Raw genomic sequence first — 576,716 nt, forward strand, 5'->3', positions numbered from 1 at the left:
CATCTCCCTGAGGATTCAATATGGAATTAGAGAAAAAAAGAAAATTACTTGAGTGACTTGAGATTTTTTATTTAAATTAGATAGAATAGAATAAAAAAATGCTTCCTTTTCAAAGCATTTCAATTTTGTGTAAAAGGTCAGGAACAGTGGCGGCCCGTCCATTAGGGTCGCCCGGGCGCCGTCCCCTTTCTCCAGGTCACCCCCTATATGCAATGGATTGATTCATGCATAGCAGTTTGTTCTGAGACCCATTCTTTAATTAGCAGAAGAGAAGACTCCCGATTGGCCCGCCGAGGAGGAAGGAGGAAACGGAAGCTGCTGCTTCCTTCGCCCGTGATGATCCGTGGAGAGCAGGAGAACAGGAGGCCGCCGCCGAGCAGGGGAAGCTGCCGGTGATGGGGTAAGTGCTACTGACCGACCAAGGGTGGGGGCTAGCATACTGTTTGCCCCCCCAATGTTCAGCTTACTGTGTAGTTTGTCAGCTTTCTCTGTGCACTTCCCTTTTACAATGAGAGGGCTGACTTATCCATAAGCCCCTTTTGTTGACCCATCTAAGAATGCTTGCCATAGTTCAAAGGCCATGAAATGGATTATGATTTGAAAAAATCTACTCAAAAATGTGTCAGGACCACAATTTTGCAAACTGCATTATTCACCTCGAACCCATGGTGGCACAAACCTGGACTTCCTCTCTATTCAATGTTGCTGTTGTATTAAATATATCGAGTTGTTGATTATTCTCTGGAAGGAACTGTGAATCTGTCTTAGCCTCAGTCTAAACCATCCCTTTCCCTCACAGACCTACTGTTTTTATTGCTCGCCTTCTTGTTTGAATTATGGCCAGCACCTTTTAACCCACTTCCTGTGAGTCCAGGCTTTCAATGAGACACCCCCTGGAGCTGCACCATCATGCAGCCTAAGCCCACAGTACCCCTGCTTCTTTTGCCAGGCATGCAACAGTCTCAAGAGATGACAAGAGATCAAGGTGGGTGTGACATGGAGGATCAGGGTCACCGCATGTGGCATAGAGGCTTGGGTAAAAGGGTGGGACATGGTTGACCGGGGGCACCTAGGTGTGACATGATGGAACATCAGAGTAACCAGGTATAACATGGAGGATTTTTTAACCCCTTCCCACCCAACCCTTTATATCTTAAAGCAGAACTAAATCCTCCTATCCTTTACAGCAGTAGTAGTCAGGGATGAGCACCAGTGTTTTCAGACATGAGTACAAAATGGCCTGAGCTATCACACCAAGAAGTTGTCACTGTGGATAGAAAATTATAAGCAGTGGAGGCATGATCTGCCATGAAGCCACCTATGTTCAAGGGGCAGGTATATACAGTATATGTGGCTGCAGGGCAATTTCTCCGTTGCTTATAATTGGTGGTCTGCAGTGACAGCTTCTTGGCAGAATTGCTCAGGCGGATTAAGATTCCTGTCTGAACATGCCTGAGCTCACACCTAGTGGTGGTTAATTTGAAAAAACAGATGGCATCCAGTGCAGCCCCCAACACTTCAGAAGGGCCGTACAATAGCAGTGCATTTCACACCTCAGTGCCCCTAAATTTTGGTCCTGCTGCATTTTCTGGAGCAGGTTGCAATCCACACTGCAGAAGTTGCAGTACAATAGTTCCCAACATTAGTGTCGGTAAGTGCAAGAATAACCCCCAGCATATCGGGACCAGTGGAAAGGGCTTCAGGACCAGTGGGTCAGGGGGGGCCTTCATTATTTATTATACCAGGGTCCTGAAGGTTATAGAAAGTGTTATATCTGGGACAGTTGTAATTAGTGACATCTATAGGCTAGAGGTATGAACAGAACACCACAAATGCTAATACTAATTAGGATTCACTATGGGGGCCGATTTATGAAAATAAAAATAAATTGCTTTTTAAATGTCTCAACATTCATGCAAGCATACCAAATAATTCCTGTAATGTTTTTAATATGTGAATGGAATATAAAACCGCTAACATTCAATCCTTAGAGATAAATAGCTTACGGCCGTGTGTACGGAAATTCCGTCCGTATGTACGCGGCATTACTATTATATCTCTTATTTGTTTGTTGGGGCTATTTGGCGCTAATTATTGTAGAGACATTTTGTTATCCTGCGCCTCTCAAACCTATGAACTTTTTTTTATTTTGTTTTTATTAATAATATGAGGACTGTGTGCAATCTATTTTGTGCAAACGGCCAAATGAATGGGAGTTAGGCTGAACGAACCTCCACTTACAGAGTGAAGTGAAACATTTAGCAGTGATTATAATAATACCACTGCTAAATGTGACAGCTTCTTCCTGGTTGTTAGGAAGATGACACCCGCCAGTGCCCTAAACACCAGTGACTTATCCCTGACTGTCAGGTGAATGTATACAAACAGCCTGAGGTCCTCCTCAAAATTCATACCAGACCCTTTAGGTCCAGCATGGATTTTAAGAGACCTCATAAAAAAAAGGCAAGGGGACCCATACCAAACTCCATACCAGACCCTTTGAGTCTGATATGGATTTTGAGAGGAACCTCACACACAAAAAAAAGCCCCCCCCCCCCAAATAAAATCCATACCAGTCTCTTATCTGAGCATGTAGTCTTACAGTTTTGCCAAAGAGTGCCCATGGCTGCCCACTAACCCTTCTTCAAGAAAGTTCCGGATAATTCAAATACCCATGGTATTTCCTTCCATAGCCTTTCCTAACCTTACAGTACACCCAAGCTGCATACTTATGTGTTCTATTCCAACTACAAAATTCACTTCACCAAATCTAGTCCCCAGCCTAACCTTTCCTTCTGTTTCAATGGCCCTCCTTCCACATTTTTATTCCTGTTCCTTGAGCCACTAACTCTATTCAGTAACTTGGCATGCAACTCACCAATGTCAATAAACTTGTATTTCTGAACTCTTAGCCATTTCTGGTTTCCAGGTTCAGGTTTCTTTAGATGGACACAAGGCAACTTCTTATTTGATAGATGCAGCACTCTAAAGCTGACTGCCTCCTCTTCTATACTTGCTCCAAACATGGCACGTTGCAATATTTGTAGCTCTCCTAAAAACCTGAGCAGATTTCACAAGATCACATTGAATTATTGAATGGTGCAGACAAACCTCACACAAACTTCTCTAAAGCTGGGCATCGAGGGAATTTGAACTCTTCAACGGCTATAGCCACTGGCAAGAATCGCATGCTAGAAATTTCCACATGCTGGTCGAAACAAACAAGGAAAAACGCATATGTGGAGTCCGTGTGCCGCGCACCCCGAAAATGCAAAAACAAAAATGGAAAGGTCCCCCAGTGGGGTTTTTTAGCGGCATGATGTTCTCAATAAATAAGAGTGGTTGGATGATATTGAAGTTAAAATCTTTACTTGGTTTCAACATTAAATTACAATAAAATGTACAAGATGGTTGGAGCATTTGTAAAATAATGTAGATAATATACATATAGTACACTCTGATTATACATGAAAATAAAAATAACAGTGGCAAAAATTAACAACAATACAATACACGTTACATCATGATTCAATTGTTTCCATATGAGTACCCCGACGCGTTTCGACCTAAACTTTCACGGTCTTCTTCAGGGGAATTGTACTCACTCAAGGGTTAATGAATTAATATGTAATCAGAGATGGTTGCTGAGAAGTAAAAATGATCCGAAGACCCCCATAGCAAGAGAAACCCCCATTCCGCTTGACGGGAACCCACCAAACCGGGCTTACAAGGAGTCACAAGTGTGGACCATAGGGGGGAGGAGACAACCGGAAACACATAGGCTCCATCCTAAAGTATGTATGGAGGGAGCTGTCCCAGGATCACATTGGGGCGGCGTAGGGTAATTGGCCCGGCGTATCCCCACGTAATTCCAAGGAGGCGGCTTGTATTTAAATTAAGCGCGCCCCCGTTTCGAACGAACTGCGCATGCGCCGTGCTTAAAATAGCCCAGTGCGCATGCTCCAGTTCTCGGCGGAAAATGTCAATGACGCCGACGTGTGCGTCATTGACGTAAAGTCGTATTCAACAACGACTTAGTAAAACGACGTACCCGACGGGAAAACACAACGCGGACCCGACGCCATACTTAACATGGCCTACGTGGGACTGGCGTAAGGTTACCCCTCATATAGCAGGGGTAACCTTACGCCTACGCAAACGACGTAAGCGACGGTTACGCGACACGATTTCGTTCGTGAATCAGTGTATCAGGCTAATTTGCATAAACAAATGAGACCTGAACGTAAACGCTATCTAGAGGCCGGCGGAGAATTACATTTAAGATCCGACAGTGTAAGTGTCTTACACTAGTCGGATCCTAGCCTAAATCTGGCGTATATTGTTTTGTGAATACAAAACAATGATACGCCGGCGGGAATTTCGATTCACGCCGGTGTATCAGTAGATTCACCGGCGTAACTTGTTTAAGAATATGGCCCAAAGTGTTTTACCTTTCAGCAACCAATAAAATGTCATCAACTTCGAGGTGGCAGACTAATGTGGGATAATTTCTAATCGAATACCATAGCTTACTATAATTTACAAGTTATTATTTGGTATAATAAATAATTTGCATTGTCTAGTTTAAATGATGTTGTGTTGAAATCTACTGCAGCTCATACTGAAATAGACATTCCTTTCCATTGACTCAGTCTTACAGTTTACAGAACTGGGTGTGACTTATTGACTTGCTCAGGTAATAACACAAAAAAGGCAAGAGGTGAGCCCTTTCTTAACGTTTTTTTTTTTTTATGTATGGGCAAAGTCTGAAGCGGAACCAGGAAAAGCTGAATTAGTAGACGGTATGGCTAGCATATTTACACAGCATGTATGTTGTTCAGGAGAACAGAATGGTGATAAGGAACTTACACAGATCCAGTGACAATGACACTTTCAGATCTTCAGTAAGGTAAGAGAAATGTGTGATGGGGGGGTAGAAGATATGTGAGATGCTTGAATCTCAGTCCTGGCTCAGCTTTGTCACTTGAAATGCAATTCAAGTTGTCTGTACCGCTCTATAGCCCCAGGCAATGTTTATATGGGCTCTCTACTATTAGCCTTGCAGTTATTCTTTATGTGACTTCCTTAGAAACTTTTTGTTTTCCATTGCAGCTCACCATTAACTTTATTGTAGTATAAATGGTAAACACCACTTACAAGGCTGTCTCTCACTGTGAGATGAGCACAGCAAGATCAGCCTGTGTTCTTGACTTTTTCAAGTGCATCCCTAATAAAAGATGTTATCACTGATACCATGTATTGTATACTGACAAAGTTATGACTGCTAAACCTGTGTGTTTTTAAATAAAGAGTATATGGTGTAACTGGGAACCAAAACAATATTTACAACACAGAGCTGATGATATTACAAAATACAGCTAATTTAAATACTTCTAAAGCAATTTTTGTTTTCCATTTTATATAAAGTGGATACTGTACATGTGAAACCCCTGTTATTATTATTATTATTATAATTGATAATATTATATAAAAATATTAATAATAATTATTATTAATAATATTATTATTGCTGTCTGATTTGCTTCCTACTCCAATACACAATAGGAAGTGAGAAGAAATCTCTCAAAGACAGGGAAATCCAATTGTAGACAGTTGTCAGTGTCACCAGAACATAAGCCCCTATTAGAAGATTTCACCGCTATTCCTGTTCTGGTGACAGCTGCAGAATTTGTGATTTCTTAGGGACATGGCTCAACAGGATAAATTGTGACAGTTGTGCTCCTAAATTAGTTTGCAATGAATCTATAAATGATTGTTCACAGATGCAACAAATAGCTCTGCATGGTATGGCATAAGAATCACTGACATTAGGAGGGAGGAATGTGCCCTGGATGTCGCATTGTGAAGGGTGACACTGCTGACAGCGGTATCTCTACTCCTGCAGCTGGCACAGAGAAGCAGGGACCGGCACACCTGGAGGGATCCTGGGGATGCTAGTGCTAGACCCCCCATCTCCCCTGATTTAACACCACTGTTCCCTTTTCCCTTTTGTCCTCCACTGAGCACCAGTTCCCCCTTGTCCCCCAACTGAGCCCACTGAGCACCAGGACCCCCCAATGAGTACCATAGCCCCTTCTCTCCCCACTAATCACCAGTGACCCCCTTGTCCCCCCACGGAGCACCAGTGCCCCCTTGCCCCCCCAAGGAGCACCAGTGCCCCCTTTTTTCTACCTACCGAGCACCAGTACACCCCATACCCCCCACTGAGCACTAGAGCCCCCCTTGCTCCCCCACTGAGCAGCAGTTCCCCCTTATTCTCCACTGTGCACTAGTATCCCTCATGTCACCCCACTGATTACCAGCCCCCCATCTCCCCCACTGAGCAATAGAGCCCCCCTTGCTCCCCCACTGAGCACCAATGCCCCCTTATTCCCCACTGAGCACCAGTGTGCCTCATCTACCCCCACTGATCACCAGCCCCCCCCTCACTGAGCACCAGTTCCCCCCATTTCCCCCACTGAGCACTAGAGCCCCCGTGTTCCCCCACTGAGCACTAGTGCCCCTCTTGTCTCCTCACTGTGCTCCAGTGCTCTCTCTTTCCCTACACTGAGCACCAGTGCCCCCCTTGTCCCCATGAGCACCAGTGCCCCTGTTGTACCAATCACTCATTGTGTTCATTCATAACTGAAGCATAGTAAACTGTGTGTTTATGAATGAACAGGAAGCCACTCAGCTCAGAGCAATTCATTTTCAATCTGTCCAATGCAGCTGAGGCTGCAGAGAAAGGGACTGTGCAATCTCTGTCCTCAAAAATGAGACATCAGGGGTCTGTCTAGACCTCTGATATCTCACTAAAGCCCCCTAACAGGGCTTCTAAAAAATAAAAATAAAATAAAAAAAGCCTACAGACACTGTCCACTGCCCTACTGACACCAATCTCTGCCCTATTGACACAGTCCTCTTGGGGATGGGGGGGGAGCACCAAACTAAGTATTTGCCCGGGTGAAACAATGTCTAGCTTTGCCACTGGGCATAAGTGACAGTTTCTGCTGCCTGCTATTGTATAATTTAAAGCGGAGTTCCACCCATTTAAAAGTCAGCAGCCACAAAAAGTTTAGCTGCTGCCTTTTATAATCGGACACTCACCTGTCCCACGCCCCAGCAATGCGGGTGAAAAAAGCCCTGCCCCTCTCCCCCTTATCTCTGCGGTGCCGGCATCGTAACTGTGGACGCCTGGCTGTGGCTTCACAGCCCGGCATGCACTGCGCATGCGCGAGCTACACTGCATGCTGTGAATGGCCAGGCATTCTTCTGGGACCTGTGACATATCCCAGAAGATTGGGAGGGAGGGGGAGAGGTAAACTTCCTTCCAGTGCTGCGGAACCTGGGAAGAAGTGGGAGCTGGGTGCCTCTAAAAAGAGTGGGTGGAACTCTGCTTTAATAGTTAATAACTGTGGCATCCCTGGACAACCTAAAGCAACTCTTGGTGAATGGTGATCAAATATAGGTGGGTAGCAATGTTATTTGATGGCTAGCATGCTTGTTTTGCAGCTCTCGGCTCTGTATGCAATTCTTCCCAAGCATAATATTTGCATGGAGTTTATCTCTTTACCTAGTACCCCTTCCCTTCATAATCCAAAGACATTCTACTTATAAGTTGACCCTTGTGAGTATGGTAGGGTGTTGTGTTGTGAGGACCAGGGAGTCATGTGAATGCCTCTCTGTACTCTATAAAGGGCTGTAAAATATGGAAGTTCTAAATACCATCTCTACATTACAACACAGCCTACACTGAGTAGAAGGCCCATAAAGGGTCCCTTAAGGCCTAATCTTTCATTTTACACCCATAATTGGAAGTACAAGAGAAGAAACATAGGGCCAGATCCACAAAAACCTGACGTAACTTAAAAAATCCAATTTAAGTTACACTGGCTTAAAGTTTCTGTGCCTGATCCACAAAGCACTTATCTAGAAATTTCAGGCTGTGTAACTAAAATTCCGCCGGCGCAAGGCGTTCCTATTCAAATGGGGCGAGTCCCATTTAAATGAGGCGCGCTCCCGCGCCGGCCGTACTGCGCATGCGCGTCGGCCGTACTGCGCATGCGCGAAGTTACGTTACGCCGAGTTTTGAGGATCGCGACGGCTTAAAGTTGCGTCGGGGAAAAAAAAAATGACAGCGGTATGCATTCCTGAGGGAGAACTCCATGCCAATTTTCAAAGAAAAAATCGGCATGGGTTCCCCCCCCAGGAGCATACCAGGTCCTTAGGTCTGGCATGGGTTGTAAGGAGACCCCCCCACGCCGAAAAATTGACGTAGGGGGTCCCCCTACAATCCATACCAGACCCGTATCCAAAGCACGCTACCCGGCCGGCCAGGAAGGGAGTGGGGACGAGCGAGCGCCCCCCCCCCTCCTGAGCCGTGCCAGGCCGCGTGCCCTCAACATGGGGGGGTTGGGTGCTCTGGGGCAGGGGGGCGCACTGCGGGCCCCCCCACCCCAGAGCACCCTGTCCCCATGTTGATGAGGACAGGACCTCTTCCCGACAACCCTTGCCATTGGTTGTCGGGGTCTGCGGGCGGAGGCTTATCGGAATCTGGGAGTCCCCTTTAATAAGGGGGCCCCCAGATACCGGCCCCCCACCCTAAGTGAATGGATATGGGGTACATCGTACCCCTATCCATTCACCTGGAGGCAAAAAGTAAAAGTTAATAAACACACAACACAAGGCTTTTTAAAATATTTTATTATTCTGCTCCGGATGCCCCCCCTGTCTTCGTTATTAGCTCAATTACCAGGGGGGGCTTCTTCTTCCGCTCTCCGGGGGTCTTCTTCCACTCTCCGGGGGTCTTCCGCTCTCCGGGGGGGCTTCTCCGGACTCCGGGGGGGCTTCTCCGGACTCCGGGGGGCTTCTTCCATCTTCTCCCCTCTTCCGCTCTTGACTCGGCGAACCCCGGTTCTTCTGCAGCTCTCCGGTGCCTTCTTCTTCAGCGCTGGCTGCCTGCTATGTTTGTGTGTTAGCTCGATTTCAAACAGGCAGCCGGCGCGGTCTTCTGTGGCGTCAGGGTCTTCTGGTCTTCTCCCCTCTTCCGATGTTGCCTCGTCGCCTGTTGTCGCTGTAATGATGGAAGCGCGCCTTGCATCACATTTATATAGGCATCACCGTCCCATCATGCTCCGGTAGGTACCCACGTGGTGGGTGCACGTGGGTATGCACCCACCACGTGGGTACCTACCGGAGCATGATGGGACGGTGATGCCTATATAAATGTGATGCAAGGCGCGCTTCCATCATTACAGCGACAACAGGCGACGAGGCAACATCGGAAGAGGGGAGAAGACCAGAAGACCCTGACGCCACAGAAGACCGCGCCGGCTGCCTGTTTGAAATCGAGCTAACACACAAACATAGCAGGCAGCCAGCGCTGAAGAAGAAGGCACCGGAGAGCTGCAGAAGAACCGGGGTTCGCCGAGTCAAGAGCGGAAGAGGGGAGAAGATGGAAGAAGCCCCCCGGAGTCCGGAGAAGCCCCCCCGGAGTCCGGAGAAGCCCCCCCGGAGAGCGGAAGACCCCCGGAGAGTGGAAGAAGACCCCCGGAGAGCGGAAGAAGAAGCCCCCCCTGGTAAAAGAGCTAATAACGAAGACAGGGGGGGCGTCCAGAGCAGAATAATAAAATATTTTAAAAAGCCTTGTGTTGTGTGTTTATTAACTTTTACTTTTTGCCTCCAGGTGAATGGATAGGGGTACGATGTACCCCATATCCATTCACTTAGGGTGGGGGGCCGGTATCTGGGGGCCCCCTTATTAAAGGGGACTCCCAGATTCCGATAAGCCTCCGCCCGCAGACCCCGACAACCAATGGCAAGGGTTGTCGGGAAGAGGTCCTGTCCTCATCAACATGGGGACAGGGTGCTCTGGGGTGGGGGGGCCCGCAGTGCGCCCCCCTGCCCCAGAGCACCCAACCCCCCCATGTTGAGGGCACGCGGCCTGGCACGGCTCAGGAGGGGGGGGGGCGCTCGCTCGTCCCCACTCCTTTCCTGGCCGGCCGGGTAGCGTGCTTTGGATACGGGTCTGGTATGGATTGTAGGGGGACCCCCTACGTCAATTTTTCGGCGTAGGGGGGGTCCCCTTACAACCCATACCAGACCTAAGGGCCTGGTATGCTCCTGGGGGGGAACCCATGCCGGTTTTGTTTTTTACAAATTGACGTGGAGTTCTCCCTCGGGAAAGCATACCAAATGCCGTCGCTGCAATGGGCCTTTACAAGGTGTGACTAACTTTACACTTTGTAAAACGAGCCCTAATTTTACACTTGCAAAATAACACTTACGGCGCAAAAAAGAAGCTAGAAAGCTTTGTGGATCGCCTTAAGTGCTAATTTGCATACTAGCAACGGCATTTCGACTCGAAATGCCCCCAGCGGCGGATGCGGTACTGCATCCTAAAATTAGGCAGTGTAAATCAATTACACATGCCGGATCTTCTGTGTAACTTTGGAAAAAGCCTTTTGAGGATCGTTTCCAAAGTTACACACAGACTGAACAGCACTTAAGTCGGAGTATCTCTTTTGAGGATCTGGCCCATAGTCACAGACCCATCTACCCACCCCTAAACTGCCTCCACCCAACTTATCTGAACAACAAGGTTTTTCTCCCTGCAGATTTCTTTTCAATATAGCACAGCGGTGCATGGCTCCACTCTCACAGCCACATCATCCATTCACAGATCCTGTCACAGAGATATGTTAATGGTAGACTGCAAGTCCTGTCACTAGCACAGCAGAGGACCATCACCACAGTTGTAGTCCATTGATTTCCTCCTCAAGCTCCATAATGGTATAGGCAAAGATTAGGCCTTTAAAGAACCCTTTATGGGCCGTCTACACAGGCGTATAGAGGTAGAGGAAGAGTCTGTAGGAGCCTGTGCATTGCACCCATGATCCACCTTTCACGATTACAAAGCTCTGCAGGCTCCAATGCAAAACAATTATGAAATGTACATTTTTTTTTTTTAACAATGACAAATACATTTCAGTGCACATTATGTCCCAGATAATACTGTATATTTAACCACATCCCTACCGCGTCATTGTAAAATGACGGCGGCAGGAACCCCTCCTCGATCCGGGTGGACGTCATATGACGTCCTGCGTTCCCGGCAATCGAGGGCACGCGGCGACGCTCGTGACCCGGCGCGGGTGCCCGGCGGCCGCGATTGCCGCCGGGTGCCCGCGATTGTCGGTAATCACGGCAGGAGTGTGGATCTGTGTGTGTAAACACACAGATCCACCTCCTGTCAGCGGTGAGACCAATGTGTGTTCCCAGTACAGAGGAACACACATCGGTCTCCTCCCCTTGAGAGTCCCCTCCCTTCTACAGTTATAACACATCTTAGGGAACATATTAACCCCTTCAACGCCCCCTAGTGGTTAACCCCTTCCCTACCAGTCACATTTACACAGTAATCAATGCATATTTATAGCATTAATCGCTGTATAAATGTGAATGGTCCCAAAAACGTGTCAAAAGTGTCCGATGTGTTCGCCGCAATGTCACGGTGACAGTAAAAAAATCGCAAATCGCTACCAATACTAGTAAAAAAATTAATAAAATAAAAATGCCATAAATCTATCACCTATTTTGTAGACGCTATAACTTTTGCGCAAACCAATCAATATATGATTATTGCGATTTTTTTTTACCAAAAATATGTAGAAGAATACGTATCGGCCTAAACTGAGGAAAAATTTTTTTTTTTTTTTTTAATTGTGATATTTATTAAATAAAAAAGTAAAAAATATTGTTTTTTTTTTTAAATTGTCGCTCTTCTTTTGTTTATAGCTCAAAAAATAAAAACCGCAGAGATGATCAAATACCACCAAAAGAAAGCTCTATTTGTAGGAACAAAATGATAAAAAAATTGTTTGGGTACAGTGTAGCACGACCGCGCAATTGTCATTCAAAGTGCGACAGTGCTGAAAGCTGAAAATTGGTTTGGGCAGGAAGGTGCGTAAGTGCCCGGTATGGAAGTGGTTAACAAAAGGTGTGCAATGTCGTACAATTCATTTTCTTGACAACCAGCCACAGCATTGGTAGAAAAGCCTGTATTCTTCCAGTGTGCTCTACAGAAGGAGCCTTAAGCGTCGTACACATGACCAGTTTTCTTGTCGGGAAAACTGCCATGACAGCTTTTGGCCGTGTGTATGCTCCATGGCAGTTTTTTTTTTTTTTTCCTGCTGCGATTCCCAGCAGTTTTCCTATGGGAAACACTGCGGTAGAGCATACACAAGGCGGGGTTTCCCAACCAAAACTCTTGGCTGTGTGTAGGGGGAAAAAGCTGCCGAGCCTGTTCTTGGCTTTCCCCTCGGGTTTCCCAGCGGGAAAAAAGTCTGCCGGGAAACCCGTACGTGTGTACGGAGCATGACTCTCTGTGTGAAAATAGTGATCTCTTTACAGCAGGGCCATCTTTTCCATTGGGCACGCTGGGCAGTTGCCCGGGGGCCCCGCATGCCTGGGGGGCCCCACCGGCTGCACTGAAAACTGTAATTTTAGGTACTTTTTTTTGCAGTGGCAGTAAAAAATGTGGTTCTGCCAGTAAATTTTATGATTTTTGTCAGTAAATTCTCATGCGTGATTGTGTAGACAGGGCCCCAGTGCACTGTATTGCCCGGGGGCCTATAATGCTCTTAAGATGACACTGCTTTACAGCCCCTTCTGAGTGAGAGCCAATCAGATTGGAGCATGAGGTTTTCTGATTGCAGAGCTATAGGTCTGGCTTGGTAAGGGGTATGCAAAGTGTCCCTGGACAAATGTTGGCAACTATGAAAGTGCAAGGGTTTAACTCTCCTGGCAGGGGACAGGATTTCTACTCAGGCTGTGGCTGCTTTAAAAAGAAAACAATAAGACATTGAACTCCTTTTGTTTCGATATGCCATTGCCTATAATATATTTAGTTGATTTAAACTGAAGGTTCAATTGGGCATTACATATAAATATTTCTGAATTAGCCAGAAAGAGGAAACTCTGTGTCAGGCTCCCTGCTTAATTGCTTTTGAGATAAGATATCAGCCATATGGGTAGCTGCATTGTTTTATTAGGTTGACAAACTTATAGGAATTGATTTACTAAAGTCAAATAGACTGTGCATTTTGCAAGTGCAGTTGCACCCGCTTTCCTTGTAATGTAATGTAGTAAAGCTTCGCTTTGTAGAGAATACCCAATAAGGTGCAAGGAAAATTAAGATTTTTTTTTTTATTGCATATGATTGGATGGCAATCAGCAGGGTTTTACCACATTCATTAACCACTTCAGCCCCAGATAATTTGGCTGGCCAGGCCACTTTTTGCGATTCGGCACTGCGTCGCTTTAACTGACAATTGCGCGGTCGTGTGACGTGGCTCCCAAACAAAATTGACGTCCTTTTTTTCCCACAAATAGAGCTGTCTTTTGGTGGTATTTGATCACCTCTGTGGTTTTTAGTTTTTGCATTATAAACAAAAATAGAGTGACAATTTTGAAAAAAATGCAATATTTTTTACATTTTGCTATAATAAATATCCCCCAAAAATATATAAAAAAAAAATTTCCCTCAGTTTAGGCCGATACGTATTCTTCTACATATTTTTGGGGAAAAAAATCGCAATAAGCGTTTATTGATCGGTATGCGCAAAAGTTATAGCATCTACAAAATAGGGGATAGTTTTATGGCATTTTTATTAATATATATATTTTTTCTACTAGTAATGGCGCCGATCAGCAATTTTTATTGTGACTGCGACATTATGGCGGACACATCGGACACTTTTGAGACCATTTTGGGACCATTGTCATTTTTACAGCGATCAGTGCTATAAAAATGCACTGATACTGTAAACTGGCAGGGAAGGGGTTAACCTGTAGGGGGCGCCGAAGGGGATAAGTGTGACCTAGGGAGTGATTCTAATTGTTAGGGGCGTGGCTATGAGTGACACATCACTGATTGCTGTTCCCGATGACAGGGAACAGATGATCAGTGACATGTCACTAGGAAGAACAGGGAGATGTTGTGTTTACACTGACATCTCCCTGTTCTTCAGCTCCGTGACACGATCACGGGACACCGGCGGACATTGAGTCCGCGGGGCACGGTCACGGAGCTCGCGGCAGGGTCGTGAGTGCCCTGCCGGTGGCGTGCACGCGAACATAGGCGGCAATTTAAAGGGGACTTATATATAGGTCCATTTGCCTGTCGGCAAGTGGTTAAGCTAGCTTTGAACAAAACAAGTGCACAGTCTATTTGCCTTTAGTAAATAAATCCCAATGAGTTATCTGATCATGTACCAAACTGTGCTTCAAACCAGCTGTCCTATTACTATGTTTTTTTATCTTTTTTTACTATCTTTTTTGCTAAAGGACATTTGTAAGTGAGTCAATGCTGGACAGTATGCCAGCTGTGAAAATAAAAATTTTGCCCGTCACAAATTTAACAATCGCTATATATTGTATATTTGTAGTGCCTAAAACTACAAATGTAATTTATAATTAGTTATTAAATACTTTAAAGTTATTAAAACTTTCAATATCATATCAAATAATAAATAGTTGTACAGTATCTTATGACTTATTTGTAAAAGGGCTAAGAAAAAATAATTGACTTGTATATCCTGTATAAAATAATGGTCAGGCACAGCATTATTGCTCAGGCAGAGCATGAGGCGGCAATCACAGCAAATAGTCGAATTCCACTTGTAGGGCAAGCTGACTTTAGAGTAATCTTTTTTATACTTCTGTTCAGCTGATAGCACTGGCATCAATTCATGTTTCCAAGCAAATTACAAGTGTAGGTCACCACAGGCAATGCAATCTTAACTATTTCTACATTATTTAAAGTGTATCTAAAAAGTATTTTTTTTTTTTTTTTAGCCACTTCAATACCAGACACATTCACCCCCTTCCTGCCTTGGGCAATTTTCAGCTTTCAGCACTGTCACACCTTGAATAGCAATCACTCAGTCATGAAACATGGTACCCAAATAAAATTGGTATATTTTTTTTTTGAGACAGATAGAGGTTTCTGTTGGTGGTATTTAACTACTTCAGCCCCAGAAAGATTTACCCCCTTAACGACCAGGACATTTTTTGTGATACGGCACTTCGTCACTTTAACTATAATTACGTGGTCGTGCAACGCTGTAACCAAACAAACTTGGTGTCCTTTTTTTCCCACAAATAGAGATTTCTTTTGGTGGTACAGTATCTAATCACCTCTGTGTTTTTTATTTTTTGCACTATAGACAAAAAAAGAGCGACAATTTTGAAAAAAAAAAAAAACAATATTTTTTACTTTTTGCTATAATAAATATAAAAAATTAATAAAAAAAATGTCTTCTTCAGTTTAGGCCTATATGTATTCTTCTACATATTTTTGATAAAAATATCCCATTTAGCGTATATTGATTGGTCCACGCAAAAGTTATCGTATCTACAAAATAGGGAATAGATTTATGGCATTATTATTATTATTATTATTATTATTATTATTATTATTTCTTTTTACTAGTAATGGCGGTGATCTGTGATTTTTAGCAGGACTGTGACATTCCGGTGGAAAGATCGGACACTTTTGACACTTTTTTCAGTGACATTTATACAGCAAGCAGTGCTATTAAAATGCACTGTATACTGTATAAATGACTTTGGCAAGGAAGGGGTTAACACTAGGGGGCGATCAAAGGGTTAAACGTTCCCAAGGGAGGAGTTTCTAACTGTAGGGGGAGTGTACTGACAGGGAGTAGAGAGGGATTGCTGTTCCTAATCACTAGAAACAGACAATCTCACTCTACTCCCCTGACAGAACAGGGATCTCTTTGTTTACTTTTGCAGATCCCCGTTCTGCCTCTCTGTGGAACAATCGCTGATTGACTTCCCCTCCAATGAATGGGAACGCGCGTGCCCACAGATCACCGTGTATGCGCCCGAAGTACAATGACGGCGATTCGAGCAGGAGAGCCAACCTGCCACAGTAGAACTGCAGCCACTGGTTGTGAAAAATACTTAATTATTAATGTTTTTTCTTTGCTTTTATTTTTATTTATTTTTATAGAAATATTTCACGTTTTCACCAAAAAGAGAAAACACACACACATTTTCCTTAGTTTCCATTGTAACATTTTTACAAATGTATAATTTAGAAATCTTTATTTATAAATTCACGCCAAAATTTATTTTGCTACAATTCTTTGGTTAAAATAACCCAAATCATATATAATTCTTATTTAGCCTGTGAGTCTGAACATTATAGAGTCTCCAAACTGTGGTACTGTACAGTATGTTTGAAAATTGATCCATCCTGATGTTCCGACTTCCCATTTCATTTTTTGAGGCCTTAAAATGCCAGAACAGTATAAATACTTCCCAAATGACCCATGTTTGAAAATTAGACAGTCCAAGGTATTTAGTAAGAGGCATGGTGAGCTTTTTTGAAGTTGTAATTTTTTGGAAAATAAGAAATTAAATCAAATTCATTTTTTTTTCTCAAAATGTTATTTACAGACTGTCACCAGAGCAGTATAGTGTCATCAGATGAACTGGTGTGGTGGTGATCAGGGATACCAATCACAGAGATCACCACAACAGTGCACAATGAATGGCTATGAATCAAAGTCATTCATTGAGTACAACTGACTTGTGATCGCTGTGATTGATGACAGCGATCACATGGTACTGGGGCCAGCCCGGTACAATGACCTGTCATCCGCTGTGTCCGGTGGCCGCTAGAGCGAGCAAGAAGCGAGCGACTTCTGTTCTTAGCTGCACAAGGAACATAGGCAGCTGGGGTTGATACTGCAGAACAGGCATGTCATCGGGAGACAGAGAAATAGCAATACACTGGTCTTTCCAGTAAAAAGCTGTGCATGCAAGCATCTTTGCACAAGTCTGATCACTGGATTACAGGCAGGCTGGACTCCAAAATAGAATTCAAAGAAGAAAACTGAACATGCTGGAATGAATGTGTTTCCATGCCCTGATGTGGTCAGGTTGAAATAGGAAAGCTGGGGGACTAGCAGAATCACCAGGTTTTTCACACAAAGGAAGCAATGCAAAGTCAACAGGATACCTTTTTCTTATAAGTACTTGGTACAACTGACACATGTCAGGGATACCTAATGTTGTGGTATTCACCCTATTTTCTGGTGATCATTGTCACAAGGACTGAAGGTGAGAGAAAATCTAACTTACCAATAAAGACATGGCAGAGAATGCATGCAATGGGGACACTTGTTTTGGTGACAACTGTCTAAGACAAGTTTTCTCCAACTATGGAGAGGTCGCCTCTCTATTGTTGGGATGGAAAATATCCCTAAAATGTGACACAGAATGCCCCAAAAAAATATGTGTTTTAACCCAACCATACTTTATCCCCAAAAAACTGGCCCTAGATAGAACTTTGTTCATTTACACTACTGGAGAGTCCATCAAAGTGATCAAAACTCCATGGGACGACACTGATGTGGTGCTATTTTGTGCATTTTTTTGATTGTTCCCTTGTATGTAAGACAACCTGTGTTGTAGAAACTTGAAGTGATATTAAAGCCTTGTTTTAAAAAAACAAAAAACAAACATGTTATACTTACCTGCTCTGAGCAATGGTTTTGCACAGAGCAGCTCGGATCCTCCTCTGCTCGAGTCCCACATTGGTGCTCCTCCCTGCTGCCAAATCCCCCCACAGCAAGCAGCTTGCTGTGGGGGCACTCAAGCAGGCAAGCTTCCAAGCAGCAGCTCTGTGTGTTCATTCACACATGAAGCCACAGCTCAGTCCTGCCCACTTCGTCTTCTGAATGGCTCACTGGCTGTGATTGACAGCAGCGGGAGCCAATGGTTCCAAAAAAAATTGCCAAAAGCCAATCAGGAGTGTGAGTCCCCAGAGATCCGGGTAGAGGAAAAAACGTGGTGACGTCAGAACGCCGCCTCCCTATGTTTCGTCACGACAGGACTTGGTCCCGTGACCAAGTCCTGTCGTGACGAAACATAGGGATGCGGTGTTCTGACGTCACCACGTTTTTTCCTCTACCCGGATACGGGCTGTGTATGCTTAAGCTGGCCGGCTTTTTTTATGCTCTGCAAACTTGAACGAACTGTAAGTGTAATTTCACTTATTTTAAACGAATAAATTAAGGTTTTACACTATGTGAGCCCCTTTTATTCCTACATACCCTCGGATGGCATATCGGGAGTCCTTCTAAGGATACGAATTACGAGGTTTCCATCATCTGGGTTTCATATCGGACACCATCTATCCATATCTCTTACCAGGCTGTTTTTGATCTCTTATAATTTGGAGATCAACTCCATTCGGTAAGAGGCTTGATTTGACTGTGGTGGAGGTTCTTTCCTTTCAAGCACTTTCTTGTGTGGATTTGCTATATACACTTGGGAGACTGTTCATACAGAATTTGCCCTTGGCGGACTTATCAATACGATTCTTATTATTATGAACATTCATGTGTTTTTATATACTCAATATTTTTTCACTAGCGCGATCTTCTTTCTTTTTGCATATTGTTTGTGTGGTATAACACTGTTTTGATTGCTGCTTTTCTCACATTTAAATATGCGCAATATTTTTTTCCTTACTATGAAGGTAATAAAACCCTGTGCCTTTACAACCACTTTAACTGTTTTTGCAATTACTTTTTTGTTCCTGTACTTTTGTCTTTTTGCATATTACCAAACTTTTAATAAGGTAAGATTGAGTTAAAATTACTGAAACACCTCTAGGTACAGTATTAGTAGTGATTAGCGAGTCTCTGTGGAAGGAGGGCATGTCCCTGATGGAGTCCCGCTAGTTATAAGAAGCTAATTGGTGATTCAACCCTCTGAAGTCACTCATAACTGAGATATCAGGTAGACAGACCTGAAGTTTTGGGCAGAAAGATGTGTTAACTTTAAGGTTTTCTTTAGAGCAGTGGATTAAAACCCCATGCTTGTTTATGGAGATTTTGTTTTAAAAAGTTAATGTTATTTAGTCTGTAAAAGACAGTATTTGTTTCTGCACCTTGCACACCATTATTATCCAAACATGTATTCTTATATATTTTTTTTTTTGTTTGTTTACTCCTTATCTTTGTTTCATAATGATGTTGATGCCAAAAAGGTTATTGGTTCTAAAAAGTTGAAATCAAATACCACAGATCACAGTTAGAACTGTAAAAGCTTTTATGTACAGGTCAGATGGCGCTGGACCCTGAAATAAATAAAGCTCTAATTATCTAGTGGTTCATTAGTGTTTCTACAGTGCGGTCTGAAAATTTACGGTGAACAGTTACCTGATCAAGGTTGGTCACCAAAAAATAGACTTCAAACCTTTGAGGGGATAAACACTTCATGTGAGCTGAGATGCTTGTTCTTTTAACCCATTACTGTCAGCAACTTTTTTTTAAACGTTATGGAATGAAAAAGTACTTAAAGAGTAATTCCACTTGGTGGGAAAAAACTAACATATAGAAACAAAATAATAATATAGCAAATACAACTGTGACTCAAGTTTTATTGTAATTGAATGTTTTTAAGAATTACCTTTTCTATATCAATTGGCATCACTGTAATTATCTGTCTATGCAAAATGGCCACCTGGAGGTGTGGTGAATGCCCCAGAAATAAAAGTCTGCACTAAGATAGAAGTCAGATTTTGGGCATCTACATAAAAAAGTGTAGCACTCAAAAGACAAGTGTAAACAAATTATACAGTTTTATTACAATATTTAAATAAGATCATAAATAAAAGAAAAAGTGTCCATCCAAACAAATGGAAAAAACAAGCAGTGGTAAAAAAAAAAATAAACAGCGTGAAAAAAGTACATATAGTTCAAATATGAACTATTAAGAAATTTCCAGCAAATTAGTACTGAATCTTCCAAAATAAGTTAATTTCAAACGAAGAGAGTGAAAATGAGACACCTCCACCGCAAACACATGCTCTAGTAAATAGAGAAATCACGACTAAAGTGAAGCAGAGATGTGTGTAAACACCGCTCTAGGTCAGTCTCCCATCTCCACCTCTACTAACACAAAGATCAGGTGCTGGCCCTGTCCATCATTGGTTCCAATGAGCAAAAAAATAAATCTGGTTGGCCGCACGTCCAGTAAAATCATCATTTTTTTAAGCAAGATCATAAAAACAAGTCCAAAAACACAAATAGAGGGGAACAGCATCACCAGGTAATGTGTTTCACGAGTGCTTAGTCATAGCTTACTGATAAGCTATGACTAAACACTAAGGAAGCATGAAATGCATTAGTTGGTGATGTTGTTCCTCTCTATTTGTGTTTGTCCTTGTGGGGCCCAAGGCAGCTGGGCAGCTTCTTGAGCCCACACTGCTCACCTGGCTGCCAGTTCAGTTCTGACGTCAGTGCCAGGGGGGGTGACAATGAAGGGCGAGTAGTTAAAGGAGACACCTGCCGCAGACACCACGGATCAGAAAGACAGTGAGTGCGGTCCCCCCCATGAGCCTGGATAGGAGGGAGCGGCTGCATATATATAATCAATCTCTCCATTCCTTCCTGCTGCCTCTCAAAGCCTGTGGGAGGGAGAGGAGGAGAAGCAGGCATTCAGAGGCCGCTGGAGGAAATGGAGAGATTGATTCTTCTATATATGCTCCTCCAGCTCTATATCTAGCTTCTTTCTGCCGCCCCTGCTGTTCTCCGCCTCCCCTTTGTGCTCTTTGCCAACCCCCCATTCTCCTGCCCTCTCTTGCTCTCCGCCTCCCCCTCAGTGCTCTCCTACATCCCCCTGTGTCCCCCAGTGCTGTCCAACATCCCCTGTGCTCTCTGCTCCCCCCATACTCTCAGACATCCCCCTGTGCTCTCAGGTACCCCCTGTGCTCTCCCCCCCCAGTGCTCTCCAAAATCCCCCAGTGGTTTCTAATATCCTCCTGTGCTCTCCAGCCCCCTCTGTGCTTGTTGCCTCTCCCATGGCTCTCCAACATTACCCTGTGCTCTCCCCTGTGCTTTCTAGCCCCCTGTGCTCGTCGCCTCTCCCCTGTGCTCTCACCTCACTCTGTGCTCTTTGGCTTCCCCCATGCTCTTAGACCTCCCCCGTGCTCTCCAACATCCCACTGTGCTCTCCATCTCTCCCCTGTGCAATTTAACGCCCCCTGTGCATTCCAACATCCCTCTGTACTCTCCGACATCCCCTTCTGCTCTCTGACATCCCCTTGTGCTCTCATCCCCCTGTGCTGTCAGACATCCTCCTGTGCTCTCAGACATACTCCTGTGCTCTTAGACATCCTGCTACTCTCCGACATCCCTCCTGTGCTTGTCGCCTCTCCCCTGTGCTCTCCACCTTCCCCCTGTGCTCCCACCTCTTCTCCCATGCTCTCTGCCTCCCCTCAGTGCTCTCTGACATCTCCCTGTGTTCTCTGACCCCCCCAGTGCTCTTCAGCCCCCACCCCCTGTTCTCTCCATCTACCCCCGTACTCTCTCTGGCCACCCCAGATCTCTCCACCTTCCCAATGCTCTCTGGCCCCCCTGTGCTCTCCGCTCCGTGCTCTCCACCCCTTGTCCACTTCTCCCCGTGTTTTCCACCCCCCAGTGCTCCCCGCCCCCCGCTCTCTGACCCCCCATTGCTCTCTGCACCCCATGATCTGACCCCCCCAGTGCTCTTTGATCCCCCCCAGTGCTCTCAAGCCCCCTCCTGGGCTCTCCAGCCCCCATGCTCTCTGGCCCCCTTGTATTTTCCACCCAACCCTGTGTTCTCTGGTTCCCCCGTGTTTTCCACCTCTTCCCTGTGCTCCCAACCTACCCATTTGTGTTTTTTCACTTTCCCCTGTGCTCTCTGCTTCCCCCTGTGCTCTCTGCTTCCCTCCCATGCTCTACGGCCCCCCTTTGCCCTCTGCCCCACCCCGTCTTCTCCAACTTCCTCCCTGTGCTCTCTGCCCCCCATGTTCTTTCTCAGCTCCCTTGCCCCCCCCTCTCCCAGGGGATATGTCAAGATGGTGAGTGGGGAAGGGGTTAGTTATCATGTCATGGGCTGCTCAGTCTCAAATGCCTGGGCCTATTTTTTTTTTTTGAGGATATTAAATTACTTTAACCACTTCCTTACCGCGTCATTGTGAAATGACGGCGGCAGGAACCCCTCCTCGATCCAGGAGGACGTCATATGACGTCCTGGGCTTTCCGGGTGGATATCTGAATGATGCCTGCAGCGAGAGGCATCATTCAGATATCCTTCTCTCCTGCCGGCGATTCTGCACAACGTAAGAACGATCATAGCGGCGATTCCGCCGCTAGATCGTTCTTACAGGCGGCGGGAGGGGACATACCCCCCTCCCGCCGCCATCCGGTGCTTCTTCGGGCTCTCCCGTGCCATCGGGGGCCCGGAGAACGAATCGTCCGGCGCTGGCAGGAAGCATAGAGATGACTGGTGACCAGATGGTCACCAGTCATCTCTATGACCGTCGGAGGACCCGGGCGCGATGTGATGACGTCACGCCCGGATCCCCGTAAGTAAACAAAGCCGCAATTGCGGCTGCTAAGCAACCACAAGCATGAGATCGGTGAATTTTTTTTCACCGATTTCATGCTTTCCAGCCTGGAGGAGAGATGTGGGGTCTTATTGACCCCGCATCTCTCCATAAAGTGTACCTGTCACACACATCCCTATTACAAGGGATGTTTACATTCCTTGTAATAGGAATAAAAGTGATAATAAAAAAAATAAAATAAAAAAAAAAAGTGTAAAAAAAAGAAATAAATATGTAAAAAAAAAAAAAAGAAATAAAACATTTTTTTTTAACGCCCCTGTCCCCAGTAGCTCGCGCGCAGAAGCGAACGCACACGCAAGTCCCGCCGACATGTAAACACCGTTAAAACCACATATGTGAGGTATCGCCACGTGCGTTAGAGTGCGAGCAACAATTCTAGCACTAGATCTCCTCTGTAAATCTAAACTGGTAACCAGTAAAAAAATTCAAAGCGTTGCCTATGGAGATTTTTAAGTACCGAAGTTTGGCGCCATTCCATGAGTGTGCGCAATTTTAAAGCGTGACATGTTAGGTATCTATTTACTCGGTGTAACATCATCTTTCATATTTTACAAAAAAATTGGGCTAACTTTACTGTTTTGTTATTTTTTTTAATTCATGAAACAATTTTTTTCCAAAAAAAAGGCGTTTGAAAAATGATTGCGCAAATGGCGTGCAAGATAAAACGTTTCAATGACCGTCGTTTTATTCCCTAGGGTGTCTGCTAAAAAAACATATATAATGTTTGGGGGTTCTGTGTAATTTTCTAGCAAAAAAATATGATTTGTACATGTAGGAGAGAAGTGCCAGAATAGGCCTGGTATGGATGGGTGTATAACTGCCCTGTATGGAAGTGGTTAAAGTGAAACTAAACCCTCCTACCTTTTTCAGCCAAGGAAGCTGTCATCTTAGCCTATGTTTTATTTGCAACTGTCATCTTGCTTGATAATTCACATGTGATCAGTTATGACACCAGTCATTTTATGGTTTTACAGTTTGGTTGAAAGCACAACCATTGTGACAGTTAGCATTCACCATTGTGACAGTTAGCATTCCTGGCATGCTAGGAATATACGTGTTTTTTGAAACAGTTAAATTGATGGGTTTTGTTCCACTTTAAAGTGGAACTTTACCTATAACAACTTAATAAAAATAATGTTACATTATACATTCCACATTAATAATCAGAAAATTAAGACCTGCTAGATCGCTTTGGGCTGGCTACTTTTGCATGACTAGCTATTTAATACATTACAAATAAGTGCCTATACTGTTTAAAATCTAGTAATACACTGTCTCATTCTGCTCTGCACATGCTCAGTTGCTCTCCATTTTTAGGTATTTTTAGGCACTGCAGAGTTTGTAGAGGCCGATCTGCTGACAGCCTTAAAGTGGAATCAAACCCTCCTAGCCTTTACAGACAAGGTAGCTTGCTTCTGTTTTGTTCTGCAACTGCCATGGTTCTGCACATGTGATCAGTTATGACACCATTCATTTGATTGTTTGACAGTTTGGCTGATGAGACCGGTCCTCAGGTTCTGCTTTATGATTTACTGCTGTTCAAGGGCTCTGGGCTTCAGCAAAATGGCAGCCTCCAGCAAGAAGAAACAGAAGCAATGCTGGAGGCAATTTACAGCATATAATTATTAATGTGGAATGTATGTTCCTTGCTAAAGAATATTATTTGTTATCAAGTTGTTATGGGTGAAGTTCCACTTTAAGTCACTTTAAGAAAATAAAGAGCACACACATATTAAAGAATTTGGTATTACATTGGAATATTCTATTATCGTAAAACCTCTGCAGTGGTTTCCACCTCCTGCTGGTTCTTGCCTTTGCAAATAGACTATGAAGCATATTTACAGATTTTACATGCTGTACCAGCTCCTGTAAATTGATATATCTAAAGAGCTAAGGTCTTCCTAATGTTTACAAGGATCTGCAAGAGTTTATATTCGCATTGTAAATTCTCTCTAATGTTTTATTTTCAAGCATGCATAACATAGGCTTTATTCTTTGAACATGTTTCCAGCTGCGTAAGAATGATTAACTTGCTTGTTTATCTCTTTATTCTTTTATTTACTGTATATGTTTATAAGTGCACATTTGTGTTTTTATGTTCCAGGTACTGAAGACTCGCAGAAACCACATCTGCCTTTGTCTACTGACAATGCATTATGTTTTAGAAGTTCATAATGACAACCAACAATAAATACGATGTTGACCAGATGCTAACTGATATCCATTTAGAAATTTATCATCCGCTTTTTCAGACAGCAGGCTACAGAACAATATCAGACTGTACGCAGTTAAATCATGAAAGACTTCAAACAATGGGAATATGGCTTACTGGACATCAGAAAAGGATTCTTAAAAAGACACACGAATTACTGGAGCAGTATTGGACTCCCGAGGATGAAAATGTTGATACAGTGAAGACAAGTGAGGACAGATTTTTAGAACATGGCGTCAACGTGCTGCTACCTGAACAGAGCCTGCCTAATGAATCCAACAAAAACTCTGCAAATTATTTAACAGATTATTTGACAGTTGGTGAAGGTGTTTCTACCGATTCCAAGCATAAGGACCAGGACATGTGTCCTGAACAATCCAAAATATCTGAATATGACACAACACTAGATTTCAGGGAAAAAACTGACTCGGAGGGCTCTGGCTTTTTTGAGTTCCAGGGATCCATGGTTGAAAATGATTTATATGGAACAAGGGATGTGGATGAAGTTCATAAAACAAAAACAAAGAAAGTTCCAACTCGATCATTCATATTAAGAAACAGACCTGTTCCAGATTTACCCGTTTCTGCCAGTAGTACATCCTACAGCAGGTGAGTGAAGAAGATTTTCAATCAAAACTGATATTTATTGGCTTAGGGCTTGTTTTTCATGGCTGGGTTGCTGCATAGTCAACACAGGCATTGTTTAGAGTTGTCAGGGCTGCCAGAAGCCATCCATACATCATGTTAGTGTAGCCACATCACCGTAGGGGCTGATGAATATTGTGGTTCACCCGTCACCCTGCCCAACCCGACATCCATCTCTCAGGCACTCAGACACATAGAACAGTCCATAAGCTTTGTTGTTTTTATGTTTTATTTATTGAGGGGATTGAACTTGGATGGAAAAGGGCAAATTATGGGATGCCCAGAAATATTTAGTATAACTTGCTTGGGACTACTATATACACTCCTGCTTAAGACCTCTTTCCCTTACTTCTCCAGCACTTCACTTGCTGCAGACTGTTACTCCTCCAGCACTTCACTTGCTGCAGACGGTTTCTCCTCCAGCACCTCACTTGCTGCAATTGTCTGGACTAGCTTGCACCACATGGTTGGGCCTGACACTAACTCAGCCAGGCCTCAGTGAATTCCCTTTTGCTGGCAGAGCCCCTGTGATGTAGAAATAGTTCTGGTTCTAACTGCCCTCAACACAGCTACTCATCCAAGTACAGTAAACCCTCTTCAGGCCCTGCCAGCCCTCCAACTGCAGTTGCCTCTTTCCACTGACCTTCCCACAGTCCACTCTTCTGGTTCTGCTCCCATCCTAAACTGCAAACTCCCTGTTCTCTCAGGCATGCCTCCTCAGTCCTCCTGATTGTGCTTCACTCACCAGTCCTCTTGGCTGCGACCAGTTGTCCTCTCTGGAGTCTCTTAGCAGTGCACTCTCCCGTTGTCCTCTCTTTGCTCTCTCATGTGCCTCTACTCCAGGCCCAATGCCACCCCCCAGACTGGGGAGCTCCCTTTGGGCCCTGACAGCATCCACACACTCTCATTCCAGCTCTTCCACCCGACAACTACTCCCCAGCTGGGCTGACGCTGGGAATTTAAGGAGGCTTGCCCCCTGCCAATCCAAGTTGGGGATTGGTCAAGGCTCCTCAGATTACCCCAGGCAGCTCCACCTTTTCTCTCCTACTCTCTGTCTAGCACCTTCTAAAAAGAAGAGGGAGAAGACAGTGATGCTACCTGTGAGTCACCCAGCCCTGCCCTGGGCCACTCCGAGCCCAGAATGAAAACAAACAGGCCTAGCCACCAGCTAGGCCTGCCTAAATTTACCTGCTCTATAGAACAATCTAACCTCTAGCACCTTACTAAATAGAGGGTTCTACATTACTAATAATAAAAGGTTTTCAAACTGCTGCCCTACCTGCCAGGATCAAGAGTTGGGGCTTCATTGTTATTGTGCTGTGTTTATAAACTAGCATTTATGTACCGTATTTATCGGGGTATTGCGCGCTCCAGCGTATATCGCGCACCCCTAAAGTGGACCCGCATTCCTCTAAAAAAAACATTTTAGTACCTACAGTTTTGGTGTCTTGCGCGGCGTCCATCGGCGGCCTCATCGGGACCGGCGTCCGTCTGCGGCTTCAGGTGTCCTCTTCGTCGGGTCCGGCGTCCTTCTGCGGTGTCCTCCCCGATCGATCCCCGCTATACACTCGTGTATAGTCGGGCAGGCTCGGATACTCTCGCGCTCACGTCCTGGACGTCCTGTACGTCCAGGACGTTAGCGCGAGAGGAACCGAGCCTGCCCGACTATACACGAGTGTACTGCGCTCGGTATATGCCGGCGCAGTGTTCAAACTCGGCGCGGGAAAGCGGGTATCGGCGTATATCGCGCACACACGTTTTTGCCCTGATTTTCAGGGCAAAAAAGTGTGCAGTATACGCCGATAAATACGGTACTTACACTTTGACTATAGCGATCCTCTCATGACAGCATGAGAGGGGGGGCATATATTCCAGGGTAATGGCATGTAGTAAAGCCCATGAACATGTTCAACCTCACTGCCCCTGAGCAAGTGTGCACCTGGTAGTGGAAGAATGCATGCTGCTTCAACTATGGATACTCACACAGTTGTACAACATATTTCTTATTTTATCTTTTGATATAGTATGTATAAGTAGATCAGGGACAGGACTCAGGAGGACAATAAATTAGAAGGCACACACACATGAAGTTAACCCTCATGCTGCGTACACACAATCATTTTTCGGCATGAAAAAAACGATTTTTTTTTAAATGTCATTTAAAATGATCGTGGTTCGGGTTCTGAAAAAGGAAAAAAAAACATTTCCCGAACATGCTGCATTTTTTAACAACGTTTTAAACGATGTCGTTTTTCGGGTTGTAAAAAATGATCGTGTGTGGGCTAAAATGACGTTAAAAACCCGCGCATTCTCAGAAGCAAGTTATGAGACGGGAGCGCTCGTTCTGGTAAAACTACTATTCGTAATGGAGCAAGCACATTCATCACGCTGTAACAGACAGAAAAGCGCAAATTGTCTTTTACTAACACGGAATCAGCAAAAGCAGCCCCAAGGGTGGCGTCATCCGCATGGAACTTCCCCTTTATAGTGCCGTCGTACGTGTTGTACGTCACCGCGCTTTGCTAGAGCATTTTTTAAAAACGATGGTGTGTGGGCAACGTCGTTTTAATGATGAAGTTGGAAAAACTTCGTTTTTTCTACATGCCGAAAAAATTCGTTTTTTTTTTCATGCTGAAAAATGATCGTGTGTACGCAGCATCACAGTCACACTGACAGCATTGTGCAGCAGGACAGATGATGATGAAACCTCACTGATATGCCTCGTCCCCTCTAGAGTCACAGTGACAGACTCTTTCCATGCCAGGTGGTCCCATATGCCCACTCCAGTCCAAACAGCACTGACACTCCCGGCTTGCCTTGCTCCCATCCAGCAGACCTGCACACAAGGCTCGAGCTGCTCCACTCATTTCCCTTGCACCATGACATTACACAACGCACTCAGGCACTGCCTCCACCAAACGCGCCCCCTGGCTGGCACTGTGCAGATCACACTGTAGCAGACACTCGGATGGTTTCAGCTGGCTCCGGACTGGAACTGTGCAAGCACAGTTTGAGCAACTTTTTCCTGTCACTGGCACTTACCGGCAGGAGAAAAGTGCAAATTGTTTACAAAATACTGGCAATTGGCAACACTGGGAGGGACAAAACTGTAGATTTTTTTTAATTTAAAGGCAAGCAGAGCGCTAAGCATCAAGTCACTAGTATTACCTGTTATTTCTTGGCAGCGAAGGGAGAGGTTATTGGTGGGTGTAGTTCTGTATTGGGGATTGAATTTGGGGGTCAAAACATTTTTGGTTGCGAGATATGTACTCCTCAACTCTGCATTCTTTACATAGCACACACCTCAACCCTGCACCATGCACTCCTGAGCCCTGCAATCTGTACACAGTGCACTCCTAAACACTGCACTATGTACACAGTGCACTCCTAAACACTGCACTATGTACATAGTGCACTCCTGAACCATGTACTCCGTATCTCTGTATGTAGCACACTCCTAAACTCTGCACTCTGCTCTGTAAAAAGTGCAAAGTTTAGGAGTGTGCTATATACAGAGTGCAGGGTTCAGGGATGTGCTATGTCCAGCGTTCAGGAGTTTGCTATGTAAAAAGTGCAAAGTTTAGGAGAGTGCTACATACAAACTCCTGAACTCTGCACTCTGGACATAGCACATCCCTGAACCCTGCACTCTGTATATAGCGCACTCCTCAACCCCACACTCCTGGACTCTGTACTCTATATGTAGCACACGCCTAAACTTTGCACTCGGTCGCGGGGCACTCCTAAGCTTTGCACTTTGTGTATTTACCAATAACCCACTGGCCATATCCACCATCTGATGTGGCATGCTCCCCCTCTGTTGATGTGGGGAAAGGGGAGATTCATGTTTGCGTTCCAGCACCTATTCTTTTAGAAAAAAAGCTCTGAGCATTACAATAGTGACTTTACCAAATTTCACTCCAAATCTGGTGGGACTAGCAGCTAATGGAATCTCACATTGCAGAAATACAACTGTTAGGCAATGGGCACAGGAATGTTTAGGCACTGTAATTTTCGGAGTAATTCAAGACAAAAGGTCAATTTTTCAGCGTACTGCTTATGTGCAATTAACATTTCTAGAGATTTCTCAAAGGATAGCAAATCTTTCCAGTTTTGAGTTTAGGTTCACTTTAACATTTGTTATAATATAATGTATTTCATTACAGAGTCTGAATCTTGTATTTGTTTTCTTTGTTTTAGACATTCTGGGGAAATTATGACACATACCAATCCCAAAGGAGACTTTACTATCAACTTAGAAAACAGTAAGTCAATCTTACGTGGCAACTTGCATAAATACATCTACAGTATATTCTAAACTAATATAGAGATGGAGTGAATATTAGCTTAGATTTACAGCAAGGCAGCTGTCATCAGGTCTGGAGATTGCCTATGCTGTATGCACACAGTAATACAATGGATTGGGTTGGCATACTATACCGTTGAAGTGCACTACTTCTTCATTTAGGGAACTGTCAAATCTCATCACGAGAATGATTTACTAAATAATATAAGTTATGCACCTGCTCAGCATACATGCATTTACTGTGCACTGGGATTTTTTATATTTTTTTGTTCCAAAGCAGAATAATTTATATGACATCAAATGTACAGTCTTTGTAAAAAAAATGCAATAAGTTCTGGATTTATCAAAATGACATCATTTATGCAGCAAAGTTATAATTTCAAATATTTTTCTCCTATCAGCATTGTTATAAATTAAATAATAATGTTGACATTTTGTAAAGACTATTTATTATGCTCAGGGACATAAAAAACATACATTTCATTACATATTACATGTGCTGAGTAATATTCCATTCTAAATATTTATTTCTCTTTACCACCAGAGGATAGAGATTTTGGCCTCCTATTTCTCTAAATCCTAGCTTCCCTGCTATAGGCTGTTTACATTGGCCCAGATTCATAAAAGAGATACGACGGCGCATCTCCAGATACACCGTTGTATCTCTGCTTAGCGCCGTCGTATCTATGCGACTGATTCATAGAATCAGTTACGCATAGATATTCAGTAGATCCGACAGGCGTAAGTCTCTTACGCCGTCGGATCTTACCTGCAATTTTTTTTTGCCCCCTAGGTGGCGCTTCCGTCGATTTCCCCGTCGAGTATGCAAATTATCTAGATATGCGAATTGCCAAACGTACGCGCGGCCGACGCAGTAAACGTTTACGTTAGGCTTTTCCCGGCGTAAAGTTGTCCCTGGGTCTATGAAGCGCAGTCAATGTTAAGTATGGCCGTCGTTCCCGTGTCGAAAATTTATAAAATTACGCCGTTTGCGTAAGTCGTCCGTGAATTTACGTCCACGTCAAAACCAATGACGTCCTTGCGACATCATTTAGAGCAATGCACGCTGGGAAATTTTAGGGACGGCGCATGCGCAGTTCGTTTGGCGCAGGGACGCGCATCATTTAAATGATACACGCCTCCTACCCGCCGAATTTGAATTCCGACGGGTGATTTACGTTACGCCGCCGCAACTTTACACGCAAGTGCTTTGTGAATAAAGCACTTGCCTGAAAAACTTGCGGCGGCGTAACGTAAATGAGATACGCCGATCTCTTTGAATCTGGGCCATTGAGTGTACTATGGGCTTTAGCCAGATGAGCTGAAATTTATTTTTCAGGATTCTGTAGGTGTATCTTAAACCTGGGCTTTAATTATGCCTGCCTGTTGAAGAGGTCAGGTATGGCTGAGGAGGAGATAATAAATATTTGGAAGGATCTGGTCAAAAGCACACGATCGGAAATTCCGACAGCAAAAGTCTGATGTGAGCTTTTGAACGAAAATTCCGACTGTGTGTATGCTCCAACACACTTTTGCTGTCAGAATTTCCACCAACAAAAGATTGAGAGCTGGTTCTCAAATTTTTCGAAAAATCCGATCATCTGTAACAATTCTGCAAAATTCTGATGAATGCTCAGAAACAATTCAACGCGTGCTCATAAGCATTGAACTTCATTTTCTAAGCTCGTCGTAGTGTTGTACACCACCGTGTTCTTGACGGATGAAAGTTCAGAGAACTTTTGTTTGACCGTGTGTATGCAAGCCAAGCTTGAGCAGAATTCCGTCGGAAAAAACATCCAAGGAAAATCCGATCGTGTGTACAATAGGGTGACCAGACATCCCCAGTTTCAGGGGACAGTCCCTGGATTGAGGACACTGTCCCCAGACCAAGTCTGTCCCCGGTTTTGTCCCCGGATTGGATTTGAACAGGGGCTGGGGCAATTTCAAAAGACAGTCAGTGAAAAAAAAAATCTGAATTACACTCCCCCCTGCTCCGCCGATAGCTTAGGGGGGTGTATTTTCTATTATCTGTGTCCCTTTCTGATGATCATGTGCTGGTCGAAGCGGAGGGAATTTTTCTTCCTTTTCGGGTGCATGCCCATTCAGCTCCGCTCGCATGTTCTTCTGCCTTGGCTCAAGTCCCGGCCAGCCGCCTACCTGCTTATCTCCTTGGCTTTCCTTTGTGATCTTCCTCCGCTCCCCACCCAGTAGTAGCCAGGGGCTGGAGAGTAAGACTTGACAGGCTGTGCAGCAGTGGCGACGGGGATTGAGTCGCTTATTGCCGCCATTACTAGTAAAAAAAATGCCCCTGGTTTTCATTTTAAAAATCTGGTCACCTTAGTGTACAAGGCATTAGGCTTTTGTTAGGAGGAGAACTTTGTATATGGGAAAGTGAAACTTGTGCTAGGCCCCAGCGTATGCTATGGGCCGGAATCCTTAGGAAGAGATACCCCTTGAAGCTTTGCTGGAAAAGGGAGCACTTACTGAATAGTGTTAAAGGGAGATGGGCAGAAGTTGCCATCTGAACTTTGTGAGAAGGACCTACAGTATCTCCTACAGCTCCAGATATTGTACAACTTTCTGATTGAGGGTAAGGCCCCATATGGAGCTATAGAAAGCCTGTGATTGCTCGCACAGAATCATAGGTTCATTTGGCTGCCCCTCCCCCATTAACGGTACTATTTTCTGGTTGCTGCTGAAGGACATGTCACTGCAGTGTTTTTCAGGAAGCTATCCTCAGAGTATTCTCCTTCTTGTATTTTGTCTGTGTTCTGCAATAAAGAGTAAAAAGACCTCTGGACTAGAGTGAGTTTGTGGATAAGCTATTGCAACTTGCAACAGGGTGGGCATCCTGTGGACAGGTAGGGGGACGCAGCTAATTCCAGCAGCTTCTTTGGGGGCCATCAATACATCTTGCTACCCCCTGTAGCAAAAGAGCTGTTAAATGCAGAGCTCAGTAGCGCAAGCTAAAATTTACACATAAATATTTGAGTCAGAAAGTTATAATTTTTTGTTGCCCTTCATATGCATGACTTTTCCAAAGTTTTATTTGGAGAACAGGTGTCCTAACGGAGATTATTTTATCTCTCCTTAGATAACCCATATTTTTCTGGGAATAAGTTGTCATTTATTAAAATATTTATTTGTAAAAATTGTAAAAAACAAACAAAAAGAAAACTTATACAAGCTCTTGAGCGTGCTCCAACCTAAATGACAGCTCAATATGAAAGCAGAAGCTGTTCCCTAACTGTTATAACTGCATGTTATAGCAACCATTTATTGTAATTGTGTAACATTTTGTCATGTTACTGCCTGCCACTGAGTGTATATTTAGCTGCAACAAAGATCTATAGTATAAAAAAGCAAAAACGAAAATGAACAAAAACAATGCATTTAAATTGTAAATAAATTCACCAGGAGGTGTACCAACAATATAGGCGCAGCGCTCAGTCTCCGCTCTAATTCATCCCAAAGCATAGGTGTGCGCAGGGGGTTTCTTCTGGCTACTCGGCCATAAAGCCCAACTCTATAGAGCGTACGGCTTATTTTCATCCTATGTACAGATGTGAAACTCTGCAGCTCCTCTGGGGTTACCTTAGGTCTTAGTGCTGCCTCTCTGATTAATGCCCTCCTTGCCCGGTCCATGAGTTTTGGTGTGCGGCCGTCTCTTGGCAGGTTTGCTGTTGTGCCATGTTCTTTCCATTTGGTTATGATAGATTTGATGGTGCTCCTAGGGATCATCAAAGATTTGGATATTTTGTTATAACCTAACCCTGACTTGTACTTCTCAACAACATTGTCCCTTACTTGTTTGGAGAGTTCCTTGGTCTTCATGGCAGTGTTTGGTTAGTGGTGCCTCTTGCTTAGGTGTTGCAGCCTCTGGGGCCTTTCAAAAAGGTGTGTATATGTAATAACAGATCATGCGACACTTAGATTAAGGTGACCAGATTTTTTAAATGAAATCCGGGGACATTATTTTTTAATTTACTAGTAATGGCGGCAATCAGCGGCTTTCTGCCCCTCGCCGCCCGCCTCTCAGCCCGTCAAGTCTCACTCTCCGGGCCCCAGCTACCGTGTTTCCCCGAAAATAAGACACCGTCTTATATTTATTTTTCCTCCAGAAATCACACTATGGCTTATTTTCGGGGGACGTCTTATTTTTTTTACCGGCAAGTATGGTACAACAGTATGGAGCCGACCTTACCGTATTTATGGGGCTGCCGACACCTCTCCGGTCACTTAGAGATACCGTGGAGCAGATAAGAAGGGCTGCACGACTTCTTTACAGCTCCTGAGCTCCGCACCAGTACAGTATGCCTATCACGTCTTGTTTTCCCGCCCGCGCCGCTACGCATACGACACGCCAATCACTACGTCTTATTTTCGGGGGGATGTCTTATATTTCGATCTTGCGTCGAAATCCCGCTACGGCTTATTTTCGGAGTACGTCTTATTTTCGGGGAAACACGGTACTACTGGATGGGGTGCGGATAAAGATCACTCCACCAGGGAAGGCAAGGAGATAAGCAGGCAGGCGCGCTGGCCGGGACTTGAGCCATGGCAGAAGAACATGTGAGCGGAGCTGAATGGGCATGCGCCCAAAACTGAAGAAATATTCCCTCCGCTCCGACCAGCACATGGTCATCAGAAAGGGGCACAGATAATGGAAAAAAATACACCCCCCCCCCAAGCTAGTAGGAGCAGTGGAGTGGAAGGTGTGTAATTCTGTTTTTTTTTTTTTTATTCTGCACTGAATGTCTTTGAAATTGCCCCAGCCCCTGTTCAAATCCAATCCAGGGACAAAACTGGGGACAGACTTGGTCTGGGGACAGTTGGCCAGATTCAGCAATAACTGCGGCGGCATAACGTATCGTCTTTACGTTACACCGCCGCAAGTTTTCAGCGTAAGTGCCTGATTCACAAAGCACTTACCTGTAAACTTGCGGCGGTGTAGTGTAAAGCCGTCCGTCGCAAGCCCGCCTAATTCAAATTAGGCGCGCTCCCGCGCCGAACGTTCTGCGCATGCTCCGTTATTAAATTTCCCGATGTGCTTTGCGCGAAATTACGGCGCCCCAACGTGTTTGTGAATGGCGACGTGCGTAACGTACTTACGGCGAAAATAAAAAAATTTAATTCAACGCGGGAACGACGGCCATACTTTAACATGGCTGGTGTAAAGTTAAGGCATGAAAAAGCATGACTAACTTTGCGACGGGAAAAAAACGACTTGCGACGAAGTAACGCACGCGAGTACCTTCGTGGATCGCCGTAAAACCTAATTTGCATACCCGACGCTGGAAAACGACGCGAACTCCACCCAGCGGCGGCCGAAGTATTGCAGCCTAAGATCCGAAGGCGTACAAAGCCGTAAGCCTGTCGGATCTTAGCCAAAAGCCGTTGTATCTTGTTTGTGAATCACAAACTAAGATACGACGCGGCAAATTTGAAAATATGCCGGAGTATCAGTATTTGTTCTGTGCATCTGGCCCAATGTCCCCAATTTGGGGACTGTCCCCTGAAACCGGGGATGTCTGGTCACCCTAACCTAGATTGCACACATGTGGACATAATTTCACTAATTATATGACTTCTGAAGGTAATTGGTTGCACCAGAGCTTTTTATGGGCTTCGTAACAAAGGGGCGAATACATATGCACATGGCAATTATCAGTTTTTTTATTTCTAAAAAAATAGTTTTATGTGTGTATATTTTTTCTAATTTTACTTCACCAACTTAGACTATTGTGTTCTGATCCATCACATACAATTCATATTAAAAAAAAAAAAAACATTGAACTAAAGGCTGTAATGTAACAAAATAGGTAAAAAACCAAGGGAGTGAATACTTTTGCAAGGCACTGTATACTGCTGCTTGCATGCAGCTCAGCTTTAAATTGTGCAGTAAAGAGGAACTGCAGTCTGCTCACATAATTTGTAATAAAAACATCTTTGCCATTTATAAGCTTCCCTCCAACCATTTTGTGTATTATTTATATATACTGTGATTCTGTACTTGCCAAATATGCTGCAAAAATCTCCCTCCGCTGAGTCTGGCTGCAACCATTTTAACTGTGGGCAGCTGAAGCTTGTGCTGCCTGGTACCAAGTATGAAATACTGCCCCCCAAAATAAATTACGCCCACCAAAATGCTACCACATCCATTATTTTATATCATATAACCAAAGTGGACCTATCATGGCTCTATACATGTATATAGGAGTATAAAGAGCACCTGTTATGGTTGTTTACATGTATAGGAGTATAGAAAGGACCTGTTATGGCTTTATTCATGTAATTAGCCCCACAGTGGAGCAGAGAGCGGAACGGGAGGAGCGGTGGGCGCCTGGTACAATGGTACTATCGGGGCCCATGGTAGGGCCGGCCCTGCTGCTGCCGGTTCACTGCTTGGATTTACACAGACACACAGAGGCACACCTCCAGCTTTGCAGCCCTGCAGATCTCATTGGCCCTCTTATGACTCACCCCCCCCACTTTCCTGGCAAACTCTCACAAGAATGAGAGAGAGAGCTGTGCATGATGTCATAAGCCTAGCTAATGACCAGACAAGAAACAGGAAGTGGGCTGTATAAGGTATTTACCGGCAGAAAAAAGAAAAAAATGTTTTACTATCAAAATTTCAAACAACAAGGGCAGAATATTTAATAGATGGAAAGTTGAAACAATGACTAAAGGTCCGCTTTAAGCATTGCAATTATTATTTTTTCATCTTACACATAGTATACGGCTCCCTAGCATAGTGGCTTATGCTGCTGACTTTATACACTACTTTATTTTGGGAATTACTCTCACTGGGATCAGGCCCACATGGAGTTAGTATGCTGTCTCTGTATTTCTGTAGTGTTGGCTTGGGAATTTGGGATTATAAAATATACTGCCACTTTAACTGGCTTAGAAATATAACTGGCACTAATGTTTGCATGACATGGGGGATTATAATGTTAGCTTTATCGGTGCAGGGACGGATATCATGCTTCAAGGTACAACAGTGAACATATTATGATGTATGCTATTATAAGTCCAAAAGGTAATGAACATATGATTTGGCATATCAGTTTTAAAAAAAATGTATCATGGATGTGATCTTTATTCAGCAACGAGGATGTGTATGATGGATTTAGACTATAAAAAGAGCTTACTGCACTACTCTAATAAGACCACAAGAGGTCCCAATAGACAAGATAAAATGTAACTCACAAGAAAAAGGAAAGAAGCAGCAAATAACTGTCCATTAATAATAGATAATCAGTTATCAAAAATGGGACAACATTGCATATAATTCCTAAAAATCTCAAAGCATTAGACTGGGTAAATTAATATTTAAACATGAAGCTTGTGTGTAATATAACCCTCATCAGTAATGAGGAAGTGTGTGATGGATTATACTGTAAAAAGCAATGCTGCAGTACACCATAAGAAGTCTGCAAAATCAGTGAGGATAAAAAAAATGCACAAAAACACTCACAATTCAAGTAACCAGAACTGCACATACAAATTAGATAAAATACATAATCAAACATGGGACAATGATATCCCTGCCAGAAAAAAGAAGGTTTAAAATGGCACATCTGTTTAATTTTTATATCAATAGACCAGAGACCTGGCTGAGCAAACTTTAAAAAAAATGTTTTAACCACTTCAGGCCCAGGCCAATTCTGACACTTCGCTCCTACATGTAAAAATCATAGGGGCAGATCCACAAAGATCTGCCCCGGCGCATCGTATCTGAGATACGCTACGCAGCCGTACCTTACCTGGCTTTGGTTCGAATCCATAAAGATTTTGCGCCGTAAGTTACGGCAGCGTATGGGAATCTCAAGCGGCGTAACGGCGCGGAATTCAAATTGGGTGGGTAGGGGGCGTGTTTCATTTAAATGAAGCGCGTCCCCGCGCCGAACGAGCTGCGCATTCGCCGTCCCTAAATTTCCCTGCGTGCATTGCGCGAAATGACGTTGCAAGGACGTCATTGGTTTTGACCTGGACGTAAATTACGCCCATCCCGATTCACGAACGACTTACGCAAAAAAAAATTATACGCGGGAACGACGGCCATACTTTAACATTGAGTACGCCACGAAATAGCAGCTTTAACTATACGCCGAAAAAAGCCGACTAGAGACGACGTAAAGGAATGCGCCGGCCGCTCGTAAGTTCGTGGATCGTCGGAAATAGCTAATTTGTATACTCAACGCGGAAAACGAAGGGAACGCCACCCAGCGGATGCCAAAGTATTGCATCTTAGATCCGGAGGCGTACGAAGACGTACGCCTGTCGGATCTTACCCAGATGCCGTTGTATCTTGTTTTGAGGATTCAAAACAACGATACGACGCATGAAATTTGAAATTACGCCGGCGTATCAGTAGATACGCCGGCGTACTCTCTCTTTGAATATGCCCCTCATTCTTTTTGCTAAAAAATTACATAGAACCCCCAAACATTGTATATGTTTTTTTTTAGCAAAGACCCTAGAGAATACAATGGCGGTCGTTGCAACTTTTTATCTCGCACGGTATTTGTGCAGCAATTTTTCAAACGTGTTATTTGGGGGAAAAAACTGTTTCATGCTTTAAAAAAAACAGTAAAGTTAGCCCAATTTTTTTTGCATAATGTGAAATATGAAATTACGCAGAGTAAATAGATACCTAACATGTCACGTTTTAGAGTACTTCCCGAGGGGGGTCTCCGACCACTCCCCACTGGTGGCCCACCTGACTACCCGCCCGATCTCCTCACTGCCCAGGGCCCCGTGGAAACTAAACGCCTTCTGGCTGAAGCTGTTTACCTCCCATGATCAGATTACACGCAGAATGGAACAGTATTTTGAGGAGAACTGGGGAAGGGAGGATCGAGCCATGAGTTGGGATGCCCTTAAGGCCTGTCTGAGGGGAACATTTATTGAGGAAATTGCAGTCATTAAACACAACTCGTCCGATCTTTTAGATCGGGTCGAGGACCAGGTGAGGCAGCTGGAGCTAGCATATGTCTTAGACCCATCGGAGCCCGCGAGGGAGGCGTGGACGTCGGGCCAGGATTCCCTGGACCGGCTGAGATCCTCCGCCACGGAGCGAAAGCGCTTCTTTACCCAGCAGGCATACTATGAAGAGGGGGAGAAGACTGGCCGTTTGCTGGCCAGAATTGCCAGGTCTCAACAGGCGTCTCCTGCCATAGGAGCGATACGCGACACGCAGGGACGGCTGGTGAACGAACCTGAGTTGATTTTGGAGGAGCTAGCTCATTTCTACTCGGAATTGTACAAGGTGCGAGATGATTTTACAGACGCAGAGTTGCAGGGTTATATTGATGCGGTTACACTCCCAGTATTGAGCGGCGCGGCGCAGGCTGAGCTGGAGAGGCCGCTCACCCTGGAGGAGCTCCGGGAGGCGGCTTCTTCTTTTCCTAATTGTAAGGCCCCGGGCGACGATGGTATACCCATTGAAGTGTACACTCAGTATGGGGAGACATTGCTTCCCAAGTTGCTCGAGGTGTTCAATCATTCGTTTGATACGGGTGACCTACCTACATCCATGACAAGGGCGAACATTGTTCTGCTGCTGAAGGCTGGTAAGGATCCTCTGGATCCAGGGTCATACCGGCCTATTTCCCTTTTACAAAGCGACGTCAAAATTCTTGCGAAGATACTGGCTATACGGGTGAATAAAATTATCCTATCCATTATACACTCCGACCAAGCGGGCTTTATGCCGCGTAAATCCACCGCGACGAATCTCCGTCGGTTATATTTAAATATGCAGACCCCCTCGGACTCCGTTGGCCACAGGGCACTGTTGTCGTTAGATGCTAATAAAGCCTTCGACAGTGTCGGCTGGCGGTACCTGTGGGCGGTGCTGTCCAAATTCGGATTCGGTCCCAGATTCTTGAGGTGGGTACGTCTTTTGTATGCTGCGCCCAAGGCGGCCGTACGAATGGCTGATAGGATGTCCCATGCTTTTGCTCTGGGCAGGGGGACCAGGCAGGGTTGTCCCCTGTCCCCCCTGCTCTTTGCTCTGGCTATTGAGCCTCTGGCGGCCCTGGTGAGGGATTGTGGGTCGGTCCGCGGGTTCAGATATGGTGACATGCACGAAAAGATCATGTTGTATGCGGACGACATGCTCCTCTTTTTGGAGGATGCAGAGGAATCCCTTCAACAAGTAATGGCCATAATCACTGACTTTGGTCGCTTTTCAGGCCTCACCATCAACTGGACAAAGTCAGCCCTGATGTTCCTGGATGGGGAGCCGACGCACGGGAGTAATCTGCCGTGCCCGGTCCCCATAGTGTCGTCCTTTAAATATCTGGGGGTCTGGGTGTCCCCCTTGATAACCGATTACTGTAAGCTCAATGTGTACCCCTTATTGTCCAGATTCAGGGATAAAATTCAGATATGGAATAGACTGAAGATGTCACTGGCGGGTAAAACCAACCTTATCAAAATGATACTAATGCCGCAACTGCTGTACTTCCTTCATAACGCGCCGATTGTTATCACCCTAAAAATATTTCGTGTAGTCAACTCTCTCTTTCGACAGCTGCTGTGGCACACTAAACCCCCTAGGATAAAGCTAGAACAGCTCCAGCGCCCAAAGGAGGGGGGAGGCCTGGCTCTGCCCAATCCATGGTTGTATTATCTGGCAGCACAGCTGCAACACCTAATAGGGGTCATGGATCCTCTGCCCACGACCTCCTCGGCTAGGCTTATGCTGCGGGGATCTGGGGCAGCCTCGATCCCTGAGGGGTTGGAGGCCCGCAGGTTCCATAGATCCAACAAACGTATGCCCACCTACGCTCTTGTCCAGAAGGTGTGGAAAAAGGTCAGGCAGCTTCAAGATGTGTTGGGGTTTACTGAGTTTAGTCCCATTTGGGAGAATGACGCATATGTGGAACTGGCCAAACTTGACCAGGGCCACAGATGGAGATCCGTGGGGATTACGCACCTTAGGCATATTTTTCGGAGGGGGGCTCTGATGTCCTTTAGTGAGCTGAGGTCCAGATTTAACTTGCCACCCACCATGCAGTTTTATTATATGCAATTGCAGCACGCAGTGCAGGCCCAGGGGGTAGCTGTAGAGTGGGTTCAGTCCCCCACACCCGTTTTCCGAATGTTAAGTTCCGCGCAGGACACCAGGGGCATGATATCGCAATGCTACGGCATGCTTTTGGCGTCATTCCTTGAGGGGTACCCGATGAAGGTGGCGGAACAGTGGGAGACAGACTTGGGACCCCTGGAGGGTGAGGCATGGGAGGAGGCGCTGCAGGCCGTTAATACCTGTTCACTAAATGTATCACAGAAAGTCTCCCAGCTCTACATACTGTTAAGGGTGCACTTCACCCCGGTCAAACTTTTTAGAATGGGCAGATCTCCGGATCCGCTATGTGGTCGCTGTAGGGCGGCTCAGGGGGATCTGATTCACCTGCTCTGGCGATGCCCCAAGTTACACAGATACTGGACTGAGGTTCTGGCTACGCTGAATTCGGTGTTCCAGACCAACGTCCCTATGGAGCCGCTCCATTGCCTACTAGGTGTCCTGGAGGGGGTGATTGAGGAGGAAGGCACCAGGGTGGCATTCGCTAGAGCTCTATTTCAGGCAAGAAAGCTCATTCTCATACATTGGAAATCAAGGGAGGCGCCTTTGCTAATGACCTGGGTCCAGCATATGGGTAAGACACTGCTAATGGAGAAATTTATCTACCAGCATAGAGGTAACGCAGGGAAGTTCCTTAAACTTTGGGATCCCTGGCTTGCGATACCTGGCCTAAGCCCTTTGGAATTGGTTCAAACTAGGCTACTTGGTGGGGTTTAGTGGCATAGGACATGTGAGCACTGTTGTGTAGTAAAGTCTATGATGTATGACCAGCAATTCTGTTGTAATAGACTAAAATGTATTGATGCAAGATGTCATTCTGTTTATCGTATTCCTGTAACAGTATGTTTTATGAGCAATAAAAACCTTTTGATTCAAAAAAAAACATGTCACGTTTCAAAATTGCACACGCTCGTGGAATGGCGCCAAACTTCGGTACTTAAAAATCCCCATAGGAGGTCTAGGGCTTGAATTATTGCTCTTGCTCTAACATTCGTGGCAACACCTCACATGTGTGCTTTGAAAACCGTTTTCATATGTGGGCAGGACTTACGTATGAGTTTGTTTCTGCGTGCAAGCACACAGGGACAGGGGCACTTTAAAAAAAAAAAAAAAAAAATTATTGTTAATTTTACTTTTTTTTTTATTTTGACACTTTAAAAAAAAAAAACTTTTATTCCTATAGCAAGGACTGTAAACAACCCTTGTAATAGGAATATGTCATGACAGGACCTCTTTACAGTGAGATATCAGGTCATAATAAGACCCCACATCTCACCACTAGGCAGGGAAGACTAAAAATAATAATCGATTACTGCTTCACAGCTGAAGCGGCGCAGTTTTTTTTTTAATGTAGAGGCCGCGCGTGACGTCATAACATCGCGCCCAGCCTCCGACGGTCATAGAGACTCCGGCGACCATCTGGTCTGCCGGAAATCTCTATGATCAACATCCGAGGCCGGCGGTTCCACCGGCTCACTGATTGCACAGGACAGTCGGAGGGCCCCTTCTGCTGCCCGTAAAAACGATCAAGCTGCGGAACAGCCGATATGATCGTCTTATGGTGCAGGGAATCACTGGCTGAAACTGGCAATATCATTCAGATATACCACCACAAAGCCCAGGACGTCCGGGCGCCAAGTGGTTAAACCAGGGCGCATTTAGTATGCTAATTCAGCTTCAAGTCTGAGCTCTAAATCCTCCCCTAACCCCCTCAAGATTTCCTATTAGAATGTGTTTGTCTTGTTGAACTAGAAAGGGAATTTTGTGTAAAATATGCTTTTCATAGTCATGAATACATATTTTTGTGTTTATTTTGGCGCTCCTTGCCAATCAAAGCACTATATCAGCGCTAGAGTTGCCGATCTTGACAAGCCGTAATAAAATAGAGCAGATGGAAGAGGGGAATTAGCTTCTGGGGATTCTCTGGCTGTAGAAGAAATGTAACTGCTGAAGATTTCTATGAGACAAAGAGAGAGAGGCTGGAAGATGGAAACTAAGACTGCAATAGAAGTGTGTTTTTCTCTGTATCCAGCTATGACTGAAGGGGATTTGTATCCCTCCAAGCAAAGCAGGATGCTCAAAAAAGGACATTTGTTATTTTATGAGATTTATTGTTATGTGATGGTTTGTATGACTCTCTGAACTTCCCAAGCTGCCATCTTGCTTGTAAAGTGACTGGAGGGATAGTGAAATCTTTCTCTCCTGACACAATAACAGACAGCTCTCTTGGTTCAATTCATCTTCAACATTAGTGGCTTATAAAACTGTACATAAATTCCTTAACCCCTACAGTTCTTCTGTGTATTCTGACACGGTCTACAGATTCTTTTAGAATAGTGAAGAGACTGCAATTAGACTTCAAGCTTTGTGGCAACCATTGCGGGCAGACAAGGGATTTTGTTTTTGAAATGCATTAACCACTTAAGCCCCGAACCATTTGGCTGGCAAAAGACCAGGCTACTTTTTGCGATTCGGCACTGCGTCGATTTAACTGCCAATTGCGCGGCCGGGCTATGTGGGCTCCCAAACAAAATTGACGCAATTTTTTCCCACAAATAGAGCTTTCTTTTGGTGGCATTTGATTACCTCTGTGGTTTTTATTTGTTGCGCTATAAACAAAAATAGAGCGTCAATTATTTTTAAAAAAAATGCGATATCTTTTACTTTTTGCTATAATAAATATCCCCAAAAATATATAAAAAAAACATATTTTTTCCTTAGTTTAGGCCGATATGTATTCTTCTACAAATTTTTGGTAAAAAAAACAAAAAAACGCAATAAGCGTTTATTGATTGGTTTGCGCAAAAGTTATACAAAATAGGGGATAGTTTTATGGCATTTTTATTAATATTTTTTTATTACTAGTAATGGCGGTAATGTCATTTTTACAGCAGCCAGTGCTATAAAAATGCACTGATAACTGTAAAAATTACACTGGCAGTAAAGGGGCTCCCAAAACAAAATTTACGTCCTTTTTCTCCCACAAATAGAGCTTTCTTTAGGTGGTATTTGATAATCTCTGTGGTTTTTATTTTTTGCGCTATAAACAAAAAAAAAACTGACATTTTTGAAAAGAAAACAATATTTTTTTACTTTTTTCTGTAATAAATATCCCAATTTTTTTTTTAAAAAATAAAAATTCTCAGTTGAGGCCGATATGTATTTTACATATTGTTGCTAAAAAAAGCGTATAGTGATTGGTTTGCGCAAAAGTTATAGTGCCTACAAAATATGGGATAGATTTATGATTTTTTTTTTTTTACTAGTATTGGCGGTTATCTGCAATTTTTGTCAGGACTGCGATATTGTGGCGGACAGTTCGGACACTTTTGACACTATTTTGGGACCATTCACATTTATACAACGAACAGTGCTATACATATGCATTGATTATTGTATAAATGTGACTGGCAGGGAAGGGGTTAACACTAGGGGACGATCAAGGGGTTAAATGTGTTCCCTATGGGTGATTTTAACTGTGGGGGGAGGGGACTGACTGGGGGAGGTGGCTGATCGGTGTCCCTATGTACAAGGGACTCACCATTGCGGCCGCTAGGCACATGCATCGGTACCTGGGAAGCCCGAGGTCATATAATGTCCACCGAGGATGGCAGAGCCTCCTTGTGGACGTCATATGACAATACGCCAGTATTGAAGTGGTTAAATAGTGTGAAAGAAAATAACCAAATAACTTAAATTCTAGAAGCTAGTCTAGGTTTTTTTCCACCACTGGCTTGAGTAGAGACCCAAAACACAGGAGCCTCAAGGCTTGCACTATAGATGTCAAAAGGCTGTGGATTGGGCACCTTTAAAGTGCTAAGATCCTTATGTAAAACATATGTACATTCAAGACATATACATATCAATACTTCATATGCAGAAGACACACTTTAACATAGTTATTTTTTATTTCTAGTTTTCCTGCCTATGGAGTCCCAAACATTTCTTGAGGTAGTCACAAAATGAAAACAAAAAAGTATGTAGCGCCCCCTTACTTTCAGTACGGGCACTACGCTAAAGTTAGTGGGGAATGGGAGAGTTATGTTGCTCCCACTCACAATTTGCTAAATTGGGACTTCTGTCACTCCAGAAACGTCCACTGGGTCAGTCTGTGCTCCAGGGATGCAATACCATCCCTGGCCAGCAGTTGGCACCAGAGGTGTTCTGGCAGAGCAACTTTCCCCAGCAGCCAATTAGAGAAGTTTCTCCCTCGCAAGGCATGCTGGGGAGGGGTATATCTGTGACAGGTGTCATGTGCTGAACAAGTTTTGCGGGGTCCCGGTTCCAGGTGCGGCATCCACCTTCAGGGTGCGCGCATCCATGGACCCCGCCAGCGCGGCCCACCAGGCCAGAATTGCAGGCTACACAAACCCTCACCCGGAGGTAAAAGGGGACCCCAATGACTTACTGGGTTCCCGGTTCTATTGAGAGGATTCCAGGCTGGGTGCCATTCGATTGGGGGGTCGGCTCGAGGAGAACCCGGAGGCAGGTTGTCCGGCAGGGCTTGAACGAACCAATCGGGGATCTGGTGACCGGAATGCTGACAGGTATGCTTTACTGTCATCTGGTGACCTATGCAGAAATCTACTGGGAGGATTCGCTCCATCTAACCACTTAGCTCACTTAAAGTATTTGGCCTGTGGCAGAGGCCCTAGAGCCAGGTCTGTGAGAGAGACATGTTCCTCCCAGAAAATTCTAAGTGACACTTCGGCTGCCAGGCTTGTGAGAGGGGTCTGTCCGGGGGCACTTTAGCCACTCCAGCTAAGAGTGGCAACTTGTTATAATTTGGTACTCTATTGAGCGAGAACTACTCCAGGCCTGATACTGCAAGGTTCTCCTTCTGTTTTCTTTATCAACCTGCTCTTTCCACTTATTGTTGATGTTGGCCATGTTGGCCTGGAAAATAAAGCATTGGAAAACCCTTTATTCATTGTCTGGACATTCGCTCACTGTTTTGGGTCACTGCTATCACCCCTAGCCACATTGCCGGGTAACTTAATACGCCGATCCCAAAACAATCAGCGGCTCCTTCGGGGGTAGCGATACACGTAGTTAGCAATTTCCCCTAGCAGCACTAGGGTCATTGTTTTGAACCCCAACCACGGCACTACCTGCTTGATGTTTGCATGTTCTCCCTGTGCCTGCATGGGTTGCCTTACACACTCCAAAGACATGCTGGTGGGTTAATGGGCCTACTTAGTATGTGTAGGCTATAGACCTTAAATGGTAAGCTCTTTGAGGGCAGTGACTGATGTGAATGTACAATATGTATTTAAAGCACTGCTTGAATTTTATATAACTATTTTGAATACATAAATAAATCTGATCACCATAGTCTCATCACACCTCTATGGAACATGTCACACTAATCAGAACTCACTGTACTTAGTGTGTAATTAGTAGTGCTGTATTTTTTTTTCAGTAAAAACATATTCTGCTCACTGCACTCAATGAAGCTGCAAGCTGCTAGTAAGGTCTGCTCAGCGTGTTCAGCTGCTGCCATTCTGGTCTATAGCTTTCTCTGTATCCAGGGAACTTGAGAAGTTTCTGGATGACACTCGTGTATTATCGGCAATGCTCGGCTACCTGCGCTGACGTCCTGTACGTCCAGGACGTGAGCGTGGAAGTTGCCGAGACTGCCCGACTATACCCGAGTGTACTGCGCTCGGTATAGGTCGGCGCAGTGTTCAAAACTCGGCGTGGGAAAGCGGGTATTGGCGTATACCGCGCACCCACGATTTTGCCCTGATTTTCAGGGCAAAAAAGTGCGCGGTATACGCCGATAAATACGGTATATAGATCAGACCAAAATGAGGGACAAATGAGAAGGAAAGAGGGACATTGCTATAAATCAGGGACAGTCCCTCGAAATCAGGGACAGTTGGGAGCTATTCTACTACTACAAAGCTGAAGTCTACTGTTTGTTGCAAGCCCCTAACTTCATTATAGCTTGTTCAGGAAAGAAGTCCTGAAGTGTAGATATCCACATTCTCCGAAAATAAAAGGAGACCGATGGTTTGTACAGAAACACAGATCTCCTCCACTTGTGAGTTAGGAGTTAGAATCTCTCCCTAGGTAACACATTTAAACCCTTGATCACCCAACTAGTGTTAACCCCTTCCCTGCCAGTGACATTTATACAATAATCAATGCATTTTTATAGCACTGTTCGCTGCATAAATGTGAATGGTCCCAAAATAGTGTCAACATTTTCCGATTTGTCCGCTGCAATGTCACAATCACAATTTAACGCTGCCATTACTAGTAAAAAAAAAAATATAATAACAATGCCATAAATCTATGCCCTATTTTGTAGATGCTACAACTTTTGCTCAAACCAATCAATATCAATATATTGCAATTTTTTGGACCAAAAATATGTAGAAGAATACATATTGGCCTAAACTGACTAAAACATAAAAAAATATATATTTATTATAGCAAAAAGTAAAAAATATTGTGTTTTTTTTCAAACTTGTCACCCTTCTTTTGTTTATAGCGTAAGAAATAAAAACTGCAGAGGTTATCAAATACCACCAAAAGAAAGCTCTATTTGTGGGGAAAATTAATTTGGGTACAGTGTTGCATGACTGTGCAATTGTCATTCAAAGTGTTACAGCGCTGAACACTGAAAGTTGGCCTGGGCAGGAAGGGAGTGAAAATGCCCTGTATTGAAGTGGTTAATTCTACATTGTATTTCAATTATTTCTAGCCTGCTCTTTTTAATTCTAATGATCTTGAAGTTTGTAAAGTTACTTTGTGAAGCTCTCCACACATTTACTTCCTTCTGTGACGCATATTTTATTATGCTTTATTGATAGACAGTGCTGTGTCACAGAAGTCAGAGAGCCTGCTTTCTGACCTACAGAGGTACTGAGAGTAGGAGTTCCAGGAGGCAGGGGGCAAGGGCAGGGCTTTTTTTTCTTAAACAATAGGCGCTGGACCTCAACCATGACCCCCCAAAACCCCTCCACCCACAAACACCCTCCAAATCACATCAAATAGTGGGTGTGGTCAGTCAAATTTCAAGAACAGTAGGAGAGACTTAAAGGGACATAAATACCAGGATTGCATTACATACAGAGTGCAGAGTTCGGGGGGGGTTACAAACAGATTGCAGAGCTGTCACATGTAAACACAGGAACCAGACTTTTGTGTTTACAAGTGATTGTGATGACCAGGCAACCCCCCCCCCCCCACCCAAGGGTCTGAGCCAGAGGTGGTGGAACTGAGTTCCACAGAGGTCCCCCTGAAAAAAAAACCCTGGGTACAGGAAGCACAGCCTGAAGGCATCAAGGTATCATGGGATATATAGTCTTTAGAAATTGGAAGTACACAACAGAGGAGAAGCTGCAAAGCATGCAGGGAATTCAGGAAGTTGTGGAAAGGGGTGGCCAGCAGACAGGCAGGACTCGCAACACAAAAGGAAATTATATTGAATTGTCAGTAATAACTATTCTTTATATTGTTATTACAATGTCAATGTTATAAAATGAAAGTGTATGCTGTGATCATAGATTTCCTTTAGGCTGGGTTCACACTAGTGTGTATTGGATGCGGGTTCCCGACATCCAATTCGCAATAGCAGTAGATTGTGCCTGGCTCTCTATGGAGCCTGTTCACATATCTCCGGTGCAAATTTGCATCGGGTCCTGTGCTTCTTTTGGTTCATTTCAGGTCCGAATTCAGCCAAAAAACAGACCTGAAGCGGTGAACAGGGACGCACAAGACCTAGGGTGACCACGTGTCCCGGATTGACCGGGACAGTCCCGCATTTTGCAGTTCTGTCCCGGGCACGTTCATTCCAGGACAATACAGTGTCCCGGAATGAAACTGACACAGTCACCCGATGAGAGAGCGGGGCTGGGAAGCCGGCGTCCCTAACAACTGATGAGTCTTCAGCTGTCAATGGGCTTTCTCGCGGACCTGCTAAATAAAAAATAAAGCAGCCAGTAAAAAAAAAAAAGGTCCTTTGGGGGCTTCCAGATTCCGATAACCCCCCTGCCTGCATGCCACCACAACCACTAGCCAGGGTAAGATGGGGACGTGATGCTTTTGGGTGGGGGTAGAGCCTGTGGGTGCTGGTCTGGACTGGGGGGGGGGGGGCATCACTGTTTTTTTTTTTTGCTTTTTTTTGCTTTTTTTTCAATTGCCGGGTGCCAGAAATTGCAACCGTGGGTCAATTTAAATGTGATTTGACTTTTTTTTTTTAAATTTCATTTTTTGCTGCAGCATGTTCTATACATGGTACACTTGCCCCACTTTACAGGCAGACTAAGGGGTCCCCCCAGGCACTATATTTAGAGGATTTGTTCATTTTCATTTTTGCACCTTAAGAATCACTGGTCCTGAAAAACTATAAAATTGCCAATTTTTTGTGAAGGAGGGGGGTGTCCCTGAATGGCAGTTTGGAAATGTGGTCACCCTAACCAGACCCCTGCTTTGAGCCGCATGTGGCTTAGACGTGAACCCAGATTTAAAGAAAGACAACTGTGTAGGAAAGATTGACACATGGATTTGGGTGCAAAAGAGGGACAGTCTCAGCAATAATAACTTTATTTCAAATGCATAGTGTGTGCTTATAATTCCATTCAGGTCTTGTGCTTGATGTTTGTGGTTAAAAAGATTAAAGTTTGCGCTGTCTTTTTGTAAACACTGATGTGTGTGAATTGTATTCAGAATGTGCTTATTCATTTATTTAATTAATGCAGAGCAATCTGGAGATGAAAGCAGTAATCCAATCTCACCATATGAAGAGACGTTCTTTTTCAGCAATTCAGAGAGCACAAAGGTACGTTATATCTTATATGTCAGTGCAAATGAGGTGCTAGAATATGTGAGAATAGCATTAAAAACAAAGTCGTCTCTGGCCTGAAATTAAAATTGAATGTCACATTGCAAGTAACAAGTTTGTAACAAGTTTTATTAACGTATAAAATGATAGTTCATTTTAATTTTGCTGTTCAATGTGCCCACAGTAAAACTATGGTCACATTTTAGTCTTTTTTTTGGGTGTTCGCTACTTATTGAGGGTTTTTAATAACGTTTCCCTGCAGAATATTTGTAAAGATCCTTGCTGTAAGTAGTTATATATAGTTGATATATAAGACTTTTTAGTAGCTTATTGCAAATCAAAATTACCTTTTCTGTTCATTTGCCTACCAGCACATACTGAGAAGAAAAATAAAACTTGGCCTCCTTGTATGATGCTAGGTTATATCCTGCCCATGTGATTAACTCACTGCTTTTGTTAGCACTTTTATCTTGTTACAAAATTGGGACACTAGTACAGTGTTTTGCAACCTTTTTTCATTGAAGACACGCTTTAGAATTGCGATTGAGTGAGTGAAAAACTTATATAGCGCTACACATGCGAACTGAATCGCCAATCCCAGGGCACACCTGGCAGAATGTGCGCACATCTGAGCGCGTACAAGCTTTTTTGCACACTCCCGTGGGTCACATTTTTTAATGGGCTGCTCCATGCCTGTGAAACACGCAAAAAAAAAAAAAATGCAGTACCATGTATTTTAGAAGGTGCCAACATATGTGCATTTTCCAGATGCATGGGGGTGCCATTAAAATTTCAATTTTATGGCACATGCGCCTGGAAAAGGCAGTGCATTTTTGTACGATGCAAGAAGACGTGCAATTTTGCACATGTTGCTGCACTGCACCTTGTGTGAACAAGCCCTAAAATGTAGTTTGTAAGACAGAATAAGTGGTCTGTAGGTTTTAAATCCCCCCTTCAAATCCCCACTCCTAGCACAAAACCCTCTCATCCCACCACACCCATCCCATTACTACAGGATTACAGACAACGGCAAAGAGGAGAGAGCCGAGAGGAGGTGTGCAATGTGCTCTCCCCTGACCCCCCCCCCCCCCCCCCCAGCTCCTCTCTCCTGTCTGTAAACAGGAGTTAACACGCAGCAATCTCAGATCAGGACTGTACAGGGTTTTATTACCTCCCCCTACTCACACTTTCTGGCAGGACAGGGGCAGTCTGGGGAGGGAATATGGGTGGTATTAAGCCCTAGACACGGATCTGAAAGCTCCTGTTTTACCTTCTCTATACAGACAGAAGGGAGAGAGCACAGCATGCACCTCCTCCCAGCTCTTTCTACTCTCTGCTGCTATCTGTACTCTTATCGGCAACCAAGGAAAGCTTTCAGATCAGGGTGTACAGAGTTTGGGCAGTTTATGTCCTTTTACTGCAGAACCCCAGTTGAGAAAACTGCTCTAGTAGTTAGCCTCTCCAGCTCAGCAAAAAAGATGTGGCTTCAGAAAGTAGGAATTAAAGTGATTCTAAAGCCTGGACATTTTATTACCTTAATTCATTCCGTGCATTAAGGTATAAAATGTCAGAGTGTTTGTATCGCCCGCTCACCCCACTTTATACTTACCTATTACTCTCTTGATACCCATCTGCAGTTGCCCTCTCTTCTCTCTCTGCTCCCAGAGGCATCAGTGGGAGCCATTGGCTCTTGCTGCTGTCAGACAAATTCTGTGAGCAGAGAGCAGGGGGTGGGGCTTTGCTGTGCTGCGTGTGTTAAGGGATCAAGCCCACAGGTGTTCCACCAAATTAAGTTGCACATGGAGAAGAGCTCCAGCAGAGGACCCAAAAAGAAAAGGTTCAGGACCTATCTGTGCAAAAGCCATGCACAGAGCAGGTAAGTATAACATGTTAGTTATTTTAATAAAACAAAAATACCTCTACAAACGCTTTAAGTCCAAGTTTCGATACAAATGGTAGCAGGTGGGACTTGGCAATTTCTATTTTTTAGATGTACTTGTATTGCGTTGACAATTATCATCAGTCCCTGCCTTCAATGAGATTTCAATCTAAGGTCTCTGACTCCTGTCAGTTTAGACAGGAATCAGTTAATTCATGGTTTATCAACCTTTTTTTCAGTGAAGTCACCTTTTAAAATTATGCAGTCTTGATGCACATCATTCTAAAATGTAAAAAACTAAACTAATAGTTTTACATATTGTAGCAGCATCCACACATGTAGTACACCCAACATTAGAGGCAATTTATTCTTACAAAGCAAATACACCTTGCCACTGGTACTCAATAGCATTACAGGATTTGTCTTCTCCCTTAGTTTCCCTCCCCCACTCAGTTAACATGACTCCAGTGCTGATGGAGAAGAGCAAACAAAGATGTCCTCCAGCACCCAACGTCCTCCTTATCAACCTATGATGTCATCAGTTGTTAGGATGTTGGCAGCTTGCCTGCATGCTGCCCAAGGTTGTATTGCTGCAAAATAAAAACCTGTGATTTTGTGCAACAAAAAAAGGCATGCTTCATTTATCCGCCAGCTTGATAACAAATTTTGGGCAATTTGGGGCAATTTTTAGGCATTTTGCTAAGGCACCCCTGAAGAACCCAGAAGACACCCCGGTTGAAAAAGGCTGGATTCATCTTCCAGATTGTCTTTGAAGTACAGTATGACAGAAAACGTACGTGAGCAGAGGTGGAACATATAAATCCCATTCAGATAGACCCCAGTGTTGCAAGGCAGAAGTGTTAACCACTTAAATCACTGTAATGTGCTACAGTCCTGACAATTGACCTAGACAGAACAGTTTTATGATTGGCAAGATGGAGTTTTACTTTAAAGTGATTTTGTCTCCTGCAAAAGAAAAATCAGCATAAGGAAGACTGCAAAAGAAGACTTGTATATGTATATCTCTGACAGGCACAACGGGCCAGATCCACAAAAACCTGACGTAACTTAAAAAATCCAATTTAAGTTACACTGCCTTAAAGTTTCTACCTAAGTGCCTGATCCACAAAGCACTTATCTAGAAATTTCAGGCTGTGTAACTAAAATTCCGCCGGCGCAAGGCGTTCCTATTCAAATGGGGCGAGTCCCATTTAAATGAGGCGCGCTCCCGCGCCGGCCGTACTGCGCATGCGTGCCGGCCGTACTGCGCATGCGCGAAGTTACGTTACGCCGAGTTTTGAGGATCGCGACGGCTTAAAGTTGCGTCGGGGATAAAAAAAATGACAGCGGCATGCATTCCTGAGGGAGAACTCCATGCCCATTTTCAAAGAAAAAAACGGCATGGGTTCCCCCCCCAGGAGCATACCAGGCCCTTAGGTCTGGCATGGGTTGTAAGGAGACCCCCCCACGCCGAAAAATTGACGTAGGGGGTCCCCCTACAATCCATACCAGACCCGTATCCAAAGCACGCTACCCGGCCGGCCAGGAAGGGAGTGGGGACGAGCGAGCGCCCCCCCCCCCCTCCTGAGCCGTGCCAGGCCGCGTGCCCTCAACATGGGGGGGTTGGGTGCTCTGGGGCAGGGGGGCGCACTGCGGGCCCCCCCACCCCAGAGCACCCTGTCCCCATGTTGATGAGGACAGGACCTCTTCCCGACAACCCTTGCCATTGGTTGTCGGGGTATGCGGGCGGGGGCTTATCGGAATCTGGGAGTCCCCTTTAATAAGGGGGCCCCCAGATACCGGCCCCCCACCCTAAGTGAATGGATATGGGGTACATCGTACCCCTATCCATTCACCTGGAGGCAAAAAGTAAAAGTTAATAAACACACAACACAAGGCTTTTTAAAATATTTTATTATTCTGCTCCGGACGCCCCCCCTGTCTTCGTTATTAGCTCAATTACCAGGGGGGGCTTCTTCTTCCGCTCTCCGGGGGTCTTCTCCGCTCTCCGGGGGTCTTCCGCTCTCCGGGGGGGCTTCTCCGGACTCCGGGGGGGCTTCTCCGGACTCCGGGGGGCTTCTTCCATCTTCTCCCCTCTTCCGCTCTTGACTCGGCGAACCCCGGTTCTTCTGCAGCTCTCCGGTGCCTTCTTCTTCAGCGCTGGCTGCCTGCTATGTTTGTGTGTTAGCTCGATTTCAAACAGGCAGCCGGCGCGGTCTTCTGTGGCGTCAGGGTCTTCTGGTCTTCTGTTCTTCCGATGTTGCCTCGTCGCCTGTTGTCGCTGTAATGATGGAAGCGCGCCTTGCATCCCATTTATATAGGCATCACCGTCCCATCATGCTCCGGTAGGTACCCACGTGGTGGGTGCACGTGGGTAGGCACCCACCACGTGGGTACCTACCGGAGCATGATGGGACGGTGATGCCTATATAAATGTGATGCAAGGCGCGCTTCCATCATTACAGCGACAACAGGCGACGAGGCAACATCGGAAGAACAGAAGACCAGAAGACCCTGACGCCACAGAAGACCGCGCCGGCTGCCTGTTTGAAATCGAGCTAACACACAAACATAGCAGGCAGCCAGCGCTGAAGAAGAAGGCACCGGAGAGCTGCAGAAGAACCGGGGTTCGCCGAGTCAAGAGCGGAAGAGGGGAGAAGATGGAAGAAGCCCCCCGGAGTCCGGAGAAGCCCCCCCGGAGTCCGGAGAAGCCCCCCCGGAGAGCGGAAGACCCCCGGAGAGCGGAAGAAGAAGCCCCCCCTGGTAATTGAGCTAATAACGAAGACAGGGGGGGCGTCCGGAGCAGAATAATAAAATATTTTAAAAAGCCTTGTGTTGTGTGTTTATTAACTTTTACTTTTTGCCTCCAGGTGAATGGATAGGGGTACGATGTACCCCATATCCATTCACTTAGGGTGGGGGGCCGGTATCTGGGGGCCCCCTTATTAAAGGGGACTCCCAGATTCCGATAAGCCCCCGTCCGCATACCCCGACAACCAATGGCAAGGGTTGTCGGGAAGAGGTCCTGTCCTCATCAACATGGGGACAGGGTGCTCTGGGGTGGGGGGGCCCGCAGTGCGCCCCCCTGCCCCAGAGCACCCAACCCCCCCATGTTGAGGGCACGCGGCCTGGCACGGCTCAGGAGGGGGGGGGGCGCTCGCTCGTCCCCACTCCCTTCCTGGCTGGCCGGGTAGCGTGCTTTGGATACGGGTCTGGTATGGATTGTAGGGGACCCCCTACGTCAATTTTTCGGCGTAGGGGGGGTCCCCTTACAACCCATACCAGACCTAAGGGCCTGGTATGCTCCTGGGGGGGAACCCATGCCGGTTTTGTTTTTTACAAATTGACGTGGAGTTCTCCCTCGGGAAAGCATACCAAATGCCGTCGCTGCAATGGGCCTTTACAAGGTGTGACTAACTTTACACTTTGTAAAACGAGCCCTAATTTTACACTTGCAAAATAACACTTACGGCGCAAAAAGGAAGCTAGAAAGCTTTGTGGATCGCCTTAAGTGCTAATTTGCATACTAGCAACGGCATTTCGACTCGAAATGCCCCCAGCGGCGGATGCGGTACTGCATCCTAAAATTAGGCAGTGTAATTCAATTACACATGCCGGATCTTCTGTGTAACTTTGGAAAAAGCCTTTTGAGGATCGTTTCCAAAGTTACACACAGACTGAACAGCAGTTAAGTCGGAGTATCTCTTTTGAGGATAACCCCCAACGTTCTCACTTCGCTCTCTTCAACAGCTATGGCCTCCAGGAGAATATGTAAATCAAACACTTTGTCAGGAACCACAAAACATACGGAGACAGAAAATGCAGTTAAAAAATCACACCTTTTAATAAAGTGGTAAAAATAGTACAAATAGTAAACGTAGTCAAAACATAGGCATAGTTCAGTAGTCAAATTGGGTAGTCAGAACAAGCCAGGAAATCAGGAAGCCAGAGATCAGCGCAGTCAGAGGCAGCAGACAGGATCAGGAACCAGAAGGGACATCAGCCAGGCAAGTCTTCAACAGGTACACAGCAGAGACTCTCTAGATATGGTGACCAGAGCGAGGGCGCTGAATGAATGGGCCAGGCAGTTTAAATAGCCAGAAGGGGCTAGCTGTGGACTGGACTGAAGAGCATTAAATTAACCTTTACATGAGCCACTGTGGATCGATGTGGATCTGAGCAACCAGAGCACTGACAAAGGAGAGCTCAGCCTAGCCCTGACACACTAATCAAGCCACTTACACTTTTGGGTTTCTCACAATGTGTTCCCTGCTGAATGTGGTGGTTCTTTCTGCTACGCCCTACATCAGAGGACACAGTGCTTTGTGGGGTACCAAAATTCTTCTGTGGACTGTAGCTCTTAAAGTGACACTACTTAGATAAAAAAAGTTATATCCAAGTACTGTATTTATTTATAACTCAAAAAGTGCCCTCCATTGATCTCTGCCTCCTCCAAATCTCCAACTTCCTTTTTATTATTGCTGTGATCCAAATTCTTGCTAGAGGGTGGCTAAGTTTGTTCTCCATGGCTCCACTGTATGTAGGAATGTAGCCACACTATCTTGTTCACTCCAGAGATAAATTAGGCAATATAGACTATTAGGTAGATTCAGTAAGAGTTAGGCCGACTTATCAGTAGATAAGCCGGCCTAACTCAGAATCTACGCCAACGTATGTTTAAGCGTATGCTCAAACAGAGATACGCTTAAACATATCTAAGATAGGAGGGCTTGCGCCGTCCTATCTTAGATTGCAATTTTTCGGAAGGCCGCTAGGTGGCGCTTCCATTGCGGTCGTCGTAAATTATGTAAATTAGTTTGTACGCCGATTCACGAACGTACGCCGGGCCGCCGCAGTCGATTTACGCCGTTTCCGTAAGGCCTTAGGAGGCCTAAAGTTATTCCACCTATTAGTTGGAATAACAATGTTAAAGTATGGCCGCCATTCCCACCGCGAGGTTCGAATTTTTTACGTCGTTTGCGTAAGTCGTCCGCGAATCAGGAGTTACGTCGTTTACGTCCACGTCGAAATCAATAGGCCCGTACGGCGTACTTAGCCGCAATGCACACTGGGAAATGTAGGCGCCCGGCGCATGCGCAGTAGCCAAAAAACGTCAAAAACGTGAGGTCAAGCCTCATTACCATTAAACACGCCCCCCCCCTAACCCATTTGAATTAGGCGCCCTTACGCCCGCCGCGTTTACACTACGCCGCCCTAAGTAAGGAGGCAAGTGCTTTGAGAATCATGTACTTGCCTCTCTTACTTGAGGCGTAGTGTAAACACGCTAGGCTACGCCGCCGCAAATTAGCGCGCCCCTACCTGAATCTACCTATATGATTTTTAGTGTGCATTAAACAGGGCACATGACTACAACTAGCCCTGCTCATTAGATACAAACATAAGTGAGCAGCAAATGGAAAGGTTCAAGAGTTCATGAAGCACAATACATGGAGACTGAAAAACACAACAAGAACCAATAGCATGAAAAGTAGATTACAGGGTTACAAAGTATGGGACATGTATTGATTATTTTTGAAGAATAAGGACATTTTAGTGTCACTTCCATCGGAAGTGAGAGTCTTTTTTTTTTCTGCAGGATCCTTTTTTTATTTTTTGTTTTCAAGTGACACTGCAGCATTAGGCCCTGTTACATTTTACACAGAGGTATTTTTATTTTGCCTTTATCTGACATTTTTGCTAATGATTTCTGGATATGTTTTATATCTGTATACGGTATTTTGTTGTGTGTTTGCAGTATAGCTTATTTATTTTTCCTCTCATTCTCATTCCACTCTTGGTTGATAGTGTGTTCTCTGTGTAGCAATCCTTTGCAGCATTGATTTATCTCTTTTTCTCATATTTATGCTTGAACTTATGGAATTACATCCCATTTATCAATTTTACCCTCTGATCATGTTCTATGCAGTTTATTTCTATATCCACGCTTCTTGTAATTTGATTTATGTTTGTTTATGAGATTATATATAGTTCAATATCTATGTCATTATATTGTGTGTGGGTATGTGTATATATATATATATATATATATATATATATATATATACATATATACATATACATATACATATATACACACACACACACACACACACACACTATATTACCAAAAGTATTGGGACGACTACCTTTACACGCACATGAACTTTAAAGGAATTGTAAAGGTACAATTTTTTTCCCTAAATAGCTTCCTTTACCTTAGTGCAGTCCTCCTTCACTTACCTCATCCTTCGATTTTGCTTTTAAATGTCCTTATTTCTTCTGAGAAATCCTCACTTCCTGTTCTTCTGTCTGTAACTACACACAGTAATGCGAGGCTTTCTCCCTGGTGTGGACTTTCGTGCTCGCCCCCTCCCTTGGACTACAGGAGAGTCAGGACGCCCACTAACACACAGCTCCTTTCTCGATCTGCAACGTAGAGAGCGTCCTGACTCTCCTGTAGTCCAATGGAGGGGGCGAGCATGAGACGCCACACTGTGTGGAGTTACAGACAGAAGAACAGGAAGTGAGGATTCCTCAGAAGAAATAAGGACAATAAAAGCAAAATCGAAGGATGAGGTAAGTGAAGGAGGACTGCACTAAGGTAAAGGAAGCTATTTAGGGAAAACAAAAATTGCATCTCTACAACCCCCTTAATGGCATCCCAGTCTTAGGGCCAGATCCACAAAGAACTTATGCCGGCGTATCTATTGATACGCCGTGTAAGTTCTACGATGCCCCGTCGTATCTTTGTTTTGTATCCACAAAACAAGATACGACTGAATGTGGGCTCGATCCGACTGACGTACGTCTTAGTACGCCGTCGGATCTTAGGTGCATATTTATGCTGGGCGCTAGGTGGCGCTTCTGTTGATTTCCACATAGAGTATGCAAATTAGCTAGATACGCCGATCCTCAAACGTACGTCCGCCTGGCGCATTTTTTTTTACGTCGTTTACGTAAGGCTTTTTTCGGCGTAACGTTACCCCTGGGTCTATGAGGCGTACACAATGTTAAGTATGGACGTCGGGACAGCGTCGAATTTTCCGTTGTTTGCGTAAAAAAACATTCGCGAATAGGGATTTGCGTAAATTACGTTCACGTTGAAAGCATTGACTATTTGCGACGTGATTTCGAGCATGCGCACTGGGATACCCCCACGGACGGCGCATGCGCCGTTAAAAAAAAAACGTCATTTACGTGGGGTCAAGATGAATTAACATAAAACACGCCCACATCTTAGTCATTTGAATTGCGCACCCTTACGCCGACACATTTACACTACGCCGCCGTAACTTACGGCGCAAATTCTTTCTGGATACGGAAACTACGCTCTAAGTTACGTCGGCGTAGTGTATCTGAGATACGCAACGCCTGCCTAAAGATAGGCAGATCTTTGTGGATCTGGCCCATAGTCCGTAGGGTTCAATATAGAGTTGGCTCATTCTTTGCAGCTTTAACACACATTATCTGGATATTTTTGTGCATACTCTTTCGCTGTACTGCTGTGATTGGGCTACATACTTATTTTAATGATCTTCTCATAGCTTTAGTAGCTGTCATTGATATCCTGTATACTAGTAGACAAAACAGCTTAAGCTCGATTTTACAAACTTGCCGCAAAGTTTGGTAAAAAGGAGAACCTTAATGGCGGTTAAAGCCAATGGAAGACAAATCTTAAATTTCAATTCTCAAGGAGGTTAATATGCAAGAGATTGTCAAACAAACAGCATAGGGAGCTGGGCACTGCCAGACGAGACATATACCAATGCAAAAAATAAATACACGAAAATCACCATTTGGCTGGGAGCAGCTTTTAAAACATGGCTTAAAGGGGGACAAATTCAAATGCACACATCCTCCAGACAAGGTATTGTTAAGATGTATTAATAAAAAAATGCCTCTAAATAACGTTTTTGTTTTCTGGTTTGCTCCTGCTTGTGATCCCAGGTGATGTCAGGCCCCGTACACACGACCGAGTTTCTCGGCAGAATTCAGCCAGAAACTCGATCGGAGCTGAATTCCGCCGAGAAACCCGGCCGTGTGTACACTTTCGGCCGAGGAACATGTTCTCTATTTCCTCGTTGTTCAATGAGGAAAGTTGGCTCGCCGAGATCCTCGGCGGCTTCACACAGAACTCGACGAGCAAAACGATGAGTTTTGCCCGTCGAGTTCCTCGGACGTGTGTACGGGGCCTCACTGACCACATTTTGTCATGTCTATACAACCTCAATAATGATCAATATCCCTGCCGACCTACCAACACATACCTGATGACCGGTGCACAACAATCTTGCTCTCCTTGCTACTCTCGCTGGCAATCAGCTTGAACATTAACAAACTGGCTCATGATGCTAGCTGATGTCATTCACCAAATATAGTCAAAACCATATTTGCCCAATGACACCACGCAGGATGCCATCTGGTTTGTGTATAAACAAATTAGCAGGCAGTGAGATGGTGCTTTCTAGGATGTTGGAGGCAGCCTGCATTCCACCAATCGATGATGCTGTGTGTCCCACACAACTGTAAGTCACTCATTAAGCAGTGTAAATAATACTGCCACTAAACGAATGACTTCAGTATTAGCAGTCAGGGGTGCATGAAGGTGAACAAACCTCAATCGCACCATTTTGTTTGCCCGTTTGTGAACTGCAAACAGCAAAAGTTTGTTGCAAATCCTGGATTGCAGAGAACTTGAACCCCTTCACTATTGATATACTGAATGTCACATTATGTACATGCTGTGATAGTTTGATTGACAATGACATGCAAAAAGGTTCTCAAATTAATTTAATATCTTTTTGAGATAGATAGAGCTTTCTTTTGGTGGTAATATTTACCTTCTACCCAGCCACCTTCTGGGTGCCCTCTCCCAGGGTTTGGCAGGGAGTTCAGATAAATATTCATAAATCAGTGGCTCACCCTTCTATTCTATTTTTGGAATCGTCTTCCAGAAGCAGAGGGGGTAATCAACCACCAGGCTTAGGGAGACCTGACCAGGCGTAGAAAATAGATTGATGCTTCACTAAGTACAGTAGAGCCAAAAATGAAATTTAGCTTGCCAAGGCAGCGTACTACAAGTGCATTGATTTCACAAATAAGACAAATATGAATGGTGAGGTCTGTTTCATTTTGAACAAAATTTGTTTTATTTATTAAAGTTCCTAAAGCCTCCTGCAGTCCCCATACAGCATCACTCAGATGGGTGGGCATCACAAGCAGCCAATCAGGCACTGCTGCAATGCAGAATACTGACAGCAAACATGATGATAGGAGGAGGGAACAAAACGATGACCCCATTTGACAATTTGTCCAATTGTAGTCTGAGATGCGTATTAAGCTGGCCATAGAGGGATCAAAATTTGGCTAATTCAGCAGGAACCCGATTAGTTTAGATCTGTCTATGGGGAGGTTGGTTATACTGAAGTTGATCCATCGATCAACTTTAGTACAATCGGGCTGTTGTTTTATTTTTTTGCCTGATCACTGCTAGCAGCTATAGCCACCAGCAGTTTTCATTGTATTCTGCAGGTAGGGAAGGCTTCCCGTGCTCCCTGCCGGCATAACACAATAGCACAGTGGGAAGGATTCCCCCAACAACACTGTGTTGATCGGGGAGTCAAGCAATTTATTTTCTTCAACTCAAGGAAAGAAAATTGCATAATGTATGCCTTGCCTTGCCAACAGACTATTCTTCAACTGAAGTCCAGTCTGCAAGGGATTTCTTGGGATATCAGGACATATATCTTTAGCTATATTTGGCTGCCAAGGCTTACACATCCTTTGGTAGGTAAGCCATCTCACATTTATGTACTATATGTAGTATATCTGAGTCAATTGAGCTGTCTTTCTGGGCTTCCATTTTTAAAAGTGTAGCAAGGTCCCAGGGCTCCTTTAGTCTAATGCGAACCTGTAGAGTTAGGGATAGCTAACATCCTTCTTTGTAGAGTGGGTTCCAAGGCATGGGGGGTATCGTGCAAGATAGATTCATGGGCGCCAGACACTTCTTGAATGCAAAGAGATTTCAGGGCCAGGACCCCCATTAGTAGTTACAATGTTAATTTGGCAGACTCCAAAACTTCTAAAGACCGACAGCCATGCAGGGAAAGGCATCCAGCAAAATCTGCATGTGTCGGAGCGCTATCTCCTATGTCAACAGTCTTATAACATTTGCTAAAACAAGTTGTAACTCTTCCAATCGTCCTGCTTAGTATCTTCCTCAAGCGTCACTCACCAGATACTCTTCAAGCGTCACCCCACTGGCTAGGTCCCTGGCTTGGCACCTGCTGAGTTTTCTCGATTCTTCACCATCCCCAGTTGGTGAGAACACTGCTCCGGTACTTGCTTCAGGTACTCACTGTGGTCCCTGGTAATAAGGTTGGTCCCTTAGTGGCAACAGCTTCCCCTCTACCTCCGAACAACGTCAGGTTCTCCGGCCAGCATAACCGGCACTTCTGGTTGGACTGCAAGCTGCAGTCCCAACACTACGCTGCTCTCTTGCTTCTAGATAGGCCCTCAAACAGCCTAGCAGCCAGATGTACCCGGGATAGGCCCCAACTCCGGCCTAGCAGCCTGGGCAGCCAACAACACGTCCACCCAGACAGCCGTCCAGATGGCACAGAACCCCAATCACCTGACTCCACCCAAATATATAGGTTCTCCCAGCAGGCTAAGGGGTCCAAGAAAACCCCTCCCCATTGGCTAAGACACCCCATATACTCCTAATCTGTCCTTGCATCGCCCTTGTCTTAGCTAATTCCACCAGGTACCTGGCCACCCAGCAACAGAAGAGAGAGGTGCAGCAATACTAGACTTAGGGTGAAATCGATTGATTCCTAACAATTGGCCAAGGCAACTATGCCTGGCCTAGGGTGCCACAAAAGCATTTTATGATTTTATATATATATATATATATATTTAAACAGATAGGAGGGGAGCTGCATTGCAGGCTGGACATCTATCTATCTATCTATCTATCTATCTATCTATCTATCTATCTATCTATCTATCTATCTATCTATCTATCTATCTATCTATCTATCTGTCTATTCATAAAATATGTATAATGCGGTTATATTTTTATTTCCTGCTTTTGCATTTTAATTAAATAATTCATACAACAAAACACATCACAGCAAGACAAAAATCAATGAAATCATAATACATTCATTCATTCAACATCGGAAGTGACAAAAAGCATACGCATTGAATACTTAACAGGGTTTCTGGTATTTGCTTAATTTTGTATGATGCTTGTAGTAGGTCCAAGATGCTTCATGCATTTTAATAAATGAAACATATTGACTGCGTTTCCTTTTCATGTTTCAAGGGAACGGGAGAAGATAGAGATTAAACGATGGGTCAGAACCTTTCATGCTGACATGTTTAGAATTGACTAAGACAGTAGTTAGAGAGATGTGAGGGAACTGTAACTGGTACAGTATTTCAAATAACTGCATGACATTTGGGATATGACAGGTAGGGGAATAGTCAAACAGCAGTTCTAAAGCCTGAGGAAATGTTACCTACATTATTTTAAAGTAATGGAGTTTATGTACTACAACACTCACCTTTTTCCCACTAGTAAGATGGCTGGACTCCCCTTTGGAAATATGAATCAGGGTATAACAGTGTCCCCTCAATATTATTAATGCTATACATATATACACTATATTACCAAAAGTATTGGGACACCTGTCTTTACACGCATATTAACTTCAATAGCATCCAAGTCTTATGCCGCGTACACCCGACTGTTTTTCGGGTTGTAATAAATTAACTTTTTTTTTATGTCATTAAAAATGACCGTGTGTGGGCTTCAGAGCATTTTTCACTATGTAAAAAATGGGCATTAAAAATTTTGAACATGCTCTAATTTTTCACAACGTTTTTAATGTTGTAGTTTTTAACGTTGTAAAAAATGGTCGTGTGTGGGCTTTAATGACGTGAAAAAACGCGCATGCTCAGAAGCAAGTTATGAGACGGGAGCGCTTGTTCTGGTAAAACTAGCGTTCGTAATGGAGTAAGCACATTCATCACGCTGTAACAGACTGAAAAGTGCAAATCGTCTTTTAGCCTAGGTTCACACTGCTGCGAATTCAAAATCGCGGTAAAATGCGCGATTTTACCGCGATTTTGCGGCTGCGATTTTGCAGCGATTTCGGACGCAATTTAATGTAAATCGCGGCCCGAAATCGCAAAAAGTAGTACAGGAACTACTTTTTGAAATCTCAGATGCGGCGTCGCACTGATTAGGACAGTGCCATTGCCGACAATTGCCGCCGATTTGAGATGCGATTTGACATGTCAAATCGCATCTCAAATCGTTCCAAATCGTACCCAGTGTGAACCAGGGCTTACTAACACAAAATCAGCAAAAGCAGCCATCCGAATGGAACTTCCCCTTTATAGTGCCATCGTACGTGTTGTACGTCACCGTGCTTTGCTAGAGCATTTTTTTTCACGATCGTGTGTAGGCAAGGCCGTTTTAACGAAAACATTGTTTTTTCTAGACCATTAAAAGTGTCATTTTTTTACAACCCGAAAAACGGTTGTGCATTAGTCTTAACCTTCCCAGAAGAGTTTAAGTGTTATAGCTTCAAAAGGGTGGGCCAATTCAATAGTGAACCCTATGGACTAAGACTGGGATGCCATTAAAGTTCATATGTGTGTAAACACAGGCATCCAATACTTTTGATATTATAGAGTATATAAGTCTTACCACAGTATAAAAACCTATATTAATTATACAGTACAGAACACAGGCTGAATATTCATAGACCCTGGGATAAATGGCTGATACCTTCAAATGATTGGACAGTGTCGAGCTTGTGAGGACACCCTCCATGGACATCCCCTCTATAACCCAACCTCAACTGTAAATAATGAAATATGAATTTATGAATGAGGGTTAGCGTTGGAACCATGGTGTTCCGTTTTGCAGGTGGAATCGCTACGATTCTGCTTGCAAAATGGAAACGCTGCAATTTGCGGGATACCCTTGTGATCCCTGCTATTTTGACTGACACCAAATCACGGCACAATTTTGCTGCGATTGTCGCCCGACGAATCACTGTAAAAATTGTGGTAAAAACGCACAAACAAAATTGCAGGACGCCCAACACCCAAAAGAAGTACAAGAACTTATTTTGGGCGTAGGGCGTCCCGCAATTCTGTGTATGCATTTTTTTAATGCAATTTTACTTTGATTCGTCAGGTGACAATTGCTGCAAAATAGCGGGGATCCCAGGAGCATCTCACGATTTGCAGGGTTTTCGAATCGTGCCAATTCCGCCCGCAATGTGGAACGCCATGGTGTGAATGGAGCCTAAAGGGGTCACTCACTGAACTTTACTTCCACTTTTTCTAGCTGTTACATCACTATATCAGAGCACTGTCAGAGGGCATACTTATATTCAAGGGAAAGTGGTTGGGCACAGCCCACCAAAACGTCAGGTATAATGTTTTTCTGCTGCTGACACTCATATGAAAAATCCCCAACCACATTCCCTTGACTGCACTTTCCTTCTTTTGCTTCCTCCCATGTCTATTAAATCTACTGTATACCTCTATTTATGGTGTGGGACCACCGACTGCTTCTGCATACCTCCCAACATTGAGATGGGAACGAGGGACACCTATTAGGAAATGTATGTAGGCATAGAGCACATCCCCTGCCACCCCCCCCCCCCTATATAGAGAATTATAAAAATAAAAAAAAGTGATTTTTTTTTTCATTACTAATCCTTTATACTGTCTTTTGAAATTTACAAATGCAACAATGTAGCATTTGGATGAAAGGTTTAGCACTGGGAAACACTTTTTGAAAGATAAGTAGTGCATTTTATATACAACTATATAGATCAGACCAAAATGAGGGACAAATGAGGAGGAAAGAGAGACAGAGGGACTTTATTTCAAATCAGGGACAGTTGGGAGGTACTGTATGCGTCTGCTATTCAGCAACACAAAGAATGTGAGAGGGAGGGTCAATAGTTTAATAGAACAAGGTTACCTAGTGCCATGTACTTTTATATTTATAGGTTACTTTCCCTTTTCTATAAGTTATTATGTTTATTTTGTATTAATACTATAATTACATTTACTTTATTTATTTATTTTGCTATAAATCTTTCTTTTTTTTTTTTTATTAAAATTGAAATTATGACTCCATATGAATTTGTGAACGGAGTCAAGGAAAAGTTGCAGTTTAGCCTCTTCATAAGATAGTTTGCTACTGTATACATTTTTTAAGGAATCACAAAAGCACTGAGTAGTACGTGCCATTTAAGTTGGAGATTCTTGCAATTCTACCACATAGGGCAAAGGTTTTAGGGCTTTTACAATTGTAGCTAAGAGATGACCCTTGTTTTCCGCCTCCTCAAAATAAGTTTGTTGAAGAAAAAAAAACATTTATGCTCCCTTTTTTTACAGGAGATTTCTGCATACTTTTGTATACTTTTTTTTGCTGGGTTCCTGCATTCGGATTTGCTATATATTTAAGTTCAGCCTGCAGAACAGCCTCGCCTACAGAGCGCTCCCAGTTCCTAGATTTCTTTTTAATTTTTAAAATTGGAGTTTAATATCACTTTAATACCACTAGACCTCCAAAAGATTTACCCCCTTAACGACCAGGCCAGTTTTTGCTATACAGCAATGTGTTACTTTAACTGACAATTTGCTGTACCCAAATTAAATTTATGTCCTTTTTCCCCAGAAATAGAGTATTCTTTTAGTGGTATTTGATCACAATATTTTTGACTTTCTGCTATAAAACATATCCAATAAAAAAATGTAAAAAAATCTAAATTTTCCCTGCAATGCATTGCAGGGAAAGAAAATCCATCACATCCATGCTGTCAGAACAGAGCTCTGCCTTGTTAATATAGGCATTTCTCTGTTCTGTGTCTCTCCTCGCCGATCAGTGGGTGTCGGTGGACATCCATTGGCTGGCAACCACCGGTTGGCTTGTGATGTGTCTAATCACAGCACAGCTGTGGCACCAGTGGCGCGCACCCCCTATCTTTAAGGTGCCAGATCACATACTAGATACAAGATCCAGCGCAGGAGAGCCACTGGCTGACCAGTTAATAAAAACAAGCAACACGCTGACAGAAAATGTGGAGAGTAATGGCCTTATCATTGTGCTGTTGCTCTATCATTTTCCAGTTACTGGTTTTAGTTAGGTTTACATGTTATGACTGGCTAGCAAATCCTTGGATAGATAAACCCGCTCCTGTATTTCAAATATACATTTATCAGTTGGCATGAAGCACATACACTGATCAACCATAACATTTTGACCACTGACAGGTAAGTAGATAACATTGCAAAAACAAAGAGTGGAGTCGGGACTTTAGATGAGATATAAAGGTATAATAAATTAGATAAATGAAATAACTTGGATGTCAAAGTTCCCTATAGATTGGCACGATACAGTATAAATAAACCAGTAATCAAGTTACATTTATGATACAAAAATGTAATCACAAAAGAGCAATTCATAATCATCATTAATTTAATAACACATGATTAGTTAGGAAAACATAATTGATGACATACAAACATAGTAATGAATACATCAATGAGTAATAAATACATGAACTATATGATCAACATGTGCAAAAATAAAGAAATAATAATATGGGCTTGTGTAGAGCATCCGAGGATGTGCACAATACACGTTTCGTGGTCGCCTGCCACTCATCAGGAGTTTGGATGCATAAAGAATGATCTAAAATAACATACATTTCCCCTTTTGTTTTTGCATAATATATTTAGGGATGGAGGTATTCTGGTATGCTTTTAGGCTGGGATGGGTCTCACTCTCTTTTCCTAAGTAGATAACATTGATTCTCTTGTTACAATGGCATCTGAAAGCAGGTGGGATCTACTGGGCATCAAGTAAACATGCCTCTGAAGTTGATGTTTTGAAAGCAGAAAAAATGGGCAAGGATACACGTCTCTATTTTCACCACATGAGGTATATAGTCAATCCGCACTCACCAGATGTTGATAACCTTGCCGTTTGATGATAAAACGCATCAAGATGATTCTCACAATTGTCGCTTCCGGCCCAGAGAGTGGAACACATGCCAGGGCACAGCATCCATTACTCTAAGCAACTAGAGGGCTGATTTTTATTGTACAGTGCCGCTATTTTTATTGTTTTTTTATTGGTCTCTACCTGTAATCTCCTTGTAAGAATAAACATAAGAGGATTTTATACTATGAGAGGCCACCATTTATTTCCTGTCTGCATAACAACACACTCTTTAGGATTGCTTTAGGATTTAGAATTACAACAGGAGGGAATCTGGACCGGTAAGAGTCAGCAGAGGATATCCAGTGTTAGGTCCCCCCAATAAGAGACCTGCAAGTCTAGTTGACTGTCCTTGCTGTAAAGTAAAGTAGTCACCAACAACTGGTAAATGCGGAGTGACTATGTACCTCACGTGGTGAATATACAGAACACAGGCTGGGAAGAAAGCACAAATCACCCAATATTCTACAAAAGACTTTAATGTTTGGACTGTCACTTTATAAGGGCTCTTTCACACATGCGGGACTGTATGTCCGCTTTTTCATCCATCCATTTACGGATGAAAAAGGGACATACATTGATCCCTATGAGATTGCGGGTGTCAGCGGATTAACATCTCATCCGGATCTGAAATCCTCCGATTCTGCAGACGGAGGAAAACCCTATCTTTTCATCCGTCTGCAGATCGGATCGGGTGAACACAGACAGACGGTCTGTTTTCATCTGATCCCCCCATAGTGGAGAGTGGAGATTTGGCAGGGCGGTCCCTGCACAGTGTGCGGGGACCACCCTGTCTTCCGCCGGCTCAGCAGGGATCAGCAGAGAGATCCCCACTGAGCAAGCAGAGGTTCACAGGGCGGATCATCACGGATCCATTCCGTGTGAAAGAGCCCTTAGTCATTAGAATTATGTTGGTACACTGATTGTTTTCTTTTTAGTAAAGATACTACTCACAGTACATATCACCATATTTAAAAGTATTATTTAGTAGTTTAAGCAAGCGCTGCCTGAATATTTATTGATGTTTGTCTATTTGGATAGATAGACAGCGGCTGCTCATTCTAATGCCGCGTACACACCATCACTTTTTGTGATGAAAAAAAACAACATTTTTAAAAACGTAATTTTAAATGACTGCGTGTGGGGAAAACGTTGTTTTATGTCTTCTGAAAAACAAAAAAAAAAAAATTTGAGCATGCTTCAATTTTTTGTGTTTTTTCAATTTTTAAAACGACATTTTTAAACCCGCGCATGCTCAGAAGCAAGTTATGAAGCAAGCTTCAATGGAAAAGAGTGTTGAACGTAACCGCGCTTTGCTAGAGCATTTTGAAAAAACGATGGTGTGTAGGCAGCGTCATTTTTGAAAATGAAGTTTCAAAAACTTTGTTTTTTTACTTCACAAAAAATGTTTTTTTTTTTCATCACATAAAGTGATGGTGTGTACGCGGCATAATAATTTAGTTGTATACCTAGGCGTGAACGTTTTTTTTTTTTTCATTTTTCATACTGGTAGTTAAACCTTTTCAAGGGAGTTAGTTAAACTGCTTGTAAACCCCCAATGTTTTTCACCTTAATGCATTCTACTCATTATTATAAATAATAATAGCTGTATATATAACTTTAAAGTTCAGATCTTAAAAAGATCCAATGTGCATAAAAAACAGAAATAGGCATGTGAACATATTGCTATGCATCACACAATTTATGCGTTTAGAAATATGAATATATTAACATATATATTTAAATTATTTTCACTTTTTAGGAAGCTACCGGGGATGCATCTTCAGTTATTTGCAATGATGGACCTGGAAGTAGTGAAAGGTAAGACTAAGACAAACAAAGTTAGTTGATCACTGTTCAGAAAACATTGGAGGTGTGCTATACTGTGATTGCACACCCAGTCTGAACTGTTTATGTCAGAAATGTTTTGGCTGATCAGAGACTGCAGACAATCAACTGAAGCCACAGATCAGCATATTCTGACAGTGATGTGTGCCGTTGTCTTATATTTTTGTTGTGTTTTTTTTTTTTTTTAAAGTCATTTGAACTAGGTTGACAATTAGTTTCAGCTGGAAGAGTAGACAGTAGACAAGAAGTCAAATGGCAAAATGAAAAATAGGAGTCATATAGTGTGTCAAATCGATTTTCTGATCTCCTTTAGCTGGAAACAGGGCTGGACTGGGACAAAAATTTGGCCCTGGACTTCATCCAGACTGGCCCACTTTGACAGGTCTCTCCCATGGCGTCCGGACAACTCCCGCCCCCCCGGCCACCCAAGCCCCCTCTCCTCCTTCACTAGTCACTAGCCTTTTACTTTATTAGAGTAGAACGGCTGGTACTCTTATAGGCAGCACCAGTGGGGAAGCTAGACATTATTTCACCCGGGGCAAAGAATCAGTTCGGTGCCCCCCCCCTTATGGGACAAGATTAGGCAGAAGTGAGAAACTCCCAGGCCATAGCTGTTGAGTTAGCTGTCTGTCCCCTCCCCCATGCTCCTCTGTCGTCCCCCCTGCTCCTCTGGTCCTCCCCCTGCTTCTCTGTTCCCCCCAGGTGAGCACTGAGGGAAGGGAGAGACAGAGGAGCGGAGGGGGGCGGCGGTCCGCTGTCACTGAAGTCGGCCCACTGAGCCATCGGCCCACCGGGAAACTCCCTGTAGTCCCAATGGCCAGTCCATCCCTGGCTGGAAAGAACCATAAAGCCACTTGTATAACATCAAAATGTGGAATATGGCTGCAGTGGATGAGTGCCATCATCCCTAATTAATGGAAATTGAGAAATCCATCAAGGGGTGGGACTATAGCGACACTGGTAGATTAAAGCAAAAGACGTAGTAAGAATTGTAAAAATATCACATTTTATTACAAACTGTACATATACAAAACATCAAGTAAAAATAATGTATGACAACCATACATGAATATTGGAATGTACAGTATCTAATCTTTTCAATATTCATGTATGGTTGTCATTTACCATTTTCATTTAATGTTTTGTAAAGTTTGTAATAAAATGTTATATTTTTACAATTCTTACTACCTCTTTTACTATAATCTACCAGTGCCGCTATAGTCCCACCCCTTGAGGGATTTCTCCATTTATTTGAATAATATCACGTCCACTTTCAGCTGTCAGGGAAGAAGCTAATGAAGCACAGTCTGAGCTCCATTAGCTTCAAAAGAGGGCAATCATGAGACATCAGGGGGTCTAGTAGAATCAGGCTGTACTTTTTATTCTCTGTTAAAATTAAGTTATACTCAAATCCTGATAATTAAAAAAAAATCAATGAACTAGATCAGAGGTCTGCAAGTTTTCTAAACAAAGGGTCAGTTTAATGTCCTTCTGTCTGGGACCAGACTGTGGCCAGTGGGAGTAGAAAATGCCTCAGCATCAGTGGGACTAAAAAAATAACATAGCGCCTGTGGTCAGGAGAAGGAACAATAGTGCCCCATTGCTGGTGTCAGTGGGAGGCATAGTGTCCAATTGTTGGTGTCAGTGGGAGGCATGGTGCCCTATCATTGGTGTCAGTGGAAGAAATAGTGCCCCATCATTGGTGTCATTTGGAGGAATAATGCTCAATCATTGGTGTCAGTGGGAAGGATAGTACCTCACTGTTGGTATAATAGGAGGGAAGTGTGCCCCATTATTGGTGTCAGTGGGAAAGATAGTACCTCACTTTGGTATCAGAGGGGGGTAATAGTGTCCCATAATATATGTCAGTGGTAAAATAATGTTCCATCGTTTATATCCGTGGGAGAAATTATTATCCACGTTTTGGTGTTAATGTAAAGTCTAGTAATCCATCACTGGTGTCAGTGGATGAACTAGTGCCCCATTGTTGGTGTCATTGGGAGAAATTATGACTGTCGGTGTCACTGAAAGAAATGGTGCCTCATCTTGGTGTCAGTAGAAGCAATAGTGCCTTGCATCAGTGGGAAGAATAGTGTAGATAGGGTCAGATAAAGATAAGCAAAGTTCTGCAATTTGGAGACCACCGAAACTAGGGCCATTGTACAATGGGGGACCGAAGGGAAACCTGCCCCATGTGCAGGGTTGAGGGTTAGTAAGTCACAGCACCAATGCTGTCAGCTTCAATCTCTTTCCACCAGCCCACAAACCACCTGCATGGCTTTAGTATTCTTAGCCCTGCCCGAGTGAAGACCTGACAATTTCTGCATCTTCTCTCGGCTCCTGTCAATGCCCACTGGTCTACCCACCTCTTATCAGACCTTTAGGAAGGAGAAGTGTGTCCCCACTCGTCGGCCCACCCACCTCCTACCAGACCTCTAGAAAGGGGAAGTTTGTCCCCGCCCACCGGTCTGCCCACTTCCTGTCAGACGGACCTGTAGAACAAGGAAGAGTTACAGGAGGTGGGGACAGAAGCCAAGATAAGATGCAGAAAATGTTGGGACTACACCCGGGCAGAGATGAGAATATTAAAGCCATGCAGGTGGTGGGCAGCTGGCAGGTGGGGACAAAAGCAGACAGAGGTTGTCCGGACTAAACTCTAGAACACTAAGCATTACAGATACAATGCAAATATGTTCTGCTCTTTTCAGCTGTGCAATGTGGATGTGATTGCTAAACAGTGTTTCTTTTAAATAGTTGTAAAAGTTACTTTATGCTATTCGATTAATTAGAATTATGTTGGAGGCACAGTGCTGTATGCATTTTCCTTTAGCTGATTTCTGGGTTCATACCAATGTGTTTGCTTTGGCTAGCATTTGCATGAGTATGACAGCCCATTTATTTTAATTGGCTGCTGTTCCCAGGGCTGCTGTTAGAAATCACGGGGCCCCGTACAGCCTACCTGACAGGGCCCCCCCAAATATATCAAAACAATATTTCCACAAACGAAATACACTAAAATCATTATTAGAAGACACAAACATAACAGAGAACCTGTGTAAATTGGCCCTTTTTAAAATAGTTTTTAAAAATCTTTAAACTTTTTTTTTTATTTTTTTTTAAAGAATGTTAGAATATATTAAAATGTATTTTATTTTATAATTGTTATTTTATACTTGACAGGTAAGCCAGCAGTGTCGTGGGGGGGGGGCAGCACAGTGACAGGGGGCACAGAGGGGGGATCAAAAGAAGGCAGAACAGGGAGGGGGATCTGTGCAGGGGAAGTAATTCTGTAATTGCCCCTCCATCCGATCACAATGATTCCCTTTGCTGTCAGGGCCCCCCTGTTTGCCTGGGCCCCCTACAGGAGGGCTGGTGGTCCCCCCTATCAGCGGCCCTGGCTGTACCTGCAGGAAAAAGGTCCCTGCACCTTTTTGAAAATGCAGCCTCAGAGAAATCACATGGTGCCTTTGCACCATGTGATTTCCCACACCTGAATATGTGCTGCATTTTCAGATGCACGAGGGTTCTGTTAAAGCGGGGGTTTACCCGAAAAAAATATTTAACATTAGATTGAGGCTAATTGTGGGAAGCACAATCAGGTGTTTTTTTTTTTAAATCAATGCAGTACATACCGTTTTAGAGATAGATGTTCTCCGCGGCTTTCCGGGTATGGTCTGCGGGACTGGGCGTTCCTATTTGATTGACAGCCTTCCGACCGTCGCATACAGCGCGTCACGAGTTGCCGAAAGTAGCCGAACGTCGGTGCGCAGGTCCGCACCGACGTTTGGCTTCTTTCGGCAACTCGTGACGCTCTGTATGCGACGGTCGGAAGGCTGTCAATCAAATAGGAACGCCCAGTCCCGCAGACCATACCCGGAAGCCGCGGAGAACATCTATCTCTAAAACGGTATGTACTGCATTGATTTAAAAAAAAACACCTGATTGTGCTTCCCACAATTAGCCTCAATCTAATGTTTTTCGGGTGAACCCCCGCTTTAAGAATGAATGGCAGCCTTGCGCATCTGTAAAAGAGTAGGGCATTTTGCCTGTGGGTGTGAGAATAAGTGTGATTTATATGCTGTCCAACACACATGGTATAAAACAGGTGGTAAGAAGGCAACATATTGCCTATATATACCTACTGTAGGCAGGAGAAAGAGGATGCCAGTTGACGACACACCCCAGTCTCAGCTTGCTGCTGCTGCTGCTGGAGAGTAAGGGCAGACCGACTTCTTCCTGTTTCCCCTTGTCATGTGACATATCGCATTACAAAAAGGGGAAGGCGGAGAAGTTTCCTTCATTCCCGTAGAGGCCAAGATATTAACTGTAAAAACATGGGGGGCGCAGTTTGCAATCTTTGCCCTGGGCACTGGTTCACCTTGTCCCGCCACTGCACCGAACTATATAATAAATATTTTTCTATCAATTTTTGTTATCTATAGTCTACTACAAAACGCTCAGTGTACGACTCCATCGAATGCTATGTCTTCAGTAGTGAACAGTGGCTCAGAGGAATCAATATATTCTACCTTGGAAGACTGTGCACGTGAGATGAGCTTAAAGCCTGCTGATGACCTCAGAAGTCAATCCGATAGTCATTCCCTAAGTGATACTATCAGTAGCCATTCATCAGAATCTGGATGTCAAGAAGAATTCTCAATTACTCCGTATGCAAGCTTCTATGGACCATGTGCAATAAGTAAAGCTGGATGGTTAGATAAACTTTCACCTCACAGGTGAGATAGAAGGTTCATATTCATTCATTCATGTATTGGTGTTTTTGAATTAACTTTATGTTTTTTAGAGCAGTTCAGTGACATATATTCATTCTTATACTATTTTGGGTACAATCTGTGGGATAATTAGACACATCAGTGTGGTACCAAATATTTTTACTTTTACGTGCTTCTTTAATTGGCAATGAAAGTCCTTCATTTTAGTATAGCCCCATGTTTTGTACGTTTTTGGCCAAATTGTATACTGCCTAAAGTGCAAATAATAAATACATAAACAGTATAGCAGATTCATACATATGGGGAGGAGAAGGACATATTACAGTTTATTTAGCATGGTCTTGCTTTGAGAATAATGAATTGTGTCCTATTGAATTTAATGTGAAATATATATATATATATATATATATATATATATATATATATATATATATATATATATATATATATATATACATACACACACACACATACTATATTACCAAAAGTATTGGGACGCCTGCCTTTACATGCCCATGAACTTTAACATCCCAGTCTTAAGCCTCGTACACACGCTCGGTTTATTCGGCAAGAACCAGCAAGAAAACTGCTGGCAGAGCTTTCTTGCCGAGTAAACCGAGCGTCTGTACGAGGCTTTCAGGATTCTCGACAAGAAAACTGCCCAGAATTTAGACAAGAACATGTTCTCTATTTTCTCGTTGTGAGATTCTCTGCAGTTTTCCTGACGAGAAACCCAAGAGTGTGTATACTTACCTGTCCCTGTGGAAACCTGCGCTCAAAATGACTTTGACGCATTCATGGTAGCTTCCACGGCATAGGTAGGGTGAAGCAAGATGGCGGCAACGGCATTGAATGTGACGAGCGCATACTCGTCGTACGCGATGACGTCACTGTGTTCTTTCCTTTCAAGAGAACCGCGGTTCTCTTGAAAGGAGAGTCTGTTCACTCGGGCGGCAAGAGATTCTTGCCAAGAATCTGGTCAGGGAAAACAACGTTTTTTTCCTGACGAGATTCTTGCCCGTGTGTACAGGGCTTTAAGCCTCGTACACACGATCTGTCTTTCCAACTGGAATTGTGCTATGGCAGGATATTGTCGTATAATCCGACCGTTTGTATGCTCCATCGGACAATTGTCAGAATTTCCAACAACAAATGTGGGATAGCATGCTTTTAAATTTTCCGACAACAAATGTGCGATGTTGGATTATCTGACCGTGTGTCCGTCGTAAAAAAATCCAAACTGAACCAATGCTAACCATAAGACAACATTAGCAGAAGTTGCCCAAAGGGTGGCGCTAAAGAGCTGAAAAAGCATGTTGTTTCGTGTTTGTTGGTCGACAATTATTTGCTGTTTGTATGCAATACAAGTTCACGGCCAACGCCCTTCGGACAAAAGCCCTACGCTTTCTCCGTGGAAAATCTGATTGTGTGTACCAGGCTTTAGTCTGTAGGGCTCAATATTGAGTTGGCCCACACTTTGCAGCTATAACAGCTTCAACTCTTCTGGGAAGGGTGTCCACAAGGTTTAGGAGTGTGTCTATGGGAATGTTTGACCATTCTTCCAGAAGCGCTATTGTGAGATCAGGCACTGATGTGGACGAGAAGGCTAGTTGTTTCATCCAGGGAAAATCCGATTGTCTCTCGGGCAATCAGGAAGGATTTTTTCCCCCTGCTGTATCAAGTTGGATCATGCTTTGCTGGGGTTTTTCGCCTTCCTCTGGATCAACTGTGGGTATGGTATATGGGATTGTATGATATTCTTTTTTATTTATTTATTGTTATGGTTGAACTAGATGGACTTGTGTCTCTTTTTCAATCTGACTTACTATGTAACTATGCAACTTGGACATTTTCACTTTTGTTGCCAGCGGTTTAGACATTAATGACTGTGTGTTGAGTTGTTTTGAGGGGACAGCAAATTTACACAAGCTGTACACTCAGTACATTGAGCAAAGTGTAATTTCTTCAGTGTTATACTTACTAGTGTGTATACTGTATATATATATATATATATATATATATATATATATATATATATATATATATATTTTTTAATAGTTCTGGTAACCCTGGTGAAGCCTCAGGATTCCTTCTCTTTGTAGGGATTTCCTCTAATTTCCTCTTTTGTCTATAGGACAGGAAGTGAAGGGGAATCTCCCCTATGGGACGCAGGTTGAAAAAAACTAACAGAAGTTACACTTTAACAAATGGAGGGGGGAGGGGGAGAACACTAGCTGTCAGAATGTAGTGCACTTTGCACTTTGTGTTTTTATGAAGCTAGTACTACACTGGAAATTTTCTTTACTTCTCATTTGCACTAATAAAATCACCAATGATTAATCACTTGGAGTAAAAATGTATTGTGAAAAGGATGGAACAAATAGCTCCCTGTAAGGAAAAGCCAGGTATAGGAAGATCAACATTTGGTCAGTTCAACAGGAACTAGCCATATTTAGATCTGTGTATGGACAGAATGGTTGTACTGAAGTTGATCTATCGATCAGCTTCAGTACAACCAGCCTCTCTGTTTTTTTTTTTCAATTAATGCTGGTGGTTATACCCACAAGCAGTGATCATTGTATCCTGACAGATTGGAAACCTCCCGTTGTCAGAATACACAAGCTCTGATGACTTGATGGGGGAATTCATGGTTCAAGGAAATAAAATTGCATAATGTATGGTCTGCCTAAGCTACACTAATAGCACGAAGTAGAATGTGGCAGTGTTGAGACACACACTTGGAGTATTAAATAGTCATGCCAAATTAATCTCAACTACACGCTGCTTGTGTAGTTTACACTTTAGGGGGCCATTTGTTACCATCTGTTTAGCTACTACTAGTTATATTGTTACTGATTTTATTAGCATGATTAAACTAATAAAATTATCCTGCGTATCTCTAGCCTGAAGGCAAAAGCTGCCACACTGGGCTTGTAATAGATTTGCTTTAATTGAATATATTATTAGAGGAAAGCTAAGACTGACCTTTAAACACTTGGGCCCGGAAGAATTTACCCCCTTCCTGACCAGAGCACTTTTTGCGATACCGCACTGCAGCGCTTTAATTGACAATTGCGCGGTCATGGCACACAAACAAAATTGACGTTCTACTTTCCCCAGAAATAGAGCTTTCTTTTGGTGGTATTTGATAACCTCTGTGGTTTTGATTTTTTGCACAATAAACAAGCAATATTTTTAACTTTTTTGTTATAGTAAATATCCCCCAAAAATATATAAGAAAAAAATTCTTTCTCAGTTTAAACCGATATGTATTCTTCTACACATTTTTGTAAAAAAAAAAAAAAAAATCGCAATAAGCGTATATTGATTGGTTTATAGCGTCTACAAAATAGGGGATATGCTTATAGCTTTTTTTTTTATTAGTAGTGGCAGCAATCGTGAATGTGACATTATGGCGGACACATCGGACACTTTTGACACTATTTTGGAACCATCGTTATTTATACAGCGATCAGTGCCAAAAATGACACTGGCAGGGAAGGGGTTAAACACTAGGGGGCGATCAAGGGGTTAAGTGTGTTCTAGGAAGTGATTATGACTTTGTGGGGGGTGGGCTCCCGATGACAGAGAGCAGTAGATCCCTGTCATGTCACTAGGCAGAACAGGGAAATGCAGCTCTGTGTCACACGCGCCCACTAAGCTGCGATTTAAAGAGGACGTAGCTGTACACCTATTTGCGCAGCTGTGCCACTGTGCCGACGTATATCGTTGTGCAATGGTTGGCAAACAGTTAATCAAGATCATCAAGGAACCCTTATGTCTGCAGAGACCCTCAGCACTAGTGTCAGTTTCCTCACTCAAAACTCCCAGCATTTGGTGTCATTTTCTGCAATAATTGCCCCCAGCATAGATGGGAGGATATCAGGTTAGACACTTCCTAATGGCTCAGTCTCTAGGAAGAGTAATGGATAATGGCCACCAGGCCCTCTTACCAGACTTTGTGAAACCGCAACAGTGATCCCTCTGGCTGGACGTTCACTCACTCTGGGTTGTCTGGGGTGACTCTAGTCAGTAGTGTAGCATGCCTGTACCCTGGCAGCGGCTCGGTCTTTCTCCCTCTCTGGTGGTGCGGGTACAGCGGGGCTCCCTCTCTGGTGGTGCAGGTAAAGTGGGGCTCCCTCTCTGGTTGTGCGGGTAAAGTGGGGCTCCCTCTCTGGTGGTGCGGTTACAGCGGGGCTCTCTCTCTGGTGGTGCGGGTACAGGGTGACTTCCTCTCTGGTTGTGTGGGTACAGCGTGGCTCCCTGGTTAGTGCGGGTACAGCGTGGCTCTCTGTGGGTACAGCGTGGCTCTCTGGTTGGTGCGGGTACAGCGTGACTCTCTGGTTGGTGCGGGTACAGCATGGCTCTCTGGTGGTGTGGGTACAGTGTGGCTCTCTGGTTGGATGGGTACAGCGTGGCTCTCTCTGGCTTCCCCCAGCATGAGCACAGTATTCTCTTTTTTCCTTTTGTAACCCCCCCCCAGCAGAGTGCTTGTATGCTGGGGGCTTTAGCATGGTGTCTGTGGACACGCTGGGGCCACCACTCTTAAGGGACTACATTTCCCATGATGCCCCCAGTCCCCAGAGTCTTCTGATTGGCCCTCTGCTGTGGCCAATCATGGTGAGGAAAACAGGAAGCAAGGCAGCGGCACGGTGAATCCAATTAGAGCCGCTCTCTTTCTTCTAGCTCCAGCTGACAGAGAGGGAAAGGGGAGCGACCGGGGGAGATATAAATTACAGACAGCACCCGGGGCTCTCCTCTCCCTGTCACAGTGCCACTGCCGAGTTCTCTGGTAAATGGAGCTGTGACAGGGGGAGGAGAGCCGTGGGCTGTCTGTACTGTATATCTCCCCCGATCGCCCCCCTTCACCTCTCTGTCAGCTGAAGCTAGGAGAGAGAGAGAGAGCGGCTCTAATTGAATTTGTCGCGCCGCCGCCTTGCTTCCTGCCCGCTGTTTTCCTCCCCGAGAATCATGGCACTGATTTCTAGGGGGGGCAAACACCCTCCCTTGCCCTATGGAGCGGACGCCCATGGGCCTGAGGGTTTTCAAACTTTACAGACTTTAATATGGCTCTATGGTTCTAGATCAATCGGATTGTAATAATTGACTGTTGCTGAGCAGATTGCCTATTTTTTTCTTCTTCTTTAGTTTAATGGATTGGAAGTGGCAGGAAGACTAAAAATGTTACTTCATGACTAAACATCATAAAATACTATTCTTGTTCTTTTTATTGCAGCACATGCATGTTTCAGAAGAGATGGGTAAAGTTTGATGGACATCATATTTCCTACTATCACAATGATCGGGTAAAGTATTAATGTGTTCTATAGGATCTGTAGTTTTATAGGATCTATAGATTATATATACACACACATATATATATATATATATATATATATATATATATATATATATATATATATATATATATACATACAGGCACACCCCACTTTTAACTACACAATGGGGTTTATTTACTAAAGCTGGAAAGCGCAAAATTAGGCTCACTTCGGCACAGAAACAAATGAGCTCCCAAGTTTTTTTACCAGGCTTAATTGAACGAGCTAGGTTTAGAAGCTCATTGGTTTCTATGCAGATGTGAGCCTGATTTTGCGCTTTCCAGCGATAGTAAATAATCCCCATTGTGAACTTAAAAGTGGGGTATGCCTGTATATAGCGTTGGGGTGTTTAAACAATGCTCGATTTTGTACAAAGGGGCTCAAAGTGTGCCAAGAAAATATCCCCACACCATTACACTACCACCACCAGCCTGAACTGTTGATACAATGCAGGATGGATACATGCTTTAATGTTGTTTACACCAAATTCTGACCCTACCATCTGAATGTCATAGCTAAAATGGACACTCATCAGATCTGGCAGTGTTTTTCTAGTCTTCTCTTGTCCAATTTTGGTTCATAGCTTGGTTTTAATGAGTTACTGTTGCTTTTCTATCATCTCGAACCAGTCTGCCTATTCTCCTCTGACCTCTAACATCAGCAAGGCATTTTCCTTTAGACAACTGCTGCTCAAGGGATATTCTCACTTTTTTGGACCATTCCAAAAAAGATGTTAATGCGTGATAATCTCAGTAGATCATCAGTTTTTGAAATACTCAAACCAGCCCATCTGGCACCAACAACCATGCCATGTTCAAAGTCACTTAAATCCTCTTTCGTCTAGATCATGGGTGCTCAAGCTGTGGCTCTCCAGCTGTTGCAAAACTACAATTCCCATAATGCCTCAGCCTTTGGGAGACATGCTTGTACCTGTCAGCGGCTTGCAATGCCTCATGGGAATTGTAGTTCCGCAACAGCTGGAGAGCCACAGGTTGAGCACCCATGGTCTAGATGCCTAAATGCATTGAGTTGCTGCCATGTGATTGGCAGATTAGCAAGCAATTGAACAGGTATACCTAATAAAGTGGCGGGTGAGTGTATATATATATATATATATATATATATATATATATATATATATATATATATATATATATATATATATATATATATATATATATATATATATATATATATATTAGTGAAAGGAAAACCACTCTGTCAATGAATGTAAGTAGCTGTCTGCACAACAGATATACTGTATATAAAACAAGTGGAAAAGAGAAAGTGTGGCACTCAAAACATTACTCTCGGCATGCTCAAAAGATATAAGTGTACATATAACCTCTGTGTTATACTTAATAAATTGATTAAACTGCACACATAATATGAAAACTATGCAAATGATTAATCAAAGTGATAATATAACACAATCATTGCCTGAACAAAATGGTGTTATTCAAAATTTGGACATGATCCAAAATAATATGTGTAGGTTGAAAATGCACCAAATGAATATAGTGAATAAATAACCAATATTATATAAATAAAATAAATACAAAGTGAAGCACCAAAGATGGAAATAAACCAAAAAAGTGCTAGTGAACAAATGAAATATAAAGTCCAAATTTGATCCACTGTGATAAAAGTGACTCTTTATATAGTTGTCTGTAGGCAATCCACCACCATGAAGATCAAAGGCTTACCAGACAAGATGGACCCACCAGGGCATATGCCTGAAGGATCGAATGAGCTTGTTGGTGTAACACACCCAGGGAGAGGTACAGCAAGAACAGCTTCCAATGGGGCCAGGCAGTGAGACCAGGCGACGATATTCCACTATATTGACATCAATGGGTATCCGCCATAGGTTTAAGCAACGTTACTTCATACACAAATCCTCCCAGTGTAACATATGTTAAGTAGAGAAATTGGGCCACATAGTATAATTACGTTTAAAAAGTGGTCATTTATTAAATAAAATCTAAAATGGCCACTCACATTTGAGAAGACAAGTAAAAGCAAATAGGATAACGCAGTGGCATCAGTAGAGCCCTTCCCGACGCGTTTCTCCTAATAAGGCATCATCTATATATAAAAGAACACATCAACAGTAAATGGGACACACATAGATCAATACTAACTCAGACAAAAAAAGTTAATGGAATAAAGCAAAACAACAACCCCCCACCAAAAAATATAGATTTAGGTCACAATGTATTCTGCTACAGGTCTTTGGTATAAAAAAAATCCAAATAAAACAAGCATGTCATATATAATAATTGTTTTTTGTGCAAGTTATAGCATCTACAGTACAAACATGCACACTCAAAGCCCAGAAGCAGGCACCGACGTACAGGTAGGTCGTTGTGCCTGTAGGATCTGTCCCGTTGCAGTATATGTACTGCGGCGCAGGGATGGACTGGCCATTGGGACTACAGGGAGTTTCCCGGTGGGCCGATGGCTCAGTGGGCCGGCTTCAGTGACAGCGGACCGCCGCCCCCCTCTGCTCCTCTGTCTCTCCCTCCCCGCAGCACTCCCCCTGCTTCTTTGTCCCCCCAGGTGAGCGCTGCGGGGAGGGAGAGGAGGTGAGGACAGAGGAGCATGGGGGAGGGGACAGACAGCTGACTCAACAGCTATGGCCTGGGAGTTTCTCACTTCTGCCTAATCTTGTCCCATAAGGGGGGGCACCAAACTGATTCTTTGCCCTGGGTGAAATAATGTCTAGCTTCCCCACTGGTACTGCCTATAAGAGTACCAGTACCAGCCGTTCCACTCTAATAAAGTAGAACGGCTAGTGGCTAGTGAAGGGGGAGAGAGGGCTTGGGTGGCCGGGTGGTGCGGGTATTGTCCGGCCACCATGGGAGAGACCTGTCAAAGTGGGCCAGTCTGGATGAAGTCCAGGGCCAAATTTTTGTCCCAGTCCAGCCCTGCTGCGGCGGGTCAGGAAGTGGTTAAAGTTCTCTCCCTTTTTTGGATCAGTGGGAAAATAACATCGTTGTTGATGAGATACCAGTTGAATAGTTTAAATTGGTGGTACTCAACAGTTGTAACCTAGTATTCTAGTTTACTATTTTCATCACAACCCTATTATATATTCCTTTTGACAATCTAGCAGGCACATCAATTTTTATGGAACACCGTTCGGTTTCCTAACCCTCAGGATGTACATCTTGATTCCATCATATGCACTGAACCAGTATAAGTTATTTCTACATTTCACACAGACATTTGTAACCTTTATATAACCATACTGAGGACTGATTGACGTATTTGTACTGCAATTCTCAATCCTCCAGACTTCTAGAAGTTTATAGCTCATACATTATAGCTGCCTGTTTTAGATGAGCGAGGATCTTTGCTCCACATAACATATTTCACTTAGGAGTCTAAAAGTAACAGCTTTCTACTTAAAAGCATCTTAGAAAAATTAAAAATTGAGCCGCAATCTGATTACTCCCATTAATTGTGCTGATGGTTTGGTCATTTAGTTTAATGGAGGACACAATCAGGTATTGGAAGGCATCTTGATTACAAATTAGATAAAGTGAGCAGCAAACGTAGAGTGAAGGATAGATTGGATACATAGAGGACAGTAATGGAAAGTGGTGTTTGGCAGATAAAGACACAAAAAAAGGAAAGGAAAAATATACAGGAAGGCAGATTGGATACAATAAATCAATGGGGTGGAGACAACATTACTGCATTACTGGGACATCATTGAAAGGTGAAATTGAGTAAAGGGTCATATTAAAGGACTTTGTAAAATCAACCGTTCAGTTGTATATGTCAAGCTAGTGCATGGATCGTATGTGAAATATCATAGTGAGGCCAGTGCTGAATAAACTGAGCAGTAAATGCATCTATTGAAACAGGCGCTTTAAGTCAGACCAGCATTGGCTGAGGCCTTTATAGTTACATCTGTGGGTATCAACCAGAAGTCAAAATATTTTTGGGAAATAATCAGTTTTCTGAATTATAGTTTGCAGTCCATTGCTGTCATTTCAACCATAATATGGAGGGTGATAGAATTGTTTTTAAGCTCTCTCTAGTGCATATCTATGTAGGCTTGCATTATACTGGCATATGTGTTCATGCAAAGTTTGGCTAAAAGTCAGATCATCACCTTCCATGTCCATGAACAGCATTAATATGCCTTAAAATTCATCAGCAAAACACAAAAGGTGCTTAACATGGCAGTCAGTTCAGTCTTCTCAGATCTGATCCTATGTCCAAACATGCCCATTACTGCTTCTTGTAATTATAAAGCCTCGTACACACGATCCAATTTTATGGCCATAATTGTCTGACGACCGTGCGTATGCTCCATCAGACAATTGTTGAATGAATTAACGACAACAAATGTTGGCTGTTTATGCACACCAACCATTTGACAATAAACCTGTTATGCCGAATTATCCGATCGTGTGTACACAAATCCGTCCAACTAAAATCCAAAGAACAAACACGCATGCTTGGAATCAATGCTAAACCTCAGACAACAATAGCAGACGTTGCCCAAAGGGTGGCGGTAAAGAGCTGAAAAACCACCTGGTTTGGTGAATGTTGGCTGAAAATGTTGGGCCGTGTGTATGCAGAACACGTTCACCACCAACGCCCTTCGCACCTAAATCCACAGAAAAGTCTGCTGGAAGTCCGATCGTGTGTACAAGGCTTTACTGGTGTTTGTAAATAGAAAACAATTCAGGAGGAATTGAAGGAAGAATGGACTTTGTAGGCACCTTTATGTAAAATTACAAAATGTTATGTTTCACAACGAAATAACATTTAAATACATAAAAATAGAAAAGGAAAAAGTGTTAATAAAAACAATACAATACAATATTGGGAACACCCAGTGACCTTCTAACAGGAGCTACTCAATAATGATATAAGTAATTGGCTATAGAGATGTCTATATAGTAACTGCCTATATTGAGTATAAGAATCTCCTCGATAGGAGGTCCACTGGATCCACAATGAAAGACTTGTGCTCTACATGTTTCGCGATATTCGATCGCTTCATCAGGAGCCACTAAATTGTATAAAGAGAGAAACAATTTCAATCAAATTGTCAGATATAATAGCGTTTGTTTGGTTTTAAACAAAGTCAAACCATAAACATTATAGCGTGAAACGCTCACCAAAGTTTTTTGATGCTGCTTCAAACGAGTTTATAGAGCTGCCCACCCCGTATGGTGCAGTGTTAGTTGACTGATATGGTACACCCCTAAAGGAAGTGGGGTGAAGACCCAGATGATGGATAAATTGGACCCACAAAAGTTGCAGCGAGGCAAAATGTGGGAATGCGCCAGGTAAATAAAAATACATTTATAAAAAATTGTAACTATGAAGTTATTGAATATTGCCTATTGCTAGAGCAATAAAGTAACTTTATATGTTAAGACATTAGACAGGAGACCTATGCAGGTACATAAATGAGTATCAAAATAAAGCTAATGTGTTGGTAGAAAGGTCCTAGACAAGACGTGAGGTAATCAATATAACGAGGGGTACTTTCTGGATTTAGATAAATAGTGAAACGAATATAAACAATTGTAGTAATGAAAGATGTATATGTACAATACAAGTACACATTGAATACTGAAATAGGCACCAATCATATCACTGAATACCTTTTATATAGGCCAGAGACATAGGCCTCGTACACACGACCGAGTTTCTCGGCAAAAACCAGCAATAAACTTGCTGGGAGATATTTTTTTGCCAAGGAAACCGGTCGTGTGTACATTTTCGTTGAAGAAACTGTCGAGAAACTCGACGAGCCAAAAAGAGAGCATGTTCTCTATTTCCTTGACGGGAATGGAGAAAATTGGCTTGTCGAGTTCCTCGGTCGTGTGTATGAAGCCATAGGCTTTGCTGGGCCCATATGGGGGTGTTAAAAAGGGATTGCCTATGAAGGTAATTGAAAACTGTAGGTAATGAGCCAGGAGGCGGGGTCTAGCTGCACAGTCATGCTGCACTAGAGCTCCGCTCTGTGGGGAAAGAAAACCGCAAATAATTGATTTTAATAGAGCTGCAAACGAACAGAAAACGACGGGTCGAGTTCCCAGGAGGTGAGGAGAACCATTTTATTGAAATATGGTGCTGGGGGGTGCCATAAATAAGGGTAAATCCAACCCTAATAGCACGGCCCAGCAGATGAAGGGCTCTGTAAAAAAGGCGGCATTCTCCTCAGCCACCTCAGCTACCTCAGAGTCTAATACTGAGGGGAAAGGCAAGCAATGCTTGTTAAAGGGAATGAAATCCGCAGCTTCTCTGAGGAACATGGACACGGACAGTGAGGAGGAGGACTTGTCTAATACCCCACAAATAGCTACATTAAGTAAGACAGCGCACCTCAGAGCAAATCACCACTAGTCTAACTAAGGAAATAAGAGACTTGGGCTGCCGCACAGAGACTTTAGAGGCAAAAATGGACGAAATTGAAATTTATACTCAAGATTGCCAATCAGAACTAGATGCGCTTAAAGAGGAGAACTTGGTACTTCATAGCAAACTAGAAGATTTTGAGAACCGCGCCAGGAGATCGAATTTGAGATTCAGGGGAATTCCTGAGACGGTCCTGGACCTTTCAGGTACCATTCTAGCACTGTGTCAGGAGCTAGTGCCGGGACTGCCTGTAGAACGCCTGGAATTTGATAGAATACATAGGGCATTAGCCCCCAAAAAATCTGAGGGACCCCCCAGGGATATCATTGCAAAATTCCACTACTACAGAACAAAAGAGCAGGTTCTGGAAGCAGCCAGAGAGAAGAGCAGTTTAACATTCCAGGGAAACAATTTCCAGATATTCGCCGATCTATCGCAACTGACAATTACCAAACGGCGTGCAATGAAACCCCTTTTAGTGGAATTACAACAGCGAAACATAAAGTACCAATGGGGATTTCCCTTCTCCCTCAGATTTACATTCCAGGGCTCAAAGATAGTGTGCAGATCACCTGATCAATTACACCAAGCTTTAATTGATCTGAAGCTCATTGATCACAGTATCACACACAACTCCTCCCGCAGAAGATCAGCATCAACATCTTCCCGCAATGGCATCATTCAACCTGAAAAGAACAATGGAACTCATCACACAAACAAGCGAGGAAGATTTGTGTCTCAACCCCAAGACCAAGAGGATACCATGGACTGACCACCTTCCAGAGGACCTCATGAATTTCTTCTTCCCCTGGTCACAAGAACACTTCACAAGAAAAGATGTACAGATTGCATGGATTGAGAACTTGATGTTTTTTATTTTTATTTTTTTTACTCTTATTTTTTATTTCTACTTTTAAATTTTTCTCTTTTGACCCAATTTTATTCTCATTTTCACCGCTTATTGCGATTCTTATTTTTCATTTTTTACCTTGCACTCCTACCTTTATCACATTCTTACTTCTTTCCATTTTTTTTCCACTTTCCCCCCCACTTTTTATTTCCTCACCTCCTCCTCACCTTAGGGTGGGGAGGAGGGGGGGGGGAAACAACAAGGCCTGCCCCTTCATTCGCAGGGTCCCTCAGACTTATGACATCCCACACCATTTAATTACACCCCAGGGACCTAAGAGACACCTCTAAAACCCATTCTCTTATCCTCCTCTAGTTATAATATCCAAAGTTGCTTCACCACATTACACCACCTCGTGCACTAGTAGCCCAGTCAGCGTCCAGGCGCAAGGCGAGTTTTGGTGTGTAGAATCTGCATTGTTTTAATGGTCAATAGGTAGATACCCAATCTGACATATATCTGATCAATAGAAGCCTAATCTTACCCAAACTATTGGACCTACTTGAGGATTTTTTTCCTAAAATTCCAATGGAACACATGATCCAATTAAAACATCTTTGGTATAGGCTAATGAATTCTACAATCTCTTTATTTAATTAATTAAGGATAGTTAACCCCCTCTCATATCTCTCGCCTAAACAACAGAAGGCGAGTAGTTAGTGTTATCCTGTTCGAAATGTTATTAACAGCTTAGTTGAGAAAAAACACCTCAGACGGTGTTTACTTGAACATATTTACAGCGGTTTTCCACCGCACGGAACCAACCTGTGCTCCACCATGATCTCCTCAGTTCCCCGCAAGATTAAGCGGGGGATTGATGGGATCCCCTTTTCCCCTGGCGGGGGTAGTCCATCCCCGCCACGGGTAAACCTAACAAACTTTATTGGTTTATTGTTGACTGTTTATTTACAAATTTATTCTGTGTTTACCTTCCTTTTCAAGGTTGAATACCCCATAGACCCCTTTTCCTTTTCTTTCCCCAAGTCTGCAGGGATTGGGCTGGCCAGATGTCCTCCGGTTTATCACGGTAAGATGGACAGAGAAGTAAAGCTACCATGGCACCATTGAATATATTGTCGTTAAATGTACAGGGATTGAATGTGCCACAGAAAAGAACCAAGGCCTTCAGAACATTTCAGGCCAAAAAAGCCCATATTGTTTGCCTACAGGAAACTCACTTTACTACGAACACGACTCCTAGATTTTTTAACCCCTCCTATCCACAAGTCTATTCAGCCTCTGCTTCAGTCAAAAAAAGGGGAACCCTTATCGCTTTTCATCGCACCACACCATTCACTCTAAAAACGGAAATCAAAGATCCAGAGGGCAGATACATACTATTAACAGGCCAAGTGTTAGATACGGAGATCACAATAGTATCTTATTATGCTCCTAATCTAAACCCGTTACCCTTCTTATCGCATCTTTTCCAAATAATTAATTCACATAAAATAGGGACTCTCCTCATCTGCGGAGACTCCAACAAAGTCCTTCTTCCATTCTTAGATAAAACCCCCTATGTCACACCTAAACACCAAGCTAAATGGACCCTTCCCAACTTATAGCCAAATACAATTTAGTAGACACGTGGAGAGAACACAATCCCACAAAACGTAACTACACATACTTTTCAAACCCACACCAATCCTTCAGCCGAATTGATCATATTTTTGTGACAATCGGTATGGTCCCTGAAATACTATATTCAAATATAATACCCATCCCTTGGTCAGATCACAATGCGGTGTACACCACAATGGCATCAACCATTCCGAAAAACCATGATCCCACTTGGTATCTTCCTGAAATTATACTCAAACACCCTGCCCATTGCCAATTGATTGAACAAGCTCTAAAAGACTATCTAGAACTCAATGCAAGCCCTGAAATATCCCCACTTACATTATGGGAAGCACATAAGCCAGTCCTCAGAGGAGCATTCCAGCGGCAAATAGGGATCTTAAAAAAGGAGCGAGCACTGATGGCAAGAAAATTGGAAACAGAATTCAACTTAGCATTTCTGGCCCTACAAAACTGCCAAACTCAAACTAATAGAACTCGGCTGGACAAAGCACGTCTGGAATACGACTTGTTCTTAACCGATTCGGCAAATAGAACACTTAATAGATCTAGACATGCTTTCTACAAGCAAGCTAATAAACCAGGGACATATTTAGCTAGAGCGCTAAACACACTCAATAAGACTTTTAAACCCATAAAGTTAAAAATTGCCAACAGGGTTCTCTCCAGCAACCCACTTAAAATAGTTCAAAAGTTTAGCTCACATCTAAAACAACTCTACTCAGAAACTACTGTATTTGACGAATCTAAAGCTGACTCCTTTTTTGCACAAATTAATCTTCCACAAATAAGTCAATCACAGAAAGAACAGTTGGAAGAACCAATTACGCAAGAGGATGTAGCTTTAGCCATTCGGGAACTCAAAATTAACAAAAGACCGGGACCTGACGGGTTCTCGGCAAACTACCTCAAAACTTTTACTGAGTTACTTTCACCCAGACTGGCAGAGGCATTTAACAACTTACTAGAGCAAAAAACCTTCAGACCTGAAACGTTGCTAGCAACGGTTTGTATGATTCCCAAACCACATTCGGATGACACACTTTGTAGCAATTATCGTCCCATATCTATGCTTAACATAGATATAAAACTATTAGGTAAAATACTAGCTACCCGCCTTAACAATTTTATCGGTACTCTAATCAATCGAGATCAAGTAGGTTTCATGCCATCCAGACAAGCGGGCGATAATATACGCAGGGCATGCCTCTTGGCCAACATAGCAAAGAAAAGGGGTATACCGGCGTGTTTTCTCTCTCTGGACATCAAACAAGCTTTTGATTCTGTTTCCTGGGCGTATTTAAAATATACATATACATATACATTTATACAGAAATGGGGCTTTGGCCCTAATTTCACTAATTGGATTATGGAACTTTATAATAACCCTAAAGCTTATGTTAAATACGCAGGATATAAGTCTGACACATTTGATATCAGAAGAGGAACACGTCAGGGCTGCCCGTTATCCCCGTTATTATTTGCCCTCCTTATCGAACCGCTTGCTCAGAAAATCAGATCAGACCCCACTATCCTAGGTATAGAATTAGGAGGTCATAAACATAAATTATGCCTATTTGCGGATGACATTCTTTTATTTCTTTCTTCCCCGCAAGTAACTGGCCCTAATCTCATCCCAATACTTGATAGATTTGCGACGTTCTCAGGTCTAGCCATTAATCCCAAGAAATGTGTAGCACTAAACATATCCCTCTCAAGACTAGAATTAAGTGCAGCCACAGTAGGTCTTCCATTTACATGGTCGGATAAGAGCATCCCGTACTTAGGAACACACGTAACGGCTGATACATCTGATTTATTCTCTTATAATTATCCCCCTCTTCAGATAACAAACTTACTCAAATCCTGGTCCCAGCTCCCATTATCCTGGTTAGGTAGGATCAACGCAGTTAAGATGACAATATTACCAAAATTGTTGTATCTTTTTAGAGTGCTCCCGAGTCCAATACCGGCTTACTTTCTGAGGATAATACAAAACAGAATAACGACCTTTATATGGGGCACATCTAGGCCCAGAATAAAGGCGAAAATCTTGCATCTCCCCAAAACTCAAGGAGGGTTAGGATATCCGAATTTTACAAACTACTATAGGGCAGCGCAAATTTCAACCTTGGCCAAATATCATGCAAAAAAGGAAACACCTCTCTGGGTAGCGATTGAGGCAACCGAGTGTGATCCCATCCCTCCAGCTAACTTACTATGGATTCTTCCCAAGCTACGCGGGAAAATCTGCAATCCAATTATTAAACATTCTCTCTCACTATGGGATAGCTATAAATCCAAGTATTCACTGGTGTCCCCTCTCAACCCACTGCTTTCATTTTATAAAAACCCAACATTTTATCCGGCATGGATCTTCCCTAACACATTCAAGGAATGGGTAAGGAAAGACTGTATATATGTCTATAAATTTTTGGATTCATCGGGTGTCATGCCCTTCCCGACAGTATGTAAAAAATACGGTATACCTCAATCAGAATTGTTTCGATACCTCCAAATAAAAAATTTCGTGGAAACACATCTGACCTCTTCGGCTCTGAAAAACCAGATGTCACCTTTTGAAAGTATATGTAAAGATAATCCACATGTAAGAGGTACAATTTCGGTTCTGTACTTGCAGTCACTATCCCACAATAACACAACAAAGCTTCCTTATGTTCAGAAATGGGAGAGTGACCTGGGTATAGAACTTAATACCTCGGATTGGAATCAAATATGGCGAAACACTAAATCGGCTTCCTCGAATATAATAGCATTGGAAGCGGGCTATAAGGTATTAATGAGATGGTACCTGGTGCCAAGCAGAATAGCTAAATATGCACCAAACTGCACCGGACATTGCTATAGGGGTTGCATCACCGAAGGTACATATTTTCATACTTGGTGGACGTGTCCAATAGTACAGAAATTCTGGGATAAGATTTTCAAGATGGTAAATGCGGTGACTAAATTGAGAATACTTCCAGACCCTAAATTGGCACTACTGAATTTAAAGCCCATCAATCTAACACACACGCACTTCAAGCTACTAACACAACTCTTTACGGCAGCCAAACAAACCATAGCAAAAGCTTGGAAAACTCCAATTTTATCAACAACGGAAACAAAAAATAGAATGAATATTGCTATGACGCACGCCAAAATGGAAGCGTTAGAAACGGACACGATCGCCAACTTTGAAAAAATATGGAACCCTTGGATACAATATGCTATACCAGAAAATTTTAATAAAGGTGTAATGATGCCATGGTAGCTTTCCTATACAAAAATAACCGTTGTACATTTCATGCTTTGACGACGGATCCTAGCCCATCCCTGCAGACTTCCTTACCTGACCCCCCCCCCCATTTTCCTTCCTTTTCTTCCCTTCTTCCTTTTCCTGATCTGATACTGCATAAGGTAGTACCCTCGTGTATCTACCGTTAACTTTGAAAAGGTAGCACATTTTAGAAATTTAAAGTTGATAGGTAGTAAGGTTACATTAAATAAGGACGTATTATCTTTGATATATTATCCACTAGCCACTAGGACAAGTTGTAAGGATTACATATTTGGCTATGTTAACTACTTAAACTCTTCCTGCGATAGTACACAGAACATGGCTAAAATATTCCCGTTTATTGTTGTTTAAGAAAGATGATACTGTTAGTCAATCTTATGTTATAATAACCACCTGATTACTGTAACGAATGTATGCTTCATGTACAATTTATTCTTGCATTTAATAAAGATATTCTTGACAAGGAAAACTGTAGGTAAATATGAATATGTCCTAGTATGATGTAAAAATGGAACAAGTAATGCCCTGTACACATGATCGGTCCATCCGATGAAACCGGTCTGATGGATTTTTCCATCAGTTATCTGGTGAAGCTGACTGATGATCAGTCGTGCCTAAACACCATCAGTTAAAAAAAATGATCGTGTCAGAACGCGGTGACGTAAAACACAACGATGTGCTGAAAAAAATGAAGTTCAATGCTTCCAAGCATGCATCGACTTGATTCTGAGCATGCGTGGATTTTTAACCGATGGACGTGCCTACAGACGATCGTTTTTTTTCTATAGGTTTTTTATCCATCGGATAATTTTAGTTCCTAATTTTTTAACCGATGGATAAATAACCGATGGGGCCCACACGCGATCGGTTTAGTCTGATGAAAACGGTCCATCAGACCATTTTCATCAGACAAACCGATCATGTGTATGCGGCATAAGATAGTAAGAATATTTTGCTTGGGCGAGTGTGCCAAATCTGGGGTTAAAGATACATTTTGAATAATATATGTACTTTTTGTAGTTAAGTGGTAGATACCCAACAGCTAGCCTGAGAATTGAGGAGGTCTCTGAGAGAACCTAAATCAGACATAAAGGGATAATAATGAATAATAGTATGGCTGTTGGGTATTGTTGCCAATATTAAAATATCCCCAAAATGAAAAGAAAAGAAAAAGAAAAGGAAAAGGGGCTCTTACTCGCAGCTTGTTGAAAAGGGGATGAATCTATAAGGCAAAAGTACAATCCCCAGAACCAGAATCAGGAGATATCCGCTGTAACCACCTCTTATATGTTGATTATCATCCAAGGGCAACAGTACTCAATCTTTTTCTTTACTGGTGTTTGTGCTGCAGTATTGGTGGGCATATACTGTATGTGGTTCTTGCAAGTAATTAGGGAGTTAACAAGCACACGACAATTAGTCTTGGCAAATGGTAACGAATGCAAAATAGATCTCAAGTCAATCTTCCATCACGTTGGGAAGTTTTGAAGATCCTTTTGAGAGAATACATATATTGCATACCTCCCAACTGTTTGAGATGGGAATGAGAGACACCTATTAGGCTAGGTTCACATCACGATTTTTACATCCGATAATCGGACCGTAAAATCGGATGGAATCGTATATGACAAAATCGTATGTAATCGGATCAGTCATCCGATAACATACGATTTAGATTGACCACAATATAAAAAAAATCGGACACGATTTTAATACCAAAATCGGACACGATTTTAATACGATTTCAAATCGGGACCAAAAATCGGATCAAATCGGATGCACTTGGGGACCTACATTAATGAATGGAAGTGAATGGATACGTTTTGCCATACAGATTTGTACAATTTTAAACCTAAAATCGTGAGAACAAGTAGGATGATAAAATTGTGGTGTGAATGCACCCTTAGCAAAAGTATGCAGGCATAGGACACACCCCTTGCCATACCCCTTAAAGTAGAATTGTACAAAAAAACAAGATTGGTTAAACCCACAAGTGCTTTTTTTACCACTACTATTCCTTTATATTGGCTTTTGTAATTTACAAATGCAGCAATTTAGAAATCAGATGAAAGGTTTAGCCTGGAAAAAACTTTTTGATAGATAGATTGTGCATTTTATATACATCTATATAGATCAGACCAAAATGAGGGACACATGAGGAGGAATGAGGGACATAGGGACATTGCTCCAAATCAGGGACAGTTGGGAGGTATGACATTGGATGTTTTATCACAGCAGAAGATCCACCAGCTGAAATTATGGATAATGAGATATAGTAGCTGTCACTGGTTACATGCTTGTTTAGGACCCAATCACAAGGTCATGCAATTAGTAGCATGCATGATAACACGTGTAGGAATGGGGTTCAAAGTTTCCCTTTTAAAACACACTAAACTGCAGATGTAAACTCTCTACATAGAAAACACTGAGATTGTTTTGATTCAAATGCATCATGCATTGGCTTTCCTCCTTAGACCCAGTCAGGTGGATTTACTAAAACTAGAAAGAGCAAACTCGGGTTCAGCTCTGCATAGAAATCAATTAGCTTCCTTTTTTTTTTTTCTTATTTGTCAAAGCTTAATTAATCAAGCTGAAGCTAGAAGTTGATTGGCCGCCATCACAGCTGCACCAGATTTTTCACTTTTTTCACAGTTTTAGTAAATCAACCCCAGTCTGTCCAGACAGTATGGTTACACTGGCAGCCTAACTCTTTAATAAGAAACAGAAGTTGAATCCAATGCAATTTTACTTTAACTAATTGCAGTACAGTTGTTTTTCTAGTCTTTTCAACTGTAAGAAGACAATTGGGATTGACTTACTGAAAACAGTGGGCAAAATCGGGGTAAAGCTGTGCATGATAGCCAATCAGCTTTGACAAAAAACCTGGAAGCTGATTGGTTTCTATGCAGAGCTGCACCAGATTTTGCTCTCTCTAATTTAAGTAAATCAACCTCAATGCTTTTCCTAAGCCCTGTCTCTGGAATGTACTAATACTGACTCATGGTGCATGGAAAAAACAGAGGAGGGTCTAACTAGAAATGAACTAACTAGCGCTAAACAGTAGTGGAAGACAGAGAGAAACCAAATTACATAGTAGTGGCCCTAAACTGCCACTAAATGTCAGCATACTGAACAATAATACCTGCATCGTTAAATACAGTAGAGGAAAAAAATATAAAAATATACACTGAGCAAAATTATAAACGCAACACTTTTGTGTTTGCCCCTATTTATCATGAGCTGAACTTAAAGATCCACGGCTTCTTCTATGTACACAAAAGGCCTATTTCTCTCAAATATTGTTCACAAATCTGTCTAAATCTGACAGATTTAACCACTAGCCGCAGATATACGGTGGCAGGTCGGCTCGGCTGTGCGAAATCACGTAGGTATACGTCATTTCGCATTTCAGCCATTAGGGGCGCGTGCGGGCCGCCAGAGGTGCGCGCCCCCTGTTTGCCCCATCGTTACAGAGCGAGAACCAGGAGCTGTGTGTGTAAACACACAGCTCCGGTCCTGTCAGGGGGAGAAATGACTGATCGCATGTTCATACAACGTATGAACAGCGATCTGTCATTTCCCCTAGCCAGTCCCACCCCCCCTTTAGTTAGAACACACCTAGGGAACATAATTAAACCCTTCCCATCCCCTACTCGCCCCTGATGCCGACGCGTGTGCCCGGCGGGCGCGATCACCACCGGGCACCTACGATTGCTTGTTACAGAGCGATAGCCGGGAGCTGTGTGTGCAAACACAAGCTCTCGGTCCTGTCAGGGGGAGAAATGACTGTTCGTCTGTTCATACAATGTATAAACAGCGATCTGTCATTTCCCCTAGTCAGTCTCACCCCCCCTTCAGTTAGAACACACCTAGGGAACATAATTAACCCTTTACTCGCCCCCAGTGTTAACCCCTTCCCTGCCAGTGACATTTTTACAGTAATCAATGCATTTTTATAGCACTGATCGCTATAAAAATGCCAATGGTTTCCAAAAATGTGTCAAAAGTGTCCGAAGTGTCCGCCATAAGGTCGCAGTACAGATAAAAATCGCTGATCGCCGCCATTACTAGTAAAAAAATATATATTAATAAAAATGTCATAAAACTATCCCCTATTTTGTAGACGCTATAACTTTTGCGCAAACCAACCAATAAACGCTTATTGCGATTTTTTAATGAAAAATATGTAGAAGAATATGTATCGGCCTAAACTGAGGAAAAATATAGTTTCTTTATGTATTTTTAGGAGATATTTATTACAGCAAAAAGTACAAAATATTCATATTTTTTCAAAATTGTCGCTGTATTTTTGTTTAATAGCGCAAAAATTAAAAACCGCAGAGGTGATCAAATACCACCAAAAGAAAGCTCTATTTGTGGGAAAAAAAGGACGCCAATTTTGTTTGGGAGCCACGTCGCACGACTGCACAATTGTCAGTTAAAGCGACGCAGTGCCGAATCGCAAAAAGTGGCCCGGTCATTGACCAGCAAAATGGTCCGGGGCTGAAGTGGTTAATGAGCACTTCTTCTTTTGCCATGATAATCCATCCACCTCAAAGGTGTGGCATATCAAGATGCTGATTAGATAGCATGATTATTGCATCAGTGTGCCTTAGGCCAGTGTTTCCCAACTCCAGTCCTCAAGGCACACCAACAGGTCATGTTTTCAGGCTTTCCATTATTTTGCACAGGTGATTTGATCAGTTTCACTGCCTTAGTAATTACCACAGCCGTTTCATCTGAGGGAAATCCTGAAAACATGACCTGTTGGTGTGCCTTGAAGACTGGAGTTGGGAAACACTGCCTTAGGCTGACCACAATAAAAAGGCCACTCTAAAATGTGCAGTTTTACTGTATTGGGGGGTCCGTGGGGGGCTGAAAACCAGTCAGTATCTGGTGTGACCACCATTTGCCACATGCAGTGAGCATATCTCTTTGATTAGAGTTGTTCATGGTTGTTGATTGTGGCGAGTGGAATGTTGGTCCATTTCTCTTCAATGGCTGTGCAAAGTTGCTGGATATTGGCAGGAACTGGAACACGCTGACGTATACGCCGATCCAGAGCATCCCAGACATGCTCAATGAGTGACATGTCCAGTGAGTATCCTGGCTATGCAAGAACTGATATGATAAAACTGCACATTTTTTTTATTGTGGCCAGCCTAAGGCACACCTGTGCAATAATCATGTTGTCTAATCAGCATCTTGATATGCCACACCTGTGAAGTGGATGGATTGTCTCGGCAAAGGAGAAGTGCTCACTAACACAGATTTAGACAATATTTTAGAGTTCAGCTCATGATAATTAGGGGCTAACACAAAAGTGTTGCGTTTAGAATTTTGCTCAGTATATGTGTGTGTGTATATATATATATATATATATATATATATATATATATATATATATATATATATATATATATATACAGGCATACCCCACTTTTAAGTACACAATGGGGTTTATTTATTAAAGCTGGAAAGTGCAAAATCAGGCTCACTTCTTCACAGAAAACCAATGAGCTTCCGGGTTTTATTAACAAAGCATAATTGAACAAGCTGGGGTTAGAAGCTCATTGGTTTCTATGCAGAAGTGAGCCTGATTTTGCAGTTTTCAGCTTTAATAAATCAACCCATTTGTGTACTTAAAAAATGGGTATATATATATTTTTATTTGAAATATATTTTCATGCAGTAAGATTAATGTGTTAAATTGCTGAATGGTTTAATAGGCTGTTAATGTGCAGGTTTTGGGGTTATCCTGATCTTGGTTTCATTACCTAGTAGCTCACTGTCCTGGAACATGCAGCCATTAAAGTTCTATGAACTTGTCCTGGGACTGGTATTGAAGTCAGGTTCAAGATGATGGCTCTAGGCCCTTTTATAAACATGTCAGCTAATACAGTGTCTATTTCTCTCCTGACAGGTTAACTTTATATCCCTATTTTAGGATTCATGGTGCAACATTTCATACCTTTCAAATGACCGCATTGTTTTTTAAACCACTCCCTTGCCAGTTCATTCTGCCGTAAATACCATATTTTCGGGCGTATAAGACTACCTTTTACACTTAAAAAAAATGCCCAAAGATTGGGGGTCGTCTTATACGCCGGGTATAGAAAAGCTGCCCGATAGATATCAGCCCCCTGAATGCCCGCTGGATGTCCGGTAATACTGTATGTGGCTTCAGCCACATACAGTATTCACCGCTGAGCCAATATCGGCGAGCAATGTATACTATTAATGAATACAGAGCCTGCTCGGATTGGAGTAACAACCTCTGCCAATCCGAGCAGGCTACATACAGTAGCCTGCTCGGATTGGCTTTGAGAGAGAGAGAGAGAGAGAGAGAGAGAGAGAGAGAGAGAGAGAGAGAGAGAGAGAGAGAGAGAGAGAGAGAGAGAGAGAGAGAGAGAGAGGCACTGGCAGATGATGCTACAGCCTCTGCCAATCCAAGCAGGTTTTGTATTCATTAAAAGAGTACATCGCTCACCATAATTCACAGGGTAAATCAATTCACTGATCTCCCACTATTATACATCCTGCTGTTTGCCTTTGAGGTCCCAGGCACCCAAGAGGAACAGCCTTTTTAGGCCGGCAAATACAGGTAAATGTGAATGGTCACACATTTTTTTTTATTGTTCTAGGATGTGTTTTCAAAAGGGAAAATTTTACTGTCTGCAGTAATAAAAATTCAGAAATTGGGTGACAACAAATTTGAAATGATGACATCACAAAGAACGTTTGTTTTCCGGGCAGAAAAGGAAGGTATGAGGAATTGTTTTTACATTATGCATGGTTACTTTGCATCCTATAATTTGACACCAAGTACGTCTTTTGATATTCTTGTCATTATTTGATCAAAGCACCTACAGCTTTTTCTCTGTATATGCACAAAAATAACCCAGACTAACTGTATCGGGCCAAGGCTGGGCCTGCATGATTGGAGTTATACTAAGGTCGTTTCAAACTGAGATAAGCAACATATATGATATGGAAACAGATGTATTCCCCCTCCTCAGAAAGATACCAGCCCATCAGCCTATATCACATAGTATAAAGGCTTTTATTCCCACAGTTCCAAAACAGTTTTTGGGATATTGGCGCTGCTTGATTTCAGCACGTACCTGCAATTTTTTTTTGGGCAAGACTCCCAGCGAAGAATGAGGTGGGTAAGCAGTGAAAAAGAGTTAAGTGGAAGAACTGGTAGGGAAAGGATAAGTGTTCTTAGGGGTTAGGTTAGTTGTTCAATTGTTAAATTATTAAAGTACAACTAAAGGCAAATAGACTGTGCACTCTGCAAGTGCTGTTGCTACAGAGCTTGGTAAATCAGGGAAAGCAATGCTGACTGCCATCATTTAATCATGTGCAAGCAAACATTATGTGTTTTGATTTTCCTTGCATGTGATTGGTTATTCTTTTCAAAGTGAATTTTCACCTCATTTACGAAGCTCTAGAGAAATTAAATCTGTAGTCTATTTGCCTTTAGTAATTCAACCCCAATGTAATGCATAAGCTTCATAAAGTAAACAAAAAACGTATTTTACATCCCCTGACAAATCCCAATCCTTCATTTGTGTCTCACATGCTCTCCTTCCTAGGCACTGCAGTTCATAGTGGGAGGGTTTCACTAAAATAGGCTGTGCTGGCAATCCAAGAAGCAGCAGATGGGAGTAGGTGTGGCCAGGAGAAGCTACAGGTTTGTTAATTAGCAATGATAATCCGGATTGCCACCCCTGCAAACCACTTTAGTGTAATCAGGTGCAGCTTACATGAGAATGGCAACTGGATCAGTGCTGCATTGTTGCTACCACATAACAGGAAGATGCATGAGGTATATACTGTATATTGTATATACAATACTGTGCAAAGGTTTTAGGCAAGTGTGAAAAAAATGCTGTGAATTAAGAATGCTTTCAGAAATAGACATGTTAATAGTTTATTTTTATCAATTAAAAAAAAATGGTAAGTAAATGAACGGAAGAGAAATCCAAATCAAATCAATATTTGGTGTGATCACCCTTTGCCTTTAAAACAGCATTAATCCTTCTAGGTACACTTACACACAGTTTTTGAAGGAACCTGGCAGGTAGGTTATTCCAAACATCTTGGAGAACTAATCACAGATGTTCTGTGGATGTAGACTGCCTCAAATTGTTCTGTCTCTTCATGCTGCAGTTTTTCTGAATCCTGGTTCCTATGTTTTCATGTATAGGATGTGGAAACAAGGCTTAGTGACTCTACTATGCATGAAAACATAGGAACTGTGATGCAGGAAAAATGGCAGCAGGTGCTCTGGACTAATGAGCCAAAATGTGAAATATTTGGCTGTAGCAGGGGACAGTTTGTTCACTGAAGGGATGGAGAGCAGAACGATGATGAATTTCTGCAGGGAACAGTGAAGCATGGCGGAGGTTCCTTGCAGTTTCTGCAAATGGAGTTGGAGGTTTTTCAGGATCAATGGTGTCCTCAATGCTGGCAAATACAGGCAGATACTTATCCATCAGGGAGATGTGTGATTGGCCCCAAACATGCAGCCAATTACATTAAGTGTAAAGAACAAGGAGTCCCGGAAGTGATGGTTTGGCCCCCACAGAGCCCTGAACTCAACATTATTGAGTCTGTCTGGGATTACATGAAGAGACAGAAGCATTTAAAGCGGGGGTTCACCCTAAAACATCTATATACCGTTACATCCAGCATACTGCTGACATCGACAGTATGCTGGATTTTTTTTCTTTTTTCGCTGTACTTACCGTCTTATTGTTGTTTTCACCCGGCTTCCGGGTTCTCGCTCCCCGGGGAGTAGGCGTTCCTAAGACGAGGCATAGATGATTGACGTGCAGGTAAAGCGTGTCACGCCTTCCGAAAATATCCGAGCTGGGACTCTGCACTTTACGGCGCCTGCGCAGTCAGCTCTACACGGCAGGCGCAGGCGCCGTATATCGCCGTAAAGAGCAGAGTCCCAGCTCGGATATTTTCGGAAGACGTGACGGGTTTTTACCTGCACGTCAATCATCTATGCCTCGTCTTAGGAACGCCTACTCCCCGCGGGAGTCAGAACTCGGAGCCGGATGAAAACAACTATAAGACGGTAAGTACAGCAAAAAAAAAAAACAGCATACTGCAGATGTCAGCAGTATGCTGGATGTAATGGCATATAGTTGTTTTTCAGGGTGAACCTCCGCTTTAAGGCAGCTTACATCCATGGATGATATGTGGCTAGTTCTCAAAGATGTGATGTTTTTTTTTTCTGCAGAGTTCCTTCAAAAACTGTGTGCAAGTGTACCTAGAAGAACTGGTGCAGTTTTCCCATAACGGACTGGAGCTCACCTGAAGAATCTGTATATTGTCAATTTGTACGCCAAGCTACAGTACATGTAAATAAATAAAATGCAATTTTGACATTTCAATAACATTTTTAAAAAAGTGCATTGCGATGTGCTTAAATGCACATTGCACCGCCCCCTCCTGGACCTGCTGCTCACCTAGCCTGTGCTTTACTGTGTAGGTCAGTGTAAATGGGCCCTTATTGTGAAGAGTTCCCTGAGTGTGCAGGAGGTTTGGGGACGTGTCTATGGCCGCAATGACTACAATTACAGGTGCTGTGCTGCTGCATACAGAGTCTTTACAAGAGTGATAGGCAATGCATATGAATAGGGAGAAGAGCTGCTATTACTTTCTAACATCTTGCAGAATAACATCATTAAGGCACAAGATTTACAGTATATTTGAGCATCTAGAGATAAAATATATCACGTGTAGCTTGGGTAAATTTCACCTTTTAACCACCTTGAATCCATTAGTTACGGTACATTATAAAGTAACTTAAACCTGTTATTTTGCCAATAACAGGGAAGAAATAAATATATGCCCTTCTTAAAAACAGCTATCAACATGCAAATTGAAGTAATCAATAGCAAGCAGTCAGCAATCCTCTTTCCTGATGAATAGTGAGGCTCAGTATGATATTGCTGTTTGCACTTATTAAACAAGCTCCTGTGTTGGCTGACTTTGCGCACTAATACTTATCAGGGGTGACTCATTTTGCTGTGTGATGGGTGCAGCTTTGTGTTTCTCACATATTTTGCAATATAATGTACGCAGCGACAGTCAGCTTGTGCCTGTATATATTATCACATTCTCTTTTCCAGCATGAAAATGCGTAAATTGATTTATGAATAAATAGAGTCTTGGTGGGGAATCAGAAGATAACGCCATGTTCTTTGAAAATAGCATTACTCATGCACAACACACTATGGATTCATGAAAGACAAAACCTAATTTCCAGCTATTGTGTTTTCTATGTCTCCAAGAATGAAAAATGATATGCAGGTACATAGCTTATGGGTACATTACACATCATTGCATAACTGATCATACAGCATATATTAGAAAGCAAAATGCCCAGTTCAAAGTGGACCTTTACAGGCTATATGCATCTGCTTTGCTTCCACTAGGGGAATCCACTAATTTTCTTTAAAGGTGACCTCAAAGTTTTTTGGATTTTTAATTATGTGATCTTAAAAAAAGATCAACGGAATTCTGGAAACTATGGGCCAGGTTCACAGAAGAAATACGCCGGAGTATCTACTGATACTCCGGCTTATTTTCAAATTTGCCGCGTCGTATCTTAACCACTTCCTTACTGGGCACATATACCCCTTCCTGACCAGGTGAAATTTCAGCTTGTGGCACTGCGTCACTTTAACTGACAATTGCGCGGTCATGCGACGTGGCTCCCAAACAAAATTGACGTCCTTTTTTCCCCACAAATAGAGCTTTCTTTTGGTGGTATTTGATCGCCTCTGCGGTTTTTATTTTTTGCGCTATAAACAAAAATAGAGCGACAATTTTGAAAAAAAAATAAATAATTCTCAGGCCTCGTACACACGACCAGTTTCCTCGGCAGAATTCAGCTTCCGACCGAGTTTCTGGCTGAATTCTGCCGAGGAAACTGGTCGTGTGTACACTTTCGGCCGAGGAAGCCGACGAGGAGCTCGACGAGGAAATAGAGAACATGTTCTCTATTTCCTCGTTGTTCTATGGGAGCTCTCGTCCCGCCGAGCTCCTCGGCGGCTTCAGTGCTGAACTGGCCGAGGAACTCGTTGTGTTTGGCACGTCGAGTTCCTCGGCCGTGTGTACGAGGCTTCAGTCTAGACGATACGTATTCTTCTACATATTTTTGGTAAACAAAAAAAAATTGCAAGAAGCGTCTGGTTTGCGCAAAAGTTATTGCGCTTACAAAATAGGGGACAGAATTATTATAATTTTTTATTATTTTTTTTTTTACTACTAATGGCGGCGATCAGCATTTTTTTTGTGACTGCGACATTATGGCGGAGACATCGGACACTAATTACTGTATAAATGTGACTGGCATTGAAGGGGTTAAATGTGTACCCTGAATTGTGTTCTAACTGTGTGTAGAGGGGGGTGACTGGGGGAGGTGACCGATCTATGTCCCTATGTACAAGGGACACAGATCGGTCTCCTCTCTCCCCTGACAGGACATGGATCCCTGCACGCGCAGGCCGTATAAACACGGCCAGTCAGAGAAGTAGAACCACCCTGCGGCCGTATAAAGTCGTACGGCCGTCGGGTAGTGGTTAATTTGTGATTCACAAACAAGATACAACGGCATTTGGCTAAGATTCGACAGGCTTACAGCTTCGTACGCCTTCGGATCTTAGGCTGCAATACTTTGGCCGCCGATGGGTGGAGTTTGCGTCGTTTTCCAGCGTCGGGTATGCAATTTAGCTTCTACGGCGATCCATGAAGGTACTCGCGTGTGTTACGTCTTCACAAGTCGTTTTTTCCCATCGCAAAGTTAACCTCCCTGGCGGTATGATTCTGTCTGGAATTACGTACCAAAAGCGGTACAATTATTTTGCAAGGAAATTTGGCGTTTTATACTGTAGGCCTGTAATTCTTAGGAATAACTCATTTAAATCTGACCAAACAAGAGTGTAGTAGGCATCCTGGGTATGATTTTTTTTTTTAAAACAAAATTATAAATTATAATATAATAATTATAAATAATTATAACAAATAATAATATAATTATAATAAAAATTATTTAATAATGTAATCAACTCAAAATCACTGAAATTTGCTCAGTTGCAGAATTGTCGCTGTCATTACTTTTATTTTTTTTATGACGAATTTCCCCACAAATCGCTATCGCTCAATTCTGCAAGTGATTATAAATTATTATCGCTGTTTTCTAGCTGCTCTAAAACCATTTTTGACATAAAGGGACACTTTTGGTTGCTATGGACAATCTACAGTTTTCAGGCAGAAAGAACAGTTTTTATTATATAAAAGTACATGTAGGGCACTGGGCAGACCACTAGGGACAAGAGGGGGGGGGGGTGTATTTATTTCATACAGTACTGTAATCTATAAGATTACAGTATACTGTATGTAATGTGTTTGTTAACTTTTTTGAATTTGGCGCCGTTCTCCGCCCCCGTGCGTCGTAACGTCGCAGGGAACGGAGATCGGCGGCACACGGGGACACTGTGAATCGAGCGAGGACCCGCTCGCTCACACAGCGGGGATGCATCGCAGGATCCAGGGACAAGGTGAGTAACTTGTCTGTGGATGCTGCGAGCAGGTAAGCCGCGCCGCTGCACACTCTGCACAGCTACCCCGAGCGTGACTCGGGGATACCGATCCTAGCATCGAAAATCCACCCCGAGTCACGCTCGGGGATACCGCCAGGGAGGTTAAGCCTGCTTTTTCATGGCTTAACTTTAGACCAGCCATGTTAAAGTATGGCCGTCGTTCCCGCGTCGAATTTCAATTTTTTTTCCTATGACGTCCGGGAATACGCTACGCACATCGCCGTTCAAACAATACGTCGGGGCGCCATAATTTCGCACAAAGCACGTCGGGAAATTTCGTCGGAGCATGCACAGAACTTTCGGCGCGGGAGCGCGCCTAATTTAAATGGTACACGCCCCATTTGAATTAGGCGGGCTTGCGCCGGACGGCTTTACGTTACACCGCCGTAAGTTTACACGCAAGTGCTTGGTGAATCAGGCACTTGCGCTGAAAACTTGCGGCGGTGTAACGTAAAGACGATACATTACGCCGCCGCGATTCTTTATGAATCTGGCCCTATGCCCACAGAAAGTAAGCAGAGGGCAAAGGACTAGTTATGAATATTTCCAGAGGTCTCCCTGCAGAATTCCTGACTTACCATGCTTTGTTATGCACTTTGTAGAAGTAGTCACCGTGGTAGAAGCAGGGTCTTGATACCTTATGTCAGACCTGAGTATACTGTATAAGTGATCTTGTGCTAAAGAAATACAACCCACGTGCAAACTGCAATAAAGTGCAATAGTGGTGATATCTGACACCTTCACATATGTGCCAGAAAATCAATACAGCAATAAAAAATCAACAAAAGATGAAAGACATTAATCAATTTAGTGCAAACGTGCAAAAATGTAATGTGCAATGAGATATAGATGTGCAAATAGTGCAAAGTAGTTCAATATTGCAATCTTAGTAGATGGATGAATGTACAGTTCTGAAAAGTCCCATACAATGGGCAAAATTTGGGAATCCAATCCTCAAATACTTGAGGAAACTTTATCACAATATTTTTCCCATCCGTAGTATGTTCTCAATTGGAGTATTGAACCATAGTGGGGATCCTACACCGGTCTCCCAGAACTCTCACCTCTGAGATATATAATAGGGCACATCAGCTTTCCCAGCTCTCCTCTGCTATTTGTTACTGGCCTTCCTGATTTGTAGCGTCCTCTACCTCTCACAGCAATCCCTCAGATGGTAGCTTTCCTAAATGGAAAGGAGGAGGGGGGGGGGCTCCAGCCAGTAACCCAGATAAAAAGCAAGGGATAGAAAGACTTCCAATGGTGTAGTAAACTCGATAAAACTTTATTATAACACAAGTTAACATTGGACTCTAAATTGCAGCGTGGTAAACGCTGTCTCACTTGTCCTTCTGCTCCACCCGGTCTGCGGTGACCTCGCTTCCTTCCTACGCCGTTACGTCACGTGCCTCGTGACTTCCTCAGGGAATTTTAACTTGTGTTATAATAAAGTTTTATCTAGTGTACGGGGCATAACACAGTCCCCTGATGGGCCTACTTATTTGTCCCAGGTTCTCTTCCCGTTTGGGTCCCCAGACAGCCAGGCACACAACACTTGGACCGATTCTCTCACAATAACCAGGCAGTGGTTGCCCTTTTATAGCCTTATTGTGGGTTGAAATTGGTTGGGGTGTAGGCAAGCCTTGAGACTCTTCCAATTAGGTGCACAAACAAACGAACTGGAGGAGACTCTCTGTTCGGTCTACTCTCTTCAGGGATATCCCTTTTTTTGTCAGAAACTAGAGACACAAGCAATTTTGGGACTCCCAGCAAGGCAGATTCTTCTTTAGCAACACTGACACAGTCACACAGGGGATCATACAACAGAGAGTTACTAGGATCCTGCCTCTACTCACTGTGCCCTCAGATACTTGGATACGTCTTGTCCACTCTGTCAGACACTTCTCCCGTGAATCTCCAGGTCAGATCCTTTGTGCACCCCCTTTAATCGTCTCAAACTACTTCCACAAAAATAGGTCCACTCAGCTCCCACTAAGCTGGGATCTTAAAGAACTCTCTGCAGTAGGCCCCCTAGCTCTCACTGAGCTGGGACCTCAAACTCTCTACAATAGGCCCATAAGCTCCCTCTGAGCTGAGACCACTGTGAATTCTCTTGCACATGATTGGATGATGGATGATGGAAGTCAGCAGAGTTTCTGCTTATTTACTAAGCTCTGGAGCAACTTTTTTTTTTGCAGCGTGCACAGTCTTTTTCCCTTTAGTAAATAAACCCAAAGTGTCATTTATCAGACCTAAACCTAGGACACAGATAAGCTTCCATGGGGAGGGGGCCTTCTAGCCTGACACTGATCTGACAGAGAGAGAAAGCAAGTGTCTAACATCATAACCTATTTTATCACCTAATAATGGAAATTAGAGCAACTATTTCTGACAATATCTCTATAAAAGTCTCCAAAAGTATACACTTTTTAATAAGAACATAGCAATTGAACATTATTTTTTACCCTATTAATTGTCACATTCCTTGTGTCTGTTTTTTTACTGTTATTGTCTTGGAAAGTGAGTTCTTTTTTAACCCCTTCCTCCAAAATAACACAAATATGCAGCTTTTAGATTCAAACGGTTGTACCTGGGTGATGCAGGCATTACCCGATACCGTTTCTTAGAGCATACGGTCGGCTTTCTTGTAAAAACAACCAATTTGGCAAATCAGTCCCCCCCTCCCACCACCTTCCGAGGCTCTCCCGGGCCCTTCCCGTCCCACCGGGAGGCCCGAATGACCAGCCGGCATGATCGGCTTTGATCAAGTCTCGGGTTAAGTTACCTGGAAGGGATGTCATAGCATCAATTCTGATTTACTGAAGCCGTAAATGCACCAGATTAAAAAAAAAAAACATAGCAGTATTCAAAACAGCCAAATGTTTAAAATGCTTTTAACCTCCTTAGCGGTAATCAGGGTGAATTTTTTATACCAAAAGCGGTAACCCTGAGCCAGACTTGGGATTGCATTGCAGGATACAGGGGGAAGTTACTTACCTTGTCCCTGGATCCTGCAATGTGTCCCCGCTGTGTGTGCGAGCTCCTCTGCTGTGTCTCCTCGCTTGATTCACATTGCAGCCGAGCTCCGTTTCCTGCGACGTTACGATGCACGGGGACGGAGTTCGGCGCCAAATTCAAAAAGTGAAAAACACAATACACATACAGTAAATAAATACACACCCCCTTTGTCCCTAGTGGTCTGCCCAGTGTCCTACATGCACTTTTATATAATTAAAACCGTTCTTTCTGCCTGGAAACTGGAGATTGTCCATAGCAACCAAAAAGTGTCTCTTTACATCAAAAGTGCTTTTAGACCAGATAGAAAACAGCGATAATAAAAGTGATAAAAAAATAAAAATAATTAAAGGGACATTGTAAAAAATAATAAAAAAAAAAATAATAAATACGATTTTTTTTTTAAAGCGCCCCATCCCTCCGTGCTCGGGCACAGAAGCAAACGCATACATAAGTGTGCGCAATTTTAAAGCATGACATGTTAGGTATCTATTTAGGTATCTATTTACTCAGTGTAACATCATCTTTCACATTATACAAAAGAATTGGGCTAACTTTACTGTTTTGCTTTTTTTTTTATTCATGAAACTGTATTTCTTAAAAAAAAAAATGCATTTGAAAGACCGCTAAGCAAATACAGTGTGACATAAAATATAGCAACAATCGCATTTTATTCTCTAGGGTCTCTGCTAAAAAAATATATATATATAATGTTTTGGGGTTCCAAGTAATTTTCTAGCAAAAAATACTGATTTTAACTTGTAAGCAACACATGTCAGAAAAATGCTTAGTCTTGAAGGGGATAAAGTCGTTGTAAAGGTTTTTTTTTTATTTTCTAAATAGGTTCCTTTAAGCTAGTGCATTGTTGCTTCACTTACCTTTTCCTTCAATTTCCTTTCTAAAGCCTCGTACAAACGACCGAGGAACTCGTCGGAAAAGACACATCGTTTTCCTCGACGAGTTCCTTGTCAGGCTTGTCGAGAAACTTGACAAGCTTTCTTTGCATACACACTGTCAAGACCAAATCTCCTTATTCTCAAACGCGGTGACGTACAACACATACAACGGCAGGGGAAGTTAGATTCCACTGGCAAAACCTTTGGGGCTGCTTTTGCTAATCTCATGTTACTGCGTGTTAAGTAAAAGTTTGGTAAGAGACGATTTGCACTTTTCAGTCTGTTACGGCGTGACAAACGTGCTATCTCCATTACAAATGCTACTTTTATCGAAGGTGCGCTCCCGTCCCATACTTTATTCTGAGCATGCAAGGGTTTCTTAGCATACACACGATCATGTTTCTCGTTGAAAATCAGCCCGACGAGGAACACGACAAGGAAATTGAGACTCCCGTCGAGGAAAAAGAGAACTTGTTCTCTTTTTTCCTCGTCGAGTTCTTCGACAGTTTTCTCGATGAAAAGCATACACACAACCGTTTTCCTCTGCAAAATAGCTCTGCCACCAAGTTTCTTGATGGATTTTGTCGAGGAAACCGGTTGTGTGTACGAGGCCTTTATGTTTTTTTTTTCCTTTGTCTGAATTTCTCACTTCCTGTTCCTCCTCAGTAAGCTGTTCTGGCTGACTAACCCCCATCCAAAACGGCTCGAATGATGGGGGCAAGCTTACTGAGGAGAAACAGGAAGTGAGAAATTCAGACAAGGAAAAACAACATTTAGAAGGAAAATCGAAGGAAAAGGTAAGAGAAACAACAATGCACTAGCATAAAGGAACCTATTTAGAAAATAAAAAAAGAAAATGTACAACCCCTTAAAACCACTTTGACACGGACTGGTTAATAAAGTACTAATGATAACCCTTGGAGTATATTAAAAAAAAAACTGTCATAAGAGAAATGTGTAAGCTAACATTGCTGGCTTTGTGTACTGAAAATGCTTGTTACCTGGCTGTCATTCGGATTATTTTACTTATGTACTTGCTCAGTCAGTCACTCCTGGAACTGATAAAAAGAAAAAATAAATCTTACTTTTCTCTGACTTTCATTTGCTATGTGCTTAGTCTAGGTTTGGTTTGATTCTGTTTAAACGTGACTGATAATTTGTGTTCTTTCTCAGCACTCAGACATGATTGGCTAACCGTACTAGAACAGGCAATGAAAACACAAACCAACAAGAGTCCTAAGGCCAGTGATGGTGACAAAAGTGGATACCTTGAACTGAAAGGATATAAAATCAAAATATTTACTGTGATAGATGGAAGTAAATTATGCCTGAGCAAAAGCAAACAGGTAGGTACAAGTTCATTGCTTTTTGTTGTTATGGTGTTTAGAATGATAAACAGACTAAAATGGTTAGTAAAAATGAGAGAGATAAAAAAAAAAACAACAAGGGACAATGGCAGTTGAAGCTTTGACGGATCTATAATTTCCGTTTGTTTATTGTGTTTTGAGATTTTAGAATAAACTGTACATAAAATACAACATGGAATTTTAGGATGCATTCAACCAATGGCATAAGAGTCGGTTCACACTAGGGCGACACGACTTCCAGCGCGACTTTCAGAGGCGACTCCGACATGACTTGAGCATGAACCACAGGGCGAACTGGGGCGATTTACAACACGACTTGAAGTCGTCTCCAGGACAGGAGACTTTCCAGTGGCCAATCAAACAACAATCAGCTCTAGGGGAGGGAGGGGGAGGGAGAGGTTTGCCTGAGAAATGTATGTTATCTTCCTGGAAAGTCGCTTCAGTTAAGACAGTGATCATACTTCTGAGGCGACTTCCATAGAAATCAATGGGTACAAATCGCCTACAAGTCGGATTGAAGTAGTACAGGAACTTCTTTTGAAGTCCGAGCGATTCGAGTTGTGTGTATTAACACTGCTCCCATTCACCTGTATTGTTTTTCTCGACAGCGCGACTTGGGACGACTTGAGGCGACTTCAAGTCGGATCCCAAGTCGCCCCAGTGTGAACCGGCTCTAAATGTTCCCTACATAATTGCTTTTTTAACTCTTAATAGATGTAGTGCCCACTTCCGGTTAGGTTGCTAGATAATTTCGTTTTTGGCTCCATTGTAGTAAATGGAGTAGACATGTGCATGATGAAAAAATGTGTTTAGTTTTCGTTTAGATTTGTTAATCTAATTATTTAGTTTTTTTAAATTTGGTTGATTCGTTAAATTTGTATTCTGAATTTGTTTTATGTCTTTTTCAAATTTTCTTTGAATTTATAGTTTTTTTTTTCCCGATTCTAAACGTTTGAATCGATCGAATTAAAAATTAGAGATTTTTTTTTTTAGCAATTAGAATGTGGCAAAGTGAACAAACAAAAGAAACATCTTCATCAAATGATTGTAATGACTCTTTAAATCACCTTTTGGTTTACCAAAAACAGCATTATTTTGAAATGGTACTCTAATAGCACACACAGTCTTTGATTTTAGAAATATGTTTACAGGTCGAATTTGACTGGTGTTCGATGTAAAATTATATTTGGATTTCAATTTGAATTTTGGAAATTCAAACAAATTTTGTTTTGTTATTCGGAGCATTTGGTAAATTTTGTTTATGCTGTAATTCCAGTATTCGGATATATCCGAATCTCTGAATAATGAAAAATTTGTCTGAATATTTATTTGGAACAAAACAAACGGCACGTGTGTAGAATGGAGTAGTGATTGATTGTGCAAGTCTGTTCAGGGTTTCCGACGACGCTGAGAGTTTGATTACTCCCACCTGCCTCAGAAAAAAGCTTCCAGAGCATAGGACTCAAATGATTAGTTGAATGTTTATTATGCTCCAGCCAATCCCTGGTGGCTGGGGAGGTGATACATATGCAGGAGACCTGACCACGTGACTGCTAACCCCCTGGGCTGGTCCATATCTCTCTGACTGATGTGGCTGAGAAGGGGAGGAAGAGGGAAGGTGTATCTGTTGATCAGGAATGATTGTTGCCTGAGCTCAGCATGCACAGTAAGAAAGATTCTGAAGCCTCGTACACAGGACCGAGGAACTCGACGGGCGAAACACATCGTTTTCCTCGTCGAGTTCCTTGTTAGGCTGTCGAGGAACTCGACAAGCCAATTTTCTCCATTCCCGTCAAGGAAAAAGAAGACATGCTCTCTTTTTGGCTCGTCGAGTTTCTCGGCAGTTTCCTCGACGAAAGTGTACACACGACCGGTTTCCTCGGCAAAAAAATATCTCCCAGCAAGTTTCTTGCTGGTTTTTGCCGAGAAACTCGGTTGTGTGTACGAGGCCTGACGAGCATAGAAAATAATGCAAAACTGCAGCTTCTGTGGAGATCAATTTATATTTCTATTCAATCTACAGTATTTCACTAATGGCTATATAGCTTTGTCTGAAGAGGGTCGGAAAAATAGCGGTATGAGGTGCACAGCAGGATCATTTCTTTGTGTAGCTTGGATGTTGGCCCTTTAAACTGCACAGCAGAACATCTTTCCTGGCTGTAGATCTGTACTGATAGTGCCTAGAGAAGAGAGAAGTACTGTTATTGACCGGTAGACTTTAACCACTGGCTCCAGGAATGAGAAAAGCTGTCCCTAGCATAGGTGCAGCGGTGACCATTTTGGTTTAAACCTGAGGAAACCAGAACTCTGATTGGCTGCAACCTCTATATGGGTATATACAACTATATATGGGTGGAACATGTAACATGTTCCAAAGGAAAACTCAGCTTTTAAAAAGTGTTAATTGGAGTTTATCTTCAATTTGTTAGTCAAGCCCATCTAAATCTGCTAGTCTAACATTACCCTCTCCCCTGGCTGATGATCCTGCTGTCCAAGGATGGCTCCATTGCTTTTCCTCTGGAGTGGAACCCACCCTAAGACCCCTTCTACACAGGTTGCGCTCTGTTGGAGTCCACCTGCTCAGCCCACCTATGCAGAGTGGACACAGCCCACTCTACTCTATGGGCAGTTGGATGTAAACAGATCCCTGCCCTTTTACGCCCAACTGCCATCTGATCCGCCAGACAGATGGGGAATAGATCCCCATCCATCTGTTTTTAGTGGATAGTAGGGTTGCACCGATACCACTTTTTTAAGACAACTACCAATACTTTTTTCAAGTACTCGCCAATACCGATTACGATACCTTTTTGTCATGTGACAGTGGCACTAATATGCAGCACTGATGTGCACTGATAGGTGGCACTGATGGACACTGATAGGCGGTACATATGGGCACTGATAGGCGACACTTATGGGCAGTGATAGGTGGCACTGATGGGCAGCACTGATAGGAACTGATGGGTGGCATTGATGGGCAGGCACTTATGGGCACTAATATGCAGCACTTATGGGCACTGATAGGCGGCACTTATGGGCAATGATAGGTGGCACTGATGGGCAGCACTGATGGGAACCGATGGGCAGCACTGATGGGCACTTATATGTGGCACTTATGGGCACTGATAGGTGGCACTGATGGGCAACACTGATAGGCAGCACTTATGGGCAATGATAGGTGGCATTGATGGGTGGCACTGATGGAAACTGATGAGCAGCACTGATGGGCACTGAACGGCATCGCTGATTGGCAATTGGCAATCTATAATAATGAATGAGACAATATTTAAGGACTCAAGGATAAAGGAAAGGCTTTTGCTAGCAAAACAAATGCCGAGATGCCCATCTTGGTACACCCTGCACTCGGCCGCAGTAAGCCTGCAGTCAAAAGGCAGCAGAGGACATCTTGTTACACCCAGCCCATATAGTTAGTGAACTATATGGGCTGGGTGTAACAAGATGTCCGCTGCCACCTTGTGACTGCAGGCTTACTGTGGCTGAGCGCTGGGTGTACCAAGATGGGCGTCGCAGTACCGGTGCAACCCTAGCAGATAGAATCAAATGAGATGTCAGCGGATGTCAACTGACACATGTCCGCTGACACATGCCATTCCATAAGGAAAATTTAGAACCTTCTCTATTTTTTCTTGTAGTTTTTCACGTTCGTGAAAAACGGTCGTGTGTACGCTTTAACATGGGGAAAAAAACGAGCATTCTCAGAGGCAGGTTATGAGATGGGGAAATTAGCATAAGCAGCCCAAAGGGTGGCGCCATTTGAATTGGAACTTCCCCTTTATAGTGCCGTCGTACGTGTTGTACGTCACCGCGCTTTGTTCAAGCATTTTTTACACAAACGTGTGTAATGTATGCAAGACAGGCTTGAGAGGAATCACATCGAGAAAAACAACGTTTTTTTCCATGACATGAATAACGGTTGTGTGTACGCGGCATAAGGATTGGCAAGCTACACTATAGTACATTTTTGGCATTTTATTTATTACCGCTTTAAAACTTTGTGAAATAAAGAGTGCATGTGGCCAAAACATGTTTTCTTAGGTTTGGATGGGGTTAAGGACCTCTAGCAGATTTAATAGCCATTTAGAGAGACATGCCCTCACTTTCTACTGACAAAGTTTTACCAGGCAGACAGACTCAACACACACAGAAATAAAAATGTTTTTCTTTAGTGGAGGAGAATACGATTAGATCCACTTTTCAGATTTTAATTTCTGTCTGTATCTCTGTCGCCATTTTTTTTATTTTTACATGCTGTTGGATAAATCAGGGGTTCTAATCCCTCCCCACTCAGTCCCCAAAAAAATAAATTACATGCACTTTAACCACTTCAGCCCTGGACCATTTTGGTGGTCAAAGACCAGGCCACTTTTTGCGATTCGGCACTGGGTCGCTTTAATTGACAATTGCGCAGCCATGCGACGTGGCTCCCAAACAACATTGACATCCTTTTTTTCCCACAAATAGAGCTCTCTTTTGGTGGTATTAGATCACCTCTGCGATTATTATTTTTTGCGCTATAAACAAAAAAAGAGTGACAATTTAAAAAAAAAATCTATATTTTTTACTTTTTGCTATAATAAATATCCCCAAAAATGTATAAAAAAACTTATTTTTTCCACAGTTTGGGCCGATACATATTCTTGGTATTTTTGGTTAAAAAAATCGCAATAAGCGTTTATTGATTGGTTTGCTCAAAAGTTATAGAGTCTACTAGTACTTTTTTACTAGTTATGGCGGCGATCAGCAATTTTTATTGTGACTGCGACATTATGGCGGACACATCGGACACTTTTGACACCATTTTGTGACCATTGTCATTTGTACAGCAAACAGTGCTATAAAAATGCACTGATTACTGTAAAAATGACACTGGCAGTGAAGGGGTTAACCACTAGGTGCCGCTGTAGGGGTTAAGTGTTCCCTAGTGAGTGATTTTTACTGTTAGGGGGCGTGGCTACACGTGACACATCACTGATGGCCGTTCCCGATCACGGGGAACGGTCATCAGTGACCAGGCAGAGGAGGGGAATGCCTTGTTTACAAAGGCATTCCCCTGTTCTGCCCTTGCCGACCGCAATCGCGGGCCACCTGGGATCATCGAGTTCCCGGGACCCGCGGCTGCTCTCTCTCGGCACGTGACGGGCGTGCGCCTGCTCGGCGGCAAATTTAAAGGGACGTACCTGTACGCCAATCTGCCTGCCCGTGCCATGTTGTCGACGTACATAGTCGTGCGATGGTCGGCAAGTGGTTAAGCACTTTAGCCATGGAAGCATTTGCCGCCTTAATGACCAGGTCGTGCGAATGCTGTACCCAAACAAAATTGACGTCCTTTTTTTTCCCCACAAATAGAGCTTTCTTTTGGTGGTATTTGATCACCTATGTGGTTTTTTTTTTTGCGCTATAAATAAACAAAGACCGCCAATTTAAACAAAAAATCCTTTTTTTCATTTTTTGCTATTTGGCCTTGTACACACGACCGAGGAACTCGACGGGCGAAACACATTGTTTTGCTTGTCGAGTTCCTTGTTAGGCCGTCGAGGAACTCGACAAGCCAATTTTCTCCATTCCCGTTGAGGAAAAAGAGAACATGCTCTCTTTTTGTCTCGTCGAGTTCCTCTACAGTTTCCTTGTCGAAAAATGTACACACGACCGGTTTCCTCGGCAAAAAAAAAAAAACAGCAAGTTTCTTGTTGGTTTTTGCCGAGAAACTCGGTCGTGTGTACGAGGCCTAATAAATACCCCCACAAAAAATATATATAAAAAAACTAATTTATTCATCAGTTTAGGCTGATATATATTCTTCTACATATTTTTGGTAAAAAAAATTGCAATAGGTGTATATTTATCGAGTCTACAAACTGTGGGATAGATTTATGGACTTTTATTGTTTTTACTGGTAATGGCATCAATCTGCGATTTTTATCAGAACTGCAACATTTCGGTGGACAAATCTAACCCCAAATGACACTTTTTGGGGATCAGCGACAATATTACATTGATCGGTGCTATAAAAATGCACTGATCAATGTAAAAAAATTACACTAGCAGGAAAAGGGTTAACACTAGGGGGCGATCAAGGGGTTAAAGCGGAGGTTCACCCAAAAATCCACTTTTTGAGATTAGCTCCAGCATACTGCTAACATCTGCAGTATGCTGTTTTTTTTTTGGGACTTATCGTTATATGAGCCCTTGTTATCCGGCTCTGAGCGGGGAATCCTGCGGGGAATGGGCGTTTCTAAGCGAAGAGGAGTTGATTGACGGCTGCTAAGGCGCGTCACGCCTTCCGAAAATACCCGAAGTGACAGTCGGGCGTTTACGGCGCCTGCCGTGTAGAGCTGACTGCGCAGGCGCCGTAAACACCCGAGTGTGACTTTGGGTATTTTCGGAAGGCGTGACGCGCTTTAGCAGCCCGTCAATCAACTCCTCTTCGCTTAGGAACGCCTATACCCGGAAGTAATCCCCCGCTCGGAGCCGGATAACAAGGGCTCGTATAACGATAAGTACAAAAAAAAAAGCATACTGCAGATGTTAGCAGTATGCTGGAGGGATGTAGCTAATGTCAGAAAGTTTATTTTTGGGTGAACCCCCACTTTAACTCTGTTCCCTAGGTGTGTTCTAACTGTGGGAGGGATGGGCTGCCTGGGACATGACAGAGATCACTGTTTCCGATCACTTGGAATGGTAGATCTATCATGTCCCCTGTCAGAATTGGGTTCTACCTGTTTGCAAAGGCAGATCCCCATTCTGCCTCTGAATTAGGCGATCATGTGCCGCCGGCAGACATCGAGTCTCCCCCGACCCGCGGGCAGGCTCCCGCAGCTTGCAGCAGGGGGCACCTGCGTGAGCCACTGTGACGGTGATTCGCGCAGCGGAGCGCACCTCCTGCAATATAAAGCCTCGTAAACACGATTGAATTTCCATCGGACAAATCCGTGGAATTTTGTGCGAAGGGCGTTGGCCATGAACTTGTTCTGCATACAGACGGCAGAACTTTTTCAGCCAACATACACGCAGGAAACTACATGGTCTTTCTGCTCTTTAGTACCACCCTTTGGACAACTTCTGCTAATGTTGTCTTATGGTTATCTTTGGTTCGGAGCATGCGTGTATGTAATTTGAGAGCGTGCTATTCCACATTTCTTGTCAGAAATTCTGTCAACAATTGTCCGATGGATCGTACAAACGGTCGGATTATCTGACAAAAACCCTGCCATCACACAATTGTGGTCGGAAAATCTGATCGTGTGTAAGAGGCTTTAGGCGGTTAGGCATATTTGTTCACTTATAAAATGTAGTGCAGAAAATAAGAACTGATGAAATGTTTTCACTTTAACCACTTGCTGATCGCTGCACGAACATTTACGTCGGCAGAATGGCACAGGCAGGCAAATGGATGTACATGTACGTCCCTTTGAATTTGCCGCCTTGCGGGCACGTCTCCCGAGATTGTATCACGATGTCCGACGGTGTCCCGCAATTGTGTCACGGAGCTGCAGAACAGGGGGATGCTTGTGTAAACAAGGAATTTCCCTGTTCTGCCTTGTGACATGATGCTGATCTACTACTTCCTGTGATCGGGAGCAGTGATAAATGTCATGTCACTGGTAGCCCAGCCCCCCCACAGTTAGAATCACTCCCTAGAACACACTTAACCCCTTCCTTGCACCCTAGTGGTTAACTCCTTCCCTGCCAGTGTAATTTACACAGTAATCAAAAATTAAAAAGGGGATCTGATAAATAAAACTAAAAATAGGTGTGCCACATCCCAAAGACTATTGGAAAGAGAAAAAAAACACCAGAGTGGGACTTTAAAGGCACTACCGCAAGAATAATGATAGTAATGAAATAAATAAATAGTATTTATTGAAAGCCCATAGATAAATAGTACAACAGCATGGATGCATGAGAGTTGCAATGCAGATATGGATGCTTAAAACCAACGCGTTTTGGAAAACTGGGTTTTACTTCCTTCATCAAAGTAATAATGGAATTTCACATCTATAAGAAATGCAAGATAATAAATGGACAATTTGTACACTACATCTATTCACAAAGTCAATATAAAGTCTGTATAAATGACAATGGTCCCAAAATAGCGTCAAAAGTGTCCGATGTGTCCGCCGCAATATCGCAGTCACAATAAAAATCGGTGATCGCCGCCATTACTAGTAAAAAAAAATAACAATACAAATGCCATATGTAATGGTCAGGGGTTAACGCCGTTATGATATTCCATTCCACCAACCCAAGACAGCGTCCGATACTCCACAATCCAGCAGACAGGACCCATTGGATTTCCCCCAGAAGAACGAGACACACACAGCTCTGTTCTCTGGTTCCAAACAGAATGACACTTTAATGGTAAACTTAGGCTCTTTTTATACAGTTGAAAGCACGCTGCAGTAATCAAAGGGACAATTACACACTCCACCCACAACATCACACAATGGGTGCTAACGAGTCCCCCTCAATCCACATCTTAGACAGACTTTCTGGCACCGAATCTACATGAGTTAATTACTATAGCTGACAAGGCAGACGTCATGACTCCGGCTCTTTTCACCTTCTATTCAATACACATTCCTTTAGTAAACATAAGTCAGATGTCTGACCTTTAGAGGGTGCTAAGTCACATCACATATTATCATCAATAGACTTTCACACAATACAGTGTCAATTAGCATAGCACAATGAAATATCTTAGGAGCAAGACTTAATTAACACCTTAACAGCCTATGTTCCCACATTGAATGAATCACTGTCCTATTTTCCCGGTTGGGTTCAGAATTAACCACCTGTAATATTTCAAGATATCCTGCAATACATTGTGAATTATCCTTACTGTCCCATCTCATGTAATCCATGATATAATTTCTCAGTCATCCTATGACCCTAGTGGACATAGGATGACCCTAGACGCAAGAGTCATTGGTGAAGAGCCTCTGGGTCCCACAGGCCATACCGTTACACCATAAAACTATCCCCTATTTTGTAGACACAATAACTTTTGCGCAAACCAATCAATAAATGCTTATTGCGATTTTTTTTACCATAAATATGTAGAAGAATACATATCAGCCCAAACTGAGGAAAAAAACTATTAATTGTTAATTTTTTGTTAATTTTTTGGATCAATCAAAATTCTTTTGATCGGTACTCACCTCTCCGCCGGCTTCCGGGTCTTCAGGGAGTTCCGTCGGAGATCTGGTGACATCACGGACACCGGCAGGGCTTGCTGTGTCCATCTGAAGGGCTCCTTTGCTGTGCCTTCATATCTGCATGCCGGCGGGACCTTACTATCTGCCACACGCAAGGGCTGTTACTCTTCCCTCTATCAACCTGGGATTCTACAGCCATCCACTGGGAGTTGTGATAGTTCCCTTCACGGGACATATACATGCCGACGGACTGATGTTAACCCCTCCTGATCTGGATTCAGCAGTGGTATCGTTGTACACATTTTTATACCAGTATCATACTTAGCTACATGTTTTTATGAATGCTTTTGCTACCGTTTGGTATTACTCGCACCATTTTTACAGTTTATGTAGCTACATCGATTTTATCTCCAGTGCAATAATTATTTTGTTACCTACTTGAAGACTATAAAAGTTTTAATGCTATTTCCATTGAGCGCTGCCTTTGTCTGTTTTTTGTATCCTGCTATCCATTTTTCCAGTGGTTGGTAGCTGCACTGGGAATCAGCCTGCAAGGAGATCAGCTAAAAGTAGTTGGATCTGTACTGTATGTGTGTTTTAAATTAATCAAAATTAGTCGATTTATCTATTAAAAAAAAAACCATTAATCGAACACGAATATTTTAATCAGTAACAGCCCTATTTTTTGGGGGATATGTATTATAGCAAAAAGTAAAAAATATATATTTTTTCAAAATTGACGCTCTTTTTTCGTTTATAAAGCAAAAAATAAAAACCGCAGAGGTGATCAAATACAACCAAAAGAAAGCTCTATTTGTGGGAAAAAAAGGACATCAATTTTGTTTGGAAACCAATTGTCCACGCAATTGTCAGTTAAAGCGATGCAGTGCCGAATCGCAAAAAATGGCCCGGTCATTTTTTCAGCCAAACCCTCCTTGGCAGAAGTGGTTAAAATGACATTTGAAGTGCAGGACCCACACTTTTGCACTTATTACTTCTCTTCTGAACTTGTATATAATTATATGCACATGCTGTAGCTGAGAAGGCTTTTTTTTTTTTTTTTTTGGAAAACCAATTAATCAGAAATGCTGGTCATTTATAGAGCTCTGTCTGCAGACCTGTAAAAGTTTCAGCATAGCTGTAGCCGATAACAAACGGACATTGCTTGACAGATTACACATAAAAGTGCTTGGGGAAATGGCCATCTGTCACAAAATCAATTCATATATAATATAATATCTCTATGTACTCTTTTTTTTTATTTACTGTTAAAGATTTTCTAAATTAGGAGAGCTAAAATTAATGTGACACTGCACCAAAGTCGATATATCAAGCAAGTCACCTAAAACGTCCAGAATCAGAAGTGATGTAGGGGCAAATACACCATCATGGCTGTTACTGTAGGACAGACCTAAAGGTTTTAGTTCAGCACTTAAAGGGGTTGTAAAGGTACAATTTTTTTTTTCCTAAATACAGTAGGTGTTTGTGATATTGTGCTTTTAGCACGACAGCGTCGCGCTGATACTCGGCGACAGGGTGCCGAGATCTCGCCGACATCTCACACTCACTGGAATAGTGACAGCACATCCCAGCAAGCGCGTCATAGAAGCGACGGGAGATCCGACTTGGATTCCCGCCAATTCTACACGTGTGCGGCGTTTGTTATGAATCCTGAGGGGGGAAGTCCCCGCCGGATTTTAAATAAAAATCCGGCATGGGTCCCCCCCACGTGGGTAGGTATCACATGGGTAGGTACAGAGCATGATGGGACTGTGAGGCCTATATAGGTCCGATGCAAGGCGCGCATCCGTCATTTCAGCGAGGAGGACCGGCGTGTCAACATCGGGAGAAGGAGAGAAGTGAAGAACATGACGTCACAGCACGGAAGAAGAACTCATCACAGCACGGAAGGAGAAGACGTACAGCACGGAAGAAGACACCGGACAGCGAGACGAAGAACCGGGGTGCACCGAGTCAACAACGGAGAGCGGCGAAGACAGAAGGAGAACCCCGGAGAGTTGAGAAGACCCGTCGGGATAGCGGAAGAAGAAGAGCCCCGCCAAAGACGCCGGAGGAAACCCGCCAGGGGGGTGGGGGCTTTTTTAAAAGCCACCCCCCCCCGGCGGTGGAAGAGAACCAGACGGCGGCCCCCACCCACCCGAAGACGTCAAAGAAGAAGCCCCCCCTGGTAAAAGAGCTAATAAAGAAGACAGGGGGCGGCCTCCGGAGCAGAAAAATAAAATATTTTAATACACTGTGTGGTTTATTTGTGTTTTTACCACTTTTCTTGCAGGTGAATGGGTAGGGGTACGATGTACCCCATACTCATTCACTTAGGGTGGGGGGGGCCGGTATCTGGGGGCCCCCTTATTAAAGGGGGCTCCCAGATTCCGATAAGCCTCCCGCCCGCATACCCCGACAACCAACGGCCAGGGTTGTCGGGAAGGGGCCCTGTCCTCATCAACATGGGGACAGGGTGCTCTGAGGTGGGGGGGCCGCAGTGCGCCCCCCTGCCCCAGAGCACCCAACCCCCCCATGTTGAGGGCATGCAGCCTGGTACGGCTCAGGAGGGGGGGGGCGCTCGCTCGTCCCCACTCCCTTCCTGGCTGGCCGGGTAGCGTGCTTTGGATACGGGTCTGGTATGGATTGTAGGGGGACCCCCTACGCCGTTTTTTTCGGCGTAGGGGGGCTCTCCTTACAACCCATAACAGACCTAAGGGCCCGGTATGCTCCTGAGGGGGGGACCCATGCCGGATTTTTATTTAAAATCCGGCGGGGACTTCCCCCCTCAGGATTCATAACAAACGCCGCACACGTGTAGAATTGGCGGGAATCCAAGTCGGATCTCCCGTCGCTTCTATGACGGCTCTGTCTCCATCGCGGCAAGCCAGCTCGGCGCTGGCTCCCGCGATGGGGCTCGTAGGTGCTCAATCTCGCCGAGAAAGAGAGCGAGATTGACACAAAATCGGGTTCACCTACTGTAGCTTCCTTTACCTTAGTGCAGTCCTCCTTTACTTACCTCATCCTTCCATTTTGCTTTTAAATGTCCTTATTTCTTCTGAGAAATCCTCACTTCCTGTACTGTCTGTAACTCCACACAGTAATGTGAGGCTTTCTCCCTGGTGTGGAGTGTTGTGCTCGCCCCCTCCCTTGGACTACGGGAGAGTCAGGACGCCCACTAACACACAGCTCCTTTATCTATCTGCAACGTAGAGAGCGTCCTGACTCTCCTGTAGTCCAATGGAGGGGGCGAGCACGACACGCCACACCAGGGAGAAAGCCTTGCATTACTGTGGTCTGTTACAGACAGAAGAACAGGAAGTGAGGATTTCTCAGAAGAAATAAGGACATTTAAAAGCAAAATGGAAGGATGAGGTAAGTGAAGGTGGACTGCACTAAGGTAAAGGAAGCTATTTAGGGGGAAACAAAATGTACCTTTACAACCCCTTTAAGCTGGCCCTACACCATACAATTTTCTTATTTAATTTTCTTTAGATTTTCCTTCAACTATGTAGTAGAAGGGCCTGCCTGATTGAATATAAAGTGTTCAGATTTGACCTCCTATTACATGGTTTTGGTAAATCTAAAGGAAAATTGTATAATGTATGGACAGCCTTAAAGCGGGAGTTCACTCATAACATTTTTTTTACCCTTAGATTGATGCTCATTTTGTCTAGGGGAATCGGCTAGTTGTTTTAAAATCGAAGCTGTACTTACCGTTGTAGAGAGCGATCTTCTCCGCCGCTTCCGGGTATGGTCTTCGGGACTGGGCGTTCCTATTTTGATTGACAGTCTTCCGACGGTCGCATCCATCGCGTCACGAGTAGCCGAAAGAAGCCGAACGTCGGTGCGTCTCTATACTGCGCCTGCACACCGACGTTCGGCTACTTTCGGAAAATCGTGACGCGATGGATGCGACCGTCGGAAACCTGTCGGAAGACTGTCAATCAAAATAGGAACGCCCAGTCCCGCAGCCCATACCCGGAAGCGGCGGAGAAGATCGCTCTCTACAACGGTAAGTACAGCTTCGATTTTAAAACAACTAGCTGATTCCCCTAGCCAAAATGAGCAGGAATCTAAGGTTAAAATTTTTTATTTTCGGGTGAACCTCCACTTTAAAGAGGATTTACAGTTTTTATACCGAAAATGGGTGCAAACAAAGGTTGGACAGGAGCGGAATGATTTGCATGTGAATGTTATGTTATGGTATGATCAATGTGTTGCACAGGAGTGACATAATCCCGAAAAATTAAATCTAAAAATATCGGTAATATATTCAAAAAATATGTTAAAGAATTCCAGGTATGGATATTTTTACATATTTCCATTGGCACAGCTTGGATCAATAAAAATATGTTTATACCAAACCAATGGGATGCCCCTGGACACTGGAAATCACTGTAAGGCCTCGTACACACGACCAAGGAACTTGTCGTTAATGAAACTTTGTTTTCCTCGACAAGTTCCTTGTTAAGCTTGTTGAGAATCTTGACAAGCTTTCTTTGCGTACACACTGTCAAGACAAAATCTCGTCGTTCTCAAACATGGTGACGTACAACACGTACGACGGCACTATAAAGGGGAAGTTTGATTCCACTGGCGCCACCCTTGGGGCTGCTTTTGCTAATCTCGTGTTACTGCGTGTTAAGTAAATAAAAGTTTGGTAAGAGACGATTGGCGCTTTTCAGTCTGTTACAGCGTGACGAAGTGCTATCTCTATTACACACCCTACTTTTACCGAAGGTGCGCTCCCATCTCATACTTTATTCTGAGCATGCATGGGTTTCTAAGCATACACACAAACGTGTTTCTCGTCGTAAACCAGCCCGACGAGAAACACGACAAGGAAATTGAGACTCCCGACAAGAAAAAAGAGAACTTGTTTTTTTTCGTCGAGATCCACCACAGTTTTCTCGACGAAAAACATACACACAACTGTTTTCCTCGGCAAAAAAGCTCTGCCACCAAATTTCTTGATGAATTCTGTCGAGGAAAACGGTCGTGTGTACGAGGCCTGAGAACGAGGAGATTTTGTCTTGACAGTGTGTACGCAATGAAAGCTTGTCAAGATTCTCGACAAGCCTAACAAGCAACTCGTCGAGGAAAACGGTCGTGTGTACGAGGCCTGAGAACGAGGAGATTTTGTCTTGACAGTGTGTACGCAATGAAAGCTTGTCAAGATTCTCGACAAGCCTAACAAGCAACTCGTCGAGGAAAACGGTCGTGTGTACGAGGCCTGAGAACGAGGAGATTTTGTCTTGACAGTGTGTACGCAATGAAAGCTTGTCAAGATTCTCGACAAGCCTAACAAGCAACTCGTCGAGGAAAACGGTCGTGTGTACGAGGCCTGAGAACGACGAGATTTTGTCTTGACAGTGTGTACGCAAAAAAGCTTGTCAAGATTCTCGACAAGCCTACAAGGAACTCGTCGAGGAAAACGATGTTTCATTTACGCCGAGTTCCTCGGTCGTGTGTACGAGGCCTCAGAGGCACCGCTTCTCTGGTGATCTACACACCTGCTCGGTAACTTTTTTCCCCTACACACGACCGGGTTTCCCGACAGGAAAACTGCCATGAGAGCTTTGGTTGGAACACCCGGTCGTGTGTATGCTCCATTGCAGTCATTCCCATAGGAAAACTGTCGGGTTAAAAAACGACGGGAATCCCGGCGGGAAAAAAGAGAGCTGGTTCTCTTTTTTTCCTGGCAATTTTCCTGTCGGGAAAACTGCGATGGAGCATACACACGGCCGGTTTTCCCAGCCAAAAGCTCTCATGGCAGTTTTCCCGACGGGAAAACTGGTCGTGTGTACGAGGCTTTAGATTTCATGGCTTTCTTTTATTTTCAGTAAGTCTGTTTTTCAAAAGAACAAGCTGATCTGTAGAAGTTAAAAATAAAAAATAAAAATGCCCTGCCAGGAATCAGGACATAATGAAAAAGTTTGTTCAGAACAGCAACAAAAAGCTGCTGAGCCTGCAAGTCCCTTCCATACAGACAGAGGAGATTGGTGTACTGAACACCGCAAGTTCCACAGCCGCCTGGATGTAGTACAGGAGCGAGTAGAAAAAACGGTGGAGTATCTGTACTCTGAAGTGAACTCTGTTCTGGATGCAATTTCTGGATCTTCCTCGGCCCTCTCAGTCGCGCCTAGTGGTCCTCTCTTGGATATATTTGAGGAAGGTTACATCTGTGGAGAGAGACGGTTTAACATAGAGGACTGGTGATACAGGAGAGAGAGTGGCAGCCTATCCAGGACCCTTATAGATCCATGTCTTACATGCTTGAATTTATTCTTGTTCTGGTAAGCAGCTGATACATAAGTGGTGGTGGACTTATCATCTGATTCACAAGATTTTTAACTGGATATCCTGCTTCACCCATTCGGAGAACTTCCTGTCACTTTCTGCAATCCTCTGTGACACATCCTATATGGACTTTCTTGCACTAATCCTTTTTTCAATTTTTTGCACTGGGATTTTTGTGTATCTGAAACATAATTGATGTTTTATGTTGATTGAATTTGCAGCGCAGCTTTTCCCTTTTTATATTGTATTTGTGTGTGTATCTTACACTTAAGCTGCAGCAGCCTTTTTTTATTTTCTTTTTATTTATTTATTATTATTTTTTACTTATTTTCTATAGTGTCACTACTATCCCATTTATTAGACCTGCGCAGTATCTTTACATTTCTTACATGATCTGTAGAAGTAGCAGTTAGAGGTTCGAAACATACTATTAAAAAAAGTGAAGTATGGACTATATAAAAAAAAAACATTTACAGTATACTCACTTAGGTAGATGCAGCATTGATCCGAAGCTGCATCTTTCCACCTCTGGTTTTGCAGTGAGAACTGAGCGATCAAACACTGCTGATCTCTCAGTTTTCCCTTTCGCTCTGAGAGCTGGTAACTGTCAGTCAGCGGTTCTTTGCTCTCTTCTCCAGTGCTCTCTTGAGTATTGGGCTGTGAAGGGGGCAGGATGGGCCGGTTCAGACTCTCAGTGGACCACTGAGCGGCTGAGCCAGGTACCTATCCAGGTATCTGAGTGGATTGCGACCATACAGTCGGGTTCTTTCCCGAGTGATGTCAGCCGTCATTAGACTTTAGCCGGCTGAATTTAGGTCATGGTAGTGCAGAACGTACTACACGTCAGTGACCTGGAACAGCCAAATAGCTTTGGGTATACTTCTCCTTTAACACTGACAGGGGTGATACAATGATCAGCTTTATTTTACTTATGTAAAACCTTTTTCCCAATTAGAAATACAAACTGGTTCTGTAACTGATTGTAAAGTGTTAGCTGGAGATTGGCTTCAATTTGTTTGTGTATGTAAATTTGCCAGTACTTCCAACACTCCCCTCCTCCCAAACTGATAATGCTGCTGTCCAAAAGGTGTCTCTGTTGCTCCTTCATCCAGAATGGAGGCACTTTAATTCAGGAAGTGTGTTACTGGCCAGATCATCCGGTAAAAACCTAAAAAAAGAAAACAAATGCAGCCACTACATATAATGATTGGTAAGCTGCAATATAGTACATTCCTGTTTTGGGGTTTAAAGGGGTGGTTCCCCTAAAAATAAACTTTTGACATTACATTTGCTACAATAATTACAATTAGAATCGGCTGGTTTTATTTAAAAAATACCTCCGTACGTAGCGTTTGCTATATTCGTTCCCACCGCCACTTCCAGGTACGATGCTGGCGGTGGGCGTTCCTAATTGATGGACAGGCATCCGACCGACGCATCCATCGCGTCACGAGATGCCGAAAGAAGCCGAACGTCGGTGCGGCTCTATACGGCGCATGCGCACCGACGTTCGGCTTCTTTCGGCATCTCGTGACGCGATGGATGCATCGGTCGGATGCCTGTCCGACCGACGCATAGACGCATAGATTTCCCTAAGATCCGACCGGCGTAAGTGTTTTACACCGTCGTATCTTAGGCTGCATATTTACGCTGGCTGCTAGGTGGCGCTTCCATAGTTTTATGCAAGGAATATGCAAATGAGCTAGATACGCCGATTTAGAAACATACGTCCGGCGGGCGCATTTTTTACGTCGTTTACGTTAGGCTTTTTTCGGCGTATAGTTACCCCTGCTATATGAGGGGTATCCTATGTTAAGTATGGCCGTCGTTTCCGCGTCGAGTTTTGAAAATTTTACGTTGTTTGCGTAAGCCGTTCGCGAATAGGGCTGGATGTAAGTTACGTTCACGTCGAAAGCAATGACGATTTGCGGCGGAATTTCGAGCATGTGCACTGGGATTTTTTCACGAACGACGACAAATATGCGGGGTCACAGTTAATATACATAAAACACGCCCACATCATCCACATTTGAATTAGGCGGGCTTACGCCGACACAGATACGTTACCCCGCCGTAACTAAGGGCGCAAGTTGTTTCTGAATACAGAACTTGCGCCCTAAATTACGGCGGCGTAACGTATCTGAGATACGTTACGCCGGGCGAGCAGATAGACCATTCTCTCTAAATCTACCCCTCTACATTCAACATTGATGAACATATACAGTCATTTCCAACACAAACCAGTTTTCGTAGAAGAACAGCAAGTTACAACAAATATGGTTTCGCTTATTTATCTATGAACTTATATACATGGGTATTGTGTTCCTGCATTTCATACACATTTGAAAGACACGCCATAAGCAGGTCATCAGATTTCTGTATAAATCAATGAGGCGCTGTGGGTGACCGCTCTGCGCCTGGGTGTGACCTGCCTCGTGTTGCATTACTCGGAACGCAGTTGTCCTATTGCAATGCGTTTGCATCTAAGCTTGTAAAGAATCACAGCTTGTTGTTATTTGAATGTCTATAATTGCCTCTGAACGCATGCTTGTGAGCGCAGACTTGCGACAACGGAAAGTGCAAAACCCATCGTTTGTCAGCGTCTCCCATGCTTCACAAACCTTAACACACACTGGGAAGGGTGCTCACCCTTTGGTATCTAATTTGTTGTTATTGGAAACCGCTCTTATTTTCCTTTTCATAAATCAGCATACTTTTCATAACTCACTCAGCTTTAACACTGATTGATACAGGGCCATCTGTTGAGGAGCCATAAGTTTCATCATAAACCACCAGCATGCCAGCTTTGCCTTCTTTGTTGGCAGAGATTCTGGGACATTTCGTATTTCAATAGCTGGAAGTCTGCTCTTCTTAGATTCCAGATTCTGATTGTTGTGCCAGTTTTACAGATAAAAGTTGAAGTTTTCCGCAACGGCCACTAGAGGGCAGTGTTGTCTTTAATATCAACACAAAAGCCTTTCTTGCAATAACACTGAAAATTCACAAAGGGATGAGCTAATACTCTTCTTATATTGGCACTCACATCCATACTAGAACTACTCCCATTGTGATTTATAGAACTTTATTATGACTGCAGTGCTAAAACTTACCTAAGTGTTAAAATAAGAACACATCAAACTGAATTCTATTAACTCCAGTGCAGAAAAAAGTGACTCCATGTAGCGTGTTTTGTTAAGATTTACTCAAACAGCTCATGGGAAATTTAATTCACTGTGTGATTTTTTGTGCATATGTGTTGTTCGGTGAAGTTTTCACACTTATTTTCATTAATATATGAGTGACATGCAGGTTTTTAGATTATATTATGTGCATAAAGTCAATTAATATTATAATTTGTTATGAGAACATACATTATTTAATAGAAATATAATACAGTGTAGCTATTAATATTATTAATCACAAAAATCATCATAATAACAATAAAAATAATAATCGTAATAATAATAATAATAATAATAATAATGTTTTAATATTACTGTTGTTGTTGTTATCTCTCTACAACAACCAATCAAATGCAAACTTCCATATGCAGACTGGAATTTATAAGCACAGCCTTAAAAATTATGTACCAGATTTTTTTTTTTTGTTTGTTTGCTTCATACACTTCTAAATATGAAGCTCAAACATATTGGTAGTAGCAATACAATAGCTCAGGGGTAGGCAACCTTTGAGAGGTGGAGATCTACCTGAACAGCATGAAAGAGATCAAAGATCTTCGGGCTTCAGCGCCCCCCCCCCCCTTTTTTTTAAAGACATTAACTAGCAATGCATAACTAAATAGTAAGAAACACTTAGAAAAATATAATAAAACATAGAATAAAATAAAAATGTCACTATAAAAATATAAAGTTAGCATACCTTAAAAGTGGACTGTGTCAGTAGGGCAGTGGATAGTGTGTGGATGGTGTCAGCAGAGCAGTGGACGATGTCAGTAATGCAGTGGACGGTGTCAGCAGAGCAGTTGATGGTGTCAGTAGGGCAAAAGACAGTGGGCCAGATTCTGAAAGGACTTACGACGGCGCAGCGCCATGTACGCCGTCGTAAGTCCTAATCCGACCCGTCGTATCTATGCGCCTGATTCTTAGAATCAGTTACGCATAGATATCCATTAGATCCGACAGGCGCAAGTCTCTTACGCCGTCGGATCTTAACTGCATTTTTTTTGACCGCTAGGTGGCGCTTCCGTCGCATTCCGCGTCGAGTATGCAAATTAGCTAGATACGTGAATTCCCAAACGTACACGCGGCTGACGCAGTAAAGTTACGACGTTTACGTTAGGCTTTTCCCGGCATATTCTTGCCCCTGCTATATGAGGCATAAGTGCGGCGTAGCAATGTTGAGTATGGGCGTCGTTCCAACGTCGAAATTTGAAAAAGTTACATCGTTTGCGTAAGTCGTCCGTGAATGGGGCTGGACGTCATTTACGTTCACGTCGAAACCAATGACGTCCTTGCGGCGTACTTTGGAGCAATGCACACTGGGAAATTCCACGGACGGCGCATGCGCCGTTCTGCAAAAACGTCAATCACGTCGGGTCACAGTAGTTTTACATAAAACACGCCCCCTCATCCAAATTTGAATTAGGCGGGCTTACGCTGGCCGATTTACGCTACGCCGCCGCAACTTACGGAGCAAGTGCTTTGAGAATACAGCACTTGCCCGTGTAAGTTGCGGAGGCGTAACGTAAATCAGATACGTTACACGCCCGCACAATTTTACGCGGCTGTACAAGAATCTGGCCCAGTGTTTTTTTTTACTTGAAAAATTATTTTTTGCAATATTATTTTTCCCCCACCCCCATAGCAGTGCCCCCCCCAGCAGTATCCTCTCTCGCCCCCCTCCCCAGCAGTGTCCTCAGCTAATTTTTTTGGGTGTTGACAGCCTGCCCTTGGACATCCCTGGACAGTGTGGAACAGCAGTAGGAAGAGCTCAGGGCACCGAATGGGGTTATAAGTGGTGCTGCTCAACAGCTTTTGGCACTAGCAATTTGACTTGCACCTAAGCATACCTGATATATAATTAATATTTGGGCCTCAATTATCTAAGTATCTAAAATACCAGTTGGCTTGACCCCTAGCAACCAATGAGATTAAAACCTTTTCTTGAAAGTAAAATGCAGGATTAAAGGAAACATCTGTGTGATAGTTATTAGGCTATGGTGGGGTCAACAACCCGTCGACCGCAATCTACCTTTCGACCGCCATCAGATGACAAGTAGATTGTAAAAAAAGGCCCCTGCTTTGCCGTCCCCAGCTTGCATGCTGCTCCTTCCCCTGCACTCTCTGCTGCTCCCCCATGGCAGCACCGCTCAGAACACGGGTAGGAGGTGGCCAAGTTAACTTTTTAAGATAAGGGGCAGATGATTGGTTGCTAGCAACCAATCACAAGCTTGTCAATATGAAGGGGGCATGCCCACGATACTGCAGGAGTCGGTCCTGCAGTTGACGAGCTTCGCTTCTGCCCGCATCTTCTCAGCACATCCACCCTTTGGTTAACATCTCACAGGCTCCTGCAACACCCTGTGACACTCCAGTGCCTCAGGATGCTCATCCAGTGGTATCTCCCGGTAAGCAGAGGGGAGGGACGCACACGTTCCTCTAGAGCACAACACAAAGCCAACAGGGCTGCTCCTCCCCTTGTATACCAGTTTCTCTACAGTAGGGGTAGGCAACCTTTGAGAGGTGGAGATCTACCTGAACAGCATTAAAGAGATCAAAGATCACCAGGCTTCAGCACCCTTTTTTTACCCCTGTTCTGAGCGGTGCTGCTTCCCGTCCTCTTCTCTGCCATGGGGGAGCAGCAGAGAGTGCAGGGGAAGGAGCAGCATGCAAGCAGGGGTCGGAAAAGCAGGGACATTTTCACAATCTACCTGTCACCTGCTGGCGGTGAACGGGTAGATTGCGGTCGACGGGCTGCTGACCCTCGCAATAGCCTAATAACCATAACACAGATGTTTCCTTTAATTCTGCATTTTACTTTCAAGAAAAGGTTTTAATCTCATTGGTTGCTAGGGGTCAAGCCAACTGGTATTTTAGATACTTAGATAATTGAGGCCCAAATATTAATTATATATCAGGTATGCTTAGGTGCAAGTCAAATTGCTAGTGCCTAAAGCTATTGAACAGCACCACTTATAGTCCTATTGGTGAAAAGAGATACTACAACCTTTCCCCCAAATTATACAGAGCCAAGAAAAAACTGTAGGCCAGGAGTTGACGTGAAGGACTTGATGTTGTTGTTTTTTTTGTTTTTTTTCTATGAAATATAATTAGTTTCTGCATTATGTATTAAAAAGACTGGCTGCACCCCCAACTGCCAGCCAATGCTATAGTGAATCAGAAACTCTGAACTTTAGCATCATGCAACAGGAAGCTCTTTTCTAATACATGGAAATGCTCCTTTACATGGGTAGCAGCCACCACCTATCACTAAATTGGAGAAAGTAGCAACGCGTTCTTTAATTCAGCATCAGAAAAAATGAATACTGGAGGGTATAGTCACAGCATCTAATAAAGGACACAACAAGTGACCTTGCTTTGAATACATTTCAGGGTTCATTCATCTATACATTTGTTGGAGGTATTTTTTCCCCTTTTCCCCAGTGAATAGTTTATACCTATATCTTTCTGAATTCATATGACTTGTGTTTGCACGAGTTCTCTAAACACAGACTCTGCAATCTGTAATCATAAAGAACATATTACCCCAACATTTCATATTCTTGGTATTGCCTGTTGTACAATGTATGTGTGTTAAAAAGTATCCTGTCATTTGTTTTCTTTGTGTTAAGGTACCTGGTGATCCCGCCAGCCACCCTGTAGATGCCACTATTTTATACTGACCACGCCAGGCATGAGAGCAAATCCATCCCAGTGTGGTCAGTTTTCTGGCTATGCTCTCTCTCTCTCTCTTATGTTTTATTACCTTTTCATGTGATAAGACTGAAGAAATTACACTTTGATATAATGTAAAGTAGTGAGTGTACAGCTTGTATAACAGTGTACATTTGTGCACCTTCCTGCCCAAGCCATTTTTCAGCTTTTAACGCTGTTACACTTTAAATGACAATTGCGTGGTCATGCTACACTGTACCCAAACACATTTTTTATCATTCTCTTTACACAAATAAAGCTTTATTTTGGTGGTATTTAATTACTGCTGGGTTTTTTATTTGTTACAAAAAAAAGAACAAAAATTGCCAGGAGTACATTTTAAGTAATTTTTCGCCTTCACTGATGTGCGCTGATGAGGCGGCACTGATAGGCTTAACTGGTGGGCATGGCATTGATGAGGTGGCACTTATGGGAACTGATTAGGTGGAACTGATAAGGCACTGATGGTCCGTGCCCTGATTACATTCCTAAATGTCCCCCTGTGAGGAGATGCCGCTGATCGGCTCTCCTCGCCACACTCTGTCAGTGTGAGGCGAAGAAAGCTGATTACCAGCATCTCCATGTTTACATGTGACCGGCTGTTATTGGACACAGCCGATCACATGGTTAAAGAGCCGCGGACAGGGCTCTTTACAGAGATCGTGGTCGCGCCGTGTCCTAGCAACGCGGCACTGCCGCAATCGCCACGATGCACGCCCCCGCAGGCATGCAAGAGCGGGCGTTCTGGGACGCCGTTGTATGACGGCGTCCCAGAATGAGAGCCGCACTGCCCCTCCATCAAGCCGTCAACCAGTTAAACACTTTTGAAAACACTCCTAAATACTGCAAAAATGCTGGCAAAAATTCTAAATATTAGCATTTTTTATCCAGATTTTTAGCAGTTTTTGAGCGTTTACTGTGCATGGAGCCTAAAGAGCTGGGGGTGGAGACTGCAGGAGGCAGAGACACAGGAGTGCACTGCTCTTCTCAGTAAAGAGATGTGCGGGGGGGGGGGGGGGCTGTCAGCACAAGTCTAACCACTGGTGTATGAGCAGGCTGTGCGCCCAAGTAGAATGCAAAGAAGAAAACTGACCAGCTGAGATAATTTGTACTTTCAGGCCTAGCATGATTTTTCATACAGGAATATTCGTTTTGGGTAATATATTCTTCAAGTGTTCTGCCACATTGGCAGCATATTTCAATTTATAGGCTGCCTAAATACAAGGCACTTTAATGTGAAACATATTGCATATTAATGCACGTAATGCGGAAGAACATAAAGGTGTGAATGGGCCCTTTTTCCAGGTGTGCTGAATCGATTGATAGAGAAACTAAGGTTAGCAGTTCCAGAGCCTTTGGGCTAGATTCAGAAAGAATCTCCGATACGTTACGCCGCTGTAACTTTGGGCGCAAGTTCTGTATTCAGAAAGAACTTGCGCCCTTAGTTACGGTGGCGTAACGTATGTGTGGCGGCGTAAGCCCGCCTAATTCAAATGGGGATGTTGGGGGCGTGTTTTATTAAAATTTTACTTGACCCCGCGTTTTTGACGTTTTTTTTGAACGGCGCATGCGCCGTCCGTAAAATATCCCAGTGTGCATTGCTCCAAATTACGTCGCAAGGACGTATTGGATTTGACGTGAACGTAAATGACGTACAGCCGTATACGCAAACGACGTAAACATTTAAAAACTCCGCGCGGGAACGACGGCCATACTTAACATTAGCTACACCACATATAGCAGGGGTGACTATACGCCGAAAAAAGCCGAATGTAAACGACGTAAAAAAATGCGCCGGCGGGACGTACGTTTCTGAATTGGCGTATCTAGCTCATTTGCATATTCCTTGCGTAACTATACAGAAGCGCCACCTAGCGGCCAGCGTGAATATGCAGCCTAAGATACGACGGTGTAAGACACTTACACCAGTCGGATCTTAGGGATATCTATGCGTAACTGATTCTATGAATCGCTGTCGTATCTTTTTTCTGAATCCGGCCCTTTACCTTTAAAAAAAAGGGGGTATGGTACTGTAGCTCCTATACTTCTATCCTGAGAGGTCAAGCATCTGTATTTTTAATATACATTATTGCATGTAATGTTGAAAGCCTGCTTTTTTTTTTTTTCAATGTTCCTGATAAATTATTAAATTGTCTTCCATGCAGGAATATATTGTGCATTAGAGAAGCGTACAATATCAAACGTATTCAGTTTGAAGAGTGCTAATTTCTAACCTAAGTACAACCCATCAGAATTCCCTATGGTGAAGTAAGCACAGTGCATGGTAGAATCTGAGGAGTTACTCTGCTCCCTGGGGAATTTATGCTGAATACTTAGATCTTTTACAGTACCTGCTTATACAAGAACTTGATCCATTACATTAAATTGAGCTTTTCTATAATTAAACCACTGAAAGCAAAGAGCCAAGCGCAGAAGAGTTGAAACTAGCCAATCACAATTAATCGTTCACTTATCAGATTTTTTTGATAAAGTAGAGAAGAAATTAGAAATCCTGTGAGATATCTAATGTTGCCCTTGCTGGTAAAAGGCAACCTCATCATCTGTGAAACACACTCGGATCACTTTTCAGAGATGCAGCATTGGCTACTGCACTTGTGAATGAGCCCTTAGTTGCATTTGACAGTGGCACCCTGAAGCCCTGTACACACGATCGAATATCTGATGGAATCTAATCCGATGGATTTTTTCCTCGGATATCCGATGAAGCTGACCTTCATCAGTCTTGCCTACACACCATCAGTCAAAAATCTGATCGTGCCAAAACGCAGTGACCAGTGTTGTTCATCTTCTTTTTAAAAAGTAACTAGTTACAATTACAAGTTACTTGACCGAAAAAGTAAGTGAATAATGCATATTTTAAAATGTTTACTAAATTATTACTAATAACATTTTAAAATATGCATTATTTGTAAAGGAATTTTGTAGTGCAGTTATACAGTATAGTGTACAGTACAGTATGTCAGGCCCAGCAAATGCAATACTGTGTACAATTATTATCATCATCATCACACTCCACCTGCCCAGCAATACTGTACAATATAGATTCAGTGTGCACTGCAGAAGTGTCACTCACACTGCACACTGAATCTATATTGTACAGTATTGCTGCCGCCTGGGCAGGTGGAGTGTGATGATGATATTAATAATTGTACACAGTACGAAATGTTCTAAAATACAGTATTACTGCCTGGGCAGGTGGAGTGTGATGATGATGATGATGATGATATTAATGTACACAGTATTGCATTTGCTGGGCCTGCCATATACTGTACTGTACACTATAATAGTGTACAGTCAGTACAGTATATGGCAGGCCCAGCAAATGCAATACTGTGTACATTAATATCATCATCATCATCATCATCATCATCACACTCCACCTGCCCAGGCAGCAATACTGTACAATATAGATTCAGTGTGCACTGCAGAAGTGTCACTCACACTGCACACTGAATCTATATTGTACAGTATTGCTGGGCAGGTGAAGTGTGATGATACTGGGCCTGCCTGGGCATGTGGAGCGGTCCCGTCAGCGGTCCGGTGGAGTGTCCCATCAGCTGTCCCCCCCCGGCCCCCCCACTCCCAATCCGATGCCGCTCGAGTCGCCTCGCCTGAGCCTCCTCACCTGCGCAGGGCCACGGCCCACGGTCGGTCGGTCGGTCGGTGTACTGCTGGGCTGGCACGGTGAGTGACAGTGGTGGAGTGGAGCATCCGCGGCGGCCGGGGGACTGGGAGATGTCGCCATGTCGGCGGCTGAGGTGACGGTGGGGAGGTGAGCCAGACTCACTCCCTCCCGACCCATCACACTACACTGCTGCGGGCGGGAGACTTCAGGCGCGTGCATGCGCCAGCGTCACAACGTCGACACATGACCCAGAGCTGGCCTGTGACCCAATCACAGGCCAGCTCCATCCCGCCCTGCCCCTGACAGAGTGAGAGTCTGCCCGGACTGCCCCCCCGCGCGCTCCTAGTAACTCGGTAACGCCGCCAATGTAATGGCAACGGCGTTGCCGATGGGGTAATAGTAATCAGGTGGATTACTAGTTACCCCTTGAAGGGCAATCGTTACGTAACAGCGTTTATTTAAACGCCGTTACTTACAACACTGGCGGTGACGTACAATAATACGACGAGCCGAAAAAATTGAAGTTTAATGCTTCCGAGCATGCGTTGACTCGATTCTGAGCATGCGTGGATTTTTCTCCGATGGAGTTCCACACAGACAATCAGATTTTTCTATCCGATGGAAAAAAAACGATGGGGCCCACACACGATCGGTTTGTCCGATGAAAACAGTCCATCGGTCTGTTTTCATCAGACAAACCGATCGTGTGTACACAGCTTTAGGGCTCTTTCACATGTTGAGTCACAGTTTTACTGCCCCCAATCCCTACCCCCTTTAGCTGCTGAGGCAGCAGCAAAAAGTGTACACATGCCGCAGCAGGAATTAAGCCCCCAGTTGCTTTGGTGGGTGCTACTGCCTGTCAGTCATGACCCACTCAAGTTAATGTGCCCACTCTGCAAGCGCCCCACAACTGCATGCTTCTGCAGAGTCCAAAGGGTTAAAGCAGGTGGTGGGAAAGTAACAAAACACTGCCTACTTTAACCCCTTGCTTGCTGTACTGCACAAGGTTGCAGGGCACTTGCAGAGTGGCCTCATTCACTTGAATGGGTCATGCTTGGCATGAACCACATCCACCAACCATAACTCTTGCCATCGGGCCTTCAGGAAAAAACTTAAGACCCACCTCTTCTGAAGGATCTGGACGACATTGGACACTAAGCGCCTTGAGGCGATTTTGTTCGCATTTGTATCGCTATACAAGTTACCCACTCACTCACTCATTCTTGCTGCGGCTGCGACATGTGTACACCCCTGGCCACTGCAGCTAAAAAGGGGTGCTGTTGGGGCGAGGGTGATAAAAACATGCCCTAACTCTGGGGTTTTACCACTCCCCAAACAGCAAATGTAAATGAACCCTTACTGTTCTGAGTCCCCTATAAACGGGCTGCTCCCCTATAAGGCTGGTTTACCTGCACCATGGCTGCAGTGTATCTGCAACTTTCCTAGGTTAGCTGCGCTTTGCCATAGACTTTCATTATATCCTGTAGGTGTGATGCACTTTCTGAAAGCGCACCAAAACTCCTGCATTGAAAAAGTGCACCAAATCTGCAGGATATAATAGAAATCTATGGCTAAGTGCAGAAACCTACAGGAAAGCAGAAGGTACACTGCACTGCACCCGTGGTGTGGGTGTGCCACAGTACATCAGTGTGAACGCAGCTCTATACTATTATGCCCAGTGTATTGCTTCACACTGATCTAAAGATGTCTTCTTTACTGGTGGTGGCACCACTCTAGAGACCGCTTGCTGGTATACGAGGTGGAGTGCAGTTAGTATCACTCCGCATAGGACAGGAGCCGGAACTACAGAGGAGGCATGGGCATATGTGGCTCTTGCTCTCTACTACAGCTCAAACTTTACAAGTAGTCCCTATGCATTGCACTTTGTTTGATGCTCTGGGATGGCGGGTCAGCAAGCCCAGAGCACGATCTTCCAGTCACCTGTCCACAAACTATTGGCAGATCGCAATCTACTGGTTGCTGACCCCCCATCCTAAAGTCCGTCTGAATTAATTTCTTGTAGAAATACAATTCACTACCTTGTGGCTAACTTAATATTTTGGCTAGAATATGTAGTGCTTGGTGCATTAACCGCTTGCCGACCAGCTGCCATCATTACACTGCGGCAGGTTGGCTCATTTCCGCGAATCATCGTAGGTGTTCGTCCGTCTCTATAACAGCTATAGCAGGTGTGCGTGTGCTGCCAAGTGGCGGGGGAGCTGATGCGCGTGATCAGTGGCCGCGATCGCTCCACAGAGAGACAGAATGTAAACAAACAGATCCCAGTTCTGACAGGGGAGTAGAGAGAGCTTGTTTGTTCCTAGTGGTTAGGAACAGTGATCTCTCTCCTCTTCCAGTCAGTCCCCTCCCCCCACAGTTAGAAACACCTCACTAGGGCACAATGAACCCCTTGATCACCCACTAGTGTTAACTCCTCCCCTGCCAGTGTCATTTATACAGTAATCAGTGCATTTTTATAGCACTGGTCGCTGTATAAATGTCACTGGTCCCAAAAAAGAGTCAAAAGTGTCGTATCTGTCTGCCACAATGTTGCAGTCCCGCTAAAAATTGCTAATCACCGCCATTGCTAGTAAAAAAAAAAACGAATAAAAATGCCTTAAATATATCCCTTACTTTGTAGACGCTATAACTTTTGCACAAACCAATCAATATACGCTCAATGAGATTTTTTTTTACCAATTTACCAAAAATATGTAGAAGAATACATATTGGCCTAAACTGATGAAGACATTTTTTTGGTATAATTTTTTGGGGGGATATTTACTAGCAAAAAGTAAAAAATATATAATTTATTTCACAACTATCTGTTCTTTTTTTGTTTATAGCGCAAAAAATAAAAACCGCAGAGGTGATCAAATACCATCAAAAGAAATCTCTATTTGTGGAAAAAAAAGGACATCAATTTTGTTTGGGTACTGCCTCGCATAACCGCGCAATTGTCAGTTAAAGTGACGCAGTGCCGTATGACAAAAAGTGGCCTCGTCATTAAGGGCTGAAGTGGTTAAGCAGACCTTTTGAAATTGTATATACTCAAGTATAAGCCTACCCACATATAAGGCGTGGCACCCAATTTTACCACAAACAAATGGGAAAACCTATTGACTCGAGTATAAGCCTAAGGTGTCCATCTGCATGCCTCACTGTGCCTCACTTTGCCTCACTGTGCCCATGCCTCACGGTGCCCATGCCTCATGGTGCCCATGCCTCACTGGGCCCATGCCTCACTGTGTCCATGCCTCACTGTGTCCATGCCTCACTGTGCCTCATTGTGTCCATGCCTCACTGTGCCCATGCCTCGACTTACGTTTAACATGGGAGTATATAGAAGGGGTGCCCGGCTTTGAAAAATTGGTGCTCCCGGCCCTAGGTCCCCCAAACAGCAAACTTTGCACACTTGTAGAGGAGACATGTGTGCCAAGTTTCGGGTCCAGGGGGCTTACGGCCGGCTGGTACCGGGTCCCCAAATTTACTGGGGAAATGACCGTCTAACATGGGAGTCTATAGAGGTTCCCGAATTAGAAAAATTGGTGCTCCCCAGCCTTGTGGGAGCAAAGCATAAGGTAAGTATCACATTATTCCTCTATCCCTAGATTTAATTGGCACTTAAAGTTCAGGAGTTAAAAAACAAAACATTTAGGCTTCATTTCCACTGGCGTTTTTACAGCCACTGTTGTTAGCCTTTTTTACAGCTTAAAAACGCCTGTCCATGTTTATTTTGTAAAAGTAAAAAAAAAAAACAACAGCTTAAAAAATGCCGTGGTAGCGTTTTTGAGCGTTTTCGCGCGTTTTTGAGCGTTTTTTAACGTCTGGCGTTTTTACAGCTCTACTCTGGAGCTTCAGAACGCCCTGGCCCTGCGTTTTTTTTACAGCTCAAAAACGCCTATGCCATTTGCAGCTCAAAAACGCCTATGTGGGCATGATGCCATAGAATAACATGGACAGGCGTTTTTAAGCTGTAAAAAACGCTCAGAAAATTGGCTGTAAAAACGCCAGTGGAAATGAAGCCTTATACTCACCTAGGCGGAATGATGCTGTATCCGTCCCCCGCTGACTCTGTAGTGAGAACTGAGCAATTAAACACAGCTGATCGCTCAGTTCTCTGCTCGCCCCTCTAGGGCTCACTGGAGTGCTGGACTGTGTAAGGGGCAGGAGGGGCCGGTCCAGGCTTCTGGGCAGATACCAACCATATGGTCTGGATCTTTTTAGAGCCTGGATCGGCTCTGTGACAGCCCTCTGTTGGCTGAAAAATGGATCACAGGAGTGTAGAACAAACTGCACTCATGTGATTTATAGAAGTATGGCCATACTTCTAGTTTAACATTTGCAGTGTGAAGAGACCCCACTGCTGCTGCCCAAAATGGGCATTTAAAGCAACTTTAAAGCGGCATTATACTCTGCTTGGACATTTTTACCTACAGGTAAGCCTATAATAAGGCATACCTGTAGGTAAAATGAATATCTCCTAAACCTACACGGTTTAGGAGATATTCACCCTGTATGCAGCCAGTGACGCCAGCAACGCATGAGCAGTGTTAGTCCGGCGTACCGCGACGCACCTAACCGGAACAGAGTGACGTCATCGCGGTTCTGGTAACTCACGTCGCCAGAGCCAGCGACCCCGGAAGAAATGGCGAGGCAACATGTCAGCCCTCTCAGCTCTTCTTTCTAAGGTAAGTATTTCCTTACTAGCACATTATGTCATTGTCTTGCTGTTTTTATTTTTTTTTCTTCAGCGGTTTACTACCGCTTTAAATCTGAACTCCAGACAAACACCTAAATACACAGGTGAAATACATACAACATAAGGGAGCTGTTTTGCCTCTCAAAGGATTTATATTTCTATCCATCCAGTTCTGACATTTACACAGTCCTGAGACATCTTATTTGCATCATGTTATATGTTGCACCACAAATACAGCGTTGGCCTTTAAATTTAAGAAGTGATTTTATTGCTTTTCCTGGCTCACAGTCCATTTATTACTTTGAGGCTTCAATAAGGTAGTGTGAAGTATAATAGTAACATGCAGGAATCCATACTGTAGCAGTCAGTCACAGTGCAGACTCCCACAGCAGCCAAACACTGAGCTGAATACAGTTGGTTGACACCCGTTTCTACACATTGCACATATTACATAGTTAGTCAGGTTGAAAAAAGACATAAGTCCATCTACTGTAGTTCAACCAAAAAAAATAAATAAATACAATCCTATATACACAATTCGTCCCCCACAATTGATTCAGACATAGGCAAAAAAAAAAAAAAAACAGCAAAGCATTATAATCTACTCTTTGTGCTGCACCATTGAATAAGCCCACTTGAACTGTGGTGGTCTTATCTCACAAACTTTGTTGCTTATTTCTCTATTTGTTGCACATGAACTTTAGGGTTGCGCAACGTGGTAGAAAGCTTAGATGGTATTATCAACAGGGTTCCATTGTAAATGAAATGTTCGTGTCTGATCTAAAGGAACGTACATGATAAAAATGGGCTGCAGTGTGGTGACTTCACTCTGTCGGGGTGGGCAGGAATGAAGCCATCTTGGCATGACAGCCAAGTGTGGCACAAAGAGATCTATTTTAGGATTGCATTACACTTCTTCAATAGCCGTTGTAAGAATGGGTGTGCCTGAAAGCATTCAGGTCACCTAGTTCAGCAGCGTGGAGCATTGCCAGGTGCTGGGAAGGGAAGAACTGCCAGCTTTTAATGTCCAAATGCTCTCAACTGATTTATATATACTGTATATAAAAAAAAAAAAACTCTAAAGAAAATTACACTTTAGCTAAGAAAAACATTTTGTAATTTGCTGTTAATAAAAAAGACCTTTACATTTCAATTTTCAGCTTCTATGATCTTCTTAAATGTACAGTGAATTATGATGTTTTCTTGGATCTATGACAACACGGGGACAATCTGTCTATTGTCAACAGAGCACCCTCAGGAATCTTATTGTTGGGTTGCCTGTTTTTTAAAAGCCTGAGTTCACAATCAGGTATTTTGTAAGATTCTTGCTTCTGCTGATGCTGCTTTTCTTATGTAACCACTTCAACCTCGGAAGAATTTACCCCCTTCCTTACCAGAGCACGTTTTGCGATTCGGCACTTTGTCGCTTTAACTGGCAATTGTCCGGTCGTGCGACGTAGCTCCCAAACAAAATTGACGTCCTTTTTTCCCCTCACAAATAGAACTTTCTTTTGGTGGTATTTGATCACCTCTGCGGTTTTTATTTTTTGCGCTATAAACAAAGAACGACCAAAAATAAATAAATAAATAAACTATGGGGCAGATTCACATAGAAATAGATGGGCGCAGCGTATGTGAGATACGCTACGCCGCTGTAACTTACTTTTGGCCGGTTCGAATCCCCAAAGAATTTGCACCGTAAGTTACGGCGGCTTAGTCTATCTCTGGCGGCGGAATTCAAATCGGCGATTAGGGGGCGTGTTTCATTTAAATGAAGCGCGTCCCCGCACCGAATGAACTGCGCATGCTCCGTTTCTAAATTTCCCGCCGTGCATTGCGCTAAATGACGTCGCAATGACGTAATTTTTTTAACTTGGACGTGAATTACCTCCATCCGGATTCACGGACGACTTACGCAAAAAAAAAAAATTCAAAATAAACGCGGGAACGATGGCCATACTTAACATGGCAGGTCTAACTATACGCGACGAAATACCAGCTTTAACTATACGCCGGAAAAAGCCGACTAGAGACGCCGTAAAAAAATGCGCCGGCCGCTCGTACGTTCATGGATCGTCGGAAATAGCTAATTGGCATACCCAACGCGGAAAACGACGTGAACGCCACCCAGCGGACGCCGAAGTATTGCATCTTAGATCCGAAGGCGTACGAGGACGTACACCTGTCGGATCTAACCCAGATGCCATCGTATCTTGGTTTGAGGATTCAAACCAAAGATACGACGCGGGTAATTTGAAAGTACGCCGGCGTATCAGTAGATACGCCGGCATACTCGCTCTGTGGATCTGCCCCTATATCTTTTTCTTTCTGCTCTAAAACACATCCAATAAAAAAATCTAATTGTATTCATCAATTTAGGTCAATATGTATTTTGCTACATATTTTTGGTAAAAATAAACCTAATAAACGTATATTGATTAGTTTGTGCAAAAGTTATAGCGTCTACAAACTATGGGATATGAAAGTGGGGTGTATTTCCGCGCCAACTGTGATAAGCAAAATTATTGTGTATAACAAAATTACTTATATTACCAAGCAGCTCCTCTGAAAACAAAATATATATGAATATATACTGTGCAATTGAATAGAAATGTGCAAGAAGGCGCTAGTGAGATAAATCACCTATTGTGAATGCTTCCTAGCAATTGAGACAACCTCACTAGGAGGATCCCAAATGGCAGGATGATACTAATAAATTAAACACTCAAATATATAAGAAACCAACATTCACCAAATCTCTAAACAAGAGATGTCCGGTGGGTGCACAATTACAATAAATATAAATCCACGAGATAATGATATGCAACAAGCTAATATACAAAATAATAAATATAAAAAGTGAAAACAATTGCTGTGCAAAACAAGGGTGCGTGTCTCTTAATTGACACAATAGATAAACACAGTTCATAAGAGATCGCCTTCACAGGATACTTCAATTAGTTTCATGCAATCAATCCTGGTGATACTGCAGCCACCACCATCTAATAGAAACTTTACCCGATGTGCTATTTACAGGGGATGCGCTTACCAGATTTTGTGGACCACTTTATTGAAAAAGTAGGTCTGCCAGGCTGAACAGGTTACAGTGCCTGTACACTATTCACCACATACTGCAATTGCCACGATATTTGTACCCATGGTATCCTTGTGTGGGTGCCTGCCCGGCACTAGGACTGCATGCGTAGCGTTAGGGACTGGGTCTGAATCGCACAGGTCACCGTGTGGTCAGATGTCCAAGTTGTAGCTGCAGAGACTGTGAGCGGGATCAGCTGGGGATCAGCTGCGGATCAGCTGGGGAACGGAAATGTCAGACTAAGCCGCCGACATATGTTTCGTGGAATCCACGTCATCCCCTGATGACGTGGATATCATTATCTCACGGATTTATATTTATTGTAATTGTGCACCCACCAGACATCTCTTGGTAGAGATTTGGTGAATGTTGGTTTCTTATATATTTGAGTGTTTAATTTATTAGTATCATCCTGCCATTTGGGATCCTCCTAGTGAGGTTGTCTCAATTGCTAAAAAGCATTCACAATAGGTGATTTATCTCACTAGCGCCCTCTTCCACATTTCTAAACTATGGGATATATTTATTATTTATTTTGAATTTTTTAGTAATGGCAGTGATCAGTGGGCCTGCGATATTGCGGAGGATAAATCGGACACCTAACACACATTTGACACTTTTTTGGGTACCAGTGACATTATTACAGTGATCAGTGCTAAAAATATGCACTGTCACTGTACTAATGACACTGGCAGGGAAGGGGTTAACATCAGTGACGATCAAAGGGTTAACTGTGTGCCTAGCTAATGTTTCAGCATAGTAGGAGAGGTGCTTTTACTAGTGGAAGGCATGGATTTGTGTTTCTGCTTTACAGAAACACAGAATCCATGCCTTTAGTACTGACAGAACATCAATCTACCTTGTTTACATGGACAGACTGCCATTTTGTTAGTATACCGAACAATTAATGGGTGGTGGAAGACATCGGGTCATCTGCTCCTGCTGTGTAAAATCACATTAGGAGCGAGCCGCCGGAGGGGCGCACTCGTGGCCAAAATCCTGAAGTGCAGAACCTTGTATATATACGTGATTCTGCGCAGCGCAGCCGCCCTGTAGCAGTAAATGTACTGCGGGGCGGTCGGCAAGTGGGTAAATTGATCTGAAAATGTATATTTATTAATATTATTTATTACTGTTTTTTGCTGCCAAAAAAAAGTGTCACCTGTTTCACATGACAGTGGTGGGCCTAGCAACTGTCTGCTTGGCCCATCGTCACATACTACTGCATACAGTATCTGGATGCACTTGGAATCTTTTGGTAGTGGCCACAGAAGAAGGAGCAGTGAGAAAGGTGACACAGTTTTTCTTATCTAGGTAAAAAATAATTATTACATAATAAACATTGATCAATAATCACCTTCGTTTCAATAATTTGTATTGGATGGAAAGGGTTTGAACTCAAGTTTTAATACATTTTTGTTCTCAGGAGATAAAAATGTATTTTTTTGCTTGTCCAGGTGACAGGTCTCAGACAAAAGAGGAATTTATAGAATGCACATAACTGCTTTCATTTGTCATACTTGTAATAAATGAATAAATAAAAGCCGTCCACAGATTTTACCTTTACCCCTTTCTGAATATGGACTTTAAGTGTTAAGGGATTACCTGAGGGGTTGAGTTAAGTTTTATGGAAGTGTAGTCTTTGTAACCAATTATTCTGGGATTGTCTCCTTTCGCCACTGAGGTTTCACTTGCTCACCTCTAATTCACTATTGTGTCCTGTAGGGATGTAAGGGCTGTCAGGAGCAGCCACAGAGCAGCAGGGGACCTGAAAGTGTTGGTTGTAAAAAGTCCATTGCTCTGCAAAAGAGGAAATGCAGGGTAGTGGAACAGGTGCACATAAAACCTCTTCTTTTGCCTTCTTTCTTTTTAAAAAAAAAAATTTTGTAACTGTAGCGCTCACCCCCGAAGGAGCCGCTGGTTTGTTTTTGGGATCGGCATATTGAGTCACCTTGATATGGCCCAGGGGTGCAGTGGCAAAAAGCAAACAGTGAGCGAAGGTCCAGACAGTGAATAAAGGGTTTTTTCAATGCTTTATTTTCCAGGCCAACATCAACATAAATTGGGAATGACAAGGTTGATGAAGAGAGAGAGAGAGGAGAGAACTTTGCGGTATCAGGCCTGGATATTAAATGGAGCAGTCAGTACTGCTCTGCATAGTACCAATTTGTAACTCATCACCACTCCATCTGAGTGGGTAAAGTGCCCCCGGACAGACCCCTTTGTATAAGTCTGGCAGCCAAGGTGTCACTTAGGATTTTTGGGAGGATGCAGGCCTGTCTCACAGGCCAATTACAATAACTGAGCTAGGTAGATAAATGAAGCAAATCCTCCCAGTAGATTTCTGCATTGGTCACCAGATGACAGCAAACATACCTGTCAGTACTCTGGTCACCGGATCCACAATTGGTTTGTTCAGGCACTGCTGGACGACCTGCTTCCGGGTCCTCCTCAAACCGACTCCCCAATCGTATGGCACCCGGCCTGGGATCCTTTCAGTAGAACCGGGGCACCCAGCAAGTCACTGGGGTCCCCTTGTACCTCCGGATGAGGGTTTTCGTAGACTGCAACTTTGGCCAGGTGGGCCCCGCCGGCGGGGTCCATGGATGCGTGCACCCTGAAGGTGGATGCCGAACCTGGAACGGGGACCCCACAAAGATTTTAGAACACATGACACTTGTCACAGATATACCCTTCCCCAGCATCCTTGCGATGAGAAACTTCTCTAATTGGCTGCTGGGGAAAACTTGCTCTGCCAGAACCCCTGTGGTGTCAACTGCTGGCCAGGGACGATATTGCATCCCTGGACCACAGACTGACCCAGTGGACATTTCTGGAATGACAGGAGTCCCAAATTTAAACAAATAGTGAATGGGAGCAAGGTAACTCTCCCATTCCCCACTAACTTTAGCGTAGTGCCCATACTGAAAGTAAGGGGGCGCTACATAACATAGTGACAGATTCACAAACACAAGACATTATTTTAAGGTTTACGTTAATGTAAGCCAGGGCAAAGAAATTCAGTACATCTCTGTAATACATGCACATTCCATGAAAGACCCTTCAAGTACAGAAAATACCCATTGATCTGGGTATGTACCCAGCTCTTAAAACTGGGGAAGGATTCACGCTGATAGGATTTAATGCTTGTTTCAGTGTAGGGTGCAGTAGTGTATTTGTTTTGTTGATGCCCTAGGCCTGACTAATTTAAATATGACCCACCCCTTCCTGTCAAGGCCACACCCCTTGCTGTTTAAGACCCACCCTGACATTTTTGTGTGGGGACACTAGTTCTGAGGGCTGGGGGGGGGGGCAATGGATTCTCTTAATTTGCATAGATTTCCTCTCTTTTCCTGTTTGGCTATGGGGCAGGAAGTGAAGGGAAATCTCTGCAATGGGACAGGGATGCTAAAAAATAAACCAACAGGGGCTATAACCCTCCCTTACTCTATCCAAAATGGAAAAAAAAGTGTTGCCTATAGTTCTACTTTAAGCACAAATTTCTGATAATTTTATGGAAAGGACCAAGAAGATATAACCATGCCAATGGTACAGAAGAAAACGTTAAGCACAGTGAGGAAGATTTGTGGTCCAGGATCATGGGACAGTCAAAATTAGAAGCAGAACCCCCCACAGTTGCGGAATGCCAGCCGCCCGCATACCAGATGCAGTGTGGTCACTTTATGGGGGTGCTAGACTAATTTGCCTCTCAGCCCAGTCTTCCCCATAAGACTGGCACTACTCTAACAGTGTAGCACAAGCCGGCGGGGACTCTTTCCCTGCTGCCCCCCTACAAAGTGCTGCCCTAGGCCTGGGCCTTGTTGGCCTAGGCTAGGATACAGCATTGATAGGGTGCCTCACTTCCTGCGCATATAGACAATGGCTATTAGCTGCCAGAGGAGCCTCTGACAGGGCTTTAAAAACATCCTGAACTCTTACAGCTGCAATGAAAGTAGGGATCGACCGATATCGTTTTTTCGGTGCCGTTACGATACTGATATTTCGGCCACCTCTTCTGCCGATAGCCGATATTTTTTGCCAAAACTTCGTGAATTTTTAAAAAAAAATTACACTGTCATTCTACCATTTGTTTGTTTTTCTATCACTGTCCCCAGACCCCTCCTCTGCACTTCAAAGTATTTAAACCATCAAGCTCTGCATTTTTGAATACTTTATTTTTAAAAACTGGCGTCTTTAAGATGCCAGTAATCCAGGAAGTGATATCACGACATTGCTTTCGGATTACTAGATCCAAAACCCGAACAAAGCATCGGCTTTGTTCAGGTCTTCGGCCAGCCAGCCCGGGCGAGCGGCGGAATGGGGGTGGGAGGGGGTTAACGTCCCCGCCCACTGCTTGTAATAACAGCTGAGCAGCTGCCAAGCTTTAGGTGATGCCTATTAGTCTCTTGTTTGGTCAGATTTAAGTGAGTTATTCCTAAGAATTACAGACCTACAGTATAGAACGCCAAGTTTCCTTGCAAATAATGGTACCACTTTCAGCACCTTTTTTCTGAAAGAATCATACCGCCAGGGAGGTTAAGGAAACTTTCCAACTTAGGAACAGGTAGAGAAGCTCGGACCAAAAACTAACAGCATTACAATGCCTGTGTCAAGACTGTATTTAAAAAAAGGATAGAGGCTCTGATAACCCCACCTATCCATATGAAGAGAGCAAATACTGTACAGTTAGAATCCAGAATAATGTGAAATGTAATTTATTTATTTTTACTTATTTTTACCCAAAAACAAAATTCTTAGTTTTGGACAGAATAGGTCTTGAAAATATAAAAATTCTTCAGACCAATCCTTGTCACTGACACCATAGATCAGGGACTGAGCTATAGGGAAAACTTTCATACAGCCATGTGAGGTCTCTGGCTTTCTTGACAGCTAAGCACACGGACTATACCCATCAGTGATGCTTTTAGTTGTCAAGCTAGTCAGAAATATCAAAACATTTTAAATAGTAGTGGAAAAGCATCCGTGATATGACAAACAGCTCGAAAAATATTTATATATCAGCAAACCAAGCCAGCGTGTCATATCTCCCGGGCAAAACAGAAATTTAATACCATGAGTGAAGAATGGTAAAATACACTGAGAGCAGTGCATTTCTGATGTAGAAGAATCAGATCAGCTTGTTTTCTATGCGCTTATAAAGAAAATGCTGAGGAGTGAGAATTTTAAATGGTATAATCCCTTCTTTTTTTATGAAAGTGCAACTTTACTCAACAAATAAAAATTGGTGAACTGGAAAAAAATGTAATACAGAAGAGACATGCTATGTCTCTTCTGTATTAAAGTGCTCTTACCTGCCTGTTCTTAATGAACACTGAACTGGGAGCTTGTGTACAATTATGGCACCTGCCGATATGAATGAATTCCCACACATGTGTGGGAGTGATACAATCTTGACCCAGACAGAAATCGAAACCTGAAAGAAGAACAGCTGAGGATGTCAGTGGCCGGCGAGGGAGCTCATGGACTCTGCATCACTGGGGTGGAGGTGAATATAGTTACACATACACTTTATTATAATGTCTACATGAGTATTTTAATTACATTTGCTTATCTGTTTAAAATTGGATTTAAAATGATTTCACAAGTGAGTATGTTGCCTAAAGCAATCAATCATACACTTGTCTTAAAGTGTATCTCTTTAGAAAAAAAAAAAATGTTCTACATACATGCAGTATATTCACATTTCCCCATGTTTCGTCTCTTTAAAAAGTTAAAAGTACATACATTTTTTAGATTTACTGGTAATATTGTGAGTTCCCGAACAATGTCCTGTTGTAGGCTGACAAGCCTGCCCTTCTAAACTGTTAGCAAGCAGTATTGTTAGCCTTGAGTTCTCTCCTGCTGGACTGCAGAACTCCTTCTCCTTTCCTCACCTCCAAAACATATGGGAGCTTTGTTATGTAGTACAGTAGAGCAGAACTTAGGTAGGATTGAAAACATTGCTTGGGGATTAAATGCAGTGGATGCATTGCTGTCAGCTCACTAGGTAAGAAGAAACTCACTGTATTTTTATCAAACAGACACTTTTCTATACTTGCAATATTTAAGGAGTCAAGCAGACAGGGATGTTGGCATGAATGTCAGGTCACCTGTAGCCAGGTGACAAGTGCACCCCGTTGGAGTCAGGGGTGCACCACAAGGTAGTGAACCCTATAGCAGACTGCTGCGGATGGACCACAGAGTGGATATGGAGGTGAGGTTCACTGGGGCACAAACAGGGACCCTACAGGAAACTTGAGCCCAAGATTCCCCAGGGCGCAGAATCTAAGATCCAGTTGGTATTTACCAGAGCCTCTAGTGGTGAGGATGGCCTTTGCTGCAACTGGATCCAGGTCGCGGCCCCCAGAGTCCCCTAGGTCACGCTCCGTAGGGAGAGAGGGGAAGCAGCCACTCAGCACACAAGGGATAGTGAAGGGTAAGCCGATTTCGGGGCAACAAGCAGACGAGAATAACCAAGGGACAGGTCAAGGGTCAGGGTCACAGGCAAACAGGAGTAGTCGGAGACAAGCCAAAGTCAGTACACAGAGATAATGTAGCACATGGTAAGCAGGAACACAATACTAACAAACAACGTTGATCAGCAAAGCAGACCAGCAGTGTAGTGGTTAATATAGAGTTCCTGGGATGGCCTGGGTGGAGCCATACAGGGAGGAGAGATGATAAAGGCAGCCAGATAAGAGAGTCTGGCCTCTAATGAACACATGGAGAGACAGGCAAGCTGCCAGACATTATTGCATATCTATGACAATGAATTGTTACACTCCCTTTAACCAATAAAGGGTCCCTGACTTTCTTATAATTGCAAGCCTACCCATAATAAAGTTAATTTAAGCACCACAAGTCAAAAATTCTATTTAATTCACGTTTATTATTCAAAAACAAGCTCACCCATCCATCCATGCCTCCATGCATATTTTTTTTAAGATGAAAAACACTCCCTAGCATTTGATTCATGTAGCATTTACTTCCTGCAATCCATATGTCTTTAGTTCAGGCACACAGACAGGATGGTGTGCTTATCTGATAAAACCCATCCCCTACTGGAGACTCCTGGGATGTATGAAACCATTTGCCTAGGCTAGAAACTAGGAAATAATTGAAGAAAAAAAAAGCCTTAAACAAGTAAATATACTTTCCTATGTATTTACTAAAGCATCCCATTGGACATTGGGCATCCCAGTTGAAAGGCTCCCCTCACCTCCTGTTCTGGTTGAGAGTTGTGAAAAATTGGACTTCTTACCAATTTATTTACCAGTGACAATGGTCACCAGGACAAACAGTGATGGTGAATCACAACAAAAGCAATAAATACTAAAACTAGAAGAAAAAAACAACAACTTGTGTATAGATAAATTTTAAGGAATGTGTGAAGAAAATGATGAAGCTCTAACCTCAGAGCTGGAAGTAAGCATACAGGTTCTTTAGCTCCTGGAAAACTCTGGGGAGGGTCCCAGCTGAGCTTAAAGTGGATGTGACTTCTTACCTCTTTTCCCATGCAAGCCAGCAAGTTGAGAGGGGCCGAAAATGACTTCTCAACAGGCGGGGCCTCTAATAATTTGGGGGGCCCTCCGCAGCTTTGCGGGGCCCTAAGCGGCTTGCATAGTGAGCCTATAGGGCGGATCGGCCCTGCCTATACCCAGTGAAGCAAACAGCTTTGTGGCTCTGTGCAGCAGAGGCAGGAAACAACATGCAAAAATGAAACTAGAAACTACAGGTACATTATATGATTGATTTTTATCTATTTGTAATCGTTTTTAAAAGGAATCAGTAAACAGTCATTTCAGAACTTTTTTTTTTTTTTATTTACAACTCCTTTTTATAACCACCCACTAGCACAACCCTGTCTAGCTTCCAAGCCACTTGTAAAGCATCATCTCTCTCCACAATACCTGGCTCTTTGACCTCTGTATGAATGAATCTGGACTTTTTCCCAGTATGTCTAAAAATCTTTTACCGAAACATTGGAAATGTATCCTTTTGAGAACAACTCACACTAACCAGCCACAATCTAAATAAATATCACTGTGAATCTATCTACACATGTCCTGAATAATGCCTAGTTTCCACTGAGCAGATCGGTTCGGTACGGTTCAGTACGGTACGCTATTTTGGGTGTTTCCATTATGAAAGCGTGCCATAAAAAAGGATCTTAACCTTGCAATAACAGAAGAAAATTGGAAAACTATAGCTGTACTGTATATATCACAGTCCATAGATGATCTTTGAACATGAACATACAAAAAAGTTATAGAACTCTAACCTTACTACACACCCAATATATACTGGACAGGAGAGAGAGAGTTTTTACACATATGGTGACCAAACCTTCTCATGTGAATGAAGGATTGTAACAATGGAACTGCTGCAGACACCGGTAAAGGGTCAGACCATACCCATAGGTGATATAGTAAAAAAAAGGGGGGGGGATGCTGCACTGTTCCCAATACAAATTACAGTGCCACTAGGCTAAAGTAAAAAAATGAAAAATAATTAAGGAATAGCATAAATAAAGGTGAATACAGACTGGGATAATCATAAACTGCAAAGTAAAACATCCAGACATAAAAAGTGCTATGTGCATAACTTCTAAGTGTACACACCTAGTGCAATCATATAGATAAAGTGCAACAAACACTAATGTTGTACCTTCATTAAAGCGGTGGTTCACCCTAAATAACAAGTTTCTACCATAAAATCCAGCATACTAGCGTGAGCTACAGTATGCCTTTATTTATTTTTTTGGCGCCGTACTCACAGTTTAATCCCATAGTTAAGTTTCAGACTCTCCGCGGGGAATGGGCGTTCCTATGCAGAGGGGAACATGATTGACGGCCGGTTATGGCGCGTCACGCTTCCCGAAAATAGCCGGAGTAGGACTCGGCTCTTCACGGCGCTATACAGCGCCTGCGCACAGACTAGGAGCTGACTGCGCAGGCGCCGTGAAGAGCCAAGTCCTATTTCGGCTATTTTCGGGAAGTGTGACGCGCCATAGCCGGCCGTCAATCATGTTCCCCTCTGCATAGGAACGCCTACTCCTCGCGGGGAGTCTGAAACTTAACTACGGGATTAAACTGTGAGTACGGCGCAAAAAATAAAATAAAGGCATACTGTAGCTCGCGCTAGTATGCTGGATGACATGGTAGAAAATTGTTTTTTTTTATGGTGAACCCCCGCTTTAAATGTAACCATATTGCTACACTTAGAGGTGCCGCTCTTTTCGTTTATACTCTGTAGCTCCTGCTGGATTTTTCTTCTAATCCCCTTGTAAAGGCTTCCATTTGTGGATGGACATTTTATGGTTACACAACCTGATCACATTGTTATAATCTTTTTATATGGACTGCAAACTGAAGGACTTATGAATAAATGGTTGTGGAACAAATCATTTGAGTTTCCATTATTTCTTATGGGAAACTTTGCTTTGATATACAAGTGCTTTGGATTACAAGCATGTTTCTGAAACGAATTATGCTGGCAATCCAAGGTTTTACTGTACTAGGAAAAGTAGAATAACATTTTCTTTATATTTTCTTGTAGTCCAGCCAAACATGGCTGGGGTAAAAGGCTTCACAATAACCAGCAGCATCCAGAAGATGGCGTAATATGGAAATCATTATAAAATCTGCTTATTTGTAAAAGTAAACACAACAACATCATGCTGTAATACAAAATAAATCTCTTTACAGCATTTATTTCCCAATTAGCGGAGGAGATGTTCATTACATATAGCAAGCATGCTAATCCGATAAAATATTTGTGGCAAGAGCACATTGATTATGTGCTCGTCAGATAACCAAAACATTGTTGGTAGCGACGTTAGATTAGACACTGAAATGCATTGCAGAAACAAAGTAATGAAGCGGGCGTAAAAACATCTGCTGCATCTGTAGAAAGTGGTGCAATCATTCTTTATTTAATTAGTTCGACAGAACAGTTCTAATTTTAAAAACCATTATAGTAATTTAATTAATTTGTCATAGCACAGAGTGGAAAACACTTTCTATACATAAATAGATGCCGGAATTAATAAAGTGTGTACCATAGACAAACCACTATTTATAAAATATTTATTTTTTATTGCTGAATAATTTATTCTCTAATATTGATTTTTTTCCTGAACAATATAAAGACAGGCTTTGCATCCTTTTGCATATCTCTTAATCACAAGCAATTTATTTGAAGGTTATTTTCTTGGTGCGTTATAAAAAAAGACTAAGCAACCTGTGGCCTACTAGTTGTTGAAGAACTACAGGTGTTAAAATATTGTGCTGGCCAGGGTCGATGTAAAAACCTCCAGGAGAAGAGTGTTTTTACAAATCTCACTATGGCCAGCTAACCAGTGACATGGTGATAATATTAGCACCTGTTAGTGGTGGGCATAGAAATCAGAAAGCTCTTGTATTAAGATCACTCTCATGACCCGTACACATGATCGGGATTCCCTGAGGTAAAAAGTCCAGGGGGAAAACCGAGAACCTGCTCGGTCACTTTCCCCGTGTACTCACCAGAGGTTCTCGTCACGAAAACTGTGGTGAGAGCTTTGGCCCGGGTAACCCGACCGTGTTTATGCTCCACCGCAGTGTTTTCCATAGGGAAACTGCCGGGAAAAAGACCGCCAGGAAACGCGACAGGAAAAAAGAAAACATGTTCTAATTTTTTCTGCCGCGATTCCCGGCAGTTTTCTTGTCGGGAAAACTGCCATGGAGCATACACATGGCCAGTTTTCCCGGCCAAAAGTGAACATAACAGTTGCCCCATATGCCAGCCTTATAACTCAAAGACTAACCCTTATTAGGGAGCTGAAATCAATAAAAAAAGTAAGGTACTATCCACTTCGACTAAAAAATGTGTTTAGTGAAATCCGTGTGGTATGCTCTATTGTACCAAACCTCTATATACTTGAATTACTTTTTTTTTAGGGTACATGGACATTCCGTAACAACATGACATATAGTGTTATGTAATATCAATATCAACAAAATATACAAATGTTAAATAAAAAAGTGAAAAAATTAGCAAATGTGCAAAAAAATTAAAAAAATATACAAAACTTTCAAAGTTCTTCAATAAAGTCCAGTGTTCCTTCAAACACTTATTCACATCCACCGTGCTTGTGTATAAATGATCTTGAAAAACAAACAACCAGTGCTCCACTTGTGATAATGCTCGGAATCAATTCAACGGCCAGCGTAAATATTTCACCCAAGATACGATGGCGTAGGAGACTTACGCCGCTCGTATCTTGGCCAAATCTATGCGTAACTGATTCTAAGAATCAGGCGCATAGATACGACGGCTCACATTCGGACTTACGACGGTGTACGTGGAGATACGCCATCGTAAGTCCGCTGTGAATCTGGCCCATACTATTTACTCACCAGTGCCCTATAGTGCCGCGTACACACAATCGGGCATTCCGACATTGTTTGCTCAAACTTGTCTTGCATACGCACGGTCACACAAATGTTGTCGGAAATTCCGGACGTCAAGAACGCGGTCATGTACAACACCACGACGAGCCGAGAAAAATGAAGTTCAATGATTCTGAGCATGCGTCAAATTGATTCCGAGCAAGCATAGGAATTGGCTACAGGCGATCGGAATTTCCGACAAGAACTTTTGTTGTTGGAAAAATTAGGAACCATCCGGAAATTCCGACAGCAAATGTCCGATGGAGTATACACACGGTCGGATTTTCCGACAACAAGCTCAAATCGAACATTTGTTGTCAGAAATTCTGACCGTGTGTACGCAGCAGTATTAAAGCAGTGCGACCAGATGTAGTAGTCAATCCTTTTCCTGCATCAACCACACACTCCAATATGTATATTCTCCTATCAAATGTTTAGCATGAATCACCATAAGAGAAATGACAGAATGATCGCACAATACTGTTTATTAAAACAATTTCTTAAAACCATGCCCAATCAATTGCACTTACATTAGAGAGTGCACCAGCTCGATTATTTCGTGTGAATGTGCTCAAAATTAGCTGAATAATTCAACCACACCACCGTTACCTTCCAGACCGTTACCTTTCCTTGGGTTTAGATAAACATTATTGTTTTTCCTATGTCATCTTTTAATTTTTTTTATTGAAAAATTATATCTTGTTGTCTACACCCAAAGCCTAGTACGCATGGGCCAAATGTTGGGAGGCATCGGGCGGTTCAATAGAGACCGGCTGACATTCAGCCCGTGTGTACTGCAGCCGGTCGGACAGAAGTCAGCCTTTCGACTGGCTTCTGTCAATGGGGCATGATCGAAAAAGGACTGCAGATTGGCCCCTGATCATCGCTCTCAGCCAATGCCTGAGAGCACTGACCGGAGTGTTCTGCCGGGGGGAAACAGGATAGATCGCTATACTAACTGGGTTGAACGAAAAAAATTCAATAAATACTAGTGTGTACTAGGCTTATAGGATAGCTAATATGATCTTTTGCTCTCTGGTGCCTTTACCCAGTATAATATGCAGCAAAGACAGAATTAACCCCCCTGGCAGTATTCCCGAGTCTGGCTCGGGGTGGAATTTCAGAACCAAAAGCGGTTACCCCGAGCCAGACTCGGGATCGCCTCGCAGCATCCACAGGCAGGGAATTACTTACCTTGTCCCTGGATCCTGCGATGTCTCTCCGCTATGTGATCGAGCTGTGTCTCGCTCGATTCGCACAGTGCCCGTGTGCCGCGGAGCTCCATTCCCTGCGACGTTACGACACACGGGGCGGAAATCGTCGCCAAATTAAAAAAAGTAAATAAACACATTACATACAGTATACTGTAATCTTATAGATTACAGTACTGTATGAAATAAATACACCCCCCCCCCCTCTTGTCCCTAGTGGTCTGCCCAGTGTCCTGCATGTACTTTTATATAATAAAAACTGTTCTTTCTGCCTGGAAACTGGAGATTGTCCATAGCAACCAAAAAGTGTCCCTTTATGTCAAAAGTGGTTTTAGACCAGCTAGAAAACAGCGATAATAAATTATAATCACTTGCAGAATTGAGCGATAGCGATTTGTGGGGAAATTTGTCATCAAACACTAAATCTAATGACAGTGACAATTCTGTGACTGAGCAAATTTCAGTGTTTTTGAGTTGATTACATTATTGAATAATTTGTATTATAATTATATTATTATTTGTTATAATTATTTATAGTTATTTATTATATTATAATTTCTGATTTTGTTTTTCAAACTTTATCATACCTGAGATGTCTACTAGACTCTTGTTTGGTCAGATTTAAGTGAGTTATTCCTAAGAATTGCAGGCCTACAATGTAAAATGCCAAATTTCCATGCAAAATAATGGTACCGCTTTCAGCACCTAAAATCTGAAATAATCATACCACCAGGGAGGTTAAAGTGGTTCTAAAGGCTTAAGGATTTTTGCCTTAATGTATTCTCTGCATTAAGGGTAAAAACCCTTCTGTGCTGCAGGAGCCCCACCTCCCCCCCTTATACTTAACCTAAGCCCGATCACCATAGAGCACTGTGCTGGAGAGCAGTGGCTCTCCCCACTTTTGCCCTCCTCACGGAACAGATTGATTGCTGCTATCAATTAAATTCTGTAATGAGGGAGCAGGGCTGAGCCGAGCTGCGCTATTTGTGTCTATAGACACAGGCAGCGCAGCTCAGGATTTAGCCTGCACAACTTCCCCTGATAGGAAGTAGCTTCCTATGGGGGCTCTCGCCGAACAGGAGGAGCCAGGAGCATCAGCAGGGGAGGTAAGTATGACATGTTTATTATAAAAAAAAAATAAGTGATCAGCTCTTTCTTCTGCCATGACTTTAAGAGACACAGCACAGAGAACAAGAGAGCCTGAGCTGCATGCTTCACTTTCTCTGCCTGTCCCCTGCTCAGCCCAGAGTAAGAGGGAGGGGGAGGTTTGTTAACTCTGCAGGCTCTGCTTCTGTAATGTAATCAATGCATGGAAAGAGAGAGGGATGTAGGTTCTCTGTTACAGCTCACATGCCGTACACCAGGTTAGACCTGGCACGGATCTGCAGCAGTTTTCTAAGTGGAATTTTGCTGTATCCCCCCTTTTAAGTCAGACCCTGTGCCAGTTTCTATTTCTCTCTAAAATGGAATGAAGCAGACAGATCTGTGAAGATTAGTTAATTCCCTGGAGTATGTCTTCCACCATTTGAGCAACTGGTAGTATAGGTTGCCCATACAAACTTAAAATAGTCATAATTATGGCTGCAACTTTTTTATTAAATCCCATAGCAAATACATTTTCCACCCCCTGCCACCAACTTTATATCCCTTTTTTTAATTGACACAATTTTACTTTTTGTTTTAGCATATGTATACTATTACTTAAATTCTTCATAATGTAACAAATATGCATTTGCTATTGTTTGGATAAATTACTATCAGTATAGGCAATGCCAATGCTCTTCTGTATTTTTTTTTGTGAACCCTATAGTATTTGCTCTGGCATGGCTGTATGTTTCCTTTTGAGTTTTGCTGTATACAAAAAGGTAGGGATCAGAAGCTCCTTAACCTCCCTGGCGGTATGATTCTGTCTGGAATTACGTACCAAAAGCGGTACAATTATTTGCAAGGAAATTTGGCGTTTTATACTGTAGGCCTGTAATTCTTAGGAATAACTCACTTAAATCTGACCAAACAAGAATCTAATAGGCATCCCGGGTATGACATTTTTTTAAAAACAAAATGATAAATTATAATATAATAAATAATTATAAATAATTATAACAAATAATAATATAATTTGAATAAAAATTATTCAATAATGTAATCAACTCAAAATCACAGAAATTTGCTCAGTTGCAGAATTGTCGCCGTCATTATTTTTTTTTTTTTATGTTGAATTTCCCCACAAGTCGCTATCGCACAATTCTGCAAGTGATTATAATTTATTATCGCTGTTTTCTAGCTGATCTAAAACCATTTTTGACATAAAGGGACACTTTTGGTTGCTATGGACAATCTACAATTTGCAGGCAGAAAAAAAAGGTTTTTATTATATAACTGAACATGCATGACACAGGACAGACCACTAGGGACAAGGGGGGTGCATTTTTTTTACATACAGTACTGTAATCTATAAGATTACAGTATACTGTATGTAAGGTGTTTGTTTACTTTTTGAATTTGGCGCCGATCTCCGCTCCCGTGCGTCGTAACGTCGCAGGGAATGGAGATCGGCGGCACAGGAGGACGCTGTGTGAATCGAGCGAGGTCCCGCTCGCTCACACAGCGCGGTGGCATCGCTGGATCCAGGAGAAGGTATAGCATAGCTTACCCCGAGCGTGACTCGGGGATACCGATCGCAGCAGAAAAAATCAACCCCGAGTCACGCTCGGGGATACCGCCAGGGGGGTTAAAAGATGGCTGGTCACTGGTTGCCTGTGCCTGGGTTGTGTGTATATAGGATAATTATGAACTGCCCAGATGATTGCAGAAAATGTAGGTACTGAGAATTATATACTATATACTAATAATAAATATATACTATTTATCTCCAGTATATTCAGCTTCCTCCAGCACAAACTTGATTCTTGATCTTACTCTCCAGCACTCCTCTTGAATATTGATCTCTCTCAGAACCAGCTAGCACTGATGTGTAGGCCTGACATTGGCTCAGCCAGGCCCAAAATCAATGCCCTTTACAGGCAGGGACTGCTGGCCCCTATGGTGTAGCAAAAAATAGGTAGTGCTAGTGCTAGCTGTCCACCTGGCTACTGAACCCAGTACCACATCTTCAGGCCCTGCCAGCCCTCCTGGCTGCAGCTACCTCTCTCCACTGTATGTGACACCACAGTCCACTCCAATGGCTCTGCACCCATGCCAGACCGTACTCTCCCATTCCTCTCAGGCATGCCTCCCTAGTCCTCCTGACTGGGTGTCACTTACCAGTCCTCCTGTTAGTACTCTCCTGCTGTTCTCTCCTTGTTCCTGTGCCTCTTGTCCAGGACACTTCCTTGGGTTATGAGAAGGTCCTGTCCGCACCTGAGTCCAGGCCCAAGGTCACCCCCCCAGACTGGGTAGCTGGGGGGGTGAGAGAAAGCCTATTGAGGGGGGAGGGGGCAAGCAGGAGTGTCAGGACGCTCACTAACACACCGCTCCTTTCTCTATCTGCAAAGTAGAGAGTGTCCTCACACTCCTGCTCGCCCCCTCCCCCCTCAAGAGGCTTTCTTCACACCAGGAAGAAAGCCTTGCATTACGGTGTGTAGTTACAGACAGAAGAACATGAAGTGAGGATTTCTCAGAAGAAATAAGGACATTTAAAAGCAAAATCGAAGGATGAGGTAAGTGAAGGAGGACTGCACTAAGGTTAAGGAAGCTATTTAGGGAATTTTTTTTTTACCTTTGCAAACCCTTTAATGAATCTCGATCAGACTGAATATCAGTTTTTGTGATGTTTTTGGGCTTTAATTCAATATCTAAAAAATGATATATCAAGTAACTAAAAGGTATAAGTTATATTATAATTACTTTAATGTAAACATTACAATAACATCTTAAAAAAAATTCTTACATGGTCGTGGAATTTATTGCATTATTCAGACAAGACTAGGATTTGGTGCTCGGCTGCCCGAGGGCCCCTTTTTGAATATATGGTCATGAGAGTTTTGCAGAGTATGCTGACTTCTAGTATCCCAGCAACTGAAGACCTGTTATTATTCATGTATGATTATACAGTCTTTTACTTCCATAGTACATTGTAAAAAAAGGAACCTTAGATTGTTCCTACATATTGTAAGGAGTTAGGCGCTTAACCTGTTTTGACAAAACAACATTGCTAGGTTTCATAGGTGACTTTCCCCCCTGATGCCATGTTGATATTTAGTTTTTTGTTCTAAAATAATTCTAATTAATTCTAAATGCCATAAATTGCCGACAGTGAGAAAAATGGTAAAATACGACAGTGAAAATTGAGCTGCCACTCGTGGTGAGGAATTGAATAAGCATCCCTGGAATGTATTAGGGGAATCAGATTACAATGGAAGAAATAGATTCAGCAGCGGCCCTCAGAGGTATAAAAAAATAATAAGAAGAGGAAATCAGAACAAAAATATATTGATAAATGGAGCTAAGGAAGAGACGTTTGGGAAATCATGCGAATGGAGGAATTGGGTTCAAAATATATCTGGTTATTACATGTGATAAATGTTCCCACTTGTGCTACCCCTGGCACTGGATGTGAGATGAAATATATGCACAGCGTTAATGATCATCATATCTAGTGGGTATACACTAAAGAGCTGCAACCTTTCATTTGTAGATTTATTTAAAAAGCTTTTGCCCTTGAGTAGATGTGTTTTGGATTTAGAACGCTTTATAATGTTAGGCTGAGTAGTTATAACGCAGCATTGGTATGTCACTCTAGCATTATGTGTCCAATATCAGTCACTGCATGCTGAGGTTCATTCCATTCATCAACATTCAATTTAAGGAAGACAAATAATGATGGACTTGGAGAGGGAGATTCTTCAGTGCTACATTTAGCCAGAAGACAAATGAAAATAAAATGTGTCCCCAGTTTTACTTTTATTTTTTTCAAACTCATTTAAAATTGATTAGATCTACATCTCAACATAAATGTATTGCCTTGTGTGCAGTATCTGTTCAAGGGGGATACTACTTTTTTGTTTGACATTTATTCTACATAATCAAAAGCACTCTGGTGAGCTTCATAACTGTGACTGGGGCCTGCGGAGTGTGCGTGTGAAAGTGAACGAGTACGCATACAAACATGCTTGGCCTATTGCTGTACAGGCTGCTGAAATTACATTACAGTCAACCATGGAATCTGTTCCTTTGATCTAAACTAGGGGCCAAGTATAATTGCTAAATGGCTCTAATCTTTATGTCTGCTGAAGCTGCAAAAGGAATCTCTGTAATTACTAGTTTCCTTACTTTCAAGATGGCACTGAACTTGAGCCTACAACAGTATATGCCATTGAAACATCAAAAAGAGGGAGCATGGTAACCAACACATAATAATGTGGCAAGAGCCAGGGATAGGCTTGCCACCTATTCATCAAGTCAATTCCGAACACTTTAGCAGCACACAGAAATATTTTTTATAGTACAAACTATACATATATTTTACAATAAAATAACATTTCTGATAATATGAAGTTAATCACAAGAGTGATTACATCAGAGTCTGCAGAGTTCCCTTTTATATTAGAGTAATCAGGGTTGCCCTTTCACATAAGGCCTCGTACACACCAGCGGATCTGTCCGCTGCGTCCGCTGCCGGATTTCTGTCTGATGGTTGTACACACCATCAGACAGAAATGCGCGCGGACACGATACGCGGTGACGTGGACGCGACGATGACGCGGCGACGTGCGGGGCCCTGGAAGGTCAATGCTTCCACACATGCGTCGAATCACTTTGACGCATGCGAGGGCTTTCGGCCGATCGGACATGTCCGGTGAGTCTGTACAGACGACCGAACATGTCCGACGGACAGGCTTCCAGCGGACATGTTTCTTAGCATGCTAAGAAACATTTGTCCGCTGGAAACTGTCCGATCCGCCGGACAATTGTCGGACCAGTTTCAGCGGACATGTTCGGTCGTGTGTATGGGGCCTAAGAGTTCGCAAAATTCCCCTTTTACATCAGAGTCCGCAGCGTTCCCCTTTTACATCAGAGTCCGCAGCGTTCCCCTTTTACATCAGAGTCCGCAGCGTTCCCCTCTTACATCAGAGTCTGTAGAGTTCCCCTCTTACATTAGAGTCCACAGAGTTCCCCTTTTTGCATCTGAACTCACAGAGCTCCCCTTTTACATTGCAGTCCACAGACTTCCCCTTTTACATCTGAATCCCCAGAGTTCTCTTACACTGTAAGGCCCCGTACACACGACCGAACATGTCCGATGAAACTGGTCCGCGGACCAGTTTCATCTGACATGTTCGGTCGTGTGTACGGCCTAGCGGACAGGTTTCCAGCGGACAAAAGTTTCTTAGCATGCTTAGAAACTTGTCTGCTGGAAACCTGTCCGTCGGACATGTCCGCTGGTTAGTACGTCTAACCAGCGGACCGAAATTCCGCGCATGCGTCGAATTGATTCGACGCATGCGTGGAAGCATTGCACTTCTGTGTTTGAGAACGTCGGTGTCTTCTACGTCACCGCGTTCTCTGTCCGTGGGGATTTTGGTCTGATGGTGTGTACACACATCAGACCAAAAGCTCCCAGGAGACTGTTTACATCGGACATGTCTCCTCGTTTGTACAGGGCCTAAGGAGGGACTCTGTTGACTCTAATGTAAGGGAGAACTCTGGGGACTCTAACATAATGGATTCTCTAGGAACCCTGATTTAAGGGGGAACACTGAGAACTCGGATGTATGGAGAGGACTCTGATGTAAGGGGGAATACTGTGGCCTCTGGTGTAAAGTGGAACTCTGATATAAGGGGTGCTCTGAGAACCCTGATTTACCTTAGTGTACTCACTCAGAGGCAGGAGAGAAAAGGGGGAGACTTCAGTCACAGACAGGGATAGATGGTGAGCTCACTTACCCCTTGGCAATCAGTACTTCTCATCCAGATGTATCTGAGGCATCTGGACTTCAAATTTCTGCCCCCCCCCCAAGTTCCTTTTCTGAGGCACCACAGATGTGGTGGAGTGGTGGCAGACACAGAGGGGTTGGGGTGGGAGGAAGAGGAGTAGATTGAACCCTCTCTCGTCTGTGTGTGTGTGTGTGGGGGGGGGGGGCTGTTAGGCCGCGTACACACGATCGGTTAAACCGATGAGAACGGTCTGATGGACCGTTTTCATCGGTCCAAACCAATCGTCTGTGGACGCCATTGGTTATTTATCCATCGGTTAAAAAAAGCCAACTTGTTTTAAATTTAACCGATGGATTCCTAACCGATAGAAAAAAAAAATATCGTTTGTAGGCACGTCCATCGGTTAAATTTTTTTTTTCAGCACGTCCTTGTGTTTTACGTCACTGCGTTCTGACACGATCGTTTTTTTAACCGATGGTGTGTAGGCACGACTGACCATTAGTCAGCTTCATCAGTTAACGGTCTGATGGACCGTTTTCATCAGATGGACCGATCGCGTGTACAGGGCTTTAGTGCTGGCTATGGGCAGTGTGAAAGAGAGTGTAACATACACTCTTGACTTACACAACTGCAGCCAGCAACCCTGCTAGGAAGCCATAGTCCGGTCTGAATAATGTGTCCGGGTTTCAGGCCGTCTGAAACCCGGATGCATGATTCCAAACCCGAACTGTCCGGGTGAATACCGGACAGGTGGCAACCCTAGGCAGGGACCACAAGAGAGCGCAGGGGAACAAACTATTTCATTTGGAGATTGCCTTAAAGGGGTTGTAAAGGTAATTTTTTTCCATAAAAAGCTTCCTTTACCTTAGTGCAGTCCTCCTTCACTTAGCTCCTCCTTCGATTTTGCTTTTAAATGTCCTTACAACCCAATTAAACTGAAAAGGAAATGTAATGGACATCCTGACATAAAAGTTCTGTCTAGTGTTACACTGATACCGACACCGGTGTTGATACTAAGCATTTGCACGAGTACTTGTAAATACTTCAATACTAAATACTAAATAAATTGCATATACTTCAATACTAAAACCGATACCTTCAAGAATCTGGGGCAATTTTGTTTAGTGGTTCATGTGCGGTTCAGATGCAATTTTTTTAAGTGTATGATACTGTAAATCGCATCTGAACTAGATTGAAAAATGTGAGGAAGGGGATGTGTCCCCCGAAACATGTAAGTTTTTCCACCGAGTGTACATAAAGTCACCTACCTCACCAGGTGGAGCGTTGTACATGACAAGCCGGATTTTATTCCTACTTTTGTGAGTATAACACTGTTAAGTGGCTTTAATAAATGGTATTTTTTGTAATGCACTAGGCATTTGCGCCCTCTTGTGTACAGTAAAACCTTGGTTTGAGAATAACTTGGTTTGAGAGCATTTTGCAAGACAAGCAAAATGTTTTAATAAAGTTTTACTTGATATACAAGCAATGTCTTGGTATACAAGTAGCGTCATGTCACAAAAAAGAGAAGAGAGGAGCCTCTAAGTGTAGAAATATGGTTACATTTAATGAAGATACAAAATTTAGAAACTCACATGGTTGATGATTAAAAGAGGCACATCTAAGTATGCAGGGATCTGGGTTAAAGATGTCCACATAGACCATCCTCCTCACCGCCATTGACGTCATCCCTTCTATGCTGCGCACCACGAGTGATTCAAGCCTCGCTTTCAGATCGCTCTACTGCAGGGTAGTCTTCCCGGGCACGATTGCAGACAGCTTTACCCCGGATTCCTGCATACTTAGATGTGCCTCTTTTAATCATTAACCATGTGAGTTGGTAAATGTTGTACCTTCGTTAGATGTAACCATATTGCTAAATTTAGAGGCTCCTCTCTTCTCTTTTATACTCTGTAGCTCCTTCTGGATTTTTCTTCTAATCCCCTTGTGGAGGCTTCCATTTGTGGATAGACATTTTATGGTTACACAACCTATCACATTGCTATAATCTTTTTATATGGACTGCAGGATTTATAAATAAATGGTTGTAATAGAATAGGCATGTGCAAAAGGGAAAATTTAGTTTCGTTTCGTTTCGTTTTAATTCGTTATTTAATTAATTTCGTTAAGTTAGGTTCGTTACATGTGTTAAATTCGTTTTCGGAACTCGTTCGTTTTCGACCGAATTTCGAAAAATCCGGTCGAATTCGAAAATTCTCTCTTCGAATATAATTTCGAAATTCGATCGGAATTCGAAAAAAAAAAAAAAAAATTTGAATTCCAAATCGAAAACCCGCGGACGAAATTCGATCGGAATTCCAAAAAAAAAAAAAAAATAAATGTTTTCGAATTCCAAATCGAAAACCTGCGGACGAAATTCGATCGGAATTACAAAAAAAAAAAAAAAAAAAAATTTTTTTTTCGAATTCCAAATCGAAAACCCGCGGACGAAATTCGATCGGAATTTCAAAAAAAAAAAAAAAAAAAATTCGAATTCCGATCGAATTTCGTCCGCGGGTTTTCGATTCGGAATCGAAAACGTTCGTTCGGATTTGGTAAATTCATTAATATTGCAATTCGGGAATTCGTATGCATCCGAATGTCCGAATAATGAAAAATTCGTCCGAATTTCGATTCGGAACGAAACGAAATGCACATGCCTATAATAGAATGATTTGAGTTTCCATTATTTCTTATGAGAAAATTTGCTTTGATCTACAAGTGCTTTGGATTACAAGCATGCTTCCGGAAAAAAATTATGCTCGCAATCCAAGGTTTTACTGTATATATTTTTGGATTGAAGAATGTACCTGACTCTTTTTTTAAATCACACAGCAGGTCGGCCCCAGTGTGATTTCAAAAAGAGTCGTATATGATTTTCTTGGTCCATGGGCCAGATCCACAAAGAGCCGGCGTAACGTAAATTTTTCCATTTAAGTTACACTGCCTTAAAATTTAAAAAAAGTGCCCGATCCACAAAGCACTTACCTAGAAATTTTCGGCTGTGTAACTTAAATTCCGCCGGCGCAAGGCGTTCCTCTTCAAATGGGGGCGATTCCCATTTAAATTAGGCGCGCTCCCGCACCGGCCGTACTGTGCATGCTCGTGACGTCATTTTCCCGACGTGCATAGCGCGAAATTACGTTACGCCGAGCTTTGTGGATCGCGTCGGGTCAATAAATTTGCTTTGGGAAAAAAAAAAGATACAGCGAAAAAAAAAAATTCAAGACAAAAAAAAAATCGCGTCGCTGGACAGAAGGGTCTGTTTTTACATGGTGTAAACAGTTTACACTTTGTAAAAGCAGCCCTAATTTTGCGTTTGCAAACTAAAACTTACGGAGAAAAAACGAAGCGTAAAAGCTTCGTGGATCTCCGTAAGTGCTAATTTGCATACCCGAGGCGGCATTTCGACACGAAATGCCCCCAACGGCGGATGCGGTACTGCATCCTAAGATCCAGGAGTGTAAGTCCCTTACACATGCCGGATCTTCTGCCTAACTATGGAAAACGGATTCTGTGGATCAGTTCCATAGTTAGAAACAGGGATACGACGGCGTAACAGCAGTTACGCCGGCGTATCCCTTTTGAGGATCTGGCCCCATATTCCCATCGCACACGTTCCTGGAATAAGCTCTTTAGGCTACTAAGTGATGTAGCAATCACTAGATGGATATTGGAACCTATAAGATATGTAGATATTCATCCAAACGTTTTTTTATTCAAGAAAGATCACATAACAAAGCAGTGTAGTGCAACATTTGCGGAGCCACACAGGACCCCTTCATCAACATTGTACTACACTGCTTTGTGTTGTGATCTTTCTTGAATAAAACGTTTGGTTGAAATTGATGATCCTTGGTGGGCTTGCGAATATCTACATAGGGTTTGATTCTCAGCCTGGTTCAGGTGCGATTTCCAATGTCATACACTTTAACAATTCAAACCTGAACTGCTGAACGAGGTCTCACCAGACGGGCCTTGAAATTGCGCTGCAAACCAGCCACACACGTATGTGAACCCAGCATAGGTATTGGTAAGTATCGGTACTGGTGCACTGTCTTAAAAAGATGGTATTGCTGCCATGGGCATCCGCTGAAATTTTTTCAGAGGGGGGCGATTCGGCAGCGACAATACACAGTCGCATTTTACCCTTTCCTGGACCGCTAGCGGGGGTTAAAAGCACCCCCCCCCCCACGTTAAAATGTAAAAACACCCCACTGTGCCCCCTGCATCCTTCAATATCTCTTTGTCACTACTGGGTTCCCCCTCTCCACAACTGCACCTCTGGACCCCTTTACATTACACTGCACCCCACAACTCTGGACCCCTTTACATTACACATCTCCCCACAGCTCTGAACCCCTTTACATTACACAGCACCCTGCATCACTGGCCCCCTTTACATTACACAGCACCCTACATCACTGCCCCCCTTTATATTACACAGCACCCTTCACCACTGAACCCCTTTACATTACACAGCACCCTGCATTACTGGACCCCTTTACATTACACAGCACCCTGCATCACTGGCCCCCTTTACATTACACAGCACCCTGCACCACTGGACCCCTTTACATTACACAGCACCCCTTTCCCTTGACTGAAACACTACACTATATTCACAGTATATTTATTTCAGGTCTAAAATAGGAACCTTTTGGAATGAGGGACAAATGGATTTGATTCCAGAAGAGGCACAGGCACTCTAAATAAAGGACAACTAGAGGGGAGGGGAGCGCTGCAGTCACCGCTTAAATTGGCCCCCGGGCCCGTTCGACCTTGCTCCTGGCTCTCCCTGGCGATTCCAGGGGGGGCAAATGACCCCCCCTTGCCCTATGGAGCGGACGCCCATGATTGCTGCATCCCTAGTTCTGTTCACCATAAAGTGATGCTTTAGTTATTACTGGAATATAGAATGCATTACCCAGTAGATTCTTATATCTCCTGAGAACTCCAGAGGCAAGATATCCCTAGTTCCTGGATGTGCCAGTACCCACCTTGGGGTGCTAGGCACTTCCACTCATATATAGGTATTCCACATTCTTGTTTTCATTTATATAATATACAAATAATAAAAAAAAAATGCAGGCACAAAAAAAAATACAGTAAGTAACGCAAGGGAGATACGATGGAAAAGTATAACAAAATAAAGAAATCGATTTTTATACTTGAATAATGTCCCTTGGTAAACCATAGTAGATCAGTGATCAGCACACTATGCTTTCCATCAAGTTTCAGGACATTAGATGAGACTGTACAGTATAAGTCCATGATGAGTAAAGCTTATGCTTCCACTCTTTCTGTTCAGCTTGCTTGGAAACAAAAGGGAAAAAATAAATTCTGGGAAAACATATTAGCTGACATATTACCTGATCAAAATGATCATAAACCCAACCTCCAATATATAGGGTGAGCTTTTAGAGCCTTAGGCCTCGTACACACGATACTTTAACCAGAGGACAGCGGTCTGATGGACCGTTTTCATCGGTCAAAAGCTATCGTGTGGTGCCCCATAGGTTATTTAAACATTGGTTAAAAAAAAGCCTACTTGCTTTAAATTAAACCGATGGATTCCTAACCGATAGGTCAAAACCGATCGTTAGTAGGCACGACCATTGGCTAAAAATGCAGGCATGCTCAGAATCAAGTCGACGCTTGGAAGCATTAAACTTCATTTTTTTCAGCACGTCGTTGTGTTTTATATCACCGCGTTCTGACGCGATCGGTTTTTTAACCGATGGTGTGTAGGCGCGACGGACCATCAGTCAGCTTCATCGGTTAACCGATGACAACGGTCGTTCTCATCGGATGGACTGATCTTGTGTACGAGGCTTAAGAGTGATTTCCAACCTGCTGTAATCGTGTTCTTTTAACCTTTTAATTATTTTTCTTTATACGTTACCATAACATTCTGCCTACATGAATAAAAATATCTCCAAGTACCAGGTTATTGAAAGCATTTGTCACTTGCCTTTAAGCACACTTTAGCTCAAGGAAACCTCTTGAGACTGCCTGACTATTATTATATACATTTATAGTATTAGTTCTAAAGGGCATTACATAGCAAGCGCACAATATTCTTTACTGTAGCATAATATGACCTCATGCTGTTCCTTGGAGGATAATGGTCCTTATTCTTGCTGCTGAACTTTTATATGCTTTTCATTAATTATTGTGCTACTGTCACTATAAGCATATTCGAAGTGAAGAGCAAAAGGAATCCATACTGAGCTGGCTTAACAAATATTGACGCTGTAAGATTTTTTTTTAGATTTTATTAATATAATTTTCATTTATATATATATATATATATATATATATATATATATATATATATATATATATATATATATATATATATATATATATATATATATATAAATTTACAGAATATATCTATTTTTATATTTGATTAAATGAATGTGTACTGAAGTTAGGAACAGCTGGTAAACACTATTTGCACTTAAAGGACCACTATAGCAAAAAATAAATAAAAAATTGCTCTAGTAACTGTATGGGATTAAAGGAAAAAAAAATCAGATCTCCTGGCAGGATCAATAGGTATTAAGAGGGGAAAGCAAAAACTGCTGTGCTATTACTACAGAAAGACTGCACTGTACTGTATATGGAATTTTTATTTTAATCATAGTTTTGGCTGTAACCACTTCAGCTCTGGAAGATTTACCCCCCCCTCCCCCAAATACATGACCGGGCCATTTTTGTAATGCATCACTGAGTTACTTTAACTGACAATTGTGTGGTCGTGTGACACTGTACCCAAATTAAATGAATGTTCTTTTTTTCTCTCAAATAGAGATTTCTTTTGGTGATATCTGATCACCTCTGCGGTTTTTATTTTTTACGCTATAAACAAACAATTTGGAAAAAGAAAACAATCTTTTTTACTTTCTGCTATAAAACATATCCAATAATTAAAAAAAAAAAATCTAATTTCTTCATTCATTTGAGCTAATATGTATTCTGCTACATGTTTTTGGTAAAAAAAAAACAATAAGCATATATTGATTGGCTTGCACAAAAGTTATAACGTCTACAAACTATAGGATAGATTTATGGAATTGTTATTTACTTATTGTTTACCAGTAATGGCGGCGATCAGCGTCTTATAGCGGGACTGCGATATTGTGGCAGACAAATCGGACACTAACTGACATTTTTGACCCGTTTTGGGAACCAGTGACACCAATACAGTCATCAGTGCTAAACAATATGCACTGTCACTGTACTATTGACACTGGCTGGGAAGGGGTTAACATCAGGGGCGATCAAAGGGTTAACAGTGTTCCTAGCCAGTGTTTGTGTACTGTGGGAGGTACTTTTACTAGGGGAAGGCATGGATCCATGTCCCTGCTTTGCACGAACATAGTATCCATGCCTGACCTACTGACAGAACGGCAGTCTCCCTTGTTTACATAGGAAGACCACGGTTCTGCCTATGTACTGAACGATTGGTGCGTGCTGGTGGTTATCGAGTCCACGGTACCTGCTGATTGGCTCCCACTGTGCATTATCACAGAGGAAGCGATCCACGAGCGACACGCTTTCACACCAGAAAGTGCAGGATCACCTATATAAAGGTGATCCTGTGCATAACCGCTGCCCTGTAGCTGTAAAACTGGTCTATCTCTCTCCTTCTGCTGCCTTTCAAGCCTCCCTCACCTGGGACTTAACCTCTTCTGGACCAAAGTCCTGGTAGTCAGGGTTTGAAGGCTCTTCCCTCCCATGTCTCCTCGAGCCTTTGAAATCCCTGGTCCCTAATATACATTTTGCAATCCAGAGAGTCATGGAAGTCAGTCCTCTCCAGCTAAACTTAACCCAGGACACCTCACCCTGCATGGGAGCGACCTGTCAAAGTGGGCCTGTCTGGATGAAGTCCAGGGCCACATTTTTGTCCCAGTCTAGCCCTGCCTACTACCGGTTTAGCGCAATATCCTGTTTGAAGAGGGCAATTTCTCATAACCCCCCATAAGGGGGCTACACATTTTTTGTAAGGATACTGTACGTGAAACCTATTCTTATGAACATGTTGATGCCTAGGGAATATGTTCACCAAGGGTACACTAAATTTGTTAAAAATATATATCTTTATGCTTTGCTCAATCCAATTTCCTGTGTGGTCACCTGATTTCTTCATTTGCACTTACCCACATCTGCCCTCTGCAACATTCATCAGTAACCATCAGTAAATCCAGGCCGAAAAATACTCCTTTATGCTTCCAGTTTTTATATGTAGTCTCCTTTCAAAGTATGTGTATTTCTTCCCTAACACATTTAATTGCACAAAGAAACCAACCAGCAGCAGGAATTCATAACTTTTTTTTCCCCACCTTAATAACGAAGGCAAATGTAACTAATTTTCTCTTGCAGAAATATGAACAAATAAATAAATAAAACAGGGTAAGCAATTTATTAGCAACTCTTTATCGCTAGTTTTACAATGCAGCTAAACTTTGCAGAAGCGGTAGCAATTAATTCATATATTGCGTACCGTACTGTTCTTTCATGTTAAATTGGTGTAATCACAGTTTAGATAAAAATCGCTAGCTCCTTGTTAACGCTGGTATTATCCCTCTGCTGGGACAATAACACTGGGCTCAGGCATTCAATCTTTTCAGACTGTCATTCTGCTGCTTTCTGCCTAATGCTGGAGCATAACACTGTGGAAAGAATCTCAAACCAGTTTTTTTTAGGTCAGTCTGTTTAATCTTTCTGAGGAGGAAATAATAGGATGATATAATCTAATCAGAAAAGCCTTTCTTAAACCATTGAAGTCTTTTTAAACTGGCCTCTAGATACATGCTGGGCTCCTCCATGTGAGGCTTCCTTGTACCTCATATTTCAAGGGACAGTGGTTTGTACTAGAATGATCTCTGTTCTCCATTCTATTTTAGGCTTAAGATGGGGAACAAAAAACTGGTTAGGGCCAAGGTTCAGAAAATATTTCTATGCAATCATGTAACCAAACCTGCCATGTAAGTAATGCTGTAGACAGATGCACGATTTCTAAATGAAAATAATATTTGCTTACGGTGGTGTTTTATCCATCAGTGTGGGCAATCTTTTCTGTTGTACAGAAGATGTCACAGGCAGGGGTGTACCTAGATCATTTGGCACCCGGGGCGGATCCTATATATAGCATTTGGCACCCTTCCCAACTTTAAAATGTAAAAACACTCCACTGTGCCCCTTGCTACCAAATACTTTTTTTTTGTCACTACTTTTTTGTCCACAACTGGACCCCTTTACATTACACAGCCCCCCTGCAGCTCTGGACCCTTTTACATTACAAAGCCCGCCCCTCACTCCGCAGCTCTGGACCCCTTTATATTACACAACCCCCTGCAGCTCTGGACCCCTTTACATTACACAATCCCCTGCAGCTCTGGACCCCTTTACATTACATAACCCCCTGCACCTCTGGACCCCTTTACATTACACAACCCCCGCACCTCTGGACCCCTTTACATTACACAACCCCCTGCACCTCTGGACCCCTTTACATTACAAAGCCCGCCCCTCACTCCGCAGCTCTGGACCCCTTTACATTACACAACCCCCTGCATCTCTGGACCCCTTTACATTACACAACGCCCTGCATCTCTGTACCCCTGCACATTACACAATCCCTCCCCCCCAGCTTTGGACCCCCTGCATGTTACACAGGCACCCCCTAGCTTTGGACCCCCTGCACATTACAGAGCCCCTCTCCCAGCTCTGGATTCCTGCATGTTTCACAGCTCTGCCCTTTCCTACCTTTCTCACGCACAGGGGAGACACACCAGCACTGAACAGAGGGGGCGGGAACTGCTGAAGTTCATTTTTCATATTAACAATGCTAATAATTGGTTGCTAGGACCACCTAGCAACCAATAACCTGCTAGTTGACTCCAGCATTTCCCGTCTTCTATTCAGTGCTGCGGTGCTGCCCCACTGTCTCTATCTCCTTCCCCTGCTGTACAGGAGAGAGAGACAGTGTTTTCTATCTCCTGCGTCAGTCCTGCGGCGTGTCACCTGGGCTGTGGTAAAGTCCGCACCCCTGCATTCTGTCACAGCCATCGCCGCTGCACTGCCTGAGTCCGTTTTGCTGTACTGCTTCAGTTATGGGGAGACCGGGGGCGCCAGCCTGAAACCCCCCAGTGTGGCACCCGGGGCGGATCGCCCCCCCATCCCCCGATAGATACGCCACTGGTCACACGGTGTAGCATGGAAGATGATGGAAAAAAGGGCAAACTATTTTAATCTGTGGTAAGTGCTGATATTTGGAGTAACACCGCTTTCCTTATTTTTAAGTCTTTGTCATATGCAGAGAATCATGCTTGGCAGTAATTCAAGCGATAATTTGTGCATTGTCTCTCTGTGGATCTTCAAATCTATAAGAATAAAAAAAATGCAGTTGCTCAGTTCACCTGATCTGTGTAGTAGTTCACTCATGTAAGTTGTTACAAAGTGGAACAAAATAAAATCCATTCTGCAAGCAGATACAAATGTAGTTCCGCCAGTGACAGATACTCTATACTTGCAGTCAGCATACTAAGAAATAAGATTGAGATCTAACTTCTGAAAAGCGGCTTCTTTGCAAAAGAGCAATTACAGTATATTAGCCAATTTTCTGTGCAACATCCATTTTATGAGGATCATGAGGTTTGTACAACAGTATATACAGCAGGTACCAGATGGACTGACTGGTGGTTGATAGGGTTTTAACTACTTTAACTTTAAATGGATTGTTTATTAGATAGCTGCTGATATAAAAGGAACTTCATTTAAAAACCTAGAATATGAAGATGAAATTACACACAGTATAAGGGAGTATGTGTTTCTATACATCCAGACACTTAAACAACTCTATTACACACATGGTAGAAGACATGATTTTTTCTGCAGTGAAGTAACACCTACAAGTCTTGTTACCAAACATTCTTCACCCCCATACCTAAAAAACCCTCACTGGACCCAACCAGCCTGAACAACTCAAGGTCCATCCCCTTGCTCCCATTCATGGGCGTTCACATACGCAGCCCTCAAAATTTCCACTGGCTTGCTCGTATTTGGCAAGCGGAAATTAGCGGAGGGTGAGTGGGGAGCAGGGGTAGACTAGGCTGACAGTTTCCTGGCTGATCAATTCTGGCAGAAGCAGTGTGCCCATCAGAGCAGCCCGGAGGGGGGGCTCCCTGCCCCTGGGCCATTCTGATGTACTGTACAAAAGGCCAAACCACTTCTGACAGAAGCGATCAGCCAAGAAACTGTTGGAAAAATCAGGGATCTCCTGTTGAGATAAGGCTTTTATATGTAACACCCTGGAGTTTAGGTAGGTTTGCTCCTCACAAATTTACTTGCCAGGAATAGTTATTCTAGTTTATTGTTAGAGATCTATTCATTTCTCCCTAAGTTTGACCTTGTTGCACTTTTCTCTTCTACCACTAGGTGGCCGGGTACTTGGTGGTACTAGATATGAGAAGGGCAATGGAAGGTCAGGTTACGGGTATATGGGGTATCTAAGCCAATGGGTAGGGGTTTTCTTGAGTCCCTTGGCCTGCTGGGAGAGCCTATAGATATATACTCAGGTGGAGTCAGGTGATCTATGTTCTGTGCCACCTGGACGGCTATCTGGGTAGACATGTGTTGTACTGCCCAGGCTGCTAGGCTGGAGATTGGGCCTATCCTGGGCACATCTGGCTGCTAGGCTGTCTGAGGGCCTATCCAGAAGCAAGAGAGCAGCGCAGGGTTGGGACTGCAGCTTGCAGTCCAACCAAAAGTTCCGGTCAGAGAATCTGTCATGGTCGGAGGTAGAGAGGAAGCTGTCGCCAGTAAGGGACTATCCGCCTAATTACCAGGGACCACAGTGAGTAACTGAAGCAAATACCAGAGCAGCATTCTCACCAATTGGGGACGGTGAAGAATCTGGAAACTTCAGTGGGTATCAAGCCAGGGACCCAGTCAGTGGAGAGGACTCTTGCAGAGCAGCCTTGTGTGTCAAGCCAGGGACCAGGCAGGACAGCAGGGGTGAAGCTTGAGAGGTATCTTGAGTGTCAAGCTAGGGACCAAGCAGAGAAGCGAGGATGACACGTGAGGAAGATACCACCGTGAAGATAGGCGGTGCTCAAGGGATTCAGTGACAATGAATCAGTGGATCTAGTGAGAGACTGGGAGCTCGGTGGGCTGAAGAACTACAAGGAGTGATTGTAGTGGAATAGAAAGGAACTGTAAAGCTTTGGGTTAGGAACTGTTAAAGACTGTTGCCATAGGAAACAGCATTTCTGCACATGCAGATGTGGCGTCTTGCTAGATGCATTTCCCTGCATGGCTGTTCTCCTATCAAAGCCTTGGAGTCTGCCAATTGAACTTGCAACTACCTAAGGGTATCCTGGCCCTAACCCTCTCTCCTCAAGAAGTTTCTGGCGCCCAGTGACTTTAATCATTTTGCACCTACCATGCCTCACAACCCACTTTGCACAGAAGAATGTCAGCTATCTCTGGCCCTGGAGGTTCTCATTAGACTGAAGGAGGCCTAGGACCTTATTACATATATGAATAGCCAGCCACTATCAAAGTCCTGCCTTCTGGACCGGCATTGGACCAGTGTCTAGGAGGCGGGACCTAATTTGACAGCGCTGCTTTTCATATATAAGCCACGTCTCAGAGGGAGAGCCCCACTTTGTGTCATCCAGCCAGCAGCTCCTCCTGATTCCTCCCTGATGCATTGCTGGGCACTGATGAGGCTGCATGTATGGGCAATGATAGGCTGCATTGATGGATACTGATATGCTGCACTGATGGCCAATGATATGCTGACGTATGGGCAATGATATGCTGCACTGATGTGCAATGATATGCTGCACTGATGGGCAATGATATGCTGCACTAATGGGCTGCATTGATGGACAATGATATGCTGCACTTATGGGCAATGATACGCTGCACTGATAGGCACTGATATGCTGCACTGATGGGAAATGGTAGGCTGCACTGATGTGCACTAATAGGCTACACTGATAGGCAATGATAGGCTGCACTGATGATGCGCCACTGACGGCCACTGATGAGTCGGAACTGATAAGCTGCACTGATGGACAATGATAAGGCTGCCCTGATGGGCACTGATAATCTGTAACTATCAGTCCCTCCTCTCATGCCAGTGTACTAGGTTTAATTCTGCACTCTGGCCCATATTTTCATCCCCAAATCCTATCACAATCCAAATCTTGTAGACTTCACCTCTGTAAAATCTCTAAAATACAACCTAACCAATGAAGCCACCAAGCTACTCATCCACTAAGGCCTCGTACACACGACAGAACATGTCTGCTGAAACTGGTCCACGGAACAGTTTCCGCGGACATGTTCGGTCGTGTGTAGGGCCGTTTTTATCGGACATGTCCCCTCGTCTGTACGAGGCCTTACATGTTATATATCATATCATCTTGACTGTTGTGAAGTGGATAAATGTAAAAATAGTTATCTTCATTCATCTAGTGATATCACAGATCACCAAATGGACTGTTTGTTTTTTGCACGATTGTTCTCTTTTGCATTGATTGGAATTTATAAGGACTATGTGCAATAAGGAGTACATTGCACTTTATTGCTAGTTTAAACTTTTAAGGCATAAAACGATTTATTTTGCATATTATCAGGAAACATACAGCATATTGCACCTTTTTATATACTGGTATATATCATTTTTGTATATGCACATTGGATATAATTTTGTATATGCACATTTTGATTTTTGGTATAGCGCTGCACTTATATTGTATCAAGTGTGGGAAGTGCCGGAAGCTTTTTGGTACTATATAGCAGCTCACAAAGTTTTATTTAAATTGCCAGTTACAACAGGCCCTTTGAGAGCAACCATACTGCTGGTGCCGTCCACAATGAAGTTGAGTTTGGTACCCCTGTTCTAGAGGGTGTCGCTGAGCTTTCCTCTCACCCAATCGCCAAGTGGAAGGATTTAAGGGTGGGAAGTAGGAATGTTGAAATGTTACTTATACTTCATCAGCCACTACTTTTCTGTCACTTTTCTAATGATATCAATATTGATATAATTTTATTGTTTCCTTGTCAAAGTATTTTATTGAATGAATATGATAATCCAAGTTAATTTTATTGTTTTATCATTTATACAATAAGTTTACATTTTGATTATGCAGGTAGACCGTTTCAGTTAGAAATTTATATTTTGTGTTCTGCAGGCTGAACTATTTTACAAAAGGTCATTAAACCTGGCCTAATGCCGCGTACACACCATCACTTTATGTGATGAAAAAAAACGACACTTTCTGTGAAGTAAAAAATGACGTTTTTGAAACTTCAATTTTCAAAGACGAAGTTGCATACACACCATCGTTTTCTCACAATGATCTTGCAAAGTCAGGTTACGTTCCACCACGTTTTACCATTGAAGCTAGCTTCTGGGCATGCGTGGATGAAAAAACGTCTTAGAAAACGACGTTTTTTGGTACACACGGTCAATTTCTGTGAAGTAAAAAGTGCACTTTTGAAAAACGACACATAAAATTGAAGCATGCTTCAATTTTTTTCTGTCGTTTTTTAGAAGACATAAAACGACGTTTTTGCCCACACACGGTCAATTAAATTGACGTTTTTGAAAATGACGTTTTTTTCCATCGCAGAAAGTGATGGTGTGTACGCGGCATAATAGGTTATTAACTTGGACTAGCAGATGTTAATGATGTAATGAATTAAGCCTGGTTTCCACACAACCTTTCCAACAGGATCTAATTTTACAATCCAGGCCTGTGTAGACATACCGTGATGGGATAAATTATGGTTCTCATTAGTAGATCCCTTGTTATCAGTATTCTTCTAATTAATGCTTTTGCACCATTGTTAAAGTGGTTGTAAAGGCTTTTTTTTTTTTTTTTTTTCTTCCTTTAAAGCATTCTCTGTCTTAAGATAAAAGATGTTCAGCTCCTCCACCCCCAAATACTTACCTGATCCCAATCTCGATCCAGTGCTGTGTCTGAGAGCAGCAGTGCTGCTCTCTCTTGCCTCACAGGGCTCAGAGGCAGCAATGGGAGCCGTTGGCTCCTGCTGCTGTCAATCAAATGCTATGTGGAGGGAGCAGGGGGCAGAGATGTTCTATATGTAAGTATCTAAAATAAATAAACTAAAGAAAATAATAAAAGGTGTGTTTAGAAAATAATGGAAGTGGAAGTTAGACTTTTTTTTTTATATTTGTTCATTTATGTACTGTATAATGCACAGTATCCTTTCTAAAGACTGAATATTTAATTGTATTGTTTATTTTTTATTTTTTTTCAGGAATACAATGCAGGGATTGTCATCACTGATATCAGTATGACAATGGCCACTTTAAAAAACACTGAGCGGAAAATCTTTGAGATCACAACTCCTTTTAGAAATTTTTGGTAAGTATAACTTGGCAAATAAATTCAGATATGGTGTAGTAATGTGATTCTGCTATATTACTGGGTTGTCAAAATGTAAAGAAAACCTGTCATATGCTAAAACTAGGGATGAGCTTCGTGTTCGAGTCAGAACTCATGTTCGACTCGAACATCGTATGTTCGATCGTTTCGACGAATTGCGAACTTATGCGCCATTCGCGCCAAATTTGAGTGGCACGTCACGGCCCATAATTCACTGCTGCAATGCAGTGCATTGCTGGCTACTAATTGGCCAAGCATGCACTATGACCCGCATGCTTGGCCAATCACAGCGCCGTCTGTACAGAGAGCCGTAATTATGCCTCAGGGGATTTAGTACACGCCCCACACTATATAAGGCCGCCTGCGTGGTGGCCTTGTGTAGTGTGTTGTGGCGGTGGTTAAAGATAGACAGAGAGAGAGACAGTGTCATTTCAATTGAATTAGATAGAGCAGGCAGGTAGGTGAGTCAGTTACAGTGTGTAGAGGATATATATGCATCCCAGGTGTTGAAGATATATTTATACACTGTATTGAGTTTAGCTAGATCCGTTCCTGTATGCTCTTCCTATTATACTGACAGGCAGGCAGGTGATTGTGCTAGCTGCAGTATTTTCACTTAGTGTCATTTGCACAGTGTGCACCTACAGCTTACCTGAATACAATTGCTGGTGTTCTCATACAAATCCAGGCAGGGACATACAGTATTCCGTTTTATTGTCCTTTGCTGGTGTTCTCATACTAATACCACAGGCAGGGATCTGCAAGTATTTTCACTTGGTGTACTGTGTCCTCTGCACCGTGTGCACCTAAAGCTACATGAATACAATTCCTGGTGTTCTCATACTAAGACCACAGGCAGGGATCTGCAAGAATTTTCACTTGGTGTACTGTGTACTCTGCACAGTGTGCACCTAAAGCTACGCGAATACAATTGCTGTTGTTCTCATATTAATACCACCGGCAGGGATCTGAAGGTATTTTCACTTGGTGTACTGTGTTCTCTGCACAGTGTGCACCTAAAGCTACGTGAATACAATTGCTGGTGTTCTCATACTAATACCACAGGCAGGGATCTGCAAGTATTTTCACTTGGTGTACTGTGTCATCTGCACCGTGTGCACCTAAAGCTACGTGAATCCAATTGCTGATGTTCTCATATTAATACCACAGGCAGGGATCTGCAAGTATTTTCACTTGGTGTACTGTGTCCTCTACACAGTGTGCACCTAAAGCTATGTGAATACAATTGCTGGTGTTCTCATATTAATACCACAGGCAGGCATCTGCAAGTATTTTCACTTGGTGTACTGTGTTCTCTGCACAGTGTGCACCTAAAGCTACATCATTACAATTGCTGGTGTTCTCATACTAATACCACAGGCAGGGATCTGCAAGTATTTTCACTTGGTGTACTGTGTTCTCTGTACAGTGTGCACCTAAAGCTAAGTGAATACAATTGCTGGTGTTCTCATACTAAAACCACAGGCAGGGATCTGCAAGTATTTTCACTTTCACCAGTGCCTAAGGCCCAATTTTTCTGTCCCTGTTTAACAGGGACGTGTAATTACAATTTTTTATACAGTATCTTGCAGCAGGGCTCATTCCTGCGCTCCAACTAGAGTATCAGTGAGGGGTTGCTGTGTTGTGGAACCAGTACCTAAGGCCCAATTTTTCTGCCCCTGTTCAACAGGGACATGTAATTACAATTCTTGATCTAATATTTTACAGCAGGGCCCATTCCTGCGCCCACCAAGAGTAACTATGAGGACTTACAGTGTTGTGGCACCAGCACCAAAGGCCCAATTTTACTACCACTGTTCAACAATGGCACGTATTTACCAGGGCCGTTTGAAGGAATTTGGGGGCCCCAAGCAAAATGGGGGCCCCCAAGCACCCCCCCGCACGCAAAGCCTACGTTAGCGCTACAATAATTTTTTACACCCATGTTCTTACTCCTCACCCCCTCCCTAGTCCCTATGTTTTTCTATTCTCACCTCCCCTTCTTCCCTGTAGGCAGCCGCTGTAGCGTGGCCGAGCTCCTCTTCCTCCTGTCAGTCCGGTGTTCTATCATTATGGGTCCCCAGTCCCCTATCAGATAGTACCCGGGCCGGGTACCGCGTGGTACAGGATATTTCGTTTCCTGTGTTCCCGGCCCGGACTGAAGGGAAGTGAGCACTCAGTGTGCACTTCCTGTTAGTCCGGCTGGGAACAGGAAATTTAATCTCCTGTACCACGCGCGGTACCCGGCCGGACTGACAGGACTCCCGGAGGAAGGAAGAGGAGCTCGGCCACACTACAGCCTGGGAAGGGGAAGTTGGGGGCCCCAAGTTAGCTCGGGGGCCCCAAGCAAGCTCAGGGCCCCAAGCAATTGTTTGTTTTGCCTGTCCTGTAGCGACAGGCCTGGTAATTACAATTCTTGATATAATAGTTCACAGCAGGGCGTCCCAGCGCCCACCAAGACTAACTGTGAGGGCTTACAGTGTTGTGGCAACACCAACACCTAAGGGCCAAATTTCTACAGAGTACATACGCCAGACCCCTACTTTCAAACATCCAACTTACAAACGACTCATACTTGCAAACGAAAGGAGACAACAGGAAGTGAGAGGAAATCTACCCCTAGGAAATGGAAATTCTCTTCTGTAAGAGGTGTCTCCTGTCCACTGATGCTTTAGCCAATCCTTGTTTTACTAAAAAACTATTTAAAAAAAAAAAAACATTTGTAATTGGGACAGAAAGTGAGGTGGAATCTTCTGAACAGATGCACAGACAGCAAAACAAATGTTACAGGGGTGATAACCCTTCTCTATGTTTTCCAAAAAGCTTAAAAATAGATTTTTGGGCTGCAGTTACACTTTAAAAATGTACCAGTTCAAAATTACCAACAGATTCTACTTAAAGTGGAGTTCCACCCATTTTTTTTATGTTTGTCTGTGCTGCATGCTCTAATCTCATAGTGTTCAGAATGGACAATTTTTATTTAATTTGTTGCTTGTAAATACCTTTATTTTGTAGTCCTTCATTACTTCCTCCTCATTATTTGCCTAGGCTATTTGCAAGGGTTTCTGGGATAGGCATCATGTTTCCCAGTAGTCCTTGCAAACCTGACTGAAACCTATTACATTGCTTGTGCACTGAGCATGTGCGAGATATGCAAAGCTTAAAGCCTAAGGGCTTTCACACAGGAGCGTTGCGCTGGCAGGACGGTAAAAAAAGTCCTGCCAGCTGCATCTTTGAGGCGCTGTAGGAGTGGTGAATATACCGCTCCTACAGCGCCCCTGCCCATTGAAATCAATGGGGCAGCGCCTCCAAAAAGCACGCAAAGCGTCATTTTTGTGGGTGGGTTTAACCCTTTTTGACCGCTAGCGGAGGTTAAAACCGCAACGCTAGCGCCCGAAAATCACAGCAGAAAAAACAACGGTAAAGCGCCGCTAAAAATAGCGGCACTTTAGCGCCGACGCACCCAGCACTTCAGTGTGAAAGTAGCCTTAGGCCCCATACACACGAGAGGATTTATCCGCAGATACGGTCCAGCGGACCGTTTCCACGGATAAATCCTCTCAAAGAAATCCGCTGATTTCGATGGGATGGAGTGTACACACCATCCCATTGAAATCCGCGCGGAAATCCTCTGCCGATGACGTGTCGCGCCGTCGCCGCGATTATGACGCGGCGACGGGCGCGACGCTGTCATATAAGGAATTCCACGCATGCGTCAAATCATTACGACGCGTGCGGGGAATCCCTTTGGACGGATGGATCCGGTAAGTCTGTACAGACGAGCGGATCCATCCGTTGGAATGGATTCCAGCAGATGGATATGTTGTGCAGCACAACAAATATTCGATCTGCTGGAATCCATCCCAGAGGAGATTTCTCCGCGGAAACAGATCCGCTGGCGTGTACACACCATAGGATCTATCCGCAGAAACCCATTTGCTGGGATTTATCTGCGGATAGATTCTATCGTGTGTACGGGGCCGTAGGAGCGGTGTATTCAACACTCCTAAAGTGCTGCAAAGAAGCTTTCACAACCTTTTTTTGACGCCCTGTCAGCGCAGCGCCTCAGCGTATAAGCACTCTTTTACATTGGGATTGCAGATGAGGCTTCTTTCGGGTGCTTTACAGGCACTTTTTTTAACGCTAAGACCCCTTTCACACTGGGGCTTTTTCAGGCGCTTTAGTGTGAAAGCACTCGGGCTTTCACATTGGGATTGCAGATGCAGCTTCTTTCAGGTGCTTTTTTTTAACACTAAAGCGCCTAAAAAACACCACAGTGTGAAAGGGGTCTAAGTGCAACAATTTAGAAATTGGATGAAAGGTTTAGCACTGGGAAACACCTTTTGAAAGATAAATAAGAAGGCCAGTATGGTGGCCTGAGTTTATGGGAGAAGCCTGGTGGGTATTTAAGCAGCCCACTTACCCATGCTCTTTGTCGGTTCAGTGCGTGATACTACACATCACTGGGACGACTCTTCCCAGCTCACCTTATGTTTGTGAGTCTGCGCATTCAATCACATTCAATACCCTCCCACCCTTTCCTTTTTCAGGGCACTTCGCAGCATATCCTTCTTCAATTACCTACCCATTACTTATCTTGGGTATGCCCCTTTTTCTTGGTATACCGACCAGACCACCAAGGCACACTTCAGGTCTATTTATGTTGTGTAGCGCCCTGCTCCTGATGACCAGGCGCTATGTTTAAATTTAGTGTATGTCTGAGCTGGTAGTTAGCTCAGACTTTGGGATGATTAAGGCTTAAACAGCCTCTGTTCCAGCTATTGCTGTGTTTGAAGGACTTGCCACTTTTGCCTGTAGGTGGCGTTACCACCCAGGCCATTGTTGAAATACAAGCAGGCCAGAGTGTATTGGGTGCTTTTCCCCAGGAATAGCCTAGTGGGAGTGGTCTCTCTGCTGGGAAAAGGTACTTAAGGGGGCAGACGCCATTTTTGGGGGCTTTTTACCACGTGGCCCTCCTGGCTTGAAGTATGTAGTGGTTGATTTTCAGCCGCAGGGCCACATTGGCCCAGAGGCTGCATCCCTAACACGTAGGCCCAGTTGTCCTGACTGGGGCCTACACTTTGGAGGTGGTCCTGCGCTGTCTGTCCTAAGGGAGGAAGCCACTCAATGGAGGAAACCAGGGGAGGACCTGTCCTGGAGAGGACCAAGTAGAAGACTGGTATCTCTGGGAAGGCCTGGTGACTTTATTGGAGGATGCACCGAAGCCTATATTACCTTACAGCATGCCGGGTCGGCTTAAAGGCTCTAAACTGTAAGGCTGAATATATGTTCTGCCACAGGATTTAGTATTCAGTTCATCTTTATCAAAATAAATCCTGTGGCAGAGGATCAGCTCATCTTTATCGCACTAAAGTCTGTGGCAGAGACTATTATTCTTTCTTTTTGTCCATGCATCATCCCGGCTGCTAGGCCGGTGAAAGGGGCCTAACTGGGTGAGCAATACCCACTCGGAGGAAAGTGGTGAGTGTGACTTTTGAAGCTTAAAAGCTCCCCAGTGATCTGCATCAAGTGCCTGAACCTTCCCCTGACCCTCCATCCCTCTACCTGTGCACATTTGTGTGAAATAAAGCTTAACGAAAATTATCTACAACTTGTGTGGACATTGAGGTTTCTATAGACTCTCATCCCCTAGACAACGAATGGTGAGGTAGCGTGCAGGCCCAAATCTAAACCAGCAGCTCCTTCGGGGGTAGTGCTACAGTTGTAAGTCTTGTCGTGTGTTTATGTGATCCACATCTCTCTCGGTCAGAGGGTCACGACCATAAATAGTGAATTTTATATACAATTATATAGATTAGATCAAAATGAGGGACAAATGAGGAGGAAAGATGGACAGAGGAACATTGTTTCAAATCAAGGACAGTCCCTGGAAATCTGGGACAGTTGGGATCTATGTATAGCTGCTGTCACTTTCAGTTAAAATGCAGACGTTCATCTGCTACATGTTCACCACCAGCAGCAAAAGATATATTGCTCTTTTTTCATCCCCATATTCTTTTCTATAATCACCAGTCATCCATCACAAACAAATACTCATATCCAATAATCTTGTAGTTTGCCATCTAAAAGGCTCACTTTGCCTAAAGCCCTGTACACACGATCGGATATCTGATGGAATCTTATCCGATGAATTTTCTCATCAGATATTCGATGAAGCTGACTTTCATCAGTCTTGCCTACACACCATCAGTCAAAAATCCAACGCGGTGACGTAAAACACTACGATGTGCTGAGAAAAATGAAGTTCAATGCTTCCGAGCATGCGTCGACTTAATTCTGAGCATGCGTGGATTTTTGACCGATGGACTTCCACACAGACGATCGTTTTTTTCTATCGTTTTTTTATCCATAGGAAAATTTTTAAAAGTTCTATTTTTTTTCACAGATGGAAAACAAATCGATAGGGGCCCACACACGATCGGTTTGTCCTATGAGTTTTCATCAGACAAACCGATCGTGTGTACAGGGCTTAAGTGTTTCTGGTGCACACACTGGAATACCAGTTAGTTGACTTAAACTCAGTTTATCTAACTATGAAGGGACAGATCCACAAAAGTATTACACAGGTGTTTTGTATCTTCAAAACAAGATACGACGGCATCTCGGCCAGATCCGACAGGCGTACGTCTTAGTACGCCGTCGGATCTAAGCTGCAATTCTTCGGTGGCTGCTAGGTGGCGTTTCCGTCGAATTCCGCATAGAGTATGCAAATTAGCTAGTTACGCCGATTCACGAACGTACGTCCGGTCGGCGCATTTTTCTACGTCGTTTGCGTTCGGCTTTTTCCGGCGTATAGTTAAAGCTACTGTTATGAGGCGTACTCAATGTTAAGTATGGCCGTCCTTCCCGCGTAGAAATTTGAAATTTTTACGTCGTTTGCGTAAGTCGTTCGCAAATAGGGATTTGCGTAGAATGACGTCACCGTCGGAAGCATTGGCTTGTTCCGGGTTAATTTTGAGCATGCGCACTGGGATACCCCCACGGACGGCGCATGCACAGTTAAAAAAAAACGTTGTTTACGTCGGGTCACAACGTATTTACATAAAACACCCCCCCATCACAGCCATTTGAATTCCGCGCCATTACGCCGCCAAAGATACACTACGCCGTCGTAATTTACGGCGTGGATTCTTTGTGGATTAAAAAAAAAAGTAAGTTACGGCGGCGTAGTGTATCTTAGATACGCTACGCCCTGCGCATAAATGCGCCGCTGTACCAGGATCTGCCCCGAACTGTGCAGAGGTCCAGTGTAGGATACTATGTTGTCACAATTACTCTAACAAGCATCTTCCTGTACTGTGTGCTCTTTTACTAGTAACACAGCTTATGTCACTGACTTCTCACCCTAGAAGTTTTTCTTACTCACTTGTTAGGAAGCACTAATCATGAACTGCGATCATATGTTGGTCCTTAGTGTATTTTATGACTAAAGCCTCGTACACACGATCGAATATCTGATGGATTCTAATTCGATGGATTTTTTCGTCGGATATTCGATGAAGCTGACTTTCATCAGTCTTGCCTACACACCATCAGTCAAAAATTTGACCGTGCCAAAACACGGTGACGTATAACACTACGACGTGCTGAGAAAAATGGAGTTCAATGCTTCCGAGCATGCGTCTACTTGATTCTGAGCATGCGTGGATTTTTCTCCGATGGACTTCCACACAGAGAATCGTTTTTTCTATAGTTTTTTTATCCATAGGAGAAATTTAAAACTGGTTCTATTTTTTTACGCCGATAGAAAAAAGACTGATGGGGCCCACACACGATCTGTTTGTCCGATGAAAACAGTCCATCGGTCTGTTTTCAACGGACAAACCGATCGTGTGTACAGGGCTTTAGTGTTCTTCTACCCTAAAGTGTGCTTTCTTAATTTTTAAAGACACAATTATCATCATCATCAAGTTATTCTTGTTAATGTTTTCTTTTTTCTTTTTTTTAACTGTATTGTGATCCCTGATTATAAATAATCAGCCTCATGTTTATGGGGTTAGTGATGCTGTAAATTAAATTGAATGCTTGCTAACTTTCAATCATTTTGTTTGCATAGAAGAGATTTTTTTTTTTATATTTTTCTAATATCCAGGGGCAAGTTATATAACTTTTACTCCTGTGTCGTGTGCTGTGACTTGTAGTGCATTTTTCCTCTTTTTAAATAAAGACAACCATCAAGGTTTTTTGGAGTGCGGCTGTCCATATTTCCTCTTTCTACTTATAACTTTTTCTGAACTTGAAGATTTGAGATGCTTTAGTGTGGATTTATTTAACAAAATAGTGTAAAGTATATTGACTAATGTGCAGCGCTTAGGATGGGTTTAGTTCTGGCGGAACACACTTGTTACACGTCTCACTGCCTGTTGAACCACGTGACGACCAGTGACGTACTGGTACGTCACTGGTTTGGGAAGGTAATATGTTTACATATGCATGCGTGACCAAAACATGCATTCACCTTTGTGCAGGAATACAGTATGGGGGCGGGTGCTTTAAATTTTTTATTTTATTTTTACATCGTACCCTTACATTTTTTTAGCACTTTTATTGCTATCACAAGGAATGCACAACATCCCTTGTGAAAACATGGGCCATGACAGGTAATTTTCCTCGAGAGATCTGGGGTCTATGAAACCCCAGATCTCTTCTCTGGGCTCCTAAGCAGCAAGATTGGTTTGATCTACTGAGGGTGTGAACACTTATGGTGATGTGTAGTGTTGCTTTTGAGCCAAACATATTTGGAATTATGGCCAAAAAGTTCAACCTTATTTTCATCAGACCTTAACACATTTTCCCACATGCTTTTGGGAGACTTCGGATGTGTTTTCGCAATATTTAGCCAGGCTTGGATGCTTTTCTTTGTGAGAAAAAGTTTCTTTCTGTCTTGTCACTCTAGCCCAGACATATGAAGAATACAGGAGATTGTTCTCACATGTACCACACAGCCAGTACTTGCCAGATATGCCTGCAGCTCTTTTAATGTTGCTGTAGGCCTCGTGGCAGCCTCCCTGACCAGTTTTCTTCTTTTCTTTTCATCACTTTTGGAGGGACGTCTAGTTCTTGGTAAATTCACTGTTGTGCCATATTTTCTCCACTTGATGATGACTTTCTTCACTGTGTTTCATGGTATATCTAATGCCTTGGAAATTATTTTGTACCTTTCTCCTGACTGATCCCTTTAACAATGAGATCTCTCTGATGCCTTGGAAGCTCTTTGCAGACCATGGCTTTTTCTGTAGGATGTGACTAAGAAAATGTCAGGAAAGACCTACTAGAACAGCTAAACTTTATTTGGGGTAAATCAGAGGATCTTTAAATGATGGCCGGTGTGTAATGACTCCTATTTAACCACTTAAGGACTGCCTCCTGCACATATACGTCGGCACAGCTGGGCACATGTACGTACAGGTACGTCCTGTACTAGTACCCAGCCGTGGGTCGCGGGCGCGCGCCCGCGGCGCGCTCCCGGGACCGAAGCTCCGGGACCCACAGACTCGATTGCCACTGGAGTCCCGCGAACGGTCCCTGGAGCTGAAGAACGGGGAGAGCCGTGTGTAAACACGGCTTCCCCGTTCTTCACTGTGGCGGCTGCATCGATCGTGTCATCCCTTTTATAGGGGGACACAATCAATGACGTCACACCTATAGCCACACCCCCCTACAGTTGTAAACACACTTCAGGGAACACATAACCCCATCAGCGCCCCCTTGTGGTTAACTCCCAAACTGCAACTGTCATTTTCACAATAAACAATGCATTTTAAATACATTTTTTGCTGTGAAAATGACAATGGTCCTAAAAATGTGTCAAAATTGTCCGAAGTGTCCGCCATAATGTCGCAGTCATTAAAAAAATCGCTGATCGCCGCCATTAGTAGTAAAAAAAAAAAATGCAATAAAACTATCCCCTATTTTGCACAAACCGATAAACGCTTATTGCGATTTTTTTTTACCAAAAATAGGTAGAAGAATACATATCGGCCTAAACTGAGTAAAAAATATATATTTTTATATATTTTTGGGGGATATTTATTATAGCAAAAAGTTAAAAATATTGAATTTTTTTCAAAATTGTCGCTCTATTTTTGTTTATAGCGCAAAAAATCAAAACTGCAGAGGTGATAAAATACCACCAAAAGAAAGCTCTATTTGTGGAAAAAAAAGGCCGCCAATTTTGTTTGGGAGCCACGTCGCACGACCGCGCAATTGTCAGTTAAAGCGACGCAGTGCCGAATCGCAAAAAGGGGCAAGGTCCTTTAGCTGCATTTTGGTCCGGGTCTTAAGTGGTTAACATGAGTTTGAATGTGACTGCTTAATTCTTAACACAGCTACATCCCCACTTCTGCAACCACATTATTTTCATTTTTTATATTTGCTTCCCAACCCTAAAAGATTTCAGTTTGTTTTTCAATTGAGTTGTACAGTTTATAGGTCACATTAACGGTAGAAAAAGTTATGAAATGATTTATTTATTTGTCTCATTTTTTTACATCACAAAAACCTGACATTTTAACAGGGGTGTGTAGACTTTTTATATCCCACTGTATTTGTAAATGTTATCATAACTTTTCTAAATAATAGTATCTTATATTCCTGGATGAGTTGCCTTTAAATACATAAGAAGTAAGGAAAGCAATATACAGTAAATGTGTGTCTAATATGAAATTTAGGAAAAAAAAAAGATTAATCACTTAAAAAGTTAAATTTCTTTAGCTTTACAGCAGACTCGGAAAGAGAAAAGCAAGACTGGATTGAAACATTAGAACAATCAATAGCAGAGACAGTAGCTGATTATGAAGTAGCTGAAAAGATTTGGTTCAATGAATCGAACAGGAGTTGTGCAGACTGTCGTGCTCCAAACCCTGACTGGGCATCTATCAACTTAGGGGTTGTTATTTGCCGGAGCTGTGCAGGTAAATGAATATTACGATGCAGCTTTGTGTTGCTTAATGCAATTTTTATATGTTCTACCATTTCCCTGCTCATACTGTTTGATTAAGTATATATTGCTTCTGTAAGACAGTCAAGCAGAAAATCCCTCATTGAGAAGAAGTGACAAAATACAGAAACATGAGGGGATTTTTTTATTTTATTTAAGGACTGGTAAAAGAGAGAAGCTATCACGACTCCTACACACTCACATTCTAAGTTTTTCAAGTTTCAATGATGGGATGAATGTACAAGGGATCTGTCAGCACAGAAATATCCGAACTGTCAGTGTTAACTTGGTTAGGGTGGTGAAGGTGAAGGCTTTCAAGCTGACATCCATGCCTTTGTTCTATTTAATAGTCTGTGATCCAGTAAAAATATTGGACACTTGGGCCCAGATTCTCTGAGTCTGAGCCGTCGTATCTTGGCGCCTGATTCAAAGAATCAGAGGCCCAGATTCTCGTAGGAGATACGACGGCGTATCTCCAGATACGCCGTCGTATCTCTGAGTCTGAACCGTCGTATCTTGGCGCCTGATTCAAAGAATCAGATACGCCAGAATTTGTATAAGATACGACCAGCGTAAGTCTCCTACGCCGTTGTATCATAACTGCATATCTACGCTGGCCGCTAGGGGCGTTTACGCTGATTTACGCCTAGAAATATGTAAATCAGCTAGATACGCCAATTCACGAATGTACGCCCGGCCGTCGCATTACAGATACGCTGTTTACGTTAGGCTTTTCCCGGCGTAAAGTTACCCCTGCTATATGAGGCGTAGATGAGGCGTACCAATGTTAAGTATGGACGTCAGAACAGCGTCAAATTTTTCAAGTTTTACGTTGTTTGCGTAAGTCGTTCGCGAATAGGGCTGGGCGTCATTTACGTTCATGTCGAAAGCATTGGCTTCTTGCAGGTTAATTTGGAGCATGCGCACTGGGATACTTTCACGGACGGCGCATGCGCCGTTCGTAAAAAGTGTCATTTACGTGGGGTCACATTAAATTTACATAACACACGCCCACATCTTCCACATTTGAATTAGGCGGGCTTACGCCAGCCTATTTACGCTACGCCGCCACAACTTTGGTTTGAGAATACTGCACTTGCCTGTCAAAGTTGCGGAGGCGTAACGTAAATAGGATACATTACGCCCGCACAAAGATGCACGCTTCTACGTGAATCCGGGCCTTGATATGTAAATGTTTATTCTTGGTCAGGGACTTACCAAGGAGTGCGGCAAGAATTGAAGGTTCTTAGGATGGTACCTTAAAAAAAATAAAAAAAACAGGACAAGACATCAATGGCAACTCCAATAATTCTGTGTTAATGGATTCTCTTTAAAGCATAAGTTCATTATTATTAAATTTCTGCCTACAACACACAGTATTTGCTGCACACTACTGCCTGTAGCGTTGTCTGCGTGTCTTATTGCTCTTATTCCTTATAAACCGCTTGCCAACCACAATACGTATATATACATTGTAGTTTGCAAGTAGTTTACCAGGGTTATGGCTGAAGCTATCAGCCATAACCCTGGTATTATCTTTTTCAGCCATGAAAGCAATCCGAGCAGCTCATTAGACACTGGATCGCTTTCCGAAGACATCCTCCTTCCCGCTATTCGATTGTGTTTCTCTAGCTTACCGTTTCCACCGTCACTCCCGGGAAATTATCCCACAGTGCAGTTGGCTGGTCATAGAGGCAGTGAGAAACTAGGCTGTCTCTGATTGCATCTATGTTCTTGAAGGACCGAAGCGACATCATGACGTTACTTCAGATTTAAGTTGGACGGTAACACTTTTCGTTTTAATCTTTTGCTTTTAAAGGTAAAGAAGAGATTTTTGGTCTTTCTGACCCCAGATTCCTCCATAAAGATGACCAGTCATCCTATTTTCTATTACAATGTTTACATTCATTGTAATAGAAATAAAAGTCATAAAAAAATATTAAATAAATAAAGGGACAGTGTAAAAAATAATAATAATAAATAAATTATAAAACAAACGTGCCCCCCCATCCCTCAGTGCTCGCGTGCAGAAGCGAATACAAGTTACGCACGCATGTAAATGGTGTTCACACTACACATGTGAGGTATCACCATGAAAATTACATAGCAATCATTCTAGTGCTAGACCTCCTCTGTTACTCTAAACAGGTAACCTGTAAAGGCGTTTAAAGCATCCCCTATGGAGATTTATAAGTATCGTAGATTGTCGCCATTCCACAAGTGGGACGAAATTTTAAAGCGTGACATGTTAGGTAAATAATTTACTCATCTTTTATATTATACAAAAAATTGGGGTATATATTGTTTTTTTTCTTTTTTTTATTCATTTAAGTGTATTTTTTTCCAAAAAATGCGTTTGAAAAAAATGCTGCACAAATTTCGTGGGACATAATAAATTGCAATGATAGCCATTTTATTCCCTAGGGTCTCTGCTTAAAAAATCTATATACAGTAATGTTTTGGGGTTATAAGTGATTTTTTGTAATGATTTAAACTTGTAAACAAAAAGTGCCAGAAAAGACTTGGTCTTCAAGTGGTTAAGTTGTTAAAATAAGTAAACTAAATACTAATAAGGACCCTATAGGTAAAAGACACAGGGGGGGTTAATTACGAAAGGCAAATCCACTTTGCACTACAAGTGCACTTGAAAATGAAGTCGCTGTAAATCTGAGGGGGACATGCAAGGAGAATAAAAAAACATACATTTTAGCTTGCACGTGATTGGATGTTAAAATCAGCAGAGCTTCCCCTCATTTCAGATCTACCCCTCAGATCTACAGAAACTGCACTTCCAAGTGCACTTTCAGTGAACTTGCAGTGTACTTGTAGTGCAAAGTGGTTTTGCCTTTCGTAAATAACCCCCCCTGTCTGCATTCACCTTAACATGACTGCAAATGCCTATATTATGCACAAAAGGAAGCAGCCGGGATTCAAAAACAAAATAGCAAATTTCATAATTCATGAAATAACAGCCAGAATATAGACATATTTGCTTTCCTCAGTTAATTGGTAATTTGCTATTTTAAGTCAAGACACCCCTTTGTCAGATCATATGTGGAACCACTGGCACTTCTTATCCCTCCTAGGTAAAGTAGACATCTGAAACCTGGCATATTTATTTACTTGCTGACCCATAGTAAAAATGCATCATTAATTTGACATTTAATAATGGTCTTAGGGCTGCTTCACACCACAAAAACGCACTTCAGATTTGTTCCCAGATGCGTTTTTTGCGTGTTTTTTATGCATTTTGGAAGCAGAGGCAGAGGTTTACAGAGGCAGAGAGCGAATGCAACATATGCTTTTTTTTTTTTTTCACTGTATTGGGGTTCTGTGCATTTTTAATGTGTTCCAGTGCATTTTAGGACCAGTTCACACCACATGCAGTCCAGTGCTTTTTATTTGTCTGCATCAAAAATGCATGGATAGTAGGTCATATGGTTTTCAATGGCATAGTTCACAACAGTGCGGTCAGTTTCAGGGCGTTCAAGTTCCATTAAAAAAATTAGAACGTGCTGCATTTTTTCTGCACTGAACTGTACTGGAACACGGTAAACGCACATGTCCTTATTTAACCACTTCCCGCCCAAGGATGTCATATGACGTCCTGGACTTTCAGTGGGGATATCTAAATGATGCCTGCAGCTACAGGCATCATTCAGATATCACTGTTTTCTGCCGGCAATTCTGTGCACCATAAGAACAATCATAGCGGCAGTTCCACCGCTTGATCGTTCTTATAGGTGACGGGAGGGGACGTTCCCCCCCGCCTGCCACCATCCAGTGCTTCTCCGGGCCATCAGGGACCTAGAGAAACGATCCGCCGGCGTTGGATGGAAAGCATAGAGAAGACTAGATGGTCCCCAGTCATCTCTATGGCCGTCGGAGGCCCGGACGCAATGTTATGACGTCACGCCTGGGTACCCGGAAGTAAACAAAGCCGCAATCGCAGTTGTCGGGATGAGATCAGTGAATTTTTTTTCACAATCTCATGCTTTCCAGCCTGAAGGAGAGATGTGGGGTCTTATTGACCCCGCATCTCTCCATAAAGAGTATCTGTCACTATATATTCCTATTACAAGGGATGTTTACATTCCTTGTAATAGGAATAAAAGTGATAAAAAAAAAAAAAAGTAAAAAAAAGTGCAAAAAAATAAAAAAGTAAAATAAAAAAAATATATATATATTTAAAATGCCCCATACATACTAGTGCCATTTTACCTACCAGCATGTCTTTGGAGTGTAGGAGGAAACCAGAGAAACACACTGGCACAGGCAGAAATTCTGGGCACGTAGTACCCTGGTTGGGATTCAAACCAACAATCCTACTGCTGCTTGGTGGAAGTGCTAACCGCTTAGCCACTGTGCTGTCTGATCATTTGAAATATGGGAGAATATGATGCACAGGAATGAGGCCAATGTTTCTATAAAATATACAGTAACAGCAATAGGTTTTGTTTTTAATACTGTACAATCTTTTACAGTCTTATTTAGATGCAATCAACAACAACCAAACAGAAAACTAAATTCTGCTATTTTTTTTTATGTGTCCCAGGAGGCGTTAGCCATAATGTGCTAGTATGCACACCATATTAGAACATTGTGACAGACTTACCCATCAAACAATCTCTTTCAGTGCTGCACTGTCAGTGCGCCTGCTGGTCATAGGTGTTGTCATCTTCTCTCAGTCTTCGTCTGTTAGGCCATGATGACGTCACTCCAGCACAGTTCACGGGAGGCAAATCATTACAGCACAGTGTTGTAAATGTGCACTGAGCTGCGCATGCCTACCTATAAGGTCTCTCCTGTCATACAAACCCTACCTACCAGACATTTTTAATTTTTTAGGTTCAGTTCCGCTTTAATCACTTGTAACTGCAGGTGGGTCTTGTGGGATTAAATGATGAATTTCCAAACCTGCTCCAGAGTACTCTATATTACTATGGTGTATCTAATTGGGATTTCCCATGAGGTCCAGCATCCATCTTGGAACAGCTGCCCCCACTCCCAGTAAGGCTGCATTCACATCTAGACGGACGAAATCGCGGCGTTTTGTCGCCGCAAATCGCGGTAAAAATAGCGGCGTTTTGTACCGCGATTTGCGGCGACAAAACGCCGGTATTGTCCGCCTAGATGTGCCCCAAGATGACCCCCTCTATGGAGATGATTCCCATCTCCTAGCCGAACGCTCGAAGACGCCTGAAAAAAAGGTCCGGGACCTTTTTTCACGCGGCAGGCGACAGGCGTCCGGCGTTCGGCGTGGAGATGTGAACCATCTCCATAGAGGGACATCTGATTTCAGCCCTCTGGCGGCAGCGGCGTAGCGCTACAGGCGTAAAAACGCCTAGGTGTGAATGGGGTCTAACAGATTACTGCAATAATGGTCCATTGCTTGGTGATAGCAGTGAGTAACAAATCACAATTACAGGCACATAGGGAAATCTCACCTGATCCCCCCTAATGAAAAGAAAAATGCAAAATGAAAAATGTAAATATGATCATAGCATTAAAATAAATACATAACTAAAAACACGAGTCGCAGTGTGCACCCACGGTGACATTTATGCAGATTGTGTGAGCGTGTGTTCTGTAATTCAGCATTTATACAATTGAAGACCTGTGAGAATCTGCATTGTTGCACAAATCCTTCTTGATCGTATCTTATTGTTACATTAATGATTTGCATTTATTGATTGTTTTCTATGAGCTGTGGGTCTTACCACTTCTCTACTTTATATTAAAAAAAACAACACTTACCTGTGTGCTTGAATGCCTTTATAATTGTACTTTGTTGCATATATTACCTAAAGTGCATATACTGTAAATCCTAACAATGAACTTCTATTATTTGCTGCCTTGTAAAGTATAATGTTGAAAGCATTATTGTAATATCAATTCAATAAATGCATTAAAATACCAATGGTTCCTACTTCTTACCATAAAACAAGTGGGCTTGTTATTTTCTGCGGTGAGCTGATGCTTTAGTTATTTCTGCGAATTACAGAAAACATTCCCTGTAATTTATGTAGATGAGGAAAGGTGGAGCTGTTCTGTAGTCCTAACACACTTTCTGTCACCGCTCCCCCATAAATACAGTACACAGATACATAGACAAATAGATACAGTACCTTGAAAAAGTATTCATACCCCTTGACATTTTCCACATTTTGTCATGTTACAACCAAAACATAAATGTATTTTATTGGGATTTTATGTGATAGACCAACACAAAGTGGCAAAACATTGTAACGTGGAAGGAAAATAATAAATGGTTTTAATTTTTTTTACAAATAAATACCTGAAAAGTGTGCAGTGCATTTGTATTCATGTGTAGAACCACCTTTCTCTGCAATTACAGCTGAAAGTCTTTTTGGGGATGTCTCTACCAGCTTTGCACATTTAGAGAGTGAGATTGTTGCCCATTCTTCTTTGCAAAATAGCTCAAGCTCTGTCAGATTGGATGGAGAGCATCTGTAAACAGCAATTTTCAAGTCTTGCCTCAGATTCTAAATTGAGTTTAAGTCTGGACTATGACTGAAGCCTCGTACACACGATCAAGGAACTCGACGGGCGAAACACATCGTTTTCCTCATCGAGTTCCTTGTTAGGCTGTCGAGGAACTCGACAAGGCAAGTTTCTCCATTCCCGTCGAGGAAATAGAGAACTTGCTCTCTTTTTGGCTCGTCGAGTTTCTCAACAGTTTCCCCGACGAAAATGTACACACGATCGGTTTTCTCAGGGAAAAATATCTCCCAGCAAGTTTCTTGCTGGTTTTTGCCGAGAAACTCGGTCGTGTGTACGAGGCCTGAGCCATTCTAACACATGAATATGCTTTGATCATCTAAACCAGGGGTCTCCAAACTTTTCAAACAAAGGGCCACTTTATTGCCCTTCAGACTTTTGGAGGGCAGGATTGTGGCCAGCAAGGGAAGAAAATGTCAAGGCCCGGCATCAGTGAGAACAAATATGGCCTCACGGTTGGTCGTCAATAGGAGGAGGAGTATTCCCCTTATTAGTAGGAGGAATAGTATCCCATCCTTGGTATTGGTGGACAATATAGTGCCCCATTGTTGGTGTCAGTGGGAGGAATTGTGCCCCAAGGGCCAGATAAAGGCTAGCCCTCGGGCCGCAGTTTGGAGACCCCTGATCTAAACGATATTGTTGTAGCTCTGGCTGTATGTTTAAGGCCATTGTCCTGCTGGAAGGTGAACCGCAGCCCCAGTCTCAGGTCTTTTGTAGACTCTAATGCCTTGTACACACGATCGGAATTTCCGATGAAAAAAGTCAGACGGAATTTTTGCATCGGATATTCCGACCGTGTGTGGGCCCCATCGGACTTTTTTCCATCAAAGTTTAGAAATAGAACATGTTTTATTTTTTTCCGATGGAAGAAAAAAACGATAGGAAAGTGCAACTCCGACGGAGAAAAAATCCACGCGTGCTCAGAATCAAGTCGACGCATGCTCGGAAGCATTGAACTTTATTTTTCTTGGCTCGTCGTAGTGTTTTACGTCACCACGTTTTGGACGGTCGGAATTTGGTCTGATAGTGTATGCAAGACAGCTTAAACGAAATTCAGACGAAAAATTCAGATTTTAGGCCATCGTTAATTCCGATCGTGTGTACAGGGCATAACAGGTTTCTAAGATTGCCCTGTATTTGGCTCCATCCATCTTCCCATCAAACCAGACCAGCTTCCCTGTTCATGTTGAAGAAAAGCATACCCACAACATGATGCTGCCACCACCATACTTCACAGTGGGGATGGTATATTCAGGGTGATGCACAGTGTTAGTTTTCTACCACACATAGGGCCAGATTCACAGAAGAGATACGACGGTGTATCTCCTCATACGCCGTCATATCTCTGTGTTCCGGCCGTCCTAACTATGCGACTGATTCATAGAATCAGTTACGCATAGATAGCCATAAGATCCGACAGGTGTAATTGACTTACACTGTCGGATCTTAAGGATGCAATTCTATGCCGGCCGCTAGGTGGCGAGGCCATTGCGGTCGGCGTAGAATATGCAAATGACTAGTTACGGCGATCCACGAAGATCTGCGCGTTCGTCGCAATCCCGTACGTCATCGCTAGTCGTTTTTACCCGTCGCAAAGTTACACCTGCTTTAACATGGCTTATCTTTAGATCAGCCATGTTAAAGTATGGCCATCGTTCCCGCGTCGAATTTCGAATTTTTTTTTCTTTGCGTAAGACGTCCGGGAATACGAAACGCCGTAACGCACGTCGCATTTAAAAAAAAACGTCGGGGCGCCGTAATTTCGTGCAATGCGCGTCGGGAAATTTGAACACGGAGCATGCGCAGAACGTTCGGCTCGGGAACGCGCCTAATTTAAATGGTGCCCGCCCCATTTGAATTAGGCGGGCTTGCGCCGAGTGGAATTACGTTACACCGCCGCAAGTTTACAGGAAAGAGCTTTGTGAATCAGGCACTTACGCTGTAAACCTGCGGCGGTGTAACGTAAATGGGATATGTTACGCTGCCACAGCGTAACGTATTTCTCTCTGAATCTGGCCCATAGCGTTTTGCTTTTAGGCCAAAAATTTCAATTTTGGTCTTATCTGACCAAAGCATCATATTTGCTGTGTCCACCACATGGCTTCTTGCAAACTGCAAATGAGACTTATGGCTTTCTTTTAACAATGGTTTTCTTCTTGCCACTCTTCCATAAAGGCCAGATTTGTGGAGTGCACAACTAATAGTTGTCCTGTGGAAAGATTCTCCCACCTGAGCTGTGGATCTCTGCAGCCCCTCCAGAGTTACTATGGGCCTCTTAGCTGCTTCTCTGGTTAATGCTCTCCTTGCCTAGCCTCACTGGCCCAGATTCAAGAAGCTATTGCGCCCGCGCAACCATAGGTTGCGCGGCGCAATAGCTGTTTTGCTCCCGCGTAGCGAATGCCCCTGATTCAGGAACATCGCTACGCGGACTGCAGCCTAGGATATGACAGGCATAAGCCTCCTTATGCCTTCATATCTCAGGCTGCATTCTTGCGTTGTCCGCTAGGGGGCGCGGCCATTGTGATCGGCGTATAGTATGCAAATTGCATACTACCACCGAATTCACAAAAGTTGCGCGGGCCCTGCGCACGCAAGGTACGGAGTTTCCGTACGGCGACTTTAGCGCAAGGTTGCTCCTGCTATAGCAGGGGCAGCCAATGCTAAAGTATAGCCGCCCTTCCCGCTCGTGAAATTCTAATTTCACGTCGTTTACGTAAGTGATTCGTGAATGGCGCTGGACGCCATTCACGTTCACTTAGAAGCAAATGACGTCCTTGCGACGTCATTTGCCGCAATGCACGTCGGGAAAGTTTCCCGACGGAGCACGCGCTGTTCGCTCGGCGCGGGAGCGCGCCTAATTTAAATGATTCCCGCCCCCGGCGGGATCATTTACATTAGGCGCCCTTACGCCGGGCTATTTAGCATAGCGCCTGCGCAATTTACGGAGCTACTGCTCCGTGAATCGCGGGCATATCAAAATATTTGCGTGGGCGCAGAGCAAAAATCGTTGCCCTTTGCCCACGCAAATATTGCACGGATCTACCTGAATCTGGCCCACTGTAATTTATCAACCATTGATATTATGTACTGTAAATCCCCCAACTGGTTTAAGTCCTTTTCTCCCCCTAAACACCCCCCCTCTTGCACAAATCCACTTGGACCCCACCCCAGCACAGATCCTATTCACCCCCCCTCTTCATGTACCAATGCCACCATAAAAAATATATATATATATATCCCCTCCCTCTTCCATTCACAGGCACTCTCACTCTCTCTGTAACTCTACTCTATATGTGTGATCCTTCTGCTCTATAAATGCATGCTCTGCATCCTGAACATTCTCATTTACCTTCATCCTCACCAAATCATTCTGCTTACCTTCTATCTACCGCCATTTTGCTCTCTGTTCGCTATCATTCTTTTCTATCAATGCCTACTATGGTTGTTCTCCTCCACACCCCTCCATACCTTCTCTCCTTTACTCTTCTGTCATCGATCAAAGTCCACTGCCATTTCCTTCATACACAGCTCTCAGACTGTGTATACATTGCGGTTCAATGCTAGGGCGGGAGATTTCCATCCTTCCAGGCTCCTCATCGTTTATTTTCATAGGCCACATCAGAGTCAAGGAGGAGCCTAGGGGAAGCTTTCCTGGCTCTGACTAGCAGTAAAGGATGATGCGGGTGCCTGATTGAATCAGGGAAGCAGTCCTGGCCCACCAGGCAAATGCCCGGTGTGCCCTATAATCAATCTGAGCCTGGCTGTTACAATGTGTTGTAGTGTGCACCTTCTTTTCTTTCTTTTAAGTAGAATAATGCTACCTGCAGTAATGCTCCCCCCTCCCAGCTACCCATGCTGCCTGGGTAAAAAAGTATACATGTATACTACCTATTTTCAGTCTGCTCTCACATTATCTGCAGCTCAATCTCCACTGTGTCAGTGAGTGGTGGCTGCAGGGGAGAGGAAGGAGTGGCAACAATGGCTGGTACATGGAAGACTTTAGGGTGGATTTACTAAAGGTAAAAAGACTGTGCACCTTGCAATCGCAATTGCTCCAGAGCTTAGTAAGTGAGGGGAGGCTCTACTGACTTCCAGCTTTTTTTTTTCCTTGCTTGTGATTGGATATTCTTTGTAAAATGAAGCTCAGGAGCAAATACACTTACAATCTACACAGTCCATTGGGCTTCAGAAAATCCACCCATATGAGTGACATCACAATTCCCAGAATTCCCTGTTGCCAAGCTCTCCCTCTTCTGCCCTACAGGTGCTGCTTACTAACACAGGGAATCACATGACTGGACCGAAGCAGGGTAAGTATTAGTGTTGCTCACGAATATTCGCATTGCGAATATTCGACTCGAATATAGCATATTCGAGAAATCGCGCTATATTTCGAATTTCGCGGTGAATATTCGCAATTCCGAATATTCGCATTTTTTCAATTTGATTTTTAAAACAGATCACATCCTATCGACGTCTAAAAGCATTGCTGGTATGATTAGAGACCCTGGGCCGAGTAGCTAAGCTGAGGCGATCCTTTTATGTTGCCAAATTGAAAAAAAAAAAATTGCGATTTTTCGCTATTGCGAATGCGAAAATGATTGCGAATTTTCGATAACTGTGGTAGGAGAACTCTGATTGTCTCTGATGCAAAAGGGGGGGCTTTGTGTATGTTTCTGTTATGAATATTTGTATGTTTGATATTATTTTTTTTTGTAAGAAGGAAAAAATTGCGCATACCTTAAAAAAAGGGGAGAATACAGCAGCAACTCAAAAATGTTATACAACATAAATTAATACAAGACAGAAAATGGAGTCGCTCTACAAGAATAAAAAATATGTCTAGTGACAAGACATGTGGGCAAATTATAAAATAAGCAAGCGCAAATAACTTGTGAAATACACAGTGAAACAAATATATAAAGAAATATAGTCCCAATAATAGAAAAATAATCTTTCATAAAAATGTCTTTGATATGTGAAGTGAAAAAAAGTCCAAAGCATGCAGCATGAACGTGTTCAATCTTCAAGGTGTTTGATTGACAAACGGCTGTGACAGATGGATAGAGTAAAGAATCACCACCAATGCAAAACACTTTTTATTTTCTATTGTAAAATATCAAGAATATTCTGAGCCAATCAGAGTGCTCCTTCTGCATTTGCCGAATATTCGCAATTATTTTGTATTGTAAAATATCAAGAATATTCTGAGCCAATCAGAGTGCTCCTTCTGCATTTGCCGAATATTCGCAATTATTTTGTATTGTAAAATATCAAGAATATTCTGAGCCAATCAGAGTGCTCCTTCTGCATTTGCCGAATATTCGCAATTATTTTGTATTGTAAAATATCAAGAATATTCTGAGCCAATCAGAGTGCTCCTTCCGCATTTGCCGAATATTCGCAATTATTTTGTATTGTAAAATATCACGAATATTCTGAGCCAATCAGAGCGCTCCTACAGCATTTGTCGAAATTGCGCAGTAAATATCGCATTCGCATGTTGCGATATTTCGATAAAATATCACGAATATTCTGAGCCAATCAGAGCGCTCCTCCAGCATTTCTCGAAATTGCGCAATAAATATCGCATTCGCATGTTGCGATATTTCGAAAAAATATCACGAATATTCTGAGCCAATCAGAGTGCTCCTACCGCAGTTATCAAAAAATCGCAATTATTTTCGCATTCGCAATAGCGAAAAATCGCAATCATTTAATTTCGATAAAATATCACAAATATTCGAATTTAGCAAATATATCTCGAATATTCGAATATATATTCGAGATATATCGCGAAATCGAATATGGCATATTCTGCTCAACACTAGTAAGTATACACATCTTTTTCAAACAGGTTAGGCAGCATAGGTTGCTGGAGGGGGAGGGGACATTTTCAAACATAGTGTTAGGTTGGAATTTAACTTAATTTAAATTTTACAAAATTGCCCATTGCAATGCAGTCTAGTGGGTTGCAGCAAACAGCCGAAAATGCAAAAATGCTAATTCTCAATGCAACCTGTGGCATATAGTGATGGACGAACATCCGACGGGACGGTTCGCGAATGCTAACTGCAAACTTTCGCAAATCTACGCGAACCGCAAGCCTATTGACTTTAATGGCAGGCGAATATTAAAAACCTGCAGGTCATATTTGTAGCCACAAAATACTTACTAGATGTGCACAAATAGTCCCACAACATGGACACTGACCTACCAGAAGTATTAAGTCAAAAATCGAATACATAAGTAAGTGTCGGCCATTACAAGCCCCAAAAATTAGCTGACAGGCGTTCACCTGACAGCAAACAACTTTGTGTTCTGTGGCAGGAGGTACATTAAGCTATTCACCGGATACAGAAGTAAGTGTCGGCCAGTACAGGACCCAATAATTAGCCCACAGGTGTTCACCGGAGAGCAAACAACTTTGTATTCTGTGGCTGGTGGTACGTTAGGCATTCACTGGATACAGAAGTAAGTGTCGGCCATTACAGGCCCCAAAAATTATCCCACGCCCACAGGCGTTCACCGGACAGCAAACAACCTTGTATTATGTGGCTGGTGGTACATTAGGCATTCACCGGATACAGAAAAAAGTGTCGGCCAGTACAGGCCCAAAAAAATAGCCCACAGGCGTTCACCTGAATTTGAATAAAACATGGTCTACTGGTCACATGTGTTGAATTCCTCCGAGATCCATGCTTCATTCATTTTTATAAATGTGAGGTAGTCAACACTGTTGTGAGCTAGGCGAGTGCGCTTATCGATCACGAACCCCCCTGCTGCGCTGAACGTCCTTTCGGACAGGACACTGGATGAGGGGCAAGCCAACAGTTCCATTGCAAATTGTGCAAGCTCTGGCCAGAGGTCAAGCCTGCCCACCCAGTAGTCCAGGAGTTCATCACTTCTCAGTGCGTCCACATCGGCCGTTAACCCGATGTAGTCGGACACCTGTCGGTCTAGGCGTTCCCTGATGCTGGATCCGGAGGACAGCTGTCGATGGGTCGGCTGAAAGAATGATCTCATATCATTAGTGACCAAGACATTTTCAAACCGCCCTCTTTTTGCAGGTGCTGTTGGATTGGTACCCGAAACTGTTTCTCTGTGAGTGGAAATTCCTCTGCCAGCGGACGCAAAAGCAGAATGCAGCATTTCTCAAAGCAAGGCCTGGAAGTGGTGCATTCTGATAGCCCTCTGTGATGGTGGTAACATTTCCGCCATGTTTTGTTTGTACCGGGTGTCTAAGTACGTTGCCACCCAGTACTGGTCCTTGTCCTTTATGCTTTTTATACGGGGGTCCCTCTTAAAACACTGAAGCACGAAGGCCCCCATTTGCACTAAACTGGAAGCGCTGTACTGGCCTGTCTCCTGCTCATCATCCAGGATAATGTCATCCTCGTTTTCCTCCCCCCATCCACGGACAACACCAGGGATCCCAGAAAGGTTTAAAGAATGCTCTTCTTTCTCCTCCTCCTCCGCCCCAGCACCATCCTCCTCTGACTCCTCTTCAGACTTCCGTTGTTGACTTGTTTCAGGTGGAGTAGCCCCCCCCCCCCCGGGAATTCATCCAGCATTGCGACTTCCTCATATTCCTTCTCCTCGACGGCTTGATCAATGACACGACACAATGCACGCTCCAGAAAGAAGGCGTAAGGTACGATGTCAGTGATGGCGCCCTGGCTGCGACTGACCAGTTTGGTGATCTCATCAAATGGCTGCAGAAGTCTGCATGAGTCGCGCATGAGCAGCCACTGTTGCGGTGTAAAAAAAACAAGCTCCCCAGAACCTGTCCTGCCGCAGAGTTCGTACAGGTAGTTGTTAACGGCACGTTTCTACTGGAGCAGCCTATCAAGCATATACAATGTTGAGTTCCATCGCGTCGGGCAGTCACAAATAAGACGTTTGACAGGCAGGTTGTGTCGCCACTGAATGTCAGCAAGGCGAGCCATGGCTGTGTAAGATCTTCTGAAATGGGCCGAAATTTCCTGGCCTGCCGCAAGACATCCTGGAGCCCAGGGTATTTGGCAACGAATCGATGCACAACCAAGTTCAGGGTGTGTGCCATGCATGGCAAGTGTGTAATTTTGCCCTGTTTCAGCATGCTCAGCAGATTGGCACCGTTGTCGCACACCGCTTTACCAACTGTCAAATTGAGCGGTGTTAGCCACTTATCTGCCTGTGAACACAAAGCTGAAAGGAGTGCAGGACCAGTGTGGCTCTTGTCTTCCAGGCACAACAGACGCAGCACAGCATGGCAACGTCTCAGCTGGCATGTCGAATAGGTTCTGGGGATCTTGGGCGGCGCAGCGGAAGAGATGGTAGAAGTCAGCCGAGGAGGAGAGGGAGGATGGAGTAGGAGGAGGAGGAGAAGAAGAGGCAGGCCTGCATGTAATCCGTGGCGGTAAAACCAAATCTACATTGGTGCCACGGGTTACATGCTTGATGGCCGTCAGAAGGTTCACCCAGTGGGCATTGAAAGTTATATACCTTCCATGCCCGTGTTTGCTAGACCACTTGTCTGTGGTCAGATGTATCTTGGCACCAACACTGTGTGCCAGAGATACATTCACTTGCTGCTAAATATGGCCATATAGCTCTGGGCTGCCCTTCTATGAAAAAAATGTCCTTCCTGGGACCTTCCATTGTGGTGTTCTAATGGCCACAAATTTGGCCATGGCAACACCATTGTCTGCAGTGGACACGTTAAAAAAAGCCCACACTGCGGAGCCATGGGCCGGCGACCTAGGAGCGCCAGATGTGACCGTACATGGTTGATGGCTTGTTCCTGATACATTAGGGGTCTGGTTTGTCCCTCCTTGTGCAATGTAAGTTTGCCTGCTTCTCCTCCCTATCCGCTGGTCCATCTCTCCCTCTGAACTCCCCTCCTCTTTCTCTCTTGTGGGCACCCACGTGACGTCTGTAGACACGTCATCATCGACGTCACCATCCCCATCACTAACAGTAAAGATCTCGGAGTAGGCAGCAACAGCAGGCACCAACCTCCTTGGGCTGATCTGAGTACTGTCGTCAGACTGCTGAATGCCAACCTCTCCCTACACTGACAAAAAGTATATGAATGTATTACCCACTATCATGTACTGCAGAGCAAGTAGCACACCTATATACTGCAGAGCAAGAAGCACACCTATACCAGTGCTTGAAAGGACTTTTGTGGACCCGTTAGGTAGCGATTTGTGTCGCTAAAGTCTGTCCCTGCTGGAAACGCCAACCTCTCCCTACACTGACAAAAAGTATATGAATGTATTAGACACCTATATACTGCAGAGCAAGTAGCACACCTATACCAGTCCTTAAAAGGACTTTTGTGGACTTTTTAGATAGCTATTTGATAGAATACAGTCTGTTCCTGCTCCAAACATCAATGGATCCGTTCCAGTATGTGCCCCTCCCCCCCCCGCTACATCGATCGACCTTCCCTGTGCACAATACATTTACCCCTGCTGCCCAGGCCCCCCTGTGCCCCCCCCCCACACCGCTGCAGCACTACTGGCTTCCCTCCTTCTTCCTGTCAGCAGCTGCAAGTACATAATAGGATCCTTCAAGATTGAGAGTGGGGGAAGAGTTAGGTAAATATGTCATATTTACCAGCCCCTTCCTTTCCTAAATGAACACAATGAGTGATTGGTACGGATCACTCACTGTGTTCATTCATGACCAAATAATTGGCTATATGGGGCCTGTGTCAGATTGTCTGTATGGGGCCCCATTGTTTTCAACAGCAGCCCTGTGAATGAGCCCCAACTGTTGAAGTTGGAGTTTAGATTGATTAAAACCCCTCTAAAAAAACATAAAAAAAACAAAAAAAATGGCCCTAAACTGGCCCTTCTCCAAAATAATAATAATAAAAAAATGATGTTGCAAGAGCGTAGCAAAACAAACGTTAGCTACTTTTTACTAAATAGGCTTTATATTTTTATAGCTGATAATGTTTAAAAATAAAAAATATAGGCTGGCATATGACAAAACCTGCTGCTTCCCCTTTTCCTAACACTGTGCAATATTTGATAAATGAGCCAGCCACTTTTGATGTTTGTGTTAGTAGTGATATTAAAGATGCTGAGTCACAAATCACAATGAGTACAGTATGCACAGCACCGTTTACATTTAGTTGGAGATTTTCAGACTTAACATAAAACAGCAATTTTACAGCTGTACTAACTGTCACTGTGCAGACGCTGTAAGTAGAGAACAGATGTGAGCTCCTCTAATAGGCCGGGTGAAAGAAAAGTGAATTACATAGCAGACTTTCCTCAGACAATGTAAAATGTTAGCTTGTCATATGCCACTGAATATTTAATACACAGAACAAAATACTCTGATGTTCTCTAATCAATGTATTTATGCAACAGGTGCGAGCACTGAATCCTTTATGTTTAATTTTTGTATTTACCGTACTAAATTGGGTTGTAGGGAGTTTTTCTTTTTTCCCTCAATAGATTTTTATTGAGTTGATAGGCATTTAAAATACATATATGTAACATTTTAACACAACGCATTGCGCTGCACGTAACATCAGCGTTGTGGTGTGAACAGGACTAGAGATGAGCCGAACATCCCCGCGTTCGGTTCGCACCAGAACCTTCGAACGGACCGAACGTTCGCGCGAACATTTAGAACCCGATTGACGTCAATTGGACGTCTATTGGACTCGAACGTTCAAATTCAAAAGTGCTCATGTTAAAGCCCCATATGCAAGTTATTGTCGGAAAATGTCTTTGAGAACCCGGGTCTTGCCCCAGGGAACATGTATCAATGGAAAAAAAAGTTTTAAAAACAGTAGTTTTTTCAGGAGCAGTGGTCCAAATCCACAGACATGCAGCCTAACTTAACTTTTCAGAGTTAAGTTACACTGCCGCAATTTTCCGAAGTTAAGTACCGATCCTCAAAGCACTTACCCGGAAAATTGCGGCAGCGCAACTTAACTCTGTCCATCGTAAGGCGTTCCTAGTTTAAATGGGCGATTCCCATTTAAATTAGGCGCGCTCCCGCGCCGGATGTACTGCGCATGCGTGTGACATCATTTTTCCCAACGTGTAGCGCGCGAACGTAATTTACGCCGGGCTTTGTGGATTGCGACGGGACAATAAAGTTGCGACGGGTGAAAAAAAATGTACGCGCCGGGAAAAAAAATTCAAATTTAAAAAAAAATCGCGGCGATCGAAAAAAAGGTCTGGTTTTACATGGTGTACTAACTTTACACATTGTAAAAGCATCCCTAATTTTACGCGTGCAAATTGTAACTTACGCAGAAAACACAAAGCTTAAAAGCTTTGTGGATCTGCTTAAGTACTCATTTGCATACGCTAGGCGGCATTTCGACTCGAAATGCCCCCAGCGGCGGATGCGGTACTGCATCTTAAGATGTGACAGTGTAAGTGTCTTACAGATGTCAGATCTTCTGCCTAACTTTGGAAAAATCCTTTTGAGGATCGTTTCCAAAGTTAGGCACAGAGATACGCAGGCTGAACAGCAGTTCCGCCTGCGTATCTCTTTTGTGGATTTGGCCCAGTGATTTTAATGATGCAGCATCATTAAAAACACTGCTCCAGAAAAAAACAACCATTTAAAAAAAAAAAATTCCATGTTCCCTGGGGCAAGACCCGGGTTCTCAAAGATGGTTTCACAGGCTTACTATAGACACCCAGCAGGTACAATATTTAAAGGAATTTTTCTTTTTTTCTTTTTTTTTGTTTATTTAAGCATCATGATGCTTAAATGAAAAGAAAAAATGAAAAATTCCTTTAAATATTGTACCTGCTGGGTGTCTATAGTATGCCTGTGCAGCTTTATGGTGCACACTGCAGAGGACACAGGCAATACACCACGTGAGAATACTGCAGCTAGCACAATCAACTACCTGACAGTAAATTAGGAAGAACTGATCTAGCTAAGCTATACAAGTGTATAAATATATATACAACACCTGGGATGTATATATATATATCCACTACACACTGTGGGCCGGATTCAGAAAGAAGTATCAATCCTGATACGCCGTCGTATCTCTGAGTCCGGCCGTCGTATCTATGCGCCTGATTCATAGAATCAGGTTAGGCATAGATATGCCTAAGATCCGACAAGTGACTTACACCGTCGGATCTTAGGCTGCAATTCCAGGCCGGCCGCTAGGTGGCGCTTCCGTATCTTTTACGCGTTGAATATGCAAATGAGCATTTACGCCGATTCATAAACGAACGACTGCCCGGCGCTTTTTTTTAACGTCGTTTGCGTTTGGCTTTTTCCGGCGGAAAGTTACCCCTGCTATAGGAGGGGTAAGTGCGGCGTATCCTATGTTAAGTATGGCAGTCGTTCCTGCGCCGAGTTTTGCATTTTTTACGTCGTTTGCGTAAGTCGTTTGCGAATACGGCCGGACGTAATTTACGTTAACGTCTAAACCAATGACGTCCTTGCGACGTCATTTGGAGCAATGCATGCTGGGAAAATTTGCAGACGGCACATGCGCTGTTCGATCGGCGCGGGGACACGCCTGATTTAAATTGTACATGCCCCGGGGGATTTACTATAGGCCGCCGCAACTTTAGAGGCAAGTGCTTTCTGAATAAAGCACTTGCCTCAAAAAATTGCGGCGGCGTAACGTAAATCAGATAGGTTACGCGGATCTAAAGATCCACTAACCTATCTGAATCTAGCCCTGTAACATTAACTGACTAACCTGCCTTCCTGCCTGCCTGCTCTATCTACCTAAAAAAAATGACACTCTCTGACTGATCTCTAACCAGCGCCGGAACACACTACACAAGGCCGACCTGCAGGCGGCCTTTTATAGTGTGGGGCGTGTACTAAACCCCCTGAGCCATAATTGGCCAAAGCCATCCTGGCTTTAGCCAATTACGGCTCTCTGTACTGACGGCGCTGTGATTGGCCAAGCATGCGGGTCATAGTGCATGCTTGGGCAATCATCAGCGCGCAATGCCGCAGTGAATTATGGGCCGTTTTGTTCGTATTTCGGCGAACGATCGAACATACGATGTTCGAGTCGAACATACGTTCGACTCGAACACGAAGCTCATCCCTAAACAGGACACATAGAAAGCAATTTTTTTCTATATGTCTATGCCCTGACCTGCATGTTTGCAGCCAATTGCAGGTCACTGTGGTACGTGTGAGTAGAGACTAAAGTGTATGCCTCGGCAACATTAAAAGAATAAATAATATGAAGTACAGTATAGCTCTGAAAAACATGCACATTTCCCAATATGTTCTCCCTTTTACTGCTTACCGCCTGCCCATAGTACATAAATGGCCAGACAGGCAGAGTACCAATCAGGTGGAAGTACCTGTAAATTTTAAACATCTTGTTTGTGAATAATCTGTGCCTGCTGTATCTGCTGGGCATAGTAAAATACTGAACGGTGTACCGTGCTGCTGTGGGCGGCTCTGGTACCATGTGATCACTGTAACTAAGTATATGTATAGTATATGTCACCTCCTGACATCATTGTTTACTACTGTGTGATCTCGATCACTGATATCACATAGTATATGGCCATTCATAACAACCCTGTACCATGTGATAGCTGTGCCCAATCACAGTATCCATGAAAGGCTGCAGGAGAGAGAAAAGACACCTTCATCCACCTTCCTGCACATGTAAAATTGATCCTGGGGCTATTTAGAAGCAGTTAGAGGCCATTAGGCTGTTTGCATAGGCAATGCCTACACAAATCATTTAGAATGTTTATTGTAGTGTAGTGTGTTAACTTTATTTAGCAATGTCTTTCATTTTAGTTATTTCCCTTCACTTCCTGTACTAAAACACAACAGAAATTGAAATGGTTTCACTGTAAAGTGTAGAGAGATTGCCTTTAGACAGATGTTGCTGGAACAGGTGTACCCATTGGAAGATCCCCTCACCTCAAAATGCATTGTAACATTTTGGATCATGTCACTATGGACAATGGGGGTTATTTACGAAAGGCAAATCCACTTTGCACTGCATAGTGCACTTGAAATTGCACAGAAAGTGAACTTGGAAGTGCAGTCACTGTAAATCTGAGGGGTAGATCTGAAATGAGGGGAAGCTCTGCTGATTTTATAATCCAATCATGTGCAAGCCAAAATGCTGTTTTTTATTTCCCTTGCATGTCCCCCTTTGCACTTGTAGTGCAAAGTGGATTTGCCTTTAGTAAATAACCCCATTGTCTGTAAGACACATAGCGAGGGAAGATTCCTCAGCAGGAACGCAGACAATGTAAAATTCAGACAGTGGCTCTAACTATTCCATGATCTATGAAAAAACTAAAAAAAATAAAAAGTTTTGGCTTTAGATTTAACAATGTACGGCTTTTGGCTGCTGCTGATATAAGCAATGGAAAAAGTACAGTTCTGCGTTCTATTTAATAAATATGTTTCTTTAGTGCCTAATTAAGTCTGCTCCCTTCCTCGCCAATAGCTCTATTATTTGGAAATGATAGCTCTCCGCTTTACATTAGAAATTACTGATGAACGTATAATGCTAGAGGTTTCAGATCAGGTTCTTGGGTGTTCAGTAAAAAACAGCAGAATGACTGAAATGCAGAATGAGGTTGGAGTATGTGACTGCTGAATAGGACCTGTATGGGGTCTGATTGAGATGTGTATATCTCTAGAATTATAATATTATTCAGCTTCCATAAACAAAAGGGTAATGATAGTTTAACCCCTTCACGATGGAAGGTAAAACAAATGCTAATGCCTGAACACAATATGTAAATGTGAATTGTATCCAGGTGAATTATACATGAGTTTTTATCAGGACAAATTGAGCTTTTATTTGGTGGTTAATGGGAATGGATACCTCCTGATTTTTTGTTTCCCAAATGAAAACTGTCCCAAAATAGTAAAACAATTTTTTTTTTACTTAGCTGTATATTTCTTGCTATTACCATACCCTACCACCAAAGAACAACCCAAAATAAATCCCCCTGCTTCTGACAATTGCAGCAATACTGTATATGTGTATGTTAGTTATGTTAGTTATTGATTGTACCCATTAACTGACTAGCCTGCCTGCCTGCTCTATCTACCTACAAAAAATGACACTCTCTCTCTCTCTCTCTCTCTGTCTTCTCTCTCTTAACCACCGCAACACACTACACAAGGCTGACCTGCAGGCGGACTTTAATAGTGTGGGGCGTGTACTAAACCCCCTGAGCCAAAATTTGGCCAAAGCCACCCTGGTTTTGGCCAATTATGGCTCTCAGTTTTTTGCAAGCTGTTATTGGCCAAGCATGCGGGTCATAGTGCATGCTTGGCCAATTTATCTGCCAGCAATGCACTGCGATGCCGCAGTGAATTATGGGCCGTGACATGCCACTCGAATTTGGCGCGAACGTACATACGAACATACGAAGCTCATCCCTAATCATGGGAAATGTAGTTCCAAAACATCTGAGGTGCCAAGGTTCACCATCACTGCCCTAGGGCATCAGAACTGACAGAGACAATACTCAGCCACACCCATATCTTATTCCTGACTGTAAGTAACACATTCATAATAAAATACTGCTACTACGACTGCTGCTACTACAACAACTACTACTACGACTAATAACATTAATAATAATAATAATAATAATAATAATAATAATAATAATAATAATAATAATAAAAAAAAAAAGTATAATAAAAGGTTTCAGGCTACCACCTTTTCTGCCAGTGCAATCTGGCTACACTCCACATTGTTGCTGTCCCTGTATAGTTTGAGTATGTTGTTGGTAGTATAGCATACTGTGTACTTTCATGTCACCTAGTCTGAGTCAAAACATACATCCAAACTACTATAGGAATAGGGTAACAATTTGCCCTGCTTTTGTAGTCATTGGTTTCAAGACTACTGACCTAGAGAGGGCAAAGTATCTTATTCATCCTCTCTAGGCCAAGAATTAAGGTGCCTTGTGAAGCACCCTAATGGTAACCAATAATGCCCTTGCTGCTGGCATTCTTTCAAAAAACATAACTTCCTCTTTTCTTTAGGCTGTTTCACACACCCAACATAACAAGACAATATCTAGCAAGAGTATGTCTTTCCACATGAGTAGTATCAGTGGCGTAACTATAACCTTCAGGGCCCCAGTGCAAGAAACCACGAATGGCCCCCCTGACCCCCAACCAGGTTCCTTCTCTTCGAGCCCAGTAACAAAGTGACACATCTGGTCCAAGTGTGACCTTTGCGACCGTCAGTGCTCAATCTCCTTGATTAAGCACCGACCTATGGTGTGAAACGCTTTAGCTATTGCCCCTCAACCTCTGCATAGCATGGACTGACTGTTTTGGATTTTATATTTCACAATAAAGGTCCAGGATTTTCTTGCTCTTTGACCCATTGCAGAGCCTGCACCTGCCTGCCCTAACAGGGCATGTGTTTCACTGAACTTCTGCCTAGAGCAGCATTTTTCTCCCCTTTCCTTCTTCTCAGCCGTATGCCGTGTACACACGATCGGAAATTCCGTTAAAAAAAAACATGGATTTTTTTTCCAATGGAATTTTGCCTCAAACTTGAGTTGCATACACACGGTCACACAAAATTCTGACCTTTAAGAATGCGGTGAGGTACAACACTTCAACGAGCCGAGAAAAATGAAGTTCAATGATTCCAAGCATGCGTCGAATTGATTCCGAGCATGCATGTTTTTTTGCGCATCAGAATTGCATACAGACATTCGGAATTTCCGACAAGAACTTTCCCCGTCGGAAAATTTGAGAACCAGCTCTCAAATTTTTGCTGTTGGAAATTCCAAAAGAAAAAGTCCGATGGGGCCTACACACGGTCAGAATTTCTGACCAAAAGCTCACATCAAACTTTTCTTGTCAGAAATGCCGATCGTGTGTATGCTGCATAGGGCTGGCCATACATTATATAATTTTCTTTTACAACTTTCCTTTAGATTTCTCAAACTACATAATATGAGGTAACACCTAAACACTTTCAATTTGTATGCAGTCAGGCAGGCCCTATCACTACGTAGTTGAAGGTAAATAGAAAGAAAATTGTATAAAATATAGCCAGCCTTAGCTGTACAGAATGAATGGACAGGAATAGCTCTGTATACACAGTTTACTATGTTTCAGTTGTGAATGGATAGAGTCAGTGATCGATACGGATCACTCACTCTCCATTCAAACAAAGGAAGAACCACTTCTTCCTTGCTCTCATCCTAACACATCCCCCACATTCAGCCAGCTGAAGAAGGAAGGGGGGAACCCAGCAAAGCTGTGGGGGATGAAGGGAGGGGCAAGTAGAGCACTGGGGACTGGAGAGCGCATGCAGGGGCAGCAGAACAAATCTGGATAGGAGGAGAGGTGGGGTTGGCTGCACATAAAATAATGTATCTCTCCATTTTCCCCATGTAGCCACTGAATGCCTGTTTATCCCCCTCTCTTGCTTTATCCCAGTGTACAGGGGGCTGCATGGGCCCCGTGCAGTATAGGGCCAGGTTGCAATTGTGACCCCTGCGACCCTCGTAGGTACGCCCCTGAGTAGTATTAGGACACTGTTTTAGCAGTATACAAGTATTTACTCACTGGTAGTTGTGGCAAAGGCTTCCAGTAGCAAGCTAGCAGGAATATTCCAGCTGTCACAGTCTCACTTACTAATAAGGTGTTCCCTGCACCCCCAACACCTAACCCTCAATTCCCCAAATGCCTAATGCCTAGCATGGCCCCTAAAACAAGCCTTGAACTCACACTCACCCAACCCTAAACATTTACCATTTAATGTGAGCTTTTAAGTGAGCCTTTGACACCAACTCTCTTAACCCTAAAGTGGGCTCTAACACTTAACCCCCCCCCCCCCCAACAATTTAAAGCCTAGCCTTATCTTAACCTGAACTAACCGTAAAAATATGATATGACACTAATTAACCATTATTCTGTATACTGATATCATTCTACATTGGAATCATCTTGATGTCAACAGCATACATCTCAATGATTTGAGATCCCGGTTTCATAAGAAACGAATGACCCATTTTGGATGCATTCATTTGCTACACCTTCATAAATGTTACAACATAATGCAATATTTCAATTTCATTTTTTTTCTGGGGGGGGGGGGGAACATGTTTACCAAACATTAGAGGTTTCAAGGTTTCAAAAACCAACATCAGTTTTGGGTCGGTAGATTAGACACAAAAGAAAGAAAGTCCGATTTGCTAAAGGAATTGATCATCTCCACACAATAAATTGGGTATATATTAATTTCAGTTATCCAGTCATGTGCAAAATAAATTGGGTGGACAGGAATTTGCTTTTCACATGATTGGATAATCAACAATTCATTGTGTGAAGATTTGCAACTTCTTTAGTAAATCAGCCTGAAAATCTTGTTTCTTCAAAACCAAAAAGATGAACCACTCTTCTTTAAATTGGATATGTCTGTTCTTTGCAGAGAAGCAGTGCATAGTTATAGCATATCGGTACAACTATCACTGAGAAGCAAAACCAAGTTATTGAGATATAATGTGTAGTAATTTTAAGGTAATGGAATTCGAGCACAAAAAGATATAAAGTAATGCGGGAGATACACAGAAAATTGGAGCTTGCAGGGGAATGAGATGCCAGTCATGAAGTAGTTAATATTTTAGTGATGCTTACACAACTGTTTTCCTGATTAAATGTCTATTTTCAGTCCGACTAGACGGTACGTGCTCAATTCACTACGCTATAAGGATAACAGTTTGCCATTACAACCATTATTTTCAGCAACGAGAACCAATGAGAACTGAAAATAACAATCATGAGGCTCAAATAACAATCATTATAGCAAATAACACATGTATTATAGCTTAGTGAATTGGTCCATATGACTGTTTAACTATCAGAGTATCTTTGAAGCTCCTTGCTGTTATGTTCCTATATACTTCTCTATGCTTTCAGCCATAAATACAGATAGATTATCACACATGCTAGACTGTCCAATAGCCAGGCAGATAACACTGCTGCTAAAGCTAAAATAGAAAACCGTGGTATTAAGACCTGGGCCGTGTTTGCCCACCTGGGGATGTAAAGGTGTCCTGTGCAATCCCATACATGTCAGTTGGGAAGCAGCGACTGCACAAACACACCTGCTGCTCACAATTTGACATCCATGTGGGTAGAGGCGTATCTAGTGAAAATAGCGCCTATAGCAAGCACTTAAACTGCGCCCATGTCGAAACATTTGAAATCCATCTTTCAGATAACCTTAACAAAAAAAAACAGCTATCAAAACTAGTGATATTTATCATCCCTTGTGATACCTTGGGTAGTGACATATCCTCTTTATAGAGAAATCTGGGGTTTATTAGACCCATGATCCCTCCTCTGCCCTCCAAGGCCAGGTAAATGCAGAACCAATACTGGAAGTGATGAAATCTTTATCACTTAAGGCCTTAGTTTTCACAGAGGAGAGGGAGAAACTGATGTTCCTCCTTCTTCTTTGTGCGCTGCCAATCCGACCAGATAGAATGGGAGAGCCTGGGAGAACAGGGGAGGGCTGTGGCTAAACGCAGCAGGGATAGCGCTGCCATTGTCCATTAGCAAAGATGCTGAAAAGGACATCCTGGCTATGCTCAGGAGGAGGAAAAAGAGACCCTCAGACCCTGGTAAGTGCCTTGCTGCCCAGCCACTCAACAGTGCCCCCTTCAAATGGCGCCCATGGCACTCGCCATGGCTGCCATACCCTAGATACGCCACTGCATGTGAGTGTGGTGTCCCTAAATGCACTCTATCTGCATTGGGCATACGCACCTGCACTCAACCGGCCCCCATATGGCTGTGAAATTGGGAGCAGCAGCACCATCCCAATTGACATGAAAAGGACGGCCAGCAAGGGGATGCACGGAACACCCGTGCATCTCCATGCAGGCAAATATTTTCCTTGCACTGCCGTACACTTAAAGCAGTTGTATAGCCCCCACATTTTTTTTAAGTCACCTGTAAGGCAAAAGGCATAATGAGCTAGTATGCACTGCTCATTATGCACACAGAGGTGTGTGTTAACCACAAGACTAACCAAACACAGTTACAACCCAGCTGTGCCTGAAGCCGCTTGCCCTGGGATTTCCTTCTAAAAACAAATAAGGATAGTGCAATAGGTAAGAAAAATTAAAATTCAACATCTCCACCATAAACAAATGCATAAATGAATGAATGAATAAAAGGAATGAATCACTTTGTCTATAAATTATTCTCTTTATAATGACAGGTCAACACAGAGCATTAGGAAGCAAAGTTTCAAAGGTGCACAGTTTAAAACTGAATACATCAATCTGGACCAATGAACTTGTTGAGGTTTGTAAATATGTTATTCTATTTTACTTTTATGTTTTGCTTAAATTAAAATTTTCAGAATTTACTGTACTGTATATATTATGGGCCTTTTTTATCATAGAGGAAAAAAAATGTAACAATATTGGAGGTTACAGAAAAGCACTTTTGATAGATTCAGATGACATATCGGGATACACTGTGCTGGGGTACATAGAGTGAATATTCATATTATACTGCTAATGACAGATAAAGAAATACAAGGTAATTGTTTGAGCAGGTCACTTAATTAAAGCCTGGAAAATTACATTCTATAAAAACAACGTTGTATGCACTAAACATACTAAATTGTGGCATGCGATGAAATGAGCAAACCATGTTAAGCAAATCCACATAAGGTCAGCCTTATTTGATTGTTCAAGGATCGACAGAAAATAATTTAAAACATGCACTTATTTCTGGCAATTTATTTAATGGCAAGAGATTCATTACTTAGTCTACGTAACTTCATCACCTTTGGCCCTAAATGGACTGCATACAGATCTATGGCGAACAGGTGTCAAAAGCTTCACTTATCTGGAGCATGCATCAGAACCTTTGTGTTACTAGTATATTGGATTTGCTATAGAATAAATAGAGAATGTACTCTAGAGAAAGGAACCTTGAAAGTCTGTCTCGCAGTTAAGTTGCTACTGTGATGACTGGTCTGCAAATGCCTAAAACAATTGGGTAGAGATTTACTTAAAATATTCATATTTTAAGATTTTCTCCCTTAATGACCAGGCCATTTTTTGCTATACGGCACAGTGTCGCTTTAACTGACAATTGCGCGGTAGTGCGACGCTGTAACAAAACTGATGTCCATTTTTCCTACAAATAGAGCCTTCTTTTGGTGGTATTGGATCACCTCTGCGGTCTTTATTTTTTGCGCAATAAATAAAAAAAGAGTGTAAATTTTGAAAAAAAAATAATATTTTGAACTTTTTGCTATAATAAATATGCCCCCCCCCCCCCCAAAAAAAAAATGAATTTCTTCATCAGTTTAGGCCAATATGTATTCTTCTAAATATTTTTGGTAAAAAAAAATCGTAATAAGCGTATATATTGCTTGGTTTGCGCAAAAGGTACAGAATCTACAATAGGGGATAGATTTATGGCATTTTTATTATTTATTTATTTTTTACTGTTAATGGCGGCGATCAGTGATTTTTAGCAGGACTGTGACATTGTGGCGGACAGATCATACACCTAACTGACATTTTTGACACTTTTTTGGGAACCAGTGATCAGTGCTAAAAATGTGCACTGTTATTGTACTAATGACAGGGAAGAGGTTAACATCAGGGGCGATCAAGGGGTCAAATGTGTTCCCTTAGTGTGTTTACTAACTGTATGAGGGATGGGCTGCCTGGGGAAACACCCAGATCCATCTTCTTGCAGAAAAACAGGATCTGCATGATCTCCCCTGTCAGAATGGAGAATGGAGATTTGCCTTGTTAACACAGGCGAATCCCCATTCTGTCACTTCGGGGAATGATCGCGGGTGGCCGGCGGACATCGAGTCCACCCCACCCGCTGATTGACTCACCCACAAAATCTTCATGTACGAGCCGACGTACAATGACGGTTGTTGGTGGAAAGCAGCCACATGGTTGTAAACCCTTACCCACCTAAGTCACTAGCCTCAAGTGCTACACAAAGATGAAACAAATCCTCCTAGATAGGTTTTACCTGTTTATCTGCCATCCTCTCTTCTCTACAGCCAACGAGAGCACACATTTTACACAGTATTTATGAGGTTTAGGAGGCTGGGGGTGGCGATCTGATGTTATACACTGCGTATTCTGAGAATTGAGGGGAGGGAATGGACACACCTCCCTCCACATTCTCATGGGGAAACAGCTAAAGCTGTCAATCAATGGCTGTGGGCTTGAGGAGGTGCAGGGCCATCTCCCAGGATTCTGTGGTATTGACATAACTTGTCAGAAGTGACTTATACAGATAGTAGAGGGAAAATAGAGCAGAGAAATACCACACTACGGCTTTGAATTGAAGCTAGTACATACCATAGAGAGCTATGCTTTATTTATTTTTCATTATGAAGGTTTACAGCCATTGAATGGTAGAACTATGTCTAAATACTCTGTACATTCAAATATCTGTCTTCCTACCGTTAAATCACCCCTCACACCTATGGAAAGCACTCCCTAGGAACACATTTAAACCTTTGATCGCCACTGATGTTAACCCCTTTCCTGAGAGTGTCATTAGTACAGTGACAGTGCACATTTTTTTAGCACTGATCACTGTATTGGTGTCTCTGGTCCCAAAAAAAGGCACTTAGTGTCTGATTTGTCCACCGCAATGTCACAGTCCCGCTATAAGTCGCTGACCGCCAACATTGCTAGTAAAAAAGAAATACAAAATACCATAAAAATATCCCATAGTTTTTAGACGCTTATTGGAATTTTTGTTTACTAAGAACATGTAGCAGAATACATATTGGCCTAGAATGATAAAGACATTTGATTTGTTTACATATTTTTATAGCGGAAAGCTAAAAATTATTATTTTTTTCAAAATTGTCTGTCTTTTTTTGTTTATAACGCAAAAAATAAAAACTTCATAGGTAAACAAATACCACCAAAATAAAGCTCTATTTGTGGGAAAAACTGACATCAATTTTATTTGGGAACAGCGCCACACAATGGCACAATTATCAGTTAAAGTAACGCAGTGCCGTATCGCAAAAAAAATGGCCTGGGCATGAAGGGGGTAAACCTTCCATAGGGCTAGTGGTTAAAATGTATTTACCACTTGATAAAAATATGTGGCAAAGGCTAGCCACAGTTCTACTTTAAATTCTCCCTCTACCATTTTACGTTCATTCTCCAGTGTCTGTTGGTCTTCCCACTTTCCTGATTAGTTTCCCGGGCCCTTTTGAAATGCTGGTCCACTGTTCTTGGTGCCTGGTACTGTGAACTGTCACATTGGGAATCAGGGGCACACATTTTTGTGTAAAAGAAATTGCATATAATAAATAAATATATATAGCATATACAATTGTTACACAAGTCATATTGTAATTGAATATTATAAAAAAAATCACCTTTCCTTTTCATTTTGCAGTACTGTAATTTTCTGTAAAATGAAATGCAATATGACTACATGGAGCTTTTCTGTACACATATGGTGTACTGAACGCCTCTCATAAATATAATTACCTGCATGTGTGATTGGCTTACTGATTTAATGTAATTTTTGGTGAGATACTCTCTCAAATGGAAATTAGGTCTAAAGGGATGCAGACCCTTTAATTGTCCTCATTTGAGCCTTGCAAGTGCAGCAGCTGACTGATAATTATGAAATTACACCCATGCACATTCATATTGCACTTGGACACAGACAAACAATCAGTTATTTCTTAAGAGCCCTGCAGGTGCAGGAGCTGATTGATAATTATAAAACCACTTCCATAAAGATTATAGGGATTCACGCACATGGACACAGACAAACAGCTATTTCTTCAGAATAACAAAAGGTAGGAATTTGCAACAAAGTTTGTTAAAATCCTTGCAATGTACACAGATCACCCAGAGGGGAATGTTTTTTGTTTTTTTTTCTTAACAAAAGTGGAGTTACTTTTTAACACTGTGCAAGAAATAACTCTGGGGAAAGTTGATTTTTTGTTAAGAATGTTGCATGGTCCACGGCAGGACTCGAGTGTTGAACAGAAGTGGGGGAGATGAGTAAAAGCACTAGAGGTTGGCAAAGCAAGGGCTTGGGGTTGTTTAAATGAAGTAAACCGCCAAGTAATTATGTGATCAGTGCTCGGAGGTAATTCTACACACTGTGTTCCAGGAACAGGGAAAAACAAAATAATAGAAACAAAAAGAGTGCTCAAAACCTCTAACCATAAAAATAATAGCAGCATCAATGAATAAAATCACCAATAAATTGAAAAGATGAAACCATATACAATATAACTCAAACAATACTGTAATAGAAACAAAAGTCCACTCCCAAAGGAATGTTCAGGACTCCACTGAGGGGGGCCTTATAAAAATAAAACACCACACTTCCACGTGCTTAAGTCCCAAACCACCTCAAGCATAGGAATATGAATTCCCTTACCAGATAACTATGATCTCCAGATTATAAGAGATTCATAGTGCAGGATACACCAAATGTGAATCATGTCAAGGTATAATAGCAACTTCCACGCCCACCGGGTCCCCCTGCTGGATGTCCGGAAAGTGCAATTCTCCACAGTAAGATTCAGGAGAAAATACAAAGGGCCAGAGAGTAATATTGCTAAAAACACCAATGTATTTACATGTAAATATACTAAAAAGCATCTCAGAATAATAAAAGCTCAAATACACCATACTGTGGTACACTGGCAGGTATGATGACATCATAGGCTGCTAGACCCCACCCTATGCATTTCATCTATACAAGAGACATCCTAAGGGGGCATAAAGAGGAGCCACTGGCGTCTGGGTATCACTTTACAACTGAAGAATTCCATCAGAAATTGATGGGGGCTGGAAAATGGCCGAAACCGGAAGTGCCCTGGTGTCCATCTTGCCACATCACTTCTGTCTGGAAATGGTTTGAATGGTAGGTGCAAGGCAAAGGGACAGATTGACTTTTATGTCAGCCGCTCCAAATTGTCCCTCATTTCCCTGATTTGGAGCAATGTCCCTCTGTCCCTCATTTGTCCCTCATTTTGGTCTGATCTATATAGATGTACAGTACAGACCAAAAGTTTGGACACACCTTCTCATTCAAAGAGTTTTCTTTATTTTCATGACTGAAGGCATCAAAACTATGAATGAACACATGTGGAATTATACATAACAAAAAAGTGTGAAACAACTGAAAATATATTTCATATTCTAGGTTCTTCAAAGTAGCCACCTTTTGCTTTGATTACTGCTTTGCACACTCTTGGCATTCTCTTGATGAGCTTCAAGAGGTAGTCACCTGGCGCAGCACCCCATCACTCTCCTTCTTGGTCAAATAGCCCTTACACAGCCTGGAGGTGTGTTTGGGGTCATTGTCCTGATGGATGGAATAGTATGCCGCTGCAAGATGCTGTGGTAGCCATGCTGGTTCAGAATGCCTTCAATTTTGAATAAATCCCCAACAGTGTCACCAGCAAAGCACCCCCACACCATCACACCTCCTCCTCCATGCTTCACGGTGGGAACCAGGCATGTAGAGTCCATCCGTTCACCTTTTCTGCGTCGCACAAAGACACGGGGGTTGGAACCAAAGATCTCAAGTTTGGACTCATCAGACCAAAGCACAGATTTCCACTGGTCTAATGTCCATTCCTTGTGTTCTTTAGCCCAAACAAGTCTCTTCTGCTTGTTGCCTTTCTTTAGCAGTGGTTTCCTTGCAGATATTCTACCATGAAGGCCTGATTCACACAGTCTCCTCTTAACAGTTCTAGAGATGTGTCTGCTGCAAAAGGTGGCTACTTTGAAGAACCTAGAATATGAAATATATTTTCAGTTGTTTCACACTTTTTTGTTATGTATAATTCCACATGTGTTAATTTATAGTTTTGATGCCTTCAGTGTGAATCTACAATTTTCATAGTCATGAAAATAAAGAAAACTCTTTGAATGAGAAGGTGTGTCCAAACTTTTGGTCTGTACTGTATATAAAATGCACTTTTTATCTATCAAAAAGTGTTTCCCAGTGCTAAACCTTTCATCCAAATTCTAACTTGCTGCATTTGTCAATTCCAAAAGTCAAAATAAAGCAATAGTAGTGGTGAAAAAAGCACTTGTGGGTTTACCCAATCTTGTTTTTTTTGTACAATTCTCCTTTAAGGGGGTGTAGCAAGGGGTGTGTCCTATGCCTGCATGCTTTTGCTGATAGGTGTCCCTTATTCCCATGTCAAAAAGTTGGGAGGTATGCGCTACTGCAACTCACACTTACCTTTCCTTCTCTCCCCTGCAGCTCTGATTACTTGCTAGATTGAGAGGAAGCAGCCTTTTAAAAGCTCCAAGTCAGGAGCTAGATTCAGATACCTTTATGCGGGCGTAGCGTATCTCCTATACGCTACGCCGCCATAACTTCGACAGGCGAGTATGGTATTCATAAAGATTTTGTGGCCGAAGTTATGGCCGCGTAGCGTATTAGGGCCGGCGTAAGCCCGCCTAATTCAAATGTTGAAGCTGTGGGCGTGTTTTATGTAAATTAAGTGTGACCCCACGTAAATGAATGCCCGGTGCGTGAACGTATCCCAGTGCGCATGCTCCAAATCACGTCGCAAATAGTCAATGCTTTCGACGTGAACGTAACCTACGCCCAGCCCCATTCACGGACGACTTACGCAAACGACGTAAAACGTGAAAAATTTGACGCGGTTTCGACATCCATACTTAACATTATCTTTATGCCTGAAAACGCCTTACGTAAACGGCGTATCTTTACTGCGACGGGCAAGCGTACGTTCATGAATTGGCGTATCTTGCTGATTTACATATTCTAGGCGTAAATCAGCGTACACGCCCCTAGCGGCCAGCGTAAATAGGCAGTTAAGATACGACAGCGTAGGAGACTTACGCCGGCCATATCTTAGCAACATTTAAGCGTATATCAGTTTGAGCATACGCTTAAAATTGCGACGGCGCGGATTCAGACTTACGACGGCGTATCTACTGATACGCCCGTCGTAAGTCTATATGAATCTGGCCCATAGTATGCTATGAGGAAGGCTGTATAGGCTGAAGCACATTGCCATTTTACATGTAGCCAATAAAAGTATTTCTTTATTAAGTGTACACCGAGTGGCCAGCTTTAAACATATACATATATCTATATATATCTATATATATATATCTATATATATATATATATATATATATATATATATATATATATATAAAACTAAACCTAGCTAGGTGTTCTTAATTGGCACTCATATGTAGCTATGGTCAATGACACTCAGCTCTGGTGTGAAAAACACTCTCAGTAAGGTCAGATGTGAAACCAAGTTTTTAATAAAAATCCGCTCTACTTATTAGAACATATCTGGCATGTGATGATGTGATGGGCAGTACAATGTTGCTCAATCGGCTAAAGATAGTTCACGCAGCTTTTCATCATTGCAGAAAAGCAGAGGTGGGAAACCCTGCAACCAATACAGTATAACAAATGATTTCATTATCTTCATGTTTGTTTGTGTTTTCTTTTGGTAGCTTTTCATTGTTCTGGGAAATGAAAAAGTTAATAGCTTCTGGGAAGCAAATCTTTTGCCCGAAGACCAGCTTCCTGTGACCTCCAGTATTAGTCAGAGAAGATTGTTTATCACGCAAAAATATAAAGAGGGAAGATGTAAGAAGATACTTTCTCCTGGTTTATCTCTTCAACAGTTAAATGAGGTGCGTAAGTGTCAAAATAAAATTGAACATATTGCAGTAACTTTGTTTGTAGCTCATTTACAGCCATTTTCAAAATTGCACAGATTTATGACAAGCAGCTGTTTATGCTTTGCTGTTCCTCCAGTGGGGGTAGGAGTTATTTGTCCACAAGCACACACTAATAGGTTTATTCAGGAAGTAAGTGCAAAGAGCAATAAAGATGTGCAAAGTGTAATATATCATAATGTGTAGCCAGATTGCACTTAACACATCATCGTAACTCCTTGCAGTGGCTTCCTAGATAAGCATATATGACAGATATATGTGTTGTTGGAACATGAACTGACCTAGTCCTTAAAATTGTATCTAAGGCCAAACTTTTTCCAGCGATAACAAGTTTGTCTCTTGTAGTTTTTTTTCTGAAACAAGAAATAGGATATACAGTTGTATTCAAAATTATTCAACCCCCACTGAAATTGATTGTTTTGCCCAGTTTGACATTGATTTTGATCATTCAGTAATCCTGCTTACAATTAAATCAAAGAGGCACGTGTAGGTCAGACAAATATAACATAACATTTATAATGAAATAACCACAAATGTCTTTTCTGTGCTCACATCATTATCAGTTTTATTCAACCCCCAAGTGACATTCAATCTTAGTACTTAGTACAACATCCTTTTACAGTTATAACAGCTTTTAAACTTGAAGCATAGCTTGACACAAGTTTCTTGCAGCGATCTACGGGTATCTTCACCCATTCGTCATGGGCAAAAGCCTCCAGTTCAGTCACATTCTTAGGCTTGTGCACTGCAACTGCTTTCTTTTAGTCCCACCAGAGGTTCTCAATCGGATTTAAGTCTGGTGACTGCGATGGCCACTCCAAAATGTTCCAGCCTTTAATCTGCAACCATGCTAGTGGACTTGAAGGTATGTTTGGGATCATTGTCCTGTTGAAAGGTCCAACGTCTCCCAAGCCTCAGGTTTGTGACGGACTGCATCACATTGTTATCCAATATCTCCTGGTACTGAAGAGAATTCATGGTACCTTGCACACACTGAAGCTTCCCTGTACCTGCAAAAGCAAAACAGCCCCAAAGCATGATTGATCCCCCGCCATGCTTCACAGTAGGCAAGGTGTTCTTTTCATCATAGGCCTTGTTCTTCCTCCTCTAAACATAGCGTTGATCCATGGGCCCAAACAGTTGTAATTTTGTTTCATCAGTCCACAGAACACAATCCCAAAACTTCTGTGGTTTGTCCACATGATTTTTGCATACTGCAGTCGACTCTTCTTATTCTTTGGAGACAGCAAGGGGGTGCGCCTGGGAGTTCTGGCATGGAGGCCTTCATTACGCAGTGTGCGCCGTATTGTCTGAGCAGAAACTTCAGTACCCACATCTGACAAATCTTTTGTCAGTTCCTCAGCAGTCACAAGGGGACTTTTCTCCACTCTACGCTTCAGGTAGCGCACAGCAGTCAAAGTCAGCATCTTCTTTCTGCCACGACCAGGTAGCGTTTCAACAGTGCCCTTTGCCTTGAATTTGCGAATGATGCTTCCTATGGTGTCTCTTGGTATGTTTAACATCTTTGCAATCTTCTTATAGCCATTGCCCTTCTTGTGAAGAGTAATCACCTCTTCTCTTGTCTTCCCGGACCATTCTCTTGACTTCACCATGTTTGTAACCACACCAATAAATGTCTAGGAGCTGAGTATCAGTCATTTTAAAGCTGCCTAATTGGTGCTTATTAGGCTTTATTGCTGCTCCCTGACATCCACAGGTGTTTTCAATACCTGATTGAAAACACTTCAATGAACCTCTGTTCTTCAGAGTGGTAGTCTTTAAGGGGTTGAATAATTGTGTAAATGAAGAATTCACAAAATAAACATTTACTACTGTATTACAAAACCAATTGATGTCATTTTAGTTGCACATGGTTCTTTAAGAAGTCCTTGTAGACTATAGAATTCCCTAAAACCCTTTACAGCATTGGGGGGTTGAATAATTTTGAACTCAACTGTAAATAGTAATAATAATAATAATAATAATAATAATAATAATAATAATAATAATAAAAATAACAGCGCTTTTACCATACCCTGCTCAATCCAAAAGTTAAATAAAAGTTTTGGTCTTGGATATGCTATACTTTACCCACTTGCCGACCGCCATATAGAAAAATGACGTTGGCAAAGTAGTTGTGTTATCCTGACCAGACGTCATATGACGTCCGCAGGATAACAAGCCGCTGCGTGACCCCAGTCTACATAAAGAGTCTCTGACAGAGACTCTTTACCACGTAGTCAGCCGTGTCCAATCACGGCTGATCACGATGTAAACAAAAAGAGCAGTTGATCGGCTTTTCCTCACTCGTGTTTGACAGACACGAGTAGAGGAGAGCCGATTGGCTGTTCTCCTGGAAGGGGGGGTCTGTGCTGATTGTTTATCAACGCAGCCCCCCCCTGTGGATGCCCACCCAGGACCACCAGGGATTCTTACAAAAGGTATGCCACCCTGGAGCACCAGGCAGTACCATCAGTGATGCCTATGAGTGCCATCTATCAGTGCCGCATATTAGTGCCTAGCAGTTCTACCTATCAGTGCCGCCTTTCAGTGCCCAGCAATGCTGCCTATCAGTGCTACCCATAAGTACCCATGAATGCAGCCTTTCAGTGCCCATCAGTGTCACCTGTCAGTGCCCACCAGTGCCACCCACGAGTGCCCATCAGTGCCGCCTTTCAATGCGCCGCCTTTCAATGCCCATCAGTGCTGCCTATCAGTGCCCATCGTCAGTGCCCACCTCATCGGTGCCACCTCATCGGTGCCTCCTTATCAGTGCTCATCAGTGAAGGAGAAAACATACTTATTTACAAAATGTTATAACAGAAACAAAAAAAATATTTGTGGGAACAAAATTATAAAAATTCTGTTTGGGTACAGTCTAGCATGACCGCGCAATTGTCATTTAAACAGCGACAGCGCTGAAAGCTGAAAATTGGCTTGGGTAGGAAGGGGGTTAAGTGCCTGGTATGGAAGTAGTTAACCATTTAGAGAATATTAACCCCTTGGAGCTGGCGCCTCATGGTCTATTAAGGGGTTTAGAACGGTGGGACGAGGCGTATGGTCATGTGGTATCGTAAAGCTCCTAATTGCTAGCAGCGAGCAGGAGTTTTCTGTTAGCTACTGGTAACTGTGTTGGGAGCGTGCAAATCGTGTGCTCTCGGTACAGCTTTATTTGCATTTGCTGCACGCAAATATATGGCCGGTTAGCACCAAGGCCCACCCGATGAAAGGCCGCATATTTGCGTGCATTTGCCACCAAGAGGTTAAGACATACTCGTACATCTTCAGGTGGAAGTGGTTATACCAGGATCATGGCTGAAGCTACAGTCATAATCCTCATGTTATTTTTTAAAGCAATGGGCTTTCTTGTAAAAGTAATCTGGGTAGCTCTGGGTGAGGTATTGCTGCGCATGTCAGATTGAGAGCAATAATTCTAGCGCCAGAGATCATCTTTAACACTAAACTGGTAACATGTAAAGGCTATTAAAGCATCACCTATAGATAAATTAACGTACAGCAGTTTGCTGCCATTCCATTGGTGTGTGCAATTTTAAAGCGTGACATGTTAGATATATGAGGTGTGTCTATTAAATAACAAGACTGATTAAATAACTCACCTTTATTTATATGGATTACAAATTGAATGCTTATTCCTTTCAATATATTCCCCATTTGCACTAGTACATGGCGGCAATCCACAATGTTTTCCCCTGGTCGTAGGCATCGAGAAAATCAATTTCTGTCAGCTGTTTCAACACATCTGCCTTTTTCTTCTTTACAGCATCAACTGGCACAAAATGTGTTCCTTTAAGCACTGATTTAACTTTTGGGAGTTCACTCTCACGTCCCACGCTGAATCTTTTGTGCCACTTAAACACATATGCACAGGACAGGCTATCAGTCCCATAAGCTATAGTAAGCATTTAAAAACATTCTGTTGGTGTTTTGTTAGCATTTTTTCGGCACACTACAGAAAATACAACCAAATTAAATGGCGACTTATAATCAACTGAAAGTCATAGGTGTCCTTTTATGAAAGTGCGGTAAAATACTGCTATTCAGTTCTCAGGCATTCTCAGGGGAGATCGCTCTCCTCTGAGTGCCTGTTTATGAAGCTTTGTAGATCGGTTCTCATGTTGAGATGAGAAGCAATCTACAAACGCCTGAAAACTCCTGAGAACTGCTTCTCTCACTATAATCTTGCATGATGTAGCGGGATTACAGTATGAGGAAGTGAAAAATACAAAAGTTGAACACGAATCAGCACACATTATACACCACATCTTAATAAAATAATAAAGTTACATTCCCACCAAACAATATACATTAACCTAATTATTAAAAAACATTGTTTTTATCAATAATTAAAGCTCATACATGTGCCTATTTAACTGTGAATGGTATATAGTAAATGAATGAAATCCCACATACTACTAAGCTATACTCCATGCATATAAATTAAAAATACATTTATAATCATTAAAAAAAAATTAAATAAAGTATACAAATATAAACCCGTATAACTGTAATAGAACAGCCCATGTGTAAAACCATATTTTAGGGTTTACAATTTTTTTTTACTAATAAATGAAAAATTATATAAAAATGACTTTAATAATAGCATTTTAATGCAGGTAGAATAATATATATATATATATATATATATATATATATATATATATATATATATATATATATATACACACACACACACATAGAAATAAACACACACACACACACACATATATATGCTACATGATGATATATATATGTACACACTATAAATTCCTAACCTGCTCATTTTGGGGAGTGTTATAAGTGGGGAAGATGCGTTCTGACTGTAGGGGCTCGTGTGAGAAGGATGGAAGTCAAAACACTTCCTTCTTCCTCCACAATACTCAGCCAGCTTCGTGCTTCTCTCTCTGATTCTCCACCTCTGAGTTGGTGAATCAGAAAGTGAGAATTCTGTCACAGATCGCCAGTGAGGTGCTGAGATCGCACCTTCATAAACTGTCCGTTTCTGTGACAGTCAGTTACAGTCAAATGTACACGCGACCGGTTTCCTTGGCAAAAAAATATCTCCCAGCAAGTTTGTTGCTATTTTTGCCGAGAAACTCGGTCGTGTGTACGAGGCCTAACAGTAAGGACTCGTACACACGACCGAGGAACTCGTTGGAAAAGACACATTGTTTTCCTCGACGAGTTCCTTGTTAGGCCCCGTACACACGACCAGTTTCCTCGGCAGAATTCAGCTTCCGACCGAGTTTCTGGCTGAATTCTGCCGAGGAAACTGGTCGTGTGTACACTTTCGGCCGAGGAAGCCGACGAGGAGCTCGACGAGGAAATAGAGAACATGTTCTCTATTTCCTCGTTGTTCTATGGGAGCTCTCCTCCCGCCGAGTTCCTCGGCGGCTTCAGGGCTGAACTGGCCGAGGAACTCGATGTGTTTGGCACGTCGAGTTCCTCGGCCGTGTGTACGAGGCCTTAGGCTTGTCGAGGAACTCGACAAGCTTGCTTTGCGTACACACGATCAAGACAAAATCTCCTTATTCTCAAACGCGGTGACATACAACACATACAACGGCAGGGGAAGTTTGATTCCACTGGCACAACCCTTGGGGGCTGCTTTTGCTAATCTCATGTTACTGCGTGTTAGGTTAAAGTTTGGTAAGAGACGATTTGCACTTTTCAGTCTGTTACAGCATGAAAATGTGTTATCTCCATTACAAACGCTACTTTTACCGAAGGTGCGCTCCCGTCTCATACTGTATTTTTCTTAAAGGATTCTATCGAGGAAAACGGTTGTGTGTACGAGGCCTATGTGTTAAATACAGAGGTTTAGTTGCATGCATTTGCAAATACATGTGTAAGCTGCAGGCACCATCAAGGTTCTCTGTGTACTGCAGTCCTAACTATAAGGCCCCGTACACACGTCCGAGAAACTCGACGGGCAAAAATCATCGTTTTTCTCGTCGAGTTCTGTGTGAAGCCGCCGAGGATCTCGGCGAGCCAACTTTCCTCATTGAACAACGAGGAAATAGAGAACATGTTCTCTATTTGGCTCGACGAGGAACTTGTCGGCTTCCTCGGCCGAAAGTGTACACACGGCCGGGTTTGTCGGCAGAATTCAGCTCCGATCGAGTTTCTGGCTGAATTCTGCCGAGAAACTCGGTCGTGTGTACGGGGCCTCAGATTTAAAGTCTCCTCAGTGGAAGCACATGTATGCTGATGGTTAGCTAAAGGGCAGGTGACTGGAGGTAGCCCAGCCCTCCTAAAGGTTCAGGAGCACACTAAACCTCGCTGGCGGTATGATTATGTCAGATTTTTGAATCTCAAAGCGGTACAATTTTTTGCATGAAAATTTGGCGTTTTATAATGTAGGCCTGTAATTCTTAGTAATAACACACTTAAATCTGTCCAACCAAGAGTCTAGTAGACATTCCAGGTATGATAATGTTTGAAACACAAAATCATAAATTATAATATAATAAATAACTATAAATAATTATAACAAACAATAATATAATAATAATAATACAGTTTATTCAATAATGTAATCAAATCAAAAACACAGAAATTTGCTCAGTCACAGAATCGCCGCTGTCGCTACTTTCAGTGTTTGATGATGAATGTCCCCATGAATTACTATCACTCAATTCTACAAGTGATTCTAATTCACTATCGCTGTTTTCTAGCTGATCAAAAAACGCTTCTGACGTAAAGGAGCGCTTTTTGGATGCCATTGACATTCACAAGTTTCCAGGCAGAAAGAACAGTATATATAATATAAAACTGCAAGCAGGGCACTGGACGAAGCACTAGGGACAAAGAGGAAGTGAAATGATTTTATACAGTAATGTAATCTTACAGATTACAGTGTGTTATGTGTTATGTATTTTTCACTTTTTGAATTTGCTGCCGGGCTCTGCCCCTGTGCGTTGCGTCTCTCGCAGGGAATGGAGCCCGGAACAATGATGAATCAGGCAGATGATCTGGTGGAGGACACAGCGGGGGGACATTGCAGAACCCTGGGGACAATGTAAGATAGCTGTACATGGATCCTGCTATGCAATCCTGAGTGTGGCTCGGGGTTACCGCTTCTGGTAGTGAAAATTTACCCTGAGCCAACCCTGGGAATACCGCAAGGGAGGTTAATAGACACTCATATATTTATTTGGCACATCTTCTATATTTTACTAAGAAATTGAGTATTATATTGTGTTTGTGTGCATTAAAATTAATTATTGTATATTTTTATGAATGACAGCACAAATATCATGTGACATAAAAAATTGCAACAAGGACCATTTTAATTTCCAGGGTCTTTGCTTTTTCAGTAAATATAATGTATAAGGTTTAGGGGGGGTCCTCTTCTTCTGGCCACTGTATGAGGCTTAAGAGCGGAGGAGATCCCTGGGCAAGAATGGCAGCTGGGGCAGGGGTGGTGGAGTAAAACTAAAAAATTTTGATAAACAAAATTACTTAAATCATTTAAAGGGAAGTTCCACATTTTTATTTATTTTTTGTTCATTAAAAGTCAGAAGCTACAAAAAGTTTAGCTGCTGACTATTAATAAATAGACACTTGCTTTCGGCTTCACGGCCAGGCGCGCACTGCGCTCTGCTAGTGACCAGGCAATTGTCCCAGAAGATTGCCGAGAGGGAGGGGCCTTCTAGGGGAGAGATGCGGATTCGCCTAGGCGGCCAGGAGCAGGAAGGAGGAAGTGGGACAGGAAGTTACTCCCTCACCCCCCAAAAAAATGACATACCAAATGTGGCATGTCAGGGGGCGAAGAGTACTGAATGGAACTCCGCTTTAAATCATTTTTAATTGTGGACACACACACATGCACACACTTCCACAATTAAAAATGGTTTAACATATTTTGTTTATCTTAAATGCAATGATGCAATGAGGATAACTTTCTTTCCCATTGCCAACCAATCATTGCTGTACCATAGCACACATTGGGCCTGATTTACTATGCTATGTGCGCTGCGCTGGTTCATGCGTTAATTAGTACTCCGGGTGGAGGCTTAATTGGGCGCATGAACCAGCGTAGCAGCCGGCGCATTGAAACTAATATGTAAAGCCGCGCCGAACTCCCTATAGAAGTCTATGGGAGAAATCAAAAGTGTTCATTTTAAAGGCTAATCTGCAAGTTTTGTCCTAAAAAGTGTTTGGGCACCTCAGTCCTGCCCCAGGGGACATGTATCAATGCTTTTTTTATTTTTTAAAACAGCCGTTTTTTCGGGAGCAGTGAAATTAATAATTCTTAAAGTGAAACAATAAAAGTGAAATATTCCTTTAAATTTCGTACCTAGGGGGGGTGTAATGTCAGCATGTGAAATAGCGCATTTTTCCCGCACTTAGAACTCCCCCTGCACAAAGTGACATTCAGAAGGAAAAAAGTCATTTAAAAATTCACACGCGGCTATAATGAATTGTCGGCTCTGACAATTCTAAAGGGATTCATTCATAAAACAAACAAAAAAATGTGTAGGGGTTCCCCCAAATTAAATTACCAGGCCCTTCAGGTCTGGAATGGATATTAAGGGGAACCCCGCCGTAAAAACCAAAAAAAAAAAAGACGTGCGGTTCCCGGCAAATATCCATTCCAGGCCCTTCAGGTCTGGTGTGGATTTTAAGGGGAACTCCACCCCAAATTGAAAAAAAAAAATGGCGTGGAGTCCCCCTAAAAATCCACACCAGACCCTTATCCGAGCACGTTGACCTGGCCGGCCGCAGAAAAGAGGGGGGGACAGAGTGCGGCCCCCCCTCTCTCCTGAACCGCACCAGGCCACATGCCCTCAACATGGGGAGGATGTCCCCATGTTGATGGGGACAAGGGTCTCATCCCCACAACCCTTGCCCGGTGGTTGTGGGGGTATGCGGGCGGGAGGTTTATCAGAATCTGGAAGACCCCTTTAACAAAGGGGACCCCCAGATCCTGACCCCCCCCCTGTGTGAAATGGTAATGGGGTACATTGTACCTCTACCATTTCACCCCAAAAAAAATGTCAAAGTGTTAAAAATTACAGTAGCCGGTTTTTGACAAATCTTTTAATAAAATCTTCTTTTCTTCTTTCCTTCGGGTTTCTTCCGCTGCTTCTTTCTTCTCGTCCACATCTTGCCCGACATCTTCTTCTATCTTCTCCGTCCGTCCTTCAGCCTTCTGGTCACGCATCTTGCCCGTTGTCTTGTCCTGTCTTCTTCTCCGTCCTTCCGCCAGCCTCCTCGCATCTTGTGTCTTCTCCGGTCTTCTTCTCGGTCCGCCAGCCTTCTCGTCCCCGGACCCAGCATTTGAATTTGAATTGGGCCGCCGTGTTCCCGCTCCTGGGACCCGCCCCCCTCTGACGCCACAAGTAAACTCCTTAGAAGGTCATGTGCGTCAGAGGGGGGCGGGGTCACATGAGTGTGACACGGCGGGAACTTCTTCTCCGGGCGGCGTGATTGAAATTGAATTCCCCCGCTGTGTGACGCTCTGTGACCCCGCCCCCCTCTGACGCACATGACCTTCTAAGGAGTTTACTTGTGGCGTCAGAGGGGGGCGGGTCCCAGGAGCGGGAACACGGCGGCCCAATTCAAATTCAAACGCTGGGTCCGGGGACGAGAAGGCTGGCGGACCGAGAAGAAGACTGGAGAAGACACAAGATGCGAGGAGGCTGGCGGAAGGACGGAGAAGAAGACAGGACAAGACAACGGGCAAGATGCGTGACCAGAAGGCTGAAGGACGGACGGAGAAGATAGAAGAAGATGTCGGGCAAGATGTGGACGAGAAGACCCGAGAAAGAAGCAGCGGAAGAAACCCGAAGGAAAGAAGAAAAGAAGATTTTATTAAAAGATTTGTCAAAAACCGGCTACTGTCATTTTTAACACTTTGACATTTTTTTGGGGGTGAAATGGTAGAGGTACAATGTACCCCATTACCATTTCACATAGGGGGGGGCAGGATCTGGGGGTCCCCTTTGTTAAAGGGGTCTTCCAGATTCTGATAAGCCCCCCGCCCGCATACCCCCACAACCACCGGGCAAGGGTTGTGGGGATGAGACCCTTGTCCCCATCAACATGGGGAGATCCTCCCCATGTTGAGGGCATGTGGCCTGGTGCGGTTCAGGAGAGGGGGGGGCCGCACTCTGTCCCCCCCTCTTTTCTGCGGCCGGCCAGGTCAACGTGCTCGGATAAGGGTCTGGTGTGGATTTTTAGGGGGACTCCACGCCATTTTTTTTTTCAATTTGGGGTGGAGTTCCCCTTAAAATCCACACCAGACCTGAAGGGTCTGGTATGGATATTTGGGGGGACCCCACGCCATTTTTTGGGTTTTTTTTACGGCGGGGTTCCCCTTAATATCCATTCCAGACCTGAAGGGCCTGGTAATTTAATTTGGAGGGACCCCCTTTTTTTTTTTTTTTTTAATGAGCAATGACTCTATTCTTTATAGCCATGAGTACTTTAACCACTTGCCCACCGGGTTAATTCTGGCACTTCTCTCCTTCATGTGAAAATCAAAATTTTTTTGCTAGAAAATTAATCAGAACCCCCAAACATTATATATTTTTTTTTAGCAGACATCCTAGGGAATAAAATGGCAGTCATTGCAATACTTTTTGTCACACCGTATTTGCGCAGCGGTCTTACAAGCGCACTTTTTTTGGATAAAAATCACTTTTTTGAATTAAAAAATAAGACAACAATACATTTTGCCCAATTTTTTTATATATTGTGAAAGATAATGTTACGCCAAGTAAAATGATACCCAACATGTCACGCTTAAAAATTGCGCCCGCTCTTGGCATGGCGTCAAACTTTTACCCTTTAAAAATCGCGATAGGCAACGTTTAAAAAATTCTACAGGTTGCATTTTTTGAGTTGCAGAGTGGGTCTAGGGCTAGAATTATTGCTCTCACTCTAACGATCGCGGCGATACCTCACTTGTGTGGTTTGAATACCGTTTTCATATGCGGGCGCTACTCGCATATGCGTTTGCTTCTGTGCGCGAGCTCGTCGGAACGGGGCGCTTTAAAACATTTTTTTTGGGTTTTCTTATTTATTTTTATTTAGTTTTATAATTTTTTACACTGAAATAAAAAAAAAAAAAAAAATGATCAGTTTTCTTCCTATTACAAGGAATGTAAACATCCCTTGTAATAGGACTAGTGTGTGACAGGTCCTCTTTATGGAGAGAGGCGGGGTCAATAAGGCTGGAAAGCATGGTATTGAAAAAAAAAATAAAAGATCTCATGCTTTCAGCTGCAATCATGTTCGTTCACCACAGTGGTGTAGTGTATAGCACTTTGACCTAGAAGCAAAAGAGTCGTTGGTTCGAATCCCGCCCGTGACAGCATCTGCATGGAGTTTGCATGTTCTCCCTGTGCCTGCGTGGGTTTCCTCCCACAATATAAAAACACGCTGTAAATCGGTTCCCGTCTAAATAAGCCCTAATATGCAGTAGTATATTTAGGTTTGGTTCTGCCCTAGGCCTGACTACATATCTGCACCTCCTAATAGAAAAATGACCCACCCCTTCCTGTCAAGGTCACACCCTGTTTTTGTATAACCCCGCCCAGTAATTTTCAGGGGACCCACACACTAGTTCTGGGGGGGCACTGGATTCCCTTAACCACTTCCATACCAGGCACTTACGCACCTTCCCGCCCAAGCCAATTTTCAGCTTTCAACACTGTCGCACTTTGAATGGCAATTGCGCGGTCATACAACACTGTACCCAAACAAAATTGGCGTCCTTTTTTCCCCACAAATAGAGCTTTCTTTTGTTGTTATTTGATCACCTCTGCGGTTTTTTTTTTTTGCGCAACAACTAAAAAAAGACTGCAAATTTTGAAACAAAAAAACATTTTTATTTTTTTTTGGTTAATTTTTTTGTAAATAAGTTTTTCTCTTTCAATTACGGGCACTGATATGGCGGCACTGATGGGCACCGATGAGATGGCACTGATGGACATCGATGAGGTAGTACTGACGGGCACAGATGAGGTGGCATTGATTGGCGGCGCTGCTATGCGGCACTGATGGGCACTCATAGGCGGCACTGATGGGCACTCATGGGCGGCACAGATGGGCGGCACTTATGGGTGGCACTGATGGATACTTATGGGTGGCACAGGTGGGCACTGATAGGTGGGCACTGTGCATGGATGGGCACTGTGGGGTGGCACTGATGGACACTGTGGGGTGGCACTGATTTTCCCAGTCAGTGCCCATTTGTGGGCACTGATTGGCATCTTTTTTCTTATTTTTTATTGCTTTTTGTTTTTTTGTTCTATATTTTTTTTGTTTTTGCACACCCTGGTGGTCCAGGGTGGGCATCCCTGGTGGTCCAGTGTGGTGATCCGAGGGGGGGCTGCGCTGATAAACAATCAGCACGAACGCCCCCTGTCAGGAGAGCCGCCGATCGGCTCTCCTATACTCGCGTCTGTCAGACGCGAGTGAGGAAGAGCCATCGATGGCTCTTCCTGTTTACATCGTGATCAGCCGTGATTGGACACGGCTGATCACGTGGTAAAGAGTCTCCGTCTCCGTGAGAGACTCTTTACCGAGATCGGAGATGCAGGGTGTCAGACTGACACCCCGCATCACCGATCGCCGCGCTGCGTGCCCCCACAGGCGCGTGCGGCATGAAATCCTGCAGGACGTCCTGTCAGGATTGTGTAACCACTTCCCGGACGTAAATCGGCCATAGGCTGGGCGGGAAGTGGTTAATTTGCATAGTTTTTCTCTCACTTCCTGTTTGGCTATGGGGCAGGAAGTGAAGGCAAATCTCCCCAATTGGACACAGATAATACAAAATAAACTGACAGGGCCTATAACCCTCCCTCACTCTATCCAAAATTAAAGAAAATAAAACTTGTTGATTATAGTTCTTGTCAGGGGCGGACTGACCATTGAGTCACTCGGGCACTGGCCGAGGGCCCCATGCCACTAGGGGGCCCCATCCGGGTTGCCAGGCTCAGTAAAACCAGGGACAGTATGTAAAAATCTGTGTTTTTTTTAGATCTGTCTCTGATATGTCCGAAAATGACATGCTTTTAATGTGAATATCCCAAGATTTTAGCTGCCCGCCTCTGCACTACCTCCTGGCGTGGTGGTCATCTGTAAGCCAGAGGGGCCCCATAATCTTCTATTGCCCAGGGGCCCCATGAGTTGTCAGTCCGCCCCTGGTTCTAGTTTAAGCACAAATTTCATAGAGTTTTATTGAGAGCCCTAAGAAAATATAACCATGCCAATAGGCCAGGATAGAGCGTTGCTAATATGTAGGAATGTGTGTGTTAGAGCACCCCACCCAATGTTAACTAAAAAATTATTAATTTGCAAATAAGTATTATCTGCTCATTTTTTTGGGGATGTCTGCACCCCTGATAGTGACAACATTTGTGAGGTGTCTTCACCCTTTCTAATTCATTCACTTCCTGTCACATAGCCAAACAGGAAGTGAGGGTAAAACCTTACTAATATCTTTTCTTGGGGACACAGAGATCAATCTAAATAGTTTCCCATTATGTAAATTGCACTCTAGCATTTTGCTGTGTACACCCCAAATTATTAGGGATCTTGGACTTTGGGGTCCATTGACTAAAGGCAAATCCACTTTGCACTACAAGTGCAAAGCAAGGAAGAAAGAAAACAAAACAACTTTGCTTCTACAGGATTGGATGTTAAAACCATCAGTGCTTCCTCTCTGATTTTCAGCAACTATGCTTGTACTGCAGAGTGGCTTTGCCTTTACTAAACCCCAAACTAAATAATCATTTGGGGCAGGGATCCTCAAACTACGGCCCTCCAGCTGTTTTAGAACTACACATCCCATGAGGCCTTGTAATGCACTGACATTCACAGACATGACTAGGCATGATGGGACTTGTAGTTCCTGAACAACTGGAGGGCCGTAGTTTGAAGACCCATGATTTGGGGTGTACACAGCAGTGCTGGAGTGCAATTTGCTTAATGGGGACACTAGTTAGATTGACCTGTGTCCCCAAGAAATGACACTGGTAGGGTTTTAACCTCACTTCCTGTTCAGCTGTGTGACAGGAAGTGAAGCCAATTTTAAGAAAAGGGACACAAAGCTCAACACAAAAATAAAAAAACACAAAGCAGGGGTTCTAACACTCACTTGGCTTCCCTCAAACACCCACAATTTGAATAGGATTGCCTTGCGCTAGATTTAAGCACAGTGCTGTAAATCAGCACGTCAAGCCTGTCCACCAATAGCAAACCCCCCCCACAGGCCATGTTTGCAGGTTTTCCTTCATCTTGCACATGTGCTTTAAAATACAGTCTGGACAGCAATTCTTGATAAGAGAAATCCCCAAAACATGTCCTGTTGGGGGTACTTGAGGGCTGAGGACCACTGCAGAATAAATAAAATACTTACCAGTTTTTGTCTTTAAAGTCATGGAGAATAAACATGGCAAACATTTCATGATTACACACCAGGAAAGAAGCTTAGACAAAAATCACACATAATTTGTTAGGCCCAAACCTAGTTCAGCTGCAGCTGTCAACATATGTAGCATGAAAAAGTAACAAAAGACAAACTTAACAATTTTAAAGTAATTTTTATTGGTCAACAAAACAAGGAAAGCAAAAAAAGACAAACAAACAAAAATACATTTCAAAATTCTAAATAACCATAGCTTCACACATTTTTCATAAAATAAGGCCACATAGACAAATACATCAAAGTGAACATCATTTAAAAATAAACCAAAACCATTGGCAAAATAAAACAAAACCCATGCAACAAACCACATTTGTGTTTAGCAACAGCATTTCTGCCAGCCTGCCCCTTCTGAGGGCAGCTGAGGACTGATCGATCCAAGCTTTTTATAACAGTGCTAGTAATGAAGCAATTGAAATCACATGAACAAATTGCAGTCTCTAGTTTGGGTGAGCTTGTAATTGGGCACACCTGCAATTAACCCAAACCACGCTCTATGAGCATCCAATGAGTGTTTTTCACCTTTTAAAAAGAAAGGATATTTTTTTTCTAAGTGTTTGAGCATGCTCAGTTCATCACACATGTAGGAACCAAGCTGCAATGGAATGAGAGCTTTTTTTTTTTTGTTTCCCCTGATCTGATGCTTTCCAGCCTGAAGGGGAGGTGTTAAAGACAGAAGTAAACACGCACATTTAATAATCTATTTGTGTGAAAAAAAAGGTTGCCAATTTTGTTTGGGAGCCACGTCGCACGACTGCGCAATTGTCAGTTAAAGCGACGCCGCGCCGAATCACAAAAACTTGCCCGGTCATTGACCAGAAATATGGTCCGGGCTCAAGTGGTTAAAAATTAACAAAACACAAAAGTGAGCCCAATTTTTGGGGATAATGTGAAAGATGATGTTACACTGAGTAAATAGATACCTTACATGTCACGCTTTACTATTGGAAACACTCCTGCAATGGGGCCAAAATGAATTCCGTGAATATCCCCATAGGCGACCTTTTTCTTTTTTTTCCAGGTTACCAGTTTATAGTTACAAAGAAGGTCTAGTGGTAAAAGTATTGCTCTCGCTCTAACGCACGCGTCAATACCTCACATGTCTGGTTTGAACGATGTTTATATATGTGGGCGGGACTTGCGTAAGTCCCGCCCACATATGTAAAAATTATTTTTACTTTTTGCTATAATAAATATCCCCAAAAATATATATTCAAAAAACTAAAAAACCCCTCAGTTTAGGCCGATACGTATTCTACATCTTTTTGGTTCCAAAAAATCGCAAATAGCGTTTAGTGTTTGGTTTTTGCAAAAGTTATAGCGTCTACAAATTTTTTTTTTGTTGTTGTTTTAACTAGTTATTGGGGCGATCAGCGATTTTTATCGGTACTGCGACATTATGGCGGACACATCGAACACTTTTTTGGAACCATTGGCATTTTTCTAGCGATCAGTGCTGTAAAAAATGCATTGCTTACTCAAAAAATGCCACTGGCAGGGAAGGGGTTAACACTAGGTGCGAGGGAGGGGTTAAATATGTTCCCTGGGTGTGTTCTAACTGTAGGGGGGGGACTGACATGTGTAAATGACAGATCGCTGTTCATGAAGGGGAACTCCAGACCCCCCCAAAAAAAAATAAGGTGGGTTCCCTCCAGGTGCATACCAGGCTCTTAGGCTTGGTCTGGAACATAAGGGGTTAAACCCGCGCAAAAAAAAATAGCGTGGGGTCCCCCCCAAGATCCAAACCAAGCCCTTATCCCAGGCACGCAGTCTGGTCAGACAGGAATGGGGGTGGGGACGAGCGAGCGCCCCCCTCCCTCCTGAGCCATACCAGACCACATGCCCTCAACATGGGGGAGTGTGTGCTGTGGGGGAGGGGGGCACTGCCCCCCCACCCCAAAGCACTCTTGCCCCCATGTCGATAGGGACAAGAGCCTCTTCCCGACAACCCTGGCCGTTGGTTGTCGGGGTATGCGGGCGGAGAGCTTATCAGAATCTGAGAGACCCCTTTAATAAAGGGGTCCCCAGATTCCGGCCCCCCACCCTATGTGAATGAGTATGGGGTACATCGTACCTCTACCCATTCACATGGGGGAAATGTAAAGTAAAAAAAACACACCACACAGAATAAAATATTTTATTAATCTGCTCCGGAGCCCCCCCTTTCTTCTTTAGCTCTCTTAGAAGGGGGGGTTTCTTCTCTCCCGATCTTCCGCCAGGACCCTGGGCTTCGGTGATTTCTGCCGGGGGAGGGCGCCATCCCTCGGGCCTCTCCGGAGCCTTCCGCCGGATGCCCCCACCCCATTTAAGCTCTTTTTCATTAGGGAGGGGCATCCGGACTTCGGGGTCTTCTGCCGGGGGATGGCGCCTATCCCCCGGTCTTTCCGGTGCCTTCCGCCAGGGTTCCGGTCTTCCTGGTCTTCTGCCGGGGGTGCGCCAACTCCCCGGTCTTTTCTCTTCTGTCTTCTCTGCTCCCTCTTCTGCCTGGCTCCCCCGCGGAGCCAGGGCTTTCTTCCGTCTTCTTTCTTCTCTCTTCCTTCTTCTGCCTGTCTCCTCCGGGAGCACAGGGCTTGTCTCCGCTGTCTTCTTCCTTCTCTTCCATTGGATGTTGACACGACGAGGTTCCGCGCTGACATGCCGTGTCAGCGGCGGGCATGGACTTATATAGGGTAATGCCACCATGTGACCTCAACCCATGTGACATCACATTCCCATCATGCCCAGGGAATCCGACGGAAGGCTCCGGAGAGGACCGAGGGATGGCGCCCTCCCCCGGCAGAAATCACCGAAGCCCAGGGTCCCGGCGGAAGATCGGGAGAGAAGAAACCCCCCCTTCTAAGAGAGCTAAAGAAGAAAGGGGGGGCTCCGGAGCAGATTAATAAAATATTTTATTCTGTGTGGTGTGTTTTTTTTTACTTTACATTTCCCCCATGTGAATGGGTAGAGGTACGATGTACCCCATACTCATTCACATAGGGTGGGGGGCCGGCATCTGGGGGCCCCCTTATTAAAGGGAGCTCGCAGATTCCGATTAGCCCCGCCCGCATACCCCGACAACCAATGGCAAGGGTTGTCGGGAAGAGGCTCTTGTCCCTATCGACATGGGGGCAAGAGTGCTGTGGGGTGGGGGGGCAGTGCCCCCCTCCCCCACAGCACACACTCCCCCATGTTGAGGGCATGCGGTCTGGTACGGCTCAGGAGGGGGGGGCGCTCGCTCGTCCCCTCCCCCATTCCTGTCCGGGCCAGACTGCATGCTTGGGATGAGGGCTTGGTTTGGATCTGGGGGGGACCCCCGCGCCGAATCGGCGCGGGTTTAACCCCTCACGTTCCGGACCAAGCCTAAGAGCCTAATGTAGCCCTGAAGGGGGACCCGCGCCGATTTCAAGTTTGAAATTTGGCGCCAAGTTCCCCTTCAGGGCTGAAAACAGCTCGGAGATTCCCGTGCGCCGCGTCACGCAGCGCAATCACGGGTACGCCGCTTGGTATTTACCAAGATTTTCACGGCGTACTGACAAGGCGCACGGGAATCCCTGACTTTTCTCTCTGCGCATGCCCAGTATGCAAATGAACCTCCCGAGGTTCAGGCGCACTGTGCAAGCGTACGGGGATCTGTTTTCAAAAAACACTTTCCCTTTCAATTCGGCCCGCCAAACACTTTAAAACACATGTCACTTCACTTCCCCTGCATCCCCCCACCTCCCCCCTAATAAACTCCCGCCCAAACCCCCGCAATTTACAGTTTAATGTGCCGTGCGCCAGGTCTGTACTGGTGCACAATGCACCCTCTCCTGGGCGCACGGAGCACATTAGTAACTAGGGAAATACACTGCACTAGCAGCGTATTTCTTTAGTAAATGGCCAAACGGCTGCTACTCCTGCTTTTACTCCATGAGTCATGGAGTAAAGGCTTGGTAAATCAGCCCCATTGTCTTTAACCCACAGAAATCTGTCTTTCCCATGGTTCTGTTTGCCCCATGGTAAAATTTCTCAGTCCCTCCTGTTGGCACCCCTGCAGTGCTTCCATTTTTGGTTAATTATCTTCAAATGTTTGGACACATGTAAAAAGATGTAGAGACTCTAATGCAGGGGTGCCCAACCTTTTGAAGAACGAGGGCCACTTAAGCGACTTAATAACCGGTCGGGGGCCACAGCGGGTGGATGACGGCCCACTCTACCTTTTTTTTGGGCGGATTGGAGGTAGGCATTTGTAAACTGAGACAAGTCCATTTACATCTGCCACTCCTTAGAGGTGATTGGTCCGATTGAGTCAGACTGACTGTGTGAAAGGGGCCTAAGGCTGTTTCACACTGATGCATGGTTGTTTACCTGCACTACGAGTGCAGCACAGTTCACCTGTGGCTTTCCTGCAGGTTAGCTGCACTTTGCCAAAGACTTCTATTATATCCTGTAGGTGTAGTGCACTTTCAGAAAGCACACCAAGCTCACAGGTAATAGAAGTCTATGGCTCAGTGCAGGTAATCAGTTTAAAAGCAGGCCAGTAACAACTGCAGAACTGACATGCCCATATATACTATATATTTTAGTAATAAACTTACCTTTAATAACAGTATTCTATTCTATTGTATTCCATACCAGAGCAGGAGGTCGCGGGCCACATCAGAGGGCTTTGCAGGCCACATCAGAGGGCTGCGTGGGCCACATATGGCCCCCGGGCCACTGGTTGGGCAACCCTGCTCTAATGTATCTTATACCATTGGGACACAATAGGTGACTATAATGAAAACATACCTCATACCTAGTAGTCAGCCTAGAAAAAGAACTGGCAAGTCAATTAACACTATTTTGAGAACAGAGTCAGGTAAGAATTTGCAATAAAGTTTGCCAAAATCCTGGCAACATGTATAGTTTATTTAATAGGCGTTGTTCATTTGTCTCAACACAACTACAATTTGACTTTAGGGCTTTGGACTGAGTGCAAGCTATACTAATAAATATTTAATCTTAGCTATCCACCTGTGCCCTTTAATTTGGGTACAGAGGATCTATTATTTTCCTTATCTTTTTTTTTCTCTGTTTCAAAACTTAGGCTTTATGTACCGCAGTGACCAAAGTTGATGTACTGGAAACGATGATCTTAGTTTTTAGTGGAGCTGATGTCATGTGCACCACTGGAGATGCAGACTTCAGCACTCCATACCTTCTAGCAAAGATGGCTGGACAGCGTTTGCAAATGGAATTTTTACATCATAACAGATTCTCAGGTAGACACATCCTTCAACAAATCTTACCTAAAAGCTGTGTATATTACTGTTCCTGGTCTATTTTGTTAATCCTAAAGAGTTTTTAGTGGTATCGAAATAGGCATAGAATAACATCAATGCTGACAAAGACACACACCTATGTTATATACATTCAGTCAAAGAAATAGATAAGACAAGGTTTCTGCAATATAGCATACAAGAAAGGAATAAAAGCAAACAAAGGAAGGAGCTCCAGCCTAATGCATTACTGTATAACTTATTTAATAAATATTAAAATACAATTCCCTAGCTAGCTAGGAGGAAGAGGGTGTGTCCCTAGAAACACATTAGCTGCACCCTACCCAATAGCACCTGTGACATTTCTCCTTTTGGGAGTATATAGTATGTATTTTATTATTTATTAAAGAAGTTATACAGTAATGCACTAAGACGGTGTGCCTTCTTCCTTTTTTTGCTTTCAGTTCTGGTATTTCCCCTAATTGAAGAGGGGAGCAAGGCACCAATGTATACATTCATGGTCCAGTTGGCTATATCCTACAGTGGTCCATTTGGGTTCAAGCCATGTCGATGTGGGCTCCATGAAGATTGGACTGCCTGGAAGATTGTTTCACCTGTAGCGTGGACTTTTTTTTGTACATTTATACAGAGAAGAGATGTATTACATAACCAATTGGCAAGCTATCAATTTGCTGAGGACAAATTAAATGAAAGACCTAATCATAGACTTTTCACAGGATGTAAAATAATATAGCAAAGCCCATATATAAGTGTGTAATTGGTTGAAAGAGTGTAATCCTGACGACGTGGCAATCACAAAAACGGCTGCATTTGATGGGCACTGGTGAGGCTGCATTGATGGGCACTGGTAGGCTGCATTTATGGGCGTTTGTGAGGCTGCATTTGATGGGTGTTGGTGGGCTGCATTTGATGGGTGCTGGTGGGCACTGGGCTGTATTTGATGGGTGCTTTGTTAAAAAGGTGGGGTATACATGGGCAGGGCATTGGAGTCAGGGGTGATGCCAGGGGGGGTGGCAAAATTAGGTTTTGCCTAGGGTGTCAAAAATCCTTGCACCAGCCCTGGTTCTTCTTCGCCCCCTCAGTGTCCTCCTCTGCCCTCTCCCTCATCGCCCACAGCCAGCTTCCCTTCTCTCCTGCCGGCTAAGGGGGACCTGTCAGGATGGAGAGCGGAGGAAGAGACTGGGTGAATATGTAATTTACTGTCCCCTTCCTTTTATGAATTGTACACAGTGAGCAAGATCTCTCCTGTGTCCTGTGATAACTGAGCAGAGTAAACTGGGTGAGCCTCTGTCTCCTCTCTATTCATCTTCAGTGCTGAGAAAGGGACTGGAGATTCTGTGTCCTCAGTCCTTTCTCTGTCTCAAAGAGGAGACCTGTTTAGACCCCTAATATCTCACCAAAGCCCCCAAACAATATTTAAAAAAAATGATTGTAAAAAAATTCTAAAAAATGAACGTCCACTGCCTCAACCCCCTTCCCCCCAAAATAATTGTGATTTTTTTTTAAAAACAAATTAAATTGTAAAAAAAAAAAACAATACGTAAAAATAAAAACTACTTACACCATCCACTGCCACATACCCCCCACCCCTTTCTAATGAAAAAGTGATTTAAAAAAATAAAATAAAATTTGTATGCGAGCGCTGAGCGCCACCTCCCTGAAATGAGTTTCTACTTCCCTGAAATTAGTTTTTGCAGGTTGGGATGTCTGCAACAATGCACAATGTTGTTGCAGTATTAGATCATGTTATTAGTATAATTCTGCCTTAAAATCCAACTTCGAGAATTAGAAAAAAAAACTATGCAGTTGGCACCTCCGCACTGCAAGGGTTACGTTATAGTTCTGTCCAGGGGTGCCAGAATAAGGGGACATGCTTATCTTACTCCATACTACAGCAGGGGTCCTTCCAGAGGTGCAACTGGTCCCCTGCAACCTCCTTCCGGCTGCAGTCACCGACCCACCCCCACACACACACTGCAGGATTAATAACCCTGTGTTGTACATGATGGTGCTTAGGGACCACTCACAGACCTGGGAGAGGAGAGCAGCATCTTAGCCAGCCAGAGTGGTGGATAAGATATGTAATCCTGCCTGTTCCTGTACCCCCTACACATAAAACGCATCCTACCCTTGCATTGCAGGGAGTTTCCCCTGCAGGGGTATTTTTGTTATTTTTTTTATTCCTGGAGTTGAACTTTAAAAGAAGATAGTAAAATACAGCACAATAAGAAAACTGAACGTAACAATGTACTCCTTAAGACTGTCCTTTTTATTTTCTAGATTACCAATCTATAGATCATGGAAATGGAAATAATGAGAATCTATTCTATTGTGGATTTTTATACAAAGCTTCTTCAAGTTCTTCTAAGTTGTCCACCAGCAGGAAAATGAAAGAAGGTGATTTGTTTTCTTCAAATGTCCATATAAACTTTGTACACCTATATATTAAAACACATACACATGTTAAAATATTGTCTCACAAAGAAAATAAAAACAGAGAAAAAAATAGTTTACCTGAGATTTGTTAAAAGATCTGCATTTTGGCTTGAGCAAGATACAACAGATCACTGCTGCCCTTTATTAGCCAAGCAAAGTATACATTCTCTGTTGCATTAGTAATTGTAACCCCTAGGCTTTCCCTTGTATAATTTACTATCCACAGTATAGTTGACCTACTAAAGAATTTCCAGTGGAGTTTTATATCTGTTCTGCTGATCTTCTAGGAATACCACATACACAACAGAGGCTGTAGCTGATCTCAGACCTCAGAGAACAGTTGGAAATCTTGATAAACCTGTGCTGCAAACCAGCAGTTCCTAATATACAGCTTAATATGCTGGAATTATCTCACCTTGGCTTTGCTACTTTAAAGTCTAGTTTATTTTTAATGCTATTTTATGAGCATATACTACGTATTGTGATATTGATTAATGTGTAGCTCTACAATAAAAAAAATCCCATGTTTTGTATTTTTTGATAATAGATATGACAAAGTGGTGGTGCACCATCGAGAACAGTTTACTGAGCTATTATGAAGATGAAGAAAATACTGCACCAGAGGGTTGCATTGATTTAAGTGAAGCAGTGTGTATGGTTGTTTATCCATCAGATTTCATCCTGGATTCAGGGTAGGTGAGAGCAAATAGGACATAAATGTTATTGTCATTTCTTATAAGGCCAAAAAAGCTGTCAAATAAAAAATATAAAATAAGAGAATTTGCCCAACTACTAGTGGTCAGCTGTCAAGCCATACAGAAGGTGTAACTCCAGTTTGTTGCTGATTCCTACCTTCCACTACCTACCTAACTCTGAAAAAATATCTGTTTGTTTCATCATGCCATCTCCAAAATGATTCCTGAATAGTGAGGTCAACACTGATACCCACAAGCTGCAGTGTCTGCAACCTTTAGAAATATGCAATCCGTAAGTAGTATCTTACTAGATTTGAAACTCCTATTGCAGATGATGCCTAAATTCTGATCTATATCCTAATGCAGATTTCTGGGACAAATCAGTAAGCCAATCAAACAAGCATGAAATTACTTTTTGGGCAGAATTCTGTATACCAGGTTACCATATTGAAAGGCAGAGATTACTGAGTTTTAGAAAAAAAAAATTGTTGCGGTTTGAAATAAAAAGGTAATTTTTAATAATGTTAATAATGTTAAGTTACAAAATGGCTTACGTGGGGATTATATATGTTATTAAGTTACTGTACTTCATGTTTATTTTGTGCTAGTGCATAGAAGCAGAATGATGAATACTAGGAGATCACATTGCCACATGTACATGGACCTAACTCTGTTTCATTTCAAATGGAACTTTGCAATACAAATATTAACTTATAATAAACCTTCAGCCTAGGTTCACGTTGGAGCGATTTTTCATGCAATTTAAGAGATCAAATCACATGACAAGTCGCAGCCTTTTGGAGGCAATGGCACTCTTCCAATTGGTGCGACACCGATTTTGAGGCACTGCACCAATTTGCAAAAGTAGTTCCTGCACTACTTTTGCAAACTTCAGGTGCGACTTCAATAGACATCTGTGCATGAAGCCACACACATTGAAATTGTGCTGACCTTGCTACTTTGAAATTGCGCTATATCAAGTGAAGTAGCACGATTTCAAAGTAGCATCAATGTGAACCAGGGCTCAGTCATGTATTTTTTTAACTACTTAACCCCCAGGCCAATTTTGACATTTCTCTCCTACATGTAAAAAACAGTATATCTTTTTTTTTTTAGGCAGGGGACAATGAGAATAAAATGATGGGTGTTCCAATTTATTATGTCACACAGTATTTAACAGCGTTTTTTCAGCACAATTAAAAAACAAAAAATACACCTTAATTAATTTAAATGCACAAAAAAGATGTTACGCCAAGTATATAGATACCCAACATGTCACTTTTTAGAATTGCATATGCCCGTGGAACGACAAATGACAGCACTTAAAAATCTCCATAGGCGATGCTCTAAAAACCTTTACAGGTTAACAGTTTAGAATTACACAGGGGGTCTGGTGCTAGAATTATTGCTTTCACTAAAAAGTAGCAGGCTAGTAAGCCGGCTGCCACATTCTTAACAACGCATGATTCATCAGCTGTCAGCGGGGTTTCCCGCTGACAGCTAAATGTAAACTAAACAATTCCCCGCAATACATATATATATATATATTTTTTTTAAAAGGCACATCGGTTCCCCTCAATCCATTCCAGGCCCTTCGGGTCTGGTATGGATTTTAAGGGGAACCCTAAACCAAAAAAAAAAGGTGTAAGGTCCTCCCCAAAATCCATACCCTTATCCAAGCATGCAGCCTGGCAGGCCATGAAAAGGTGGGGCAAACGAGCACCCCCCTCTCCTGCACCATACCAGGCGGAGGGTGACTTGGAATCTGGAAGCCACCTTTTAATAAAGAACCCCCCATGTTAAGGGCACGTGGCCCACATAAGGGTCTGGTATGAATTCTCAGTGGACCTCACGCCATTTTTTTTTTTCTCATAAAGATTTTATTGAAAAAGACCAGAAAAGTTTTAACAGGCATCTTCAACATCATCAACATAAATAGATCAGGACATACAGACCAAGTAGCTCCATTTGCATGTAGGACACAGGTACATATAGTGCAATCCTAGAAAATCCAATCGGGACTTGCAGTAAATAGAATGAACAACAGCAACATATGTAGCATAGGAGCTAGGTACCCCACTCAACAATAAGGCTCATGTGAGTCTAGACTAGCTCCAATGATTTTCGTCCCGGCATGGTAGACCAATGGATCCACCACACCCAGTCTAAATCTTCTCTACACTATTGTATCTCTCTCTGAAAAGTCACAAACCCCTACAAGGGTGGGAGGGAGGTTCCCCTTTTTTTTTACATTTTGGTGTGGGATTCCTAAGGGTGTGATCTGGATTTTGGTAAACCCCACGCTATTTTTTCTTCTAAATTTTTATTGCCGGCAAACTTTCACACTGTATCTAAAGTTTTGGTTGTAGATACACTTTAAGTCAACATATTTGTGTTTTTAAAAAAGTGATGTTCCCATTACCTTCATTTTTGAGTTTTGTCAAGCACTTCATACTGCCACATCCCCCCTGTTACTAGTAATAATTTATTTTGATAATGCCACAGTGCAGTGAACTTTAAATTCACTTTCTGCCGAGCACAACCCAATATGTTTTTCTGTGCACAGAGGGTATAATTGTAAATCTTCTCGTCACACTGTTCACATTTTCTAATGATAGTCATTACATTACTTTGGACGGGTATGTTCAAAAGTTTGCAAATTCTGGGTTGTCAGTCTAATTCTCTTAAGTGCTGTTACTCAAAGTATGTAGTAAAAAGACAGACTTTAGGAAAAAAACATAGATCCAAACATGAGTCAATCTCCATTTTCAGAATATTTATCAAACTGTCTTTGAAATAAGCTATGTCTTGTGTTTACGCTTGCCTTACAAATTACTAATTAAATTGCAGGAATAATAAATTATCGCTACCATACAATATTATCCACTTCTTAAAAGAAAACTACTGATAAAAGGAAACAATTAGCCATAGTTCATCTGTATTTACCTGCATGTGAATAATGCAAAAAAATAATGTTCTAGAAAATTTGGACTATGAAGTTTGTCATAGATAATACCCTGCTCCTTTGGAGCAACTAGACACCTATAAATACTCACTTTGCAAACTGAATATTATTAAATAAGATTAATGTATTTACCTTAAATACCCAATGAGGAAAAGGAAAAAAATGGATTTTCAAATTCACTTTTGCTAGGTTAATAGCCTAGCTGTTCACAATATATTAACCAGTTCCCGACCGACTCAAGTCTTTTTACAGGGGTAGAATGGCACCCCTGTGCGAAACCCTGTACGGGTATGGGGTTGCCTTTAAGAGCCAGAAAGAAAAAAAGGGAGGGCGCACTGACCTAGTGCATTACCACTTACATTTTTATAAAAAACTGAATAAAAGCAATAATCCTACTCACAAGGAAAGCTTAGGTAAGTGCTTTTCAGACAGCTAGACTGGACCTCATGGCATCTGCCAGTGGAACCTCAGACATCTGGGCGGCTGACGCATTTCTGGGGCGTACCCCCTTCCTCAAAGCCTAAGTGGTCCGAAGAAGGGGGTACACCCCAGAAATGCGTCAGCCGTCCAGATGTCTGAGGTTCCACTGGCAGGTGCCATGAGGTCCAGTCTAGCTGTCTGAAAAGCACTTACCTAAGCTTTCCTTGTGAGTAGGATTATTGCTTTTATTCTGTTTTTAATAAAAATGTAAGTGGTAATGCACTAGGTCGATGCGCCCTCCCTTATTTTCTTTCTTTCTCTAGCTACATGGACACCCTTTGTTCTGAGGAGGCCTGCAGAACTTTAGACTGCTGTGAGACTACACTACATTACCTGGGTTTGGCGAAACACCAGAGCGCAGGAGAATTTTGTTCCCTTTAAGAGCCGCCAAAGGGCACGTGTGCGCCGCCAAAGGTACGCACGATCCTGTGCACGAGAGCCAGCATCAAATCCTTGTTCTGTCAGGGCAGAGGAGACATGTTGTTTGTTCCTAAGTAGTCACAACGATATGTCTCCTCCCCTAGTCAGTCCTATCCCCCCACAGTTAGAACACACTGAGGGAAAACACATTTAACCCCTTAATCGCCCCTAGTGTTAACCCCTTCCCTGCCAGTGACATTTACACAATAATCAGTGCATATTTATAGCACTGATCTCTGTATAAATGTCAATGGTCCCAAAAAAAATTCAAAAGTGTCCGATCTGTCCGTCGCAATACCGCTAAAAATGACAGATCACCGAAATTACTAGTAAAAAAATTATAATAATAAAAATGACAAATTTTGTTTGGGTACAACGTCGCATGACTGCGCAATTGTCAGTTAAAGCGACGCAGTGCCAAATTGTAGAAAATGCTCTGGTCAGGATAAGGGAAAATCTTCCAGGGCTGAAGTGGTTAAATGTAAAATTTCATCACTGTATGATATCATTTTTTTATACTACATTGTCAATTTTTATAATTTATTCAGAAAATGTATTACATGTCTTTACACCCTAAAATATTGCGATTTTCTGAGAGGGATAACTGCACATTGTAAAAGGAAGCATAAAATAAAACTATTTGATAAATATAAAATAATGTTATATAAGAAAGGAGGTTTAGGGCCGGTTTACACCAGATTGCGGTGGGGAAAAGGTGCACTCTGTGCATGTTACCTGCATCACGTTTAAAATGCACTAACTTTGCGATTGCTGGTGGCAATACAATGTTAACAGAACCCCAAATACAAATGTGTTTGCGTTCGCCAGATTGCTTGGTGCCACTTTGCCACATGATTTGGTGCATTTTTCAAAAGTAGTGCATGCACTACTTTTGTTCATTCAGGTGTTATCTGATGTGAACTGGCCTTCATAAGAAAATACAATGATTGCGATAAATAACTATTAAAGTGATATTAAAGGGTCACTAAATCCTTGTTTAAAAAAAAAATCACAAACATATCATACTTACCTCCTCGGTGCAGTGGGTTTTGCACAGTGGTCCCCGATCCTCCACTTTTTGGGGTACCTCTGCAGCGCTAGTAGCTCCTCCTCTTCTCGAGTGCCCCGTTGGAGAATCATTCTCCTTCCGGACACCCATGTGGGCATGCTCCAGAGTCCTGCTTCTGCGTCTATTGACACAGAGCAGGACTCGCCCCACCCCCCCAACACCCACATCATTGGATTTGATTGACAGAAGCGGGAGCCAATGGCTGTGCTGCTATCAATCTATCCAATCAGGACACGGACATCAGCTAGAGATGGTGTGCTCGTCTCCGGTGTGAAAAAGACCGGGTTCAGGTAAGTTTAAGGGGGATACTGGGGGGCTGCAGCATGACAGAAGGTTTTTCACCTTAATGCATAGAATGCATTAAGGTGAAAACCATGAGGGTTTACGACCCCTTTAAAAGTCAAATTTTTTTCTTTAAAAATAACAAACATGTTATACTTACCTGATCTATGCAGTGGTTTTGCACAGAGAAGACCAGAGAAGACCAGATCCTCCTCTCCTCAGGTCCCTACTCGACACTCCTGGCCCCTACCTCCTGCTGAGTGCCCCCACAGCAAACAGCTTGCTATGGGGCACCTGAGCAGAGCTGCTGCTTTGTGTGTCCATTCAGACACAGAGCCACCGCAAGGCCCCACCCCCTCTCTCATCATTGGCTCACTGACTTTGATTGACAACAGCAGGAGCCAATAACAAACAGTTAATTAACTCATACAGCTATTTCTATCTTGTTTATTTTCTTATTCAATGTCTCACTTATCCGGTGCAGGGATAACAAAGAAGACGGAAGTCAGACAAGGTAACCCAATAAAGTAGCTAACCATGCATCACACCAGGTAGTGAAGGATAATTGAATTGTGGCCATAAATCAGTCTCACCTATGCTGGTAAAAGCAATAGAATAAGGGCAGCTAGGGAGCAGGCATCAAGGCAGGTAATTGATGTTAAAGAGCAAACAGCTGAAGATAATCAGCTGAAGACTGCAGCAGAGAATTCCCCAGCACTTAAACAGTGGAGGTATAGGGGAACCAACAGTCAGGTTACCACACTGAAAAATTCAAAAGACATCCAGTGAGGCAAACACAGAACTCAGTCAGCAGTACATCAGAATAAAGGGTGAAAGAACCATTTCTTACCTGCCATGCAGCGTCCCAGCATTCAGCCCTAGGAGATTCACAGAGGAGCTCACAATGTGTGCTACCTCTGTGAAACTATTTATAGACCTTCCCCAACCCCGCCGTCCAATCGCTAATAGAAAATCCAGACCCCAGGCGGGGGGCGTGGACATGTAGGCTAATGAAGGAACCTTGGTCAGTTGCACTTGACATCCATGAGACCCCCGGTGGCGGAAAAGGTTAATGCAGCCACATAGCCCTAAACAGTACAATTGGATATCAAGCATAGAAAAACAAAACAACATTTATAGAGAACCATGATAATTATTCATGGTGATAAGTTTACATAATGCAAAGTATACCCGATACCAAGAATGATGGTTAGGGCAAAGCCAGCGATTAAAGCGGAGTATTAGGAGAATACTATAATAATATAGAGAATTCATTGATTGGTATTGTTGTTTTTTAGATGATTTGATATTCGTATGAAAGGGGCCAGCCAATACATTGGACTCATTTTTGGCCTATCTCAATACCAATCATTTGAATTTGGAGTTCAACCACATTTGAGATCCGGTTAGTATTGATTATCTGGATTTGACTTTGGTGCGATGTGTGGAATAGTGGAATAGTGGAAGTGGAATAGTCGCTACCAGAACCTACAGGAAACAGTGTGCAGGTAACTCACTTCTGCTGGCATCGAGCTGTCATCCAGAACATACTGTACATTGCGGGCATTGCCAACAGGTGAGTTTATTAGAGCAAGAAGAAATTGTTCCTCTGATAAGGATTTTGCTAAAGAATGTAACACTGGTTCTGGTAGGTTGAGAGAATGAGGTTATAGTGAACATCTAATAGAGGCAGAAAGTTGGCAGAAAGTAGAGAGCGTGATCTGATTGGGAATCCCTCTTCTGTCAGTAAGAAGGCACGCTCCAGTGGGAGGGGAGGAGTTCACTTTGTGACCACCTATTCACAACAATACAACCAGATTGTCTCTATCATAAAACACTGCCTCCCTGTCTTGGATGCGGACAAAACTTTGCATGGTATATTAAGACAGGGATGTAGTTTTTCTTGTAGGAAAGCTCCTACTTTGGGTATTATGCTATCCCCTTCCCTATTTCGTTCCACTTCCCCTTCCATTTCATGGTTGGGGACAGTGGGCTCCTATCCCTGTGGTTACAAAACATGTAAACAATGTAAAAGACACAGAAAAAGCAAGTCTGTTATTTCTTTCTCAACAGATAGAACATATCCAGTTAAAAGTTTTATAAATTGTAATTCAAAGATGATTGTCTACCTAATTGATTGCAGTACCTGTAGAGTACAGTATGTGGGATGCACAATCCGCAATCTACGTATTAGAATATCAGAACACTATAATGACACTCTAAATAGCAATGCAAAAAATATTTCAAATGTGTCTAAGCATTTTAGAACAGTTCATGGTGGTAATATGGAGTATTTTTCTTTTTGCCGTCTGGAACAGGTGAGAAGATTTGTTAGAGGGGGGGGGGGGATACACACCACACCCTACTTCAGCGGAGCTGTGGTGGATACACAGATTGAATACTCAATTTCCTAATGGAATGAACAGTAGAATGCGTGTAAACTTGTTTTTAAAATAAAATAAAAAAATATATTTGTTTCCACAAGGGGTTAAAAATCGTTTGACCTACAGTTTTCAGTCTGTTTCCATCTTTCCTCCCCTCTTCTCTCTGGTTCTACCAACCTCACATAATTTTAATTGTTAATCGATTTTAAATTGGATTGTACCGCCCCCTTTTTTGGAGGAATGGATATTTTCCCTATATACACTTAATTTTATTGTAAATCGGTATGCTATGACTAAGGATATCGAGCATTCTTTTTGCAAGTACAAAAAGTACCCTAAATTCAATGTCCTTGTCACTTCCTGTGAGGAGAAAAGAAAGCAAAAACAGTCTTATCTATCTTTTGTAAACTATAAATCCTAGCAGTCCAATGTAAATAAAGAGGGGCAGACAAATAGGTAGTCGAGCTTGGGTGGCAACTATGGCTTTTTCCATAGATACAGTGGGGGAGTGAGCATATCCACCTAGGGATAAAAAGAGGATTACTGAATTACTAGGTGAAAATAAAGACAAATAAATCTGCCGCAATTCATATGGAGAGAGCCATATAATACAAGATAGCTGAAACAAGCAATGGGTATAGCTTCCCATAGGAATAATGGGACCACAAAGTCTAGTATTTTTTCAAAAGAAAAGCTGTGTTGCACACTGTAAAGAGCCATGCAAAGTATAAGTTACCAAATTGGAGACAAAGATCTGAGTGCTCCAAAACTCTGTGCATTATACACTGGTATGCTTTCACAGCCAAACTAAGTTTATGTGAGAGCAGATGTAGCAGAATTCAAAGCGATTCGTGTAGAGCAACTTTCTTCTTCTTTTACAACATTAGGCCGGTCATAGACGGTTCATTTTTTGTCCGGTTCAGCAGGAATTGGCAGAGACTCAAACCATTAATAGGCAGGCTGAATGTACCAAGTTGATGGATCGATCAACTTGGGTACATCCAGAAAAATACCAAGAAACAGAATTCAGAGTTTTGAGGTGAATAAAATCAAATCAAATTGATATTACAAATTTCATAATTTTATTTAAACAAACATGGTTACAAAATGTATAAAGTTTAAAACCAGAACATGACAAGTCATGCGGTCACAATACAAACGTTGGTTGCCTCTACATGTTTTGCCATAATCATGACTTCTTCTGGAGCTTTTATAGGACCTTTATACAATGTCACCCAAACGTGATCAAGGTTCCAAAGGACCTTCAGGGCCCACCCAGTGGTCCAATGAGGTATCAGTGTTCCATGGGGGGGGGGGGGGGCAGTAGCCCTAAATCCACACCCTTCTGTGATAAGAAGTCAAGGAATTCAAAGGATGATAATTATATAACTCCTAAAATGTATACTTCATATACTTGTAGTGCCATCTAGGCACTTCCTTCATTGAAGATAACCGTATTCCTTACCATAGTATCAATATGATACCATTAAACCAGGGAAGATCAATATTAATTAATCTATCCCAAGGCAGTATCTCTTTTCACCTTGGATTTGAAATTTTGCAGGCACCATACAGGGCGATTGGCCACAGGTATATCCAGCCTGCCAGATTCGCTTGCGATTATCGCAAGTGGCTGCTATAGCCACTAGCAAGAATCACTGTCTTCTGCAGGAGGTATTCCCCTGTCACTGCCTGTGTTGATGGAGGAATCGTACACATTTCTTTGATGAATCCGTGTTTGCAGGAAAGAAAACTGTACCATCTATGGCTGGCCTAAGCAGTAGCAATAATTAATGCTTAAATACATTAAATAATTAATAAATACATCCATAAAAAAAAACATATCAAATAAATAAATAAAGCTAAATAGCTCATTTACAGATTTACTCAAGTGAATGAAGAGTGAAAAAGTGAGTCATGCCCTACCTCCCTGCCTTTCTCTTCTGGGGTTTAATTTACAGAATGGGATCTTATAAAATGTACTGGTATTGCTATGCTGTTTACTTAGGAAACCCATAACACCCTAAAGATTGTATTACATATTTAAATAATAAATATATATATATATATATATATATATATATATATATATATATATATATATATATATATATATATATATATATATATATATATACAGGGAGTGCAGAATTATTAGGCAAGTTGTATTTTTGAGGATTAATTTTATTATTGAACAACAACCATGTTCTCAATGAACCCAAAAAACTCATTAATATCAAAGCTGAATATTTTTGGAAGTAGTTTTTAGTTTGTTTTTAGTTTTAGCTATTTTAGGGGGATATCTGTGTATGCAGGTGACTATTACTGTGCATAATTATTAGGCAACTTAACAAAAAAATATATATATACCAATTTCAATTATTTATTTTTACCAGTGAAACCAATATAACATCTCAACATTCACAAATATACATTTATGACATTCAAAAACAAAACAAAAACAAATCAGTGACCAATATAGCCACCTTTCTTTTCAAGGACACTCAAAAGCCTGCCATCCATGGATTCTGTCAGTGTTTTGATCTGTTCACCATCAACATTGCGTGCAGCAGCAACCACAGCCTCCCAGACACTGTTCAGAGAGGTGTACTGTTTTCCCTCCTTGTAAATCTCACATTTGATGATGGACCACAGGTTCTCAATGGGATTCAGATCAGGTGAACAAGGAGGCCATGTCATTAGTTTTTCTTCTTTTATACCCTTTCTTGCCAGCCACGCTGTGGAGTACTTGGACGCGTGTGATGGAGCATTGTCCTGCATGAAAATCATGTTTTTCTTGAAGGATGCAGACTTCTTCCTGTACCACTGCTTGAAGAAGGTGTCTTCCAGAAACTGGCAGTAGGACTGGGAGTTGAGCTTGACTCCATCCTCAACCCGAAAAGGCCCCACAAGCTCATCTTTGATGATACCAGCCCAAACCAGTACTCCACCTCCACCTTGCTGGCGTCTGAGTCGGACTGGAGCTCTCTGCCCTTTACCAATCCAGCCACGGGCCCATCCATCTGGCCCATCAAGACTCACTCTCATTTCATCAGTCCATAAAACCTTAGAAAAATCATTCTTGAGATATTTCTTGGCCCAGTCTTGACGTTTCAGCTTGTGTGTCTTGTTCAGTGGTGGTCGTCTTTCAGCCTCTCTTACCTTGGCCATGTCTCTGAGTATTACACACCTTGTGCTTTTGGGCACTCCAGTGATGTTGCAGCTCTGAAATATGGCCAAACTGGTGGCAAGTGGCATCTTGGCAGCTGCACGCTTGACTTTTCTCAGTTCATGGGCAGTTATTTAGCGCCTTGGTTTTTCCACACGCTTCTTGCGACCCTGTTGACTATTTTGAATGAAACGCTTGATTGTTCAATGATCACACTTCAGAAGCTTTGCAATTTTAAGAGTGCTGCATCCCTCTGCAAGATATCTCACTATTTTTGACTTTTCTGAGCCTGTCAAGTCCTTCTTTTGACCCATTTTGCCAAAGGAAAGGAAGTTGACTAATAATTATGCACACCTGATATAGGGTGTTGATGTCATTAGACCACACCCCTTCTCATTACAGAGATGTACATCACCTAATATGCTTAATTGGTAGTAGGCTTTCGAGCCTATACAGCTTGGAGTAAGACAACATGCATAAAGAGGATGATGTGGTCAAAATACTAATTTGCCTAATAATTCTGCACTCCCTGTATATATATATATATATATATATTACATCAAAAATGAAAAACAATTGATGAAAACCATTATATTTTCACTTTGAAGGGGTTCTGAGAAGAACATTTTGATATGAAGTGATTCACTAACTGCAGTAACATTTTTGTGTCTGCATTATTGCTACAATGCAGTACTGAACTAAATTTGAATGCGGCCATGCTGTATAATTGCCTCTATCTTCAAGACACAGAGCAGTATTAAATTAAAATCTGTGTTGTTTTATCTGCTATAGAACACTGTATAACCCTTCATCTTTAATATATTTACTTTAAAGTCCCTCTATAATAATAGATTTTTTTAACATAATTTCTCCCCCTTCACCTGTGTGGTTAAGTTATGCCCATTAAGATATTGATTTCAGTTGGCAGATTATTGTTTATAGCGCGAAAGCTAATTGATCGAAGGTGGATATCTCCAAATGTATTCTCATTTGAGAAATGGCACCTTCAGGTAAACGATAACCTTTGAAGGAACAACAAATCTATCGCAATAGGGGCTTACATAATAATTTAAATAAACTCTGGAAACCATGGATATTGGTTCCATGGTTAGCCCCTCCTTCACTGGCTTTTGATGTTTCTTTGTAGGGTGGTTAACTGTAGCTTGGGATCGTATGTACGGTAACAGAAGGAAGAATCATAGAAGGAGGATCATACCAGTGGGCAGAAAATAAATTAATGAAATAAGCCATCAGCAGAGGAAGCTTTTCCCTTTTTTCTTAAAGATATACATCTTAATATTTTAGGCAAGGATTAGGATTAGTTGGTTGATTTATGTACTTTTTTTTTTTGTACATTTGCGTATATGTTGTTATTATTTGTGATTAAATGCTTGATATGTTGATATAGATGATATATGTAAGAAAAAGAGAGACATTTTCAAAACCTGCTTTGGACTGACCATATGTGAGATTTCAGAAATTTGGAATTTAGGTATTGGTTGTATAAGACAAGTACTATATTTTTCCAAGAACGTATTCAGGTCTGTAATGACGAACATTTATTATAATAAAGAAATAGGAAATAGGAAAAAAAAGATATGCCAAGTTTATCTATCTATCTATCTATCTATCTATCTATCTATCTATCTATCTATCTATCTATCTATCTATCTATCTATCTATCTATCTATCTATATAAATATATATCAGGGATATGCAATTAGCAGACCTCCAGCTGTTACAGAACTACATGAGGCATAGCAAGACTCTGACAGCCACAAGCATGACACCCAGAGGCAGAGGCATGATGGGACCTGTAGTTTTGCAACAGATGGAGGTCCCCTAATTGCATATCCCTGATATATATATATATATATATATATATATATATATATATATATATATACATATATTTTTTTTCTTACCATGTTTTGAAGTGTGGAATTGCTCTTCTTTGCTCTGTGGTCTCATCACAGGACCCAAACATCTGGGTTGATCCCACATTACACAACATAAATAATCATTCAGCCCTATAGTCTTAAGGCTAAAGTGACTGCTAAGGGTGACGATACTGCAATGATTTCAAGGCAATTAATTTAGAGTTGCCAGGCTGTTAAAGGATCACCAGTTATTTGTCAAGGAAAAAAAGCTTATTATTTTTATTTATTTTTACATAAAAATAATGCGAAATGCCATTTAATATATGCTAGTTTATACTCATTTTAAATGTTGATTACTGTTCTACTTAACATTTAATATTAAATGTCATTTGGCTGATGCAGATGGTCTTCCATGCCTTTGGGTCCCAAGCAGCTATTTAACAGGATTCTAAAGCGCCTTTAGATTTCATAACTTGATTTTCAATATATGGTTTAATCCAAATCTATCCAAGTTTGCATTTTTTAAGGAGTCAATACAGATATTCATGAAACATTAATGCAGACAGACTCACCAGGGAGAGCACCGCAAATATACTAAAATTATCACTGAAGGAATGTGTGATATGTAAAAATGGCAGTTAATGCATGCAAACAAACTGCTTAGCTTATAAAGTCATTAACATAGTTCCTTAACACCATCTCCAAGTCATTACCACATCATCCTGGTTTAGCACTGACAAACTGCTTCATTTGTATGGAGTGAAGCCATGTTTTGAAACCTTTGTAACAGATAAAGTGACTGTTGGTACATGGAGTGACACTAACAAATTCCTTAATAGCATTAATGTGTTATGCTGTTGCGACTAATGCTTCCTTTTATACCATAAACAAGTTTAAGCTTTATTAATTTGCTTTTTTCATCTTCTTTTTTTTATTCAGCTACATATCCAATTACCTAACTTTATTGTATTCTTTAATAGGAGTTTTATATTGTATCGATAAATTGTGACATTAATAATGGCAATAAAAATCTTATTACATCGCCATAAAATGCAATATTAATAAAACTGTAATTTTAAGAAATTGCAGTAAACAGATGCACAGGGGTATACTACATCAGAAACATCTTTTAACATGTAAAACAATCTTATTTTAAACCAAGGAAAAAGTTATTGGTAAGTGGATTATATTGTATCAGGGATCACAGTATAGCTGTGCAGTACAATTGCAGCACAATCCTATTGTCTCTCACTTTTTTATTTTGAGTTCAGGATTTAGAAATATATTGGAAGCATTGTATCACACAAGATTACATGATGATGGAATGTAACAGTTACATCCTGCTTAATCTTCAGCTTGTCATGCAACTTTCTTTTGTATCTTTCCTATCTGGTTCTGTAGATTTGAGTATTGTAATGAGTGTCTAGAAAATGAATAAGTAATAAAAAAAATGTTTTTGCTGTTGCCAATCTTGAATATTGAGTCAGCAGTTGTGTCTTTTTTACATAGCTAAGGGGATTTATCAGATAACATACTGACAGAATACAATTTGAATCTAGCAGAAATCAGCCTGCCTCTCATTTGTAACAGATTTGCTAATTTTTATATGTGTATGAAACCCTATTGTCTGCAATCCTGAGGCCTTTTCATGCTGTTGTGAGAGGGAGCATTGATTGATGAAAGCGTGTCAACAGGGAACATGTGTTATGCATAACTTATTTATATGATATTTTCAATTTTATTGTTTTATTGGTTATAATTTTTTAATGTCAGGTGGATGTGGTAGGTTGGGGAGTTTAAGAAGTTGAACTTCAAGTTGAACTCCAGACAAACAGCTAAATGCAAATGTGAAATACATATCTGGGAACAGGGGCAGCTGTCAAATGATTTGTTTTTATGTCTATCCAGTTCCCAGATTTACACATCTCAGCCCTACAGAACAGCCCTGCCTAACAAGGGAGGTGAACTTTCTCCACTTTCACCAACAGCTTTTCTTGCCACTATCAATTCAGCAAATTTCCCCATTGCTTTACTCTCTCTCAAACCCCTCCTTCCTTCTATCAGCATGTTCCTTACACTGCAGCACACAAATTTGTTCCTTGTGCTGCTTCTACAACCCCCTCTCTGAGATCTGCCATACATACTGTACAGTAGAGTGCAAGAGACAATTTATAATCAGTTTACCGTGCTGGTACTGGTGCTGGTGTGTTTTAGGGCGTCAGATGCTTGGCTAGTTGGTAAAGCTGGCAAAAGCTTTCAAGATATTTTCATTAAAAGCCCAACTGAAGTTATAGCAATACATAGTCACTCATAGATAGAGAGCCTCCATTTTCAAACTTTTACAATTTCTTGTTGCAGCAGATGTACATGGTGTCTAAATATGTCTATGCTGTCCACTGGGCATCAGAGTTAGACCTAATACACTCAGTAACAGAACAATTCTGATACCCCTATTCGTCTGCATCAACAATCTGAGTGAGGACAGTTTTCCACTACAAACACACCCATACATGCGATTTTACCCTGGGTGTGAACAGCATGAATTGAGATGTGATCTTACACTAAATCTGTTTTGTAATATTTCCCATCCTGATTTTATATGTCTGTCTTATTGTATGATACATTTGCTAAATCCCCTATCACCTTTTTAGATTGTTAAAGGGGTCCTCCAGTTAAAGAGCTGAAAACTCAGCATCAAAGTAATGTTTCACATGTATGAAAAAAAATAAGCATTTTAGCAACCCAATCACCCTGCTGTGCGATATGGCTGCATAGATTAAGGAAAATAAAAATACTTTAAGAACACAAGGGAAACTCTTTACAGTACATCAATACAGAAGAAATTTGTGGGCATGAGCTTGGCCAATATATGAGTATTATAGGGAAAGGGATGGCTAATAGTGTCTAGATGCAGTAGCCACTGTGGTCTTATCACTGTGTACCTGCCTAATGTACCCTAATCACACCAATATACGCAAGACATATATATATTTTTTTCCTGTGAGACCTTGGCACTTTGGGTGCTTTCGTCAAAATATAGAAATATTGCTTCCTTCAGTTTGGACCCAGGAACCATGTAATATAGCTTAGCATCCAAGACTAATCGACAATAGCCTAATTGCAAACTGAAACTTACTTTATTGTAAAAATCACACAGAATATATAGCACACCAAATTAGGGGAACCTAATCACATTATCGTGTGCAAAGGAAAATGTATACAGGATGGAATATAATTAACATAGCTAAGAAACAGACAACATAAGCAGTATGGTAATCCACCTTTTAGCAACTAATAGCTGACAGGGATCTAATTAACAAGAGTTAATGAACAACTAGCCACTTAAACCAGCCTACAACCCTAGATACAAAGTACATTACACATTATAAGCATAAACACATAACATCCCACAACAAGGTGGTCACAATATTAATCTCATCTCCAAGAGATGAGCAGACAGACAGAAATAATAGGTGACTTAATTAACAATAGGAGTGCACATCTAAGAAGCACACAATGGGAGAGGTGAACTGAAAGACACATAACATCCTAATAAACTGACTATAGCACCTACAGGCATCATCTTGATACTGATCTTTTCAGTCAGGGATTTTCTGCACCGTAAGAACAATCTGTTTATTCGCTTGATTGTTCTTACAAGCGACAGGAGGTGGTGCTTCTACCGGCTCATCCATGAAATCAGCAAACCGGAGAAGGAGTCAGCCACCGGTGGAAGCTTACCATAGAGAATACCGGTGAGAAGATGGTCCCCAGCAGTCTCTATGGCTCTCAGAGGCCCGGGCGCGACTTTATGACATCATGTCCAGCCTGGCAGTTGTAAATACTGCTGTGTACTTGGCTGAAAAGCCGAGACCGTTTTAATTTTTTTTCCTATTACAAGGGATGTTTAAATTCCTTGTAATAGGAATAAAAGTGATCAACAGAAGCGAACGCATACGCAAGTCCCTGTCCCAAGACCTACTCTGTAACGCTGAACAGGTAACCTGTAAAAAAAATGTAAAGCTTCGCCTATGGAGATTTTAAAGTACCGTAGTTTGGCATCATTCCAAGAGTGTGCGCAATTTTAAAGCGTGACATGTTCGATATCTATTTACTCAGTGTAACACCATCTTTCACATCATACAAAAAAAAAATGGCTAACTTTATTGTTTTTTTTTTTAATTCATAAAACCGTTAAAAAAAAAAAAAAGCTTTTCAAAAATTGCTTTGCAAATACCTATGGTCTCTGCTTAAAAAAACATATATAATGTTTGGGAGTTCTGAGTAATTTTCTAGCAAAAAAAAAGAAGATTTGAGTGGAGTGCCAGAATTGGCCCGGAAGGCAAGTGTTTAAAAGTCAAGGCCCATAGTCAGTAGGCAAGATGCCACCCTGCAGTACCCTCCAAAAGCCCATGTCCTGGTTGGGTCTGTCACAGTCCCTAGGGTCTAAAGACACATTGTTAATCTTTTTAAGGTGTCACCCGTAAGATCTGCTCTCCCTCTAATTGAAGGGTTTTTCCCAGATACCTAAAAGTGCACCAGTGTATGGGGGTGGCATGTGCTGCAGTTTATTGAGAATCTGAGCAATTGGGGATCACTTTTTGAAGCTTAGAATATAGTCAGTGTTCTGCGTTTGCTTTCCTCCAGGTAATTATGGCACTAGAGGTCATGTTCCTCCTCTTGAGTATTGAGATGAGAAGGGCAGGGTCCTCTATTTGAAGTAAACTATCTTCAGACAAAGTGTTCTTAGTTATACCACCATGAAATTCAATAAATACTTATAAGACATTTTGTAGTAAATACACTAACATTGTTATATTGATTTCAGTTGTGTTGACTCTTTTATTATGTAAGAACAATAAAGATTACCTGTTTAAGGTAATGTGGGTAATTACAAGGGAAAGGGGATGGCAATGGTTGCAGATAGACCGTTACAGAGGTTACAGAGAGCTAAGTAGAAGCAGATAGGAAAAGAGTTTGGGGAAGAATTTAACCAGATAGAGTATGGTGAGCTTATTTGATGGGAAAGTGTTTTTTGGCTCCTGAGAAGCCTAGAGAGAGGTGGTTTTGCTGTCTGCAACTGAGGAGGCATTAGGGCAGTGGTTATCAACTCGGAGGTTAAATTATGATTTGCCAGGGGTCATCAAATCCTGGGCTGTTCCTGAAGCCTGCAGAACTCACAGCCTTTTCATGGCTGCCCAGCTGGGCAGTCCCTGGAGTCTTTGGCTGCTCATTCAGTTCACGGCATGGCTGTGGAGCAGGCAGAGACTAGAGGTCAGCTGACTGGTGATAAATGTGAAGTGTGAGGAGGAGACCCTATCTTCTGATTTTGGCATTGGTGTCACTCCTTTCAGACACCACCGAGCGGAGACACATTGAGTAACACTACCTGTGATCAGAGTTGCCATTACAAGTCCCCGCTACAGTTCTCAGATAAGCAGGTGATCTTGATCAAGAGCACCCAAGTTGGCTGATCAGAACTCCCCGCCAGCACTGCCACTCATCCCAACCCCCCCAAGGAGTAAGAGAAGGCATAAAAATAGAGAATACATGGAAGGGAAAGGAAAAGAGGGAGTGAAAGAATAAGAGAACAGGAAAAATGGCTAGAGAGAGGGATGGCGGAAAAAAGAAACAATAAATTAAGATAGAGAGATGAAAGGGAAAGAAAGAAGAACATAGAGTGGTACATCCTAAAATGTACCAGAAGGGGTTTTAATACTGTACAATTGGAAGGGACTCAGGGAGCCCTAAATGTCAGTGGGTTAGGGGTGCAAATTACTTGTCTTGCCTTGGGTGCTGACAACCCACGCTACAAAAATTCTACTGTTAGGGGTCCCCAGAACTTGGGAAATGTTATCACGGCACTAGAAAGGTTGAGAGCCACTGCACTAGGAAATGTTGATCAGCTTGGGGCCTAGTGAGTATCTTGGCCATTTTCAGCATGGAAAGCATTCAGAAATGGCATACTGAGGTAAGAGTGCTGCTGTTGTGGAGTACTAGTGGAAAGCATCCTGTGTTTTGATAAAGATCCTGTTCTGCCTTATGCCACATACACCTGACCGAGTTTCCTGTCGGATGAAAAAACTATGGTTTTCCTGACAGAATTCTGGCCAAGCTTGTCTTGCGTACACATGGTCAGACCAAATTCCGCCCGTCCAAAGTGCGGTAACGTACAACACGTACGAGGGCACTATAAAGGGGAAGGTCACTTCCAAGGGCGCTACCCTTTGGGCTGCTTTTACTGATCCTCGTGTTAGTAAAAGTTTGGTATGAGACGAATCGTGCTTTTCAGCCTTGTGGTTTTTAGTCCGTTACAGCGTGATGAATGTGCTATCTCCATTAGGAACGCTAGTTTTACCGGAACGAGCGCTCCCGTCTCATACTTTATTCTGAGCATGCGCATTTGTTCCCTGTCGGAAAAGCATACAGACAAACGGTTTCCCGCTAGGATTTTTTCTGATGGGGAAAAAAGAGATCCTGCTCTCTTTTTTTCCAGCAGTTTTCCTGTCGGAAAAAAACACGATGGAGCATACACACGGTCGGAATTCCTGGCCAAAAGCTCTCATTGCAGGTTTTCCGATGAGAAAACCGGTCGTATATAGGAGGCATTAGACATGTGACATGTAATATTACAGTTTTTTCTTTATAACTTAAAAAAAAAAAAATGTAATTACTATTATTGCTGTATTTGGAATTATCCTCTACCACGTAGTCAAAAGGGTCCTTATCAGGGGTGTGCCTTACAGACATATACTTTTTAAATAAGTGCATACATAAAATAGGACACAATGTTAGCAAGGGCCCTGAGCATTTTTGCAGGCAGCCTTCATTAGTCTCAACAAAATGAATAAAACAGAATGAATGTGTTTGGTTGTTCTTCCATGGAGGTGTTTTCCAGCAAAACCGTATTTACCACCACCACCTACTAAAAAGGTTAGAAATCAAACACAAATGTAAGTAACAATTATCATGCAATGCTTTCTATACATGGTGTGTTCAGCTAGAGAGGAGCTATGATTTAGTGCGCTACATACAGTATGGAGAAAATGGAGACTGCATGCTCAAAATTATTATTAGGCTCATGAATCACTTATTAGAAATAGGATACATTTTCACATTATTGTTTTTTGCATCATATTATTCATAACACAGCAGTAAAATATTTAGAAACTAAAATAGTCTATTATTCATTCTTACCAGCATGGAAGATGGGGTTGTTAATACTTAAAACAACATGTTAAGCAACAGAATGAAAAAAATCAGCAAGTTGTTTTTTTCTCTTTTTTTCATATCATACATTACCCTACTATCCAGTGTACCCTATTAGTGTTTATGGTTGCATCATAATTCTTTCCTTAAAGTTACTGATAGACAATGTACAGTACAAATCTGGTATTGTTTGATCTATCATGTTCATATCTACTTATATTGTGTGCGTTTGTGCCTCAGGAAAAAGAGCACATGGCTTGGTAGCATAACGTTATATATCCTTTTCTTTCTGTACAGTAGTCTACATAAGATACCCCAATTGTTCACTACACCTAACTAATGTACATAGGGTACACAGGGTGCAACTGCATTGAAGGATCTCAGGCCCCGTACACACGAGGGGATCTCCGCTGGAAACGGTCTGCTGGACCGTTTCCAGCGGAGATTCCTCCTCTGGATTTGGATCCGATGGCTTGTACTCACCATCGGATCAAAATCTGCACGGAATTCATCCGCGGTGACGTGTACTTTATATCCGCTTGAAATCGATCGGCCCGAGAAATCTCCGCGGATAAATATCCGCTAGGCCGTACAGACGACCGGATTTATCCGCTGGAACTGATCCGAGGATCAATCCCAGCGGATAGATCCGGTCGTGTGTACGAGGCCTAAGGGTGCCCATGGGTGGGTCATCTTCTTTTTTTTTTTTGATAAGCCATTGGGCTGATCATAAAAAAAATATATAGGATTCCCCCATCCACACAAGTGAGGTGGATGGAGGAATCCTCCCTTGTGTGCTACTGTATTCTGACAGCCGGGTTATTAGATTGGTTTCCTAACATTGACCCACCTCTCAGTCAATCAGGTTACCGGTCACCTGATTGGCTGAAGCAACAGGCGATGTGATTGGACGCCTATCAGGCATCCAATCATAGCAGAGGACGGGAGAAGACATCGAAGACTCGGAGCATGGAGGACAGCGCCGTAACCCGAGACAGGTAAGTGCTGGGTGGTGGTGGTGGGGGGGGGCACACTGACAGCATTGGATGGGGCACAGCAGCGGCAATTTATGGGCACACTAGCAGCAATTGATGGGGCACAGGAGCGGCAATTGAGGGGGCACAGTAGTGGCAGTTGATGGGCAAGTAGCGGCATTTGATGAGCATACTGGCAGCAATTGATGGGGCACAGTAGCGCCAATTGATGGGCACACTGGCAGCAAATGATGGGGCACACTGGCAGCAAATGATGGGGCACACTGGCAGCAATTAATGGGGCACAGTGGCAGCAATTGATGTGGCACAGTAGCGCCAATTGATGGGCACACTGGCAGCAATTGATGGGGCACAATAGTGGCAATTGATGGGCACAGTGGCATCAATTGATGGGCTTACTGTCAGCAATTGATGGGTACAGTAGCTGCGTTTGATGCCACAGTGGCAGCAATTTATGGGTACAGTGGTTGCACATTCCTTGATAGAATACAAGTTCATTATTCATACCATCTTCAAACAGATCCTATTTAACATCTGTAAACTTTTCAGAAATTTTTGTAAAATAAATGAATAAATTAAAATACATGGATATGGAATGTGTTTTAAAGCGGAGGTTCACCCAAAAAACAAGTATATAACATTACATTCAGTATACCTCAAACATGTACAGTATGCCGTTTTTTTTTTTGGGGTGTACATACGGTATTGGGTATTTTCCTCCTGGCTTCCGGGTACTCGCTCCCGTGTAGGCGTTCCTGTGTAGTGCCGCAATGTCATCTGGGACTTCGCCCATATGATTGACGTGCCTGAGAATAACTCCCCCCGGCAGATAAGGCGCGTCACGACTTTCCGAAAGTAACCAAACCGCGAGTCGGCTCTATACGGGCGCCTGCGCACCAACTAGGAGCCGTGTAGAGCTGACTGCGCAGGCGCCATATACTCGTGGTTCGGATACTTTCGGAAAGTCATGACGCGCCTTATGCGCCAGGGGGAGTTATTCTCAGGCACGTCAGTCATATGGGCGAAGTCCCAGATGACATTGCGGCACTGCACAGGAACGCCCAGTCCCGCGGGAGCGAGTACCCGGAAGCCCGGAGGAAAATACTTATAATACCGTATGTACACCCCCCCCAAAAAAAACGGCATACTGGACATATTTGAGGTATACTGAATGTAATGTTATATACTTGTTTTTTGGGTGAACCTCCACTTTAAGTCAGTTATTTTTACACCTGGCACAGCCAATTTTTCATAAATTTACAATTTCTTTGAAAAATTTGCTGCATCTACCCTAAACCAGAGCTTGAAAGGGCAGCAATCAGAATACTTTTCTGTAAATGAACACAATAAAATACTTAGTTTTTAACTAAAATGGATTGCTTTTAGCCTGATCAATGGTACACAGCAAGGATTGGGTATTTAGCTATTGTAATTTGTCTGAGTGGCCTCTTAAAAGCATTACTGCTTTATTTTTATTTTTTGACCTTAAACATAATTATTAGTACAGAATATGTCAACCTGCTGCTCATTTACTTCAAAGTACTTTTAATATGTACTGTAAGTCTAAAGTTTATTTCCCTTTTTTGTAATTTTTTTAATGACAACAAATGCTAAAATGTTACTGTAAATTTTTTTAAGATGCTCAATGATATTTTGCCTTTGGGATACTATATTTTTGTTGTTTGTACTGTATGGTATGTATCTTACTAAATCTGTTTTATAAATTATCCCGTGATACTGTTGGAGTTCAAAGGAGGCTCACAAAATTGATAACATAAATCCCTGTTGCATTTTATTTTGCTGTTGAATAACACATAAAAGACTAACTAACAGAACACATAGGGATTTCTTTACTGAAGGCAAACCGCGTTTATATTAAATACCAGATCATGTACAAAGAAAATATTCTCAACTCTATTAGTAAATCATTATTCTTTCTAGGAAATTTAAACATTGAAGACTAAGTTCACCTTTAAAAAACAATTGATGCACATATTTTTCCAGGTAAAAAAAAGTGATTTTTTTTCTGGAGCCTGCAGAGCATTGCGTCCATAGTCAGCACAGATCGGGCTCCTGTAGAATCTCAGTATAGTTTTCTGCCTATACCTCATGTATGAGCAGACAGTTTCTGGAGAGCAGAAAAATCAGTAAACTACGAGAGCACTCACCAGCACCCTTTCATTAAGAACAACAAGCCATCTGCTACGATGGCAGACTATAGTTGTAGTTCATTCATTCACAGATCATTGTGAATGAATGACGCGGCCATGGGAGCGGAGCTCCTCATCGCCATGCTTTTTTTAAATTGTAACAGTGGGTGTGGGGAGAAGATTCACCACCCACTGTCACAGCAGGGGATCAGAGGGGCCCAAGCAGTGGTTTGGTAACTATTTTAAGGCTGCTTTTCATAACTGACTCGTTTTAGCACCGCCTTACCTCTGTTTAGTGGCTTTTCGGCTACTAGCTGGGTGCTTTTAAACACAAAAAAAGTGCTAAAAGCCCCTGTGTCGCTGCACTTACAAATTGCTTTTCAGGTGCTTTGGAAGCACTGCCTATTTATTTTAATGGGCAGGGTATTTTGGGAGCGTTAAATACAGCACTCCTAAATCGCCCCAAAGATGCTTCTTGCTGGACTTTTCCTAAGGTCCTGCAAGCGCACCACCCCTGTGTGTCACACTGAAATGAATGGGAGGCGGTTTTCAGGCACTTTACAGGCACTATTTCTAGTGCTAAAATGCCTGAAAACCGCCTCAGTGTGAAAGGGGTCTTAATACGGGAGTAACATGATACATTTTACCATTGGTGAACTTATCATAGTCATAACATATCAAGTCATAGGCAGTAATAATAATCTGACAGAGGTCCTAATCCTTTCTCGCACTACTGAAAAAAAGTGTTTTATCGCAACTCGTGTCCCCACTGGAGACATTTCCAATCATTTTCTTTTCTGATAGAACATGAAAATAAATCTCCCTAATAGGAACTAAGACTAAAATGAAAACCTGACCAAGGTTCTATTCTTTCCTAAACGTGTCCAAAATTAAATATAATGCGCCAGATCCAGAGAGAATTGGATCCGCGCAGCGTATCAGAGATACGCTACGCCGCCGTACCTTACCTGGCGGAATTTCGAATCCTCAACAATTTCGTGCCGTAAGTTACGGCGGCGTAGTGTATTTCTGGCGGCGGAATTCAAATCGGCGATCAGGGGGAGGGTTTCATTTAAATGAAGCATGTCCACCGCACCGAATGAACTGCGCATGCATCGTCCAGAAATTTCCCGCTGTGCTTTGCGCGAAATGACGTCGCAACGACGTCATTTTTTGAACTTAGACGTGAGTTACGTCCATCCCTATTCACGGACGACTTACGCAAAAAAAAAAATTCAAATTTCGACGTGGGAACGACAGCCATACTTAACATGGCAAGACTACAGACGACGTTTGAAAATGCAACGGCCGCGCGTACGTTCGTGGATCGTCGTAAATCGCTAATTTGCATACCCAACGCGGAAAACGACGCAAACTCCACCCAGCGGGCGCCGAAGTATTGCATCTAAGATCTGAAGGCGTAAGAAGACGTACACCTGTCAGATCTTACCCAAAAGCCGTCGTATCTTGGTTTGAGGATTCAAACTAAAGATACGACACGGGAAATTTGAAAGTACGCCGGCGTATCAGTAGATACGCCGGCGTACTTGCTCTGTCCAAAAGTTTTGGCTGAAGCTTGATGTTAAAACATTTTAGCATATGTGCATATTTAGGGTAAGATAAAACAAGATCCTCTTCCTTATAACGATTGGATGCTGGACATGTAAATGACAGTAAATAAGGCCAGGATTAATTTCACTTACCCAGTTTCACACTGCAGTAATCAGATAAATAATATATTAAAAGGAGATATACTGTGTCTTTGTGTCTTTATGGACGTAAACAATTTATTGTATACTGTATATCAACAATTTAATCAATTTATATTGGTGTCTTTTATTGTAACGCATTTGTTTTATTTTTTTATACCTCTGCAGTATTTTAAATGTGATCAGTCCCAGACATTGTACACTAGTCCGATCGCTATAAAAATGGTGCTCCCAAAGGCGTGCACACAAGCTCTCATCACCCCGTATGGCGTAATTTGTAAAAAATAAAAAAATAATACAATCGTAAAAAAAAAAAATTGGAAAACAAATAAATAAATAACACCATCCACTGCTCTACTGACACCTATCTCTGCCTTACTGACACATCAGTATGTATACACTTGCACACACATGCATATGTGTTTGAGCTTTGGGGTGCACACCCTAATGCAATAGGATTTGCACACCTATGGGTGCTTCCCAATGCATGTGCCCAATGTTTCCAGATACTGCAACAACATTTTTTAAACCAGAAACTAATTTATACTCAGCAACTATTTTTGTTGCTTTCGAGGCCCATTGATTTTTTTCACTATTTATGTACACTGGTTGTTTTTACAGATACAGCTTTACACTATAGTTTCCAAAAGGGAAAAAAAGGAAAACCTATCATTCTAAAAATATGTTCAGCTCATTTCTAAACATACCTACAAATACATAGATATTTTAAAAAATAACCAAGGGTTATAAAATATCTTTACCATCTTTACTTTGATCATTGAGCCCTGTTATAAATGAAAAACCAAATTTGAACTTAACAATTTAAAAAGAACATCTATATTCATATTATATCTCCTCTGGGCAAATATTTGAAACATTCAGAATGGTTTTTAAATTCAGTTATATCTTGGCACTGAGGATATTCTCAAGTGTGCTTGAAGCTCCCAGATCCATGTCTGCTCTTTTTCACTACCCTGCTTATCATCATTGGCTGCCTGCATGCCTACATTTACCTCTATGCTGTTTGTCAGTGCTGGTTGGCCCAAGATGCATAAAGATGTACAGTTTGGTAGCCCTGAATTCATCATAAAGATGAATAGAGGTCCACAAAAAAATGAATGGCAGTTAATGCTAGGACTTAACCCTTGGGTGGTTCAGTGGATACTCAGTTGGCTAAAGGGTAGATACCAGAGTGCGGTTGTAAATGAGGTTCACTCAGAATAGAGAATAGTCACTAGTTGTGTACCACAGGTCTCTATTCTAGGTCGTGTTCTATTTAAAGGGGTTGTAAAGGTTTGTTTTTTATTTTCTAAATAGGTTCCTTTAAGCTAGTGCACTGTTGGTTCACTAACCTTTTCCTTCGATTTCCCTTCTAAATGTTTATTTTTTCCTTGTCTGAATTTCTCACTTCCTGTTCCTCCTCAGTAAGCTTGACCCCATCATCCGAGCCGTTCTTGATGGGGGTTAGTCAGCTCGCCCCCTCCCTTGGGACTACATCCCTGCGGGGAGACACTGTGTAGTCCCAAGGGAGGGAGGGGTGAGCCCGCTGACTAACCCCCTGCCAGAAGGGCTCGGATGATGGGGGAAAGCTTATTGAGGAGGAACAGGAAGTGAGAAATTCAGACAAAGAAAAAAAAACATTAAGAAGGGAAATCGAAGGAAAAGGTAAGTGCAAGGGAGAGCAACAATGCACTAGCTTAACCACTTAAGACCCAGACCAAAATGCAGGTAAAGGACCAGGCCCCTTTTTGGGATTCCGCACTGCGTCACTTTAACTGACAATTGCGTGGTCGTGCGACGTGGCTCCCAAACAAAATTGGCGTCCTTTTCTTCCCACAAATAGAGCTTTCCTTTGGTTGTATTTGATCACCTCTGCGGTTTTTATTTTTTGCGCTATAAACAAAAATAGAGCGACAATTTTGAAAAAAATGCAATATTTTTTACTTTTTGCTATAATAAATATCCCCCAAAAATATATACATTTTTTTCCTCAGTGTAGGCTGATACGTATTCTTCTACCTATTTTTGGTAAAAAAAATCGCAACAAGCGTTTATCAATTGGTTTGCGCCAAATTTATAGCGTTTACAAAATAGAGGATAGTTGTATTGCATTTGAAAAAAAAATTTTTTTTTTACTACTAATGGCGGCGATCAGCGATTTTTTTCATGTTTGCAACATTATGGCAGACACATCGGACAATTTTGACACATTTTTGGGACCATTGTCATTTTCACAGCAAAAAATGCTATAAAAATGCATTGTTTACTGTGAAAATGATAATTGTAGTTTGGGAGTTAACCACTAGGGGGCGTTGAAGGGGTTAAGTATGACCTTATATTTGTTTCTAACTGTAGGGGGGCGGGGCTGGAACAGACGATCAGTGACAGCGCCACAGTGAAGAACGGGGAAGCTGTGTTTTCTTCAGCTCCGGGGACTGATCGCGGGACTCCGGCGGCAATCGGGTCCATGGCGGCCGCGGTCACGGAGCTTCGGACCAGATCGCGGGCGCGCGTCCGCGACCCATGGCTGGGCACTTAAAGAGGACGTACAGGTACGTGCTTGTGCCCAGCCATGCCATTCTGCCGAACGTATATGTGCAGGAGGCGGTCCTTAAGTGGTTAAAGGAACCTATTTAGAAAGAAAAAACAAACCCTTTAATCTATATATAAGTGATATACTGTAACTAAAGGTTTGTTGTTTTGCTGAAGATACAAACGTGTGTAAGAGAGTTGATATCCCTGGAGCTGTCTGTAACATGGAACACGATTTGGCATTTCTGGGAGATCAATACTGTGGAAACTACAGTTCAATGTTTCTAACTGTAAATAACTGGAGGAGAGTTAAAAACTAATTTTAGAAAGTTTTATTTTACTGAAAGGGTAGTTGATGCCTGGAATAAACTTTCAGCAGAGGTAGTAAGGCAGTCAACAGTACATGGCTTCAAAAATGCTTGGGACAAACATAGATCTATATTCCATGGACTACTCTGTCTTTTTTCTACTGTCACTTTTCTATGTTTCTAAAGTCAGAGCAGAAGTGGATATAAGGATTTCAGATATTCATACCTGTGTTAGGACATCCGAAGACCAGCCCCACATTTATTTCTTTTTGCCTGACGAAGGGGTCCTGCTTGACTCAGAAATGTCTCACTCTCCTTGTGTTGTGATCATGCAATAAACAATCTGTTTGGACGCTAATTTGTGTCGACCCATGGTGTGCTGGCAAACATCTACTTTGTGAATGGAACCAGTATCCAGCTGGTTGTTGCTGCAGCACCCACATTTTTAGAGCTTATCCAGGAATGTGTGCGATGGGAATATATGAAGTACCACTACGCACAGCACTGCTCCGTGCACATGCTGGTGTGTTGCAGGGCCAATTTGAGTGGAGTCTAAATGCACCTGAATTGTACTACCATGCATTGCCATGTGGTTTGTCCCCAAAAAAGCATCAGGTGTGATTCCCAGTGCACTGGAATGCATTGAGAGCCCATTCATAATGAATGGGCTTCCTTGATATAATGCAAGTTAGCATATGACAGTGAAAGCACCAATTCTCCTCTTCGTTTATCAAAAATCCAAGAAAAGTAGTAATAGCTTTAAGAGGAGATGTATTTTTTTCTATCCATTTTTTTAAGTGTATCTAAACTTAAAATATATATATATATATATATATATATATATATATATATATATATATATATATATATATATATATATATATATATATATAGCAGATTATCTTCACTTAAATCATTAATCTGTATTTTACATAATTCATAAGGTTTAAAACAGACACTAGACCATCCAGTTCAACTCGTGTTAGTTTGTCTTTGTGTATGTAATTGTTCCCTTCCTTTGTTTTTACCTGGTGATCCTGCTGGGCGTACGTAAATTTGTGAATCGGCGTATCTAGGTCATTTGCATATTCTACGCCAAAAACGACGGAAGCGCCACCTAGCGGCCAGCATAAATATGCACCCTAAGATACGACGGTGTAAGAGACTTACGCCAGTCGCATCTTAGGCTAATGTCGGTGTATCTTGCTTTCTGAATACAGAAAGAAGATACGCCGGCGTAGCTTTGAATTTACGCGGCGTATCTATAGATACGCCGATGTAAATCAATGCTGAATCTAGCCCAAAATCATTTTTTTTCTTATTTACTATATTTCCCCTCCCCCCACCAAAGTGGAGTTACCCTTTAAGTATGTCTATACAGTATCTCACAAAAGTGAGTACACCCCTCACATTTTTATAAATGTTTTAATATATTTTTTCATGTGACAACACTGAAGAAATGACACTTTGCTACAATGTACAGTAAAGTAGTGAGTGTGCAGCTTGTATAACAGTGTAAATTTGCTGTTCCCTCAAAATAACTCAACACACAGCCATTAATGTCATAACAACTGGCAACAAAGTGAGTACATCCCTAAGTGAAAATGTCCAAATTAGGCCCAAAGTGTCAATATTTTGTGTGCACTGCCTTAACCCTCTTGGGCATGGAGTTCACCAGAGCTTCACAGGTTGCCACTATAGTCCTCTTCCACTACTTCAGGACGACATCAAGGAGCTGGTGGATGTTAGAGACCTTGTGCTCCTCCACCTTCCATTTGAGGATGTTCCACAGATGTTCAATAGGGTTTAGGCCTGGAGACATCCTTTGACCTTAGCTTCTTTTCAAGGCAGTGGTCATCTTGTAGGTGTGTTTTGGGTCGTTATCATGTTAAAATACTGCCCTGCAGCCCATTCTCCAAAGGGAGGGGATCATGCTCTGCTTCATTATGTCATAGTACTTGTTGGCATTCATTGTGCCCTCAATGAACTGTAGCTCCCAAGTGTTGTCAGCACTTGTGCAGCCCCAGACCATGATACTCCTACCACCATACTTGACTGTAGGCAAGACACACTTGTCTTTGTACTCCTTACCTGGTTGCCACCACGCGCTTGACACCATCTGAACCAAATACGTTTATTTTGGTCTCATAAGATCACATGACATGGTTCCAGTAATCCATATCCTTAGTCTGCTTGTCTTAAGCAAACTGTTTTCAGGCTTTCTTGTGAATCATCTTTAGAAGAGGCTTCCTTCCGGGATGACACCCATGCAGACCAATTTGTTGCAGTGTGCAGCCTATGGTCTGAACACTAACAGCCTGACCCCCCACCTCTTCAACCTCTGCAGCAAAGCTGGCAATACTCATATCTCCATCAGCTCTTCCCCCACAGCTATTACCTTTTGTATCAATTGACCCTCCCTTTTTAGATTGTAAGCTCAATTGAGCAGGGCCCTCTGATTCCTCTTGTACCAATTTATAATGTAACTGTAATGTTTGCCTTTATTTTGTTAAGAGCTGCACAAACTGTTGGCGTTATATAAAACCTGTATAATAATAATACATTAATTTCCCAAAGATAACCTCTGGATATGACGCTGAGCATGTGCGCTCAACCTCTTTGGTCGACCATGGTGAAGCCTGTTCTGAGTGGAATCTGTCCTGTTAAACTGCTGTATGGTCTGGACACCGTGCTGCAGCTCGGTTTCAGGGTCTTGGCAATTTTCTTATAGCCTAGGCCATTTTCATGTAGAAAAACAATTCTTTTTTTTCAGATCCTCAGTGAGTTTTTTGCCATGAAGTGCCATGTTGAACTTCCAGTGACCAGTATGAGCGAGTGAGAGTGATAACACCACATTTAACACACCTGCTCCCCATTCACACCTTGTAACACTAACAAATCACATGACACCACTTTTGTTGCCAGTGGTTTAGACATTATTGGTTGTGTGCTGAGTTATTTTGAGGGGACAGCACACTGACACTGTTATACAAGCTGTACACTCACTACTGTAGATTGTAGCAAAGTGTAATTTCTTCAGTGTTTTCACATGAAAATATATAATAAAATATTTACATAAAATGTGATGGGTGTACTCACTTTTGTGAGATGCTGTATATTCAGTTCAAAAAGTTGGTAGACTTTTGACTGTAAGTAAAGGGAAACACATTGCTGCTGTTGTTATCACTATTGTAACAAGCTTACCTTTCCAATTAAAACTCAGGTCTTTGTATAACTACCATAAAGATCGAACTAGAATGTGTATTAGTATTTGAGAAATCAAGTTTCCCTTTAGCCCTAAATGTATTTGCCAGGCTTGGTACACATTTTACAACCATCACCACTTTCCCTTTAATTAGCTTCAGAAAATGAGCTGTGAATCTTTGAAATATTTGTAGGAAATACATTTCTGAATAAATAGGCACTGATAAAAAAGAGAGAAAAAAAATGAAGCCCTCTGGGGTTATCCGAGATTTTAATATAATTATTGTTTTGGATCCTTTTCAATATCTATAAGAAAAGAAATATGTGAGAAATCATATGCAGAATGTAAGTACTAGACATTTTACTAAATACAGTAATTTTTTAAGGTTTCTGTATATCAAACATTATTACCTATTTTTTTTCTCCGCTAACAAAAGTGGGTAAAAGTATTCTGATGATGTATGGATGGTGCATGAAATAGCAAACACTATTGAAGGAATTAAGCCTCTGGCTATGTTAGATTATTCAATCTAAATAAAACAGTTTTTTTTTTCTCTTCTGCTCTAGGGCCATCTTTACCTTTGAGATATACTTATTGTCGGAACGTATGTTTCTTTTTGGAGCTGAAAGTGTAGAGTCTCAACGAGAATGGGCCAAAGCACTATCTAAGGTAATACCGATAATTATCTGATAAAGCTAAGCCTCAGGCATTAGCATAAAATAAATTGGTGTTAACTGTATGCTCTCACAGGAGCCAGCTTTAATTTAATTTTTTTTTTAAATATGCAAATACTTTTTAATGTTACTGTGCTAAAGGGAAATTATCAAGAAAACGTTTGAAATTGTAAATACAACAAAATATGGTCTATACGGGGGGAAAAAAACTATTGGCTTTTATTTTACCAAAATAATCTATAAACTATCATACAATGGTTCTAAAAGAAAGACTGCTTTAGATGAATCTGCTTTACCTTATTTGTTAATGGTGTAACCAGTAAAGATGACAATACAAGTGCCTGTCCTTTCTTGTTCTGTTTCCAGAGTAATATACATCTAAAAACGGAATTACACTTAGTAGATGCCCAATACTAATACAGTCCCTCATTGAGCTTTGGTTTTAGCCATACAACACCTGGCAAAGCAAATAAGCAACATAAAAGCAAATGCAAATATCTTTAATCTGAATTTCTAACATAAATTTGTATTATCATTATTAGCAAGAACTTATCATGATATGGATTTATGTTTCTCATATGCAATATTTGAGTAATCATTTCACTATATGGTGTATCTAATGCCCAAAACAAGAATTGTATGTATTGCAGCTTCCTAGTACTTAAATGAACTACCTGCATTTGTATACATTTTTCAGGATTTTCCCCTTATTTTCACCAAGAAATCCTGTGAATAGCACACTTCCTGTCCCTGGTTGGTTACTGTCACTCCTCCACTCTAGAGAGAGGGGGCCATGGTTGCCATCAAGGCTGGACTTTATGCATAACAACATTCATCTCCATTTTATAGGGGATGGTGGGATATCATTTACAGAAAAAAAGATAACTTTGTTTTTTCAGCTTACATGTTGTGAGAAATAAGTGCCCCCTTATTATTATACACCCCCACACTACATTTACAGTTGCAAGAAAATGTATGTGAACCCTTTTGGAATCATATGGATTTCTGCACAAATTGGTCATAAAATGTAATCTGATCTTCATCTAAGTCACAACAATAGACAATCTCAGTCTGCTTAAACTAATAGCACACACATTATTAAATGTTACCATGTTTTTATTGAACACACCATGTAAACATTCACAGTGCAGGTGGAAAAAGTATGTGAACCCCTAGACTAATGACATCTCTAAGAGCTAATTGGAGTGAGGTGTCAGCCAACTGGAGTCCAATCAATGAGATGAGATTGGAGGTGTTGATTACAGCTGCCCTGTCCTATAAAAAACATACACCAGTTCTGGGTTTGCTTTTCACAAGAAGCATTGCCTGATGTGAATGATGCCTCGCACAAAAGAGCTCTCAGAAAACCTACGATTAAGAATTGTTGACTTGCAGAAAGCTGGAAAGGGTTATAAAAGTATCTCCAAAAGCCTTGCTGTTCATCTGTCCACGGTAAGACAAATTGTCTATGAATAGAGAAAGTTCAGCACTGCTGCTACTCTCCCTAGAAGTAGCCATCCTGTAAAGATGACTGCAGGAGCACAGCACAGACTGCTCAATGAGGTTAAGAAGAATCCTAGAGTGTCAGCTAAAGACTTACAAAAGTCTCTGGCATATGCTAACATCCCTGTTAGCAAATCTACGATATGTAAAACACTAAACAAGAATGGATTTCATGGGAGGCTACCACATAGGAAGCCACTGTTGTCCAAAAAAAAACATTGCTACACGTTTACAGTTTGCACTAGAGCACCTGGAAGTTCCACAGCAGTACTGGCTAAATATTCTGTGGACAGATGAAACCAAAGTTGAGTTGTTTGGAAGAAACACACAACACTATGTGTGGAGAAAAAGAGGCACAGCACACCACATCAAAACCTCATCCCAACTGTGAAGTATGGTGGTGGGGGCATCATGGTTTGGGGCTGCTTTGCTGCGTCAGGGCCTGGATGGATTTCTATTATCAAAGGAAAAACGAATTACCAAGTTTATCAAGACATTTTGCAGGAGAACTTAAGGACATCTGTCCACCAGCTGAAGCTTAACAGAAGATGGGTGTTGCAACAGGACAACGACCCAAAGCATAGAAGTAAATCAACAACAGAATGGCTTAAACAGAAGAAAATATGCCTTCTGGAGTGGCTTAGTCAGAGTCCTGACCTTAACCCGATTGAGATGCTGTGGCATGACCTCAAGAAAGCGATTCACACCAGACATCCTAAGAATATTGCTGAACTGAAACAGTTCTGTAAAAAGGGATGGTCAAGAATTACTCCTGACCGTTGTGCACGTCTGATCTGCAACTACAGGAAACGTTTGGTTGAAGTTATTGCTGCCAAAGGAGGTTCAACCAGTTATTAAATGCAAGGGTTCACATACTTTTTCCACCTGCACTGTGAATGTTTACATGGTGTGTTCAATAAAAACATGGTAACATTTAATTATTTGTGTGTTATTAGTTTAATCAGACTGTGATTGTCTGTTGTTGTGACTTAGATGAAGATCAGATCACATTTTATGACCAATTTGTGCAGAAATCCATATCATTCCAAAAGGGTTCACATACTTTTTCTTGCAACTGTATGGCACAATTAACAGATATTGTCTGTAGTTGCGAAAATACAACAGGAAATCTGCAATATATTACATTTTATTCTTGAGTTTACTTATCCTTTAACCGCTTGCCGACCGCCCACCGTAGTTTTACGGCGGCAGGTCATCTCGGGTGCGCGAAATCACGTAATATTACGTGATATTGCATTTCAGCCACTAGGGGCGCGCTCCCCCTGCTCGCCCCTGGTGCCGACGCACATGCCCGGCGGGCGCGATCACCACCGGGCACTCGCGATCGCTCGTTACAGAGCGAGAACCGGGAGCTGTGTGTGTAAACACACTGCTCCCGGTTCTTTCAGGGGGAGAAATGACTGATCGTATGTTCATACAATGTATGAACAGCGATCTGTCATTTTCCCTAGTCAGTCCCACCCCCCTTCGGTTAGAACACGCCTAGGGAACATAATTAACCCCTTTCTCGACCCCTAGTGTTAACCCCTTCCCTGCCAGTGACATTTTTACAGTAATCAATGCATTTTAATAGCACTGATCGCTAAAAAAATGCCACTGGTCCCAAAAATGTGTCCGACGTGTCCGCCATATGCAGAAAAAGAGTCGCCCTAAAGTTGGAATACCGATAAAAATCGCAGATCGTCGCCATTACTGGTAAAAAAAAAATTAATATAAATGCCATAAAACGATCCCCTATTTTGTAGACGCTATAACTTTTGTGAAAACCAATCAATAAACGCTTTTTTACAAAAAATATGTAGAAGAAAACGTATCGGCCTAAACTGAGGAAAAAATATATATTTTTTATGTATTTTTGGGGATATTTATTACAGTAAAAAATATTCATTTTTTTTTTTTAAATTGTCGCTCTATTTTTGTTTATAGCGCAAAAAATAAAAAAACGCAGAGGTGATCAAATACCACCAAAAGAAAGCTCTATTTGTGGGAACAAAAAGAACGCCAATTTTGTTTTGGGAGCCACGTCGCACGACCGCGCAATTGTCAGTTAAAGCGATGCAGTGCCAAATCGCAAAAAGTGGCCCGGTCATTGACCAGCAATATGGTCCAGGGCTGAAGAGGTTAAGCCATTGAAAAACTAAGATGCTATTAATAATTCTGTGTAAAGAAGATTTTCTGACCACAAAATGTTTGATCACAAAACTAGTAATTTTGCACCAAAATAATAAAATTCTTTATTATTTTGCTTATCCCTACTCAAGATCCTATCCTAACACAGGTTCAGACCAAATCTTCTCAGAACTTTGGACCTTTTGCTCATTTTGTGGGAGTCGTAAGTCATGTATAGTAGCAGTATTTCTACCTATATTTTATATGACAGCTTCCTTCCTGCACTTCACCCAGACTCATTATTTACTGCTTGGAAATCCCCAGTCATAAAAACAAAAGGGAAGAGATAGCATGTCATAACGAACTAAATATGGGCAATGAGAATGACCAGATATAGCCATATTTGGTCAATCATGTCACCCAAGAGGTCATATCACTTTGTTTACTTATAGTTGTGGGGCCCCAGAAGATGTAATTTGTTGCTAGTCAGAGGCGAGAATGGATATGTCCATAGGGTAGCAAGATTTTAATCTTTTGGTGGGTGTTGTTCATTTTGAATGAAGTGAATCAGCATTTCTGGACAATGTAAATGACAGTGGGGTTGATTTACTAAAACTGGAAGAGACAGAATCTGGTGCAGCTCTGCATAGTAACCATGGGAAAAGGGAAAAAGAAACTGCGCTAAGAAATGTAACAAACCTATGAAACCATAAGTACATGAACTGGAAGCAGTGTTTCTCCTGTATAACACCAATACAGTGAAAAAAAATGAAAACATATATATATAACCGTGCCCCTGGACGACGTAATTTTGTTACGAAACGCGTAGGGAGGAGCGACGCGGTGACATCACCTCGCATATTGCTCGTACAACCCAGAGGGACAGGTTTATCTGATTGTGTAACGGTCGGCACATCAGATTTAAGTCTTATCCATTGATGCAACATTGTAAGTGAGATATTCTGTTTTACTTTTTATAATAAATCAAAGTGTCCTTTTTACTTTTAAATATACCCTTTACTCATTCAAATAGTTGGGAGCTCCCAGTGTCTGACAAGCCTCTCACCAGAAGATCCCCCACACCAACCAAGTCAGAAACATGGGGACCTTTGTGGCAAAGTACCCCCTGTGTTCAAGGCATGTGACCTGGTATGGTTCAGGAAGGGTGGGGTTCCCCTTGACATCCATTCCAGACCTTCATCGAAGATAAGGGACTGGTGTGTTTTCTTAGGCAGCACAACATGCCATTTTTTTTAACATCTATACCAGAACCATCTAGTAAAAGGGTCTGGTATAAATGAAGTGAATCCCTGGTCACTTTGTTTACAAACAGAAGTAAGCAGCTGGGAGCTGTCATTTTCCAGCAATTTAAGCAACATTTGTTTCTTTGTAAATGTTTGTATCTGTATACATTGTATACAGTAAATACAGAATTTCACATACATATTATTTAAAAGAACTTCACATTTTAACCACTTAAGGACCAGCCGCTGCATTTATACTGCGGCAGGTTGGCTCCCCTGGGCGAGCCATCGTAGCTATACATCGGCCACTTTAAGAGCACTAGAGGGCGCGTGCACGCTGACGACACAACAACGGAGTCAATGCGCATGTCCGGGGGTCACAATGTCTGCCGCGCACCTGCGATCGCTTATGAGAGAGACAGAACGGAGGTCTGTCAATGTAAACAGACAGATCTCCTTTCTGTCAGGGGTGAGGAGACTGATCTGTTGTTCCTACTGCTTAGGAACAGCAATCAGTCTCCTTCCCCAGGCAGCCCCACCCCCCACAGTTAGAAACACTCCCTAGGACACACATTTAACCCCTTGATCACCCCTAGTGTTAACCCCTTTCCTGCCAGTGACATTTATACAACAATCAGTGGCTATTTTTAGCACTGATTCCTGTATAAATGGTCCCAAAAACGTGTCAAAAGTGTCCGATCTGTCTGCTGCAATGTCGTAGTCCCAATAAAAATCGCTGATCACTTCCATTACTAGTAAAAAAATAATTAATGCCATAAATCTATCCCCTATTTTGTAGACGCTATAACTGTTGCGCAAACCAATCAATATACGCTTATTGCAATTTTTTTTTTACCAAAATGTAGGATACATATCGGCCTAAACTAAGAAATAATGTTTTTTTTTTAATTGGGGGATATTTATTAAAGCAAATATTTTTTTATTTTTTTCAAAATTGTTGCAAAACATAAAAACTGCCGAGGTGATCAAATACCACCAAAAGAAAGCTCTATTTGTGGGGAAATTTTTTTTTTGGGTACAGTGTTGCACGAACCGCACAATTGTATTTGTAAAACCTTTTTTTTGCTTTGTTATATGTTTTCCAAGCCCCCATGCAGTTTGTTTGATGATCCCTTGCCTTTTAGCCTAGAAAATGGTCATTACTTGTTTTAACAATCGGCCTCCATTGACTTCAGTGGGGTTCAGATTCAGCACCTAAACTTTAGTCATGCTCTGTGAACATACATTGAAGCTGTTATGTTTGGCTCATCCCCACAATTAACAGATCATGCTCTGTTGATATTGAGACAAAAAGCTGATACGATAGACAGTAGTTACATCACATGTGTTTATGCAAGGTTGGAAAATACCAGTTGCCAATATATGGGTTGTTCGTGTTACTTTTAAGGTAACCTTGAATAGTTCCTTGAATTGTAGAGATTCAATACCACCAATAAGTAAGCAAGTGATGACAGTTCTGCCAAAAGCAATTGTTTATTATTTAGCACCCTGTAGGGTAGAGTGCTAGTTAGTGTACATAGATTTGTGTAGTGTTTTGAATCTGGGTCAGGGTGAGTGATCCAGGGAGGCTGGATGACCAATCAGACTTTTGGTACCACCCCTATTTGCTGGTAACTTTCAGAAGAATGGGGGGAGGTTAGGAGAAGCTGCCTGGAGTATTGATGAGGGCACCAACCAATCCCAGGCCAAGTAGGAGTCAGCGAGCACGTCCAAGAGATCTCCAGGAGACATGACCTGAGAGGATTGGTGAGTGTCAGTCTGGGATGGCTGAAAAGTCAGTCTGGGAGGACTATGGAAGATAAGCCAGGAGGACTAGTGAATGGGGCAGGCTGGCAGTGCCTGAAGAGGACACTAGGACATTTTCGACACTTTGAAGGGGCCAGTGTTCCCTGCCTGTAAAGGGCTTTTGCTGGATCTGGCTGAGTGACTTGTCAGATCCCCCTAACAGTGTTCCAGCTGGGTCTGTATCTGCAAGCAAGTGATGTGCTGAAGGAAGAGGAGTATACATAGAGAGTGCATATAGTTAAATTGCCCCTGAACAGACTTTGTTCCAGTCAAGTGGACATCCCATAATACCCCTATCCCCATTCAAGTTCTAAACCCCTAAATACAAAAAAAACAAAGTAAAGCTGCATGGACTGTTTCCTGTCTCAGTGAGCCTATGGAAAATTGGGAACCCTGGCTGTGCAGGGTGGGGATCCCTATTCACTAGCAGCTCCTGCGGGGATGCGCTATATTTATAAGAGCATTAATAAATTCAGACAGATCAGTGAATCTAGTGTATTGCAAATATTTTAATACTCCTAAATGTTTTCATTCTGATTCTACAGAGAATCATACAATTCGTATAACCTACTTTAGTTGTCTGGCTTTTTGAATTGTGTGATTCTCTTCAATATTTAGGACAGTCAAAAAGTGATGAAGCAGCGAATCAGTTGTAACAAATAGCAAATGTTCTATAAGATGAGGCCAGATGTAGAGGGTGTGGTTTTGTGTGTGTGCAGGAAGGTTTTTAAGGTTGTTTAATTTAGTAGTTTATTTCATTTAGTTATCTTTGTATTTGTTTTATATTTTATTTTTGTTCTTTATATTTGTCTTACCTTTGTTCTTTGTATTTATTTTGTTTCTTCTTTATGCAACTTGAATGGTATTTGTGTAATCTCATGCCTCGTACACACGACCGTTTTTCCTTGCAGGAAAACTGCCATGAGAGCTTTTGGCCAGGAATCCTGGCCGTGTGTATGCTCCATTGCAGTTTTCCCAACAGGATAACCACCGGGAATCCCCGTGTGTAGGGGGAAAAAGCTACCGAGCAGGTTCTCGGTTTTCCCCTCGGTTTTCCTGGCAGACTTTTTACTGCCTGGAAAACCGATCGTGTGTACAAGGCATCACATTGTTTTATTTTACTTTTTCTCCTTCTTCTTAAATAGTAATGTAAATGCAATAATGACACTAATAAAGGGCTGTTGAAAGGTAATTGATTTTTTTTCCTAACCTTCATTAACAAGTTAAAGTGGCCCAGTCACCACAGGTTAACTTTTCCTCAATAGCCCACCTTTAAAAGAAGCATGGCTATAATGACCTTTTAAGATCATTATAGCCATTAACATCTATTATAAAGCCACTGCTTGTCTGTTCCCAAGCTGCTCCAAGTATTCTACACTTCCAAATGTTTTGAATACAGGTGAGTTAACCCAATATTGACAGGGTCACTTTAAAGACTATTGCACCCTTAAAAACATAAACATCACTTTAATTCCACCTTTCTTTTTGCTGCCAAAATTAGTTGATTTTGATAAAACCTCTTGATTTTCAAAAAACTTTTAGGAAAAGGAAAACTCTCAGGTTTACTCATCCTTGGTTGGATATGAGGACAGCTTTGAAAAATGCTGATGTATACCATTGGGCTTTGCTAAGCTTAGCTGGATAGCTGTTCAGAATATCAGAATGATCCTTTTCCTTTTTATTGGCATTTTTTTTTTTTGCAGAACTTTGTGCCTACTGTGGATGGGTCCTTAGTAGAATTGGAGTTTGATGTTATCGGATTTTTATATTACAAGAATTCATATACTCTCATGGAATGGAAAGAAGGATGGTTTGCCTTGGAAAAAGCCTCTCTGCATTATACTCACAATCAAGAAAATGTTCAAAGAGATAAAATACAATTGATGAAGCTACAGGAACTTAGTAAGCTAATACAATTTAGAATTTGGTTATATAGTGTATCCAGCAATAATATATATATATATATATATATATATATATATATATATATATATATATATATATATATATATATATATATATATATATATATATATATATATATATATATATGCTGTGTGTGTGTATATACAGTGTATATATATATATATATATATATATATATATATATATATATATATATATATATATATATATATATATATATATATATATATATATATATATATATATATATATATATAGCGGGTAAAATAAGTATTGAACGCGTTACCATTTGTCTAGGTAAATATATTTCTAAAGGTGCTATTGACATGAAATTGTCACCACATGTCAGCAACAACCCATGCAATCAATACATACAAAGAAACCACAACAAATAAATTCAGAAATTAAGTTATGTGGAATAAAATGGAATGACACAGGGAAAAAGTATTGAACACGCTAACTGAAATCTATTTAATATTTCGTACAAAATCCTTTGTTGGTAATGACAGCTTCAAGATGCCTCCTGTATGGAGAAACTAGTCACATGTATTACTCAGGTGTGATTTTGGCCCATTCTTCCACACAGTCTTTAAATATTGAAGGTTCCATGGGCCTATTCTATGAGATCTTTAGTTCTTTCCATAGATTTTCTATTGGATTCAAGTCAGGTGATTGGCTGGGCCATTTTAGCAACTTTATTTTCTTTCTTTGAAACCAATTGAGAGTTTCCTTGGCTTTGTGTGTGGGATCATTGTCTTACTGAAATGTCCTTGTTTCATCTTCATCATCCTGGTAGATGGCAGCAGATTGTTATGAAAAAGGTTTTGGCACATTTTTCCATTCATCCTTCCTTCAATGATATGAAGTTTGCCAGTACCGTATGCTGAACAACAGCCCCACACCATGCTCCCACCTCCAAACTTCACTGTTGGTATGGTGTTTTTGGGGTTATGCACAGTGCCATTTGACCTCCAAACATGGTTTGTATTATGGCATCCAAAGAGTTTAATATTGGTCTCATCTGACCAGATTATATAGACTATTTCACGGTCTTGTCTAAATGTTGTGCAGCAAACTTTAAACAAGCTTTAAAGTGCTTTTTCCTCAGCAATGGAGTTTTGCGTGGTGTGCATTGCGACGTTCGGTTGAGTGCATCACTTATTGTTTTCTTTGAAACAATTGTCCCTGCTAATTCCAGGTCTTTCTAAAGCTCTCTACTAGTGGTCTTTGGCTCCTGGACAACTCTTCTGATAATTATTTTCACTCCACTGTCAGAAATCTTTTAAGGAGCACCTGGTTGTGGCAGTTTTTGGTGAAATTGTGTTCTTTCCACTTCCAGATTATGGCCCCAACAATGCTCACTGGAATATTCAGAAGTTTAGAAATCCTTCTGTAACCAACGCTATCAGTATGTGTTGCAACCATAAGGTTGCAAAGGTCTTGAGCGAGCTCTTTGCTTTTACTCATCATGAGATGTTTCTTGTGTAATGATACACCTTTTTATAGGCCATCAGTTGAGGCTTAACCAGCTGAACCAGCTAATATTAAGTTTACACAGAAGGATTTGAAGCAGCCTACATCCACAGAAAATCCTTGGTTAGTTCTCCAAGATGTTTGGAACAACCTACCTGCCAAGTTCCTTCACAAACTGTTTGTAAATGTATCTATGATAATTGAAGAATTGATGCTGTTTTGAAGGCAAAGGATGGTCACACCAAATATTGATTTGATTGATAATTCTCTTCTGTTTATTTACATTTTGTTCATCGATAGAAATACATTATTAACACTTCTATTTCTGAAAGCATTTGTTTCAGCATTTTTTTTATATAATAAGGACAGTTTATAAACTCTGAGCAGTTTTATAGCAGTTTGTAGTCTCTTTGAGGACGTTTTCTCTCCCCTCTTGTGGTAATTAATACCAGTAACTGGTACAAAAAGTGAATGGAAAATTTCCCACAAGACCACAGGCAGGAAAATTATTTCACAGGTTCTGATTCTTTTCCATTCTGCTAAAAAAATGTTTTTTTGTGTGTTCAGTGTCAGGTCACCCGTAGCCAGGTGACAAGTGCACCCCATAGGGGTCAGGGATGCACCACAGGGTGGTGAATCCTATGGCGACTACTGCTAGCAGAGACGAAGCGTGAACCTAAGATCACCCAGGGCGCGGAGTCTAAGACCCAGTTTTGTATTCACCAGAGCCTTTGATGGTAAGGATGGTCTTGGCCACAACTGGGTCCAGGTCGCATCCCGAGATTCCTCAAGTCACACTCCGCAGGGAGAAAGGGGAAGCAGTCAGCAGGACAAACAGTGGTGATGGGCAAGCCGAGGTCAGGGCAACAGGCAGACAAGGATAACCGTGGGACATGCAAATAGTCAGGGGCACAGGCAGACAGGGAAGTCGGGAACAAGCCAAAACGGTACACGGAAGATGAACGAAGCACTCTGCAAACAGGAACTAGCAACTATACTGCAGACAGGAACTAAGCATAGGAACACTGTTGAACAGCACTGCAGACCTGTAGAGCAACGGTTAATATAGGCTTCCTGGGATGGACTAGGGTGGAGCCGTACAGGAAGAGGAAGTGATAAAAAGGGGAACCAGAACAGGGTCAGCCTCTAATGGACACATGGAGATCAGGTAAGCAGACAGACTTGTTGCATATTCATGACAGTCAGTTTTCCTTACTTCCTGTGTCACCAGAACTGGAATTTAAAGGACATTTTCCAAACAGGGACACAGCTATATAAAACATGTCCAGAGGTCCTCACCAAAAAAAGACTACTCTATCCAAAAAAAGTTTTGGTTGACTTTAAAAGTAAATTCCGGGAAACACCTCGAGCAACCATTCAGCTACTAATACTATCCAACAAACCCTGCAAAGGTTTTAAAGTTACAAAGAATTTCAAAGGGCCACTGTAACCTTTTTTTATCTTCATTTGTTCACCATTGACATTAAAACAGCTTGAAATTGAATTTGTGGCCAGGTTATGGACATTCAAATTTTTTACGTACTGTAGTAATAAAAAGCAATGCAACTCCAGAGTTCACAACAGAAGTGCTGAGGTCTTTCAAGTGATTCCTCCAGCAGCTTCTCTGACCCTACTTTTGCAAGTTTAACTTAAGGTTCTGCAATGAATCCAAAGATGATAGACACAAACACAGATCAAAAATATGCATAAAAAGTTGCAAAACAAAAACATTTAGAGAAAACATACATTAGCGACACATGTACTGATTCAGAGCTAACAAAAGACATATCATTTGATAAGGGCCAAAAACTAAACAATACCACTCATCTAGTCTAAATGTATAAATACTGCAGTGCTTACCTTCTTGCGCAATGCGACTACTATGTCTAAATATTATATTCCATGAAAATACAAAACCCAAAATCAACACGCTAGTGCCCCTCATCTTTCTTATCAATCATGAATTTTCTCAGGTACAGGGAAGAGAAGCCACAAATGATTAAGGAAAACTAGCACTGAGGTGTCTTTGAGGCAGGAAGTAAAAAAACATCTTCCCAATAGGACATAGTTAAAAAAAAAAAAGAAAAAAGAAGGGCTTTACATATACTTTAATACTTTTGTTAACATTTAGATGGCTGTACAAGCTTTGATACTTACATTTTTTTTATGTGCTTGGCCAGACAATATTGGCTATAGAAACCCTGCCTGCTATAATGATTTGCTCCCGGTCAGCAGAGCTATCTATATTCAAAGTTTACTAAAACATCATTTTGGGGAGTGCAGTTGCTGCACCCCTCTCCCCCCAAACCTATACTCTACCCACAGCATTTAAACAACATTGGGGAAATATAAGTGTAGCACTGCAAGTGGCTGAAGTGCTATCTTGCTGACCCATCTGCAAGTGTCAATGTTATTGTAGAATTTAACCACTTGAGATCCGCGCTATAGCCAAATGACGGTTACAGCGTGGATCTGCTTTGCCTGGAGGCCGTCGATAGATGTCCTCCCCTGTGCACGCTTGATGCCCCATGCCGGTTGTCTGTAGCGTGCACTGTGATCACCGAGTCACTGAGACTCGGGTGATCACAGATCCGAGTAAGGGGCCGATCCCGGCCCCTTACCACATGATCAGCTATCAGCCAATGACAGCTGATCACATGTTGTAAACAAATGCTCAGTAATCTTTTTTTTTTCTCCTCAGAAAAAAAGCAGATCACCGGCTTATGTGCAAGGGACATCGGTCCCAAAGAGGAAGAGGCACATCTGCCTCATCTTTGCCCACCATTACCGCCTGCCAGTGCCACCTGCTAGTGCCCACAGTGCCACCTATTAATGCCCACCAGTGGTGCCAATAAGTGCCTCATCAGTGCCATCTAGCAGTGCTGCCTATCAGTGTAATCTACCAGTGCTGTTCAGTGCCCATGATTGCCACACATCAGAGCCCATCACTGCAACCCATCAGTGCCACCTATTAGTGCCACTTCTCAGTGCCCAACAGTGCCACCTATCAATTCCCTTCAGTGTCACCTCTCAGTGCCCACCAGTTCCACCTATCAGGATCTGTTTAGCAACAATACAATTTCCCTTTAAGGCCGGGTACACACGGGCAAACATGTACGATGAAACCGGTCCGTCGGACCGTTTTCACCGTACATGTCTGCCCGGGGACTTCTGTACGATGGCTGTACTAACCATCATACAGAAGTCTGCGCGTAAACAATACGCGGGGCGTGTCCGCGCCGTCGATGACGCAGCGACGTGGGCGGGCCTGCCTTTTAAATGCTTCCACGCATGCGTCAAAGTCATTCGACGCATGCGAGGGAAGGCGGGCGCTCGGACATGTACGGTAGGTCTGTACAGACGACCGAACATGTCCGAGCGGGCAGGATTCCAGCGGACGGTTTTAAAACAAGTCCAGGAATATTTGTCCGCTGGGAAAAGGCCCGGCGGGCAAATGTTTGCTGGAATTCTGCCCGCTCGCGCCTACACACGACCGAACATGTCTGCTGAAACTGGCCCGCAGACCAGTTTCAGCAGACATGTTTGGTCGTCTGTACGGGGCCTAAGAGTTAAAAAACCTGCAAAGCCCCTCCCTCACATTATAAAGTATTGCTGCATGCTTAAAAAATGTGCTTTGCACTTTGTTTGCTTTGGTATTCTGGTTCAAGCAAAGACACATTCCTGCAAATAAAAAACTGCATTGGAAAAAACGTGTGACCTCTTCAAGGTCATTCTACAGCTCTCTCTCTATGTATGAACATTCTTTGCAGCATTATACCAGAAATACATTGCAGGCTACACACTGTGCTCTGCGTTTCAGTAAATAAATACTGTAAATACATAATTTATTAGATAAATAAATAAATACAATGCTAGAGTGAAGTTTTTGTAGCTATGTTATGTAGTTTGTGAAGATGAGTTAATGCTGAATTTCATAAAATGGGCCTTATGGGCATCAACCTATGCCAGCCAGTCACAAGCCGATATCAGAAGGTAGTAATGCGGTACATAAATAATCATCTGTATGCAATGAACCTGGGAAGCTTTTCCATTGTACATGGCTTAACAGGGCTTGTGTGCCCTATGTGTTACCAAGGACCTTCTGGCATGGTAGCAGCCTTGAAATAAGGAGGTTATTGCCCACAGCTAATTGGTGAAATTACAAGTGGTGCATCCATCACTGGTCATAACAATGAATAAAGTTAATTTATGAATTATTATTATTATTATTATTATTATTATACAGGATTTATATAGTGCCAACAGTTTGTGCAACGCTTTACAACATCGGGGAAGACGGTACAATTACAATACAATACAATACAGGAGGAATCAGATGGCCCTGCTCGTTAGAGCTTACAGTCTAGAAGGGAGGGTCAAGTGGAACAAAGGGTAGTATCTGTGGGGGATGATCAGATGAATGGAGAACTGTATACAATTTTACAATTTATCACCAATATTCTTTTTTTTTTTTATGGATAAACCTGTCCTAATACAGAGAAGTACATGTCTGCACATAGAAATGTGAGGATTTACAGATATTCATAACCTAGAAATGTATTCTTCATGTGATTTTTACTATGTTAACTGTTATTAGCAAAACATTTTTTGCAGTATAGCTACCAATATAGTTAACTATACTAAAGCTGTTACAAAAGTATTTCAATGTGTATTATATTCTAGCAAAAACGTCATCTGTTGAAAATGGAGAGAAGAGGAATGTTTTGTTGCTGGTTGAAAATGGAAGGTAGGAATTCTTAAGTTTATGTTCTGGTATTCAGATATTTTCTATTCATTCCACCCCTCCCCTTTTTCCTAATTTTCCGACAAGGCAATCTACCTGTGATAGCAAAGGTGATTTTGAGTATTAATTTTTGAAGAACACTCACCATTATGTATCTGCCCCACTAAAATAATACAGTCATTATAAATGTATGAAGCAATTTTTCAAATGTGAGCAGAGCAGTCTTTTAATCTGTGATTATTTCACAATTCCTGTTTTATATCTTTGTTAATCCAGTGCTCATATATTCAACCCAAGGATGGTCTAACCATGTTCAACGTAGTCTATATTTTATTATTTTTTTCTTTCAGCAATGAGGTATTTTCCCTTTTTAATGACCACAATATTTTAAAACTTTCCAGTTATTTTCTAAATGCAGTCTTCTAAATGACCAGGAATATTATTATTATTATTATTATTATTATACAGGATTTATATAGCATCAACAGTTTGCTCAGCGATATACTACATGGGGGTAGACGGTACAGTTACAATGCAATTCAATACAGGAGGAATCAGGGCCATCTAGTTTGCTTTTAACAGCCAAATATGTCCAGTGTTTCTAATTTCCTGTTAACTTACATCGTATTTCCCGTATTCTCAAAGAATTTGCGCCGTAAGTTACGGCAGCGTAGTGTAACTGTGTCGGCGTAAGGGCGCGTAATTCAAATGGATGAGATGTGGGCGTGTTTTATGGTAATACATCTTGACCCAACGTAAATGAATTTTTTTCTGAACGGCGCATGCGCCGTCCGTGGGGGTATCCCAGTGCGCATGCTCGAAATTAACCCGCAAGCCAATGCTTACGACGTGAACGTCATTCTACGCAAAGCCCTATTCGCGAACGACTTACGCAAACGACGTAAAATTTAAAAAATTTGACACAGGAACAATGTCCATACTTAACATAGGATACGCCTCATATAGCAGGGGTAACTATACGCCGAAAAAAGCCTTACGGAAACGACGTAAAAAAATGCACCGGCCGGACGTACGTTCATGGATTGCTGTATCTAGCTAATTTGCATACTCAACGCGGAAATCTACAGAAATGCCACCTAGCGGCCAGCGTAAATATGCACCTTAGATCCAACGGCGTACTAAGACGTACGTCAGTCGGATCTAGCTCAGCTTCAGGCGTATCTTGTTTTGTGGATACAAAACAAAGATACGCCGGAGCAAACTAGAAGTTACGCGGCATATCAATAGATACACCAGCGTAAACGCTTCTTGGACCTGGCCCTATTTGTATATGTACAGGTGTAGTATAGAGTTTTAATAAAGTATGCAGACTTTACCTATTTATTTTAGCAAGAAGGACTATGCAAATGGTTTGTTGTGAATCATAATTGAATGAGGATTGTGAACTTTGAACTTAGCATAGTGAAGTAAATCATTTGAAAAAAAAAAAAAAGAAATATTAATAAATGAGAAGAAACTAACAAAAAAAGCCAAAGCAAAACAAATGAAAAAAAGCTTAATAAATAATGTGTTTAGGCAATGCCAGTTTGTGTTGCAGAAGCAACTGAGTGGAACTTTACTGATATCCTAGGCAGACAATACATCTGAGTAATATCTCAACAGCTGAATAACTTTCTTTTCAAACTAATCAAAGGTTCTGTTAAATGAGGTAAATGTGAAATTGCTGCTTTATATACAAGGCTCTGCAATAATTTTATTTAGACCATGCAATAACAATAACTCAAGACTAGAGGCAGGAAGACAGCTCTAACCACTAACTTTCCAAGTGATTAATTTACTACAAAATGGGTGGCAGGACTTGTATTTATGGCATGTCAGGGGCTCTTTGACTGTGATTTCTCAGCAATGCCTATTCATTTACAGGCAATGGCTCTTTTATTACAAGGTTACTGTGGATCTATGAGCAAATAATTTAGGGCCAAATCCACAAAGCAGATGCGCCGACTTAACACGAGATTTCTAATTTTACACCGCGCGTATCTTTGTGCCCGATCCTCAAAACGAGATACGCCTTAAAATCCGTTTTTTCCGTCCTACCTAAAATAATTACACCGGCGCATCCTCGGACGCAAATTACGCTAGTCACGCCGCTGTTTTTGATAGGCAAAGATGCAAATGAGGGAGATAGGGCGATCCACATAATTAAGTGTGTGCGCCGTAGATTATGCCCTGTGTGCACCTGTTAGTTTCCCTGCGCAAAGTTACACTTTATAAAAGCAGCCCTAATTTTACACCTGCCGTGTAAAGGTCTGCTGAAGCAACAGCATTGAGGAAGAGCTGAGAACACATATTTGCTGGACTTCAATCTGTCTGCCAACATGCCTGGGCCATCCATGATCCTAACGGCACTCGCTACTTTAGAGGCGCAAAGAAGGAGGAGGGCAATGAGGAGGAGGAGGAGGGCACAGGAGAGGGTATACCGCCCACGCCGAGATCTCTTTGGCATGCCTGCTTCTGAGGTCTATGGCAACTTCTGTTTTAACCGGGAAGCCATCCTTGAATTAACCCGAATCCTGCAGGATGATCTCACCACCCCAACACAACGATCCCATGCCCTGCCACCTCTCATCAAAGTAATGGCAACACTGCAGTTTCTTGCCACTGGGTCTTTCCAACGAACATGTGGAGGTCTGGCTGGGATGGCACAATCCTCCATGAGCAGGTGTGTCCATCAAGTAGTCCCTGCAATACTGAGACGCATGGGCAATCAATTTCAAAAACCCACCCAGGAGGACCAGCGATTGAAACCCATGACGGACTTGTGACGGTATCGGTATGATATCCCCGTCTACGTTCCCTTCTTCCCATAACGAAAATCACCCCAATATTCCACGAGGAGGGATATCCCTGGAATCGCCCAGAAAGCCACACATGAGACAAGCTTACTGCTAGAACAAGACACTTTATTGACACAAAAACTCAGCTTATATGTGGTTACAGCCTGTTAGGAACGCCCCCTCACACAGTGGGGTTTCCCATACAGATTATAGGAGACAAGTCGGAGCCGACCATGCAGACACGTTTCTTTAGATAAAGACATCAGGGGAGTTAAATACTAGTTGTAACAGCCTGACCACAATGAAGCAATCAGAATAATTAACATGAGACACTTATCTAATCATTGTAAACAGTAAGGCCGGTCTCCTTCCCACACACAATAAATCAATTACCATTTGAACTAGGGAGCTGGCTGAGGAAGGGTCATTAACATGTCAATAGCTTGTAACACATGAATCCATCTAACCCACAATTTAACCAAGCAGGGAGATTTACACTGACATATCCTTCACAATGGCCCCCCTTTTTCTCCCTGCTCCGGCAAACCCGGTTGGACCTTCCCTGGTCCAGTAGGGTTGACGGGTTCAGAGCTTTTAGTCCGAGGTTAACTCAGTTTGGCGTGACTGACCTCCATTGGTAACTGCTTCCGACTCAGGTATGCCACCGGGTCGTCAGATCACACGCCGGTCAGTCCCCAAGTCTTTGTGCGATCTGCAAAGTCACCAGAAGTCAGTGTGAAGACAGCAAATGGGTCTGTGCGCCGCCATCTAGGTGTCCCGCTATAGGAGGGGGCAGGTTATGGCTCTGAAGTGACAATCACAGGAGATTCATAAAAAGAAAAAGTTATATTTGTTGAAATGCTGTAGCACTGGTGCTCAGAGTCCGGGGGGGGGGGGAAGGGGACTCAGAGCCCCATAAGGTCAGCCACCCCCTGCTCCCTCCGCAGCCGCCGGTTCTCCTCTTGGAGCTTCTCCAGCTCCATCTCCAGTTCATGGAGCCTGGGGGGGTCAGCCTGCTGTGACCTCAGGTGGTTGTTCTCCTCCTCCATGCGGCTTATGCATTCCTCCAGCTCTATGTACTCACGGATCAGCTCCTGCTTGCTCATGTCCTGCAGGCTCTCCACGTGGTCCTTCATCATCAGGAACTGGGTGGTGGTGTAAGGGGCCACCGGTGGGCCCTTGGCGAACATCTCGGCCCGCATCTGGGACGCCCGCTGCGATTCCATCTCCTCCAGTCGCTTCTTCTCCTCCCAGGTCCGCTGGTTAAATGACTTCCAGGACCTCTTCTTCTTGGAGGGTAGCTGGCGGTGCCTCTTTCTGCCCAGCTCCCTCCAAGGCCCCTCCGGCTCATGGCTGTCGCCCATGACCAGCTGACAATGGTGTTCCCTGTTGTCCGTAATAACAGATTGTACCATGAGGGCTTCGTAAGGGGTGCCCAATGGTTCTTCCTGACCCAGCTCCTGGGGATCCCAAGCTGAGTCTACACAATGGGCTGCTGCTGGTGGACGGTACCCAGGTTGAGACCAATTTGACCTGGTGTTGTCATTCATGGGGCAATTCTGCTTGAAGTGACCCAACTGTTTGCACCGGAAGCAGCGTTGTTCGTTGTCCTCCTGGCGTGGGTAGCGAGGGCTATATGTCATCGGTCTGTTAGGCGGTTGGTATCCAGCGGCTGGTGGGTGTGAGGGCGCCGTTGGTTGTGGGGGTTGTACCCGTGGTGTGACCTGGTTTGTCTTGCGAGTATCCGCATATTCATCCGCCAACTTCGCGGCCTCTGGTAGAGTCATGGGCCTGCGATCTCTCACCCAATCCTTGACGTCCGTCTGGATGTGATTGTAAAATTGCTCCAGGAGCATTAGTTGCAAAATGTCCTCTGCGGTGGTGGCCTGGCTGCTGTTAACCCAGTTAGAGGCCGACAGGGACAGCTGGCATGCCCATTCTGCGTAAGAGTCTTCCGTGGTTTTGCGTGAGTCCCTGAACTTCTGTCGGTGGGACTCTGGGGTTACTGCATAACGAGCCAGGAGCGCTTCTTTAACCCTGGCGTAGCTATGGATATCCTGATCTGGCACGGTCCGGAAAGCATCAGAAGCTTTGCCTGACAGTTTGCCTGACAATATTGAAACCCACTCTCCTCTAGCTATTCGGTGCAGGTTACATTGTCGCTCAAAATCCGTCAGGTAGTTATCAATCTCACAGTCCTTTTCATCAAAAGCTTTAAAAGCGCTAAACGGAATCTTCCTTGCGTCTGCTGTGCTGTACTCACTGTTCGTAGAAGGTGCGGCTGCTTGTTGGACTGCTGCCAGTTTTAACTGTAGCTCTGCGTCCCTTATTTGTTTATCCTTCTGTAGTTCTGCGTCCCTTATTTGTTTATCCTCCTGTAGCTCTGCGTCTCTTATTTCTTTAGCCTTCTGTAGCTCTGCGTTTACTAACATGTCCATCACTTTCAGCACCACATCCGGCGTTGGGTTCGGGCCGAACCAAGCTAGCTTCTCTCTCATTAGCTTGTTGGCTGGCGATTCCTCCTCCTGAATCACTGGTGTCTCCATCTCTTGTACTGCTGGCGTTGCTGCAATCCCGTCCTCCTGGTCTAGCTCCATTGATTCTGCTATGATGACCCGCTTGGTTTTGTTGCTAGCAATCCTTCCACGAACTTCCAGTAGTTCTTCCAGTGTCTGCTTGGAATCCGGGTGTAAAGGGGAATAGAAGGGAAGATCCCGCTGCTACCAACCAATTGTGACGGTATCGGTATGATATCCCCGTCCACGTTCCCTTCTTCCCATAACGAAAATCACCCCAATATTCCACGAGGAGGGATATCCCTGGAATCGCCCAGAAAGCCACACATGAGACAAGCTTACTGCTAGAACAAGACACTTTATTGACACAAAAACTCAGCTTATATGTGGTTACAGCCTGTTAGGAACGCCCCCTCACACAGTGGGGTTTCCCATACAGATTATAGGAGACAAGTCGGAGCCGACCATGCAGACACGTTTCTTTAGATAAAGACATCAGGGGAGTTAAATACTAGTTGTAACAGCCTGACCACAATGAAGCAATCAGAATAATTAACATGAGACACTTATCTAATCATTGTAAACAGTAAGGCCGGTCTCCTTCCCACACACAATAAATCAATTACCATTTGAACTAGGGAGCTGGCTGAGGAAGGGTCATTAACATGTCAATAGCTTGTAACACATGAATCCATCTAACCCACAATTTAACCAAGCAGGGAGATTTACACTGACATATCCTTCACAGGACTTTTACCACATTGCCCGATTCCCACGGACCATCGGGGGCCATTGATTGTAACCATGTGGCACTACAGCCCCCCCATGAGACAGAGCACCTGTTCCGGAATCGGAAGCACTGGCATTCCATAAATGTCCAGGTAATCGTAGATGCCCATGGCCTCATCTGACACGTCTGTGCGAAATTCCCTGGATCGTGCCATGACAGCTACATATTCCGGCAGACCAACATCTCCAGGGATTTGGAGCTGAACCTGTATGGAGACAGCTGGCTGATTGGTGAGTGACATGGGTGTCAGGTATGTCCCCCCCCATAATGCAGACATCACGAGGGGCACATGCATGACTAATATCCTCCTGTCTTTTCCCTTCCAGGTGACTCTGGATATGCCCTGGGACCACATATGATGACCCCATTCAGGAACCCCCAAACCCCAGGAGAGCAACGCTACAACGAGGCTCACATACGCACCCGGGCAGTTGTGGAACGCACATTTGGGCTGCTGAAGTCCCGCTTCAGATGCCTGGATAAGTCTGGGGGTACACTGTTGTATTCCCCAGACTTTGTGTGCCAGATCATCGGTGCATGTTGTATTCTGCACAACTTTGCCATGGGAAGGGGACTGGAGATTGACATACGTGCTGACCTGACCCCTGACCCAGGCAATCCCCCCCCTAACCAACTCTACCCGGTCTGCTGAGGGCACAGAAGCCAGGAGACGCCTCGCAGTAGGCATCTTTTCACAGTAAACGCACATGAATAATGTCACAATGAGAATGTTTCTTTTCACAGTAAACGCACATGAATAATGTCACAATGAGAATTTTTTTTTCACAGTAAACGCACATTAATTATGTCACAATGAGAATGCATGAATGCACACCACTGTGGTCCCTAGCACAGACATATCACATGCACATTGAATTGGATTAGATCCAAGTACCCCCCCCTTTGGTACTTGGGAGCAGTAACGCCACGCCACGGCTCCAATTATGTCACTGTGCATTCATACACCATTCAGGAACCTGGGATCACTTCTCCCTGGTCCTGGGGATCCCTTCTCCACCAAAACTGAGGGTGACACCCTTATTTTATCAGGAATGCCCCCCCCCCCCACATTCACACATCATTCACACACATAAACCAAATCATAAGTACAGTATAATAAACAAAATCATAAAAAAAAAAAAAAAAAAAAAATCAAAAGTACCCCTGCAAATTAATTCCGGCGGCGAGTGCTCCGTCTGGGCTGCCCAAGGGCACGGGCACGGCCACGGGCATGGCCAACTGGAGGATCTTCACGGGGGGGGTGTTAGCAGGGGAGGGAGGATCTTCACGGGGGGGGGGTGTTAGCAGGGGAGGGAGTATCTTCACGGGGGGGTGTTAGCAGGGGAAGAAGGAGCCTCCCCTGGTGTCTGTCCTCCTGCTGTCCTGCCCTCCAAGGCCACTGCTATCCTGTTCAGACAGACAGTGATGGCAGCCGTATTGGCCTGGCCAGCCCGGGTATTGTCCTGCACAGCCCGGGTATTGTCCTGCACAGCCTGGGTCAGGGCAGTCACCTCCTGGGCCACGCCTGTTGTGGCGGTCTGCAGGGATCACAAACATGTGATGACCCCCAATGAGTTTGTGGCCACATCACCGAGTGACTCCCTCATTGCACCCAGGCTGTGCTCCATCTTGGTCAGAGTTTTTTTTTATCTTACCCAGACTGTGGGTCTGCCGGGCATTGTCCTTCTGCAGACTGGCCGGCAGATGCTCAAACACCCCCCTGGTCTCCTGGGTCGCCATCCTGCCTGCCCCTGAGGCTTGTGGCTCTGGAGGAGGGGAGAGAGTGACCCTTGTGGTTTGCAGCCTGTTGGGGGAGGAGTGGGAGGGGCTACCCCTGATGGTGGCCTGACTGCTGCCAGCCTCTGGGGTAGGCTCTGGGGTAGCCTTAAGGGTATCCTAAAATGTCATTATATCAGAGGCCAAAATGATTTCCCTGCCAAGCTGCAGATCTTCTTCTTCCACCCCCTCATCCTCCTCCCCCTCATCCTCCTCATGAGGGGAGGTTTGGCCACTCCCCTCCCCTGGGGACTCCTCAGCAGCCTCTTGTCCTTGGGGTGATGCAGCAGCCTGGCCTGATGGGCCAACAACCTCCTGGTCATCTGTGGAGGACACCAAACAATCACAGGTTTGAGGATCCACACACTTGGCACATCTTCCCTTCCCCCACCCACACATGCTAATCACCAGATAGAAAAACAAAAAACTTACCTGGCCTCACAGGAACATCAGACTGATAACCAGGCAGGCCCACCACCTGCTCTGGCTGGAAACACCGGGCCACTGCCCATTCCTCCTCAGTCAGCCGGATGGGGCATGGTCCCCCTCCGCCAGTGCCCCTCCTATGGGCAGTGAGTTTTGCCACCTTATTGCGGACCACGCTCCTCAGATCATTGATCTTTTTCTGGATGCCAGCGGGGGTCCTCGTCTCCCCCCCCGCCGCATTTATGTGATCCGTAATTTTTTGATACATCTTCTTCCTTTGGGCCAGGGAGGTGTTCCGGCTATCAGGCCCATGTAAATATCGCCCATATTGGATGATATACCTGGCAAGGATTTGCTTCTCTACATGAGTAAAATTAAGCTTCCTGCGCTTGGGGGCCATCACAGACACCACTCAGCAACAAGAAAACTCACAGGACAAACAAACAAAAATACACACACAACAAACAAACAAAAATACACACACAACAAACAAACAAAAAGCAAAACACACAAGCAGACAGCTACTACAAAGTCAAAAACAAACACCCAAAAAACAAACACAAAATCCAAGCAAAAAAAAAACTTAGCAGAAACAATCAAACAAAAAATACACTTATCAGAAACAAACAACAACTACAATCTAATACTCCTCCAAAAATTCTCTATCACACACAACTCAACAACAAACACTGACAAACGTTCAGAGCAGAAGCAACTTGCTCTAGGAAGGGAACACAGGGAAATACTTTTGCAAGGGAAGTGAGCAGCAGATTTGTGCGCGCATGCGCAGTACGGCCGGCCCTTCATTTGCATGGGGTCACGGCTCATTACAATGAAGCACGCCCACTTCCTTCCCACTTGCAATAACCCCGCCTTACGCCTCAGAATTTAAGTTACGTAAGCGCAATTTTGTGCGCAAATGCGCTGTGGATACGGCACTTACGACACCAACTTAGGGCGCCGTAACTTAAATGACATACGTTTTGAGTAACTTATTTTTCGCCGCTGGCTGTGGATTTGGCCCTTAGTTCTTTCTTCCTTTTTGTATTCTTTTAACTATTTTATTCTCACAAAGTGTGTTTATTAAATTCATAAACATTTTTTAGTTTATGTTTGGCCTCTAATGGCAACTGAAATATGTATTACAAAATCTTTTAGTTGATTTCTAAATCAGCATGGAGCTCTGAAATGCTGGTTGAATGTGTAGGCATGCGGGACTGGAGTTTCATTTGTTTAATAGAGCTCTTACCAGGAAGGTACATGATCTGCTTTTACTGCTGGCCGAGCCCACAGGAAATATGACTGATGCTTTTGTGAATGTGATATGAAAATTAGCATATCTTGGAAATTAACTCTGCAAGATATGCAGGCAAAGAGCAAAAGACTAGTCACCAGTGTTGCATGTGGTCTTCCTGCCACTGATATTTCCCCCATTAATGAATTACCATGCATTGTTCTGTACTGTGTGGAGTTGATCATTTTGATAGAGGCATGGCTTTACTTCCTCATGTCGTTACACTACCAGCAAGAAGATTAGTGAACACCACTGTAGTGACATTCAACAAACCTCACTGCTGATACAACCCTCACTGCTGATACTAGTAGTTAGAGGCAACATGTCACATTGCAGATATACACCCATGAGACCGTGCCTAAAAATCCTATGCCCCCTCACATGCCAGCGGAATCTGGTACCCAGAATAGAAGAAATGAGCAGGTTTCCCCTGACATTTAATTGTGCGTACATAATGCACTCTCTCCACCCCCACCTCCATCATAGCAGAGGCCGAGATCAATCTGGGAATCTGTCAGTTAGTGATGGAAGTATGGGCAGTAAACATTATATTTGATGAGGATTAGATTGCTGGATGCCCTTATTGATGTGGATTACAGTACAGGGACATTAATAAAATAGCTTTTGTGTTATATTTCACTTAAAAAAAAAAACTTTTCAAAGCGTGTGTATGTTTATTTGTAACTTTTTTTTTTGTGGAAATGAGTAAGGGGTAATAATGTACTCTTGTATTCCCCTGAGAGGAAGCAGATATCTGTATACCCCCTTATTATAAAGGGAGCTTCCCGAATTTACTAGAAGTATCCCTGTTTTACCCCCACCTCATTATTGAGGCATCAGGAGTGGATAAGAGGTCCTTGTCTTTCACAGCAAAATGGACAGGACAGCAGTTACAGTGTTGTGAAAAAGTATTTGGTCCCATCCTGATTTATTTATTTTATTTTTTTTTCATATTTGTGACACCTAAATGATTCAGATCATCAAACAAATTTGAATATAGCCCAAATATAACCGGAGTAAATACAAAATGATAATTTAAAATTATGTTTTCATTTATTATGGGAAAAAAGCTGTCCAAACCTGCCTGACCCTATGTGAAAAAATAATTGCTAAATCATGAATAAACTGTGATTAAGCACATTTTCTGGGAAGCTGAGTTAAATTTCACTTGCCACAACCAGGCCTGGTTATTGCCAGACCTGATGAATCAAGAAATCACTTAAATAAAAGCTGTCTGACAAAGTGAAGCACCATAAAAGACCTCGAAAAGAAACACATCATACCGTAATCTAAAGAGATTCAAGAACAGATGAGAAACAAAGTAATTGACATGTATCACTCTGGTAAGGGTTACAAAGCAATTTATAAGGCTTTGGGACTCCAGCAAACCATGGTTAGAGCCATTATCTACAAATGGAGAAAACTTGAAACAGTGGTGAACCTTCCTGTAAGTGGCCAGCCTACTAAGATAACTCAAAGAGCACAACGACGACTTATCCAGGAGGTCATAAAAAAATCCCAGAACAATACCTAAAGAACTGCAGGCCTCACTTGCCTTAGTTAAGGTTGGTGTTCATGATTCAACAATAGGAAAGAGACTGGGCAAAAATGGCATCCATGAGAGAGTTCCAAGGTAAACCCCACTGCTGACCAAAAAGAACACAAAGGCTTGTCTCACATTTGCCAAAAAACATCTTGATTATCCCCAATACTTTTGGGAAAGTATTCTGTGGACTGATGAGACAAAAGTTTAACTTTTTGGAAGGTGTGCATCCCGTTACAGCTGGCATAAAACTAACAGAGCATTTCATAAAAAGAACATCATACCAACATTCAAACATGGAGGTAGTAGTGTGATGGTCTGGGGCTTCTTTGCGGCTTCAGGACCTGGATGACATGTCATAATTGATAGAATCATAAATTCTGCACTCTCCCTAGATAATCCCAAAGGAGAATGTCTGGCCATCAGTTTTTGACCTCAAGCTCAAGCGCATGTGGGTTATGCAGCAGGACAATGATCTGAAAAACATCAACAAGTCCACCTCCTTAAATCAGATTGCTGTAGCATGACCATAAAGCTCATGCTCAAAAACCCTCCCAAATGGCTGAACTAAAACATTTATGCAAAAAAGAGTGGGCCCAAATTCCTCCATGGCAATGTGAAAGACTCATTTGCTACTTATCGCAAATGTTTGATTACAGTTGTTGCCGCCAAGGGTGGCACAAGTAGTTATTATGTTTAGGGGGCAATTACTTTTTCACATAGGGCCAGGCAGGTTTTGGATAAAATTGTCACTTAAACACTGCATTTTGTATTTACTTGGGTTATCTTTGTGTAATATAAAAATTTGTTTGATGATCTGAATCATTTAAGTTTGACAAATATGCAAAAAAACTAAAAATCAGGAAGGAAGCAAGTACCTTTTCACAGCACTGTAAAAAGTCTGCTGATTTTAAATCAACCCCAAAATAAAATTAAAGACTTAAGTCCACAATAATAAAAAGCAGCAAATTAATTAATTGCCCAAAAAGATACAGTTTTCTAACTGACCCTAAACTTTCCTTATACAGTCAATCAGCTTCCTTCATCCTTTCCGTACAACAGCTTCCAATTCACTGGTACTATGGATGCTCTACGCTTCCCCTTTTATTGTGAGAGGGCACATAACAAAGCACACATTTTTTAATTATACTAAGACAGCTGACAAAAAGACTCTTGAAGTGTATTATCATTACAATGAGTTTGGTCTAGTAAACTGTTGCATTAGTTTGGACCGCAAACTGCTTTTCTAGGGTCCCCCGGTGGTGCTCCTGGCTCCTTCTCTTTGGCAAGTGCCCCTCACGGAGAGCTGATTTCTGTGGGTGCACCTGCGGGTGCGCTCCCGAGTCCTGCTGCTGTGTCATTTGACACAGACAGCAGGCCCCTGGCTCCTGTGACACTGGATTTGATTGACAGCAGCGGGAGCAAATGGGGGGCTCTGGGGGGGCAGCTGCAGCATAGTAGGTTTTTCACCTTAATGCAGTGAATGCATTAAGGTGAAAAACACCTTTACAACTCCTTTAATACCAGGCAATTTGTTATACAGAGGGCTTTAGGTATGCAAGGATAATGGTAAACCATTTTTTTCTTTAGAATAGTATCTTTGGGGTAGGACCTCAAACACAAATAGAAATCCAAAATGTGCTGGTGTGACTAGGGGTAATAAATGCAGCTGCTGGCAATCAATAGTAAGACAAACAAAAATAAACATATATATCATGTAGGTTTCCACGCTAACATAGTGAGAATAAATTGCCAAAAATAAAAGTCCATATCAAAATGAAATCTGGCAAAGGTAAATAATGAAATGGTCCAAATCCAATATGTATCTTGAGGAAAATACCACTGAAATTGTGCGGAGGTCGTGCTACTCCATACATGTAGTCATCATGTGAGCCATCACCATTGTAAGAAATGCACTCTTACTAGACTAAAATGACCCCACTACGGAGTCAGAGTCGGCTGTTGTAAACACTTCCACCAGGAACATTCAGTTCACATCCATTGGTTCCAATATGTCAGGCTGGCTTTCACCCCAAGATTAGTAGAGACAATGGTGACCATATACTGTATATAATCGGATATCCACATGTAATCAAAGCAAGGAAAGCCACATAGTGTAAATCGGCTAAAAACGTTAATGTAAACACTTGATAAACATTCTACTCACATGATACAAAGTGGGCATGTGCAAAAAAAGTCACAATTTTAAGCTGTACAGCAAAGGTTCCAACTCCAAAGAAGTGTTGTGTACGTAGGCTCGACCCAACACATTTCATCCCATAGGACATCATCTAGGGCAGTGGTCATCAACCTTGTCCTGCAGGGCCCACTAACAGGCCAGGTTTGCAAGATAACTGAAATACATCACAGCTGATATAATTTGCTCCTCAGTGATTGCAGTATTCTAGACTGCATCTCCCCAAGGTAATACATAAAACCTGGCCTGTTAGTGGGCCCTGCAGGACAGGGTTGATGACTACTGATCTAGGGCATCCATGCCACATGATCTACAACGCTTATTTATAATTTATTCAACAGGTGACCCCACCCCTGATTATGAAATAAAGCACTGCTGGGTGCAACTATGGTTAAAAAAGCTGACATTTGGGGTAGCACCAGCTTTAACAGAAAATCAACTATTCTTGTTTAAAATGTTTCAGTATAGGAGAGGTTGGGTTTTTCGAGTATCTCCTGCTGATATACTTTTGGTTACTGCTGCTAATTTCCATACCATCTACTAATATTTGATGTGTGGGTGGAGGTAACTCCAATGTTGTTGCTGCACCCTGTGCTCCTACAGTTATTTTGTGTGAAGTAACTGTACGAAGAGGCACAAGGCACAGAGGAGGCGCAAGGATGGTGGACTTTGACAATGGCTACCTTAAACTAAACACTGCACAGACTTTCAGAAATGAGCAGATAGCCTCATCTATCTAATTTTTACAATCCCAAAAGAATAACGTAACATATTCTGAAGAATAATATTACAGTATATCCCCTAGTTTATTAGAACTAAAATTAAAAATTGCTTTAGATAAAATATGAAACTGCTTTTAGAATTCAATTATCTTTGAGGCTGAAACCCATGTTTTAATTGTAGGCAGCAGTGAAGGATCTCTTACATTCAGGCTCTTGGACTGGGTAGAAAGGATTTTTCCTTATGGGACCGTGTGGGGGTGGAAGAATATTATTTTTTAAAGCAATAAACTGAACCTGTTTTTGAAAACTCCCTTAGAGTAGTTACCATTAGAGCCTACTTTATGTTTGCTTACATATTATATAAAATAAAATTCTACTTTTATCTGAAATTGTGCCTTCTGAATGCATTTTCTTAACTTAATTTTCTAATGTGTAGGACATTATACATCCATGCACATACAGTACTGGATTTCATGGTCTGGTGTTGTGCAATTGAAAAAGCAGCAGGTACAGATGGTAATGCGCTACAGGATCAGCAGCTCTGCAAAAACAACATTCCTATTATTGTGAACAGCTGCATGGCATTTGTTACGCAGTATGGTAGGTAATACAGAGTTTATGTTCAGCAGATTGTTTTTGAATGACATTAGTTATTTGTGAGCTTGTTGAAATATGTGTATTTAAATATATAAGTATCAAGCCATAGGGAAAAATGTTTAATATTGCTTCTGCATTCATGTATTAATTAATGCATTTACACTTTGCTGGGAGGTGTGAAAGCTTAATATATAAACAATACGTTTGAAGTGGCACAAAGTGCAAACTAACCCATAGCCACCAATTAAAATTTGTCCTAATAAAGACACAATGATGCAAAATATATTACTTTTGGTGTTTATCCTTATAGCATCTTGCAGTAATTTCTATCATTAGCTTGCTGTTCCTCCTCATTTTAACAAATTTAATTGATTTAAGCTATTTCCATATTCAATTGAAAGGGGCTGTATAGTGCAATTCTTAGTAGCCTCTGGAGAGAAGCACTGCATGCTAGAACATTTTAAGACCAGTTTTTCTCTTACGGTCTACCTGTATCTCTTCCTGCCCAGAGTTGAGCTTTAAACCCTAGGACCATGTCACAAACCAAGAACACACAGTTGAGACAAGTGTATGGCAGTTGCAACAAAGCAAACACAAGAGAACCATTGGATTTGATATTACAGTAACCTGCAAAAATCTAATGATTATAGCTGAAATTTCAGTTCTGTAGATATAAAAGATATAAAAGATATAAAAGTCAAAACATTAAAGGAGACCACAAGAGTGTAGTTTGTTCTGCAATCCTGTGACTCGCTTAGGCTGACGTCACAGAGCCGGTCCAGGCTCGGGCAAGATCACGACAATGAAGTCTGGATCTGCCCACATGCCTGGACTGGGCACCTGGCTCAGCCTCTCCTGCCACTTCCACACCGCAGCGCTCCAGCGCAGGGGGCAGAGCAGACAGCGATGACTGTCAATCACCAGCTCTCTGCTCAGGGAGCTGTGGGAACTGAACGATTGGCTGTGTTCAATCGCTCGGTTCTCAGTGTTATGGGCACCGGGGGACAGATGCAGCATCTGATCAATATGGCATCTACCTAGGTAAGTATAATTCTTAAAAAAATAAGATCACCACTGTAGTCCTTAACTGTAGCAGAGAATGTAATGTCATGCTACTGGCTGTACTGTCTGTCAGGGCAACATACAGTAAATCTCAAGATTGACCGGACAGAAATACATAATCTTTGGCAAGTAAAACAGCTCACAGTTTTGCATTTCATATGTGTATTTAGCTGTTTGCCAGACATACAGATTTAAGTTTTTACAAAAACAAAAAAAAATACTGAAGAAGCTTTTCTGATACTAGTTGAACATAAAGCCTCGTACACGCGATCGGATTTTCCGACAACAAATGTGATATGGCAGGGTTTTGTCGGAAAATCCGAACCATTTGTATGCTCCATTGGACAATTGTTGTCGGAATTTCCGACAACAAATGTTTTAAAGGATGCTTTCAAATTTTTCGACAACAAATGTGTCTTGTCAGATTATCCGATCGTGTGTACACAAGTCCATTGGAAAAACAAAAACAAAGTACAAACATGCATTCTCCAAACCAATGCTTACCATAAGACAACAAACACTCCAAAGGGTGTGTTAAAGAGCTGAAAAAACACGTAGTTTTGTGTATGTTGGCTGAAAAGGTTCTGTCCTCTGTATGTATACCAAGTTACTGATATAGTGAATGCAGGGTCCTTGGTTTAGTAACACTTTAATAGATAATAAAAACAAGGACCTTGATAACAGAACTGCAGTCTTTAAAAACAAGCCAATAATGGCAGCTTCTTCATTTTTGTTACCAAAGGTAAACTTTCATGACTTCCAGACACTATTGGGTATGCTTGCGTTTCTAAAAAGCTCTATATAGATGCATGTTTTTTTTGCAGTCTGTGTTGGGTAAGAATTAATAATTTATGAACCTAAATTGTTTCTTTTTGTCAAACATACTGCAGTATTATTTGTGCGTGGTATAGTTTACAAGACAGACTTTTCATATTTTAAAGTATACATTATTTTAGCATACATTATGATAATTCATTTAGACATGTTTATTTTGATGTCTCCTTATATTAAGGTTTGGGAAGCAAATCTCTGTATCTAAAGAGCGGGAACCCGCTGAAAGTAAGGGAGTTGTTAGAAGATTTTAAAAAGGACGCACGGAGCATTAAGCTAAAAGTCGGAAAACATCAACTGGAAGATGTGACGGACGTGCTGAAATATTTTTTATATGAAATAGACGATGCACTCCTGACAAAAGAACTTTATCCATATTGGATCTCTGCCCTAGGTAATGACACTGTGTTCCAGAAATAGCTGTTTCATTATTCATTTGAACGAATGCATCTACTAAGTAAAAGATGTTTATTTAAGTGAAAGATTTTTGCTTAAACTCCCCTGAGACTGCAGGCACAATGCTATTAGAGCAAACTTCCTATGCTATAAAATTAGAATGAGGCATCCTGCTGTCAGTGCATATAGTACCTTGAACCTACCATTTTACTGAGAGCTCATAATGTAAGCAACATATGTCATCAGATAAAAACTGTTACATTAGGCGCCTCCATTTCCTCCTGTTATGTTTTTAAAGATCATTACCGTTATATTGCCATCCATGTGCATGTAGCTGAACCAGTATACTTTTCTTGTTTTTTGCATTTTTAAATAGAACACAAATTCAGAAGCTGCTAAAATGTTCCAGGCTGAACCTGCCCACAGGCATTTTAGACCAGCCTTAGGGCTGGCTATGGGCCATTGTTGGGATGGGATATGCTGTGGTCTGGTTGAATATGCATAATATAACATAACCCCTTTATGACTATCCAGAAAAGCACTACAACACACTCTAATCTGCTGTGTTTCTGCTGCAGTTTCTGGCTCTCCACTAGCAATTATTTCACTTTGTCTAATATGTGTATGCAAACCTGCAATCGTGTGTACATCTGCAAAATTATAAAAATATTTAAGTTTGGGCTTAGAGTGATACTATTTATTGGTAAATCATATAGATGGTAATGCAAGATTTTAAGGCACTCTGGCCTCTTCTTGAGGAAATATGATCTGGTAATAAGAAACATACGTTTTATACATGAAATAGTAAAGAGATGCGGACTTTATCAACTGGACTCTTAAAGTGGTTGTAAAAACAGATGAAAAAAAAACCCTGCAAGACAAAGGCATAATGAACTAGTATGCTTTGCATACTAGCTCATTATGAAACACTTACCTTTGAACAATGCTGTTGCAGCAGTCAGGGCACATTGCTGTGACCAATGACATGACATCCTGGAGTTATTTCTGGGTTCGTGGGCTCCAGCGATGTGATTGGCAGATGCTGCTATGATGTCACCGGTAATTGAACATCAGCTGAAGTAACGGCACGAGCAGCACAGCGACACAGTATTCACGGATACAGTGAATATCTCCTAAACTGTGCAAGTTTTGCAGAAAATCACGGTACCTACAGGTAAGTCTTATTATAGGCTTACCTGTAGGTAAAATGGTTACTTTGAGATTGGTTCCAGGTACTAATTGTCCTCTCACCACTCACATTCAAGTAGGAAGTGGGCATGGTGTGAGCCTTTGAACGTCTTATTGCCTTTGAGAAGAATATGCTCACATGCTTAGGCAATGTGATACAAGCAGTTTTCATTTGTCTTTTAGGCAGGCATATGTGTGTATTGGGGATGGTGTTTGGTCTGTGGTTAGAGGGAGGGATGGGTAACTCTGGTTAGGCTTATGGTCGAGCCTGGTCCTCTTGTTCTTCCCCTTCATGAGGATGTTTCCAACCAGCCCTGCCCTTTAGGAGGTTGTGCTTGCTGGCTCTAAAGGTGGATGGGTTTCCTATGCACTATTAAGTGTATGTGTGGTAATGACAGGCACATGGCGCAATGACATAATCTGCCCAATTGCCTTTTGTAAATAACCCCCATAGTCTTGTCATGGATACCATTTCTGTAGAATTTGAAATGGTGACAGGGCTCTAGTCTCGTCTTAGTGTTCATTGTTCCTATATGTTTTTTTTCCCCCAGATTTAAAAATAATACAATTCATAATTTTACACATATGTTGTCCCATGCTGTACCTGTAAAATCCACTCTTGGTGGTAAAGCTGGTGCAGGTGTAAAGTTTGCATTTTGAACACATGATTAGTTATACCAAATTAGAGGATTTGTATTGGAACTACAAGCCTAGTATTGATACCCTACCTATAATTGCATCTTTTCTATCTACATGGGAAATGTTACAGCTATCCTAAATCCTGTTAAGTCAGTGCTTGTTAGAACTCTGTCCATCTCTAAGACATTGATCATTTTCAGCCTCATTTCAGCTCTTCCTGTCCTGCTACAGCCATGGATTTCCTTGTGATTTTCCTTACAGTTCAGTCCTGTTTTTCCAACATGCACAGCACATACTTCTGACACTGGGATTGGCCTGGATGGTTACTCCTTATAGGCCTATAGGCAGTACCTGGATACCATAGGGATGGGTTTGTCTGGGTGAGAATGATGAAACACTGGTTAGCCTAGGGGCATGGACAGGGTATTCAATCTCCCGAACGGCCCAAAGGCAGTAGAACTGCACGATTCTGGGAAAAATGAGAATCACGATTCTTTTGCTTAGAATGAAGATCACGATTCTGTTACAATTCTCAAAAAAATGCATGGTTCAATCTGAGCAGGCTACATAAATGTAGCCTGCTCGGATTGGCAGAGGTCGTTACTCCAATCCGAGCAGGCTTAGCATGCTCTGTCATCACACAGTGCATCGGGATTGGCTAAGCGGCGCATATACAGAATACATGCAGCCGTACAGAGCACCCGGCAGCTGATATCGATCGAGCAGCTGCTATACCCGGCGTATAAGACGACCCCTGGATTTTGGCTGTGAAATTCTGGTGTAAAAAGTCGTCTTATACGCCGGAAAATACGGTATATATATATATATATATATATATATATATATATATATATATATATATATATATATATATAATGTTTAAATAAAAAAAAATCACAAAAATAAAAATGCATGCTAACAAAAGCACCATGCATTTTGGTGCAGCGGCATTAAAAAATAAAATTCAAAAAAGGCCCATGCACTTTGGTGCTATTGAGGGGTGGCAGGCAGTTCATTTTCAAATTAATAGGCTGTTATGCAGCAAGGCACATACTCTGATGCATCGCATAGATGTGAAGTTGAACCTTTAAAACACAGTCAGGAGGCCGAGGGGCATCAAAAACCACAGCAGTGATAGCTGATAATAGCATGGCTGTTTTGTACAACGTCACTATAGTACTACCCTATCTCACTGCGCACTCACTGCTGTGCTCCTCGTTTTCCAAGACAAGCCTGTCTGTGTCTCTGCACCGCCCATGCCCAGTGGCGCGCCGCTTCACGCATTGAACTGACGTCAGTTCCAGTTTCTGACGTCAGTTCCAATATCCGCCATTTGCGTTCCACGCTGGTTACATATAAAGATCGCGGGTAATCCCATGTGGAGATGGTGGGGGGGATGAATCGAGATCGCAATATTCTCGCGATTAATCGTGCAGCCCTAAAAGGCAGGGATCTTCTTTAATACCACAGGCAGGGGATAATTCTCTAAGGCCTCGTACAGACGAGCGGATCTGTCCGATGAAAACAGTCCGCGGACCGTTTTCATTGGACATGTCCGCTGGGATCATTTGGTCTGATGGCTGTACACACCATCAGACCAAATTTCCCGCGGACAGACAACGCGGTGATGGCGCGGTTACGACGCGATGACGTGGGGGCGACGATGACGCGGCCGAAAGTTCAATGCTTCCACGCATTGCATCGAATCACTTCGACGTCATGCGCGGGTTCTCGGGCCAGCGGACATGTCCGATGAGTCATACTGACCATCGGACATGTCCGGCGGACATGGTTCCAGCAGACATGTTTCTTAGCATGCTAAGAAACAGTTTTCCGCTGGAAACCTGTCCGGTCGGCCGGAAAATTGTCCGGTCGGCCCTACACACGACCGAACATGTCCGCGGAAACTGGTCACTCATGCTTTTTTTCTCAATGATCTTCATCCATATTGTAGACATTAGACATGTGAACACTGAAATATTTAGTTTCCTAATTTCGTTTTCGTCCGAAAAATACATTTATTTAGTTACTCCCGAAATTAGTTTTTATTTATTTTGTTTGTCGTTAAAATAAATGCATTCGTCCGAAAATCCAAATTAAGGTCGAATCTGTCATTGAAGGCTTATGGTGTCTGTCGAATGTTATAAGAAGAAGAAGAAGAAGAAGAAGAAGAAGAAGAAGAAGAAGAAGAAGAAGAAGAAAAAATAAATAAAAAATTTGACAGAATCTTAAAAAAAAAAAAGAATATTCAACGCTTCATGTCTCTCTATGTCGAATCTTCATGTCTCTCTATGTCGAATCTTCATGTCTCTCTATGTCGAATCTTTTCTCTTTATGTAGAATAATATTGGACTAATAGAGTTAAGGTTAGGCACAATTAAGGTCGAATCTGTCATTGAAGGCTTATGGTGTCTGTCGAATGTTCTAAGAAGAAAAAAAAAAAGAAGATTCGACAAAATCTTAAAAAAAAATAAAAAATTGACTCTTCATGTCTCTCTATGTCGAATCTTCATGTCTCTCTATGTCGAATCTTTTCTCTCTATGTTGAATCTTTTCTCTCTATGTCGACTCTTCTTCATGTCTCTATAATGTCGAATCTTTTCTCTCTATGTCGAATCTTTTCTCTTTATGTAGAATAATATTGGACTAATAGAGTTAAGGTTAGTCACATTCGACCGCAACGAAAACAAAAATAAAGCATTTGTTTATGTTGGATCTTTTGGTTTTCGTTTTCTGTGTTTTCGTTATTGTTTGTTAAAACGATAACGAAAATACCTGAAATTCGTACGAAAATGCCTAGCAGACATTACATTAAAGCCGCAAGCAGTTTTAAATGACTTTTTTTCTTATAGTAACACCCAGCAGGTATGATATTTAAAGGAATTTTTCAATTTGTTTGTTTACTTTAAGCATCATTAAAATCACTGCTCCAGAAAAAACAATAGTTTTAAAAACGTTTTCCATTGATACCAGTTCCCTGGGGCAAGGCCCGGGTTCTCAAACCCGTTTTACAACTTAACTAACTTGCAAATAACTTGCATATTAGCCTTAAAAATTAGCATTTGAACATTCGAGTCTCATAGACTTCAATGGGGTTCTAAAAGTTTGCACGAACGTTCGGTCCGTTCGAAGGTTCTGGTGCGAACATTATATATAATGTGTGTGTAAATAAAATAAAAATAAATCACAAAAATACATGCTAACAAAAGCACCATGCATTTTTTTGAGAATCGTGACAGAATCGTGATCTTCATTCTAAGCAAAAGAATCGTGATTCTCATTTTTCCCAGAATCGTGCAGCTCTACTGCCTTTAGGAATTAATATGAGAAACACCAGCAAATCTATTAACGTAGCTTTAGGTTCACACTGTACAGAGGACACAGACAGTACACCACATGAAAATACTGCAGCTAGCACAATCACCTGCCTGCCTGTCAGTAAATTAGGAAGAGCGGATCTAGCTAAACTCAAACTGGCCGAACCGCGGACCAGTTTCAGCATACATGTTTGGTCGTGTGTACGGGGCCTCACTGACTAGCCTGCCATCCTGCCTGCTCTATCTAACTCCAAAAAATTACACTGTTAACTTGGAAAGCCAGGACTGAACTGTAAGAATATAAGAACATAACAAAATGTTGGGCTATTGCAGGGCACTAAGAGATGGAATGAGGCTGGAAATAAACAATGCCTGAACAAAGCTGGACAGAGTTGTAACAAGCAGTGCCTACATAGATTATTGATTATGCCTCAACTGATTATGCCTCAAGACAGCTATACCAAGCTGTAACACTCCACCATACAGTATATTTAAGCCAAGTGAACATTTCTCAAAGTGAACAGCTTCTTCTTCTTTAGTAAAGCAACCCCACTAGGTAGTCAAGCTACAGAAGGAAGCTGACAATTTAAGAGACACAATTCCAAATTTAATACATGACAGGGTACTCTTAAAACCAACTGGGTTGCAATGTTCAAGGACTGATGGCCGACCAGAACAACTGACAATTGTCATATGGGGCAAATGTTCTAAAAATCTTACCTACATGTTCCATGAATATCAGCTCTGATCGGCACTGGAGGGATAAATGTAAAGATACTTTTTTTCATCCTAAAGGGTGTTTGTTAGTATTGAAATTGGCAAAAAAACAACAGCATCAATGTTGACAAAGGCATGCAGCTATATTGTACATATATAATCAAAAGACTTCATAATACAATGATGATGGTCCTTTTTAAATGTTAAGACCCTAATGTTATTAACTTCTGACAAACATACAGTACTCACATTTGCTTTAAAGTGTATGTCCATACATTACCCAAATATACCCTCAAACCTATATGTCCCAGGGTTATTTTTTTTCTTTTAACTTTAATTTAATATTTATTTTAACAATAAACAGCTTTTCTTGTTCCATGTGACATTATTACCAGGCATGTAAAATACTTTCCAGGGCTAGTGCTAAGAGCTCTACTCCTGTTGACAAGGGCTTGTCCTCAGATTTACATCTTTCCAAACACTCAGTGTGTGGGCAGGCATTTGGAAGTCAAAGCAGCAGCATTGTTTGCTGGGAAAGAAATGACTGTATGTGTGGGACAGAGGGGGGAGTGAGATAGACAAAGCTTTGTAGTCCAGCAGGAAGGGGTGGTTGGATTCCAGTTTAGCGAAGGCACTGTTTTGTCTGTCCAAACAGAAAGTTATTAGCTTACTGGATTTCTGGCAGATCAACACAAGTTTGTCTGTACCTGTTTTTAAAGGAAAAAACATAGGGAAATGTGCATGCATTGCAGACATGCAATTAATGTGTTTTTTTTTTCACTTGCCTTGACATATATTTTAAGGGGCAGAAATGAAGACCTGTTAAAATGGAAATGTACCAGCTAACCCATATGGTACTTTGGATTGTCACTCTTGAACAAGTCTGATGAGGTTCTCTGAGCTGCTGACTTGATGTGGATGACAAATTCAGACACGTGCAAACTGATAATAGAGCTAGTTATAATTCTGCTTCAATAATTATAATATTCAGCCTGTGTAACTGACTAATGTCAAATCCAGTCACACTCCAGGAATCAGTGTCCTAAAGTGATCTTTTCATGACAGTGAAAGTGTCCAGACTTTCAGCTAAATAGTAAATTGTACCTTGTTAATGTTATATACAGTATGTATGCTTCCTTTTTAAATGAATAAGTATGTGTTAAGACATATTGTTCATATACAGTACAGCAATTTTAGTGCTTAGCCAATGACCCAAACCCTTTTTACAATCTAAGCAGCATTTGTGCTTTTACACCTCTTTGTTATTTGAGATTACAGCTTAAACCTTATGTATCATGTTGTCACATATTAAACATTTATGTAGAGCTGAACATAGCCCTTGACATGCACTTGTTAGGGTCACATTTTAACTATCAACACTTATTTGATGTTAGGTAAAACGTGCACAAAGGTTTACTGTGTTAGCGAGGAGCAACATATTTGCTATTGTGTTATATAAGCATAAGTATGAGAAATATCAGTAATATTAGCATTCATCTCTATCCAGCCTGACTTCTAATGTCACAGGTCTATTAAAGACCAACTCAAGTCACCTCTGTAAAGTTTTTGTGTCCTCAGCAGGGAGAATTATCCCTACTTCATATTCCAGTGAAAGGGGTCATAGGGATAAAAAGAGATGGAAAATTACTATTATCAGAAGAAAGACCAAGTGTATTCTATTTTCAGTGCAGGTTCATACTTTACATTTTTTTGTGCTTCTTTAAATGTACATTAAACAGAACTAAACTGTATCTGAGCACCAAAAAATGAAAACTATATTTTCAGTTTTAATATTCACAGCAAACTCACCCATCTATTCATCTGTCTCCATGCTTTATAACCCTATCGATTGACGCCGAAAAGGCATTCGATAGGGTGAACTGGGCTTATATGATGGAAGTATTAAAAGAATTAGGTATGGGGGAACGGATTAGGGGGTGGATAGCAGCATTATATGCAGGACCTAAAGCCAAAGTTAAAGTTAACGTAACACTGTCTGAGGGGTTTGATATAGGCAATGGTACAAGGCAGGGCTGTGCCATATCCCCAATCTTGTTTGCTCTCATTTTGGAACCATTTCTATGTAGGGTGAGAGGGAACAGGAGAATAGTGGGAGTGGAAATTGTACAGAGAGAGCACAAAGTGGCAGCATATGCCGATGATATATTGTTTTTTCTCTCAAAACCAGAAGAATCAGTACATGAGCTGATGCAGGAAGTAATAAGATATGGAAAGGTATCCAATTTCAAAATAAACCTAGAGAAATCAGTAATATTGCCAAGCCATGTACCATTGCCTATAATTAAATCGTTACAGGATAGATACTCATTTTTGTGGAATATAGAATCACTGTGCTATTTGGGAGTGCACATAGCGGCCGATGAAAAGATACTATATGAACGTAACTATGTAACATTAATTACAGAAATAATGAAAGATCTGAATAGATGGAAGGGAAACACACTAACATGGTTCGGGAGAATTAATACCCTAAAAATGAATGTGGTACCCAGACTGTTATATATTATGTATACAGTTCCCATACAACTCCCCCAGATATTTTTTTTAAAAATACGGAAAGCATTCATATCATTTATATGGAAGGGAAACGCTAGGATAGCATATGAAATTCTATGTAAAAGCAAGGAAGAAGGAGGAGTTGGGCTCCCAGATATTGCATCCTATTATAAAGCGATGGCTTTGGTGCATATACGGCACTGGTGCCATGATGAAGGTAACAGAGCTTGGGTACTAATGGAGACTAATATGGCGGGAAGGAACTTGGCGGGGGCACCATGGATGCCAACAAAGGCCAGGGGATTATCAGAATGGACATCCCCATTAACTCAGAACACACTGGTAGTATGGGATAGTATGAATCAACTTGGCAAATATGCCCCAAAAACATCCCCATTGGCACCACTGGGAGGGTTATCCATGGTTCCCTCCAGGAGAGGAAAAAGGAGCATTAGGCCCATGGGAATCGGAAGGTAACACAATGTGCCTGAGGTATGCACCACTGGGGGTCCTGATGCCTCAGGTAGATTTAGTATCAACACAAGGAGATATGGTAATGGCAGGATAGAGATATAGCCAGATGCAACAATTTTTTTAGAAGATTAGACCCTCAAGTGAGAACTTTGAATTCCCTAACCATATTTGAAAAAACATGTAGAAAGATATCAAAACCGGACCACTTACTGTCGCAAATGTATAAAATAATATGTAGTGAACAGAATAATACAACTCTTTACTTTATTAAAGAATGGGAAAAAGAACTAGGATGCAGATTCCCCCCATCACAATAAAAAAAAAATCACAATTACACTCGCCACATCCACAAGCTCAGCCATTCAGGAAATGGCATATAAGTTCTTGGTCAGATGGTACCGCACCCCGGTGCGATTAGCTCAAATATATCCAACAAGAGATGATCGATGTTGGAGGGGAACATGCCTCCACATTTGGTGGGCATGTCCAAGGATAAGAATCTTTTGGGAGGAAGTGGCGTCATGGATCAGGAAAATGTCTGAGGAAACAATGGAGTTTACTCTGTTACAATTCCTGTTCCATGGAACCACAAGAGCTAAAAAAACGTATAAAAACAGCATTGTACCGCATTTATTAAATGCGGCCAAAAGATTAATACCAAGGTATTGGAAACAAGCAACATGCCCCACCCTTCAAGAATGGAAACGGGAAGTAGTTATAATAATGGGAGCAGAAAAATGGATACACAACATCAGGCACAAACAGGAGAAATTTAAAAGAAAATCATAACCAAGAAATAGATGGATAAAATCAAAATCCTTATGAAGCTCGGAAAAAAGGAGATTGGAACTATAAAAAAAGAAAGATTGGGAACAATCCACAGCTTTTATTTTGAATGTGTATGTTTTTATGTATGTCTTATTAATATGTCTAAGCAAAGAATGTGACACTAGAAGAATATGGGAAGGTTTCTAACGATCCTCCTCACCTATTCTTGGGGGGGGGACGGACATGTGGGTGTTTTTCTTTCTTTTTTTTTTCTCTCTCTCTCTTTCTCCTCTTCCCCTTTCTGGGTGGGGGGGGGGGGGTTAGGATCCAAAAACAGATATAATTTTGAAGGGAATACTACAATTATAAAAAAGAATACACATATATAACATCTTAAACACAACTTTTTTTTTTGGGTGTTTACCTCTCAATAAGGGAGGTAAACCTGAATCACAAATAAATAAATATAAGAAGGCACAGAGGAAACATAATAAATATCACAAGTATATAACACTAGGACTACATATATATTAATACATTCTTTATAGTGACAAACGCTTTCTTACTTTCTCCCTTAAACCCCTCCCCCACCTTTTTTTTTTTTGGGGGGGGGGAGGATTGGAAACCACCATATATTAAAGGAAGGTAGTATCGAGCTGCCTTTTAAGTGTCAAGGCATGTTAAATGTTATATGTAAAGAAAATTTTTAATAAAGAAGAGATTAAACAAAAAAAAAACAATTGAATATAATATACCTTTGTTTCTATTTACTAAGGCTTTTAGCATAAGGATTTACCATGGTAAATGCTTATTCAGAGAGTTTATTTCCCTTTTAACCTTTATTTTTGCCTTACCATGTTGGCTCCATGCTAAAACTCCCAGTGATCATTGGGCAGTGGAGCCCCAAACTACTTGTCAGGCAAAAGTAACACCCCAACTGCTAAGTCATAATGGTGCTGATGTACATCTGAACTTTGGGGCAAGGCAGTGGAAGTGTCTGGTTGCTGTGGTTTACTATTGCAATGATGTGTGATGTGGTCTTGTTGTGCAGAGTACTGAGCAGCACAGGAGTATCATTCCCTGCATTCAGGTAGAAAATGTTTAGGTTTTTCTTTTGAAAAAAATAAAATGTTTAGGTAGCAGTAGATATATTTATCTACTAATGTGTGGATCATATGATTTATATATAACTATCTAAATTGATAGATATATAGATAGATAGATAGATAGATAGATAGATAGATAGATAGATAGATAGATAGATAGATCGATCAAGCCCAGTTTCCTCATGACAGTATACCTCAGATCAGCCCCCCCCCCCCCCTCCTGATACCTAAAGTACCACCTAACTAGCTAATAAAAAAGAGTAAATGTCCCTTCCTCAGCATTCTTTTTTTTTTGTCTTTGCTCCAGGACCACTGTATGTTGTTCATTTGCCCCAGCCTCTCCCATGTGTCTAGGTAAATTTGGCTTGTTGGGTGTACTCGAGGGTGCTGGGGTCCTTGTGGGGTCCTTGTGATCTGTATGTAGGGTATACATTGCCCCTAGGGAGGGAGAGCTCATTGTAAGTACTTCTTATTCTTTATTGAAGAGGGAACAGTTAATATGGCCACCAGGTGTACTTCAGGTAATGCATGAAAAGCTTCAATGACCCCCGGATTCCGTGAGAGACCAAATACGACACAGAAACAGATTTGAATGTGTTCATAAAATCTCTAACTTTTACTGAATACCACAGTGGCTTATATGCAAAAGAAAGAAGCAAGGAGCCGTGTTTTAATGCATTTATTTCTAAAAGTTATACAAACTCAGTATCTTCTTATCATGATTAAAACTGCTAAATGTATTTGAACAAGAACTAGTTGGTGATTTTGCTTACACAACAGGCTGCTCCATGAATCAGCTTTAACTGCAATGACTTGCAGGGTGGGTTTCTATGCAAACTGTTAGTTAAGCTAATTATGTCAAAACACATATTGAAAAGTTCATTTATACTTAAAATGGAGTCGGTTATTAATACATTCTATTACATTTATAAATAAGGGTCTAAGCTACAACAGTTCAAGAGCACAAATGTCAGCGTTATCTGCCCTGAGGGAAGTGGGCTGTAACATGTTGGTGTAACAATTTCTCTGTGGGACCATTAACCACTTAAGACCCGGACCATTATGCAGGTTAAGGACCTTGCCCTGTTTTGCGATTCGGCACTGCATCGCTTTAACTGACAATTGCGCGGTCGTGAGACGTGGCTCCCAAACAAAATTGGCGTCCTTTTTTCCCCACAAATGGAGCTTTCTTTTGGTGGTATTTGATCACCTCTGCGGTTTTTATTTTTTGTTCTATAAACAAAAATAGAGCGACAACTTGCAATATTTTTTACTTTTTGCTATAATAAATATCCCCCAAATATATATATATATAAAAAAAATGTTTTCCTCAGTTTAGGCCGATACATATTCTTCTACCTATTTTTGGTAACAAAAATCGCAATAAGCGTTTATCGATTGGTTTGCGCAAAATTTATAGTGTTTACAAAATAGGGGATAGTTTTATTGCATTTTACTACTAATGGTGGCGATAAGTGATTTTTTTTCATGACTGCGACATTATGGCGGACACATCGGACAAATTTGACACATTTTTGGGACCATTGTCATTTTCACAGCAAAAACTGCTATACAAATGCATTGTTTACTGTGAAAATGACAATTGCAGTTAGGAGTTAACCACTAGGGGGCGCTGTAGGGGTTAAGTGTGACCTCATATGTGTTTCTAACTGTAGGGGGGCGGGTCTGGACGTGTGACGTCATTGATCGTCTTTCCCTATACCAGGGAACAGACGATCAATGACACTGCCACAACGAAGAACAGAGAAGGTGTGTTTACACACACCTCTCCCTGTTCTTCAGCTCCAGTGACCGATCGCGGTGATCGGGTCCGCAGGTCCCACGGGCGCGGTCACGGAGCTTCAGATCGAGTCGCGACCCCACGGCTGGGCTTAAAGAGACACGTGCACTTTTTTTTACTTTTCTAGTTAAGTGACCTTTTTGCCATTAAGGGCTGACCCAAGGTATGCTGTCATAAGGAGACACCAGGAATGGAAAATTACGGTAAGTAGCTGATAAAACTTTTTCATAATATTAATTAATTACCTCCCACTTAAATTGGCCTTAGTTTGTGCACAAGTATTACTCTAGCAAGGACATTAGATTGTAAGCTCCTTCAGGGTCAGAGACTTATGAAACCTTTAATGTTGTAACATATGCATACATGATATCATTAGGGTGGTCTTTTTTTCATCAGTTAACTTTTCACCCACACATTTTAAGGCTTATTACTGCATTCAGCTAGAACCGGTTTTAATAAAATCAGCTATTAATGACTACACTGGTACTTAAATCTCGATTCACAGGAGATTTGTGGCCCTACCAGCCTTCACGCTCATTAGTTTCCCTTTTTCCTTCTTTTAATTAACCATTCATCCGTTTTTAGCAGCAAGATTAATAAGTAATGAGGAAAAGTTTAAAGTAAATGGTAGTTTTTTTTTTCAAAAGGAAAAGTTATCAGAAATCCAAGTTTGATGCTTGTCAGAAAAAATATACAATATACAGTATTAGCTTGCAGCAATCTGATTTATGGAAATTGCTCTGCAGATATGCGTGAGGCTTTAGTTAACAACACATAATTTGTAACAATTATTATAAATTTCAACTCACAGTTATAATGTCACATAGCTGTGGCTTGGTGTGTTTAGGAAGGTCATCTCAAAAGAGCAAGTACAGTTCTTGGTAAATGTAGCATTTCCTAACCTTGCTGTTGACAACAGAAGTATATACCGGTATATATATATATATATACAGTATATATATATATATATATATATATATATATATATATATATATATATATATATATATATATGTGTGTGTGTGTATATAGTGTGCATACTGCATTAACAGTTATACTGTAGACTACCAGTTTTAACCCCCCCCCCCCCCTTATTTTCCAGTTTTCATTGAAATTTATGTGGTTTAACGTCTTAATGTACTCTGAAAATAATGCATAGAACAAACAAACAATTGGACATAAAAATTATAAATCATGGAATCGTTTTCTTTAAAAAAATGTAATCTACATTTTGTAACTCAACAAAGTTCCCACAGATGTGTTGCACATACTTTGCTTTCACCTTTCTGTCCAGTTCATCCCAAACCAGCTTGAAGGGGTTTAGGTCTGGAGATTTTTTTTTCTTCTAAGCTACTGTAGTTCTGACACAGCCTGGGAGTACATTTTGGGTTATTATCTTGCTGTAAGATGAACCACTGACCAAATAGGTGTATTCTAGAGGTTAATGCATGCTGCTGTAAAATGCTTTGTTGGTAGTTTTGGTTCAGGGCGCCACTCATTCTGTGTAAGTCACTGACTCTGGATCCAGCAAAAGAGCCCCACACCATCACGCTTCCTCCTCCATATTTAACAGTTGGTGTCACACACCGAGGAACCATCCTTTCACCTACTCGACCGTAAACAAAAATCCTGCTTGATAAACTGAAGATCTTAAATTTTGATTAATCAGTCCATAAGATCTTTTTGCAGTCTTCTGTTGTCAACTGGTGATGCTTTATGGCCAAGGCAAGCCTATTTTTCTTATTTTTCCATCCCAGCAATGGCTTTCTTACAACCGCCTGATCTGTCAAACCTGCAGCTCAAAGCCTTCTCTTCACAGTTGAAACTGAGACTTGCTTACTTTGATCAGTGTTAAGTAGACATGTGAGATTTGTTTTGTTTAAAATTATTATTCAGATGTATTTTTCATTATTTGGAGATTTTATATATATATATATATATATATATATATATATATATATATATATATATATATATATATAAAAATATATATATATACTCAAATTACAGTATAAACAAAGTTTGCCGAATGCTCCAAATAACGAAAACAAATTTGTCAGAATAACCAAGGCATCTCCCTGTTCTGGCTTGTGACAGGACACTGATCTACTGCTCCCTGTCATCGGGAGCAGTAATCAGTGTCATGTGACTGGTTGTTCAGCCTCCACACAGTTAGAATCACTCCCTAGGACACACGTAACCCTTTCCTTGCCCCCTGGTGGTTAACCCCTTCCCTGCCAGTGTCATTTACACAGTAATCAGTGCATTTTTATATCACTGTTCGCTGTATAAATGACAATGATCCCAAAATAGCATCAAAAGTGTCCGATGTATCCGCCATAATGTCGCAGTCATGATAAAAATTGCAGATTGCTGCCATTACTAGTAAAAAAAAATGAATAATAAAAATGCCATCAAACTACCCCCTATTTTGTAGATGTTTTCGCGCAAACCAATCAATAAACGCTTTTTACCAAACATATGTAGAAGAATACATATCGGCCCAAACTGAGGACATTTTTTATATATATTTTTTGGAGATATTTATTATAACAAAAAGTAAAGAATTTAGCTTTTTTTTTAATTTACGTATTTTTTTGTTTATAGCGCAAGAAATAAAAACCACAAAGGTGATCAAATACCACCAAAAGAAAGCTCTATTTATAAGAAAAAAAGGACATCGATTTTGTTTGGGAGCCACATCGCACGTCCGCGCAACTGTCAGTTAAAGCGACGTAGTGCCGAGTCGCAAAACGTGGCCCAGTCATTTGGCAGCCAAATCCTCTGGGACTGAAGTGGTTAATAATTATACAACTTCCTACAGTACACTACTATCCAACTTTTGCTTAAGAGGGCATAGCAACAGAGGGAGGTTGATTTACCAAAGGCAACTATAGCAGTTGCTTTAGATCTAAGAGGAAGCTCTGAACTGAGGGGAAGCTCTGCTGATATCTATCATAAACTCACGTGCAAGAAAAAATGCATTTTTTTTTCTCTTGCATGTGATTGAGTATTCTTTGCAAAGTGAAGCTTTACCTCATTTACTAAGCTCTGGAGCAACTGAACTTGCAGTGCACAGTATATTTGCCTAATTAAATCAACCCCAGACAGAGAGCTTGTAAGTAATCAACAAAAGTTAGGATACCTGTAGGTGTATGTTGTTAGCATAAACATTCAAGGATTAATTTACTCACATTTTGGGTGTATCTCACCAAAAATGATATTTTTGTTGCAGGGGATGACAAAAATCTGACTGTATTATAGTGCAGACTTCTGGGAATATCAGTAAACCAATCACTCCAGCAGAAAATTGCATATCTGGAGGGAGTTATGTACATTGTCTGTGTACAGAACACCTCCAGGTTGCCATATTGCATTACATTTTACAGAAAATTACTGTGCTGCAGATTGAAAAGGAAAGGTACATTTTATTAATATACAATTATTGCAATATGATTTGTGTCACAATTGAATATTCTATTATTATTTTTTTATTTGCTATCTTTCACACAAAAGTGGAGGTACCCCTTAACTTCCTTTATCGGACCAACCTGTCCGATAAAAAGTGGCATTTAGAGGCTTGAGCAAACCATTTAACACTGATGGAGGTTTACAGTGGACAACTTTTATTACTTACATAACATTCATATTAATATTTACATAAAGTTCATCTAAATCTAGTCCATCCAGCACAGCTCTCTCCGCAGGTTGAAAATACTGCTGTCCATGTTGCTCCTCCAAAGGTACAGTGGAAGAGTGAGTGTAGTCACCCTAAGACATGAATTGTATTACTGGTTGGATCATCAGGTAAAAATAAGGAAAAAAGCCTAAAAAATCTAAATCAATGAAACCACAATATCTAAGGATGTGTAAACTGCAATACAAATAGTTTTTTGGGTTTAGGTATGCTTTAACATTTTCAAAAATTAGTTCTGCTGACTCATTATAAAATGTAATTAGTATATTTCTGGGTGAGCTTAAACTGTGTCAGATTGTCCTTAATGCATTGTATGTGGGTTGTGAAGTTTGCATGCTTTTAATTTTTTTTTTCTTTCTTATTTTTTTTTTTGTGACAGATATTCAGGATGAACTGGAACGGGTGCTAAAATATAAAAACTTAATTGATACACTTCTAGTACTGAATAAAACCACCTTGGCTGCCATAATTGAACACCTTTACAGGTCAGTCTGCTTGTCTGTGCTATATAATTATATAAACTGAAACTAAGTGAAAATGACTCACTTGTTTGCCTTTAATGGTTGCTATAACAATCAGTTTATTTTTGCATGATTAAAATGTCACGGTCCAAATGTTCTGACAATGTCACCATGTCAGCAAGTTAAACAAAAGAGAGGAAAAAATAATAAAAATAAAAATAATAAAAAACTATGAGCTGAGGAGACTGAAATTAATTATCAAACTTGCCAAGATGTTTGTGACAGATTAGCATAAAGCACAACACTAGGGCTAAATGTAGATGGAAGTGCTAAGATTTGCACTCTTGAAATAACACTTCTAAAACAGTGCTAAGCCCCTTCATCCCTGCAGTAATCTATTCCATGCAATAATTGTTGTCATACTGGTAGGGTAATATAATGCTTTGTAATAAACATCTCTTGATTTATAAAATTGGAAGGATAAATATTTAATTATGAGTGACTTTGTCCTTTTGGCAGTAATAATTCAAATGCTCTGAGCGGAGTTTGTTACAGATGTACTTGTTAGAGACAATTTGAGTAATAGTGTTCATGGTGTAATCATATTTGCCATAAGCTACAGCAAAGAGAGACATGGTGGCATGACAAGAACTCCAAATTTCAAATCAGCTGCAATCCTTGCTGCACAACACTCAATGGGGCCAACATTTTGGCACAAAGAGCACACAAGGAATTTGCATTGCTCATTATATTCCTTTGGATAACAAGCATACAAGAACAAGATTAAAACCTATGTGGCTACATTCTAGTGTAAGATACTTAAGTTGTTTTTTTTTTTAAAGCGCACAGTATAGGGGACATTCTAGATATACAAGGAATGCAACAGGAAATGCAAGGGAGCAATCAGGGTGGCTAATAGTGTTGAGCGGAATACGCCATATTCGATTTCGCGATATATCACGAATATTTAGACGAATATTCGTGAAATATTCGCTAAAATCGAATATTCGTGATATTTTGCGAAATTTTGAAACATTCAATTTCACCTGCCCTTTGGAAAAAGTGTGTTTTTTACGTAATGGACCCTGCAACTAACAACAAGGTATTAATAAAATAAATACATTATTATATAGATTTGAGGGTTTACTTTGACCAATTTGTATATTGATTAGTTTAATAAATATTGATTACCATAGATTTGGAAAATACAGATCTCTCCTCTAGACTGACCTGTATTGAGTTAGGTAAAGATCAACCGCACACTGGGGCCCCTGATTCTGTTGAGTTAAAAAAAAGCCAAGTAAACCGTTTACGTTGACATCTCTTAAATGTCTTTATGTTAAACAGTTATTATTCTCATTAAAGAGGTGAAATGCAAATGATGACACGGGACAAAAGATGGAAAATTCTTTGAAGATGTGGTACACTGGAAAAACGCACAGAAACACTCCACTCTCTCCTATGACAACTGTGGTAGGAGAACTCTGATTGGCTCTGATGCAAAAGAAGGGCGGAGAAAGTATTCGCGAATATTCGTAATACGAATATTCGCGATTGCGAATATTCGGCAACATAAAAGGATCGCCTCAGCTTAGCTACTCGGCCCAGGGTCTCTAATCATACCAGCAATGCTTTTAGACGTCGATGGAGATCACTAGGATGTGATCTGTTTTAAAAATTAATTTGAAAAAATACGAATATTCGGAATAGCGAATTTTGGCCGCGAAATTCGAGTTATTCGCGAATATTCGAATATGCCATATTCGGAACGAATATTCGCAATGCGAATATTCGTGAGCAACACTAGTGGCTAAAATAGATTATGAGAAACATATTGCTACAGCAAGTATAACAAATCACCCACATATTTTCAAATGTATCAATAGCAAAAAGGTTAGAAAAGAACATATAGGCCCCATAACGGATAAACACGGAAAGCTGGTCAAAGGGAAAAGGCAGCTTTTACAGATAAAAAAAAAAACAGGTTTGGAATTCTTAACAATAATATTAATGATTATTCATAAAATGTACTTCTGTGGCTGACTCAAAAGCAGGTATAAAATAGATTAGAGAAACTCAAAGTGATATTACATGTTTTACTTACCTTCTCTGTGCAATGCTTTTGCACAGAGCAGCCCCAATCCTCCTTTTCTGAGGTCCCTGGCCAGCGCACAAGGCCACTCCTCTTCTGTAAGTGCCCCATGGAAAGCAATACTCGTGCGGGCTCGCACATCGCTGGATCAGATCGTGCTCAGTTAAGAATAAGGGGGAGGAGTGCTGGGGGGCTACTGCAGCAAAATATTTTTCTTACCATAATGCATTAATGCATTTAGGTAAAAAAATAGAGTCTTTAGATATTAATGTGAGTGAATCACCAGGTCCAGATATCTTACATCCAGGAGTCATTAGGGAATTCTAATGAATTTCTAATATTCGAAGACACTATACTGACTGGAATGATACCAACGAATTGACGTAGAGCAAATGCCATACCAATTTACAAAGAATAATTTATATATATATATATATATATATATATATATATATACTAGGTAACCATAGGCTAGTCAACATCAATACATCAACAAGGTATTTGAGGGAATAATATGGGACTCTATATAGATATTTTTCCCTGATAAAATAACATAAGCAACAACCAGCATGAATTTATAATAGACCGCTGGATGTAGTTTATCTAGATGTTGCTAAGGCATTTGATACTATACCTCATAAATGTTTAAAATATATAAAATAATATCTGTTGGAGATGATAAAATTGTATATACATGGATAGGAAACTGGTTATGTGAAACGATCCAGACAGCAGTGATAAATCACTCATTCTCTGAACGGTCTAAAGTTGCGAGTAGTGTGCCCCAGGGTTTTGTCTTTGGGGGTCATTCCTGTTCAATTTGCTTATTACAATGGTTGTTAAGTCACTTATATAAATCACTTGCATGCCCTCTGTTTTTTGAAAAATATATAATTCTAAATACCTTCTTGCACAACTCAGGTGTGCAGTCACATGTCCTCCCTCTGCTCTGCCGCCCCGATCTAAGGAAAGCAGCAGAAGGGGCTGAGATCACCCTCTGGAGTCAGCCAGCCAGTAGAGGGCGGTCATGTGACTGCACAGCGGCACTGTGCAAGAAGGTATTTAGGATTATAATTTAAACAAACTGACGTACTGTGCTTGATGTCTTCAATAAACAGAGGGGATGCCTGTGATTTATACAGGAAGAGACTGACCACACAGCAGGATGACAGAGGCACATAAACTGACCATGGTATCATGGATCAGCAGCTATGATTACCGTGGTCAGCACACAGATGGGGGACACAGGAACAGGCAGGATTTACACTGCACAAGCACTGTGCTATAGATCATGTTTTTACCACTTCAATACCCGCCTATAGTCATTTGACGTCCACAGATGGGATCTCCCATCATGGGTGGACGTCATATGACGTCCTGGGCTTTGTGGGGGGATATCTGAATGATGCCTGCAGCTAGAGGCATCATTCAGATATCATTCGTTAGTGCCGGCGATTCTGTGCAACAATTAGAACGATCATAGCAGCGGTTCCGCAGCTTGATCATTCTTATAGGCGGCGGGAGGGGACATCCCCCCTCCCGCCACCATCCGGTGCTTCTCCGGGCTCTCCCGTGCCATCAGGGGCCTGGAGAAAGAATCGTCCGGCGCAGGCAGAAAGCATAGAGATGGCTGGTGACCGTCGGAGGAGTACAAGTAAGTAAACAAAGCCGTGATTGCGGCTAGTGAGCAACACTAATCATGAGATCGGTGAATTTTGATTCACCGATCTCATGCTTTCCAGCCTAGAGGAGAGATGCGGGGTCTTATTGACCCCGCATCTATCCATAAAGAGGACCTGTCACACACATTTCCTATTACAAGGGATGTTTACATTCCTTGTAATAGGAATAAAAGTGAAAAAAAAAATTAAGAAAAAGTGTAATTTTTTTAAAAAAAAATAAGTAAAAAAATAAATAAAAGAATAATAAAAAAAAAATTAAAACGCCCCTGTCCCCGGTAGCTCGCGCACACGTTAGTCCCGCCAAAATATGTAAACGCTGTTTAAACCACATATGTGAGGTATCGCCGTGTGCGTTAGAGTGCCAGAATAGGCCCGGAATTGAGGTTGGTATAAAAGCCCGGTATTGAAGTGGTTAAGGTAACAGGAGCATTTTTTTGGGGGGTAACAACCACTTTAATGATATAGTGTTTGGAATCAAGCGTTCAATTTCAGTGTTTGTTGTAATATCAAATTATGCAGAGAAATAACTTCAGTGGTGACTTTGGTAACTGTATTAACTGTTTATTCTGAAGAAGACATGCAGCCACAATTTGAGGTTAGAAGAAAGAAGGTTTATGGAGCTCCCACACAAGGAAGTAGTACCAGCTTAGAGTGTTGACAAATTCAAAAACGTTTAGATGTTTTCCTCAGGAAGCAGAGCATACGGGACTATGGGAATTGGTAGAGCATATAAATTACACACTTACAGTATAGACACACATATAGGTTGAACTGGATGGATCTGTGTCTTTTTTTACCCTTATGAATTATGTAACTATACAACTGTAGGGATAAACTTCTCTAAGGACAAAATCTTAAGAATTATACCGTAGATATTACCTTAGATACAAATTAGTTGTACAGAATAGTGCTTACAAATATAGGGCCAGATTCACAAAAGGAATACGACGGCGTATCTCCTGATACGCCGTCGTATCTCTGTTTCTATCTATGCTACTGATTCATAGAATCAGTTACGCATAGATATCCATAAGATCCGACAGGTGTAATTGTTTTACACTGTCGGATCTTAGGATGCAGTACCGCGGCCGCCGCTGGGGGGAGTTCACGTCGAAAACCAGCGTCGGGTATGCAAATTAGGAGTTACGGCGATCCACGATGGATTTTCGCATTCGCTACGTCGCCGCTAGTCTAGTTTCCCGTTGCAAAGTTAGTCATCGTTTTGGGTGCCCAAACTTTAGTCAGCAATCGTATTGCTGTCTAAAGTATGGCCGTCGTTCCCGCGTCAAAATTTAAAATTTAACGTCGTTTGCGTAACACGTCCGGGAATACGGAAGTACACTATGCGCGTCGCCGTTCGAGTGCGCCTAATTTAAATGGCACACGCCCATTTGAATTGGCCCACCTTGCGCCGGAGGCTGCCAGCATAGTTTTCATCGCAAGTACTTTGTGAATCATTGCGATGAAAACTTGTGGCGGTGTAACGTATCTACGATTCGTTACGCCGCCGCTCACCTACGTGAATCTGGCCCATAGTGTATAGCTTGCATGCGGATGAATGCCCAAACATTTACTCCAAATATACATAACAGCTTCCCATCCTCAGTTTGTAAGGATATTGCTGAGTGGAGACACTACCAAGTAAACAGAAAAAATTGCGTGGAGTTCCCCCAATAATTAATACCAAGGCCTCCACGTCTGGTATGAGTATTAGGAGGACCTAGTGCAAAAAATAAACATAAATAAATAAAACTGTATTTCCCTTCCACCCCTAAATCTATAAAATCGATGACATTGATTATAGCGGATGCCCACCTAAGAAACCAAAAAACTGTATGAGGTTCCCCTTCAAAAATCCATACCAGACTCTTAACTGAGCATGCAGCCTGGCAGACTAGGAAAGGGGGATACTTTTGTTCCCCCTCTCCCCCTTCTGAAACATACCAGGTCACAAAAACATGCCAGGTCCTTGTTGCCATTTTGATTGGGTCAAGCCCTCTTTCCTACAACCCTGGCCTAGTGGTTGTGGGGTCTGCAAGTGGGAGGCTTATCAGAATCTGAAACCCCTTTTAATAAAAAGGGGCCCCCAGATATTGCACCCTAAAGTGAATGAGTAAGGGGTACATAGTATACCTACTCATAAAAAAACAAACAAACATGTAAAGTGTAAATAAAAATAGACAACGTTTTTGACAAATCCTGTAATCAAAAAAAAATGTTCCACGATATATACATCCACATTCAATCACATTTTCCAGTGATGCAGATCCACATCAAGCACAATGCCCCTCACCCGCCGAGCCACTATAAGAAAAAAAAAGAGAGAACCCGTTGACTGCGGACGCATTCCTGACTGACATGAATAACAGCTGATTAAAATAAAGAGGCAGGGTATCCCAGGTGATATCATCGACCATATATGGTCATGTCCATATAGTGATTGGTGGGATTTTCTTTCTTTAGTAAACGACTGTCTATGTCTTTATTTAAACCTTATAGTGTATATGTATATTTCCTTTTTGTGAATTATCAGGTATGCTTTCTGGGAAGCCTTTCATTAGTAAAGGGGATTTCGAGATTCTGATAAGCCCCCTTACTGCAAACCCCACAGCCAGGGTTGTGGGGAAGAGATTCTTCTCATCAACACTGGGACAAGTTGCTTTGGGACAAAGTGCTTTTCCAGGGTGGTACTTCTGACAAGGTCCTCTCCCCCCCAAACCCCCTTGAAGTTATGTAGCCCAGTATAGTTGAGATGGGTAAGTGAGCATTTTTCTATTTAGCAGGCAAGGGCCTGCTTAATTGCATAAAAATTGAAACTCTAATGCCGGGTACACACGAGAGGATTTATCCGCGGAAACGGTCCTCCGTACCGTTTCCGCGGATAAATCCTCTGGCGGATTTTGATCTCCTGGTTGTACTAACCAGGAGATCAAAATCCCCACGGAATTCCGTCCGCAGTGACGCGTCGCGCCGTCACCGCGATGATGACGCGGCGACGTACGCGACGCTGTGATATAAGGACTTCCACGCATGTGTCGAATCATTACGACGCATGCGGGGGATGGATTCGGACGGATTGATCCGGTGAGTCTGTACAGATCAGCGGATCAATCCGTTGGAATGGATTCCAGCGGATAGATTTCTTAGCATGTTAAGAAATTTTTTTCCGCTGGAAATCCATCCCGGGGACAAAAATCCGCGGAAACAGATCCGCTGGATTGTACACACCAGGGGATCTATCCGCTGAAACCGGTCAGCGGATCAATTTCAGCGGATCGATCCTCTCGTGTGTACGGGGCCTTAAGGTTTGACCTTATATTAGATGGTTTTGGTAAACCTGAAGAGAAAACCTGCAGGAAAACTGATAGTGTGTATGGGGCTTTATAGATTTTTGGACATCTTTTTTTTTTTGCGTTTCCCCACAAAATGTATGAGGTGGGGGGGTGGTATTTTTTTGTAAGGGCCTCCATTGGCAATAATATGAGACCCTCATCTAAAATAAGGGTCTTCCATAAATAAATGGAATCTCCAGCTGGAGCTGTCAATTTACTGGCAATTTAGGCACACTAACTTTATAAATGTCAGTTTCGCTCCAGTAAGTTAAATAAATTGCACAGTCGAGCCGCTTTACAGGTGGGGTCAAGGCAGCTTATAAAAAGGTAGGGACATTAATGTCTGAGACTCTAAGAGAGAAACTTGTTGCATATTAAAGGAGAAGTCCGGCCTGAGCTTTTTAGGCTGGGCTTCTCCTCTGGATCACAGGAGTTCAATTCGTTTTGCACTCCTGGTCTGAAGTCCGCTCTCTGTTGACGTCACTGCCATCAGTCGGGGCAGCGCGTCATCACGACTTCCAAGTCGGGATCCGCCAGCTGCCCTGATTGATGGCAGTCTCAGAGAGCCCCTGAAATGCTGAGACAGCCTCTCCCCGCCCCTCCACTGCTCGGCGCTCTAATGAGCGCTGAGAAGTAGAGCAGAAGCCATGCTGACTGAGAGTCAGTATGGCTCTGCTCGGGGAGGAGTGAGAACCGAGCCATCGGCTGTGTTCGGTGGCTCGGTTCTCATTGCAGAGACACCGGGGGACAGCGGCAGCATCAGCCTGATGCTCCATCCACCGAGGTAAGTATGAATAGCAAAAAAAATAAAAACCCATACTTCTCTTTTAAAGAAAAATCAAGAATGATGTTATAAAGATAAAGATATTGCTACAGTATATGTAACTGTCTGCTTGTGAGAAAACAATGTTGTAAAATGGCTTGTGCAGTTTAAAACTGTTTTGTGTTAAAATTTCTGAACCTACTCTCCGGTGTCTAATGGAAACTATTATGTGTTTGACACAACAATCTACACAACCTAAGGACAGTGGATCATGGCTTACAATCCGTGTTCCTTGTCCATGCCTCTCCGAAACCTCCTGATGAATCCTCTCGCCAGGTGTGAGAAATTTATGTAGTGAGACAGATGCGCAATTCAACAGATGCTGATATATACACGCCTTTGGGGATTTCCCTCTCCAAAACACTGATTGAGTTCAAAATTGCTGTCTTTGCTTTAAGTAGAGCCCAGGCACATCTAAAATTCGTATTTTTACTTTGGAGTTACACTTGATTTTAAGTGCCCTCAGAGATGTTGGTTTTGTTGAATGTTCGTCTTCACCTTTATTAAGTACAGTATAAACTTTCCTAGTAGAGATATCCATTATTCTAATGAAAGTGTTACATCTAAGACCCCTGTGTCTAAGCTCAACGTTTGATCATGTGGTCTGAAGTTATTTTACAGAAATACCTGCAGCTTTGCAGCCATAAGTAGATACATGAATGTGTCTATTCCCAGAGGAGAATTCAAATGACAGCAATTAGAAAGAAAAATGACTTAAGCAGGTTATTATAGCCAAACTGGGATTTCTACAAACTGAGCCAGTGTCATTTCCATTCTTTTTACGAACCACGTGTTATAGACAAAGGCTGGTGGCTGGTGAGTCATCAACTTTGAACATCTTCTCCTCTGAGTCATGAATGCTCCAGGAATATGTTTGCATGATAAACCATTCCAACATTCATCTGAAGAAAAAGAATAAGCCTATAGTTTATAGCTTGCATCATGATTATCCAAAATATCATTAATTTTTGTAGAAGTGTTTATAAGATTTCTGAATACTTCAGTGCGCCTGGAAATGCAATTTTGTTTTAGCATAAGGCTAGGTTTAACATTTTTTTATACAATTCATTTCTTATGATTTGTTTTCATGTTATAACTAATCCAGCCATATTGATATTTGCACAACTGTAAAACAGTCTAATCATGTTAAGCGTATAAAAAAACAGAAAAGGAAGATCTGGAGAAACCAGCAGATTCAACAGGATATTTTTTAGGTTGGAAAAATTCAACTGATTCATTGCTGTTCTCTGTAAATTAGAAATAAATGGGAAACAATCTGGAGCTGCTTATAAAGAACTTTTCTTGCATACTGTATAAAGGATGCACAGATCAGGTGAAAAGAAAATATTGTGTTTTTTCAAAATTGTCTGCCTTTTTTTGTTTATAGTGCAAAAAATTTAAACCGCAGAGATGATCAAATACCACCAAAAGAAAGCTCTATTTGTGGGGAAAAAAGGACATAAAGGGCCAGATTCACAGAAGAAGTACACCGGCGTACTTTCAAATTTGCTGCGTCGTATCTTTAGTTTGAATCCTCGAACCAAGATACGACGGCTTCGATCCGACAGGCGTACGGCTTCGTACGCCTTCGGATCATAGGTGTAATACTTCGGCGCCCGCTGGGTGGAGTTTGCGTTGTTTTCCGTGTCGGGTATGCTAATTAGCTTTTTCCGGCAATTCACGAAGGTACGCGCGGCCGTCGCATTCTTTTACGTCGACGCTAGTCGGCTTTTTTCCGGCGTATAGTTAAAGCTGCTGTTTGGTGGCGTATAGATAGACTTGCCATGTTAAAGTATGGCCGTCGTTCCCGCGTCAAATTTACATTTTTTTTTTTGCGTAAGTCGTCCGTGAACAGTAAAGGACTTAACGCACGTCGAAGTTCAAAAAATGACGTCGGTGCGACGTCATTTCGCGCAAAGCACGGCGGGAAATTTCAAAATGGAGCATGCACATTTCAATGGGCGTGGGGACGCGCTTCATTTAAATGAATCACGTCCCCTACCGCCCAATTTGAAATACGCGCCGAGAAATACACTACGCCGCCGTAACTTACGCCGCGAAATCTTCCTGTTTACGAAATTCCGCCAGGTAAGATACAGTGGCGTAGCGTATCTTTGATACGCTGCGCCAGGGCAAATGTCTCTGAATCTGGCCCAAAGTATGTTTGGGTACAGCGTTGCACAAGCGTGCAGTTGTCAGTTAAAGGGTTTGTAAAGGAATTTTTTTTTTATCTTAATTGCTTCCTTTACCTTAATGCAGTGCTGTTTTCATGTCCTCATTGTTCGTTTTTGCTCTCAAGTTGCTGTAATTCTTCTCTGATCTCCACACTTCCTGGTTGTCTGTTTCCTGATAACCACAGTACTGGGAGCTTTCTCTCTGTGGTCACTAATCAAGGAGGTGTGATTACTGTGTGTCTAAAAACCCCACAGCACCAATCAGTTTCATTTTCCAAACCATCACTGCCCCAATGCCCTGTATTGGCTCTGTGGCTCTGTACAGCAGAGAAGCAGGAAACACGCAAAAACTAAACTAGAAACTACAGGTACATTATGTGATTGATTTTTATCTATTTTTAATCGTTTTTAAAAGGAATCAGTTAACTATTATGTCTCTATACCCTGTAAACTGTCATTTCAGCAAACATTTTTTTTTTATTTACAACTCCTTTAAAGCGACGCAGTGCCGTATCGCAAAAAATGGCCTGATCAGAAAGGGGGAAAATTTTTCAGTGGCTGAAGTGGTTAATACGCGCTTTGAGGTCCTTGCTCTTAGACATGACCTTTGTCCAACACATTTGTTTTATATTACCATTAATAAATGCTGTACAATATCTGCAACAGGGTAAGATCATTGGCTTCTGAAATAGCAAATCTTTATGTTTTTTACTTTTTTCTATAATAAATATCCCAAATTTAGAAAAAAATTAAAATAAATTCTATCTCAGTTTAGGCCGATACGTATTCTTCTACATATTTTTAGTAAAAAAATCGCAATAAGCGTATATTGATTGGTTTGCACAAAAGTTATTGCGTCTACAAAATAGGAGATAGATTTATGGCATTTTATTATTAATACTTTTTTTTACTAGACATGACGGGGATCTGCGATTTTTATTGGGACTGCGACATTGCGGCAGACAGATTGGACACTTTGACACTTTTTTGGGACCATTGACATTAATACAGCGATCAAATATAAAAATGGCCAATGATTACTGTATAAATGTCATTGGCAGGGAAGAGGTTAACACTAGGGGTTAAATGTGTTCCTTCAGTGTGTTCTAACTATAGGGGGGATGGGACTGCCAGGGGGAGGAGACCGATCGTTCTTCCTATATACTAGGAACACATGATCTGTCTCCTCTCCCCTGCCAGAACAGGAATGTGTGTGTTCGCACACACATTCTGTTCTGGCTCTGTCAGGAGTGATTGCGGTACCTGGTGGACATCGCAGCTGCCGGGCACGCGGATCTGCTCCTGAGTAATGTGGTGCACTCCCCCTATACTCCTTAAAGCGGCCGCCATACAGCCAATGTAATTCACGCAGGGGAACCATTCTGCTGCCTGCGGGCGGTCAGCAAGAGGCTAAACCTAAATAAGCTTAAACCTGCTTCCCCATCGATTCTAAGCCCCATACTAATTACCCTGTAAAGGAAAGATGCTTATACTTACCTAATCTAAAGGCGCTTCTATCTGGTCACATAATCTTCCCAGCGGCTGGTTTCAAGAGAGAGGAGACAATTCAGCGACAATGGCTGCAAAGCCTGGATGGTGACATCACCCATAGATTACTTAGATTACTATGGAGCATCTATTGTCCACTTTCCCTCCTCTTCCCTGAATCTGGAGCTGGGAGATGATCACAAGACTGGACCGGACCAGACTTTGTACTGATGCTTTTAAGTGTTTCCCTACAACATTGATTAAAGATCATCTACAGTTTTAAAAAAAAATGTGTATCCTAAAACCCTAAGTGAAATGATTATGATAAACTAATCAGCTCATTTAAACAAATAAAACAGCTATATGAGTTATATACAAAAAAGTTGCTCGCTTTAACACTCCTTAGTGATTCACCCACCCCAGTCAACCGTCAGCTCAGCTCACAGGCCATAGAAACATACCGTATTTATCGGCATATAACACGCACAGGCGTATAACACGCACCCTAACTTTCAGAGGGAAGTTTGAGGGAAACAAAATTCCACAGCCCCCTGCGTATAACACGCAGGCACAGTTTACCCTCTTTTTTCAGGGTAAAAAAGTGAGTGTTATACGCCAATAAATACAGTATATACAACCTCTACCAACAACCAGAATGTGTGCACATAAACAACAGGGGAACTACACAAAACTCGCAATTGACCCACGGCTTCGAACAGCTACATCCCTGTGTATCCATGTGCACAACTCCCAGTGAATTCTTACATAAAAAGTATATTATTAAAATAATAGTTTATAATGTACAAAAATAGCAAAGTAACTAAACCCTCATACATATTCCCAAATAAATAGAACCTAAAAAAGGTATGTATCTACCGTAAAAAACTTCAGATTCAAAGTTAGTGGGCCGGATTCAGATACCTGAGCGTATCCGTCCGGCCGGCGTAACGTTTCGGAGATACGTTACGCCGCTGTAACTTTGGGCGCTTAGTTCTGTATTCAGAAAGAACTTGCACCCATATTTACGGCGGCGTAACGTATGTGTTACGGCGTAAGGCCGCGTAATTCAAATGGGGATGTTAAGGGCGTGTAGTATTTAAATTTGTCTTGACCCCGCGTTTTTTACGTTTTTATTGAACGGCGCATGCGCCGTCCGTAAAATATCCCAGTGTGCATTACTCTAAATGACGTTGAAAGGACGTCATTGGTTTTGACATGAACGTAAATTATGTCCAGCCGTATTCGCGAACGACTTACGCAAACGACGTAAAATTTTCAAAATTTGACGCGGGAACGACGGCCATACTTAACATAGGATACGCCGCACATACCCCTCATATAGCAGGGCTAACTTTACGACGGAAAAAGCCGAACGCAAATGACGTAAAAAGTGCTGGGCGGTCGTTCGTTTCTGAATCGACGTAAATCCTAATTTGCATATTCCTCTTGTAAAACATACGGAAGCGCCACCTAGCGGCCAGCCTGAAATTGCAGCCTAAGATCCGACGGTGTAAGACACTTACACCTGGCGGATCTTAGGTATATCTATGCATAACTGATTCTATGAATCAGTCGCATAGATACGACCGAGCGCACTCAGAAATACGACGGCGTATCAGGAGATACGCCGTTGTATCTCTTTCTGAATCTGGCCCAGTCTATTTTAATAAAGCAGTTGAGGTCTAAATCAACATTTAAACCTCTGGGGGCTAAAACCGTTGTCCTATAGATCCAGAATGACTCATGCTGACTTAAAAATCTAACACAATCACCCCCCCTCCAATTTCATGGACTTTTTTTCGCCCCCCCCCCCCCCCCCAGAATTTGAGACCCCTTGGGTGCCTATTATGGACCAGAAGGATTTGCCCCATTAATGACCAGGCCAATTTTTTGCGATACAGCACTGCATTGCTTTAACTGACAATTGCGCAGTCGTACTACGCTGTACCCTAACAAAATATATGTCCTTTTTTCCCCACAAATAGAGCTTTCTTCTGGTGGTATTTGATCACCTCTGCAGGGTTTTTTTTTTGCGCTATAAACAAAAGAAGACCACATTTTTGAAAAAAAATATATTTTTTACTTTTTGATATAATAAATATAAAAAAATGTAAAAAATAAAATTTCTTCATCAGTTTAGGCCAATATGTATTCTTCTACATATTTTTGATTAAAATAATCAAAATAAGTTTAGATTGCTTGGTTTGAGCAAAAGTTATAGTGTGTACAAAATAGGGATTTTTTTAGCGGGACTGCCACATTGCGGCAGACAGATTGGACACTTTTGACACTTTTTTGGGACCAGTGACATTTATACAGTGATCAGTGCTAAAAATAGCCACTGATTACTGTATAGATGTCTGTCACTGACAGGGAATGGGTTAACACTAGGGAGTGGTCAAGGGGATAAGTGTTCCCTAAGGAGGTGCTTCTAACTGTTGGGGCAGTGTAGTGACTGGAGGAGGAGACAGATCGCTGTTCCTAATCACTAGGAACAGCAGATCTGTCTATCCTCCCCTGACAGAACAACGGGTGGACATTGTGGCACCACTAGGGGCTCCAGAGTCTCTAGTGGCGTTAAAGCGGTCAATGTACTGTGGCTGGTCTTTCAGTGGTTAAAGTGCATGTAAACCCAATTAATGAAATTTGAGCTGGGCACATATATCTGCAGTGTTTTCTTCACAGTCCCTTTAAAGCCCTATGTTCCGTAGCTGCCTCCTGCTCTGTTCTTCTCTTATCAGCCTGATCATTTCTGACAACTTCTCAGTCACTGGAGATACATGTAGCCTAAGTTTTGGGTTGGGGAGGATGCTATAAGTAAATTAGCAGAGTGCTGAACTTTTTAACAAACAGTTATGAAAGTATCTACCTACGAGGATAGGGGGTGTGTGCCCTTTCTCCAATCAGCTGTCTTGGCTGTATGCCCAGGCATCACTGCAGTTCTGAACAGGAATAGAAAATATCCTAACATGATCTGAACATTCTAAATAATATACAAAGCTGAAGACAGCAGATATACATGTAAAACTTATGTAGGGAGATTTGTTTCATCTCTGTGTATCATCTGAGGCTGTTCAGTTCACTGGGCAATGGTTTGCATCCACTTTAATATTATGTGCTCTCACACCTACTATACTATTTGTATAATTCTTGAGGTATAATCCTTGAGGACAACATATTGTTTGAAGCAAGGACACTCCAGCATAGGACATAGGTTTGTTTTATAGGAGACATGGGCTGGGAACACTGTTGACTTCTGCTTCTGAAAATTAGACAAATTAGGAATTTTGACATCAGTTGATGCATGTGTCCTCTATGTCACTGATTCAGAAAATAGTCATGTCAGAGGCATGGGGGGTTATTTATGAAAGGCAAAATGCCCTTGAAATTGCACTGAAAGTGCACTTGGAAGTGCAGTTGCTGTAAATCTGAGGGGTAGATCTGAAATGAGGGGAAGCTCTGCTGATTTTATTATCCAATCATGTGCAAGCTAAACATGCTGTTTTTTTATTTTCCTTACATCTGCCCCTCGGATCTACAGCGACTGCACTTCCAAGTGCACTTTCAGTGCAAATTTTAAGTGCACTTTGCACTTGTAGTGCAAAGTGGATTTGCCTTTCATAAATAACCCCCTTGTTTCCATTAAACTAATAGCACATATACGTCGGCAGAATGGCACGGCTGGGCACAAGCACGTACCTGTACGTCCTCTTTAAGTGCCCAGCCGTGGGTTGCGGGCGCGCACGGGCAACCCGGTCCGAAGCTCCGCGGCCGCGGGACCCACGGACCCGATAGCCGCTGGAGTCCCGCGATCGGTCCCCGGAGCTGAAGAACAAGGAGAGCTGTGTGTAAACACAGCTTCCCCGTTCTTCACTGTGACGCTGTCATTGATCGTGTGTTCCCTGATATAGGGAAACACGTCCAATGATGTCACACGTCCAGCCCCGCCCCCCTACAATTAGAAACACATATGAGGTCACACTTAACCCCTTCAGCGCCCCTAGTGGTTAACTCCCAAACTGCAATTGTCATTTTCACAGTAAACAATGCATTTGTATAGCACTTTTTGCTGTGAAAATGACAATTGTCCCAAAAATGTGTCAAAATTGTCCGATGCCATTAGTAGTAAAAAAAAAAATATTAATAAAAATGCAATAAAACTATCCCCTATTTTGTAAACACTATACATTTTGCGCAAACCAATCGATAAACGCTTATTGCGTTTTTTTTTTTACCAAAAATAGGTAGAAGAATATGTATCGGCCTAAACAGAGGAAAAAAATATTTTTATATATTTTTGGGGGATATTTATTATAGCAAAAAGGAAAAAATATTGATTTTTTTTTCAAAATTGTCGCTCTATTTTTGTTTATAGAACAATAAATAAAAACCGCAGCGGTGATCAAATACCACCAAAAGAAAGCTCTATTTGTGGGAAAAAAAGGACGCCAATTTCAGTTAAAGCGACGCAGTGCCGAATCACAAAAACTGGCCAGGTCCTATATCCTGCATTTTGGTCCGGGTCTTAAGTGGTTAAGAAGAAAAGTATCATGATATCTTTTTGTCACTTGATCTTTATACATAATGAACATCAACAAGCTCTCCTCATTGCTCCACTGTCTGCACATCTGTATATAATTGTAAACTATCTTTTTTTGTTTTTTGTTAATTGTGAGGCTAATATGTTCTACGTTGTACAGAAGTACTGCACTAAAATTAAATCCATACTGGGAATTTTAGTATCTGCTGAAGAATTGCCTCTGCATTGTTTTGTCAAGTGGCTAGGTAAAAGTGTGATGCCTGCGGAATAGAAATGCTGTGAATCCCAACCCTTCATGCTTAGACTGGAAATAAATGCAACAGTGTAGTCAACTCTACATTACCTCCTTCAAAATGATCTCTCCGCTGCTTCCAGGGCAGCCTAATGGTACTCTAGATAGCGATGTTCTGCTAAATGTTGAGGTAAAGTAGATCAGCAGAATCAGATAGTCAACATCTGCTCTGGGGATTTCTTTTCCTGACTCGTTCCTGCCGTTTTCTCAGCAATGGCTTTTAGGAGAGAATTAGTGACCAGTGGTAATAAAAACCTAACTGAAAAAATAATCAAAAGCATTAAGCGAAACAATATGCATATGAGGCAGAGTCACAGTTTATTTCCTCAGGGCCAATGTGACACTTTAAATATTGTATTAATAAACAAATAGCATCATGTTTTTCTCTACCCTCTTCATGTGATCATAACAATGTGGCACACAGGGAATCTATGGATAAAGAGATTCTGTCATTAGACTATTTATTTTAATAACAATCTTTACATAAGATTATATGTGAATTTAACCTATTTGAGACATGTTATTTACCTTTAAAGGGGTTGTAAAGGTACAATTTGTTTTTCCTAAATAGCTTCCTTTACCTTAGTGCAGTCCTCCTTCGCTTACCTCATCCTTCCATTTTGCTTCTAATGCGGCGTACACACAGTATTTTTTTGTGATGAAAAAAAAAGACATTTTTAAAAACGTCATTTAAAATGACCGTGTGGGGAGAACGTCGGTTTATGTCTTCTTAAAAACGTCGTTTTTTGTGTCATAAAAAATGATCGTGTGTGGGCTAAAACGACGTTTAAAACAACGTTTTTAAACCCGCGCAAGCTCAGAAGCAAGTTATGACGCAAGCTTGAATGGAACAGAGAGCCGCCGTACGTGCTGAACATAACCGCGCTTTGCTAGAGCATTTTGAAAAAACGATGGTGTGTAGGCAACGTCGTTTTTTAAAATGAAGTTTGAAAAACGTCATTTTTTTACAAGACAAAAAACGACCATGTGTACGCAGCATTAATGTCCCTATTTCTTCTAAAAAATCCTCACTTACTGTTCTCTGTCTGTAACTCCACACAGTAATGCAAGGCTTTCTCCCTGGTGTGGAGTGTCGTGCTCGCCCCCTCCCTTGGACTAAGGGAGAGTCAGGACGCTCTCTATGTTACAGATAGAAAAAGGAACTGTGTGTTAGTGGCCGTCCTGACTCTCCTGTAGTCCAAGGGAGGGGGCGAGTACGACACTCCACACCAGGGAGAAAGCCTCGCATTACTGTGTGGCGTTATAGACAGAAGAACAGGAAGTGAGGATTTCTCAGAAGAAATAAGGACATTTAAAAGCAAAATGGAAGGATGAGGTAAGTGAAGGAGGACTGCACTAAAGTAAAGGAAGCTATTTACAAAAAAATATTGTACCTTTACAATCCCTTTAAGTGCTTCCCTTGTGTAGGCACCCAAAAGCCCTGAGACTGCTGCTTGAAGCTACTATGTTGGATGTGACTTCAGCAGCCCCCGCAGACTTGTTTGTATTCCCCTTTGCTCCTCCCTGCTGGTGCATAAAAGGTTGTATGGTGAAGTGATAGGAGAGGTGAAGGAGCTGGATCAGCACAGAGAGCAATTAGCCACTTTAAAAAAAAGAGAGTACCATAAAATGCAAGGGGGTGGGGAATTGACTCTTTCTAAAGTCAAATGTGCTCATCATATGATGTCCTTGACTTCCAGGCCGATAGGGGGCGTGCGCGCCCGCCTTGTCACTCGGGTGCCAATGTGTGTGCCTGGAGGCCATGATGTACGCCTGGCACCCGCGATTGCTCATCACAGAGGAAACACACAGATCCACGTCCTGTCAGGGAAGAGGAGACTGATCGTGTGTTCCTTGTATAAAAGGAAAATTGTGTCAAAATTGTTGCTCTTTTTTTGTTTATAGCGCAAAAAAAAAACGCAGAGGTGATCAAATATCACCAAAAGAAAGCTCCATTTGTGGGAAAAAAAATTATCAAAATGTCATATGGGCACAGTGTAGCGTGTAGTGTACACGCTGGTTTGCATACAATTTTTGGCCAGCTTTTAGGCATTTTGCAAATGCACCCCTGAATATAGCTCAATGCTCCCCAGGGTGCCTGGGCACCCTGGTTGAAAATTGCTGTCGATACTGGATTGACAAACGCATACACTTTATATTTGTCATTTTACTCCATATTAGCCACATTTTTTTTTTTTTTACTGCTGCAAGAGTATAAAATACTAAATCTTTCAATACAAAATTGTTTTTTTAGCTAATCTTTTTAAAAAAAATGTAACTGTACTGTATGTCAGGTGAAACCCAATTGTACTTTCAGCGATTTAAGTCGTACACCCACTTTGGAGTGCTTACTCTTGTTTAGAGCATACACATGGCAGCTATTCATCCCTTCCTCCACGTGATCAACTAACTCTTTTTTCTGGGCCTATACATATGCTATCCCCTGTGTAATTGAATCCAGTTAAACTTTAGTGGGGCATGGATATTCTATTAGAACTTAAAATAAGTCTCAATTCAGTTTTACTGAAACAGTTTAAACAGTTTAAACCTTAAGTGAAACTACAGATTTGTTTTCTATAATATGATAAAAAAGTAATTACTAAATATTCACATAGTCACATGGCGTCACCAGATATTCTCTTGCCCTACGCTCATACCTATGCATTTTTTGGTGCATTTAGCGTTTTGTAGAAACGCACTACAGTCCATTTAACATGGTTTCCTACGGATGTAATTCACATCTGTGCATTTAGCGGCTCTGCGTTTTTCCCGCAGCAGATTGCGTTTTGCATGTAATAGACTTCAAGTGTTGCAGTTTTTATACTCTTAACATTTTTGGCCTTTTTAAACACACTTAGCTAGATTCACATATATTGCCTTAACTTTAAGGCGGCGTACAGTACATGTTGCCGAGAATGTGTTTCTAGCACGACAGCATCGCGCTGATTCTCGGCGACATGGTGCCGACATCTCGCACTCGCTGGAATAGACAAAGCACATTCCAGCGAGCGTGTCATAGAAGCGACGGGAGATCCGTCTTGGATTCCCGCCAATTCTAGGTGCGGCATTTGGTATGCATTCCTGAGAGGGAGAATCCACACCAATTTTTAAATATAAAAACGACATGGGTTCGCCCCCCAGGAGCATACCAGGCCCTTAGGTCTGGTATGGGTTGTAAGGAGGCCCCCCCTACGCCGAAAAACCGACGTAGGGGGGTCCCCCTACAATCCATGCCAGACCCGTATCCAAAGCACGCTACCCGGCCGGCAAGGAAGGGAGTGGGGACGAGCGAGCACCCCCCCCTGAGCCGTACCAGGCTGCATGCCCTCAACATGGGGGGGTCGGGTGCTCTGGGGCAGGGGGGCGCACAGCGGGGCCCCCCCACCCCAGAGCACCCTGTCCCCATGTTGATAAGGACAGGGCCTCTTCCCGACAACCCTGGCCGATGGTTGTCGGGGTCAGAGGGCGGGGGGTCTTCTTCTATCTTCGCCGCTGTTGACTCGGCGCACCCCGGTTCTTCTCCCGCTGTCCGGGGCCTTCTCCTTCAGCGCTGGCCGCCCCGCTATCTTTGTGTGTTAGCTCAATTACTAGCAGGCGGCCAGCACGCTCTTCTGTGATGTCATCTTCTTCACTTCTCTTCTTCTCCCTTCTTCCGATGTTGACCCGACGCCTCCTCTCGCTGCAATGACGGGTGCGCGGCTTGCATCCGATTTATATAGGCCTCACAGTCCCATCATGCTCCGGTACCTACCCACGTGGGTAGGTACCACGTGGGTAGGTACAACGTGGGTAGGTACCGGAGCATGATGGGGTCCTATTGATATTGACGTGGACGTAAACGACGTAAATCCCTATTCATGGACGACTTACGCAAACGATGTAAAAATTTCGAATTTTGACGCGGGAACGGCGGCCATACTTAACATTACTATTCCATCTATTTTATGGAATAACTTTAGGCCTGTAATGCGTTACGTAAACGGCGTAAATGTACTGTGGTGGCCAGGGGTACGTTCGTGAATAGGCGTATCTACTGATTTACATATTCTACGACGACCGCAATGGAAGCGCCACCTAGCGGCCAGCCTCAATATTGCAACCTAAGATACGACGGCGTAAGCCGTCGTATCTTAGATATGTTTAAGCGTATCTCTGTTTGAGAATACACTTAAACATAGGTCGGCGCAGATTCTGAGTTAGGTCTACTGATAAGCCGACCTAACTCTACCTGAATCTAGCTAACTGTGTATAGCTGGTTGCTAAGTAGCAGGCCGGGAAGCCAGCCATTTTGTCCTTAAAAACCAATACATCATCCGTTGTCAGCGAGATTTCCCTTGAAAAAAATGACGTGGGGCCTAGAATCCATACCAGGACCCTTGTGTCTGGTATGGATTGGAGGGGATGCCCACGCCAATATATAAGAATAAATGACGTGCCCCCCCCCCCCAAATCCATACCAGACCCTTATCAAAGCATGCAACCCAGCAGGTAAGGAACCTCCCAAACCATGCCGCATTTCCTTAACATAGGGGGTTCTTTATCCACCACCCAAAAGCAACTTGTCCCCACAACCCTGGACGGTGGCTGTGGGAGTCTGCAGGTGGGGGCTTATCAGAATGTGGAATCACTCTTCAACAAGGGGGCCCACAGATCCCGTTCCCCCAATTGAATGAGTAGGTGGTACATTGTACCCCTACACATTCACCAAAAAAAGTGTCAAAATGAAAAAAAAAAAAAACACAATGATTTGACAAATTTATTATTAAAAATAAAAAACAATGTCCCTTCAATAGGGCTGTGCGTAATTTATGTTCAAGTCGAAAGCATTGACTATTTGCGGGTTAATTTGGAGCATGCACACTGGGATAAGTTCACGGACGGCGCATGCGCCGTTTGTAAAAAGCGTCATTTACGTGGGGTCACAATGATTTTACATAAAACACGCCCACATCTTACACATTTGAATTAGGCGGGCTTACGCCGGCCAATTTACACTACGCCGCCGCAAAATAATGCTTTGTGAATAATGCACTTGCCTGTCAAAGTTGCGGAGGCGTGGCGTAAATAGTTACGCGCTCCCTACCTGAATCTGGCCCAGAGTGTTTAAAGATAAATAAATAAAAGCACAGAATGCATTAAAACTATACGCAAAAACGCATCACAAATGCGGGTTTAAAAATGCACTGCAAAATGTGCCTGAAAACTGCATCAACCGCATATATGTGAACACAGACTTAATGAAGGCTGCATATTTATTGTAATAAGGAGTATATGAGTTTCTATAGACTGGGTTTAAATCTACTTTGTGTAGACAAAGGGAGTTGCAAAGCAAGCCTCCTTTGTTGTTCGGTCTACTTTACTCATCCATAGTGCTTTAAGAATTCTTTGATCTTTTTAAAAGACAAAACAAAAAAATATATAAATATATGTGTATATTTGGCCTCCAAATATCTGTAGTTTTGTAGTTTCTATGAAGCCGTGTACACACGATCGGTTTGTCCAATGAAAACATAGACCGATGGACTGTTTTCATCGGACAAGCCGATCGTGTGTGGGCCCCATCGTTTTTTTCCCATCGTTGTTAAAAAATAGAACATGTTTTACATTTTTCCTATGGATAAAAAACCGATAGAAAAATCCGATCGTCTGTGTGGAACTCCATCGGAGAAAAATACACGCCTGCTAAGAATCAAGTCGACGCATGCTCGGAAGCATTGAACTTAATTTTTTTGCTTGTCGTAGTGTTTTACGTCACCGCGTTTTGGAACGGTCGGATTTTTGACTGATAGTGTGTAGGCAAGACTGATGATAGTCAGCTTCATCGGATATCTGACGAAAAAATCCATCGGATTAGATTCCATCAGATATCCAATCGTGTGTACACGGCTTTAGGCTGAATGGCCAAAAAAAACAAAGAAATCAGGAGAGTATAAATTTGGTGACACGACCCATAAAAAAGCAGACACTGACCGCAGTTTCCATCAAATTCCTTTCTGCATCCAGAAGCTTGTGTTAGGAGTTTTTATTGGGTAAACACAGGGGGAAATTTTGTTATGCTTCTTTAAAAAAACAAAAAAACAAACAAAACAAATCAGCATGCAATAAGCATCAATTACATGTTTTTGCTTTTTTTTTTTTATTAATAATTAACATTTGTTTGTAGAATACAGAAATGCTCTGATGTCAATCAACTGGATACACATGTTTTGGCTCAGACGTTTTCCTCGTGCCTTTTTCAAACCAAAGGACATAACGACAAAGAGGTTTGCGTTGTAGAGGAGCTCATTAAATTCTATGCAGAGATTTTTGATGTGAGTAAGCCATGTCAGATTACACTCTTCTTTATAATAAAAATAATAAAACAATGTAGTCCATATATAATTTTTCGTTCTTTTTTTATAGGTTAGTGAGGTACAGCTGAAACAGATGGACATTGAAAACCGTTTTATTACCAGGTGGAATGATGCTCAGGTACCCAATAATACAACAAAAGTTCCCTCATGAATTAACTAATAAATGGTCTCCCAGATCTTCTCTCGTTTGTTTTAATATCCTGGTGTTTAGTATTACATTTTCTCTAAAATACCAGTATGTCACTTGTTAGGAGTTTTTCTTTAAAGTGACAATTTAAAGTTGTGCCCTCCAAGATGAGCCTTTCTATTCTTTAAGCTTCATATTCAATTATGATCCCAGAAGAGCTCCCTCCACACACTGACAGGATGTGAGCCCATCCCCCCTCCCCCCCTTCTCGCAGGTTCACACCCGAGACTCCCTGCAAGCCTGTGTTTGGTTGACTCCCGCCTGGAGTGATGGGGGACGTTCATCATGGGGATATTGGGATCCTTTGTCTGCACCACGGCCATCATCTCTGGTTACATGTCACCTTCTATATGCTTCGAGCGAATACAAATCCCCCTGAAGAAGACCAAATTGTGGTCGAAACGCGTCGGGGTATTCTTATGGAAGCTACTTCACTATATATTATTCCATTGTATCATTTAACATTTAATTGTTGTTGAGATAGGTCTCCAACTGTCTGTAACCTGAATGTATTTTATATTACAACTATCTGCATCTTCATTACTCGTGATACAGAAACCTAGTAAAGATTTTTTTTTATATATTTCCATGTCTTTGAATTTAATATACCTTACACAATATGTCACTTAAAAGCCCCCAGGGGGAATTTCTCCATTTTTGTCTCTACAACATTTTGGGGTGTGCGGCCCTTGGACTCTCAATATATGCGTTTTTCCTTGTCTCATATTCAATTATATAAAGTTAAACAAAAAAATTTATATTTTCCCTTATTCATGTAAATATCAGTTATTGCAAACAGTTATTGTATATTTACCACTTGTAAGCAGACTTTTTGCTGGCTGCAAGAGATACTGTGCTGCTGCAAATGGCAGCATGCTGCAAAAGTCCAGAATAACTGTTCAGCACTATTCAGAACACAAACAATACTGACTGAGGCCTCTTCAGTTTGTTTATATGGCTTTGTTTAGATGTTCGATAATGAAGCAATAAATAAAACATGTGCAGAGCTAGTGCTAGGCTTTGTTATCAGAAATCCCTACATGCTCTGCATTGAAATTGTTTTGAAATTGTGTATGTTTAAAAATGTTTAAAAAAATGTCTTAGGGTCCCCCTTCTTAGTCCATATCAGGCCCTTTGCCCAATTTTTTTTTAAATGGAGTGGGCCCTCCAAAATACATACCAGACCCATATTCGAGCATGCAGCTTGGCAGGTCAGGAAAGGGGGGGGACGAGTGAGTGCCCCCCCTGAACCATACCAGGCCACATGCCCTCAACATGGGGGGGTGGGTGCATATTGATGGGGACAAGGGCCCTTGCTGATAACCCTGGGCTGTGGTTGTCGGGGTCTGTGGATGGAGGGATTATCAGAATCAGATCCCGACCCCCCCATGTGAATAACCATTCGCCAAAGAAATACCCATTCACCAAAAAAGTGTCAAAAAGTAAGAAACACAGGAAACTTTTTTTTTTTAAGACTTTTATTAAAAGAGAAAAAAAATTGTCCATCGATCTCCATCACGACACCAGCAGGACCCATAAAATTGAAAACGCTCCCGCCTCCATTGGAGGCTACCCACCGTATGCTCTCTCTTCGCTTTGACAGCTCTTATATATGCAAAAGGCAGGCCATCCACTTATATTACCCGGTGGCACCATCCCCTTCTGACATCACATGGCATCACATGATGTCAGAATGGACAGTGCCACAGGGTGACGTAACCATATGGCCCCGCCCCTTGCCTATATAAGAACTGTCAAAGCCGAAGAGAGAGAATACGGCGGGTAGCTTCTTATGAGGCAAAGCATTTTTTTGCCATCATCATGGGGATAGGGTACTTTGAGGTGGGGATCCATGTTGAGGGCATGTGGCCTGGTATGGTTAAAGAGGGGGGGGCGCTCCCTTGTCCCCACCCCCCTTTTCCTGACCTGCCAGGCTGATCCGCCATCTTGTCATCTCAGCTTTCTCAGTCTATCAAGGCCTGTGTAGCTGTCCTGACTTTGACTTTCCCAGCCCTATGGGCAAGAAGTTTCCCCAACATAAAGCATTGTCTCTTGAAAAGGTCAGCCCTCCTGGCTGAGCACACCACTATCTTCACAAAGAGACTCTCTCTTCAAATGGCAACAACTGCCTTGAGCTATTCTCAGATCTGACTTATAACCCTGTACACCTGTGCATTTGAACAGGCTACAGGTTTCTAGCAAAATACCGGCACAGGGTTGAAGGTTCTGTCCCACCCAAGACTCTTTGGAACTTTCAAACTACAGGTTCCGATCCGGGATTACAAAACTTGGAGAAGACTCAAAAAACAGATTTCTCTGCTCACAATAAACACGCTGGAGCTTCACAGTAAGCCTTAATGCAAATTATGTGTCATCAATAGCTTCATAACCTAAATTCACATAGTGGCAGGGCCTCACACTGTCTCTATTCATATACAGTGCAGGGCTCAAGTCCTGCGGGAACGCGTGGGAATGGCGTCCCTGCACTTTTTTCACAGCAGGAACACAGTTCCCTTTGCAGGACTAGAGAAGCCGAGAGCAGCGGAGCTGCCCGAGCCAAACCTTCACTAAGCAGCGATGCCCAGCTCGAGTCACTGTCAGGGGCAGGTGAACCTTAGGCCCCATACACACGGTCGGACAAAACCGATGAGAATGGTCCGACGGACCGTTTTCATCGGTTCACCTCTGAAGTGGCCGTACGGCATGCGCAGGTTTTGAACCGATGCTTTTCTGTACTAACCATCGGTTTGGTCCGATGGGGCAGCGGTCCATCGGTTCGGTTTTGAAGCATGTTTTAAAACTTTGGACCGAAGGAAAACAGACCGATAGCCTATACACATGGTCGGTTTGGTCCGATGAAAATGAACTTCGGTTCATTCTCATCAGACCAAACCGACCGTGTGTACGGGGCATTAGTAATCCTTTATGTTACTGGCCACTTCCTGTATATGGATTCATCGGGTAGTGTGCGGGTATTCTGTCACTTCCTCAATGCCATAATGTCTCCTGGGAGCTTTTGTCATTGTTCCTAGGAGACATTGCGAAGGTCTGCCGCGAGTTATCGCGGTATTTTGAAAAAACATGCAGTTTAGTAATTATGCATATGAGCGTATCATTTTTGGTGGGGGAATAGATCTTGGGTGGGAGTTCCCACACATTTTTCCCCAGGACTTGACCCCTGATACAGTGTATATAATATTGTGAATAATGTAATGATATTTATTTCAGGTTCTAATTCCCCAGTCTGGTGACTTGCTGCTTGATGTGTATTTGGAAAGAAAAGATCCCAACACATGTGTTATTATTAGGGTAAGGTCTAAATGAAACTTACTATAATGATATTCTCTGTTGACTAAAGTTTACTCCAGGCAGATATAAAAACTCAAGTATTTGCAGCTGTGTAGTTAATAATACATCATTAAATGTATTTTAAAATGCAACCAGGATAAGGAAGAAGCTGTATAAGGAGTAAATCAGTTCATGTGCAGAAAAGAAGCATGTTGATAGGAAGAGACAGCAGAGTGACAAAGAGAGAAGTTCATCAATGTGCTGCTTCTCTATCCACTTCCCGCCCAAGGTACGTAATAGGACGTCCTTGACTTTGTGAGGGGATATCTGAATGATTGGTGCAGCTATCATTCAGATATCGTCTTTTTCAGTCTCTCCTCTACTTGCGTCTGTCAGCCGCGAGTGAGGGAAAGCCGATACATGGCACGTGCACGCGCTGGCTGATATCCTGAAAGACATCATATGACTTCCATTCAGGATAACGGAACCACCGCTTGGCCATCATTTTGCTATAGGCCAGGCGGGAAGTGGATAATCCAGACTAACTATGTACAGTAACTATGCATTGTGACTGTCACTGTAGACTGTATACAGTGCAGTTGTATTTAAACAAGGGAAAGAAAAGGGAGGGGAAGGGAAAGTATAGCGCAAGTCTCCACTAATATATGGGTGGTAAATATCACCACCTATAAGAGATCGTGTCCCCAATTGGGTAGTGTTGCTGTAACCATAAACGCAGTGCAGTTGGATTCCTTTAATTATACTCTGCGCTATAGTTTTCAAACATATTAAACAGTTTTATGCTTGTGCCTTACACTTGTATTACAAGTTATATGGCTCAAGTAGGACTTATTTAATTTAAATTACATTTTTACGCCCCCTCCTTTATTTAATAACAAGTTTGCCAAGCTTTACTTACACTCTTCATTCTCCAGCGATGTCCCCGGTTTCCTTTATGGCTTAGCACTGGCAGTCCTTTATGGGCAGAACCCCACTCGTGTCATTCAGCCCTTTTTCTGTGAGGATGAATACATGTGGTGTAATGTGGAAAATTTGGTTTATTTATTTATTTTTATAAATAGTATATATATATATGTATATATGTATATAGTAAATTAGTTCTGCTTCTTGTAATGGCAGGAGATGTTGGTCATAGCTTAAAATTATAAAAAATCAGTGAGTGATTGTTTATTGATTGTGACATGTTTTATTAAAATATTAATATACAGGCATATAATAATGATATATTGTAAAAGTCTTTTTAACTAGAGAATAAATATTATTTGGTTCTCATTTTTAGGTGTCATCTACTATGAGGGCTGCAGAGGTTACCAGCTGTGTAGTTGGTATAAAAAATATCACTTTGACTAATGAAATGTTTTGGACCACATTTGAAGTCATCGAGCATGGGGAACTTGGTGTGTGTCCTTTTTGTATTTTCAAACATTCTTTTTTATATATATAATATAAATATAATATTTTTTTATATATATATATATATCAAAATGTATAGGGCCTTGGGCATTAATTTGTTAGAAATAAGAGCTTTTTAGACAATGCACTTTCTTTTAATTTTTCCTTTTGATACTATGGCCAGGGGCATAATAAACTCAATAGGGGCCCTCGGCAAATTATTGTGCTCTCAACCATTTTGCATGGATATTAAATGGAGAATAGAATGAACCCCTTATTGTCTAGAATTTTGCAGAGGGAGAAGAGTATTTTTGTATCAGCATTGGTGTAAATATTACTTTGTTTTTTTGGGTTGTATAACATTAAAATGATACTAAACACACACTGTTTGATTTACATCAACCTTTTCATTTCTGTATATGAATGATCGCACTGTAGTTATTTTAATAATAATTAAAACAAAAAGTACCCTTTTGCTAATCAATATACTTTTTTTTTTCACAATAACGTTTATTAATGAAAATGTTGCATAAAAGAGGTACATTGTACATAGTATTGAACAGGGGGTCCAGAAATAACATTTTACAATAATAATCACTATTTGCAATAATTAAGGAATCATGGACATTTCATGGAGCATAACATTGTTCAAACACATGAAGTTCGAAGATTTGCAGTAGGTGGTAGGTCGGGGGGAAGGGTGGGGAGGGTGGAGGGGGGTAGGAGGGAGATGAAGGCGTTGGAGAAGGGATTGTTATAGTGAGGGGGAGGAGGTAAAACAAAAGGGAGAGATTCAGTATTTCAATTCAGATGCATTTTGTAAGTTTAGTAGCTAAGTTGGTTTGTTATGAGGGCAATACAGTATCTTCATATATTCAAAAACAGGTGAAAGTTAGGATATACATCAGGAATAACATTCTATAGATTCAGGTTTTCAATAGTTGATAGTCATTGGTATACAGGAATAACACCCAAGGTTGCCAGGTTTTGTGATAGTTGTTTGTGTTTTCTATCTTCATGGCGACTAGCTCGTCCATTTTGTGCATATAATGTACTCTATCTAGCCAGTCTTTTATTGATGGGCACTTAGTGGACTTCCAGTGTAGGGGTATCAATGTCTTTGCTGCCGTTAGCGGGTGTCTTGTTAGGGACTTTTTGTAGGAACTGATCGAGAGGTGATTGGCATGAATGAGGCATGCAGCAGCGTCAAGGTGAATACTTGTATCGGTGATTAATTTGATTGATCTAATGACTTGGGACCAAAAATTAGCTATTGGAGGGCATGACCACCAGATATGTAAAAATGTGCCAACTTCGCTTTTACAACGCCAACATGTGTCTGAGGTTGAAGGGGACCATTTTTTGATTTTTGAGGGAGTGACGTGCCACTGGGTAAGAACTTTGTAAGAAATGTCTTGATATCTTGTGCTTAATGAGCACTTGTGTGCAAAAAGATTGGCTCTTCCCCATTGTTCGTCAATATACAGCTGTCACATGACCCAGCTCTTTCCCAGTCTGTCTGCAGGGAGACATAACCAGGAGGTGCTTCTAGTTCTCCGCTGCTGGTCACATGTTAAAAGAACAGTTTTTGAAATACAGAGTAAAAATAAATAGTTCCAGTGATAGTAAAGGAAACATTTTATATATATATAAAAAAAAATGTCATACTTACCTGCTCTGGCAGTGGTTTTGCACAGAGCAGTCCCGATCCTCCGCTTCTTGGGTGGCCTGCCGTCGCTTTGGGCCCCTCCCCCTTACCAAGTGCCTCCATTACAAGCCGCTTGCTGTGGGGGCACTCATGCATGCTCGCTCCTGGCTCTCTGCATCCTCAGCTCCCTCCCTGCTCCCACCTCACTGACTGGGATTGACAGTAGCAGGAGCCAATGGCTGCTGCATCTCAGCCAATGAGTAGGAAGAGCCTTGGGTCTCGTGCACAGGAACAGTTATGAATTGGGAATTGGGTTAAATGATGCTGGTTATCAGACTGAGGAATTCTAGTAGCTGAAGAGAAGGACTGCAGGAGAAATCTGCATCTCAGCCCAGGAGAGCCTTGGGTCTCATGCACATTGTTGGATCGAGATAAGGCTTTGGTAAGTATTAAGGGGGCCTGAGGGGGAGCTGCAGACTGAAGGTTTTTTACTTTCATGCATAGAATGCATGATGGTAAAAAACACTACTGCCTTAAAACCACTTTAATATACACAAACTGTTTTAAATCATCATACAAATCTATATTTGAAATCAAATCTTTATTATTTTTGGCCATAACATGGGGTGGGCAGATTTCTGCCAGGCGTATGCTGTGTTACACCCCTCCAGCCTGTATCTTATAATAACAGGGAGTAGAAGCCTCCATCAATCAAGGTGTAATATCCCAACCCCATTGTGTCTAGCTTGTTAGTAGGCATAGAGGAGGTGGTGGTAAGGAGTGGGCTGTCATTTACCACTGTGCATATGCTCATATGTATGACTATATAGTCACAAGAGCTGCTTAGATGTGATAGGCAGAGAAATTCACTGAAATCTGAGCATGTGCAATAGCTGCAAACACTGCTCTGCAAAATCCCCAACTGCCGAGAAGACATGAACAGAGGATGGAGATAAAGAACAGCGGGATCAACCAGTTTTTTGTAGAAAATTATTCCCATAGGGAATGAGTGAGTATGAACAGCATCTAATACAGCATTTATTAATATATATTTTTTATGATTTGGGTTTAGGGACACTTTAACTATACTCAGCTTCTTTATGTCCCAATGTGCTACAGGTGGAGGCCTGTTAAAGATAAACTTGCAAAAAAAATTGGCTCTTTTGCCCCTCTTTATTCTGGCCATCAGTATGGGAGCATCCAATAGAGAAACCACAGTTCTGTTCATAAACAAAGTGGTTGGGGGGTTCCTTTTATTTATACTGTTATCCTGAATGAGGCACCAGTATAGATGTTCAAGGACAAGTTTATCTGGATGAGGGGTGTGATCCCAGGCTTCTGTAGACACATCCTGCAACTTTTAGCCCATACCTCCATATGGGCTGTCAGTTTGAAAGCTGCAGGGCTTGTGATTGAACTACAAGGGTGCTCATTAGCACCTAGCTATTCGTTCAGAAGTACAAGCCATCTGCCAAGGTGTCAGTAGTTTTCGAATTGTGACGATGGGGAGAAGATCCCCCATCCCTGCTGTCACACTGAGGGTGAGACCAGGAGGAGAATCAGCAGATGGCAGGAGCTGGAAAATATGATCCACTGTGGCATTACTGCCCAAATATTGCCATCTCCATATTTGATCAATGACATCAGCAGGTATACCCATTTGTTTATATTCAGATGTGGGACCCAAAAGCTGTAAATTACAGCAAGCAGTCATCAGGCATGTCAGCATGCTTTAATTTTAGTGGGTTGGCAGGAGATCTACATAGTGGGTTGGCAAGAGATTTAGTGGGTTGGCAGGAGATCCATCATGATTGACATAGATCTACATCACTGGATGACATGATTGCCAATGGATTTACAATTTGGGACTTATTTTGGGACTTGTCAAGGTGTGTGGTGTATTTATTTCATGAATAAGTAACCAATGGTACTTTTGATAATGATGACCCCTGATACAACCTCAGGGCGAACCCCATTTCTGCCATTTGACCCAAATCGTAATATTATAACATGTAGACCAGAGAATAAAAAATCTACATCCTCACCTTTCAGTGTTCAGCCAGCAAGAGACCAAACCCTTTATTTCCTATAGCTTTATGAACAACATGACAACACAAATATATGCATTCACATTGGTCAGTTTCATACAGTTCAGCCCCTTATTACACGCCCCCTGTGACGTCTGATCTTTGCACACTGCTCACATTCTCCTTGTAAGTCCATATAAGGTATGGGGCTTCTCACAGCACATGCAGCCTCGTGTAATGTCCATTTTGGAATGTCCATATACAGGGGTCCTTGGTCAGCTCTGCAAGGGTTTAGCCATATATGGTTCCTGAGTGAATACAAGAAGAATAAACAGAAGGAGGAGGGGTGGTTTCCTCGTGCAAGTCCATATTTGGCATAAACAGTTCTCTTGTCACGAGACACAAAGTTCTTTCAGTAAAACAAGGACAAGGGGGGGAGGGGGGTTGGAATGAGAGGAACAAGGGGAAATGGCAATTTCTTCTTTGTCTCTTCTCCAATGCTGAGTTGTAACTTTTAAAACATCATATCTGATATAACTTCTCAAGGAAAATAAACACTATTGTGATATATTTTCACACATACATATATAACATTTGAGTAGCTCAGGAGGAAAGTAATCATAACACAAAATAGCATAGAATAAAATATTCATTTTATTTCACTTCCATCACACTTTGTGCTCATTACTCATTCACATGGGGGGGGGGCTATCTGGGGGGCCCCTAAAGTAAGATACAATCCCCATGTTGAGGGCATGTTGTGGTTCAGGGGAGGGGGTGCATGCTTCGATCAGTCTGGTATTGATTTTGGGGAGGACAGGGAGTATGCCACATAATTATTTTTATTATTATTTAAAAAAAAGCTCTTGTGGAGTACATCTCAGAGATAGCCAGGTCACATGATATTGGCATTACATATGTGGGCGTGTATACAGGTTGCAGTGGAATCTCCATCTTCCTGATCTCTCAGCACTGGAGGAACTGTGCAGGTCATCACTGACCGTGGTATATAGATTAGCCAAAAAGGTATATAGTGGCAATATTTAATGTAAAAAGAAGATTTATAAGCTCTGGGCACTGTGGATGGCAGATTAACTATTTTCATATTACTGGGTTTAGAAACAGGGCTACTAAAGGTTCAGCTTTAAAAAAAAAAAAAATACTTGTCATACTTACCTGCTCTATGCAGTGATTTGGCACAGCGCCGGTAATGGCACACTCACTGAAGCAACGACACATACATGCCATTGCTTCAGTTTGCTCCAGTGCGCATGTGCCGATGACATCGTCACATGCAGGGGACATGAGATATCTCCTAAACCATGCAGACTTAGGAGATATCCTGGGTATCTACAGGTAAGCCTTATTATAGGCTTACCTGTAGCATAAAGTGGTCTGTAAGGGTTTACAACCACTTTAATAGTAACTTTTAACCCGTAATCAAAAAACAAAGGAAATGTAAAATGGTTTCATGTTTATAGCTTAATATTGAGTCTTCTTATTTCTTTTAAAGTGGTTTTAAAGTGGTTCTAAAGCCTAAGCATTTTTAACCCTAAAGCATTCCTGGCATTAAGGTAAGAGATGTTTAGATAAAAGTATCGCCTTATCATAGTATCGCCCTATCATAACCAGCACAGATTTAATATAAATAATAATAAAAAAAAAAAAAATACACAACATACTGTAGTTACCTGTTAATAATGTAAACAAATATATTTTATTTTACAGAGCGTCCCATGCATTTTAAGGAAAAGATATTGGAAACCGTTTTAGAATGGAGCATGCTTCCTGACCCTGGAAGCGCATACCTAATTGTAAAACCTTTTATCATCCGTGAACATCTTCTTAATTTTGGTAGGTTACATATATATTTATTTAATTATAACCCTATTAGAAGTCATACAATTGTGGCAAACAAGAGCTATGGTGATATCCCATGTTTAGTGACCCATAACAGCTATTCTGGTGCAAGCTTATTGTTGCCAGATAAGTTCATTTTGATCTCTGAGGCCCCGTGCACACGACCGAACATGTCCGCTGAAACTGGTCCGCTGACCAGTTTCAACGGACATGTTCGGTCGTCTGTACGTCCGACCGGACAATTTTTCGGCGGATCGGACAGGTTTCCAGCGGACAAATGTTTCTTAGCATGCTAAGAAACATGTCCGCTGGAAGCCTGTCCGTCGGACATGTTCGGTCGTCTGTACAGACTCACCAGACATGTCCATCCCTCGCATGCGTCAAAGTGATTCGACGCATGCGTGGAAGCATTGACCTTCGAGGGTCGCGCACGTTGCCGCGTCATCGTCGCGGCCACGTCATGACACGTCACCGCGTTTGTTTTCCGTGGGGATTTTGGTCTGATGGTGTGTACAGCCATCAGACCAAAATCCGGCAGCGGACATGTCCGATGAAAACGGTCCGCGGGCCGTTTTCATCGGACAGATCCGCTGGTGTGTACGAGGCCTGATTGTTATTGGTTGCGTGGATTTGCACATGTGTGTATTCTATTATGTCTATTATATCTTCTGCAGGTATACAGAAAGTCAGAGGTCACCAACCAGTGGTCTGTTGACCACTAGTGGTCCAAGAGGAAATGTTGGTGGTCCCCAGGGGTTCTGTCGCAAATCGACATTGTGGCAGATGTGTAGCACCCAATGTTGTTTCCAGTGTAGTTCTGAATATGCTCTAACAGTTAATACTGTGAGCGTGCATTGATACCCGATTCCTCCTCTGTAGTTCCAGCTCCTGTGAAATCAGAGGGAGGTGCTGGGAAAAGTGCAGAGAGTGGGAGGGAAAGAAGGAGGGGACTTCCAGCGGCAGCGCTGATCACAGACTGTGGGAGGGAGCATAGAGCTTGAGCACATGGCTGGATGATGAGGTGAGATCCAATGATGAGTCTGTGTAAGGCAGCAGGGTGTTGCAGAGTTTGGGGGGGAGGAAGGTGTAAAAGCGCCAGAGCATTGTGTGTATAAGGCAGGATTGTCGAAGGGGTAGGGGGGCAGAGAGCCAGAGAATTCTGTGTATGTAGGCATGTAAACTTCATGTTAATGGTCCACAGGATTCAAAATTGTGGGTTTAGTGGTCCGTGAGGTCCAAAGGTCAATAAATAGTATATTAGAATTTTCCTGGATTTTGTTATAACGGGAGTTGGATTACAGAATAAGCAGTTTTAAGCAGAAGTTTAACTTTGCAACCTCACCCACTTTATTCCTCATACTATGATCTACAGAACTGTTAGAAATGGACAACCCATCACTGTCTTCTCTCCTCTTGCTCTGCCTTTGTCTCGTAGGGTATTTGCATGAAGTAGGGGTGAGCAGTGCACAGATGACAATGAGAGTGGGTCTGTACCATTCAGTGAGAACATTGTGAAGGATTGTTCGTCCTGTACCTCAAATCAGTTTTGCATCTTATGTATAGGACAATGGAGAAAATCACATATGTAAAGCTTGACTTTGGTTAAATAGCTAAACGCACAAATAAAATACGTATTTAAAAGCTTTACCCAGCTCTGCCACACAGCACAGCCATAGCCCCCAACTGTCCCTGATTTCGAGGGACTGTCCCTGATTTGGAGCAATGTCCCTCTATCCCTCTTTCCTCCTCATCTGTCCCTCATTTTGGTTTGATCTCTATAGTTTTATATAAAATGCACTTTTTATCTTTCAAAAAGTGTTTCCCAGTGCTAAACCTTTCATCCAAATTCTAAATTGCTGCATTTTTAAATTTTTAAAGCCAATATAAAGGAATAGTAGTTGTAAAAAAGCACTTTTTGGAGTGGATTTAAAAAAACTTTTTGGGGGATTATTTCCACTTTTAGAGGGTGTGTCCTATGCCTACATATGTTTGCTAGTAGGTGTCCCTCATTCCCATCTCAAAATGTAGGGAGGTATGGCACAGCCCTGTTTGCAAGAGGAAGAGATCTGATATTTCTCTGTTTTAGTGTCACTTTCACTTACAGGTCTCCTCTCCACCGCCACCCTATTGCTGGGCAGTGAAAAGGGGAGCAGCACACTGATTGTGTCATCTCTGTCACCCTCCTCTTCAGTTAGCATTCCCTTTGCATCACATCTGATTGGCTCCTTGTGTGAATTTCCCCTCCCACTCACTGAGCTCTCCGTGCTATAATGTACAGGGACTACTGATACAAACCTGAATTCAGGTGCATGCATTTATTTGTGTTTATTATATCAATTATATCAACAGGTATAAAGCAGACCTGTACCAGGCTGTCATTGCTGTTGTTTCCTTCTGAAAATACCATACTAATTTCCCGATTGTCATGTGGTTCTAATGGCTGCAATATACTCTGAATCAGTGTACTAGAACAAGTATACATATCTGCAAGGATGAGTTCTGTCTTCGCTTTGTGTGCTGCATACTTGATTCAGGCTTCTGGATTAGAATATATTAAAATCAAATATACAGTGCCTTGAAAAAAAACTAATACCACTTGAAATTTTTCACATTTTGTCAAGTTACAATCAAAAACGTAAATGTATTTTATTGGGATTTTATGTGATAAACCAACACAAAGTGGCACATAATTGTGAAGTGGAAGGAACGTGATAAATGGTTTGCATTTTTATTCAGCCCCCCTGAATCAATACTTTGTAGAACCACTTTTACTTCAATTACAGCTGCAAGTCTTTTTGGGTATGTCTCTACCAGCTTTGCACATATAGAGAGTGACATTTTTGCAGATTCTTCTTTGCAAAATAGCTCAAGATCTGTCAGATTGGATGGAGAGCGTCTGTGAACAGCAATTTTCAAGTCTTGCCTCAATTGGATTTAGGTCTGGACTTTGACTGGACCATTCTAACACATGAATCTGCTTTGATCTAAACCAATAACCTATTTGATTTACGTTACGCCGCCGCAAGTTTTTGAGGCAAGTGCTTTATTCAGAAAGCACTTGCCTGTAAAGTTGCGGCGGCGTATCATAAATCCCCCGGCGGAATTCAAATTCCGCAGCTAGGGGGCGTGTAAACTTTAAATCAGGCGCGTCCCCGTGCCGAACGAACTGCGCATGCGCCATCCGTCAATTTTACCAACGTGCATTGCTCCAAATGACGTCGTGAGGACGTCATTGGTTCCGTCGTGAGCGTAACTTACGTCCAGCCCTTTTCTGAATCGACTTACGCAAACGACGTAAAATTTCAAAATTTGACGCAGGAACGACGGCCATATTTAACATAGGATACCCCTTCACATAGCAGGGGTAACTTTACGACAGAAAAAGCCGAACGCAAACGACGTAAAAAAAAAAATGCACCGGGCGGTCGTTCGTTTCTGAATCGGCGAAAATCCTCATTTGCATATTCGTCACGTAAAAAAAAAAACGAAACGCCACCTAGCGGCCGGCCTGGAATTGCAGCCTAAGATCCGACGGTGTAAGACACTTACACCTGGCGGATCTTTGGAATATCTATGAGTAACTGATTCTCTGAATCAGTCGCATAGATACGACCGGCAGAACTCAGAGATACGACGGCGTATAAGGAGATACACCGTCGTATCTCTTTCTGAATCTGGCCCATAGTGTTTTGCTTTTAGGCCAAATAGTTACATTTTGGTCTCATCTGACCAAAGCACCTTCTTCCACATGTTTGCTGTGTCCCCCACATGGCTTCTCGCAAACTGCAAAAGGCCAGATTTGTGGAGTGCACGTGTAAGTCGTGTACCGGGGTGAGCTCTCCAAGATACAGCGAAGTCACGAACGAAGAAAGCAACTTTGACACCAACTTTTGTGAAACAGTTCTTTTCTTTTACTGTAACAAGGTATTAAACCAAAACCCCAAAATGAACACAGCAATAAGGTTACATACACCCAGCCGTAGCTGAGAACCCCTGTGCTGCCGTAATTTGCCTATTGGAGGATACAACTAGGACTGTCCCTCCATACCTTTTATTACCCTTATCAGAACGCGAACGATTGTGTATATGCTTAGTTTCGGGGTCATCTGCGGTACAGCACAGCAGCTTACAAACTTATCACTTCTATGCAATATTTACTCCCTCCCTTTACATAACCGGTATGATAACATGTGTGTACGTTTTTCTTCCTCAATGAAGACACTAAACAGGTTTGTAGTTTGGAAGATTGCTCTCTGTATGCAATGTCTCTTTAAGTAGCAGGATCCTTGTACTAATGGTAGCAACACTTTTGGCCTGATACACTGTATTGACCCTGACTGACTAACTACAGGCCTAATCTTTAGGTGCCAAACATCACTAGGTGGCCTTTCGTAAAAGGCTAAAAACTTGTTTTTTTGAGGGAAAATCAGGCTGAGTCATGTTAGTTCTCCCTGTTGTTCCTTGGTGATCTGTTTTTTAGTTTGTTTTTTTTTGCTCTCCTTTTTTCTTTTCCTTCTATTTCTTTCCCTCCCTGACTTGATTTATCTATTTACAGTTATGTTTTCTGCGCTTAGACACTGCCCTGACGGGTCAGTATTTGGCGCATTATAAATCCATTAAATCAATCAATCAATCAATCAATCAGGTGGTGTGTGCACCATATTACTGACCCGGGTCTTGAACTGTAGCCGATGATGTCTTCCAACCGATTAACGAAAGTCCTTTCAGCAATCATGAGATACTGCAGGTGAGGTAGTTCTCTGTGTCTCAACTTCTATTAGCCTTCCTGAAAAACGATCCCTTTTTCCTCCGGACAGGCTCTGTACTGAACGGTAATTACTCAGCTGCCGTTCCTGAAGCTCTAGGACGCAAGGTTCCCCCTGGATGCGAACAGATTCAATTTTCACACAGTTCCAAAAAACATGTCTGCTCCAACTGCTTCCTGATTCCAGCTTCTCCAGCTCAGCTCCACCTCCTCTAAAATAAGCAAGAGCTTGCAGTCTGTAGAAACAGTGGCCTCTTGTGGTCAAAACTCAGAATGGCAATTATACACAAAGAGTGAACAATAAAACTTAGAATGGCAATTATACACAAAGAGTGAACAATGGGAACTGCTTCACAATCTCACACACGACTAATAGTCGCCTGTGGACAGATTCTCCCACCTGAGCTGTGGATCTCTGCAGCTCCTCCAGAATTACCATGGGCCTCTTGGCTGCTTCTCTGATTAATTCTCTCCTTGCCCAGCCTGTCAGATTAGGTGGACGGCCATGTCTTTGTAGGTTTGCAGTTGTATCATACTCTTCTCATTTTTGGATGATGGATTGAACAGTGCTTCGTGAGATGTTCAAAGCTTGAGATTTATTTTTTATAACCTAACACTGCTTTAAACTTCTCCACAACTTTATCCCTGACCTGTCTGGTGTGTTCTGTGGCCTTCATGATGCTGTTTGTTCACTAAGGTTCTCTAGCAAGCCTCTGAGGGATTCACAGAACAGCTGTATTTATACTGAGATGAAATTACACACGGGTGGACTCTTTTTACTTATTAGGTGACTTCTGAAGGCCATTGGTTCCACTAGATTTTAGTCAGGGTTATCAGAGTAAAGGTGGCTTAATACAAATGCATGTCACACTTTTCAGATTTTTATTTGTGAAGAAAATTGAAAACCATTTATTATTTTCCTTTCACTTCACAATTATGTGCCACTTTGTGTTGGTCTATCACATAAAATCCCAGTAAAATACATTTATGTTTTTGGTTGTAACATGACAAAATGTGGAAAATTTCAAGGCGTATGAATACTCTTTCAAGGCACTGTAATCAGACAACTAACATCTGAAGAAAAAAAGTCATAAGAGATAGCCTATAAATTTCTATCTTGGGTTTTAACCGTACTGTGGGGCATTTTTAATGATTAGGAGGTATAATCAGGTTAGAAGAATTCTGGAATGAACGTTGTATGACTACATGGTTGACACATTACATGTGGCATATAAAATGTAAAGGAAGGGACATATTCAAGTCAAGAACTGTGAAAAAAGGAGAAGAAAAGTCATTAAATATAACAGAGAAAAAGAAGAGTATTGGAAATAAAGAAAATATATGTCATTTAGGAAAATGTTATAAAGAATAACATTGCACTTTAAATAAATCCAGTTTGGCTTACACTTAGAGCCCATTCACACAGGGGCAACACGACTTCTAGCACGACTTTGGGAGGCAACTTGGACACGACTTGAGTATGAATCATCAGGCAACTTACAAGGCAACTTCAAGTTGCCTCCAGGACAGGAGGCTTTCCAGTGTCCAATCAAACAACAATCAACTCTGTGGGAGGGAGGGGGGAGGGAGGGGTTTGCCTGAGAAATGTATGTTTTCTTCCTGTATTGTTGCTTCAGTTAAGACAGTGATCTGACTTCTTAAGCGACTTTCATTGAAATCAATGGGTACATGTTGCCTACAAGTTGCCTAGAAGTCGGATTTAAGTAGTACAGGAACCTTTTCTGAAGTCGGAGCGACTTCAGTAGTGTACATTAAGACGGCTCACATTCACTTCCATTCATTTTCTTGACCGCGCGACTTGGGGCATCTTGGGGCAACTTGGGGCGACTTGAAGTCAGATCCCAGGTTGCCCCAGTGTGAACCGGCTCTAAGGGGTCTATTTATAAAAAATTTATTGGGCGAATGTCACATGCATTAGTGCAGGCTGGATAAATTTCCCCATATGTTTCTGTAATAAATTAATTGCTATGATTTTCAGCTCCATCTAGTCACTAAAATACAATACAAAATAGTTTTCCAGACAACCTAAATAAGAAAAGATACCACATTTTTGGCCACTACACTAATACTGGGAAAATAAGTCCATCCTGCTTGAATGTGTGTGAAATTTGTCCAACAAATTTTTATAAATAGAACTTTAAAGTGTACATCTAACAATACATATTTCTTATTTACCTTATTAAATATACCATTGAAAGTTATTTGGTCTGTATGAGAACTGCAAAAATATGTATATTGTATATTCATCCAGCCAGAAATCTTGAAAGCTTGTAACTTCCTGTGCTCTATAGCTCTGAACTGTTAGGCCCCGTACACACGACCGAGTTTCTCGGCAGAATTCAGCCAGAAACTCATTCGGAGCTGAATTCTGCCGAGAAACCCGGGCGGGTGTACACTTTTGGCCGAGGAAGCCGACGAGGATCTCGGCGAGGAAATAGAGAACATGTCTCTATTTCCTCATTGTTCAATGGGAAATTTCGGCTCGCCGAGATCCTCGGCGGCTTCACAAGGAATTCGACGAGCAAAACGATGTGTTTTGCCCGTCGAGTTCCTCGGACGTGTGTACGGGACCTCATAAGTTAGCTAGGAGAGAAGGGTTTGTGGGACTTTAAATGTGGGAACACCATGTCAAGAGAGAATAATAACATAACAATGAAGTTACAGTACATGATTTATTACAATCTTGAATACATATCAGATTTTTTGTATCAAATAGATAGGTAGTCACAAGACTTACTCTAAATATGCTGCTCATAGCATGCAATACAAATACAAATTAGACATGGCAGATATACAGTACATGGTAAAATAAATCAATTGAAGAACATAGGTAGTAGAGACAAGTAACTGTTGGCATCTAGTGGCTATGTGCTTCCTGGAATTTCAGCCATTCACCAGGAGTGTTATAAATATACTAGAAAGAAAAATAGACAAGGGTTTGTGATAATGCCTTTGGAATAGGGAAGGACAAGGACTATGTCCCAACAAGGTGGAGACAACTGGGAGACTTACTGTACAGCCTCAAGGTCAAGTTCGGTATCTGCCAAGGTAGACGGTGGTACGGGCATGGTGTCTCCCCCGGGGTTGAGATGGGGGAACTCTCCAAGGATGGGGAACAGCGCCCAGAGCATAACACGATGGTAACAGCTTGATCCAAAATGCTATGTGTGCACAATAAGTGCATAGTGTTCCTAAAATAAGTGTGTCAAAAAATAGATTAATCAAAAAGTGTAAAAAAGTGTAGAAAAATATCCCCCCATAAGGGGACTGCATAGGGGAATGTGTATGGAACAGAACCAAACAAAGGGAGGAAAAAACATACCAAGAGATTGTGGCTGAGCTCCCAGCGAAAAGGGTGACCTGTGTGTAGGATCGGTGTGTGGTTCCTTGTGATTGAGTCAAGCAAATTAACCATCGGCTGCTCCAAGGCTACTATATACCCCCATTCCCAGGCGGGGCCAGTCAACGTCATGCCTGATAAAGACATTTATATTAATTTTACTTCAAGGCTTTTGCATTTTGGAGGGCAAGAAGCAAATGTTTAGAAGTAATAACGTAATAGATGACTTGCAGTGACTTAAAAATAACAATGTGCGGCTTTGAACACGATATTTTTACCATTTGTTATTTGATAAGTTTCTTTGTTACTGGGTAACGCATTAATAATTTCACAGACCATCTGTGTACTGTATGACTGACAGACTGAAAAAAATGCAAAGGCTGAGTATATTATTTCAGATTTAAAAGGACTGCCATGTATGACTGTAAACCAACCTGAATATTGTCTTGTTAAACTGTAATTGAAAAAGAGGATTTGAGAGCGGCTAAAGTGGTAAAGCATTTATTGAAAGTGTATCTTAAAGTCTTTATTAAATGCCGTTCTTGGTATGCTTTTTCTCTTATGGGATAGATTTCTCTGTATTCATTTCACTTGTGCCTACAGCTCATTCTTACGCATAGATCAATAACATCCAAGAGGCTTTGACAATTACGTAAGAACCATGATATATTAAGGCCTGACAGAGACCTAGCAGGCCCAAAGGACAAGTAAAGTCCACAGTTCTACTCGTAGTACAGATATTATGTTAAGGCCCCCTTTTGAAAATTCTATTTATTAGGGTTTATATTTAATGTACAAAAAGTAGTAAATAGACATGACAAATTTGCCATAACCATTCACATATCATTAAAATGTTCCTTTTGAAAGCATGAATACTGACTAATGTATGTTTTCCTACAAATGCAAGCTATAGATAATTCACAGTACAGACACAACAGAACGTTATGTGAACTTGCAAACTGAGAGTAAAGGAGAATTATGACCAATGCTATTTTGGCCCTACTTCTCCTATGGCTCACAGGAGTGCACTTCGTTCTTCACTCCTGTGACCCATTTTCAGACAACAGTGGGCTTTGGTCCAGGCTCTGGAAAGATCCTGACATTACAGTCAGGATCCACCTGGGTGCCTGGACCTCCACCTGACTCAGTCTTTCAGCGAGCCTCTCGAAGACTGAGCCAGCCACTCGCCCCTTCCAAAGTCCAGCGCTCAAGTGAGCCCTGGAGGGGCAGAGAAAAGAGCAGATGACTGACAGTCACTGGCTCTCTACTCACCGAAGACAGATAACTGAGCGATTAGTGGTCTTTGATCATTTAGTTCTTGGTGTAGAGCCGGCAGGTGACAGCTGCATCTGGGATCAGTGCTACAGTGATCTAGGTGAGTATGAATGTTTATTTTTTTTGATTCTCGAGTTTCTCTTTTAACTTTAAAAGTAGTGTTACGGCCATAAAGAAGACACCATAAAGTGCACCTGCAAGTGCTTTCTCACATCCTCATGTTTCCTTCAGAGTTCTTTTTAAGCTTCTCCAGGCCCCAGGATTTACTGCTGGTCAGTTATGCCTTGTACACACCCCAGAGTACCCTGTCCCCATGTTGATAAGGACAGGGCCTCTTCCCGACAACCCTGGCCGTTGGTTGTCGGGGTCTGCGGGCGTGGGTCTTATCGGAATCTGGGAGCCCCCTCAAATAACGGGGCCCCCAGATACCGGCCCCCCACCCTAAGTGAATGGATATGGGGTACATCGTACCCCTACCCATTCACCTGGAGGCAAAGTGTTAAAGTTAATAAACACACGACACAGGGTTTTTAAAATAATTTATTAGTCTGCTCCGGGGGCCCCCTGTCTTCTTTAGCTCTTTTAGCAGGGGGGGCTTCTTCTTCCGCTCTCCGGGGGGTCTTCTGCTCTCCGGGGGGTCTTCTCCGCTCTCGGGGGTCTTCTCCGCTCTCCGGGGTTGTCTTCTCCTCTCTCGGGGGTCTTCTTCCATCTTCACCGCTCTCCGCTGTTGATTTGGCGCACCCCGGTTCTTCTCCCGATGTCCGGTGCCTTCTCCTTCAGGGCTGGCTGCCGCTATCTTTGTGTGTTAGCTCAATTACTAGCAGGCGGCCAGCCCGCTCTTCTGTGACGTCGTCTTCTTCTCTTCTCTTCTTCTCCCTTCTTCCGATGTTGACCCGACGCCTCTTCTCGCTGCAATGACAGGTGCGCGGTTTGCATCCGATGTATATAGGCCTCACAGTCCCATCATGCTCCGGTACCTACCCACGTGGGTAGGTACCACATGGGTAGGTACCCGAGCATGATGGGACTGTGACATCATAAGAGAGGCCTATATTAATCGGATGCAAACCGCACACCCGTCATTGCAGCGAGAAGAGGCGTCGGGTCAACATCGGAAGAAGGGAAGAGAAGAAAAAGACGGGCATTTGCAAATACATGTGTAAGCTGCAGACCCTGTCAAGGCTGTCTGTGTACTGCAGTCCTAACTATAAAATTTAAAGTCTCCTCAATGGAAGCACATGAATGCTGATGGATAGATGAAGGGCAGATGACTGACATGATCTACAGCCTAGGCAGGCTAAGATTATTTGATGACGATTGTGAGTGTTTTAAGTCATTAGAGACTGCAGAAAGTTTGCTGATTTCCATGAGGGGGACAAATTATGAGATAAGAGTAAACAACAACCAGGAAGTACACTATGGGCCAAATCCACAAAGCAGATGCGCCGACTTAGATTTCTAATTTTACTCCACGCGTATCTTTGCGCCCGATCCTCAAAACGAGTTACGCCTTAAAATACAGATTTTCCGTCCTACCTAAAATGATTACACCGGCGCATCCTCGGACGCAAATTACGCTAGTCACGCCGCTGTTTTTGATAGGCAAAGATGCAAATGAGGGAGATAGGGCGATCCACATAATTAAGTGTGTGCGCCGTAGATTACGCCCTGTGCGCACCTGTTAGTTTCCCTGCGCAAATTTACATGTTATAAAAGCAGCCCTAATTTTACACCTGCCGTGTAAAGGTCTGCTGAAGCAACAGCATTGAGGAAGAGCTGAGCACACATATTTTCTGAACTTCAATCTGTCTGCCAACATGCCCGGGCCATCCATGATCCTAACGGCACTCGCTACTTTAGAGGCGCAAAGAAGGAGGAGGGCACAGAGGAGGAGGAGGAGGGCACAGGAGAGGGTATACCGCCCACGCCGAGATCTCTTTGGCATGCCTGCTTCTGAGGTCTATGGCAACTTCCGTTTTAACCGGGAAGCCATCCTTGAATTAACCCGAATCCTGCAGGATGATCTCACCACCCCAACCCAACGATCCCATGCCCTGCCACCTCTCATCAAAGTAATGGCAACACTCCATTTCCTTGCCACTGGGTCTTTCCAACGCACATGTGGAGGTCTGGCTGGGATGGCACAATCCTCCATGAGCAGGTGTGTCCATCAAGTAGTCCCTGCAATACTGAGACGCATGGCCAATCAATTTCAAAAACCCACCTAGGAGGACCAGCGATTGCAAACCATGACGGACTTGTACTACATTGCCCGATTCCGACGGACCATTGATTGTACCCATGTGGCACTACAGCCCCCCATGAGACAGAGCACCTGTTCCGGAATCGGAAGCACTGGCATTCCATAAATGTCCAGGTAATCGTAGATGCCCATGGCCTCATCTGGCACGTCTGTGCAAAATTCCCTGGATCCTGCCATGACAGCTATATATTCCGGCAGACCAAAATCTCCAAAGATTTGGTACTGAACATGTATGGAGACAGCTGGCTGATTGGTGAGTGACATGGGTGTCAGGTATGTCCCCCCCCCATGATGCAGACATCACGAGGGGCACATGCATGACTAACATCCTCCTGTCTTTTCCCTTCCAGGTGACTCTGGATATGCCCTGGGACCACATATGATGACCCCATTCAGGAACCCCCAAACCCCAGGAGAGCAACGCTACAACGAGGCTCGCATACGCACCCGGGCAGTTGTGGAATGCACATTTGGGCTGCTGAAGTCCTGCTTCAGATGTCTGGATAAGTCTGGGGGTACATTGTTAAATTCCCCAGACTTTGTGTGCCAGATCATCGGTAGTGTTGAGCAGAATATGCCATATTCGATTTCGCGATATATCTCGAATATATATTCGAATATTCGAGATATATTCGCTAAATTCGAATATTCGTGATATTTTATCGAAATTAAATGATTGCGATTTTTCGCTATTGCGAATGCGAAAATAATTGCGATTTTTTGATAACTGCGGTAGGAGCACTCTGATTGGCTCAGAATATTCGTGATATTTTATCGAAATATCGCAACATGCGAATGCGATATTTATTGCGCAATTTCGAGAAATGCTGGAGGAGCGCTCTGATTGGCTCAGAATATTCGTGATATTTTATCGAAATATCGCAACATGCGAATGCGATATTTACTGCGCAATTTCGACAAATGCTGTAGGAGCACTCTGATTGGCTCAGAATATTCGTGATATTTTACAATACAAAATAATTGCGAATATTCGGCAAATGCGGAAGGAGCACTCTGATTGGCTCAGAATATTCTTGATATTTTACAATACAAAATAATTGCGAATATTCGGCAAATGCAGAAGGAGCACTCTGATTGGCTCAGAATATTCTTGATATTTTACAATACAAAATAATTGCGAATATTCGGCAAATGCAGAAGGAGCACTCTGATTGGCTCAGAATATTCTTGATATTTTACAATACAAAATAATTGCGAATATTCGGCAAATGCGGAAGGAGCACTCTGATTGGCTCAGAATATTCTTGATATTTTACAATAGAAAATAAAAAGTGTTTTGCATTGGTGGTGATTCTTTACTCTATCCATCTGTCACAGCCGTTTGTCAATCAAACACCTTGAAGATTGAACACGTTCATGCTGCATGCTTTGGACTTTTTTTCACTTCACATATCAAAGACATTTTTATGAAAGATTATTTTTCTATTATTGGGACTATATTTCTTTATATATTTGTTTCACTGTGTATTTCACAAGTTATTTGCGCTTGCTTATTTTATAATTTGCCCACATGTCTTGTCACTAGACATATTTTTTATTCTTGTAGAGCGACTCCATTTTCTGTCTTGTATTAATTTATGTTGTATAACATTTTTGAGTTGCTGCTGTATTCTCCCCTTTTTTTAAGGTATGCGCAATTTTTTACTTCTTACAAAAAAAAATAATATCAAACATACAAATATTCATAACAGAAACATACACAAAGCCCCCCCCTTTTGCATCAGAGACAATCAGAGTTCTCCTACCACAGTTATCGAAAATTCGCAATAATTTTCGCATTCGCAATAGCGAAAAATCGCAATTTTTTTTTTTTCAATTTGGCAACATAAAAGGATCGCCTCAGCTTAGCTACTCGGCCCAGGGTCTCTAATCATACCAGCAATGCTTTTAGACGTCGATAGGATGTGATCTGTTTTAAAAATCAAATTGAAAAAATGCGAATATTCGGAATTGCGAATATTCACCGCGAAATTCGAAATATAGCGCGATTTCTCGAATATGCTATATTCGAGTCGAATATTCGCAATGCGAATATTCGTGAGCAACACTAATCATCGGTGCATGTTGTATTCTGCACAACTTTGCCATGAGAAGGGGACTGGAGATTGACATACGTGCTGACCTGACCCCCGACCCAGGCAATCCCCCCCAACCCACTCTACCCGGTCTGCTGAGGGCACAGCAGCCAGGAGACGCCTCGCAGAAGGCATTTTTCACAGTAAACGCACATGAATAATGTCACAATGAGAATGTTTCTTTTCACAGTAAACGCACATGAATAATGGCACAATGAGAATGCATGAATGCACACCACTGTGGTCCCTAGCACAGACACATAACATGCACATCGAATTGGATTAGATCCAAGTACCCCCCCCCCTTTGGTACTTGGGAGCAGTAACACCACGCCACGGCTCCAATTATGTTACTGTGCATTCATACACCATTCAGGAACCTGGGATCACTTCTCCCTGGTCCTGGGGATCCCTTCTCCACCAAAACTGAGGGTGACACCCTTATTTTATCAGGAATGCCACCCCCCCACATTCACACACCATTCACACACATAAACCAAATCATAAGTACAGTATAATAAACAAAATCATAAAAAAATAAATAATAAAAAAAAAATATCAAAAGTACCCCTGCTAATTAATTCCAGCGGCGAGTGCTCCGTCTGGGCTGCCCAAGGGCACGGGCACGGGCACGGCCAACTGGAGGATCTTCACGGGGGGGGTGTTAGCAGGGGAGGGAGTATCTTCATGGGGGGGTGAGTGAGCAGGGGAAGAAGGAGCCTCCCCTGGTGTCTGTCTTCCTGCTGGCCTGCCCTCCAAGGCCACTGCTATCCTGTTCAGACAGCCAGTGATGGCAGCCGTATTGGCCTGGCCAGCCCGGTTATTGTCCTGCACAATATGGAAGGGGATTTCTCTGTGTAAACAGAAAAAAACACTGCGTGTAAAATCAATTAAATAACAGTGAAAAATTGAATATAAAATATAAAAATATCTGTGAAAAGCTGCCAGTATTAATTACTAAAATACCATAGTAAACAAAGAAACAAAAAACAAGATAATACAGCGCTAGTAACTTGTGAGAAATAAATATGAAATATATAACCAAAAAATATGAATGAACATAATAGGTGAATTGACGGTATGATAATCAATATAACAAATCCATCCAAATGAATAAATAAAGTGAAAAAAAGGTAGTCCATAAAAAATCAGTGCAATTGAGTCCAATTAAGGTGAGCATCAATAATTAATCATGAAAAGATCCTCCACCAGAAATGAAGTGAAAAGTCACCCAATGTGTGGGAAATGAAATCTCCTTACCAGAGAAAAAGACCGGGCTTTCAACGGTCTAATACAGCATAAGGATGTTTAAAGTCTTCCTTGAAAAGACTATTCCGGACACTGCTATAAATCACCAGCATGAAAAGCTCCAAGGGACAAGATCCTATTCAAATCCGCTCCAGTTTAGCAATTGGTGTTCATAAAAATAAAGAATGGTGGGAAACCACATAGTGCATTACTGTGTAAACATTTAGTTTTTAATAGAAACAGATGTGCACTTACAGCAAAGACTTGTAAAACTCGCGTATGGGATATGGTGTGGAGAGGATGGCGTTTCCTCGATCCTCCGTTTGCTTCGTACCTCCGTCCGTCACGTGTCTCTCCCTCTAACGTGATGACGTCACTGTGGCTAAGCTCCTCCTACGCGTTTCGTCGCAATACGGACGTCTACGGGGATAGGCTGCCTGAGAGAACGTCATCACAGAGCTCAATATATATAGCCTCATCCGCCATGATGGAAGAGGGAAAAAACAATGAGAGCTATGGGAAAGAGAAGACGGAGCGTGCACGTATTAATGTGCGATGCACAAACGAAGCTATTTGTGGAAGAGAATAATAATAATAAGATGAATGCCATCTTGTGGACAAAAGGGAGTAAGACACATGGACAGATTAAGTGCAGCAAAGGATAATCCAGGCAACACCATCGCGATTTCACATAACTTAAAGTCTCTTAATGAAAATACAACATATGAAGCCTGTACAACCCATATCACATATAAACATACATAAATACATATATATCCTAAGTCATGTATATTATTACAAAGTCTTTAAAAAAGAAGAAAGTTATCAATATATTTGAATTATATGTTTACATTAAAAAACGTTAAAAAATGATAAAAAATACATTAAAAAATACATTAAAAATCATTGATAAAAAAGGGGGTCAAATGGAAAGGTGAAATAAGAAATGTGGACAGGATAAAAACAAATTATGCATTATTTAAAAAACAATTAATGTCCCAGTCCACATTTAACCCATGAGGCCTATAAGATCGCATGTTAAAAATCCAGCGAGTCTCAAGCTGGGAGATTGTACGCACTTTATTTGTACCCCTCCAGTGTGGACATAATTTTTCCATGGGTAAAAACAATGTACCATCAATGCTTTGGGTATGATGCTTCGCATAGTGTTTGGATAAATTATGTTTAGAAAATCCTCTACCAATATTACCTACATGTTCATTTAGTCTGATGTTAACAGCTCGTTTGGTTCGACCGATGTATTGTTTTTTACAGGGACACTGTATTAAGTAAACCACATGATCACTCGTACAGGTGATAAATGTCTCAATATCATATACCTTAAGGGTCTGAGTGGATTGAAAAGATGTAAGTTTGCGTCCCTGGAATGCATTAATTTTGCAAATATTGCACTTTCGACATGGATAAAAACCCTTCATTTCCTGAAAAAAGTGCACCACCTTAGGGGGGTCAATGATATTTGGGGCAACTTTTAAACGTAATGACGGTGCTCCTCTGAAAATTACTATGGGTTTCTCTGGGATAATCGATCCCAGTATCTGGTCATTCTTCAAAACACCCCAATGTTTTCTTAAGATCTTTTTTACAGAGAAGTGTTGGTCAGAGAACCCAGTAATTAAAGCAAAGCTGAAAAAATCTTTATTGTTAGTAACAGTCTTTTTTGAGGTTAAAAGCTGATCTCTATTTAAAGTACTGATAGCCAAAATAGTTTCATCAATACTGTCTTCTTTATAGCCTTTATCTATGAATTTCTTCTTTAGAATTTGGGCCTGTTGTTGAAAATCATATAAAGAGGTGCAATTGCGTCTAATTCTCTGAAATTGTCCCTTTGGGACAGCCTTAAGCCACTGTGAGTGATGGCAGCTCGTAGTGGGGATATATGCATTGCGATCAGTTTCTTTAAAATGGGTCATGGTGGTTATTGTCTCATCTTTAACCGTGATAATAAGATCCAAGAAATTAATCGTAGATTCACTAATATCATATTTCAAAAAAATTCCTCGGTCATTAATATTTAGACCAGATAAAAAACTATCGAGGGATAGGGTATCACCCTCCCAGATCACCAAGATGTCATCAATATAACGTTTCCATAATTTGAGTTGACTTGGAGGGTTAACATCAATGACTTCTCTTTCCCAGAAAGACATGAACAAGTTCGCCACACTAGGGGCAAACTTGGCGCCCATCGCTACTCCGCATTTCTGTAAATAATAATCACCACCAAACCAGAAATAATTATGGCTGGTTGCAAACACTAAAAGGTTAGCAATGAAATCTCTTTGAATAACCGAAAGTGAGATGTCTTGCTGTAAATAAAAACGGACCGCCTCTAGGCCATGATGGTGTGAGATGACCGTGTACAATGAATTTACATCAGCAGTAGCTAATACAAATCCATTCTTCCATTCACAATCCTTCAGTAAATTAATAACCTGGGTGGTATCACGTAAATAAGATGGAGTGGAGATAACCAATGGCTGCAAGAACTCATCTATATATTTGCCAATACGCACCGTTATAGAATCTAGCCCACTTATGATCGGACGACCAGGTGGGTTGGTGGTACTTTTATGCACCTTAGGCAGGTGGTCTTGGATAAAAGCGATTATATAGCAGAAATGCACAGGCTTGTGTCTGACACCACCACTTACAGCCTTTTAGCCAATAACCCAACAGTAAAATACAAGAAAGAACTTCAGGCCTTAATAAATGAAGGTTTCTCATTGGGTGTTCTAAATAAAAAAGAAAGAGCTCACTTAATTCCATCAGCACCGAGAGTGCCAGTGATATATTATCTGCCTAAGGTGCATAAAAGTACCACCAACCCACCTGGTCGTCCGATCATAAGTGGGCTAGATTCTATAACGGCGCGTATTGGCAAATATATAGATGAGTTCTTGCAGCCATTGGTTATCTCCACTCCATCTTATTTACGTGATACCACCCAGGTTATTAATTTACTGAAGGATTGTGAATGGAAGAATGGATTTGTATTAGCTACTGCTGATGTAAATTCATTGTACACGGTCATCTCACACCATCATGGCCTAGAGGCGGTCCGTTTTTATTTACAGCAAGACATCTCACTTTCGGTTATTCAAAGAGATTTCATTGCTAACCTTTTAGTGTTTGCAACCAGCCATAATTATTTCTGGTTTGGTGGTGATTATTATTTACAGAAATGCGGAGTAGCGATGGGCGCCAAGTTTGCCCCTAGTGTGGCGAACTTGTTCATGTCTTTCTGGGAAAGAGAAGTCATTGATGTTAACCCTCCAAGTCAACTCAAATTATGGAAACGTTATATTGATGACATCTTGGTGATCTGGGAGGGTGATACCCTATCCCTCGATAGTTTTTTATCTGGTCTAAATATTAATGACCAAGGAATTTTTTTGAAATATGATATTAGTGAATCTACGATTAATTTCTTGGATCTTATTATCACGGTTAAAGATGAGACAATAACCACCATGACCCATTTTAAAGAAACTGATCGCAATGCATATATCCCCACTACGAGCTGCCATCACTCACAATGGCTTAAGGCTGTCCCAAAGGGACAATTTCAGAGAATTAGACGCAATTGCACCTCTTTATATGATTTTCAACAACAGGCCCAAATTCTAAAGAAGAAATTCATAGATAAAGGCTATAAAGAAGACAGTATTGATGAAACTATTTTGGCTATCAGTACTTTAAATAGAGATCAGCTTTTAACCTCAAAAAAGACTGTTACTAACAATAAAGATTTTTTCAGCTTTGCTTTAATTACTGGGTTCTCTGACCAACACTTCTCTGTAAAAAAGATCTTAAGAAAACATTGGGGTGTTTTGAAGAATGACCAGATACTGGGATCGATTATCCCAGAGAAACCCATAGTAATTTTCAGAGGAGCACCGTCATTACGTTTAAAAGTTGCCCCAAATATCATTGACCCCCCTAAGGTGGTGCACTTTTTTCAGGAAATGAAGGGTTTTTATCCATGTCGAAAGTGCAATATTTGCAAAATTAATGCATTCCAGGGACGCAAACTTACATCTTTTCAATCCACTCAGACCCTTAAGGTATATGATATTGAGACATTTATCACCTGTACGAGTGATCATGTGGTTTACTTAATACAGTGTCCCTGTAAAAAACAATACATCGGTCGAACCAAACGAGCTGTTAACATCAGACTAAATGAACATGTAGGTAATATTGGTAGAGGATTTTCTAAACATAATTTATCCAAACACTATGCGAAGCATCATACCCAAAGCATTGATGGTACATTGTTTTTACCCATGGAAAAATTATGTCCACACTGGAGGGGTACAAATAAAGTGCGTACAATCTCCCAGCTTGAGACTCGCTGGATTTTTAACATGCGATCTTATAGGCCTCATGGGTTAAATGTGGACTGGGACATTAATTGTTTTTTAAATAATGCATAATTTGTTTTTATCCTGTCCACATTTCTTATTTCACCTTTCCATTTGACCCCCTTTTTTATCAATGATTTTTAATGTATTTTTTAATGTATTTTTTATCATTTTTTAACGTTTTTTAATGTAAACATATAATTCAAATATATTGATAACTTTTCTCTTTTTTAAAGACTTTGTAATAATATACATGACTTAGGATATATATGTATTTATGTATGTTTATATGTGATATGGGTTGTACAGGCTTCATATGTTGTATTTTCATTAAGAGACTTTAAGTTATGTGAAATCGCGATGGTGTTGCCTGGATTATCCTTTGCTGCACTTAATCCGTCCATGTGTCTTACTCCCTTTTGTCCACAAGATGGCATTCATCTTATTATTATTATTCTCTTCCACAAATAGCTTCGTTTGTGTGTTGCACATTAATACGTGCACGCTCCGTCTTCTCTTTCCCATAGCTCTCATTGTTTTTTCCCTCTTCCATCATGGCGGATGAGGCTATATATATTGAGCTCTGTGATGACGTTCTCTCAGGCAGCCTAACCCCGTAGACGTCCGTATTGCGACGAAACACGTAGGAGGAGCTTAGCCACAGTGACGTCATCACGTTAGAGGGAGAGACACGTGACGGACGGAGGTACGAAGCAAACGGAGGATCGAGGAAACGCCATCCTCTCCACACCATATCCCATACGCGAGTTTTACAAGTCTTTGCTGTAAGTGCACATCTGTTTCTATTAAAAACTAAATGTTTACACAGTAATGCACTATGTGGTTTCCCACCATTCTTTATTTTTATGAACACCAATTGCTAAACTGGAGCGGATTTGAATAGGATCTTGTCCCTTGGAGCTTTTCATGCTGGTGATTTATAGCAGTGTCCGGAATAGTCTTTTCAAGGAAGACTTTAAACATCCTTATGCTGTATTAAACCGTTGAAAGCCCGGTCTTTTTCTCTGGTAAGGAGATTTCATTTCCCACACATTGGGTGACTTTTCACTTCATTTCTGGTGGAGGATCTTTTCATGATTAATTATTGATGCTCACCTTAATTGGACTCAATTGCACTGATTTTTTATGGACTACCTTTTTTTCACTTTATTTATTCATTTGGATGGATTTGTTATATTGATTATCATACCGTCAATTCACCTATTGTGTTCATTCATATTTTTTGGTTATATATTTCATATTTATTTCTCACAAGTTACTAGCGCTGTATTATCTTGTTTTTTATTGTCCTGCACAGCCCGGGTATTGTCCTGCACAGCCCGGGTATTGTCCTGCACAGCCTGGGTCAGGGCAGTCACCTCCTGGGCCACGCCTGTTGTGGCGGTCTTCAGGTCCCACAAACATGTGATGACCCCCAAAGAGTTTGTGGCCACATCACCGAGTGACTCCCTCATTGCACCCAGGCTGTGCTCCATTTTGGTAAGAGTTTTTTTAATCTCACCCAGAGTGCGGGTCTGCCGGGCATTGTCCTTCTGCAGACTGGCCGGCAGACGCTCAAACACCCCCCTGGTCTCCTGGGTCGCCATCCTGCCTGCCCCTGAGGCTTGTGGCTCTGGAGGAGGGGAGAGAGTGACCCTTGTGGTTTGCAGCCTGTTGGGGGAGGAGTGGGAGGGGCTACCCCTGATGGTGGCCTGACTGCTGCCAGCCTCTGGGGTAGCCTCTGGGGTAGGCTCTGGGGTAGCCTCAAGGGTATCCTCAAATGTCATTAGATCAAAGGCCAGAAGGATTTCCCTGCCAAGCTGCAGATTTTCTTCTTCTACCCCCTCATCCTCCTCCCCCTCATCCTCCTCATGAGGGGAGGTTTGGCCACTCCCCTCCCCTGGGGACTCCTCAGCAGCCTCCTGTCCTTGGGGTGGTGCAGCAGCCTGGCCTGATGGCCCAGCATCCTCCTGGCCTGATGGGCCAGCAATCTCCTGGTCATCTGTGGAGGACACCAAACAATCACAGGTTTGAGGATCCACACACTTGGCACATCTTCCCTTCCCCCACCCACACATGCTAATCACCAGATAGAAAAACAAAAAAAACTTACCTGGCCTCACAGGAACATCAGAGTCAAAGCCACGCAGGCCCACCACCTGCTCTGGCTGGAAACACTGGGCCACTGCCCATTCCTCCTCAGTCAGCCGGATGGGGCATGGTTCCCCTCCTCCAGTGCCCCTCCTATGGGCAGTGAGCTTTGCCACCTTATTGCGGACCACGCTCCTCAGATCATTGATCTTTTTCTGGATGCCAGCGGGGGTCCTCGTCTCCCCCCCCCCGCCGCATTTATCTGATCTGTAATTTTTTGGTAAATCTTCCTTTGGGCCGGGGAGGTGTTCCGGCTCTCAGGCCCATGTAAATATCGCCCATATTGGATGATATACCTGGCAAGGATTTGCTTCTCCACATGTGTAAAATTAAGCTTCCTGCGCTTGGGTGCCATCACAGACACCACTCAGCAACAAGAAAACTCACAGGACAAACAAACAAAAATACACACACAACAAACAAACAAAAATACACACACAACAAACAAACAAAAATCAAAACACACAAGCAGACAGCTACTACAAAGTCAAAAACAAACACACAAAAAACAAGATATTCACTTAGCTCTGAATATCTGGGAATTATTCCCCCCCTTTTTTTTTTTTTTTCCCCCCCTCCTTCCCTCTTCCTAAAAACTTATACGACTACATGCATATGCCTGTTCCTCGTTCTAGTTTAGAAAAAAATATATATATGTTACGGTGATAGTAAAACGATCTGTGCTCTATCTCCATTGAAACTGTATGGTTTTATATTATTTTTTACCAAAATTGTCTTCTGCTTTCATTACCTACTGGGTGTATTATATACATTGTTGTATGCACTATTATTCATTCAATAAAGACTTTGTGAAATAAAAAAACAAAAAAAACAAACACAAAATCCAAGCAGAAAAAAAAAAAAAACACTTAGCAGAAACAATCAAACAAAAAATACACTTATCAGAAACAAACAACAACTACAATCTAATACTCCTCCAAAACTTCTCTATCACACACAACTCACCAACAAACACTGACAAACGTTCAGAGCAGAAGCAACTTTCTCTAGGAAGGGAACACAGGGAAATACTTTTGCAAGGGAAGAGTGTTTGACTGGGGCTATTTACACACAGGGCGATCCTCAAACTAATTATGCTTGGCCTTTTACCTATCTCACTGATTGCACCGAGCAAAGTTCTGCACATTCCCAGTGAGCAGCAGATTCGTGCGCGCATGCGCAGTACGGCCGGCCCTTCATTTGCATGGGGTCACGGCTCATTACAATGAAGCATGCCCACTTCCTTCCCACTTGCAAAAAACCCTGCCTTACGCCTTGGAATTTAAGTTACGTAAGCGCTATTTTGTGTGCAAATGCGCTGTGGATACGGCACTTACGACACCAACTTAGGGCGCCGTAACTTAAATGACATAAGTTTTGAAAAACGTAATTTCCGCCGCTGGCTGTGGATTTGGCCCTATATTTCCAAAAGTATTGGAACAACTGCCTTTACGCGCACATGAACTTCAATGGCATCCCACTCTTAATCCGTAGGGTTCAATATTGAGTTGGCCCACCCTTTGCAGCCATAATAGATTAAACTCTTCTGGGAAGGCTGTCCACAAGGTTCAGGTGTGTGTCTATGGGAATGTTTGACCATTCTTCCAGAAGCGCATTTGTGAGGTCAGTCACTGATGTGGACGAGAAGGCCTGACTCGCAGTGTTCACTCTAACTCATACCAAAGGTGTTCTATCGGGTTGAGGTCAGGGCTCTGTGCAGGCCAGTCAAGTTCATCCACCCCAAACTCACTCATCCATGTCTTTATGCTTTGTACACTGGTTTAAATCATTGGGTGGAGGGGGGATTATGGTGTGGCATTGTTTTTCAGGGGCTTGGCCCCTTAGTTCCAGTGAAGGGAACTCTTAAGGCATCAGTATACCAATACATTTTGGACAATTTCATGCTCCCAACTTTGTGGGAACAGTTTGGGATGGCCCCTTTCTGTTTCAACATGACTGCAAACCAGTGCACACAACAAGGTCCATAAAGAATCTGATGAGCAAGTTTTGGGTGGAGGAACTAGACAGTCCTGATCTCAACCTGATAGAACACCTTCCAAGCCAGACCTTCTTGTCCGCCATCAGTGCCTGACCTCACAAATGCTCTTCTGGAAGAATGATCAAACATTCACCTAGACACACTCCTAAACCTTGTGGACAGTCTTCCCAGAAGAGTTGAAGTTGTTATAGCTGCAAAGGGTTGGCCAACTCAATATTGAACCCTAAGGACTAAAACGCCATTAAAGTTCATGTGCGTGTAAAGGCAGGCGTCTTAATACTGTTGGTAATATAGGGGGGTTATTTACATCCACTTTGCACTAAAAGTGCAAACTACAAGTGCAAAGTACACTCTCTGTAAATCTGAGGGGAAGATCTGAAATGAGGGGAAGCTCTGCTGATTTTTTCATCCAATCATATGCAAGCTAAAATGCTGTTTTTTATTTTCCTTGCATGTCCCCCTCAGATCTACAGTGATTGCACTTCCAAGTGCACTTTCAGTGCAATTTCCGGTGCACTTTGCACTTGTAGTTTGCACTTGTAGTGCAAAGTGGATTTGCCTTTCGTAATTAACCCCCATAGTGTATCAACTATATACAGGTGTCTACGCCCTCAGCAAGCCATGTGATAAGGAGGCACCCATGCGGATTGGTTTCCGAGCCAGGCTGTGTGCATCCAAAGACACACACAGTGCAGCTCAGCTATGGTCCATGCTCCCTCCTCCCAGTATTTGAGTGAGAGCATTGGTAGCCAATGGGTCTGGCTGCTCTCACTGTGTCCTGTACGGGCAGGGAAAGAGACCAACTCTGCTGCAGATGGAACAATGCTGAATCATGACAGGACTCAGGTAAGTATTTAGGGATGGCAGGGGGAGGGGGGACAGGCAGTGGGAGTTTTTTTTTTACCTTAAAGTGGATGTAAACCCACTCTCATCCTTTCTAAACTACTGCCATAGTGCTTATCTATAAGGATATAGATGCCTCCTGCATGTATCCTTACCGGTCAAATGTCTCCCCTCTGTCTGTTATGAGACCTGAAAAACTGCAGATTCTGTGGGTGGGTCTGTTGTCTGGAGCTCTGTGGGTGGAGTCGTGATGTCAGTAGACTCTCCACCCTCCTCAACACTACCCTTGTCAATATACATTTTTTCCTATGTATTCCTGCTATGATCACTAACATCCAGTCAAAATCCAGAAAAGGAACCACATGACTTCAGAAAAGGACTGGGGGGTGGGAATTAAAAAATAATGCCTGTCTCCAGGCTATTGCATGAGATATGTAAATAATTTGTCACTCACAGCAATGTAAGTCTGTTTTATTTCACTGAACAATAAAAGAGGATTGCTCAGAGCTGGATTAACTCTGTGTGGCAAGACTGGGCACAGATGATAGGAAATATTGTACTGTACATTGGGACATCAAAAAAATAAATACACATTTTCGGGTTTACATCCACTTTAATGCAAACAATGCATTAAGATAAATAACCTTTTTTTGTTACAGACACTGTTTACTCTTAGTGCCGGTTCACACAGCGGCAACCCGACTTACAGCGCGGCCAGGCTCGGATTTACTCCCTTTGCCACCCCAAGGCTGGGTCCTTCAATGCCGCCCCCCACTAGATTTAGCAGTGCTTTACCGTCATTTTAGCAACACTTTTCAGCCGCTAGCGGGGCGCTTTTAACCACCGCTAGCAGACAAAAAAGGGTTTAAAAGTGTCTCTGCTGAATAGATTTGCAGGCGCTTTGGCAGCGCTGCCCATTGTTTTCAATGGCAGAGATGGTTTAGGAGCACTGTATTCGCCACTCCTGCACCGCCCCAAAGATGCTGCTTGCAGGATTTTTTTTTCCTGTCCTGCAAGCGCACCCCCCAGTGTGAAAGCACTCGGGCTTTCACACTGGGGCTGCAGAAAAGGCAGTTTACAGGCGCTATTTTTAGCACACAAAAAGCCTGTAAAACGCCTCAGTGTGAAAGTAGTATAGATTCTATTATTAGCAGACCCACATGAAAAGTTACCTGGGGGGGGGGGGGGATACATAAATTGTGAGATCAAAGTAATTCAGACACTACCTGCAACGTTAACATTCCAGTAAGACCCCTTTCACACTGAGGCGCTTTGCAGGCTCTATAACGCTAAAAATAGAGCCTGCAAAGCGCCCTGAAAGAGCCGTGCCTCACACTCCAGTGTGAAAGCCCCAAGGGCTTTCACACTGGAGTGGTGCGCCGGCAGAATGCTAAAAAAAAGTCCTACTGGCCGCCTCTTTTGAGCGCTGAAGGAGTGTTGTCTACACTGCTCTTCCACTGCTCCTGCCCATTTAAATGAATGGGCACCACAGCTATACTGCCGGCAAAGCGGCGCTGTATCGACGCTTTTCAGGTGGTTTTAACCCTTTTTCGGGCGATAGCAGGGTTAAAATCGCCCCACTAGCGGACGAATAGCGCTGCAAAATTGACGGTAAAGCGCCGCTAAAAATAGCAGCGCTTTATCGCCGACGCGCCTATCACCCCAGTGGGAAAGGGGCTAAGTAGTACATGTGTGTACAGACACAACTATTCACCAGCATCTGTAGGGGGAGGAGACAGTACATTGATGCAGAAAGGGGTAGAAAGGAGCCCTGTCATTGCATGTTGATAACTAGAGTCTGGAGGGGTGTGTCAGGAAGAGCTCTTCCTGCCAATCAGCTCTGATCCCTCCTCAGCACTCTGTTCCCCATCTCTGTTCCCCATCTCCTTCATCTGCTGCAGGGATGAGCTCTGTGAAATGTAATCTCTGTCTTCTCATGCTGCTCGATCTCCTCTGCAGCTCTTCTACCACTTGTGATGTGAATGAAATCAGGCACTGGGGGGAGTGGCAGGAGGAGAATATCAGATGAGACCAGCAGGAGCCCCCCCCCACTTTCAGTTCTGTTCTGTGAGACCCTCCATACTTTCCATACACTCCGGCACACTTCCTGGTTGCTGGGGCAACGCCAAGCTCACTCCTCACAGGCACCACACATTAGAAGCATCCGAATGCACTTCTTCTGCGATTGGTAGAGGGGAGGTGGGCGGAAACCTTGTGCTGACGGAAAAAAGTGTCATATCTTTTGTTTTCTCTCCTCCTGCCGCAGGATGATAAGCGGTGGGGGGCGGCGCTGCCCCTGCACTCACTGCCGCCCCGAGGCCTGGCCTCTGTGGCCTTGTCTGTAATCTGGCCCTGAGCGCGACTTTGCAAGGCAACTTCAGCGTGACTTGGAGCAACTTACAACGCAACTTAAAGTTGCCTCCAGGACAGAATAATCAGCTCTGTGGGAGGGAGGGGTTTGCCTGAGAAATGTATTTTCTTTTCCTGTAAAGTTGCTTCAGTTAAGACAGCGATCCGACTTTGGAGGCAACTTCCATTGAAATCAATGGGTACAAGTTGCCTACAAGTTGCCTAGAAGTCGCCTTGAAGTAGTACAGGAACCATTTCTAAAGCCGGAGCGACTTCAGTAGTGTACATTAAGACGGCTCTCATTCACTTCAATGGAATTTCTCATGTTGCGCTGATTGGAGCGACACAATTTGGATCCCAAGTCGCTGTAGTGTGAACCGGCACTTGGGAACACATGTTGGTGAATGTTATATTTGCTCTGTGAAAGAAAAAAAAATGGCATTTCTCACATTTTACAAACAATATGGGGACTATTTGTGTCTTCCGTGTGAATGCTAAAATATTTGCACGGCAAATATTTTTTTTTTTTTTTTTTTCATTCAAATTTAGTTTATTTTCAATAAAAGAAGATACAATCGAATAAAATAGTGGAATATATATCATTGATACATATAATATCGACAAAGAACATTTCATATTATATAATCCCTAACTATCTTCCCTTGTCACAATATCCAACAAGCACATAGGCTTGATATCATGTTAAAAAGGGTAAATAACAAAACTATCTAAAATAACGATTCATGGAAAATAAAAATAAAAAATAAAAAAAATAAAAAGTGATCTCATATACCAAGGATTTCATACGGTAAATCCCCAATACCATTTAATATAAAAAAAAAAAAAGTATATCGCATATACCAGATCAGAATTATGAATCCACTAAAATGGTAGATGCCTATAACATTCCCATCTCTCAGACACCCCTAACGGGATCAACCTGTGTCTAAGAGGTAGAGCTATCCAGCCAACCTAACTAGCATCTCTAAATCAATTTTGGATTAAATTGGTATCCGAAAACACTTTTATAAAACCCTCAATTAACTTAAATTCCCGAGAGGAAAGAGGGAATACTACAACCATATATGCATAAACATATCCTTCCAAAGTAGATCGGATTAAGGATGTATTAAACAAAGGACAACACCCTCATACATAAAAAAATAATAATAGAGAAATAAGAAAAGAAACAAAAATAGGGGTAAAGAAAAGCGAAAAGGAAAGAAGGAAAAAAGAAGAGTAAGAGAAATAGGTAGCCTGCCTGCCAATGGTCGATCTCAATTCGAAGTCGCATGAAAAATCTTTAGTTTCAAGGAGTGTAAGTTATTCCCATGTATTTTAACCAAGGTTCCCATATTTCATAAAAAAGAATAGATTTATCCAACATGGAACAGATCCTCTTTTCCTGTTCCATGATCCATGTAACCTTTCTCTTCATGTATAAGATGGAAACAGTCGATTTCTTCCATGCCGCTGCGACAGTGATTCTAGCACCTGTCAAAATGAATAGGATGAGTTGTCTGGTAACTTTCGAAATCTGAGGTAACATTCCATTAAGTAAAGCTATAGCCGGTGACTGATGTAAGTTACAGCCCGTGACTCGTCTGATAATATTAAACACCTTGGGCCAGATCCACAAAAGAGATACGACGGAGTAACTGCTGTTACTCCATCGTATCCCTTGTCCTAACTTTGGAACTGATCCACAGAAGCAGTTTTCCAAAGTTAGGCAGAAGATCCGGCATGTGTAATTGAATTACACTGCCGAATCTTAGGATGCAGTACCGCATCCGCCGCTGGGGGCATTTCGAGTCGAAATGCCGCTTCTAGTATGCAAATTAGCACTTAAGGCGATCCACAAAGCTTTTCAGCCTCGTTTTTTCGCCGTAAGTTTTAGTTTGCAAGTGTAAAACTAGGGCTGGTGTTACAAAGTGTAAACTAGTAACACCATGTAAAAGCCCATTCAAGCGACGGCATTTGGTATGCATTCCCGAGGGAGAACTCCACGGCAATTTGTAAAAACAAAACCGGCATTGGGTTCCCCCCCCAGGAGCATACCAGGCCCTTAGGTCTGGTATGGGTTGTAAGGAGACCCCCCTACGGCGAAAAATCGACGTAGGGGGTCCCCCTACAATCCATACCAGACCCGTATCCAAAGAACGCTACCCGGCCGGTCAGGAAAGGGAGTGGGGACGAGCGAGCGCCCCCCCCTCCTGAGCCGTGCCAGGCCGCATGCCCTCAACATGGGGGGGTTGGGTGCTCTGGGGCAGGGGGGCGCACTGCGGGGCCCCCCACCCCAGAGCACCCTGTCCCCATGTTGATGAGGACAGGACCTCTTCCCGACAACCCTTGCCGTTGGTTGTCGGGGTCTGCGGGCGGGGGCTTATCGGAATCTGGGAGTCCCCTTTAATAAGGGGGCCCCCAGATACCGGCCCCCCACCCTAAGTGAATGGATATGGGGTACATCGTACCCCTACCCATTCACCTGGAGGCAAAAAGTTAAAGTTATTAAACACACAACACAAGGGTTTTTAAAATAATTTATTATTCTGCTCCGGAGGCACCCCCCTGTCTTCTTTATTAGCTCTAATACCAGGGGGGGCTTCTTCTTCCGCTCTCCGGGGGTCTTCTCCGCTCTCCGGGGGGGGGTTTCTTCTTCCGTCCCATCATGCTCCAGTAGGTACCCACGTGGTGGGTGCACGTGGGTAGGCACCCACCACGTGGGTACCTGCCGGAGCATGATGGGACGGTGATGCCTATATAAATGGGATGCAAGGCGCGCTTCCATCATTACAGTGACAAGAGGCGACGAGTCAACATCGGAAGAAGGGAGAAGAAGAACCTGACGTCACAGAAGACCGCGATGGCTGCCTGCTAGTAATTGAGCTAACACACGAAGATAGCAGGCAGCCAGCGCTGAAGGAGAAGGCACCGGACAGCTGCAGAAGAACCGGGGTTCGCCGAGTCAACAGCGGAGAGCGGCGAAGATAGAAGAAGACCCCCGGAGAGCGGAGAAGCCCCCCCCGGAGAGCGGAAGAAGAAACCCCCCCCGGAGAGCGGAGAAGACCCCCGGAGAGCGGAAGAAGAAGCCCCCCCTGGTATTAGAGCTAATAAAGAAGACAGGGGGGTGCCTCCGGAGCAGAATAATAAATTATTTTAAAAACCCTTGTGTTGTGTGTTTATTAACTTTAACTTTTTGCCTCCAGGTGAATGGGCATGCGGCCTGGCACGGCTCAGGAGGGGGGGGGCGCTCGCTCGTCCCCACTCCCTTTCCTGACCGGCCGGGTAGCGTGCTTTGGATACGGGTCTGGTATGGATTGTAGGGGGACCCCCTACGTCGATTTTTCGCCGTAGGGGGGTCTCCTTACAACCCATACCAGACCTAAAGGCCTGGTATGCTCCTGGGGGGTGAACCCATGCCGGTTTTTTCTTTGAAAATTGGCATGGAGTTCTCCCTCAGGAATGCATGCCGAGCGACGCTGTCAATTTTTTTTTTTCCCGACGCAACTTTTTTAAGCCGGCGCGATCCACAAAACTCGGCGTAACGTAACTTTGCGCATGCGCAGTACGGCCGGCGCGGGAGCGCGCCTCATTTAAATGGGACTCGCCCCATTTGAATAGGAACGCCTTGCGCCGGCGGAATTTTAGTTACACGGCCTGAAATTTCTAGATAAGTGCTTTGTGGATCGGGCACTTAGGTAGAAATTTTAAGGCAGTGTAACTTAAATGGGATTTTTTAAGTTGCGCCAGGTTTTTGTGGATCTGGCCCCTTATTCCAGTATCCCCGTATCCTGGGACATTCCCACCATATATGTATCATAGATCCTAATCCCTGGCAATTTCTAAAGCATAGTGGTGAAGAAGATGGATACATTGAGACCAATTTAAGAGGGACTAGATACCATCTAGTATACATTTTTATATTAGCTTCTATAAGAGACATACTCATGAAGCCTTTAATGGACCTGCGATAATTATTATACCAGTCTGTCAAATCCCAATCCATCTGGATTTCCCTCTCCCAAGCCAGCATATGAGGTAATTTTGTGTCATTAGTAGCAAGCGATTTATAAATAACTGTAATATAACCTTTTCTGATCAAGGTCTGGTCGCATTTACTTTCATAAGGTGTTAAAATTCCTGAAATCGACTCACTATCCCATAGACTTTTAGCATGGTCATGTATTTGCGAAAACCTCATTCCTTCCGAAGGAGGAAGACCAACATTATCTATAAAATGTTGTTCAGGAAGAGGTCTCAAACGCGAGAAAAAGCGTCCTATACGGTACAACCCCTTATCATGCCACCATTTGAAGGAATCAATGTCAATATTAGAAATAAAAGATGGGTCTTGAAACATATTCGATAAAGGTCGGCCTTTAGAGATTAGTGAAGGATTGTTTTTAAGTGAATCCCATAAAACCAAAGCTTGAGATAAAGTTGGTGATAAAATAGGAGGCCTATTTTTAGTGGAATTCCACATTAAATTCTCTATCGTAAAAGTCGGGGAAGCCTGTTCTTCTATGTCGATCCAATCAGGACGATCATTTTCGAGATAAATTTCAGATAATTGTGCCAATCTAGCTGATTGATAATACCATAATAAATTTGGAACCCCCAGACCACCTTGATCAGGTAAATTAAAAAGGTGTTGCTTTTAGTAATTGTATATTTAAGAATTAATATCTCGCATATATGATATATGGTTAAAAATATGAGAGTTCAATTGTCAGAGTGAAAGTTTCAACATAACACATTTATTAGAGCTTATACAAAGTCTAATCTAACACACAGAACCTATCTATAGTCTCAAAACTCAGATCGTAGGTTAAAATACATACATTTACATGAAGGAATACAGAGTATATTCCTCTAAAACCTTAGATTACCAGCATGGGCAGTTGCTACAAGTAATTATCACATAGTTACCGTTTTAAGACCCAGGCCTGTAGGCCAGCTCTCTATCAAGACATCCTTCCATCAAGTGATGGTTCCATAAAAAGTGACCCCATCAATCTGTGCCGTGGAGTATATCTTTCTAAGCTGATGTCCCATTGGTTGGCCTAGCTAGCATCACGATTGGAGGACTGACTACATAAGTCAGCCCCCTTTCATGCAAATCCTGATGACTATAATTTTCCCAAGGTTAACAGGGTGTGGCTATCTTGATTGAACATCCCAGCATGGGGTCCATCACATACGGTAGTTTAATTCACTGGCTCCACAATGTCTGTTAACAAACAATGAACTTTGCTATACGCTAAATGCCATTAATTAGCATGCTAAATGAACCATATACTCTGTACTCTGACTGAAATGTCTTCAGCTCTACTTAGAGAAATATATTCATAATTAGAATATATATATATCTTTATATTCATACACAGACACAGCCATACATATATCTATACATATATATATATATATATATATATATATATATATATATATATATATATACCCACATATCTCTATTTAATTTAGATTACCCAAAAACCATATGGCAACAGATGGCCCCTTGTGGCCAGTTGAGAATATGAGACTCGGCCACACCTACAATAATGGTTTTATGTGTAATCTTTCATTTAAAACTTTTTGGCCTTGCCCTCTGAAATGATATACACCTCTGTGGAAAAAAAAAAAAAACGTTTTAAACTTTCCGTCTCTACAGTTCATATTTTTGGATCCCAGTACATGTAGTCATCACTTGTTCTGGATGTAATAAGTCCATAATAAAAATCATAAGATACCAAACATACAAAAAAAAATTAAGGGGGGAAGAAAACTGGAGGATCCTTGTTCTCAACCGTCCAATAATAATAGTGCGAAAGTCCATAATGTCAATCGGGTCCTGTTTGCCTTGCTTCTGGGACAGCCTTCCATGGCGATTCCAATTGGATACATCATACAGTAATGGCCTTTGGACCACCTTTTTTGGCTTTCTGTGCTTGTACTTTATTAGTGTGGGCAAAGTTAGAGAAGGAAAAACACGAGTACTTTTACGACATATGCCTTCCAATGAATGCTTATCTTGTCATTCTGAGTATTAAGGACCTTTGATTAAAATTGTTATAGATATACTGTGACCTAATCTGAGGCCCTATACCATTGTCATGTGTAACAATTTAACCTTTAGCCCGTCAGCCAGGTAGTCTGATTGCCATCCCCCATCTTTCTTCCTCCATTGTCATATGCCTGCAAGTAACTCTGCCCCGCCTTCTGCGGATTGCCCCTGTGTGTGTGTGTGTGACCCTTCCAGTTTCCAGGGGAATCTTGTTGCCATCGCAACTCACCACAAACTCCTTTTACTGACGCTGTGTTCAGTTATCCCAACCCTGATGGGTTGAAGCCTGGGGGGTGCCCCACTTTGGTGCATATAGCTCCGTCCTTGGCTACCATGTGTAGCTGCTGTATGAGTCCTGCCTTTAGCAGACTAGGGAAGAGGTCATCACTTTAAGAGGTCTCCGTGCAGATTTAGGCAGTGTCATGTAAGCAGACAAAAAATAACTTGATTTCAGAATGTGGATAGGTGTGATGTTACCAGTTACTTGTGGCTTCAGGAATGATTAGACTAAATTACTTAAGTACAATTGTACTATACTCTGTTATTTGCCAATCACTATGAGTCTCACCAGTCCCAGTATATCTATATGATCTTTAAGCATTGCTTTTTGAACTTAGTTATGGCACAAAAAGAAAACTGACCAACATAAAAAAAAATTACCCATGACCACATACATATGATGACTGTCCAATATTAGAACTGTAGAGAGGATACAATGTCACCTATACCAGGAAACTAGTCACATGACTGTTGCTGACTATTGTCATAGTTGGTAATAGCTACAATGTCACACGTTTATATAAAACATTTATCCAGTGTCAAAAGAGAAGAAAAAACTGTTGGAACTTGGTCCCATCCCCAAAATGATATAGGGAAGCTTTAATATTCTATATCAACATTTTTGTTTTGTTTTAACTGTTCTAAATGTTGTCCATATAATGTTACCCCTACTCCCCTCTTTTTTTTTTTTTATTTCACCATAGCAACCTCCAGAATCACCAAAAATAAAGTGATATAGGAAATGAAGAGAAATAGTTTTCCTTAGAAGAAAAAGGAGGAAACAAAAAGTACACCCAAAAGGGTATATACCAAAAAAAGCAAAAACAAAAACAAAAAAAAATTCAGATTCAATGCTGCCCCAACCTTTGTATTGTCAAAGAGCATTGAATATGTATTTTGTTAAACCAAAAAAACAAAATAATTAAAAAAAATAAAAATAAACACAAGTAAACACTAAAAAAAAATAAAAATTGCATTGCTGTTATACAAAAGGCAATGTCCTCTCTGTAGTGATTACCATATTAATTGATTCTCAGTGAAAATTAATTTTCCAGCCCAACAGGCCACAGGAAGTGGTATCAGAGAGAGAAAGAGACCCGGCCCTGTTTAATGAAACAGACCACTAAAAAAAATTTAAATATATTTTAGAATTTAGTTGGGCCTGACTCTAATTAATTCTATTCAAGGATTGTCCTTAAAACAAACATTAAAAAAAAACCGATGTTTTAAGGTCCTCTGTGTTTCACAGTATTTTGATCAGTCTTGGTTTCGATCCTCTGTCCATGTGTGTATTTCTTCCTAAAATACAAAAGTCCAAACCATTAATAACATCTTACTGTACCTCTTCTGAGGAGGTTTATGGGCTAACTGACAGTATATGCTTGCCAGCGGAGGTAATGAGTCTATCACCGTAAGTACAGTGACCCATGTAACTGACTCCCTCCTATATCTGTATGTTAACAAACTAGTTAACAAATTATAGGAAAAACATGGTGGGATTTGTAAGTAGTTGTAAGTACTTACCGTCTAAGAAGACCTCCTGCTGACCTACCCCCTTTACGCATATTACCAGCACATGCGTCAATTTTGGAAGGAGAAAAACAGAGAAATATAGGACCTACTGGATCCATAATATGCCACAAGGTGCAGCATAATGTTTTATGTAGTTTCCAAGTGTCAGAGTGAATGACACTTCACTCTAACCCCAGGAAAGGAGAGAGAAAAACAAAATAAACTTATCTTGTACCTGTGCACAGGGTTTTTATTCGCGAATACATTTAAGTTATAGAAAAAGTATAAATTTAAACTGGTACCAGTATTGAGCTCATTACAAACAAGAGATTGGGGAAGAGAGAGAGAAAACAATTATGAATTCCATAAAAACAGAAAAAAAATCAAAACAAACAAAAAGAAAAAGTCTTGTTTACACATGGACCATTCATACCCTTTCATTCCATGACCCACACAAACACACCTTCGTTTATCTTGAATCCCCTAGCTTTGGTAATTTGCAAATGAATTGCTAGGTGTTTCTGGCCATTGGGAGAATACAAAGGGACCGAATAAGAGAAAAACAAAACCCTATACTTGACCTTTTGTTACGCATATGTACAGCTTTCTGTGATTCACCCTGAAAAAAAAAAACTTGCAGCAAAACAATTATTACTTATCCCACTTTTTTCTTATTTAAAGCCAACAATACAACATTCTTACATGTACCTTGGTAAACTTTGATCTAGTGAAACTAAATGTCCTAGACATCTAGAACCCTTCTAAATTTACTCCATCCATTTTTCAAATTCAAGCCAATAATGTTTCTTTTAAAGGACTGGAATTCTTTCACAAACTCATCCCTTTCCTGTTTCATTTGCCTAATCTCATACTGTAAAGCCTCATTTTGGGCCTTAATATTTGAGGAAGGGATGTATGGATTTGTATTTTCATATTTCTTAGGCTTTTCACCCCAGCGAGGTGAGTACACTTCTACGTCACGCCTCTTTGTTGTATACTGATTTGGTTTTAATATCTTTTCACCAGAAGCTAAACAAAACTGGGAAATGTGTCCGAATAAACCACACGAGAAGCATTTTATCTTTTGTAAAGTATTAAAGCGTCTTTTAACAACTGGTGTGGTTTTAGGCTGAGAACATTCAATGGCTACAACCTGATTAACACCGTTTGCTGTAAGAGAAATGGAGGTTCTTTCAAAAGAGCTCCCATCTTTCAATGAGCTGTTGGCATTATCACCTACTCCAGATGCAGGTACTTTCCTGTTGCAACTAGAAATACTGAAACTTGTTGCATTACAATCTATGGTATGTGTAGATTGTACCGTCTGCACTGTGCTGGAAGATGCAGATAATTGTTCACATTTACTGTCTTCAGCATTCAGCCCCTGTATTGTTGGCTGCTGGTGGCTAGAATTGGTATTTGTCATAGAAACTCTTGGAGTACTGATTTTACTTTTGGCAATTTCTAGATCTTGCTTGAGAGAAATGGTCTGCAATAATAATGACCTACAATTGTTGGCTAACCAAAATGCAGCAAAAATTAGTGCGGTCTTACCCTCACGTTTGCTGTATTTTCTCTCTGTAAGTTTTATATTTACATACTCTTGTGCATGGTGCCATGGGCTTTTGGATTCCTCCATTGTCCTTATTATCTCTGCGCTATTTTTAACTTTAGCCATCCTGGCCATCAATTTCTCCATGATTAAAAGTTCAGTGGTGATACAATAATACACCACAGAGCCGACTATCAAAGTCTAGAACTTAGAATTTGCCCCAGAGTGCAGATACCAGTTTTAACATAACACTACTATCTTCACAGAATGAAGTCTACACCGAAACAAAAGGGCTAAGATCCACACCCACGGAACAATAGGTTTGCTTTAGGTGCACAATGGGAATGTAAACACAGCTATGTTTACCCCAATATTTGCTACACCCAATTCAGTTTAAAAAAAAACCAAAAACAAATCTCCCACCAACTTAGATTATTAAATTATTAGTACTTGGTAGGGTTTATCCTTAAAAAAAAAAAAAAATTCAAGGTATAAAATACAGTATGCTAAATGCACCTTATTTTATCCTAATAATCTTTTGCAGAAATTAGTTTCAGTTGCAAGCCTTCCACAGTCTTGTACTTTAACTAACAACAATGAGAATATTACTACTTGTAACTTTACACCGTTAGCAATAACACCTAAGTAAAAAAAAAAATCTTTTGTAGATTTCCAATGTCCTCCAAATTCAAATTTTAGTGGACATACGATTTAAATAAAACAAAAACTTGTTGGATTCTTTGAACAACAAACGTCCAGACCACTATTTCAGTGTCTTTCTACAGACAACAGACAACCAGCACGTTTCTGTGTCTTAAACAAAATTGTATAAATTGCGAAAAAATAATAATCATTTATTTTTTTCCACAAACCCAATGACCCACTCTTTCAGTGTGTCAAAGCTGTTTCTATCCCGGTATCTCCTCCCCAATTAAATGGTACATCCAAGATACATTATGATTTTGGGATATTAATGAAACACAAAAAAAAAAAAAATCAAATAACCTTAGAAAATATTAACATATATTTTCCCTAGCTAGGATAGGATAAACTGACTCAGTTTGAACTCCTACTAACCTTAAAAATAACTCGTGGGTAAGCTGACTCAGCTTGAATCCCTTAGTAAAAAAAACTTGTGGTGTATATTGTCTCCTAATACCCACTAAAAAAAACTAAAATATTTACTTATATGTTCCCTAGATAGGATTGGATAAGTTGACTCAACTTGAATTCCTCCTACTAAGCTTTAATCTCTAATACACAATATTCTGCTATTATATTAAATACTTCCAGTCTGTACATATTTCTGTGGTCGCCACTGTTGCTTTTAGTAATTGTATATTTAAGAATTAATATCTCGCATATATGATATATGGTTAAAAATATGAGAGTTCAATTGTCAGAGTGAAAGTTTCAACATAACACATTTATTAGAGCTTATACAAAGTCTAATCTAACACACAGAACCTATCTATAGTCTCAAAACTCAGATCGTAGGTTAAAATACATACATTTACATGAAGGAATACAGAGTATATTCCTCTAAAACCTTAGATTACCAGCATGGGCAGTTGCTACAAGTAATTATCACATAGTTACCGTTTTAAGACCCAGGCCTGTAGGCCAGCTCTCTATCAAGACATCCTTCCATCAAGTGATGGTTCCATAAAAAGTGACCCCATCAATCTGTGCCGTGGAGTATATCTTTCTAAGCTGATGTCCCATTGGTTGGCCTAGCTAGCATCACGATTGGAGGACTGACTACATAAGTCAGCCCCCTTTCATGCAAATCCTGATGACTATAATTTTCCCAAGGTTAACAGGGTGTGGCTATCTTGATTGAACATCCCAGCATGGGGTCCATCACATACGGTAGTTTAATTCACTGGCTCCACAATGTCTGTTAACAAACAATGAACTTTGCTATACGCTAAATGCCATTAATTAGCATGCTAAATGAACCATATACTCTGTACTCTGACTGAAATGTCTTCAGCTCTACTTAGAGAAATATATTCATAATTAGAATATATATATATCTTTATATTCATACACAGACACAGCCATACATATATCTATACATATATATATATATATATATATATATATATATATATATATATATACCCACATATCTCTATTTAATTTAGATTACCCAAAAACCATATGGCAACAAAGGGTACGGGATGGTAGGCGTGGACCCTTCCTGTTCCAAATAAATTGGGTAATCTTACCCTGAAAAGACTTCAAATGACTCTTTTTTATCGGTATAGGTAATGACCGAAAAAGATACAAAAGTTTAGGAAGAAGAGTCATCTTGACAGAATTAATTCTGCCAATCCAGCCAATATCTTGAGTGCCCCAGTCATTTAAATCCTTCTCAAGTTTCCTAAACATAGGGGGGTAATTGGCTGAATACAAATCTTGAATATCACGTCCAACTTTTCTGTACTTGACTTTGTTCCAAGGATTCTGATTCGGACTAGTAGGTGTGTTTCTTTTGGTAGATAGTTGTTGATGTGGAGTAGTGTCCATATCTGGTCCGAGAGAGATAATTTTCAGATCCATTAAAAGTTTTTCTCCTTCTTGGAAATTACGTACAACATGATGTCTGCCATTATAATAAAATTTCAAGGCGAATGGAAAGGCCCACTTATATTTGATGTCATTGTTAATGAGGGCAGATAACAATGGTTTCATCGCTCTCCTTCTCTGAATGGTGTAAGGTGAGATGTCGGAGAATATTTGTATTTTAGCACCTTGGTATAGAAGATTCTCCTGTTGTCTAGATTTTTTCATAACGATTTTGGAGACGGGTATAGATGGAAGTAGAATTTTTATAATGTCCTGTATTGCTGAGTGTACGTCTATAATGGATTCAGGAAGACCTCTGACCCTGAAGTTATCTCTCCTCGAACGGTTTTCCAAAGCATCTATTCTATCCTGAGCAGCTTCAAGTTGTTCTTGCATGAATTGTAGGTGGTCAGCATTTTGCTCAATTCTTGAAGCATTAATATCCAGTTTACGTTCTATAGATTCGATCCTGTTGCCAAAACATTGAAAGTCAGCTTTAATGTCCTTAGTGATTTTCTCAGCGGTTTGAGTCAAACCCCTGTCCAACATTTCAGAAATTCTGTTATACATATCGGCAACATTGAAGGAAGCTTCATGAGCATGTTCAGTGTTTGCACCCGTATGTAAAGGGTTCAGAGAGGGGGCCACAATAGGAGGTAAGTGGTCAGCCATTGTAGGTACTATTCCTTCCCTAGCCACAGAAGAATATAAAGCAGTATGTGCAGCAGAGTCCAAGGAAAGTGGCGATGAGGTGAACAGCAATTGAGATGATGTTTGTATGCCAGAGACAGAATCTCCAACTAGTGCCAGTTCGTTTACATGAGAAGGAGTGTCCATATCATAAAAAGACTTGTCGATGACTATTCTTATTATTTTTTTTGCCTTGTTTCCCCTTCATGTATTCGGATGTGCAATAAAGCTTTCACACCCACAGGTGTTAAATCGTTATATACTGTAGAAGTAGCAGTCCTTCAACACTTCAATATCATTTATCAACCAGGGTGTCTCATTTTAAAGGTCAATCCAAATCCAGGCTACAGTATCTATGTTCAGTTAAAAAAAATTAAAAAGTTCAGCTGTAGGTGAATTCCTCATATATCATGTAGTATGTATGTGTCATACATGTGGATAGGAATATCAAAAACTGTATCTGTCATCGACAACCATCAGACGGTGATTCGGAAGACCTCTTTAAGTCGCCATCATATAAAAAGCCTGAATGTCAGTCTCCAGAGGATGATTTAATGAGTCAAGAAAGTCAATCTCAGTTGTATATGCCACACTATAAGATATCTGCGGTAATATACTTGTTGGCCACAAGATGGCGGTGTTACATTCGCAGTTGTATTTCATATGAAATCTGTGGTAATAAACTCGCAGGCCACAAGATGGCGGCGTCACCTCCGCAGTTGAATTATATATGAAGATTGTGGTAATAAACTTGCAGGCCACAAGATGGCGGTATCACCTCCGCAGTTGAATTACATATGAAGTCTGTGGCAATATACTTACAGGCCACAAGATGGCGGTGTCACCTCTGCAGTTTAATTATAAAATGAAGTCCGTGGTAATAAATTGGCAGGCCACAAGATGGCGATGTCACTCCGGCAGTTATATCATAAACTGCGTCAGAGGGTCCGGTAACGAAAGCGGGCGCCTCCTCAAGACACCGGTCGGGTGATTGCTCTGGGTATCCCTCGCAGAGCGGAGCGTCATAGGTGGGAGTGAGTTGGCAACCGATCTATCCGCCGTCCCCGCACTTCTCGAGCGCGGTGTTGTCCTCGGTGATCAAGGCCCCAAGATGGCGGCAGAGCCCCAGTGCAGGATTAGGCCCCGGTTCACACCGCAAGGTATGTAGACTCCCCGGACACTCAAAAAGAGTACCGTGCCGTACAGGTAGAGTTCCGGGCACAGGATGAGGTATTTGGGGTGCTGTAATTACAAAGCAGGCGTTAGATGGCTACCGATCCTATCAGTTCAGACGGAGCTCATCTAAAGAACGTCCAGCGCCATCCTCGTCCAGCCACGCCCCCTCGCACAGCAAATATTTTAATAAATAGACCCTCAAGTGTCGATTTCTTGGTGCCAAAAACTGCTAATGCATTATAAAGAGATACACATATACAAATATTTGACTTTACTGACAGATATTGTGCAGCATTCTTATAGAAATTGGCAGTTTAGAGTAGGAAAGACAAATTGGGGAGTCATGAAGTAGCAATATTTCCCAGTAAAACTGAATAAATAATAATGCAGAATAAAAGTGATGAGCCAATGGCTGAAAAGTGGTTATTGGTCCCAGAAAGCCTGTATTACATAAGCCCCCTAGTTGCTACTGTTACATGCACCAAATATCCAGGATGCACATTCCCTGCATTCATTTAAAAGTCACATGTTTATGTAAAAACGTTGTACCTGACAGTAAAAAAGACCATATAAGATTCAATTATAAACTCAGCGATGATTTAATAGGTCTTAGTCCTTGAAACATTTCCACTGTGACTGCCTAGAATATATCAGCATTTCAGGCACGTAAAGATCAATGAATATAACACAGGCCCGCTTAAACGTTCTTTCTGGGATTATTAAAAACTTCAAGCTGTTTGAAGAACAAAAATCCATTGTTACTATAATGTCCGTCAAGATGTGATATCATCTTTTAAATGAATTTGTGATGACAGATACAGGAAAAGCTGCACGTCTAACAGAGATAAGTCATATACAGTATATTTCACACGGAGACACATGGGACTATGTCAATTATTGTGGACACGCGAAGCATAGTAAATTGATCTGGAGAGAAATCCAATAGCTTTTTATGTCCAGGAAGGTGTATATTTTTGCCTGTATGTGACTATAAATTGGATTTGTTCCACTTAAGGTCTTGTGCCTTCCATTAGATCAATTGGGAGTGATCAGAAGATATACTGTCCAACTGGAGTGTTAATAATCTGAGAAATAGAATGTAACATATGTAGAGAACGATGCTGAAAAATGTTTAAGCGAGAAACTGCTCATTATAACGTGTTGTTAGAGCTGGTGTAAGTGTGCAGTAGATTGTGTACAAAGCATAATTAGCACTTTATTCCTGTGTATGAATTGTTTTGCAGTGTTATTCTATAAATATGAGTATGGCTGGTGATAGGTTTCTGATCTGTTTCAGTGAGAGATGACAGCTTTCTAATTTGGCCTTCTGGACTCAGTATGGGGAGGAATGGTGTTTTTTTATATACTGTATGTATACAAAGATACTTGATTTGCATAATATCACTAATGTAAGCTATTGATTAAAAATACAACTTTTTCATCTATATATGTACATGAGGGCAATTTATATGTTACCGGCCACTCACAATACAAGTCTATTAGTCAGATGAATAACTAATTAGTGTTGAGTAAAGCTTTAAAACTTAAAGGCCTCATACACACGACCAAGGAACTCGTCGGAAAAGACACATCGTTTTCCTCGACGAGTTCCTTATCAGGCTTGTTGAGAAACTCGACAAGCTTTCTTTGCGTACACACTGTCAAGACCAAATCTCGTCGTTCAGGGGAAGTTCGATTCCACTGGCACAACCCTTGGGGCTGCTTTTGCCAATCTCATGTTACTGCGTGTTAAGTAAAAGTTTGGTAAGAGACGATTTGCACTTTTCAGTCTGTTACAGCGTGACAAATGTGCTATCTCCATTATAAACGCTACTTTTACCGAAGGTGCGCTCCCGTCTCATACTTTATTCTGAGCATGCGCGGGTTTCTTAGCATACACACGATCATGTTTCTCGTTGAAAACCAGCCCGACGAGGAACACGACAAGGAAATTGACACTCCCGTTGAGGAAAAAGAGAACTTGTTCTCTTTTTTCCTCATCGAGTTCCTTGACAGTTTTCTCAATGAAAAACATACACACGACCGTTTTCCTCGGCAAAAAAGCTCTGCCACCAAGTTTCTTAATGGATTCTGTCGAGGAAAACGGTTGTGTGTACGAGGCAAAGAGTTATACGCTAAACTAAAGCTATACTGCAAAAATAACTTTTCAAATTTTTCATCCTTATGGAGACCTTGCATCAAACACTATTTACCCCCTGGTTTGGACTGTTCACTAATAGGTTATAATATCTACCCTGCTACTATGATTACCTTCACCTGATTCTCTAACCATTGGTCCCCCTGGACATTTCTTTCTCTCTTCCCTCTGTTCCCTATCCCCTCTACTAGGTTTATTTGTGTTAAAAGGGTTGTAAAGGTAAACATTTTTCTTCCTAAATAGCTTCCTTTACCTTAGTGCAGTCCTCCTTCACTTACCTCATCCTTCAATTTTGCTTTTAAATGTCCTTATTTCTTCTGAGAAATCATCACTTCCTGTTCTTCTGTCTGTAACTCCACATAGTAATGCAAGGCTTTCTCCCTGGTGTGGAGTGTCGTGCTCGCCCCCTCTCTTGGACTACAGGAGAGTCAGGACGCTCTCTAAGTTGCAGATACAGAAAGGAGCTGTGTGTTAATGGGCATCCTGACTCTCCTGTATTCCAGGGGAGGGGTCGAGCACGACACTCCACACGAGGGAGAAAGCCTCGCATTACGGTGTGTAGTTACAGACAGAAGAACAGGAAGTGAGGATTTCTCAGAAGAAATAAGGACATTTAAAAGCAAAATCGAAGGATGAGGTAAGTGAAGGAGGACTGCACTAAGGTGAAGGAAGCTATTTAGGAAAAAAAATTACCTTTACAACCCCTTTAATTATCTTATATACCAACTGTAATAGAAGATGTTGATATAAGGAAAGATGGGATGGACAGCCGCACTCCAAAAAAAACATAAGGTTGTCTTTATTGTAAAAAATTTATAAAAAATGCACTACAAAACAAGCAGAACACAGGGAAAACAGCCTACACGTTTCACACTCCGATTAGTGCTTATTCATGGCTAGAAGATGCTTTGAGTGGTTGGGATTTTTGACCTTTGCACCAGATAAAGCCAAGCCAAGAGAAGGAACTTGGCCCTGGTTTAGCCTAATTTATTCCCCCAGCTATTCTACAACACATTGAGGTTGATTTACTAAAGGCAAATCCACTTTGCACTTCAAGTGCACTGAAAGTGCACTTGGAAGTGCAGTTGCCGTAGATCTGAGGGGAAGATCTGAAATGAGGGGAAGCTCTGCTGATTTTTTCATCCAATCATGTGCAAGCTAAAATGCTGTTTTTTATTTTCCTTGCATGTCCCCCTCGCATCTACAGTGACTGCATTTGCAAGGGCACGTGCAGTGCTCTTGTAGTGCAAAGTGGATTTGCCTTTCTTAAATAACCCACATTAACTTTATATTTATTTATAGGTTCATTCAATTATATTCTCTTCATAGATCAAATAATTATATTGTATTATTTCAATCAACTTAATTTCTCAATTACTTGTCGTCAAATAGCTGCCATGAAGCTATAATTATGACACTTGGGGGGTTATTTACACATATTTACACATATTTGCAAAGTGCACTTGAAATTGCACTGAAAGTGCACTTGGAAGTGCAGTCTCTGTAGATCCAAGGGGGATATGCAAGGGCAATAAAAAACAGCATTTTAGCTTGCACATGCTTGGATGATAAAATCATTTCAGATCTACTCTTCAAATTTACAGCGACTTTCAGTGCAATTTCAAATGCACTTAGCACTTGTAGTGCAAGGTGGATTTGCCTTTAGTAAATAACCCTGATTGAGTCTTCAATATAATATATTACAAGCAGAGCACTAAGCAGATTTCAAAAGCACAAATAACTTACAGTACTTGGTTTTAGTCATACCATTTGTTCTTAAGTATTTTGCCAGCATATTTTTCACTGATAAAGTACAGTTTAAAGTTAATGCAGCAAATGTTCTTGCGTTTAGCAGTATAACAGCAATTAAAGAAAAATGTCAGTTGAGTGAGCTTTAACCTGCAAAGTCTTGAGGTCGCCTCTAATTATGCCTTTGTGCTTTTGTCGCTGTTTAAATGCACTTTCTGAAGCAATAGTTTTTACTTAAAAATCTGAAAGTCTACTCTCAATTTATCCTATTTTAGATCTACCAAATTTATAAGGTAGATGCTTTTCTTTAGCGATCTGCTCACTTTATATACAGAAAAGTAGCTTTTTTGCTACTTAATTGTTTGTAAAGTTAAAGAAGATTGTTCAATCAGATTGTAAGCTATAACGCCAGCAGTCCTAACTGGACTCTTCTGACTTTAGCAATGAGTTTCCTAGATAGCATTAGTAGTTTGCTGAATGAATTGACTTGTTGCCTAAAGCTGTTTAATAAATTGATATTGTAATTCAGCTCTTTTTTTTTATCTTTGTAGATAAAAATCCTTCTCGGCACATTCAGTCAGGGAACATGAAATACAAAGAAGATTCATCCAAACTTCTCTCCGGAAATAAGTTTCAAGAGAGATATTTTGTTTTGAGAGAAAGGAAGCTTCTTATCTACAAAGACATAAAGGTAGAATTATTTCAACAATTTGGGTTGTGCTGGAAATACTTTATTCATTTTTAACACCCATCTAAGCTCTCTCTAAGTACATTTGTTATGCTCTGTGGACAGGTTTTATATACAATATATATAGCTGCATCTGTAAATGGTACTAAAGTGTTTTAGCAATTGAACTGATGTACTATAGAAATGGTATAGTTTTTTTTTTATTGTCATAGTGGTAAACATATTCATTATACAATCATGTTTTTATATAGCATTATGACATGCAGTCACTGATTATATAACACTAGAGTTAAATTGGACCTCGTAATATAATATATATATACAGTACAGACCAAAAGTTTGGACACACCTTCTCATTCAAAGAGTTTTCTTTATTTTCATGACTATGAAAATTGTAGATTCACACTGAAGGCATCAAAACTATGAATTAACACATGTGGAATTATACATAACAAAAAAGTGTGAAACAACTGAAAATATATTTCATATTCTAGGTTCTTCAAAGTAGCCACCTTTTGCAGCAGACACATCTCTAGAACTGTTAAGAGGAGACTGTGTGAATCAGGCCTTCATGGTAGAATATCTGCTAGGAAACCACTGCTAAAGAAAGGCAACAAGCAGAAGAGACTTGTTTGGGCTAAAGAACACAAGGAATGGACATTAGACCAGTGGAAATCTGTGCTTTGGTCTGATGAGTCCAAACTTGAGATCTTTGGTTCCAACCCCTGTGTCTTTGTGCGACGCAGTAAAGGTGAACGGATGGACTCATGCTTGGTTCCCACCGTGAAGCATGGAGGAGGAGGTGTGATGGTGTGGGGGTGCTTTGCTGGTGACACTTTTGGGGATTTATTCAAAATTGAAGGCATACTGAACCAGCATGGCTACCACAGCATCTTGCAGCGGCATGCTATTCCATCCGGTTTGCGTTTAGTTGGACCATCATTTATTTTTCAACAGGACAATGACCCCAAACACACCTCCAGGCTGTGTAAGGGCTATTTGACCAAGAAGGAGAGTGATGGGGTGCTACCTCTTGAAGCTCATCAAGAGAATGCCAAGAGTGTGCAAAGCAGTAATCAAAGCAAAAGGTGGCTACTTTGAAGAACCTAGAATATGAAATATATTTTCAGTTGTTTCACACTTTTTTGTTATGTATAATTCCACATGTGTTAAATCATAGTTTTGATGCCTTTAGTGTGAATCTACAATTTTCATCCAATTAATCTATACCAGACATATATCCTAGAGTATATGAGGGTCTACTGTAGATGTCAATGGAGGAACCCCATGCAAAAATAAAATGTAATTTGGTTCCTTTCCCCCTCCTTTTGGTATGAGTTTAATGGTAACCCCACTCAAAAAGCAAGAGGTCCCCCAAAATATCCATATCAGACCCTTATCCAAGCATGCAACCTGGAATACACTCAATTTGCAATAGAAAAACTTGGCCAGGTACTGTGACTGCGATGTTCTCTCCAAAGTGTGATATGATAAGCCAGTGTGTGACTTATTTCATCAGGCTCCATTTATAACTGAACTTTCATTTCTGGGTGACCTGATGCTTTATATTATGCACTATAGTTGTAAAAAGAAAAAAAAAAAAACATTCATGATTTTTATTAAGATCCTTATGAAGCCCTCAGTATTAACAGGTTATTTTGCAATTATAAAGCAGATGTTTTGGTTTTGCCCCTTTCAGTCCCATACATTAAAAAGTGCATCATTGGTCCTTTTTCATAATTTCTGGAGACAGTGGTGGTCAATCCATATTGAAGCACAGAATAAACTCTGGTAATGAGAACTGTTCTTTTTTATTGTGAGCCCAGGCCAGCATAAAAATGCACCCTCAGGTGGTGTGTCCATGACAGCCTAGGCTCACAGAAACTAGGTTGAATGATGCATTGCTGGGCATCATTCAATCCTAAAGAATGGTGGCAGGAGGAGGATAGAGCAAACATTTTGTGGGGAGGTGGACAACAAAGAGCAGGTGAGGATTGCAGTGAAAGTTGCTTTTTGCTTTCATATGCCACAGCCTAAAATGTTTTATTAGAAGTTTAAAAGCTGACGTTTGGCTTTAAAGAATAAATACACACTTACCACACCTAGGTCCTTTAACCACTTCCCTACCCGCCCACTGTCAAATGACGTCTTCCGCAGGAGGGATCTCCCATCCTGGGCGGGTGTTATATGATGTTCTTTGCTTCCTGGCCGCCTAGGGGGTGTGCGTACATGCCCACCGCATCACTCGGGGAGCTGGTGCACGTGCCCACATCCTGTCAGGTGAGACGAGACCGATGGTGTGCTCCCAGTACAGAGGAACACCGATCAGTCTCCTCCCCTTTTGAGTCCTCTCCCCCTTCAGTGAGAATCACTCCTTAGATAACACATTTAACCCCTTTATCATCCCCTAGTGTTAACCTCTTCCCTGCCAGTGATATTTACACGGTAATCAGTTCATTTTTATAGCACTGATCGCTGTATAAATGTGAATGGTCCCAAAATAGTGTCAAATGTGTCCGATATGTCCGTCGCAACATCACAGTTACAATAAAAATCTCAGATCTCCGCCATTACTAGTAAAAAAATAAAAAAAAATGCCATAAATCTATTCACTATTTTGTAGACGCTATAACTTTTGCGCAAACCAATCAATATACACGTATCTGAATTTTTTAAAACCAAAAATATGTAGAAGAATACATATCGGCCTAAACTGAGGAAATTTTTTTTAAATTGGGAAAAGTAAAAAATATTTTTTTTTCAAACTTATCAGATTCTTTTGTCTATAGCGCCAAAAATAAGAACCACATAGGTGATCAAATACCACCAAAAGAAAGCTCTATTTGTGGGAAAAAAATCATAACAATTTAATTTGGGTACAGTGTTGCATGACTGCGCAATTTTAATTCTAAGTGCGACGGCGCTAAAAACTAAAGATTGGCCTGGGCAGGAAGGGGATGAAAGTGCCCTTTATTGAAGTGGTTAAAGCATTCAAGTAAAGCAAACAAGTTGTAAATACTGTATGTCATTTTTTATTCTTTCTTTATTCTGCTGTTGACTCAGAGGAATGCTGCAAACTCAATGGTCCTTCTTGATAAAGAAAAAATTGTCTTATGGCTAATAGTGACTTAAGATGTCTAGAAAAAACAGGAATAATTAGAAAGAAGCCTTATTCTTCCAGCCTCGAATGTCCCACAGAGATGAGTAACAAGCAAACAAGGGTTTACAAGGATCCCCATCCTTCATAAAGCAACAGAATTATATGCTGACTGACTTTCCTCTCCCTCACATCATGACTTCTTTCTGATTAACTGTACCAACCACTGCTCTGTCTAGGGAGTTGAACTATAAAAATTACTAATTTAGGACTCAAAGTGCTGAGAACGTGAGATTTGAAAACAATATAACAGCTAAATTTTTTATTTTATCACAAGGGTGTGCATATTTTTGAAGAAGAATTTGGGAGGCTAGCCTACAATGGATCTTGACTTCGATCTTTAGTGTAAAACACATTCTCTCCACTTTTCCATCAGTGCAAATATACAGCATACATTATATGCATTCTTTGTCTGATATTTTGCCTTATGGGCCGAAGAACACAATTAGCTTATATGAAAAGTATAAATAGGTGTTTCCCTGCATGCGCTTATGCTCGTACTGTACTTAAACAACATGCCAGAAGCAAACATATTTTTAATATTTTATGCTGGCATACCATATGGCATTACTTTATAATACTAAAATCAGCCTCTTTGTGTATTACTTTATACAGCCTTAACAGCTGTTACAATAGTTATTAAAATGCAATGTTCTGAAATTAGTAGTTCTTACCAGGGGTTTCATTAGCAGAATGTGACAAAGTAGCTGTTTACGGTCTCCCATTCTTCTCAATATCAATTTAGCATACAGAAGAATTATAAATGAATTAGTAAACAAATATACTGTGTCCATTCTAGAACATCATAATTTGTGAAACATGAATACATTACACATTATCATTTTGAAGCAACTCTTTCTTTACCAAGAAACAACTTACAAATATGAACAATACAGTTTACAAGTAACCTACCCATGCAAAATCAGTGTATAGAAACTCTGGTTTGTCCACAGAGACCCAGTTATTTTCTATCTTGTTATGTAAAGCATAAGGAAGGTAAAACTTTGTTGTCAATCAGAGCTGACACATAAAAGACATCTCTATCTTTTCTGCATATGTCAGCAGCCAGGTGATTAGACATAAATACTGTCTATGGGCTTTGCTGTTGACTTTTGAAAGTCAACTTTAATGTGACCATTAAAATTAGCGATTAACCTGCCTGGCGGTATTCCCGAGTGTGACTCGGGGTGAGATTTTCAAGCTGCGATCGGTAACCCCGAGTCACACTCGGGCTTGCCTCGCTGGATGCAGAAAGAAGGTTTCTTACCTTTTCTCCGCGATCCAGCGTTGAATCCCCGCAGTGTACGGCGGGCGGATGTCCGCCCGATGCTGTGTGTTCCCCTGATTCCCTTCCCTGAGAGCGTTGCGACGCAGGGGGGCGGAAGGAGGGGGGGCGGCGCGAAATTCAAATCCTATAAGTAGAAACAATGTAATACACAGTAAAACACACTGATATTATTGGATAAAATTAAAAAAAAAATACAGTGACCTTTGATTGCCCCCCCCCCGTGCTTTCCAGTGCCCTGTCTGCAGAATTACTGTACCAGTGTCTGTATACTGCACAGCAATAATGGCAAAGCGCGCCTCTACATCAAAATCATTATGCGACCTGCTGCCAAACAGCGACAGCGATGCCGAATCCATTGCGGAGGAGCTGAGCGACAGCGACGTGTGGGAAAGTTTGTCGTTGGATGCAGAAAGCGATGTGAGTGACGATCCTGCACCTGTGCCCAGCGATGTGCGGACCTGGTGCGCAATTGATTGCGCTACGGAGCACATAGCGCCCCCAAGGTTTCCGTTCACAGGATCACTTGGGATAAAAGTGGACATAGAGGATGACAATCCCTTAGAATACCTCCGACTTTTTTTGACGGATGAGGTGATCGACAAAATCGTTTTGGAGACAAATCGGTATCAAGAACAGCAATCTGCTACCCACCAGCTATTTTCAAGGCGCAGAAAATGGGAGCCTGTGACCAGCGACGATATATGGAAATTCCTTGGCCTCCTAATTTTACAGGGAGTGGTGGGGAAACCACTCCAAAAGTGATACTGGACCACAAATAAATTATTGGCAACACCTTTTTTTGGAACTGTAATGTCCGAATATAGGTTTTCATTGATAATGAAATATTTGCACTTTGCAAATAACGAGGAATTTGACGAACGTTCTCATCCAGCTCCAAAGCTTAAAAAAATTTGGGATATTTACCAAATGATTCTGCAGAACTTCCAGCGGACCTATATACCTGAGAGGGACATTACAATTGACGAAAGTCTCATGGCCTACAAAGGTCGCCTAAGCTGGATTCAGTTCATTGCGTCTAAGCGCGCTCGCTTTGGGATAAAATCCTTTATGCTATGTGAGTCCAGCTCTGGCTATATCTGGAACTCAGTACTGTATACTGGCAAAGGGACCACATTCTGCCAGAGATTCAGTGATTATGGAATGGCAACCACTTCAGTCCTTTCATTGATAGAGCCCTTGCTCAACCAGGGCTACTGTATCACTACGGACAATTTCTATACGTCCCCAGAACTATACGAGTTCCTTCTTCTGAATAGGACGGACGTTTATGGGACTGTGAGGCCTAACCGGCGTGACATGCCGTCAGCATTTCCAAATAAGAAACTCGGGAAAGGAGAAGTGGCTGCATGGCAAAAGGGGAAAATGTTGGCTCTGAAGTGGCTGGACAAAAAGGACGTTTCCCTTTTGAGTACGGTCCATAACACCTCGACCGCCATGGTCCATACCAAAGGTGGAAAAGATGTTCGAAAGCCACAGGTGGTGTTGGACTACAACCACACGATGGGAGGTGTGGACAGGCCTGACCAGGCAATGACTTTTTACCCCGCAATGAGAAAGCAGCAGAAAAAATATTATAAAAAGATTTTCCGACATCTTTTGGAGCAATGTCTTTGGAACTCTTTCATCCTGCTGAAAAAAAAAATGTCAGGTCTATGGTCCATGCAGACTTTATGTGGAAGGTGGCTGAACAAATTTTCCTCAAACACCAAACGCCAACGGCGGTAAACCGTTCTGGACGACAGGCTTCTGGGGTTGTAAATCCTGAGCGACTGACTGGTCGTCATTTTTTGTACCACGTACCACCCACTCCAAAAAAAACAGCACCCACACGGATGTGTGTGGTTTGCTGCTCCAAGCGCGACGCCAGCGGAAGGAAAATACGCAAAGAAACGCGCTACTGTTGTCTGGACTGCGATGTTGGACTTTGCGCCATACCGTGCTTTAAAGATTTTCACACCCGAGACATTTACTGAATTATGATTTTGCACCCCTGTTTGACCCCCCAAAAAATCAGAGTATCTGAATATATTATTTGTTAAAATGTATTGAATAAAAAGTATTGTTATTATTAAATTATTATTTGTTATTATTTATTATATTATAATTTATGATTTTGTGTTTCAAACTTTGTCATAGTCTATTAGAGACTCTGGTTTGGACAGATTTAGGTGAGTTATTCCTAAGAATTGCAGGCCTGCAATCTAAAACGCCAAATTTCCATGCAATATAATGGTACCGCTTTCAGCACCTTTTTTCTGAAAGAATCATACCGCCATGGAGGTTAATACCTAAAGTATTCCCAAAACCAAAAAAAACATTTTTATTTGCACAGAATAGGTAAAATCCTTTTAGTTATTTTCCTTTTTTTGCCATCTGTCTCCACCTCAAGATATTTCACTTCACTTTCTGTCCTGTAAATTCATCAGTAAATGATAGCCAATCTCTCAAAGTGAGGCAATGCTCCTCCTAGACAGTTATCATCAGGGCAGATGTACCTAGATTTTCCCACTGTTCCTGTTCTGGTTGGAAATCTAAATTTTACACTTTCCCTACTTTAACCTGATGCTTAATAATCCTTGAAAACTAAAGCCTGCTACTGGTGCCCAAAGCATTTGCACATGATTGCAAACTTAGCTGCCAAACTGCCCAGCGATACAACAGTTGTTGACATCATCATCCAGTCTTTTGGTTTCAGTGTCTTTGGCCATCTTCATTAATCAGTCCAATCAAAATGACCAAATGCTCAGTGTCCAGTCATATGAAGCATTCCTGGCAGGTAAGGTAGATGTTTTGAAAGAAACAGACATGCAGAATATTTTCTGCAAAAAAAAGCCTACCTGCTGGCAATGTTTTAGTGCAAGGCTTTAAAAGAGAAGTTGGGCTTTTTTTTTGTTGTTAATAATATTTACCTAGGTGGATGCAGCATCAGTCTAAGTCCTTGTACACACGATAGGATCGCCAGAGGACAACGGTCTGAAGGACCGTTTTCATCAGTCCAAACCGATCGTGTGTAGGCCCCATAGGTTATTTAACCTTCGATCAAAAAAATGAGAGCTTGCTTTAAAATTGAACCGATTGACGCCTAACCGATAGGTCAAAACCGATCATTACTATGCAAAAGCGTCGGTTAAAAACCCGCGCATGCTCAGAATCAAGTCGACGCATGCCTGGAAGCATTGAAGTTCGTTTTTTTCAGAACGTTGTTGTGTCATACGTCACCGCGTTCTGACACAATCGGTTTTTGTACTGATGGTGTGTACGCACGATGGACCATCAGTCAGCTTCATTGGTTAACCGATGACAACGGTCCTTCAGACCGTTCTCATCGGATGGACTGATCATGTGTACGAGGCTTTAGACACAGCTGAATACTGGGAATTCAGAGCTCCATGAGCAGAGAGCTGATGACTATTAGTCTGCAGCTCTCTGCTCTGCCCCCCCCCCCTCCTCACTCACTGTAGTGTTGGGCTATGGAGGGGGTGATAGCAGCCAGCTCAAGCTCTCAACGGCTCGCTGAGAGGCTGAGCCAGGTGCCAATCCAGCCATGTGGGTGGATCCTGACTTTTATTGTGATCTTTCCCGATCCAGGACTTGCTCTGTTACATCAGTCAAAAGCAGGCTTCAGCCCACTATCTGCTGAAAATGGGTCACAGGAGTGCAGAACAAACTGCACTCCTGTGATCCACAGAAGTACAGCCAAACAAGCTTTGGCTGTACTTCTTCTTTAAGTTTTGCCTTGATGAAACCTTTAACCTATCTGTTAAAATTAACACTTAGGGCCAGATTCATGTACATTTGCGGCGGCGTAACATATAGCATTTACGTTACACCGCCGCAAGTTTTACGGGCAAGTATTTGATTCACAAAACACTTGCCTGTAAAGTTGCGGTGGCGTAGCATAAATCCCTCCGGCGCAAGCCCGCCTAATTCAAATGGGGCGTGGATCATTTAAATTAGGCCGACTGCGCATGCTCCGTTTTGAAATTTCCCGCCGTGCTTTGCGCGAAATGACGTCGCACTGACGTGATTTTTTGAACGTCGATGTGAGTTACGTCCTTTCCTATTCACGGACGACTTACGAATTTTTTTTTTTTAAATTCGACGTGGGAACGTCGGCCATACTTTAACATGGCAAGTCTAAAGATAGGCCACAAAATAGCAGCACTAACTATACGCCGGGAAAAGCCGACTAGCGACGACGTAAGACAATGCGACGGCCGCGCGTACCTTCGTGAATCGCCGTAAACAGCTAATTAGCATACCCGACGCGGAAAACGACGCAAACTCCACCCAGCGGGCGCCAAAGTATTGCACCTACGATACGAAGGCGTACGAAGCCGTACGCCTGCCGAATCGAAGCAAGAAGCCGTCGTATCTTGGTTTGAGGATTCAAACTAAAGATACGACGCGGAAAATTTGAAAATACGCCGGAGTATCAGTAGATACTCCGGCGTATTTCTTCTGTGAATCTGGCCCTTATATCTTAATCCATTGGTGAGGTTCACACTTGTTCATTGTTGGTGCCTTTACTTTAAAAAAGAGCTTAGTACACCGTTTGCCAGACTTTTGCTAAAAAGTAGTAAATGCAGCATTATTAATCCATTTTTTTTTTTATATTACATTTTTATTGAGGTTTTCACACACACATAGACAGGAAAAAGAAAACAAGTCAACATGTTTGGGTTGTACATAAAGATACAAGATGAAAATTTACATCAAAAGACAGGAATATCCAATACATAGAATGACATCCAGCAATCCATCGAAGAAAAACCAAACAAAAACTACGTAGACATTCCTCTTATCGAATTGGCAACCCTTAACACATGGTGACAATATTGGAAATAGGGTAAAATTAAATTCTACGAACAAAAAGAAAAGCATAAAGAAAAATACTCCAGAAGGGGTAGATTAAACATGAGAGGGGGGGGGGGGGGTTGAGATGGGGAATTCCTTAGTGAACAAATACCTGCAATGTAATGGGCTGAGAGAAGTTGTCTGAGAGTAATAGTAATCACTAATTATTGATTCAGTCTTGAATCTGGTAGCAGTGAAACTGCGCATATATCAAGGAGGGAGAAGAACATAGTAAATAGGAACTGGTAGTGAAAAGCCGCTCTGTGGCCGAGGTATTTAAGAGGCACGCTTCTTGCCCTTCTTCTTATGTGACACCAATTGCCACGAGTCCTGAGTGTCCAGTTTGGCCATAGAAGGGAGATCTTCCCTCGTTTTTTTTCCGGAACAATGTCCCAGGTCCGCAGCAGTGCAAGGCCTTCATCTAAGTTGTTGATCACAGAAGTGCGGTCATCACGTGTGACAGTAAGTTTAGCTGGGTATTCCCACCGGTAAACTATGTCATGGTTGCGTAAGGCCTTGGTAATTGGTAGCAGGGACCTGCGCTTCTGCATGGTAAATTGCGAAAGAATCGCAAAGAGCTGAATGGAGAAATACTGCTCAGGCGGGTGCTTATTCTTCCTAAAGGCTATCATAAAGCGCTCTTTAACCTGAAAAAAATGTACCCACAGTAAAACATCTCTAGGGATGTTATCCGGTAGGTGAGATGGCTTGGGGAGACGATGGATCCTGTCTATACTCAGGTCCGAGTCAGACATGTCAGGAACGTAGGATTTCATAAGATCTTGTGCAAACTGTTAAAGTTGCGCAGGAGGAACAGATTCAGGAACACCACGGATCTTAATGTTATTCCTCCTGGACTTGTCCTCCAGGTCTGCCACCTTTGCCTTCAGCCATGGTCATTATGAGAATCAACAAGTGAATTCTAAGAAGAGGCAAACTCCCCCATTTTCTGCTCCACATGATCCACTCTGTCCCCCAGCTCTTGTACATCAGCTTTGAAACCTCTCATGCACTCCATCATGTCCGCATGAAGGGAGCTGCACAGAGAAACCAGCATGTCGTTTAACATGGTATCTGAAATAGGCTTGCCAGCTGTAGGGAAGGAGTTAATGGCCTCCACAATTTCCCTGGTGTCATTCAATGAGTCCCGGGTCTTGCTCACCTTATCACCGGCGATTTCAGGTGACAAGCGGGGCTTTGATTTCACTGGGCTCCACGACAGTGGTGTGGAGGCATCCAGGGAGCCATGGACGGCACTGACCTGTATGCCCGGGCTCGTCAGAGCAGAACTGGAGCCGTTGGAGGAGGCCAGAGAATCGCCGCCAACGCCATCTTGGACAGGGCCGCGAGCCGTCGGCGGGAAGAAATGTGACAGTTTCTGGACCTGCAGCGAACCCTTACGTTTTTGGGCCATCCCGGAACGTTGACCGATCCTGTGGGGGAATGGACGGTTGTTGTGACCTCGGCACGCCATTGTTCCTATATCAGGCACGGAGCTCACTGCTCAGGCATCCATGCAGGAGCTCGGTAGCCACGCCCTCTATTGATCACATTTTTAATGTGTATTTACTAATTTTTGCTGTGAAGCCTGTACAACATTGTACAAATTAGAAAATCAAGCTCTGGCAAAAAAAATTTCCTAGTCTCAGTCTCAGACCTGTACAGGGTTTTGGACCTGCTAGAGGAAGTTCAGGGTTTGGTTCCTGCTCAAAACTGAAAAGCGCAATTCACACTCGTTTCAGCATCTCACGAATAGAGCACCCCATTTACTCAAATGGACTGTCCTATGCACATTTTCACATCTAAGAAGCTCAGGGAACAATTTTTGTTTCTGAGCCAGGTGTGTTTTGCTTTGCAACAATCATGGCAAAATCATATTGCATTCGAGGTGCCATTCAGGAGGAGTTTAGGTGTGTCAATCAATTTTAAATGTACATGTATTTTTTCTTGTTTTTTGGTAAAAATGCTTATTTACACAAACGTGCATAAATGCATCTAAACGCATGAACAATATGCTCCATGGGAGCGTTTTTCATGCTGCTTTTTTTCTGCCAGAAGTTCCACCATTTTTGCTGCTGCCTAGTGTGCATAGACCCTTAAAGTTTCTGTCATTGTTTCTACCTAAAAAAACTGTAAAGGTTTTACTATGAATAAACAGCTTATATAGTACATCCTTTTAGTGTTATTAGTTCAATATATAATAGAATGCAGGAAGAAGAGGTAATCTACAAATGATTGTCTCCCAAGGTAGCAATTAATATTTCACCAAAATGTTTAATAAGCAGAAGAGATTCTCTATGCCGCTTTGAGGAGATAAAAATATTGAAATCACAGCTATAAAGCAATGAAAATATTTATAAGGAAACAGTTGGATGCATAAGGAAAGCATTAGAAACAAGTAAAATGGATACCCAATTAAATACCCTGAAAATGGTTATTTATTAAGCGAAAAAACACATATACAATCCATAGTATCCAACATATATACATGTTTTATCAGATACTGAAACACATGCTTTTATTTATTAATGGATAAGATATATGAGCCAAATCTACTGCTCAGGAATAAAAGGAAATCTTTGAGAATTCCCTCTTGTTGTATCCCAAGAGACTTCCTAAAATAATCAGTAGTAGGTATAAAAAGCTGCTTGCTTCACATGTAATGCATCTTAATCCAGATGTGATTTTTCAAAGAAATATAATAAAGAGCCTGTTAAATATGCGGATGTGATTTTGCTGTCATATGGATAGGTATTTCTGACATTAGATGCACCTGTTCATCAAAATAATTATGGGTGAATACAGTATTGATCATGAACAGTTTTGCTGAATTAGTATGATAATGATTCTAGATTATTTTGTAAGCACTTTGAGATATCAAATGTAATTTCTTTAAAATATTTGCAAAGTATTTGCAAAGAAATTGGAGCAAAGGAAACCTATCCCCAACAGCTCACAACTATCTTCATACCAGCTTGGACAGAATACACAACATTTTTTTATTAAAGATAGTATTATGGCATGCATCTGTATAATTGTTCATGATATTTTGGGATACCCATTTTATATTTTAATCTTTGTATAAATAAAGCATTTTATATTTTTATAAAAGAAATTGTGTATTCTGTCCAAGTTGGTATCGAGATAGTCCTACCCCCCCCCCCCCCCCGGTGACCTGTTGGGGACAGGTTTCCTTTGCTCCAATATCTTCAATAATTTTTGGATGATGGTACCTTTAAATACTCTTATAGAATTACACTGTATATGAGGCCAAAACTCCTTTAAAATATTTGAGAAGAGGAAGCAACTAATTTAAAAAGCCTAATTTGTTGAATAAGGGGACACATAAAGGAGAATTTTGCAATACTAAAAAATTATTGTCACACTGCCAAATGATGGAAAAACACAAGTCCACGTGGGAAAACAACATATCCTTAGACTGTCACCAGTTGAAAATTTCAGGCGAGACTCGCCATCCTGACACTAATTAGAAAGCTCTCCAGCAGATAAAAGACTAGTACACCACACACTGCACTTTCTGTAGCAGATTAAAGCTTAGCTGAACCAATCACATTACCTTTTTAATATACCAAAAGTACAGTACTGCATATAAGCAAAAATTCCAAAAAGTTACAAAAAACTTGCATAAAGAAAAGCAGTAGAACATCCGCACACAGATCTTCATCCATTTTAAAAGCTCTTTAGCTTTATTACAAAAGCATAGCAGTACAAACCAGTCAAACTCCCTTTTTGCACAGCAACATTTCAGACAAGTATAGCCCTTTGTCAAGCTATCAAGCTTGCAGTTGCTCAAGGGGGTTTCATCCTGGCACCGAGCACTGGATAAGGTGTGCGCTCTTGAAGTATAAATACTTTTGTATTAATGTTTAAATTAAAAGGGATAACAAATACAGAAAGATCACCTGAAGCCCTGTACACACGCTCGGTTTTCACAGCGGTAAAAAGTCTGCAGTGAAAACCGAGGGGAAAGCCGAGAACCCAAAAGGAAAACTGCCATGCCTCACAGTGTTTCCCATAAGTATTAGTAAATCCATTTCCCGTCAGGATTCCTGTCTTTTTTCCTGACGGGAAAACTGCGAGGAAGCATACACACGTCCGGTTTTTCCAGCCAAAAGCTCTCCTGACAGTTTTCCCCTGACAGGAAAAACGGTCGTGTGTACGAGGCTTAAGAGTTTTTCTTCTGCTGGGGCTATTAGAGCAAAATGCGAAGCATACCCCCAGTTAGCAACTGTTCCCCCGAGAAGTTATTACATTTTGGTAATATCTGCTGACACCAGCCTCTTTCTAATCAGATGTGAGGGGTAGTTGGTTAAACGTTTAGCTAATATGCACAAGGGCCCAGATTCTCAGAGGGCTTACGGCGGCGCAACGCCATTTGCGCCGTCGTAAGTCCTAATCTGGGCCATCGTATCTATGCGACTGATTCTTAGAATCAGTTACGCATAGATATCCATTAGATCTGACAGGCGTAAGGCTCTTACGCTGTCAGATCTTAAATGCAATTTTTTCTCCGTCGCTAGGTGTCGCCTCTTCGTTTTCCCCGTCGTCTATGCAAATTAGCTATTTACGCGACATTCCCGAACGTACGCACGGTCAACGCAGTGAATTTACGACGTTTCCATAAGCGTAAACTTACCCCTGCTATATGAGGGGTAAGTTTACGAAGGTCCGTCGTATGCCATGTTAAGTATGGCCTCGGGACAGCGTCGTCTTTTTCCGTCGGTTACGTCGTTTTACTAAGTCGTTCGCGAATACGACTTTACGTCAATGACGCTCATGTCGGCGTCATTGACGTTTTCCGTCGTGAGCTGGAGCATGCGCACTGGGCTATTTTTCCGCCCGGTGCATGCGCGGTTCGATCGGCGCGGGGTGCGCTTAATTTGAATACAAGCCGCCCCTTTGAATTACGCTGCCATACGCCGGGCCATTTACACTACGCCGCCGCAAATTACGGAGCAAGTGCTTGGAGAATACGGCACTTGCTCCAGTAAGTTGCGGTGGCGTGGTGTAAATGGCTTACACTATGCCGCCGGCGATTCTATGAGAATCTGGCCCTATATGTTTAGACTTAGCAAAAGCCTTAAACTGGTAGAAGTGCTCAGAATTATATTATAAAATATGTAGCCATGTTTAGCAACTGTAGAAGAATATCAGAATGGACTGCTCAGAATTGTGGAGAAATCGGAGCACAAAGGGGTTGGTTTACTAAAGGCAAATAGAAAGTGCAGCTGCTCCAGAGCTTGGTAAATGAGCAGAAGCTCTGCTGACTTCCATCATCCAATCATGTGCAAGTAAAAATGCTGTTTTCTTTTGACATGATTGGGTACTCTTTACAAAATAAAGCTTCACCTCATTTACTGAGTTCTGAAGCAACTGCACTTTTTAAAGTGCACAGTCTATTTGCCTTTAGTAAATCAACCCAATAGTGTTGCAGTAGCCAGAATTCTCTACCAATAGGAACAAACGTATGCAGCTGTCGATGAAGAATGTTTGGCTATAAAAGGCTACAGAAGCCTTAAAGTACTACATAATGTGTAGGAGTTATATGCGCCTCGAGTCCACCCTTTTTTTAAGTCAATTAGAGCCTCTTACAAAAAAAAAACATTTGAATTCATGCGTCCGGTGCCCTGTATGCAGATTAGGGGTCGGGTTCAGAAAGCTTGTCCATAAATTTTGTTATTACAAATGATTAGGGGTGAGCTTTGGTTTGGCTTTGGTGTTGTTCTAGTCTATGTTTAACTGAAACCAAAAGTAACTGGTCAGTGCCAGCTTAGTCAGCTACAGGTAAGGCACAACCCAATCCCAAGCTTCATGTACACAAAGGGGCAGGGATGCCTTACATGGCCATATTAGGCACATTTAATTCTCTAACAATGTCGGATTAGAAACATCTGTTGTTTTTTTGTTTTCCATTAGAGAGCTGGTGGGCTGCTTGGAACTGAAAAAAGCTGAGATTTCAGTGCCAATGTTGTGACAAATTATTTCTCTACAATACTTATACACGCTATTGTCAAAAGTATTGGCTTGCCTGCCTTTACACCCACTTGAACTTTAATGGCATCCCCATCTTAATCCTTAGGCCCCATACTCACGACCAAACATGTTTGCTGAAAGTGGCCCGCGGACCAGTTTCAGCAGACATGTTTGGTCGTGTGTAGTTACGAGCGTACAGAATTTCACCGTACATTTGCCCGCCGGGCCGTTTTTCAGCAGACATTTATTTCCAAACTTGTTTTAAAACCGTCCGCTCAAATCCTGTCCGAACGTACATGTTTGGTGGTGAGTACACAAAACCAACGTACAAAAACCCCGCGCATGCTCAGACTAAATGAGGCCACGGGAGCGCTCGTTCAGGTAAAACTCACGTTTGTTTGGGATATGGCACATTCGTCAATAGAAAGATTAATTCTAGCAATAGAACACTGAAGCAAAACACACAATAACCAACGCTTGATGCCATCGTTTTATTCATTCTTCTCTTGCTATAACTAATCAGTTATTTAGCTCATGTTATTTCAACTGAGTTGTTCCATACTGAAAAGTGACATTTGTTAGCTGTGATGTAGTAAGATTTTTGCAAACTTTTATTGGCCCGACGTATCATATTTTTAGTGGTCCTCCACATTTCAAATTTTTTGCTTTTAATGTTTAATGGTTATCTTTCCCACTTTCTTTAGGTGTTTATAGTTATGTCACCATTTAGAATATTTTAATAGGAAATAGTTTTGATTTAGCTTTTGTTTGTATATTTAACAGGAATTTTTTGAAGGTTGTTTAAATTGTCTACCATGTTGGCACACCAAATGACCCCCCCCCCCCCCCCATGTGTTAGTGAATATTTTAGATTAAACATTTTATTTGTTTGTAATGTTTGATGCCTAAAATAATACCCACAGTATTACAAACAATAGGCACGTTTTTCAAATCAACAAAAAGGCTTTTATTTGAGCAAATTATAAAAAGGATCAAAAACAGAATGGCAGCACTTGAACAGCTAGCAACATACATGCAAACTTGCATTTGAAACATGGTGAAGGATAAACTAGCCAACCTCAGGAAGCACACAAAATAAAATCTGAAGCAGCAGCACATAACCAAAGGAACCCAAGCTGTGGTAGTCCAAACAAGATGCCATTTGTGGGGGATCAAATGGAAGGCAGGGCATCAACGTCTCCTCTTCCTTGCAACCTTCCTTCCAGGCTGCCTTCCAGCGGGTCTTCCCTGGGCCCTTGCAGGTGGGGATGATGTGGCAGCAGGAGAATGGTGTTCAGCAAGCCGGGCCGGGTCACATAGCCCAGTGTCTGGGGTCAGCAGCTCCCTCTGCATCCACCAAAGGGCCTGGTTGATGATGCCCTTGGCCAATTGCCTCTGCTCCTCCGTGCCTTTATTGAGGTCATGTGCCACGGAGGCACTGTAGGCCTCAGTGGGGTTGAGGGGGGCCCTCATGATGGCACTCGCCTCCTGAATCATTTTCAGGCTGGCTTCCTCCACTGCCCCCAATTTCTTCTTACGGCCTGGTGGCCTAATATAAAGGGGAGGAGCCTGGCTGGTGGTGCTTGTCCTGGGGAGCTGCTGAACGCCACTGGGCCCGGCCTCCTCCTGGCTGCCACTGACCCCTTCGTCCTGGCTGACAGTGAGGAGAGGATCTGCCACCTCCTGGCTGGTCTCTTCTTCCTGTGTAAAAAAAAGGGACATGTTGTAATATATTTAGGAATATACTCACTCACATTTTCATGCTTGAATCTTATTTTTTGCCTTGAATTTAAACTTGAAAACAGACTCACCCTCTGACCCCTGCAGTTGTCATCCCTGACACCTATTTGTTTGCCCACGATTTTAGATTTTTACTTCCCAGCTTGTATTTTATTAACCAATATCAAGTCAAGAATCAAACAATAATTAAGATTATTACATAAATAGTTATGAAACTACTATACCTCATCATCGTAGAGGCGCAGATCTGCCTCTCTGTCAGCCAGGCCCTCTTCATCTGACTCTGCAGGGCTGTGGTGATCTGGGGAAGTCCCGCTGGGAGGTAGCGTGGAGGAAAGGTTGGGATTCAGACTTGACATTGATGGCCTGCCTTCCAGTTGATCCCGCAAAAATGACATCTGGTTGTAATACCACAGCTTGGGTTCCTTTGGTGGTCTTGCTGCTGCTCCAGATCTTAGCTGCTTTTGGTGAGCTTTGTACGCTCTCCTATATGTGCCCCTGAGGTTGGCAAGTTTATCCTTCACCATGTTGGCACTGCATTCTGGCACCCATGTCCTCATGTATGCTGCTAGCTGTTCAAGTGCTGCCGCTCGTATGTCCTTGTTATGATAATGGTCCTGCTTTGAATCCCACAGGATGGGCATTTCCCTAAATTTATCCAGCAAATGCTGGATAATGTCTTGACTCTGCAGGAGATCCATTGTGAAGTTATGATTTACTTTTTTTTATTCTAGATTGAAAAAATGAAAAGAAACCAAAAACACAATTAAAAAAAGCCTCAGCATTTACATTGATAGAATATGTTGTTTAAAAAGTAGTACCTATATAGAAATACAAACACAGTGTCTCTTGTTTAGAAAATGCTGGCCAGCTCTGCCCCATTGGTTGGTTTTAGCTAACATTTTTTTTATACATGCCGCCCCTTTGGTTACATTGCAGGAAATAATATAAATCTACAACCATACACAATTATTACAAATGACAGCATTCATCAAGGCACTATTGCATGTGTAGATATCCTGCCCCTCAGCATTGATTACATGAAAGAAACTTCCTAATGACCTCTGTCCAACCAACACAGAACAATACTTGGCCTGATCTGAATACACCCTACATAATTGATAATGAGTCACAGCATTTTTGACCTCTCTATTTTGTGATGTCTACAAAAGCATTTGGGTACGAAAATCACATTCTGGTATCCAAGAGACATAATAGCTTAATAAAACTGTGCAACCAACAGACCAAACCCCCATCCCATTGCTCTACATTTTAGAGCCCGCTGCTGATCCCATGTTTAAATTTCTTACCTGCCTCTCTCACAATCCTCGTTTCTTCCGCTCGCTGAATTAACACGTAACCTACGTAATCACGTCAAGCGCCTTTTATCCACTCCGCGTATGTATGAAACGCCGCCCTCGTCACCTTTGCCATGCCCCTAATCAATTGAAAAAGTAAATATGGCGTTAACTGTGTAGGTTCTGGAATCGCGCGAATATTCTCAGCGTAACCTACGTCAATACGTTGTTGGCATTCGCGACACTCCGCATATGCAAGAATCCCCGCCCTCATCTCCGCCCCTGACGGGACATTTCCTCGTTTCCACGCCCCTAATCTCTGTGGGAAGGAAAGATGGCGATGTCACACGAGCGGGCACGGAGCTCTCATGGCGCAAGTGAAGGGACAGAGGCAGGACCGTCCCGATCCAGGCCTAAAAGATATAAAGCCACTAATATGGCGTTCGAAGAAATGGTGGAGTTGGTTTACATCATGAGGAGGAAGGATTATGATGGTGAATGTGGGCCCTACAAAACACCGAACCGTAGGAAGTCACACATAATGGACAAGGTGGCAAGGAGAATGAGGAGAATGTTTGGTGTCACCAGGTCAAAGGAGCAACTACGGAAGCGTTGGTCCGATTTAAAATTGAGGGAGCCACATCACATGAAGAAGATACTCAAAATTCTGCGTAAAAGTAAGTCCATATTATTTAAGGGGGGGGGGAATGTCTGCAATAATGTGTTGACATGTATTTTTTCACATCTGCCTCCTTGGCCTGCTTGTACTTTTGAACACGTGTAGATACTGTATTGTGTTTATGTCAAATAACAACCTTAAACAAATTTTGTGAAATAGTAAACACGCGTAATATGACATTGTTTAGCAAAAATGTGACGTTACTCCAGGAACAACACACCTGGACATGGCTGACTGGCCCCAAACTTGGTTTTCCAACATTGTTGAATAGCAAAATCACAGAAATTAAATTGAGTGAATGTGACAGGCAAACAAGATTCATTCTCCAAAATGCAAATAAAGCTGATGTTTTAACATCTTGAAATGCAAAGCACCTGTGTCTCAAAAATCAAACTATATTTATTTGGAGGGTCGACGAGAATTAATGTTTTGGGGGGACATCCATTTGTGTCACTTCTTTGCAAAAAAGGGGCAGGATCAGAGCTTGGCCTAGAACTACGCCAAAAATGGAGGATTGCTGAAAGAATAAACAACCAAAAATCATCATAAATGTATCGTCTATGCAATGTGTGCGATTTATGATATACAATATCTGTGTGCTGATGAGTATACCTTTTCTTTTTTATTATTTCTTATAGGGGAAAGAAGACGCCAGCAATTGGAGGAGGCAGAGAGGGCCAGACACCCGGAAAATCAAACACCTCCACATGTTGAGCAGGAGGAGGCTGGGGAAGGAAGAGAGGAGGCTGGGGAAGGAAGAGAGGAGGATGTGGAAGGAGAAGAGGATGTGGAAGGAGAAGAGGATGTGGAAGGAGAAGAGGATGTGGAAGGAGAAGAGGATGTGGAAGGAGAAGAGGATGTGGAAGGAGAAGAGGAAGGAAGAAAGGAGGAAGGAAGAGAGGAGGAAGAAGTTATTTTGGACTTAGAATTTATATCAGATGAAGGGCAAGTGGCGGAAGAACAATTTGGCGAATTGCAAGAAGGTGGATTGATGGATGAAGGAGGAGTCGAAGATGATGGGGAGGTGGTGGAAGAAGGAGGAGTGATAGAAGATGATGGGGAGGTGGTGGAAGAAGGAGGAGTGATAGAAGATGAAGAAATTGGGGATGTGGAAATTATCAGGCCATCAGGTCAGTGTCACCCCTATATTAATAGGGCCAAACATATGCAGATAGGCTGGAAATTATTTACATATTTTGAATGCCAATTTGTTTATTTTTAGGGGATGAAGATGGAGTAGCACATTTTTCACGTGCAAGTGCTTCTATAATTGTACAGCAACTAATGGAGTGCAGCACGGAAATGGACATTATGCGGGAAAGGATGCTAGTCATGGAGCAGAATGTGCGAAATGTCATTTCAGAGTGTAGCACGGAAATGGAGAACATGCGACAAAGGATGCTAGTCATCGAACAAAATTACAAAAATATCATTGACATGATGGGCCGTGTCAAAGACTGAACCACAGAAGCCCATCCCCCGCCCATCCCCCGCCCACAAAACCCTTTTTAATTTTTGTACTTTATAATACGCCAAAATTTCTAAATGCACACACAGTGTGCCAATATGTGCTATCTGCCATCACAGACTATCTATTGTCTGTGCTTTGTGGGTACAAACCCCTCCTCGATCCTCAAGTAGTTGAGAGGAAGGGTTTGCTCCCACAAAACACAGACATTGATCACCCATGATGTCAGATAGCACATGTGGCCATTTGTCTGTTTAACCAATGACATTTGGCGAGTTTTCACTGAATGTGTGCATTTAGAAATTTTGGCGTGTTCCAGTGTGAAAGCACACCATCCATATGACTGACTGCTGTTCTTTTTTTAAATTTTTGTTTGGTGTTGATCTTTTTTGGTTTGTAAATGTTTCCAGTTTCAGATCACAAAACGAACAAGAAATCTCACCTAAAGAAAGAAGTTAACTAATTTTTGTAAAAAAACTAAAAATTTTTGTGTTGTGTTAAAATCTTGTAGAAAAAATTAGACACAAACAAATACAAAGCCAAAAAATTTTTGGTATAAAAAAAATACACAACAATTTATAAATGTAAATAAATGTCTTAGAAACAAATACCCCAAAAAAAATTAGAAAATAAAAAATAAGCAAAAAAATGTCTACATAAATTAGTCTGGGTTATTGGAAACCAAACTAAATAAGAACTTAAATTTTTAACCAAAGTCAAAAAAAATTCTGTTTAGAAGTGTGTATATATATATATATATATATATATATATATATATATATATATATATATATATATATATATATTATATATCTAGAGATAGATATATAGGAGACAAGCCCAAAAATTCTTGCGTATAGTTTCAGTGAAATTATTCTTACATTGTGTTTCGATCATTATTATTGCTAATCACTGTCAATAAAGACAAAAAAATAAATAATTAAAAGCCAATATTTTGTCTGAAGAATTTGCAGGAAATGTTTTCTGCCTAAAAATACACATTTCTTGTTAAAAAATGACTAAAATCAAAAAAAAATAATGAAACATCAAAATCAGAAAAATGAGTGGCTTCTTATTTCTAGACTGAATACCCAGTTAGTAGATGAGTGAATAATGTGCAAATGTGGTTAGTTAATACATCTGAGTAAGTAAATCTGGCACTAGAAGTGCACTATTTTTGGAGATAACCTGGAAGACAGAAAAATAGAGAAAAAGCAGTAATGACAAACAACTGTATACAGTCAAATGGTCTAATTATTTATTAGTTGTGAGAATATTCCTTTCTTTGGGGGCCGAATTAGAAAGAAATATGATCTGGCATAGCAATGGCCCCCCGACCCATGAAGTACTCAACATATTTGTCGCGTACCTCACGAGCAGATTGGGGGGCCAAGCCAGCGCGACCAGTGTCCAGGCCAGGAATGTTCTCTGAGGGTAGTCCTGCCTCAGAGCCCATGGAGGCTAGGTACGTCTGGGAGTGCCTGCGTAGAAAATTGTGCAAAATGCAGCAGGCAAATATAACGGTGTTCAATTTATATTCCGCCAAATGTATCGATGTCAGGAACAGGCGGAACCGGTTGCTGAGGATCCCAAAGGCATTCTCGACTACCCTCCGAGCCCTGGACAACCGAAAATTGAACACACTCCTCTCTAAGGTGAGGGTCCTCTGGGGAAAAGGCCGCATTAGGTGAGGTCCAAGGCCGAAAGCCTCGTCCGCTAGGAACACAAACGGAAGTCCTTCCACATTATCTTCATCTGGTGGCAATGCCAGACCACCAGTTTGGAGACGATCATAGAAATCAGTCCGTGCGAACACTCCCCCATCTGACATCCGGCCGTTCTTCCCCACGTCCACATATAGAAACTCATACTGTGCCGACACCACCGCCATCAACACGATACTATGATAACCCTTGTAATTATAATAGTAGGACCCCGAGTGGGGTGGGGGCACAATGCGGACGTGTTTCCCATCTATTGCTCCACCGCAGTTAGGAAAATCCCACCGCTCGGCAAATTGGGAAGCCACAGACTGCCATTCCTGTGGTGTGGAGGGTAGCTGTGGGGACAAACAAAAAAAGAGATTTAGTACTTTGGCACATAAACATTGCAAACATAATCATACAAGCATCCTTGTGCAACTTTACATTTTTAAAATAGCATTTGCAAATTATGAAGGGAGAATTTCGGGGCACAAATATATAGGCCCACTTAATTAATAAGAGACTCCACAGCCCTCTGATGGGGACAAAAACACTTTGAAGGGGGGGTGGGGGGTGTTTAAACTGTTTTTAGAAAACCAAAAAAAAAAAAAAAAGTGGCATGGTGGGGGTTGGCCCGAAGATAGCATGCTGGACAGGTTAATATTGGGTAAGATCAAAATATGCAGGTAGGCCAAAATAAAAATAACATGTAAAAGCTGATATCAACATGCATAGTGAGAAAAGGGAACGTTAGTTAAACACACAGCATATCTGGGAAATAAAATAAAAAGTTAGTTTGCCACATTATTATAGACACATTGTGAGGTTAAAATGAGGAAACTTACCTTCATATACTCCTCGTGCATAACTTTAATGATGGCAGCACACGTGTCCGGTATGATGACCCCAAGCGCCTGCGGAGAGATGCCTGTTGAGAACTTGAGGTCCTGCAGGCTCCTCCCAGTCGCCAGGTACCGCAACGTGGCAATAAGCCTCTGCTCGGCCGTGATGGCTTGGCGCATCACAGTGTCCTGCCTCGTGATATAGGGGGACAGAAGTTCCAGCAGACTGTTGAATACGGGGTCCGTCATGCGGAGAAAATTCCTATAGTCATTAGGATTATTCTCCTGGATTTCCCTAAGCAGAGGCATATGAGAGAACTGGTCACGCTGGCGCAACCAATTCTTGGTCCAGAAACGCCTCCGCCCCCTGTTTCTGGCCAAAGTACTGGAATAATGAACATATCCAGCAGCCATCCCATAAACAGCACCAACTCGCGAAAATTGACGCTGCTGCTCCATCATGGCTTCAAACCGGCCGGCTGGTCAGTCAAGAACACACTCCAACAGAAAGCACAATCAAATCCAGCGGGACCTGCAAAGAACGCACGACACACAGATACGAACGCACAGTACGAATCTGCTAAGCAGAACGAACTGCACGCCTGTACCCGAATGCCAACTACGTACCCACAAGCACACGCACTGAACGAGAAAATACTACCTGCTAAAGCCTGGAGACCGAGAAGCGCGAATCAGCTCTAACCAAACCTTCACTAACACGAGCAAAGCCGTAACTAGCAAAAGCGGAACAGAGGGCGTCGCCATTGACTTTGGCCTTTCCCTTTATAGTGACGTCAAACGTGGATTACGTGCACGCGTTCAGGTCCGCAGGGAAATATCGTCCGCTGGTGTGTACAAGCCAGCGGGCCAAATGAAAAAACAGCCTTGTACGCCGGAAACAGCCCGTCGGACATTTCGAACGGACATGTTTGGTCGTGAGTACTCGGCCTTAGGGTTCAATATTGAGTTGGACCATCCTTTTCATCTATAACAGCTTCAAATCTTCTGTCAAGGCTGTCCACAAGGTTTAGGAGTTTGCCTATGGGAATGTTTGAACATTCAGCCAGAAGCGCATTCGTGAGGTGATGTCCACTGATGTGGACAAGAAGACCTGGCTCGCAGTCTCCGATCTAATTCATCCCTATAGTGTTCTTTTGGATTGAGGTCCGGACTCTGTGCAGGCCAGTCAAGTCTCTCCACCCCAAACTCATACATCCATGTCTTTATGAACCTTGCTTTGTGCACTGGTGCACAGTCATGTTGGAGCAGGAAGGGGCCATCCCAAAACTGTTCCCACAAAGTTGGTAGCATAAAATTGTACAAAATGTCCTGGTATGCTGACGCCTTAAGGCTCTGTTCACATCTAGAATGATCTATAATGATTAAGCACTAGCAAGAGTGCGAAACTAGTCGGCTGTCCTGGTTTATGGTTGTGGTGATTATGCATGTTCCTGCTTGAAAATAAAAGACAACTTTTTTGAAAAGTTATTTCGGAGTGCGGCTGTCCATCTCCTTCCTCCTATTGCTACTGCTACATGCATTGCCAGCACCTTGGTAATCCGACCGTCCCTGATTGTCTATAGGGCTCACCTGGTGCGGTGAAAATCTTCTTCTGTTCACATCTAGGCATCCCAGATTTCGGGCAGAATCAGCAAATCACAGCAAATCATGGGACACCCTTGCGATCCCTGTCACTTCCAATAGCACCCGATGGCGGGGCGATTTTACTGCAATTGTCGCCCAACGAATCACGGTAAAATTATACAATCAGAATCACGGTGCGCCTGTCGCTCCCAAAAAAAGTTACAGAACTTATTTTGGGCAACAGGCGTACCGCAGACCACGATTCTGTTTCCCATTGGAAGTAACAGGGAACACAAGAGCTTCCCACGATTTGCCATGATTCAGGATCGAGGGCAGAGTCGCGATGATTCCACTCATGATCCAGAATACCTAGATGTGAATGGAGCCTAACGGTTCCCTTCACTGGAACTAAGGGGCTAAGCCCAACCCCTGAAAAAACACCCCACATTATAATCCCCCTCCACCAAAAGATTTATACCAGTGCACAAAACAAGGTCCATAAAGACATGGCCTGCACAGGGTCCTGACCTCAATCTGATATAACACCTTTGGGATGAATTAGAGTGGAGACTGCGAGCCAGGCCTTCTTGTCCACATCAGTGTCTAACCTCACAAATGACCTTCTGGCAGAATGGTCAAACATTCCTATAGACACTCCCTAACCTTGTGGACAGCCTTCATGGAAGAGTTGAAGCCGTTATAGCTGCAAAGGGTGGACCAACTCAATATTGAACCCTATGGACTAAGACTAGGATGCCCATCAGTGCCGCCTCATTATTGCCCATCATTGCAGTCTATCAGTGCCCATCAGTGCAGCCTCATCAGCGCACATCAGTGAAGGAGAAAAAAGACTTAGGCCCGGATTCACAAAGCACTTGCGCCAACGTATCTCAAGATATGCAAATGTGCACTTACGCGGCTACGCGATGTGCGCGTAAGTTGTACGTTTATTGATAAAGTTGTATGTCCGGTGTAAAGTTAAGCCCCATAAAGGAGGTGTAACCCAGCAGCAGCAGACATGCAAAGGTCTGCACCAGGGAACACAAGCCGACGTATTTTACGGAGTTTACATTGGACGTGTGTGTGGCTGGGCGTAGGTTACGTTCACGGCGTAGGCAGTGATCCGGCGTATTTTAGGCAGTTGTTCCGACGTGGTTGTGAGCATGCGCAGAGGGATGCGTCCTCGACTCGGCGCATGCGCAGTTGGTGATACGTATCTGTCTGGCGCTCGGCCCATCATTTGCATGAGGTCACGCCTCATTTGCGTGGCTCACGCCCACTTCCACCTTCGCCTTTAAAACCCAGCGCAGTTTTGGCAGCACTGGCTTTGTGAATTCCATGCTTGCCTCGCTGCACTGTGTCGGCGTAGCGTATATTATTTGCGCTACGACGGCGTAATGTGCGCCCGCTCTCTGTGAATCTGGGCCTTAGTTGCTAAATTTTTTAACAGAAATTAAGAAAAAAAAATGTTTTTCTTTTTTTCTGGTCTTTTTCGTTTGTTTAGCAAAAAATAAAAATCCCAGTGATAATTAACCACTTAAGACCCGGACCAATATGCAGGTTAAGGACCTCGCCCCTTTTTGCGATTCGGCACTGCGTCGCTTTAACTGACAATTGCGCGGTTGTGCGACGTGGCTCCCAAACAAAATTGGCGGGTTTTTTTTCCACAAATAGAGCTTTCTTTTGGTGGTAATTGATCACCTCTGCGGTTTTTTTTTTTTTTTGCGCTATAAACAAAAATAGAGTGACAATTTTGAAAAAAAAATCTATATTTTTTACTTTTTTCTATAATAAATATCCCCCAAAAATATATAAAAAAATGTTTTTTTTTCTCAGTTTAGGCCGATACATATTCTTCTACCTTTTTTTTGTAAAACAAATCGCTATAAGCGTTTAACGATTGGTTTGCACAAGATTTATAGTGTTTACAAAATAGGGGATAGTTTTATGGCATTTTTATTAATAATTTTTTTTTACTACTAATGGCGGCGATCAACGATTGCGTGACTGCGACATTATGGCGGACAGTTCGGACAATTTTGACACATTTTTGGGACCAAAAATGTATAGCAAAAAATGCTATAAAAATGCATTGATTACTGTGAAAATTACAATTGCAGTTTAGGAGTTAACCACTAGGGGGCACTGTGGGGGTTAAGTGTGACCTCATATGTGTTTCTAACTGTAGGGGGGGGCGGGGCTGGACGTGTGACATCATTGATCGTCTTTCCCTATATCAGGGAACAGACGATCAATGCCACTGCCACTGTGAAGAATGGGGAAGGTGTGTTTACACACACCTCTCCCCGTTCTTCAGCTCCTGTGACTGATCACGGGACACCGGTGGCGGTCAGGTCTGCATGTCCCGCGGCTGCGGTCACGGAGCTTCGGACCGGCTGGGCTCTTAAAGGCGACGTACCTGTACGTGCCTGTGCCTGTGCCCAGCCGCGCCATTCTGTCGACGTATATGTGCAGGAGGCGGTCCTTAAGTGGTTAAATACCACCAAAAGAAAGCTTTATCTGTTTCAAAAAATGATAAAAATCTCATTTGGGTACAGTGTTGCATGGCCACACAATTGTCATCCAGCGTGCGACAACACTGAAAGCTGAAAATTGGCCTGGGCAGGAAGGAGAAAGTGCCTGGTATTCAAGTAGTTTAAGTGTGTAAGGGGTTCTTTACTGTTAGAGCAATGGAAATGTGGAACTCCCTTTCTACAGGTAGTGATATCAACTGGGAGTGTAGCTAGATTTAGTTAACTTTTAGATATTTTCTTCAGTGAACATAACAAACAGAGGTATGGGAATACATCAGGGAATATATGTGTGGGAATATAATGTTTGGAGATTTGACTGGCTAAATCTTTTCTGCATATCAGAAGCTTGGTCAACATGGTCTCCGTAAATAGACACCCTCATAAATGCTCCTGAATAAGAATCCATCTCCAATGAGAGAGATTTTATTTATACATATAAACATTAGAACCAATTACAGAACTGTAACATGTAATCATCACAACATAGATACTTACAGGTGACAGGTATACTTTAAACAGGAGCTATCTTATTTTTAGAATTTGCAATTGTATGTAAAGTACTAGGAAGTAAATTAAATGCAGCATATAACCTCTCATTTCTTGTAGAAATCTCTGCTTCAGTGCTTGCCCTTGGTATCCAAGTATGCAATACGCTACATAACATCCAGTTTCCTAGAATGATTGATTATACACAACGGGCTGTAAATGTCTGTTTACGCAAAAATATATTGATGACAGCAATTCCAGGTTTTCTCAGAAATACCATAATTATGTAGTGTGCAAATTCCTCTTCAAGAGTTCTGAAGTGGATGAATCAAGCTCATGCTTCATTAGCGCTTTTCTAAGCATTCATCGAACATATAGAATTCATTTTAAAAAGGTAAATTATTTTCAATTTAAAGCTGTAAAATGAACATAAACACATATGTCTCTAGGAGTGAAATACCTCGCTATAGTACTCTTTGTATTTCCTATTAGTAACTGATCCAGAGTCTTAATTTTTTGGGTAAGTTAGAACAGGGAACGTGGAGAGTGACTAGCTGCCGGAATGGAAGACACTTCATAGATTAGGTCTAATTACAGGAACTCAATGTAAAGCACACCAAGAAAGTTGAACTCAATGTAAATGAAAAATGTTCTGCATAATTTTCATTACAAAATTACCTGTAATACCTTATGTCTGTCATAATCAAAGAAACTGGTTATACATATTTAAAAAACTCCTTCTATGCACCAAAGTAACCATTTTATGTCATAGCATACTTGTGTTAAAGCGACGCTGAGTTACCTATAAAAAATATCAACCTTGTTAAAGTGGTTGTAAACCCTTATTTTTCACTTTTACCTACAGGTGAGCCTATAATAAGGCTTACCTGTAGGTACAAAGAATATCTCCTAAACCTGTATGGTTTAGGAGATATTCCCCTCGCAATGCGCCGCTGATTGCAGCGGCGCATGCGCAGGGGGAATCCACGGCGAAAGGACCGGCAGCCGCCGGACCTTGCCGATTTTAAATCTCCCACGCGCACGCGCGGGAGTGACGTCATCGCTGCTCCAGCCAATCACAGCGCTGGAGCGGCGATACCCAGAAGACACGCCGGAGCAAGATGACAGCTCGCTCGGCGTGGACCAGGTAAGTGTTCTTCACCTCGTTCCGAGGTAAGTATTTCATAATCAGCTATTATGCGGTGCATACTAGCTGATTATGCCTTTTGCCTTGCAGGTTTAAAAAAAAAAAAAATTATATATGCGGTTTACAACCACTTTAAGGAAGACCATCTATACTTACCATTCCAGCAAGCCCATGTCTTTGCAAGCTGTTTCTTCACTGCTCCACAGCCACTACAAGTGTCCACATATCTAATTTCCAGTTAGGTCGGTAGTCTGGAGGGATATGTTTAATGCCTAGGATTTGTGATAGTTTATCTTCATGTTGGATATATATCCAAAATTGGAAAAGGCTGCTAATAGGTTCGGTATTGAGATGCGTGGTTGCGAGATGAGAAAAGGGAGTTCATCTGCGTATGCGGTTGACTTGTATATGTCCTAAAGTTATAATAAATAACAGCGGGGACAAGGGGCATCCCTGTCAAGTGCAATTGTGTATTGATACATATTCAGATAGTGAGACATTAATTGTGATTTTGGCCAAAGGTTTATGGTAAACGGAAGCGATCCAAGACAACATATGGTTTCCTATCCTTATATGTCTACATTAAGTGAAGGTAGTCCCACGCCACTCTGTCGAAAGCCTTCTCTGCATCCATGGATAGGAGAAGACTCTCGATTTTATCTATGTGCATTTTGTGTACCAAGCTCACCACCTTGATCACATTGTACCTCGCCCTGGCATAAAGCCCACTTGTTCAGGTTCGATGACCTTAGGGAAAAGTGGTCTGAGGCGGTTGGCCAGAATTGTAGCTAGAAGTTTTAAATCTAATCAAATCAAGTCAAGGTTCAAAAGTGAAATTGGCCTATAGCTTTTGCATTCTGCAGTGTCTTTATAAGGTTTCGGGAGTACAGTAATATGTACTGTACCAATGTGAATAAGCTTGGTATGTCCTGTGGTTTGCTAAGGGAATTAAAGGTTCTTAGTAGAGGGGTTGTAAGTAGTTGCGTAAACATTTTGTAATATTGGCCAGTAAATCCATTTGGGACTGGGCTCTTGCCTGGTTTCAGAGCTTTAATGGCTTCTATTAGTTCCACTTCTCTAATAGGTTGTTTTAATTCTTCAGTTTCGGTGATGTTTAAGGTTGAGATTCTGATGGAGACTACAAGTAGCAGTTTTTAACAACCAGATGTGCTACCACATGAGATTCTGATGGAGACTAGAAATGGCCATTTTATTATTATGATACTTGTATAGTACCATCAATTTACACAGCACTTTACATATACATTTTACATTTACATTGGTCCCTGCCCTCAAGGAGCATACAGTCTAAGGTCTCTAAATCACATTCATACATATACATACCAGGGGCAATTTAGACAGGAGCCAATTGACCTACCAGCATGTCTTTGGAGTATGGGTGGAAACTCATACAGGCACAGGGAGAACATGGACAGGGAGAACCTGACCCTAGTGCTACCAGGCAAAAATGTTAACCACTTAGCCACGGTGCTTCATCACACCTTACACAGGCATGCCCAGAGATATCCCATGCAGCCATTGCTGAAGTGCATTCATGTAGACAGAAAGTGGCTTTAAAAAGGGCAGCAGGGAATCTGAAACACTAAGATTATTATTATTATTATTATTATTATTATTATTATTATTATTATTATTATACAGGATTTATACAGCACAATGCTTTACAATCGAATGAGAAACAGTACAGTTACAATACAATAAAATACAAGAGGGTTAAAGGGTTACTAAAGGAAAAAAAAAATGTTGCTGAAATTACTGTTTACAGGGTATAGAGACATAAAAGTTAACTGATTCCTTTTAAAAACGATTAAAAATAGATAAAAATCAATCATATAATGTGCCTCTAGTTTCACTTTCGTTTTTAAACTGGTTTCATGTTTCTGTGAAGTACAGAGAGACACAGAACAAAAACAAACAAATCCAGGGCAGTGTTTTGTTTTTAAAATGAATCTGATTGATTCTGAGGAGTTTTAGACACAGTGAAAAGCTGCCATGAGATTTTTCATAAGGAGCCAGACAAGCAGGAAGTGTGGAGATCAGAGCAGAATTACAGCTACTTCAGAGCAAAAACAAACAATGAGGACATGAAACCAGGACTGCAGTAAGGTAAAGGAAGCTATTTAGCTAAAAGAATATTTTCCTTTAGTGATCCTTTAAGAGGGCCCTGCTCAGAAGAGCTTACAATCTAAAAGATTGCAAGATGCAAAAGAGGATGACAAATAAATGTTATCAAAAACAATTATATATAATGCAAAGTGCTTTATTAAATGTAGGGTTTACATTTACTTAAAAACAGACTGCGGAAGCTAGGAAATCATCACAATTAATTCTACTCACTGTCATAGCAGGGGCAAGACAGATTTTTATCTTTGTCTGCGCATGAAAGATAGTACCAGTTAAAACCCATTTGAATACCTGTCAATATGGGTAATGTAATTTGTAATATGGTGACGCTAACAAAACCAAAAAATATGTAAAGGGGAAAAAGTTGTTTTTTGAAAATTTAAGACATCAAGAATGTGTAAATTTAAGATTTATTTTAAGCATTGTCTACATCCTAAGGCATGCCTTCTAATATAAATCCTTTTTTTCATTATAATAGTTGTAGTTTATCAGCCATATTCAGTATTTATTTTTACCCTCACCTTCTTACTTTTTATGTATAAAAAATGTAGTTCCATTTTCATGATATAACAAATCTTCCATTGCCAATTATGTGGAGATGACTCTACATAATCAATATGTATGCTTTTCTTATGGCAGGAAGTCAAAAGTTCTTTATTGACTTTTTTGACGTGAAATACATTAATTATTGTGACAAACAAGATATTTATAACTCTGTAAATTGCTGAGCAGTAGCTATATATTTTATAGCATGTGGACCTTGCAGTAAGTAGGAAATTTGCATATATCAGATGTTTTTATCTATCAGTCATTATCTGTCATAGGAAAAACTATATGTTGGCTACTTAGATATATCATGGGTGATTGTTATACTATACTTACAAAAATAAAAAATATATATTTGAGTGGGATCACTGTGGTTTATTTTCATACTGTATATACATCTGGAGTCTATAAAGTGGTCAGTTCATCTTTATCCTGCATACCCTTTTTCCTCAGTTCCCTCTGCTTAGATTCACTTCCAAGATGTTGTTGATCTTTAATACCTCAGATTTCAGACACCAAAATAATATTTTCCTCTATGCCACGCACAGTAAGTTAGTGGGCATCCACACATGGTGATTGGTTGAGTATTGTTTTAAAAAAATAAGTTATATTGGAATTCTGAGGCAGCAACTGGTAACTGGACAGACCAAAGCAGAGTACTAGTCAATGTGTATGTTTGTGCTTGGTTCAGGCCATGAGCTATATCCTGGTTGAAGGCAGTAACAAGGGATAAAGCAGAAACATAGTCTGGGGGAGTAGCTGGAGACCATTCTTAGGAATAACCAGAGCTGAGCATTAAACCCGGAACCTAGGACAAAGACATAGGAAACACAGCATTCAGGGAAAGGGGTGTTCAAGAAGTGAGGTTCAAACAAATTAGGTCAGCAGCTAAGGTATGTACAAAAATATGTAAAGGATGGCATCCGGTATTTAACAAACTATAAAGCCTCGCACACACACAATCTGTTTTCTCGACGGGAAAACTGTGAGGAGATCCCGGCCGTGTGTATGCTCCTCACAGTTTTTCCGACGGGAAAACTGCACAAAAACCGCCAGACAAAAAAAGAGAACCAGTTCTCTTTTTTCCGCTGGGAAAACCGGTGGACTTTTGCCCAGTGGTTTTTGGCAGTTTTCCTATGGGAAAAACTGTGATGGAGCATACACATGGCCGGGATTCCCGGCCAAAGCTCCATCACAGTTTTCCTGTAGGGAAAACTGTCCGTGTGTAGGGGAAAGACTGAACCGAGGAAGACTGAAGACTGAACCGAGCAGGTTCTCGGCTTTCCCCTTGGGATTTCCAACGGGAACTTTTCCCATCGGAAATCCCGTACGTGTGTACGAGGCATATAACTGGCAATGTACAGTGCCTTGAAAAAGTATTCATACTTTTCCACAATTTGTCATGTTACAACCATAAACAAATTGTGATAGACCAACACAAAGAGGCACATAATTGTGGTTAAAGGAAAAAGATAAAGGGTTTTCCATTTTTTTTTTTACAAATATGTGTGGTTTGCATTTGTATTCAGCCCCCATGAGTCAACCTTTCACTGCAATTACAGCTGTAAGTCTTTTTGGGTATGTCTTTTCCAGCTTTTCACATCTAGAGAGTGAAAATGTTGCCCATTCTTCTTTGCAAAATAGCTCAAGCTCTGTCAGATTGGATGGCGAGCGTCTGTGAACAGCAATTTTCAAGTTGTGCCACAGATTCTAAATTAAATTAAATTTAGGTCTGGACTTTGACTAAACAATTCCATTGTAGCTCTGGCTGTATGTTTAGGATCGTTGTCCCACTGGAAGGTTAACCCCCACCAAAGTCTCAAGTCTTTTGTAGACTAATAGGTTTTATTCTAAGATTGCCCTGTATTTGGCTCCATTCATCTTCCCATAAACTCTGACCAGCTTCTTTGTTCCTGCTAAAGAAAAGTATCCCCACAACATGATACTGCCACCACCATATTTCACGGTCGGGATGGTGTGTTTAGGGTGATGTACAGTGTTAGTTTTCAGTCACACAAAAAGTTTAATTTTGGTCTCATCTGACTAGAGTGTGCCCTTGATAAAAAAATATCTGCCCAGTTTGTCCCGATGTACGTCGGAGATTTGGAAAGGTCAATGTTTGGATAGAGACCCACTTCGATTTTGCTATCTCATTGGTGGCATAGTATACTGTAGGGAAGTACTGATTTAATAGTTTAGGAACGTTATCAGATCGAAAGTGAGTCTCTTGTATAAGTACAATGTGAGGTTTGACTTTTTGGAGTGTATACAAGATTTTGTCTTGACAGTGTGTACGCAAAGAAAGCTTGTCAAGATTCTCGACAAGCCTAACAAGGAACTCGTCGAGGAAAATGATGTTTCATTTACGACGAGTTTCTCGGTCGTGTGTACGAGGCCTCAGAGATAGTCAGGAAATTAAATGTGTAATTTATGTCCCTAGAACGCCTGATGGTGCTCCCTGCATGTTGAGCCCCTGTATTTAGCCAGGCTGTGAAAAAGTCTCACACATGTTGTATCGCCTAACACAGGAGGAGTAGTAGAATGTATTTTAGGGTGTAATTTGTGGTATGCATATGCTGTGTGTGAGAAATAACTTGTTATTATGACAATTTTGTGAAGAAAAAATTCTTGCAAAGAATTGTGGGAAAAAATTCCAACTTCAAAAAATTCACCATGTCTCATACTAAATACATTGGAATGTCTACCTTCCAAAAAGTGGTAATTTAAAGGCATTTGTACTTTCCTGGCTTGTTAGTGTCTCAAGAAATGAGGTAGACCATCAATACATCAGGTGTGATCAGGTGTGATCAACTTTCAGAGATTGGCACCATGGTTTATAGGCTCTAACTTTCACAAAGACCAAATAATATACACTTATTGTCAGGTTCTGGTATGAAGGCCGAGATGCTAAAAGGGCTCCCCTTGCGGCTAAGTGCAGCACACCCCTGGAGTTGGGAACAGGGAGTGCTGTAATCAAAGAAGCACGGTTTGCCAGGTGTTTGCTTTTAGTCAGATGAGCTGATACTCAAGGGATGACTGTAGCAGACTGGTAGCACTGGAAGAACCTGAGGTGCTTTGGTAAAGGGGAAACCGGGATCCAGGCCAAAGGTCATATGGGGCGGATCAGTCCATAAGCATAAACAGGAGCAAGCCAGGGTCATACACTTGAGACGGGAACAGCAAAGTTAAGGAGCCAAGCCAGGGGTCATACACTTGAGACAGGAACAACAGAGTTAAGGAGCCAAGCTGGGATCAACACTGGAGAATGAGCAGTATCAAAGTCCAGATGTGAGCCAGGGGTCAAACTGATATATCAGAGAGCAGGGTCAAGGCAAGCCGGGTCGGTAACAGGAAGTCCACAGATCAAGGACACAGAAGCACAGGGAACACTGGGGAGCTGAAGATAATCCAGCAACATCCTGTCTTCAGTAGCAGGTGTAAATAGGGCAGTTGGCACCAGCATCTGTCACGCCACTTGCGCTTCCCACGCACACCTGGGTACGCTTAAGGCAATCATATTGGATATAGCCATTATTGCCAGTCCTGTGACGGCCATGTTGCTGACACTTATTTTGGTTATTTCTACCAAAGATATGTAGCAGTATAAATTTTAGCCAAAATTTATGAAGACAAATTACTAATTTGCTAATTTTTATAACCGAAAAAAAGAAAATATATATATATATATATATTTTCATTTATAGCACAAAAAAAACCCACAATGGTGATCAAATACCACCAAAATAAAGTTATATTTGTGTGAAAAAAGGGCAAAAATTTAATATGGATACAGTGTTGCATGACTGAGTAATTGTTATTCAAAGTGTGAGAACACCGAAAGCTTTAAGTGCCCAGTGGGAAAGTGGTAAACTGAACAACCTAAAGTAAGATGCCGACTGGCTACCATGTACAGCTGCACCAGGTTTTGCACTCTCCAGTTTTAGTAAATCTGAAGAGTGTCTGCCTAATAAGCTGACTGTTATCAACTGTTTATACCTTTGTGTTCTGTTAGTAATTCCTCAATAGAAATGAAGCAGCATATATTAATGAAAATGTCACACTGCTGAGTTTATGTATACACCATTTTTTTTTTTTCATTTAGAACATTAAACCAGATAAAGTGTTGCCTGTGGTGGTATGCAAATTTTTTATGGGCGTCAAAAAGAAGATAAAACCACCAACAAGGTAAGCAACTGAAAAAAATTAATAGAAATCAATGACCAGTAAGGTAAGGAAAAATCGGACCAAAGTAGTGCAGGGACTACTTTGAAGTCGCCACGACTTAAAGTCATACCAATATGAATGGTAGTCATTGAAAATCATGGAGAATGACTTGTCATGCGATTTTTCAGTCCAAAATTGTGGGACAAGTCGTATAAGTGTGAAAGGGGGCTTAGTCTACGCTGTGCAGGGGCCAGGTGCAGGCAATGCACAGAGAGCAGAGCTAAGGAGACACCATACCTACACACTATACAATCTTCTTTAGATTTTTTCCTTTAGATTTACCAAAACCATACAATATGGGGTCAAACCTAAACACTTTCAATTTGTATGCAATCAGGCAGGCCCTTGCACTACATAGTCAAAGGAAAATCTAAAGGAAATCAAAAGTGTGTATCCAGTTTAACACACAAAGACCACAGGCCAGGAGCAAGTAGCACACAAATTGCAGGGTAATATGTGCAGTTGCAGTATGTTTCAAACCTCGTCCTTTAGCTTGTACCTGGTTTTCTTCCTGGTTTTCCTCAATTTTTTTTCCCATGTTGGTAGATATATTGTGGCAATCCTCAATAATATCCCTGGACACCCTGCAGCATAGAGTAAACCTAACAGCGCACAGTCGCCACATCAGCAGTAACACTAAGGGCCCTTTCACACCTACAGACAAACGGTCCGTTTATTACAAGTCTGTTTACGGACTTGTAATGTATCCCTATGGGATTGCAGACGTTAGCGGATGATGCATTCGCTAACGTCCGCAACCATCCGCGTCCGCAAATATCCGCTTTTGCAGACGGAAGAAAACCCTATTTGTCCTCCGTCCGGCGGAACGGATCGGATGAATATGGACACACGGTCCGTATTCATCCGATTCCCCATAGGGGAGAGCGGAGGAGAGACAGGGCGGTCTCTGCACTGTGTGCGGGTACCGCCCTGTCCGCCGACAGCTCAGTGGGGATTTATGGAGGAATCCCCGCTGAGCCAAACGGGCTAACGGAGTGGATCAATACGCATCCGTTCCGTGTGAAAGAGCCCTTAACCAGCATCAAAAATAGCAGAGCCAGAGATGCCTGTGCATGTGTAGCAATTGTCTAATGGCACCAGGTTGTCCATCAGCCCCATTTTCACTTGTCCCATTTTTTCAATTTTTAATTGATGCCTGTGCATACAAGTACTGAATTGATGCCGACACACTGTAAGGTTTATGCTGCACTGATTTTTGTAGATAAAGCCAGGGGGGTGGATTCAGTAAGCAATTGCGTCCATAGTTACGCAGCGCAATTGCTTAGTTGCGCCGGCGTAACGACTTTTCTGTATTCAGAAAGCTCGTTACGCCGACTGCAGCCTAAGATATGACTGGCATAAGGCTCTTATGCTGTCGTATCGTAGGCTGCATTCTTACGATTGGCCGCTAGGTGGCGTTCCCGTAGTGGTCAGCGTAGAGTATGCAAATTGCATACTCACGCCGATTCACAACCGTACGTGCGCCCTGCGTACGCATTTTACGTTGTTTGCGTTCGTCGGGTTCCGCGTAAGGCTGCTCCTGCTATTAGCAGGGGCAGCCAATGCTAAGTATACCCGTTGTTCCCGCGTCGCGATGTTTGAAAACTACGTTGTTTGCGTAAGTGAATCGTGAATGCCGCTGGACACCATTTACGTTCACGTTAAAGCAAATGACGTCCTTGCGACGTCATTTGCCGCAATGCACGTCGGGAAAGTTTCCCGACGGAGCATGCGCACTACGTTCGGCGTGGGAACGCGCCTAATTTAAATGATCTACGCCCCCTACGGGATCATTTCAATTACGCGCACTTACGCCGGCCATTTTTACGGAGCGTCCACGCAAATTACGGAGCTACTGCTTTGTGAATGTAGTGTAGCGCAGGTAATTTACCGAGGCGCAGCGTTAAAACGGTACGCTGCGCCTCCGTAAGAGGGCGCAATTATACCTGAATCTAGGCCAGGGAAGACTATTTCCAAGGGACTGACCGTCACAATGGGAACTGTCCCTGGGAAACAGGGACAAATGATAACCTTACTATATCAAGCCCTGAATTATAAGCCTATACTACATGTTCTCATATTAGTGTTTATTATCATACATTTCTAAATATAATTTCATTTTTTTTATTTGTCTTTTCAGATTTGGATTAACTGCTTGTTTTGAAAAACATCAATGGTATGTCTAAGTCTCAATTTTTTTTAATTTTCTGCACAGTTTTTCAAAATGTTCAAAATGTTCATACAAATGCACAATTTTTTTAAATAATAGCACAATTAAAAATATATTTATACCACTAGTATACCCAGGAGGCATATGACATGTTTGGAGCATTCCAGTCACTGTAGCAAACATAGCTCAAGACTGCTAACACAAAAGCTATGTAGGTAAAGCGAACAAAGACTGGATTTATTTATTTGTTGTGAGTGGCTGTAGAGCTTCAACTTAACACATTTCTTATTGTAATCAATTGACCTTGAGCAGTGTTACTAGAATGATGTATTATTTAGGTTCCGCCGCTAATATTAAAGCTTCTTTAGCTTACTTTTACCTTTTGTTCTTACATATAGCCTAAGTTTTGGAGGAGGGAGAATACAAGAGTCACATAAAAAATATGGCTTAAGCTGTCATAGTATGGTATCATAATACACTTACAGAAAAAAATAAGGAGGAACAGAAGGAGTACTTCACATTAATCTGCTTTGAGTCACATCTCCTGATTAACCTTGTCACATTTAGTGCCTTTTGCCACAACCAGCCCACAGTTGCTGCAAGTTTTATAAATAGGAATAACACTTGCATACACATCAAAGTCACTCACATGTCACTATTTATATAGAAGATAAAGTTCACTTATTATTAGCATATAAACCCTTTCGGCACTAGCCCTTGATAATTGGACCAGACCCATTTCTCAGTTAATCTATGCGCCTGTTGACTTTGTTAGTGGATATAGAGCGTATCAGCCACTGTGAAAATAATCTTTCCATGTAAAACACTCAGAGATACATCCAGACCTAGATGTCACCTGGATAATATCTGCAATAAAGCAAGCAAAGTAGTAATTATGGCCACATATGGTATCCCACTATGAGTGGGTATTGACCCTCTATAGAAAATATGTTGAACGGCTCATAATTCATATAGTCACTTGCAAAAACCGGCAAGCATCATATGTCCATGATTGCATGTATATCCACATTGTTAGATGAAATCCTAGTTGGTAAGCGGTATTAAGATGCATTAAAGTTCAAGGCAGTTATTCAAGCAGTTGAATATGCGGTGTCACTCACTGTTAATGAGGTTAGGCGTCACATGTACCGAGTAATGGACAATAATTTTTCAACATATTTTCTATAGAGGGTCAATATCAACACGTAGTGGGATACACATCTATGTGGCCATAATTACTACTTTGCTTGCTTTATTGCAGATATTATCCAGGTGACATCTAGGTCTGGATGTATCTCTGAGTGTTTTACATGGAAAGATTATTTTCACAGTGGCTGATACGCTCCATATCCACTAACAATATTGATTATATGGAGAATTGATTTAGATTACATTTACATCTCTAATGGTGACCATTGATGGTCCAAACGGACATTTCATTAATTTGCATATTTTAGAAAATTGTGACTGACCTCCCACTTTTTCTCCTATCGCTTGAAATTGATGGCTGATATATACTTCCAGGATTTTCCTTTCATGTGTACACTCCAGGTCATGGGTTTCACCTAGGGACAGTGTAACATATTACCTAATTCAGGGATACACTGCCCAATGTAGGAACATTTATAGGTATCTCTTTTAGATAGTGGCTCGGTCATTGTTGGGGTGCATTTGGGGGTGTTCGTATTTTGGGGGAGGGTGGGTGTGCATGCTGCTATATTTGTCTTCTTTTTTAGGGAGATATATTTTTAGCTAATCAGCTGTATATACGGTCACTGGAATTATATATGGGGAATGTTTTGGATTTATTCCCTATATTAGATAGGGGACTTGGCTTTTATATGTCTATTGGTATTTTTTGATACATGCTTTAGCTTTAATTAATAATGCAGTTAACTCTTTAGGGAGTGTATTTGTCTGTTTCTTTTTTCTTTTTTATATTTGTAGTTACATATTTTTTGATTACATCCCCCGATATTGTATCGGTGAGTACTGCAGTTGTGATATAAGTGGGATTCCCATATTCCTCTTTTTGTACTATTCTTTTGGTGGTCTCATCTTACTAGAATTATTTGATAGTGAAAAAAAATACATATGTTTGCATATTACGGTATATTTGTAGCACCCTCTTAGATAGGTGCTAGGATTAAATCAATAGATTTAGTGTTGATTCACTGTGTGTTGAACTGTGTTTTTGAAGGGTAAATTTAGCCTGTCAAACTGCAATCAGCGTGGCTGTAATCATTGTGTTAGGTACATTTAGATGCTCACTGTATTCATCGCAGCTGCATTTGATTAGATAGGTATGCTCAGTGTTCTCAGCTGATTCTAGTCTGTTTACTCCCTCTACTGTCCAAAAAAGCTGTAAGAGCTTTCTGGATCATAGGTGTGGAGCTATGCAGACAGCAGCATTAATATTTATACATTCCTTCCGCAGAAAAGAGGGGGGGGGACGAGAGAGCACCCCCCTCTCCTGAACCGTACCAGGCCACATGCCCTCAACATGGGGAGGATGTCCCCATGTTAATGGAGACAAGGGCCTCATCCCCACAACCCTGGCCGGTGGTTGTGGGGGTCTGCGGGCGGGAGGCTTATCAGAATCTGGAAGACCCCTTTAACAAAAAGGACCCCCAGATCCCGCCCCCCCATGTGAATTGGTAATGGGGTACATTGTACCTCTACCAATTCACTATGGAAGTGTAAATAATAGTAAAAAAACAAAAAATCCATCCTCTCGATCCCCGCTCCAACGTTGTCAGTATCCAGCAACAGGTGATCTCCTCTCCCCCGGGGTCCAGCGATGAGAAGATCTCTTCATCCAGGTTCGGGATGCAGAGCGCACGCATCGCCGGCCGCCTGTCTCCACCGGAGGCAGCCCGGCGAATGACGCGGCTTGAGCCAGTGAAGCTCTTATATAGGTGAGGCGTGGCCACTCATCACGTGACCCGTCCCCCTCTGAGTCCCATAGACTTTAACGTGGTTCTAAAGTTCACACAAACTTTTGGTCTGTTCGCAGGTTCTGGTGCGAACCGAACGGTGGTGTGTTCGCCTCATCCCTAGTCACTACCATTTTACATAATGTTGTACATTATGTTCACTAAGAAACACATCTAAACATTTTAAATTTCTCTACACTCCCCTCTGACACCATCAGTTGTGGAAGAGAGTTCCACATCCTTACCCCCTCCAACAGTTCTCATCACATGGCCATGTGTCTTTCCAATGCTAGAGTCACCATTTAAAGCAGTGGTCATCAACCTGTCCTCAGTGCCCACTAACAGGCCAGGTTTGCAAGATAACTTAAATACATCACAGGTACTATCATTTGCTGCTCAGTGATTGCAGTATTCTAGTCTGCATCTCCCCAAGGTAATACATCAAATCTGGCCTGTTAGTGGGCCCTGAGGACAGGGTTGATGACCACTGATTTGAAGATTTGTATATCGCTATCATATGTCCTCCTTTTCTCTGGACTCTCTCCAGTTCAAAGACATCCTTCCTCTTGTCTTATCATCTTATATATTGAGCAAATATCATTTTTAATGCATGCTAATAGTCTGTCAGCCTTGCTTGTTGAGCTTGGCATTGTATGCTATTGATCTACAGGGACCCCAGACCCTTTTCCATCTATGATTTTTACAAAGGTTCTCCCTTTGAGTAACTTGCATGCATGTTTTTTGCTCTTACGTTCATTACTTTACATTTCTTAAAGTTGAAACATATCTGCCATATAGCAGGCCACCCCTCATTTTTTTATTTTATTGTTTCTATTAAAGAGTCTATGTCCTGTTGCAAACATATTGCCCTGCTTAGCTTTTGTATCAACGGCAAACACTAAAATTGAACTATTTTAAACTTTATATCGTTTATGAACAAGTTAAACAGAATTGGTCCCAGGACAGAGTGTACCCAGATCACATTTCTAAACCATTCAGAAATCATGCCATTAATCACCACCCTCTGGTTGTGCCCCTGTAACTAGTTTCCTATCAGGATACATACAATATCATCAATGCCAAAATACATGTCAAAATGTTGGTCTGGCAAGAACAGTATTTTATAAATGTTTGTTGGTTACTACTAACAATACTATTTTCATCAGAAAATTCTTGGATATGGTCCCATGTCATTCCTTCAAGTAGTTTATAGTACATACTATATGAAAATATGAAATAGGAAAGTTTGCATATACAGTATATATAAGTTTAATTAATTAGTGCAGTGTTTTTCAACTCCAGTCCTCAAGGCACACCAACAGGTCATGTTTTCAGGCTTTCCATTATTTTGAACAGGTGATTTGATCAGTTTCACTGCCTTAGTAATCACCACAGTCGTTTCATCTAAAGGAAATCCTGAAAACATGACCTGTTGGTGTGCCTTGAGGACTGGAGTTGAAAAACACTGAATTAGTGCATGTATTGTCTCATGTTTCACTACAAACCTGTAGTTTGATCTGCTATTCAGAAATTAAACACAGATGAACATTTAGAAGATGGACACAACCCTGCCTCTCCCTGTCCATACAGCTCTGTATGGAGTTTCACTTGGACAGAAATTGTTAGAAACTGAGCAGCAGTTAAGCACTTGAGCTCTGGAAGGTTTTGCCCCCTTCAGAGGCGTTAATAGAACCATCAAGTCTCCGTGCAAGAAACCATGGAGCGCCCCCCTGACTACCCCTTCCATCTGAGCCCCAGGCTTTTTTTAGTTCTGGGAGGGCATCCTCTCAGAGACCTGCCTCCCATGTCCCCCTGGGGCACGCATATAACCGCCTCTGTGACTACGGTGTCCTTTGGACACAGCTGATCACAGATCCCGATATAGGGCCAAACACAGCGATCCTTTATCATATGATCAGCTGATCACATGTAAACAGACTTGCAGTCCTTTTTTCCCTGTGTGAGAGAAGGAGAGCCAATAATCGGCAAGATTGTCAATACATTGTTTGTACTGATAATCAGGGCACTGATCATCAGTGCCCTGATAATCAGTGCAGCCCTATCAGTGCTCATCAATGCCACCTATCAGTGCCCATTTGTACCGTCTATCATTGCTGCCTATCAGTGCCACCTATCAGTGCTCATCAATGCCACCGATCAGTGCCCATCAGTGCAGCCCATCAGTGCTGCCCATCAGTGCAGCCTATCAGTGCCTCCTCAGCAGGACTCTGAGCTGAGAGTGTCTCTCTCATAAAGCATAAAGCCTGCACGGACAGTTTCCCTTCCCTATTCCCGATCTGCTCCTTCTCCTGCCCCTCTCCTCCTGTGTGTGCACCGTGGGAAGTGTGGAGCCCAGCAGCAGATCAGCTCTCTCCTCTCTCATCTGTGTGAGGGAGGGGGAACTGTCAGAGCCCTGTGACCAACAACCCTGCTGGGGCCCCTTGACAATAGTGGAACACCAGACCCCAGTCGCAAGTGTCCCCCTCATCACCTCTTCAAGTAACCCCCTTCGTGACCAGGCCGTTTTGTACTATTTAGCACTGCGCTATTTTAAGTGGAAATTGCACAGTCATGCAACGCTGTACCCAAATACATTTGTTTTTTCTTTATACAAATAGAGCTTCTTTTGGTGGTATTTGATCACCACTGTTTTTTTTTTCTTTCGTAAAAATAATTCCCAGTATCCAAATAAGTGTATATTAATTGGTTTGTACAGTATAGAAGTTAATGTGTCTACGAACTATGGGATACATACTTGATTTTTCTCTTATACTACTAATGGCAGTGATCAGCGACTTATAGTGGGACTGACATCACCAGTGACACTAATAGTGACCATAGATTATCACTGTACAAATGACACTGGCTGGGAAGGGGTTAGCATCTCTGGGTAATCAAGGGATTATGTGTGTGGCTAATAAATGTTAATGTTTGCATTATGTGCTGCTTTTTACTAAAAACAATTTGTTCCTTCTCCCTGTACCCAGAAGAGGCCACCGATGTACAGGTACGTCATTGTGCCTGTAGGAGCAGCCTGTCCACAGTCCAATACGGGCAGGCAGTCCTAAAGAGGTTAAAATAGCAAAAGAAATAAAAGCAAGAAAAAGGAGGATTTTATGAATAAAGATTTTATTAAGGTTAAATGGGAAACAAATTGTAATAAAATAAATCTCTCTAAAGGTTTGGCACAGCCATAGATAATAAATACAAATGACCCACTTCTCTTTTTGTGTGTAAGTTTGTTATATAATGGTGGATTGGTAACATGTTAAAATCTACATTTCTAAACTGATAATAATAACATGGTATTTAACAGGATTTTTTTTTTATTTTTAGGCATCTCTGTTGTGATACACAGGAGGCACAAATGGAATGGATGATTAGTATTCTCAATGCACAGGTACAGTGATGGCAGCCAGATCAATGCATAAACATATTTCAGTGATTTTAAAGAAACACATTTTTCTTTTTTCAAAATATTATATCAGCCATAAACCTGTTATTAAAGAAACACAAATCAAATTGCTGGGCATGTTTTATGATTTGGACATTAAAGCATCATGCATAACATTTGGGTAGAATTCAATCATGACCAATAAATCATCTCCAGTCTGATGAATACTAATTAAGTATTCATTCGAAGATACAGAAATTGAAATTCCAAGTAGGGATATTTTAACACTGGATTAGAGTATAAGTATGCATTTAAATATTTTTTTTCCTATAAGTTTTTTTTTTTCTGTAAATTTTAATGAAAATAATCGTATGCACATTTCTTTTAAATGTAATATTTTTTATCTTAACATTCAAAGGTTTATAGGTTTCCCAGGCACACATCAATTAAAATTTACTATGGGAATCACACCTGCATTTTTATGATGTACTTCATAAAAGATTTAATGGCACCATTTACAGCATTTTGCAGACAATGTTATATACTTTATTTTATAATCAGTATACTGCAAGTATTTTAGCTATTTAGCTAATTTTTAATAAAATAATTTGCATTTCATTTAGTTATTTTGGAAACTATACTGCTAATATCTTTTATACGTTTTTATTAAAATGCATCTGTACTATTGCTATAAATATAGTATTATGCCCTGTACACACGATCGGTTCACCAGATGAAAACGGATCAATGGGTTTTTTTTTATCAGATATCCGATGAAGCTGACGTTCATCAGTCTTGCCTACACACCATCGGTTAAAAAATCCGATCGTGTCCAACGCGGTGACGTAATATACAACGATGTGCTGAGAAAAATGAAGTTCAATGCTTCCAAGCATGCGTCGACTTGATTCTGAGCATGCATGGATTTTTGATGGATTGCCCCACAGACAATCGTTTTTTTCTATCGTTTTTTTAACCATAAGAAAAATTTAAAGCAGGTTCTATTTTTTTTTACGGATGGGAAAAAAACGATGGGGCCCACACACGAACCGATCGTGTGTACAGGGCATTAGTCTCACTTGAAAACAGCGATTATAACAGGAGCATCAGCAGCTGAGAGTAAAATAAAAATAATATTAAATAAAAATAGTAATCATAATATTAGCAGCAGCATATTATCACTCACAGATTGGGGGAGGGGGGTTACTGAAATGAGAGCACACAGACAGGGCTGCTGTTAAAAATAACAGGGCCCCATCCAGCCTACCTACAGCCCCCCGGTCAAAAGTGACTGAAAACATTCTGTAGATTCAGATTCAGTCCCTTTCTCTGCCATCTCAGCTGCACAGATAAATGATTATGAAATATTTGAGGCTTCCTGCTCATTCACAAACTGAAACATAGTAATTACAATTTTCTATGCTTCAGTGATGAATGGACAAAGGAGCGATTGGTACCGATCGCTCACTGTGTTCGTTCAGAAAAAGAAGGAGCCAGAAAATGACATATTTTCGTACCACTTCCCTTGCTCTCCACCCTGAAACCCATCCCCCTGTGTGCCCGCAGAAGCTTCTGGCTGGAGAGGAGAGGAGGGAAGTCGGAATCGTTGAAGGGGAAAGGGGCACACAGGGGGGCCCCGACAACAGATGGAAGTGGCACATGTGCTAGTACCAATGCCCCAGGGAGAAAAGGATCGGTGTCTGCAATGAGACAGTACAGCTAGCCCTCCTGCTCAGAAGGTACCTGGGCCTCCCTTTTGAACTGATGGGACCCAGGCCCAGTACAGGAAAGCCGACTACTGCATTATCAGCGGCCCTGCACACAGAATCTGGTGCAGCTGTGCATAGTTACCAAACAGCTAGGTTTGTTTGTCAAAGCTTAATTGAACAAGCTGACGTTAGAAATTGATTGGTTACTATTAGGGATGAGCCGAACACCCCTCAGTTCGGTTCGCAGCAGAACATGTGAACAGGCAAAAAGTTTGTTCGAACACACAAACACCGTTAAAGTCTATGGGACACAAACGTAAAAAATTGAAAGTGATAATTTTAAAGGCTAATATGCAAGTTATTGCCATTGGGGACCCGGGTCCTGCCCTAGAAGACATGTATCAGTGATTTTAATAATGTTTAAAGTGAAACAATAAAAATGAAATATTCCTTTAAATAATGTGCCTGGGGGGGGGGGGGGGTGACTATAGTATGCCTGTAAAGTGGCATAGTTTTCCCGTGTTTAGAACAGTCCCGCAGCAAAATGACATTTCTAAAGGAAAAAAAAAGTCATTTAAAACTGCTAGCGGCTGTAATGTATTGTCGGGTAGATGAAAATCATTGAGAAAAACGTCATTGGTGAATCCCCCCCCCCCCAGTCTATTACTAGGTCCTTTGGGTCTGGTATGGATATTAAGGCGTGGGGCCCCCAGGCCCTACAGTATATACTCTGAACAGCAGGATGAGTTCTGCAACCATACCCTTGTAATGTGGATCAAGAATGGTTGCCAGTCAGTAATGATCCCTCTCCTTGATACCCTGAATCCCAGGGTAATTTCGCAGGCTTTGCAGAATCAGGGAGGCCATGCAGCGTAAGTTTGCAGAGGCATTCGATTGTGAGTCCTCTGGCTCACTAAGGATCACATGATTCGCAACTACCTCCTCCCAGCCACATACAACTCCATGGGTTTCTGGGGACTGAAAACGATCCCTTGAAGACTGCTGCTGAGTGTTATCCTCCATGTCCATGCTGACACAATCCTCCTCCTCCTCCTCCTCTTCTTCCTGTGTATTTGAGGAGCCCGCAGGAATACTATCTGGGCCTTGAGAGGTAAGGAAGTCCTCATCTTCCTCCTGCTATTCTGCCTCAAGTGCCCTGTCCATTATTCCACGAAGCATGTGCTCCAACAGGAAGACAAGAGGGACAGTATCACTGATGCATGCATTGTCACTGCTCACCATCCTTGTGGTCTCCTTAAATGGTGACAGGACAGTGCATGCATCCTTGATCAGTAGCCACTGCCATGGCGAAAAAAAAGCCAAGCTCCCCTGACCCTGTCCTGGTGCCAAACTCACACAGGTACTCATTGATGGCCCTCTGCTGTGTGTGAAGCCGCTGCAGCATTGCCAACGTTGAGTTCCACCTAGTGGGCATGTCACAAATGAGGCAGTTGTTTGGCAGGTTACATTCCCTTTGAATGTCAGCCAACCGAGTGCTGGCATTATATGACCGGTGGAAATGACCACAGACTTTCCTGGCCTGCCTCAGGAGATCCTGTAAGCCTGGGTACCTGCTCAAGAACCGCTGCACCACCAAATTCAGGACGTGAGCCAAACAGGGCACATGGGTCAAGAGTCCCTGTTGGAGGGCAGAGATGAGGTTGGTGCCATTGTCGCATACAACCATTCCTGGCAGAAGCTGGCATGGCGTCAACCACCTCTGAGCCTGCCCCTGCAGAGCTTACAGAATCTCTGCCTCAGTGTGGTTCCTGTCCCCTAAGCAGACCAACTCAAGTGCTTGCGTAGCCCCTTGAATGCCTACGGAGCACGATTGGTCCAAGGGACAAATCTGCAGAGGAAGAAGCCATAGAAGAAGAAAAAGATGAGGGGTAGTGGAGAGAGCTGTGGAAGAATCACAACTAGCATTTTGGAGGCGTGGTGGCGGAACAAGCTCCAACAATATTGAATCCTGTCCTGCATCCTTCCCTGCTGCCAGCAGAGTTACCCAGTGCACTGTGAAAGAAAGGTAACATCCCTGTTAATGCCTGCTGGACCATGAGTCAGTGGTAATATGCACCTTACTGCTGACCGCCCTGTCCATCAAGGCCAAGACATTGCCTTCCACTTGCCGGTAGAGAGCCGGAATGGCCTTCCGTAAAAAAAATGGCGTTTGTAAACCTGCCACAGAGGTACTGCACATTCCACAAATTCACGAAAGGGGGCAGAGTCTACCAGCTGAAAAGGCAACAGTTGCAGTGCTAACAATTTTGCCAAGCTAGCATTCAGACGCTGAGCATGCGGATGGCTGGGACCGAATTTCTTTCTACGGTTTAGCAACTGGGGTAGGGAAATTTGCCTGCTAAAACTGGATAGTGGTGTACTGCTAGCAGATTGGCCTCAAGTGCTTGGAAAACCTATTGTTGTACCTTCATTCCTTTCAGTGCAGGTGTCTTTGAGGACTGGAGGTATAGTGAGGTTAGAGATCTCAGATGAGGAGCAAGGAGAAGTCCGCCTTGTTCTTTGATGTGGGTCTTTCAAGTGCTGTTGCCAACGGACTGCATGGGAGGTCATCATATGTTTGGTCAAGCATGTAGTGCCCAAGGGCTGCTGTTTTGGCCACGCTTGATCCAATACAGACATAGGTTGCAAACAGCAATGGAGCGCTCTGCTGCGCACGTGTCAAAAAAGGCCCACACCAAAGAACTTCTCGAAATAAGCAGGGAGTCAGCAGCGCCCTGCACCTGCTTAGTTCTGTGGTGTAATGCAATAGGGTGCCCCCTGGAGGGCATCCTGCCTCGTTGGAGATGTGCCTCCTCCTCCTCTCTTCTATCAGGCACCCAAGTAGAGTCAGTGAGCTCATCATCCCCTCCCTGCTCGTCACTGGAGCAAACTTGGCAGTATGCTGCAGCTGGCGGAACATGACTGCCATTTTCTTGTCCTTCTTGGGCACCCCCTCTCTGTAGGCTCATGTTACTCCCTTCCTCAACCTGGGTACCATTATCGGAGCCTTCAAATCACTGCGCATCCTCCAGCACCATGTACCCGACACTGTGACCGAATAGTTCGAGGGACTCCTCCGTGCTTGATGGTGGGGCTAGGGAAGGAGTGACTGTTGACAAGGAGCCGATGGAAGAGGCTGCTTTGGCAGCTGCATTGGCAGGCAAACTACTCTGAGCCTGGGTGACAGAGGATGAGGAGGATGAGGACGGCTTTGTTATCCACTCCACCAACTCTTCTGCATGTTGTGGCTCAATAACACGACCAGCAGCAGAATGAAATGTCCTTATTTCTTCTTCTCAGAATAAATAAGGACATTTAAAAGCAAAATCGAAGGATGGGGGTAAGTGAAGGAGGACTGCACTAAGGTAAAGGAAGCTATTTAGGGAAAAAAAATTGTACCTTTACAACCCCTTTAAGTTTGGTCTACATAAGCAGTTGAACCGCTCCTGAGCTCTAAGTGAAACTGGCTCAGCAGGACCCCACAGGAAAATCCAGAGAGGTTATCCTCAATTAAAAAAAAAAGAAAGAGGCTGGATAGTGCATTATCGCTAGTTTAAAAATGTATATAGAAAACATAACATAAGGGTACTCACATATTTTAGGTGCTCCCAGCACACCAAACTATACAAGCATAGGATTCCTCTCCAAATGACTTCCAAACTTGTATGTATCAGCAGCTTGTACAAACAATAATGCACTAGCGATAATGCACTATCCAGCCTCTGTATGAAAGAGGATGTCTTTGATCTCTGTGCATCGCCTGAGGCCAGTCACTGCACTGGGTATATGCACAGAAAAATAAAAATCGGGCATGAAGCATTTTTTCTGACACGGTGCAACAGTGCGCTAGGATGCTTTGTGATGTGCTGCAATGGAGCAGTGTTGTCTAAATGCTTTGGGGTGCAAATCAAAATAAATATTGTACATTCATAAATATATGTAACATGCACTGCTATAAGGCACTGCACTACAAAAGTGCACTGTGGTCCTTAGATATTTGTCCATGAACCTTTTAACCACTTAAGCTCTGGGAAGGTTTACCCCCCTTCATGACCAGGCCATTTTTTGTGAAATGGCATTGCGTTACTTTAAAGCGGAGGTTCGCGCAAAAAAATAAATAATTAACATTACATTCAGCCAAGTTGTCCTAATGACAATCGGCTGTTTTTTTTTATTTTATCCCTGTACATACCGTATTTTCACCGCCGCTTCTGGGTATGTCTTCTGCGGGACTGGGCGCTCCTAATTGATTGACAGGCTTCCGACCGTCGTATACTGCGCGTCATGAGTTGCCGAAAGAAGCCGAACATCGGTGTGCAGGCGCCATATAGAGCCGACTCGCAGTCCGACTTCTTTCGGCTACTCATGACGCGCTGTATGCGACGGTCGGAAGCCTGTCAATCAATTAGGAATGCCCAGTCCCGCAGAAGACATACCCGGAAGCGGCGGTGAAAATACGGTATGTACTGGGATAAAATAAAAAAAAAACAGGCGATTGTCATTAGGACAACTCGGCTGAATGTAATGTTAAAACATTTTTATGGGGTGAACCCCCGCTTTAACTGACAATTGCGCGGTCATGCAACGCTGTACCCAAATACATTTTTCCCACAAATAGAGCTTTCTTTTGGTAGTATTTTTTTACCTCTGCGGTTTTTATTTTTTGCGCTATAAAAAAAAAAAAAAAGACTGACAATTTTGAGAAAAAAATATATATATTTTATTTTCTGCTATAAAACATACCCAAACAAATTTCTTCATAAATTTAGGCCAATATGTATTCTGCTACATATTTTTGGTAAAAAAAAAGACTCCAATATATATCATATATGATTGGTTTGCACAAAAGATATAGGGTCTACAAACTATGGGATAGATTTATGGATTTTTTTACTAGTTATGGCGGTGATCAATGATTTTTAGTGGGACTGCTACAAATCTGACACTGACGCTTTTTGGGAAACACTGACACCAATACATCAGTGCTAAAAAAAAATCACTGTCACTGTACTAAAGACATTGGCAGGGAAGGGGGTTAACAACAGGGGCGATCAAAGGTTTAACTGTGTTCCCTGTAAGGCCTTGTACACACGGTCGGACCAAACCGATGTGACTGGTCCGTCGGACCGTTTTCATTGGTTCACCTCTGAAGTGGCCGTACGGCCTGATATGCGTACACACCGTCAGTCCAAAATCCGATCGGGTCAGAATGCGGTGACGTCAAACACACAACATGCTGAATAAAACTAATACTTCCAAGCATGCGTCGACTTGATTCTGAGAATGCGCGGGTTTTGAACCGATGCTTTTCTGTACTAACCATCGGTTTGGTCCGATCGGACAGCAGTCCATCGGTTCGGTTTTGAAGCATGTTTTAAAATTTTGGACAGAAGGAAAACAGACCGATGGCCTATACACACGGTCAGTTTGGTCCGATGAAACTGAACTTCGGTTCATTCTCATCGGTTCCGTCCGACCGTGTGTACGGGGCCTGAGTGTTTTCTAATTGTGCGGGGGGTGAATTTACTGTGAAAAGACAGAGATCAGTGTTCTTGCTTAGCATAAACACAAGATCTGTCTTCCCTTCTCAAATAATGGTGATCTGCCTTGTTTACACAGGCAGACCGTCGTTCTGCTGCTTTCCAGAACAATCGGCAGGTCCTGGCTGACATTGGGTCCGCCGGACTCACTGATTGGCTCCCGCTGTGTCCAGTCGCTGGTGGCGCGTTCGTGCCCCAAACCTGGAAGTGTCAGATCATACAAGGTACATGATATGGCACAGTATATCTGCGTGGGCTGGTCGCTAAGTGGTTAAAAATCTGGATTTGCATCAATCTGTATGTAAGCCCTTAAAATAATCCTGTAACTACTCCTTAATGAATTTCTTAGAAAACTTTTGCCACAAGGGAGTATTCAGCTTCTTCATATTTCACTGCACAGGCAAAACTCATGGACTGCCAGATTTTGATATATAATTCTTCCAAAGCAAAAAAAATGGGTGCTCACTGCTCAGTTGTAAGTTTTATTTTTGACAAGGCATAGACAGAAGAACAACAACAATCAAGGACCTTAACTTTTTTTACACTAGATGTGCTTACTCATAAGCACCTTAAAGGTTGCTCAGAGACTTGAGAAGGTCTTTATTAGTAAAAAATGCTAGCGTAAAACACATTAAAGGGGTTGTAAAGGTTCTTTTTTATGTTATAAATAGGTTCCTTTAAGCTAGTGCATTGTTGGTTCACTTACCTTTTCCTTTCGATTTCCCTTTTAAATGTTTTTTTCTTTGTCTGATTTTCTCACTTTCTGTTTCTCAGTAAGCTTGCCCCCATCATCCGAGCCGTTCTCGCTGGGGGTTAGTCAGCCAGAACAGCTTACTGAGGAGGAACAGACAAAGAAAACAAAGACAATTTTTTTTTAGAAGGGAAATCGAAGGAAAAGGTAAGTGAACCAACAATGCACTAGCTTAAAGGAACCTATTTAGAAAATAAAAAACAAACCATTACAACCCCTTTAAGGTCTTTGTTTTTTGTCATTCTGTCTATGCCTTCTTAAAGGGGTTGTAAAGGTAAAACATGTTTTCCCTAAATTGCTTCCTTAAAGCGGGGGTTCACCCAAAAATCAACTTTCTGCAGTTAGATCCAGCATACTGCTGACATCTGCAGTATGCTGGTCTTTTTTTTTTTTTTTTGTACTTATCGTTTTAGCCGGGTTTCTTATCTGGCTCCGAGCGGTGATTACTTCCTGGTATAGGCGTTCCCGAAGGCAAGCGTAGTTGATTGACGGGCTTGGATAGCGTGTCACGGCTTCCGAAAATAGCCGAAGTGACGCTCGGCAATTTACGGCGCCTGCGCAGTCAGCTCTACACGGCAGGCGCAGGCGCCGTATAGCGCCGTAAACAGCCGAGTGTCACCTCGGCTATTTTCAGAAGGCGTGACGCGCTATCTAAGCCCATCAATCAACTACGCTTGTCTTCGGGAACGCCTACTCCCCGCAGAAATCCCCGCTCGGAGCCAGATAAGAAACCCGGCTAAAACGATAAGTGCAAAAAAAAAAGACCAGCATACTGCAGATGTCAGCAGTATGCTGGATCTAATTGCAGAAAGTTGATTTTTGGGTGAACCTCCGCTTTAACCTTAGTGCAGTCCTCCTTCACTTACCTCATCCTTCGATTTTGCTTTTAAATGTCCTTATTTCTCCTGAGAAATCCTCACTTCCTGTTCTTCTGTCTGTAAGTAAACACAGTAATGCGACACTTTCTCCCTGGTGTGGAGAAACCCTCTTGTGGGGGGAGAGGGCGAGCAGGAGTGTCAGGACACCCACTAATACACAGCTCCTTTCTCTATTTGCAAATTAGATATCACCCTGACCCTCCTGCTTGCCCCCTCAAGAGGCTTTCTCCACACCAGGGAGAAAGCCTTGCATTACTGTGTGGAGTTACAGACAGAAGAACAGAAAGTGAGGATTTCTCAGAAGAAATAACAACATTTAAAAGCAAAATCGAAGGATGAGGTAAGTGAAGGAGGACTGCACTAGGGTAAAGGAAGCTATTTTTCTTTCCAACCCCTTTAAGGGCATTATATAGTTTAAAATGTTTTTGTTTTAACTAAGTGTTATTGTAGTTATATTCCCTATGTTGTTTGTCATACCTTGTAATGATGGCTCATGTTGTGGCTGCAGTTTGCAGCTTCATGGCAGATCAGTTCCCCTATGTTAATGTATTATTCCACTTAGTTTGTCTCTAGAATAGGGCAACTTCTTGTTCTGGGTCACAGTGTTCAGTGCTTGCCTTACCATTTCCTCTGTGTTGCATCACAAATGTGTGAGTGCTAATGATATGAAACATATGCACTTTCTCTGATCATGACACAGCATAATCTATAAGTGTTAACCATTTGCCTCTGGTGCACTGAATGGTGCTGCAGTAGTGCAGTAAAACATTATGGCTGAACATATATCCAGCTTGACACATATTGAGGTTTGTCATTTTCCTCTGGTACACTGGATGGCGCTGTAGTAGTAGAGTCAAATATTAAGGCTGAACACAGACCCATCTTGACACAAGATTCAATTTGGGACTTGCCTGAATACTATTGCCTGTCCTGTGGTGTCTTGATCCTCCCTGTGGACCCCTGTGCTCTAAATAACACGGTGACAGCATGCATCCTGAGCCCTTGATGATGTCACATATGATGAAATGCACAGGGCGGAGCTAGAATGTACAATGTAACTACGTATGCACAAAGCACTTGTGGCCATTTTGGAGATTTGAATTTGGAGTCCTTGCCTAGTGTATCCTGTATGCTCTGTTTACATTTGATCTTGTAAGTGCAATGGCTTAATACATTTTTTTTAATGCATACACAGATATTTACTATGGCGGGCATTTTTTTAATCTTTTGCTGTATGATGTCCGGTGTGATCGTGCAATACTTTTGATAACGAGTGTCCTTGCTTGTTGCTTGACAAGCGGTAGTCCATGAGACATCTATTGTATGGTTGCCGGTTGGAATATTGATCATTGCAGGGCTATGAGAGGTCCATTACTTATTAAACTGTATGTTTGACCACTGTGTATTAGCGGTCATATATTTCTGGTAAGCTCCTGCCTGTTGCACCTGGTAGGCGTGGTCTATAATAGACTTACCCCTGGTGACGGCTTTCTAAGCCGAAATGTGTCGGGTCCAGCTTCACAGCATCCCATACTGCTTTTATAACTCTTATGTGATCACTTTTTATCCGTTTAATTTTTGTTATATGAAATTTTAACAAAAACCTGTCACGGTTTATTTATGACTTGCACCATCTGGAGCACTCTTTTTTTTCTCTTTTTTTCTTTTTTCCGTTGTCCTGCGAGCCTGTTGGAATTTTTCTATTTTGCATTCTGCACTGGAGGGTCCATTCGTCCGGTTCATGTTGAGTGTGACACCCATTCCATCAGGGTGATTGGAGGATATATCACCATCCAGGGAGCCGTTGGTTGCAGTGATCCAGGTCTGTCGGGACCACTAAGCGCATGAGACTTACTGTTATATAATAGCTGAGTCCACACCCCATGGTAAGAGTACCTCAATATACTTACATCTATTATTGGATGCCTTGGTGATCTCTTCAGGCAACGAGATATCTCACATTATATGTCAATCATTGGAAAGTCATTTTTTCTTTGTGAGGAAGTATTTCACGCAACAGTTTGTGTGATTGTTCTTTTAATCCGGCATCATATTTGTGTGGTGCATGGTCTTCATATGTACTGGTTTCACTTGTTTAGTTGCAATTCAAAGTGGGTTCTTTGAATTTATGTCACTATAATTATTGTGCACAACATACTTTTAGCGCCGCACTATTGTTCTTTATAATAGACTTCCTTGAGATCTGGAGGTTTTTGAGCTTTTCCTGGTTGCATTGCTATACTGAACTTTTGAGAGACTGTTTTCCTGTCACTGTGACTATATCCATCCTTATATTTCTGGGACAGATATTTAATCTAGTGAATTCCTGAGGATTTTATCTTCATTCATCTACAGGAATTGTATGCACATCCATATCCAGCTAATCCATTTTTTTGTTTTATTTTGTTATAAGACTATATGCATGTAGCACTACCCCCGGAGGAGCTGCTGGTTGTTTTCGGTGGCACATTTACCTTGTGGCTCTTCCGAATTCCTAGGGGTGAATGGTGCATATAGCAGTAGTAAAGAAATGTACGCAACAAGTGCCTTTTCTGTGCTCTTTATTACCCAGCCGGGTAAAAACAAATAAACTTGTGGTGAGGAAAGTTGAATGAAGAAAGGAGAATAGCAAATTTAGGCGTAGCAATAGGGAAACAGTCCTGTTCCCAAGTGTAACACTTCTCTGCACCACTCCTGCGTGAGTGGGAATAGCGTACCTGGACAGGCCTCTCTCACTGACCTGGCAGCCAGAGTATCGCTCGATCCTTTTAAGAAAAGTCTCTGCCACAGACCCTCCTTAGAATGAACGTCAGGGAGACACCTCTGCCACAGGCCCTCTCTGATTGCAGTTACAGAGGCAATCCTCCTTAGGTGAATTACACCTGGATCTCCTTCTTAACGTCGCCCAGGTACCGACTGCTAGGTGATCAATCCTTCAGTGTCCGGCTACCTTGATCCCTGGTGGTTTGTCGAAATCCTATTGGACCGCCAGCCTCTCATTGGCACTCCTCAGACGCTTGGGATCGTCAGAGTTGGGAACCCAGTAGATCACTGGGTCCCCGTCGCTGCTTAAATGTTCCGGACCAACATGGTCCCGGAACCAGGAACACTGCGTGGCACGCATGCCCCGGCCAGGTAGGCCATAACGCTGGGGCGCCGTGATGTGGGTGCCACACTGGACGAAGAAGACCCAGAACCAATGGCGTCTCTCCCATAAATACTCTCCCACAGCATGCACAGCGAGACTCAACCCTCCTGATTGGCTGCTGGGAAAGAGCACCCAAACCTTGACTCCACTGCTGCCATCTACTGCACTGGGGTGGGAAGAACACCCCAGTTCAACAGAATGAGCCCACAGCACAGGTAAGCTGAGACAGAGACCCTGTTTTGAACATAACAATTTGGATCAGAGTGTAACTACACTCTGATCCCCCTCTAAATTTAAATCGAACATTTAAAGTAACCAGTCACTACATGAACATATAGGGGCAGATTCACGTACAATTGCATGGGCGCAGCGTATGTGAGATACGCTACGCCGCTGTAACTTACTTTTCAAAGCTTTGAATCCAGAAAGAATTTGCGCCGTAAGTTACAGCGGCGTAGTGTATCTCTCGTGGCGTAACGGCGCGTAATTCAAATTGGCGAGTAGGGGGCGTGTTTCATTTAAATGAAGCGCATCCCCGCGCCGTCCCTAAATTTCCCGCCGTGCATTGCGCTAAATGACGTCGCAAGGACATCATTGTTTTGACGTGGACGTAAATTACAACCAGCCCCATTCACGGGCGACTTACGCAAACAAAAAAAAATATTTTCAAATTCGACGCGGGAACGACAGCCATACTTAACATTGCGTACGCCACCAAATTGCAGCTTTAACTAAACGCCGAAAAAAGCCGAACGGAAACGACGTAAAAGAATGCTACGGCCGCTCGTACGTTCGTGGATCGTCGGAAATAGCTAATTTGACGCGGATTACGACGGGAACGCCACCCAGCGGACGCCGAAGAATTGCATCTACGATCCGAAGGCGTACGAAGACGTACGCCTGTCGGATCTAACCCAGATGCCGTTGTATCTAGTTTTGAGGATTCAAAACAAAGATACGACGCAGGAAATTTGAAAGTACGCTGGCGTATCAGTAGATACGCCGGCGTACTACCTTTGTGGATCTGCCCCATAATGTATGTATTCATATTTTATTGAGATCTGTGCACTTATTTTGGCTTTCTGAGTATTCATTGCAGAATTTTTCATTTCAATGTTTTCATTGTGCAGTAATAATGTACAAACAGTTTTATGAGAAGCACAATGCTTAGTACAGACGTTAATATGTGTAAGCATATAAACGATATTGACCTTAACAGGATTGGTTCATTAACAGTAATTCTCTTACAAATAGGTGTGCTTTAACTTAAGTGCACAAGTTATGAAACAAGGGGGTTTGGTGTTTTTCCAGAGTTTGGTTTTGTTGCGTCTGGCTGCAAGTACGATATGAGTAATTACTCTTCTGTAGGTATACGGTAGGGATTCTATAGTTAAGTTTAATAGGATCAGATCGGGTGTAGGTAATATGTTCATCTTGGTAACTTGTGAAATAAGTGAGAAGACCTTATGCCAGTATTGTGCTATTTGTGGACAATCCCATAAGGTGTGTAGTATTGTACCGGTCGACCCACAGTTCCTCCAGCATGTAGGAGATGTTTGTTTGTCAAATTTTGTGATAATGTCTGGTATAAGATACCTTCTTTGTACAAGGTTTTGTGTGAGTTCCCACATTGCCGTGCATTTTGTGGCTTGATATATGGACAGTAGTGCTCTATACCATTGTCTGTCTGTGTATTTTTTACTTAAGTCTCGTTCCCATTGGTTGAGATCTATAGATTATTGGAAGTGCATTTTTTCTTGGATTAAATTGTAGAAGATGGAGATTCCGTTCTTCCCTGGGGAGCTGGGTAGGTAATAAGCTAAAGCTTTAGTGGGAATGGAGAGCCAGAATTGTGGGTTGTTTTTAAGGCAGTGAGCTTTTTGTATATATTGAAAATAGGCACCTGGGCCTAGTTTTAGGTCTGAGATGAGAAGATGGAAGAGTTTGATGTGGCCATCTTGGGTTAAGTCTGATAAAAGAATGGAGTTGTATTTGGACCATTTGTGGTTAGTTAGGTCGGGGATGAGCAGTTTAAGGGTCTGTAAGGGTATGTTGAGAGGAGCCATATGTGTGAATTTGCACCATATTTGGACCGCTTGAAGAATGTTTTGCGGAAGGTTGAGGGGGATCTTTGTTTTAGGATGAACGCTATAGAGCCATGTTATCAGGTTTTTGCCTGGGATGGTTTGCATTCTATTTCTCCCCAATGAGTGGAGGCCTGTGGTAGGAACCACTCTTTTATCTGGCCTAGTATGCCTGCTGTGTAATAGTCTTCTATATCTGTGAGGCCTGAACCCCCTACTAGTCTGTGCATTGCAGAATGTTTAGGAATACATTTTTATGTGCATGTTTTGAATATGTTCACAGGTTGTGATTTATTTTATTATTTGGTTAAAAAGATATAGTGCTGCACATTTTGGCTTCCCATTTTGCTATACTTAGTACCCAAGTATTGTGTCAAGTATTGTTTTTAAACAATTTTTTGGGCCATAGCGTGTAAATGTCGACTTTTCCTTTAAATGATATGAAACTGCATAGTAATCTCTCTTTTAATTGCTCTGCCTAGCTGTGTCTGTTTCAGATATAATTACTCTTGAGCTCTCACCTGCAGAACACTAGACTGAAGGACCCAGGTATTGTGAGATATATAGTTTCTTCACAGGAAGTGTCAGGTCTCACACTACAGACATGTATTAGCCTGTACTGTGTTATGTCACATGCCTCATGAATACGAAAAGAAACAACTGGAAAGTGAAGATTTACTCTACTATAGACTGTGTATACAGGGCAACAAATGACACCATGCAACTACATGACCAATGCACAACGTATGCAGGTGAAAACACAAGGTTCAAGGAAAAAGGTTTTTAATGTATTTAAAAATAACACCTAGAGTCGATAAGTAAGCACCTGGAACTCATGTTTTGCTTTGGAAGTTCAGTAACTAATTCTTATTCATTGCACACTCTCTTCAGACAGATAGAGCATTCAACAAAGTTGCTATTTCTACTTTACATTATTTGTATATTTTCCCCTTGTGGCTCTAAACAGATCTATGGAATATAATGCAGGCATGCTACTAAAATATAATGATAAAACTAATTCTCAACTTTTGTGGAAAGCAAATAAACAAACAAGTCACTGTAATATTTTATCTCTTTTTCTCACTAGAATGGAATCGGTGATTTGTTTTTCCTATCAGAAAAAAAAGCTATGTAATTCAAACAAGTCAGAAAATTGTTGATTTGCTATATTTTTATAAATTTAATATAAAGCTAGCAAAAGCGAATAGATATTTCTTGGAAATTCTGCTGACGAGTGAGTTAGAATAATTCAGTGTAAATAATTTTGTATTTTTCCACTGCTCCATGTCAAAAAGAAAAAAAAAATGAGACTGTGAAAATTATTTGTATTAGTTCAGCTGCAGTATGGTGCATCAGCCATCAGTTCTGAAATTAAGCTTTACTTCTAAAAAATTGCATAGATTGTGTTTCTGAGATTCATTTACATTTAATATCAAAGGTAATCTATCATAAGAGCACTAACAGCAGTTCATAGTACTGAATATGTTATGTTCATAAGTGCATTTTTCTTTTTACATCCACTGCCTCAAGAAGGTGTTTAAAAGGACCTATGAGTAATAAACAAATGAGGCTGATGTCAAACATGTTTTAAAAGTCAAATATTTGGAACTCTGTTTCATTGTTTAAGGATCCAGATACCCCTGCCAGACAGCATAACTCAGTCAGTGATCTCACTTGCTCACAGCAATTTGACAATGCAAATTTGCCTATCCCCAAACTGCTGATTGGACAATTAAATCTCATTTAACCCAAAAAACAAAAGGACCTGGTATGGATTTTAGGGGGGACCCCACGCCATTTTTTCAAAATTCTGTCATAGGGTTTCCCTTAACCACTTCAATACACTGTATTCTATACTCTGCGCTGTGCTGTATTCTATGCACTTCACTATATACTCTGCAATGCACTGCAATATATACACTGCACTGTATTAAATACTCTGCACTGCACTATATACTCTGCACTACACTCTAGTATATTATCTGCACTGCACTGTATTATATACTCTGCACTGCACTGTGTTTTATACTCTGCACTATATTCTCTGCACTGCACTATATACTCTGCATTATATACTCTGAATTTCATTGCATTATATACTCTGAAATGCACTTTATACTCTGCACTGCGTTATATACACTACACTGACTGCACTGTATACTCTGCACTGCGTTATATACACTACACTGACTGCACTGTATACTCTGCACTGCGTTATATACACTACACTGACTGCACGCTCAATCCACTAAGTACCCTGCATAATCTCTCTTCATTAATGCACACTATACACGGCCGCTGATGGAAGCAGCCTTATATAGTGTGGGGCATGGACTTACCCCGAAACACTGTGGATCTGATTTACTAAAGTGTGAAGCATATGGAAGATTGGTTATGTTCAGTAATCATGGACCATATTTTGGTGGAAAGTGACTTGTTAAAGCAAACATAAGATTTCCCAGTGTACAAATTGGCCCTGTTAAACAATTCACGTTAAATCAGAGGGTTTAATTGCACACATTTGCAAATATATGCAGGAGGCTGCACAGCCTCACCAAGGCTCCTCTGTCTGTTACGGTCTTAACTCTTAAATGTGACAGTCTCCAAGTTGAAGCATATACTGTATAGCAGTGAATAAGTTAGGGGCCCAGAAGGAAGCCAATTCCTTGTGGTAGTAAACTGTGACATTGGACTAACAAAATCCCCTTCAGGGCGATTACATAATGTGCTAGTACGCATCGCATACTAGCACGCTATGAAATACTGACCTTAGAAACAAGTCCTTCAGCAGTGCCCTGTCACCACTGGCAGTGCTTCCATCTTCACCCAATGTTCCTTCCAGGTTTGCAGGCTCCAGCAGCTTTACTGGCCAAGCCACGATGATGTCACTCTTGCGCATGCACGCTATAGTCAGGTCTGCAGCACGGATATGCCGTTCTCCCAGAGCGCATGCGCAGGTAATGTTATTGGCTGCTGCTCCCTAGAATGTCTCCTAAACAGTGCATATTTAAGAGATATTGGGCCAAATTCTCAAAAAAGCTGCCTAACTTAACTTTCAGCAGTTAAGTTACACGGCCTTAAAATTTCTACCTAAGTGCCCGATCCACAAAGCACTTACCTAGAAATTACACGCCGTGTAACTTAAGTGCCTCCGTCGCAAGGCGGTCCTCCTCTCCGGGGGGCGATTACTATTTAAATGAGGCGCGCTCCTGCGCCGGCCGTACTGCGCATGCGTGTGACATAATTTTCCCGACATGCAGCGCGCGAACGTAATTTACGCCGGGCTTTGTGGATTGCGACGGGACAATAAAGTTGCGACGGGTGAAAAAAAAATACGCGCCGGGAAAACAAAAAAGAAAAAAGAAAAATTTACAGCGTCGCTCGGCATGCATTCCTGAGGGAGAACTCCATGCCAATTTTCAAAGAAAAAACCGTCATGGGTTCCCCCCCCAGGAGCATACCAGGCCCTTAGGTCTGGTATGGGTTGTAAGGAGACCCCCCCTACAATCCATACCAGACCCATATCCAAAGCACGCTACCCGGCCGGTCAGGAAAGGAGTGGGGACGAGCGAGCGCCCCCCCTCCTGAGCCGTACCAGGCCGCATGCCCTCAACATGGGGGGGTTGGGTGCTCTGGGGCAGGGGGGCGCACTGCGGGCCCCCCCACCCCAGAGCACCCTGTCCCCATGTTGATGAGGACAGGACCTCTTCCCGACAACCCTGGCCGTTGGTTGTCGGGGTCTGCGGGCGGGGGGCTTATCAGAATCTGGGAGCCCCTTTAATAAGGGGGCCCCCAGATACCGGCCCCCCACCCTAAGTGAATGGATATGGGGTACATAGTTATTAAACACACAACACAAGGGTTTTTAAAATCATTTATTAGTCTGCTCCGGAGGCCCCCCTGTCTTCTTTATTAGCTCTAATACCAGGGGGGGCTTCTTCTTCCACTCTCCGGGGGTCTTCTCCGCTCTCCGGGGGGGTCTTCTCCGCTCTCCGGGGGTCTTCTTCTATCTTCGCCGCTCTCCGCTGTTGACTCGGCGCACCCCGGTTCTTCTCCAGCTGTCCGGTGCCTTCTCCTTCAGCGCTGGTAGGTACCCACGTGGTGGGTGCATGTGGGTAGGCACCCACCACGTGGGTACCTACCGGAGCATGATGGGACGGTGATGCCTATATAAATGGGATGCAAGGCGCGCTTCCATCATTGCAGTGAGAAGAGGCGACGTGTCAACATCGGAAGAAGGGAGAAGAAGAGAATAGAAGAACATGACGTCACAGAAGACCGCGCTGGCTGCCTGCTAGTAATTGAGCTAACACACGAAGATAGTAGGCAGCCAGCGCTGAAGGAGAAGGCACCGGACAGCTGGAGAAGAACCGGGGTGCGCCGAGTCAACAGCGGAGAGCGGCGAAGATAGAAGAAGACCCCCGGAGAGCGGAGAAGACCCCCCCGGAGAGCGGAGAAGACCCCCGGAGAGCGGAGAAGACCCCCGGAGAGTGGAAGAAGAAGCCCCCCCTGGTATTAGAGCTAATAAAGAAGACAGGGGGGGCCTCCGGAGCAGACTAATAAATGATTTTAAAAACCCTTGTGTTGTGTGTTTAATAACTATCACTTTGCCTCCAGGTTAATGGGTAGGGGTACGATGTACCCCATATCCATTCACTTAGGGTGGGGGGCCGGTATCTGGGGGCCCCCTTATTAAAGGGGGCTCCCAGATTCCGATAAGCCCCCCGCCCGCAGACCCCGACAACCAACGGCCAGGGTTGTCGGGAAGAGGTCCTGTCCTCATCAACATGGGGACAGGGTGCTCTGGGGTGGGGGGCCCGCAGTGCGCCCCCCTGCCCCAGAGCACCCAACCCCCCCCCCATGTTGAGGGCATGCGGCCTGGTACGGCTCAGGAGGGGGGGGGGGCGCTCGCTCGTCCCCACTCCCATTCCTGGCCGGCCGGGTAGCGGGCTTTGGATACGGGTCTGGTATGGATTGTAGGGGGACCCCCTACGTCGATTTTTCGGCGTAGGGGGGGTCTCCTTACAACCCATACCAGACCTAAGGGCCTGGTATGCTCCTGGGGGGGAACCCATGCCGGTTTTGATTTTACAAATTGCCGTGGAGTTCTCCCTCGGGAATGCATACCAAATGCCGTCACTTGAATGGGCTTTTACATGGTGTGACTAACTTTCCACATTGTAAAACCAGCCCTAGTTTTGCGCAAGCAAATCGGAACTTACGCAGAAATCACAATGCTGAAATGCTTTGTGGACCTGCTTAAGTCCTCATTTGCATACTCAAAGCGGCATTTCAATGAGAAATGCCCCCAGCGGCGGATGCGGTACTGCATCCAAAGATCTGACCGTGTAAGTGTCTTACACATGTCAGATCTTCTGCCTAACTTTGGAAAAAGCCTTTTGAGGATCGTTTCCAAAGTTAGGCACAGAGATAGGCAGGCTGAACAGCAGTTCCGCCTGCGTATCTCTTTTGAGAATTTGGCCCATTCATTTTACCTACAAGTAAGCTTTATTATATGCTTATCTGTAGGCAGAAATCAAAATGAGGATTTACTACCATTTTAAATAATGACCAAAATCAGAGCTGTTGTATGTATGAGAATTGATGTTGTTCCTTCATCATCTACTATCTAAGCAGATGGGTTGGAGTATCTGTCAGTCAGTGCTTTTCATCCTTGGGTTTGTGAAAGGAAGGGGAGTTTCTTAAACCTTAACATCAGCAACATTACAAAGTGCACTCTGAGGCCCCATACACACGAGAGGATTTATCCGCAGATACGGTCCAGCGGACCGTATCCGCAGATAAATCCTCTCGAGGATTTCAGAGGATTTCTATGCGATGGCGTGTACACACCATCGCATTGAAATCCGCGCTGAAATCCTCTGCCGATGACGTGTCGCGCCGTCGCCGCTATTATGACGCGGCGACGGGCGCGACGCTGTCATATAAGGAATTCCACGCATGCGTCAAATCATTACGACGCGTGCGGGGAATCCCTTTAGACGGATGGATCCGGTAAGTCTGTACAGACGAGCGGATCCATCCGTTGGAATGGATTCCAGCAGATGGATTTGTTGTGCATGTCAGCAAATATCCATCTGCTGGAAATCCATCCCAGGGGAGATTTCTCTGCGGATAAATATCCGTTGGCGTGTACACACCATAGGATCTATCCGCAGAAACCCATTTGATGGGATTTATCTGCGGATAGATTCTATGGTGTGTATGGGGCCTAAACCTTTAGGACCAATTGTGAGGCTTGGAGATAGTGGATTTTCAACACTGGCTCAGTGGACTAGTCAGGGACCATATTTAATGAAAAAACTGGTGAATAAATATGTGCCCTACACACCACCACTGCACCTCAAAAATATACTATAATATATGTGTATATGTATACACACATATACTCACCTAAAGATGCTACTTAAAATATTTAAATAACTATGTAATAATTTTGAATGAACAAAATAGTAGCGCTGTGTTCACAAATTAAATGAACATACCCAAATAAATATAAATGAATCACCCCGTGATAAAAGTGTCAAATATTATATCTATAGAAAAGATATATAGATATTAAGTGTTCATAATGTTCATCCAATAACCAAGTCATTAAACAATCCAAATCAAGTCCATAAATGATTGTGTTATTTCCAAGTGTTTAAACTAAAATAAACAGGTGATCTTCTTATAGTAACTTAAAAAGAATCTTCCTCCACACCATTTGTGTTCAGCCTTAAGAAATGCACTCACCAATAAGATATGCCTTGCACTCTCATTCTCGGCAATATGGCTTCATTTTCCCCCCAGGGGTATCAAAAGATTCCAACAGTGCTCAACAAACAAAAGCGCTCCACATGTAAAAGTAAAAGTGCTTCCAATAGTGAAGTAGAGTTAACTATTTATTATAAACAGCACACAAAAACCTTCAAATATTGCACTTACATCCTTAAAAACAAACAGAGGCACTTCAAACATAAATTTTCCAAAGCAGGGAGTATGCTGCGATATAGCAATGTATTCCGGTCTCGGCGGACCCAGAGCAGACACTGTAAATCTCACCCTCCACTTCGCTCGCTCACCCCTCTACTCCTGAAGTAACTGCACACTTGGTGATCGGTGTCTCTGAACTATAAACAACACAAGCAGTTGCCATGTAACCATGCCCAGACATGTTTCGTCAGTAAGACTTCTTCAATGGGATTGATTACATGGCCTGGCCACTGCGCCTGCACGTGCTCCACGTCCCCGTGACCGCAATACATCATGTTTGACCCCATTTTAAAATAATCAAGGGGGCATTAGTATTACGCTATCAATATCTGTAAACCGTTACATTCATCATATGTAATAAGCGAGTGCCACAAAGTGACACAATAATAAGCTAAAAAACACCACTAAAAGTAATCATTAGAAATATAAATAATGAGTAAGTGGTCGAAAAAAAATATATCAGTACAATGACATACATAAAATCATAGCAATTATTAAATAACACTATCTAATTTAAAATAAATTTCCTAATTTCAATGGATATTCTATAGAAACCAAGATTATATTTTATATATTATATTTATATACTAGTATGCTAAAGGGGTAGAGACCTTATTAGATGTCCTCCTTCATTAAAGGAGACAGTCACTAATAAACCAAAGAAAATTATTATACATAAATAAAAAAACTATAAAGAATAAAGAGTGTAAAAGAATACATATATTATACTGGCATCCTTTACTACAAATTACTGATGAAACAATTCAAATCGAGTTCAATATTTAACCCTCTCGAGTGGAGACTCTTAAAAAGGAATATCCCTTTAGTCTCCCTATGTGATAGTTCCCTAACTCGATTTGAACCGCTCCATGATGGGAATGTGCAATCAATGCCACAGAATTGAAGGACAGATAGATCCTGATCATGCTTCTCCTTAAAGTGCAATGACACACTATGATATATGAAGCATTTCCTAATATTGATCAAATGTTCAGCTATACAAATTTGTAGAAGGTGTTTCGTTCTTCCCACATAGTACAGCACCATAAAAGATAAACAACATAAGCCGAATTACAAGTGATAAATTGTTCAATTTGAAAAGTTTCACCATCTAAATTTGTAATACTAGTCGTACCTCTATCGCCAACTTTTACTGTCCTACAGCAAATGTACTTGCGGCAAGAGAAAAAGCCTTTGAAATCTATGCTCGAAATCCTTCTATCGGGTGGATCCAGAATTTTTTGTACCACCCGGTCCCCAAAATTTAGGGCCCTCTTATAGATGAATCTCGGCCTCTCCGATAGGATCTCGCAGAGATGTCTGTCCCTGCATAAGATATGTCAATATTTCCCAATTATACTCTCTATCTCCCTTTACTGGTAATGGAAATCCGATATAAAGCCCAATTGGTGTGGACTGCTATCTGTATCATCCTCCTTCTTTTTTAAACATTGTTCCCTAGGTATTTCCGCTATTTCAGTGTTAATTTTATTAATTACCTGCTCTTTAGGGACCATATTTACTAAGGTGGAAAGAGACTTGCACAAGTCAAACATTTAATTATGTGCAGAAATATTGAGCCTGTTTAATCAAATGGCTGGGTGATCACAGCTGCATTTCAGCTCAATTACTACTTAAACATATAAGTCCCTAGTATGCAAGTTTTATAATCTAAAGCTAAACTTCAGGAAAACAGCTACATACACAGATAAATTACATATATTAGAGCTGTTGTACCTACCAAAGGATTTATATTCCCGCCCATCTAATCCTGAGATTTGCACAATTCTGCCACATTGCACAGTAACCCTGGACTCTACTACAATTAATTATTGTACCTCAATCTTTTCCATCTGCCGGTGCAGTGTCACATTTCGCTCCCTATCACAGAATGCTGTGGAAGTGACGTTTTTTCGCTGCCATCTTGCTACACCCCACACTCCTGCACAGTAAAGATAGAGTGAGAAGGGGGCAAGCGGACATCTTGTTACACCCACCGCAGTTTTAGATTTGAGACTTATTTTCAACACAAAATGGAGCTTATATGCTTAAAGACAAAGGGCCAGATTCACAGAGAATTACGTTACTCCGCGGCGGCGTAACGTATCCCATTTACGTTACACCGCCGCAGGTTTACAGCGTAAGTGCCCGATTCACAAAGCTCTTACCTGTAAACTTGCGGCGGTGTAATGTAAATGCACTCGGCACAAGCCCGCCTAATTCAAATGGGGCGGGCACCATTTAAATTAGGCGCGTTCCCGCGCCGAACGTTCTGCGCATGCTCCGTTAGGAAATTTCCCGACGTGCATTGCGTGAAATTACGGCGCCCCAATGCTTTTTTTTTAAATGCGACGTGTGTTACGGCGTTTCGTTATCCCGGACGTCTTACGTAAAAAAAAAAAATCGAAATTCGACGCGGGAACGACGGCCATACTTTAACATGTCTGATCTAAAGATAAGCCATGTTAAAGCAGGTGTAACTTTGCGACGGGTAAAAACGACTAGCGACGACGTACGGGATTGCGACGAACGCGCGGATCTTCGTGGATCGCCGTAACTAGTCATTTGCATATTCTACGCTGACCGCTATGGAATCACCACCTAGCGGCCGGCCTAGAATTGCATCCTAAAGATCCGACAGTGTAAGTCAATTACACCTGTCGGATCTTAGGGCTAGCTATGCGTATATGATTCTATGAATCAGCCGCATAGTTAGGACGGGCGGATCACAGAGATACGACAGCGTATCAGGAGATACGCCGTCGTATCTCTTCTGTGAATCTGGCCCAGTATTTGGAAATCCGACGGACTGTTTAAATGTTAAATGTTGAAAGCAGCAGCAAACCTGATGACCTTACATGTTTGCTCATGTGACAAAACACCTCTGATTTTCACATTTAACATCTAAACAGTCTGTCGGATTTAAAAACACTGTATTTAAGCATATAAGCTCAGTTTTGTGTTGAAAATAAGTGTGAAATCTAAAACTCAGATGGGTGTATCAAGATGTCCGCTTGTCCCCTTCTCACTCTATCATTACTGTGCAGGAATGTGGGGTGTAGCAAGATGGCGGCGACGGAACGTGACTTCCGGAGCATTCTGTGATGGGGAGCAGAATGTGACAACACACCGGCACAGGGAGATTTACTGAAACTGGTGCACTCAGAATCTGGTGCAGCTGTGCATAGTAACAATCAGCTTCCAGGCTTTATTTTCAAAGCCTAGTCGAACATAGCTGAAGTTAGACCCTGATTAGTTACTATGTGCAACTTCACCAGATTCTGTGTGCGCCAGTTTTAGTAAATCTCTGCATAGGGAAGGAGAAGCAGAAGGCTATGCTAAGCTCATCTCTGTCACATTGCATTTTCCTTCTATAAGCATGTCTTTTATGGATTCAAACAATGTATTAATGTACTGCATTATATTATATATACATTGTGCTGGTGAATTTCTTCCAAAAAGTAAAACAGAACAAATCCTAACAGTAAAAAACCTACAGATGAGAGGGGTGTATGAAAACAAACAAAAGGACGCCGCTACAATTCAGCCTATGCCAATGGTAAGCTTGATATTTAACATATTTAAGCTTTTATTTTGCTGCTTTGTCCAAATAATTATGTACTTAGTAACAGGCAGCAATACACTACATTAAATCACATGTATTTTAGGGGGGTATAATAATATTAATTATGTGCTTAGGATTAAACAGTGTTCTGGTTTATTATGTATCAAGAGTAGGTCTTGTGTGAGAAAAAATAAAAAAGTAATTTGCATTGTGTCTAGGTCAACAACTTCAAACGCTGTAATTAATATAGGCTAGGTCAGGCAAATACTGAACAATTTTCTATATCTAAAGAGAGATATTTTTTAAACCTGGCATTCAGACGATTTATTAATCCTTGAAACTGCAGTAGAGGTTCCCAGTTCAAATCCCAGGAAGCACTTGTGAATTTAAATGTAATAATATTAATTGTGGAACATGATTGAAAGGCCATGGTGTACTTGTAAAATGAAAGGGGGTGGTGAATATGGAACATGCTAAATTAAATTAAAGGTTATATATGCTTTTTTTTGGGCAATATTTAACCAATTCCCACCCAGCCTATAGCAGAATGATGACCAGAAGTGGTTCAGTTATCCTGACTGGACATCATATGATGTCTTTCAGGATAACAAGCAAGCACGCAGCACGGCGATTAATGGGGGCACGCAGCGCAGGCAGCGATTGGTGGTGTGGTGTGTCACTCTGACACACCACATCTCCGATCGTGGTAAGGAGCCTCTGACGGAAGCTCTTTACCATGTGATCAGCTGTGACAAATCACAGCTGATCACAGTGTGAACCAGGGCTTTCCTTGGTTAGCACTGACAGGGAGAGCCGATAGGCAGCTTTCCTGTCAGTGGGGGGGGGGGGGTGTGCGCTGATAATCAGCACATTGATTATCAGTGCAGCCCCCATCAGAGGTGCCCACCACAATGCCAATCAGTACCCATCAGCTGCCAGTCAGTGCCCACCTAAATCGTCAATCAGTACCCATCAAAGTGCCAATCAGTGCCCCATCAGTAACGCCTGTCAGGACCCCCTCAACAGTGCTGCCTATCAGTGCCATCTATTAGTGCCCATCAGTGCCGCCCATCAGTGCCACCTATCAGTGACCATCAGTGCCACCTATCAGTGACCATCAGTGCCGCCTATCAGTGTAGCCTATTGGTGCCCACCTGTGCCGCCTATCAGTGCCCATAAATTCTACATATTAGTGCCTCCTCATCAGTGCCCATCAGTGCCACCTCATCAGTGCCACCTCATCAGTGCCCATAAGTGAGGGGAAAAACAAATTTTTATTTGTTTTTAGTTTGTTTAGCAAAACATAAAAAACCCAATGGTGATAAAAAAACATCAAAATAAAGCTCTATTTGTGGGAAGAAAATCATAAAAATGTAGTTTGGGTACAGTGTTGTATGACCACACAATTGTCATTCGCTGAAAGCGCTGAAAACTGAAAATTGTCCTGTGCAGGAAGGGGAGAAGTGCCTTGTATTGAAGTGGTTAAATTTTATATATATATATATATATATATATATATATATATATATATATATATATATATATATATATATATATATATACTATGTGTGTATATATTATTATTATTATTATTATTATACAGGATTTATATAGCGCCAACAGTTTACACAGTGCTTTACAACATAAGGACACACAGTATAATTACAATACAGTACAATATATACAGTATATACAGTACATATACACACCAAACCCTGCAGTTTGAAAGGGTGTAAATTAATTCCTACTACCATGAGGTACCCTCTCTCAAACTAATATAAATTGCAAAATTATTTGGGGCTTTTCCGCTTTGGGTATAATAAACAGTGACCAACAACAATTTTATGTATCTTTTATTCAAAATATTACACATCTAAAAATAGGTTACATAGTTAGGTTGACACAAGTCCATCAAGCTCAACCATAAGAAACAAAATAATAATAATAATAATAATAATAATAATAATAATAATACTAATAATAATAATATCATACAATCACATATACCCAATTCTATACCCACAGTTGATCCAGAGGAAGGCAAAAAAAAACAGCAAAGCATGATCCAATTTGCTACAGTAGGGGAAAAAAATCCCTTCCTGATCCCCCATGAGGCAATCGGATGTTCCCCAGATCAACTTTACCTATACATGTTAGTACCCAGTTATATTTTGTACATCTAGGAAATAATCCAGGCCTTTCTTAAAGCAATCTACTGAGCTGGCCAGAACCACCTCTGCAGGGAGTCTATTCCACATTTACACAGCTCTTACTGTGAAGAAAACTTTCCGTATTTGGAGATTAAATCTCTTTTCCTCTAGACGTAAAGAGTGCTCCCTTGTCCTCAGTGTGGACCGTAAAGTGAATAACTCAACACCAAGTTCACTAGATGTACTCCTTATATATTTGTACATGTTGATTATATCCCCCCTTATTCTCCTCTTCTCAAGAGTGAATAAATTCAGTTCCTCTAATCTTTTCTTATAGCTGAGATCCTCCATGCCTCTTATCAGTTTGGTTGCCCTTCTCTGCACTTTCTCCAGTTCCCCAATATCCTTTTTGAGAATGGGGGCCCAAAACTGAACTGCGTAGGTTATCAAAGTGCTTATCAAAGATTGTATTGTCCTGGTCTTGAGATTCGATTTTTTTGTAGCCACCACATTTCGTGGGCTGACCCACTTTGTCAGGGCCTCAGATCTTGTCAAATACTGTGATATTATACAAGAAAGAATCACAAGTGAGACAATCAATCACATTGTATATTATATCCAGCAGACATTTGACAGATAAAGTTTTTATAAAAATCCTATCATTTGCAAGAATTCACCAAAATAGGGTGAGCATCATGTATAAACCATTAGTTATACACTATGGGCCAGATTCAAAAAGCATTTATGTTGGCGTATCTCCAAATACGCCGCCGTAATTTCAAATGTGCGCCGTCGCATGGCTTCAGCTGTCCGACGTAACTTGCCTATGCCGGCGTATCGTAGGCGCATAGTTACGCTGGACGCATTCGGCGTTCCCATTATAAATATGCAAATGACCTAGATACGCCGATTCACAAACGTACTTGCGCCCGGCGTATTTATATACGCTGTTTACGTAAGGCGTACGACCGGCGTAACTTTACCCCTCATAAAGCAGGGGTAAGTCATGTTAAGGTATGGACGTCGGAACGACCATCGAAATTTACGTCGTTTACGTAAGTCGTACGTGAATAGGGCTGTGCGTAAGTGACGTTTACGTCATAGGCAGTGTTCGACGTATCTTAGGCATTCTTGCCAACGTGATTTTGAGCATGCGCACTGGGATACGTCCACGGACGGCGCATTCGCCGTTCGCTCGGCCCCTCATTTACATGGGGTCACGGCTCATTGTAATACAACATGCCCACCTCCTTCCAAATTTGAATTAGGCAGGCTTACGCCGGCCCATTTACGCTACGCCGCCGTAACTTAGGGAGCAAGTGTTTTGTGAATACAGTACGTGCCTCTCTAAGTTACGTTGGCGTAGCTCATATGGGATGCGCTACGCCCGACTAAAGATAATCTCAGGTATGTGAATCTGGGCCTATAGTTAGTATTACATTTTTATTTAAAAAAAACCTGACGAAGCTGGTCAGCTCATTTGTTTGGCTATAAACAAATGAGATCTCAAGAACAGGACAATACCATCCCGGACAACCAATGTGTTAATTTTTTTTTATTGTGTAATATTTTGAATACATTTTTTTTTTTATTGTTTATTGAGATATATATCACTTTTACAAAAGTTGGACAGTAACAATTTTCAATATACAGTTGCATAAAGTAACAATCAACATAAGAAACAAAGACATTAGGAATACACAGCAATAAGGCTCAGCTAACGACCTTCCCTCCCACCCCCTATCGCACCCCAAGTGGGAACCTGCTGTGCAAGAGGTGGTCAGGGAGGTTCCGTCTGGTTCTGCAAGCAGAGGGCTGTGCATCATTCCTACCAGGAATAAACTGAATGGTGAGAGCTGTGAAAATGTACTTTCCTGGACTAGTGACGGCTAACGCTTGATAACCATAGAAGACTTTCAGGCCCCGTACACACGACAGAGGAACTCGACGTGCTTGGCACGTCGAGTTCCTCGTCTCGTTTTGGGATGAAGCCGCCGAGGAGCTCGGCGGGCCGCCTTCTCCTATAGAACAACGCGGCCAACGAGAAAATAGAGAACATGTTCTCTATTTTCTCGTCGAGCTCCTCGGCGGCTCCATCGAGCCAAAACTGTACAGACGACAGAGATTCTCGGCAGAATCCGGGTTTTGACCGAGTTTCTCGGCGAATTCTGCCGAGAATCTCTGTCGTGTGTACGAGGCCTCAGAGTAAAATGTTTATATTTTTTTTAATACGTTTTCAGTGTTTATTATACCCAAAGAGGTACATGTAACGTCCCAAATTATTTTGCAATTTTACATTTGTAAATGTAAAGCAATTATTATTATTTTTTTTTAACAAGCATGAAAGTGGGTAGCAGGAGGTAAGGAGGTCATTTAATTTTAAGTCCACTTTGAAGAAATAATGTAGAATGCATATTCATTGTAATTTTACTCTGTTATATGTAATCACCTGATCCTCTCCATATCAAATGGGATTTTTAATCAGACTGAGTAGAAAAGATGTTCAGAGGCTGATGTAAGAGTGTAAAAACAATGTTAAAGCCCAACAGAAGCATAGAGTTATTTTCCATTTTGAACAGATTGAGGAAAGGATACAACTCTCAAAATTATTGGGGAAATTTTCCCTCTTTTCATGTAGAAACAGAAAGTGATGGACAATGTCTCAAGTAGGGACATAGACTGAAGCATAAAACTTGTTTTCAGTACAGTACAAGAAGGTCTGGGTGCTATTATTGACTGTGTCTTTCTGTCCCAGTGACAGCTATTTTTCTAATTTCTTATCCTGCTTTCAAAAGGGCATGAAACAATATACAATCCCTCATCTCTCACAGACAGCAATAGAACTTGACAGAAATGTTATAAAGACCAGATCTATCCAAAACCGTGAAAAAAGCTGTCTGGAGTTAGGTTAAAACCAAAAAGGAACTTCTCTTATCTGGTCCCTTTAGTTCTTAAAATACCAATGGTAAATGGTTTTAACTGTTTGATGTGAAAAAATAACTGTTGATCCTGCAGGGAATTTGATAACTTTCTGTGCTGAGTGTTATTACTTAGCATTGTTCTGTCTGTGGACTCCAGAACCTGTCCCTCCATATTATGAAAAGGAGGAGAGGAGGAGATAATCTGTTGTCCTGCCCTGGGATGACAACGCTGCTCCTCCATGGATCTATTGATGGAGATTTTCTAAAGCCGGTGCACACAGAATCTGGTGCAGCTGTGCATAGTAACCAATCAGCTTCTAGGTTTTAGGCTGGGATCACACTGGTACGACAAACGCTCCGGCATTGGGAGCACATGTCGCATGACGTGTATAAATTATTGGTTCCCTATGAGAGCTGTCTTAACTGGTCCTACACAAGTCGGTCTGACTTTGAAAAACATTCCTGCACTGCTTTGGTCCAACTTTGATCCTACATTAGCCAATTGAATATCATTGAAGTCGGATCAAAGTCGGATCATCGTCTTAACTGATCCGACTTTGGCATGTGACTGTGCTCTGAGGGTCTTGAAAGGGAGCCCCACCCCAAATAAAAAAACGGCATAGAGTCCCCCCTTCAAGACCATACCAGACCCTTCGGTCTAGTATGGATTTGAAGGGAAACCCCTATGCCCAAAAAAATGGTGTGGGTCCCCCAAGATCCATACCAGACCCTTATCTGAGCACACAGCCCGACAGGTCAGGAAAGGGGTGGGGATAAGCGAGCTCCCCCCTCCTGAACCATTTCAGGCCACGTGCCATCAACATGGGGGGTCGGTTCTTTGGGGCAGGGGGGGCTCTGCGCCCCCCACCCCAAAGCTGTTGGGGTCTGCGGGCGGTGTGCTTATCGGAAGCCCCCTTTAACAAGGTTGCCCCCAGATCCCGGCCCCCACCCTATGTGAATGAGTATGGGGTACATTGTATGCCATTCACCTAAAAAAAGTGTCAAAAATAAAAACAGCACACAGGTTTTTGACAAAGTAATTTATTAAAGCAGCTCCGACATCTCTTCTCTCTCTGCTGATAACATCTTCCTCTGGTTCTTCTCCCTACGCTGATGTCTTCTTCTGCTGCTGGTTCTCCTCTCTATGCTGTCTTCTCCCTCTGCCGATTTTTTCGCTCTCCGCTGTCTTCTCCCTCTGCCGGGTCTCCCCTTTCCACTTTCTTCTTCTTCTGTTCTCCCTCTGTTCTTCCTCCAATTTTCTCTTGACCCTCTCTCCCACAGTAATGCTGTGCCGTGTGCTATTACTTTTACAGCCATGGGGCGTGGCCACCCAGTGTCTTCATCCAAGGGCCCCACCCCCTTGTGATGGCACACAGTGGACCCAGCTTTACAGTGGGAGAGAGAGCATCGAGAGAACATCGGAGGAAGAACAGAGGGAAAAGATAGCTGAGAGAGGAGACCAGGCAGAGGGGGAAGTCAGCAGAGAGGAGAACTGGCAGAGCGAGGAGACAGCGGAGAAAGGAGAACCGTCAGCAAAGGGAAAAGAACCGGAGGACGAAGACATCGCCAGAGGGAGAAGAAATCAGAAGGAGAAGAGACACCAAAGCTGCTTTAATAAATTACTTTGTCAAAAACCTGTGTGCGTTTTTTATTTTTTACACTTTTTCTAGGTGAATGGGTAGGGGTACAATGTACTCCATGCTCATTCACATAGGGTGGGGGCCAGGATCTGGGGCCCCCTTGTTAAAGGGGGCTTCCAGATTCCGTTAAATCCTCCACCCACAGATCCTGACAACCACCGGCTGGGGTTGTCAGAAAGAGGCCCTTGTCCCCATAAACAAGGTGCTTTGGGGTAGGGGGAACGCAGAGAACCATTGCCCCAAAGCACCAACTGCGTGTGGCCTGGCATGTGGCCTCACCCCCTTTCCTGACCTGCTGGGCTGCATGCTCAGATAAGGGTCTGGTATGGATTTTGGAGGTTCTCCTTAAAATCCATACCAGACCAAAAGGACTGGTATGGTCTTGGAGGGGGTGGACTGTATCCTGAGTTTTTTTTTCTTTGGCATGGGGTTTCCCCTAAAGATTCATACCAGACTCAAAGGGTCTGGTATTGTTGGGGTCAAAGTCGGATCCCCTTCATTTAAGTCTGATGGAAGTCGGAGTTCAAGCCACAGGGCAAAGTCAGATCCACAGTCATATGATCGTACCGTACCAAGGTGAACCCAGCCTTATTGTCAAAGCCTAATTGAACATGCTGAAGTTACATGCTGATTGGTTACTATGCACAGCTGCACCAGATTCTTTGTGCATAAGTTTTAGTAACTCTTCCCCAGTATGGTGAGTAAGCATTGTCATCCTAGGTCTGGAGGTGTGCGATCTGCAGAAATACTAGTTGAAAATAAAGGGAAAACCCCAAAAAAGAAAAACAAATGCATCTAATGACTGGCAAACTGGAATATATTCGATTTTTGTTTTGGGATTTCGATTATTTTAAATAAAAAAAAAAGGATTATTTTTAGGACTTATTTAACCACTTAACCACTTCCAGACCTTAGGTGTTTTTCAGATTCGGTGTTTGCAAGACTAAAACATTTTTTTCTGCTAGAAAATTACTTAAAACCCCCAAACATTATATATATTTTTTTCTAACACCCTAGAGAATAAAATAGTGGTCATTCCAATACTTTTTGTCACACCGTATTTGCGCAGCGGTCTTACAAGCGCACTTTTTTTGGAAAAAAATCACTTTTTTGAATTAAAAAATAAGACAACAATAAATTTGGCCCAATTGTTTTATATATTTTGAAAGATAATGTTACGCCGAGTAAAATGATGCCCAACATGTCACGCTTAAAAATTGCGCCCGCTCGTGGCATGGCGTCAAACTTTTACCCTTAAAAATCTTGATAGGCGACGTTTAAAAAATTCTACAGGTTGCATTTTTTGAGTTACAGAGTAGGCCTAAGGCTAAAATTATTGCTCTCGCTCTAACGATCGCGGCGATACCTCACTTGTGTGGTTTGAATACCGTTTTCATATGTCGGCGCTACTCGCGTATGCGTTCGCTTCTACGCGCAAGCTCGTCGGGACGGGGCGCTTTAAAAAAAATTTTTTTTGCTTTTCGCATTTATTTTTATTTATTTTAGAATTTTTAACACTGAAAAAAAAAAAGAAAAAAAATTATCACTTTTATTTCTATTACAAGGAATGTAAACATCCCTTGTAATAGAAAAAAGCATGACAGGTCCTCTTAAATATGAGATCTGGGGTCAAAAAGACCTCAGATCTCATATTTGGGCTTAAATGCAAAAAATAGAAAAAAAATAAAAAATGTCATTTTTTCAAATGACCAAAAAAAAAATTTGTCTCTTTAAGAGGCTGGGCGGGACTGACGTTTTGACGTCACTTCCGCCCAGCCGAGCTATGGGGACGGTCGAAGGAGATTTTTCCTTCAGTCTCGTCCCCGCTCACCAGCCGACAGCATCCGATCGCCTCCGCCGCTACCGACGGCTCCGGTAAGTGGCGGAGGGCGCGGGAGAGCGGCGGGAGGGGGGGGGGCCCCTCTCCCGCCACCGATAACGGCGATCTCGCGGTGAATCCGCCGCGGAAACCGCCATTATCGGATTCCAGACCGCGCACACTAAAGATGGATACCTCGGTTGTGACAGCAGCTGCTGCCGTTACCGAGATATCCGTCTTTAAAAATAGGACGTACATCGTCGTGCGCAGGTCTGGAAGTGGTTAAGGACCGCCTCCTGCACATATACCCCGGCAGAATGGCACGGCTGGGCACATGTACGTACAGGTACGTCCTGTACTAGTACCCAGCCGTTCCTAGCTCCGTGACCGGGACCGCGGGACCTGCGGACCCGATCGGCGCTGGAGTCCCGCGATCGGTCCCCGGAGCTGAAGAACAGGGAGAGCCGTGTGTAAACACGGCTTCCCCGTTCTTCACTGTGGCGGCTGCATCGATCGTGTCATCCCTTTTATAGGGGGGACACAATCGATGACGTCACTCCTACAGCCACAACCCCCTACAGTTGTAAACACACTTCAGGGAACACATAACCCCAACAGCGCCCTCTAGTGGTTAACTCCCAAACTGCAACTGTAATTTTCACAATAAACAATGCATTTTAAATGCATTTTTTTGCTGTGAAAATGACAATGGTCCCAAAAATGTGTCAAAATTGTCTGAATTGTCCGCCATAATGTCGCAGTCACAAAAAAAATCGCTGATCGCTGCCATTAGTAGTAAAAAAAATGATTAATAAAAATGCAATAAAACTATCCCCTATTTTGTAAACACTATACATTTTGCGCAAACCAACCGATAAACGCTTATTGCGATTTTTTTTACCAAAAATAGGTAGAAGAATACGTATCGGCCTAAACTGAGGAAAACATTTTTTTTTATATATTTTTGGGAGATATTTATTATAGCAAAAAGTAAAAAATATTGAATTTTTTTCGAAATTGTCGCTCTATTTTTGTTTATAGCGCAAAAAATAAAAAACACAGACGTGATCAAATACCACCAAAAGAAAGCTCTATTTGTTGGGAAAAAAAGGACGCCAATCTTGTTTGGGAGCCACGTCGCACGACCGCACAATTGTCAGTTAAAGTGACGCAGTGCCAAATCGTAAAAAGGGGCAAGGTCCTTTAGCTGCATTTTGGTCCGGGTCTTAAGTGGTTAAAGGAACACTAAAGGCAAGAATATAAAACAAAAAAAAATAACAAACATGTTATACTTACCTCCACTGTGCAGCTCGTTTTGCACAGAGTGGCCCTGAACCACATCTTCTGGGGTCCCTCGGTGGCTGTATCTCCTCCTCCTCGCAAGAGCTTTCCACCTTAATGCGAACAAGCTTGCATGGTGGAAAGCTCTTGCGGGCGCACTCCCGTGACACATAGCCGCCGACTGTATCACTCGGCCCCGCCCCCCGGCACGCTGAATCATTGGATGTGATTGACAGCAGCACCAGCCAATGGCTGCGCTGCTTTCAATCCATCCATGGTAGCCAATCAATGGTGAGGCTCAGAACCGAGGAGGATGACGGGGCGGGCGCAGGACTTTCAAGAGATCAGGTAAGTAAAACGGGGGCTCAGGGTGGGGGGCGGTACTGTCGGATGTTTTTTCACCTTAATGCACCTTAACCCCCCTGGCGGTATTCCGAGTCTGGCTCAGGGTGGAATTTTAGAACCAAAAGCGGTAACCCTGAGCCAGACTCGGGATCGCCTCGCAGAGTCCAAAGGCATGGTTTACTTACCTTGTCCCTGGATCCTGCAATGCCGCCGCGCTGTGTGATCGAGCAGTGTCTCCTCGCTCGATTCACAGTGCCCGTGTGCCGCCGAGCTCCATTCCCTGCGACGTTACAACGCATGGGGGCGGAGATCGGCGCCAAATTTAAAAAAGTAAATACACACAATACATACAGTATACTGTAATCTTATAGATTACAGTACTGTATCTAAAAAATACACACCCCCCTTGTCCCTAGTGGTCTGCCCAGTGTCCTACATGCACTTTTATAAAATAAAAACTGTTCTTTCTGCCTGGAAACTGGAGATTGTCCATAGCAACCAAAAGTGTCCCTTTATGTCAAAAGTGGTTTTAGAACAGCTAGAAAACAGCGATAATAAAATTAGAATCACTTGAACAATTGAGCGATAGTGATTTGTGGGGAAATTCGTCATCAAAAAATTAAAAGTAATAATTTTTATTATTATTATTATTATTATTATTATTATTATTATTTTTATTATTATTATATTATTTGTTATAATTATTTATATTTATTTATTGTATTATAATTTATGATTTTGTGTTTTAAATTTTATTATACCCGGGGGGCCAGATTCACAGAAAAAGTACGCGGGAGTATCTGCTGATTCTTCCGGCGTACTTTCAAATTTGCCGCGTCGTATCTTTAGTTTGAATTCTCAAACCAAGATACGACGGCTTCTGCCTTCTATCCGACAGGCGTACGGCTTCGTACACCTTCGGATCGTAGGTGTAATACTTCGGCGCCCCCTGGGTGGAGTTTGCGTCGTTTTCCGCGTCGGGTATGCTAATTAGCTGTTTACGGTGATCCACAAAGGTACGCGCGTTCGTCGCATTCTCTTACGTCGTCGCTAGTCGGCTTTTCCTGGCGTAAAGTTACAGCTGCTATTTTGTGGCTTATATTTAGACTGCCCATGTTAAAGTATGGCCGTCATTCCCGCGTCGAATTAATTTTTTTTTTTTTTGCGTAAGTCGTCCGTGAATAGGAAAGGACGTAACGCACGTCGCCGTTCAAAAGATTACGTCAGTGCAACGTCATTTCGCGCAAAGCACGGCGGGAAATTTCTAAACGGAGCATGCACAGTACGTTTGGCGCGGGAACGCGCCTAATTTAAATGATACACGCCCCATTTGAATTAGGCGGGCTTGCGCCGGACGGATTTACACTACGCCGCCGCAAGTTTACAGGCAAGTGCTTTGTGAATCAAGCACTTGCGCTTAAAACTTGCGGCGGTGTAACGTAAATGGGATACGTTACGCCGCCGCAATTGTATGTGAATCTGGCCCGGGATGTCTACTAGACTCTTGTTTGGACAGATTTAAGTGAGTTATTTCTAAGAATTACAGGCCTACAATATAAAACGCCAAATTTCCATGCAAAATAATGGTACCGCTTTCAGCACCTAAAATCTGAATTAATCATACCGCCAAGGAGGGTAAGGTGAAAAAACATTTACCTTTACAACCTTTAAAAAAAAAAAAAAAATTATTAGTTAGGACCACTAAAGTAGTGATTTCAGGTTTAAATCCAGGATAAAGTAGCTCTATATGAAGGAAGACACTGACAAACCCAAAGAATGGCTGCAAGGAAAATACAAGTGAGGTCCAGTAAAATACTTGAAATGTTTTAACTGGATATACAATTGTTCTCTCACATATGCCGTGAGGTCAATACAGTTTACATCATTTATTTATGTGTGTTCTGTTTTATCATTCAAAAGTCTGAAAAAACAAGGAGAAAAATGCGACCTGCAATATCCAAGGAAGGACTCACCAACACAATGCAACAGAGAATGTCTCTGATGGCAGAGGTTTTCGACAGTAAAGAAGAAAGGCTTACAAACCAGAAGAAACGATACAGTTTGGTTGACCTTGACAGTCCTAAGAATTACAGTGGTGACACAAAAGAACTAAACACAATAGATGTCAAGAGACTACACAATCCCACTGATCAGCTGAATAAAGAACTGTCAGCCAACGCACAACTGCCACAGAATGTTATCAAGGAGCTAAACCTAGTTCTTCGCAAAAACAGAAAAGACCAGAATGAAAGCCTGTAATTCAAAAGCAATTTTACTTATAACATTGAGTATATAAGTTCAATTAAAGGAAAATTTCAGCTTATAACATTTTGATTTCAAGCAATACAAAATGTGAAAACTATTGTTTGGTACTTCACAAATTGTTAAGCAAATGAAGCAATAAGTGGACATAAAATGAATTATACACGGTGGGTGGATCTATATGTTTTTTTGTGGTTTTTTTTCCTCCAAGCCGTCCAACTCTGTCTTCTCAATCAATAAAAATTGGTCATATTGTAAAAGCAGCCTGACTGTCTCATTGCTTTGGGCGAGGGATGATTTGATATCAGTTAGTTTGTTCTCCTGTTAAAATCTCTCTTTGGAAGGCATCAAAGATACTACTATGCTTGAGATGCCCATCCACTAACCTGCAGCAAAAGTATGTAATTGATATGAGGGCTATGGGCCAGATTCACAGAAGAGATACGACGGCGTTTCCAGCGTCGGGTATGCAAATTAGCTGTTACGGCGATCCACGAAGCTACTCGCGTGCGTAACGTCGGTTTTTCCCGTCGCAAAGTTAAGCAATCTTTTTCATTGCTTAACTTTACACAAGCCATGTTAAAGTATGGCCGTCTTTCCCGCGTCGAATTTTAAATGTATTTTTCGCCGTAAGTACAGCGTAAGTACGTTACTCACGTCGCCATTCACAAACACGTCGGGGCGCCGTAATTTCGCGCAAAGCACGTCGGGAAATTTACGAACGGAGCATGCGCATAACTTTTGCCGCGGGAGCGTGCCTAATTTAAATGGTACACGCCCCATTTGAATTAGGCGGGCTTGCGCCGGACGTCTTTACGATACACCGCCGCAAGTTTGCAGGTAAGTGCTTTGTGAATCAGGCACTTACACTGAAAACTTGCGGCGGTGTAACGTAAATGGGATACGTTACGCTGCGGCGCAGGTACCTGAATCTGGCCCTATGTTTCTATAAGGGTTTAGTTAGCAGATAAACTGCATTCTGAGGTGTGCAAAGTTTATCTTTTAAATAGTTATTCAGTGAGGTTGAAAATAAACACATATCCATCAAGCTTAAAGGGTCACTAAAGGAATTTTTTTTTAGCTAAATAGCTTCCTTTACCTTACTGCAATCTGGTTTCATGTCCTCATTGTTCGTTTTTGCTTTGAAGTTGATGTAATCCTTCTCTGATCTCCACACTTCCTGCTTGTCTGTTTCCTTATGAAAAAACTCATGGGAGCTTCTCTCTGTGGTCCCTGATCAAGGAGGTGTGATTACTGTGTGTCTAAACCCCCTCAGAACCAATCAGATTAATTAAAAAAAAACACTGCCCTGTGTTTGTTTGTTTTTGTTCTGTGTGTCTCTGTACTTCACAGAAACATGAAACTAGATTAAAAACAAAAGTGAAACTGTTATATGATTGATTTTTATCTATTTTTAATCATTTTAAAAGGAATCAGTTAACTATTATGTCTCTATACCCTATAAACAGTAATTTCAGCAAAAAATAAATAAATCCTTTACAACTCCTTTAACCAAAAGACAAACATAAATATGTAAAAACCTTGCATTCCCAGAACCATACACCTGCAGCTTAGAGAAAAGACCATTGTAAAGTGTAGGCCATGTTGCTCTAACAGGGAAGAAATATATTTTAACTCTATTTTAAAGCAATCTACTGATTTGGCTGGAACCAGCTCCTGAGAAGGACCTTTTACATTTTCACAGCTTTGACTGTAAAGAACCCTTTAAAATATTATAAAAGTCAGCCACATTTATCTCTCTGCACAGTCCTAGAAAGTGGCACTACTGTACAATGTTTAATGATTTTAGAAATACATATTAAAGTGGTCAACTTAGAACGAGCAAGACCACATTTTACCTTTTCAACAACTGTTCATGATATTTTTTTTGTGTAACATCTCAATTTGAACTTGTGACAACTTTTTTTCAACTCTAAAATTACATATATATACATGTACTGTATATTATATAGTATATATCTGCTTGCATCTATAGACATACAGTATGTGAAAGTAATCTGTCATGATAAACCGGACTTGTTTAAAATATTTTAATTATCCTTGGCTGGCTACTTTTTCCTTGATTGATTACTAGCATGGAACAAAGAATGTCTATATCAAGGGTACTAATAATGTCATACTTCTACCAGATGTATATTTATGTAATATGATATATCTACCATTGGATACACCTACTGTATCTTGTAACCTTTCTAACCACATGCCAAAAAAAGAGCTAGGTTAACCCAGAAATCAAAGTAGTCCTCCTCACTAGGGATGAGCTTGATGTTCGGGAAAGATGCTCTACTTTACAGGCAGACTAAGGAGACCCCCCATTCACGATATTTTAAGGAATGTTTCATTTTTATTGTTTCACTTTAAAGGGATTGTTTTTTCACCTTAATCCTATGCATTAAGGTGAAAAAACTTCTGACACTGACCGGTCCCCCCAGCCCCTCATTTTACTCACCTGAGCCCATTCGTTCCCTCAGCAGAGACACACTGTACCTCTTGATTGGATAGATTGATAGCTGCTGTCAATAAAATCCAATGACATGGACGCCGGGGGCGGGGCTGAGTGAGGCATTCTTAGGTAGATTCAAAGAGATGGGCTTAACTTTGTGGCGGCGTAGCTTAGCCTGTTTAAATTAGCTAGGCTAGTAATGATTCTCAATATACTTGCCTGCTAATATACGGCGGCATAGCCTAAAGCGGGCGGGCGTAAGGGCGCCAAATTCAAATGTGTTGGAGGGGGGCGTGTTTGATGGTAATGAGGCTTGACCTCACGTTTTTTACGTTTTTTTTTTTTAACTGCGCATGCGCCGGGCGCCTACATTTCCCAGTGTGCATTACGGCTATGTAAGCCACACGGGCCTATTGATTTCGACGTGGACGTAAACGACGTAAATCCCAATTCGCAGACGACTTACGCAAACGACGTAAAAAATTAGAATCTCGCGGCGGGAACGGCGGCCATACTTTAACATTGTTATTCCACCTAATAGATGGAATAACTTTAGGCCTGTAATGCGCTACAGAAACGGCGTAAAACTACTGCGGTGGCCGGGCGTACGTTTGTGAATCGGCGTATCTCCTTATTTACATATTCTACGCCGACCGCAATGGAAGCGCCACCTAGCGGCCATCCGAAATATTGCAATCTAAGATAGGACGGCGCAAGCCGTCGTATCTTAGATATGTTTAAGCGTATCTCTGTTTGAGCATACGCTTAAACATAGGTCGGCGTAGATTCTGAGTTAGGTCGACTTATCTACTGATAAGTCGTCCTAACTCTTACTGAATCTACCTATCTGTGTCTATGCATGCAAATGCTGGACTCGGGTGCACGCCCGCAAGGTAACCTCCAGGGGGGGTTACTGATGTGAGGAGGAGCCGCAATCGTATGTATGATATGTTTGTTATTTAAAAAAAAGGTTTACAATCGCTTTAACCAATCATAAAATCACTGCTCCTGAAAAAAATTCTGTTTTTAAAACTTTTTTTTGCATTCATACATGTCCCCTGGGACAGGACCCGGGTCCCCAAACACTTTTTATTGCATATAAGCCTTTAAAATTAGCACTTTTGATTTTTCACATTCGAATCCCATAGACTTTAACGGTGTTTGCGTTTGAACTACATATATTACAACTGTTTACATGCCAGCTTTGTGTCTGTCCTGAGACATAAACAACCTGTATAAAAAGCTCAGCAAGTAATTTCCCTAGAGCTACAGAGTCACTCATCTCCCTCACTGCCTGTGATTGGACAGTGAATGAGCAACAAGAGACTGATATGTGTATTTCTCTGCTTGCTTTATCTGTCAGTATGTTTTATGTCAGCATATGCTCATATAGCTTGATTAGTCTTTAGTGAAGTGCCTCCTCTCCCACTCAGTGCTGCTGTGTGGGAAACCGCAAGAGGCTGAAATTAAGTCCAAATTAGGTGGTTTTACTAGTAATCAAAATTACATTTAATATATTTTGTAATTATACGCCTCACTTTTTTTTTATTATTTGTCATATCTGCCTAGAGTTTATGCAATGTATGTATATAATCCTACCAGGTAATTTTTTAATTAAAACATTTTGCATAAAAGTTTATATGGTGATCATATTATATATGCTCATGGGGAAATTGTCCCCTTTGATATGGCTCTGTTTTATGATTAACCACTTGACCTCCAGAAGATGAACCCCCCTTCATGGCAATCTGCCTTGTTAACATAGCTGGCGGACATCGGGTCCACCTTACCTGCAAATCAGCTCCCGCTGTGATTATAGTGGGCCATGCCCGGAAGTGTCAGATCCCATACTAGGTATGGGATCTGGCACAGAGTGGCCACCCTGCCGTAGTATAAGTGCAGTGGTTAACTCTTATTGTTCCATCTACCTCACAGAAGCTTACTCAGTGAAAATAGTCACTCTGTAGTGTCTTATGACATCAATCACAAGTTATTACTTTGTCTAGGCTTAAAGAGGGGGTTCACCCTATAAAAAAAATTTTCTAACATTAAATTAAGCATAGTAGTGCGAACTACAGTATGCCTGTATTTATTTTTTTTGCCCCGTACTCACTGTGCAATCCTATAGTGAAGATTCCGACTCCCCGCGGGGAATGGGCGTTCCTATCCAGAGGGAAGATGATTGACGGCCGGCTCTGGCGCGTCACGCTTCTCCGGAAATAGCCGAAATAGGACTTGGCTCTTCATGCCGTATAGCGTCGTGAAGAGCCGAGACCTACTCCGGCTATCTTCGGGGAGCGTGACGTGCCATAGCCGGCCGCCAATCATCTTCCCTCTGGATAGGCTCGCGCTACTATGCTTAATTTAATGCTAAAATGTTGTTATTGTGGGTGAACCACCGCTTTAAGGTCACATGATGGAGCTCAAAACAGTATTGTTAAATTCATTGAAAGAAAAAAACTTAAATACACTAACAAACTGAAGCCAAACAACAGCTCAAATAATCAGTTACAGCAACAGTTTTTTTTTACTTGAAAAAAAAATGATGTTGTAAGCACTTGCCAGTGTTAAATGGTTGGTCTCGTTCCTGTAAACTGATACATCTGAAAGAGAGCTTGTTCTTTTGAAAAAACACAGATTTACTAATGCAGACATGACATCTAATGCCCTGTACACATGATCGCTTCGACTGATGAAAACAAACTGATGGATTTTTTCATCAGATATCCGATGAACCTGACTTTCATCAGTCTTGCCTACACACCATCGGTTAAAAATCGGATCGTGTCCAACGCGGTGACGTAAAACACAACGACGTGCTGAGAAAAATGAAGTTCAATGCTTCCGAGCATGCGCTGACTTGATTCTGAGCATGTGTGGATTTTTGACCGATGGATTTCCCCACAGACGATAGTTTTTTTCTATTGTTTTTTTTAACCATAAGAAAAATTTAAAACAGGTTCTATTTTTTTTCACCGATGGGAAAAAACTGATGGGGCCCACACACGATCGGTTTGTCCGATGAAAACGGTCCATCGGTCCGTTTTCATCAGATGAACCAATTGTGTGTACAGGGCATTAGAAATAATAAGCTGCAATATACTGTAATAAATGTTTGATTTTGGGTTTAATACTGCTTTAAATTGTTGATCAAGAGGTAATGCTGTGGGGTAGTTGAAGGTCACTCAGGGGATGTGTGTAATGTGGGTCTCAGATCAGGGGAGGCTGGCAAGTGTTGTCACCCAAAAGCAGAAGGTGGACAGCTGTTATGTTTTACATGAAAATGAGATTAGGTGGATGCCAGTTGGAGTGCAAGTGAGTGGCTGTTTTTTTTTTTAATGGGGTTAGGTGGATGCAAGGTTGCAAGTAAATGGCTTGCAACAATGCATGATTAGGGATGAGCCGAACACCCCCCCCCGTTCGGTTAGCACCAGAACCTTCGAACGGACCGACCATTCGCGCGAACATTTAGAACCCCATTGACGTCTATGGGACTCGAACGGTCGAATTCAAAAGTGCTAATTTTAAAGCCTAATATGCTAGTTATTGTCGTAAAACATGTTTGAGAACCCGGGTCTTGCCTCAGGGAACATGTACTGTAGGTGACCGCGATATTGTTTCAATCTCACTCCCTTTCTCGGCGAGATTGACCACCTATGAGCCCTGTCGCCGGAGCCAGCGCCGTGCCATCATAGAAGATCCGACTTGGATTCCCGCCAATTATAGCTGCAGCGTTTGGTATGAATCATGTGGGGGAACTCCACGCCAAATTTTAAATAGAAAAACGTCGTGGGTTCCCCCCCAGGGGCATACCAGGCCCTTAGGTCTGGTATGGGTTGTAAGGAGAACCCCCTACGCTGAAAAAATAGCGTGGGGGTCCCCCCACAATCCATACTAGACCTGTATCCAAGCACGCCACCCAGCCGGTCAGGAAAAGAGTGGGGACGAGCGAGCGCTCCCCCTTCCTGAGCCGTACCAGGCTGCATGCCCTCATCATGGGGGGTTGGGTGCTCTGCGCCCCCCCAAGTACCCTGTCCCCATGTTGATAAGGACAGGGCCTCTTCCCGACAACCCTGGACATTGGTTGTCGGGGCTGCAGGCGGGGTGCTTATCGGAATCTGGGAGCCCCCTTTAATAAGGGGGCCCCAAGATACCGGCCCCCCACCCTAGGTGAATGAATATGGGGTACATCGTACCCCTACCCATTCACCTGGAGGCAAGGTGTCAATAAAATTAACACACAACACAGGGTTTTAAAATCATTTATTAGTCAGCTCCGGGGGGTCTTCTCCACTCTCCGGGGGGTCTTCTCCACTCTCCGGGGGTCTTCTTCCATCTTCTCCGCTCTCCGCTGTCGTCTCGGTGCTCCCCGGTTCTTCTCCCGCTCGCTCTTCGGTGCCTTCTTCGGGGCTGGCCACCGCTATCTTCTTTTTAGCTCTCTTACTAGTGGCAGAGCAGCCCGCTCTTTTGCCGTCTTTTGCCTTCTTCTTTTCTTCTTATGTTGACGCGTTGCTTCCTCCCGCTGTAATGCCGGGTGCGTCTGGTGTTATCTAGGAGTATAGGGCGTATTGGGGTGGTCTGGTGTTATCTAGGAGTATAAGGGATATAGGGGGGTCTGGTGTTATCTAGGAGTATAGAGGTATAAGGGGGTCTGGTGTTATCTAGGAGTATAGGGGGTATAGGGAGGTCTGGTGTTATCTAGGAATATAGGGGGTAATGGGGGGTGGGTCTGGTGTTATCAAGGAGTATAGGGGGTATAGGGGGTCTGGTGTTATCTAGGAGTATATGGGGTATAGTGGGGGTCTGGTGTTATCTAGGAGTATAGGGGGTCTGGTGTTATCTAGGAGTGGTGCAGCAATCAAAGCATGTTTGATAGGTACAAGGAAGCCCAGGTTTTGTTTAACCATGCCTCTTTAGCCCCTACCACTGTTAACAGTCTGGTCGCACCCACTTTTTGCCACGGCACGCATAGTGCATTACAGGTCACTATCTCCCTAAAATGTCCCTCGTTCTCAAGTTCTAAAGTTGGGAGGTATGTTTTTACAACAGGAGGAAAGAAGAAAATGGTAAACATGTTAAAGAGAAATAAAAAAAAATGAATCTCTGTGCTGTGGTGGGGCGGCAGCTGACACAGATAAGTAAATACTAAGGCCCAGATTCACGTCCAGTGGCGTAATTTTGTGCGGGTGTAACGTATCCGCTTTACGTTACGCCTCAGCAACTTAGACGGGCAAGTGCTGTATTCTCAAAGCACTTGCTCCGTAAGTTGCGGAGGCGCAGCGTAAATCGGCCAGGGTAAGCCTGCCTAATTTAAATTTGGATCAGGGGGGTGTGTTTTATGTAAAACTACTGTCACCCGACGTGATTGACATTTTTGCGGAACGGCGCATGCGCCGTCCATGGAATTTCCCAGTGTGCACTGCTCCAAAGTACGCCGCAAGGACGTCATTGGTTTCAACGTGAACGTAAATGACGTCCAGCGCCATTCACGGACTACTTACGCAAACAACGTAACTTTTTCAAATTTCGAGGTGGGAACGACGCCCATACTTAACATTGTTACGCCGCACTTATGCCTCATATAGCAGGGGCAACTATACGCCAGGAAAAGCCTAACGTAAACGTCGTAACTTTACTGCGTCGGCCGCGCGTACGTTCGGGAATTCGCGTACCTAGCTAATTTGCATACTCAACGCGGAATTCGACGGAAGTGCCACCTAGCGGTAAAAAAAAATGCAGTTAAGATCCGACGGCGTAAGAGACTTACGCCTGTCGGATCTAATGGATATCTATGCGTAACTGATTCTAAGAATCAAGCGCATAGATACGACGGCTCGGATTAGGACTTACGACGGCGTACATTGCGCTGCGCCGTCGTAAGTCCTTTCAGAATCTGGGCCTAAACGTATAAATATTCTTAAGAAAAAGTGTGTAGAGCCAAAAGTAAATGAACAGCGATGAGATAAGAATCTGTGTTATAAATGGACAGCACATTGTGTCCAAAAACAAGTTAACCACTTCCCTACGGCCGTACGACTATTGACGGCCGCAGGGTGGTTCTAAATCTCTGAGCCGCCGTCAATTGATGGCAGCTCATTTCCGCGTTCCCCGCGCGCGCTCCCGAGCGCGCAGCGGGGAACTTCTGTGCTGGCCGTGTCCCTTGGACACAGCCAGTCACAGATCGCCGTGAACGGCCAATCGGAGCGGCCGTTTCCTAGGCAATCTGTGCGGCCAATGAGAGATGATCTCATATGTTTACATATGAGATCATCTCTCATTCCCGGCTCTCACAGACAGCGGTGCTGTCAGGGGAGAGAGGAGACGGATCTGTGTCTCTTGTACATAGAGACACAGATCGGTCACCCCCCCAGTCACCCCCCTTCCCCCACAGTTAGAACACTAATTAGGGAACACACATTTAACCCCTTCCTCACCCCCTAGTGTTAACCCCTTCCCTGTCAGTCACATTTATACAGTAATTAGTGCATATTTATAGCACTGATTGCAGTATAAATGTGAATGGCGCCAAAAATGTGTCAAAGTGTCCGATGTGTCCGCCATAATGTCGCAGTCGCAATAAAAATCGCAGATCACCGCCATTACTAGTAAAAAAAAAATAATAAAAAAATAATAATTCTGTCCCTTATTTTGTAGGCGCTATAACTTTTGCGCAAACCAGTGGCTTATTGCGATTTTTTTTTTTTTTTTTTTACTAAAAATATGTAGAATATGTATCGGCCTAGACTGAGGATAAAACATGTTTTTTTTTTTTTTAAATGAGCTATTTATTACAGCAACAATTAAAAAAAAAAATTTTTTTTCAAAATTGTTGCTCTATTTTTGTTTATAGCGCAAAAAATAAAAACCGCAGAGGTGATCAAATACCACCAAAAGAAAGCTCTATTTGTGGGAAAAAAAGGACGTCAATTTTGTTTGGGAGCCACGTCGCACGACCGCGCAATTGTCAGTTAAAGCGACGCAGTGCCGAATCGCAAAAAGTCCTCTGGACAGGAAGGGGGTTTAAGTGCCCAGTAAGGAAGTGGTTAAAATATATATATAAAAGTCCAATTATGTGGATGGAAATCAACAATAAAAAAAACAATGTAGTGAAAAATATAGATTTATACAGTCCCATGATAGGATTAGCAATATAAACGTATAGGCAGGGCTTTTTTTCAGGGGGAACTTGGGGGAACTCAGTTCCACCACCTTTGGCTCAGACCCTTTGGTGCCTGCTCACCACAATCACTTGTAAACACAGAAGTCTGGTTTCTGTGTTTACAAGTGACAGCTCTGCACTCTGTGTGTAACCCCCTGAACTCTGCACTCTGTATGTAATGCAATCCTGGTATTTAATTCCCCTTTAAGACCCTTCTACTGTTTGTGAAATCTGAACGAGGTCGTGGTTGAGTTCCTGCACCTATTTTCTGAGAAAAAAACCTCTGCGTATAGGTGAAAACACAATAGTTCAGTGCAAAGATGTGCACAAAAATGTGGTGGTGACTTGAAAAATAAAGAGGTGATCCAGTACTGTGCTCCAGAATCATCCATTGCATCCCTGTGAAATGGACACTCACCAGAAAAGCTGGCTGCCATTACAGCAGCAAACACGCCCTCAGTGTAGATCTGCCATCTGTTGTGGGGAAGGCTGTTTAGCAACCCACACCATGCAGATGTAGCTGTAGTAAATAAAGCACACTGGGAGCCAGATGAAGTGTAGTATTTATTGGAATTGTAAGCTAAAAGCAAAAATAAAATGAATCATAAAAACATATGACACTGGGTGCCACTGCCGACCCGGTATCGGACAATTGCCTGACGTCAGCAATAATGTCTGCTCCCCAAAGCTTTTCATCCAATAGGACAGTATCAAGAGGTCAAAGAGAGCATAAACTTCAACCTTCTAGCTGCAAATAGGATTATAACATATTTATATGCACAGCTGCATATATCTAACTAATACAAAATGTATTTTTTATTTTTGTAGTCTTGACCATGATAAATATATATCTACAAAAGCACTCTGCATTCCCTTTAGGACAGTGCTGATACAGATATGGTTTTCAGGCTCCCTATAGGTTGAACGGCTGCGTTTTGCTAGTTATTCTGTGCTGGGAATCTTTTCTCAGTAAAATTACTGCAAACAGTGGTTCTATGAAACTTCAATGCAGGCAAATGGAGGATGTGAATAATTTATTTATAAATGGCCAGGGGTGTGCATAATAAGAAAGTGGGTTACAAGGATTTGCTGAGCGATATACAAAACCAATGCCAGGATGAATTTAGAACTGTTAAAAAGGAAGACAATGTTATTGTATTAAATCATTTTCTGAACTTCATATTTGATCAATAAAGACATTATTTATTGTACCCCTTTAAAAGTAGATGTAAGCTCAATACTGTAAGCTTTAAAATTTAAATTTCAAAAGTAATTTTCATTCCTTTTTTTTTATCTGCATATCCCATTAAAATAATACCTGGAGATCGTTAAATTTCCTGCAGGTGCTATTCATCCTCCTCCTTCCCCTTTTCAGGAGCACATAGAGCAAAGGTGGCTGGCCCTCCATTCTCCCCCTCCACGTTTACTCGATCACCCCATCCCTCGCCCATCGCCTGCCAGTAGGGTTGCCACCTCATCCCTTTAAAACAGAACACATATTAATTACACAGGTTCTGTGGCTAATTAAGGTGGTAATTAGACTCATTTGGTGCCTTATCTGCATTAAATTAGCCTCAGAACCTGTGTAATTTATGTGTTCTGTTTTAAAGGGATGAGGTGGCAACCCTACCTGCCAGGCCCCCCACCAGCCCCACACTTGCCCCATCCAGGTCACGGCTTTGGTGGTTTCCCCCCCTGCGTCTCCTCCCGAGTCCTGGCGGTCACTTCTCCTCCCAGCCAATTAGGACTTAGGACTTATGGTCAATTAGGTTTGCTTCCTGATTGGCCAGGAGGAGAAACAGGAAGACATTGGCAAATATTAACCTCCTAACCACTTGCCTACTGTGCACATACACCCCCTTCCTGCCCAGACGAGATTTTAGCTTCCGGCACTGCGTCGATTTAACTGACAATTGTGCGGTCGTGCGACGTGGCTCCCAAACAAAATTGACATCCCTTTTTCCCCACAAATAGAGCTTTCTTTTGGTGGTATTTGATCGCCTGTGTGGTTTTTATTTTTTGGGCTATAAACAAAAAAAGAGCGTCAATTTTGAAAAAAAAACACAATTTTTAACTTTTTGCTATAATAAATATCCCATTTTTTTAAAAATATTATTTTTTTTCTCAGTTTAGGACGATACGTATTCTTCTACATATTTTTGGTAAAAAAAAAAATCGCAATAACCTGGTTTGCGCAAAAGTTATATTGCCTACAAAATAGGGGACATAATGATTTTTTTTTTTTTTTACTAGGAATGGCGGCGATCTGAGTTTTTCGGGACTGCGACATTATAGCGGACACATCGCACACTTTTGACACATTTTTGGGACCATTCACATTTATACAGTGAACAGTGCTATAAATATGCATTGATTACTGTATAAATGTGACTGGCAGAGAAGGGGTTAACCACTAGGGGGCTGGAAAGGGGTTAAATGTGTATCCTGGGTGTGTTCCAACTGTAGGGGGAGGGGGGTGACTGGGGGAGGTGACCGATCTGTGTCCCTATGTACAAGGGACACAGATCGGTCTCCTCTCTCCCTGACAGGACGTGGAGCTCTGTGTTTACACACAGAGCTCCACGTCCCTGCTCAGTTACTGGGCACGCGCACTGTGTTCCCAGTGACGCGACGGGTGCGCGCGCGCCCTAGAGGCTTTAAATGACAGGGCATCATATGACGTCCTGTCGGAAAAATAGAGTCATTTGACGGCGGGCAGGTGTTAAGTGGTTAAGGACGCAGCAATATGGCTCGATCCCGCAAATCACCATAGGTGTACGTCGGATCTTACACAGGGATTTGTGGGTGCGCGTGCGCACTGGCCAGCAGGGGCACCAATCAGTGGGTTGGGCGGACTCGATGTCCGCCGGCCACCCGCGATCATTCCCCACAGTGACAGAACGGGAATCTGCCTGTGTAAACAAGACAAATCTCAGTTCTGACAGGAAAGATCACACAGATCCTGTCTTTCTGCTATGCAGCCAGATGGATCTGTGTGTTTCCCCAGTCACACAACCCCCCATACAGTTAGAACACACAGTGAGGTCACACATTTAACCCCTTGATCACCCCTGTTGTTAACCCCTATCTGACAGTATCATTAGTAAAATGCAATGACAGTGCATATGTTTAGCACTGATTACTGTAATAATGTTAATGGTTCAAAAAAGTGTAAAAAATGTCAATTAGGTGTTTCAATCTGTCTGCCACAATGTCGCTGTCCCACTAAAAATTACTGATCATCGCCATTACTAGTAAAAAAAATAATAATAATGTAGCAAGATACCACTTTAGATATGGATAAAAGACTGCCGTTTTCAGATAAAGAAGGAACTCAGCTCCCTCCGGTGGCCAATTGTTATAATAGCCACCTCCTGTTTGATTTTTACCCTGGTACAGCAGTGAATGTTGGGAATTGAAGTGCAGGGAGAAAAAGACTCCATTGCCCTGGTCAGGTGACAGACTACAATGTCCAGAATGCAACTGTGCGATCCCAAAATACTTTGCGCCCCGCACAGCCTGCTGGGTGAAGAAATTTAAGGAGGCGGACGTCCTTGGCTCGCTCTCTCTGGACCGTCTCTCAAAGCAAGAAGGAGGCCTGTGTTGAGGCTTGTCTCCTGGAGCCTAGGCCTGAGAAGCCTGGGCCTATACACGCCTGTGCGGATCGCCCATCCTGTGAGGGGAATTCCTGACGGAGTGACCGGACCTATAATCAAACCTGTATTTATTTATTATTACTAATGACTTTTCCTTGGTTAAGTTTAAACATGTGTGCTGTCTATCTATTATCCTGTGGGACCAGTACAACACAAGGTAACAGTTTATTTACAAATTTTACTGTGGTGTGATAGAATTGTGTTTCCCCATCAGCCAGTGGGATCCACAATCATTACCAATACCAGTTGTGCCAAGGGAGGGTTCAAGACAGTTTTAGGGGTTGATAGCCAGAGTACAGATACCAAAACAAACCAGCAGCTCCTTGGGTGGTAGTGCTACAATAATAAAAATGCAAAAAAACTATCCCCTATTTTGTAGACGCTATAACTTTTGTGCAAACCAATCATTATATGCTTATTGTGATTTTTTACCAAAAATATGTAGAAGAATACATATTGGGCTAAACTGATGAAGACATTTGTTTTTTTTGGGGATATTACTTGCAGCAAAAAATTGTTTTTTTGGAATTGTCGCTGATTTTTGTTTATAGCGCAAAGATCTTCCGGCGCTGAAGTTGTTAATTTGCTAATGTCACACAACTGGGTGGGCTCCAGGCGCAGTTTTTAAAGCCAATTAAAGCCTCAGGCTCTAATCATCATCACAATTTGTGTTTTATCCAGCTGTATCCAACACCAACATGTCAGAAAATAATAACAAAAATTCAAAAACAGAATCGCTGAGTTGGAAAAAGGATCAACCCTTGTGTCAGTATTTTTTTCCAACCACCTTCTGCTTTATATACAGCCTCTAGTCTGTTGGAATATGTCTCTACTAACTTTGCACATCTAGACTTTGCAATATTTTCCCACTCTTCTTTGCAGAACTGCTCAAGTTCAATTTAATTTGATTCTGACCATTTGTGGACAGTCTTCAAGTCATTCCACAATTATTATTTTTTTCAAATTTTTTATTGGGTTTTATCATATAATACAGAACAGAGGAAAACAATAGCCATTGTATTTCAATACACAGTAAAGATACATAAAAAGAACAAGCAAAGTTGAACATCAGAAGCGCTATAGCGCAATAAGAGGTGAAGGTCATCATCATTCCCCCCAGACACCCCATCTGGGAACTTACTGTGTCTTGAGGGAGAGACAACACATCCAACCTTCAGGGTACATTATATTTTTGACACGAGAGGGTTGCCAATAATTGGTAGTACAGAAAAGATAGGGAAATTATCATATAGGTAGTAGTACAGTCAGTTGTAATGCAGCAGCTGTTATTTCATAACTGAAGAATTGACAACAATATAACAATGGTGTGGCATACATGAATTCCATGAGGCATTGGTTATTTAGCAATCAAATAACTTCTGTGAGTGAGGGGGGGCTCAAGAGATTTCCATTTTCTGGCAATTGTCAGCCTGGTAGCAATAAGGACGTGAGTTAGAATGAGGTGAGTGGCTGGAGGCCAGGAGTCAAAGCCTAGACCCAAAAGGATCAATTGCGAGGACAGTGAGATAGGAGTAGATAGGATGGAGAAAAGGAGTTTTGTGAGGGCACCCCAAGAGGGTTTCAGTTTGGGACAAGACCACCATATATGTATTGTTGTGCCAGAGTGGCACAAGTTCTCCAGCAGGAGTCTGATGTGTTTGGGTATATCTTTGCCAGTTTAGACGGTGTAAGATACCAGTTATGTAGGATTTTTGTACCATTTCCCAGTGTGTGATACATCGGGAGAATTTTAGTGGCCTTCTGATGCCGCTGTGCCATTGCTGGAGGGTATAGGTACATTTGAGGAGGTTCTCCCATTTCAGCATAGAAGCTGTTTTGGTGTCCGGTACTGGGTTGGTGAGGAGCTTGTAGATAAAAGAGATGCCTTATGGGCAGCACAGTGGTGTAGTGGTTAGCACTTTCACCTAGCAGCAAAAGGGTCGCTGGTTCAAATCCTGACCATGACACCATCTGCCTGGAGTTTGCATGTTCTCCCTGTGTCTGCATGGTTTTCCTCCGGGTACCCTGGTTTTCGTAGGAGCCAGAAGAAATAATTTGTAGACCATTGTTAAGAGCGCTGAGCGGATTCTGAGGTACACAAAGAAGTCTCTGGATGGAATGTGGTAGGTCTTTTGTAGTCGCTGGAATGGTGAGAGCAGGGAGTCGTGGTAGAGATCTCCAATGGTAGTAACTTCTTTATGTATCCAGTTTGAGATTGGGATATCAAGTAGGATTGTCATGAAGTATCCGGTGGGGTATGCCACCTAGTTGTTGAAAGACTGCTCGCCATGTTTTAAGAGTCGCATTGACTGTGGAAAGATAGCTTAGCTTTTTATGGTGTTGCAGGAGTAGTGCACTAAGGATCAGTTAAGGATGAGTTTCCATGACTGTTGCTTCTATTTGTATCCAAGGATTTTGTATATTTGCTTTCCACCAGTATTTGGTTTGATCTAGAATGGTTGCTTTGAAGTATCCTGAGATGTTAGGAGCTCCAATCCCACCATTAGATGTTGGTGAACAAAGGGTAGATCTTTTAATTCTGGGGTTTTTCCCATTCTGAATACAAGAGGTTAGGATAGCTTGAAATTTGTTAAGATGTGATTGTAGTAAGGTGATAGGTAAAGTTCAGGATAGGTACAGTATATGAGGTACATCGCCCATGAAAAAGAGGTGTGTTGAGCAATGCTACGTTTGGTGTTAGGATCGATATTGGCTCCAATCATACAGGATTTGAAGTAATTGATTTTGTATAAAGATGCTTTGCTGAAAAGGTCCAGGGTATGATGAAGTTGGGGGAGAGATTGTGTGGGGTTGGTAATAAAGACTTTATGGTTGCGCTCCCCAATCTCAATGCCAGAAATGGAAGGGTTTGAACAAGTGGAGTTTGCTAGTGGTTCCATGATAAGAGTAAAAATGAATAGGGTTGCGGGGGGACCATGCCTTTGGCACAGCATGATCCCTATTGGGTTGCCGGAGGTGGGGGGACCCTTGTTGCTCCGGGGACCCGGCCTGGAGTTTGTTGTTGCAACACCTTACGTCAGTGGGACCTTCAGAAAATCCTCATGTTCTGCTTTTATGCATGTACCAGTTCTTAAGGGTATCACGGCCTTTTCAGATTCTATGGATACTTTTTCATGGTTGCATTGTTCTTTGTCTTAACGGGGCTGTTCCCCCCGTAATGCTGTATTATCTGTTGCATATATATTGTTTGTACGTGCATCTCATTTTCAATAAAAATGTATTGAAAGCAAAAAAATAATAATGGGGATAGGGGGAAGCTTTAACGGGTTCCATTGATTATATGGAAGGGATCTGAGAGAATCCCCAAATTTATGTGGCGCTGGGAGAAGAGTATAGAGCCAATTTGGCATTTAGTATAGGGCCAGAAAAGGCAAATTTCATTAGGACCGTGTAACGACACCCGAGTATGAAAGGGGTTAAAGTAATTTAGGACATTCCATTCCCAAACACAAAGGCAACTACCGAACACTTAAATCAGCCGAACAAGAAACCCATACAAATAATTCCCCCCCCCCCCCAAGTACGAGTCAAGGCTCTGTATTGGAGGTCAAGCAGGATTTAGACTTTTCTTGAAATGAATACAGGCTGTTTATATACACTTGAGAATACTGCAGTCACCACGTGAACAATGACCCGGATCCACCCACAACATCACACAATGGTTACATAACGAGCCCCCAATACACATTATTCTGAGTGTCAATACATCCCTGTATTTCAGACAACAGGTGAGTTCATTAGCACACTTAATAATAGGTGTTTAACAGGGGTGTGTAATTACAAATGTTGATCTAATATTTCTCAGCAGGGCCCATTCCTGCCCTCAACAAGAGTATCTGTGAGGCTTTACAGTGTTGTGCCACCACCACCACTGCCTAAGGCCCAATTTGTATGCCCCAGTTCAACAGTGGCATGTGATTACAATTACTGATATATTATTTCACAGCAGGGCCCATTCCAGCACCCACCAAGAGTAACTGTGGGGGCTTACAGTGTTCTGGTACCACCAACACCTAAGGCCCAATTTTCTGCAGAGTATATAGGGCAGGTCGTATAGTATATACAGGCGGTCTCCTACTTTCAAACATCCGTCTTACAAATGACTCCTACTTACAAACGGAGGGAGACAACAGGAAGTGAGAGGAAATCTACCCCATGGAAGGGAAATTCTCTCATGTTAGAGTTAATATGGGAAAAATGTGTCTCCACTGATGCTTTTTCACCAATCCTTGTTTCCCTAATAACCCCAAATTTTAAAAATCCAATTGAATTGTCATTGGGACAGAAAGTAAGGTGAAATATTCTGAACAGGGGCACAGACAGCAAAACAAATGTTACAGGGGTGACAACCCTTCCCTATGCTATCCAAAAAGCTTAAAAATAGATTTTTGGCTGGAGCTACACTTAAAAAATGTACCTGTTCCAAATTACAAACAGATTCAACAAACCTACAGTCCCTGTCTTGTTTGGACCGCTTGTATACTGCTGTTCAGAGTATATAGGGACTGAGGGCCCCACGCTTTTCCTTTTTTTTTATTCGGGTGCAGGGTTCCCCTTAATATTCATACAAGACCCAAACGGCCTGGTAATGGGCTGGGGGGGGGGGGTGTACCCCTGCCGTTTTTCTCAATAATTTTCATCCATTTTGCAGGGACCCGACAATACATTACAACCGCAAGCAGTTTTAAGTGACTTTTATTCCTTTAGAAATGTCATTTTGTGCAGGGACTGTTCTAAACACGGGAAACACGTGCCACGTTACAGGAATACTATAGATACCATCCAGGTATGATATTTAAAGGAATATTTCACTTTTATTTTTTCACTTTAAGCATTATTAAAATCACTGCTGCTGAAAAAATGACAGTTTTTAAAAAAAGAAAAATTGCATTGATAAATGTCCCCTGGGGAAGGACCCGGGTTACCAAATACTTTTTAAGGCAATAACTTTCATATTAGCTTTTAAAATTTGCACTTTTGATTTTTGACGTTCGAGTCCCATAGACTTTAACGGTGTTCGAAGGTTCGCGCAAACTTTCGGTCCGTTCGCATGTTCTGTTGCAAACCGAACTGGGGGGTGTTCGGCTCCTCCCTTTTCAGTTTATATGTAGTGATACCGAAAGAAACATGATATAGAGTAAGAGGAACTGTTAGAGTGGGTGTATTATAATAAATAGATATATGAGACTGTAAATGGCTATTTTATCTACTCAACTTATTCATATTAAAACATAAAAAGTTGAACAAAATAGAAAACATGTAACACTATGTGACAAGAGTGCAGTGCATTATATGTATGTAGGGCAATTTGTTTTAAAACTAAGATGTGAATAACAAGAAGTAGGAAACATTTCTAAAAACACAAATTGATTCAATGCCCAATTATTGTATCTGTCATGAACCTATGTGTGCAATATGACAGCAAGTAAGTAATTATGAAATAAAACTAACAATCACGCTGCCTATATGTGACAGAAGGTGGTTCCCTTAGCTAGCTGGCAGCAAAGGTTGTTTACCTGGTTTCTGATTTTTAATTGACTGTCTGGCATTCTTGGTAGCAGCTGGTCTTTAATTAGTTGGAAAATTATTGTCACTTTAAAAAAAAAAAAAAAAAGGGGAAAAAAAAACCTCAAAGCAATTAAACATAAGATTTCATATGGTGTTACATTGTTGTCAAGTTCAGTCTTTTTTTTGCTCTTTATTCTGTCTTTGTAATGTTTATAAATGTAAACAGAGACCAGTCAGCCTCCTAATTTAACTTTTTTTTTTTAATATAGTAAGCACAGTGTTATTATAGTTGAATCTCTTGAGGTTAATTAGTAATTTTTTTTCTATAGCATATTATACAACATTCCACATGTGTTGTTTTTGCTCCATCATTTTTAAACTGCAAACCCAGGAGAATTGTCTTTTTGATGGTCCCTATCATTGACGACCCATGTCCACTAAAGAAAACACAACTACTGTAAAATTTTAATTTGTCGTGGCTCCAGAGAGTTGTAAATGAAAAAAACGACAAGTCCCATCTTCCACTGTAGCAAAGGTACTGTTTTTTTCAATGAAGCATAAGTGCAGCAGTGTCACTGTACTGGTAGTCCATTGATACTTCCTCCAGCTTTGACGCTGATGGGCTGTACCTATGTACAGACATGATATTATGGAATATTCTGTAGAAACCAGAGCAATGCATATGGTCCACTGATCGCCATTGTAAGGCTTTTGCAAAAAAATAATAAGTGCACATTTTAGCTTTTTGCAATACGGGTCCATTTGTAATATTTTTGCAGTGTGGAATTCTCCTTTAAAATGTTATTAAAACCTAACAAAAAAGCATACACTACAGACCTCAGTACTTACCATATTTGTTTGTCTGCTTTTCTTTTTAAACATGTAGTTGTCTTAAGTCCTTCTCTCAAAATGCTCTCTTTCCTTTTTTTGGCTGACTCCATCCACTTACAGCAGTAGTTCTCAACCTTCTAGTGCCGTAAACCCTTGATAAAATTTCCCAAGTTGTGGGGACCCCTAACTGTAAAATTATTTTTGTGGGTTGTCAGCACCCAAGGCAAGGCAAGTAATTTGCACCCCAAGCCCATTCTATTTATAGAGTATTAAACCCCTAATGGTACCTCTTAGGATGTACCACTCCTTCTCTTTTGTTCGCCTTCCTTTACCTTTTATCTCTCTCTATCCTAATTTCTTGTCCCCCCATCCCTCCCCTTAGGCATCTTTCTTGTTCTTTCTCTTATTCCTTCTCTCCCTTTTTCTTTGTACCTCCCCCTTTTTCCTCTCCTTTCCATGTATTCTTTATTCCTTCTCTTACTCCTTGTTGGGGGGGGGGGGTTGGGTTGAGTGGCAGCACTGGGGAGAGTTCTGATCAGCAAACTTAGGTGCTTTTGATGAAGGTCATCTGCTGATCTGAGAACTGTAGTGAGGACTTTTAATGGCAACTGTAATCACAGATAGTGTCACTCACTGTGTCTCCAGCTTTGTGGTGTCTCGTAGCAGTGACACCTATGCTGAAATCAGGAGATAGGGTCTCCTTCAGCCCCTCCCACTTCACATTCCTCACCAGTCAGCTGACCTCTAATGTCTGCCCCCCAGAACTCAATGGGTGGCTGTGAAGAGGCTGATTGGGCGGCCGTGGGCTCCAGAGACAGCCCAGCTGGGCGGCCACAGGCTCCAGAGACAGCCCAGCTGGGCGGCCACAGGCTCCAGAAACAGCCCAGCTGGGCGGCCACAGACTCCAGAGACAGCCCAATTGGGCAGCCACAGGCTCCAGAGACAGCCAAGCTGGGCGGCCACAGGCTCCAGAGACAGCCGCAAAAAGTCTGGGAGAGAGCGGTGCGGGCTTCAGGAACAGCCCAGGATTTGGTGACCCCTGGCAAATCATCATTCGACCCCCGAGGGGGTCCCGACCCTCAGGTTGAGAACTACTAACTTATAGGGACCCGTAGGGCCATCTTTGCCTGCATGATCCCAGCTAGCAATACAGAAAAGTCTCCTTGAGTCCACCAGAACATATATTCCCAACAGCAAGCCATTCCCCTGCTGCCCCTTTCTCCCTCCTCCAAGTGAGTGTTTTTGACAAAGGCTGGGGCTTACGCTGTTTCAAGTACACTGTACATGTGAGGTACCCAAGGCTCGTCCTCTGCTACAGGAAGTTTGGGGAAGTGGTGCTGTGTGACCTGTTTTGTTTGATATGGGGTCACAATTATGTTCCTGAGGGACAGGCCATGCACGGTTGGAAGGAAATACAAACAATTTTGAATAAATAAAGTTTCTGTGCATTTAAAAAGAAAATAAGGATGTAAAACATCAGATTACATATAAACATAATAAACAAAACTAATTGAAATAAAATTGAATCCAAACCATATTAGTTCCCCATGCATACAAGCATTTCAGCCTACCTGCACATGAATTTTGGCTTTCTAAATATAAATAGTTGCAGTGGTACAGTTAGCGCATTCCTTTTATATTTTGTGTACAGTATTTCTTCTTAAGTGCACAACAAATGCACCTAGAAAGTAATACAGTGGCAGATGTGTTCCTCAACACTTGGTGATCACACAAATCTGTTAGAAAGCAAGGCTGTGTGGCTTTAACGTGGTATTGCAGCTTACCAATTCTTTAATGTTTTGGATACATTTGTTTTCTTATTTCTTTTATTTTCACCTGGATATTCTGGCGAGTAAATCTGTTATTATTCAATTTCCTTTAATAGACCAAGCAATTAGAGGGTTGAGACAAACCATTTACCATTGACAAGGGTGCTTGCAATGATCCGTTTCATTTAATTATGTAACACTTTTATCCGAAAACTGAAAAATATGATGCTGTAACTTAAAAAGTATTAGCTGTATTACGGCTAAATTATTAGTTAAAATACATGTGAACTCTTACCTGGTAAAACAACTCATTCAATTTAAAGAACAAGTAAAGGCAAAATGCTGTACTGTATACTATACTATAATGTATATGTATCATTATAAATACTTTTTGTTTATTTTTTTCACAATAATATTTTATTGAAGTAAAAATAATGCCACGTACACACGACCATTTTTCATGACGAGAAAAAATCAGTTTTTTAAAATGGTCAGTGTGTAGGCTCCAGAGCATTTTTCTCAACATGAAAAATGGGCATTAAAAATTTAGAACATGCTCTAAATTTTCTCGTAGTTTTTCACGTTGTCGTTTTTCACGTCGTGAAAAGCGGTTGTGTGTAGGCTTTAACGACGGGAAAAAAATGTGCATGCTCAGAAGCAAGTTATGAGAAGGGAGCACTCGTTCTGGTAAAACTAGCATTTGTAATGGAGATAGCACATTCATTACTCTGTAACAGACTGAAAAGCACGAAGACTGAAATGCGCAAATCGTTTGTTTTAAAGGGGTTGTAAAGGTAATTTTTTTTTTACCTTAATGCATCCTATGAATTAAGGTAAAAAAACATCTGACAGCACCGCCCCCCCCCCCGAGCCCCCTTTTTTTTCTTACCTCACCCCTCGAAAGTCCCGGGCGCGTTCTCGTCATCCTGTTCGGTTCCCAGCCTGGCCGTTGATTGGCTAGGCTGGGCAGCCATTGGCTGGCGCTGCTGTCAATCACAGCGGATGACGTGGCGCGCCGGGGGGCGGGGCCGAGTGATACAGTATCACAGGAGCGCACTCGCAAAAGCTTTCCACCATGCGAGGGAGCTCGCATGAACGTGGAAAGCTTTTGCAAGGAGGAGCAGAGACAGCCGCCGAGGGACCCCAGAAGACACAGATCGGGGCCACTCTGTGCAAAACGAACTGCACAGCGGAGGTAAGTATAATATGTTTGTTATTTTTAAACAAAAAAAATCTTGCCTTTAGTGTCCCTTTAAATTTGTTTTAAAGTTATTATAATTAGATTCAATAACCTAACAAGGTTCCATGGTTACATGCCCAAGGGCCACTACTGTATAGGTTTAATTCCAAGAAAAATGTTTCAGAACTTGAAAACTGTTTTTATTATATTAGAATTTTTATTTATGGAAACTGACAGGGTTACGAAAAATAGATGGAGAAGTAGGGCCAGTTTCACGTAGGGCAGCGGCGGCGTAACGTATCGTAGATACGTTACACCGCCGCAATTTTTCATCGCAAGTGCCTGATTCACCAAGCACTTGCGATGAAAACTATGCCGGCAGCCTCCGGCGCAAGGCGGGCCAATTTAAATGGGCGTGTGCCATTTAAATTAGGTGCGCTCCCACGCCGGACCTACTGCGCATGCTCCGTTTCTTAACTCCCGCCGTGCTTTGCGCACCGTGACGTCATTTTTTTGAACGGCGACGCGCGTAGCATAATTCTGTATTTCCGGACGGCTTACGCAAACAACGTTATTTTTTAAATTTCGATGCGGGAACGACGGCCATACTTTACACAGCAATACGATTGCTGTGTAAAGTTAAGGCACCAAAAATAAACGACTAACTTTGCGACGGGAAACTAAACTAGCGGCGACGTAGCGAACGCGAAAAACCGTCGGGGATCGCCGTAACTCCTAATTTGCATACCCGACGCTGATTTACGACGCAAACTCCCCCCAGCGGCGGCCGCGGTATTGCATCTTAAGATCCGACAGTGTAAAACAATTACACCTGTCGGATCTTATGGCTATCTATGCGTAACTGATTCTATGAATCAGTCGCATAGATAGAAACAGAGATACGACGGCATATCAGGAGATACGCCGTCGTATCTCATTTGTGAATCTGGCCCGTAGTGTACAGAAGGGAAAAGGAAAGATAGAAAAAAGAAGAGATAGAAATAAGATTCAGATAGGCTATGATGCTGCTAAGTATCGGCCCTTTTTATTTTTTTAAGTGATTATATCATTTAAATTCTTAGTTGCTTAAAGGAGTTGTAAAGGATTTTTTTTTTTTTTGCTGAAATGACTGTTTACAGGGTATAGAGACATGGGGCCAGATTCACAAAAGAGATACGACAGCGTATCTCTGTGTTAGGGCCGTCCTAACTATGCGACTGATTAATAGAATCAGTTACGCATAGCTAGCCCTAAGATCCGACAGGTGTATTTGAATTACACTGTCGGATCTTAAGGATGCAATTCTAGGCCGGCCGCTAGGTGGCGAGGCCATTGCGGCCGGCGTAGAATATGCAAATGAATACTTACGGCGATCCCCGAACGTCCGAACGGCCCGTCGATCTAACTGTACGTCGTTTCCGTCGAGTTACGCCGCGTAAAATTAGGGCTGAGCCCTAGTTGTCCTAAGAGATGTTAAGTATGGCCGTCGTTCCCGCGTCGAAATTTAAAAATCAACGTCATTTGCGTAAGACGTCCGTGAATGGCGCTGGACGCCATTTACGTTAACGTCTAAGCAAATAACGTCGGTGCGACATCATTTAGCGCAATGCACGTCGGGTAATTTACCCGACGGACCATGCGCAGTACGCTCGGCGCGGGAACGCGCCTAATTTAAATGGTGCCCGCCCCATTTGAATTGGGCGGGCTTGCGCCGAGCGCATTTACGATACACCGCCGCAAGTTTACAGGTAAGTGTTCTGAGAATCAGGCACTTACGCTGTAAACCTGCGGCGGTGTAACGTAAATCACATACGTTACGCTGCCCAGGAACAACGTAATTATATGTGAATCTGGCCCATAATAGTTAACTGATTCCTTTTAAAATGGATTAAAAATAGATAAAAATCAATCATATAATGTACCTGTAGTTTCGTTTTTGCATCTACTTTCGTTTTTGCATTTAGTTTCGTTTTTGCATGTTATCCTGCCTGTGTGCATGTACAGAGCCATAGAGCAGTGATGGTTTGGAAAATGAAACTATAATCTCCCAGTACTGTGGACTTCAGGAAACAGACAACCAGGAAGTGAGAACAATTACAGCAACATCAGAGCAAAAACGAACAATGAGGACATGAAACCAGGACTGCAGTAAGGTAAAGGAAGCTATTTAGCTTAAAAAAAATTCCTTTAGTGAACCTTTAAGGGGTTTGGAGAGGTCTGAGTAGAGAAACAGCAGAACACTGATCTGCAGAAATTGGAGGACACGCAGGTTGTTCTCCCAGGACAGCCAAAAAACTGATCACACCGAGATGGATGTGCAGTCATGCCTCGTGTAGTCAGTCTGAGAAAAGGGAGAGGACAGGGACTGGCAGAAGCACCAGGTATTTCAAATAAAATAATAATAAATAATAAAACAACACAAAAAGAACGGGGTACTTTTTAACACAAGTAGATGGTACAGCAGGCACATACCAGGAATATGAAATGTTCAGGTAACATATTCTTTAATTTGTTAGTCAAGTCCATCTAAATCCGCTACTGCATCTAACACGACCGCCTCCCCATCTAACACTGCTGCCGTCGTCCATAAGTGTCTCTGTTGCTCGTCTATCCAGACTGGAGACACCCTAAGACAGGAAGCGTTTTACTGTTTGGCTAATCAGATGAAAATAAAGGGAAAAAAGCCTATAAAAACGAAAATAAAGCAAATTCAGCCAACGTACTTACAGTGGTTGTAAAGCCTAAATATTTTTTACCCTAATGCATTCCTTACATTAAAGTGGATGTAAACCTGATTCATTAAATTTGACCTAAGCACATGTATCTGTAGTGTTTTCTTATCTCTCGCCAAAGCCCTAAGTCCTGTGTGTTTCTGCTGTTTCGTTCCTCTGTTATCAGCCTGATAACTGACAAGTTCTCTGTCAACCAAAATAAAACCAGCCTGAAATTTGTGCCGAGGGAGGTTTCTATAAATAGATTAGCAGAGAGCTTGACTTGTCACAGCACAGCTCTGCAAGTCTTTGCCTATGTGGAGTGGGGGTGTGTGCCTTTCCGCCAATCAGCTGTCTTGGCTGTATGCCAAGAACCCACTCCCAGTGCTGAACAGGAAGAGAAAATCTCTAATATAATGTTCACTTTCTAAAGAATATATAAAGTTGAAAACAACAGATACACAAATAAAACTTATGTAAGGAGATTTTTTTAATTCATGTGTATCATTTGAGGCTGTCCACTTTACTGGGTATATGTGAGGGTTTACATCCACTTTAAGGTGAAAAATGTTTAGGTGTCAGCATCTTCCCTCACTACCCCCGCCCCCTTTTACTTACCCAAACCAACAAATTTATTCCAGTGCCATGCATGTCTTCAGCTCCTTTCTCCCCTTATTTTTGGGTCTCACTGGCTTTGCTGAGGTACCAGGAGCCGTTGGTACTTAGTGCTGTCAATTAAAGCCAGTAATGAGGGAGTGGGGGGGAGGGGCCAAATCCCACTGTCTGTGTCGATGGATGCAGCAGCAGGGCTCAGGTGTGACCACACAGGAGTGCCCCCATGGGAAGCGGCTTCCATGGGGCACTGGACAGAGGAGAGGGGCCAGGAGAACTGCTAGGGGACCTTAATAAAGGAGGCTTGTGGCTGCTCTGTGCAATAGAATTGCACAGAGCAGGTAAGTATAGACATGTTTGTTTTTTAAGAAAAAAAAAGATTACCTTTACAATCACTTTAAAGATTGGTTAGCTGAAGTACAGTATATTATATGTTTCTTGAGGCTGCATTCACACTTCAGCATTTTGAATTGTGGGCCGATTTGCCACGATTCTGCCCATAATTTCAAAGCACCGATGTGTGAATGACAAATCGCGGGACTCACATTTGAGATGCCATTCATTTAAATGACACCTAAAATAACTGTGCGGGTCTGCCACCATTGACACATGATAAATCACGCTGCAATCACAGCAACCCACATTGCATGACGCATGTAGCCCAAAAGTAACTCCTGAACTTTTTTTGGGCAGCATGCTTCATGAATGAATGGCATCTCAAATTGTTATTCACAAATCACTGGCAGCGCATGGGCAGAATTTTGGAAAATCTGCCCGCATTTCAAATAGCTGAAGTGTGAATGCAGCCTTATGAATTAGTATCCATTTGAAAAAAAAAAATCACCTCAACAGTCTGCATGGTAATATTTTAGGCTGATTTTAGTGACATTTTGACAAATGTGAAATTGATAATTACTGTATTTATTGGCGTATAACACTTACTTTACCCTGAAAATAGAGGGTAAACTGTGCCTGCGTGTTATACGCAGGGGGCTGTGGAAAGTTTTTCCCTGAAACTTCCCTCTTAATGTTAGGGTGTGTGTTATACGCCGATAATTACGGTATGTGAAAGAATAAAAATCTATTGTAGTCAAATTTCTCCGCTGATAGGCATAGCTAACTGGTGATCGAACTGGTGATCAGAACTTTAGTGGGATAAAACAGTGTTCATTTTGGCACCAAATTTCAATTTAGTTTTAGTCTTATGCCACATACACACGACCGTTTTTCATGTCATGGAAAAAAACAAAGTTTTTCTCGACTTGATTCCTCTCAAGCCTGCCTTGCATACACACAATTGTGATAAAAAATGCTCTAGCAAAGCGCGGTGACGTACAACACGTACAACGGCACTATAAAGGTGAAGTTTCATTCGAATGACACCACCCTTTGGGCTGATTATGCAAATGTCCCTCCTCATAACTTTCTTGTGAGCAATGCACGTTTTTTTTCACGTCGTTAAAGCCTACACATGACCATTTTTCACGACGACGTGAAAAACGACGAGAAAAAATAGAGCAGGTTCTAAATTTTTAATGCCCATTTTTCTCATCAAGAAAAATGCTCTGGAGCCTACACACGATCGTTTTTAACGACCAATTTAAAAAACTGCATTTTTCTCGTCATGAAAAACGGTCGTGTGTACGCGGCATAAGTCTTAGGACGAAGATGGCACTTTAGTTTTTGTCCCATTTTAGTCTTCTAAAATTGTTTTAGTTTTAGTCGTATTTAGCCGACTAAGGGCCAGATCCTCAAAAAAGTTACGCTGGCGTATCTATTGATACGCCACGTAACTTCTATTTTGCTCCGGTGTATCTTTGTTTTGTATCCACAAAACAAGATACCCCTGAAGCTGTGCTAGATCCGACTGGCGTACGTCTTAGTACGCTGTCGGATCTAAGGTGTATTTTTACGCTGGCCGCTAGGTGGCGTTTCCGTCGAGTATGCAAATTAGCTACATACGCGAATCCACAAACGTACGTCCGGCCGGCGCATTTTTTTACGTTGTTTACGTAAGTATTTTTTCAGCGTATAGTTACCCCTGCTATTTGAGGCGTATCCTATGTTAAGTATGGCCGCCGTTCCCGCGTCGAAATTAGAAAATTTTACGTCGTTTGCGTAAGTCGTTCGTGAATAGGACTTTGCGTAGAATGACGTTCACGTCGTAAGCATTGGCTTGCTGCGGGTTCATTTCGAGCATGCGCACTAGGATACCCCCATGGACGGCGCAGTTAAAAAAAAAACGTCATTTACGTGGGGTCAAGATGTATTAACATAAAACACACAACCAATCACAAACATTTGAATTGTGCGCCCTTATGCCACCAAAGTTACACTATGCCGCCGTAACTTACGGCGCAAATTCTTTCAGGATACAAAAAAAAAAGCTGTAAGTTACGGGGGCGTAGTGTATCAGAGATACGCTACGCCGGACAGATAGAAGCGCCGCGCTTCGTGGATCTGGCCCTAAATCTCCAGTACATTTTAGTCAACTAAAATTGAATGGATGTAATTAAATTGTAATGCATTAGTTAACATTTCCAAACTTATTATATACTGCTGAATATATTATTTATGGTATTGAGGTATGAACATACACTACAGACCAGTGCTAATTTTGGCGTCAAATTTCAATTTAGTTTTAGTCATAGTCTTTTGACTAAAATGGTATTTTAGTTTAAGTGCCATTTTATTCTTTTGACTAAAATTCCATTTTAGTTTTAGTCGTATTTTAATCATCTCAATTGTTTTAGTTTTAGTCATATTTTAGTAGACTAAAATAGTATTCATACAAAATGTTTTAGTCGTTTTAGTCAACGGAATTAACACTGGGATAAAACATTGAGATGAAAATATTTAACAGTTTAGCAGCACTTGATATATTATAACAGTTTATTAAAAGAAAATATTTTTTTTTTCAAATATACCCAAGCTGAAATATCCTTGCTGGGAAGTAGTAACAAGTAGTAACTTCGATCTCACATGATCGCCAATGCTTCAGTCATATGTGAATGATTAATACAAAATGTGACTACTTACCACTTGTGTAGCTAACTCCATAGGTAGCTATTTGTCCCATTAGTTTAGTGATCAGTTGCTATCTCTAGTAAAATCTCTAGCAATTTAGTTAGCACAACTGAACTAATGATCATAGCAAAAGACTATAATGCATATGAGGCTCTAACCCTATGAATAAATCCTAAAAAGAACTGTGAAGAGGAAGAGGTACAAGTATATTAAATGGAGCCACAAGATTCTCTGTAGCAAAGGCAACATGGCACTATTTCCCTTTTCTATTGTTCAATGTGTAGAATTAAAGTGGTATTAAATCCAAAACCAAAATCATTGTTTTTGGTGGCTGTATTAATTTTCTTTATTTAGGATTTTTCCCCTCTGTTTTCACCTGGTGATCTGGCCAGTAACACGCCTTCTGTATTAGATTGACTCTACTCTGGATGAAGAAGCACAGGTAGCACCTTTTGTTAGCAGCATTGTCAGGCTGGGGGGGAGGGGAGTCTTAGGCCCCGTACACACGAGAGGATCTATCCGCTGGAATTTATCCGCGGATCACTTTCTGCGGATAGATCCGCTGGTGTGTACAACCCAGCGGATATTTATCCGCGGATATTTTTCGGGCCGATGGTTTTCCAGCGGATCAAAATTTCTTAGCATGCTAAGAAATCGATCTGCTGGAATTCAGTCCAGCGGATTGATCCGATGGTCTGTACAGACTCACCGGATCAATCCGTCCGATTCCCTCCCTCGCATGCGTCGTAATGATTCGACGCATGCGTGGAAGTCCTTATATTACAGCGTCGCGCACGTCGCCGAGTCATCATCGCGGCGACGGCGCGACACGTCACCGCGGAGGGAATTCCGCGCGGATTTTGATCTGATGGTTAGTACAACCATCAGATCAAAATCCGCCAGAGGATTTATCCGCGGAAACGGGATAAATCCTCTCGTGTGTACTAGGCCTAAGACATAGACATACTAATAGATTTAAATATATTAAAAATGAAAGTCAAACTAAAGCTTACACTTACAATCAATTACAGCAAACAGTTTTTTTTTTTTTGTATTTTTACGTGAAAAAATTAAAGTTGATCATTGTAAGCACCCCTGGCAGCGTTAAATGATGTGTCTCATCTCTGTAAATTGATACATCTGGAAGAGAGCTTGTTCTTTTGAAAAACAGCAAAATTACTGGCTGGATCACCAGATGAAAATAAAGGAAAGAAAGCCTAAAAAAAGAAAACAAATGCATCCATCAGATCTAAGAATTGGTAAGCTGCAATGTAATAAATGTTTGCTTTTGGGTTTAATACTGCTTTACATTGTAGCTGTGAAGGCCAAGAAGAAGGTGTGTTGTACCAAAAGCGTAAACTTGCTTGTCTATTGTAAATAAAATTTAGTAAAATCTTGGATTGCGAGCATAATTCGTTCCAGAAACATGCTTGTAATCCAAAGCACGTGTATATCAAAGCAAATTTCCCCATAAGAAATAATGGAAATGCAAATGATTAGTTCCACAATCATGTATTCATAGGTCCTTCATAGTCCATATTAAAATATTATAGCAATGTCACCAGGTTGTGTAACCATTAAATGTCCATCCACAAATGAAAACCTCCACAAGGGGATTAGAAGCCAAATCCAGCAGGAGCTACAGAGTATTAAAGAGAAAAGAGGCGCCTCAAAGTGTAGCAATATGTTGAAAAATGTTGTATCTTCATTAAATATAACTATATTGCTACACTTAGAGGTGCCTCTCTTCTCTTGTATACCCAGTTGTGACATGACACTACTTATATATAAAAGACATTGCTTGTATATCAAGGCAAAATGTATTTAAAAATGTTGCTTGTCTTGCAAAACGCTCTCAAACCAAGGTTTTAATGTACACATGTCCATCATCATTTATCTCTGCCTAGGCCCTAGGGTAACATGATGTTTGAAAAAAGTCTTGACTAATAGGGAGACCATGATTGAGGGTAACTGAAAACTATATTTTAATTTACCTATCCTACTTTAAACTAACATTTATTTAAAAAAAATACGCTTTTCAAAGTTTTCTAGACGCAACACAATTACCAGGATTGAAATAAGATATCTCCCGCTGACTGTCACAATTCATGTATAGCTTTAAATTAATGTACTGTGATCTCTGATATCTGTCTATGACACACATGATAATGCATTGAACTATATATTTAATTCAAATTTTCCCTGCGGCATACAACAAAAAAAGTGTCACCTGACACCACGAGGAACATGCCAGCTGCTAGATTCGTGACAAGATGCCTTAGGCACAAAAACAATAACCTTTTTCCAACAACATACACTTTCTTGAACTTCCATTATTTTTCAACTCTTATCAAAAGTTCCTTTGGTACAAAGTGTTATAGAAATTTACAGATGTAGAAGACTCTCTGTCAGCTTTATTTCTCTGAAAAGCACAATAAGCTTTTATGCTTTTCAGTCTAATCTTTGTGTGTTTTCTCTAGATTTTTTTTTGTTTTGTAACATAACATTTTTCATATATATCATATAGTTCAAAGGGTGAGGTGCACTGTGGTGAAAAACAAGTGCAACGCAATCAGGCCCTCCGACAGGCCATATATAAAGAAAAATGAGGGGATTGCAGCACAAAAAGTAATGTTTAATCAAAATATAAAAATGACATGGTATCCAAAGTATTTAAGGTAACAGTTTCGGGCTGAACAGATAGCACCCTTAAAGGTACAAGATCTAACTAATGTATTCATTATATCATCTGGAACCAATTAAATAATAAATCACACACATGTATATATGAACACAAACACATACAAAAGCTCATTAAACATAAAAAAAAAGGCAAAAGTTTATTAAATAGATACCACAGGCAAACCTTTGTTAAAGTGGAAGTCCACCCGTTTTTTTTTTAAAGCCAGCAGCTACAAATACTGCAGCTGCTGACTTTTAAAAAAATGCACACTTACCTGTCCAGCGCGCCTGCGATGTCAGCAGACAAGACTGAGCAATGGCTGGGTCCTCGGCTGCTTCCGCCGCCATCCTCGGTGAGGGAATCAGGAAGTGAAGCCTTGCGGCTTTACTGCTCGATTCCCTACTGCGCATGCGCGAGGATTGTGGCGCGCTGTCACTGGTCCCTGCTCTCTCCTGGAAACAGTGTTTCCTAGAAGACAGCGGGAGGGGGGTGACGTCACAAGGCTGGACTCATGCAGGAGTCGGAACCCGGAAGTGGTGAAAATACCTATCTCAGACAGGTATCTGCACCCCCCTCCCCCCTGAAAGGTGCCAAATGTGATACCGGAGTTCGCCTCATGGAGGGGATCTAGGAGATTACAGCTCCTCTGATACTTGCTTCTAAGCCAGCCAGCTCCCGATGTAACCCCTTCTCCTACCTCCCACCAGAGGAACCACCATGGATCATTTTCTGGAGTGATTCGCACCCTGAACGGCCCTCGCTCCCCGCTTGGAGACAGGAGACAAAGGGCACATGACACACGCTGCAGCCAATATGTTGCCTGCCCCATCTGCTATGCTCAGGCACCCTCTGCACCCACACATATGGACCCTGCCTCTCCTGCAAGCATAGCACAGGCAGTAGTTACCTTTGTAACTCCCATGGTCACTGAAGCAGTAGACCAAGCGGTTCTTAAAGGGCTAGAGCATCTGCACAAAGAGATCCAGCATCAAGCCCAGATAATCTCTTCCATAGAGGATGATACTGCTGCTGTAGCCAGGCTGTTCACGGTGCAGAAGGAAAAAGTGAATTATCCTCGAAAATGACTCCAGACGCAACAACCTCCGCATCATAGGACTCCCTGAATCCTATTCCTCATCTGCTCTCACCACCATCTGCTCCACTGCCATCCCTGAACAACTGGGCCTATGCACTCCCTGCCTAGTGGAACGTGCCCATTGTATCATTCAGCTGTCAGAAACCCGCTCCAAGCCTCGACCAGTGATTGCTAGATATCTCAACTATGTGGACAAGCATGCCATACTTCCAAAAAAAATTCACAGAGTGCGCAATTTGTCCATTGAAGATCATCCTTTACTACCCTTCACAGACTATTCCATTGAAGTTATGCGAAAACGCAAGGCGTCACTCTACAACAATCACATTAAATTCACTTTAGCGCTCCCAGCGATCCTGTATATCCAACCTGCCTCAGGTGAACATGGTATTGCCTTAACACCGCACAACCCTCTGCCATGGAACAGGAAGAGCCTTCTCCCTCCCACAAGCTTTCCACCTCCAGGAGATCTTCTCAATCTTCCAACAACCAGCAAAGTTCTTAGAAAACTCCCTACAAGAGAGTTCCCTTTGGCCTTACGGATGATCAATCCACGGACCACTGATCGTCTGCTCCTACCAGCCTTAGCGGTTTTTTACTTTTTGCTCCACCTTTCTTTCTGCCCACCTTCTGCGCTCTCATCCACCTTGGGCAACAAACGCCCTTTGACCTGTTGTTGTATGGTATGTGTAATATCTGTTATTAAAGCCAATCTCCATGTTTTAGTAAAGGTTTAATCATTTGTTTGTACCAAGCTGGTCCAAATGAACTATACAACAATCTCATTAAATTCACTTTAGCGCTCCCAGCGATCCTGTATATCCAATCTGCCTCAGGTGAATGGAGTATTGCCTTAACACTGCACAACCCTCTTCCATTTAACAGGAAGAGCCTTCTCCCTCCCACACACTTTCCACCTCCAGGAGATCTTCTCTATCTTCCAACAAACAGCAAAGTTCTTAGAAACCTCCCTACAAGAGAGTTTGCTTTGGCCTTATGGATGATCAATCCACGGACCCCTGATCATCTGCTCTTACCAGCCTTAGCGGTTTGTTACTTTTTGCTCCACCTTTCTTTCTGCCCACCTTCTGCGCTCTCATCCACCTTGGGCAACAAACGCCCTCTGTCCTGTTGTTGTTATATGGTATGTTTAATATCTGTTTTTAAAGCCAATTTCCATGTTTTAGTAAAGGTTTAATCATTTGTTTGTACCAAGCTGGTCCAAATTAACTATTACCTTCACTGCTGGATGTGCCCACTGTGTGTGTTTATAAACTCTACAGTATGTTGCCTCAGCTGCATACATTATACAGCGCGGTGTTCTGTCAGCAGAACAAGAACTTCCCGTGCCACTCCTGCAAGAAAATCGAGTCAGGCTGAGTGCTGCTCAGCCATTCACATGCTCTGATTGGCAGATCCTCTGATTGGCTGAGGCAGAGAGTTGGGAAAATTACATAATTATTTCCCCAAGTGCACGTAGCTGAGTGTACATGTAAGTGGATATTTAATTGGAGTCCCTTGTTCTTCTGTCAGCTAGATACATAACATTAGGTTTGTTCCATACAAGCTGGGATTGTGATTGTGTGAAGTAATCCTGGTCTCATGTCCATTACCAGCACACCTCACGGTTTCAAGCTTATGGATATTGACTTCTTTATGGATTTGAAATCAATTCCATAATTTAGTGTAGGAGTTTGCACATTTTATTTTATTCTGTTGTTTTTCATGGCCTTTGAATCAGTCCTTCAGAGGAAGCTTTATATTCCCCTGAGAATTACTGAGTAGCACTAAAAAAAAAAATTCAAAAGTGGGACGGAAAGTTCCCATCCCACTGCTGGAACACAGTGCTGTATACTGTGTAGCTGAGGCTACATAAAGTTTTTACAGAACACGGCAGACATATATACTGTAGTAGTGAAGGTAATCATTTATTTGGACGATCGGAAATTCTGAAAAGAAAAGTCAGTTGTGAGCTTTTGGTCCGAAATTCCGACCGTGTGTATGCCCCATTGGACTTTTGCTGTCGGGATTTCCGCCAACAAAAGATTGAGAGCTGGTTCTCAAATTTTCCGCTGGAAAAAAATTCCTATTGGAAAATCCGATCGTCTGTACGCGCAAAGTTCCGTTGCATGCTCGGAAACAATTTGACACATGCTCGGAAGCATTGAACTTTATTTTGTCGGCTTGCCGTAGTGTTGTATGTCACCGTTTTCTTGACGGTCGAAAGGTTAGAGAACTTTTGTGTGACCATGTATGCAAGCCAAGCTTAAGCAGAATTCTGTTGGAAAAACCATCCAAGGGTTTTCCGACAGAAAATCCGATTGTGTGTATGCAGCATTACAGAGCTTATTTTCATCTCGAACATCTCTGAGCTCATAGAAAAGGAGCCATATACGCAGGGTAAACATTTTATAGTGGCCACACTGACTCCTGAGACACTTCTTCAGTGACTTGCAATAGATAAAGTAAGATATTTTGTTATTTTCTGTGATTTTTGACATCAACAACCAAAAAACAAGTTTAGGCAGAGGTTAAGTTAGAAGGCAAAAAGAAGGCTGAGTAACCTCAGAACAAAGACAAAAACACCTTATTATTGACAAAAGCAGGTGCAATCACACGTTCTCTCAGTTGGTTACGTTAAATGCATCAATGTACCTAACACAACAGATGTCACTTCTATCATGATTGTCACTCTCGGATTTTCCCCAAATAAAACAACAAAAAAAACTTTGGGCCAAATCTTCAAAGGAGATACGCAGGCGGAACTGCTGTTCAGCCTGCATATCCCTGTGGCTATCTTTGGAAACGATCCTCAGAAGGATTTTTCCAAAGATAGTCAGAAGATCCGACATCTGTAAGACACTTACACTGTCGGATCTTAGGATGCAGTACCGCATCCGCCGTTGGGGGCATTTCGAGTCGAAATGCCGGCTAGAGTATGCAAATGAGTACTTAAGCAGATCCACAAAGCATTTAAGCTTTGTGCTTTCTGCGTAAGTTACGATTTGCACGTGTTAAATTAGGGCTGGTTTTACAATGTGTAAAGTTAGTACACCATGTAAAACCAGACCTTTTTTTCGATCGCCGCAATTTTTTTTTAAATTTGAATTTTTTTTCCCGGCGCGTATTTTTTTTTTCACCCGTCGCAACTTTATTGTCCCTTCGCAATCCACAAAGCCCGGCGTAAATTACGTTTGCGCGCTGCACGTCGGGAAAATTACGTCACACGCATGCGCAGTACAGCCGGCGCGGGAGCGCGCCTCATTTAAATTGTAATCGCCCCCTGGAGAGGAGGACCGCCTTGCGACGGAGGCACTTAAGTTACACGGCCTGAAATTTCTAGGTAAGTGCTTTGTGGATCGGGCACTTAGGTAGAAATTTAACGCCTGTGTAACTTAACTGCTGAAAGTTAAGTTAGGCGGCGTTTTTGAGAATTTGGCCCTTTAATTCCGCAATACACACGGCCGTTTTTCGGGTTGTAAAAAGTGAAGTTTTTTTTAATGTCATTAAAAACGATTGTGTGTGGGCTTCAGAGCATTTTTCACGATGTAAAAAATGGGCATTAAAAATTTCGAACATGCTCTAATTTTTCACGACGTTTTTAACAATGTCGTTTTTAACGTCATAAAAAATGGCCGTGTGTGGGCTTTAACGACGTGAAAAAAACGTGCATGCTCAGAAGCAAGTTATGAGACGGGAGCGCTCGTTCTGGTAAAACTAGCGTTCGTAATGGAGTAAGTACATTCATCACGCTGTAACAGACAGAAAAGCGTGAATCGTCTTTTACTAACATGAAATCAGCAAAAGCAGCCCCAAGGGTGGCGCCATCCGAATGGAACTTCCCCTTTATAGTGCCGTCGTACGTGTTGTACGTCACCACGCTTTGCTAGAGCATTTTTTTTTTCACGATCGCGTGTAGGCAAGGCCGTTTTAACGATCGGGTGTCGTGTGTACGCGGCATAACAAATGAATCGAAATGTTAATGTAAAATGTTTGTTTATTGTGTAACCCCTGTGTTATTTAGAACATTATGTTCTAAAGTATCTTACCTGACACTTGTATTTACAGATACAACTCTACCTTCAAATACAAGTTTTTCTTTTATAAAAAAGAAGGTTATTGTTTTGAGGGAATTAATTTTTTTTCCTTTACCTGAAGCAGCAGGAAGTTGCCTGATAGTATAAAACACAATGTTTTTAAATCAAAAACTTTCAAGTTCCCTCTCCTACAGTAATAACAGTTACCTTGAAATGGCTTAATGGAAATGATTTTAATGAAAGTTTATCCCAAAGGAAATGTTCTAAAGAAATAAAAAAAAAAACAGATTTTACTTCTTTACACTTAATTTGGCATTTTCCTACCCAGTCTACTCCATATTCCCTTTTGTATTCATTTGACAAAAAAAATAAAATCTATCATACAGTTGTCAGATATGTATTTAGGATTTATTAAAATACTTGCATCCTAGTCTGAAAAGTGTTTCTTTATTAAGGCGAGTAGCAGGGGTCATTCTAATTTCAGCATGCAGAAATTAGATTAGTTCTTGAATCAGCAGCATCATTCAACATCTTATGTTGTCAAGTTTAACTTTCCTGTTTCAGACATATGCAGAGTTATAGAAGTTGAATAATTCAACATTTAAATATTCTGGCATATGTGAAATTATGCTTCACATTTTCATTCCTGTGTTCCAATATACATTGTATATTATTGAAGCTATACACAGAACCAAGAGGAAAAATGCAGTGCCCAGATTCTAAAGCTGCTACTGGCACAGGTGACATGGGGAGGCTTCCTGTGACAGCCACTGCTCCAGGATAAGCTACAACCTTAAGAAACCTATATGGAGATGGCACATTCTGAAAAGGTTCCATTGTGGCATACTGTGAGGTAAATGTTTTGCAGATAAAGCCTCTTGGTGATCATGTATTAGATCTTTGATAGGGCCATGCCTAGTCATAAAGATTCAGTTTGGACTTTGGCTGTTCATGCATTCATCTGAACACTGGACTCTGTCTTGCTGTCAGTGGTTGTTAAGAAAGTGGTGGGTTGGGAATCAGCAACATCACCCAACCACATTTATTTACTGGTAGAGAATGGCTACTCATGTTAAAAAAGGGGTGGAGTTAGCAGGACATACCTGACCAAATATGGTTGGGAGTTGGTCTTTATAATTGACGTGCCTTGGTATGATTCAAGAGGGGGGCCACATGTTCGAACCTCCCCCTTTCCTGGCCTGCCAGGCTGCATGAATGAATAAGGGTCTGCGGTAGATTTATGGGGGGAGGGCTGTTAGGAAGGAATAGTCGCACAGCATTCACATGGGAACAGAGAGCCGCAGGAGCACTTTACCGCTCTTGCAGCTGTCTGTTCCAGGATGCATTTGACTTGTGTTGCTTTAAAATGCACATTGTGTGGCATTTCAACTCAACGCAGATCAACACAGTGTTATAGTGTGAACAGGACACATAGGGCCAGATCCACAGCCAGCCGCCGTAACTTAAATATTCCCATTTAAGTTACACTGGCTGAAAATTTCTACCTAAGTGCCCGATCCACAAAGCACTTACCTAGAAATTTTCGGCTGTGTAACTTAAATCCGGCTGGCGTAAGGCGTTCCCAATTCAAATGGGGCGAGTCCCATTTAAATTAGGCGCGCTCCCGCGCCGGACGTACTGCGCATGCTTGTGACGTCATTATCCCGACATGCATAGCACGAAATTACGTTACGCCGAGCTTCGTGAATCGCGCCGGGTCAAAAAAGTTGCGTCGGGAAAAAAAACGAGTTGCGGCGTCGCTGGAAAGAAGGGTCTGCTTTTACAAGGTGTACTAACTTTACACTTTGTAAAAGCAGCCCTAATTTTACGATTGCAAACTAATAATTACGGAGAAAAAACGAAGCTGAAAAGCTTCGTGGATCTCCGTAAGTGCTAATTTGCATACCCGAAGCGGCATTTCGACTCAAAATGCCCCCAGCGGCGGATGCAGTACTGCATCCTAAGATCCAGCAGTGTAAGTCCCTTACACATGTCGGATCTTCTGTCTATCTCTTGGAAACTGATTCTGTGGATCAGTTCCAAAGATAGAAACAGGGATACGCAGGCAGAACAGCAGATCCGCCTGCGTATCTCTTTTGAGGATCTGGCCCATAGAATTTTATTTTATTTTTTACAAGTGCGCTAAAACGCAGATCAACGCAAGTCAACGTGCGTTAAACAAGCAAGGGTGGAAATCTACATTAATTTCCCTGCAGGGAATGCATTAAGGTAAAAAAAAAAAATAGGCTTTACAACTGTATTAAGTCCTCCTGCAACTGATATGTTTCCATTACTTTCCCAATTTCTGCAGATAGTGCTCTCTCTGTAAGATGCTGACACTTTGCAGAAAGGAAGCTGGCAGCAGTTGTGACAGATTCATGAACACCTTACCAACACATACATGAAGCTGTGAGAAGGTCCACCGTATGTTCTCTGATTCTATGCTTCTTTTTATGAATTTAAAGGATTGTTTGACAAAGGGCCTATGTCAATGGGCTTTGAGCTTGTGTTGATAAGCAAATGCAGGTGAATACCACTTGTATTAGACATCTGTTTGAGATTCTTCTGAGATCATTCAGTGTTCATTGACAAGTGCAGTTGACTCCTTCTGACCTGAAGTTTTTTTGTTCTGTGGCGGCATGAATTGCCGTTACCAAGGATGGCTAATTAAACCTGTTGCTTGGCATCAACCCCAGCGATTAGTGGCTACACAGCACTTCAAGTGAGGCACTAACCACCCGATCTGCACCCAAAGACACTCAGCTATCCCCCGGCTATGATGTCCAAGTGGGGGAAACAGCTAAAATTCCCTCAGAAGCTAACAGATGTTTCTCCCCCAGCGGGAGCAGGCTGCAACCAAGATGGCACTGGCAGCTCACACAAGCATGCTGCACAACTCAACTGAACCCTGAATCTCACTTCACAGCTAACAGTGAGTACTCTCCTCCCTGCTCACCCTCCACAGCTAGCCCTTTCAAATCTAAATCCAGGAGAGATGAGGCAGCCCCAGAACAGTCTCACAATCTCCCATTTGCCCTCCCCTCTCCTGACCCACAGCATCCTTCAGCCATAGACATCTTCCCTGCCTCTGACCAGCCAATATCAGAGCAGGCTATGAAAAATATGTTGATTTCTCTTAGACAAATGCTTTATTCTTCTCAAATGGAAGCTGAATGGTCTTTCCAGGATGCCTGACAGTCCCTGCTCACCACTCAGTCCTTGACACACTGCTATGCTGGGTTGAAGCAAACTCTTCCTTTCTGCATAAGCTTTCCTTGTGCTCCACTGCTCCGGTGTTTTCAGACATCATTGAAAGATTACGCCCCTTCTAAACCCGTTAGCAGTACTTTCTACATTGAACTTGTTTTGTTTCCAGGTTCTTCTTTTTATACTTCCTGTTTTTGTTGCTGTTTTACCTTCCTTGTTTACTTAACTGATAAGTGAAGTTCCTCTTGTTCCGAAAAATACCAACAGCAGACAACCTTTGTGCAGCTACTATCTGTAACCTTGCAATAACTGCCTGTCCACAAATGCTTGTTTCAATAGCTCTACTATGCCACTCAAATTTGTCTCCTTGAATGCCAAAGGTTTAACTAGCCCCAAAAAAGAGCCAACCTTCAAAAGGAAGGAACTAAGCTGCGAGCCAATATTGGTTTTGTGCAGGAAACGCACTTTGCAGTGACCAAAACCCACTTGTTTAGAATCAAAAGCTGTGGTCAAGTCTTCCTCACCTCTGGTCTAAAGAAGAATAAAGGGGTCCTAATGGCAGTCAGGCATTCTTTCCAGTTTCAACATCACCCCACTTATGCTGACCCACAAGGTCGCCACTTGGTACTGATCTGTACCATTGCTCAAACCACCTTCACCGTGGTCAGTGTGTATGGCCTTAATGCCAGGAAACTTTGTTTCTTCAAATAGTTAATTAGGAAGGTTGACAGCCTTAAAAAAAGGTAGTGTAATTCTAAGAGGTGACTTTAAAATTATTGGCGACCCCTCCTTGACACTTCCCCTCAGCCAACCTGCTTTGAATCCCTCCCTTCAAGCTTATAACCTCTTTGGTGTATAGAGATACCAGTGTGGATCATAGCATGACTATACCTATTTCTCTCCTTCTCAGCAATCCTCCTCATTAATTGACTAATCTTTGGTTTATAATTGGACCCTCCAGAATGTTAGACAATTTGACATCGGCCACATTTCATGGTCCAATCACACCCCGGTCCCCATCACCTTAATCGACCGGCAAATGGGACCACGAGATTCTGGCAACTTGACTCATCCCTATTGGCAGACACCACAATCCAACAACAAACCAAGTCTGAACATTGATAATTCATTGAACTAAATGATAGTGTCTTGAAAAAGTATTCACACCAATTTGAAATTTTCCACATTTTGTCATGTTACAACCAAAAACGTAAATGTATTTTATTGGGATTTTATGTGATAGACCAACACAAAGTGGCACATCATTGTAAAGTGGAAGGAAATTGATAAATGGTTTTCAATTACAGCTGCAAGTCTTTTTGTGTATGTCTCCTACCAGCTTTGCACTTCTAGAGAATGACATTTTGCCCATTCTTCTTTGCAAAATAGCTCAAGCTCTGTCAGATTGAAAGGAGAGCATCTGTGAACAGTATTTTTCAAGTCTTGCCAAAGATTCTCAGTTGGATTTAGGTCTGGACTTTGACTGGGCCATTCTAACACATAAATATACTTTTATCTAAACTTTTCCATTGTAGCTCTGGCTGTATATTTAGGGTCGTAGCCCTGCTGGAGAGTGAACCTCTGCCCCAGGTTTACATATTTTGCAGACTCTAAAGCCCTGTACACACTATCGGATATCTGATGGAATCTAACCTGATAGATTTTTTCGTCGGATATCCGCTGAAGCTGACTATGAAAGTCTTGCCTACACACCATCAGTCAAAAATCAGACCGTGTCAAAACGCGGTGATGTACAACACAACTACGAGCCGAAAAAACTTGACTTGATTCTGAGCATGCATGGATTTTTGTCCGATGGCGTTCCACACAGATGATCAGATTTTTCTATCGTTTTTTTATCCATATTTCCATATTTCACAGATGGAAAAAAAAAACGATGGGGCCCACACACGATCGGTTTGTCCGATGAAAACAGTCCATCGGTCTGTTTTCATCGGACAAACCGATCGTGTGTACATGGCTTAACAGGTTTTCTTCTAAGATTGCCCTGTATTTGGCTCCAAACTTCTTCCCATGAACTCTGACCAGCTTCCCTGCCCCTGCTGAAGAAAAGCATCCCCACAACATGATGCTGCCACCACCATGTTTCACGTTGGGGTTGGTGTGTTCAGGGTGATGGGCAGTGTTAGTTTTTCTCCAACATAGCATTTTGCTTTTAGGCCAAAAAGTAAAATTTTGGTCTCATCTGACCAGAGCACCTTCTTCCACACATTTGCTGTGTCTCCCACATGGCTTTTCACAAACTGCAAACAGGATTCTTATGGCTTTCTTTTGAGAGCATTAATCAGAGAAGCTTTGGAGGAGCTGCAGAGATTCACAGCTCATGGGGGGAAATCTGTTCACAGGACAACTGTTAGTCATGCTCTCCACAAATCTAGCCTTTATGGAAGAGTGGCAAGAAGAAAGCCATTGTTAAAAGAAAGCCATAAGAAGTCCTGTTTGCAGTTTGCGAGAAGCCATGTAGGGGAAACAGCAAACGTGTGGAAGAAGGTGCTCTGGTCAGATGAGACCAAAATTAAACTTTCTGGTCTAAAAGCAAAACGGCATGTGTGGCGGAAAACTAACACTGCACATCACCCCTAAACACACCATCCCCACCTTGAAACATGGTGGTGGAAGCATCATGGGGGGGATGCTTTTCTAAAGCAGGGACAGGAAAGCTTGTTAGAGTTGATAGATGGAGCCAAATACAGGGCAATCTTAGAAGAAACCCTGTTAAAGTTTGCAAAAAGACTTGAGACTGGGGCGGAGGTTCACCTTCCAGCAGGAAAAAACTTAAACATACAGCCAGAGCTACAGTGGAAATGTAGAATGGCCCAGTCAAAGTCCAGACTTAAATCCAATTGAGAATCTGTGGCAAGACTTTCAATCTGACAGAGCTTGAGCTATTTTGCAAAGATGAATGGGCAAAGATTTCACTCTCTAGATGTGCAAAACTGGTAAAGAAATACCCAAAAAGACTTGCAGCTCTAATTGCAGTGAAAGGTGGTTCTACAAAGTAATGACTCGGGGGCTGAATACAAATGCACGTCAAACTGTTCAGATATTTATTTGTAAAATAAATTGAAAACCATTTATCATTTTCCTTCCTCTTCACAATTATGTGCCACTTTGTGTTGGTCGATCACATAAAATCCCAATAAAATACATTTCTGTTTTTGGTTGTAACATGACAAAATTTGGAAAATGTCAAGGGGTTACTTTTTCAAGGCACTGTACATGGTATAGACAGGTTTACGTTTTTTTGGTCGGCCTATAAGGCCTATATATGTTTTGTTTTTATAAAACTAAGTAAGAGGGCTAGATGTCATTATGCAATTTGCCCATCTGGAAAAACAAAACAAAAACTAAATTTGAATGCAACCTTAAAGCGGAGTTCCACCTAAAAATTGAACTTCCGCTTAACCCACTCCTCGCCCCCTTACATGCCACATTTGGCATGTCATTTTTTTTGGGGGGGGGGGGGAGTGGGGGCTTCAGGAGAAGGGGACTTCCTGTCCCACTTCCTCTTTCCGCCGAGGGGCTGGAAAGGCGATTAGCTTAATCGCCTTTTCACAGCCCCTCCCTGTAGACGAGCGCCTGTCCAATCGGACGGCGCCGCGCCGCTCGCGCATGCGCAGTGCCACTCACGCATGCGCAGTGGGTGCCCGGCCGTGAAGCCGAAAGCTGTCACTGCCGGGTGCCCACACTAAGAATGAAGACGCCGGCGAGGGGGGGCGAGGAGCGGAGCCCCGGCCGGCGCGTCGCTGGAGCCGTGGAGCAGGTAAGTGTCTGTTTATTAAAAGCCAGCAGCTACACTTTTTGTAGCTGCTGACTTTTAATAAACTTAAAAAAAGGGTGGAACACCCCTTTAAACATTCCAAAGCTAATTTCTTCACTTTGGGCAACAAGGCAGATGCACTTTTGGCCAGACAGGTTAAGGTGCAGTGTCTGAAAGCCAAAATGTTTTTCCTTATATCACCCCACTTCGACACAACTATGAACCAAACCACAGAACATTGCCAACACATACTGTATATAGCCAGATTCAGGTACAGTTATGACGGCGTATCAGTAGATATGCCGTCGTAACTCCAAATCCGAGCCGTCGTATATTTAAGCGTATGCTCAAACTAAGATACGCTTAAATGTTACTAAGATACGACCGGCGTAAGTCTCCTACGCCGTCGTATCTTAGCTGTCTATTTATGCTGGCCGCTAGGGGCGTGTACGCTGATTTACGCCTAGAATATGTAAATCCGCAAGATACGCCTATTCACGAACGTACGCACGGCCGTCGCAGTAAAGATACGCCGTTTCCGTAAGGCGTTTTCAGGCGTAAAGATAAACCACCAAAAAGATGGCGCAGCCAATGTTAAGTATGGACGTCGGACAGCCGTCTAATTTTTCATGTTTTATGTCGTTTGCGTAACTTGTTCGTGAATGGGGCTGGGCGTAAGTTACATTCACGTCGAAAGCATTGATGTTTTGCGACGTGATTTGGAGCATGCGCACTGGGATACATCCACGGACGGCGCATGCGCCGTTCGTTCAAAGCGTCATTTACATGAGGTCACAAATAATTTCCATAAAACACGCCCACCTCTTCCACATTTGAATTAGGCGGGCTTACGCCGGCCAATTTACACTACGCCGCCGCAACTTACGGAGCAAGTGCTTTGTGAATACTGCACTTGCCTCTCTAACTTGCGGCGGCGTAACGTAAATAACATACGTTACGCCCGCACAAAGTTAAGCCGCCGTACGTGAATCTACCTATTAGTGACTACTATGCATCTCGGTATAATCTGAAGCATGACCCTCACACTCCCCAGCCTACTGAAGTTTATTTTACTGCAGTTCTGACTTGAATAAAAGCTCTATGATACAAGCCTTACAGCTGTACTAATTCCTAGATTGAGGCCTCGTACACACGACAGAGAAACTCGACGTGCTTGGCACGTCGAGTTCCTCGTCTCGTTTTGGGATGAAGCCGCCGAAGAGCTCGGCGGGCCGCCTTCTCCTATAGAACAACGCGGCCAACGAGAAAATAGAGAACATGTTCTCTATTTTCTCGTCGAGCTCCTCGGCGGCTCCATCGAGCCAAAACTGTACAGACGACAGAGATTCTCGGCAGAATCCGGGTTTTGACCGAGTTTCTCGGCGAATTCTGCCGAGAATCTCTGTCGTGTGTACGAGGCCTGAGTGTTCAGGCCGCATTTTCATTTTACTTGCCTGGAGTGGCACCTTAACTGCTTCTAAGACAACATGATTGGTAGATGCAGGACCTTATTGGGATGAACGTTCCACTAATTACTTTTTATTTATGCCATATTGACAGAATCAAAACACATTACTGAATTCAAAAGGAGAAATCCTCTGAAATACTTTACATTTATATTGCTACAAGAAACATGACTTCATGTAAAATGGCTACAGCAATGTAGAACAAAATGATGTTCAGCTGAAGGAAATATATTTTCCTCAAATAAATAGACTCTAGACTTCCATACCTTGTGCCTTATTAAAGTCATTTTGTTTTTCACAGACTTCTTTAGGTTTCCATAGCAACAAGGAAGTTGTGGCTCGATGCATAAATGAAATTATGTATGTGAACAGAAAAGGCCAAACCTGAAAAAAAGTAATGAGAAAAGTAAAAAGATCATTGACCTAGTACTTCACTAATGGCAAAAGTAATAATTCTCTTCAGTTAGTTACTTTATTTCAGTGAAAATGTTATTTTTAATGTCATTTTAAGCACTATTAGAAGTATTATTCATAGTTGGCCTGGCTGAAATATTTTGCAGTGCACATATCGATTTAACAATTTCAAAACAACATGTTAAGTTCTGAAGTAGAGAACTAAAGTGATTAGAAAACTGACTTCAGAGAATGTTGCAAATCCTCAGGAACAGTAAACTAACACTTGCAAAAGTATGGCCCAGATTCTCATACATTCGCGCTGCTCCTGGGCAGCGTAATATATGAGCTCTACGTTACACCGCCGCAGGTCTACAGGTTTACATCCTGATTCTCAGAACACTTACCTGTAAACTTGCGGCGGTGTAGCGTTAGATTGCTCGGCGCAAGCCCGCCCAATTCAAATGGGGCGGGCACCATTTAAATTAGGCGCGCTCCCGCGCTGAGCGTACTGCGCATGCTCCGTCGGGTAAATTACCCGACGTGCATTGCGCTAAATGACGTCGCCCTGACGTCATTTGCCTAGATGTATACGTAAATGGCGTCCAGCGCCATTCACGGACGTCTTACGCAAACGGCGTAATTTTTATTGAATTCGACGCGGGAACGACGGCCATAGTTAACATTGGTTGCGCCTGCTAATTAGCAGGGGCAACCTTACGCGTCGGGTACGCTACGCAAACGACGTTAATTCGCTGCGTCGACCTCGCGTATGTTCGGGAATCGCCGTACTTACCTCATTTGCATAGACGACGGGGAAAAGCGACGATGCGACACCTAGCGGCGGGAAAAAAATTTACTTTTAAGATCTGACAGCGTAACAGCCTTACGCTTGTCAGATCTAATGGGTACCTATGCGCAACTGATTCTGAGAATCAGTCGCATAGATACCCGGGGCCAGATGAGGTGTTACGACGGCGCTAATGGTGTTGCGCCGTCGTAACGCCTTTGAGAATCTGGCCCTATGTTCTTAAAACCCAAATCGTAAATTTTTACATGAAATTCTATAGTTTTATTCATAGTCTTTTAACTAAAATGCTATTTTAGTTTTAGTTATATTTTAGTCATCTGAATTGTTTTAGTTTTAGTTGTATTTGTATTTGAGTGAACTAAAGTACATTATAGTCAACTAAAATCCCCAGTATGCTTTGGTTCGACTAAAATCAAAAGGGTTTTGTTAAATTGTAATGCATTATTTAAAGTGGAGGTCCACCCGAATTTTTTTTTTAAATCCAGCAGATGCTGACTTTTAATAAATGGACACTTACATGTCCAGCACGCCCGTGATGTCGGCAGCTGAGGCCCAGCAATCGCTTGTCTCTCGACTGCCCCGCTGCCATCCTTGGTGAGGAAATCAGGAAGTGAAGCGTTGCAGCTTCACTGCCCGGTTCCCTACTGCGCATACGCAAGCCACGTGGCGCACCCTCACTGGTCCCCGCTGTCTCCTGGGACCAGTGTGTTTCCCAGAAGACAGCAGGGGGTGATGTGAAGGGGCGTGACTCCCACGGGAGTCTATTCCCGGAAGTGGGTGCAAATACCTGTATTATATAGGTATCTGCACCCCCTCCCCCTGAAAGGTGCCAAATGTGAAACCGGAGGGGGGGGGGGGATTCAGACTCCTAGATGTTATTATTTATGGTATTAAGGTTTGAATATGTACTACAGACACAGATTTAGCTGTTGTAATATATAACGGCCCGGATTCAGATAGGAGATACAGCGGCGTATCTCCTGATACGCCGTCATATCTCTGAGTGCGGGCCGTCGTATCTATGCGCCTGATTCAGAGAATCAGTTACGCATAGATTTCCCTAAGATCCGACTGGTGTAAGTGTCTTACACCGTCGTATCTTAGGCTGCATATTTACGCTGGCCGCTAGGTGGCGCTTCCGTATAGTTAAGCGAAAAATATGCTAATTAGGTAGATATGCCGATTCAGAAACCAACGTCCGCCCGGCGCATTTTTTTTACGTCGTTTGCGTTAGGCTTTTTCCGGCGTAAAGTTACCCCTGCTATATGAGGGGTATATGCGGCGTATCCTATGTTAAGTATGGCCGTCGTTCCCGTGTCGAATTTTGAACATTTTACGTTGTTTGCGTAAGTCGTTCGCGAATAGGGCTTTGCGTAAGTTAAGTTCACGTCGATACCAATGAGGCTTTGCGGCGTAATTTTGAGCATGCACACTGGGATTTTTTCACAAACGGCGCATGCGCCGTTCACAAAAACGTCAAATACGTGGGGTCAAGTGAAATTTACATAAAACACGCCCACAACATCCCCATTTGAATTAGGCGGGCTTACGCCGCCACACATACATTACGCCGCCGTAACTAAGGGCACAAGTTCTTTCTGCATACGGAACTTGTGCCCAAATTTACGGCGGCGTAACGTATCGCAGATACGTTACGCCAGCAGATAGATACACAAATCTATCTGAATCTGGCCCAACATCTTTATCAATAAATCCTTGTTACATAAACAAACAAAAATATTGCTTTTTCACAAACAGAAGTGCACTTTTAAAATATAAAGAAAAAACTCCAAAACTTTCAACTCTATTGGCTTTAATGCCATTGCAAATGTTACATGAAGGCTCCAATCACACATGAGCATATCAATTTACTGGCTTTTTCTGGAATTTTTCCTTAAGCTTTTTTGCAGCTTTTTACAAGCTTTTTTTACCCACTTGCCAACTGCCGCACGCCAATATACTTCGGCAGAATGGCACGGGCAGGCAAATGGACGTACCTGTACGTCCCTTTGAATTTGTCACCCAGCGCGAGTGCACCCACGGGTACCGGGACCCCGATGTTCCCAGGCGGAACAGTTGGAATCCCTCCCTAGGACACACTTAACCCCTTCATCACCCCCTAGTGGTTAACCCCTTCACTGCCAGTGTTATTTTTACAGTAATCAGTGCATTTTTATAGCACTGATGGCTGTATAAATGACAGTAGTCCCAAAAATGTGTCAAAAGTGTCTGATGTGTCCGCCATAAAGTCGCAGTCACGATAAAAATAGCAGATCGCTGCCATTACTAGTAAAAAAAAAAAATAATAATAAAAATGCCATAAAACTACCCCCTATTTTGTAGACGCTATAACTTTTGCACAAACCGATCAATATACACTTATTGCGATTTTTTTTTACAAAAATATGTAGAAGAATACATATCGGCCTAACCTGAGAAAAAAATTGTTTATAGAATATATAGACCTTGGATCTGTAGACTTTGGATCTGGTAAGAAGACATTTTTACCTAACCTATTCAAACACTGGTGAATTTAAGGACTTTGCACAATATCACTTTATGGACTCAAAAGATTGACTGCGTGCGGCAGTAATTTCCCAGCTGAAAGCTAAATGAGGTCGGAATTCAGCTGTGTGCAGGTAGCTTTCACATACATGACTATGAACTATGGTCTATGGAGCCCAAACTAGAAAAATCAAACGTCCTAATTTTGAAGGCTTATATGCAAGGTATTGGCCCTAAAAAGGGTATAGGGCTCAGGTACTGCCCTGGGTGACATGTAACAATGCATAAAAAAAACTTTTTAAAATATTGTTTTTAAAGAGCTTAAAGTAAAACAATAAAAATGAAAAATTCCTTTAAATATAATGCTTGGGGGGTCCCCTTAATCCGCTTGTAAATTGGTGCATCTCTACCGTGTATAGAACCTGCTGTAGCAAAACTGACATTAATAAAGAAAAAAATACATTTAAATTGATTTATTGGGGTTTATTACCCAAATTTAATAGAAACTGGGAGATGTGTGATTGGAAGCACTTTAAATTGAGGACTGATGCTGACATAAATGTAAAAACGAAAAAAAAAAAAAAAAAGGGGGAACATAAGTGTCACAGTCAGAAAACTGCAGTTGACAATAAAAACAAGGAAAGAAAGACAACAGAAAAAAAAGTTCAGTAACAACAAAAAAAAAGGTATGCAGCACTAAATTGTATGTAATGCTGTGTTAAACACTGCACTACACTAACACACTACACTGACACACTATACTGACCCACTATACTCATACTATACTTGCACAGTACACTATATTCACTATATTGACACACTATACTCACACTATACTGACATACTATACTGACACACTCAACTCACACAACACTATACTGACACACTATACTCACACTACCCTATTATTACACTAAAGCTACTTTCACACTGGGGTGGGGGCGTCAGCGGTAAAATTAGTGGCACTTTACCGCTGTTATAGCAGCGTTTTTCGGGCGCTAGTGGGGCGCTTTTAACCCCTGCTAGCGGCCAAATAAAGCGAAGCAAAGTGACGCTGACGAAGCACTTTGCAGTCGCTTCGGCAACGGTGCCCATTGATTTCAATGGCAGGGGCGGTGGAGGAGTGGCATATACACCGCTCCCGCACCACCCAAAAGATGCTGCTTGCAGGACTTTTTCTAACGTCCTGCAAGTGCACCACCCCAGTGTGAAAGAACTCGGGTTCTCACACAGGGGAGGGCAGGGGAGGCGTTTTTTAGGGGCTTTACAGGCACTATTTTTAGCCCAAAAGCACTTGAAAAACACCCCAGTGTTAAAGGGGTCTTACACTCTACACTCAAAGCTTCTTGTGGGAAGGAACCTTTTATAGTGTGGGGTGGGACTATGAGCACTGAGCCTTCATCATCACTTTGTCCAATCAGGCTCGGACAGTGCTCTGTGCCCTAATTGGCAAAGCCTAGCACCTGACCAGAAATCAGATGCAAGGCTTCATTCAACTAGGGCCCTAGAATGCACTGTGCAGCATACAGTGCATTATGGGGGGCTTGGCATTATGGGGGTGCTCGGTGGGGTGAACATCACGCTGAGTGCCTTGAAAATTGGGGTGTTGGCCAAATGGGCAAACAAGTCATGTTCAGGCTGAACTTTTGTTTGGCCTGAACCATTCAACTCTAGTTGTGATTAGCTGTCATTAACCACAGCTAATCACATGGTACAGATGGGCCCTGCCTGTACCATGTGATCACTGTGACCAATCATAAAGATCAACACAATACACAATAAATGGCATAAATCAAAACCATTCATTGTTTACAATTGTCATGTGATCTGCTCTGATTGGTCACAGTAATTACATGGTACCGGCAGCGGGCTGGTACACTGATCTGTCATCTGCTGTGTTCGCGGGACATAGCAGCTGAAGATCACGCTGGAGGGCGGCCTGGGGAGGATGTCATATGATGTCCATCCAGAACAATAGTGCTCCCACTCAGGCATAGTTTTACAATGGCCTGGACAGGAAGCAGTTCAGTATAGGGGTGATCGTTGCATGCTTTATAGGGGAGGGGAAGGTGCAGGAGAAGAGAAAAGATGGAAGATGGAAGTTAGGGACTATAGGATAGAGCAAGTGGGTAATCATAATAGTTGTGAGAAAACAGGGTCCAGCAAGCAGGTGGTTGGGCTGGCTTCCGAAGTAGTAAGAAGGTCAAAATAGGAAAGTGTTGAATGTGACTTTGTACAGAGTATGCTAAGTTGTATAGAGATAAGTGCAGCGCAGATGTACCCACAAATTGCATAAATCTTGTTTTTGAAGTGATTCACAATCTCCTGAGCAATGAGTGAGTTACTGGGTGGAGCTAGTGGTGGACAAAGTAGAAAGTTAAAAGGTAGGGGAAGGGGAGAGGAGAAGCAATGCTCTCTCCTTTTCCCTTTGTCCCCCACTTTTTTCTTTTTTTTTCTTTTGTATTTGTTTTGTTTTTATTTATAACTGTTATGTATTTTGTCCCCAGTGGATATTTGGTATACATGTATGTGATGTAAAGAAATGTAGCGCCTGTGTACTTTCGTACAGGTGCTATATTCAAATTTAGTGGGAGAATGAGAGAGTTATGTTACTCTCATTTTTTGATTTGACAAATTTGGCCGTCGCCAAATCTGGATTTGTCCTGTGGGTCAGTCTGTGCCCCAGAGTTGCAGTCTCATCTCTGGGCGGCAGGTGGTGCCAGAGGGGTCCAGGCGGAGCCGCTTTTTCCCAGCAGCCAATTGGAGGAGTTTTCCCTCGCGGGGCATGCTGGGGAGGGGTATTTCTATGGCGGAGGCCGTTGTTCGGGGTTCTTCGCGGGTTTCTGGTTCCAGGCGCGGCACCCACCTTTAGGGTGTGCATACGTAACGGGCCCCACCACTATGGCCTACCTGGCCGGGGTCGCATGCTACGCAGAGTTCCTGACTCTGGGCTTTCATAGCCCGGAGCAACGTATGCTGCAAAGGGGCCCCAGTGACTTACTGGGTCCCCACTTCTATTGAGAAGATCCCAAGCTGGGTGCTGTTCGGTGGGGGATCGGTCTGAGGAGAACCTGAAGGCAGGTGATCCAACAAGGCTTGAATGAACCACCGGGGATCTGGATAACCAGACACTGACAGGTCACATTTAAGCTGTCAGTCGGTGACCCCAAAGACATACTGGGAGGATTTGCTCTACCGTCCTAACTTCCAAGCACTAGGCCTGTGGCAGAGGTGTCATCTGGACATCCAAATCTAATTTAGAGTCAAGTCTGTGGCAGAGACTTGTTTCCTTTCCCAGAAGCTTTAAGTGGCGCTTTGGCTGCCAGGCCTGTGAGAGAGGTCTGTCCAGAGGTACTTCACCCACTCCGGCTGGAGTGGCGACGCATACAAATACCATTGCTAAAGGGCAGGACTGCCTTTACTATCCATAGCCTGATACTGTGAAGCTCTTCCTTCACCAACCTATCCTGTCTACCTCAAGTTCACATGTTGGTCGTGTTTGACCGGGAAAATAAAGCATTTGAAACCGCAATCAACGGTCCTGGACATTCTATCATTGCTCTCAGCACCACCATCACCCCTAGACACAGTGAAGAGGTAACTTAAATACGCCAATCCAAAATCTAATCAGCTGCTTCTCCGGGGGTAGCGCTACAGAAATATATAGAAAATAAAAAATAAAGAATTCTGAAAAAAAAGTTAAAAGGTAGAGAAGAGCTGACCAGGACTGGATGACAAGTAGGCTTGTTTTGAAGCATTGGGGGTGGGATTGTATTTTAGTAGGGGAGATTTATATAGGCTTAAAGTGGATGTAAACCCACTCTCATCCTTTCTAAACTACTGCCATATGCTGATCTATAAGGATATAGATGCCTCCTGCATGTATCCTTACCTGTGAAATGTTTCCCTTCTGTCTGTTATCAGAACTGAAAAACTGCAGATTCTGTGGGTGGATCTGTTGTCTGGAGCTCTGTGGGTGAAGTCGTGATGTCAGTAGACTCCCCACTCTCCTCTACACTCCCCTTGTCAACATGCATTTTTTCCCTGTGTATTCCTTAGGCCTCTTTCACACGGGACGGATCCGTGATGATCCGCCCTGTGAACCTCTGCTTGCTCAGCGGGGATTGCTCTGTTGATCCCTGCTGAGCCGCTGGATGGCAGGGACCGCCCTGTTAGATCTCCGCTCTCCCCTATGGGACGAATGGAAAAATAGGGTTTTCCTCCATCTGCAGAATCGGAGGATTGTGGAACCGGGTGAGATCGGGTGTCAGCAGATGTTCATCCACTGACACCCGCAATCTCATAGGGACCACGGATGGGTAAAAAAGCAGACATACGGTCCGCCCGTGTGAAAGAGCCCTGAGTGAGTGAGTGAGTGAGTGAATGACTTGTATAGGGCTGACAGAGCCCTAACACTAAATTCTGCTATGATCACTAACATCCAGTCAAAATCCAGAAAAGTAACCACATGACTTCACAAAAGGAGTGGGGGTGGGAATTAAAAAATAATGCCTGTCTCCAGGCTAGTGCATGAGATATGTAAACAACATGTCACTCACAGCAAGAGGGCAGAACAGACTAAGGTTTTTCTCTGTAAGTCCGTTTTATTTCACAATAAAAGAGGATTACTCAGAGCTGGATTAACTCTGTGTGGCAATACTGGGCACAGATGATAGGAAATCTTATACTGTACATTGTGACATCACTTTAAGGCTTGCAGGGATCTCATTTTACACCACAATCGCTCCAGTGCATGGCTATGTCTTTGAGCAGAATAAAAAAGAGACTAGTTAAAGAGGTGAAGGTTTCTACAGGAAATTGTTTGCTGCTTAGAGGGATAGGAGGTTGATGACAAAGACTCTTTGAAAGTGAGGAGGTGATCAGAGAGGGGAAAGGGTGTGTTGGTGAGGTTTCAGTGAGTGCAAAGATGGGAGAATCAAGGTCAAAGGTATTACCATTAGAATAAACGAAGGACTGTATCCATTGTGCTAGGTCAAAAGATTAGGCTAAGGTGAAAAGTTGAGATGTAGCCAAACTGTTAACATTAACAGCGATGTTAAAGTCACCAAGATTTATAATGGATATTTCAGAGGAGAGAAAGTAGGGTAGGCAAGCAGAGAAGTCATCAAGGGAGCATGACAATGGTCCAGGAGGCTGATAGATCACTGCAATCCAGGGGCGGACTGACCATTCGGGCACTGCCCTAGGGGGCCCCATTGGGGTTGCTAGCCTCAGTAAAACCATGGACAGTATGTAAAAATATGTGTTTTTTTTACATCTGTCCCTGAAATGTCCCTTACTGACATCCTTTTGGTCTAAAAATCCCAATATTATAGCTGCCCGCCTCTCCAGTAACTTCTCAGTGTGTGTATGTGTATTCTGTGTGTATGTATACTGTGTGTGTGTGTGTACTGTGTGTCTGTATGTGTATTATGTGTGTGTATACTGTATGTGTGTGTGTGTATTGTGTCTGTATGTGTATTCTGTGGGCCCGATCCACAGGAGAATTCACCGCAGCCTAAGCCCATATCATGTGCGCTGATCAACACAAGATCGGCAGTAAAACACAGACTAGAAATCCATGATTTCATTCTACAATACGACTTAGACTGCCTCTTTATTACAGAGAGCTGGCTCACAGCCAACTGTAACACCATTCTAAGTGAACTGGTGCCAGATAGGGTTGAGCAAACCCGAACTGTAAAGTTCGGGTTCGGTACGGACTTTTGGTTTTTCCCGAACCCGGACCCGAACCCGAATAATTGGAAAAAGTCCGGGTTCGGGTTCGGAGTTCGGGTATGTTTTGGCGCACTGCACGGCAGCCAATCGCCATTCGTTTTACAACTGTGACTGGGAACTGATCACAGCCATGCCTGCTTATGGCATGGCTGTGATTGGTCAGTGTAGCATGTGACCCATCATGTGACCAGCCTCTAAATTAGAAAGAGGCACACAGCACAGATCGTCACTCTGCTTCACTCATGATAGGGGAAGGTTGCTGCATTTGCTGATCAGGGACAGTGTTAGGTGTACTCGGCTCCAGATATCTCAAGAAGCACACTTTATTTCTTTGATATCTGCATCAACTCATGCTATCTGGCTCGCTGTCACTGTGCTTCACTTATGATAGGGGAAGGTTGCTGCATTTGCTGATCAGGGACAGTGTTAGGTGTACCCGGCTCCAGATATCTCAAGAAGCACACTTTATTTCTTTGATATCTGCATCAACTCATGCTATCTGGCTCGCTGTCACTGTGCTTCACTTATGATAGGGGAAGGTTGCTGCATTTGCTGATCAGGGACAGTGTTAGGTGTACCCGACTCCAGATATCTCAAGAAGCACACTTTATTTCTTTGATATCTGCATCAACTCATGCTATCTGGCTCGCTGTCACTGTGCTTCACTCATGATAGGGGAAGGTTGCTGCATTTGCTGATCAGGGACAGTGTTAGGTGTACCCGGCTCCAGATATCTCAAGAGGCACACTTTATTTCTTTGATATCTGCATCATCTCATGCTATCTGGCTCGCTGTCACTGTGCTTCACTTATGATAGGGAAAGGCTGCATTTGGTGCTCAGGGACAGTGTTAGGTGTACCCGGCTCCAGAAATCTCAAGAGGCACACTTTATTTGTTTGATATCTGCATCATCTCATGCTATCTGGCTCGCTGTCACTGTGCTTCACTTATGATAGGCAAATATTTCAACAGCACTGCACCTGTGATATACTGTGTTTTTCTATAGTACATAGTTCAGGGACAGGTTCTATAGGTGACTCTGAATATTTCAACAGCACTGCACCTCTCCCTTGTGATATACTGTCTGTGCAGTAAATTGTTTAGGGCTGGATTCCTGCTTCTTGCTATAGGTGGAGAAATATATAGGTGAATCTCTGCCTATTTCACCAGCTTACACTATTTTTGTATTTAAAATTTCTCAAAATTAGGGCAAGACCCTAAATTTGAGAAATATATAGGTGAATCTCTGCCCATTTCACCAGCACTCCGCCTGTCCCCTGTGATATACTGTCTGTGCAGTACATTGTTTAGGGCTGGCTTCCTGCTTATTGCTATAGGTGACTCTGAATATTTCAACAGCACTGCACCTGCCACCACCTGTGCACCTGTGATATACTGTGTTTTTCTGTCAAGTACATAGTTCAGGGACAGGTTCCTGCAATTTTCCTATAGGGGCAGTTAGAAATCTATAGGTGACTCTGAATATTTCAACAGCACTGCACCTGTGCACCTGTGATAAACTGTGTTTTTCTATAAAGTACCTAGTTCAGGGACAGGTTCCTGCAATTTTCCTATAGGGGCAGTCAGAAATCTATAGGTGACTCTGAATATTTCAACAGCACTGCACCTGTGCACCTGTGATATACTGTGTTTTTCTATAAAGTACCTAGTTCAGGGACAGGCTCCTGCAATTTTCCTATAGGGGCAGTCATAAATCTATAGGTGACTCTGAATATTTCAACAGCACTGCACCTGTCCCCTGTGATATACTGTCTGTGCAGTAAATTGTTTAGGGCTGGGTTCCTGCTTCTTGCTATAGGTAGAGAAATATATAGGTGAATCTCTGCCTATTTCACCAGCTTACACTATTTTTGTATTTACAATTTCTCAAAATTAGGGCAAGACCCTAAATTTGAGAAATATATAGGTGAATCTCTGCCCATTTCACCAGCACTCCGCCAGTACATTGTTTAGGGCTGTGTTCCTGCTTCTTGCTATAGGTAGAGAAATATATAGGTGAATCTCTGCCTATTTCACCATATTACACTATTTTTGTATTTAAAATTTCTCAAAATTAGGGCAAGACCTTAAATTTGAGAAATATATAGGTGAATCTCTGCCCATTTCACCAGCACTCCGCCAGTACATTGTTTAGGGCTGTGTTCCTGCTTCTTGCTATAGGTAGAGAAATATATAGGTGAATCTCTGCCTATTTCACCATATTACACTATTTTTGTATTTAAAATTTCTCAAAATTAGGGCAAGACCTTAAATTTGAGAAATATATAGGTGAATCTCTGCCCATTTCACCAGCACTCCGCCAGTACATTGTTTAGGGCTGTGTTCCTGCTTCTTGCTATAGGTAGAGAAATATATAGGTGAATCTCTGCCTATTTCACCATATTACACTATTTTTGTATTTAAAATTTCTCAAAATTAGGGCAAGACCCTAAATTTGAGAAATATGAGGAAAACGTAAAATAAGGGACGTGGCCGCGGTTGTGGTGCTGCTGGTGGAGCTCCTGTTACAGGGAGAGGACGTGGTCGATCTGTGCCAGCTACAAGTACAAGTGAAACACCTTTCTCAGGTGCGAGTAGCCGACAGAGCCTGCAGCGGTATTTGGTTGGGCCTAATCCAGCTCTACGAATGTTGAGGCCAGGAGCAGAACAGGCGGTAGTAGATTGGGTTGCTGACAGTGCCTCCAGTTCCGTCACATTGTTTTTCCAAACAGTCTTGTGCTGAAAGTTCAGAGTTGGTGCCTGCAGCCGATGTCCACCATCAGTCTTTCACCTCACCCCCTTGCAAATCAGCCAAGCAGTCTGAGCCCCAAAGCATGCAGCAGTCTCTTCTTCTTTTTGATGAGTCTGTTAGCATGTGTTCCCAGGGCCATCCACCTAGCCCAGCCCCAGAAGGGGAAGAGATTGAGTGCACCGATGCCCAACCACTTATATTTCAGGATGAGTTCATGGGGGGACCATCACAGCACGTCTTGCATGATGATGATGAAACACAGTTGCCAACTGCTGGTGCTTTTGCAATTGTGCAGACCGACAAGGAGGGCAGTGGTGAATACTGGGTGGAAGATGATGTGGAGGACGATGAGGTCCTCGACCCGACATGGAATCAACCTCATGCAGGTGACCCATGTAGTTCGGAGGAAGAGGCGGTGGTCGCACAGAGCCACCAGCACAGCAGAAGAGGGAGCAGGGTGCCAAAGCAGAGCGTCTGTCCCCTAGACAGTATGCCTGCTACTGCCCAACGCAGCAAGGGACCGAGCACACCAAAGCCAGGTCCAAGGAGTTCCCTAGCGTGGCAGTTCTTCACACAATGTGCTGATGACAAGACACGTGTGGTTTGCACGTTGTGCAATCAGAGCCTGAAGCGAGGCATAAACGTTCTCAACCTGAGCACAACCTGCATGACCAGGCATCTAAGTGCAAAGCACGAGCTGCAGTGGAGTAGACACCTCAAAAACCAAGAAAGGTCTCTGGCTCCTCCTGCTTCCTCTTCTGCATCAGTCTCGGGCCTCTCTGCCTCTTCATCCACCTCCGTAGTGACAGTGCCACCTGCCACCCCTCAATTAGAGGACCGACAAGCAACACTACCACCTGGGTCACCAAACATCTCCACAATGTCCCATGGAAGTATTCAGCTCTCCATCTCCCAAACACTGGAGCGTAAGAGGAAGTACCCCTCTACCCACCCGCGATCCCTGGCCCTGAATGCCAGCATTTCAAAATTACTGGCCTTTGAAATGCTGTCATTCCGTCTGGTGGAGACGCAGAGTTTTAAAAGCCTGATGGCATTGGTTGTGCCACAGTACGTCATGCCCAGCCGCCACTACTTTTCCAGGCGAGCCATCCCTTCCCTGCACAACCAAGTGGGGGACAAAATCAGGTGTGCACTGCGCAACGCCATCTGTGCCAAGGTCCACCTAACTATGGATACGTGGACCAGTAAGCACGGTCAGGGACATTATATCTCCCTAACAGCGCACTGGGTAAATGTAGTGGCGGCTGGGCCTGAGGCGGATAGCAGTTTGGCGCATGTCCTTCCACCACCGAGGATTGCAGGGCGCTTCAGTTTGCCTCCTGTTCCTAACTCCTTCTACTCCGCTTCCTCATCCTCTACCGCCTCCTCATCCAGTCAGCGTAACAAATTCACCACCAACTTCAGCACAGCCATGGGTAAACGCCAGCAGGCAGTTTTAAAACTTTCCTGTTTGGGGGAAAAACCACACACCGCGCAGGAGTTGTGGAGGGACATGGAACAACAGACCGATGAGTGGTTGGCGTCAGTGAGCCTCAAGCCGGGCCTGGTGGTGTGCGATAATGGGCAAAATCTCGTAGCAGCTCTGGGCCTAGCCGGTTTGATGCACATACCTTGCCTGGCACATGTGCTGAATTTGGTGGTGCAGAGTTTCCTGAGAACTTACCCCGATATGCCACAGCTGCTGCAGAAAGTGCGGGCCGTCTGTGCGCACTTTCGGCATTCTCATCCTGCTGCTGCTCGCCTGGCAGCGCTGCAGCGTAACTTCGGCCTTCCTGCTCACCGCCTCATATGTGATGTGCCCACAAGGTGGAACCCCACCTTGCACATGCTGGCCAGACTGTGCGAGCAGCAGCAGGCGATAGTGGAGTTCCAGCTGCAGCACGCATGCGTGAGTCGCTCTGCGGAACAGAACCACTTTACCACCAATAACTGGGCCTTCATGCGAGACCTGTGTGCCTTGTTGCGCTGTTTTGAGTACTCCACCAACATGGCCAGTGCCAATGACGCCGCTCTCAGCGTGACTATCCCAGTTCTATGCCTCCTTGAAAAAACGCTACGGGCGATGATGGAAGAGGATGTGGCACAGGAGGAGGAGGAGGAGGAATCGGGATCATTTGCAAGGCTTTCAGGGCAGTCATTCACAAGTGGCTCCGAGGGTGGGTTTGTGCACCAACACAGGCCAGGTACACAATTATCTAGCAAGGGCACAGTTCTGGAGGATGACGCGGTGGAGGATGAGGAGGAGGAAGACATGGAGGAGGAGGAGGAACCATGTTCACAGCAGGATGGCATCCAGACCAGCTCATGGCCATTACTGGTGCGTGGCTGGGGGGATACAGAGGACACAGATGATACACCTCCCACAGAGGACAGCTTTTTGTTGCCTCTGGGCAGCCTGGCACGCATGAGCAATTACATGCTGCAGTGTCTCCGCAACGACCGGCGTGTTTCGCACATTATGACAGGTGCTGATTACTGGGTGGCCACGCTGCTGGATCCCCGTTACAAGGACAATGTACCGTCCTTAATCCCCTCACTGGAGCGTGAACGCAAGATCCGCGAGTACAAGCGCACGCTGTTAGACACGCTGCTGGTGCAATTCCCACCTGGCAGCGGGGGCACAGTGGAAGCAGAAGGCGAAGGCAGAGGAGGAGGAAGAGGTCGCCAACGCAGCAGGGGCACCGCCAGCACCTCAGAAGGCAGGGTTAGCATGGCCGAAATGTGGAAAAGCTTTGTCAGCACGCCACAACAAACAGCACCACCAGCTGATATGGAACGTTTTAGCAGGAGGCAGCATTTCAGCAACATGGTGGAGCAGTATGTGAGCACACCCCTACACGTACTGAATGACAGCTATGCCCCCTTAAATTTCTGGGTCTCCAAATTGGGCACATGGCCTGAGCTTGCCCTTTACGCCTTGGAGGTGCTGGCTTGCCCTGCGGCCAGTGTATTGTCTGAACGTGTATTTAGCACGGCAGGGGGCGTTATCACAGACAAGCGCAGCCGCCTGTCCAGAGCCAATGTGGACAAGCTCACGTTCATTAAAATGAACCAGGCATGGATCCCACAGGACTTGTCCGTACCTTGTGCAGAATAAACACCGGGCCGGCCTTTTCCCAGCCATTGTTTTTTTCTGAGCTTTCTAGGGTTGCCATCTCATCCCTTTCAAAGCAAAAACATATTAATTACACAGGTTCTCTGGCTGATTAAGGTGCTGCTAATTAAACTCACTTGGTGCCTTATCGACATCAAATTAGCCCCAGAACCTGTGTAACTCTGTGTTCAGGTTTAAAGGGATGAGGTAGCAACCCTAGATCTGTCTCACTATTTTGGGGTTTACCCTAATTTGAAAAATAAATCAATTAAAAACCAAAACCTGCTGTGTTGGCTACCTCCTCCTCCTCCACCGCCGCTTCCACCTTCAGTCACATTCTTAGGCTTGCGCACTGCAACTGCTTTCTTTAAGTCCCACCAGAGGTTCTCAATCGGATTTAAGTCTGGTGACTGTGAAGGCCACTCCAAAATGTTCCAGCCTTTAATCTGCAACCATGCTCCAGTGGACTTGGAGGTATGCTTGGGATCATTGTCCTGTTGAAAGGTCCAACGTCTCCCAAGCCTCAGGGTTGTGACGGACTGCATCACATTGTCATCCAATATCTCCTGGTACTGAAGAGAATTCATGGTACCTTGCACACGCTGAAGCTTCCCTGTACCTGCAGAAGCAAAACAGCCCCAAAGCATGATTGACTCCCCGCCATGCTTCACAGTAGGCAAGGTGTTCTTTTCATCATAGGCCTTGTTCTTCCTCCTCCAAACATAGCGTTGATCCATGGGCCCAAACAGTTCTAATTTTGTTTCATCAGTCCACAGAACACAATCCCAAAACTTGTGTGGTTTGCCCACATGACTTTTGGCATACTGCAGTCGACTCTTCTTATTCTTTGGAGACAGCAAGGGGGTGCGCCTGGGAGTTCTGGCATGGAGGCCTTCATTACGCAGTGTGCGCCGTATTGTCTGAGCATAAACTTCAGTACCCACATCTGACAAATCTTTTCTCAGTCACACGGGGACTTTTCTCCACTCTACGCTTCAGATAGCGCACAGCAGTCAAAGTCAGCATCTTCTTTCTGCCACGACCAGGTAGCGTTTCAACAGTGCCCTTTGCCTTGAATTTTGCATTTACTACAGTATTACAAAACCAATTGATGTCATATTAGTTGCATATGGTTCTTTATGAAGTCCTTGTAGGATTTCATTCTGAATACAATTACAAATGTACACTAAATTCCCTAAAACCTTTACAGCATTGGGGGGTTGAATCATTTTGAACAAAACTGTATGGACCTCGTCCTCCAGGGTCAAAATCATTATATTTTTTATTTTTATTTTTTTTATGTTATTTTAAGTTATTTCCCTATCCACATTTATTTCCAGAGTACTTGCCGTGCTCTTCCCGACATTTTGCTGCCATTTGCAGCCCTCCAGCCCTTTCCCTTAGTTTTTTAGAGACATTTTTGTAGTCAAAAGTCCGGGTCCCCATTGACTTCAATGGGGTTCGGGTCAAAGTCCGGGTTCGGGTTCGGTCCCGAACATCCAGGTGTCCGCTCAACTCTATTATAACTGAAAACAGAATAGGGTAAAGAGGAGGAGGCCTGGCGGTGATCCATAAGATTCATCTTGCGATCACAAAACCTGTCCTTCAAAACCCTCTTCCATTCATGGACACCCTTACTCTACAACTGCAAACAAACTCCCAGGAGACCGTCCGGATTCTACTCTGCTATAGACCACCCGGTCCAAAATCACAGCTTTTACTATCATTGACAGACTTTATCTCCACTTACACCCTTAACGGCAAACACCTTTTGCTGCTCGGGGATTTCAACTTCTGGGCTAACTCCCCACAAGACCCTGTTGCCGACGCCTGTATTGACCATCTGGAAGGATTAGGGCTACAACAATTAGTATGTGGGCCCACACATGCTTCAGGTCACACACTGGATCTTATTTTCAGCCAAAATCTGGAAATAAAAATCTTGGAAAATGAACTGTTGCCATGGACAGATCACCATGCAATTAAATTCATTATTTCAGAAATCCCTTCCTTAACAAAAACATCAAAACCAGTGACAACACACTGGACTAGATGTCAGAAGAAGCTCCACTCGGAACTCTTCAAAACCACGTTAAGGGGAAAAATAAAAAAAATTCAGCCGCATCAAACGGCCGAAGAAACACTGGATGCCATAAACGCAGCCCTATTACTGTCTGCTGACTTAATAGCGCCGAAACATAAAACCTGCATCCGGAAAAATACCTCCAGCTGGTTTAACAACCAACTGGCGTTACTGAAGCAAGAGCGCAGAAGGGCGGAAGCCGCCTGGAAAAGAAGCACTTCAGAGGAAAACCTCTCCATCTACAAAGCAATAACAAGAAAATACCACAAAGACATTTTCAAAGCCAAGAAATTTTTTTTTCCCAAGGCTATCAAAAGCGCCCTCAACCGCCCCAGTGAACTCTTCAAGCTGGTCACTCAGACCATGAATCCAGGATGTCTTGAAGTCCCCAATTCGGACACCCAAGAATTTTGCAATGATTTATCGGATTACTTCATTAATAAAATCAGGGAAATCCGAGAAAGCATTTAGCAAAACAATACCCCCCTCAACTCCCCCCACAATTATTCACACAATACCCACAACAATTCACCACAATCAGGTAAGTTCACGCTGGAACCCATCTCTATTCATGCCACAAAGAATATCATTGATGCTTTGCGTAACAGCACAGCACCGAATGATATCATCCCCACTAAACTGCTGAAGGAATGCGCCGACATCCTGGCACCTCCTATCACGCAGCTTATAAACCAATCTTTCAAGGAGGGCATAGTGCCCTCCAAGTTGAAAGAGGGCATAATCCAACCCATCTTGAAGAAACCCACACTTGACCCCAAGGACCCACTCCACCGCCGTCCCATAACATGCCTAAATGTACTCTCAAAGGTAATGGAAAAAGTAGTGGTACAACAGCTGCAACAGCATCTAGATACCCATAACCTACTTGATCCATTTCAATCTGGCTTCCGTCCCGGACACGGGACGGAAACAGCATTGCTCAAAATATGGGACAACGCTCTCGAGGCCGCAGACGAAGGAGAATCGTGTCTTCTGGTTCTGTTAGACCTAAGCGCAGCTTTTGACACCGTAGACCACAAACTATTATTGACACGGCTAGCTGAAGTAGCCAGAGTCGCAGAAGGCGATTTATCTTGGTTCTCCTCTTTTTTGGAAAACCGATCTCAACACATAGTATCGTGCAGAGTCCGTCAAGGATCGCCTCTGTCTCCAGTGTTATTCAACATCTATCTTCGTCCTCTTTTTGAAATCATCAGCAGCCAAAAACTGCTTTATCACTCATATGCAGATGACACGCAACTATACTTCCGCATTTGCAATAGAAAGGATCACCACCTCAATCTAGAGACATGCCTCTCTTTGATAGAGAACTGGGTGACAAAGAGTTACCTTAAACTCAACGGAGCAAAAACAGAACTTCTCCTGTTTCACGCCAAGCGGATGAATCAACATGCAACATCGTGGATACCCCCACCCATTCTGGGAAAAATCATCTCCCCTAGCGCCAAAGTCAAAAGTCTCGGGGTGGGGGATAGACGTGCTCCAGAGGAGCTCTGCCAAGCCTGGCAATAATCTGCTACCATCCCGGGTCAATTTCGCACTTTTGGCCCAAAAGACAACCCATCCTGACTCCTGGACTTACCCTGCTCTACTCGGCTGCTGAATTGGGCCTCTAGACGAGCCGCACGATACAGGCCGCGCTCCACTCCCGAGGTCCGCCGCCATCTTGAGGCCTGTGCTGCCTGCAAAGCCTCGGAGCTCGAGTGAGGCGGCCGCAGAACGGGCATCCGCCCCTCCCCGACCCGGTTTCCACTACCCACCGGGAATCGAGGCCCCGGATCGGCCGACCACCCAGGGATTTGGGCTCCTCCCGGAGGTTCCGCCGCCATCTTGAGGCCTGTGAGGCCTCTGGAATCGCCACGCTGGAGTGCCGCGATTGCGGGAGGAAAACCCCTCCGCTCTGAGCTTAAACACCGCTGCCTCCCCGGACCGAGGGATCGCCGAGGAGGTCCCACAGCCAGGACGCCCAGCGGAGAGCTTCCCTGTGCAGAGGTGAGCGGCGGCCATCTTTGGACACCCTCTGCCCTTCCAACGGCCCTGATCCCCCCCCTACCTCCCAGACTCAGGCCCTGCACCCTGCAGACAATCCCCCACCCACTGGGGAGACCTGGGTACCAGACCAGGGGGTCTCCCTGTCCACAACGCTACCAGAGGCCATCTTGCTACTCCCACACAGGGGGGGGCGACCATCTTCCCTCCCTGTCCCCCTGGGGCCCTCCTGGACGCTCGGTCGGCCGCAGCATAGTGACACCCTCTGCCACCTAGGCCGCCTGACGGTCAGGCCGTGGCCACGGCTCCAATGCAAGGCACGGCGGCCATATTGCTACTCCCGAACTTGGCTGACACTCGCCCCCTGGCCTGGCCTTGACGCACCTCTTCTTTGGCCGCAGGTCCTACCCTGTCTATCACGTCACTGCCTAGACTGTTTACACGAGCAGTCTTCTATCCGTCAAATGTCTGGGCGGTGCAACTGCGTCACCGTTTCACCTATGGAGGCGTGCGGCTGAGGATGGCCGGCTGACAACATGCACCGCTGAGCTCTGTGCTCTCCCGACAACCGCAGGCTGTGTTCATATCAACTCGCACCCGATCCTCTGATGGCGGCTTCCAGTTCTGCATCTAACGACCATACTGAACTGCAACAAGGCACTATCCAACGGTACCTGCTACGCACAACATCACAAGACCCTCGTACAGGGAAAGACAAACTTTCGGCAAGCCGAACGCCGGGCAAAACTAAGCCACCTCCCCCGCCTGCAGCGACTTCATCAGCCAGCAGGGACGGCTGGGACCCACAACCGTCTCATCTGATGGACCCTTCGGATCCACTCTCCGGACCCGCACTGCCCCCATCCACTAACGTGGGCCCTGCCCCGGAGGAGATGCCTTTCCCAGCCTCGGGGGGCGCTCCGGGCTCCACAACCACTGCCCTGCTCTCTGCCTTCCGGTCTGATTTTGACGCCTGGGCCTCTAAATTGGAGGCTTCTCTACACGTTGAAATGACTGCCCTTAAACAACGGGTCTTGGCATCGGAGGTCACAGTCTCTGCAATGGCTACCACCCAGGAAGATCACTCGGCCCGTATAACGGCGCTTGAACATGCTTCTACAACCCACATCTCCCGTTTACGACAGCACCAGCTCCGAATTGAAGATGGTGAAAACCGGAGCCGCAGGAACAACATCCGGTTGCAGGGTGTCCCGGAGGCCACCTCGGGTACTGATCTCAAACCCACTGTCATCGCTATCCTCAATCAGGTCCTGGGCAGGGAGGTTACATCCCCTATCGAATTGGACAGAGTGCATAGGGTGGGGGGCGACCACAGGGACCGTCCTCGGGACGTCCTCTGCTGGGTACACTACTATACCCTGAAAGAGGAGATCCTATGCAAGGCCTGGGGCCTAGGCTCGTTGGACTTTCACGGATCCTCCATTCACCTATACCCAGATCTCTCCCGTAACACGCTATACATGCGACGAGTGGTCCGCCCACTGCTAGAAGTGATTCGCCAAGTTGGAGCTTCATACACCTGGGGTCACCCCTTCAGCATCAAAGTGACTCGGGCTGATAATCACAAATTTGTCCTGTCAGATCCGGACCAACTTCCTGCCTTATTCCTCTTTCTGGACCAGGACCCTGTCACCGTCCCGAACTGGTTGGACCCTCCAGATGACCGTCAGCGGCTACCGGGCCCTCCTCTTCAGCGTCGAAGATACCCACAATCTAGATCAGCGCCTTCCAGCACTCGAGAGCGGAGAGCCACGTCACCTGAGGACTGATTCCAGTCGAATCCTGCACTGATTTTTCCTCCTTATTCCCCCCCCTTCCCTTTTTTTTTTTTCTTCCTCTGACTCTTTTATGCACTAGGAGGGTACAGCTCCTATTCAGGACTTCGATCAGGTTTGCCTTGAATGTGTTTCCATTGCGCTGTCTTACAAAACTATTACTATTATTTTTTCTTTGGGTTTCCCCCCCCCCCTCCCTTTTTTTTTTTAACCTATGGTCCCCTCCCGTGATCTACAGATCATTGCCCACTTTGAATGTTATCACTGGTTTGACTGTATTGCTTGTCTTGAAGATCCTCCGGCGGCCCCGGGCTGGTGCAGTTGTGCTGGCTGGGGCCCCGGTGGGACAGATAGTAACGCCAATGTTGCCTTTTGGTCTATGACAGGCCTGCTCCCCTGATCTAGTTGTACCCTCCCGGGGCCGTGGGCCTGCGGGTGGGCTCGGGGGTTCCTGGACGCAGACCACTGGATTGTCCGGGGGCTCCCGGGGGTCCCCTTGGTACCGGTCTCATGGGCTCCGGTGGCTTGGGACTCATGGACCATGTCAGGTGCAGCTAACGTGCGTCCGCATCGCTGTCTGGGCTAAGCCGGGACAGTGATCGGGGGCTACACTGCCGTAGAGGTTACGGTTGGTCTGTTGGTCCTTGAGGGACCCCTTGGGACCATCTGTGCCTCTATTTTGTCAACTAGTTTTTACCTTGTTGTTACTTTACATATACTTCTTTATTGCTTAGGATGCCCCCAAAAATGCCAATGATATTAGCTATATAATCTGTTCTTTAATAACTGGTAGTTGTGCATTAATTGTCATTAGGGTGTGTTACATCTATGTTTAGTATGCCTGCTAAGTTGCCGGGATCACAACTCGGCTGTTCTAACCCTGTTCTCTCTCCCTAAATAGGATTGGCACAATCCGTGCCTAACACGTGATTTTTCACGAGGTGTCCCGCTCTCTCGGGCACTAGTAGTTTTCCCTTTTTTTTGAGGCACTATTCCAAGGTGCTCTCTTTGATCACTCTCTCCCTCATCTCTCTTATTTTCGTCTCTCCCTTCTTTGCGGTATTCCTTTTCCCTTCTTTCTCTCCCGTTCCCTATTCCTCCACTCCAACCTTCCTTTCTCTCCCCCCCCCTCCCTCCCTCTTTGTCACTCCATCATGGCCCACACAATGGTTTCTCACCCCAAGCTGCAATTCTGCTCCTACAACGTTAACGGCCTCAATGTTGCCTCTAAAAGAGGCCAAATCCTTTATCAAATGCACAAACGCCAAGTCAATGTGCTTCTTCTCCAAGAGAGACATTTTCACTCCGCCTCCACCCCTTCCTGCTCCAACAGATATTTCAATAGGTGGTTCCACAGCACTAACCCTACTCAGAAGGCTAAGGGAGTGTCTGTTGCCTTTCATAAGACGCTCCCCATAGAGGTGCTCGACCAGCTTTCTGACCCTCATGGAAGGTATGTTTTCGTGAAATTTCTGCTGTGGGGCACTAAATTTACGGTAGCTAACATCTATCTTCCCAATGTCAATCAAGTATCGTCCGCGCTGAACTACTTGAAGATTCTGTCCGGATTCATGGAGGGTAAGCTCGTATTGGGAGGTGATTTTAACACTCCTCTTGAGCCACTTTTAGATTCCTCCACCTCGCGATCGAGTGTCTCTTACCCTAAGCTGAGGGCACTGAAGCGGGCATTCTTCGATATGCGTCTTGTTGACGTTTGGAGAGTGCTACACCATACATCCCGTGATTATACCCACTTCTCTCATGTTCATCACACTTATAGTCGCATAGACTTTCTGATGAGTGACCACAGTTGTCTAGATTGGTCTCCTGAATGTAGCATAGATCCGATGGTCTGGTCTGACCACTCTCCTATCCACATGACGTTCTCGATCCCCTCCACTCCGGTTAGGGAGTGGACGTGGCGCTTGAATGATTCGTTACTCACAACTCCGGAGTGTATGCAGAGGGTCTCTGATACATCTAGCCATTGCTATACGCAATAATCCCTCGATACAGGGTATTACAGTCGGGCCCACCCATACCAAACTCGCCCTTTTCGCGGATGATCTGCTCCTGTTCGTGACGCACCCACGTACATCCTTGCCCTCAGTGCTTCAGGAGTTTCAGAAATTCGGAGCAGTTAGTAATTTTAAGGTAAACTACACTAAATCGGAAATCCTCAACATATCTTTGTCCAAGTCAGACCTACGGAGACTATCAAATGCCTTTTCATTCAAAACTGGCTCTACCTCCATCAGGTACCTCGGAATTCAAATTCCGACGGACCCATCCCAACTCTTTTCTCTGAATTTTACCCCCCTGCTTCTTAGGACCCAAGCAGATTTAACCACCTATGCGTCCAAACGGCTCTCATGGCTAGGTAGAGTGAATGCCCTGAAAATGGATGTTCTCCCCAGGTTCCTTTATTTGTTCCAAACCATCCCTATTCATATCCCTAATTCGTACTTCAAGAAGTTGCGCCGGATGTTCTCCAAATTCATTTGGAATGCTGCCCGTCCCAGGATACGATATGAAACATTATCTCTTCCGAAGGTTAGGGGGGGAGCTGGAGCCCCGGACGCCTCCTTGTACCATAAGGCTGCGGTGCTCACTCGTATACTGGACTGGTTCTATCACTCATCAACCAAGCTCTGGGTTCAGTTGGAAAGCCACATGAACCCTGTTGAACTCTCCGCTCTCCCGTGGACCTCACCCACGGTTCGGGGGAGTTCGGGCCCTTTCGGCGACCTTACCCTTCAAACGCTCCGGATTTGGGATCGCCTACGATCGAGGAGGGCCTTGTTGAACCACATGGGGCCCATGACTCCCTTCTTCGGGACCCCGGCCTTTCCGCCAGCTATGTCCGTAACGAGACTCGGACCGTGGTGAAATGGGGACCATGGGAGACTTGCCCAGGTCCTTCGTGCAGACCCCACCTTGAGGACTGATACCCCGACTGACCCGATTGCCATGCAATGGCTTCTGAGGCAACAAGTTACTCCTTACATTCGGACTTTCCCATCCATTCCGGGCATCCTTGCTGAACCAACGGAGTTTGAGGCACTGCTTCTGCAGGCGGATCCACCAACACATGTGGTATCTCAGCTCTACTCCCTGTTGCTTAATATCTTCTCCCCTGACCCCCCGCCGTTTACAGCGGCCTGGGAAACGGACCTTCGCCACTCTATCTCCCTTATTGACTGGAAGAAGTGTTTTGTCCTGACACACAAACTATCCTTGGCCACTAAGACCCAAGAGAAGGGGTTCAAGTTGCTAACGAGATGGTACAGATGCCCGACAATTATCCATCATTTCAATTCGGCAGCGCTGGATACCTGCTGGCGGTGTCTTAAATCTCAGGGCACCATGCTCCACATCTGGTGGGACTGCCCTCCTGTGCAGGGATTCTGGCAGCGGATTTTCGAACTATACTGCAAATTGATGGCGACCTCTATCCACCCTTCCCCTGAGATGGCCCTATTATCTATACTTCCTGGCACGTTCAAATCCATCAAAAATGATGTACTACGTCACTTCCTGGCATCGGCCAGAGTGGTGATCCCCCGTCATTGGAGATCGGTAGTCATGCCTTCCCTGGGGGACTGGGCTGTGGAAGTGGACCGCATAAGGGACCTTGAGCGTCTGTTGGCGGAGGAGGGTGGTAAGAGTGAGCAGTTTTCTCACCTGGACCTCGTGGTCCATGTTCCGATACTCTTCTGAGTTTATATCTTGGGCCGAGCGTGGCATGGACGATGTGACCCTGAAGCCATGATGGAGTGACCCTTATCTCTTGATTCCTGTCCCCGATTTCTTTGCCCCCCCTTTTTATCTGCCCCTGCCTCTTGTCCTTTTCTTGATCTCCAAATACTTCCCTAAGACCTCATAGAGCTAACGTATCGTGGCCCCGACCCGCCCATGGCTATTTACCCGTTGTAAGATCCCATGGGTCTTATTTTACTTCCAGATCCATGTATAATCTCTCCCAATATACCGCGTGGGATGCAACGTTGAACTCCTCACTAAAGTGAGGTTGGTAGACACAATTACTTATTACTCCATGTACCGGGAGAATGCTTAATCATGCGGTCATATAATAGTCTACACACACATGCTCCTATTCCCTTTCTTTTTTTTTTTTCTTCTCTTTCCCCTTTTATCACATAACTTAGACATGTTTTCACTACGTCAAACACGATGCTTGCGGTTGATGTATTTGTTTTTACTGTATGTAACGTTTGAGACGATATTTGTCTTTCTCTCTTTCTTTTTTTCTGAATAAAATAAGATTGAATTAAAAGTCTCGGGGTCATCTTGGACTCCTACATGACAATGGACGCACAAATAGGGTCAGTAGTCAGCGGATCTCACCATCTGCTGCGCCTACTACACAGACTTACTCCTTTTATTCCCAAAAAATATATAGCGGTCGTAGTGGGATCAATTGTGAACTCCAGACTGGACTATGCGAATGCCCTTTACCTCGGACTCCCAAAGTACCAAATCGCTCGTCTGCAAGTCGTTCAAAATACGGCCGCCAGACTTGTGACTGGGAAAAAGCCCTGGGAATCAATCTCACCTTCATTGGTTGCCAGTAAAAGACAGAATTGCTTTTAAAGCACTCTGTCTAACGCATAGATGTATTCATGGGAATGCTCCCCATTATCTATGCGAAAAAATAAATGCTCATGATCCCAATCGCGTTCTGCGATCCACCAATCAAAATCTTCTCCAGATACCAAAAGCCAACAACAAGTCCAAAGGAGATAGAAGATTTGCGGTCCAAGGTCCCAGACTATGGAACGCTTTACCAGCCAGCATTCGGTTGGAGGAGAACCACTTAGCCTTCAGGAGAAAGCTCAAAACTCATCTCTTTTGATATCAAAGGAGACAGGAACAACAAGCTCCCAGAGGCGATTAAGTTTGCATGTGTCGCGCTATATAAGTTTCTCATTCATTCATTCATTCATTCATTCATTCAACGATAGATCCCTGACTACTAAGATATAAAAAAACGAAAGGGTTATTGGGTTATGTCATTGTCCATATATGGTCAATACAAAATATGGTCAATACCATTACCCAGGATTCCCACTGCTGTGTTAATCTTAGACCCCTTTCACACTGGAGCGGTTTGCAGGCGCTATTGCGCTAAAAATAGCGCCTGCAAACCGACCCTAAACAGCCGATGCTGTCTCTACAGTGTGAAAGCCTGAGGGTTTTCACACTGGAGTGGTGCACTAGCAGGACGGTAAATAAAATCCTGCTAGCCGCATCTTTGGAGCGGTGAAGGAGCAGTGTGTATACCGTTACTTCACCGCTCCTGCCCATTGAAATGGTTTTAACCCTTTCTCAGCCGCCAGCGGGGGGTAAAACTGCCCCGCTAGTGTCCGAATAGCTCGGAAAAATTATATGCAATGCGCCTCTAAAAAATACGCACCTCCCGCCCCAGTGTGAAAAGGGCCTTGCTGCAACATTGGGAATCTGTTTTTTTCACCCCCTCTCTCTCTCACACTCGTTCTCTCACACCTCTATCTCTATTCTCCCTCTTTCTCACCCCCTCTCTCTCTCTCACTCGTTCTCTCACACCTCTACCTCTCTTCTCCCTCTTTCTCACCCCCTGTCTCCTTTTCACCCACTTTCCTCTGATCTCCCTCTCTCTCTTACCCCCTCTCACCTCCCTCTCTCTCTCTCATGCCCTTTCTCTCACACCCCTCTCTCTCTCATCCCTCTTTCTCACCCATTTTCTCTCTTTCACCTCCCTCCCTCTCATCTACCTCTCTCTCACCCCCTCCTTTCTCACCTCCCTCTCTCTCCCTCCTCCTTTCTCCCCTCCCTCTCTCTCCCTCCTCCTCTCCCCTTCCTCCATCTCTCTCCTAATTTCTGATATTCCTCCCTCTCTCTCCCTCCTATTTATATCTCTCTTTCCTCGCCCTCCTCCCCTCTTCCCCTCCTAGTTTCTAACAAGGGTTTCTGTCGATTTTTAGGTTCTTAGTAAAAATTGTGTTCTGTCAGTAGATTTTCCATGTTTCCTCAGTGGAAAAAAAACATTGAGGGGGAATTAAGGAAGGAGCTGAGTAGTAGTAGTAGTGATCTTGTGCTAAGACCCACTGCTTTCATAAAACACCACTGTTGTGTTATCAAGATGGCTGTCTTTAAACCTGAAACCTTCTACAGAAAAAAACAGAGGAACTTCCATGCAGGCTATGCTGCAGTAGATATTTAAACGCTCCATCTAGTCATTTGAGCTGCAATATGTAGGCGTGGCTTTGTGTGGGTGTGTCTTGAGTGTGGGTGGGGACACAGGGGGCCCTATGATCGCCTGTTGCCCAGGGGCCCCATGGGTTGTCAGTCTGCCCCTGAGTACAGTGGAGGATTACTGCTGGTCTTCATAACAATACATCACTGAACAAAGTGATTGAAGTTGGATTTGCATCAGAGGGCATTGTTTCCTTTCCTTAAATTTAGTTTTGCTAAAATAATTTTTATTGTGAGTGTCTTTTTTTACTTCAAATTCTTTGTGGACGTAAGGGGTCAGATATCTGTGGGATGCCTTACTATAAAGATCGATTCCAGATCCTATAAATCAATTTACAAACATTCATGTCTTCTTGGATACCAATTGTGGGCAAGAGGTCCTTCCCTTGACCGCTAAGTGCCCCCCTTTCCTGGACACCCAGGATGCATGCTTAATAAGTGTCTGTCTGGAATTTTAGGGGAAACCCGTTTTTTAATGTGTACTGTACTGTTCCTTAGAAAAAAAAATTGAAATGCAACTCCTCCAAATGTTGGGGGGCTCTTCCCCAAATTTGGTCCCCAATAGGATGTAGGTAATTATGAGAGGGACCTATTGTAATTTGGAATCCCAATTTAGGATAAATGGGTTACCAGACATTCACCTAACCCCCAAGTGAATGAGAACACTATATTGTGTTCAGTAACAACCTCAGTAAAAGATCTTGTTTGTTTAATTGCTTTGCCTGGTCTGAAGTCTATTAAAGGGACGCACACACAGTGTATGTAAAGAACTGAGCTTGCAACACAACAAGGGGACTAAGCTAGAGGAAGATGCAATAAATGGGTATAACACACATATTACTGTCCAATGGAAGTTAATGTGCTGCTGCTAAGGACTACACTGTTGTATTATTGCTTAAAGGGGTTGTAAAGGTTTATTTTTTATTTTTTAAATAGATTACTTTAAGCTAGTGCATTGTTGGTTCACTTACCTTTTCCTTCAATTTCCCTTTTAAATGTATTTTTTCTTTGTTTTCTTTGTCTGAATTTCTCACTTCCTGTTCCTCCTGAGTAAGCGGTTCAGTAAGCTGTTCTAAATGACTTTCCACCGCTCGAATGATGGTGGAAAGCTTACTGAGGAGAAACAGGAAGTGGGAAATTCAAACAAAGAAAAAAAAACATTTAGAAGGAAAATCAAAGGAAACGGTAAGTGAACCAACAATGCACTAGCTTAAAGGAACCAATTTAGAAAATAAAAGACAAACCTTTACAACCCCTTTAAGGCAGCCAATCAGCCAGGAGACAGGGGAATGGCAGGGGTGACAGTTCCACTTGTAGTGGAAAGGGGTCAAGTGCTTGGCACCTCCACTAGTGTTCAGTTGCCCACTTTCTCAGACCAGACTGCCAGCACAGAGTGCCTAGGGACCCAGCCATGAGTCACGGAAGAGAGTGCATAGAGGGGTCCCTGGTGAAGAGAGCAAGCACAGATGTCAAAGAGAGAACATTTCCTGCATCCCATAGCAAATACATTCAATGCATTTTGGGGGCTGTACCGCAAACCCGTCCCCGTCATAGAGACTGGGTGAAATGCCAGAAACTTAAATGGACTCAAAAGTACTCCTAAGCAAACTGTTCTGCAGACAGAGGATGCAAGGTTGGCAAGGTTTTCCTATAAGCAGGGCTGGACTGGGATAAAAATTTGGCCCTGGACTTCATCCAGACTGGCCCACTTTGACAGGTCTTTTCCACAGCGGCTGGACAACTCATGCACCCCCCCCTCCCGACCACCAAAGCCCCCCCTTCCCCTTCACTAGCCACTAGCCGTTTTACTTTTTTAGAGTAGAACGGCTGGTACTGGTACTCTTATAGGCAGTACCAGTGAGGAAGCTAGACATTATTTCACCTGGGGCAAAGAATCAGTTTGGTGCCACCCCTTATGGGACAAGATTAAGCAGAAGTGAGAAACCCCCAGGCCATAGCTGTTGAGTCAGCTGTCTGTTGTCCCCCCTGTTCCTTTGGTCCCCCCCATGCTCCTCTGTCGTCCCCCCTGCTCCTCTGGTCCTCCCCCTGCTTCTTTGTTCCCCCCAGGTGAGCGCTGTGGGAAGGGAGAGACAGGAGCGGAGGGTGGCACCGGTCCGCTGTCACTGAAGCCGGCCCACTGAGCCATCGGCCCACCGGGAAACTCCCTGTAGTCCCAATGGCCAGTCCATCCCTGCCTATAAGTAACATTGAAAGAAAATCCCCCTACACACGGCCGGTTTTCCTGGCAGGAAAACTGCTATTAGAGCTTTGGCTGGGAAACCCGGACGTGTGTATGCTCCCCCGCAGGCTTTCCCCATAGGAAAACTGCCGGGTTTAAAAACGCCGGGAACCCCGGCGGGAAAAAAAGAAAACATTTTCTCATTTTTCCCGCTGCGATTCCCAGAGGTTTTCCTGCCGGGAAAACTGCAATGGAGCATACTGTACACACGGCCAGTTTTCCCAGCCAAAAGCTGTCACTGCAGTTTTCCCACAAACTGGTCGTGTGTACGAGGCATAAGAGGGAATTCCCTCACTTTGAATAGATTTATTTTCAATTGTGTCAACAGGACAGGAAATCTTCCAAATAGCATACATATGAAAAAAAAAAAAAAAAAAAAAAAACTGACAGGGTTTTATCCATTCCCTACTTTATTGAAAAAAAAAAGTTTACACTTTATATTTACTTTAAGAACTGTAGTTTTACAGTAAATTATACAAGAAACATATACCGTAAGGAGATAAGCACATTTATGTTGTTTACTTGCAAAAACAATTACTTTAATGTTTTTTAGAAAAGATTTCATCTGTAGTAGTGTTCATATTTCCTAAATGTTTATCACGCTGGTACAAATAATAGTCGAGCGGAAAGCGTTATTTGAAAGTGATCATCATCTGTCTAAATAAAGATCTCTTTTAACTTTATTATTTTGCATACGCACGTCTTGCTGTATTGTATTACCTGTTTTCCCCATATCTGCATTTGCAAAAAAAGACATCATAGAATTTTTCTGCTAATATGGCAATATTGCACAATATTTCAGCATACCACATTAGTGACTGAACTGGCACACAGAGAATAATTTAATGACTTGCAACACTAGGTGCATCACATGTGAATTTAATGATTTGTTTTTTCACCAAAATAAACATTTTTATAATGTTACTCAATTCTGCAATTTTTAAGTCATTATGTTGAATGTACAATTGTCTTCATTAGTTTAACAGTGTGTCTCCTGGAAAAATAAAGCAAATTCAATTTTCTATGTTTGCACACACACATCAATCCGTTGCATGTATGGCTCCCAGTTCACAACAATTTAAATGCTTTATAGCTGCATCTGTGATGCTTAGTGCTTAGCGTTTGTACAGCATTATAAAAAATTAATTAGATGAAAATCTTTATTACACCTAGCTTCACAGGGTATGCATACAGGCTCTGATATATATATTTTTAATTTGAAACTGTCAAATAAATAAGCAACTAATTTTCAAACTCGCACGCTTAATTCACTGTAAAGTACCATAATTAGTACAAGAGGACATATTCTTTATTCTAGGAAACTCTTGTGCAATTATATAATATATAATAGAATAGTATATTCTTTTATTAATACAAACCTTTTTTTATTAGGAGAACATATACAAAAGTATAACATAGATCACATGTAACAAGGATGTAGACATTAAAGACAGAATATGTGGTACAAGTGTCCATTGCATTTAAATGGTGTACATTGACTATCTGGCCAATGATTTTTCAAGAAATTACCATAATATGCCCAGTTCTCCCACTTCCAATCAAAGATATGCATAGTGTCAGATATTGCATGATGAATGTGCTCCATTAGCTTTATTGCCTCAAATCTACGTAGCACCTGAAACCAAGGAACTGCAGATGAGCGTCAGTTTAGTGCTATAGCCCACAAAATGGTACTGAAAAGTGTATGTGCTACTTTTTGGGTAGGGGGTGAAACCTCTAGAAGTGGGGTAAGGAGGAGGCACATACATTGGCAAAGTCAAGGTAATAGGAATCCCCGTCATTTGAGCTACCAAATAGGCTTAAGGATTGGGCAACTCCAAAATATGTGGAGAAATGTTCCTGTGTCAGGGCAACCTCTAGAATAGCATATTCTTAAGATAGGACATTAGCTTTCAACAGGTAAACTGAGAAAAAGGGTATTTATAGTGATGGCATTATTCTGTTTACTTTCTGTCTCTTTGTTGTAGAACTCTGCTCTCTCATTTTACTCCTGAAGAAGCAAGTCACCTCAAAACATGTCACATCTGGCTGATTGCATATACTCTACACCTTTATTGGGTTAACATCTATATAGTGTGAGTTAGCATTATTTTGTGGGTGTTACACAGCCATATAGGAGAGATTTTTATCCTAATGTTTTTTTTTGTGATGTTATTTGTAATAATAAAATGATGTGATTTTTAATCTGGTGCAATGTCCTTAACGGTACCAAGAAAAATTTTGCTGCCTCTTTTCTACTCTTTCTGTTCAATCATACATACCCATTGATCTTGAACACTTGAATTTCCATATTTACAATGATATACTGTTGCAGTATATATATATATATATATATATATATATATATATATATATATACAGTATATCATAAAATTTAGTACACCCCTCACATTTTTGTAAATATTTTATTATATCTTTTTATTATATCTTTATTATATCTTTTTATTATATCTTTATTATATATTTTTATTATATCTTTTACTGAAGTGCCCCCGGTGCTCAATAGAGCAAAAGTAGGGGGAAAAAAAACAATAAAAAAAATTAATTGAACACAATCGATGCCAATCAGTGCCCACAAATGGGCACTGACTGGCAACATGGGCACTGACTGAAATGATGCTCAGCAATGCCATCAGTTCCACCCCTCAGTGTCCATCAGTGCCACCTATGAGTGCCCACCAGTGCCACCTATGAGTGCCCATCAGTGCCACCTATGAGTGCCCATAAGTGCAGCATACCAGCGCCGCCTATCAGTGCCTATCAGTGCCACCTATCGGTGCCCATCAGTGCTGCCTCATCGGTGCCCATCAGTGCCGCCTCATCGGTGCCCATCAGTGCCAACTCATCGGTGCCCATCAGTGCCACCTCATCAGTGCCCATCAGTGCCGCCATATCAGTGCCCATAATTTAAGAAGAAAACATACTCTTTTACAAAAAAAAATTACAGAAAAAAATAAAAACTTAATTGTTTTCAAAAATGTCTGTCTTTTTTTAGTTGTTGCGCAAAAAATAAAAATCGCAGAGGTGATCAAATACCACCAAAAGAAAGCTCTATTTGTAGGAACAAAATGATAAAAATTTCAATTGGGTACAGTGTAGCATGACCGCGCAATTGTCATTCAAAGTGCGACAGTGCTGAAAGCTGAAAATTGGCTTGGGCAGGAAGGTGCGTAAGTGCCTGGTATGGTTAACTGTACTTCTGTCTTGGTCTGATTCATGGTTTACGACACTTACATACTGTCCAACCACTGAACAATATTTGTGGCTATCATTTTTATTGAAGTTAAATCCTGCCTTTTCTTTTTTTTTTGCAAGTGTTTGTGTACTGTCCAACTGCAGTAATTTCTACAAAAAAATATACCTGAAATCATTTTTTTTTTTTGTATTTTGGAAATAATTGAGGATACAGGGATGGGAGGGGGTCAGGAAATGGGGTTGGGATGTTTAAAGTGTTTTTGAGCAACCTGTTATGAACTTTCACTTGAACAATGAGGTGTGGCCATGCATCAAATAAACTTTCAAACTATACTAGTATTAAACTGTTTTGTCAATGACCAATTTGCATAACGCTGAGGGCTTTAGCTTTAATATTTTTAACAGTAAACTTTCATATAGCTTTTAAAAGTAGTGTTCAATTTAGACCTTTTACTGCTGGATGAAACACAGAGAACTCTAAATTGTGACCAAGTCTCAACTTAAAAAAGTAAAGCTTAAGGCCTCGTACACACGACAGAGTTTCTCGGCTGAATTCGGCGAGAAACTCGGTCAGAGCCTGATTCTGCCGAGAGACTCTGTCGTCTGTACACTTTCGGCCCGATGGAGCCGCCGAGGAACTCGTCGAGAAAATAGAGAACATGTTCTCTATTTTCTCGTTGTTCTATGGGAGCTCTCGGCAGCTTCAGGGCTGAACTGGCCGAGGAACTCGATGTGTTTGGCACGTCGAGTTCCTCGGCCGTGTGTACAAGGCCTGAGAGTTACATAGGGCCAAATCCTCAACCAGGCGGCGTAACTTAACTTTTTCCATTTAAGTTACACCGCTGCAAATTTCCCAAGTTAGTGTCCGATCCACAAAGCACTTACCTGGGAATTTGCAGCGATGTAACTTAAATTCCGCCGGCGCAAGGCGTTCCTCTTCAAATGGGGGCGATTCCCATTTAAATGAGGCGCGCTCCCGCGCCGGCCGTACTGCGCATGCTCATGACGTAATTTTCCCGACGTGCATAGCGTGAAATTACGTTACGCCAAGCTTTGTGGATCGCGACGGGTCAATAAAGTTGCGTCGGGAAAAAAAAAAGATACAGCGAAAAAAAAAAAAATTCAAAACAAAAAAAAAATCGCATCGCTGGACAGAAGGGTCTGCTTTTACATGGTGTACTAACTTTACACTTTGTAAAAGCAGCCCTAATTTTGCGTTTGCAAACTAAAACTTACGGAGAAAAAACGAAGCTGAAAAGCTTCGTGGATCTCCGTAAATGCTAATTTGCATACCCGAGGCGGCATTTCAACACGAAATGCCCCCAGCGGCGGATGCGGTACTGCATCCTAAGATCCGGCAGTATAAGTCCCTTACACATGTCGAATCTTCTGCCTAACTATGGGAAACTGATTCTGTGGATCAGTACCATAGTTAGAAACAGGGATACGACGGCGTATCAGTAGATACACCGTCGTATCTCTTTTGAGGATTTGGCCCATAGTTACATAGTTAGTCAGGTTGAAAAAAGACACAAGTCCATCAAGTTCAACCATAAGAAATAAAATAATAATAGTATTGTACAATCACATATACCCAATTCTATACCCACAGTTGATCCAGAGGAAAGGCAAACAACACCAGTGGAGAGAAGTTAGGGTTTATTACAAATATGTTCCTTATTATGCAATGCTAAATTACAACCCACAAAGGGGAAACATGTAAAAATTCAGAAAAGGAAAATATTAATAAAAGGAACTTATTGGCCACAGTGGCCAAAAAGTTCATTAATAACCTGATGGGTCATTAAAGCTATCTTCTAGGTTCACATTTCTGCAATCTGCGTTCTTTGTACAGATGGCCTGTTCATCTCAATGGGCTGCCCTAACTACAGAAACACAGGCAAAGATGTATCTGTCTGTTTTTTTTTATTTTTTATTTAGTGCATGCTAAAACATGCTGCATTTTCTGATGCATGAGGGCGCCATTGACATTAATTAGCACCCCTGTGCATCTGCTAAAGAGCAACACGTTTTGCCTGCTGTTCAGGAAGACACATGATTTTTGTAAGCATGAACCTAGGCTTACTGGGGGTTCTTTTAGCTGCTACCTGGCCTCAGGGGAAGTTGAATTGACTGTAAGAATGCAACTTGTATTTAAATTAAGGGCAAGAAAGACAAATAAAACATTTCTGCAGAAAACTTCTCGGTCTTGGTGCATGCTCAATGGAGAGGACTTCTAGCCACTTCAGCCCCGAGCCTCTTTCTGAGATTTGGTGTTTACAAGTTAAAAACATTTTTTTGCTAGAAAAATTACTTAGAACCTCCAAACATTATATATATATATATATATATATATATATATATATATATATATTCTAACACCCTAGAGAATAAAATGGCGGTTGTTGCAAAATTTTCTGGCACACTGCATTTGCGCAGTGGGTATTAGAAGCGCACTTTTTGGGGAAAAAAGTCACTTTTTTTAATACAAAAATAAGACAACAGTAAAGTTAACCCAATTTGTTTTAATATGAAAGATATTGTTACTCCGAGTAAATTGATACCCAACATGTCATGCTTCAAAATTGTGCCCGCTCGTGGAATGATGACAAATTTTTACCCTAAAAATCTCCATAGGCGATGTTTAAAAAATTCTACAGGTTGCATGTTTTGAGTTACTGAGGTGGGCTAGAATTTTTTCTCCTGCTCTAAGGATCGCGGCGACACCTCACATGTGTGGTTTGAAGACTGTTGTCATATGCGGGCGCTGCTCACGTATGCGTTCGCTTCTGCAGGTGAGCTCAGCGGGATGTGCGTTTAAAAAATGTTTTTCTTATTTATTTCACCTTTTATTTTATTTTTTACACTGTTTTAAAAAAAAAAAAAATATCACTTTAATTACTATTACATGGAATGTAAACATCCCTTGTAAAAGGAAAAAAAGCATGAAAGGACCTTTTGAATATGAGATCTGGGGTCAAAAAGACCTCAGTTCTCATATTTACACCGAAAAAATTTCTCTTTAAGACCTATGGGCAGAAGTGATGTTTTGATGTCGCTTCAGCACTGCAATGGTATGGAGATGAGGGGGACATCTTCCCCTCACTCATCTCCATACCACAGAGGAGGAAGGACCCAATCTCTTCCGCTGCTTCCAGGGGCTCCGGTAAGCAGTGGAGGACACCGGAGCGTGGCGGGAGGGGTTTGCCCCTTTCCCACCGCCAATAAAAGTGATCTTGTGGCGAATCCACCACAGAGACCACTTTTATCTGAAAGTGGACGACCCGCTGAAGAAGAGGAAATAGGGGTTATGATAGCTAGCTTCTGCCATAACAACGATATCCCACTTCAAATTACAGACATATAACAAAGGCAAGCCATCCATAAGTGGATAGATTACGTTGCCCTGTACCTGGAGTGATTTGAGGTATCCTGGTTATATCTTACCCTCTCTTTTTGTAATTCTTTTTCAGCACATTATGTAAAAGACAAGCAAGTGACTAATGCCCATCTGTTCAACCACTACATGCAGAGGATTTGTCTTGGGATTTGGCACTGCCTGGGAGCTAAAGTAAATGAACTAGGAGTGTGGGAATGTAATTTATCAGGACCCAAGGGGTAAACGTGTTACATTTAATTACTGTGATTCTTATACACAGTTATAAAAAAAGTGTTTTTCATTAGAACTGTTTGAACGTTTTTTCAAATTCTCTTTTTTCCTGTTATCTACAGTTATTGATTTAAATGCAGTGTAGTTGAATACAGCCATGTGTTCCTTTAAAAATGCTTTATTTAGAACACATAAAACAGTAAGAAAATGTTGACTACAGCCTACAGGTTTGAAAGTCATAATCTGATTCAGTAAAGCTTTTACCTAGGGACAAACGTACAAATTGTACTTAGCATATAGCAATTACTAAAGCATCCTAGGTCAGTTCAGGAATAACAAGAATGTAAACATACTAGGAGAAAGTTTATAAAAAAAGCATTTAATCATTTTAAAATGAACATTTTGCATCTTATTCTCTGCCACACATATACCAGTACTATTTCAATAAACTCTATACATCATTACAATATCTGAGGCAATGCTGAGTCAAAGAAACCATTAAAAATTCATAGATATAGGGTATCGTTCAGAATAGCTTAGTTCAAACATAAATAAACAATCCATTTTCATGCACTTTATCTAAAACCAATGCTTCTTCTTTTTTTAATTTTGGATGGAGTAGGGAATCAATAAATACCCTGTCACATTTTCTTTTCCTCATTTGAATCCCATGTATAATGTATTTTATGTGGGGGCTTAACCACTTCAGCCCCGGAAGGATTTACCCCTTTCCTGACCAGAGCATTTTTTGCGATTCGGCACTGCGTCGCTTTAGCTGACAATTGCGTGGCCGTGCGACGTTGTACCCAAACAACATTGACGTCCTTTTTTCCCACAAATAGAGCTTTCTTTTGGTGGTATTTGATCACCTCTGCATTTTCTATTTTTTGTGCTATAAACAAAAAAAGAGCAACAATTTTGAAAAAAAAAGCAATATTTTTTTTATTTTTTGCTATAATAAATATCCCCAGAAAATATATAAAAAAAAATATTTCTTCCACAGATTAGGCTGATATGTATTCTTCTACATATTTTTGTTAAAAAATATTACAATTAACAAATTTCCTCCAAAGGTTAGGCCAATATGTATTCTTCTACACATTTTTGTTTAAAAATATCACAATTAAAAAATTTCCTCCACAGGTTAGGCCAATATGTATTCTTCTACACATTTTTGGTAAAAAAAAATCGCAATAAATGTATATTGATTGGTTTGCGCAAATGTTATACCTTCTACAAAATAGGGGATAGATTTATGGTATTTTTATTTTTATAATTTTTTTTACTAGTAATGGCGGCGGTCTGCATTTTTTTTAGGACTGCAACATTATGGCGGACATATCGGACACTTTTGACACTATTTTGGGACCATTGTCATTTATGCAACGATCTGAGCTACAAATAGCCACTGATTACTGTATAAATGACACTGGCAGGGAAGGGGTTAAGCACTAGGGGGCAAACAAGGGGTTAAGTGTGTCCTAGGGATGTGTTCTAAATGTAGGGGGGATGGTCTCACTACAACATGACAGAGATCTTTGCTCCCAATGACAGGGAGCAGATCCCTGTCATTTTGCTAGGCAGAACAGGGAAATGCCTTGTTTACATCTACATTTACTAAATTAACTGGGACTTATTCAGAGTGAGGCCTAGTCAGGATTACTGATACTGTGACAGTAAGAAGTGTTCTGAGGTAAAAGTCAGTCAAGCAGTGTTCTGAGAAAAAAGTCTGTCAAGTTTAGGGTCAGCCATCTTGTCCTTTCTAAAAAGTGTGACTTTACTCTTTGAAGTACTGATTTGTTCTGTGGGTGTCCCATGTCCTTGTGCCCAACCAAGTTAAATCCCCTAATAAAATAAGAAAAAACAAGCAAGAAACTGTTCATTGACTAAAGGAGTGTGTCTAATGGATGTCTGGCAGCAGGGTGAAATGTGTGGATGTTGTCTCGTATCAACCAACCGCTACATAAGCAAGAACTTTTTACATTTTGTGAATCATTTCTTCCACACCATCCACAGATAAGCCTTGACTTGTGTATGCCATATATGTTTTTTTACAAACCCTACACAATATATTTGGTCACACATTTGATGTTCCACAATCTTTGTGCGGTGCTCTTGGCATGAGACGCTAAATCTCTTTGCTGCCAAATATTGAGGTCCTCATAAAACGAATATGTGAAATGCATCAACCTCTTAAAATATTTAGCAAAGACAGGTTTTATTTTTTAATATTGGCCTAGAAAATATTAATACATGGTTTTATTATTATTATTTTTTTTAATAAGTACTGTTGTTTTATCTTAAAGTGGTTGTAAAGGTTTGTTTTTTATTTTCTAAATACGTTACTTTAAGCTAGTGCATTGTTGGTTCACTTACCCTTTCCTTCAAATTCCCTTCTAAATGTTTTTTTTTCTTTGTTTTCTTTGCCTGAATTTCTCACTTCCTGTTCCTCCTCAGTAAAGTGTTCAGTAAGCTGTTCTAAATGACTTTCTACCGCTCAGATGATGGTGGAAAGCTTACTGAGGAGGAACAGGAAGTGAGAAATTCAAACAAAGAAAAAAAACATTAGAAGGAAAATTGAAGGAAAAGCTAAGTGAACCAACAATGCACTAGCTTAAAGGAACCAATTTAGAAAATAAAAGACAAACCGTTACAACCCCTTTAACTACACATGGCTGTCCTTCTCTTGGTACCAGTACAGTCCATTATTTCCTAGCTTTTTAGTATTTATTTATTTTTATTAAAACTTTTTACACATTTCAACATTCAACTTTATTGCTATCACAAGGGGTGACTACCACCTCCTGTGATAGCTTTGGGCAGTGACAGCTACTCTTGATGGAGAGATCATGGGTCTATTAAACTCCTGCTCCTTCTTCTGCCCTCCAAGGCAGCAGATCAAACAGAGATCTGTTTGATCAGCTGCTTCCCTGGCTGCAGGAAAAAATGAAGGGTGACCCCTGGAAGTCGCACATCTATGGTGTTCTGCTGCAATGAATGGAGTGGCAACCCCAGCCTGGTCTCCTACCAGGCCACGTCCCCAACACATTTCACTCTGCCCACTGCACTCTGGAGCTTAGTCATGTGGATCAATGGTTGCACTGGCCAGGGAAACATAGCAATGAAACTTGAATTGCCAAAATCCTCATTGCTTCCAGCTTCATTTATCACAGAAAAGTTTAGGGGAGGTATGTTCCTTCATCTCTTTTCTGGGCAGCTGGTCTGACTGTATACACTGGTCCCAGGGTGGAACTGGAGAGCCAGAGAATGTTGCAGGTGTCAGCCCCTTTCATGCCCTGTAAAAGTGATCAGGCACCTGTAGAGCTGCTTGGATCACTTTATCTAAAAGTCAATTGTCTGCTGTAAAAAAACAATAACAGAATCATGGCCACAGGATGGCAAGTGGTATATATGTAAACATGTATTTGCTGTTAACAGTGTGAGGAAGAATTACAATTTCTGAAAAAATATATAATTTTTTTCAAATTTTTTTACATTTATTTCTTTATTTTTTGCTACTTTAAAAAAAAAAAAAGATCACTTGTATTGCTGTCACAAGGAATGTAAACATCCCTTGACAGTAATAGGTGGTGACAGGTACTCTTTAAGGAGGGACCCCAATCCAAAAATGTAGGTTTGCCCTGTACTTTTATTTAGCAAGGCAGCAAACAAGCACTGTTTCAGTGCAGAAAGACTTTATACAAGTCAATAGTATAAAACAAACAAACCATCTTCTTGTCTGAGCTTCTCATAAAACTCAGGTCAGTTCTTGACTAGTGTTGCTCACGAATATTCGCATTGCGAATATTCGACTCGAATATAGCATATTCGAGAAATCGCGCTATATTTCAAATTTCGCGGTGAATATTCGCAATTCCGAATATTCGCATTTTTTCAATTTGATTTTTAAAACAGATCACATCCTATCGACGTCTAAAAGCATTGCTGGTATGATTAGAGACCCTGGGCCGAGTAGCTAAGCTGAGGCGATCCTTTTATGTTGCCAAATTGAAAAAAAAAAAAATTGCGATTTTTCGCTATTGCGAATGCGAAAATGATTGCGAATTTTCGATAACTGTGGTAGGAGAACTCTGATTGTCTCTGATGCAAAAGGGGGGGGCTTTGTGTATGTGTATGTTATGAATATTTGTATGTTTGATATTATTATTTTTTGTAAGAAGGAAAAAATTGCGCATACCTTAAAAAAGGGGAGAATACAGCAGCAACTCAAAAATGTTATACAACATAAATTAATACAAGACAGAAAATGGAGTCGCTCTACAAGAATAAAAAATATGTCTAGTGACAAGACATGTGGGCAAATTATAAAATAAGCAAGCGCAAATAACTTGTGAAATACACAGTGAAACAAATATATAAAGAAATATAGTCCCAATAATAGAAAAATAATCTTTCATAAAAATGTCTTTGATATGTGAAGTGAAAAAAAGTCCAAAGCATGCAGCATGAACGTGTTCAATCTTCAAGGTGTTTGATTGACAAACGGCTGTGACAGATGGATAGAGTAAAGAATCACCACCAATGCAAAACACTTTTTATTTTGTATTGTAAAATATCACGAATATTCTGAGCCAATCAGAGTGCTCCTTCAGCATTTGCCGAATATTCGCAATTATTTTGTATGGTAAAATATCAAGAATATTCTGAGCCAATCAGAGTGCTCCTTCTGCATTTGCCGAATATTCGCAATTATTTTGTATTGTAAAATATCAAGAATATTCTGAGCCAATCAGAGTGCTCCTTCCGCATTTGCCGAATATTCGCAATTATTTTGTATTGTAAAATATCACGAATATTCTGAGCCAATCAGAGCGCTCCTACAGCATTTGTCGAAATTGCGCAATAAATATCGCATTCGCATGTTGCGATATTTCGATAAAATATCACGAATATTCTGAGCCAATCAGAGCGCTCCTCCAGCATTTCTCGAAATTGCGCAATAAATATCGCATTCGCATGTTGCGATATTTCGATAAAATATCACGAATATTCTGAGCCAATCAGAGTGCTCCTACCGCAGTTATCAAAAAATCGCAATTATTTTCGCATTCGCAATAGCGAAAAATCGCAATCATTTAATTTCGATAAAATATCACGAATATTCGAATTTAGCGAATATATCTCGAATATTCGAATATATATTCGAGATATATCGCGAAATCGAATATGGCATATTCTGCTCAACACTATTCTTGACTAACACTGTGCCCCTATTGGAATCCCCACAGCAAACAGGCATTACTTATACCTTTTTAGCATTTAGTCAGCTTTTTCACACATCAGCAGGCTGTCGCAACAGGGATAGCTAGAAAGACAGAGCGTGATAGAACCTTGAGAATTAGTCAGGCCCATGGACAGCTGAGACTAACAACAAAGTCTTGTCAGATCAGATATGGATTGAGGAATGTAGGCTTTATCCCACCCCAAACCCTACAAAGCCTCTGGGCTCCAGTGTAACGTACCTAGTGGATGAGCCTGATATGCAGAGGAAGGCCTCTCTTATACCTCTGACAAGGCCCGTCGCTACAGGACAGGCAAAACAAACAATTGCTTGGGGCCCCAAGCTTGCCTGGGGCCCCCAACTTCCCCTTCCCAGGCTGTAGCGTGGCCGAGCTCCTCTTCTTTCCTCCTGTCAGTCCGGCCAAGTACCGCGCGGTACAGGAGATAAGTTTTCCGGTTCACGGCTGGACTGACAGGAAGTGCACACTGAGTGCTCACTTCCTTTTAGTCCGGCCGGGAACAGGAAACTGACTCTCCTGTACTGTACGGGACCCGGCCGGTGTTCTGCCGAATAAGGACCCCCCTTGTATTGCGCATGCGTGGTGCAGAGTCTCCGAAAATACGTCCAGACACCTGACTGACAGGAGGAAGAGGAGCTCAGCCACGCTACAGCCTACAGGTGAGAAGGGGAGGTGAGAATAGAAAAACATGGGGGGGGGGTAAAAAGAATGTGAGAATGACCATGATGATAATGGATCACCAACTCATAATAAATGTATTCATATTTTACCATTTTGTGATCACTGTTTGTGATTTGTAAGATATTTTTATAAATAAACCTCATTGGTTGATGTACACTATATGGAGCCCTCTTTTATATTTCATGCTATGCTGGGGCACTAGTGATTCATCTTACCCCATTATCACCCCTTCCATCCACCCGGCTGTTGGGTTTCTGCTTGCTGTGGTTCTGCGTTTTGCGTGCGTGCATGCGGAGGGGAAGGGGAGCATGTCCATTTTTCTTGGGGCCCCCTAATTCCTTCAAATGGCCCTGCCTCTGACTCATGGCCCCTGGTAGAGTAGACAGGAGACTAGGGAGTGCAGAGTAGCGCGAGTGCCTGGCAGTAGGTCTGGAGTTTCAGATGACACTGTGGCTGGGAATCAGCAGACAGGGGACAGCAGACTTCACTGGAGACTGGATCAAGCTTGTGTCAGGAAGTCACACATGGGATGAGAGGCAGGTATGCAGAGAGATGGTTCAAGTGCTGTAACACAGAAGGGTCAGGCAAGCAATACACAGACAAGTAGTACAGTGAGTCTGGCAGTTCCAGCTCGTAGGCTACCTCGTTGATCCTTCTCTTTACTGGAAAGGGACCCACAAACCTAGGACCCACAAACCTAGGGTCCACCGTAAACCTCAGGTTATATATACACCACACAGAAAATATAATATATACACACATCTTGTTAGAAGATAAAAGCAAGATGTGCTAGTAATTAACATTCAAAAATTAAAATACATTTTAGCATACAGTAATTTGATGCTATAGTTCTATAAATTTTAAGTTTCAATGACCTTTTGGAAATGTATGAAAGCCTTACGCAGCCTGGAGCTTACATGCAATATTAATGTGGTGGTGTTTTATTTTTGTAATATCATTTTGATTAAATATTAATTTCAAAGGAACCGAAAGGTGCCATGTAGAATAAATGATTACTTTAAAGAAGAGAAAAAAACAACAACAGTGGCTAAAGAAAGCGGGGCAGCATGCCAGAAAGAATTTAATAAAATGCTGTGGTCAGGGAAATTCAGTAATTAATAATTGATGTCTCGTTTGGAGAAGTTACTGGCAGTGCCAGGGCAGCACAGAATTCATTCATTCTTCTTTCTACAAATATCTTGAGTGTCTCTGATGGAGGAAAGACAACATTGTTTATAGACACTATAGCCTTGAAGAAGCTTGTTGATCTATGTCATATCCTAATTGTTGCAAGGGATATTTCTGATACTTGCACTATAAATAAGAGCTTTGGTTGAGGTAGTAGGTAAGACATTTCTTAACAACAGCACAAAGTCATATACTAATATACATGATTTAGGTTTTGATCTAAGTTTGCTGTTACCTATTTTGCATTACTTTATTTTTTTATAAATTCTTTATTTTTTCACAAGTTTCACATTACAAATTATCGCTTTTCATACCGTCTGCTTATATCAGCCAAAACAGAAAAAAAAAAAAACATTATTTTTTCCCAATCTCCTTGAAGGGGTTGTAAAGGTAAATGTTTTTTCCACCTTAATGCATCCTTTGCATTAAGGTGAACAAACATTCGACAGTACCGCCCCCCCCCCCCCCCGAGCCCCCGTTTTACTTACCTGACCCCTCGAAAGTCCTGCGGTTGTCCTGCGGTTCCCAGCCTGGCCGTTGATTGGCTACACTGGATGGATTGAAAGCAGCGCAGCCATTGGCTGGCGCTGCTGTCAATCACATCCAATGATGCAGTGCGCCGAGGGGCGGGGCCGAGTGATACAGTTGGTGGCTATGGTGGTATCACGGGAGCGTGCCCGCAAGCGCTTTCCACCATACGAGCTTGCTCGCATGAAGGTGGAAAGCTCTTGCGGAGGGGGAGCCATGACAGCCGCCGAGGCCCCCCAGAAGACGTGGATCGGGGCCACTGTGTGCAAAACAAGCCACACAGTGGAAGTAAGTATAACATGTTTGTTATTTAGTAAAAAAAAAAAAAAATACTTTAGTGTCCCTTTAATGCTTCCTTAGTTCCATACGGCTTCTCTTTTCCTCTTTAACTTTTCTCTTCACCGTTTTGCATTACTTTACACATAGCTCCCAACTGTCCTGATTTGGGGGGACTGTCCCTGGTTTGGAACAATGTCCCTCTGTCCCTCATTCCTCCTCTTTGTCCCTCATTTTGGTCTGATCTATATAGATGTATATAAAATCCACATTGTATCTATCAAAAAGTGTTTTCCAGTGCCTGATTTCTAAATTACTGCATTTATAAATTCCATTTGTAAAAAAAATCTATTTTGGGTTTAACCGATCTTTTATATTTTGTACAATTCTCCTTTAAGAGGGCATGGCAAGGGGTGTGTCCTATGCCTGCATACTGTTGCTGGTAGGTGTCCCTTATTCCCATCTCAAAAAGTTGGGAGGTACGCCTTACACCCTACCTTTTGTCTACATATTTGTAGTCTCATCCAATGTGAACAAGCTTTTTCTCCTGCTTAACATTGCAATGCTGATCTGTATGTACATCGCTAAGCACATGGACATGGATGTGTGTGATAAGAGAAGTGTATAAAAGGCAGAAGATGGAACTGACTACTGTACCGCCTAGTGGGGCATAGAATTTGTTATATAGATTGTTTCTCTGAACCATTTTCTATGGACGTTATGTTTTGTTCACATACTGCCATCTAGTGACCTTTTGTGGTAATGTACCTATGTTTCCATGTTTCTTTTGTCTGATTTATGACACACTTCCTTTGTATGTAATGGAGACAGCTACAGGCCACATGTAGCAGGGCACATGTATTATGCATAGTAAGTTAAGCACTACCCCTGAAGGAGCTGCTGGTAATGAATGGGACGGCAGATTTACCTCATGGCTCTCTCCGTGTGTCTAGGGAGTGGATGATGCACACAGCAGCAACAAAGGAATGTCCACGAAGAAATGTCTTTTATGTGCTCTTTATTACCCAGCCGGGTAAAAACAGTGAACATGCGATGAAAGGGATAGAAATAAAAAAGGAGAACAGCAGATTCAGGCGTAGTATCTGGAACAGTCCTGTTCCTATGCGTAACACTTTTTCTACCACTCCTGCTTGAGTGGGCTTAGCGTGTCCGGATAGGCCTCTCTCACTGACCTAGCAGCCGGAACCCCGCTCGAATGTCTT

General features: G+C 42.4%; 1 protein-coding gene and 1 long non-coding RNA gene across 3 annotated transcripts; one reads left to right on the forward strand and one right to left on the reverse strand.

Annotated features, from left to right (window-relative positions):
- Nucleotides 1-4,694: 4,694 nt before the first annotated feature.
- On the forward strand, nt 4,695-486,090 carry ARAP2 (ArfGAP with RhoGAP domain, ankyrin repeat and PH domain 2). Of its 2 annotated transcripts, none has more exons than XM_040335148.1 (33): nt 4,695-4,909; nt 24,579-25,295; nt 29,532-29,596; nt 49,450-49,529; nt 69,216-69,274; nt 73,744-74,037; nt 79,271-79,340; nt 98,203-98,323; nt 109,266-109,438; nt 178,102-178,208; nt 188,964-189,163; nt 215,918-216,003; nt 223,200-223,382; nt 242,933-243,107; nt 245,406-245,522; nt 246,109-246,253; nt 277,580-277,682; nt 286,074-286,272; nt 292,453-292,516; nt 307,012-307,175; nt 309,247-309,459; nt 326,065-326,170; nt 348,733-348,880; nt 348,972-349,040; nt 352,338-352,418; nt 353,698-353,815; nt 359,214-359,339; nt 404,389-404,528; nt 440,117-440,199; nt 442,379-442,414; nt 448,681-448,744; nt 473,281-473,403; nt 485,486-486,090. In XM_040335148.1, exons 2-33 carry the CDS (start codon nt 24,649-24,651, stop codon nt 485,822-485,824), a joined length of 4,698 nt encoding a protein of 1,565 aa, XP_040191082.1. In that variant the 5' UTR covers nt 4,695-4,909; nt 24,579-24,648; the 3' UTR covers nt 485,825-486,090. The 2 variants fall into 2 exon arrangements, with proteins under 2 accessions (XP_040191082.1, XP_040191084.1); XM_040335150.1 differs by lacking the exon at nt 4,695-4,909 and adding an exon at nt 18,064-18,288.
- LOC120924286 lies at nt 366,738-367,539 on the reverse strand. The gene is made up of 3 exons (XR_005746341.1): nt 367,454-367,539; nt 367,144-367,322; nt 366,738-367,045 (listed from the first exon to the last, which is right to left on the reverse strand). It is a non-coding gene; the product is annotated as an uncharacterized LOC120924286 (long non-coding RNA).
- Nucleotides 486,091-576,716: the final 90,626 nt, after the last annotated feature.

This window comes from Rana temporaria, chromosome 1 (genome assembly GCF_905171775.1).
Source record: "Rana temporaria chromosome 1, aRanTem1.1, whole genome shotgun sequence".
In the NCBI taxonomy this organism is placed as follows: Eukaryota; Metazoa; Chordata; class Amphibia; order Anura; family Ranidae; genus Rana; species Rana temporaria.

Excerpts from the sequence above, each read along its gene's own strand:
- ARAP2 (XM_040335148.1), top strand. The coding sequence starts at position 24,649 with ATGACAACCAACAATAAATACGATGTTGACCAGATGCTAACTGATATC. Across the intron at positions 404,529-440,116 it reads TTATCTACAAAGACATAAAG|AACATTAAACCAGATAAAGT; the intron begins GTAGAATTATTT and ends TTTTTCATTTAG. Across the intron at positions 448,745-473,280 it reads TTAGTATTCTCAATGCACAG|TGTGCTGGTGAATTTCTTCC; the intron begins GTACAGTGATGG and ends TTATATATACAT.